Source organism: Eumetopias jubatus, unplaced genomic scaffold (genome assembly GCF_037043125.1).
Source record: "Eumetopias jubatus isolate StellerSeaLion01/CBP00866 unplaced genomic scaffold, mEumJub1_p1.0 scaffold_15, whole genome shotgun sequence".
Taxonomy (NCBI): Eukaryota; Metazoa; Chordata; class Mammalia; order Carnivora; family Otariidae; genus Eumetopias; species Eumetopias jubatus.
The window spans coordinates 80,901,113-81,420,826 of NW_028274821.1; the positions used below are offsets into that span (position 1 = coordinate 80,901,113).

A 519,714-nucleotide genomic window follows, 5' to 3' on the forward strand; every position below is an offset into this window, starting at 1 on the left:
GACTCTGTTTTCTCTCGGTGGTGGCTTTGCAAACACCTTAGTTTGTAAAATGATGGGGGCAGGCCTGCTGTGTGTTAATTCGTGCTCACCTTTAGATTGTTTGCACTAAAATTTTCGATGCCTATTACCTGTTGAATCTTTGTGCTTTTATGTTAGAGTAAAAAAAAATAATCTGGGAATGGGCCAAAAATATCTAGGAATTACTTGGTCTTTGGAGATATCTAAACATAATGTGAAAATGGAATTGGATCTGGAATGTGCCATAATCCAGTTGTACTTTGATCTTTTATGGCTGGTTCATGGAGAGCCCAGCTCATCTGATAGCATGGCAGCTCCATGGTATCATGAGTATTGCTCTTTCTGGATGGGAGTTTGTAGGCTTTCATGTCTTAGGCCAGTCTTTGTGAATAACTTTGGTAAAAATGGGAACATAGAACCCAGGTTTTAAAAGTTATGTACCAGAGAGCTGTCAAAAATTGGAGGGTGAGAAGCGCTGGGGTTAACAAGGGAAGGGGAAGGGCACTTGGGTGTCTCAGTCGACTGAGCGTCTGCCTTGGCTCAGGTTGTGATCCCAGGGTCCTGGGATTGAGCCCCACATTCTTTCTCTCCTTCTGCCCCACACTCGTGCTTGCTCTCTCTTTCTAGTGCTCTCTCTCTCTCTCAAATAAATAAATAAATTCCTTAAAACAAAAAAATAAATAAAACAACGGAAGGGGGAAGGAAACAGATCAAAAAGGAAGCACCCACCTTGTACATTACAGGTGGAAATGCGAAATGGCGCCACCGCCGTGGAACATAGAGTTACCCTGTGAGCCAGGTGTTCCGGTCCTGGGAGTCTAGCCAAAAGAACTTGGAAAAGAGACTCGGCCCCTGAGTGTTCCAATGTTGACTGCAGCATTATCACAACAGCCAAAAAGTGCAAACAACCCAAGTGTCCATCAACGACACAGATGAATGGATAAATAAAATGTGGTATATTCAAGACAAAGGATTACTGTGCAGCCATAAACAGTACAAATATTGTATGATTCCACTTACATGAAATACCTGGAATAGGCCAATTCATAGGGACAGAAAGGAGATTAAAAGTTACCAAGGAGGGGTGCCTGGGTGTCTCAGTCGGTGAAGCATCTACCTTCGGCTCAGGTCATGTTCCCAGGGTCCTGGGATCGAGCCGCACATCGGGCTCCCTGCTCAGCGGGGAACCTGCTTCTCCCTCTCCCTCTGCTACTCCCCCTGCTTGTGCGCTCTCTCTGGCTCTCTATCTCAAATAAATAAATAAAAATCTTAAAAAAAAAAAAAGTTACCAGGGAAAGGGGAGCTACTGCTTGATGGTACAGAGTTCCTGTTTGGGGTGATACAAAATGTTTGGAAACACAGCAGTGATGGTTGCACAACATGGTGAATGTAATTAATGTCATTGAATCAATTATACACTAAACAATGGTTAAATGGCAATTTTTATGTTAGATCTATTTCCCACAATTTTTTTTTTTTTATCTTAGGAACAGAAGAAGAGCAGAACTGAGGTTACCCAAATAGGTACCTGTGGGGCTGAGCTGGCCAGAAAATGTAGGGGGGGGCATGGTTCTTGATTTATTTCACTGTTAAACTGCTCATGCCTTTGCAATATGTTCATAGTATGTAAATAATATTAGTGACTCTAGAGGATCCATTTCTGTCCCATTAAACCATTAAAGACTTTTTCTTCCAACTCTCTAAAAAAATGCATTAAGTGAGGTTCCAGTGGGAGCCCCCGAGGTCCCAAAAAAAGATTTTTAAAAAATTCTTATTTATTTATTTGAGAGAGAGAAAAAGCACAAGCAGGGGCAGGGGGAGGGGCAGAGAGGGAGGGAGAGAGAGAGGGAAAGAATCTCAAGCAGACTCCACAATGAGCACAGACCCCAACTTGGGGCTCAGTCTCACAACCCTGAGGTCATGACCTGAGCAGAAACCAAGAGTTAGATGCCTAACTGACTGAGTCACCCAGGTGTCTCCCGACCCCAGCAAAGGATTTTAAATAAAACTGTCAGCCTCAGTACATGTCAGTGGGCAGCCCGTGATTGTCATCGTTCTTAGACATGTGGAGTTTCTGCCTGCAATATTGAAGGTGGCTATTCCACATGTGAACTTCAACCTGAGGGCAATTTGCAACAATCCCCCCCACCTCGGGAATGCAGCATTTGGTGAAACTACACAGGAAAAGAATGTTCCGTACTGGAGGAGCAGAAAGTAGAATTAAAAGAGCCAGAGCAGGTGGGTTCTCCTCCTTCCCAGGATACATACCCTCTTTAATGGTTTTGGTCAGAATTTTACTCTTGATCTTCCAGAAGGCAGTGAAATGAAATAGAAACAAAGGAGTTTGTCAGCTTCCAGGTAGCCAAGTGGTGAGAAAGTTTAAATTCAGAGGATGTGACAGGAGAGTTAAAAATACACTGAGAGCTGGCAACACCCAGAATGAGATGGTAACAAAGTAGGTCAGGGTTATTCACAGTGGTCAGAGGATGCTGCTCTGCGTCCAACAGAGAGGGAGCCCATACGGGATACTGGAAGAGTTAATATTGTCTGCTGCTTAACATACGGAATTATGTATTTCACAGTATTGTCACTCATCCATAGCAAATAGCAAAGGAACAAGGAGGGAAGAAAGGAAGAGAAATAGGGAGAGAATGAGAGAGAGAGGGAGAGAAGAGAAAGGGAGGGAGGGGGGAAGGAAGGGGAGGGAGGGGGAGGGAGAAAGGAGGGAGGGGGGAGGAAGGAAGGGGGAGGGAGGGGGAGGGAGAAAGGGAGGGATGGGGGAGGAAGGAAGGGGGAGGGAAGGAGGAAGGAAGCGGAGGGAGGGGGAGGGAGAAAGGGAGGGAGGGGGAAAGGAAGGAAGGGGAGGGAGGGGGGAAGGAGGGGAAGGAGGGGGGAGGAAGGAAGGGGGAGGGAGAAAGGGAGGGAGGGGGGTGGGGGAAAGGGAGGGAGGGGGGAAGGAAGGGGGAGGGAGGGGGAGGGAGAAGGGGGAAGGAAGGAAGGGGGAGGGAGGGGAGAGGGAGGGAGGGAGGGAGGGGGAAGGAAGGAAGGGGGAGGGAGGGGGAGGAAGAAAGGGAGGGATGGGAGAGGAAGGAAGGGGGAGGGAAGGAGGAAGGAAGGGGAGGGAGAAAGGGAGGGAGGGGGGAGGAAGGAAGGGGGAGGGAGGGGGAGGGAGAAAGGGAGGGAGGGGGGAGGAAGGAAGGGGGAGGGAGGGGGAGGGAGAAGGGGGAAGGAAGGAAGGGGGAGGGAGGGGAGAGGGAGGAAGGGAGGGAGGGGGAAGGAAGGAAGGGGGAGGGAGGGAGGAGGAAAGGGAGGGAAGAAAGGAAGATGCTAGATGAGGGAACTCACAAATGAATTCCTACTAATAGGGAGATAAAAATATAAAGCAACACTTGGGGAAGGTGGGGGAATCTTCAATGTAAAGTATTGATCAGAGAGAATCTATGGTTTAGGGGGATGGGAAAGTATCAGAGTAGCTAAGAAAGAGCCGGAACAGTACTTGCTAAATTCCAGAGAAACGCAGAGCAGCCAGACCTTGATGGAGCAGGGAGGGGAAACAAGGAGGGAGAACAGACAGACTGTGGGTTAGCTACCCTTTTATTTTTTTTATCTCAAGAGGAGAGCGCACTTGGGAAAGACAAAAATCTCCATCAAAGCCACCTGCTACTAGGCCATTCCCAGGTGCCTTGAAAGCAGAAAGTCTACTTTCTGCTACTGACATGATAATAAAGGGGAAGACATACAAGGGAAGAAACAGCGAGTGTGTGGTATATGAATTTCCTTCTGCCTCTAACAAATTACCACGAACTCAGTGGCTTAGAACAACAGAATTATCTTACAGTTCTGGGCGAAAGAGGTCCAAAATGGGTGTCCCTGGGCTGAAATCGAAGCGTCTGCAGGGCAGCCTTTCTTCTGGAGGCTCTAGGGGAGAATCTACATCCTTGCCTTTCCCAGATGCTGGAGGCTGGCAGCCCTGGGCTCGCAGCCCCTTCCTCCGCCTGCAGAGCCCGCAGCACCGCCTCTTTCCCTCTGACCCCAACTCCTCTTATGCTTCCTTCCTGCACTTGTGAGGACCCTGTGCTTATCAGGGGCAGCTGAGTAGCCTGCCTCTTTAAAGGTCATCTGAATAACAGCGTTAATTCCATGGGCAGCCTGAACTCCTCTTTGCCGTGTCACGTGACATACTCCCAGGTTAGGACAAAAACGTGTCTTGGGCGGGGGGGGGGGAGGCGGGGGGCATTACTCGGCTTCCCGCAGACTGGAACCACCACGATACAGTTAACGCCATCCCAAGAAAAGGTCTGAAGAAAGGTCTGGGATGGGCTGTGCCACAGACTGAACGTGGTATCTAGGGAAAGACTTGTGGCCAACTTGAACCTCCAGCGCAAAAGAGAGAGACCTTCCAAGTGTCTCTCCGCAGTTCTAGTCAGAGGCCATGTCAAAGAATCAATCACGCAGCTGCATATCCCAGGTACCTCGCCAGGCCGACTCATCAGCATCACTGCCCAGAAGCAAATCCCAAATTCTCCTCAGCCAAGACTGGAGAAAGGCAGACGTCTGTTCATCATCCTGGGGTTCCTTTCAGGAAGGAAGTGGGGAAGCCCCCTGCTTAGATCGCTCCCCTGTCCTCCCCATCTCCCTGGCAGGTTGGACGCATCCAGACAAGTCCACAGTAGGCTTCGTTCTTAGATCCAGCTACAGGTGAAAAACTAAAGCCTAGAGAAGTTAAGTGGCTTGTCCATGGCTTGTCTTGACTAGTAAACATTGGAACCGGGGTTCAGCTCCTGATCCATCTGACCCCCAAAGCTCAGCTGTCCCTTCAACAAGCACGACTATGCCATTATATTGGATTGTAGGTACACACAAGACCCGGTACCTATTTTCAATGCATTTGATTTAAAGGACAAGCTGACAAAGAAAATATATATATATGATATATATTCCATTCTGAATATAATCGTACTCATATGATTATGATTATATGATTATATTATATAATCATATGATATACCATGTATATAATGGAACATTATTCAGCCATAAAGAAGAATGACATCTTGCCCTTTGCAACAATATGGATGGATCTAGAAAGTATAATGCGACATCAGAGAAAGACAAATACCACATGACTTCACTCATATGTGTAATTTAAGAAACAAAACAAACAAACAGAAAGAGAGGCCAAAAAACAGACTCCTAACAGGCAGGGTGGGTGCCCAGGTGAGGAGCACTGTGGCCTATACAGAACTGTTGAATCACCTAGAACTAACAGAGCACTGTATGGTAACTACAATGGCATTATTTTTTTAAAGGACACACTGGTGGGGCGCCTGGGTGGCTCAGGCGTTAAGCATCTGCCTTCGGCTCAGGTCACGATCCCAGGGTCCTGGGATCGAGCCCCGCATCGGGCTCCCTGCTCGGGGGGGGGAAGCCTGCTTCTCCCTCTCCCACTCCCCCTGCTTGTGTTCCCTCTCTCGCTGTGTCTCTCTCTGTCAAATAAATAAATAGAATCTTTAAAAAAATAAAATAAAATAAAGGACACACCGGCATTTATTCCGTTAGACATAACAGCACTGGGGTTTGCAGACCAGAAAGCCAGGGAGGCTGTGGGAGCTCACAGGCATGACAACTCACCCCGTCGTGCTGGCCAGGGGATGGTTTCCATAGAAAGGGACAGCTAAGCCAAGTCACGAGAATCAGGGCGGATTTATCCGGGTGGAGATGTCACTAATAGGCGACCTTAAGAAGCAGCTGTGTCTCTGCTCCCCATTGTCTTACTCCAGGTCCCAGAGCAGCCTCTGCCTGCCTGGGTTCTTGTCAGTCATAACAGCAGAGAACATAACAGCAGAGAAGATCACCCAAACCATGTGCTGGCTCTGGAAGCTTCTTCCTTGAAGTCACACACATCACTTTCCCTCCGTTTATTGGCTCGAGAAAGTCACGTGGCCAGCGCTGGCGGAAATGGGGAAGACCAGCAAGGGGTGATCCGTAGACGTGAGTGAGATGTAATCCATCATACGCGGGCGCAAGCTCAAAGCCTGCATTTCACATGCCTGCCCGGTCACAGAGGACTTGATCTTTCTTTCCCTGAAGCGTGAAGTCATCAAAGGCAGGGAAAATTTGGGAGTCCACGACACCACATCACATGGACCAGTTCCTGGCTGTGGGAGCAAGCATCCCTCCCAAGGTTTTCCTAATAGATGAATAATAAACATTCCACCGAAATCTTTAAACGGATAGAGGAGTTTAATTATAAGAATTTAATTTTTCAGAAGCAAAAGCTGCCTTTATACAATTACAGTGAGACAACTTTTAATTAACTTTGGAAACTTTCTTTTGCTTGGAAAATCTAATTAAAAATACTTAGGGAACTATTAACATAACACAAGATTCAGGAGGGGGTGGAAATAATATTGAGAAGGCATGGGAAAGAGACGCGGGAGAGGTGTCCCCGGGAGGTTAGCAGGTTAGCGTCACCTAATTTCCCTGAGCATTCAACATTTCCTGGCCCTCCCCAAGCTCTGGGGACATCAGGGAGGGATTTTGCCAGCAGTGGTTCTCTGGGATTCCTCTCAGCAATGGAGTCCGGTGAGACTTCTTTCTTTCTTCTACTTTTGGGGCTCCCCCACCTCTGATGTATGGAATACAGAAGAAGGGGCGAGTGGCTACAGGGTCCCCTGGGAGGGGGCGGCCGAGTGGATGTTGTTGACTTTGCAACCTCTCTACCCCTGGTGTGTGCCCAGGGGGATGAGTGTACGGTCTCAACCACAGCGGGTCTCTGAGAGCGGTCCCCGATCCCACAGCAGCAACATCAGCAGGAAGCTGGTTAGACAGAGCCTCCTACAGACCCTCGGGCCCCCCCTGAGAACCACTGGATCTGAAAGGGTGTTGGAACACAATGCCCAGGTAGGATATGTATATGCATCAAAGTCCGAGAAGCCCTGAACTTGGCCACAGGGATCTCCAAGGGTAAGCTGCCAACAGTCTGCTTCAGAACTCCTTGGGGGAGTTTGTTTAGAAAGGTCCTGCCCCAAATCTCACGTATCAGAATGCCTGGAAGTGGGGTTCAGGAATTCACATTTCAAAGAAGCTCTCCCAAGAGTTTCTGATGTTCATGGAGTTTGGGGAGCATTGGCATTCTCTACGGAACCCCAAGTTCGAGACCAGGAAGTCTGACCTCCACCTGTTCGCTGAGGCGCCCCTCAACCGTCCTGGCCTCTTTCCTCACCTGTGACTTGAAGAGAGCAATGCCCACCCTTGCAGGTTGGCCGAGAACATGGCTGGGGAGCACTGAGCCAGTGACAGCCGCCGCTAGTCCCGGAGTTCTTGGCCAATGACGTCATCCCCTGAGGCTGGTCCCATGAAATCAGAGAGCCCCTTGGGGGTGAGCCCACTGAGAGTCCAACCTGGCTCTACCGCTAACTCACCAAAGACCTGGGGCAAATCAGACCACCTCTCCGGTCTCCCTTTCTCTACATTCTCAACAACCAAGCAGAAAGTCGCAAAATGTGCGGGCTCAGCTGAGATCTAAGGTCGTCTCTGAGACTCTCGAGGGCTCTGGCACCTGTCCTTTGGGCAGCTGCCCTGTAGGCGGACCCCACCTTCCCAGGTGAAAGCAGACTGAGGCAGAAGGTGTTTCTGGCAAGGGCGCCTGCCAGCCCCCTGGGGGCTTCAGAAGGGAAGGGATAGGACCTCTGCATGTTACAGAAATGTGGCTTTCTCCGGAAGTTCCCTCTGCAACTCTAAAGTCAAAACCAAAAAGGAAACAAACAAACAAAATTGATTCTCAAGTGGCTCTGCATCCCCCAGCCCACCTGGCCTCGCACCTGCCCACCAGGGGTTCCAAATATAACCAGCTGACCCAGATTCCTGAACCCACAGGCCTCTGTCAGGTGGTGGAGGCCAGCGCAGTCGGGAGGAACTTTAATGTTACACTGACCCCCTGTGGAAGTCGGAGGCGGCAGACATGGCTCCCACCTCCAGCACCCCCCCACCGGGGCCCCCACCCCATCCGCCCAACAGAATCCTCCCGAGGGCGAGGGCAGTCTCGGATGCTCCCAAGGAGGGCCATCCACCAGCTGCCACTTCTGAGGCAGAGACCACTGGCAAACCTGATTGCATCGGGGGGGGGGGGGCGGGAGGGGAGCCCGCCAAGGTCAGACAGAGGACAACGGGAGGGGGCGTGCCCTCTGCCCCAGCCTGAGGTCGCCCACCAGCCTCCCTCCACCACCTCTTGCCTGGATCTTGCTACAATCTTCTCGGTGGCTTCCCCACCCCCAGATTCACCCTCCTCTGCAGTGAAGCCTCTTCCCTGTTCCCAAGCCTTCGCCAGCTCCTTGGAGCATCCGGGATGGGGTTCATTCCTTGGTCTGGCTTTCAGAGGGCCGCGTGACCTAGCGCAGCCTGCCTCAGTGAGGCCAGGAGCATAGAACTCCTTTTCCCTTTGCTCAGGCTGTTCCCTCCACCCGGAAGCCTCCCCGGGCCTCCTCAAATGACCGAGTCTTGCCCAGAAGCACAGCAGAAACGCTCCCTCCTCACGAAGCCTTTCCTACTGGGGTTGCACCTGCTCCTGCCTCGACCCAGACGTGTGGCAGGTCACGCGCCCTCCTCATGCCTCTGTTTTCTCAAATATAAGATAGAGGCACTAACTGCAGCCAGTGTCGCCTGTAGGAGAGGCACGGGGGTGTGCCGAGATCACAGAGAGCCGTGGAAACTGGTAGGTCTGTGACCGGGTCACGTTGCAGTCTGGCGGTTTCTGCCACACTGTGTCTTGCATCACATCGAGGTTTTGTCTCACACACTGACCCCGGAATGACGGAGAGTGGCCATTGGAACCAGTGGGTGGCAGAGTCGGGCCTGGAACCCTGAAGTCCAGCCCTGTGCTGAATGCCAAAGACACCAAGAGGCCCTGAAAGAGCCCCTGGCTAGTGAAGGGGTCAGCCGGGAGGATTACAGTTCAGGCTGATGAGGGCTGATTCTGGGGCGGCACATAGTAGGGCCCTTGACCCCGTCCTGAAGGTCGGGGAAGGCTTCCTGAAGGAGGTGACATGTGAACTGAAACCTGAAGGGCCAATGTGTGCTGGCCAGACAGATCATGAGGGTGGGCAGGGAAGTGCCATGGGTGTGGGCGATGACCCCGCAGGGGAGGGACCATGAGAGGCCAGCGTGGCTGGCGCAGAGTTCGGGAGGGAAAAGCAGCAAGACTGGAGGGGCCGCATCAGGCAAAAGACTCTAAATGTGAGCACAGTGGCAAGCCTCTGCCAGTGTTAAGCACGTGACGTGGTCAGAGTATTACTGGAAAACCATTCCTCTGACTTCAGGGTGTAGAAGAAAGAGAATTCAGGGGGACATTAGGGATGGGGAGAGGCAGAGAGGGTCAGGCAGTCACTCCAGCAGACCCATCCCCTATCTTTGGACTCTGCCTAGCAAAAGAAAGCCCCACGTAAAGCTGCAAGCATAAGGGTCTATAAAACTGAGGGGACCACAGGTACACTCAGACTCCCAGAGCCTGTGAGGACCTTAGACCCACGTCACTGCTTCCAGACCGAACCCCCAGCACGTGACTCTCGGATTCATCTCTCCACTTGGTCTCGCCTAGTGTCAGCGAGCTCACTATGTGCCAGTGTGAACCATCGCCCAGAGGAAAAAATGGAAATCTCGTGGTATCAGTGACCTGGGCTCTATGAGCCTGATTTGGACCCCAAAAAGCCAGAAGGGCATTTTCTGGGCCAGGATCCTGGGAGGGGGCAGTTATGAGAGCCCAGAGCCCAGAACAGAGAGTGCACACTGCTTGCCCAGCCACTGCTCCGTCTTGCTTGGTTACTCTCCGGGTGAGAGTCGCTGGCGTGAAATGTCAACGAGAAGGAAGAATAAAACCCACCAGGGTGAGGACCCAAGCCAAAGGCCATGGCACCTGCCAGGGGGCAGCCCCTGGTAGGACAGGCACTTCGGGGGCAGGAATGGGACATCCTAGGGGCAGCTTCCCTGCTTCCTTCACCCACCTCCCCCCTGAGGGTTTTCTTTCCACTTGTGAATTTCTGGGGGGTGGGGGGAGGGTGTGCACGGTGGACACAGGATTTTATGCATGCGTTCGAGACCCTCTGCGTGTCTGTGTTGGAGTATTCTGTGTGCTTGCCTGCAGGTGCTCTGTGGGTGATTTTGTTTGTTTCTTCGTGGTACACTCCATCTCAGCATTCAAACGTGTGGGGTTCCATTTGCCTCTTTGGGGGTGTTTGTGTAGGAACCCATGCTTGCGTGCGGCAAGGTGTGTGTAGGTGTGAGTTCAGTCAGGCGTCTGTTACCCACACCCCAGGCACCAAGTAAATTTCCGAAAATGTCGATCTCACCCCAATATCCTTCTCTCACCTTCCTCTCACCTTGGTTTCTATGACGGCCCATCCGTCCCTCTCCCGGCACAGGAGCAGGAAGGGCTCCTGGGGGTTTCCACGATCTGGCGTCAGACACCTGGGTGCAAGGGCCGGCCCACCTCTCACTAGCTGGTGAGCTCAGGCAGATGACATAACCAACTCTCAAGTGCGGGTAATAGTCTAGCCCACGACCTGGATTAAACAGTGTGTGTGCTGTACCAGCAGAGGGTGCATGGTCAGCCCTCAATCTGCGCCCCGAACAGGCCGGGCCTTTGCCAGCCTGGTCTCCTCCCACCACCAAGCCCTACCCTATCTCCAGCCACTCACCAGATACTCCCCTGGCCCCTGTGTGTCAAACACTCCGTGAGTCACAGACAAGCTGCCCTCCACACGCCAGGCAGTGGGAGATGCCGGAGGGGAGCAGACCACACCCAGGCCACGTGGGAGGAGTGTGGGAGCACAGCGGAGGGCTGGGGAATCAGGGAAGCCTTCCTAGAGGAGGTGACATCTAAGCCATAACCCGAAAGAAAAGAAGGCATCGGCTGAGTGAAGAGAGGAAGGAGAGAGAGCCAAGCAGAGGGCACAGCCAAGGGAGGTGAGAAAGAGGCATAGGAAAGAGGCAGGAAGACCAGGGAGTGTTGGCTGTGGCCTCAGCGATGCCCCCAGCCCCTTCCACATCTACCAACGCATTCCTTCTCACGGGGACGAGGAAGGCTGGCGTCCCCCACTTTCCAAATGAAGAAGTCAAGGCCCAGAGACGGTGAGTAACTTGTCCCAGGTCACACGACTGTAAGGCTGAAGAGGCAGGGGAGAAGAGCCAGGCCAGCCTCGAGAAGCAGAGGCAGGGCACACCAGGGCCTCGGGGACGGGCTGCTGGGGGGGGCCGGTGTAGGGTCCCAAGAGCCCTGGCTTTAGGACAGCAAGACCAGGGAAGACTCTTCCGCTCTGCTCACTCAGCCGGGGCCACTGGTGTCCCCGCTCGGCTTCCTGGGCTGCAGAATGAGCAGGAGGAGACCCCTCAGGCTAACGTATCATAGGTCGGAGCAAGAGAAAGAGTGCCTGACCCAGAGCAGGCACCCAGGAGGGCTCCTTTCTCTTCTCCCTCCCCTGCAGGGCAACGTGCTGAGCCCCACAGGCTCACACTGCAAACATTAGGAGCTGCCAGTGGAGAGCAACTCCCCTGCTCCGCTTCCTTTCACCTCTGCCCCTCACTTCTCAGCCTGCACAAGGTGGGACACGGTGGCCAGCATTTAGGAGTCTCTCTCTTGCATGTACTGAGAGGACATCCTGGAGAATGTTGTTCGTCAGCGGGGAGCCGTAGCTCCCTGAGACTCAGGAAGAGAGGCTCTGTCAGCCTTTCTCAGAAATAGCTATGGCTTCTCTAGGCAACAGCAAACAAGCTGTAGATGCTGCTTTCCCTCTTTGCTTTGGCTGCTGGGGAGCTCAGAGCCAAACATAAGTCTGATCTTCCAGCCCTATCAGTTCCCTAATGTTCACTGAGAGGGAGCAATGGGGGCCCTTTCCACAAATGCAGACAACTTCCCGGCATACAATAGGGGGTCAAACATTCTCTGAGGTGTGTGTTTGATATGCCTTAAGGTGTATCTTATGTTGCTACCTCTGTTTACTCCTAGCCCCAACTTCCTTACTCCTTTTCCCCCCAAAATAAAAACACACACATCCCATTGGAAATTCCACCCCTCAGAGGTAATGCTCGTGTGTATATTGTGGTGACCATCCTTCCAGACAGGAGGTGAAATGAAGGTATAATTTTTATAAAAATGGAATCGTACGATTGACTCAACTATATGTCGCAGGTAGCTTTTCACGTCAACGGATGTAAGCCCACAGGGCTGCACCGTGCGCCCTAACATGGATTACCCCGATTTATTTAGCCAGATCCCGATTTCTGTGCACTGAGGCTCTCTCTCATCTTGGCAATTATAAAACAGCCTTGACGTTGCTGCGGCATCATTTCTCCCATTTCTGCGATCTTTCGCTAATGAAAACTTCTCAGAAATTGGCTCTTACTTTTGATTTTAACCTGTCAGTATTCCCTGGGTTGTGCAACTGGTAAATCCTTTTGGGAGCTAGAAAAATATATATATTTATAAAATGAAATAAATGATGGTATATTATCCAATTAGCAAAATAAGGGAGTATTATTCAGCCGTAACAAGGGGTGAAGCACTGATACGTGGATGAGCCTGGGAAACATGCGAAGTGTGAGAAGCCAGTCACCAAAGGGCACAGGTTATACGATTCCATTTGTATAAAACGCCCACAATGTGCAAAGCTAGAGAGACAGAAGGTAGGTAAGCGGCTGCCTCAGCCTGGGAGGGATCAGGGCTTGGAGAGGGACAGGTAAAGGGTGATGGGTTTTCTTCTGAAAAATGAAAATGTTCAAAAATGAATGGAGGAAGAAGACATCCAAATGGCCAACAGGCACATGAAAAAGTGCTCAACATTGCTCGGCATCAGGGAAATCCAAATCAAAACCTCAATGAGATACCACCTCACACCCGTCAGAATGGCTAAAATTAACAAATCAGGGAATGACAGATGTTGGCGGGGATGTGGAGAAAGGGGAACCCTCCTACACTGTTGGTGGGAATGCAAGCTGGTGCAACCCCTCTGGAAAACAGTATGGAGGTTCCTCAAACAGTTGAAATTAGAGCTACCATCGATCCAGCAATTGCACTACTGGGTATTTACCCCAAAGATACAAATGTAGGGACCCGAAGGGGTACGTGCACCCCAATGTTTATAGCAGCAATGTCCACAATAGCCAAACTGTGGAAAGAGCCAAGATGTCCATCGACAGATGAATGGATAAAGAAGAGGTGGTATATATACACAATGGAATATTATGCAGCCATCAAAAGGAATGAGATCTTGCCATTTGCAACGACGTGGATGGAACTGGAGGGTGTTATGCTGAGTGAAATAAGTCAATCAGAGAAAGACATGTATCATATGACCTCACTGATATGAGGAATTCTTAATCTCAGGAACAAACTGAGGGTTGCTGGAGTGGTCGGGGGTGGGAGGGATGGGGTGGCTGGGTGATAGACATTGGGGAGGGTATGTGCTACGGTGAGCGCTGTGAATTGTGCAAGACTGTTGAATCACAGATCTGTACTTCTGAAACAAATAACGCAACATATTTTAAGAAAAAAGAAAAAGAAGAAGATAGCAGGAGAGGAAGAATGAAGGGGAGTAAGTCAGAGGGAGAGACGAACCAGGAGAGATGATGGACTCTGAAAAACAAACTGAGGGTTCTAGAGGGGAGGGGGGTGGGGGGATGGGTTAGCCTGGTGATGGGTATTGAGGAGGGCACATTCTGCATGGAGCACTGGGTGTTATGAACAAACAATGAATCATGGAACAGTACACCAAAACAAATTATGTAATATATGGTGATTAACATAACAATAAAAAAAAATGAATGGAGGGGTGGTTGCACAACTTTGTGAATAGCATTCAATTGAAGTGAATTGCAATACCATTGAACTCCACACTTTCAATGGGTGGGTTGTGGGGTGTATATCTCAATAAAGCTGTTCCAGATATAATAAAATAATAAAATAAAACAAAATAAAATAAACACTGTGAACAGATCCCAGGAGCCTGAGAGGAGACAAGAGGTCTTTTGGAGAACAGGGAGCAAAGGAGTTGACATCATGGTGCTCCTTGTCTGGAGAAGAAACCAGGAGGCAGTGTCTCGCGCCGACCCCAGGCCGGGAGATGGTGGCAAAAGACTCCCCAAGGTTTGGGGGCACACAGGAGATGTTCTCAGACCTGCAGGGCCTCCAGGCAGGTGGCTCCCACCAGCTAAGAAGGTCGGGAACTGGAGCCCCCTTGGGGCTCACATCCTCAGCGCGATGGCACGAAGCTCTCTGATTACAACCACCTCTCATCATTTGCCAAGCAAACCTACTCCCTTGAAGTTTGCTAATAAAAGCCAAGAAGCAGCAAACTGAAAAGAAGAAGAAAGAGCCCTCAGTGTCCCAGCAGCCGGGACGGGCAGGAAGAGGAAGTAGCCCCTCGGGGCCCATTTCTTTCCTTTCTTTCTTTTTCTTTAAAGGTTTATTTATTTATTTTAGAGAGAAAGAGAGGGCATGAGCAGGAAGGGCAGAGGGAGAGGGAGCGTGAACCTGGAGCAGATTCCACGCTGAGTGTGGAGCCTGATGTGGGACTCGATCTCAGGACCCCGAGATTATGACCTGAGCCGAAACCAAGAGTCAAGCGCTTAACCGACTGAGTCACCCAGGCGCCCCTCTGGGCCCATTTCTTGCCCCATTTTATTGGGCTGGATCGTTGGGATCGTCTGGGGGACCGTGGGCATGGCACGAGTCCCACCACGGCGCCACGGGACATCAGCCTCCCGGTGCCCGGCAGAGAACGCGCCATGGGGACACTCCCAGAGGCTGAGGGCACAGCTGGTGGCCACAAGCTACCGGGTGGCCTCAGGAATATTCCTCCTTTCCTGTCACCCTCCCGAGGGCCCTGCCAGTCCACTCAGCGGGGCACTGGAGTGGCACGGGGGCTCAGAGTCAGACTGAGGCTTCAATCCCATCCCTAGTTCCAGGACCCTGAGCAAGTGACCTTCTCCTCTGAGCCTCGGTTTCCTTATCTGTAAAATGGGGATGATGGCCACAATCTCCATTTTGTCTCATTCTCTGGAGGGCGTGAAGATCATGTGACCCACTGGACAAGGATGAAGGGATTTGGGGCAGCAGATCCTGAATACCAGACTGACTGCTCCCGGATCCCTGTGAACACATATGAAAATACGGATTCCCATGTCCCCTCTCAAGAGAGAAATGGTTCATTGGATATGGGGTGGGGCCCAGGCATCTGTATTTGGAAAAAGCCCCTTGGCACTTCCAGTGGGTGGCCAAGCCCGGGGAACCTCTGCTTTACAAACCAACGTGGTGCGGCCGCTCAGTGCGAGAGCAGGTGCCGGACAGCAAAGACCAGTGGCTCGCCGACCCTGGGGAGCTGCTTTCAACTGGCCAGTTACTTTTCTACTCTGGGCCTCAGTTTCCTCCCCTGGGAAATAGGGGATCCCACCCATCTTTCAGGTATGGTAGATGCCGGAGGTGAAGTATTCAGCACATAATGAGTCCTCGATGAAGAGTGGCTGTGACCATTTTTATATTAGTTTATACTTTGTATTGTTTTTAGAGGCTATTAGCAAGTTCTTCAGATGACTTAAAACCTAAAAGCCATCATTTTTTTATGTTCTTTGTCTAAAATTTTTTTCCGTTTCTTTTTTTTTCCTTGTTCCATTCCACAGATAATGTGTGTTCATTGTAAAGATGCAAACAATCAAGAAGGATTGAATGCTACTACTTATAGTTTGGGACATAGCTTTCCAGACATTTCTTTTTTTTTTTTTTAAGATTTTATTTATTTATTTGACAGAGAGAGACACAGCGAGAGAGAGGGAACACAAGCAGGGGGAGTGGGAGAGGGAGAGGCAGGCTTCGTGCAGAGCAGGGAGCCCGATGTGGGGCTCGATCCCAGGACCCTGGGATCATGATCTGAGCCAAAGGCAGACACCTAATGACTGAGCCACCCAGGGGCCCCTTTCCAGGCATTTCTATAAACGGGAATAAACCTCCAGCTGCCATGTCATTCACACACACACACAATGGTATCATACATTGTAAGTTGTACTGAAATGTGCCTTTTTTTCCTCCACTCAACAATCTATCATGAACCTCCTTCCATGCCAGTATATTGATCTATTGACCTAAGGTCTAAAAAACGTTTTATTAAGTGGGTGTGCCATGATTTATTTAATTAGGCACCTTCTGATGGACATTTGGGTAGGTGGTATTTTTCTGATTTTCCATTCTTATAAATAAACCCACAGTGCCCATCTTTGGACATTTATCCTTGAACCTTCAGTAAGCCTTCCTAGCAGCCACCACGGATCTGGTACCAAATACTTAAAATGCATTTATCTCATTTAAACCTCACTGCATCTCTGCCCAATTTGACAGGTGAAGAGGCTGAGGTGGAGAGTTTCAAGTCCTGTGCCTCTGTTCCCAGAGCTAGTAAGTGGCAGGGCAGGATGAAGCCCGTGGTAGACTGCTTGAATCGCTGGCCCAAACTTTCACTGCCTCCCTGACTCTAGGCGTGGCTGCATCAGCAACTTTGGCCAATGACACACCAGCAAACTAGATGCAAGGAGAAGCCTGAAAAGGCATTTGCATATTTCTGCTTCTGCCCTCAAACTCCTGTTCTGCCATGAGAACAAGCCTGGGTGAGTTGGCCAGAGAATGAGCAAATCCACGAAGCATCCCACCAAAGGCCATTCTAGACTAGCAAGCCCCCAAGCCCACTTGCCAGCTGACCTAAGATCCGTGAACAAGCCCAGCCAAGACTAGTCAACCCAGCCCAGACCAGCAGACTAGCATAGGTGACCTGCAGAGTTTGAAAAAGAATAGACAGTTCTCATTTTAAACCACAAAGTTTTGGTAAGACTTGCTATGATTTGTTAGGCAGCAATAACTAACTGATACAAAGCCAAACTCTGATTCACAACCCCTACGATCCCCAAGAGCCCACTGCCCTTGTTAGGGGTCAAAGCCCTACCCACAGCCTGTATGTAGCAGACGCTGGACTGACCAGTCTAGAGGTCAAGACTACGTAAAATAAGGCCCTGCTACTGAGGAGCTGACAGTCCAGTGAGAAAGAACCTAGTGAGTGACTTCTGTTCGCAGATCAGAACTGGGGCTCAGAAGGGACCTGTAATTGATCATGATCACACAGCACTTTAGTGACAAAGAGAAACCTCAGGCTCCTGACTCTAAATCGAGAGTTCCTGGGGCCACTCAGAACCTGCAGCATCCTTGAGTGCCAACAAAAATTACTTTATTGGCCTAGACGCCACCCCTGACTACAGCAGGCCGCAACCCCAGGGACAGCCTGTTCCCAATTTAGTGAGTCAAGGAAAAGAGCTCCAGTTTCCATCTGAAGGCATTAACTGCAAATTTATATTTGAGGCCCTGTGTGCAGTTTTTTATGCATCTTTAAATACAAAAACATAATTACCAATGTCAATACATAATGTTTATTTCTTTCAGTACTGACATCTTAATTTTCCCAAGCAGGCGGGAAAAATGATGTGCATAAAAATAATGACAAATATTAAAAGTCTCCCAAATAAGGGACCGGGATTGCCCACGTAATCCTAAATTTAAATGCATTCATGATCACAGCCATATTAAAGGTCTGATAAGCCAAATTAGGTTCCATGTAAGCATAATTAATCTTCCTTTTCAATGAAGATATTACAAGGGCGTTAATTTGAATCCCAAAGGCCTTTGGGAAATTGAATTATATAGATAAAGCAAATATTTGACCTTTTATAGATAATTACGATTCAAAAAAAAATTCACAATGCAAATGAACGGCAGCAAGTAAACCTTGGGTGTTACTGGGCCCTACCAAAATAAAGTTCTTTCTAAATATTCAGCAAAAGAAAAGGCAGATAGTGTGCTCTCTTCGGCCTCCCAGTTTTTTCATTTCAAATTCGGAAGCATAAAACTCCAACCAGGGGTACTGGTGTTTATTAACAAATAATTGAACGGAATTGGCCAGTGCTGATTATGTCAAATTGGCAAATTATCTGTTATCGTGCATAGGTCATTAAATTTCAAAAGACACAGCAATGAAGTTACAGCAATGATCCCAGGGCCAGCACTCAGCGGGGCTAACGCTCATCCGGGGGATGACTCGGCACTGGAACAGTGCTCCTGACACCTGGGTCAGGTCCCCAGGTCCCCAGGGAGGATGGGAAGGAGGAGCCTGCGTCAACACCCACCCCCCACCCCCACCCCCCCGCCGCGCTTCCCTGCAGCCAGCTGGTGGCCTGAAAGAAAGAACAGGTGCCTAGGGCCACGCGAGGAGCTGAATGACACAACCACCTCTAGCCTCCGGTTCCTCAACAGTAAATGAGTAGAATGGCACCAGCAGTCACGGCCCCTCGGGATCTCAAAGGAGATTGTGGAGCGCTAATGCCTGAGGCACTTTGCCCTTGGACAGACCTGCCTTTGCGTCCTGGTCCCCCCCTGCACCCCCCGCCCCCGGCCGCCCCATCCCCTCCCATCAGGTCCCCTGAGTTTCCCAATCTGCAAAAGGGGTCTCTAGCACTCCCTCGATATCCTGAGGTTCCAGCGAAGAGGAAGTAAGGAAGGGCTTACAGGCGCCTTGCAGAGAGTAAGCGCTCCGGGATGTCACCTCGGCTTCAAGACGCTGAGTCCCTCCCCCATACTCCCAAACAGCAGTCCCCTCCCCGACTCCAAGAGCATTCCTCGTCTCTGGGCCCAGAATCTCACACATTCCCTGCAGCTTCTGGCTCTAGCACCTTCGCAGAATGAGGCCCGAACAACCATGGCTGCTTATGGCCAACCTCACTAAGCACCAGGTGCTCGCCTCACCCCTGGACCCACAGGGGCTGGCCAGATGCAAAGCCGGACTAGCTCAGAGTGGGCAGACGGATGAGTGCCCCCCTCAACACGAGTCACCATCGTGTTCCAAGCTCGCCCAAGGCACCATTCAGAGGCCTCACTAGGGCTCTGCCAGAAAGGAGGGTATTGACATGTGGAGATCAGATAAGGAAGCTCCACCAAACCCTCACCCTTCCCCCAGCCTCAGCAGAGCAAGTCGAGAGGCCTCAGCATCCCCGGGAAATGTTTTGGGGGGACACATTGAAATGGCCAGAAACAAAGTCATGTCCCCTCCACTGTCATACTGGAGTCTTCTCTCTCTCTCTGATTAGAGAAGAATTGAATCTGGCCAGACAAAATTGAATCTGTACATTTCCCTAATCATACAATCTCCAAACACTGAACGTCCCAGTCCCAATTAGTCTGCCTTCATCTGGAAGGAGAGGGGAGTCGTCCTTATTGACAAGAGGGGAGTGAAAACTCAAGAGCCTGGAGTTATTGGTGATTGATCAGCTGAGTCCCCAGTAAAAGTCAGGGCCCAAGCCCATGCTCCCAGGCAGGGGATGGGCTTGCGGGGAGGTCTGTCTGCAGTAGGCAATTTGGTACCCCCACGATTTGGGGCAGTTTCTGGGCCTTTCCAGAAAAGGAGATATTTGATTGCTAGGTGGGCTCCACAGCCAAGAACAGAACCCCCATTAAACCTCAGATTGGGCTCTGACCCTCCCCAGGTCCCCCTCTGTCCACTTCCCAATGGTGGTCTCCTCCTGCAATCTCCTCTTGCACTGAACACACTTTCCTGGTGGTTTAATCAACCCCCTTGGCTTTGGTCACCATCTCCACCCTAGACCTCTCTCTTGAGCTCCAAACGCAGAGATCCAGAAGCCCTCTGGGCCTCTCCACTCAATGTGGCCCAAATGAGGTTGACATCTTCATTTATTAAAAGCCCCAAAGCCATCAGAATGAATGGAAACCCCAATGCCAGGGAATATTCTAAATGTTGAAATACATGCATATTTCATTTAGCTTTCTCGTAACCCTGTAAGGAAGTACTCTTATTAGCCCTATCTCACAGACACAGAAACAGTTTGCCCATCTATGTTGTAAGAGTCTTTGGAAGAACAGAAAAGAACTTGGCCGCAACTCTGTAGACATTGGTCTGTTGCTGCAAAGGAAGGAAGTCTGAAGCCAAGCCTGACTTGTTCCTTGCTGGGTCACCTGTTAGATACTTTGCTTTTTCCTTCCTGGATCCTTGCAGGTTATTTGGTTGGCTCTTTTCCCATGTAATTCAACACATTACCCAGAATTTATCAAAGTCACCACTTCAATAGTCTTCCATTGGCTTGGTCAGGAAGGAAGGGGCCTTTGGACCTACACAGTGTGGCTTTAACTTCTGCCTTGGTGCCAACTATCCCGCTCTTTCTTCAAGACCCACCATCGTGTCCACTATTGCCCCATATTTTCTGTCTTTATCCTTTTTTTTCTGCCTTCTAAGGAAGCTTTTTAAGATTGCCCTCCCTATAGCTGATTTGACTTTCCATAAAGTCAGTTCCACCACGGAGGCTTCCAGAGACATTGTAATGATTCTATTGTCTTCTAGGTCCCTTGTCAATCTTCCTTGTCTCCTCCATCTCTCTTAATATTTCATCAAGATATCCATTCATCTCCACTTCCTCTCCTCATAGCTTTCTTGTTTTTTTTTTAATTTTTTTAAAGATTTTATTTATTTATTAAAGAGAGAGCACAAGCAAGGAAAGTGGCAGGCAGAGGGAGAAAGAGAATCCCTGCTGAGCGGGAAGCCTGATGCAGGACTGGATCCCAGGACCCCGGGATCGTGACCTGAGCTGAAGGCAGATGCTTAACCATCTGAGCCACCCAGGCGCCCCCATAGCTTTCTGCTCTAATTTCAGAAAAGCCACCATCTCCTTGCATTCACTCCAGGGTCCAAATGAGATTCTCACATTTCTTTCTGGATCCAGAGAAAATACTTCTCAGAGGTCTAATCATCCTCTGAGTTTTGAACAATAGTCTCTTTTAATTATTCAGCAATATTTTTTCAGAAGTCCCAAACCATTTCTTGAAGAAGAATGTGAAACCACACTGGTTTATTCACCAAATATTTACTAAGCATCATTATGTCTCCAGCACTGCGGAGAAGGCCACAGAGGCCACCGGGAGCTCCTGGCTGCCCACGGGTGCAGAGAAACTTAGAATCTGTCTCTCCTCAGGCCGGGTGGCAGCTCTACAAGGTCAGGGAACATTCCTGTCTTCTGCACCTGCCACGGGCCTGGCAGAGCTCTGTGGATGGGCCATTGAATCCTGAGTAGGACCCAACGATGCTCATCGTTCGGGGGAAGAAATTCTTGCTGTCCCTTCTCAGGACTGGATTTGCACAGCCCATTCCCAGGAGATGGGTTCAGCTCCTTTGTGATGGAGGCAGCTCTCTCCCTGAGCCCAAGCCTCACCTGTTGAAAGGAGACCAACCACGGAGTTGTTGGATCTTGGATTTTGCAGTGTGGAGGGGAACCTGAAGGCAGCTGGCTCCCAAGTTGGGTAGATGAGAAACTAAAGCAATCGTGGCTAACAGAAGGGGCTCCTGAGAGCTTCGCCCAGGTCCCCTTTTGCCTAAATCCTGCTCCCACCACTGTACGGGGCCACGGCGCTGGGGAATCCGAGCAGAGCGAGGCGGTGGCTTGAGCAAGGCAGTCAGCAGGAGAGAGAAGTTTTGTTGCCAGCAAGAGAAGTAGCTCTATTTTTTTTTTAACAATTGCATTGAGGTATCCCTGATACACAAAAACCTGCACGTTTTTAGTGTATACAATTTGACAAGTTTGGACATGTATATACACCTATGAAACCATCATTGAAAAAGTTTCCTTCTGTCCCTTTTTTTGTTTTGTTTTGGGTTTTGGGTTTTTTAGGTAAGAACACTTAACATGAGATCTACCCTCTTGACAAATTTTTTGGTGCACAATACAGTATTGTTGATTATAGGCAGTATGTTGTACAGCTGATCTTTGGAACTTACTCCTCTTGCATAACTGTAACTTTATACCAATGGAATAATGACCCCCCCCCCCCCATTCCGCCCTCCTCCCGGCCATGGCAACCACCACTCTGTTCTCTGCTCCTATGTGCTTGGTTATTTTAGATCATCTCATGGAAGTGCAACCACGCATTGCTTGTCCTGTGACCAGCTTATTTCACTTAGCACGATGCCCTCCAGTTTCACGCATGTCACAAATGTCAGTATGCCCTTCTTTTTGAAGGCAGAATAATATTACATTTTACGGATGGAGCACATTTTCTTTATCTGTTCGTCTGTTGATGGCCATGTGGGTTATTTCCACATCTTGGCCATTGTGAATAATACTGCAGTGAATGTAGGAGTACAGATAAAGAGAAGAATTTCTTAATCTCAGGTCAGTGGGAAGGTCCTGAGGTAGAAAGGTAGAAGAAGAAGCTCCATACGAGAAAGTTAGGATTCACGGGAAAGAGCTGAAACTGTCCCTGCCTTTAAGGAACAGATATAACTTCAGGAGAAGAAAAAAGTTAGAACTCCCTGTAAACCAAGAAAATACACACATGCATCTTTGATTGTTTCAGAGGTGCACCAATCCCGCACATCCCGCACATCCCGCGCCATGTGCTCAGGTGGGTAGGGATGACATCCACCATGTCTGTGATCTGCTGCTCAGGTGCGGCCCCCAGGACCAGCAGCATCCGCTTCACCCAGGAACTTGTCCACGATGCCAGTTCTCAGGCCCCGTCACAGACCTGCTACATCAAAATCTGGCATTTAACAAGATCCCCAGGTGATCTAATAGCACATTAACTATTGAGAAGAACTGATTTAAAAAAGAAACCAGTGCTGCCTTAACAGGGGAGGGTGGGGAAGGGAGAGCAAAGCAAAGAGAGGAAAAGAAAAACCCTGACAGCTGTTGCATCCAGATCATGGGTGTATGGGAGCTCGCGGCACTAGTCTCTACTCTCGCAGCAATTCGAAATGTCCAAAAGTAAAAAAGAGAGAGAGAGAGAGAAATGCACCAGTGAATGGACAAATATCATGGTCTGCAACAGCAGAGGTCACCACTTCCAGGGACTTCCCGGGAGGCTGAGAGAAGCTCCAGGCTCCGTGTCACAGATGCCATGCCAGCCCCAGGGACAGGAACGTCACCAGGTAGTTTATCAAAGGGCTGCATTTAGGGTGCTGGGGGTGGGTAGCCGTGACCTCAAAGACCAGAGAGTTCCAACGCCACACAAGATGAATGAAGAAGACCCACCGAGACACCTCCTGGTGAGATTTCAGCCTTCTGCAGATAAAGAGCAAACGTGAAAGGCTTCCAGAGAGCAGAAAATCCAGCGGGCTCAGCCAACGCGGGATGCTGTAGATGGAGCCGGGCTTCTGTAGCAGCTTCCCGTGGCCGCTGTAACAAATCACTACGAACTCTGGGACTTACATCAACACAGATGTATTCTCTTGCAGTTCAGGAGGTCAGAACCCTAAAATCAGCTTCACCAGGTGCAAGTCAAGGCGTCTGACGACCTCCGTCCAGAAGCCCTAGCAGAGAACCGGTTCCTTTGCCTGGCCTCCTCCAGCTTCTAGAACTGCATTCCATGATTCCTTGGCTCCTGGTGCCTTCCTCCATCTTCCAAGCCAGCAGTGTGATATCTTGTCTCAGCGGCCACCTGGCCTTCTTCCTCTGTAGACAAACCCCCCCCACCACTGCCTCCCTCTTGTAAGGACACGTGTGATTACTTTTAAGGCCTGCCTGGACGGTCCCCATCTCAAGATCCTTCATCACATCTGCCAGTCAAGGTAGCATTCACAGGGTCCAGGGATTAGGACCTGGATATTTCGGCGCGGGGCGTGGGGAGGCATTATTCAGCCTGCCACAGCTTTTAAGTTCCAAGGAAAAGTGGTGTTCATTGCAGGGTTCTATACAAAGCCAAACGATCAAACAAGTTCCCGAAAATGCAGAATATTTACCCCTCTGCACCTGAACTTAAAAACATGTACATGGAGATGCTTCTGTAACAAAATAATAACTTTTTAAAATTTTGAAACAACAGAAAGGCGAGCAATCCAATTCAAAGATGTGCAAAGGACTTGAATAGATATTACTCCAAAGAAAATGCACGATGGCCAGCAAGCACATGAAAAGATGCTCCAGCATCATTAGTCACGAGGGAAATGCTACTGCTTCACACCACATACGGTGGTTGTCATCAAAAACCAGAGAATAGGGGCACCTGGGTGGCTCAGTCGGTTAAGCATCTGACTTTGGCTCAGGTCATGATCTCAGGGTCCTAGGATCGAGTCCAGCACTGGGCTTCCTGCTCAGTGGGGAGTCTGCTTCTCCTTCTCCCTCCCCTACTCTCAAATAAATAAATAAAATCTTAAAAAAAAACCCAGAATAACAAGTTATAGGCAGGGAAAGAAGGTATGGAAAAGTTGGAACCCTCCTGCATCACTGGTGGGAATGTCAACTGGTGTAGCCACTGTGGGAAACAGTGTGGCAGTTCCTCAGCGAGTGAAACATAGAATTACCACATGACCCAGGAATTCCACTCCAAGGCATGCACCCCAAAGAAGTGAAGGTAGGGGCTCAAACCAATACTTGTTCACAAAGGTTCACAGCAACACTCTTCACAATAGCTAAAGGTGGAAACCACCCAGCTGTCTGTCAATGGCTTAGTAGATAAAAGGTGCTATATCCACACGATGGAATATCATTCATCCAAGAAATGAGGTACTTACTGTTGTATGCTTGGAAACATTATGTGAAGTGAAAGAAGCCGGACACAAATGCCCACATACTGGATGATTCCATTTATTCAAGCGTCTGCAATAAATACATCCACAAAGACAGAAAGAAGATGCGCCGTTGCCAGGGGCCGATGGGAGGGAGGAATGAGGACTGACTGCTTCAAGGGGGCAGGGTTTCCTCTTGGAATGACAGAGTTCTGGCACCGGGTCGTGGTGTTGGATGCGTAACACTGTGAATGTACTTAATGCACTGTATGGTACCTCTAAAATTGCTCAATTGGTCAATTTTATGTTTAAAAAACTTAGGGAAGAGGAAAAGAGTAGACACAGGAAACGACAGCCATTCGAGATAAGTTAGGACTGAGGAAAGTGCAAGCCCACTTACAAGAGAATCAGCAGGTCCTGGTGTTTAGAACATTCCCTGTGAGCACGGAGGGTTTCCAGACATAGGATCACCTTCTTCTTTCTATAGGTAGAATCACATCGCCTTGGTTCTGCAGTGAATACTTCCACGATCTAACATGTATAAACGGTATCTCCTTGGGTTTAAAATTTTAGAGCCAACCTATAGAGAAATCATGAGAGAGCATTATGGTAACAGAGAGAATGTAAACGTTATGAACCTTGACAATGCAAGAATAGTTATTTAACAAGAATCGGGGCGGGGGGGCGAGCAGGAGACACAGAAGGAAGTGTAAGTGTACCGATTTCTTTATTTTTCAGTGCAGAGATCGATACTTACCATCCAAAAGGAATAAATCAAGAAATAGAGACTAAGTATGGTATTAAAAGTTACAAAGGCAATCTGTACAAAAACTCAGATTAATACCAGAACTAAATTCAGTAAGGGAAAGGAGAAGTGGAAGACAGTAAAATATGCTTAGTTTCTCATCTTTCTTCACAAGGAGGAAACAGATACTGCCTAAAGGAGGTAAGTCAAGAAATAGAATTAGATTTAAAACTTCGATCGTTGGTACACATGAGTTTTTGTCTGGCTACAGATACCTTCTTCCCCTGGGGATTACGCATTCATGTGACTAAGGTGGGGCAGACCCGGCTCTGTGGCCTTGGGAAGGGTCAGCCGCCCCAGCCTGGCCATTCAGAACCTCCCCTGGGACTTGCCGGCCAGTGCTCTTGGGGAAGGTACCGACTTTCAGCCGGTGTTGTCAAGTTGGAGGAATGTGAATCCGGGCCTTTCTGTGTCCATCTTCCTGCTGCAGGGCATGCACCTGTGGAGAGACTGAAGCAAATCAGAGCCACTGACAGTGATGAGTCCCTAGACATGCCTGGAGCCCCTATGGCCCTTAGGATTCCTGTTATCTTACCCAGTGAATTCCCCTTTTGCTTTAAAAATAAATAAAGTGCCCTGGGACAGCCATTTGGCTTCTATGCTGTGCCGATGAGTGGTACTGACCTAGGGAAGAATCCTCCAGAAGGAAGGTGAGTTCACCAGCATTGAAAAGGGGTCAGAACAACAGCCCACAGGACAACCCTCAGCTTTCAAGACAGGGACACAGACAGAGTTCAGGGGCTAGAACGTCACTCTGTGTAGGAATAATGATCGTGACAAGAACTTGACTTTGGGACAGCCAGACCAGAGTGCAGATCCCGCCATCCAGGATCTGTGCAAGTCGGACACAATTCTGAAGCACTCTGACGTTAGCATCCTCATTACTGAAAGAGAGAGAATACTATAACGTCTGTCCCACGGGGTCACTGAGACAGCGAAATAATGAATGAAAACGTACTTTATCAACAACACTAGGTTTTCTTTTTTATGACCCTTAGTCCCTGAGTTGGTCAGTTAAACTGATTCTGTTGTCTGACTACGGCTGTCCCCTTAATTCAATCCCAACCACCCACAAACGTATGCTGTGGTTTCCAGGGGGTGTGAGGGTGTGAACGGTTCATTGCAGCCCCTTCCAACCACTCGGGGTGGGGGTTGGGGGAGAAACCACCCCAGAGGTCACAAGTCACTCACCTGAGATTGTCGTCCATCTGCCACATCACTTCCCACTGGGCACCTCACCCTTCTGGCCACTTCTTCTCTTAATTCTATTGTGCTTTTGTAAATGCCATCCTCATGAAGGGGCAAAGGGGATTTTTTTAGAATAACAGGTATGATTCGGATGATCGGATGATCTGTGCATCTGGAGATAGAGAAACCACTGTCGGGGGGCTTGTAATGGCTTGGCACCAAGATAGTGGCACTTACAAATTATGTAGTGTGAGATTCCTTTTATAAGCTTCTATGTTTTCTCTTATTCTAAACGTAATATTGTGTCTTGTAATCTTTTATTGTAAGTAATATAAGTAATATTATTTATTGCAAGAAACATAGAAGATAAAGAAGAAGATAAAAGTCACCTACAATCCCACAATCCAGATTTAAACCCTGTTTAGCCTTGTTTAACATTTTGGTAGACTTTCTCTTTTTTTTTTAATACTTTAGTTATTTACTTGAGAGAGAGAGAGAGCAAGCGAGAGAGCGTGCGCGCGCGCAAGAGAGACTGAGTGGGGAAGATTTGCAGAGGGAGAGGGAGAAGCAGACTCCCTGCTGAGCAGGAAGCCCTACTCAGGGCTCGATCCCAGGACCCTGAGATCACGACCTGAGCTGAAGGCAGATGCTCACCAAATGAGCCACCCAGGCACCCTGGTAGACTTTCTTCCACTCTGTCTTACTAACGCTCCTGAAATCATATTCTATATTCTACCCTACTTTTCCATTCAACATTATATTGTGAGCATATTCCCATTTCATTAAAAACTCTTTAAAAAATATAATTTTTACCAGCATAATGCTCCAGGGCATCAAAATCTATTTAATCAAATTCCCATTATTAAATATTTTAGATATTTCTGGGTTTTTACTACTGATCATGGGTCCTAATTTTTTTTTTTTTTTTTTTTTTTTTTTTACCTATTCAATAAGAGGCTTCAACCATGTGTATGTGTTGTAACTGACAGGTTCAGCCCTGCAGCCCTCCGGGCTCACGGTAACACACTCAGGATACCAGGTCCAGCCTGAGGGCCATCGCCGCCCACACAGGGGGCAGTGACCCTGCCCCAAAGGCCCTCTGTCCTCCCTTGCCTCCTGACCCTCCAGGGGGGCACGCCAGTTCCCCCAGCCCTCCCAGTTTGTATCTCTGGAAGCAGAGACTGTGGCCTCAGCCATGTCCTTCAAGAAGGCTCTGGGCTCCCTATACAAGCAGATCCCTGCCCCTCAGCCCCCAGGCCCAGAAGGTAAATGTGCCGTTTTCTAAACCCCCCAAAAGAAATGGCCCCTTGAGGCGCTGGCCCCAGAGCATCGGGTGCCTACAGACTGCGTCTGTGTCATTGAGACCCCTGCCTCTGTCCTTGCCAGGGGAGGGGGTACCACAGGAGGTACAGCCCGAGAGGACCAGCCAGGAAGATCCTGAGCCAGGATCCTACAAGCCAGGAAATGGAGCGCACAGCATTGCTCCTCATTCTCGACCCTTGTCGCCATCTGGTGTCCCCATCCAGCTGCACATATCCCCTACATCCCATCCTCCGGGGTCTGGGCTAGGACAGAGGACATCTGGGGTCCAGCTCTAGCCCTGCCGCTTACATGCCGTGTGTCATCGGGCAAGTGCCTTCCCCTCCCTGGGCTGTGGGGAAGGTGGAAATGGGACACGACCAGATGATCTTCAAAGCCCTCCTGGGTCTGATGATTGCGTCTGAGCCCCACAGACAGGACTCCATCTGCAGGACACAGCGGGAAGGGAGGCCAGCCGGCTTCCCGGGGCCTCATGGACACAGACACTGAGCCGGGGCGTGCCCGCTTCTTCGGCCTCAGACCTTTCCCTCGAGGGCTCTGCAGAAAAGCTTCAGCAAGCACCTTGGCAAAGGCTGGAGGCCAGACATGAAGGAGAGCAAACAGTCTCCCCTTCTTGAGGCAAACGACAGGTGCCATGAGTCCCAGGGCTGCTGAGGGCAAGTGTCCTTGTCGGGGAGACCGGAGCCGGCGTGGGGGGCTCCTGGCGGCCAGCCCTGCAAGGTGTGAGCATCGGTAGGTGGCGGGAGCGACAGCTTGCAGTCCACTGGGCAAAAGAGGAAGTCGTGCGTCTATCCAGATATAAATAGTGAACAAGGTTGATGAGGAAGGGGATATTTGCATAGTTTTAAAAAACCCTCCCCACAAATAATGACTAATTTCAAAGGTAAAAGAAGTGACTTACAGTGATAGGAGCTTACAGACGCCACCTTGATGGAGCTGCCAGGAGTGGAACATTCTGAAACTCGTGCACCCTGACAGGAGGTACCGAGGAGACCGCCGTGTCACTTCCGGGATAGTCCTTCAAAAGCCTGCGTCTCACCTTTAGGAGACATCAGGCAAACCCACATGGAGCAACGTTCAAGAAACAACTTCAACAATGTCAAAGTCATTAAAGTCAAAGGGAGAAAGACAAAGAGAAACCGTTCCAGGTTAAGGAGAAACGGAGCCATGAGGATGAAGTGCAGCACACAGGGTACGAATCCTGGGTCCTCTTCCTGAGAAGGACAGCACTGGGGTGTTTGGTGGATCTCTGGGGTCTGAGGTTAGACAGTAGAGCGCATCCATGTGAATTTCCTAATGGTGACGGTGGCAGCCTCCAAGAGGGTCCCCAGTGGTCGCCCCTCCCCTGGAGTTGAGAACATGGCAGAAGAGATGAGATGTCACTTCTGAGGTTAGGTCTTTTTTTTTTTTTAAAAAGATTTTTATTTATTTGAGAGAGAGAGAGAATGAGAGATAGAGAGCACGAGAGGGAAGAGGGTCAGAGGGAGAAGCAAACTCCCCGCTGAGCGGGGGGCCCGATGCGGGACTCGATCCCGGGACTCCAGGATCATGACCTGAGCCGAAGGCAGTCGCTTAACTGACTGAGCCACCCAGGCGCCCTGAGGTTAGGTCTTAAAAAGACTGTGGCCTCTCTCTCTCTCCCCACCTCCCCGCTCACCCCTCTATCTCTCGTAACCCACTCTGCTGCAAGCAAGCTGCCGTATTGTGTGCAGCCCCATGGAGGGGCTCTCCTGTCCCAATGATAAACTGAGGGCCCCAGTCCAGTGGCCTGTGAGGACCTGAAGCCTCCAACAATCACCTGAGTGAGCTTACAAGTGGGTCCTTGAGGATGGTTGTAATCCTGGCCAGTCAAGTCTGAGGATGGTTGTAATCCTGGCCAACATCTTGACTCCACCTCATGAGTCAAAAGCATCCAGAATGCTTGAGCCAGAAACATCCAGCTAAGCTGTACCTATGAGACAGTATAGGTTCGTTGTCTTAAGCCACTGACTTTGGGGGTGATGTGTTAGGAGGCAGCAGATAACTCGGCTGTCTTGTGGTTATGAGGAGAATGTCCGTGTTTACAGAAATATACGCCGGCATGTGGGGACATCGGATGGGGCATTATTTTCAAATGGTTCAGGAATGAAGAGTGCTTCGTACTGACAACTCTTCTGTACATTTAAGATTGTTTTCAGCTTAAGAGGTTTATTTTATTTTTTTTTAAAGATTTTATTTATTTATTTGACAGAGAGAGACACAGCGAGAGAGGGAACACAAGCAGGGGGAGTGGGAGAGGGAGAAGCAGGCCTCCCGCCGAGCAGGGAGCCCGATGCGGGGCCCGATCCCAGGACCCTGGGACCATGACCTGAGCCGAAGGCAGACGCTTAACGACTGAGCCACCCAGGTGCCCCAAGACATTTATTTTAAAAAGAAGTAATGTGCCCTGTGGACACAAGCGTGGCTCCAGAAGGGCCATACTCAGGACGCAAAGAAGTAAGTATAATGTGGGACTTCAGCCATCGGGATCTCTCTCTAAAATGGGATGGAGCTGCCCCTGCTTTAGACGCTTCCATGACTTTCTGTTGCCCTCAGGATAAAATCCACACTCCTGGGTCTGGTATTCGAGGCCACCTCCCCATGCCTGCTCCACCTGCATCTTGCATGCCTTTTATACCCTCCTCCAGACAGGGCACTTTCTAGCAGCTCCTGGAGCCCTGCTGTTTGACACACACACACACACACACACACACACACACACACACACACACACACACACACACACACACACACACACACAAGCGCGCACGCACACCCCCATGCTTTCTGTGCCTGGAATGCCCCACTCCCCTTCTTCCCTGGGTGGTCCCTCATAATCCCCTAAGACTCATTTCAGAGCCTTCTCCCTCCCCAGTCCCAGCACAGCATGCAGAACATGTTCCTGAGGGCTCCGTCAGGGAGGGCGGAGGCTCGGCCGGGTTCCCTGTGGGGACTTAGCGCCCACGCCCTCAGGACACGGCGGCAGCTCCCTTCCAAGGTCCCCTGTGCCTGATGGAGACGTGACCAGGGAGGGAGCTCCCCAGCCACCCCCCACGGGGACTATCAGTCAGAGCAATACAATTCAGGACTCAGTCTTGGGGGGCGGAGGGCCCGGATTCTGGTCCCTAGAAGTGACCTCCCTGTGACAGGCCCGTGGTCCCCCGCGGAGCCCTGAGAAGGCCCCCAGGGAATTTCAGGCGCTGCAAAGGAGCAATTTGTACTTCAGGCCCTTTCATGAATCCCTAAACGGGGAAATTAATTACTGTCTGTCAAAATTAGACTTCTCCTTTCCTTCGAGATGCATCTTCTTTTTATTCTTAATTAATTTTTAAAATTACGATGCCAGTGCAAAGTCTAATTTATTTTACTTTTAGCATTATTTCTCTGATAAGCAATTTCACTTTATGCCAGGCGCCTGCCCTCACTCCCGCTGAGCCACTTCTGGAGGCCCTTGCGGCCTCGCCATCCGAGCTTATCCCTCCCTCCATCCCCAGAGGAAGGGCCTGGCAAGTTCGGGGTTTGTAAGGTGCTCCTGCATGACTGCCTCATGACCCGACAGAAACCCTTCTGAAGCAGAGCCGGTCATCCCATTTGACAGGGGAGGAAACGGAGTCTCCGGGAGGAGAAATGACCAGAACATGTTGGAAGAAAGAGTCCCGAGCCAGGCTCAGACTCCAGCTCTGACAACTCTTCGCCCCAACCCTGGTCCTCAGATGGGGCCTATCTTGACTCAGAGACCTTTGATTTCGCGCCAGGTGCTGACAGGACAGGGCCTGCAGGACGCGAGTTTTGTCTGCCCCGGATTCCCCCCGCCGCCGCCAACCGCTCTTGTCGGGGTGAATGCCCTCCCGGCGCGGGAAACTGCCGCCCTGCCCAGCAGCCCCCCGCCCCCCCCCCACTCCGCCCCGAGTCCCACGAGAGGCTCCCGCTTGGCTCTGGCTCTGCTCACACAGCCCGCCTCCGCCCTGGGACTCGGTCCACGACCGCTGCTGAGCTGTGCGGGCCCCGCTCCCGGGCACCCGGGGCGGGGGGGGAGGGGAGGGGGGCGGGGGGGGGACAGCAACCCAGACAGGGAAGGGGAGACAGAGGTGTGGCGAGCCCCCCGCCCCCGTTCCAGTTCCTTCCGTGGCCGGCTCCAGCCTTGCTCCTCCCAGCCAGGTCCTCAAGACCGCGAGCCCCCCTCCATGGTCTAAATTGGTCTGAAGGGGACGTGGGCCACTTTCCGCCCCACGGGTCCTGACCGGTGGGTGGCCTTGCAGAGCTGGAAGGACTTGGTCGCTCAGCCCGACGTGCCTCAGGCACAGTCAGGTGACACCCAGCAGCGAGGGTTAGGGGCTGACAAGTGGACATTCCGAACCCCAGAAATGGTCTGCCCCTGCTGGCTTGTCCCCTCCTGCTGCCTCAGGCAGAGCCCTCGTGGGGGAGGCTGACACGCAGGCCGCCCTCCCACCTCCCAGCCCGTGTCTGTCATGACAGCCTCGGGGGGGGGGGGATGGAAGCTCGCTGCCCTTGCTTTTTGCCACCACGCTTTTGCCAGGCCCCTCTACCACTCATTTACGACCACCCCTCCTCCAGAAGGCCCTTGGGCCACCCTGGAAGGGGCGACACGCCCGCCGGTCGTGCCTGTCCCATTTTGCACACAGAGCTGCTGGGTTGTGACGTTGGTGAGCCATTTAAAGTCCCTGGATCAGCCTCCCTGGTGCCTAGCCCGGGCCCGGCTCCGGGGAGCGTCATTTATCCAGCAGAGTGATGGAGGGTCTACTAGGTGCCAGGCAAGAGAGATGAGGTCCCCGCTCTCCCCGAGGGTGCCGTCTACGAAGGGACGGGGGCATAGCATGGGTAAAAATTATACAACGGCAAGCCTGTGAGTGGGAGCAGGAGCCTGGGGCGGGGGGGGGGGGGGGGGGGCAGGTCGTTTGCAAACGGGTCCACACGGGCCTCACTGAGGTGACCTCCGAGAAAGTCTGGGGTGGGGGAGGGAGTGAGCCCTGTGGACGGATGTCTGTGGGGAGTGCATTCCAGGCAGAGGGAGAACCCAGGCTCTGAAGCAGGAGCACTCGGAGCATGGAGCATGTTCCGGGTTGTGGGGGGCGGGGGGGGGAGCAAGGGAGCGGAGGAGGCTGGGCTGGAAGGAGAGATGGGAGAGAGGGCAGGGGTGAAGGCAGAGGGTGACCCCACGGGAGGATGGGAGGGGCAGGCATATTTGGTCAGGAAACTCGAGAAGCGCTGGGCAGACAACTGAATCCGAATTTGGGAAGGTTCCTACAATCTAGGTAGCGAGAACCACAGACTGTTCACGTTGGGGAAGGCCCATGACATCTGGCTCCGTGGGGATCAGGGCACAGCTGGGTGGAGTCAGTCCAGGGGAGTCCCCAGGGGCAGTGTCTGGAGCTGGGACTTGGGACGCGTGTCCCAGAGGCTCTGCTGGCTTCTGCCATAACAAAATGCCACCACCTGGGGCGGGGGGGACTTAAAGCAATAGAAATGTATTCTGGAGGCCAGACGTCCAAAATCCAGGGGTGGGCAGGGCCATGTCCCATCCCAGGCTCTGGGCAGAACCCTTCCTCGCCTCTTCCTCCCTTCTTTCTGCTGGTGGGCTCCTTGGCTCGCAGCGATGTCCCTCCAATCTCTGCCTCTGTGGTCACACGCCTTCCCCCGTGTGTCCCCATGTCTTCACCTGGTGCTTCCCCGCCACGGGTCTCTCTCCTCCTCTTACAAGGATACCCCTTACGTGGAGTTGAGGACCCACCCTCTCTCCAGGATGACCTCATCTTCCCCAGTGACGTCGGCAACAATCCTATTTCCAATAAGGTCCCACTCTGGGGTGCTAGGGGTTAGGACTCAAAGGCCTCTTTAAGGAGGAATACGTACAGTTTCAACCCAAACCAGACTTCTAACCTCCCAGGGGCTCAACGTGTGACCTTGGCTGTGCCACGCTCCCTCTCTGGGCCTCCGTCTGTCCTCCTGTAGGACAGAGGGGCTGCTAGGCCAATGCTCCCGGCCACCGGGCTGGTGCCTTTCCAGGTCCTTTTGAAGAAACTCCGCTTCTTTCCTCGCTGTGCCGCCTCTGATCTCCAGCACAGTGGCGCGGGGACGGGAGCTTAGACGCTTCCAAACTGTATCTTCACCATAAAACAAATATTTTGAAAAGCCTTTTGATGTTGCTTTAATGGAGTGCGGAAAACACCGCTCAACACCCCCCCACCAACCACATTTTTAATTCCATCCTTTTTGCTGTTTTTTTTCCTCCTTTAAACCTTATGTTTGCTTTCATGTTACACGTTATTTATTTAGTTGCATGTCAATTAGTGTCTATTCTCCAAGCGACAAGCACATTAGCAGCAGCAGAGGCTGGGATTAAAATTTGCAGCCCAGTTGGTGCTCCGGAAACCGCGCCTACCCGACTGAGAAAACAGCACCTCTTTGTCATTTCAAAAGATGACCTTCCTCTCCCTTCTTCCTGTTCCTGGCTCCTGATTTAATTCCAACTGACTCCTCCACGGTCCCTGCACTGACGTGATGGCTTTGAGATGGAACTTTTTCAAATGCACAAAGGAAGATGCCGCTCCTGTTAAGGGTGGCCTTTGATGACAGTGGAAGACAGGAGTCGGCTGGATTTGAATAACATGCTCTAAATTGTCAGTGCAGAGGTTCTAAGTCAGCTAGCCTAATCCGACACACCTCCGTTCAGCGGTTCAGCAAACACTTAACGAGGTGACGCGATGTGATGGGGACCACGACGCGAGGCTGTCGTGACAGACACGGGCTGGGAGGTGGGAGGGCGGCCTGCGTGTCAGCCTCCCCCACGAGGGCTCTGCCTGAGGCGGCAGGAGGGGACAAGCCAGCAGGGGCAGGCCATTTCTGGGGTTCGGAATGTCCACTTGTCAGCCCCTAACCCTCGCTGCTGGGTGTCACCTGACTGTGCCTGAGGCACGTAGGGCTGAGCGACCACGTCCTTCCAGCTCTGCAAGCCCACCCACCAGTCAGAACCCGTGGGGCGGAAAGTGGCCCACGTCCCCTTCAGACCAATTTAGACCCAGCTCCAGGGCTGGGTCCTTGATTTACTGGGCACGGCCCCCACCCCCCCACCCCCAAGCAAGTGAATGAATCACACTGAGATTTATTCCCTTGTCCGCAAAACGGGAGAATTAAAACCAGCTGCAGAGGATGTTGCGAGGATGGAGACTAAGTGTGCGGAGCTTCGCAAACCAGGCTTCAGCCCCCGATTATTCCAGCAAACCCGAGGTGTTTATTGGTGCACGTTAATCACGTGGCCAGAAGGACTCCAGGGGACAGGAGATGGAGGATGGGAGTCCCTAGGGCAGAGACAGGGGTCTGTCCCCAGCCCAGGACAAGATCTGACCACGGTGCACAAGGCTGCAGGCAGAAGGTGGAGGGACCATGAGACCCCAGCCTAAGCGGGGGGGAGCTTCGGAGCCCAACCACAAGGCAAACCACCAAGGAACTGGGAGGGCAGCATTTTTGCTTTCTCTGTTCCCAACATGCTACTGCACAGATCCAGACAATGGAGGAATCAGGATGGCTGAGCAACATCTGCGGCCCCTGCATGCCTTTGAAAGGCGCCTTTCTCTGCCCTCGGTCTCCTGGGAGCAGGAGAGACTCTCCTGGTGGCGCCAAAGGGAAGGCAGTGCCCCCAGGGGACAATGTGACTGAGTGTGATTCTTCCCAGATCACATTATAACACAGTGCCTTGCCCGGGACTCCTGTTCTGTCACTGCTAGAACCCAAGTGGCCTGAGGGGTACCATCTGAGGGGCTCCCCCTTTGGCGAGAGGCAGGACGAGGAGCCCGCTTGAGCCCTGGCTCCCCCTGACCCTCTCTGTGAGCTCAGGCAGTTGTCTTCACCTCTCTGAAAAGTTCCTTCAAGTATAAAAGAAAAGGAGATGAAGCTTAATTTACACAACTGTTCGCTGAGAGATTAACAGTGAGAAAATATACTTAAAAAATCTTAAACAGGGGTTCCCTCTTTTCTCCAGTCTTCTTCCTGGGTGGCCACACCCTGGCCACGGGGACACCAGATGGCTGGCTGGAGGCGGGAGAGGGAGGTAGCAGCGCCTCACCTGGATATGCCCATGCCTCCTGGCTCAGGAACCAGAGCGATGCTCCCAGAATCCATCAGGCCACCCCTCCTCCGTTCCAGACGCGCCCCCGCTCCCCCAGCGTCTGCCCATGTTCCTCAGAGTCACACGGACCCTCCGAGGGCCCTGGTAAGCTCTGAGCCTTTGTCCCCCGACTCACTGGCCTCCCTGCCCCCAGGCTCCTGGCTCCCTCCTGCCTCCCGGTGTTGCTCCCGCAGCTGTCCCCTACACGCTTACCTCACCTCCTCCCGCTCTGCTCCTCTGTCCTGGGGGCCGAAGCACCTTCACTCCTAAGAGAGGAGATCCTTCCCTCCTCCGTTCTGCTCCCGTGCTGCTAGAATCGAGGCCAGGGTCCAGGGATGCGTCTCCAGGGCCCAGAAAACAGTGCCCGCCACCTGGTGGGAGCCCTAAATATCCGTGCAAGGGTGACAGCAGCACAGGTCGCCAGGCCTGGATCAGGACGGGCCAGCGAGGTCCAGGGAGGAAGCCCTTCTAACTCACTGGGCCACCCAGGGTCCCTGGGGCACCTGTTCAAACGAGGGACACCACAGAGCCACCACACTCACTCGAGGGCTAGGAACCCCCACTGGGCAATGGAGAAGCCTCCAGGACCCCCATGCAGCTAGGCTGGAGAGGGCTCTGAGTCCCAGCTCTGGCCCCAACTTGGGGTACGACCTTGGGCAAGCACTTTCCACCCGGATGAATAAAGCATCAGGCCACTGGTCTGCAAAGGGGGCCCCTCGGAGACCCAGTATTCTGTGGGGGGGCCTCAGAGAGGAGTTGGAGGTGTGGTGGGCTGGCTAGTGGTCAGGAGCCCTTCTGGGTGCCTGGTCTACTGGGCTTCCACATGAGATTTTTCGTGACAATCGGCTGGATTGCAGCTCCCAGCGATGACTAAGACTTGGGGGACGCCAGCTAGCCAGTCCCAGGACTTGGGCTCCCGGCTTCACACTCCCCAGCTATCGGATGGGGGGGGTGGACCAAGTGACCCCGAAGTGCCCTCCCAACTCAGAAGCTCAGGTGCTCAGGGTGCCCTGCAGCAGGAACGTCGTGAGGAAGCGTGGGAACTGGGTGAGGAGCGGGTGACGGCGTCTGCAGACGGACAGTTAGCATCACACAATATAACACTGTCATGGCAGACTCTTTTACATTAGAATAGACATTATGGAGCACGGTTCCATCAAATGAATCTAATAGACTTGTTTTATATTACAATGCACACTGTAATTACACATTTCAATAATTCCTTCAACGCATTACATAGAAGCATTCTGAAGTAATGGAGTCCTGTAACCATACATAATAACCCGCCTAACGGGAGGACGCTGCGCATGGAGACGGGTGACATAGAGCCAGCAGAGAGAACCCTAATCTCCTCTCACCTGGGCCCACTTGGCTTCTGACTCTGATCTCTGGATGTTCTTCAGAGGGGGCATCTGCCTGCCCATCTAGACAGGAATCCCCTCCACATCTCCAACTGCACTCCTGCAATCATACCTCTGGGGGCGGGGAGCTCACTAACCCCAGACTACCTATCTGATGGGCCCTGTCATTAGGAATTTACTCTACGCTGCTATAGACACGTGGCTTCCGGTCTCTGGATCCATACAATCATGTTTATATCGACGATCTAAGGCATTATAATAGATTTCTATTGCAGCCATCACAAATCACCACACACTTGGGAGCTTCAAACAACACAAGTTTATTCTGCAGTTCTTCTGCAGGTCAGAAGTCTGACACGGGCCTCGCAAAGCTAAAATCAGGGAGTTGGCAGGACTGTGTTCTTTTCTGGAGTTTCTAGGGAAGAATCTGTTTCCTTGCCTTTTCCGGCTTCCCAGGCCATCTGCATCCTTGACTTGTGGCCCCTTCCTCTACCCTCAAAGCCTGACCGTTTTTCTGTTGTTACAGCCCTCTCGGACCACTGATGGGAGAGATTCTCCTCTTTTCAGGACTAGTGTAATTAGTGTCCCACCTGGATAATCCAGGATGATCTCCCCCTCTCAAGGTCTTTCACAGTGAGCACATCTGTAAATTTCCTTTTGCCACGCAATGTAAGTATTCACAAGTTCCAGGGATCTGAGAATGGGCATCTCCGGGGGACAATGCTCTGTCTACTGCAGGCATTATTTTCTTACTACAGTACCCAACAGGCTGTGAGTTCCTCTTCACCTATATAAAGGACATGATGGTTTATAGGATCAAATGTGACGATGTGTTGTGTAGTGTTTGGCATATGCATGTTTGATGAATGAAAAACACATTCAGTGAGGCCGGGTGGAAGGTTCAGTGATGGAATCCCCCTTGTCAATATCCGTCCTAAAGCGAAGTACAGGAAAGGATCACAAGGCTCACCACGCATTATGACAGGTCACAGACAGAACAAGGCTATTCACCTCTCTTGTCTGGACTCTCTCTCTACTCATGCAGCCAAAAGAACCTTAGCATTGGAGGCCCTTTCTTTGGACAGTCCGTTAACTTAGCTGCTCATAAGTCCGTTAAAACCCTAAGTCTGTCTCTAGTTACAAGGCGACAAATAAGATCATGCACATTTTCTAGGGGGATAAACTGAGGCTTAAAGGTTGGGGGCTGATGCGTGGAGTCAGGCTGAGTGGGTGGGAGACCAGGAGACACTTCAGACCAGGAGACACACACAGAGCCTGGCACAGCAGGGGAACGGGTGCCTTGGGGGCCCTGGAGGGGTGTGGCAGGATGGGCCCCTCTGGGTGGGAGCAGAGTTCCCACCAGTGAGGAGCCCAGAGAGATGGGAGCTGAAGGCCGGGGTCAGACTGGGTAGGGCCTGCGTGCCACGGATGAACGGGCACTCGGTCTTGGGAGGTGTGCAACCTTCGGGCTCCTGGCTGATAAGCTCACCCTGCCTTGTCCGCAGAGACCGGACGGATGCAGGAGGCAGGGAGGCCCACAGGGAGGCTGCAGCCCTCACCCTGGCCCGTAAGGAGGAAGAGGAGGGATGGAGAGGAGAGGGCAGAGCAGAGAGGTTAAGGGGGAAGCAGGGCGGACTCGGCTGGGCTGCGAAGAGGCAGAGAGAGGTCAAGGACAGCCCTGGAGAGACTGGAAGCAGCAGGGGGTTGGGGGGACAGGAAACTCCCGAGGGAGGAGGAGAAAGGATGGCTTATTACCCTCATCTCAGAGAGGAGAAACCGAGGCTGGGAGAGCTCAGATCCCCGCCCCGAGGTCAGGCAGCCAGGGGGCCATGAAGCCAAAACAGGCTGTTTCTGCGAAGCTGCCTGGACACCATCCTGGTGGCCCACAGCCAGGGCACCAGGTCGCTCCGGGGCGGGACCCAGAGTTGGCAGACCAAACAGGAGTCCCAGCAGGTCCCCAGGAGGCCACCTCAGGCCGCTGTCCCCCTTCTGCCCCAGCCATCAGCCTTCCTACAGCAGCGGCGAGAAGAGAGCAGGGTCATGTGTCCGCAGGCCAGGCCCATCTGCCACGGAGCTGCTCCGGGTCCTCACCTCCAGCCTTTCTCTCCCCACCTCCCCTCTTCTCCGGCTTTCTCCTTCAGGCGCCACTGGTTCCCAATGCCAAAACTGGGCCCTAATCCTGAGAACCCTGTATCCAACTTCACACTTGGCACCCTGACTGCACTTCACCACCAGGGAACCCTGGTGGCCTCCGTGCCTTTGCACAGGCTGCTCCCCACCCCCCGGACCTGGAGTCTTTCCCCTCCCCCACCTGTAACACCCTGTCTTCTTTGCAGGACGAAGTCGGCATCAACACCCTTGGCTGTCCCTTCTCCATGAATGAGGCCGCACCACGGCCTCAGCAAGACCCGGCGGCCCTGACCCTCCCGACCCTCACCTGCGTGTCCGCACACACAGCCCCACTCAGCCAACGCACCGGTCCCCGGGTCCCCCTAAGTGGCTCAAATCCACCCCACCTCCCCGTGCCCGGCCTTGCCCAAGTGAGCACACTCTGGCCTGGACGTGCTCCGCAGCCTGCCCCCCATCTGGCCCCCCGGCCGTCCCTCTCCATGGCTGGCTCCACCCTCCCCCAAATAGAGACCTCTCCGCGCCTCCTCAGTGCACGACACCCTCTCCCAAGGAAGCCTGCCCACCTCCAGCCTGTCCTCCCCGTCGCTGACTGGATCCCAAGCTCCGGCCAGGCCAGCAGACCACGCACACGCCTTTGCCAAGCTGTTTGCTCCTCCTAGGACCCCCTCCTCCCCACCTGCCCACCTCACAAACCCCCAGCACCGCAGGGCCCCCTCCCGGCCCACCCCCGAGGCCTGTGGAGAGCCTCTTTCCCGGGCGCCCGTCCTCTTGTCACTTATCACTACCTCCCAGAGTTAATCGTGTGCTAGAAGGTGAGCGTCTCCCACTTCCCCGGGCGCTCAGGAGTCACACATATGTTGTGGGTGGGCCGGTGGCCAGCGGCTTCCATCACCACCGAGCCTTGTCAGCTGATCTCCCCGCGTCCGAGACCCCGGAGCCCACGGTCACGTTGGAGAACCAGGGCAGGCTGCTCTCTGTCCCTCCCCCCCCCGCCCCCGCCATCTGCCATCAACGAGCCAGAGCCACACGTTGTTCTGTTTGGCAGAAGAAAGCGGCGTTAATAGAAAGAGAGGGTCTTTCCAAGCCTGAAAACCTGTAATTAAGCCCTCCTGTGAACGCCTGTTAACAAGGACGTGATTATGGCGGGAGAGGCGAGTGTGGGAAGGTGCTCGGTTGCCACTGTGCATGTACTAAGGTTAAGGTGATGACCAGGTAGGAGAGGGGCCCACCTTGCCCAGTGCGGCCCTCTGCGCGGGGGCAGGGCAGCGGCCTCCCCAGGGTTGGGGTCAGATGGACAGAGCTGGAAGGGCAGGAGGACAGAAGTCCAAGAGGGGTGAGCGAGAGGCGGCTCCCAATCCCTGTCTCCTGCTGAGGATGGAGAGATGAAGACCAAGCCAGGAATAGAGCTGGACTTCGGATCTGGTGGCAGGAACCTTCTGGACACTGCCAGTGTGGATCACACCGGGGCCACCCCGGGCCACCTTGGCACTTACCGTGCTGAGCATGCTCACATGCAGCACGGTGGCTAAGGCGGCGGGGCGGGGGGGGGGGTGCTGAGCTCCCCGGCCTGCTGGCCTGCATTTGAATCCAGCTGCACGGACTCTGGGCCACGTGACCTCGCGCGGGCCGCTCTGTGACCCAGGTTCTCTTCTGGAAAAAGCAGCATCTCCCCCACAGGGCTGTCACATGATTGCATGTGATACTGTTATGAAGACTGCCCGGCCCACAGGCCCCCGTGAACAAGTCTTTCCTATTGGCATTCTTGTCTGTTCTCCCCTCCAGACTGGTTTCTTCCAAAAGGACACTGGAGAAGCCCTGGGAATGTTTGCTGAGTGAATATATCGGCTGCCCTGGGACTGACACTAGGGCCAGAGCGGGGAGCCAATCACGCCGGTCTGTGCCCTCACGGACCTTCTAGCTATCGACGGGGGGAGGCATAACCCAAAAAATGACACTCACACAATCCAGTCACAACAGTGGCCATGTGCCTGTGATGGGGAACCACGCTGACAGTGTCTAACAGTCTTCCTGGTGGGGAAGGATTCCCTGATGAGGCTCTGAGGCATGAGTAGGGGCCAACTGGCCAGAGAGACAAGAGAAGCCAGGGAAGCTGATGGAAGCGTGCTAGGCAGGTGGGAACATGTGCAAAGGCCCTGTGGCTGGAGAGAGGGAAGCCCTATGAGGCTGCAGCATGGGGAGCTGAGAGGGTGAGCACATGGAGGGGAATGAGGACTGGACGGGACTCAGTCCACCAAGGGCCTGCAGGTCATGCTAAGTGCAGTGGGAAGCATTCAACATTTTAAATGGAGATAATATGATCAGCTTTGCATTTTAAAGAATGCCTCTAGCTGGGATATGGGGACATTGGAGAGGGTAGGGCTGGATGTGGGGAGTCCAACTGGGAAGCCAGCAAGTGATCCAGGTGAGAGATGATGGTCACCTGGACCAAGATGGTGATGAAGATAAATGGAGAGAAAGTAGACAGCGTGGTCATGACCGTGGAGGGAATGCGGAGGGTGAAGAAGGAGGAGGTGTCAAGGGTGACTCCAGCACGAATCTTCGCTGAGATAAAGAACAAGCAAACCCCAGGGATTTGGCCAATGTCTGGGACTTACGGTTAGCTATTATCTGTCTTTATCTTTCTGCATCATCATCTTGCAGATGAGGAAACGGAGGCCGAGTCCTACGAGGAGCCCCTGAGGGCCAGGACAAGATCCTGGGTCTCTGGATCTGCCCATACCCCGCCCACCTGGCGCCAACAGAGTTGGGAAGGCTTCATCTGTGGCAAGAGGTACACACGTCTGGCCCCTAAGGCAGAGTCCTGGGCTTCTCAGAAGACGGGATGAGTAATTCTGATAATTGAATTTTTGAGTTAGACTTAAAATATGGCCAAGATTGAAGAGGCAATTTGGCAGGGGCAGCAGCCCCCAGGCAGGTCTGCCTCCGTAATGCTGAGAGCTTATTAACAAGATCATTCTTCCTTCCATGCCCAGCCCCTTTACAAGTGGTTCTCGGGGCTGCTGTGTCGAGGAATTCAATTGTGGGTCTCCGGGGCCAGTCCCCCAGAGACGTGTTATTGGAAAAGATAGTGAGAATACTTTGGTTTGTAAGGAAGGGCCGCAGTTTTTTGAATAGACAGCATTCTGGGGAGGCAGGATAATCCAGAGGAGAGGACAGAGAACGGGTTTTGACAGACTCAGGCCCCAATCCTGGCTTCCGCTCTTACTAAAGGGGACTCTCCCCCCGTCTTCTCATTTGTGCAATGTGCAGGGTGGTTGCAGATTAACGAGACCCGGCAGGGCACAGCCACTGCTGTGAAGGCAGGCACCAGCCCGGGAGGGAGGTGGACAGGTGGGCCAGGGCGGGGCGTGCAGGAGACTCCCAGGTGAGCTGCAGACCCTGTGGCCCCCCTCCGGCTCCCTCTCTGTATATTTAGCCCTTGCAGCTACTGCTCTCAGGTGCAGCTCCTCAGCTCACGTGGTGATTAATTACACTGCTGGGGAAACTGACACATCCTCCTGAATTCAGCTGCTGGTAAAATTAACTCACCAGGGACAAGGGAGCTTTCTCCGAGGTCCAAATTGTCCTTATTCCAGTTTGTTCTTGGCCTGGATCCAGCCCAAACAAAGCTCCTGTATCCCCCAGAGGAAGGAGGGCCTCCACTAGCCCAAGGTTGGGAACATTTTACACGAGTCTAAATGGGGCGGCAAGAATCTACTTTGCTTTGGATTACCGTGTTCATGGACAGTTGTGGGTGACTAAGCGAATGGCCAGCCGGATTCCCAGAGCCCCCTCCTCTGTGGGCCCTGCTCTCAGGCATGCCTGGGCTTACCAACCAGATGGACCTGGGATGTAGCAGAATCCAAGGTGGATCACCTCCACCCTTCCAGCTCATGCCCTTGCCAATGACCAAGTTCAGCGCCCACGGGCTGGGCGGTAACCGTGTGCCGGACAATGTATGTACCACTTCCGCTGCCGGTTCAGCTGAACCCAGCTCCGACTTCCAAACCTAGCCTGGGCTCTAAGCACTCACTGTACGACTGACTCCATCACACACAAAGACACGGACACACACACACACACACACACACACACACACACACACACACCCCCTACACGCTTGTGCGCATTTGTGCACATCAGCCACGTGAACGTAAAGCAGTGCTTCAAACATCTGCTTGAGGCCAGCCACCGAGAAACACTGAAGACTCATGGATTTTTGGAAAAGGTCCTATTGTTCCGCGAGTTCCAAAGTTTGAGGCTCACGACTGTAACTGGGACTGGGCGGGGTGGGGGGGGCTGCCATTTCAGGGGCAGAGAGACTGGTAAGGGAAGCACGCCACCTGGGACGAGGCGCCAAGCCTCCTGCTGCCTCCGCGGGAGCACGCTGAGCCACCTCATGTGCAGATGGGAGCTTCCACGGAGGAATCCATTCGCACAACTTCTCGACAAAGGGGCTGCCGCGTTATTTTATGCAGATACCAGAGTTTTCACACACTGGCATGTATTAAAATAAGGTACATCGGTGCAAATATTTCTCAGGAAGAAAGCTCAGATGACAGGAACCCAAGCAGAGCAAGTCCCCACTGAGCCCCTGCCCCAGCCCCGCACTTCCTGAGAAACCAAGGCCAAGGCCAAGAGGCAGAGAGCCCGGCAGGAGAGGCCTGCCCCCCACTTCCGGTGCCTCTGGCTCCCAGTCACCTCAAACCATCCTTGTGTCCGCGGAGCTGCGGGGCAGCAGCGAGAATACGGCGTGGAGTTTGGCAGGACAAGAGGGATCGGGGCCTTGGACAAGTCACACCGGCCAGAACAGGGCCCGGTACCCCTTGTTAGGGACTTGGGCTTGGAGCCGAGGGTCAAACTGTTTCAGGCGGGGCAGCACCCTGGGGCAGATGGTGCTCTCTCGCCTTACCTCGGCTGCTACAGGGCAGAAAAGGGATTCAGGTGTGGGAGGCAAGATTCGAGAAACCTGGCGGGAGAGGAACTAAAGACAAGAAGCCCAGGGGTAGGGAAAGAGGCAAAGGGACCAGAGACTAGGACCTCCAAGAGGTCAAAGCAGAGGAGGGGACAAGGAGCAAGCAAGCTGACGGAGAGGAGGCGATGGTTCAAGGGCAAAGTGTCAGAATGAGTGATTGCAGAGGAAGAGCAAACTGAAGTGTCCCCCACACAGACGCTGAAGTCCCCAGAATGATGGCTGGCATGGGCACAGAGGGAAGTGGAGTCAGGATTCGCTGTGCTCCCCGATGATGGGCTGCTCAGCGGACGCCTGCTCCCTGGCACTGAGGTGGGCGTGGGGCCATGAGGCAGGAGGAGCAGAACTGAGCAGAGAGCATCCTGCCAGAGCAGGGCTGGGGGGACCCGGTCTGCCAGTGCCTCTGTGGGGGTACTGTGGGCTTCTGCAAAGGGGGCTGAGCCCTACCCCGTTGACTTCTCAGCCATCAGGAAGCTCAGGACAAAGACAGAGGATGATTAAACACAAAAGTCAATGACAAGGGTGTAGCAAACCACCAGGCAGTGTTATGGGACAGTGGAATGGAAAGAGCACCATCATCTTGGGGACACTGCATGACAAGTCCCCGCTCCGGGCCTCACTCGGACCTCTCCTCCCTGGAAACGGCACCCCTCAGGGGATGGCTCCGGGATGTGACCACACATTGCCCAGCGCAGGCCAGATGCAGGCACCAGGGCCCGGCCACACCTCACGTTGTCGTTCCTCTCTGGACAACCTGAGTGACCTTAGCAGAGACCTTGGGAGGTATCCGAGGGCCGTCCCACCCCCAAGACCCTGGCCTGTCCCGCTGTGGAGTTCAGGACCTGGGCTTCCAGGCTCCGCACGAAGTAACTGAATCACCAAGTTGACATGAATCGTTCAGTGAGGAGCCTCCCACCGCGGAGCTGGCTGAGCACGAAGCAAATCTAAGGTGGCCACGAAGGCCGCCGTGTGTTCAGCAATGACGCCGCAGCGCCCGAGCGCCCGAGAGCTTGGGGCCTGTTAGAAGCCTCACTGCCGGGCACCCAAACGCTGTCTGACGACAACCCTTAAACCGACTTTAGGAGAGAAGACATAAAGGGGAAAGCAGATTTCTTTCAGCCAGACAGTCCTTTTCTTCCCTCAATAAATCAAAATCACACTTGTAACAAAGCCACAGCGGGAGCTCAGTGGGAACCACAAGCTTTATTGGCTGGAAGGTTCTCCTCAGGAGCCTGGTCGGCTGGGACTGGATGTTCCTGGATGGGCACCCCCGGGCCTAAGCTAGGAAAAGGGAGGGAGAAAAGGAGAATTTTAGGTCCCATGGAGGGCTTCCGAAGTAGGCGAAATTGTTACGCTGAAACTACTTTCAGGGACACACTGTTTACTCAGTAAATATTTACAGAACCCAGTGAAGATGAGATCCTATTGTATTCATTCATTCTAGAGATGTTTATCCAATGCCTACTATGCGACAGGCACTGTTTGCTGTATTTCTCACTCGGAAAAATAGCCAACAAGTGTAATAATTAGAACAAGCCCTGAAACCATGCCATAACAAAACGAAATTCTTTATGTGCTGTTGGTGGAAAAATGCAATTGTTTGTGGAAGACGTGCGTCTTGCTTTCACCTTCAGCTTCGTTTTTCAAAAGAAGTCACTTCCTGCCCTGCGCCCATTCCCCATGCCCCAAATGGGCTTCCAATAACAGAACTCAAAGGGGCATTACCTCCAGGTTTCCTCTGGCCTTCCGAAGGATTTTGTGGGTTACGACCACTGAGAAGAAAGAAAGAATGGGATCGTTAGACACAGACGCTCGGGGAGACAGTGTAAAAGCTGGCTGCTGGGAGGAAGCGCCCCCTGAAGCCCAAATGGGTCAGGCAGACATGTGGACAAGCCAGAAGCATCCAGACCCGAGAGAGGTGTGGAAGGCTCCAGCTGCCCATCACACACCCCAAGATCGAAGAATCCATGGTGGACCAGAGTCACCTCTTCGAGGTCATGCTAAGCCACAACCTCACAGCGATACCAGCCCATGTTTCAGGCTCAGCAAAGCCCGCGGATGCCCAGGCACCCCTAAGGCTCACCTCTATGGGTCCGAAGGGCAATGGTGCAGGGCAGGGGAGAGGCCTGTGCCTGACTAGCACCCACACACTTTGGTCTCCTAGGCCCTCCTGAGGCACAGCTCTGGGAAGGGGGTGTGCCCAACCCCAAGCAAGCCCATGTGCCAAGGCCCAAGGCAAGGGTCACAGGCAGTTCTGCAAAGTCAATTTTTACCCTCAGAGCAGGCGTTCAAATCAATTGGGGCAAAGCATGAACTCTGGGCATTTTTTTCTCCTTAGATGTCTTTGGCTGGGAAAAGAACCTGACATGATTCCCTGGATGGGACGATTCCAGAGGTCCCACTGATCAGATGCTCTAAGCTGTGTGCAGGGCAGATGCTCAGTCAATCAGAAGCCCCGGGAGGAAGCAGGGTGCCGGCCTTTCAGGGCAGCAACTGTTGAGTGAGGCCGCTTCCTCCCTGAATCCTTTTCTTGTCCAACACAAACACCAGCAGCGGTGGGAATGCCACCACTGAAGAGATTTCTGGCCTGATCAGGGGTCCGTTCTAAACATGCCTCGGTGAGGATCATGGAATCCGCTTACTCCCTGGGGAAGACAGAGTCAAGGCTTCTGGAACTGGGCCTTTGGCCAATGGTGCCCAAGGATGAAACAGACTTCCTATCAATGCACACACGGCCCAACTCCCCAGTGCCTCCTTCAGAAGAGGAGCCATGTGGTGGCCTTGGGAAAATATTTATTTCTTGCCTCACAAAATATTTCCATCGAAGTAACAAAGTCTGTTTGCAATCTGTGATACCCGGGGGGGGTGGAGGGCGGGGAGACAGCCAGTGTGGGCTGTTTTTAACTGGCCAAACTCAATTTCAGAGGTGCCCACTGTCTCTCTGTGCCCTCCACCCCCATGCCACAGGGGCAGGAGCTCTGCACCTGGGTCCAGGGTTATGCTTTAGGAGGGGTCCTAAATCCCTGGAAACTATGTGCAAATCTTTGCGTGTATCTGGGTGGATGCGTTCTTCTGGAAAGAACTCCTACTCCTCCTGAGACTTGCCAAAGGGCCTGTGACCCAGAAAAGATTAGGTACCCCAGGTGTAGAGGTTTAAAATCATACTGAAAGGGCACCAGAAGTACCAAAAGCACAAGACTCCAATGAAGAACGAGGGCTCACCTGCCCCAAGTGTGAAAGGGCCTCACATCTGGACAGTACTGCTCACCTTCCAGAGCCCGAAAATCCCTGCTGCCAGGAGAAGCCCGAGAGACACAGTAGTAACAAGCTCGTCCCAAATCCGGGCTTGCCCAGTGCTGAGGCATAACTTGAACCCAGGACTGTCCAACTCCACGCAGGGTTCTTCCCACCTCAGCAGAGGGCTGACAAGGAAGCCACCAGCTTCGGTGTCTAGCTCGTGACAGGCAGCTTGCCGATTGTGACCTTAGTGAATACCCCCCAAGCCTGTCTGGGCGGCATCCCTAGGTCAGAGGCTGGAGGTGAGGCCGTGGTTCCAGGTCACGTGACAAGGAAATGGCAGGGGCCCTTGGGTCTCCCCGTGACAGCTTTCCCTCCTTTCCCCTGCAGACTCTGGGAGCAGACGAGGTATTCAGCTTAGTCAAGAACAGCCCGGGCCCTCGCTCTTCCTGGTCACCATGGGGGGCGGGGGGGGGGCAGAGGAGGGGACCCTACACCAACTTCTGCTTCGTCCTTCAGAGCCAGGAGCAGACCTGAGACTGGCAGGTTCGGGGACTCTCCAAGGACCTGACTCACTGGGAGGAGCTAGTTCCACAGCCTGGAACCGGAGGCACCACAGGCCAGGGTTGGCCACCAGCTGGACCACCTTGGGAAACCCCTCACCCGGCTCTGAGCCGAGCCCTGCAGACACAGAGATCAGTGACACCGCTTCAGCGGGCGCAGTGGTATGAGACATCTGTGGTTTTTCTATTAATGGTCTGCCACCTGTACTCATAGAATCCAGTCTGAACTCATGGGAAAAAGGAGGCAGAGAACTAGCGTTTGTTGAGCATGTGCTCTGTTCCTGAAAAAAGTACAATAAAGTTGAGGTATCATCACCATCCCATTTTACAGATAAGGAAACGGAGACACTCCTTACTAAGTTGTGATTAGAGCCCAGGCCTGTCTGGCCAACCCGAGTCCTTTGGAATTACTGTCTCTGGTTAGAGATGAGGAATTAGAAGCTCAAGGAGTTAAAGTCATTTATTCCAGGTCACACAGGGGTGCAGAAATCGGAACCGTGCTCAGTAATGACTCCAGGATCACTGACGTGGGGCTCAGGGGCTGGATCGACCATAGTAACTTGCCCATCTGAACCTACTGCCCACTTCCAAAATCTCCTCACCAGCAAGCAGGGTGAATTTCATGAGCCCTGTGACTATTCGGGGCTGCCACGGAGAGATGCCACTGCAGAGTCCTACCATCCCTGGACAGGGGGCTGCGTAAAATCGCCACCTCCCACCCCCTGCTGCCCCGGGGGTCTTACCCGAGTGCTCCACAGCTGCCTCACACATGACCACGACTGGCACTGTGCTTTTACTCTATGTGTGACGGGAAGCCCAGGCCAGAACCCCGCGACAGCCACCACTCAGCCAGTGTTGCCTCCTGACAATCTGCCAAAACCATCCCCTCCCCTCCATGGCTCTGCCGCAGCCCTGCCAGGCCTCCCTGCTGTCATCAGGGGGACCGCCATAGCCCCCAAAGAGGTCTGCCTCCTGCCCACCGCCCCCCTGCCCACTGCTCAGCCACAAGGACCTTCTTTCTAAGACTCCATGGACCACATTGACTCCTGCCACTCATTCTTGAGTCCGTCCACAGGCCCCTTGGGACCCGGCCCCTACTCAGCTCTTTCGCTTTGTCCCTCAGAGCAAATCCCTTGGCATATCCTAAGTATGTTCCTGAATACTGAGTTCCCACCCTTGAGGCCACCTGCCATAATCCTGTCCCTACCCCTTCTCTAACTCCTACGCATCCCTCAAGACCCCATCAGTCCAGAGCCCTGAACCACCTGAGGCCGCTGGGGACACGCTGCCCTGCAGCTAACTTTTGCTTCTGCCCCATTAAGCCAAAGCTCTCTGCTGGCAGGAACTGTCTCGTTCACCTCTGTGCCCAGAGCCTGGCACAAAGTTAGCACCTGCCCCACGACTGAGCATCTTTCTCCCGCACTTCCAACTCTGCCAGTCTCACGGAGTCTGTTTCAGAAGGCTCCTTGGGGGGTAGCTAAGAACTCCTACCCGACAACAATCTATGTTCTGTGCTTCTCAGAAATGCCCCGGCGACGCTGGCCTTGGAGAAGAGCACGGCACGGAGCGGGTGGGTGGCTCCAGAGGAAAGCACCGGTCAGCAGCCCTCCCAGAACAGGGACAAGGACAGGCAGACAGCGAGGCTGGGCCAGGGCTGTGATGCCCACAGGCACCGGCAGAAACTCGGCGGTGCACCCGTGCTGTGGGGTTCTCCTGGGGACAGGGAGCTGTTCCCCACCATCTCCGAAGCTCCTGGATCAGGACAAGCAGTGACGTTACAAATGCTATTCAGCCTGAGTTTCTATATCTGCCCTGAGAAGTAGTTCTCAAAACCACCCCCTCCCCCTTGGATCTTCACGGCCCGGTCGAGGCCCTCCTTCTGGCCTGCCCGGAGCAGGGCAGCAGTCACCAGCAAGCCTTTCCCGCACACGCAGCAACGGGTCCGCGCCCTGCCCTGCAGGAGACCTGCCCGGGGTCCGCGCCCTGCCCTGCAGGAGACCTGCCCGGGGTCCGCGCCCTGCCCTGCAGGAGACCTGCCCAGGGTCCGCGCCCTGAGGCCTCTCACGACGCAGTCCCAGTCCGAGAGACCCTTCCAGCCTCAACCGACCACTTGCAGTCTTACTCCAGCCACGTGAACTGGCGCAGGCTTCGCACATCCAAAACCTTCTTTCTTACCACTCCGCCTTTGTCCACGCTGCCCCCTTTCCATCTGACCCACACCTGCTCCTTCCTGCAGACTCAGCTTAGCTGTCTGTGTGTCCAAGAAGCCGACGTTCCAGGACAGAATGACGCCCTCCCCACTCCCCTCTCGGTGCTGCCTAAGGCCCTACCCCACACACGTTCCTATCAAAGCACACGCCATGCACCTGTCTCCTCAAAGAGATGACAGTCGCTGGCAGCACGTGGCCTCTCCACTGAGGTCTGTTAAGTGAATTTATTTGTCTGCGCGGGTCAGAAAGGACGAAGTATGAAAGGAAACCCATAAATAGGAGGCATGATGACAGGTGATCTGGAATCCCAAGTGGGTGTCCAGGATGGGGTTTTTAGTCCTCAGAGGCATGAAGTGGTCAGACACAGCGGCCCGCCCCCAACCGCTTACTTACACTGATCAAAGATGATTTTTTCCTGGTGCTTGCTCAGCTGCAAAAGCTTCACAGAGTTTTGCAACTTCTTTTCTTGTTCAAACAGCTTTTTGTGTAGTTTGGTGATCTCTGCCTTCATTTCTCCAGTCTCGAAAGAAAAGGAATTGGAAAAATGAACAAAGAATACAAAACATCCTAACACATAGGTAAGAATTAAAACACATACAAAAAGATGCTCAACCTTACTAACAGCAATATTTGAATGAAAACTAGAAGCCATTTTCTGCTGGTCGGATCGGCAAAACCAGGCAAAATCCAGTGGGGCCAGGGTGTGGGGCGAGCACTCTTAGGGGCACCAGTGGGGCTGCAAGTTGGCCCAGTCCGGGTGGGGCGCCCTGGCAAGATTTACCAAACGCAAAACACGCTTAACCCTTTGATCCAGCAAGTCTATACTTAGGCATGTACCCCCACCAAGAAGCACATAAGCACAAGAAGATACCTATGTTCCTGGATGTTCATCTCAGCACTGTTCATGGTAGGAGCCAACAAACAACCTGGTTTGTTTCAGCAGGAGTCTGCGTAAGTAAATCACGGTACTCATATACAATAGCATAATTTTGCAGCTATTAAAAAGGATGTTGTGGGGGCACCTGGGTGGCTCAGTAGGTTAAGAGGCTGCCTTCGGCTCAGGTCATGATCTTGGGGGTCCTGGGATCGAGGCCCGCATCGGGCTCCCTGCTCGGCGGGGCATCTGCTTGTCCTTCTCCCTCTGCCTCTCCCCCTGTTTGTGCTCTCTCCCTCCCCCTCTCTCTCTCTCAAAGAAATAAAGAAAATCTTAAAAGAAAATCTTGTAGAACTCTATTTATTGATGTTGAAAGATCATAATTAGTGACAAAAAGAGCCCAGAACTGCTATTGTATACCAGGCATTCCTGTTTCATAAAATTGAATACACAGATTTATATCCATAGACGTGTATGTGATGTCTAAAAAATGTGATGAACAAAGAGACATCAAAATGTTCATAGTGATTTATCTCTGAGAGATGTGATTTGGAAGTTTTATTTTTCATTTTTAAAAATTTATCAGAATTGTTTGAGGTGTTTTTTTTCAATAAAAACTATAATGCTCATTAAAACAAAAAATTTTAATGATAAATTTAAAAAAGAGAATATAAAAGTATGATTAGGAGAGTATGATCCTCAGGAGAGCTTTCATCTTTGAGAGGTGTGGGGAACTCTGGCTTCCCACCCATTGGCAGCCAGAGTTCCCAGACCTCTAATGTGAAATGTGCATACCCTACAGGCTCTCTTAACCAGTCTCCGCTGAGCTGGTTCACAGAGTTAAGGACACTCCTTTCTCATCAACCTCCCCCCTCCAGCAACCCCCCGCCCCCCCGCCGCATAAGGCGTGCTGGCACAGGCCACCCTCTGTGACGGGGAAACACCTCTGCTCCCCAGAGGGGAGACATCGGGCTGCCAACTTACAAAGGACCCCACTTAACTTTGTTCCCAAACTTGTTTATGGCAGTTGTACTTGTAATCAGTTATGGGATTTAATTAAGTATTAAGTAAACCCATGAAATGTGTATATGAAAAGAGAGAATTGGTTGTGTGAAAACTAACATATGTCTCAGGAAAGACTTGATAAAGGCAAGTCACTAAAAACCACATTTCTGGCAAATTAGGTGTGGGTGAATCAACTATGAAAGATGTGGGAGGAACGTAGTCTAGAAGAATTCTACATTCAAGTTGCTTTACAAGTGTCTACATTTTTTCTTCATCTTAAAGATACAGAAATTGGAAGTGACAGACATACATTATGGATGTGGTTTACGAAAGAAAGGAGATGTGAAATCCTCATCAGCAGACCTACATTCAAAGAAAAGGTCCTGGCCCTACATCAAAAGAATGGCAAATGAATGTACATTTAACTGTTTTCAGTTAAACTACGATGTTTAAGGTATGTATCATCTCTTGATTCCCTGCTTTAACCTACTTTCAAGATTAACCAACTGTGTCAGCTACAAGGACGTCAACTGTTCTTCCAAAACAGATCCTAATTTAAACCCCAGGTTTTCTCTGATTCTCTTCCTCACGCTAAGAGCCCACAAAGATTTGTGTCAGGTCATGGCTTCCTAGACCACACATTCTGGGACAAAGTCATTCTCCACGGCTGTAGAACTGGGATGGCCCCATCCATCTAGAGTGAGACGCAAAGGGGATGATGCCTGAGGACGGACCATGGTTCCTTCATCCCTGCCTGGCTAACCTCTAGCCCTCTTTCAAAAGTTAGCTTGGGCAACACCTCTTCTAGGAAGCCTTCCTTGAGACTCCTCCCCAGCAGAAGTCTAGGTTGGTTACTGCTCCTTTGGATACTCACTACGTCCAGGCCTTCCCTCGTCATTGCCCATTTCATGTTGAATTTAACTGATCGTTTATTTGTTTGCTTCTTCTCCCAAGACTCAATTCTTCCTTCTGACCCCCAGCACCTGGCACAGAGTTGGTGCTGTGAGACCCTTTGCCAACTGGTAGGTTAAATTTTCACCTGCACTCCCAAAACATCCTGTCCATCTTCTATCCAGAACTTAAAACAAGGAATTTTAATTCTGCATGTCTGCTATTCCTCTGAACTAAAATCTTCATTTTTACAGGATGAATGCGCCATGGTAAAAACAACAGGGCTAGAAGACCCAGCTCGGTCCCTTCCAGCTGTGATGATGACAAAGCAAGGAATTTCAGTTCTCACGTCTGGAAAACGGTAACATAATACCGACCTCTCTGGAGGCTCCCATAAGGGATGAAAGGAGATGCTGCGTGTAGGGCAGAGTGCCTGCCCCCTAGGAGAGCTCAACAGAGCAGCTCTTCCTTCAGGCCACAGAGCCCAGCTCAGAGTTGGGACCCACGCCCCTCCCAGGAGGCCACCCGCTGACTCACGAGTGTTGGGCCTGACTCCCGGAGCTGGCTTTTTTAATTGTTTTTTTCTTGTTTATAATGAAAAATCTCAAACCTTCACAAAAGCAGAAAGAATGGGATAATGAACTGCCAGCTTCAGCGATTATCAAATAATGGCCAAACCTGCTTCATCTACATCCCTACCCACCCACACACTAAAAGTATTTTTAAACTCAACCTCAGAAGGCAATCATATTTCATGTCCATAAAATATTTCATATATAGTTCTAGAAAAAAGATTCTTTAGAAAGAAAAACAACATTGTCACCACACCTAGAACAACAACAATAAAAGAAGATGTGGTGTACATATACCATGGAATATTACACAGCCATCAGAAAAGGAAATCTTGCCATTTGCAATGATGTGGATGGAACTAGAGGGTATTATGCTAAGTGAAATAAGTCAATCAGTGAAAGACAATTATCATATGATCTCACTGATATGTGGAATTTAGGAAACAAGGCAGAAAATCATAGGGGAAGAGAGGGAAAAAATGAAACAAGACAAAACCAGGGAGGGAGACAAACCATAAGAGACTCTTAATCATAGGAAACAAACTGAGGGTTGCTGGAGGGGAGGGATTTGGGGGATGGGGTGGCTGGGTGATGGACACTGGGGAGGGCACGTGATGTAATGAGTCCTGGGTGTTATTTAAGACTGATGAATCACAGGGGCGCCTGGGTGGCTCAGTTGGTTAAGCGACTGCCTTCGGCTCAGGTCATGATCCTGGAGTCCCGGGATCGAGTCCCACATCGGGCTCCCTGCTCAGCGGGGAGTCTGCGTCTCCCTCTGACCCTCTTCCCTCTCATGCTCTCTATCTCTCATTCTCTCTCTCTCAAATAAATAATATTTAAAAAAAAAAAAAAAAAGACTGATGAATCACAGACATGTACCCCAGAAACAAACAATACATTATATGTTAATTAATTGAATTTAAATAAAAAATTATTTAAAAAAATAATAATTGCTTAGTATCACCATGTACGTCAGGAGACACATTTCCCTGAGCCCATCATAATTTCATTTTTTGGAACAACTGGTCCAATTCATCGGCATCCAAATAAACTCCATGTTTTGCAGTTGATATGTCTCAAGTTTCTTTCAATCCAGTGGTTCTCAGGGCTACTAAGAAGACTTGTAAAAACAGACCACTGGGGCCCACTCCCAGACTTTCTGATTCAGTAGATCTGGGGTGAGGCCCCACAATTTGCCTTTCCAACAAGTTTCCAGATGACACTGATGTTGCTGGCCCAGGGACCATAATTTGAGAACAGCCGTAAATCTGTTTTACTCCCCCTTTCCCCTCTTTTCCCGTAGGATGAAAAGATGTTCTAAGCTCATATTGTACATTTCCTGCCCCAGACCTAGAATCAAACCATTTCTCCAAGGAGTCCTGGTTCCTGTTAGTGGGAAAAGGTATTTAGAAACCACAATTGGGCAGTAGAGGTGCTCACTGGTACTGGAGTGGACATTTTTAAGGCCTAAAAGTAAATGTTTTTAATAAGAAATATAACACAAGTTCATACTGGCATTTTCAAATCAAGGGTGGCAGGATTTTTGCTTCTTTGTTTTTAAATTTATACTTCTTCTCTGGCAGTAAAAATCTTAACCTAATTAGCTATTTGTTTTATCCTACAATACAAATATAACAGTTTTTAAATATCAGTACCAATATTACTATTAACAGTATCATCACTGAAAACAGCATTTTTTTTTTCAGTCCTTTTATGCCCTTGGAGTATTTCTACTAGGGATACAGTCAAAATACTGTGTTTTAGTCTTGAAATGTTCCCTCTTTGTTGGGTATGCCTTCAATACTACATACTTACATATATAGTAAGGTTTGTTCATCTTACTATCAATTTTAAGAAATTGCTCTTTTTCCATTTTGATTTATTTTCAATTCTTTAAAGCATTTATACAGTTTCAATGTCAAATTTACAAAACCAGATCTTTTCGGAGAAATCTACCTCTATTCCTGCCCTTTCCTCCTCTTCCTTCCCACCCCTACAAGTAGCCTGTTTCCTCGTTATTGTTTATACTTCCAGTTAAACAAAATTTTTATAAGCAAATATGTGTATATATTTATATCTCCCCCCACAACCTTCTTAGATAAACCGATGTATATGATACACACTTTCCAGAGTAGTCCTAGGGACTGCAGGGGATGGTATATTAAATGCAAAAGGCAAATTAATGACACTCAGAGAAAACCCTAGGTCGTAAAAAAAAAAAAAAAAAAAAAAAAAACCACTGGGGTTGCTGGCAAAAACTTGGAAATCTGCTTTACACACATTTCACACTAAGAAAAAGGCACTGTATGAAGCAGAGGCAGGGACAGAAAAGTGGCTTGAGGCAATTTAACACCACACGGGGGGGGTCTGTGTGCACAAGCAACCATATCAGAGCAACTCTAAGGTCCTTCTTCTGGCTCTAAAATTCTATGATGCTGAAGTCAGCATAACCAATTATATGAGAAACGCTTGGAAAGAAGGGTGAGTCATCACAAGCGCTGGCCAGTCCCTGGACTAGTTTGCTGGGGGGGGGGGGGGGGGGGGGAATAGATGTGACTATAATTTATATTTACACACACACACACACACACACACGAAGATCTACATTCCTTCCGTCTATTTAACAGACACTACTGTGTACTGAGGACAAAAACACTGCATTGAGGTTCATTCAGCACATTTTATGTGCTCTAAAAAATCATACGGGCAAGTACTCGTTTGGGAATAGGAGAAAAAAATTATTCACTCAAAAATATGAACAGAATAAACATGGCCCCTTCTGGGACACGGACATTAAACAGACAAATATATAATTTGCGACGAGGGCCATGATGAAGCAGAAGAGGGTGCTATAACTGAGTGACCGGGGAGCCCCCTCAGACCCTGACGTAAGATGGAAGCTGAGACGGGAGAGGGGTAAAGAAGCCAGGCAGCCAAGAGGGGGAGCCCGGGCAGGCAGGCAGTCGAAGCATCTGTGTCACCGAGCCAGAGATGGAAGGAGCTCAGTGGGTGAGCACAAAACGCAAGGCCAATGTGGGTCTGGGCCCAGCGGGCCCTCTTCCTCCCCATGGCCCCACTGGCTAAAAGTGGCCAAAACATGATTTCCCTGCGAAATGACCGGTTACCTACCTCCCCGAGCTTAGTGCACCCAAACTTCCTTCCCCAGGATCCCAAGAGGGAAATCACAGGATGGGCTCATTAGAACCTTCCGAGGCTTCACTGCTGCCTCTTTGCCACGGCTGACAGATCCAAGAGCTGTCAGAAGGGGTTTAACTAGATGAGTAACGACATGGAATGTCAATTTCCCTCTGCCTTTCTGCTGACCTTTGGCCAAAACTGATAGGTTAGATAAATGCAGGGGTAAAAATCTATCACAGCACCAAGCAAAGTTCTAACTCCTCCTTCATCTGCATGCTCTTCCTTCCGGGAGGCTCCTCGGACGACCAGAGTGGTAGCTCGCCGTATCACGATACCAGCCGTTTCCCACTGACGAGAACCCAGGGAGGGCCTCCGCACTGCCTGACTCCTGGTTTGTGCCATGAAAGATGGGCATGAGGATGGTTGTGGGACCAACCATTCTTAATTCGGCCACGTTCAAGTTGCCGCAAAGTCAAGCTTTCGAGGGAAATTTCAATGGTTTTGCAATAAATGATTTTCATTGGTTAAAAAAAAAAAAAACTTTTGAAGGAGTTAAAACAGATTGAAACTAGAATCCCTACAATCTGACTCTGAAAGCTATCAAAAGGAATCAGAGAGTCCAGAGAAAAAGGCACCTAAAATGAAAGAGATTTAGAGTGGAAGGGAACGAGCTAGTCCACGAGGACAAACTAGAACTTAAAATCTACAAAATGAAAGCATACCCTTTGGATTCAGATACTTGTGCTGCCAAAACCATCTCTGTAACCTTGGTCGGGCCTCACTCCCAGACCCTCAGCTTCCCGTGTGTAAGACGCAGACAGGATTTCCCTCCACAAAGACACACTGGGAGCGGGGACATGGTCAGGTCAGGACCACAGGCCGAGCCCACGGGGATGCTGGGGGAGCAGGCAAGATCACACCTGAAGCAGCCAACACAGTGCCTGACACGTCACCCTTAACAAACACGGCACCTCCCCCGTCCTCTGACGTGTTTCCCCAAACTGAGGGCACATCGGCCACAAGCAAGGTCCTGGGCTGGAGACCGAGTCACAAGCCCCAGTGGCATCCCTAAGCCTCGGGATCCATGTGTCACCACCTACCTGTTCACACTGAAGTGGGCACTGGCCAGTTGTGGGGAGTGAGACCCTCCAGAAAAGCATCAATAATCTCGCAGCCTCCTCGAGGATCAGCTTGGCTGTGCCCACGCTGGTGACAAACTTGTTCAGAGGTGCCAAGTGTGGACCCTGTGCAAGGGGCGGGGGGTGGGGGAGGGGAGAAGGGTGTTACATGCAATTGAAAAAGATTATGGACAAGCCAGCTTTAATAGGCAGCATAAATCTCCAGACCGCAGGGCTTGTGTCCACATGCTGAGCGAGAGCCTGGTGCCAGACGACACCAATTTATTGTTCTTAAAGACCGGTGAATTATAGATTATGAGAGAATTTCGATGGTGATTTTAGCCCAATCAATAACCATGATTAATAACCACCTGCGTTAACTGTATTTACTACGCCAAGAAGAGGGAAAGAGGGTCCATGGTAGGGCCACTCACATGGCTCTGCACCACAGAGCCTCTCCGGAAGGCAAATGGTGCCAACAGCAAGGGACGAAACACGAATGCTTCTGTCTTAAGAAGCCCCTGCTAAACGGCGCTGTGTACTGCCGATATGAAGTCGGGGCCTCGTCAAGTCTCCCTCACCCTCTGCTGACAGTGGCAAACCCTAATTGGGGGATGTCAAGGGCAAGACAAAGCCAAGGACATGAGCCAAAGAAGGGAAAACAAAATACATTTTAAAAAGAAAAGAAATTAAAAGAGCACTGTTATCACGAGGAATAAAATCACTACAAAATAAAATGATGCACTCTTTAGCTATCAAATGGGCAAAAAACCATACATAAAACAATAAATAAAATTAGTCAATGAAGAATAAGGTGCAGTGAGATACTCTCACTTGTAAAGGGGGATACGTATTTTTTGGAAGTGACGCATCAACAGTTCTCCCCAAGGGCCCTGAAGGGTTCACAGCCTGGGAGTGAGCTGCCTTCCACTGTCAGCAATCCATTCCTAATGAACTAATCAAAGATGCCACGGGAGGTCTGTGTACAAGGGTGCTCACCACACCTCACATGTTGAAAAAACAGGGCAAAGAATAAATCAATTGTGCTACCTCCACATATTGGCTTATTTTCCAGCCCCTAAAAGTTCTAGAAAAATGCTGAATGGGATAGGAAAATTGTTTATATATTAACTGAGAGTCAAAATACAAAATTCATGTGAGTCGGTTTTACTAAACTTTATGAATGAGCTAAGAGAGTGTGTGTGTGTGTGTGTGTGTGTGTGTGTGTGTGTGTGTATCAACATTTTAAGCACTGAACACCCTGTGATGTTCTTACACTTTTGTACAATAAAGATTATGATCAGAAAACAACAGTAATCTTATTAACATTTATGAATTCATTCAACAAACATTTACCATGCACCCGCTGCACGCCAGGCCCTGTACTAGGTAGTAAAGAGACAACGTTGAGTAAAAGAGACACTATCCCTGCTCTCCTGAAGTTTATTATCTAGTGAAATGTAAAATACAGAATGACTTTTACAATAGAGTAAAACAAAATAAAACAAAAAGGCAAATCAGGTACCAGGAAGCAGGGGCCTCAGGACCTGGGAAGAGGGACCAGAAAACGTGACCCACGGAAGCTTGGTGTTTGGGTCTAGTCTGGGAGGACAGAGAAAATGTGACCCCAACCCTTGGAGGAAGTGAATGAGTAACTTTGTGTCAAGCACCTGGCACACGGGTCCTCAACAAAAGGTACTTTACAGTGAGGAGGATCCAGCAGGATGAGGCAGGAAAGAGTGACCCCAGGGAAGAGACTGCGCTAACACAGGGTACAAACCTCGGCAAGGGTCCCTCCCATAGCTCAGTGCCCCAGACTGGACCTGACCTCTGAGCTTCTGTGGGCTCCATTTCCTGGTCCCCCTTCTCAGGGCCTTACTGAGGATGCATGCATCCTTTGCCTCTCAGAGCCCTCAGGCGGCCCCTTGCACTTACTGCTCCAGTGAGCACTTCACTCCCTGCAGCAGTCGGTCAGGTTACCTTGGTTCCCAGCTCTGGACTTGCGGGCCGGGGAGCCTCTTGGATCTGAAGGGCCATCTCGGCCAAGAGCTTCTGGCCCTGGCCAATCTGCCGGCACAGGGCCTCGTAGTCCCCAGCCAGGCCCAGGACGTGGCCGCCACTCGTGTGGGCCCACGGGCGGTGGCCAGCGACCAGGTGGGACACACATGGGGAGCTGGTGACCGAGCTGCCACTGTTGCAGGAGAGGGAGTCCGTGTCATTTCCAGAGAGTGGAGGGGTCTCTGAAGCTTCAACATGAGAGGGAAGATGTCAGATCCATTTGGGGCAGTATCCTGTGTTCATCAAGCCACGTTCAACGACACTGAAGCCAGGTGGGAGGGCAGAGAAAGGCCTTCGGTCCCAAATGCCACCCAGCACAGCACAGCGGGGGCAAGTGGCCTGGCCTCCCGGACCTTCGTCTGTCTATTCACCCCCCCCCGCCCCGGGGCTTATTCGTCTGATGGGAGAAGCTCGATTCAATTCCACCAACACTTGTCCGGCACCCACTCTGCAAAGAGCCCTCATCTACACAGACGAGTCAAGCCAGCGCCTGCACTCCAGGAGCCCATGGTCTAATCAGACACCACGCCGGAGGCGTAACAGCACGATGACAAGGAGCCAGAGCTGAGAGGAAGAAATAATCAATTCCCTGTGCAGCAGGAAGAGAGATCAGGAAAGGCTTCCTAGGAGAAGCAACAACTACACTAGCAAAAATTACACTAAACAGAGGTAAAGCCTGTTGCTTTTTACCTTTGGATCAACAAAAGTTCAGATGAATAATTCTGACTGGGGGCCTCAGAAAAGTCACTTCACTAAGAAGTCTGCATTCAGGATGAGCCTCGGGGTAGGAGGAGGATGTGCATGGCAGAGAATGGGACAAAGGTGGCCTGGAAAAGGACGGAGCCACGACGCACGGTCCCAGCGAGAGGGGAGTGCGGGGCCCGTCTGCAGGATGGGGGCCCCTCTGCATGGCCACACGAATGTAGACGGACAGGGTCGGATGGGCCCACTGGGGCTGGATGCTGGAGGCCTTAAAGCCACACTAAGGTGCTCATACTTCCATCTAAGGCCACAAGGACCCAATGACGTTGCTGAGGTTAGTAACACCGAGGAACAGATTAACAGGCGTGGGGGAGGAGCTCATCAGCTAGACATGCTGAAGCCCCAAATCCTGACAAATGCTCTCCTGATGGGGACCAGGGACCCCCTTTCATTCAATTGAAAAAGTCCTACTGCCAAACCCAACCCCGCCACAGTTACCCAGACTCCAGCTTTGTACCTGATCGTGGTGGCACCACCAGGGTGGAATCAAATAGATCACAGGAATTATCTATCGCCATGGGACATTTGTCACCACCTACAAGATGTAAAATAAGAGAAGGAAAAGAAGCTGTCATTAGCATTTGAGAAAGAACTGAATGAGAATACAGTAAAGTACCAAACACACACAAGCATCCACTCAAATCTTCCCCGGGACTGGGATCCCCTCTGCAGGACCCTGGGGACAGAGAGTGAGCAGGCCCAGCGTCCTCTCTGGAAGGACCCTCCTGTCCAGCAAGTAAACAGACAGTTTCATTTCTAGGTGGTCAGGACTAAGGGAGGGAAGCCCAGAGGAGGGAACATAATGCAGGCACAGGAATGAGCAGATGCAAAGGCACAGAGGAGTGAGCCAGCAGGACGCACTGAGGGAGGATCAAGCAGGTGGTGGGCTGAGCCCAGGGTGCCAGGGAGAGAGAGCCACGGTGGGACGCAAGGCCAGAACCATGAGGACCGTGGGGCCCCTCTCGGGGGCGTCAGGCAGGGCGACGCCGAGCTGAGGACTGTGCTCTGGACTGGAGGAGTGAGTCTGGAGGTTGCTGCAGCCACCCGAAAAAGAGCGAAGAGGGACCCAAAGCAGAGTTTAGGAAGTGATGCAATGGAAACAATGTCAGGAGGCAAAGCCAGTTAGATGCTGCCCAAGATGATCTGCCATACCATGCAATCTAGAGAGCGCTGGGCCGTCTGACTCTCTGGAGCCCAGCGGGCGGGACGGCACTGTCATTCAGACCTCGTGGAGGAGCAGGGAGAGGAAGTGACTGACCCAGCACTAGCAGAGTGTCAGCGGCAAAGCAAGGACTGTGCCCAGTGTCCAGGCCTTAAGACGGCCCACCAGCTCCTTCCCGCCCAGGCACCTCTGGGCACCACCAAAGCGCCACGTTCGATTCCGGGGCCAAGGAGCTGGCCCCTGAGAAGGATCACTTTCTGCCAAAACCAGCCATCTTTAGAGCAGAACTTTCGAACAAGTGCACTAAATACAATCTTGCAAAGACTTCTGCAGAGGAAGAGAGGCCGCTGCCGACGGCAGAATTCCCACCTTCACTGGAGGACACTTTGGCACTGAGGCAGCCCTGTGGATTCTGAACACATTCTCCTGAGTGCCTCCTGCGAGGCTCACCCACGGCTGACCCTAGACAAATTCCAGAAGCAGGCAAAGGCTGTTCCATGGCCGCCTCACTTCAGCTGCCCCAGCTCTCCCTCCCGGGCAGCCCCGGCCCTGAATCATCCTCCCGGCCCCAACTCCCCAGCACACCCCACAGACCCATCGGTCCCATCTCCGCCAAGCGCTAAGAAGGGCCAGGAGCAGACCTGTATTTAAAGCAGAGATACCCACTGCTGATGGCCATCCCATGCAGAAGGCGGCAATATGGCTCCTTCCTAACTGTTTTGAGATTCCGCTGGTAGGATTTTTATCCTGAGAATGCTGTTCAACAGCAAAAACCACATTAACACTGACATTTATTAAAGCTCCAAATCAGAGACCACTTTAATAATCACCACAGTAATGGTTTCATGACCGAGGATCATCTGAAAACAGTAATCAGGAAGCCCGTGTGAAAGGGTGAGAAACACTTATGATGTAATATTGGGTGAAAACAAAGAAAGGACGCAGAATGGCACAAAACCCAATGTGAACAACGTAAGTTCATGCCTGCATGTGATCGCCAAATGAAGAGAAATATGCAAAGCAAAATATCATCATTCTGTACAATCGTGAAGGATTTTTCTTCACTTTCTTTTTTTCATGTCATCACATCATCTTCTGGTGAAAATTTTAAATTCCTTATCAAAGAGAGATCAATAAACCAATCGCCACAAGTTCTAAAGCATGCTGACTGGGTGATCTTTAAGAGATTTTAATTTTTTTAAATTAAAGGCAATAGAATTCCCAATCCAAGCTTTTAGACGATACTTGTTTATGAAGTACGTCGACACTCCCTGTCCCACTGGATGTGCGCACCCGCCCTGTGGGTCTTAGGATAATGGCCCCAGACACCTGAGGCTCCGCAAGGTCAGGCGCTGCTCCAGGGACAGCACTGGCCTTGGGAGCTAAAATCTCATTCCTAGCTCCGGCTCTGCCACCTGTTTGCTGTGTTGCTTTGGTTAAGTCCAGTACCCAATCTGGGTCTTAGTCCACAGACCAAAGAGGATGGGCCGGCTGACTGCCTTGAACCTGACCATTTGCTGGCTTATTCCTGGCCTGCTGCTGGGCAAGTGACAGAGGAGTGACAGGCAACCCTTGTCCTTTCTCTGTGACCCTACACAGCCTCTGTAGGGCTAGACCATAAACCTGCGAACAAATGTAAAACAGAAGCAGTTTTCAAACCAGGATGCTTTTAGGATCCTACAGACACTGAGAGCCAGAGTAAGATGTTTAGATTCTCTTTGAAAGGCAGTAGGGGACTAAAAAGCATTGTCAGCAGCGGAGTGCTATGGGCAGGGCTGAATGGATGCAGGGACGAGACTGGAGATGATGAAAGCGTTGACAGCCCAAATTCCACTTCCCTCCACCAAGAGGCCCCGGGAGGGAGATGACCCCTGGCTCCCGGGGCATCGGGTGGCGGGCTGTCAACAGAGGGACACCTCCGTGGGGCAAGGGCACCCGCCAGAAGCTCCCATGTGCCGCCAACACACACACGGCAGCAATGTCTGTGAGGAGGCACAGGGACAGTACCATGCTTGTCCAGCTGTGGGGGCCACTCGGGGACAGACAGGGTTTGGAGAGCCATGGGGAGGGCTGCTTCCTGAGTCTTCTTCCCCTCCATCGTCAGCCGCTCCTCCAACTTGCTCTGCAGTGTGCTGTTGGTCTCGATGCTCTTTTCCAGCTGCCCCCGCAGAGCCTGGATCTCTGTTAGGAGACCACGCAGGTCACTGAAAGGGTCCTGCCCCCTCCAGCCTTCTCCTGACGCCTCTGCTTCGGCCTCTGCAAATGAGTGCAAAGGAAGAACCTGACGTCTTCTGCCACCAAAGGGTCAATCATCAAAGGAGTTCAACAGTGTTTTAAACCCACCAGCACCAGCACCCTCCCCTTCCCAAGAACTAGGTACAATTTCAAATAACAACTTGACTTTAAAAACAAAAATACTGGCAGACTTAATTGCTGCTATTCCACAGGCTAAATAAGAGCTGGAAATTAATTTTCACTTCTGGCCATAAAAGCCTAGCAAATTGCACACCAAACCCCGAAATTATGTCTAGTAGTAATAAAATCTATTTGGGCTGGAATTATAGAATGAAAGGGGCTGATTTTAAGAGCCACAGTATATTAAAAAGGCACAACAGCAAGAATAAGAAAAGCAACATGAGGAGAAAATGGAAGGTGTGAGGTGACCCTTTTCTAGATAAACTTTCAGTAGGGAGAAACCATCTGGAAAATTCGTTTAAAAAAATTGCTACCACACCTCAAAATTGATTCTAAAACACAGGAGTTTGCAGTTAAGTTGCTCTGATCTGGTATCTGTCAGAGGATCCGGGCCAACAACCATCTCCACAGCAATGCCCTGTATGTGGCAGGCGCTCCAGAATTATCGGCCGAATGCATGGGCAAAAAGAAACACACTCTAGCGGAAAACTCATAATCAAATTATTCCTTGACTGTTGCTATGTCCCACGTACCGTGGTAGGATGCTTTTCATAAATGAGCTCAATTTTCACAACTCTACAGACTAGCTATTAGGAGACACGTCTTATGGAGGAAGAACCAGGCCCAGAGGGGTGAGGTGACCTGCTGAAGGTCGCACAGCCGGGAGGCAGGGCATGAGAATCCAGGCCTCGGCTGGCCCAGCTCCCAAGCCCAAGTCTCTCCGTGGTTCTCGCTGCTTCAGAAGAAGAACGGGCCAGAGGGCTTGCTGCAAAGTGTGCCTCCTCTGCCCGGCAGGCCAGCGAGGGCTGTGACAACAGCATTTCAGGAAAGAGTGTTGAAGTGAGCTCCCGGCCCAGACGCAGCAGCCCCAGGACGGGAAGCACCTCGGGCCAGCGCGCCCAGTACCTCTCAGCCTCCCGTGCTCCTCCTCCAGCCTCTGATACACCTTCAGCTCCACTCGGAGGGACTGCAGGAGCTCGTCGTTCTGGGAGAGCAGCAGCTGCCTCAGCTTCGCCTCCTCCTGCACCCTGGAAAGGCCACACGGCCACAGGGAGGAGACGTCAATTCGGACAGGGCCCAGCCCTGTGCGGGCACTACCTACCCCGTGCGGTCCTCTGGGCCACCCGACGGGTGCGCGCCATCTGCCCCTGAGCCCACGGACACCAGGAAGCCGAGCTTACAAGGTTCCAGCTTAGCCAGGGGTGGAGAGTGCGGGAGGGGGCTAAGACGAGGATCTTGCTTCGTCAGCGCCCCGCCCTGGGCGAGCGAGGGTGACGTCGGTAACTCTGCAAGAGCGGGGCACTCACAAGCAAGCGCCGAGGAGCAACGGGAAACGCGTGGGACGGGACAGGGCGAGGGCAAACTGCAGCAGGGGCCCTCGGCACGGGCCCTCCAATGTCTAGGTGGGCCTCCCGCCCTCAGCGCAGAACCTCCCCGCGGCCTCCCCAGGCAGCGAAAGCCGAGTCCCTCTCACGGCTGCGAGGGCCTGCGGGACTGGGCATCCAGGCATCTCTCTGCCCCCCTTCCCTCCAGGTGCACTAGCCTCCCTGCTCTGCACTGCACAGGACAAGGACACCCCACCCCAGGGCCCCCACCCTTTCTGCAGCAAATGAGCTCCCCCCCACCTCCTGCAATCTGCAGAGCTCAGGCCCCTTCACCGCCTTCAGGGTGCAGCTCAAATGCCATTTTTTCCAGAGAGGCCTTCCCTGACCTCCCCTGGACAAGAAACCAGCGCTCTGCCGCCCAGGCCCCAGCCTCCTCCCTTAGACGATTCTGCTCCACATGCTGGATTCCCGCCTGACATCACATGCCCCAGCACTTGCTGGCCTCCCCGGCGCTTGGGCAGGGAGGGGCCAGCGCGCCCCGCTCTGGGACTGGTTGCCTGGCACGGCCAGCGGGGCCGGGGGGTCTCTGAGCCCTACCCGCTCAGCTCACTGCGGCTGCGGCACACCTCCTGGAGCAGCTGCTGGTTGCGCCCCTCCTGCTCGCAGACCTCTCTCCGCAGCCTCTCATTTTCCCCCTTCACACGGGCATACTCTCGCTGAAGGAGCTCCAGGTTCGCAGCCTTCCTGGAGAGGGACTCTCGTAACTTTTCATTCTCCTTCTGTTTATCTGCAAACACAAAAAAGCACCACTGAGAAGAGACACCATTTGTTTTTTTCCAACCTTATTACACAAATACAGCACTTCAGCTCGAGCACTCCAGGAATACAAAGCAGAATGAGATTTAATCTGGCATTTATGATTTTGGCATTCCAATTATCTTATGCATTTTGGGCAGATAAATCTGTCAACATCAAGGCTACAGATTAAACGTCACTGGGATGAAATGGGCCTGTTTAATTTTCTATACAATAATGGGCCGTGCAAACCTAGTTACTTTGCCTTCGCAGAGCAAACAGTGGGTATAAATTATAGACAGAGGCAAGAAACAGCCCCAAACTCTGGCAATGGGTGTGAGGGAAGTCTGCAAGCCCCCCAGTAAGGAGGCCAGCAGGGCTGGGCCCATCCACTCCTCAGGCCAGGACGACAGCACCTCTCCTGAGGAATAAAATACGCTCAGGGTCTGGAGATAGGCAGTTAGGAGCGTGACCTGGGGCCAGAGAGGCGTGTTCAAGTGCACTTTGCTGCCCACTGGTGCCAAAACCTCAACGGAGTTTCTTGACTTCTCTGTGCCTCAGTTCCCCCACATGCATCATTGTGAGGACGAACTGAGATAGTCCACGTAAAGGGCTTAGCACCAGGCTGCACGGGTGCTCTGAAGGGTCTAAGCACTCCCCAGGCCAGCTCTTCGCTGGGCCCCTGATGGTGGCTACCACGTCCGCAGCTCTGACTGCAGGCTTTACACTAAGACCTGCACAGGTATCATCTTATTTCTTCTTTGGAGCAAACCTCTGAGTAGGTATGCTTTTTCTCCCCATTTTCCAGATCGGAAACAAAGGATGGCAGAGGTGAAAACTTCCCCAAGGTCACAGAGCCAAACAGTGCCAGAGCCAAGATTGAGACCCAGCTTTTCTGAAACCACCTTTCACCATGGCATGATGATTTCTGAGCAAGCGTTCCCTTCCTCCCTCAGACTCCAGCCACACTATGCTCCCTACAATTCCTAACTAGTCTATACTCTCTCCGCCTCTAACACCTAGGCTTTTGTCTGCTCTCTTTCTTCTATTTAAAAAGGCCCTGGCTCTTCTGAACCTTAGGCACTGTGGCTAATCCCTACTCAGCCTGCTGGACTGAGCTCTTGAAGCCGAGCCTCTCCTGCGTCAAGACACCATCCCCAGGGTCCTATGCTCCCCGAGCCTACCTTTGTCCTGGCTGATCCTCACGCTGGCCTGCCATGGGTTCCCTGGCTGTCTCTCCCATCAGACCATGAGCCCCTCGAGGGAAGGGACCAGGACCCACTCATTTCTGTATCAGTCTATGCAGGCCCTGACACATTTGCTGAGTGAATGAATGATCTGCAAAAGCCTCAATTCTGTCTCTTAAGCCAAAAGCAGCATCAATATCCTCCAGGGAGAATGGGAGAAGCTGGCCCAACTCCTAGCTCTACAGACTTCCAGCTCCGGGACCACCGGCGGGTCAATTCCCTAGGCCTCAGGTTCTTATCTGTAAAACAGGACTAGTAATTCCTCCATCCAGAAACATTTTAAGTACTGAGAGATAACAAAGGTAAAAGCTCTTCTTCAGAGGCTAAGCTCCAAAAAGAAACAATTAAGAGAAGGGATCTTCCTAAGAAATACTGGAGAAACCTTCCTGATAAGAGGGAATCTCTGGGTGAGATTTTGGCAGTAATAGATTTCCAGCCTTTCTGTCTTCCACTGTAACCTGTGTACTTATTAGAGACGTTAGAGATGCCGTGCTGAGGGCTTCACAGGCTGTCACAACAGCCCCATGAGGTATTCCTATTTTATAGCTAAGAATACTGAGGTTCAGAGAGGTTAAGTGACCCGCCCAGAGTCACAGAGCCACAGAATTTGAACCTGGGTTGAACCAATGCGTTCTTTCCATGCCACAGAGGGCTGTGGGGGTCCAGCCTGCAGGTGGCTCCTTTAGTTCCTACCTCTGGATCCCTTGGCCAGCATCGTATTGAGAGCCTGGTTCTGCTTCCTCAGGAAACAGATCTCTGATGTCAGAGAATTATGCAGCTCTGATCCATAAGGAAAAGCATTTGTAGAACCTATAAAAACACACATAAATAGTGATTTATGGTCACCAGATCAGTAGGGATGGAACTTTCTAGAAAACAGTTTTAAACAACGAGGAGACACAACATTCAATGGAAATCGCTCCTGTGAACGAGATGAGGTATCACCAGAGCCCAAAGGGAAATGAGTGAGCATGAAAGAGGTGGCAAGAGCCCCTCCCCGCCCATTCTTTCCTCCTGAGGGTGAACAGAGGTGAACAGGTTCATTTCTGCGCTCCCCTGCAGATGGTATCTCTACCACGCCTACTCCGAGCTGAAACCTGGAGCCATCCTCAACACTGCCCAACCAGGCAATCGTGACTGCTGGTTCTTCCTCCCAAATGCCTCAGACACTGACTCACTCTTTTTCTGTCCCTGTAGTTCAGACCTCATCAGTGCACCCTGATCTTGCCTCCCTGCTACTCGACCCCTGGGGCTACACACAGTCCGCTCATGATATTCTCTGCTCAGAAACACTAGACGGCCAGCCCTTCACCGTACAGACAGACAATCGAACAAACCAAACACAAGGCCCGAACTTCAGGTCTCCATGACTTCACTCCAATCTCATGCACACCCCCCTCCCTCTCCACCCTCTACTCTAGTGTCCTCGAATGCAGCCAGACAGGGCTATGCCTGTGCCCCACATGTTGTGCGGTCACACATCTCCCTGACTTTGTACAGTAAGGTCTTTATTCCCTGTGCCTAGAATGCCCAGCTCCTTCACCTGTCAAAACCAAACTCGTCTTTCAACTCTTAGCTCAAGTTCACTGTCTAGTCTAAGTGTTTACTAAAAAGATCAGGGGCTGAAGCCAGACAGACTGGGTTTGAGATTATTTACAAACTCTGATCAGTTTAGCCCAGGCTGTGGTCTATCTCCTAAAATCCTACCCCTTCCTCTGGCCAGACAGCTGCCCGGACACTCCACCTCAGCTTTCTATGCCTGCACCATAGATGACGTCCAAAGCACAGGAACATGCTACCCTCGGGAAAGCCTGGGGCTTTCTACATGGGGCAGGCAGATGCTTCCCTCCCTGCCTTCCTTACTACACCGAAGAGCCAGACACTGCTTTCCCAGACTCTTGTATAGCTAGAACATGGCCAGCTGCCCCTTCCAGTCAATGAGACCTGATGGGAAGCCTGCTGGAGGCTTCTGGGAAAGATTTCTCACCCGGATGAAAGGAGAAGGACACGGAGGAGCCCCATCATCTTCGTTCCCATGCTGTGGACACTGTCTTGAGAGGATGTGATGCTTACAATTACCACGGTCATCATGGAGACTGACCCCAAGCCCTGCTACCCTATCACCGAGCCAGTAAACCTGCCTTGGAACCGCCTGCGTCTGGATATCTTGTTATGTAAGAAAACATAAATCCCCATTGTTTACACCAGTTTTTACTCGTATTCTGTTCTCTGCAGCTGAAAGCATCCTGGTACGCAATTGATTACCGGTAATAATCAAACTCCCCGTAAGGACGGTGGGACATCAGGCCTCCCAGAAGCCAACGCTGCACACTCTCTCCGCTCTACAGCACCACCTTTCCTCATGTTAATGATTCACAAATCACAGCGCCGTGTAATTTTTCACTGACATGTGTTTCTCCCCGCCAATCTCCTCTAGTCTCCCCTATGAACTCTGGTGTCGTCTCAAAGACACCTGGGTCTGAATCATGGCTCCGGCTTCTTAATAGCTGTATGACCTCAGGCTCGCCGCGTCACTTCCCTAAGTCTCCACTAGCCCAATAAAAATGATCCATGTTGTTATTATTACTGCTATTATCATTTGTATTAATATCATAACTGGTGGTGGGCTAGAGCCAAAAACAGGACCAAAGCGCCATCTGGGTGAACAGGAACAATGCTACAGAAGTCGGCTCTGACCACAGCTGGGATGGCCACTTCTCAGAGGCAGAGTCAGCCCCGAGGACAGAGCATGATAGAGCCTCAGCTGGCGGGATCTCGTCTGAAGGCCGACACAACCCGCTCCTCTACCTGATGACAAGTTAACACACAAGGTGACAGTTTTTAACAATATCCTGCCTCCACATCACAAGGAGCCATGCCTTTTTCAGACCTGCTCCCAAGATGAACACCTCACAGCAGGGGGGAGGCGGGGCCACTTTTATTCCTTTGTCTTTCTAGAGATTGTGACAACATGGTGAGAACAGCATGTCTTTCCACCAGTGTAAATACTTTATGAATGCCTTTTTGTAAACCTTCCCATGGGAGTGAATTACTCTCCAGAGCAATTACCAGCTCCATTGTAGCTGGTGGGCCACTGGAGCCCCCAAATAATTCTATAATTGGATTTGCCAGGAAAAATGTAAAACAAATGAATCTAATTCAGGCATTACCACGAGTGAACGCGAAGGGCCCAGGCATGTATTTCTTCCCTGGGTTTGATATGACTAATAACTCAGGTTAATCAATTTCCCTGGGGGTGAGAGAGAGGGAGGAAGCAGGATGGGGAAAGGGGGTGGGGGGAGAGGGAGGGGGAGAGGGGGAGAGAGAGAGAGAGAGAGAGAGAGAGAGAGAGAGAGAGAGAGAGGGAGGGAGGCGTGCATCCACTCTTGTTTACCTCACCGACTGCAGCACATCAGCACATACAGCGCTTTGGAAAGATCTTTCTAGGCAGAGGGTTATGCTGGACTAGATAGGAATGAGAACTGGACCAGGGGTGCAAGGACTCAAGTGCTGCCGCCACTGAGTATATCTTTCTAGAACTCAGTTATTTTGTCTCTAAAAAAGGTTTGCGTCCCCACTTGTTGCAGAGCTTTGCAACATTAAACTAATAGTTATAAAAAATAAAAGAGTAAAATAACATGATAATGACAAAGAAAACAACCACTTACTGAGTGAGGCATGGAGCAAGGCCCTATTCAGAGAATTGCCTCACTGAATCTCACTATTGGCTCTGTTTTATAAAATAATGAAGTCTGGGAGAGGCGGGGTGACTTGTCCAAAAGTCCCAAAGCTAATAAACAGAAGAGCAGGGGTCCACACCCAGCTCAGTGCAACGCCCTAACAAACTCGGGCTTCCCCTGGGGCACAAAGCTGCTCTCAAGACACATTCTTTGAGGGGCGCCTGGGTGGCTCAGGTGGTTAAGCGACTGCCTTCAGCTCAGGTTAAGGTCATGATCCTGGAGTCCCGGGATCGAGTCCCACATCGGGCTCCCTGCTCAGCAGGGAGTCTGCTTCTCCCTCTGACCCTCCCCTCTCTCATGCGCTCTCTCTCTCTCTCTCTCAAATAAATAAATAAAATCTTTTTTAAAAAAAAAAGACACATTCGTTGTGGAATGAAAACAATCTCTTTGGAGCAATAAGGAAAGATGTCCAAAATATATTGTTCAACGAAAAAACGGACAGAACGGCAGATATAAAGTATTCTAGCTTTTGGGTGAGGGAGAGAATAAGCACATATATTTGTATCTGCATTGAAAAAGCACTGTAGGGTGTGGAAAACAACTAACAAAGGTGGGAGGAGAGAAGGGAGAGCAAGATGAATGGGTACAGAACGGAGATAGTAAGCTTTGCACCATGTGAATGTCTTCCCTATGAGAAAAATACATATTCCATTCAGACCTAACTGTTTTCATGCAGGGGAACTGGCAACCTTGTCGCCGGCCTCTGAGACTCACCAAACTGCTCACATGCTAATACGTTTAAGATCCATTACTGACAAAAAGATGAAATACCACTCTGTTTTATTTTAAAATACCTCTCTATTTCTTCCCAGTGACCAAAGTCAGAGGAGGAGCCAGCCACAATCCAGGGTGCAGAGGCCAGCAGACTCCTTCAGTGCCAGGGACTGTGGGGGCCACTCTGCTCCAGTAAGCTCACTTAACGCTCATCACCACAGGATAAAACGGGGACGATTATCCCCACTTTATAAATAAGTTACTGTAACTGACCGTCAGCAGTGTTAAGGGAGGTCACTGTGGAGGTGAGCGGCAAGGTCAGGATCCGGGCTGAAACCTCTCTGGCCACCAGTGAGTGTGAAGCTCACCCCGACCCAGGGCATGCTGATCCAGGCAAATGAGCCCCAGATGAAGCCCTCGCAGGCATCCAAGTGGCCTCTGGGGCGACTCTCCCTTACCTGGATCGAGTTCAGACCCTTGCCGTTCCAGCTGTCCCCGAAGGCTCTCATTTGTCTTAATAGATTCTTCTAAACGTCTCCTCAAACTTCGGATCTCTTGTATATGTTCCATTACTAAGTCTACAGGAGGGAGAGTTATTTTTAATTTAAAGTCTGAAGCCCCCACCAAATTGAATAATTTACAGATTATGCAAGGATCTTAAAATTCCAAGTCGTGCTGGATGTGTTCAGATGGTCGGTAACTGGCAACGCATCCTGGGCTTGGTGAGGCTGAGCGACGGCCCACAGCCCACTGACACAGTTCTGTAATGGTTCTCTGCAGCCCTCCATGGGCAGGGTGTTCTACATCACATGGAAAAATTATATTCCATACAATTTTAATGCTAACTCTAATGCAGCCGCTTATTCTTCTAAATATCAAATATTAACTTAAAATCGTCCTTATGGTGAAACTAACAGATCACTTTCAAGTCCGCTTGAATTGCCCGAGAGTGGATTAAACCACTTTCATAATGAATCCAGATATTTCTTTGAAAGGAATATGTTTATCCATTTATCATGTACTCATTTAAGACTTAAAAACAGAGCAAAACAGTAATCCCAGCGCTAGTGAAAATGGTAAGAAGGGTGTACTCTCCAGAGCACATCCTGTTCATGTGAATATAAATGTGCATGACTTTTGGGATCTATTTTTATCATCAGCCTTAGAAAGGTTCTTTTCCAATGTCTTTCCTCAAATAATTCTACTTCTAGGAATCTACTCAAAGAGATCACCAGAGATGCTGACAACCAACCATTGGCCAGAATGCATGAAAATGTTCATCTGAAGCACTATTACAGAATGGTAAAAACTGAACATAACTCAAATTATTAAATAAACTGTATTACATTACATTACTGTGATGCAGTATTCTACAGCTACTGAAATTGTATTATAAAGACCACATAATATCACAGAAAAATACAGACACAAAATGGATTATTCAGGATAATTATAACTCCATTTAAAAACCTGCAGGCGAGAAAGACACATAAATACAAAGTAAGAAAATCTACCCCTAGATATTAACAGCAGTTGCCTCTGGGTGGTAGATTTCAGGTTTTTCAAAACTTCCGTACTCTATTTCAATGTAACATTTAGTAATATATAAAAATTTAAATTTCCCAAATTTTCTACAATGAGCATGTCCTATTTTTTCAGCCACTGCCACATCTCACTTTAACAAAGAAAGAAGGAAGCACAGTTGTAATCTGGAGGTAGGTTTCTAGAATCAGTGTTTAAAGCATAACCACATCAAGTATCCAAAGGCAAAACTAATGTCTTTAATTCATCAATTACAGTACACTCAGTATGTCTTAGTAATGTTTGTTTTAAAACATTATACTAATGTTATGACCCAGTTTTAATTCCTCCAAAATGACTTTCATTTAAAAGTAGCACGTTACAGATCTTTTCCTAATTAAATAGTAATTCTGCCATGAATCTGAATGTTTATAAGACGACTTAATTCCCAGACCTTCAGCTATCTCCTATTAATGCCAGAAGTGTGGCAAGTCGTTTGGTGGGTTGCGGGAGGCCCCGGCGGCCGGCCCGGCGCTAGAGGACCCCGTCTGGAGCAAACTCCTGGCCACACCTGCTGTCCCTGCCCTGCCGCCCTGAGAATCTTCCAGCCGCTAGTCAGGACGGAGTGAGGCAGGAACTTATCTCTTCTGACTGCAGTCCTCCTTGCTGGTTTATAATAAGTTATATCACATGCTGCCAGCTCCTGGGGTAATAACACTTAGCAGTCATTGGTACACATCACCTCCTACTGAGTCTGGCCAGGAGCCGGACTCTTCAATAGGGCTTAAGGAAACATTCCCAGTCGAACTGGATGCCACTTATTAATTATGCAGCCCCAACCAAGGAGAAGGAAACACTACTAGACTCGTCTTTAGAAAATGGGAGAAAAATATCTGTCCCTCTTCTAATAAATATCCTTCTGACAAATGCTAACTCTTTAAAACCATAAATCCTGCAAGAAGCAACCAGCAAAAACTGTGTGTGTCTCTTTGGCCTAGTAGCTCCACTACAGAATCTAGGTTAAGAAAATGCGCCGAAATAAGGGGAAAGCTTCATGTTCAAAGATAATCCCTGCGGCAGTGTTCACAATTGTGAAATTTTAGAAATGACTTAAATGTTCAGCAAAAGAGGAACATAAGGAAAACTGCAGTTCAGCCATTCAACGGACTATTCTAAAGCCACTAAAAATGATGGTATGTAACAACATGTCAGAAAGCTTATGATAGAATGTCAAGCACAAAAAGGAAAAATACTAAATTATCTCTCTACTTAGAATATAAACATGACAAAAGGAAAAAAACCAGATGCAGAGACCAAAAGCCTGAAGAGAAACAAACCAAAAAAGCTAACAGTGGGCTTATTGGGATGGCTCCGGAGGGTATTGTCCCCCTTCAGGAAAGTGCCTGCTAATGCACTAGGAGGGCATGACAAGCCCAAGGTCATGGGTCCCCAGAATCACAAGACATAAGGAGATGCCTAAAAGGTTCTATATTGGAAATAAACCACGGCTGGGGAGGCAGACGTGGGAAGGTAGAAAAAAGAGGGGCTGGCAAGAGGAATCTGGAGCGAGGGGCCCATACCATAGCAGAAGGGTTTTAAAGAACAAGGGTCCCAAGTATTCCCATTAAATGATCTGGCTTGCTGCACTGTAACCCTCACCCCCTTGTAATTCCTCAAGCCCTCAATCAAGGGTGTTCCTCCCACAAAAACAGTCTCAGGGGTTCTTGGAAATGGACTGAGTTCCTTGCCAGGCTGAAATAGTGCAGAAGGAAGTGCAGCTAAAGACAGGGAAGCAACTCATGGGTCTGACCCAAATTAGGAGAAGGCAGATCAAAGAGCCAGAAATAATAAGTACCCCAGAGGAGCCTCAGGAGCCATCGTGGAGGACCAAGTCTCACCCGTACCTCTGTTACATATTAGGCCTCCATGTAAAGTTCAGCTGAAACAAAGCGGGGGAGGGTAGTTTGTTGCTAAAAAAGATTGTGAATTTTTGAAACCCACAGTTCTATGTGATCAGGTGTCAACAAAAAGCTTTTAGAAAGGAGGTGCCAGGGTCTGATTTGTGCTCTGGGTCCATTCTGGGTGCCCTGCAAACAACCACCAGAAGAAAGGAGAGACCAGAGGATGTTAGCCAAGGTCCAAAATCTATACCAGGGGTCAGAAAGCCACAGCTCCTGGGTCAAACCCACCCACCTGTTTTGGTAAATAAATTTTTACTGGAACAGAGCCACACTCGTTCATCTACATTTTGTCTCTGGCTGCTTTCTGCTACAACAACAGGACTGAGTAATTACAACAAAGACCATATGCTCCACAAAGCCCAAAATATTTACTATCTGCCCTTTCCTAGGAAAAATTTGCCAATCCCTGGTCTATACTATCCCTTGAACTTCTGAAATACATTGATTTATAAACTCTAATCCCTAATCCCTAATACCCCAACAGGAGGTAACCAAGACTGCAAATACCGAGAGATAAAGGAGAGCTCAGGGGCAGGTGGAGGCTTGGGAGGCTGATTCTGCCAACTGAGCCCATGGCCCACGGTCAGAGGCAGGATGAGGGGCTGACCCAGTGGACGAAGCGTCACACACTAAAGGGAAACACTGCAGATTGCTAGAATTACAAAATATCCCAACGGGGGTTCGGGTGGAGGGAGGGTAGTCAGGTATTCTGGGGCATCTGTACAATTCAAAGCAAGGGTCTTCAAAGTGACACAGCCTCAGGAAGGGTCTGAAAGGAACAACAGGAAATTAACCAGACTTAGAACGGACACATAACCTCGGTGCTTGCCAGCCTGGCTTCTGCCACTGTTAGGAGAGCAAGGAAGTGGCAGGTCACATAATATGTCATCATTTTTTTTTTAAGATTTTATTTATTTGGCAGAGAAAGACACAGCAAGAGAGGGAACACAAGCAGGGGGAGCGGGAGAGGGAGAAGCAGGCTTCCCGCCGAGCAGGGAGCCCGATGTGGGGCTCAATCCCAGGACCCTGGGATCATGACCTGAGCCAAAGGCAGATGCTTAACGACTAAGCCACCCAGGTGCCCCATAAGTCATCATTAAGAAATAAAAATGACTCTTCCCCAATCAGCAACACTTTCAACAACCACAGCCTTCCCCAGTGACAAATGATAGTCTGAGTGACCAGCCCTACCAGGATCTCCCTTCATCAGATGAATATTCAAATGTCACTACGCTCTGCTTACTCAGGCAAGACGGCAAATTACTGTTTAGACCAGGAAACCTTGGCTGTGTCTCAAATGCTTAGCAAAGCTTAGCTTACCTTGAGAGAAATGGTTCGCCAAGACCGAGGTCTTCCCAGTCTCGCTGTCTTGCTTCTGGTCTCTCGAGAGGACGGAAGACTTCTCGGACATTTCGCAGTCGGACAACACGTGAGATGCAGATGGCTCAGGAGATTCAGGGAGAATGTGTTGGTAGGTTACACTGTCTGCCTCCATCCTTCACCGTCAGGATTGAAAGAGAAACCGTTTCCCACACTAAGATCCCAAGCCAGGACCAGGACTTGGGATCACTTAAGATTACTAGGCCCTTTGTAATTTCCCCGTATTTGCAACTTTGTTTTGGAGCCCTTTTGCTTCCCTAGAGCATTTTATTAGCAAGGACACTCTAAAAACAAAAAGTGCTCAGTGGGCTTGAGTCTGGAGCCAATGACGAAGGGGGAGCCACTGTCTGACTTATGGGGAAGGGCCCTCTGAGAGAGCATGCATCAACAGCGGCTGCTTAGCCGGAGCCCCCTCTGTACCAGGCATGTTAGATGTACCATCTTACTGGGTCCCCACAGAGACCCCCTGAGGTAGAGATGACTATCCTCCTTTAGACTTGGGGAGCCTGAGGCACAACACAAGCTTGCCCGCGGTCTCACAGCTTATATGTGGCAGAGCTCACGCTTGAACCCAGGTCTGTCTGGCTCTGGGACCCCAGGAGAATGTAGGAGGCCAACCCAAACCCATGAAGTGGCCTTATGGGTTTAAAAATCTCGAAACCCTCATGGCCCCCAAGTAGGTCCCAATGCCACCATTCTGGCAATCATCTGGTTATTAACCTGTATTTCCCAAGAGCCACCTGAGCCATGAGGAAAAACACCCTGAACTCAGTGAGAGAAGCCCACATGAATCTCCATTATAGATAAGCTCCTTAATTTAAGCTCTTTTTTTCTCCCACTTTTTCCTATTACTTCTTGTCTCATTATTCATGAACTCAGACAAGAGCAAAGGACTCTGAAGCTGCAACGCATTCATTAACAGGTAAACACCAGATGCAACTTCACTCAGACAGCGTGACGGATGCACGGGCTTGCCGCTGCCTTGCCAAAGTGCCGAATGGGCCAAGGGCACCCATTTAATTAGCTTAGGAGTGACCCGTGTGAGTGCTAAGCCTACAGCGGAAAAAGGCAGAACAGAAGGAAAAGAACCAGCCTGTCAGAGATGGGAAGGGTGACACATGGCTGAGGAGGGCTGAAAGAGGCCTCCCTGCCTCCAAGCCACCCCGGTCGTCTTTCACAACAGCAAATCTGATTTTGTCCAGCCTCAGCTTCTCCTCCTTCAAAGACTCCCCTCTTCCTGTAGCAGAAAAGCTGAGGACCAGCCCCACGGTGGCCCCGCGTGCCTCTCCAGCCTAGACCCTCGAGTTCCCTGCACCAGCTCGCACAGGCCATGTCTCCCTTGCCTCGTGCGCAGACACTCTCCGACAATCCCTGCCCCGGGCCCCTCATCCTTTAGGTCTCCGTTAAGACTGTCTCCACTCTGGGAGGCCTTGCTTGCCCTCTCCACAGCCTGCCACTGGGATGTGATCCGTTATTGGAAGGATGGAAGCAGAGGGCTGAACTGGGAGGGACCTGCAAAAACACTGCAGTGGGAAAGGAGCATTTCTTCTGAATGTTACAGACGTTCTGATGGAAACATCCTCCGGCGAGCTGTGATGCGTCCCCACCTGCTCACTCTAATGATGCTGTGGCCTTCGTGATGCCAAGAAAGTCTAAAATTCTGGTCTCTGTTTCTTTATTTTACCCCCAGAAGCCCAAAGGGTCACTGCTCCAAAGAGGAGGGACATACCCATAGCACTCACAACAGTCAGAACCTTTAACAAGGAAACAGAAGGGGGCGAGACCCTGACATTTCCTGTGGGCCATCGAGGCAAACTAAGAAAGTATACAACACATTTATTCCATGAACATTTTTTAAATTCCAACTACATGCCAGATAGCTGGGGCTGGAGCAGGTGTAGAGATATTCAAGACACAGTCTTTGTCCTCAAAAGGCAATATGCAACAATAATAAGAGCCCAGGAGTCCGACAGATTCAAGTTCAAATCCCAGCTCTGCCTCTTAATGGCAAGCATGCAACTCCGACCCTCTGGTTCCTCATCCTAAAATGGGAACAATAGTGCTTGCCTGGTAGGGTCAGAAAGAATGAACGTGAATGCCTAGGGCAGCAGCTGACACACACCAATACCCCGTTCATGCTAGCCCCTTTCCTCTTTCGAGCAATTCTGGGAGCTGAAAGATAAATGCAGGGTGAACTACAACGCCATGTGCTAAGTGCTGTAATGTGACGACGTGCCAAGTGCTACGGGAAGAGTAACTGATCCTGGGATGCAGAAGAGAGATGGGGAGAGCGGAGAGCCAGGTTCACTGCCACATAAACGGACTCTGAAGAAGGATTTCCAAACTACAAGAGGAAGGAGTCGAGCGTACAGCCTGTGTCCAGGCACAGGCCGCAGAACAATAAAAAGTCAATGATGGAAGCCTGGGAACATGAGAGAAAGGAAGATGGGTCAGACTGAGAAGGGCCTCAAAGGTCAGGCTAAGGCATCTGAAATCGATCCTGCGGGTACCCAGGAGCCAAGAGAAGGAACGTGTCGTCCTCGTCAAAGCACCCGACAGACAGATGCCAGGAATGGCCCAGAACAACTGAATGAAGAAGGCTGCAGGGCACACAGCGTAAACGCCTGGTTGTACGTGGCCACTGTCAGTTTCATAGGTGTTTGTGTTTTACCCACAAGAAGTGGGAAACTAAGTGAACAGGAGGGAGCCAGTGGACCCAGCGGACAACCCGACCGTACAGTGTTCTTCCCCAGTGCCACACACTCACCTCTCCATCACTTTGTTCTGGGGGCTCACGTCCACTTCAACTGATTTTCCTGGAAGCAGAAAGAACATCAAGAAGAAGGAAGACATTAAAAATAAATAAATGATAAAACAAGTGTTCCCTAATAATTTCTTGCTTATACACTTGCAGAGGCCCCGTTCCATTTGTTTAAATACTCTTTGTAACAATCCTGGATATTTAAAATAGGATTACCAAGACCACACTCAGACTAGAGGCTCCTCCTTCATCACCGCTCTGGCACAGTTCTAGGAGGGAGGTGACAGCCCTGAATCTAAAAACCAATCACCAAGGTGCTGCTGGGTGCAGGTTCTTTTCCCTTCTCTAAAAACTCTGACACTAACAGAATATATGTTCATTACAGGAAACGGGTAACAGAAACAAGAAAAAGAGCGTCACTCTCCTCCAGGTGCCCCCACTCCGGACATGTTACGGATTTCCTTCCATTCTTTCTTCCATGCGTTTTGGCATGGGTGACACTGTACTGGCCTCATCTTCTCCCTCCATATTTTATTGTAAGCGTTTTTCTTACTGAATTTGCCTTGGAAACCTAATTTTTAATGACTGCATTAATATTCCACTGCAGGCATGCATGTACCAGAGTTTCTGCCAGTCCCCTATTTGACATGTAGGTCATCTCCAATTTTTCACTTTTATAAATAAATGAAATAAACATCTTTGTACATACAGCGTTATCTGCATTTAAATGATCTCCTTAGGAAAGACTCTCAGAAGTGGGATTAGCAGGGAGAGGAGTGTATGAGTGCAGCTGAATAAGCCAGGGCCTGTGGCAGGGGAGTGACGACAAAAATGGCAAAAGAAAACAAAATAAAGCTCAGAACGTAAGTGGGCAAAAGGGGCGCCGCTCTCCCCTGCCTGGCGGCCTCTGCTGTTTGAAAGGCGACACAGGAGCCCAGTCTTCACAGAGACTAACAACTTCATGTTAAAAATACTTCAGAACTCTGGAAACTGCAGACTGGGATGAGCTCTTTGAAGAAGCTAACGCGTGGCTAAAGAAAAAAACAAAACCTTCTAGAGCTGCACTTGAAAAATGAGACTATAATTAAACTGCACCCACACATTCCCTTTTCAAAACTACTCCTAAAAGGGAACATTCTCGAACACCACAGCACAGAGGAAAAGAGCACCGGAGACTCACGCGTTTGCCTTGTGCCTCGGGGCCCCCACCGGCCTGCTCCCCGGGGCCAGCGGGTGTTGCTATCAGGGCTCCCCCAACACCCCAGCAGGACAACCGTGGGCATGGAGAGCCAGTGTGACACTCCCAGGCCTTGAACGTCACCTGCCGCTGCAGGGCGCTGGCAGGCACCGGGAAGGAGTCACACGGGTCCCCCGATATCAGGTGCCAGGCCCCAAAGGACGACACCCTGACACCAACGATGTCCTCTGGCCTCACATCGATCACACTGGCACGGTGTCAGGATCTCCATCTTGCGGTGAAGTGGAAATCCAAGACGTCTGACGTGTCCCCTCTCCTCCTCCGACATCCCATCACCTATTTCACTATATGCTCCAGCGAAGCAAGGGATTTGGAGACACTCCAGAGCTAGCTCGACCACAAATCTAGGTCTTGATCCTCTTGGTTACATCCTGACCAAAAATGCAGTGACGTTTTGGTTCCCCAGAAGGTAGGGAGAGGGTGACAGGCCTCTACCACAGTGGACAGGCTCCACCTCTCTGTCCTCTGCACTCCTCGTCAAGAGGGGAAATTGCCATCTGCCTGGGTCAATTTCCAAGACGCTGACTGGAAGTCCCAGGCCGCAAGACCACCGTGAATGGGCAGAGACAACTGTTGTTCGAAGAACAGCCCAGCACTTTCCATCTTGCACCTGCACAGGGCTGCTCCCTGACATTCAGCTGATACGCAGACCCTGAGGATGGGCCATCTGCCCAGCCCAGCCCTCCCACAGGCTTAGGAGTCTACACGTTCTAGCCAAGCACACAGTAGCATCATCTCCTGCCTCACCATACCAGCCTGCTTCAGGAACACAGATGCACACCTCAGCAACTTCACTGGGTAGGGGACCACTGGTCTGGGGCACGCTTTAAGTACCCTGGGACTCCTGACCATAAATTCGTCTTATAACTATCACAAAAACCTCTCTTCAATTCCTAACAAAATCCATGCCCAGAGAAGGAAATGCCCTGAGGCCATCCAAAGCCCGGGTTTCCCAGTCTTCAAATAGGACATCCTGTGAGGAGTCTGTAATGCCTCCACAACAATTATATTCTGCCCAATCCCCGGCCACGACAGAATTCTTTAAAGCCAAATGACAAATTGTTAGTGTGGGACTCATAGGGCCATCATGACAAGCGATGCATTGAATTCCGTGGTGGAAACTGCCTTCGCACAAGTGACACGGTACCATCTGTCAGGCTATTCCTAAAGCTTAGGAAGCATGTCATGAAGGCACTGCTCCCATCTTTCAGGCAAATCTTACCGCTACACCAAAACGCTGTGTAGTAGGTGGCAGTGGGCGGGGGGGGGGGGGGGGGCCTTCATCTTTTCAAACAAAAAGACATCTAATTACCCAATCCATACTGGAACAAGCAAGAGAACTATCATGCAGGACAGTCTTATAACTGGCCGGCCCGCCCTCCTCCCTGCACTGATCCATCCTGGACACTGCCTCTGTTTGAAAAAGCCTCTTGTGAAACAGTACCCCATCATTCCAAATCCACCAGCCGTATAGAATCCAGTTCAAATATCACAGCCTGGCATCTCCTACATGACCCAAATGTTCCTTCCTTTGCATCCACTAGTAATTTGTAGAACCTATTTACAGAGTTCCTCCCAGGCGCCTGTGCCCGACACTGAGGGTACACAGACGAACGAGGAGCCATCCTACCCTCAGTGAGTTCACAGCTGCAGGGGGACGAGGGACCCAAAAGATGATTACACTACAGGGCTGTGACAAGGAGTGGCCCGGGATACCGTGGGAGGGCCTGCAGAGGAAACGAACATGAGCCAGCCTGGACCATCGGGGACAATTTAGAGGAGGTAACCAGGGACACACTTTGAGGCAGTGAAGAACTGCTGTATAAAGATAAGAAGAAGCTAAGGGCCATGTATGTAGAGGGCAGATTCCAGGGATACTTAGGGAAGATCTTCCATTTTCTCTGATCGCCTGCCTACCATGCTAATTATACCCCGCATGCCCCATTACCACTCCTGAAATACCCTTCCCCAACAACTTCCAATATGGAAGGTTGAGCTCCAATACCCTTTCCTCCTGGAAGCCTTCCCTTCAGAACTCAGGGGCGCCTCCCTCCCAGCCCCCACTATGAGGGTCAGACAGAGTCAGAGGACACCGAATCAAAGGGCACCCAAGAGTAAGATCCAAACCGCACAAAACTATCAGTACTGTCATTCAAATCCTGACCAGACACTACAAGGACGGCCCCAGCTTAATTTGGGAGCCAGAACAAAACAAGGCCCCCATCTTCCAGGAGTCTATACTCTGAAGAAATAAAATATGCCCACAAGAAATCATTGCTGTCACCTCCTGCGCTCCCAAGATTGGTTAGGCGGGACACCAGACACTTCAAATAATCTCATTTAATCCTCACAAATAACTGCAAGATAGGTACTATTCCCTCACAGAGGAAATCTGACTGTTAAGGGGGTAAGAGAAGCATAAAGATGTGATTTGAACTCAAGTCTGTCTTGCTCCAAAGGTTCGTTCTTTCCACCGGGCAGAGAGCGTCCATCACAAGGCCAGACGCAACTGTCACAGGCAAGGTACAACCAACCCAGAATAAAAAAATAGTTTTGCTTCCACTTGGGGTGAACAAAGAAAGCTTCCTAGAGGATGAGCAGAATTTCTAGAAGGGAAGAGAAAGCCCAGCCTTCTAGAAAAGGGACTGGTTTGAGCAAAGTCCCGGAAGTGGGGAAATGCAAGCAAGGCCTGCAGCACAGAAGTATTGACTGGGACGCCCAACTGGACAGGAGCGTGAGAAGCACGGCATCATGGCAGTCAGGAGGTTAGGCTGTGGAAGCAAACTGCCTGGGCTCAAATCCAGACTCTGCCACTCCTTGCTTGGGTGATCCCGAGCAAGTAAATTCACTTCTCTGTTCCTCGTTTATTCAATGAAAGTGATAAATAGCAGTTTCTCATAGGCTGAGAATAGGCCTAGCACAGAACGTGCAAACGAGGAAAGTCCAGCCTTCCTCACTGTTTCTCCATCGTCATCATCATCATCATCACCACCGTCATTCTTGCTGAGATGGTGGTGAGCTGGACAAGGCAGACCATAGAAGGCCTTGGAAGAAATGAATGGTGCAGGTTCATACCTGCAGGCAGAGGAGAGTCAAGAGAAAGCACCTCCGCAGCTGTCTTCTACCCTTGTGGCTAAACCCTGACACGTGTGGCGAGCTCACGGAGGAGAGGGACTACCTCACAACCTTCTCCGTACTTTCCCCAGTGCTGACTCAGAAATACCTGAGGACCACGTTGTCTTCCTGATTTATGCCACTGGCCTTGGGAGGCAACCATGAACAAGGACACTGTGGGACCGCAACACCAGCTCTCGGTCTACTTTGGGTCCCAACCCACTTCAAGAATCTGAAAGGTAGACCCCCCACCCCGGAAAAATCCACTCAGAAGATCCTGCAGGCTTCTGGATCCTAGTGAAATCCCTAGCCTGCCCCAGCTGTGGTCCTGACAAACAGTGAGAAACCACGCTATCACCCTACTTCTTGGTTCTACCAACTAAATATTATTAAAGGAAAGCAAGGATATGTACAAAGATTCCAACATGGTGTTCTTTTAGTAGCCCCAAACTGGAAACAACCTAAATGTCCACCTAATAGGGAATGATTAAGTAAATTATGGTACATTCATACAGAAGAATGCTCTGCGGCCACTAAAAGTTACAATGCAGCTTAACATTTATTATCTAAAACTGAACAAAGGGAAAGGCTGCAAACAGTTCTAGTTCCACAAAAAATACACATACATATAAAAAAGACCTGGAAGTATAAACTCCAGGGTGTTCATTTCTGCTGTATAAATAATGCAACTATAGGAGTATTTGCTTATCTGTTATTCCACAATAAACATGTACTGCTTTGTATTAAGAAAAAAAAAGACTATATTTAAAATTTTTAAGAACTCATGCTATGCAACCGCATCAAATATAAAACTATTTTACAACAGGCTCCTTTCGTAATTCAGAAGCCAGACCCCCTTAGATAGCATCCAAGACTCACCTCTGTTACATTTCATTCTCTAAGAATGGGAGGTGTCGTGAGGTACCTGAGACTTTTATGTCTTTTGTACAATAAAATAAAGTTCTATGTTTGTGTTGTCTGCGAAGCCTGAAATGCTTCTGCTTCCAGAACCCGCAGGAAACAAGAAGCGAGATCTCCTTGGGCTTGTCAAGGTAAATACTAAAAAATAAATCAAGGGGGGCGGTTGGATGAGTGAGGGAGGGCAGCTGGTGCCAGAGGAACTCTCTCTCTCTCAGTCTCCCACTTCCTCGGGCCCTGGTTGAGGGCCTGTAGGAAGAAGAGAGAGACAGAAAGAAAATGCCTCAGGCCGGGAAGATACAGCTCTATCTTGAGGACGCAGTTATTTCTCCAATATTAAAATGAAAACTAGCTTATTTACAAACCTTAGTCAGGAGAAAGTGGATTTCACAAAGCTGGGAAAAGTCAACTGCCCCTGTGTCCCTGGGCCTCAAGGTCCTGGGGGGCTGGTACTAGGACAACCGCTCTACAACAGGCCTGAGCTGCTGGGTTCTGTAGAAAACTTGGGAAACATTCTCTGGGCCCAGAAGCCCAAACTATCCCGTGTTCTATCTTGGAATTAAGTTGAACATAAGTGGACCCTCATGAGCCATCTGTTTTGTAATGTATGAAGACAAAAGAACTAAGGCCAAACCTTGGTTTCGCCCAGTCATAACTTTGGGCAACTGACTCTCCTCCGTAAGGCGAAGTTCCCCAAGTAAAACAGGTTGTTCTGAGGATAAGCCCCCGCCTCACAACAGGCAGAGATATTAGCAAGCACAGAGTACCTGTGAGCGATGCACTCAGCACTGAGTCAAGGCTTCGTGCTCGTTATTTAATTCTTACAGCTCACCAAGGAAAGCCTTTCATCTTGAGTGGAAGGAACATGACCTGACTAACGTTTTGAAAAGATCATGCTGACTACTGTGAGGGACACGGGGGAAAACGTGGACCCTCAGGGGAGGCAAGGACTGCAAAAACCCACGAGAGGAGACCGTGGCAAACCGGAACCGTGGCAGCAATGAGGCGGTGCAAGTTGGTCAGAGGTACAACACGCGTCGGTTGAAGGCAGAGCTTCAAAGGGGTGGCCAGTGGGTGGCAGGAGAATGGGTGGTGTCTTACTAGAAGCCTCCTTCTAAGGGAGGAAAGGATCTTCCCAGGAGAGAGGGGCTGACCACACCCAATTCTGCTGTCAAGGTGAGGGAGGTGCAGCCCAAAACTGGTGGCCGGGTTCAGTGAAGTGGCAGGTGTCAGGGCCTCGGGCACATGCCGTTTCTGCGGAGAGGCCGGGACGTCGGAAAGCCCAGTTCTAGGACGTTTGAGAAAGGGGGGCTGGAAAGTCATCCTAATGGATATAAAGGAGAGGGGCAAAAATAATGACTTTATAGAGGCCATTTAAATGGATAAAGTTTTAACTTTGGAACCACCTTCATATTTTTCATATTCAAAAAATAAAATTAAATCAGTAAAAATGGGAAGGGAAGCCTAACACTGAGCACAAAGAGAAATAAGTAAATCTAATTATATTTCAAATGAATAACATATCAACACTGTAGAAAGAATGAAACCAAAGAACTTTTCAATTTAATACCTGACCATATACCCTTAGCCTAAAAACTAAAAGAACCATGGGGCGCCTGGGTGGCTCAGTCGGTTAGGCATCCAACTCTTGATTTCGGCTCAGGTCATGATCCCTCCCGGGGTCCTGGGATCGAGCCCCACATCGGGCTCCCTGCTCAGTGGGGAGCATGCTTCTCCCTCTCCCTCTGCCTGCCGCTCCCCCTGCTTGTGCTCGCTCGCTTGCTCTGTCAAATAAGTAAATAAAATCTTAAAAAAAAAAAAAAAAAGAGCTACGAACAAGTCATGATCTTTTAGTAGGTCTGTCTCTCCAGTGGTACGGAGGGGGTGGTTCTGGACCTGTTTGTGTGTATTACAGAGAAGTAAGCACGGGAGCAGACACACGGACAGATGTGAGAGCCAGGGCCTTACGGCTGGAGATGGGAAACACCGTGGAAGCAGGAACAGCAAGAAGGGCTATAACGGGCTGGACTCACTACTGTGAGGTAACAATTTTTTTTAAATAAATTACACATATGTATGTATGCACGTGAGGTATATCCTGGTTCTGTCTGCTAAAGGGCCTAGACACAATGACACCCCAGGAGCAATTAAAACACCCAGCACCAAATCCTGGTTTTTAAATAGCACCCCCCTTTAAGATGAACCAGGGCTCCTTAGAGAAATGGCTGATTCAGGGGCAGGGACAGTATCAGTGAGGCTGGAACATCTTTTTTTATGCCAGAAAGTACAGAAGTGCTCCCAAAAAAGCTGGAGACCTGTCAAAAGGAATTGTGACTTGCCAAATCTCAAACAATTCGAGCATTAGTAGAATGACAGAATGAATACTAGTCCACTGAATGAAGTAAGAAGCTACAAGTCCACAATGTTAATAAATAAATAAATAAGCAACAAACATATAAACAAAAAGGGAAGATAAAGGGAGAGTTCATCCTTCTAGCAGATGCCATATATTAAAAAATGAAGAAGGAATGATGGTATGAGGAAAAAAAAAATCACCATGTTGCCACCATCACAGTGACAGCTGAGGCGAGGAACATCCAGGAAAACTCAGGTAAACGTCTGAAGAGGAGCCCAATATTTACAGGATTACAAAGTACCCTGCAGTGAGTACTTAAATATGACATAGGGAAACACTGTCATGTATAGCACACAAACTGCACACACATCACCTCACCCAAGTGATCAAAATTATTTTCACCAACAATGGGACAAACCGATGGTACGTGCCTCGTAAGCACGATACCACAAGAACACAATTACTTATGCAGCATTCTTGCCAAAACCACATAACTAATCTCATCGAATTTGTCTAATCCAATGCTCAAGAAACAACAGATAATCCCAAATTGAGGCATTGGCCTGAACTCTTCAAACTGGTCCACGTCATGAAAGACAAAGGGTGAAGGAAAAGGTTAAAGACAACCAAAGACAGAGGACAACTAAATGTAATGTGGGGAGTGGGTCCTGGATCGGAGTCAGGAATAACACTCATAAAAGACATTATTGAATCAATTAGTGAAATTTTAATACAGACTGTGTATGAGATAACGATACTAGGTCATGGATTTAATAATGGCACTGCAGCTATATAAAAGAATGTCCTCAGTGTGAGGGGCCACACACTTTGGCACTTCTAGGGGGAGGTGGGAAAGGGACATGATATCGCCAGTCCACCCCTGGAGGGATGATGATGATGATGATAATGTCAGGCTCCTGCGTAATAATAATAATAATAATAATAATAATAATGTTGGGTGCTGGGGGGGCATCTGGCTCAGTTGGTGCAGTGTGTGACTCTTGGTCTTAGGGTCGTATGTTCGAGCCCCATGTTGGGTGTAGAGATTACTCAAAAATAAAATCTTTAAAAAATAATAATAATAGGGGCGCCCGGGGGGGCTCAGTCGTTAGGCATCTGCCTTCGGCTCAGGTCATGACCCCAGGGTCCTGGGATCGAGCCCCGCATCGGGCTCCCTGCTCCGCGGGAAGCCTGCTTCTCCCTCCCCCACTCCCCCTGCTGGTGTTCCCTCTCTTGCTGTCTTTCTGTCAAAAAATAAATAAAATCTTTTTTAAAAAATGAAAATAATAATAATGTGTGTATATACAGATGGTCCCTGACTTAACAATGGTGTGATTTACAATTTTCTACTTTGGGATGGTGTGAAAAAGCAACAGGCATCCAGTAGAGACTGCACTTCAAATTTTGAATTTTGATCTCTTCCCAGGCTAGAGATAGGCGATACGACTGTCCCTCACGACTGTGGCAGCAGCAACAAGCCACGGCTCCCAGTCAGCCACCCCATCAAGAGGGTAAATAACTGATAGGACCATCCTGGGCCCACACGGCCATTCCGCTTCTCACTTTCGGTATACAGCCTTCAATGGAGGACATGAGATATTCAATCCTTTATTATATAAAATGGGCTTTGTGTTAGAGGATATCGCCCAACTGTAGGCTACTGTGAGCGTTCTGAGCACATTTATGGTAGGCTGGGCTAAGCTATGATGCTGGGTAGGTTAGGTGTGTTAAATGCATTTTTGACTTATGGTATTTTCAACTTTATGATGGGTCTATTGGGATATAACCCCATCATAAATCGAGGAAGATCTGAATACACAGAGAGAGAGAAAGAGAAAATGACAAAGCAAATATGGCAAAACTGATGAAGCTGGGCAAACAGTATAAAAGAACTCTTCGTCCTAGTCTCAAAAACACTGCAAATGATTTTTTATTTAAATGCAATAACATCTATTAAAGTACCTAGCACACAGCAACTGTTTAGCAAAGGTTCTCTTTCATCCTTCCTCTAACCACCTCCGACCCTTGAATATATTTTTTTACCCATAAACATCTGGGGTTTTTTGTTTGCTCCTTTTGTTGAGTGTTGCCAACATTTAAAACTCATGAGTTCTTACCCCCCACCCCAAAAAACCCGATTTCCATCTTCTCTGGAAAATTTAGAGCAGCCATGGGGCATGGGGCAGGTGCTGGGGCGGTGCCTCCCAGCCGGCTTCACTCCCGTGCCCCACCAGCCGGACCCCGGGTTTGGAACAGTGCAGGCCTCCCAAGCACCTGGAAGCCGTCACTGGAAGGAAGAACAGTCAGTGTGGCTCTGCTGTCACCTCATGACAGCAGGGCTAGGTACCGCTGAGGAGTCGGTTCCTCCCGGGCCCCTCCAAAAGAAGTCTTGGACCAATAAACGATGTGTCTTAAGACTCACGATCCCTTGCCCTACTTACCGTTGAGAAACAGCTTCTCCAATTTCTCGAGCAGCCCGGCACATTGATTCAGCTGCTCCTGGAAACCCTTGGCCACGTAGTGATCCATGTCGCTGGCCTGCAGCAACTGCTCGAATGCCTTAATCATGGCGTTCATATGTTGCCGGTAAACGACGCAGATGCCGTGGCTATCCTTAATCTGCTGTCTTTGAAGGGAGAGCTCCCTGGCCTGGGACTGAACTAATGATTCGTATCTGATAAAAGGCGGGGGGGGGGGGGGGGGAGAGAAAATGCTTGTACCATTTTAGAATTGAATTTTTGTGACCTTAACACTAATTGGAAAAATGACAGAGCACAATTTTGAAAAGCCTGCTGCTGTACAAGTATACATACTTCTAGAAAAATGGGAAGTCTGCAAGGTCACTCCTTCGATTTCAAAACAGCCAACAAATGCTGGAACAAAGGTTCTTCTGCAATATTTTTCACCTTATAAAGCCCCCAATTACAGTACAGACTGGCAAGAACTCAGGAGGACAATTGGTTTCCATACGCCCTTCAAAAATATTATTCTGAATTATAGAAACAAGTGCTCCAAGGGCCGGGGGACCTACCACAAATTCTCATGAAGAACAAAAAAGAAACTGTAACACAGGAACACAAAAACAGGACTCTCTCCTCTCGACTGAAAGGTCAGGGAGTAATCATAATCCTAACAACCATTTACGGAGGGTCTATGACCTGTCAGTCACTGCATTAGGTGGTTTTTTTTTTTTTTTTTCTGTACAAGTTACCTGCTCCTCGCAATCTCTGGACAAATGTATGCACCTCCTCGTTTACAGAGGAACCCGACTCAGAGATCGCAAAGTTAAATGGGGAAGGGTTTGGACTCAAACACAGTCGGCCCTCAAAGCCCATGCTCTGTTGTACAATCCCACCTCCTGACACCAGATCTGTCTCTTCCTGTGTCAGCGCGCCAGTGCTCGTTGGCACGGAGCAAAACATAAATTAAGGAAAACGTGGCTCCTACTAACCGTGGCCACAGTCACCTGGCCCCCACGTGGCTTGGCAAAGATGCCGACCCTTCAGTTCAACACGTTGCCCCTTCCCTGAAACGAGGACAGCACAAGGACTAGGGTGGGACACCGCAGGCCTGCACACTGCCCACAGCTCGGGGCAGCACCGTCGGCACCCTTGGGCCGTCTGCTCAGTCACGGCACAGGCTCTTTGAGCCTCAATTCCTCATCCACAGAAACACATTTAAGAACACCCCCTTTCCGGGTGATTTTGAGGAATAAATAAGAAAGTGCCTACCTGGGGGTGTGACACGACTGCCTTTCAATAAATACAAGCTTCCTCCCATCTTGGTGTTTGGGGAGGCTTGAAAACATTCACTCTGGCTCCTGACAATTCAGAACTATGGGTTTGTCTCAAATAAGTGACGAATGAAGGTCAACTTTACAAATGATCGCTTTTTTGTCGTAGCTCCTAAAGCAAAATTGTACATATCTATGCCCGTAAAATATGACCTAAGAATTCTTCTCTTTCTATGCAGGTTTATTTCCTCTAAGATGGCCTGAAAGGGTAAAGATATGGAAAATATTTATATTCTTCCCACCCTGCCTAGGACATTAGTTTCAGTCCCACAGTAAAAGCCAATAACGGGGTCCAGGAGTAAACACTACCATTCAGCAAATGTACAACTCACCGAGTGACCGGAATAATACCTTTGCCCTGAGTTCCCAGCCTGACAAGGGCAAAATCCGCCCTGCCAATTTCAGAAGACACAAAATGAGAATGTGTACAGCCACTGTTCTTTGTGGCCTCATGTTCACCTCTCCACAGGGCCCAGCTGTCCTAAACCCAACATCAAGCCTTCCCCAGTACAAAAGCCACCCCATCGCCAAGCAGCATTCCCCTGTAGCTCATGGGCTCCCGCCTAGTGGCAACACGGGGGAACTGCAGGCTTCAAGAGTGGGGGAGGCAGCGGTGGGATGTACCTGGAGGGTGAGAGATCTCTGAACTTATTCTGCAGGTTATGGATTTCACTGAAAAGCTCCACGTTCAAATTCTGCTCCTTCTGCAGCTCATACTCCTGTTCCACTAGCTGCTGTCTGAGGCCCTCCAGCAACCCGCCATCGGTCACCTCTGGAGCCAGCTGATGAAGGATCTTCATGTGCTTCACATAATGTACTTGGCGCAAACTTGAGAACGTCATTTCTTCTTCGTCATTACTACCCTTGGGCTTGTTCAGGACGTCCTGGCCCCCTTCTGTCCCACACAAAACTGTGATAATGGCCTCACTGCAATGGGAGTGCTTTTGAAGCTGAAATATGAAATTCCGGTAGCCCTCGAGCTCAGTTTCCAAGTCACAGATTTTCTGTTTTAAGTTTTCTGTATCACTTGAGGTGTTGATGTTCTCAGACTGATGGGTCCCAATCACACCGACTTTGGTGGAAAGCTGATTCTTAGAACTCAAGCAAGCAGCAACTGAGGTTGGGCTTGGAAAATCTTCAGAAGGATTCCCTTTGCACGTTGGCAAGATGGCAAGGTCATCGGGCTGGCAAATTTCAGAGTCTGCGAATCAGACACACTTATGTCAGTACCTCCTTTGCTGAAATCTACCCACTGTCCCTGCACAGCCTAACAAGCCTCTACTTCCTCTTACTTCTCAATCCACCCTCTTCCTCAGAGCAACTATTCTAAAAAGTGAATTTGACCATGATAACCACCAACGCCCAGCTAAAATTCATCAATATCCCCACTATGTTGAGGATTAAGGCCAAACTCCCTCTTACAGCATCTGGGACCCTCCACAATCTAGTTCCAGGCAACCTACCCAAAGGCATGCCCTCACACCACCTCTGGAGATTCCCAGAATTCCTTGCACACACCAGGCTGTTTTGTGTCTCTATGCTTTTGCACGTGCTGTTCCCTCTGCCTGGAATGTATTTGGTCCTCTACGCCTACTCAGTGAACTCCTACTCATCCTTTGACACAGATCTACTTCTCCTTCGGCAAAAGCCCATCTTCAAACTAGGCCAAACTGTACCTGTGCTTCCACAGCACTCTACACATATCACCCCGCACGCACACACCATGTGCTGGGTGCAAACGCAGGAACAACACCGGCTTGTTTATTTATTTACACAGCAATTAGTTGTTTGGATTCCTCTCTCACTCCTTCATGGGAGGGACTGGTTTTTCACCTTCCCGTTCTCGGGGCCTGGTACGGTACACCACCCAGACCGGAAGTCAGGAGGTCTGACAAATACTGGGGAGTCTGTGAAGTAACATTAAAGAGCAACAATTCTAAAACCCATATGACTGAGGACAGTCTTCGTTTCCACGTCTAACAGCTTAGAGGTGCCGCGAGTCCCCACAGTGAGCTGTTTCCCTGCTGCACGACCCTGCCAGGGACTATCTCCGGACAGCTGGTTCCGACCGCCACACGTGCGGCCCGGCTTGTGTGAGCAGTGGAGCCGCGCTGCAGAGAGAAGGCAGAGCTCTGAAGTCAAAGAGAAGGGGGACCGCACCCAGCTTTGCCACTTGCTGTCGACACACCAGCTGCAGGCAAGAAATTGAATGTCTCAGAGCCTCAGTCTCCCCGCAAAAGATGTCTAAGCTGCTTGCTGCGAGACTTCTGGCTCAGGCCTGAGTCCAGAGCTTCTGTCCTCAACCACATCCCACACTGCCCGTTGTCCAGGGAAAGCTCAGCTCAATATAAGGGGTGTCTAAATACTTAGGAGGCAGCAGAATATAGCAGAAAAACCCATCTTCACAATCCAACCAGATCTGGTTTCAAACTCTGGCTCTGCCACTTACCAGCTGCATGACCTCAGGCAGGTTACCTAACCTCTCTGAGCCTCAGTGGCTTCATCGGCAAAGCGGAAAGAATAGCATTTACCACGAAGGACTGTGTTGGCTGTGTTCTGAGGATCAAAGGGGACAGTGTCTGGAAAAGAGTCTGGCACACAGCAATGAACGAGCCCAACTAATACTGATATTCTCCGCTTCCCTCGAACCACTGGAAGATGGAAGAGGACGCCTATCCCAGGAGGCAGGAGGCACGAGAGCAGGGGCAACGGGCCAGGGCAAACACCACACAAGCAACCATATGGGTTGGACGACAGGGCCTGGGAGAACTCTCAGAGGGAAGAGCACACAAAAATCTTCGTCAGACTGTATATTCCAATTTCTGGGTTCTGTAACTGTTCCTCGTGGCTGTAAGCCCATTCTTATCTCTCTGTTCACGATGCAAACACCATAAAATAACTCTTTTTATTTTAGAAAGCAGCTGCTACATGACCTAAAGGAAGCGTTCCTAATACAGCATTTCTACTGTACAAAATCTGTGATAGTCACTAGGGTCAGCGGTCTCTCGGGGTATAGACATGTCATTCATCGCCGATCTCCGGGGTCTGGCACAGGGCCTGGGGCAGAGAAGGTACTAAGTAACTGCTGGTTGAATGAGTGTAAGAGACAGTCAGAGACAGAGGGAGAGATCTCAATAGGCTTCTTTTCTGGTAAATCACCTTCCAAGTCAAGGAACTAACTGTGCCATAATAACCTCATGATAATGGAATTTCCTGGCAAGAAACAATGTTCGTTCACTCAGGGGAATAAAGATCAGCCATGATTTTCATTAAGTAATCATCAGGCAGAGACAAGTGTAGTAAGACCCACACAAATGTCCTTCTGCAATGCAGACTATGGCCAGCTCTGACGCTTAGCTACACACACACATACACGCATCTCAGAATGGGGTGGGGGTGACAATGGTGTGCATTCTCCTACCAACACTTAACCTCCTGTTTAAGCTCTGCTCCTCACAACACAACAAATCTAACATTTACACACCTGCCCCCAATCTACAGCAGCTTGTGATTCAGCCACGGTAAAGATCTGGTTTCTAGGCTCCAGGGGAGCCGGTATCCAGCACGTCTCACAGCCCGGCATCGACACGGCAACCTGATTTGCTCCTCGCAGCTCTGTGGCCCTCGATGAAGGGCCAAAGGTGGATCTTTCATTTAAAATCACTGCAGTGGAGGGTGTGGGAGAGGGAAGATTACAAGCTGTAGTGTACAGGGTGAACCTGCAGGTTTAGCAAGGCCTCAGGACACACAACTATGCCAGGGCCTGGCCGAGCACCAAGCACCTCACCTATGCGAAGACTAAATGGACAGCCTTCACAACAACCCTATGAGACGTCACTGGTTTCCCCATTTTACAGAAGAGGAAATTGAGGTTTAGAGAGATAAGAACTTGCCCGAGGGTCAGGGCGAGTAAGCAGCAGAGCCCCTGCCTCAAAGCCTGGCCGCCTGCCTCCAACATCCTGAATGCTGCCTCCTGATGCATCTATCCCTCTTGCAACTTCGGTCTTCCCTATCAGGAGTGCACGAGCAAGGAGAGACCTTCCTCAGCCCTAAATGTGAGGGCCAATAACATCTGGGGAATCCCCTGCATTCTCTTCTCAAGGAGCTACTGAAGAGCAAAGAACAGCGAAGGCGTCACACATGGTAACAGTTTTGCTGAGGGCAGTCACTGAGCAAGCCAGTTCGAGATGAAAACATTGGGGGGCTACTGGGAGTGTCTAAATAACCAAGGGACTCAGGAAGGCCTTCCCTAGAAAGTGACACAGAAGCAGGGCATCGATTAAAGGGGGATCATTCAGGCAGAGGTGCATGTGCATGTGCAAAGTTCTAGAAGCACATTCAGACAAAGGAAAGTTCACTAATGCTGGGGATTTGGGAGGGAAACTGCCAGTCAGACATGAAGCCCTTAGCAATCAACTAGCTATAAACAAGAAATCCAAAGATATCCCCAGGACCATTTATTTGCATTAGAGGAAATACTACAGTTCTGGAACTTTCTACAATTCAGCTAAGGGTACTATATTGTCTGGTCAAGTGGCTTTCTCCTCAAAGCCCCCAACATTCAGAAGCATGTGAACACGTACCCCCCACACTGACTAGAGGCCTTGCGAAAGCATACACCAGCACTCAGTGCTTCCGCAGAGACTGGCGTTCTCATAGTCACCCCCTGATAAATTCAGAATTCCTGAAGACAATTAGTTCTTACAGAATGAATTAGGTCCAGATTAAAGGTGACTCTTTTTTTTAACAAAGGCAGAGGGGGTTGGATCTAAGGTAAAAAGAAAAAATGTGCGCATGTGTTCACTCTGGTTGAACGGGAACATGAATATTCTTGTATTATCCTTTGTGCTTATCTGTATGCTTAAGAAGAAATAGATCCGACTTGCCTGGGACCTCACTCATGTCCCTGTACCTTTCCCACTGAGCGACCTGACACGGCCCGCACAGCAAGAGGCAGCTCGGGCTCACCTCCGACCACCCTCCTGGGCGGCGGGAGGCCAGGGGTGCCCGCCTAACGCAGCCAGCACCACATGGAGAACCGTCAGGCTGCAGGGTGGGCCGTGGGGTCCCTGAGCACATGTACTGCGCCCGCCAGCGCCTGGCCCACTGCTGGAGAGAAAAGCGTGACAAATGGACCGGTGAACTCAGACACACAGTCTGGTGTACCCCCGCTCGTCGACCCACTTACCAGCTGGATGACCCTGGATCAATTCTTTTTTAAAAGCTCAGCTTCCTCGTGTGTTAAGTGGGAATAATGATGATGTCCTAAGATACCCATTGCGGGGCTTAGTAACAATTTTTCTATGAAACACCCCAAGGAGTGCCTGGCACACAGAAGTTGTTCAATACACACAGGGGTTGAATTCTGACCGGTCTCGTAGCTGGTGTGCTGGTCACTGTCTCCTTCCTTGTCTCTCCAGACACAGGGCATGGTTTTAATTCCCTTTTGCTCTCCCGGGCTGTCCTGGTAGGCTGTTCCCACAAAGGGCTGGGCTATAGGCATTCACGAAGAGAAAGAAAAATAAATAAAACCATAGACTTGAAACTTAGCCAAGCAACTGAGAAGAACACAAAGATACAACAGGGAAAATAAAAACACTAGGGAGGCAAAATGCAATTTATAAGATAAAATTAATCTATCGAGCTGCCATAACAGGACATAAAAAGCATAAATATACTGCAGCTTGTCTGAAATGGTTTAATACCAGGCTCTCAAAAAACTATGAGTGAGAAAATGAATTCTATAGACTCATGCCCACTTTTCTGGAGAAGAGAGAGGCCTCAAGGACTACTGGGCAATTGCAGGAGTAGCAACTGGTCGAGGCACCCTGGTGTCTCAGCAAGAAATAAAAACAGTGGTAAGTGCATGGGCGCCTGGGTGGCCCAGATGGTTAAGCGTCTGCCTTCGGCTCAGGTCATGATCCCAGGGTCCTGGGATCGAGCCCCGCATCGGGCTCCTGGCTCAGCAGGTAGCCTGCTTCTCCCTCTTCCTCTGCCTCTCTCCCTCCTCATGCTCTCTCTCTCTCTCTCTCTGTATCTCTGTGTCTCAAATGAATAAATAAAATCTTTAAAAACAAAAACAAAAAAATAAACAGTGGTAAGCGCATACAGCAAGTCCTGGGCAAAGTGCCAGGGCCTCTGCTGGGCTGAGGCACCTTTGCCCTAAGACCTTTCCTCCTGAAGTGTCCCTCATTTTGCCTTGCACTGGTATGTTTCATTATCTGCCCATTCCCACTAGACAGGGAGTTCTCAGAAGGCAGAGACTATCTCAGTCCTCTCCATCTGTCTCTGTCTCCTACACCCACTGCACGAGGCTGGGAACACAGCAGGGGCTCGGGGAATACTCACTGGACACCTGAACAGATGTCTGCATGGATGGATGGAAGGATGGATGGATGGAGAGAAAGTGGGAAAGGAAGGAGGGAAGGAAGGGCAATACTGCCAAAGGGCCACTCATCTTGAAACCTCCACTATGGTGAACCAAAGAACCTAAAGATCAGTGGAAAATACCATGGGCTACAGGTCATCAGAAAATCCATATGGAGGGTGTCAAGATGCTAGGCTTTATGAGGCGAGTAAAGGGCACGGGCCGGGAAGTCAGGCAGGCCGGTTCGAATCTAGCTCCGGAAGTTAGTGGCAGTGTGACCGTAGCCAAGTCACTTTATCTCTGAAAGTGCTTCCTCCTGCTCAGACAGGGATGATTGCTGTTCCTGCCTCAAGGACTGTTAAGAAGATTCCATTAGATCGTGTACTTAAAGTGAGCAGTGAGGCTGAAAAAATAACAGGAGCTCATCTTATTAATGACACAGGAAGAGCAAGACTCCCAGTCGCCTCCCAGCCCCGAGCCACCTGGAAAATCTCCACATCGGATACAGTCTCCCACCCCAGATTGCCAACTCTTCCATGGCAAAATCCCAAATAAGGGGACGCTTGGGTGGCTCAGTCGGTTAAGCATCTGTCTTCAGCTCAGGTCATGATCCTTGCTCAGCGAGGAGCCTGCTTCTCCCTCTGCCTGCCAATCCCCCCACTTGTGTTCTCTCCCTCTATCTCTGACAAATAAATAAATAAAATCTTAAAAAAAATAAAATCCCAAATAAGCTCAGTGTCCTCCCTGAACATGCACCTTGCCCCCTCATTCTAAGGCCCCGGGCTGTCCCTCGGCACTGCTTCTCCTGCGGCTGTCCCCCTGGAGTGGAGTCCAGCCCCTGGCCATCTTTCTCACATCCCCTGTGATCCCAGACCTAGAAGAGTGTACGTGCCTTCGCCCTCTGCTGACACCTCCAGGTCATGCTCTCTTCCCTAAATACTCCAGCTCTGCGGCTCATGCTGCCAGACCTCCAGCGACTACCCGCCTTGCTGCAGTCACCCGAGGTCCCAATTCCGAGTCCCCTGAGCCTTGCCGACAGCATGGCTAACTGCCCTGTGTCTCCGCCCCGCTTTACGGTAAAATTCCTCAGAGCTGTCTATTCTTGGCATCTCAGTTCCTCTCCCGCACCGGCTCTCTGGAACCTGTGCCAGGCGGGCCTCAGCCGCACCAGGGTGACAGCTCCCTCCAGGTCACCCGTGATGACTCCCCGTCACTAAACCCCAAGGCCAATCCTCAGGCCTTGCCTTACTGACTCACAATATTGGATACAGCGAACCTGCTCTTTACTCAGCTTCTGATATCATCCTCTCGTGGCTCCGTCCCTGCCTCCCTGGCTGCTCCTTTTCCTTCCAACCCCTACTCACTGGAGAGTGCCAGTCTCGGTGCCTGGGTCTGTTCCCTGTGTCGCCAAGTCTCAGAGCTTCAAATACCAGCAATATGCTGACATTTGCTAAACTGACGGCCCTGTATCTCCCGCTGCCGACCTGGCACCGCCATGGGGCTGGTCAACAGGCGTCTCAAGGAGTCCCAAACCAGACACCGGCTGCTGGTCTCTGCCTCTCCCACCTCAGGGCAGGACAGCTCCATCACCCTGATGGTTCATGTTACCAATGATCTTTTCAAGCACAGGTCGGCCTACATCTCTGCAAGAGCCAAACACAGAACGTTTCCGGCTCTGCCAGCCACAGGGCCTCTATCACACCTACTCAACTCCACAATCCCCGTGCCAAAGCATCCCAGGCAACGTGCAAATCAGTGAGTGGCACAGTGCTCCAAGAAAACCTAAAAACGGCCATCGAGCTTGGCCCACGGGCCGTAGCTTGCCCATCCCTGCTTTCAAGCTGAAGTGAGATCACATCACTCTGCTGCTCCAAACCCTCCATTTCCGGTCTTACCTGAGTGAAAGACAAAGCCTGAGAACGGCCTCTGCGGGCCCACCTGATGTGCCACCTCCCTGACCTCCTTCCAGCCTCCTCTTCCCCACTCTACTCCGGTCACATAATTGGCCTCCTTCCTAGTCATCCAACATCCCAAATTCAAAGCAACATCAGGGCCTTTGCCCTTGTTCCTGCTGCCAAAAACGCACTTTCCAAGCTGACCGTTCCCCTCCTCTCCTCGAGGTTTGTGTTCAGATGTCACCTCCCCAGGGAGGCTCTAGGATCCTGCGGATGGCAGCACACTCTACCCCGCTCCACATTGCCCATGCCCTCAGCCCTGCTTTCCCTTCCTCCCCAGCACCTGCTGTCTCTCGCACGCTATCCCTGCTCATTGGCGTACTATCTTTCTCCCCACAACAGGAAGCTAGACACAGACTTAGATCATCTGTTTTATTCACTACGTCCCCAGGGCCTAGCACACAGCAGGGTTTCATCAATACTTTTTGAATAGATAAATAAAAGATTGCTGCTGTTGTTCTTGGTATTATCTGTTGCTGCCACATGCTTACAGCAGAAGTTCAAAATCAGAAGTCAACATGTGTACTTCTGTGGACTCATGAACCCTCTGAAAACGAGGTCCAACACTACCTGTGTACTCACCTACACTGCTCTGTGATAGGGTTTGGAATTAGCCCTGAGGAAGCCAAAGTAATATAGCCTGGACATTCTAGAAAACCCCACCAAGAGGGTTCTCACTTATATACATGATACCACACGCCTGAGGCTTCCACAGACAAAGCCAAAAAAACCCACCCAGATTCAAGTCATCCCACAGCCGGGGTAGCTGCAGACCATACCAAGTGAAGGGAGTGGTGACCTCACAAGACCTGCGAGCACTTACAAGTTCCCTTTATCCACACTCCAGGATAAAATAAAAACAATAGATTCATTTTCCTTATTGTGTTCCTTTGATTGTGTATTTGTCAAGAGTCAAGATTAATCACTGTAATTCATAAAATTTATACTCAAACTTACTGCAGTTCTAAACAACAAGGTTGACATTTCAAGCAGCTCTATCAGGTCGTTCATCTAGCTCATGGAGAATACATTTTTCTCAGTGCTTACCTTTCTGTACCGTTTTGTCTGGCGCTGGCCTCCCCTCCATCATTGCTTCAGCCAGAATTAACTTTTGGTGAAGTTGCTTATTGCGGATTTTAAACTCCTTCAGCTCCCCCTGCAGCTCCAAGATTTGGCCCTGCAGCTGGGCCACCATCTCCTGGGTGACAGGGAGCCGATACACATTTCCTAATGACCGGGACGGCTTTATCAGGATGGGCAAGCGGGACTTCTTAGCTTCCTGAAGAGACACACGCACAGGACAATGAATGCACTTTCTCTGGTCACAGAGGCAACATTCTCATGCCAACCTTGTAAAACAGGATTCAAACCGGCTGTCCAGACTTCTGGTTCCTAGAATGGCATCTATGTTTATCTCCCAGTCTACAGAATTTGTGTCTTGGCAGGTCCCTCCTCTGACTGGCAAGTGCCAAGCTCTTCCTCCTCGACACCCTCTTGGCCCTGGCCCACTGTCTCTGTGGACATCCAGATGCTCAATATATGGCAGTCCTTTCTCCAATACAATCTTTCTAAATAACATCTTCTTGCTCCCTATCTATTTCCTCATTCCCACCCCTCCAACCCGCTCCTTAGTCTAAACCAATCTGCTAGTCCACAAGAACCACCCCCGACTAAAGTTCTCCGTGGCTACCGAGTCACTAAGCCAGTGGCCATCTCCCAGGCTCAGAGCTCCGACCTGCCTACCCTCAACATCTTAATTTCCACTGGCTTCCGGTACTCTGAAGCCAGCCCAGCACTCAGCTCCTTCCATCCACCACCCAAGTCCCCACCCCAAAGCTACGCGGCTTCAACACCCTCCGTCTTGGTGAATCACACCACCATCCCCTCACTGCACAACCCAAGCCTGCAAGTCTATCGAACTGCTCTTTACACTCATCACCCACTCTTGCCACTCGCCAGGCTCCATTAATTCCAGCTGAGCTCTTTGTACTCTCCCCACCCCCCACTGCCTCCATCCAACCCCAAGCCGTGGCTGGCACTCATCTAGCCATGGCAGCCACCTCCTGAGCGCCCTCCCCCATCCCTTCCTGCCCTTTCTAGTCCACTCTCCATACTGCAGCAGAAAAGGCAAACTTAACATTCCTCACCTCTGTTTACAACTACTGGAACACTTCCCCGTCTCTTTGACCAAGGTCAAAATCCCTACCACAGCCGCCATGCTGTACATGACCTGCAGCCCGAGTCACTGCCCCTCTGCCACCTCCCCTATTCCCACACACTCACCTTCTATCGGTTCCTCAAATGCCTGTGTTCCTTCCACCCCAGGGCCTAGGCATACACTGTCTCTTCTGCCTACAACACGCTTTCTTGCTCACCCCCACCTCTTCCGTAACCCCAATACATTAATCAGGACTCCACTCATATGTGTCTTCCTCGGGAGAATGGGCCTTGATTTACAAGACCAGATCAGGCCGCCCTGTTAAGGACACTCACCGCCCCCTACAATTCTTTAGGGAGAACATTAGTACCATCATAATTAAATGCCTGTGCAATTATTTGTTCCCTGTCTACCTTCCACACTGGCCTATAAGCTCCAGGGTTCAGGAACTCTGCATTTCTTGGTCATACTCTATCCACAGCTTCCAGCACAAGAACATAGTAGGTACTCAACAACTATTTGTGGAATGAACATACAAACAATAACTTAAGAGGCCAGATGGGGGTGCCTTTCAAGTGGGGAGAATTTTAAATATATTCAAAAGTTGGAAAGAGGCACCAAATCTAGAATATATAAAGAGCTATTACAATTCAACAATAAAAAACACAAATATTGACTCAATTAAAAGATGGGCAAAGGGTGTGAAAGACACTTCTCAAAAGGAGACCTATATATGGCCAATAAACACATGAAAAGATGCTCAGTGTCATTAGTCATCAGGGAAATGTAAATCAAATCACAATGAAATATTGCCACTCCCAACTCATTAGGACAGCTTATGATCAAAATAATAACAAGTGTCAGCAAGGCTGTGGAGAAACTGGAATCTTTGTGCCTCTGGTGAAAATGTAAACTAGGAGCAGCTACTGTATAAAACAGCCCAGGGGGTCCTCAAAAGGTTAAACATAGAGTTCCCATATGGCTCTGCAATTCCACTCCTCGGTGTTTACCCAGGAGATGCGAAAACACATGTCCACGCAAAGACTTGTGCATGAATGTTCATAGCAACGTTATTCATAATAGCTAAAAAGTAGAAACAGCCCAAATGTCCATCGACTGATGAATGGATAAATAAAATGTGCTACATCCATACAATGGACTATCGTTTTGACAATAAAAAGAAATGAACTGCTGCTACAGACTACAGCAGGAATGCACCTCGAAAACCCTACTACACTAAGCAGAAACGGTCACCAAAGATCACACGTTATATGATTGCATTTATATATATAAACATCCAGAATAGGCAAATATATAAAGACAGAAAGTAGATCAGTGGTTGCCTACAGCTAGGACAGATGGGGGAAATAGGAAATGACTGCCAATGGGTCAGGGTTTCTTTTTGGATAATTAAGCATGTTCTAAAACTGATTATGGCAATGGTTCTACAACTCTATGGATATACCAAAAACAAAACAAAACAAACCACTGCACTATATTCTTTAAATGGATAAACTGTATGATATGTGTATTATACCTCAATGAGGCTATTATTCTTTTTAATTTCTTAAGTGGAAGAGAAGGAACCTGAAAAGAAAACAGGAAATACCTGAGACCCTGGGAATGACGAAATCAGCAAGGTCTCTCAAGCAGGAAAAGGGAGGAAGGAGCCCTGCCTGCACATTCTAGGGTGTAAAATGCTTTCAAGCACGCTATCCCACAATCCTCCAGTAAGCTCTGCATTTCCAGAGCTCACAGGATAATAGAAGTTACCAGGCCTATTTTTCAGACAAAGAACTGAGACTTCCAACAACCAGCCCAATGTCATACAAGGTTAGACAGCCGGACCTCACAACAGCACTCCAGCCTCTGTTGCTCAGTTAAGGAAAGTTGAGACACTCTACCCCGAAATTCCAGGGCAGAGAGCAGGTTCATGGCCAAGGACAGTTTGAGGTGGTGAAGGGAACCAGTGACAGTTGCGCGGGGGGGGGGGGGGGGGGAGGAATGCTTCATCAAAGAGGACTGCAAAATAACAGTCATTTGCTTGGTCTTCGGTCTCCACCGATCTTTATTCTTGGATCCAAATCTGTGTGTCATATGGCAGGAAAAAAGATATCTGCAAGTGCACAAATGCCGAAGCCAATTTCAGGCTGGAAGACTGCCGTCAGTCAACCTAATGCGGGTTCTAAAATAACACCACACAAAATGCTACCTTATGGACACTGCGCACAGTCCCACCTACCACCTTATTAAAGATGTCATAATGGAACGCCTCACTTGGGGGTGCAAGGGGGACAGGAATGCACACACACCGATCCTGACATGCACCTACACAACCATGCACAAGGCACCAGCAGACACCTGCCACACATCTCCTCATGTCACCACTGAGCCAGCCTCCAGTTCCAGGTCACACTGATCCCACTTGAGCCACCGAGAAAGGTAAGCGGCCAGGCCTGAAGCTATCAAGGCATATCTGTGATAGTACCCCTCACCGAGGGCTCCTCCCTTCCTGAGAAAGGTAGGTTTTGAAAATCCCTGTCTTGGGCACCTGGGTGGTGCAGTCAGTTAAGCAACCAACATCTTGATCTCAGCTCAGGTTTTGATCTCAAGGTCATGGGTTCAAGCCCCACATTGGGCGTGGAGCTTACTTAAAAAAAAAAAAAAAAGTATACCCCTGTCTGCCTCTAAAACTGGACTTTGGTCTATATTCCTACTACTCCTCTTAACAGCTGACTCACTCTGGACCATTTTCTGAGCCTTTCAGAGGCTATATTTCTTCATATGTAAAATGTAGGGAATACCTACCTAGCTTATACGCTTGAGAAGATTAAATGTGATGATACAGATACAGAATATCTAACACAATCCTGGCACAAAGAGCAGATGCTAAAAAATTAAACACAGTGCCCTTCCTTTTAAAGACACAAGAAGAATAATTCTAAACTAAAAAAAAAATTTCTTTAAATATATTTGGGGAAATTAATGAGTTCATTCGATTATGCAATTTTCCTGCACAAAGGAGGCTATCTCCCACACAAACTGGGGGAAAAAACATCTAGTCTTCCTAATACACAGGTACAAACTGATAGAGCTGGGGCAGATGAGACCATTTCTATTCCAGCCAAACTGCACAAATTTACATCTGGAGTACCATTAATATAATGGCAGTGTCTTTTTTTTTTTTTTTTGTCTTTACCAGTATCTTTAGAAAACCCTTTTCTAGAAATTACAGTTTTGGTGCATAATTTAAAACAATCAAAAGCAATTTTGCTAATGATATATCTAACTCCCTTTGGTATGCACAAAAGCAGTAATTTAGTGGTCAGAAAATAAACTTAATTCTCCATTCTGATGCCATGAAGCAGTGTGTACAGCTGATTTCTCAGATACAAAACACCCATCAGAAACAAGAACACCAACAGCCATCACTGGAGCTCTATTAGAAACATGACCTACTTCTCCACCAGAACACTGACATTTCCCTGCTTTGGGGATCATCAACTCCAACCCCTCTGCCCATGAGGATTTTAGTAAAAGGTCCAATCAAATACTGCCAAGAGAGTCTGGCTTTTAATAATGTGGCATATTCGATGGTATTTGAGGTGAAGCACAGAGACAGCACCTTGACTGAAGCAAAATGCATTCCCCCACCAAAACTGGACCCTACCACTCTGGGCCAGCAGGAGCTGGGGCTAGCCTGGCAAAGGGTATGGCTGCAGCCCTGTAACTGCTGGCTAACTGTGGGCATTCAAAATCAGGCTTCCTCATCTCTGACGGGTGTCGCAGGATAAGAGAATGTAGATGAAGCCCACAGAACAGAACCTCTCCACCACACAGAGTCTGCACAAGATAAAACCTAGGTTCTTGGCCCTCCTCCTAAAGTCAGGTTATCACAATTTCACTGCAATCTGCAAACGTAAATATCCACCAGTAGGTGAAAATCATACAAATTTTGGCACATTTCCCACAACGGAATCTTACAGAGCCATTACAAGGCAAGATGTTCCTGATACACAGCATGAAAGAAAAAGCTACACACAGATGTATAAATATGACTCTATAAGGAAACTGCATAAATATCATGACGTATAGACAAATAAGACTGGGCTAGGGGGAAGGTTAAGACGGACACATACCTCTAGGTAGAGGCCAGACTAAGTGCAGGCAGGGGGAGACACCAGATTTTACATACATCAAAAAAAGCAATGAGAGCAGAGTTGAGTTTTTAAGCCTTTCATTGGTATAAAATAAGAAAAGAAATAAATAATAAAAAAGCTTACTTTATCAGTCCCGTTGGGGAAGGAAAGGGCAGTGGCCTGCCTCCCTGGTGCCATGCGCGAGTTCTCCGGCTGACCCTCAGTGTGAAACACGGCATCTGGTGGCTTCTCTTCCCAAGCCTCTCTCTTGCCCTCATGTTGGAATTTGAGCGGGTCACCCTCCGCGGCCACAGTCTGCACAGAGGCATCTCTCAGCTCCTGCTTGGACACTTCACCCATCCTTCCTAGCTGGGCTGTCCGAGGCGACTTCCATTCATCGTGGGACTTGGGCAATGAGTTGACTTGGGTGAAATGTCCGAGTTCACCTCTTAGCTGAATAGCCATTTGCTTAAGGGACTTCTCAGTTTTACCATCAAGGTGTTCTGCAGACACTCCCGGCTCTGCCAAGCACATTCGTTCCAGAAGTAGTTCACGTAGCACTTTCAGAAGGTCTGGCCTGTTTTTCCAAAAGGGAAGGAAGTGGAAGAACTAGGTTTTCTGCTATAGCCTCATGCCCTACCCGGTTTCCCACGTTTTCTCCACTGACTGGCCCAAAGTCTGTTTAAACTAAGCACACGGACCACCTGCCATATGCCAGGATCTACCACCAAGGATTTTATCCCATGTCACCTCGTGACAACCACACATGGTGGGTACTGCCACGTCTAACTCATGGATAAGAAGAGGAGAATCAATTTGACACAAGTACACAGCAAGTGAGGGGGCCACATGCTGTAAGGATGCAGGCTGGGCCTAGAAAGGAGCAAACAGGGTCATCAAGTATTCTTGACAATTACAAGGTCCACCCACCCACTGGCCCCATTCCTACATCCAGGGGTGAGTATGGCTTGGGAGGACTGGTCAACCTGATGGACCCATGAGTGACCTGGCCCATCACTGTGCACAGTCAGTGCTCAGTATATAGGTACTAAATGAAGGGATACTGCAAACTACTCAGAACAGAAATAGTGGCTTTGAAATCACATAAAAATGGCTTTGGATTCTAACTTGGAGATGCTTTGGAAGTAAGGTAAGTCTCCTTCACAGGACAGCAATGAAGATGAAACAAGACAGCGTACAGGTAGCAGACACTTTCGGACCCTGGCCATGTGCCCTAGGCTCCCGCAGACCCCAGCTACAGCTGCTTGCACACTGTGTGACGGCACCCGGAGACACAGACAGTCCCACCTACAGTACGCCCTGCCTCTCACCCCTGCCTTGGGGCTTTCCCAGAGCTCCCTGCGGCCTCCAGCCAGGCAGCGGGAGATGGGGACCAGTTTACACACCATGCGAGCACACACAGGAGCCCCTCCCGCTCTGCTCTAAAAACATATAAGTGACAGCAAAATACCATAAGGTGCACTATAGGCCACTACAGAAATCAAGGTAAAATTTATCCAAAGGTCAGAAACAGAGGAGGAGACCCACAGTCAGGAGAAAGGGGGCATTTGCAGAAAGCACTAGGGGCAGAAATTTAACTCCCACAGTGGAGAAAACCAGGGAAATCTCACGAACCAGAGGCACCGGCAGCACCCCCACAGGAGGAGGAAGGAGCGCGGGGGACAGAGCAGGGCTGTCCACACCCGCAAACCAAACTGCACACACAATCCACTAGTACGACAGACAGGCCACAATCCAACGAATCAGAGTTCACACTTAAGAAAAATTAATAAGGCAACCTGAAGATTTTAACATAAGTATGTGTAAATCACCTAAAAAATAAAGGAGAGGGACTCATTTAGAAAGAAGAAAGAAACTAGGAAACTGAGACAGGAAATTAAGGAAAAAGGGGACCGGAGCGGGCCAGGACAGAGGGAGAGGCCTACGGAGAGCTGCTGCTGACATCCATGCCGGGCTGAGGTCGTGGCGGTCCGCGGTGACAGGGGACAGAAGGGGCCCGCCTCCGTGCTGCGCACTTTCTCTTCCCTCTGCCATTCCTCCCGCCTGCCTTCCGCCCAGACCAGCCTCCTCAGACCGACTCCCTGAGCGCACCCTGATGGTCCCTGCCCCGTATCTCAGCTACCACTACACGTGACAAGTGACGTGAGGCCTGCTTCCACCTCCCCCACAGAGCCCTCCAGGAGCGAGGGGAAGGTCCTACTCCCCCTGGGTTCCGATCATCTAGCTCTGGGGCAGTCAACTCCATTCAGATCACACAGCTACAGCACACTGAAGGAGGGTAAAAAATAAAAGTTTAAAAAACAAAATTAGAACGTATGGTACATTTTTCACTTCTAATACGAATCATTTAGACTACACACACGATCTTAAAATTTAGTAAACCCAGACTTTAAAAATATTTCTGGCACTTCAAGCATGTTAAACTAAATTTTCCTTTCCTCTCCTTCCCTTAATATAGATTAAAAATAATGACAATTGCTATTCAGCTAGCCCAAGGAAGACTGTTACTCACTACCAAACAACACACAATAAAACCTGGGAAAAAGACTTTACAAATGGGTACTAAAAGGTGGTGAAAGAGGCCATTAGAATATACTAAAGTGGGGGTGCTGTTAAATAAAACATTTCAAGTGTTATTTTGCTAGAAATCTGAACAGCAGATTCATTAAGCCATTGCCATGATCAGGACCTTTTTAATGGTTCAGTCGAGGGTCTTGTCAAAGGCCTGAACATTGTTTATATAACCTTCCAGAGGATCTTTGCCACAGAGAGATGTAAGGGGGGAGGAACTGACATTTGTGAAGCACTTGCCATGCGTCAGGTCCTTTAAGTACACCAACGACATTCAGGCCTCGCTGTATGACTAGGAGATGGGGCCAAAGCTAACCCCATTTTACAGTTGAAGAAACAGGCTCATAAAGATTCAAGATCCTCTAGCAAAGCTGCAGAACAAAGACTGGAACCCAGATCTTTCTGACTCCAAAGGATCACTACACTCTCCAGTTTTCCACTGTCACCTTCTGCTGTGATGTTGGGCTTCTAATTGTCTCCACTGACACTTAAATATTTATTGAGCACCTGCCATCTGCCACGTTAGGCAGTGGGCATGCATGGTGCAAGGGAATCATGGGGCTCATATTTCATTGAGAAGACAGATGTTCATGCAAACATTGATAACAAAATAAAACAATGTACAGCAATGATAAGTACTATGAATTATGGGAGGGAAGGAGGGAGGAAGTCCTGACACCACGTGTAGAAGCAGGATTTCCCGTTAGTGGTCAGCAAAGTCCTCTCTACAGAGCTGATGTCTAGCCGAGACACCACCAGTCACATACAGACCTAGGAAAAGAGCATTCCAGGTAGAGCGAACGGCTAGTGCAAAGGCCTTGAGGTGAGAACCAGCCTAGATGTCTGGGGAGCAGAGCAGAGCTCGGTGAACAGGAGGGGTAGGTGATAAGGACAGAGAAAGAGGCAGGCGCCAGGTCAAGAAGCTCTGATCTTACTATAAGAGCAATGGAAATCTGCTGGAAGGTTTTAAGCATGGAACGGATCTGATCTAAGTTTTATTAAAAAGAACACTATGGGGGGGGCGGAGCAAGATGGCGGAGGAGTAGGAGACCTGGATTTCGTCTGGTCTCAGGAATTCAGCTGAATAGGGATCAAACCATTCTGAACATCTACGAACTCAACAGGAGATCAAAGATAAGAATAGTAACAACACTCTGAACAGAAAAGCGACCACCTTCTGGAAGGTAGGACGTGCGGAGAAGTAAATCCGAGGCGATATTCGGGAGGATAGACGGCGGGGGAGGGGGCCTCCGTCGGCCGCTTCTGGCAAGTGATAGAGCCGCGGAGCACAAAATCGGACCTTTTCGAAGTCGGCTCCGCTGAGGGACGTCACTCCAGTGGCTAAGCGGGGGGTGGAATACTCCTGTAACAGTGTGGTCTCAGGACCCTCGGGGTCACAGACAGACCGGGGATGCCTGAGTGCAGCAGAGCTCCCAGGTATCAGAGCGGGTAAACCGGCTGCAGAGACGGAGCCAAGGCGCGGGCTCTCAGCTCGGGGTTGCCATAAACTGTGATCCGCGGCCCAGTAGGGTCACTGCTCCTCCAGCAGGGACCCAACAAGCGGCAGAGCTGGGGAGACTCCCCTTCCTCCCCTGGGAGGAGCGGCGCGGGAGCGCACCGCAGGGATCTGCTGGGTTTGGAGACTCCACACGGGGTCGGGTGCCAGACATAGAAACACTCGATCACAGGCCGGGTGAGCACGGAGTGCGGCCGGAGACTGGGGACACGGGAGTGACTGCTTTTCTCTGGGGGCGCACTGAGGAGCGGGGCCCCGAGTTCTCAGCTCCTCCGGGTGGAGATTGGGAGGCCACCATTTTCACCCTGGTACTCCAAAGCTGTACCGAGGGCTTGCAGGGAACAAAAGCTCCTGAGAGCAAACCCGAGCAGCTTGCTTAGCCCGGACCGACAGGGGCGGGGCAATTCCGCCTCCGGCAAAGACATTTGGGAACCACGGCAACGGGCCCCTCCCCCAGAAGATCAGCACGAACAGCCAGCAAGCCCAGACCAAGTTTACCGATCAAGGAGAATGGGAGAACTCCAGCGCTAGGGGAATACTGCACATAGAATTCATGGTTTTACCATGATTCATTAGTTCATCAAAGTTAATTTTTTTAACTGTTTTATTTTTAATTTTTCTTTTTCCCTTTTTCAAACAACATCTTATCAATCCCTTCTTTTAAAAAAAACATTTTTAATTTTTCATTTTTAGAGTTATATTTTTATCCCTTCAGAGTAGTTACCCTTATTTTTGGCATATATATATATATATATATGAGTTGTTCTCTCTTTAAAATTTTCAGATACAATTTTTTCTAACAGATCAAAATATACCCTAAATCACTAGTGTATGGCTTTGTTCTCTTCTCCTGCCTGATCACATTCTCTCCCTTTTTTCTTTTTTTTCTTTTTTTTTCTTTTTAAATCTTCACCTTTCTTTTGAAAAAACATCTTATCAATTCCTTTTATAAAATCTTTTATAATTTTCATCTTTACAGTCATCTTCCATCCCTTCATTGTAACAACCCTTATTTTGTACATATATAACTTCCTTTAAAATTTTAGCAGGCATTTTCTTCTAACAGACCAAAATATGCCCAAAAGCTAGTGTGTGGCACTGGTCTATGCACTAGCCTGATCATATTTGATCATATTCTGGTTTTTTTTGTTTTGTTCTGTTTTTGTTTGTTTTTATCTTTTTCTTTTCCCTTTTTTCTTCTCTTCTTTCTTTCCCTTTCTTGTCCCCTGGTTTCAGGTCTTTTCTGATTTGTATGGAGTATATTTGCTGGAGACGTTGTTAACCTGTCAGCATTCTGTTGTCTCATTCATCTATTCTCCTCTGGACAAAATGACAAGATGAAAAAAATCACCTCAGCAAAAAGAACAAGAGGTAGTACCATCTGCCAGGGACCTACTCAATACGGACATTAGTACGATGTCAGACCTAGAGTTCAGAATCATGACTTTAAAGATACTAGCTGGGCTTGAAAAAAGTGTGGAAGTTATTAGAGAAACTCTTTCTGGAGGAATAAAAGAACTAAAATCTAACCAAGTTGAAATCAAAAAGGCTATTTATGAGGTGCAATCAAAAATGGGGGCACTAACTGCTACGATAAATAAGGCAGAAGAGAGAATCAGCGATATAGAAGACCAAATGATGGAAAATAAAGAGGCTGAGAAAAAGAGAGATAAACCACTACAGGATCACGAGGGCAGAATTCGAGAGATAAGCGATACGATAAGACGAAACAACATTAGAATAATTGGGATCCCACAAGAAGAAGAAAGAGAGAGAGGAGCAGAAGGTATATTGGAGCAAATAATAGCAGAGAACTTCCCTAATGTGGGGAAGGAAACAGGTATCAAAATCCAGGAGGCACAGAGAACCCCTCTCAAAATCAATAATAATAGGTCAACACCCCGACATATAATAGTAAAACTTACAATGCTCAGAGACAAAGAGAAAATCCTGAAAGCAGCTCGGGAGAAGAGATATGTAACCTACAATGGTAGAAACATCAGACTGGCAACAGACCTATCTGCAGAGACCTGGCAGGCCAGAAAGGACTGGCATGGTATCTTCAGAGCACTAAACGAGAAAAATGTGCAGGCAAGAATACTATATCCAGCTAGGATATCATTGAAAATAGAAGGAGAGATAAAAAGCTTCCAGAACAAACAAAAACTAAAGGAATTTGCAAACACAAAACCAGCCCTACAAGAAATATTGAAAGAGGTCCTCTAAGCAAAAAGAGAGCCTAAACGCAGCATAGATCAGAAAGGAACACAGACAATATACAGGAACAGTCACCTTACGGGCAATACAATGGCACTAAATTCATATCTTTCAGTAGTTACCCTGAATGTAAATGGGATAAATGCCCCAATCAAAAGACACAGGCTATCAGATTGGATTCAAAAACAAGACCCATCCATATGCTGTCTGCAAGAGACTCATTTTAGACCCAAAGACACCCCCAGATTGAAAGTGAGGGGGTGGAAAACCATTTACCATGCTAATGGACACCAAAAGAAAGCTGGGGTGGCAATCCTTATATCAGACAAATTAGATTTTAAAACAAAGACTGTAATAAGAGATGACGAAGGACACTATATCCTACTTAAAGGGTCTATCCAACAAGAAGATCTAACAATTGTAAAATATCTATGCCCCGAACATGGGAGCAGCCAATTATATAAGGCAATTAATAACAAAAGCGAAGAAACACATTGACAGCAATACAATAATAGTGGGGGACTTTAACACCCCCCTGACTGAAATGGACAGATCATCTAAGCAAAAGATCAACAAGGAAATAAAGACTTTAAATGACACACTGGACCAAATGGACTTTACAGACATATTCAGAACAATTCCATCCCAAAGAAACGGAATACACATTCTTCTCTAGTGCCCATGGAACATTCTCCAGAATGGATCACATTCTAGGTCACAAATCAGGTCTCAACCGGTACCAAAAGACTGGGATCATTCCCTGCATATTTTCAGACCACAATGCTTTGAAACTAGAACCCAATCACAAGAGGAAAGTCGGAAAGAACTCAAATACGTGGAGGCTAAAGAGCATCCTACTAAAGAATGAATGGGTCAACCAGGAAATTAAAGAAGAATTAAAAAAATTCATGGAAACCAATGGAAATGAAAACACAACTGTTCAAACTCTTTGGGATACAGCAAAGGCAGTCCTGAGAGGAAAGTATATAGCAATACAAGCCTTTCTCAAGAAACAAGAAAGGTCTCAAATACACAACCTAACCCTACACCTAAAGGAGCTGGAGAAAGAACAGCAAATAAAGCCTAAACCCAGGAGGAGAAGAGAAATCATAAAGATCAGAGCAGAAATCAATCAACTAGAAACCAAAAGAACAGTAGAACAGATCAACGTAACTAGGAGCTGGTTCTTTGAAAGAATTAACAAGATTGATAAACCCCTGGCCAGACTCATCAAAAAGAAAAGAGAAATGACCCAAATCAACAAAATCATGAATGAAAGAGGAGAGATCACAAGCAACACCAAAGAAATACAAACAATTCTAAGAACATATTATGAGCAACTCTATGCCAGCAAATTAGATAACCTGGAAGTAATGGGTGCATTCCTAGAGATGTATCAACTACCAAAATTAAACCAGGAAGAAATAGAAAACCTGAACAGACCTATAACCACTAAGGAAATTGAAGCAGTCATCAAAAATCTCCCAAGAAACAAAAGCCCGGGGCCAGATGGCTTCCCAGGGGAATTCTATCAGATATTTAAAGAAGAATTAATACCTATTCTCCTGAAACTGTTCCAAAAAATAGAAATGGAAGGAAAACTTCCAAACTCATTTTATGAGGCCACCATTACCTTGATCCCCAAACCAGACAAAGACCCCATCAAAAAGGAGAATTACAGGCCAATATCCTTGATGAACATGGATGCAAAAATTCTCACCAAAATACTAGCCAATAGGATCCAACAGTACATTAAAAGGATTATTCACCACGACCAAGTGGGATTTATCCCTGGGCTGCAAGGCTGGTTCAACATCGTCAAATCAATCAACGTGATACAATACGTTAACAAAAGAAAGAACAAGAATCATATGATCCTCTCAATAGATGCAGCATTTGACAAAGTACAGCATCCTTTCTTGATCAAAACTCTTCAGAGTATAGGGATACAGGGTACCTACCTCAATATCATAAAAGCCATCTATGAAAAACCTACAGCGAATATCATTCTCAATGGGGAAAAGCTGAGAGCTTTTCCCCTAAGGTCAGGAACACGGCAGGGATGTCCACTCTCACCACTGCTATTCAACATAGTTTTAGAAGTCCTAGCCACAGCAATCAGACGACAAAAAGAAATCAAAGGCATCCAAATCGGCAAAGAGGAAGTCAAATTCTCACTCTTGGCAGATGATATGATACTGTATGTGGAAAACCCAAAAGACTCCACCCCAAAACTGCTAGAACTCATACAGGAATTCAGTCAAGTAGCAGGATATAAAATCAATGCACAGAAATCAGTGGCATTCCTATACACCAACAACAAGACAGAAGAGAGACAAATCAAGGAGTCGATCCCATTCACAATTGCACCCAAAACCATAAGATACCTAGGAATAAATTTAACCAAAGAGGCAAAGGATCTGTACTCAGAAAACTATAAAATACTCAGGAAAGAAACTGAAGAAGACACAAAGAAAAGGAAAAACGTTCCATGCTCATGGATTGGGAGTACCAACATTGTGAAGATGTCAATGCTACCTAGAGCAATCTACACATTCAATGCAATCCCCATCAAAATACCATCCACCTTTTTCAAAGAAATGGAACAAATAATCCTAAAATTTGTATGGAACCAGAAGAGACCCCGAATAGCCAGAGGAATGTTGAAAAAGAAAAGCAAAGCTGGCGGCATCACAATTCTGGACTTCCAACTCTATTACAAAGCTGTCATCATTAAGACAGTATGGTACTGGCACAAAAACAGACACATAGATCAATGGAACAGAATCGAGAGCCCAGAAATAGACCCTCAACTCTATGGTCAACTCATCTTTGACAAAGCAGGAAAGAATGTCCAATGGCAAAAAGACAGTCTCTTCAACAAATGGTGTTGGACAGCCACACGCAGAAGAATGAAACTGGACCATTTCCTTACACCACACACAAAAATACTCCAAATGGTTGAAAGACCTAAACGTGCGACAGGAGTCCATCAAAATCCTAAAGGAGAACACAGGTAGCAACCTCCTCGACCTCAGCCGCAGCAACTTCTTCCTAGAAACATCGCCAAAGGCAAGGTAAGCCAGGGCAAAAATGAACTATTGGGATTTCATCAAGATAAAGAGCTTTTGCACAGCAAAAGAAACAGTCCACAAAACCAAAAGACAACCGACAGAATGGGAGAAAATATTTGCAAATGACATATCAGATAAAGGGCTAGTATCCAAAATCTATAAAGAACTTATGAAACTCAACACCCAAAGAACAAATAACCCAATCAAGAAATGGGCAGAAGACATGAACAGACATTTTTCCAAAGAAGACATCCAAATGGCCAACAGACACATGAAAAAGTGCTCAACATCGCTCGGCATCAGGAAAATCCAAATCAAAACCTCAATGAGATACCACCTCACACCCGCCAGAATGGCTAAAATTAACAAGTCAGGGAACAACAGATGTTGGCAGGGATGTGGAGAAAGGGGAACCCTCCTACACTGTTGGTGGGAATGCAAGCTGGTGCAACCCCTCTGGAAAACAGTATGGAGGTTCCTCAAACAGTTGAAAATAGAGCTACCCTACGATCCAACAATTGCACTACTGGGTATTTACCCCAAAGATACAAATGTAGGGATCCGAAGGGGTATGTGCACCCCAATGTTTATAGCAGCAGTGTCCACAATAGCCAAACTGTGTAAAGAGCCAAGATGTCCATCGACAGATGAATGGATAAAGAAGATGTGGTATATATACACAATAGAATATTATGCAGCCATCAAAAGGAATGAGATCTTGCCATTTGCAACGACGTGGATGGAACTGGAGGGTGTTATGCTGAGTGAAATAAGTCAATCAGAGAAAGACATGTGTCATATGACCTCGCTGATATGAGGAATTCTTAATCTCAGGAAACAAACTGAGGGTTGCTGGAGTGGTGGGGGGTGGCAGGGATGGGGTGGCTGGCTGATAGACATTGGGGAGGGTATGTGCTATGGTGAGCGCTGTGAATTGTACAAGACTGATGAATCACGGATCTGTACTTCTGAAACAAATAATGCAATATATGTTAAGAAAAAAAAAAGAAGAAGAAGGTAGCAGGAGGGGAAGAATGAAGGGGAATAAGTCGGAGGTGGAGACGAACCAAAAGAGACGATGGACTCTGAAAAACAAACAGGGCTCTAGAGGGGAGGGGGGTGGGGGATGGGTTAGCCTGGTGGTGGGTATTAAAGAGGGCACATTCTGCGTGGAGCACTGGGTGTTATGCACAAACAATGAATAATGGAACACATCAAAAACTAATGATGTAATGTATGGTGATTAACATAACAATATAAAATTATTTAAAAAAGAAAAAAAGATCACTATGTAGGGTTCCACGATTCACTGTTTGCATATAACACCCAGTGCTCCATGCAGAACGTGCCCTCTTTAATACCCATCACCAGGCTAACCCATCCCCCCACCCCCCTCCCCTCCAGAACCCTCAGTCCCTTTTTCAATATCCATAGTCTCTCATGGTTCATCTCCCCCTCCGATTACCCCCCTTCATTCTTCCCCTCCTGCTATCTTCTTTTTTTTTTTTAACATAGAATGTATTATTTGTTTCAGAGGTACAGGTCTGTGATTCAACAGTCTTGCACAATTCACAGCGCTCACCATAGCACATACCTCCCCAATGTCTATCACCCAGCCACCCCATCCCTCCCACCCCCCACCACTCCAGCAACCCTCAGTTTATTTCCCGAGATTAAGAATTCCTCATATCAGTGAGGTCATATGATACACGTCTTTCTCTGACTGACTTATTTCGCTCAGCATAATACCCTCCAGTTCCATCCATGTCGTTCCAAATGGTAATAAAAAAAAAAAACAAAAAACTTTTCTATAAAGGGCCAGATAGTAAATATTTTACACTTTGTGGGCCACATGATCTCTGTCGTAATTACTCCACTCCACCACAGACAGTATGTAAATGAACAAGCATGGCTATGTTCCAATAAAACTTTATTTATGGGGAAAAAAAAAGAACACTATGGCTGCTCTATGGAGAATGGACAGTAGAGATGGCTGTGTTGCTGCATTCCATGCAAGAGATGGTGGCGGCTGGGGCCAAGAGGGATTTCCTAAGCAGAAGATTAGTGTTTCTCTGATCAATCAAATCCTGGTTACCCCAAGGAGTCTTTGTAAAAGGCTCCTCCAGAAAGTTCTCCAATGGCTCTGGCACTTACTAGATAAGGGAATGTCAAGTCCCCACATGTCAGCTCCCACTTCTTTAAAAAGGAGCTCACCAGGAGCAGCATGCAGAAAGCCGGTGTGAGGCTAAGATGAGACTGGGCACGCGATGCCCCGTGTGTGTGCCAGGAGGGGGTGCAGACCACGGCTGGGCCTCTGGGAGGACCTGCGGAGCCATGACTCCACGGTCATGGGCTTTGGCAGTGCACCATGAATGACAGCTGTACAGAGAACAAGATCAGGGCTGCAGGTTTAGGCTGGTGTGAGAAAACCTTTTCTAACACTACAACTGGCCAACCTGGTCCGGAAGCCTATGGAACAGATACCTCCAGGGCACAGGGAACTGAACCAGAGATGTCACAAGCTTGCCCGGCAGGCAGAAAATGCTTTCTTAAAAAACGTAACTAGGTCTACATTTTTAAAAAATCAAGAGATTCAGAATAGTTTGGGGGCTTCCACTGAAAGACTGGAAGGCTGGGAGCCACAAAGGTCAGCTGGGGCTGAGAAGCTCCAGCCCACCGGCAGGGGGCACACGTGCCCCAGCTGGCCCCATGCCCACTGCAGCCCACCAGACTTGCCCCGGCTCACGTCAACCCTGTGCAGTCCGAGGCAGTCCTCAGAGAGCTGCATCTTCGAACTCTGATGGAACATTCGGGACCTTGACACTGAGAAAACCCTCCCTCTCTCAAGCGCTGACTATGGTCACCTAACTCCTTGTGATAATTAACCAGAAGGGCCACTAGACAGGTGCCCCAAGAGGACACGAGCTAGAAAAGTGTTGGACAGATGCCAGGGATTGGGGAAGGGTTGGCCTGCCTGAGCTCACAAAAACAGAACACTCCAGTCCTTTTTTAGCTGAAGAATGTCTATGAGGCTTAGTCCACCAACGATGTAAGAAATAGTAGGGTTCCTGGCTCTTGCGAAGAGTCATGGGCAAGGGTTAGCGGCTCCATTTCTCTACCTACACTGGAGGAGAACTGGACAGTTTTATTGAACACACACCACCCGCCTGCCATTTTCCTTAAACGGTGCACTTTCTTAATCCTCACGGCACCCGAGGAAGTGGTCAGAGAGACTGGGGCCCTGAGAGAGGAAGGCACGGCTCCTTCTGGCTCCAAAGCCCAAGCAGCTGTTCCGATGGTCTGGAAAGAATGTGCAAGGGGGACAACCTCCTCCCGAAGGGTTAATGTTAAAAAATACAAATGTACTGAATGTTTCTCCTTTTTTGTTTTAAGGCAAACACCCTGAAGTATTCCCTCACATATGATGACTCCCAGCAGATACAATGAGAAGAGAACTGAAGTTCAAGCTCAACATAAAAACAGCGAGTCACGACTACAATGGCAGTTTTTAAGCTGTTGCAGGAACTGGAAGAGACTCCAGTAGGACTGAGTCCTCTCGCTGACAGGCAGACAGCCCTTCCCAGGGCTCCCAGGACCAATTTCAGAGGAAAGTTTTCTTTCTCTCTTTATAATGGGCTTGCACGAGGCTCTGCTGAAGTCCCCTCCCAGCCACTAGCACACAGCCTAATTACTTAATTGCATGACTGGCAAGATTCCTTCCAAGACATTTCAGGGGCTCGCTCAGCTAAATTACACAGCACCGCCATCTAAATCCATTTAGCAAAATGAGTTTGTTCTCCCCTCAAACTAGAGAGAAAAAGCAACGCCGGGGCCCCATGTCTACCTGGATTCCAGTAACAATGTGGCCTTCTCATTGAAAAAAGGGGCAAGCATGTTCAGGAGCTCGCCATCTTCTAGACTCTGGTCTCCGGGGCAGCCAGGTTTGTGGGTTCCATCGTAGTCTAGAATACTGGAATCTGTGTGCTTCAAGTATCCGTTTTTGCAGCCCCCTTTGGAATAATCCTCCATGACCTGCAAATCAAGAGTATTTGGTCAAAATATGGACCTTGGAAGAGAGAAAGGGCGTACGTGGAGGAGAGGGAAAGAGACCAAGCGGGAATGAGCAGTGCAAGCAAGCCGGAGGGAAAAGGCAAGCGGGACAGGGCAGAGAGCGGGCTCCGGCTCGCAGGTCCACACAAGTGCCTTGCCGCTGGGCGGGCAGATGCTCCTGCAAGAGCACCGAGAGGTTCACACCACTTCTCCTCAACCCTCACTTCCCTCGTCCACAAAATGGGGAGAGTAATGTCACCTCCCAAGGTGACCATGAGAATCAAATGAGATGACTGACTCACCTAAGGCCCTGGCACAGTGTCCCGCCCACCATGTGCACACACACCACCACCACCCCCCACCCCCACCCCAGCCCACTCCTTGTGAGTGAGTTAAGAAGGGTGCGGAGGCCACACTACCAACGATGCTTCGGACATCTACCATCTATCTACCTCTTGCGATGTGTCCTCCCCGTTATATATCAGAAAGGCGCCTTACTCTTTACAGAGACATCCTAATTAACATGACTTTGATTTGTCTCATTAGGAAAGTAGAGAGTTCCTAATTCCCAGGGAGATGTTATTTACGGATCCAATTTCTGGGGTCACTGAGGGCCCCAGAGGAGTGGTACCAAGGATACATCTAGTTAAAGCTTGTACTGGGCATGTCTTGAGGTGCTGCTATTAGCATTCTTCCCCCCCTTTCCGAAGCTGTAAATTTCTTCTACCAGTCTATAAATAACTCCCCTTGACTGCATTACTGCTGTGATATACACACTATAGCCATCACACCCCTCTCTCACACTTGTAAAATGATTAAGATTTTTAAATGGAAGACAAGACCCATACAAATGAGCTGTTATTTATAGGGTCTTGTTTGCCACCAATCTAGTTATTAAATCCATCTAAATAAGTAACCTCCAAAAAAGGAAAAGTCTGGACTATCATAATACAAAGAGAGAGCATTTACTGAGCACTTGGTACATATCTTTCTATTTAAATATCACAAAAATTCCAGCAAGGACGGATTATTATCGTCACTGATGGAAAAACTCAGGCTTAGGGGTGAAGCAAGGCTTAACTGAGGTCACAAAGATAAAGACCAAGACTCAAAATCAGATCTAATTCAAAATCCCTCACTTTGAATGGCTTTGCTTTCCAAAACCACCTACATTTTAGTGATCTTGCATTCATGACCTCAAGAACTTAAACACCTTGAAGGTTACAAATGCCAAATGTGCAGCTTCCTCTGCCCCGCTGCATCCCAGTCTTTGGCTTCTTTCAACCTCGGAGAATGTTTGTCCCGAATGCCCGGTATCCATGTGACTGGAGGAACGTTCTCTGAAGGAGCCAAATTCTCAACAATGCCTCCATATGACACTAAGCTGGGTTCCAGGTCGGGAGACTGGACGGGGCCCCTGAGAAGAGGGTCCTTATACTGCAAATGATCCGGGACTGCACATCAGTCCGGAGACACGGGCTCATGTCCCAACTCGGCCACTGACTTATCCTGTGCCCTGGAGAAATCCCCTCCCCTCAGAGGTCTGTTTCCAATGCATAAAACGAATGGGTGGGGTTAGATCTCTAAAGATCTGACCAAGCCCAACATCCAGTGCCGGTTTCTCTCTTACGACAACCCTGTTTTTATTGGCAACTCCACGTCTTGCTGTTTCTCGACTGGCTCTACCACCACGTATGTAACTCCTGAGAAGGAAGAGACCTAGCATCTCTGATCTCCCCTGACACCCAGCAGGCACTCGAGACAGGCAGAATGAAGAGAAGAGCCAGTGGATTCACTCTAAACTGGAAGACTGGCTTGGGCACAGAGGGGGAGGATGGAATTGGAGTTGACTGCCACGTTCCTACCTTGTCACTCTGCTCCAAATGCTGGTCACTCAGGAAACTATTCTCATCATCCTTTCCAGTTCTGGTCGTGTCTTCGTCCTCCTTGCTAGCCAGAAGCTACACGGAGCATGGAATGGTGTGAAAACGCAACCCAAAAAAGTGCTCAGCATGAATATGTATGAATAAGTCACTGATGTCTTTTTTTTTTTAAATGCAAAACAAAAAACAAACCAAAAAGGAGGCAGAAACGAATGCCAAAGCCAATGAAATAAAAATTAACCAAAGTTAGCGATGCTAGTTCTAGCAAATCACACACAGCTGCCTAGGATCGGGCATAACTGAAGGACAAAGTCCCCAAGAAATAACGAAAGCCACTTCCCCCTGCCCTCGCAAGGCCTTCCCTGAGCTGCTGTAAATTGATATGCTGTCTGTTGTGCGGCTGCCATTCCTGCCATGGCTAAATTCACTTTCAGATTATATAACAGTAACAAGATTTTGGAAAAAAGCTATTGATGGAATTGAAAATATCAAATAGCAAGAAGGCAGTAAATGAAATTTATGCTGTGCCCGATTTATGCATCACCTCTCCTATTTAGCACAGGACATAAACCTCTTTTTGGACTGTCACACATCTGAGATGGACAGTCCCAGCCACGCTGTCATCTTGCTGACAAAAAGTCCTCATCGCTAATGAGTATCGAGCTTGCCTAACGATAACTGTATGCTTTGGAAATGAAGAACAGTTTTCTATAAAGACTGCAGAAATCCTTAATGCTTTAAAGAAGTGCAAATCCCAAAGCTTCTGCATTGTGAGGATGGCCAGCACATGTTCTCAAGAGGGCCAGATTGCAGCTGGCTGGAAGGGCGAAAATTCTAGTCCTGGGGCACCTGGACTAAACCAAATAAAAACGGAGAGGAGGGGTGGCCACCCCCAGGGAGGTCATCAGTCCAAACCTCACCTCACCAATGAAACTGTAAGCTCTACACTAAAATGTCAAATCCACAAACAGTGCTGAGTCACTGGCAGGCCATGTTATACATACAAGATTTATAAGGCTGTCTCTGCAGTTTTATTTATGAATTCCTACATTTAGTCCATACTTTTCCCAGACCAACTTACATTTTTTCTGATGTTCCCTTTATAGGAAATCCTTATTTTGGAAGAAAGCAAACAAAACAAAGCAAACTGACTTCATGAAGTCACTATATAGAAAACTTTCCAGGACCAGAACACATTCAACCTAACCATATCCAAATCTGCCATCGGGATCAAACAGGACAGATGACCTTACAAATCAGAGTTTCCCAAACGATCGAGCATTAAATAGGCTAGCGAAGGTGTGAACATGCTTACTAAGGCATAAAAGTTTCCACATATGGATGAGGAGCTCCTCTCCCTCTCTTGGCATCTTCCCTCATCATTAAAACATTCTCAAGTGATAGAGACCAACTAGGACTATCAAACTTGGTGGGAATACAAAAGGTTAGTTAGACTACTGTGGAAAAAGTACTGGCAATATCTTCTAAAATGAATAACCCTAAGGCCCAGGAATTCCACTCCAAGGTACTCATCAAGAAAAATGAAAACAGATGTCCCCGTAAAGATCTGTATGTGAATGTTCATATCTTTTATCATAATATCTAAAACCCAAAACAATCCAAATGTACATCAACAGCAGAATGAATAAACAAGTTTTAATATATTTACACAATGGAATACTACTGAGCAATAAAAAGGAACATGTTGTTGGCTCACATAACATGGATGAATCTCAAAAACAGTATGCTGAAAGAAGCTTTACACAAAAGAGAGTCTACATGATGATTGCATTTATGTGAAAGTCTAGTGCAGGCAAAACTAACACATGGGGGGACAGAAGAAGAAAAATGGCTGGGGGTAGCAGCGAGAATCGATGAGAAGGGACACGAGGGGTCTTGAGGAGGTGTGGGTTACAAAGGAACATACATTTGTAAAACTTAGTGAATACAGACTTACAATTTCTATATTTCAATATATGTAAACTTAACCTTAAAAGAAAAAAAAAACCATAAACATACACTGAAGTTAAGATACACGTGTGGAAGTTATTTCAGAGGAAGGAAGTGTACTGGTATTTGTAATTTACATTAAAATTTATCAAAAAGATAAGATGGAGTGACGATGGATAAGTGGGGCATGTTAACAGGAGAATCTAGATGGTGAGTATGTGGGTATTCACTGTCAGGTTCTTCTCTTTGCCGTGTTTAAATTTCTTCAGGATAAAATGCTGGGGGAAAGTCTCTCCCACCTTTTAAAAAACAAAACAACAACAACAGTCTCTCTCTGATTCTCCAACAGCTCTGGTCACTGAGCATTCTCTGCCTCTCTCCAAGCTTCTTAAAACAATTGTCTACCCCCACTTCCTGCAGTGTGGCTTTTGTCGCCAACACTCAAGAAACTGCACGTGAAACCCCAATGATCTTCTAATACAGGAGACAGAACACACATGGGCTTAGGGAAGAGGCACAGAGAAGCTCCTCCCCGGGCCTGTGGATAAAGGAAGGGCCCCCCATAAGTTAAGCTAAGCAAAACAGTGTTCACTCACACCATTCCAAGTTGAAATATCAAACGTCAATCTTCGTTTCCAGAATCACCACCACACCACTACCCAAAACAGTGAAATAAAGATTAACTTTCGTTTCTCTTTACGTCCGCTGACTTGGTCAAAATGAAAAGTAAACTCAATTTCCAGCAATGGCCAAGAAATTAAATGTGGACCCAGAGAAATGTCCCTCACTCCACATGAGTGAATGACTCAGTGGCAACTTCTCGGCCATCTTCTCCTGTCTTCTGAGAGTCCTTGGCCCTCGTAAACACCCCCTCCCGAAAACGCCGCTCCATAACGACTGCACTCTCCTGCTTCCACCCCAGCCTCCTGGGCTGTTCTTCTTTGATCCGCTTTGCTGGTTCCCCTTCCTACTCCAGGCAGAATTTCCCTCGACCTCAAAAGAGAAGGCCGGACCCCTGCCCTTGTGTTCCCTTAGCACTCTGCATTCTTCCTCCACAGCTCCCACCACCCCCAACACACACACACACACACACACACACACACACTCTCTCTCTCTCTCTCTCTCTCTCTCTCTCTCTCTCTCTCTCTCGGTGGCAAGTACCGTCTGCCTCTCTGCATTCCACACTGGCTGGGGCAGTTCTAACATCAACGCCTGGTGCGCGCTAAAACACTGTTGAAAGACCAAACGAATGAACCAAGAGTCTTTCAAAATGAGAGCTGAGACCAAAAGGTTTTCAGCATTACCGCTGGTCTCGCGACTCCAGGGCGTTCCTCAGAGCAACAGAAGCTTATGAGAGATGCCGACGCTCGGGCCCCACGCCAGGCTCATGGAACCGGAATCTTCATTTTAACAAGATGCCCAGGAAAGTCACACGCACGTTAAACTTTAGAAGCACTGCCCCATGGTGTCATGGAAAGAACACTGAACAACGTCAGAAGAAGGTTCTAGTCCCAACTCTGCCACTAACTTACCAAAAAAATTAAATTAACTGTTTTACTGAGTGCCTACTACATGCCAGGCACTGGGCCAAGGGCTCTTTATAAATCATGTAAAATTCCTAACTTATGAAGTCAAACGCTTAGAAACCTCCTCCTTTTAATGAAATTCAATCTGCTTGTGACAAATTAAATTTTATTCTGCTACTAATAGCAGAATTTAACAAGCATCTCCTCCTTCTGAGTACCATGTCTGTCCTCTAGAGTCACACAAGGTCTATTTCTTATTCAACACGGCAGCCTTTCAAATACCTACATTCAATTAAATTATGCCCCTCAATCCCTGTTTTCCCTCCATGCCCAAAAAAAAAAAAAATCTTGTTTTCTAGCTATTTCGAAAACTGATGACATAAGTAAATATTAAGAGAGACTAGCTCTTTCTGCACACTCACACATGTATCCCCTTAGCGGGGATAGTTTCACACATCACAGGGTTTGTGGTTTGCAAGGCTCACCCCTCTGACTGCAAGCTGTTCCAATCACTCCTGTACATCAATTCTCAACCACATTTTATAATTAATAACCAGTAAATAAACATAAAGAAAGAGGAGCAAACTGATTAGAGATTATTTTAATGCCCTTTAAAAACCAAAGGACACCTGTCCTCAGTCTTGTTTGTTTGGTTGGTTTTGAAGTGAATCGCCCACATGCAGGAGTAAGCACTGTCTTCATCCAGCTGGAGGGAACCCATTCCAGGCAACCATTTTGAGGACAAACCTGACAAACTACATCAAGGGCCTCCTACTATTTATGCCTTTCGTCAAATTAAAAGTTGCAGGGGGAGGCTACATGAAAATAAATTATATGCCTATTTTAAAGCTGTATCCATCTCTATCTGTACTTTTGACCTAGCCATTACATATCTGGGGATACAGTCTAAGGAAAAAAAAAAACAACAAACCTAAATCCACAAAAAGATTTGTGTCCAAAGACATTCATCAGGTAATTTAAAGTAGTAAATCGCTGGTAACAATCTACATACCCAACAATAATGAGGCGGGTAGTTAAATTTCAGCGCATTCATAAGGTAAATCATAAGATAACATAAGATGCTATAACATAACAGCAATTAGAAAAAACAGGAAACAAAACCGTAAGTGCATTGTGGGCCTGCACATGTTTATATACACAGAGAAGGAAGGATTCCAAAATGTTAAATTAACTGTGTGTGTTTTAAAGTGACAGGATTAGGGTAATTTCTTTTCTCTACTTTAACCCAATGCTGTGGGCTGATTAAATACTGGAGAAAAATACTGAATTTTGAAAATACAAAATAGATTTGCTTTCCCCCCCTCCCCTTCTCTGATTTACAGGCTCTCAGGAGCAGGAACGGTGCCCAGCCCCCACTCTGCAAGTCCTGCTGTTCAGAAAAGGCTGCGGACAGCCTGGGCATTTCCCGGCCTCATCAAAGGAGAACCACACGCACACCCAGGGCACAGCAGCCTCCCCTCTTCGCCATCCCACCCTCACCCAAGCGACCTCTCCTCCCTTAGCTCGAGATCACTGTGGGAACAGCTTCCTTCCCACGCCGATCTTCGGACCTTCCCACCCCTCCGGGGGAAGAAGGGAAACGGCTACACAGGACAAGGCTATTCAGAGGGAACTTCAAGTTGAAGTGCAATCTGACAAACGATTCAAATTGGAATTGGCCGGTGTGAGGATCTCAGAGTGGGAAGAGGAAAAAGCCTCTGTTCTCCCAAGGACATAATGGGACATTTAACAGATTTTTTTCAAAGGGCAAATGAACAAACTCCGCCATTTACGACTCAAATGAAGTAGGTGAAGGATAAGCTGCTTATTAAAAATGCTGCCTTGGAGAAAACAAACCAAGAGACTTGTTTCTCCCTAAATGGACTGCAGATATTCTTAGTTTCCAAAATTATCTGGAGCCCGGGAGGCCAAGATCAGTAACATTCCCTCTCTCAAAGACAGCAGATGGCCAGAGCAGAGCATAAATACCTGTGAGCGGCTCCCCCTTTGAGGGTGGGAGGAGACAGCTTTAAGGCTGACAGATCTTTCCCCAGAATGTGGCAATGAGACCTCCTTTACCTGGCAAGCTAGGCTGAATTCAAGACAACCCTAACCGAGAAGGCTGAGGGGCCCAGGACCCAAGGACAAAAAGGCCCTCCTTTTTGGGGAGTAAGCGAACAGCTCCAGTCCTCTGAGAAAGGCTAACAGAGGCCCGAGGCCAGGCTCTGCCCATGAGGGAGTCATGGCTCAAGGGAGGAAACAAGCTCTTCCTCACTGGCACGACTTCAGGGCCCCCTGCTGTACACATGGGCCAAGAACGGAGAGTCGGAGACCGCACCCCACAAAGACGAGCACAGACCCAGAAGGGATTGGGCCGGATGAGGCTTCCCTCGTCTCTCCTGGGGTGGGGGGGCTAACTGGGTGGGCGAGTACATGAGCCCAGCAAACTACACGCCATTTTGTGGTCCTCGTGGAGACACCATGATTTAACCTTTCCTGGCTCTTTCGGACTTTCAAACGCCACCGGAAGAAAATTCCCGCGTCCCAAGGGCTCTGCTCGGACAGGCTGTCAACTCCCCGCCGCGTCCCCTGCACAAGGCAGAGTGCAGGAGTTCCCGGGTATGTGAGGGAAGGGATGACACACATCCGGTCAAATCTACCAGTCCCGAGGCCATGAGAGTGAGAAGAGGCACAAAACTCAGCAGATGAATTCTCATTTGTTTTACTCATTCTTACTCATTCATTTTTCAATGGATTCATTAAAGCTGCATCTACACCACCCAAATTACCTGGGTGATGTGGCAACTCTCCAGATCCCTCCGAGACCAAACCACTCATCCAGATGTGCCATCTGCAGCACAGATCCCAGGGCAGGACTCAGGAGTCAAAAGCTATCAAAACATATCCCGTGTGTCCATGCAGACATACCCCAAACTTTGAGGAAGGCTGCTGACCAACCAGGGCCCTCGAAAGCACATCCCGCAAATGGAGTTTTACCAGGGGCCTCCTCAGGATACATGCAGTCTGGAAACATCCGGGGGGAAGGCACCATTTTGTAGTTAGCACATAACACTACTGTTTCTCCTTACCTCAGACTGTTCTGTTGACTTAAGTCTGTCACCTCCCTGGAAACCCATGGAAGAGAGATCAAAAATGGTTTTCTTCAGGTACTGGTTGTCTGTATACAGTTCCTTCACCAGCTGTATCAGGTCACTGACCTGGGGGATAAGAGCAGAGAGAGAAGTGGCTGCCCACCAGCCGACCTTGGCTTCCCAGGGCCCAGGCCCTGCACACAGACCTTCCTACTGAGCAGGCTTCTCAGCACCACAATTACCAAGGATCTGGCAGCCTGACTCCAGTCTTCAGGGTGCGGTGAAAACAACACCAGCATGCCTGTATTCTAATCCCCTCCAAGGCAATCCCGGGCTAAGCCTCCAGCTCCTCATCTGTGGCATGGGCCAATGTGGGAATTGGTCGGGATCACGGTCACAATGCACTGAGGTCCTTGGCACAGGCTACGTGCCCCGTCAATGACAGCTAGGACAACCTCCGCCTGGTACTTGAGGCCCCCTGGAGGACAAGCCCCCAAGACTGACATTTCTGAGACTGTGTCAGAGCCTCCTTTTAGAGCATTGACCTTCTTCTTTGTATACCTACCTAGCGATGTCAGTAATAATAATCATCTTCAATTACAAAGCAATTTATAGCTACTAAAATACTCCCACAAGCTTTAGTCATTCATTCCTTACAAAAATCCTGAGGAGGTGGACAGGCTAGAATGACTATTCCTATTTTACAATGAGGAGCTGACATACAAAGAAGTTTACTGCCCAAGGCCCCACGGCTGGGGACGTCTGGGGAATTAAGTGACGTATAATGACAGTCAAAGTGCCTCGCCAAGTGGGAAAGGGCAGCTGCCTCCACAAAGGCGGAGCGGGCCTGCAGCTGAGGTCCCAGGGCTCCCGGTCCAGTGCTCCTCCTTAAGGCTTGGGTCTTGCTAGACCAGGTACATCAGCAATTAAGCAGATACCACCTTTGTTCCCTACAAGCTTCAAACCCCAATGGCTAGTAATCTTGCAGACTTAATGGAATGAGCATTAGCCCCTCCAACAGAGTGGGAAAGCTCCCCCTGACTACACACAGCAGATGTCCAGTACAGCAACACATGAAGACAAACTGGACCCAACTGTCGAGGTTGTAGTGAGAAGAACAAAACATTCTAGAAACACTAAGTGCCAACCACGTGAACTACTTCCTGCCCTGAGACATTGCCACAGGAGGTACTGTCAGCTGCTAGCATCATCCCCATTTTCTTCATCTTCAAAAACTGAGACACCTCAATGCTCCTTGCTCCACTCCTCCCCAAGATACTGAAATTTTTAATTCTCCTTTCTATTCCTTACTTGTAGTACCTTACTCCTACTTTCTCTCTCTCTCTGCAGAGAAGGCCCTCCACCTAGACAAACTCCTATTCATCCTTCAAAACCCACTTCAGGCCTCACTTCTGCTGAAAAGCTGCCTTTGATCAAGTGAGCACCCCCCAACCCCCAACAATTAACCTCTCCTCCTCTGCTACCTCTCCCCTGCACATCCACCTACTTCAGCAACCCCTGGACCCCACACTGCAAACACCTGTTTACACATCTGACCACTCTACCAGAATGTGAATTATTCCAAGGCAGAAACTGAATCTGTCATACATATATGATAACTGTATAATAAATCACAGTCTCCTCTGAGCTCACACTTCCTACTCTTACCAGTGGTTATCAGGATCTTGAAGTACTAAACCACTCTAATCACATCAACAACCTACAGACGGAGAAACCTGGTTTCCAGTTTTTAAAAAAAGATTTACTTATCAAATCTGGATCTTTATTCTTCCAGAAAGCACGTATTAACTCCCACTGTGTGTGGTAGGTACTGGAAAATCAAAAATAAGTAAGACACAATCACTAACTTGAAGATGCTCACAACCTGGCGGGGATACAGACAAATAACCAAATCATTAGAGATCAGTATGAGCATGACATCAATACAGTTAGGTACAAGAGGTGAGGAGAATGACCTGAGGGAGGGCCTGGAGAGCATCTGCTAGAGGAGATCAAGCATGGGCTGGTCCTCCAGTCTGAGAAGGAGGGTGTCAGGCACGGGGGAGGGCACACCAGGTAACAAACACAGAAGGAACAAAGAGCAGAGACAGGAAGGGAGAGAAGGAAAAAAGGAGAGGAAAGGGGCTTCCAGATTCTTACACCTCAGATCAGGAACCCAAGAGACAACAAATAACCAACAAAGGACTGAAAGTTAACAGGTCAATACCTTTTCCTTAAGTTCTTCTTGAGAAAAATGTTCCACTTGAAACCGATTGGGCTCTTCAAGGCAAATACTGAGATAAGATGTTTGATCACTATAAAATGAAAATGGTTCTTCTGCAAAAAAAAAAAAAAAAAGAGGGGGGTCGGTGAGCGGGGAGGAGAAAAAGAGTATCAGAAATAGACCCTTCCAAGCCCAATCCTAGTGTAATCCATATAAGGCAATTTGAACTGGGAGAACTGTGGGGCAGGAGTGGGGGGGTCGCTACAAGGGGGAATAAGTACAAATAGGGAGTTGAATGTACCACCTCTTGAATGTACCAGCCTGTAGAGAAAGAGGGAAAATTACTTTTTCCCTCTTTCTCTATAGGCTGGTATCTCAACGTATGGTTTCATCATGGGCTGCAGGCTTTCACGGTGGCCTATTCTGAATTATAATTTGCATATCAAGTGTTGTACCTAGAGACCACTCTGAGTGGCACCAGCGAATGGTGATTTCAGTTTAAATGAGGGAGTGATTCTGTTTAGGTGAGAATACAGGAAAATTAAGACATGACCCTCAAGGGTAGCGCTCCAGGGAAATAAAGGTGCCTGATGTATTTTTTACTGGCCCCAGAGCCCGCTGTGGTCATGAGCACAGCAAGTGCAGAAATTCGCTGCTAGATCTAAGATAAGAGAATCTCTGGTCACCTGCATAAAGGTCTGTTGCCTCTGCGCCAAAGGTCACATCCCAATAGGGAGGGAAGGCACAGAGGAAGGGCAGGCTATTTACTGAATGACGCACGTCTACAAACACGACCTCATTTAACAATCTGGGGATAAGAACTGATATACCGAAAGTACTAGAAAGAGCTACACTTCAAAGGAAGATATCCTGGCTCGAACATGGGTAAATCAACCCCCACCCCCAACCGGAGCCCCAGTTTCTTCATTTGTAAAATGAAGTCAACACTGACGCCGGCCAATAGGGTGACTGTCAGGACCAGAGAGATGAGAAATGAAGTGCCTGGTCCTGTGCCTTGTACACAGCAGGTGCTCCAGAAATGTCAAGCCTACCACTGCTAGTACCAAATTCTTGTACCCACATGTGCCAGGTGCCAGGCTCGAGACAGAAAGCAAAAGGATACTGGTGCAGACTTGCAGGGGCTCAGGTTCTAGTAAGGGAGAGGGCCAAGTGTTGCTGTGTTGAGCACAGCAATGCTAGGACCACAGGCCCCTCACCTGGAGCCCTCCCTAAGGAATCCACTTGTGGTGCGTGCTCTTTGCTAAGAGCAAAGTTTCACCACGAAACAGCAATCTCAGCGGCACGTGTCTGTGTGGTCCAGACTCTGCAGTGGGTGTCCCGCTAGGCAAACAGACACAACACGCTGACCCCTTGCATGACGGCCAAAGCCAGACACACACAGACTGGCAGGGCCAACATTAACACGGTCACCACAAAAAAAGAAGAACCCAGATGAAATCCTGTGGGCTCCTCACCCCGTACTAGAGTTTTAAGACTCTCTTGAAGTTCAGCCAAGACCCCCACAACGGGAAAACCAGAGAGAAACACATACAAGAGAGCACGCACCTTCCCGCCTCCGAATTTCACTGATCTGCTCCTCCAGGGTCTTTTGCAAATTCCGATAGGAGAGCACGTCCTGCTCCAGCTGCTTCCGCAGAGCGAAAATGCCGTTTAACTCAGCCTGCAGGCTGTTGATACTTGGTAAAACGAAGACCCCGGAAAATTTAAGTTTTTATTTAAATTCTAGTTAGGTAACATGCAAGGTAATATCAGCTTCGGGTGTAGAATAAATATGGTGACTCAACACATCCATACGTCACCCGAAGACACCAGCCATTTTTAAACAGACCTATTTGTGCTTTAAGATACAAAAGCCAGCCAGACTCCCCTTGATTATTAGGTCATCAGTGGGTTTTTTTCTGGTTATACAAGTAAATACATTTATGGGAAATCTAAAATACAAAAGCATAAGAAAACAAGAACTACCAGGATCCCACTACCAATTAACACGGGGCAGGCTGCATGCCTTTTTGTTTTTTTTTAAGACTTTATGTACTTTTAATTAATCTCTCTACCCAACGTGGGACTCGAACTCACAACCCCAAGATCAAGAGTCGCACACTCTACTGCCTGAGCCAGCCAGGCGCCTCCAGACTGCATTTCCTCCCCATTCTTCTTCCCGGAGTATTTTTACAAGGTGAAAATAATACTTGACGTATGACACTGAATTGTGTGTTCCTCACTTAAATATTTCCTTACATTTTTGGAAATTATTTACAAGCATCATTTTCAATGACTACGTAATATTAATCAGGTGAATGTCCCACCGTTTACTTGAACTCATCCTCTTATTAGTGGACATCTGGGTCATTTCCAAGTTTTTGCTACAGGTGTAAATAGGGAGAAATCATGTCATTCCCCAGATTGTTTCTCTGTTCGGAGTAATGCCTTGCAAGGACTTGGGTGTGGAAGGGGAGGCTCTCCAGAGCCTCAGTGTCACCTGGCACCAAGCTTCAAAAGAGGAGACGAGGGAGAAGAGTGAACGTGTCACTCCTGAAAGACATGGTACTGGGGGTGAAACTGAGGGGCAGGAAGGAAGTGAAAAAAGAAAAGAAAGAGAGGGAGTTGATAATAGGAGGGAGGAAGGGACCAATTTAGGGGCCAACAGAACTCTGCTTTTATAGGTCAGCCCCATTCACAAACACAGAGTGTGATGGATTTGTATTCAGGGTGGGGTGTGCCAAGTCTCACATCTGGGTCAGTGTGACACAGTGTAACCTGCACAGAGTCTGCGTGAGACCAGCAACCCAGAATTCAGAAAAGGCCATGAAAATGCACACCTCCCAGAATCTGCAGGAATCCCGGGGTGCTGTTCAACAGAACTTTCTGGAAGTTAGAAGTACTCTGTATATGCCCTAATACAGTAGCCACTAGCTAAATGTGCCTACTGAGCAGTTGAAATGCAGCTAACATACTGAGGAACTGAATGGATAATTTTTCTTCGTTCCAATGTCGATAGTCCCCTGGTTAGTGGCTACTGATTTGGGCAGCACAGACCCACCAGATGGGCTCTGGCTTCCTCCTGATGTGGCACCTGGCAGGGATCTGACCTGAGTGCACCCAGCTCTCAGAGGAACAGAGACCCCAGCCAACATCTGTATAACACAAATGATGTTTCCCTGAACATCTCTGTGCCTAAAGCCTTTCACATTCAGGTTCATTTCTTAAGCCCGATTCCCAGCAGTGCAATTACTGGGTTAAAGTATATGAACATTTTTCAAGATCAGCAAAACACATTAACAAATCAGAAAGCCTCCTTTTTTAAATCCTGAGAAATACATCACTCCCTGTCCAGTGTCTGACCTATAGTTCCCTAAGAGGGTCCATCAACACCTTGAGACTATGTGCAAAAATTTAAGAATATGTTGATGATTCTAAAGAGAGGGCCCATTAGCTTTCATCAGATTCTTCAAAAGGGGTCCAGAGCCCCAAAATGGCTAGGAGCTACTGCTCCAAATGTCTGTGCTACTGACTCGAGCCCCACTCTTCCTTCAGAGATTTCTTCCAGCTCCATGCATTGAACTGCACAGATAAATCCACATATATCGGAAGGAAAATAAACCATTATGTCTAATCTTCTATGCTCGCCGCTTTGACAACGGTTCATTGTGAAGCAGTCTTCTTGCCAGGGAAGGGGCCCCACCAGCAACCTGTACCTAGTTCCATTTTGAGACAATCATAATGGTCCATTTGTAAGGCTGATGGATAACCTCACAGAGGTGTCAGAGCACGCGCCGGGATGCAGTCGTGCTGCAGAGACACTTAAGCAGGGGGAGAAAGGAGACTGCTGCAGCCAAGCTGCTGCGATCAGGGCTGAGGAACGCGGACTGCTTCACTCCCTCTTCCGTTTTCTGACAGGGTGAAAAGTACACAGCCACTGCCCCGTGCCGGTCCTTTATGTTTTCCTAACTCCAGGGCCTCGTGCGGTCCTCCTCCTGCAGGGTGGCAGGAGGAGAGGGTGGCCGAGATGAGACAGAGCAGCACTCCACACGGCCCCGCTGCCGGCCCCGCTGCAGACCTCGGGCAGGTCGGTTAAACTGCCGGAGTCCCACCTGCCTTCCTCATCTGTGGAATGGGGATAAAACCTTCCCTTCAGGACCGTTTCCAGCATTGGGTAAGAGTTTCGCATAAAGCCAAACACACACGAGACACTCAACGGGCATTACTTCCCTCCTCCCACATATCCGAGCGCCTCCCAAACAAAAGAGGATGTTTGTAAGCCAAACTTTCTGATTCTCCTGAGTTACAGCAGTGATTCCCATCTGGGGACAATCTAACCTCCCGAGAGATATGTGGCACTATCTGGAGACACTGCTGGCCGTCATGCGGGGCAGGGGAGGGCGCTTCTGGAAGCAGGAGTAAAAGCTGAGATGCTGTGAAGCATCCCACACAGCACAGGACCCAGAGGAGCTGCCTGGGACTTGGCCCGTCCCCACCCCCACCCCAGTTCCCAGCTTCACTCGCCCCTCCCCGAGCAGAAATGCCGAGCAGCCAGGGCTTCTGGAAAAGGCTCATTTTTAGAGAGTGATGCCTACTCCCAGAATTTCATCAGCATGCTTCTGTTTTCTCTAAACTCACTTCAGATCAACAAATCTGAAAACGGTCTCCTATCTCAGAAGACTGGACACGGGTGTTGGGGGGGGGTCCTCATCCACTCAACACATCCCATGTGCCCACTCCACCCCAGCCACGGCGACAGGCGCTGGGAAATGGGAGCTGCTGAGGAGACAGCGTGCGGCCCCGACGAGGGGCAGGCTGGTTACAGACAAGCGCCCAAAGGGTGGCCGGGGCAGCTGTGAAGGCAGACAAACAGCGACGACAGTCTCCTCACAAGGGCAGCCCTCCAGACGAATTCTCAAGGGCCTCTGGGAGACAATGGTAGGGTGTGGGGGCCCGTGCGAAGGCAGAGGCAGGAGGGCATGCAGCCTGCAACAGTGAAGACCATCCCCCGGAGTGAAAGACTTCAGAGAAGGAGCAGCGAGGGGGGATATTTTAACTTTTTACTCTGGAAATTTGTAAACATATACAAATGAAGACAAGCTCATACACGAGCCCCTCCCCATCTATCCACACCCCAGCCCTGACCACTCCTGTTCCATCAGTATCCCCACCCACTTCCTCTGCTTCTGTACGGTTTTGAAATGAACCCCAGACCCTGTATCCTTTCACCTGTAACTAGCCCGTGTGTAGACAGAGGAGGTCGTAATGTGAGAAATCACTTAGACCAAGTCTGCACTGGCAAACAGAGGCCCAGAGGGGCCCACTTGCCTGTAGACACAGAGCTAGGATAGAGCAAGACCACGCGCCTACAGCAGGCTCTCATCACCACACCTCACTAGCACCAGATCATCTCAGCAATCCTATAAAGAGGCAAATCACTCCAGGACACAGAAGCTTGGTTGAGTCCCTGTGTGTGGTCACTCACCACCTGTGTAACTTTGGACAAGTCACCTAACCTCTCTCAGTGTCCATGGCCTCATGGAACACAGGGTTAACAATATTACCTCACAGAACAGCTATGAGGATCGTATGAGATAATACACATGGAAGCACCTTCTACATCTGTGATAAAGTACAATAAAAACGAGTAATTATTATTACACTATTTTTATCCTATGTTCATTAGAATAAAAAAATCAAACAATCCAAAAATTAGACAATTCTCTTTTTGAAAGATTTATTTATTTGAGAGAAAGAGAGAAAGTGCCTGGGGGGAGGGGCAGTGGGAGAGGGAGAGAGAGAATCTCAAACAGACTCTGCACTGAGCGTGGAGCCTGACATGGGGCTCAGTCTCATGACCCTGAGATCATGACCTGAGCCAAAATCAAGAGTCAGATGTTCAACCAACTGAGCCACCCAGGTGCCCCAAATCAGACAATTCTTGATATAAAACATGGGTATGTGATTTCAGTAGGGCAACCATCATCCAAGCACTTTAAGCTTCCTAAGCAAACGGGGAAGGCTTTGCGGCCTCAGACACCAACCATATTTATTCAAAATACATGTGTCTGCGTATGTGTATGAAGTCCAAACAGTGACCTTACCTGTCTGGGTCCTGCAGAGATTTTACCAGATGAGTAGAGATGTCCTGCTCCTTCTTTAAGACCTGAATCAGCTCTTCATAGTCTAATTGCTGCTTTTCCTGGAAATGACAATGGGTATCTGACATGAAGGGAAGAATTTCAAAAGAGTACATCCTGATATTATGCAAACATATGTGGGTAGTTTATAAATCCAGACGGAGGAGATCCCGGGTGCCAGGCCCTGGCTCAGGCCACAGTCAGAGAGCACCACCTGCAGGAGGAGTGGGGGAATGACTGTCACCATGGCCCTCGGAACAAAGCTGAGAGCGGCGCTTCCAAGACTGAACAGCAGCTATAGAAGGAGCATTGTTGCTGCCCCACACAGCCTCAGAGCTGCTGGTCATCGCTTTCTCAACACTACAAACAGTGCCTTTCCACACCTGTGCTTGCTCCAAAGACAAGTTCATCAACCCAAACCTGGTATTAGGGACAAGGGACTTACACTGAAATAGAAAAGGTCAACTGAGCCACGCTCTAAAGGCGTCCCAAACAGAACGATGACCAAGGGAGCTGAGATGGATCTCTGCTACTTACCAGCCATGTGACCTGAGGTGACTAGCTAAAACCAGAGGGTGAAAGTCTGAAGAACATCAGGATATTTACATAGACTCAACACACCTCAAAATACTTATTAATGACAGGGAAAAACTGGAACCGTGGAGTCAAGACACCTAGCGGACACGACCTTCATAAAGTTATCAAAGTCAGCATGGCCAGCAAGGAGACAAATCTAAGTCGTGTACCCTCAGACAGGACACAACGAGAGGACATTTCTGCCAAAGACACCTCCCTGAACCCAATCAACCAGGCAGTATCAGACAAACCCCAACTGAAGGACACGACGACAGGTGGCTTGGACACTTCCAAAGTATGAAGGGCATGAAAGTCAGGGGAAGACTGAGAAACTTTTCCAGATTGAAGACTAAAGAATCAAGACAGAGCAAGCAACGTGTGATCCTGAACTGGGTCCTTTGGCTACGAGGGGCTTTGTGGGACAAGCAGTGGAACACCAGCGAGGCTGAGGGGCAGCAGATAGTGAAGAGTCTGCTAATTCCCCACTCCTGATGGCTGTGCTGGGTTGCGAAGGACAGTGTCCCTGCTACTAGGAAGTACACTCTAAAGTATTCAGAGGTGACAGGGCTTCACGTGGGCGACTTACTCTCAGATGTCTTGGGAAAAGTAAAATCCTTGATTCTTGAAACGTACCTCTAAATTTGACATTATTTCAAAATAAGAAAAGAACGTGAAAATCAAGAGTTAACTTGCAGAATATCTGGCACAGTGTCCTCCATGGACCAATGCTCCCTGAATGTTGGAGGGAGACAGTCAGTACGGGTAGTCGGGCACTGCGAGCAGCCCTTGTAGTTCACGCTGACCTAGGCTTTGTCCTGAAGTTAAGATACCACCTAGGACAGGGGTTCTTAACCCCACGGAAACTGCAGGAATACCACTGCTGCTAGAGCAGGGTCCGTGTTTTCCTGTGACCCGGTCATCAAAAGAAACAGTTACTTTGTGTATGTTACAGGTATCTCAAGTATCTTAAAATATTTATTCTTATCACTATTTCAAAACTATAGCAGTCACTAAACCCAACATGCAATCTTGTTGTTGAACGCATTAATAAAGAAGCACCACTTCCAGAGCATATTTTTAAATATTCTGATGACCGAATTTCAAAGTAACTGGTTTCCTTTACAATCCCGTGCACATATTTTATGCATTTAAATCCTTTTTCAGGGAAGAGATCCCTGGCTTCATCAGACTATGGCAGGGATGCAGAGGGCAAGAAAAGGTCATGAGCCCCTGACCTGCAGGAACACTGCTATGCTTCTAGCCCGGAACAAAACAAGGCAGAGGCACCACCTGCTAGGGGGAAGGGTTGCAAATGCTAAACCACCAGTCTGGTCATGATAAGTTAGTTACCCAGACTGCTAGAAATGTCAGGCCCTTTTGTAAATCATGCCACATGTCACTGGCACAAGGAGCTCCCATATGCCTCTCGTGCACAGTGACGGTGTCATGTGGGACTCTCTCAGCTCCCACCTGTACACACCATGTGTGTCGACAGAGCGTCCCAGAGAAGAGCCCGGGGAAGAATTTAACAGGATAACAAGACAATGTCAGCCGCCATGCTCAGTGCTCCCCGGGCTTTTTCATGTCGAGTCCGCACAACAACCCAATGAGCCTGGGTGTTACCCCTCGCCTCATTTCCGTGAAGAGGGAACTGTGGCACAGAAGGCCACCAGCAGGCCCAAGGTCAGGGGGAGAGGCAGAGTGTGGACCCAGGCACGCAGGCTCTGAGGCCCGTGCTCTTCAGTCCATCCATCAATGGTCCATAGTGGATGCAAAGCACTGGGGTGCTTGGCAGGGTCACACTGTCACTATCAACCAAGTAAAAGGCAGCCAAAAGCATCGAAGAAAATAAAAAAGCCTACTGCTTCTTGAGCACCTACCATGAAGGGCAGTGATGGTTAAGAGTGTGCAACCTCACTGTGTGACCTTGAGCAAGTTCCTCAACCTCTCTGTGTTTCAATATTCGTTCCTATATATGAAAGTAATGAGTCTACATGGCTCAGAGGGTTGTAGAGATTTAATGAGTTAATCTATACAAAGTTCTCACAGTGATGCCTGGCACAAAGTAAACACTTGGTAAATGTCAGCCATAACTTCTATTCCTATGTCCTGGGGCTCCGCTAAGGAGCTTTACACATATTTCTAAATGAAACCAGGGAGGTGTATCAATCTTCCCATTTTTCAGATGAAGAAACTGATTCTCTGAGAAAAGAATATTTGAGTCCATCCAGCTAATAAGTGGCAGTCAGAATTCGTGCTTCGGTATGTAACTTCAAAGCCAGCCAAGAAGGGCTAGGAAAAGAAAACGGGTAAATACGGACTTCTGCTGGATGGAGTAGACTCCAGGTGTGGAATGCGTGTGCCCAGTGAAACAATCCTGACTCCACGGCCCCTGTATCTTAACTGGATGGCGGTGGGCCGGGCCCCAGAGGACTGCCCTGCAAGGCCAGGGCCTGGAGGCCTGGCTCCGCCCCCTTCTACCCTTCTTGCTGGCGGCCCTTCTAAACCTGCTCTCCTAAGCCCCGACCCTCCACCTGCCAGTTGACCACACCTGCACTTCCTTTCTCCCCGCTCTTCCTTCTCAGTGGAACGAAGGAACCCCTCCATCTGCGCTCCAGGGGGGAACTCCTCCCCCTCTGCACAGACCATCATTCACCCCTCTCCACTGACACACTCCCAGCACTTTATAGGATCTGCTTAGGCCAAATTCTCACCAGGAAGCCTTCCTTGACTAGAGAAATGCTCTCTTCTGGCCCCCAGGGCACTCTGGTTCACTCTCACCCAGAGCTAGTGTACCGACCACCCGCTGACAGGTCCGTGGGCCCCTTCCGGGCAGCCAAGTTCCAAGCCAGGCACAGTACCTGGTGCAGACCAAATGCTGCCACAGACACTTGCTGACCCAATGATTAAATTGGTAAGAGGAAAACACAGGGACCAACGTGAATCTTAAGAACAGAGATTCCCGTGGCTATTTTGCATAATGGAAGTCAGAGTGAGTCAACGTCTTCCTAGAAGCAAATAGCTCACCCATGTTAAATAAATGAACTCTTCAGAGCCATTTGGGTCCCATTTCATCAATCACCTATTCCCCTGCGTTGAATCATGCCCCATTAGAATGAAGTCATTTGGCTCCCTCAGCAGAGCTGACAAACCAGTAGATCTCCTCGGCCTAGAGGCAGTGGGCCAGGCTGCCCCGAGGGGAGTGACAAGAAGCACCTGCTCAGCAGGAACAAGCCACCCCCAAACCCCTCTGCTGCCCCTCCAAACAAGAAACAACCCAGACGGGGGGCTCTCATCCCAAAGAAGACCACGACCGCCTTACAACTACTTGAGTCTGACTCTGTAGTTTGTTCTCCATGGCCCTTGGTGTGACCATCCAGCTCACCACCATTCCCCTGTCTCATCTGAAAACTGTTCCTAAAACATGGGAAAGACACTGGAAGACCACTCTCTCAGTGAGCCAGCCCCCGGGACTCACACTAAACCAGTACGATTCTCTCTCCAGATTCAGAGATTTCAACTGAGAAACCAGAAGTCTGGGATGCTGGGTGTGCATCGCATCAAACACAGAGTCCCAGAGTCTAAGACTTCTGCTGTCCACAGGGCTGCCACAGTTTCACCCTGAGACATGGCTACTCAGCTCTCCCCAGGCACCTGGGAGAGCCCCCAGCACACTCCCAATAAATACTCCCTCTCACCATTGTCGCTGTGACCACACTACTCAATGTTGGATCCTACAGCTTACACCCAGCAGAGTCTTAACTAATAACTAATGCATCGGATTATTTCCAATCCTATCAGGAGGTAAGCATGCAATTCCCCCATCTACAGATCAGGAAGGTGGGTTTCAGAGAGATTAAGTGACCTGCCCAAGGTCAGAGAGCTAGAAAGAAGAAGAACTGACATTCCAACACCAAATCCAGAGCCCATTCCCTACTCTGCATCGTTTCCGTAATGACTTGAAGGAAACACATGTAATACGCAGACCACAACCTGAAGACGTAGCAGATATGTAAAGAGAAAGCTTAATGGCTCACTTCTTGGTAAGCAGGGCAATTTAGTGGCCTGGTAGATGGATGGTGTCTACTTTAGTAGCTATGTCACAGCTCAGCAACAAAGACATTTATTTTAATACTCGGGAAATTCAGCAGTGCTGTCCCTCCATGTCAATAGCCAGGCTATAAATCTCTGGCTGCAGCAAGTTAAATACGGTCAGTGTGCTTTCCTCCCTGTTCTTCAATTCCCTGATCATCCAGCATTAATTCTCAGGATCACACAGTTATTAGAGGCAAAAAAGACTGCCCCGAGTCCGTGGAGACCTCATCACAGCCTCAAGTTCTTTGTAGAAATGGGCAGAGGATAAACCCTAAATCAACACGAAGTGGCCAAGGGCACAGCAGGGGAAATCCACGTTTTCTACGGAGAAAAAAACTACAGCACACCTTTCTTGAGGGGAAGAAAACCATAGGCTGCAACAGTTAGGACTGTGTAGACGGGCACCTAGAAATTTATAATTCCAAAATGATCATTTATAATTCTTTATCCACAATTTGCAATTAGTCTTGCAGAACAGAATTAAAGCCTTTGCTAAAATACTAGGGCATTTTGCACAGTAATTGAAACATCACCAGGATCTAAATGTAACCGAAAATGATAGGACTTTTTACGTGCGGTTCTGTGAAGTGCAGACAGCGCCCAGCGCAAGAAACCAAAAAAGTGGTAGCTGATCAAACTTGTGAAATTAAACTGTAAAACACTCAGCCTGTTCAATAAATCTATAAACATTTCCTTCAACATTTCGACACATTTTATATGACCAAAACAGGATTCAAAATAGCAAAGTCTGACAAAATGCATTCACATCAGTGAGGAACTGTCCATCTAAAAACACCCTGACAGGCTGATATCTTGTTTCAAAACACTGAACTGTGCCTTATTACAGATTTTTTTTTTTTTAAGATTTTATTTATTTATTAGAGAGAGTGTGAGCAGGGGAGGGGCAGAATGGAGGGAGAGGGAGAGAATCTCAAGCATACTCCATGCTGAGCATGGAGCCCCATGTGGGGGCTCAATCTCAAGACCCTGAGATCATGACCTGAGCCAAAACCAAGAGTTGGACGCTTAACTGACTGAGCCACCAAGGCGCCGCCAGGTTGGTGTGCATCTTAACACCCAATTAAATTTGGTCAAAATCAAGTAACTATATGGAAGCTTGACTCACAAAATATTAGCCCCCTGAGATTTAGTTATCGGACATGCTCGACATCCCCCAGGTGGTAACAGAACCAAGAGAAATATCCTGGCCTCCCCGCTTCTGGCCCAGCCCAGGGGTTCCACTACTCTATGCTGACACTTTTATTCAAGAGAAATGGCCAAATGCAAGTCCATGAATGGTCAGAATTAAGAAAAAGTCCCCACTGCCAGCCACCAATGCCCTCCAGACTGGGGCCAACGCCGAGCTGGTCCACAGTGCGATGGCTAGTACTGGCTACCACATGGCACCAGCCGCAGAATGACCCCTGAGCCATCCTCCCCAACCACCCTCAAGGGCCTCAGGGACCTCTCCAAGAGCCAGTAACTAGAGGGCTGCTCCCTGGCACGGGGGCCGGTACCCCGGCCCTACTGCCCGAGTCTGTTCTGATGCCTATGCCCGTTGCTGCACCGGTTGTTAATTATTTTGAGAATCCCCCTTCACAAAACCACAAGTCATGATCGGAGCCATTCATCAAAGAACTAATTTGCGTAAGAGAGTTCTCTGTCTTCTGAATGTATGAACTTAATTAAAGCCAGGTTTAAAAAAACAAAACTTGGCCTACAATGAGCTCCTTCCCTTTCCCATATCTGGCTGCCAAGCTGCATTATATGCAAGAACATATCTGTATGCATCCCTCCCAAGCCAATCTAATCACTCACTCAACAAACACTTATGTACTAGGCCAAGACTGGGCTAGGCACTGGGATTTAGATACGAATCCTAGTTCCCTATGCCGAGGTGCCCATCCCTGGTTGTGTAGGGGCTCGAGTGAGGGGCAGCAGGAAGGTGGATCCTATAACATCAACACAAGGATGGGCGTGCAAAGTGCCGAGTCCCAGGGAGGAAGAGGGTATGTCACTACCAAGCAGGCTCAGGGAAGGGTGACACCAGAGGGGTACTTTCAGGGGTACCTTTTCAGGAGTCACCCAGCAAACAAGGAGAGAAAAGCTGTTCCAGGAGATGGAACAGCACACGCAAAGGCACAGGGAGAGGTGCAAACACAGTGTTTTTAGGAATCTGCAAGAAGTCAGCTGTAGTTCGAGATGACAGAGAGCAACCTGAGGCCACACCAGGAAGGGTCTGCTGGGTCAGTTTTTGTGTGTATTTGGACAGGAAAATTTTCTTAACATAGAAATGACATAGACAGAGATTACACAGTTGAGAGGTGAACGCTGGGACAGCAAACAGGAGGCTCATCCCTAACGAGTGTGATTTACCAGTTTCCTGTGTGGTGCAAATACCAGCACTCAGCCCAAGGGTACTCACCTATAAGGCGGACAGACTAAGAACCCTCCTCCTAACCTCTTATAAGTTCAATCACTGGCAGGAAGGAACTGGAGGGGCTCTAGGTAAGAGGAGTTATCATACACATGTCAGAAAGAACATGAATTCACCTGCGGACGTCCAAGTCTAGTCAAGCTTACCTCCGAGAAGATGCGGTGTCCACCTGGTGACCGCTGCAAAGAGCACTTTGCTGGTAAGCCCTCAGTCCTGACCCTGAGCTCTCCGCCAGTCTGTGAAGGACAATTCTGCTGTACTGCTTCCGACCCTTTTTCACTGAATTTCTAAGGAAACAAAACAAATCATGAGGAAGTTTTCACCAAGAGAAAAAATATTAACAGATTGTGCAAAACTCTTTAAGGGAAAATATCTTATTTTTTTCTTGACATTATTTTCCTCGAAAAAATTTCCATCATCCCCAAATAGTAGGCAATTACAAAAATAATGCAAGTGCATTTGTTATTTACCACCAGGGGAAACGCAGCCCACAGCCATGGCGTAGGCAGGGGTGGTGGCGGTCATTACAAAGCGCCCTTCTCCCCACCGCCCTTCTCCCCAGCCACCCGGCGGGGATGGAGGACCAAGCCCAGGCCCTGGCGCCATGGGACAGGGTTTCCATGCTGGGTCACCCTCGGCCAAGGTGTGGTCTCTGGGTCTGTTTCCTAGCCTGACGGGGTTACCGTGGTGATTAGAGGAACTGCGTATCACAACCCAACAAAACCCAGTCTCTCTCAAAACATCACAAATTTGACAAAACTTGAACCATCCATATCTACGAGGAGATTTGACTTCTAGGAAGAAAGGCTGTAAATGTTGTTTTGGGGTCTGGTCACATGTGAAAGGGTGCTTCGTGATGATGCACCTCACTGACCCCTTCAGAAGATCTGGCATTCAACAACAGGACTGGACTGGAGACCGTCTCTCCGGTCTTTTGGCCAAGTTCAAGCATAAAATCTATTCCTAACTATTTAAAACCTAGTAACTCCTTAACGAGGTCTCTGTCCACTCTAGGTCAGAAATTAAGGGCAAGAACCACATCTTCTTCCTAAGTACCTATCAGAATTACTTCATCACGTCAAATGTTTATGAGAAATTAGATGAGTACAAACAGGAAAGAAACAGAGGCAACTTTTTATAAAAACCTATTAAACTATAAACAGGAAAAACTAGAAATCAAACATCAACACAGACTTTCCAGAATTGCCATAATACAGCTGTGCTTGACTCACACTTTCCATTTTCCTTTTCCTAAAGTCCAACTATATGTACACGTTGTTTAACAAACAGTCTGCATGGCTTACAGGGAAAACAGCTCTCCCTCCCCACTCCCTCACACTTCTCACCTCTGGGTCCCACTCCCGGGAAAAAATAACTTCCAACTCCTCAGCCTCTTCTGCTATTTACATTACATTACTACTCTCACACTGCTTGACGTTTTTTTTTTTTTTTTTTTTAATTAGGCTCCACACCCAGTGTGGAGCCCAACATGGGGCTTGAACTCACGACCCCGAGATCATGACCTGAGCCAAGATCAAGAGTCAGACGCTCAACCGACTGAGACACCCACGTGTCCCATTGACTTAAGTTAAGATTTACCTCTCGGCTCCTACCATAGAAGTTTAAGGATTTAGTTCTTATAACATCTGCGCCCCCCCCCCACCAGCACTTACCCTGATAATTACAATACAATTTCAGTTCAATCGACAGTCTGCATTTACACTATTATGACCACACAAACACTGTGCATGAGTTACCCACCTAGCCTTCCGTGATTACATTTCCTTTCGTGTTCATTTCTTTGCTTTCCTTGGAATCAGTAACAACTGCTTTGTTCTATTTATTCACTTAGTTCATAAAACTAAATTAGGTACTTAATGTAGATTTATCTCTAAGCTCTCTAAAAGAACTTAAAAATGGGTTCCATTTCCATTTCTTGGAGAAATCCCAACTGAGGCCCTGTCTCAAGAGCTCCAATACAAGCTCTCTGCATCCTGGGTCTTCCTGTCACCACATCCCAAGAGAATCCTCTACTTGCTGGACCCCATGTCTCTCTCTTTTTGGGCTTCTTCCTCATTTGTATGGGATCACTGTCCAGGAGTTCCCTGCAGGGGGTCCCTGGGAGGCAGAGGATTTTTGGCACCGAACGTCGGAGAATGGCTTTGTTTGACCTCACTCTTGCTACTGCTAGGCTGGACATCACTCTTCCTCAGCAATCTGGAAGCCCTGCTCTCCTGCCTTCTGGCCTCCAGTATTGCTGCTGAGAATTCTGATGTCACTCCGGCTCTGGGTCCTTTGTGTCTCGCTCTAGAACCTTTCAGATCCTCTCTTATCACCGTGTGCCTCGGTATCACAAGGACGTGCCTCGGGGCGTGGACATCTCATCATTATTTGTGCTAGAAACAGAGGGACCCTTTTAATGCACAGGTGTCTGTCCCTCCATTCTGCAAGCTCTCCTATTGCTTTGAGGGTTCCCTTCCCTCTGCTCTGCCTGCCCCATCTCTCAGGACCTCCTGTCAGTCACGTATTGGAACTCCTGAGTCAGGCCTCCCCCTCTCATTTCCTTACCTATTTGTTTCTCTGTTGGGTTCTATTTTCTAGAAGCCTCACTCAACTTTATCTTCCAATGTTTCTAACTCTCCTATTAAACTCTTTATATCTGTAATCATACTTTCAATTTCCAATAGCTCGTTCTTCTTTTCCAAGTATTTTTATCAGATCCTGATCTTAGTTCTTATGTAAAGATGTTACGGTATTGAGTTCTTTTAAAGCTGTCTGGCTGCTTCTCATCCTCCATTTCTATGGCCTCTACATAGCCTTGTTCTGTCTTTCCTCCTATATACTTTTCCCCTGTTTGGGGAGCTCAGGCTGTCCACCTACCTTTGAAGGGAAAAGTGCTCAGAAGCTCTGAGTGCAGAAAAAGCACATCGGTGGCAGACTCACCGTGAGAGGACCAGGTGAGGACGTGCTTGTTCTGTTGGAAGACACCCAACTGTCTTTTCTCCCCTCGGAGGACTCTCAATGTTGGGGATGCACACTTCCACTCCTGTTTTCATCCAAGAGACCCACTCCTGCCTTCAGGTGCATCTGGTGACCCCACCCCCCCGCCAGGCCAGGGCTTCTCTGGTTTAAGGTCACCAGAGAGGAAACCACCCCATCTCCTGCTAGTCAAGAAAACAAGGTCACCTAACTGCCCAGCATCCCAGCCAGATCTCCTGGTTACAAAGGGACCAGGTCCCTCCACTGCCTGCTGAGCCTCTCTGGGTTCTGCAGGACACACCAGCTTGCTTCTTGTTGGCTTTTCCACCCCAAAGGCAGGGAGCAGAGTACTCTTAGTCCTGCGGGCTTGTATCTTTCACCCCTCCACTGTCACTTTAACAAGGCTCCAGTAGGAAGCAGAGCTAACTACCCATGTTGAATCTACCATGATTACCTGTCAGCCTGCACTAAATCAAAACTTCACTACACAATCAAACACGAAGGGTATTCCAAGACCAAATGGGGACAGTAATAGGAAAAGCACAGGGGGGGTGAGAGGGCCTGGCATACCACAGAGCAGCAGACACTCCCAGCACAAATACCTCAGTGAAGCAGGCTGGCCACTAGGGCGGAACAGGCCAGAGCCTCAGTCAGGCTCTGCCGTGGACCTGTCATACGAGCCAGAACAAGTTCCTTCCCTTCTTGCTGGTGGCTGATGCTCAAAGGACATAAAGGAAGCTCTGATGCTCTGATATAAAGCAGTGAAGACTATCATCATGTTTGCCAGCTTTATTTTTATATAAACGTTTCTGCAAAAGAGTTTTTAAAGAAAATAGCCTATGCCAAGTCAACAGATTGAAATACAAAAGAAAAAGAAGTATGGTACCTGAAGCAACAAGTCCTTTGGATCGATGCTTCCTGTTAGACTTCTGATCATTTGCTCTTGACTGTGCAATTTTTTATTACTTTCACTCAAAAGACTCTTGTAATGATTCTCCACGGCTTTCTCTCTTTCATTCACTTCATCACGTAGTTTCTCAACTTCATTTCTAAGGTCCTAGCCGAAGAAAAAGAAAAAATAGAACTTATTTGACAAACACTTCAAGATGATCATCTCTCACCTGCTTACCGCTATACGAGAGCAAGCTAAAAGATGTATTTAACAAATGTGCACTTCCTTCTCTTTTAAAGTCTGATGAAAACCAGCTTTAAGAATAAGCTGAAATCGGGGCACTTGGGTGGCTCAGCCATTGTCTGCCTTCAGCTCAGGTCATGATCCCAGGGTCCTGGGATCGAGCCCCGCATCGAGCTCCCTGCTCGGCGGGAAGCCTGCTTCTCCCTCTCCCACTCCCCCTGCTTGTGTTCCTGCTCTCACTATCTCTCTGTCAAATTAAAAATCTTGAAAAAAAAATAAACAAAAGAACAAGCTGAAATCTGGAAAAAGCTTTATGCATGGATATTTATCACATTATTTACAATAGTGAAAAACCAGAAAGAAACTAAACCTCCAACAGCAAGGAATTAATTATTTTTTAAAAATAAGGAATTAATTATAAAAAGAGTATGGTATTTTTTTTAAAGATTTTATTTATTTATTTGACAGAGAGAGACGCAGCGAGAGAGGGAACACAAGCAGGGGGAGTGGGAGAGGGAGAAGCAGGCTCCCCGCTGAGCAGGGAGCCCGATGCAGGGCTCGATCCTAGGACCCTGGGATCATGACTGAGCCAAAGGCAGACATTTAACGACTGAGCCACCCAGATGCCCCAAGTATGGCATTTTTAAAAAGTGCACAATTATGGGATGCCTGGGTAGATCAGTTGGTCAAGCATCTGACTCTAGAAACTTTCAGCTTCGGCTCAGGTTTCGGCTGAGATTATGATCTCAGGGTCCTGGGATTGAGCTCCATGTCGGGCTCTTTGCTCAGCTAAGAGTCTGCTTGTCCCTCTCCCTCTGCTCTTCTCCACCCCCACCTCCAGTCCCGCGCACTCTCTCTCTCTCTCAAATAAATAAGTAAAATCTTTTTTAAAAAATGCATAATTATGAGGAAAAACAAGCCAAGACACTATATAATATGATGCCAACTGTTTCCTAAATGTTTATACAAAAGATTGTTAAGGCTATGAGAAGACACATCAAAATAATAACAGTATACCTAAATAGAGGGATTGTGGGGACTTTCGATTGATTTTTATTGTTTTCTTTTCCTGAGTTTCTAAAATCTCTAAATAAGTCTGTATTACTTTCACAATCAGAAAAAAAAAAACGATCTTAAATAATGACATTTACAATTAACATGGAAAATGCTTGTGCCATAATGTTAAGGGGAAAAACACAAACCAACAGTAAACAGTGTGATATAGCTACTTCAGGACGTATGCTATTTGGAATACTGAAATACTATCCATAATAGCAAAAGGCTGGAAACCACCCAAATATTCACCAGTAGAGGAATAAACTAAGATACATTCTCACAATGGAGCACTCTGAAGCGATCAAGAGAAAGGAATGAGGACTCCAAAAACACTCTGCCCTAAAGTAATCTTCAGAATATACTGCTCAGGCAGGGATCAAGAGGACCCCAGGAGGAAAAAAAAAAAGTATATATAACATACTGTCATGTTAACTATAAAATAAATTAAATGGTTGTCTATAGGGAAATAAAAAAAAAGAGAACAAGGCAGAAGGAGGGAGAAAAATTCATTTTACAGATGTAACACTGAAGCTGATTAAATGTTTAGATAACCATTTGAAAAATAAAATAAAAATCTCCTAAAACTAGAAGCAGAGCGAACAAACAGAAACTAAATCTAACTGTACATCAGGTTGATTGGTTAACCAAACAGAAAGAAATTATTTCAGTAACTTAAAAGCAGAGTAATTTAGGGCACCTGGGTGACTCAGTCAGTTAAGCGTCTGCCTTCGGCTCAGGTCATGATCCCAGGGTCCTGGGATCGAGTCCCACATCGGGCTCCCTGCTCAGCAGGGAACCTGCTTCTCCCTCCCCCTTGGTGCTCCCTCTCCCTTGGTGCTCTCTCTCCCTCTGTGCTCTCTCTCAAGTAAATAAATAAAATCTTAAAAAAAAAGAGTAATTTGTATACCCCTAGTGGGCTATTTCTCCAAGACAAAAGGGACTACTGCGGAAAATCTTACACTGTTTTAGTAATCGTGTTGGAAGAAATAATATTTGTATTGGTATTCTGGAATTGTGTGCATGTATGTGTGTGTGTGTGTATAAAATAAGTAATTATTAATGTGATAAGAACCAAGACTACAAGCCTAAGAGAATACCAATACAAATATAAAATTAAGTTAAAACATGTCATTGTAAATATGAGTTGAAAATATGAATATGAACTTTTATTTTCTGTTATTTCCTTCCTCTCACTGAGAAAGCCTAAAATCAGCATCCTCCCCAGTATCCAGACCATAGTCTCTAAATACCATTTCCCACCAAAAAGAACCAGAATTCTCAAAACACAGCCCCTAGAACATTATCAGCGTCACTTGGGAATGGCACACAACAGATAACCAGAACAGCACTCAGTAAATATCGGATGGATGGATGGATGGATGGATGGATGGATGGATGGATGGAGAGGTAGATGGGATTGCTCCCATTTTATGAATGAGGAAACAGGCTCAGGTAAAGTAGCTTACCCACAATCACAGTCACTAAGGGGCAGCACCTGCCTGATTCCAACTCTGATTGCAAGCCTCTCAGCTCACTTCCACACAATGGCCAGAATTTGGATTTCTTTTGAAATGACCCCCATCCACCTACAGTCATCTGACACTTGCTTTTAGAAACCTGCCTCTGAAAACTGGATAACACGGACCAGAAAATCTTGTGTGAAGCCATTTAGGTACATCTTTAAATTCACAATAAATCTGCCTTCCATTCTAAAAAGATCAGGCCTACTTTTTTGGGGGGAGGGGGGCAGAGAGAGAATCTCAGGCAGGCTCCACACTCAGCACAGAGCCGGACTCGGGGCTCAATCTCACGACCCTGAGATCATGATCTAAACCGAAATCAAGAGTCAGACACAACCGACTGGGCCACCCAGGCACCCTGATGTGCACAGTAATTACTGGTCCACTTACATCATTTCCCCGATGCAGCTCTCTCCTTTGCACAAACACCTATCAGACCCATTATTTTAATGTCTGGTTCAAGTTCTAGTGTATATGTGTGTGTGTACAACAGTAATTTACTCCATTCTCCCATTTCATTTGCTTATATAATTTTAAATTCAGGTATGTAAATTAAGAACTTGCATGTTTTAAGTGATAAAGGTGACTAATGTGCTCCATTTCCCCCACGTGTCTCCCAAACTAACAGACTTGACCTGTTCCAAAATCCCACATAGGACATGTAGCTGGGTCATTCCTCGAGATTAGGGGTTCTTAATCTGAGGTCCACTGAATGGGTCCCTGGGAGGCTATGCAAATTTGTGTGTATGTATATTTTTGGTGGTTGTGGGCCCTCAGCATAAGTCAGGGCCTCAAGGAAAGTCAGGACACCAAAGAGTACAAAGTACTTCTATTGTACACATTCCTAACAGAAACTACTATTTACCAAGCACAAGCTGAGCCACGCACGTGTCAAGGCACTTTTACATAAAACATCTCTAACCCTAATGACGGCACACATGGTAAATATTATGAGTCCTGTATTTCTAGAAAGGAAACCAAGGCTCACAGACACCGAGAGATGTTTACAAAGCTTTACAAGTAAGTTCTAGTACTGAAATTCAAGCCCAAGTCAGTTAGACCCCAAATTCAGCACTCTCTCCCCTCAGCTGCACTATTGTTAAGACCAAAGAAATATAAAACCAGCCTGTGACACGGGCTGCCATCGGTCACTAATTCCAGTGCCCCGAGCTAAGTTTCCAGTTTCTCAAGGACTCAGGTCTGATGCAATATCCAGCCTGAGACGGAGGCCCTCCTGCTAATGAATGGGGCAGGACCAAGGATCTGGGACCTCACGTGAAGGGCAGTCAGAGAAGGCCTGAAGTAAAAGGACCACTGCAGGGAGGGTGGATGGTGCCGAGGTGGCCCTGAGGAAGAGCTGCAGCCATGGCAACACAAAGGCAGCCGACGGGCTCCTGGACTCGGCACCCGTGCGCTTGTAACAAATGTTTACAGGAGGCATGGAGACGGCATGTCTCACCCGAGCAAAACAATCAGAACTGAAAATTGATAATCTTGGGTGGTTTCCCCAAACCTCTTGCAATATTCCTAGGCTGTGAAGACTGGCAGAACTAGCCTTGAATCCGGGCTCTACGGCTAACTAGCCAGTGACCATAGACAGATAACCTGAACCCTTACGAGTGCTTCCTTTCCAGTAAATGGGGTTAATAATACAGGCTCCTGGGGTCCTGGGAGTGTGAAATGAGAGAATACGGGATGGGTGCCCGGCACAAAAGCAGGTGCACGGGAAATGACCCTCTGTCATCCCCGCACCTCCGAATGCATACCCTCCAGGCCGACTCTGCTCCAGGCTTCTTCCTGTGGCCACAGCACCATCACAGCACCATCACATCACCGCCCACCCAGCCACCGGGTGCACTCCTCCCCTCCCTCTCACACACACCTGGTCATCCCACCGGTAACTCAGGCCTGAAGGCCGCGCCAAGCCTCCGCACAGAGCACACGAGAGATGAAGGGTAAGTATCTGGTGCTTTTATGTGGACATGAGTGCCCAAATCCTGCCCTGCCAACTACCCCTACTTCCTATCCCACCCAGAGACTTCTCAAAGGAGCTGATTCAATCAGTTTGGTAAGAACCAATCATAGATTGGGAATCAAAGTTCAAGTCTGTGAAAACTGCATACCCAAAACAGGGCTTCCTGATAAAACTAAGGGCTGTTTTTGGTTTGGCTTTTTGAAGGAAGAGGGTGTATGCAGCTTAAGGGAGCCATCTGCCCAACAAGGGCCAGGCCTGCTTAGGTCTGCGGCAAGAAAGCCAGAGAATCTGGAACTTGGGTTCTTGTCTTAAGGTACAGTAACCCACACTGTAGCAAGGCTGGCCCAGTGAACATGCTAGACTCTAATCACCCAGACAGTCACTCCTCCTCCCTTGAGGAGGTATTAAAAAAGAGGACGGGAGAAATCTGAAGTACTGGGGAGAAAAGTGAATCCCCTGCATGCTCAGCCCTCCCCTCCCTCCATCCCACTGCCCCTGCCTTCTTCAGAAATTAGCTCGCAGCTGGTCAACAGCAACAGCCTCCTAACTGGTCTCCCTATGTCTGCGTTCACCCACCAAATGCCACACATACCCCCCGCCGACCATTACATCTCTACCCAGGACCCTGCAGGGACCCCATACTAACTGCAGAATGAAGCCACCCCACTTAACAAACCTTCGTTCTAGGCTCCCCTCCCCCTGTGGGCTCCAGCCTACCTTTTAGCCTTACCTCACCCGACCACCCAGTCCTCTCCATCTGGGGAAAAAAAAAAAAAGTACAATTCCGCCCAATTCTGCCTGGAGACAGCAAGCTTACCTTGTAAGCTCCCCGCCTCCCCTGCCCCGCCGACTACTCTGGCCCTCAGCAATCGCCCTCCCAAAACACCACCCACCACCTTTTTCTGCAAAGCTCTAAGCATTTAGGAGAGGGCCGGACCCTTTACACCCGTGCCCTCCCACAGCACTCAGAGCGACCCCGTGAAGCAGATGCTCTCGTTCCACCCATTCTACCAATTGGAAAATGGAAGTTCCAAATACTCAAGCAATTTAACCAAAGCAAAAGGTGCTGGAATCAGGACTTAAAATCAGGTCTATTCATGTTCTTTTCACTAAACCAGTGGTTTTTCAAACAGAGCTCAAGAAGCCCAAGGCTGGCTGGCTATCCGTATCATCTAACTACATATTCCTGGGCCTTCCTCCAAAACCTGACTGAGGTGGCTTTCTCGGGAAAGCCGGCTAATCTGTATTTGATTGTAATGCAAGGAGCCACCATCCTAAGGAACCTGCCAAGCCCCCGAGGGTGCATCTGTTTGACTTGCTTCTGAACAGGGGGCAGTTTGAAAACCCCTCCCTGCTTTCAAGCCGGCGCTGCCACAGCAGGATTTGTGTGCAGTGACATCAACCGAGTGGCCTTGCTTTCTACCTAGTGGGCAATCTTCCTTGGAGATTCGCAGGTGCACTCTGGACCAACACTGAGCTGAGTGTTGCCTTTGCATATCAGGGCATTCTCAGGGGAGATGGACAGAAAAAAAAAATGGATTATTTTAAAAATAAAATATCCCTATAATCTTAGAATCACATTAGAAATGAAAAGCCAGGCCCTCTTACTTCCTTCTGCAGTCAGCTGGTTTGTTTTATCTCAGGCCAGATGGAGAATGAGAAGGTTTTCATCCATCAAATTTCCACCTTCTCAGGTTTTGCGGTGAGAAAGCTTGTCAAAGTGCTCAGTGGTTCCCTTTAAATACACAAAGGAAACTCCTCCAAAATCTTAATGAGGAATAGGAACCCAATGATGTAAGAATTTCCAGAATCAGTATGAGATAGTGGTGTTCGGGCCGGGTTCTGCAGAGCCTGGCTGCCCCTGGGGGCTGCGGCAGAGGCGGGACATGGCAGGGAGGGGGCGCCAGGCCTCCCCGCTTCACATCTCCCCGAACAGCTCTGCTTCAGGTTTCCTCTCCAGGAGAGTCATATGTGAACAGAGAATTCCTCTGCTCAAACAAACAGACAGAAACCACTGGAATGAGACTGCTCGCACAGAGCTCCAACAAGCACGTGTGCTACTGGTGGGGCTCGCCGTGAGGACCGCAGAAGTTCCGAGCGGGGAGCTCAATGTGGCTTTCAGCAGAAAGGAGGCTCACACCGGGCAGGGCTCAAGGCCCGGCTGGGTCGCTTTGCTGTCAGGCACACCTCTCTAAAACCCCACCTGAACGGTGTGACGGAACGTTCCTGCCCTCTCCTCCAGCCCACTCGCTGTGCCCCCTTGTGCCAGGCTCATTCATGCCCCCCAGGCCTCCGCATGAGCCCTCCCTCAACCAGGAATGCAGTTCAACCCCCAACCCCTTCCCCCCCAGCAAACAGCTACTCACCCTTCACGCCTCAGCTCCAATCCACCTCCTCTGTGAAGCCCTCCCTCCCACCCCGTCCCGCTGATAGCAAGTTCCAGGCTCTGTGCTCCCAAAGCGTTTGGCCCATCCCCCTACCTGCACTTATCATGCTATATTTTAATTAGCTCTGTCTGTGTTCCTATTCTATTTCTCTGCCAGATTCCTTCAGAGACTGTGTCTGATTTGATTCAGTCCTGTGCTCCCAGTGCCCAGGACAGAGCCTGGCACAGAAATTATAAAGTAAGAACCAGAGTTAAGGGAAAGCCTTTCTGTTTGGGCTCCACAAAGACGACAGAAATTCCACATGGAAACTGATGGGAACAGCCTTTTAAAGCAGCTTCTACAGCAGCCCCCATGCATGAGCCACTGAGATACTACTGTCTGTCACTAGAAACGGGTTCTGCCTCCCTTCCTAGAGGGATCAATCAGCTGGAAAGAACAGACAAGCCCTTTCTTCAGAGGAGAGGTGAGTGTTATCAAGGAAGAAATTTACAGCTTTGTTGACTTGGCTGGTAACTGGGCAGACCACATTTATTAGTCAACAGTGTCCATTAGATTCTAGCGAGCAGTGGTTTGTCATTCCAAGTCCCGAGCCAGCACCCGCCACGCAATTAAAAGCAGGAGAGGAAGAAAGAAGAGGTGTCCAATCCACTAAGCATCCACCTCTATGTGCCAGGAACCAGAGGAGGTGCTTTCTCGTGCATTAAATTTTATTATTCATTCATTTCTCCTAAAGTAGGTATAATCAACCCTAGTGAAGGGGAGAAAACCTTAGTTTAGAGGGGTTAAGCCACTGACCTAGAGGCTTAGAGTTGAGTGCCAGCTAAAGCCGAGATTCGAACCCAAGTCTGGCACTGTTGCCCACTGCTCCAAAGACACCAGCTCAAACTGCCCAGTTTCTCCTTCCCAGGGCATCACCATCATCAAAACAGCAACTACTCATGGATCACTTAAGATGTGCCAGGTACTATGTTCATAATTGCTATCCCCATCTCAGATAATCCCTACAACTAAGCTCTGTTTTTCTAACAGAAAACAAGACCAGAGTTTGGAGAGGCAAAGCTACTGGCTCATAGTCCAACAGCTAGCCAGTGACAGAGCCAGGACTCAAAACCAGTCTGACCCGAGTCTCTGCACTCAGCCTCTCTTAAGAGTGACTGGAAATTACAGATAGAACTTCTGCCAGCAAATATCATTTACACTGCATATTAGTCTACAAGGACTCCAACTCAGACTCTTCATACCCGATTAAAACAAAAACAAGGCACAGGGAGCCCTGACCCTTGGTAAGAAGCACACCATTTCAGGTCTGTGGTCCTAGGCCTACCCAACCAGCCTACAGACACTGTCTCCAAATGCTATGTTTTGACTACAGATCACAAGAGATGCTCTGAACGCTGTCATATTCTCATCTGGAGCTATCCATCAACAAACACATGTGAAACCAGAGGGGTTCAGGATGAACTACCCTGAAATTAAACCTGCTCCCGTCAAAGCACATGGGATTAGCCAGCTGGGTGATGGGTACAACTTTAATTAGATTTTTGGGCTTGAGCCAGCAAATGCATCCCCACAGAGCTAAGTGCCCAGGTACCGAAGCACATACTTGTCAGAGTAGCAGATGACAGGTCTCATAACAGATGAGAGCATTATGAGACAGTCTGGGGAATACAGCTAAACCAATGTCTCATAGACGCTGCTTATAAAGAAGAAAAAGACTAGCGCTTGCTCCTATCCCCCACCCACCCTGAGGAGCATATAGAACGCCTGAACCAGAAAGAGCAAATCTAAAATAAAGGTTTACCTCTCTCTACCACTTTCCACCAAACACACACACACACACAGCACACATGCACATGCACACATACATACATACTAAAAGGAGAGCCTTAAGTCTCTCGAGCCAAACAATGTATCAAAGTCCAGTGTGAGGGCAAGGATGTGACAGTCCGAGCAGCATTCCTGTCATAAAGCACACAAACCAGGACACCTTCAACATCACAGTTAAGACACCGACTTGGGAATACCAGGTTTGTTGTTGGTTTCTGGTTTTAGAAAGACCTCCCGAGTAAAAACCAAAGCTTGTTTTCACCAGGGCCTACCGGCAGTGCCTACACCACTGCAAGTACTCCATGAGCATCCCTCGGATAAACAAATGAACAACTGATACCGCGTGCTGAGTCAGCTGGTACTAGGCCGCTGCCATCGCAGGCAATGCGAATGAACAGGACCACCAGACCCTCATGGCCAACCCTCGCAGGGCCCGGGCACCATCTGACACGGTGGACGCACACGACCCAGCCGCAAGATGCCCGCTCACACAGGCACGGTCTCCCTCTGGAAAGCTTAGGAGCAAGCACAATGACCGGGCAAGAAGGCTCTCTGGCATGAGCAAAGGATGGTTTGATCACACCCAAAAGATAACCAGCCGGCTGACCATCAGAAAGAATCCACGGACTTCTAAAACAACAACAACCAGCATGCTTGACAGCAGCCCCCTGCAAAGGCTCGGGGTCAGGGCTCATCTATAAACGGGGTGCAACATTTCTGAGGTGGTAGTTCTTGTCCAAGAAATAAGAACAACAGGAAACAGCCAAACACTGTTCCAGGGACTGGAAACCATACTCCTTACAAGCTCACAGACTTGGGTGGCACGGATGGGGCCGCCACTCTGCTCTCATTGCGGGTGGTACCGTCAAAGGCTCTATCCTGCTTCTAGAACCCTCCAGCAGCCCGCCAGAGGCAATACTGCCCTTGGGCTGGAGTGCTGGCCAGAGCTGTCCTTTTACCTTAACCTGTTCATCTTCAGACACGGGAGACCGTGTAACTGAATTTCCCTTTTTACTTTCGCTGCCAGGAGCCACCAGCTGAACTTAAGTCCCCATCTTTGATACTGGGTCAGGTACCACAGCGTGCATTTCTCCTTACTCACTCTGCTGCCAATTCACTAGCCACCCTTTTTGTTCCTTGACCTGAATGCTTTCACCTTTATCTTTAATCTCACTTTTATGACTTCCCATAAACCTCTGAAAATGTTTTTGAAACGTCAAAAGTAATAAATTACAATTTTTATTCATTTTTTTCCTGTATTTTATTTATTTTTTATTATTATGTTCAATTAGCCAGCATTTATTTTTAAGGCTCCAAATAATACTTTAGAATACTACAAATCGGGCATTCTTGAGATGAGCTATTTTAAATTAAGAGGAAGTTATCCAGCAGTAAGGGAGTAAGAACTGACTATGAAAACTGCATCTCTATCAAAGGACCATCTGGCCAGTCTTTTCATCTCCTCCATACAGCACACTACTCAAACCTTATTCTTCTCACTCAACTCAAGTGCCACCTCCTCCTAGAAGACTTCCCAACTACTCCATTCCACAAGGATCTTTTGCACTGACTCTATAGATTTTAAGCTGCTTTGTCATGTGTTAACAACTCCATCGCCCTTAGAAAAGATGAAACTTTCAGAGGTCCCATCTTACACTTCCATCAACATCTAAACCAGGCACACTTGGGTGTTCACTAACATATGGGAAAGATACTGTAATAACATTAACACAGTAAACTGCTACAATCCAAGATCACGGGTGGCAGCATATATTGGGCCAGACCTTTGGGCAAATAATTTGGCAACATGATTACCAGTATAAAATATTTGTGCCATCTGACCTAGTAAACTCACTCAAATCCTAGGAAATTCAAGGGAAACTGCCTTTATGCCCAGAGATGTTATCATGGCATCATTTAAACAACCACGGTGTCCGAGAGAGCAGAAAGTTAAGTAAAGCATGTGAAATGTATTCAGTGAAGAGCATGCACCATTCAACATGATCATTCTGGAGGCCACACAACATGGAAAGATGCCCACGATAAAGTAAGGGGTCAAAGAACACGGAAAACCAGAAAGAGTTACTGTGTTAGGGCAGTGGAACAGTAGATGATGTTTTAGTTTTCTAAATTTCCATTAGCATTCCCTTGATGGTCATTAATATTTTTGTTAAGATATACAAACATGTGTATTTCAATTCTCGCATCAGTGTTAGGGTTCGGATTTCAAGCAGTGGATCCTGACACCCCTGCCCACAGCAGCCACTGGAGAACTAAACCGTAGTACCTGGAGGCTCCCTTTGAGACCTCTGCTCTAATGACTCTGTCCACCTGAGGTCCTCTGCCTGCCCAGGACTTGTTTAAAAGTAAGAGAAAGAAAAATTTTTTAAAGATTTATTTATTTGAGAGAGAGAGAGAGAAAGAGAGAATGAGCAGGGGGAGGAGCAGACAGAGAGGGAGAGAGAAAGCCCTCAAGCAGACTCCCTACTGAGCACAGAGTCTGAAGTGGGGCTTGATCGCAGGACCCTGGGATCATGACCTGAGCCAAAATCAAGAGTCAGACACTTGGAGTACCTGGGTGGCTTAGTCGGTGAAGGAACCAACTCTTGATTTTAGCTCTCTCCCTCTCCCCCTTCCCCCACTCACTCTAAGTAAATAAACAAACAAACAAATAAAATCTTGTAACAATAAAAAATGAAAAAATAAAGAGTTGGATACTTAACTGACTGAGCCACCCAGGTGCCCCTATAATAGAAATTTTTAAAGATAAACTATTTTTTGCCTACCAAATCCAGAGGGAATTTTTTAAATGCTAACATCCAATGCTGAATAAATAGTCTTTAAAAAAGGACCACTCTCATAAAGAGAAACCTGGTATAATCATTCTGGAAAACAATTTGAGTGTATCTATATAATAATGTGAAAAACATTCATACTCTTTGACCCAATAATTATGCCTCTATCAGGAAATAATCAATGGAAAAATATTTAGATACAAGGACATTTGCTATCGCATTTGTTGTAAGGCAAAAAAAATAAAGTGTAACAACCTGAATATTCTACCATAAGGGACTAAATAAACTGTAGCACATCCAAGTGATGAAATACTACGCTTGCACCAAAAAACAAACAAAAACATGTTTCTGAAGAACACTCATAACATGGCAACACACCAAAAAGAGAACATTGAATTAATAAAGTAAGATACAAAACCGCATTTCCAGCTTGATACCAATAATGTGTGTGGGGGGGGGGGTGTGGGTGTGGGTGGGTGTGGGGGTGTGGGTGAGGGTGTGTAAGGGGGGTGGGTCTGGGGGTGGGAGTGAGGGTGGGGGTGGGTGGGTGTGGGTGTGTGGGTGGGTGAGTGTGTGGATGTGGGTAGGTGTGGGTGGGTGTGTGGGTGGGTATGCTTGGGTGTGAGTGGGTGTGCTTGGGTGTGAATGGGGGGTGGGGGTTTGGGGGTGTGGGTGTGTGTGGGGGGATGGGTATGGGTGGGTGTGGGGGGTGTGAATGCGGGGGGTGTGGGTGGGTGTGTGGGTGTGCATGGGTGTGTGGGTGTGTGCACGCACATGCGAGACAAAAGAGATAATTTCAAGATGATGAGATGACGAGTGAAATGTTTTCTTTCAGTTTTTCAGATTTTTCTAAGTCTCCTGCAGAGAAGGCCTCCCTAAAGCCAGAGGCGCCGTCAAGAGCCCCCACCCGACCACGCACGCCACCGCTGCTCACGTGGATGGTGTGGTCGCGTCTGCTCTTCTGGCGGTGGGCTTCCTCCACGTCCCTCTCCAGCCTCTCCCTCTCCTGCTGCAGGGCGCTCAGCTCCTGGGTCACCTTCTTAATGTTCCTACGCAGTCTGTGGTTCTCTGCACTCTTGTTGAGGTTTTCGGAGTTCAGCTGTGCTAAAAGGGCTGCCTTCTCTAAGAGAGCAGCCTCATAATCTTTGGACCCCTACAAGAGGAGGGAGGCAGGGGAGATGAGCTGATTTCTGTAGCACACTAAACAGACCAAGAAATCTGGGCTCCTTTTTCACCTTGGGGTGGGGGGAAGGGAGCTAAGGAACGAAAAGAGGAAGATTAACATAACCTCCAGGACCCAAAGCACAAATAATAGGAAGATTCTGAAATAACACAGTGATGATTATGTTACCATGTTGATATTAAGAGGGGAAAAGGCTACAACAGTGTCAAAGAAGCTTTTTTCTTTTTTTAAAGACTTCAATAAAAGCAAAGAGTGTCAGAAACTGTCTTTAGTTGGGTGGGTACATGGGTGATTTTCTTCCTTCACTTCTTTCAAATGTTCTAAGGTTACCAAGCATTTTACTTTTGTAATGGTTTAAAAAAGAAAAACTTCATCAAGTTATTTATAAAAGGTAGAACGTGAACAGCACCATCTGACAAACAGAGGCGGACTCAAGCACGGGCAATGCTCATGGAGGTTAGAGCAGCTCGGACCCAAAGTCATCTGGAGAAGCAGAAATGGTCAGCATGGCAGCCCCATGACCACCACGAGCGGCTGTAAATTCAGCGGAGTCCAAGGGTTAGTTCTCTCGAGAACATTCATACTTCATTAACACACAGTTTAGTAGAAAAAACATATGTGATTATCAAGCATTTGAAAAAATACTGTAACTCACCAATAATCAAAAAGAGCAAATTAAAACAAGCTTTCATTTAACAAGAAGGTTTTAATGAGAATATCCAGTGCTGGCAAACTTACTATGAAGCAACACAATTAATATTAACTTTTCAAGAGCTGACCAAGCATCCAGAAGCCAAGAAATACACTGGCAGGAATGTAAATTAATGTAACTCTCTATGGACAGATTATATACATCAAGTGTGTGTGTACAGGATAGACGTGTTCACACTCATCCCAATGATTCGGCTCCCAGGATTCAATCTCAGGGGAGGAATCCAAAATACAGGGGGGAAAAGCCTTACGTACACAGTCATCCATCACAGATTTACTCTAACAGGAAAAACTAAGAACCTAAACCAATAACATGGGGATATTCCAACTCACAACATGACATGAAAAAATAGAAGATTAAATTGTGAATGAGCTAAAAAGTAAAATCTATGCATAGGAGAAAGCTGAGAAAGAAAAACATCAAAATGTTAACAGCGTGGTGGCTGGATGGTCTCCTGATGCCCCTTTTTTCCTGCTTTCTAGTCTCCCAAAAAGGAAATTTGTAACATACTTATAATCAGGAGAAAATAAACCTTTTTTTTTTAACATCTGTTCTTTGGATTAGACAAAGGCTCATGATGAAAAACTCAATAGCAAGGGACACGTGAGCTGTCAAGGCCACAACTCAGACTGTGGGGTAAAGGGACTGGCTCCAGTTTCTTGGCCTTTCCAGGAGATCCAGCTCCGCCACCAATGCTAGTGAAACCCTAGTTGTTAGGAGAGGTGGGCTATGGCCACAGTCAATCCGGGAGAGGTGAGGCCCAGCCATCCCATGTTTCCCCATTGCTATTTAGGTCCTAGCGACAGGGACTGAGGGGGAACCCCATTCACATTTCAAAGCGGGGTTTAGAGAAGCTTCTGTTTCACCTTCCTTTAAAATCAAAAAAATTTTTAAAGATTTTATTTATTTATTTGAGAGAAAGAGAGCGCATGCAAAAGAGAGAGAAAGAGAGAGAGCACACACGAGAGAAAGTATATAAGCAGAGGAAGGGGCAGAGGGAGAAGGAGAAACGTGCTCCCCACTGAGCAGGGAGCCAGAGGGCAAGGGGCTCGACCTCAGGACGCAGGGACCATGACCTGAGCTGAAGGCAGATGCTTAACCGACTGAGCCACCCAGGCGTCCCTAAATCACGAGGCCTAAAAAAAAAAAAAAAAAAAAAAAAAAAAAAAAAAATCTGGGGCATTGCTTATTTAAATAAACTCAAAAAACAAAAGAAGATGAACAATGATAGGAAAAATGCTCATCTTGAGCCATTTTCACAGTTACGTTTTATTAAGCACTGATTACATACGAGGAGCTAAACCAGGCGCTTTTGCACACATTGTATCTCCACTTCTCATAGCAACCCTACACACTACTGCAACTGAGGCTCAGAACCGTTAGGTGATGAGCCTGTCATCAGACCATAAGTGATTAAATGTGGGACTCTCTCCACAGCACTACACTGCCACGCCCATTCCAGGGACGATCCCAATTAACACCAACAAACTAGCAAGAATTAAAATAAGAAGACTGGGGGTGCCTGGGTGGCTCAGTCGTTAAGCGTCTGCCTTCGGCTCAGGTCATGATCCCAGGGTCCTGGGATCAAGTCCCACATCGGGCTCCCTGCTCAGTGGGGAGTCTGCTTCTCCCTCTCCCTCTGCCTGCCGCTCTGCCTACTTGTGCTCTATGTCTCTGTCAAATAAATAAATAAAATCTTTAAAAAAAAAAAGATTGTTTAAAAAGCATAGGGATAAACACACATACACACACACACACACACACACACACACGAGTGTGTGTCAAACTGCCAAAATCTGAGTAAGAACCATGGATTGCACCAAGACCGATGTCATGGTTGTGACATTGTTACTAAAGTTAGGGAAGATGTCACCTTTGGGAGGACCAGGTAAAGAGTATACAGAAATCTACTGCATGTGAATCTACAATTATTTCAAAATGAAAATTTTATAAAAGGAGTACGGAGATCTATATATACTGTCATGATAAGAATATTAGATGAAAAAAAGATTATAGAACAAAATAGGTATTATGATCCTTTCTACTTTTTCAAATATGTACGTATAAATATGCGTCAAAAGAGTCAAGGTGTTAATAGTGAACATCTTTAGACATGAGTTTATCGGTGACATCTATCAAACTCTTTCCACTGTTTTAAGTATTTTATAAATTCCTACAATGTGCAATTTACTTTTACAGCTGAGCAGGGAGGGGAGGAGAAAAAAATGCACAACTATGCCCCACTTTTCAAAAGTTCGCATGACGCCACTTCGCGTATCTTACAAGAGACCTACGATAGCACCTGTTTGCGCTAACCAAAAGAAATCAGAAGAGGATTTGCACTTTTATGAAAGAAGACACCCAGGTACACTCACAGATACACAGAGCAATTCAGTGGTTGCCAGAGGAGAGGGGGTGGAGAGATGGGCAAAAGAGAAGAATGGGATTTAAAAAAGGTACAAACTTCCATTTATAAAATAGGTCACAAGGATGTAATGAACAGCAGAGAGAATACAGTTAATAATACTGTAACAACTACATGTGGTGACAGGTGGTAACTAGATTTATTGTGATCACTTCATTTTACATATAAACGTTGAATCACTGTTTTACAACTAAAACTAATATAATATTGTATGTCAACTATGCTTCCATAAAAAAAATTTTTTTAACTGAAAAGGGCATTCCGCGTTGGTTTTGCAGTGAGCCGTTATAGAGGCAGCAAGCACCCAGAGCAGAGAGGGTAACCCCACTGAGCTCCTTCCCTGGGAACTACACTGAGCATCTCAACCACCACACCTCTGAACTGCGGTGTCTTGTGAGCATCTGTGCTTTATCTTGATGTATTTTTTGTAACTCTTAGCAAGATGATATGTCCTAAAGTGTCAGAAAACCCTAAAAAAAGAGAGGTTGTTTTTTGGGTCTGAGAATGCTCAAAAATTTTTCCATGCGAATTAATGTAATTGCTTCTTTGCTTTATGGCATTTTGGCTGGTGAAGATTTCATACGAAAGCTCTACTTTTGGATAGCGGGGGAAACCTGTATTTCCAATTTGAAAATACACACTTTTCAATGGGTCTAGAGGTAGCACCAGGCACCCCACACTGCAACCTTCACAGAGGCACACTGTGACTAGAACTCCCATCTCCACACTGTGACAACCACTCCACGAAGGTGAGTATGGCGGCTGTTGTCTTGATGTCAGGCTTACCACCAACCCTGTGAATTTTTTTTTAATTTTTTTATTGTTACGTTAATCACCATACATTACATCATTAGTTTTTGATATAGTGTTCCATGATTCATTGTTTGTGCATAACACCCAGTGCTCCACGCAAAACGTGCCCTCCTTAATACCCATCACCAGGCTAACCCATCCCCCCACCCCCCTCCCCTCCAGAACCCTCAGTTTGTTTTTCAGAGTCCATCGTCTCTCATGGTCCGTCTCCCCCTCCGATTTACCCCCCTTCATTCTTCCCCTCCTGCTATCTTCTTCTTCTTTTTTTTTCTTAACATATATTGCATTATTTGTTTCAGAGGTACAGATCTGTGATTCAACAGTCTTGCACAATTCACAGCACTCACCATAGCACATACCCTCCCCAATGTCTATCACCCAGCCACCCCATCCCTGCCACCCCACCCCCACTCCAGCAACCCTCAGTTTGTTTCCTGAGATTAAGAATTCCTCATATCACTGAGGTCATATGATACATGTCTTTCTCTGATTGATTTAATTTGCTCAGCATAACACTCTCCAGTTCCATCCACGTCGTTGCAAATGGCAAGGTCTCATTCCTTTTGATGGCTGCATAATATTCCATTGTGTATATATACCACATCTACTTTACCCATTCATCTGTCGATGGGCATCTTGGCTCTTCCACAGTTTGGCTTTATAGATTTTGGATACTAGCCCTTTATGGGATATGTCATTTGCAAATATTTTCTCCCATTCAGTCGGTTGTCTTTTGGCTTTGTTGACTGTTTCTTTTGCTGTGCAAAAGCTCTTTATCTTGATGAAGTCCCAAGAGTTCATTTTTGCCCTTGCTTCTCTTGCCTTTGGCGATGTTTCTAGGAAGAAGTTGCTGCGGCTGAGGTCGAAGAGGTTGTTGCCTGTGTTCTCCTTCAGGATTTTGACGGACTCCTGTCTCACATTGAGGTCTTTCAACCATTTGGAGTCTATTTTTGTATGTGGTGTAAGGAAATGGTCCAGTTTCATCCTTCTGCATGTGGCTGTCCAATTTTCCCAACACCATTTGTTGAAGAGAGTGTCTTTTTGCCATTGGACATTCTTTCCTGCTTTGTCAAAGATGAGTTGACCATAGAGTTGAGGGTCCATTTCTGGGCTCTCTATTCTGTTCCACTAATCTATGTGTCTGTTGTTGTGCCAGTACCATACTGTCTTGATGATGACAGCTTTGTAATAGAGCTGGAAGTCCGGAATTGTGATGCCGCCAGCTTTGCTTTTCTTTTTCAAGATTCCTCTGGCTATTCGGGGTCTCTTCTGGTTCCATACAAATTTTAGGATTATTTGTTCCATTTCTTTGAAAAAAGTGGATGGTATTTTGATGGGGATTGCATTCGATGTGTAGATTGCTCTAGGTAGCATTGATATCTTCACAATGTTGGTTCTTCCAATCCATGAGCATGGAACGTTTTTCCATTTCTTTGTGTCTTCTTCAATTTCTTTCATGAGTATTTTATAGTTTTCTGAGTACAGATCCTTTGCCTCTTTGGTTAGATTTATTCCTAGGTATCTTATGGTTTTGGGTGCAGTTGTAAATGGGATCGACTCCTTAATTTCTCTTTCTTCTGTCTTGTTGTTGGTGTATAGGAATGCCACTGATTTCTGTGCGTTGATTTTATATCCTGCCACTTTACTGAATTCCTGTATGAGTTCTAGCAGTTTTGGGGTGGAGTCTTCAGGGTTTTCCACATAAAGTATCATATCATCTGCCAAGAGTGAGAGTTTGACTTCCTCTTTGCCGATTTGGATGCCTTTGACTTCTTTTTGTCGTCTGATTGCTGTGGCTAGGACTTCTAATACTATGTTGAATAGCAGCGGTGATAGTGGACATCCCTGCCTTGTTCCTGACCTCAGGGGGAAAGTTCTCAGCTTTTCGCCATTGAGAATGATATTCGCTGTGGGTTTTTCATAGATGGCTTTTATGATATTGAGGTACTCTGAAGAGTTTTGATCAAGAAAGGATGCTGGACTTTGTCAAATGCTTTTTCTGCATCTATTGAGAGGATCACATGATTCTTGCTCTTTCTTTTGTTAATGTATTGTATCACGTTGATTGATTTGCAGATGTTGAACCAACCTTGCAGCCCAGGGATAAATCCCACTTGGTCGTGGTGAATAATCCTTTTAACGTACTGTTGGATCCTATTGGCTAGTATTTTGGTGAGAATTTTTGCATCCATGTTCATCAAGGATATTGGTGTGTAATTCTCCTTTTCGATGGGGTCTTTGGCTTTGGGATCAAGGTAATGGTGGCCTCATAAAATGAGTTTGGAAGTTTTCCTTCCATTTCTATGTTTTGGAACAGTTTCAGGAGAACAGGTATTAATTCTTCTTGAAATGTTTGGCAGAATTCCCCTGGGAAGCCATCTGGCCCTGGGCTTTTGTTTGTTGGGAGATTTTTGATGACTGCTTCAATTTCCTTCGTGGTTATAGTCTGTTCAGGCTTTCTATTGCTTCCTGGTTCAATTTTGGTAGTTGATACATCTCTAGGAATGCATCCACTTCTTCCAGGTTATCTAATTTGCTGGCATAGAGCTGCTCATAATATCTTCCTAGAATTGTTTGTATTTCTTTGGTGTTGGCTGTGATCTCTCCTCTTTCATTCATGATTTTGTTGATTTGGGTCATTTCTCTTTTCTTTTTGATAAGTCTGGCCAGCGGTTTATCAATCTTGTTAATTCTTTCAAAGAACCAGCTCCTAGTTTCGTTGATCTGTTCTACTGTTCTTTTGGTTTCTAGTTCATTGATTTCTGCTCTGATCTTTATGATTTCTCTTCTCCTGCTGGGTTTACGCTTTATTTGCTGTTCTTTCTCCAGCTCCTTTAGGTGTAGGGTTAGGTTGTATATTTGAGACCTTTCTTGTTTCTGGAGAAAGGCTTGTATTGCTATATACTTTCCTCTCAGGACTGCCTTTGCTGTATCCCAAAGATTTTGAACAGTTGTGTTTTCATTTTCATTGGTTTCCATGAATTTTTTTAATTCTTCTTTAATTTCCTGGTTGACCCATTCATTCTTTAGTAGGATGCTCTTTAGCCTCCATGTATGTGAGTTCTTTCCGACTTTCCTCTTGTGATTGAGTTCTAGTTTCAAAGCATTGTGGTCTGAAAATATGTAGGGAATGATCCCAATCTTTTGGTACCGGTTGAGACCTGATTTTTGACCTAGGATGTGATCTATTCTGGAGAATATTCCACTGGGCACTAGAGAAGAATGTGTATTCCATTGCTTCCAACCCTGTGAATTTTGGCTATTCTAGTCAAGCTGCAATTAGTTCAAATCATATGACATTCCCAAAAGGTCCCACTATGTGAAAGAAAAGGCATTTTCAAGGGCCTGTGCAACATTCAAATGTAGCAAAACAGCCAATATAAGCACACTGCATGCATTTACACACAAACACACACACACACACACACACGATCAAAACGGCGGCAAGGACACAGATTTTGGAGTCAGACTTGAGGTCAAGTCCCGACAACCTGCCAAACCAGTAAACATGCTACCTCCATGGGTAAGGATTAAAGGAGCACTCTCAGAACAGCCAAGCGGGAATGCAGAACCTAAGGACTTTCGAAAGCTCATGACCTCTGTATCTTGCAAGACAAGAAACCCAGCCAACACTGTTAAGTGACAAGACCTCAAAAATCATTCTGAAAGTCTTTCAACTAGGACAGATGGTTAGGAAATTAATAAATGTTATGTGATAAATCTGGGTAGCATTTAAAGGTTCAAGGCTCAACACTAACAAGCAAAATATCAACGACTATAAGGATGTCCGTCTGGTCTCTATGCCTGTCAAGTGCCAACCTTTTTTTTCTCAAGCAGTAGGAAATATCAATGGTTTTCCTAAGAATTCAGCTTTTAAGATGTGTTATTTTCAAAGCAAGGGGGGTAAAAAAACACCTCGGTGTAATCCCAGCTCCACTTCATCAACCAAATGGTGGGGGAGGCAAATCTGAGATTCCAAAGGCAGAGACTTGCCTATGCTTCTATTGTACCATGATTTAAACCAAATTACTTCAATTATTCTTACTGTGAACCAGGGCTCTGCAAAAGATAAGACGTGGGACATAAATCTTAGGAATCAAGCAGTCTTAAATCAGATTTAACTTCTAACTTCTACTTTATAACCAAAAATACCATGGTGGGGGAAGGTGGCAGGGAGAGCTTTATGCAGTATGGGGCTTATTCAGACGATGGAACCTTATTGGCTGATTCTCAGTAATAGGGATACACTGTATAAAGAAACTAGAAACACGGCAAGAGAACACTAAAAAAATTAAAAACACAAAACTAAAATTAACCAGAAAGGTGGAACATCAAGGCGGAGACCAGCAGGAGTCCCTGCAGTACAAGGCTTAGGGGGGATAAAGGAGAAAGGGCAGGTCAAACCTTCAAGGTGTGGAAGTGACACGTGGGCGGCGGGGGAGCAGGGGTACTAAAGGGACCAGCAGTTGGGGGGGGGGGCAGGTAAAAGCAGAGGCCTGGGGGTGAGACAGGCTCTGGGGCAAATCCTGGTTCTCTCACTTACCATTTCTGTGACCCTATGCAAGTTACCAGACTCTGTGAACCTGGATATTAACAGAGCCTCCTCCATGATCTGCTGTACAGATCCCCCGAGCTAACCCAGACAGCACTGAGCACAGCGCTTGGCACACAGTATGTGTTCAATAAATCCCAGCTGTTATATCAGCAGCGGGTTCCTCTCAGCTGCCAGGCCTTGCGCTCCCCAGGAGTCAGGACCGAGGGCATGGCCGCTTCAAGCCAAGCGAACGCTTACCTGGAATTTCTGTGTCTGTGCTCTCGCAGGGGCCTCTGTGACTTCTGCAAAGGCAGCACTGAGCTCTTCGATCTCAGAGTTAAGGTCTTCCACCTGGGTCAAAGTAAGAACAGCAGCCAAGTGGGCAACGGGTCTCGCCTCCCGGTGCACACTCAAGTGCTCTTCCTGCTGGACGGCGCAGCCTTCTGACCAAGGGCTTCGCAGTCGGGGAAGGTGTGAAGTCAGAGAAGTGGGACTCCTACCCTGGCCATTCACTAGCTGAGTGACTTCAGGCAAGGTACTTAATCTCTTTGAGCCCCAATGCCCGCAACCAGAACACGAGGAGACCACTATTCACCCAACTCTAGCAACGCTAGCGCTAAGTGAAGTGATGGGTACTGGTGCTAAAATCAGGCCTGGCTGAGACAAAGCGTTACATTATTGCTGCCCATGGAGAGGGGCCCGGCTACTCCCAGAATCTCTCATCTCTGGTGACCTTCTCCCGCACCCCAGTCAGCACTGGCGCCCATGGCCACACACTGGACTTGGCCAGCACCCACAGTGGCCCCTCCACCGGCGCCACTCTACACTGAAGGTCTCCAACTTCAGCCGGGCCCTGAACTCCCGCATTATGCAATGGTAGAAATTGTAACTACTATTACTATGAGCCAAGTCTCTGCCGCATCTGACACCGGTGATTACTCAAACTCTCCCCTCTTCAGCTTCTTCAGCGCCGCCGCCGCTTCCTGGTTCGCTCCATGCTTGTGCAACCACTCCTGTCCCCTTCGTGCCTTCCTCTCCCCGTCCCTGAAATTCTGATGTCCCCTGTGGCCCTGCTCTTTCCCTTCTACGCACTCCCGAGACAGGTAGCCCCACTCTCAGAACCGTAACTCACCCCTGAGCTCTCTCCAGGCTTGAGGCTGACATAGCCACCTCCCCCTGGACATCCCACCTTGGCGGTCCACGGGCTCCTCACAGTCAACACTTTGTAAACAGGTTCGTCGCCTCCCTCACCGCACCCACCTGGCCACCATACTCCACTCTCTCACGCTGTCCACTGAGTCGGTGGCCCCACCATACCCCAGTCACTCCAGCCGGACCCCCAGCAGTCATCCTCCCCTGTTCCTTCTCTCAGTCCTATGTCCCCTCAACAAATTTCCCCAAATTTGCTTCTAATTTTTAATGATTTCTGGCTATGTCCAGTTTCACTTCCTGAGTAGGCCCTGCCCCTCCATTCGCATTTAGCAGTGACCACTGCTCTAACTCAATCCTCCTTGGCTCTCACCTCCGCCACTGGCCTCCCTACCCCCCTTCTCTCCCTCCTACAAGCCACTCTCCAGATACAGCCAGAGACCTCACTAAAATGCAAGTGTGATCATACCCCTCCTGCCGGAGAGCCTCCAGTGGCATGCCTCCCGAACAGCCAAAAGTGGCTGATTCCACCATCGCTGGCTGGCCCCATGCAACCCCACCAGCTTCTTCTCTAGCCTCCCTTAGGTTCTGCACTTGATGCCCGGACAACCTCAAAATGCTTTTGGTTCCACAGACACCTTTTAGGCTCTTTCCTAACTTAATGGATTAACCATTGTTCTCCCCTCTGCCTCCCCCCCGATCCAACTCCTACTCATCCTTCAGGATTCAGCTCGGACACCTTCTCCTCCAAGTTCTGCTCCCCACGTACATACCCTAATCTGGTTCAGGCCCCCTGCCCTGCGCGTGCACAGCCCCCCGAACGTCCCTCCATCACCACACCTTCACTCTGTCTTTCTTCCTCACTTGCGAGCAGGGCTGGGTTTTCTTTTCTGCATCGGGACCTCGCTCAGTTAATGGGAAAACAACAGACTGCCATGCTAACAATAATAAAATAGCACGGAACCATTGGTCACCACCTTGGATCCCAAAGGCAACGACCCAGGTAGCTAACTGGTTCACAGGCGTGGCCTTGCCTCCCAAACGTCCTTCATCTCAATCTTGTTGTCTTTACAAGACTGGGCATTGTCCAATATGGCAGCCACTGGCCACCTGTGGCTATTGGGCACTTGAAGCGTGGTTCGTATGAAATGAGATGTGCTGTAAGCACACTGGCACTTCAGAGATGACACTAGGATGAAAAAGATGCTAAACACCTCATTACTACTACTGTTTTACTGATTACATGTTGAAATGATAACATTTGGGATATATATACTATTAAAGTTCATTTCGCTTGTTTCTTCTTACTTTTAATGTAGCTACTCGAAAATTCAAACATCCACATGTACCTTACACAGTATTTTTCTTGGATAGCACTAGACTGGACATTGCAAAGGAATTTCTAATGGACTAATGGGCCCTTCCCCCCCGCCCCCCCATACTCAACCCAGCTCTCTTATAAACTTTCCACCTAAAGCTAAAAATTCAGGGTAGGACAGGCCAGCCACAGAAGCTAACAAAGAAAAATCTCACTTCGGGTGTATCAGACTCACCACATACCTCTTTTTCCTTTGACTTTAATGCCATGGTTAGACCCTGAATGGCTTTATCCCTCTTTAAACTATTTTTCTTTTCTGTAGCAATTTCTCTTTCCTTCTCTCTCAGGTCCTCCTGAAGTGCCTAAATTAGATTAGAAAAAGATTCACTAAGTTGATGCGTTCCAACCAAAATGCACTGTAAATATATCTGTAAGAGCACACTCAAACGCAGTTATTCTATCTTATTCCTGTCACCGTGTGATTAATGTTTCCAAGCAGAGCTGAAGGCAGCGGCGGCAGCTCCCCGTTACGGCGCTAGCGCTCACGGCAACAGGGCTGGGTGAGAGGAAGGGGATCAGATCAGTTAAGACGATGACAGCTACTCCTGTGGAAGCACTCCAGTGCCTTCTGGAATTTGAATACAGTCACATCAGTCTCTGAAACCCTACCAGGTTTTTTGGGGGAAATAACAGATCATTAATTTCATTCCTTAGTGCTACAAAAGCTAGCAGAGAATTTGGTTTGATGGAGACTGAACATATACATGTATAGTCTGGGTTCATTTCTAAAGATAATCACGCTGCCTCCCTCCCGGGGCTTTGTGAGGATCAAATGAGATAATGGACGGCAAGCACTTTCCAAGCTGACGGGCACCAGACAAATGCCACCTGCCAGGACTCGGGGACACAGAGCAGTGGCAGGTCTGGGTCCACACTAGAGCTCATCCAAGCTACCTGATCTTGGGAAAGAGCCCTCGCCTCTCGGGAGCCTCACAAGCCTCACCTGCACAATGGGAATGTCGGCTCCAGAGAATTACCACCAAGCCAGAGAGACATTCTCTGGAGTCCTGAAAGCCTGCCTGGCGCCCACTGGCATTCCCTAAGTGACAGCTATTGTCACACCAAACTATCTACTGCTCTCGGAATAAAGCAAGAGGCAAGGAGAAATCTTCAATACTTTATCTTAAATTGCATCAACATACCTGGATCCTCTCTTCAACGCGGTGTCTCTCCTTCTGGCGCTCCATTTGTGCGGCCTGAGAAAAGGCATTTATTGGCACCTGGAAGGGACTCACAATCCAACAACTTCCCCAGAACAGTCAGAACGAGCATCTCATTTCCCCACTTCTCCCCACCACTGTGGAAGTCACGGAGATAAGTGTCCACTCCTGTCTGTCTCAGCCGATGTCCCGAGCGAAGAGAAATGCAAAGACACGCAAGTCACGCGGGTTGATCACCAGCCCCACAGAGAGTGAACCACGGAGCCGCTGGACGATGAAAAGGGCCAACGGAAGGACAGGGCCCGTGGGGTTCACAGGAGGAGCAGGAGACGTGGGCTGAGTACAGCTAAAAACTAACCAGTGAGGCTGCAGAAATCACTGTCCCACTGCAGACAAAGAAGACTCTGCTCCATAAAAAAAATCAGGACTTTCCCTGAGCATCTAGAACATCCCATACTGTGAATGTAGCACATGCAGCAGCCACCCCTGGTCCAACAAAAACTGGGAGGTCTCAGCTAGGCCCACCTGCACTGCCAGGCCCTGGCCACCGTCTTGCAGGCCCTCTGGAGGCTCTGGGGTCTGGTACTAGCAACCCACCTCTTGGAGCCCAGGAAAAGAGAGCAACTTGTCTGAGCCCATTTCTAAATTCCATGAGGGGCCTGTGATCAGAGGGGCTGGAAGGACCCAATGCAGCAGCATGCTGGGCTGCCTCACCGGCCTCCGGGCCCAGCACCACTTAGTTCCCTTCCCTCACAGCCTCTAACCACAAAGGTAAAAGAGGTACTAAGTTTTATCCCACGAAAACCCAAAGGGCAAAAATAAAGTCCGCCGGCAACAACAAATCAACACACAGTAGAACAGAGGCAAGCAGGTACGGACTGTTTTTTTAACCGACTCTGTCTGAACATGAGGCCGGAAGTGGGGGAGACATGCCAGGGCCCCCCGACAAAGGAGGTTCCTGCTAATTCCTCAGCTGCCGGGGAGCTAATATTTGGAAGCAGTCTGCGTGTGACTCGTGGGGACCGAGTGTGCGCCCCATCTGCCACAGAGGAGTCCAGGGTGCTATCAAAGTCCCCCTCCACACCCCGCCGGCTCACCTCAGCTCCTCTCTCCTGTTCTCCCCTCGGAGCCGCAGAGAGTGCTTGGAGCTCCCCAGACGACACACTCTCAACAGGACATGCCATCTGAGATTTCTCCTCTTTAAGGCACTGAATTAAAGCTTCTTTGCTCTTCAAAGACAGCTTCAACTCCTCAATCAGTCTAAAAGCGAACAAAATTTAAATATTAATTCTAAGCTGTTCTCTGAGCTCAGTGGAAGAGAAGGAGGCAGGAAATGGCGCCAGACATCGTCAAAGCAGACATGCCCAATAACTGAGCAGAAATGGAATCGCACCGTGCAGGTCGGAGAGCAAGGGCCAGAATCCGTGTGACATTAACTGTCCCCTCACCTCCAGCCTGGCCCCGGTAGATCCAGCCTCGGAGCTGCTAGACTATGGTCTGACGGAGCCACCCCCGGGCTCAGACTTTCAACAGCCCTCGCCACGGACGGCAGTGGACTACTGATTTTTTTGGCCAGGAATCCCCTCTGCAAAAGAAATCGGGCGCTGGAGCCTGAACAAACACGACCGATAAAGCGGAGCTGTCCCGATGAGTGGGCAAAAACAGAGAACCTCTCTCTCTCTGGCTCCTCAGGGCAACGTTTAAAATACACTGACTTTCCAGATAAAGGGCAAACTCGTGCGCAAGGCAGGTAAGGCCCTAGCTTTCCGGGCCCAGAAGATCAGAGACCCTGCTGGCAGCTGCAGCTTCCCCTCTCACACGAAGCCGTCACCCGCTCCCTCACCACCCAGGAGCCTCGCTTCCAGCTCTCTCCACAAGCCAGGCCGTCCTGTGCCTCCAGACCTTTGCTCACACTCATCCCCCCACCCAGAATGCCCTTTGCGACTCCATCCCAGCCACTGCTAACACACTCCGGTCACCCTGCCCGGGACTTAGGCATGACCTCCCCTGGAGGAAACCGTGCCAGCCACACCCTGAGGGCCCCACGCGGGTAGAGCTGAACACCATCTCAAGGCCACCAAATTATGCTCCCTGACCATGGCCAAGTTATGTAACCTCTATGCAACTGCATTTCCTCGGCTATGAAATGGGGATACCTTGCTCATGTGGATTAGAGAGAAAATGTTTAAAACAGACCTACATACCTCCAAGCATATAGCACAACTCCACAAATGACAGTTGCTATAATTATACTTTTCCTTAACATTCAACAATTAGCATTTTGTCAGAGAACCCTCCAAACAGCCTTTCTGTAGCTGAGCCTCAAAAACAACTTGAATGGTAGGAAGAGCAAAGGCCTGAGAGTCAGAGAGCTTCCCTGGCTCCCAGGGGGAAGGGCCAGAGTCAGCTAAAAGTAGTTAAAGGCAGCAGGCAATGCACTGGTGCTCTGGTCTGAATGTTCGTGGCCCCCCAAAATTCAGATATCGAAATCCTAACCCCCTCAGGTGACAGGATTAGGACGTGGGGCTTTGGGAGGAGAGTGGGTCACGTGGGTGGAACTCAGGAATGCGAGCAGTGCCTGACAAATGAGGCTCCACAAAGCTGCCTCACCCCTTCCACCACGCAGGGATGCAGTGAGAAGTCTACAGGCTGCAAGAGGGCTTTCACCCGGCCATCTCCCAGCCTCCAGAACGGTAAGAAATAAAGTTCTATTGTTTGTGAGCTACCCAATCTCTGGTATTTTGTTACAGCACCCCAAACAGGCTACGACAATTAGGCACAGAGGGTACCAGGGCAGCACCAGTGCGATGCCCCCAAATCTTGGACAGAGGCGTAAGATTGCCCTCTAGGGGTTCTACTCTGAAATCATCACAGAATCAATTGAAGAGGTAAAAGTCACTAACTGTATACTTGAAATGGATGTGCTCTATTGCAGGTAACTTATACTTCGATAAAATTGATTTGTGTTAGTTACCTTAGAGCAAGTTCCAGTAGGGATGGGAATGAGAGAGGGAGGCCCTGTGGGGACTGGGGCCAAACTCGAGCATGGGGCCATCCACAGCAGTGGCCTCAATCCAGCAAGACCATGGCCCAGGCTTGCCACACCTTCCAGGTTTTCAAAAGAGGCTGGAAAACCAAACTTTTACATGAAACTAGATTTTTTCTTAAATAGTAGCAACTAATTCAAACTTTTCTTTTTTAAGATTTTATTTATTTATTTGAGAGAGAGAGAGAGAGGGAGAGAGCACAAGCAGGGGGAGTGGGAGAGGGAGAAGCTGACTCCCTGCTGAGCAAGGAGCCCGATGCGGGGCTCAATCCCAGGACCCCGGGATCATGACCTGAGCTGAAGGCAGATGCTTAACTGACTGAGCTGCCCTGGCACCCCTAATTCAAACTTTTAAAAGCACTGTGTAGGCCAAATAAAACATACCTGTTGGCCACATTTGACCTGCAGGGTTCCCCAGTGTTAGCTGAGGATACAGTGTTAGCCTTAAGGATACAGACTAGCTCTAAAGTCAGATCGTAGGAGATCAAGTAGCTAAAGCACATACCTTTCAAAAGGGTGGAGGAAGCCCAGAAAGACATCAGCAGTGCCCATCCGAGTAAGGGCCCTGCCCCACAACAGGCCAATCTGTACGGCACATCTGGATCCATCTCACCAGGGCAAGCCCAAGCACCCCTGTTCCAAGTCCGCTTAGCAGCTCACCTTCTGACCTCCATTTAGCTCATGGGCAGGCCTTCCCTGAGGGAGGGAATATCTGACCCTAGTCCCAGGAGAGTTCCACCACAGACAGGCCCACACCCTACGTGAGCAGATATCCAGAGGTGGCCTCTGGCTGCCACACTGGCCTCTGGGAGTGTGGCTGGGGCACATCTGTCTGTGAGAGACAGCCGCTTGGGCAGGACTAACAAATCAGGCTTCTGTGCCTATCCAGCCAGGCCTGTGGGAAACCCCAAGAAGATGCAGCCTTTGGCAACGCCCTAACCTGACCACCCACACATGGAGACCCCACCACTTACACCACATTAAGTACTCAATAAGCATCAACCCTTCCCAAATTCCCCCTTCCAAAAAGATGAGAAGCCAAGCTTCTGTGGCATATGCTAACAAAGACCACTTTCTTCTATGATTACCTTCACATGCGCCAGGCTCCACACCTTTCCTTTCTTTGCACAAGCTTTCCCTCAGTGCAGCAAGGCCCTCCCTGCCCCACACCCAAGCACACCTGATCACCACCTTGCTTTTGTCACAGCACAGAACCCTCCTGAACTTACCTCTAACACCAATCACGACACTTTTTTTTCCCCCATCTGTCCCCTCTCCCACGCTGGGAGTGCCATATAAGGCAGAAAAGTGCTCATCTCTCTATTCCTGGCACCTAACCCGAGGCCATGCTCAGTAGCTGGTCAACGACTGAATCTACAGCTCCTTTAATCTAGCCTTAATCCATATACCCAAGCACCTTCTAGACTCACTCTTCGAAGTCCATGACCCCTCAACCCAGCATGTCCCAACTGAGCGCTTATCTTCCCGCTCCTCCCACCCAAAAACATCTGTTCTTTGCCCCTTTCGTTCCCAAACTCAGCACACTGTACCACCATCCTACGGTTGCTCACGCTCAAAACCTGGGTGAGGCGGTATCTCTGCATCCTTTTCCCTCATCCCCAAACTCATCAATGATCAAGCCCCTCAAGCCATCAGGTCAATCCTACCTTCCAAGCAGCTCTGTCTGTTTTCCTCCATGCTAGTTCCGTCACCTCAGTCCTGGTCACCACGCTCTCTTGTCTGGACTTCTCCATCAGCCTGACAGGCAGTCTTCCCACCCAGCCCCACCACCAACTCATCCTCTAGGGGCAGCCAAAGGGATTGCCCTAAATTACAGTCTGACCCTGACACCACCCCATTTCCATCCTTAACTCATCAGCAGCTTGTCACATGCCCTGAAGACAAAACCCCAACTATTCAACAAAGCCCACATGATCTGGCCAGCTTCCCTTTCCTCATCTCTTCCACCTTCCTTCCAGAACACAACTCTCCAGCCATGCGACAGTTGTGTAAGTCCCCGGGTCATGCTCTGTGCCCTCAGGCTTCTGAACTTCCATACATATGGTTCCCAATGCCTGAACACCCTTTCTTCCTCCAAGTAATTCCTCCTTTATCCTCATACTTCCACTGGGAAGCCTTTCCTAATCCCTCTAAACGAAATTAGAAAGATGTTATGTTAACCCAGCATGTGTCCACCTGGCCCTTCTCTGCTCCTGCCCTCCACTCCTCCCACCTAGCTAGATGGCAAGCAGACACCTTGACATGAGGTTCCTTAGGAGAGAGACCCAGTCTGTACCCATTTATACCTACACTCTAACCACCACTTACTGAGCAGAAGATGCTCAGGAAGTATTTGTTGAACAAAGGGCATAATGATCCAACAGACCAGTGAACTAACTGCCGAGCAGCTGCTGGGACCCTCGCAGGGCCCTTCCAATCCGCTCTCGCCCACACCCTCTTCTCAAACCTACCCCCAGCCCTCTTGCCCGCTCCCTCCAGCACCAGGAATTCTGTCTTTCCTTCTTTGGTGGCTGCCCCTGCACATTGTGGTCTCTTCCCTGGGTTCCCTATTTCCAATTTAACTGCTGGATACCTGCAGGTCCCCCAGGAAAGACAAACCTGTAAACCTTCTAAGGGCTTCACTGCTCATCAGCTGGGAGAGATACAAGGGGACACATAAACAATTTGCATGGAAAAGGATTCCAGACTCTCACAGCACAGGGCCTAAAAAGGCTGCTACCCTGAGGGGGAGGCCCAGCGAAAAAAAACCACCCCGTCTAGGGAGGCTTCTCTCCTAGCCACGTAATGGACAAACACACTCATTCACTCAACGCTGAGGTCCTACACCTCACAGAGAACTCTGTTTCCTGACTCGTCCTTAGATTCATCCCAAAACTTGAGTTTTCCAGACCAAAGCTAAGAAAAGGTTGCAGCACACAAAATAAATGCTAGCTCCTCCAGACACTGAAGCTAGGACACTGAATAAGTGGAAACCATGGCCTCTCCCTCAGTCTATTCGTTCCTCTTTTATAGATAATCCTAAAACATGAAAACAAGGTGCAGACTCAAATCTCGTAAGGCCGAAAGAAAAGCAAACAGCAGTTGGGGAGTTGGGGCAACTGAGCACCAGAACCCAAACAACATGGTGGGCCCATCACATCAATCACGAGTCAATGAGTAACCAAAAAAAAAAAAAAAACAAAAAGGAACCAGAGTCAGTATCCTCTTTTTAAGGAAATAGGAAAGTAGATCATTTGCTTTAGAATAATTTCTATCAAATTCCAAACGAGCTTGGCTCTTCAGTGGATAGGTCACAGGTTAGCCAGAAGTTTCACTTGTATTTAGTTTACACAACCTTCCACCTAGTGACCAGCAAAGCAAGGAAAGAGTATCAAAATGTAAGGTTCATGATAAAGAAAACCTCAACTCTCTGCTGACCAGTTTTGATCAAAAGTTTGGTTGTAAGACACGAGTATTAAAGACTGCCTAAAGGCCCTATGGCCCATCCATTTCTCTGGAGTATATGGCACACATTTTATTCTTGGACCAACAGAGAGCTCTGTACTGGGTCTACACTGTTTTGGCCCCTCGCACTGTACTAATCTGGGCCCTCGGCCTGCATTAAAAGACATGATAAGGGGCGCTGGGTGGCTCAGTCGGTTAAGCATCTGCCTTCGGCTCAGGTCATGATCCCAGGGTCCTGGGACTGGGCCCTGCGTCGTCAGGCTCCCTGCCCAGCGGGGAGTCTGCTTCTCCCTCTCCCTCTGCTCAACCCCCACCCGCTTGTGCTCTCTCTCACTCTCTCGCTCTCAAATAAAAATCTTTAAAAAGGAAAAAAGACATGATGAAAAACAGGTCCCACAAACTCAATAGATATTGTGGGGATATAATCACATACTGTTCCCTCTGAGAAGATTCACAAGGGAAATTTCTCCCCAACAATGTCAAGTAAAACTGGGCTTCTCCTGAATTCCTGGCTCATTTTCTCTTGTGAATAGTGTGACTCTTACATTCATCAAGACTGCTTTTCTCTCTTTCCTTTGGTTACCAAGAAGCTTACAGCCAAACTGAAGGCTACGTCTAGTACCTGAACAGAACTTTTTGGCAGGAGTTTCTATCTATAATTCTATCCCTCTCCTCATCTCCCTACCCCATTCCTTTTCCCTCCACCCTGATCTTACTCCAGGTTTTCTCACGATGGGAGAGGAGAGAAAGGTGGGGTGAAAGAGTAGGAAGGGAACACCCTTCCGCCACGCTGCCCGAGAAACGAACGTCAGCGCAACACAGAGATAAGAGCCAGACCTGTCTTTCTGCTCCAGGACCACAGCCATGTCCAAGTCCCCCTCGTGCCTCTTCTTCATCTCCAAAAGCTTGTTTTCCAAGCTCAACCGAAGAGCCTTCTCTGTTTCTGTCCCCACAAAGGCCTTTTCCAGTTCTGCTTGGGCAGCTTTCACATCCTAGAGTTAAATTAAATGCATTTGATGCAATTTTTCAATACAATTGGGAACATTTTGAAAGGAAATTGGATTAAAATATAAATATTTATGACTTTTTCTACAGCACATTTCCCCTCCTTGAATTGTACTATACATGGGGAGAATCAGTAATAAATACATTTGCCAGCCATTTTTCCCTCTTGTATCCTGAAGAGTAATAGGCATTTCCAATGGAAAAGACTCAACTCTACAAAAACTCTATTTTTGGGTTTGAAAAATCAGATCAATATTTATAGCTTGAATGAGAACAAGGAGAAATGTGCCTCTCAATACTTAAACATACATAAATTCCGGAGTCCCCATAACCTCCATACAAATCATCCCACACCCAACCGCCCCCTCCCTATTTCTTTTAAGATGATGACTACACAATTCGCAAGTACATTTTCTCTATCTCCAAGGTGACGTCGGTGGTGAAAAACTATGTTCTTCCTGAGAGCTCAGAGAAGCCAACAAGGAAATTATCTAAATCATGCAGGCAGGGCCCACATTGGGGAAAAGGGCCCTGGAGCTCAGGAAAGTGACCTGGGGGTAGATCTGGATCTCCAAGTGCCCACGGCCTCTGACTACATCACAAAGATAAAAGTCAAATCAAACTGGGTTCAAAACCCAGCTCTCCTACTGACTTGCTGCGGGACGCTGGGTAGTCACTTAGCCTCTCTGGGCCCCAGCTTATTCATAAAACAGGGGATCACCACCATCCCATCAAGGAGTTGCTCTGAGGCTCTGTCAAAGGCTTGCTGCATCACAGGAAGCTCAAAGCAACACTGGCTTCCTCTTCCCTGTCCCTTCTCCCCACAGTGCCGCCCCCATCACTGCCCCCACTTGGGCTGGGGAGAAAGCCTCTCCTCCCCGTGAGCCTTGCCTGGCAAGCGCAGTGATAGCCAGGAAAAATCATTTCCCAATATTCTGAGACAACAAACAAAACCTATTTACTGAGTGCTTGCTAAATGCCAGGCTTTGAGCAAGGAGCCTGATTTATCTTCTCTCTGTTCCCTACCTAACCCTAAACAGTTATGCACTGAGAGACACCCCACAGCAGTTCAGAATGCAGGCTCCACAGCCAGAGCACCTGGCGTTCCTGCCGGTGTGACCCTGAGCAAGGGACTTGGCCGGTCTGTGCCTGGGTCATCATGTTTTTGGTTTTGTTTTTGTTTTTAAAAAAGAATGATAAAAGTATTTACCTCACAAGGCTTCCTGAAGGGATGAACTGAAAGGATGTGTGAGAAGGGTGCCTCACGTGGGGCTGGTCCCCCCCACACTGCTAGGACCATGGCTGTTAGGACAACCGCTACAGATGAGGCAGCAGAGGCTCAGAGAAGGGGACAAGGCTAATCAGCGACAGAGCAGAAGGTCAACCCAGCATGGTCTGGCAGTCACACTGACACCCCAAAACACCCCAAAACACCCCGGTGCTTCCCGGGGAACACAGGATGACTGAACCAACAATGACATTTTAATTAAAATTCAGAATTTGGGGCTGGAAGACTCTTGTTTCAGTTCCAGCTCTACCGCTGATGACTAAGTTTCCCTCCCTCTCAGAGCTGTGCCCTCGTCAGTATTTGGGACCTAGCATCTGTACAGCCTCGTGGGGCCAGTGCAAACACCATGAATGGAAAAGACCACTCTAGGCTGCAAAGTATAGCACCAGTGCATCTGCCTTCTGCACCCAGAAGCGCTTTGTGCTGCCATCCCTCCTTGTATCTAAGAAGAGCCAGGCTTTCAGGTGGAGAATGGGAGATGGGCCAAGAGACTTCAAAGACCGAGAATGAAGTTAACTAGTGTCACTGAATACTTGCTTAATGTGGACAGAAACTTTTAACATCTAGGAGACAGGATTTTTTAGCCAAGACACATCCTGCCTCCATCACGGTCACAGGAAGTGCCTGAGAATGAGCAGAAGGAGGGGCTCCATGAGATGTCTCCCCAAGAAGAGGCATTCAGTGAACACCGGGGTGACGTGGGATGGAGGCCAGGTACTGGGGACCGGGCTGTGTGGGCACGCGACAGCCTGCAAAGCAGAATCACTTCCAGGCTTAGCGCGGGTTAGGGGAGCCGCTCCCCCTCTCCAGGCCTGTTTCTTCCTCTGTAAAATCAAGGGCCTGAACTAGGTAAGAAGAGCAGGACTGCCGCAAGAGCAGGGGCTTGAAAATCAGCAGGTGCAAATTTAAATCCAGGATCACACTTAGACTAGTCAGTCTTTCTGTACGTCAGTGTCCTCATCCGCAGGAATGAAGACAATGGCCAGGACTCAGGGTGTGAGGGTACAAATTCTATACGCAAAGCGCCTAAGACAGGGCTGGAACCCACAAGCTGCTCATAAGGGTGGCTCCCGTTTCTGCTGAAACTCTGAAAGTTTAGGGTAAAAGGAACAAAATTCTGCCCCCTCCACTCTTAACCCACTGTCAGAACACAGTCTCCGCAGGGTGTCCACACTTGCCTCTTCTAAATGGACTATTCTCTTGGTCAGGAGATCTTCAACCTGCTGCACCTTCTTCTGAGCATCTTCTTTCGCCCGCTGAACCTCGGAGCCGCCCCCTTCAGCGAGGCTCTCAACTGCTTTGCTGCAAAAAGGGGCAAAAGTGTAAAATCCACGCAGGGACAGTGAGACAGGGATTTCAAAGGCCCCAGAGAGACAAGGACTATTTGTTCATCACTTCTATAGACCTGTGTTCTTTTTTTTTTTTTAATTAGTATTTGTAATTCAAAAACACAGATAATGCAATATATGAATGTATCAAATCAATCAACATATACACCTTAAACGTATACATTACATGCCAGGTATACATCAATTTAAAATACATATAAATAAACACAAATTAAGAAAGAATCATCTATAATCTTACCCGTCAGAAGAACTAAGTTAACATTTTAGCATACAGCCTTACAGACGTTCTCTACAAAAAGAGAATCATGTATCTATGATCTGATTTTATCACTTAATATACTATAAACATCCTTCTGGGTCAATAAATATAAATCTCTATCATTTTTAGAGCCTACATATTAATTCGTGTGTAAAATATACTGTAATGTATTAAATCAATCCCCTATTTTTTACTGAAGTACAGCTGACATACCTCAATCCCCTATTTTTAAAACATTCAGATGGAAAAAAATTTAGATTTCTAACTTTACATGTTTGTCTGAAAATACTTCTAAAGCACAAAGCCCATTATAAAGTACCCAAATGTCAGTGTTATTATTTATTGTATTATAAGCAATGCTATACAAACTGTGGAAAGAGCCCAGATGTCCATCGACAGATGACTGGATAAAGAAGAGGTGGTATATACACACAATGGAATATTATGCAGCCATCAAAAGGAATGAGATCTTGCCATTTGCAACGACGTGGATGGAAGTGGAGGGTGTTATGCTGAGCGAAATAAGTCAATCAGAGAAAGACAAGTATCATATGACCTCGCTGATATGAGGAATTCTTAATCTCAGGAAACAAACTGAGGGTTGCTGGAGTGGTGGGGGGTGGGAGGGATGGGGTGGCTGGGTGACAGACATTGGGGAGGGTATGTGCCGTGGTGAGCGCTGTGAATTGTGCAAGACTGTTGAGTCACAGATCTGTACTTCTGAAACAAATAATACATTATATGTTAAAAAAAAAAGAAGAAGATAGCAGGAGGGGAAGAATGAAGGGGGGGGAATCGGAGGGGGAGACGAACCATGAGAGACCATGGACTCTGAGAAACAAACTGAGGGTTCTAGAGGGGAGGGGGGTGGGGGGATGGGTTAGCCTGGTGATGGGTATTAAAGAGGGCACGTTCTGCGTGGAGCACTGGGTGTTATGCACAAACAATGAATCATGAACACTACATCAAAAACTAATGATGTAATGTATGGTGATTAACATAACAAAAAAATAAGCAATGCTATAATAAAAGCATCCTTGTATGTTTATTATCTAGTGATTTCCTAGGGTCAATTCCCACAAAGGGTATTACTGAGTCACAGGGTGAGCACACGTCTAAGACTTTTGAAAGCTATTGCCAAATTTCCCACCAGGACACTTCCAACAAAGTACCCCTCCACCAGTGGCAGGAGAAGGGGAGAGACGGTCTAACAAACCAACGTGCAAAGGAGCAGCATGCCACAAAAATAAATCTGAGGGATCAAGGGCTTTTATACATCAGCTGTTGCCAACCGGAGGGGAAAGCATTTTAAATACAGCATGATCCGTCTGTTGAGCACCAGCTACCACTAAGGGCATGAGGAGAGGAGTCTGCGCGAGCAGCCCCCACTCCGTAAAGTGCAGAGTTCACACTGCTGTGGCACCACAGAATATTCTGTCCAGTGGACGACGAGTGGTGGGGATTACACACCAAAATCAGACCCAGGACCGCAACCACGGACGCCTTTCATTTTGGTTCTCCTCAAAAGAAAAACAGTGTCAGATATGAATTTGTGAGACATATACTCACAGCAGTTCTCATCAGATTTCTAAAATGATTGCAGGTTTCTAGAAGGCAAAATAATAAAGGAAATGGCTCCACCTAAAGCTGGTTTCTCAAAAAAACTGCAACAGAACAGATTTACTCACCACTAGCCTCCCATGCCCTACTTTAGGGGTATATAAAATTTTCCCAACCAAGAACCATGTGATCAGACACTCACATGTACCGGCCATGTGAATTTTTGACTGAGAACAATGGAAAGTCAAGAGGGCCATACTTGCTGCCCAAGTATCAAACATGAGTTGCCTGCAAATAAAGACTTTATTCATATCGTGCTTCCTTTCACCAATAAGCCTTCAGAAGGCCCCAGTGTCATGACATCATTTGAATGGAATTCAATGTGAACAACTGAAAGAAAGAACACGGACTCTGAAAGAACACAGATTTGCTTCCAAAAGTAAACTCTATATGTCCTCAATGCGCCTCTGGGTGAATCACCTCTTACAGACAGGACAGCCTCTGAGAACTCATGTGCTAACACCGTGGTGGCCACTGCAAGGTGCCCCTTCCTCTCTGATCCGAGCGCCACCTGCTGTCCCTGAGGCCACCACCGCCTCTGCTGGGATGCTATGACAGGCCTCAGTCTACCCCTCTGAGCCGAGAACCAAGCCACCACTGCCACTTCCTGACTAACGCCATGAAATGTCCTCGGCCCCCACTCCCTCAGCTCATTTCTCCATCAGCGCCGTCTGGAGTTCACAGGGATTCAGTCGTTTCTATCACTCCTCAAGAGGTCTTACATACGGCTGAAATAATTCCAGAGTAGAGGCTTTTCTTCCTGAGCCTCGGATATGGGATGTTTCCAGTCCTGAATTCCCACTAACCACTGCAAGGGTTTTAGCCCTTGGGCTTTACAGAGCCTCCTCTAGGGAACGGTTCCTTCGACCCCCACCTCCCCCAACCCGCACCCCAACCCCTGCCCAGCGAGGGCAAATACACCATCTCCTTCCTATTGGTCCGGATCGAACCTTGGTGTTTCAGAGTCAGAATCATATACGTTGTCAAGAGGCAGACTACAATTTTTACCAAGTACTGGTATTATTCAGTTTGCTTGCATTTTAGTTATACCAATAAAATATATTCCCAATAATAAATGGTCCAACTTTTCATTTATCATCTTTGTATTTTACAGTTACTGTAGCAATAAAATTTATACTCGGCAGTATGGTGCAATTTTCCTCTACTAATGGAATTATTATTTTTGTTTGTGTTTTAAAGCTACAGAGATAAAATTTACTCCCGACAATATGTCTGCTTTTGTTTTTAATGTCCCCTTATTGTAACTGATAAATATAGCAATGAAAAGCCAGCACACATGCATGTTTACTCCACAGCAAGGCAGAGTGGGCTCCAGAGCCAGACCCATCCCAGCTCTGTTACCAACCTGGGCAGGCCCCCTCCAACTCCTCTGAGCCCCAGTTTTCTCCGCACTCAAATGGGAACACCAGCTGCCTCACATCATTGTTGTAGAATTGATAAAGCGTGTCAAGTGCCCGGCACAGGGTCTGGGGCAAAGTAGGATCTCAATAAATGCCAGTTCACTCCCCCTACCCTGTCTCTCCTGATAGAATCTGGGCCAACAGACGAGAGAGAGCAAGACCTAAGGCGAGGCAAGGGTGGGACAAAGTGGTCTAATCCAGTATTTCACCTAATACAAAAAAGAACCTTCTATAAATACCACCGCCCCCGCCCCGCTACCCCTTTTAACTGCCAACACTTCCTCTTGATTCTTTCCATTTTAATTATAGTGCTTGAGAAAAAGCAGGGGCTTTTCCTGTGACAGGTCCCATATCTCCCACCGGCCCCCGCCCACCATAAAAACCACCACCATAAAAGCCTAAAAGGGAGTTGAGAGCATTAATAAAGGTTATCTTTCCACCACAAGAATGTACCACACACACGCTTGGAGGTGCTGGGCAGTTAGGGGAAAGGGAAAGGCAATTTCGCAGGGACGTGGTAGACACTGTGCTTGTCCTACGGCGGGCAAAGCGCACAAAGGCCCCACAAAGGAGGAATGGCTGAGAAGCCCCATATTCCGCTGAAGGAGAAAAGGCTCTTGTCTTGGTGTTGAAGACACAGAGTCATGTTGGAGAAATAAGAATCACACACGTGAAAATAAAAAAAGAATACGAAACCAGTGCTGGACCAGAAGTTAGGGGCTTGTGTTCAAATCCCAGCTTCTACCACCCAGCTGACAGGGTATTCATCACAGTCCTTCCCTTCTCCAGGCCTTAATTCCCAACTCTCTAAGCTGAGGTTTTCCTCAAGATTTGCCCAGCTCCCAGGAGAATGATAGCATGCAAATGGATGCAAGAGTGTTTTATAAACTGTAAAGTGCTGGGGCCCCGGGGTGGCTCAGTCAGTTCAGTGTCAGATTCTTGATTTCAGCTCAGGTCATGATCTCAGGATTGTGAGATTGAGCCCTGTGTCAGGCTCTGCGCTGGGCATGAAGCCTGCTTGAGATTCTCTCTCTCCCTCTCTCTCTGCTCTTCCCCTCCCCCTCCAAAAAAAAGATATAAATAAATAAACAAACTGTCAAGTGCTGCACACATATGGGAGTGTGAATCTATGCCAGAGAAGCTTGTGAAGAGACTGAAATGCAGGCTCCGGGCAGCCATGTGGGATTCACCATGAGCCTCTATGTCCGGTAAGTAACAGGGAAGACATCTGGACTGGGAGGGGGTAGGAGGCAGAAGTGGTCAGCGGGGCAAAGCTAGAGCAACAGGAACAGAACATTTTTAGTATCTATGAGCAGTGTGTGCGATAAAGAGCTGGTGGGGAGAAAGCTAGAACAGTTAAGTCACTGTAAACATTCTTAAAAACAGAGCTCATGATCTCAAGCCCTAACCTAGAAGTCATCCCTGACATCCCCCTTCCTATCCATTACTAAGCCCTGTTGATTTTCCTCACCAAATGTCTTTCTAACCCACCCTTCCATCTCCATCACTAGTCTCTCACCTAAACGCCTAGGCTAGCCTCCTAACTGGTCTCCCTTCATGCTCTTGTCAACAAGCACTTCCCACTCAGCATCCACAGTGACCTCCACAAAACTAAACTCTCCTTGTTTCCACTGCTCAAAACCCATGACTCTTTTCCATTTATCTTGGGATAATCCTACTGTGGCCTCAAGACCCTCCAGGACAAGAGGGAGACCCCCCCACACAAACTCCCCATATTTCCTCAGACCTACACGCACACCAGTTAATTCCTACGGGCTCCTCGGATCTCACCTGAGCGCCACTTCCTCAGGGCCCCTTCCTTGTCACACATCTCCATTTGCAGGTCTGCTCCTACTCCATTAGCACTCATCGCTCCTCTTATCTTTCTCACAGCTCTTTTCCCACTTTGGATTCGTACATTTATTATTCCAAGTATTTTATCGCCATCGTCCCTTCTAGAACGTGTGTCTGTCTGGATCACCACTGCACCCCCGGGAACCTAGTCCAGTGTAGCCCACAACAGCTGCTTAATAAATATTTGCTGGATAAATTAATAAAACTGGTCAGGCCAAAAAAGGTGTTTGCGCAGCCTGGAGAACCTACATATACAAACAGGTGCACGAGCCCTGAAACCATTCAGCCCTGTGTGGCCTGGAAGAGAGCATGCAGCCTTTGTGAGTTTGGGTTCCCGTAGGTAAATGCCTGTGAACAAGTCCTAGCCAAGACCTGTAGCAGGCAGGGACAAAACAAACCAAATTCAAATTCTACTACCGACTTCCAGGCTTGGTAAAGTGAATTTGACCTCCTGCCAGAGAAATGATGGGCTTCAAAAACAAAAACAAAAAAACCAAAAACAAAATAGCAACAACAACCCAAACAAAACAAAAACTTACTACTCTAATTTACTCGTTCACTCATTCACTCACTCGTTCAGAAAATAGCACGTGTGCAGGGCCGCCATAACTCAGAGAAGCCCGGGAACCTCTAGGCTCCTCAAAGCCAGCAGCAGCCCAACTTCCAGCGGCCAGCTGTGTGGCACTGAAAGGAATGATATGGCCTGGCCCAGAGCAGTGCAGCTACGTCCTAAACCAAAGACACCATGCTCCTGGCCCACCATATCCAGCAGGAGCTCAGCTCCTGTGACGAATGAAGCGTTTCCACCTAAGCTTTCAGCCACATCCTTGGTGGGTCAGCCCTGGGAAGTCTTATTCCACGCACACGGAGCAAAACTCTGTACGCTTTGGTGTCCCACTGGACCCCCAAATGCCCTCTGTCACTGTGCCTCCGTGAGACTCCAGGTGTGTGATACAACTCACCAGTCTTTGCTGAGCCACCGGCATGAGGGGAGGTCTCTGCAAATCCTCAGTATACGGCACAATCACACAGAAAGTGTTTATGAATGAATGGATAACCTAATCGAGTCACAGACTGTAGTCTCTAAACTGGGATTGTTGTTCAATAAATATTTAAATTAATTACATGATTAACTAAAATAATAGTTTTCAGCAGAACACCTCTTTGAAACAAAATATTACAAGAAACCCCAGTGCACTGAACAGATACAGAAACGAGTTACTCTGAATAAAGCCCTATCCTTTGCGTGCCCAGCCTCACTCACCACGGGAGTCCCTCAGGACCCCCGCCAGCCCCTAAGGCTTTCACAGCAATGAAAACGAACAAGCTACCACTAGAATTCAGGACAAGGCCGGATCGCACAAATACAGTGCCGAGGAAGGAGGCCAGGCGCAAAACGGTGCGTGTAGAGTGTACGAGTCCATTCCTATAAAGTTCGGAAGCAGGCAGAACTAAGCAATGATGCTATCGGCGGTCAGCACAGTGGTTATCCTGGTGGAGAAGGCTAAGTTCTGGGAGCACAAAGGGGACTTCGGGGGGGCTGGTGATGTTCTGGCTTTTGATCTGGATCGTAGCCCCATGAGTTGTGTTTGCTTCGTGAAAAGTTATCATGCTGTACCTTTAAAATGGAATCGTTTTCCCCGTTAAGTATATTACACTTCAAAAGTCTGGTGAAAGATAAATAAAAACGAACACCTCCTTGGCATCCTCAGGGGCCAGCGGGAGCAAACTGGCTTAGAAAGCGCAAGGCTGCGTTCTACTGCCCCACCAGCCTCCACCACCGGGACCCCAGGCATCCTGCAAGCTGGTGACAGGATGACAGGTACTCACGAGGCTTTGATGAGCAACCGCTCTCTCTCCTGGAGCTCCCGCTTCAGACTCTCTACTTCCACCTTGAGTTCGATGTTCTTCCAGTCAAGATCAGGAGAGAAAAGAAACATGAAAAATACGGAACACACGAACGTGAACGTCTGCAGTGGGGAAACTGCTTTCAGCACAGACTAACTTACATGGGGCCTATAATAGGCAGATGCTAGATTCAAAACCTCATTAGCCTCAGGGCACACGGAGAAGGGGATTATTAAACACTGGTGGTCTCAAAAGAAAACCCTGGATTTCTCAAGACTTGGAACAATTATGTAAATTTTCCAAGCTTCTAACAGCCAGAGCATTCAAACACTGAGGCATAAATGTCATACAAGTGAGGCTGATTTAAAAATTGCCCTCCGCCAAGCAAATTTACAAGCAATTCTGCAGTTTGCTTTTACCATTCCAAGGCAATTACTTCTGGTTGTTTACAATCACGCATGTGGTGGCTATAGCAGTGGGAACATGTTACAGCTTCAAAAACAAACAAACAAACAAAAAAACCACAACACGTGGATGGTTAGTGGGAGGCCACATCACTGCCCGTCTCATTTCAGTGGTTTCAGTGTAAGATCTCAGGTCTGTAAGGGACACCACAGTGTTCTCCAACCAACCATCCTCCTCTTAACGGACTGGAATGAAAGGAGTCACACGTGGCCTTGGGCTTCTAACTCACGTGAGAACCCAAAGACAGAATCTCTGGCAAACAGACTGCAATGTGAGACAGTGGGGCAGTGGTGCGCTGCCCAAACTAGTCCACAAGTGTATTCCAGACAGAATATTAGATGAACTCAAGTAGGAGAGACTGGGGTCTGAGTGTGTAGTTTGCACGGGGTTGCTATACACCCAGGATTTCTCTGAAATCTTGTTCCTGTCTGGTTTTAATAATTCATGCCAATTTTACATTCTACTCCATAATACATGCATATTATTTTAAATAAAAATCCCATTTCCAGTAAAATTTACAATCTCAGGGGACATGCCTCCCACCTTTCTGCCAAGCGGCCCTGGGGGAACAAGGACCCCAGAATGAGAAGTCATCTGGAATGAAAGCCAATCCGTTCATGAGGACAGGGGTTCAAATTCTGCCTCCCCTCTTTACCAGGAGGAAACTGTCGTAAGTCAGTGGCTGCTCATTTATTCCTTCTGTCATGTCACAGATATATACCAATCACCTGTCACAGGCCAAGCATGGGGCTCGGCACTGGGGAAACCGTGGTAAACAAAGGCAGACACAGGCCCTGGCTTCGTGCTAGCATCAAACATGAAATTGGAAACACCAGCCTGTAATCGTCCTTGGAAGCACAAGTCCAGGAGGTAAGAAAGTAGAGTTTCTCCTTTTGGGCCACCCAAGCGTCAAATGAACAATACGAGCCCATCTGACACGGGGTATGCGAGGAGGAGCGAATGAGCTAACAGATGAGAAGAGCCGAGCAGACGGGGCGCAAAATTTTCTTCACTGTCAACAACAGGAACTAAACAAGTCATCTGTGAGGCCGAAGTTTTTCTAAAAAAAGCTGATCTTTGCAGAAAGGACACTGCATGCCAGTGCATCGGTCTTCAACTGGTTCTGTGAAAACCCTTCAGAAAGAGGGTTCCTTTTCCACTCTAGGAAGGGCAGAGAGTTTCTGTGTAGGAACTGACACCAGATATTCTAAACTGCTTTCTGACGAACTAACTGGCACCCCAACACAGGGATACAAGAGGATGGAGGACTCACGTGTCCACAAGGCTGTTTTTCTCAAGCCCAATCCCTCAAGTTATAAACTTATACACGTGATAATTAGTTTCCAAACCAAAAACCAAGACACCGTACAAGCTGAAAATGGAGTAATATTATAAAAAAGAATAAAGAAGCTCTTAAACCACTGTTAAGGTATCCAAGATATTGTTAAAGAAAAATGCAAGGTGCAGAACAGAATGTGCCTGCGTTTATGTAAAAAGGGGATTTATACACATACACACACACACACACACACACACACACACACACACACTTGCTTGTGTATACATAAAATTCCTCTACATAAATAATTAACAATACCGGTTAGATCTGGGGAACTAGGAGACAACGGTGGATGAAAGTCTTTTTTAGTGTATTCCTTTGATGTTTTTTTGAATTTTGAGCCATGCACTTATCCAAAAACTTGAAATAAAAGTACAATTAAATCAGGTCATCTAATCAGACTGTGTAAAAAGAAAAAGCTAAACAGCATAGGACAATGAGGTCAGCAGGTCTACGTTCAAAATCCACCCCTCACAGTAGCTATGTGACATCAAGCAAGTTACTGATCTTCCCTGAACTTCAGTGTCCTCTTCTGTAAGATGAGAATCTCCACTGCATAGGGCTGTCTTGACAATTAAAATTAAGATGATGAATGTACAAATGCCCAGGACAGTGCCTGACACAGAGCAAGCAATCAACACACTTTGCCTCCCTATCGCCCTAGAAGTATGTAACCATACTTACCTATAAAATGTTTTAGACTATTGGTTTTCCTTCAAATTGTGATTGCATCTTCACTCCCTTCCAGAAAACGGGATATTCTCATTGCCTTTCCACCCCCACACTACAGAAAAAAAACTGTCTTAAGGGACAAGGGGCCTTTTCAATTCTTGAAAAGCCTCAGAAGTACAATACAATCCCTCTTCAAGACAAGGCCATTTAAGTTCATCTGCTGGAACTCAAGGAGAGGTCCTTTTCCCCCTTCAAAAGTTTCCACGTGCAAACTTCAGAAGAGAAAAGATGGAATAATTCCCAGGCCAACAGCTAATCTACTGGAGAAAGCCAAAAACTGGGCACTAAGATATTGTTTGTACTCAAGTCTTTTCAAGAAGGCCAAGTTCTGTTTTCCACTCTCAGGCAGAGGCCGCCAGGTTGAGACTTCAGACAGGAACAGCTGTTTTTCTGACAGTTTACAAGCAAGTACGCAAGGAATCCAGAAGAGTCACAGCCCAGAAAACTGACAGTCCTAACTCTGGGCTGCCAAGGGAAGCTCGGTAAGACAATGATAACAATTGTCAAGCACTGACTGTGTGCTGGGGCTCTTCATCTGTCATCTCATTTTAATCCACACAAATAACTCTATGATGGAGGGATGATCACTTCCCTCTGAAAGCAAGCCCAGAGAGCTGAGTTGACCTGCCTACAGTTAGTTGGTAACAGTAGTTACCTGGAGTCTGCAATTCCAAAGACATTCTACCACTTCACTGCTTTTATCTAAGTCATAAATAATTTAGAAAAGGCAACGGAAATAAAGATAGTAAATCAGAATTCAGATTTTAAAACGAGAGAAAAGATTCCCTTAAAATGAATCTTGTATCTCTTTGCTTAATATTAAGGTCATCCCATTGTCTTTATGCTATCCATAATCAATTCAAATTAAATGAAAGCAGCTCTGTCTATTCAGGCTAACTCTGAGAACAAATATTAATTAAATTTCTGCTGGGAAGGACTATGAGCAAAGACACCAGGGGTGGCAGTGAGAAGTGGGACCTCACAGTTTTATAGACGTGTTCGGTGGGGCCATCAAATTCCTGTTGCATTCTTTCCTCCAGGAAATAGATGCGGAGCTTTAGATTAAAGTTTTCTTTCTTCAATTCAGTGATTTGCTGGAAAATAAGCACAGAAGGGTTATCGAAAGCAAGGTCTAAAGCATGGTACCTGCATTAATCCCCATAGTTCCTAAGGCTACGAATGGACTGAAATGTTAAATACTACAGAAAACTCCCCTCTGCTGCAAGTGTACCAAGCCAGGATTAAGTGGTTCTCACTAGCCAAATTTAAGACAAGCCAAGCACTGGAATGATTCTGACTGAGGAAAGGATTCATGTCTCCACACTGGTAAATAAGTAAGGAAAGAAAGAAAAGAAAGAAAACGGAAGGAAAGTAAGAGGCAAATCTCTTCTTTACAAAAGAAATCCAGTTAATAAATGTAGAAAAATAAAAGGAACAGAAAACCACCATTATACAACCACTACAGTAATAACTGATTCAGGTAAGAATCACCAGTGCTAAAAGCATTAGATAAAAGATCACCGGAGAAAATGATATTCACCCAGCTTCAAGATATTATCCCATAGATGGCTTATTAATTACAAAAAGAAAAGCTAGTTACATTTATTTATTTTAAAATTTACTTATTTGAGAGAGAGACAGAGCATGCAGTGCATGGGGAGAGGGAGAGAGAATCTCAAGGAGACTCCCCACTGTGCACAGAGCCTGACACGGGGCTCAATCTCACAACCCTGAGATCATGACCTGAGCCGAAATCAAGAGTCGGATGCTTAACGGACTGAGCCACCCAGGCGCCCTGGTACCGTTACAATTTAGGAATCCAATAGACACTGCCTAAATCAAGGGAATATATTAAATATCACCAGTGGTAGAACAAAGTGACGTGCCACACCTCCTGAAATGAATCACTGAAAGCAAGCAATTTCATTTAAAATGTTCCTGCCCACAACTTTTAGCCTGCACCTGATCAAGGAGTCCACCAGACAAAGCCAAATATAAGGACATTTGCAAAATAACAGGCCTGAACTCTTCAAAAATCTTAACAACAATCTGAAGGCAAAAATGGTTGGGGAACTCTTTAATAAATCGAAGTAATGGAGGCATGATTACTAAGTACAATGAAAACATACACTAAATCTTGAATTAAAAAAAAAAAAAAAAAAGGCTCCATGAGGCTAAGTGAGGGAATCTGAACAACAACTTTGTATTAGGTAATAGTATTATGATTTTGCAGGAGAATGTCCTAAGTAAGAGATACATGCTATGTACTTAAGGATGCTGTCGTGATGTCTGCAATTAACTCTCTAATGAAAAAAAGAAGAAAGCAAATGTAGCAAAATATTAATTGATGAACCTAGACGTAGTATATATGGTTGGTTGTTGGGCTATTTTGCAAATTTCCATAGGTTCACTTTGCTTGTTCATGGATATGCCCATAGATATCATGGGTCATAAAACAAACCTAACAAATTTCAAAGAACTGAAATCAAACCATGTTCTCTGACCATAATAAACTTAAACTAGAAATCAGTAACAGAAAGAAATTGGAAAATCCCCAAATACTTAGAAATTAAATAACACATTTCTAAACAATCCATGGGTCAGAGAGGAAGTCTCAAGGGAAATCAGAAGATATTTTGAATTTAATGAAAATGCAAATATATCAAAATTTGTAGGATGCTGTTAAAGTGGTGACTGGGGAAAATTTATACTATTAAATGCATTAGAAAACAAGAAAGGTTTCAAATCAACAATCTAAGCTTCTACCTTAAGAAGCTATAATAAGAGCAAAATAAACCCAAAGCAAGCAAAATGACAGATATACTAAACACAAGAGCAGAAAACAATAAAATGGAAAGCAGAAAAATAACAGAAAAAAAGCCTACTTAAAAAGATGGCTCTTGGGGCACCTGGGTGGCTCAGTCGTAAGCGTCTGCCTTTGGCTCAGGTCAAGATCCCAGCGTCCTGGGATTGAGCCACATCAGGCTCCCTGCTCAGCGGGAGGCCTGCTTCTCCCTCTCCCACTCCCCCTGCTTGTGTTTCCTCTCTCGCTGTATCTCTCTCTGTCAAATAAATACATAAAAATCTTAAAAAAAAAAAAAAAAGATGGTTCTTTCAAATGACTGATGAAATTGATAGACCTCTGGCAAGACTGGCAAAGAAAAAAAGAGAGAAGACATAAGTTACCAATATCAAAGAACAAAAGAAAGGTCATCACTTCAGATCCCACAGCAATTAGAGGGATAGTAAGAGAATAATACATACAATTCTATGCACATAAATTGGACAACTTAGATGAAATAACACAATTTTGTGAAAAGCACAAATTATCAAAATTCACCAAAGAAGCAAGAGATAACCAGAATAGTCTTATATCTATTTTAAAAATTGAATTTGTAATTAAAACCCTTCCAGAAAAGACAATTGCAAAACAAGGCGATTTCAGTAGCAATCTCTACCAAATATTTAAAGAATAAATAACACCATTTCTATACAATCTCTTCCAGAAAACAGAAGGGAACTTTCCCACTTCATTTTATGAGGGCAACATTACCCCAATACCAAAACCAGACAAAAACATTACAAGAAAACTATAGACTAAGTCACCCATGAATATAGATGGAAAATCAACTAAATTTTAGCAAATTGAAAAAGCAGATTAATACATCATGAGTGGGATTTATCCCAAGAATGTAAGGCTAATTCAACATTCAAAAGTCAATCCATGTAATCTACCAGACTAAAAAACTAAGAAGAAAATATATATATAATCACATCAACAGGTGCAGAAAAAGCATCTGACAAAACCCAACAGCCACTCAAGATAAATACTCAGCAAACTAGGAATTAAAGGAAACTTCCTTAATCTGCTACAGGGTATCTACAAAAAACCTATACATTTACAAACAACGTATTTAATTAAAGATGAAAAGCAATGCTACTTCCCCAACACTGGGAACAAGGAAAGGATACCCACTCTCACAATTCCTATTCAACATTGCATTTGAAGTCCTAGACAATGTAAAAGGCACCCAGTTTGGAAAGGAAGAAATAAAACCCATCTTTATCTGAAGACAATATGATTATCTATGCAGAAAATCTCAAGAAATCTACAGAAAAAATCCTAGAATTCGCGAATTTAGCAGTCAATATGCAAATATCAAGCATATTTCAATAAACTAGCCAACAACTGGAAACTGAAACTTTTTTAAATACCATTTTATAATACTGCCAAAAAATGTAAATCTATAAATATAAATCTAATAAAACATTATATATGCTTAAAACCACAAAATGCTGAAGAAATCAAGGACCTAAATAAGTGGAGATTTACCAAATTCATGGATTGGAAGACAATATAATAAAGATGTCAATTCTCTCCAAACTGATCTATAGATTTAACATAATCCCAATCAAAATGCCCACAGGATTTCTGATAGGTAGAAACAAGCTGATTATAAAATTGATATGGAACAGTAAAAGAGCTAGATGGGTGAAAACAACTTTGAAAAAGAATCCAATCAAGCAGACAATTACAGCTAACTGATTTTTGACAAAGCTGCTGTTAACCTTAAAAATAAAACTGCCAGTTTTTCTACCAGCAAAAGATGGGTTTATTCAGGAATAGCAGAGGACCGCAATCCAGGACAAGTAAGCTGTGGCAAAACCATAGGCCAGTCCAGAGAACAAAGGCAAGAAATGCTGTTTTACCCAGGAAAGGGGGACACCCGAAAGGGCTGAAAAATCCACTGGGGTAAACTGGGAGCTGGAAGTATGGCGGCTTCTCACTGGATGACAGTCTCTCGTTGGCTGGGCTGTTGCCGGGTGGAATAAGAAACCTTCCTTCCTCTTGTTAGGGCAGTAAAGTATCTAGGAGCAAGGACCCTCTCCTGCGGGCTCTGAGACTGCCAAGTGACAGGGCTGAAAGCTCCCTCTGCTGGCCTCCAACTCCACTGCAAAGGAGGTTTTCCTTTTATTGATTTTCACAGTGCAAATACAATTCAACAGAGAAAGGATAGTCTTTTCATTCTCAACAAATGCCAGTGGGAACGACTGGACATCTATCTACAAAATAATAAACCTGATCTGATGATTAGACATCTACTTACAAAAAAAAAAAATGAGCCTCAACTTATCATACCTTAAATAAGAGTTAACTCAAATTAGATCATAGATCTAAATGTAAAATAGAAAATTCTATAACTTTTAGAAGAATAGATAGGGGGAAGTCCTTGGGACCCAAAGCTAGGCTGAGTTCTTACCTGTGACTCCAAGGCCATGACCCATTTAAAAAAACTTTTTTGACCAATAAATTGGGCTTCGGCAGAATTTAAAACATTTGCTTTGAAAAACAATGTTAAGAAAATGATTAGACAAGCTACCTACTGGGAGAAAATATATGCAAGTCACAAATCCAACATAGGAACTGTATCTAGAATACATAAATAACTCCCAAAATGTAATTATAAGAAAACCATCCAATTAAAAAGAAAAAAAAGAATAGGCCAAAAATTTTCAAAGGAACTTCACAGAAGACACACAAATAATCACAAGAGAAGATTTTCAACATCTTAAGTCATTAGGAAAACAGAAATTAAAACTACAATGAGTTTCAGTACCTATTAGAATGGCTAAAAAAATCCTTTTGAATTGAGAATACCAAATGCTGATGAGGATGTGGAGCAAATGGAATCCTCATAGTCTGCTGATGGGAATGCAAAATGGCACAATCACTCTGCATAACAGTTTGGCAGTTCCTTACCGCACCCCCCCCAAAAAAAATCTACACTCACCATATGACTCAGCAATTCCAGTCCTAGGTATTTACCCTAGAGGAATGAAAACCTACATTTACCCAAAAACCTGTACACAAATGTTTACTACAGCTTTAATAAGAACCACCAAAACCCAGAAAGAACCCAAATGTTCTTCAAAAGGCGAATATATAAAGTGTACATCTCTATGATGGACTAATACTCAGTAACTATGATACACACAACAACATGAATGAATTTCAAAGACCTTACGGTAAGGGAAAGAAGTCAGCCTCAAAAGATTACATTACTGTGTGATGCCATTTATAAGACATCTGGAAAAAGCCAAATTATAGGGACTGAGACCAGAGCATTAGTTGCCAGAGGTTTGGGGTAAAGAGAGGGTTTGACCACAAAGAGACAACACATGGGAATTTTTTGGCATTATGGAATGTTCTGTATTCTAATTGTGGTGATAGTTAGAACTGTACACACATATACCCAAAAAAACATATATGTTTTATACATACACATATATATATGTATCTTGATTATGACAGCTCACAAGGGAATACACATTTGTCACAACTCATCCAACACTTAAAACTGGTGAATTTTGCTCATGTTAATTATATTTCAATAGAGTTGATTTAAAAAGAACTAAAATGAAATATAGTAAAATAGTAATAGCTGTACTTGAATGTTAATACATCCCCACAGCATTTTTAAAAATAATTGGTAAAGCATATAATACTTTTCAGTAAACATATTTTTAGGACTGGGTAAAAGAAAATGCTAAGCAGACTCTGCATCAAACTGTCTATCCTTGGCCCTCTTGTTAACACTGAAGTTTTCAGTTTTGTCGCTAACAAGAACAGCCACAAAAAAAAAAAAAAAAAACAATTGGTAAGTTCATTAAAGCCTCACTTCAGATGTTTTAAGGAAACAGCACATAAAACATTCATTCAAACAAAAAAGTCTACTCCACCAGATGCTTCCTATAAAGAGAAACCTTATTCTATTACTCAGCTACCAATAAAATATTTACGGAGGTTACTTAGAATACCTGCATTGTACACACTGCTACAATTCTTAACAACGCTTGAAAGAATATTTGTCCTATTTATAGGTAAAGGAGTTTTAAACAAAACAAGAGAAAGGTAAATCAGCCTTGACAAGGTTAATACAAACCCCAGACAGGCCCACGTGAACACAATGAAATACAGGCTCCATCTTTCCCACAACAACGCCAGCCCTGTTCTCCACTTAATACCACTTCCCTTGTTAAGGTTTTCTCTGACTAGCCCCATCACACTGGACTGGGGACCCTTCTAAATGTTTCCACATACCCTCTGCTTTCTTTACAATAGCAATTATCACACTGCATTATACCAGCTGGTAACCTGCTTTTCTAACCAAGCCATCTCCAAGAGACTGGGAGCCACACTTACCTTGTACGTTCTAGTCTGAAACGTAAGAGACAGTTACTAAATGCCCAATGGATGCCTGCCGGGCTAGCTGGCTGGACACATTTAAGAATTTCTTGGGGCGCCTCGGTGGCTCAGTCAGGTGTGCATCCGATTCTTGGTTTCGGCTTGGGTCATGATCTCAGCATTGTGGGATGGAGCCCCATGTCGGGCTCCACACTCAGTGGGGAGTCTGCTTGAGATTCTCTCTCCCTCTCCCTCTGCCCATCCCCCCACTTGCTTGTGCACACACACGCACACGCGCACGCTCGCTCTCTCTCTCTCTCTCTCTCTCTCCAAGAAAAAGAATTTCTTGAAGGCAATGTGATGCAAGGAGAGTCCCACAGACTTCAGATTCAGATCTGGTTCCCATCATACCACTGATTCTTGACCATCACTCTTAGAATTACATTCCATGCCATGGGCACAGAGAGTTGTGTGATCTGGCCCCACCGCTCCTCTCCAGCCTGATTATCCTCCTGTCCCTCATGCATGTGCCCACCTGACTGGCCTCCTTTCTGGTCCTCAAATATGCCAAGCCCATCTGCCAGCCTGGCCCTCCATCTCAGCTCAGAGGCCCATCCTAACTACCCGATCAAAAGTGGCCCCCATCACTACAACCTCCACCAAGTCACTCTTGAACACATAACTCTTAATTTTCTTGCTAGAACTCTTCACAATCTGTACTCGTTTACTTACACCTCTATTATTTATTATCACACTGATTATATGACTATGTTCCACTTCTTGAGGACAGGGACATTATCTGTCTGTTCATGGCTGTTTCCCTTGAGGTGTCAGCACGGTATCTGGAACACAGCGGATGCTCCATCAACATTTGTTAAATGCGTGAATAAACGGATGAATGACTACAATCCAAACCACCCTATTAGGTGTACGACCTTAGTCAAGTTCATTTTTCTGTGTGCCTCGATTCGTTTTCATAGATTAAAGGAATACGTATCTCAGAGACCGAGTATAGGATTAAAAGAAATCAATTAAGAATTTTTGGTATTGTGCCTAGCACGGCATAAGAACTTAAAATACATTAATATTCTTCTCATTTGTATTTTTCCCTTCAAGAGAATCAAATTCAATAAGATGAAGAAGAAAAAAAAAACCTTGAGCTGGAAAAACTGAAAACAGCTTACCATATAGTAGGAACAAATAACCCCAAAATAAAACCCACCAAATACAACTTAGAAACTTAATGCTGAAACATAAGCTAATACACAAGCTGTACTTTGCCACAACCCGGCCCTTGGAACCCCAGGACTGTTATGGAACTGCAGTCATCTGAAACGGGAAATATCCCAACAGAATTATGGGTGGTGCTTCCCAAAGCTGGAGAGAGGCCCCAGCTCAGCAGCAGGACAGACTCTGAAGGAGCTGCTGTCACTCTGGCTTCCACCCACTCCCTGTCAAAAGCCTTGCCTGGCCTAGAGCTCTGTCAGGAAGGGAAGAAAAACAAAAACCAACAACTTAAAAAAGAATCAGGGCAACTCCAACCAGGCTCACCTCCACTGAAATCTAAGCAAGGGGCACCTAACTCTGGTGATCAGTTTCAGTGACTTGCAAGAGCCTGGGCCCCCCCCACCCAAAGCTGAAGCTCTCCCCGCCAGATCATCTTTGGACTCGAGGCAGCAAGGGCGAAGAGCAAGGGCCCTGGGGTCACCGGAAATAGATTGATCTCCCAGTGCCACCACCTGTGAGACATGTGACCTTGGGAAAATTATTTAACATCTTTGAGCCACTGTTGGCTCATCTATAAAATAAGGATAAAAAATCAGTTACCTCACAGGAGTGTTGTGACAACAATATGAGTTACAGCACCTGGCAGGCAGGAAATAAGGACAGCTTTCAAAGGAATCCATGTCTCACTCAAGCCCTCGATAAACAGATCTTTGGACCATCATCAGTTTTTTTATGCTCTTTGAAAGTCCAAAAACTGTTAGACCACTCACCTAGACATCACAAAAACCATGACCTCTTGCTGCCCAAAGTTCACCACTGCTCAACCATACTACATGTGAGATCATTCTCCTCAGCAGCAGCTAAGTGAGGTTCGTAAAATGAGGAGGACACTTTGGAATCAATTTCTGATTCCAGTACTCTCCCTCATGTCCTCAAATCACAAAAACGGTTACTAGGCAAACATCTGTTTACTCCCAAACAATACTGTAGCCGTAACAGAATTTAAAAACTGGGCCGCAAACAACACTTGGAATATAACTAGATTATGAAACCAATCTTTTTATGTTCTTTTCAGCCTAGTCTTCTATCTTACATACTTTTCATGTTTTTGCAGAATCACGCATCATTATCAGGTGAGATGACTGCCCTAGGTTCCACCAAGCTGGCTCACAGCCAACTATTTAGTCACTCCTCTACTGACCGTTTATGGATTCAGTGGGTCTCGTGGAAAGCGGACAGGTTTAACTTTGCCTTCTTTTAGTTTCTCAACACACCAAGCTCACAGGCAAGTCATTTGATCTCTCCAACCTCATCTGTGAAACACCTTCCTCAGGAACTTGTTGCAAAACAAAGAGACAACAAATGTAAAATATCATTCCCTCGTTCCCAATTTTTCACAATGGTACACAATGTGGCAACAAAGAGCTTCACACACAGAGCTTTTTCCTTCCACTGGGTTGTTTCCCTAGGACAAATTTCCCCAAAACAGATTACTGGGCTCAAGAATAATACTATTTTCATGACTATCAAAATCTCTTTCCAAATGGCCGTCAAAAAGATTGTAAAAATTTACACTGCCCAGCTTGCCATCTGGCCAGGTTCTGGAGGGCACGGGCAGGACGTGCAGAAGTGTGAGAACATACAGCATTCAATCTGGTAAGCAGGAGGCCAAGGATGAGCCATAAGCACGGGTGAACCCTGCACTTAACACTGACCCGAGAGCCCACCAGCCAGAAGCCAAACTTGAGTCCCAAGGCCTGAACACAGCCAGCACCACGGACAGTGGCCGCAACCCACACTCGGCCAGCTACAGTCCACTGACCTGCCTCCCGCAAGGTTCTTGGTCTCCTGCCTGTTCGAATCACACCCCTTGTTCTCCCTTCTTAGCCTCACCTGCCTGCTTACTGCTTGCTCTCCTATAACCCTGCATGCCCCCACCCCGATTACAAGCTCCACCCCCCTCCAACTAGCAGGTCTTAGCCACCTTCTCAACAACAGCAGCTGCTTCCCGTGCTGAAGACCTGCTGCGCCAGGAGCTGCCCCGGACTCCATTACTTCATCTCCGTCGCAACCACGTGAGACAAATTATTTCCCCATGTCACAGACAAGGCAACCAAAATTTACAGATCTGGTGTCTTATACAAGGTCGTACATTCATTTAGTCAACAAATATTTATCGAGCACCCACCATGCTGTTAGGTTTGGTGCTGAGAACCAGAGATAGAGGAGAAGAGACACACGTTAAGCAAGTACATAATTAAAATACATAATTACAAACAGTCGTAAGACCCATAGTGGAAAAGGCCGGGTGCTGAGTGCCTGCTATCAGAGAGAATAACAGGGGTCTCTAGCGAGGTGGGGAAGGAGTTAGGGACGGCCTCTCTAATGAGGTCACATTAAAGCTGAGACATGAAAGTCGAGGGGCCTGCCACTCAAGGAGACGGAGAAAGGGGGTTCCGGGCAGAGGGAGGAGCACGCGAGAAGGCCCTACCCACATGTGGGTCAGTGAGAGCAGCCTGAGCGGCCCGAGCACAGGGTGTGAGGGAGACAGGCATGTGCTGACCTCAGCAGCGCGGGAGGAGCCCAGCACACAGGGCAGAGTCTCACGGACCATGGCGAGAAGGCAGGGACTTCAATCCAAGGTCAAAGAAACTTCACAGATGGACCAGGAGAAACTGGGCATTGCTGAGGCCTACCAATGTCCCTAGAACCGAGGGAGTTGGCTGTAATAAACAGAGTCCTCAGATTAGAATGGACACACCAGCATTTATGTATCCACCATGTGCCAGGCATCCTGTGAGGTGCTTCCCAAACCCTCAGGACCACTCTGACTCAAAGATAGGACTGGCCCCACTTTACAGATGGGCTTCTGGAAGCGACTTAACCAAGCTCATAGGTCAGTTAGTGGCAGAGCAAGACCTAAAGCCCCATTCCGGTCATTCTGCAGCCCATGTCGTATCCGTATACCACGGTGTTTGCAAAGCTTCCCAGGCAGCACCAACGGGGCAGGGGTGGAGGATGAGGGGAGCTCTTCTCTGGTAATAAGTAACTCACCACAGAGAGGTCACAGAACACATCTAGCGATGCAAACCTCCTAGATAAAACACTAAATTTGACCAACTGCCTCAGATGAGACCAGGAACTGCCAACAAAAAGGACTAAGGGCCCGGATACGAGAACACCAGCACCTCAGGGCAGGTGAGTATGAGATAAGAGCAGCAGAATTTACCCTAAGGACCCTAATCTTGGAACTGTAAGATGATATATGCACAAGGATTCTCATCAAAGCTTCGTAAGAGTGCAAAATTAGAAACAACCTGAAATGTCCCACAGGAATAGATTACATAAACTATGTTTCAAGCCCTCTTATTTTTTTTTTAAAGATTTTATTTATTTATTTGACAGCAAGAGAGACAGCGAGAGAGGGAACACAAGCAGGGGGAGTGGGAGAGGGAGAAGCAGGCTTCCCACTGAGCAGAGAGCCCGATGTGGGACTCGATCCCAGGACCCTGGGATCATGACCTGAGCCGAAGGCAGACGCTTAACGACTGAGCCACCCAGGCGCCCCCAAGCCCTCCCTTTTAATACAAGTCTTTGTGAACTACTGGTCATTAAATAACACTATCCACCGTACTGACAGAGATGGACAGCTACCCATGTCATTCTCTGTCCAGAGGTCACAGAAAAAGCCAGAATTAAATTCTTCTATGTACAGATAAAGATAGCTACATGAAATGATATGCTGATCCAGGTTCTGGGTCTTCCCCGCTCACCCAAAAAATTCTGAGAGCAAGAGAGAGAAATCGATTGACTCTAGCATCCACAGCAGGTCTCACGACGACAGCACAACCCTTTAGGAAATGCTGCCTCTGCCAGACCTCCTCAGGTCCAGGAGCCCCCACTACACCATCAGCTAGAAAGGACCAGTAAGACAGGCTCCTACTGAAGGCCAAATTGATTGGCCAGTCTCCTCCCCTCAGGCCTGCCCTACCGGTGATTCTCGCCTCAGCTAATGAGGCTATGAGACAACAGATCACCAGTCTAAAGACCCAAAAGAAGGCAAGTGGCTTTCACATGCTGAAGCGAGGACCTGCACAGGACAGCGGAGGGTGGCAGGCAAGACTGCCCACGCAGAAGACCTGCCTCCCAGCCTGGGTAAGTCCGCACCCTCCCTGGGCTTCAGAGCGCCCATGTGTCCAACGAAGGGATGGGATGAGCTCCCCCAGATCTGGGACCCTGCCCACCTTCTGAGCCTCTCCTGACCACATCCCGGTGCTCCAGCATCACCCCACGCAGCAGCCCTTCACCCACAGCCTGCCACCAGGCTCGCTGCTCACTCCTCGCAGCACCAACCCTGGGGTCTTTTAAAAGCATGATTCTGGTCATTTCCCTCCCAGATTAACATCCACCACCAGGTACCCTTCATCTTCAAGACAAAGGTCAACCAAAGCAGTGTAACATACAAGACCCCTGACCCCTGCCTTCTTTGGTGGCCTCACTCGTCTCAGGACCCCTGACATGGCCTCCTTCCAGCCAAAAGGAGCTTACAATCCCCTAAATTCCTTGCGCCCAGCATTCCTCCTGCTGCCCTTGCCCACGTTGAGTCCCTGTGCTTGGGATGCTCTCTTGGTCCCCTCACCTTGGCTAATCCCTACTTGTCCCTGATGACCCAACTAGAGGAATGCCTCCTCCAGGGAGGCTTCCCTGAATCCCCCAAGCCAGGTTCAGAGCCCTCCTCTGTGCCCCACAGCACTCTGTACTTACCTCTGTCACTGCACTATTTCCCTATCCATCTCCCCAACCAGCCTGGGGGGCCCCTGACAGGGACACTTACCTGGTCTTAATCTACTGCAGACTCTCTAGTCCCAGGCACACAGCCTGGCACAGGGCATATATTCGAAAATATCTGTCGATGAATGGATGAACTCTGAACAAAACCAGAAGGAGGCTGATGTCTTGCTAGACGTTAGCTAATAGACCCTGATGTTCAGATTCCCAGCATCTGAGACTAGCATAAGAGGAATCATGAATAGGGGCGCCTGGGTGGCTCAGTCATGAAGCATCTGCCTTCGGCTCAGGTCATGAACCCAGGGTCCTGGGATCGAGACCCACATCAGGCTCCCTCCGTCTCCCACTCCCCTTGCTTGGGTTCCTGCTCTCACTATGTCTCTCTCTGTCAAATAAATAAAATATTTAAAAAAAAAGAGGAATCATGAGTTTCCCCTTTAAATCAAAAGTATTCCAGCCCCTCTTTAATATGCATGCTGACTTTAAAATTAGCATTCAATGCCAAGAGCATTTCTTATAAGCATCCCACAGAAAGTTCAGACCACCTCTACATAGAGATCGTGCACTTAGTAGCTCAGGCCAAATGGAACATTTCAGTGACTCATAAAGACTTGAAAGGGAGACACTGAGAACACTTGGTCATTTCAATTTCAACAGCAGAATTTGCTCTGGAAAATGCTACAGTAAAAAATATTAATGCCATAAAAACCAAACAGCAGCTGAAGGACTACAGTCATAAAGAAAAAACATAAATCCTAAAACATATCAGCGTAGAAGGCTCCCTCTCGCCTTCAAGAAACACAGTGTTTAGGTCCTCGGAAGCCCATCTAGAAAAGGGAGACTTGACTCCCATGACAGAGTAGAGAAAAAGAAGAGCAGACGTCACAACAGTGAGGAGGAGAAAGAGCTAAGCCACAGAATGAACCCAGTGGTCAGCCTACCCAGACTGCCCATGCACGTGCCCATGCAGGGCCCACCACAGCCCGGAGAAGCAGAAACTGTGATCGCGCAGATCACAGAGGACAGAGAGACCAAGGGACTGGCCCAAGGTCCCCCAGCAGAAGTGAGCCCGCAGACAGCTGGCCCCAGAGGCCATGGTCCCCAGACAGCAGAGACCGCCTCCCAGAGCAGCCCCACCTGCCACATGCTGGGCCTCAGTGTCTCCGACCTACATATAAGGAGGGTTGGATTCACTTCTCAGATATTTCCCAGGTCAAAAGGCAGGCGATAAAGTGCGAAACCAACACTCTAAGATTCTGTTAAGTTTTTCCATCTAGAAATAAAATTCAAAATGGTGCCCTTCAAAAATTAAATAACTCCGTATCTTGCAGAGCTGCTTTTATATTAAAGGAATGCACATGAAGAGCTGAACATTTAAAGTGCCCAGCTCAGAGCAGGAGCTCAATAAACAGTAGCTATTATTACTCTTATGATAAAACAGGAACAGCCATTTAATAGCAGAGCACGTTTTAATTATACACGATGTGGAATAATCAAATCTCATTTGTTTGAGGCCCCAGACCCCACAGCATAGATCGAGTTGTACAGTTGAAATTAGAACAACTCAAAGCTCAGAAATTACTTGTTTCCATTAGAGATCTGACAAGTCATTTCTTCAATTGGTCACTGGTGGTTTGCAGATAACTATTAGCAGTAATGAGTATTCTAAATTAAATCTGGAGACAGTACCACTCTGTTTTGTAAAGACAACCGGGGAGAGAGAAACGTAATTGTGGAACGTCCCTCTCTCCGTCCTCCATCTTCTCCCTGATAAACATCTCCTGTGTCTTGCATAGTATGGATTTCATTTGGCTACAAATGAAGAAGGGTCTAATTCTTCCCATGATAAATGAGAGCGCTGAACAGGTAACTTGTTAAGGAGAACTGGAATTGGGAAAATAACCTCATTTTCCTGTTCCCTCCACTAACAAATGAAAGACACAATGCTGGAAGACACTAAGCATGGAAGCCAAATCCATCACCATGTAACCCGTCCTCAGACACTCTGTACACAGCCCTGGGTACAGGCTGCTCATGTCTCCTTCAACAGCAACAAAGATGAAGCCTACAAAAGGCAAGGCGGTGGCGCAAGGCGGTGGCGCAAGGCGGTGGCGCAAGGCAGTGGCACAAGGCGGTGGGAAGAATAATGGCTCTGGAATCCTTAAAAACCTGGATTCCAATCCTGGCTCCGCCACCCGAGTATTATGTGACTGTAAATGAGTCTCTCCTAGGCTTATGATTTCTTATCTGTAAAATGGGGATAATATAAAATATCTCAAAGAGTTCTGGCAAGGATTAAATGGGGACCATTAGTAACATTCCTTACGTTACAGGGAAGCCTTCGGCAAATGTTAGCTCCTCTCACTGGGTGGTCTGGGAACATCCCCATGTTTGGGACACCAGAAGGACACCAAACTCCCCAAAGCCAGAAACTGCTGATCCTGGCGGAACCCATGTCTGGCCCGTGTACAAAAGGGCTGACTGCATAGGTACGGAACACCCACAAGACACATCACTGCCCCCAACTCTGGCATTATCCAGCTTCGACACTTCTTGAGAAATATGGCTTCCCGCCCCGCCCCCCACCCCGCCCCAGGCCTGGCTGGACAGCGGCCGCAGACATGATTTGTTAGGGAAGATGATTTGGTATCTCCACTTACATTTTCAAAGTCCTTCATGTTCCGTGCTCTGGTGGGAGACACCGTTTCTTCTGACACGTTGGGGAGCACTATGAAAAGGTAAAGCAGACAAAGGAAAAGGGCACGGTATGCAAACTGCCCAGCATCCCTATTAGGGGATAGAGCCCAGAAAAGAAGAAAATTAAAAAAAAAAAAAAAAAAAACACATGAACAGCTGCCACAGTATATTCTGCTGGCACTTTCTATCTGTTGTGATTTACTGACTTGAGTCTAGGAAAAGCTCTAAACCATTATATTTCAAATATTTACAAATTACCTAAAGTAGCCCCAGTGTAACGTGTCAGAGAACGAACCCAAAAACTGCCCTGGGCATGCGGCCCAGCCGAACTGTGCTGATATGTACTTCCTTAGTGCTGGTCCTGAAGTTCTTCTGCTGAGCAGAACACCATCTTCATGTATCCACAATTAAAGCAGATCTAACCGAGTGGGGCTGGCAAACTTTTTCTTAAAATGCCAGATGATAAATATTTTAGGCTCTGTAGGCCATAAACAAAGCCTAAAATCTGTCACAACTGGTCAGCTCTTCTGTTGTAGCACAAAAAACAGCCACAGACAATTCATATGTAAGGAAGCTGTGTTCCCATAAAAGTTTATTTTCAAATGCAGGCAGCAGGTTGGAAAAGTGCCCATCCCTGCTTCAGGGTGATTATAGACTTGGCCAATGCCCAAAGCTTTCCACAGTTCTTTTCTTCCAACAAACGTTTATTACACACCTACTGTGTGCCAAGCACCATGCTAGGTGCTGGGGAAAGAACAGTGAAGGAGACAGTGAGCCTGTGCCCAAAAGGCTCTGATCTAGGGGGCAAGACAAGAGGGTAAACAAACTGGCACCTTGTTCACAAAGTGCCTGGCGCTGTTTCGGTGTTGGGTGCATGTGCACGGAGTAATGAATGAATCCATTCTTCCAACAAATATGCACTAAGGGCCTACTCTCTGGCCGGCACCATTCTAGATGAGGCTACATCAGGAAACAAACAGAGCTGATCTTCGAGAGAGAGAAGATGGAAATGAGCAAAATAACAGGACAATTATATAGGATGTGAGAAGGTGAGAAAGGCTATGGAGAACACTTAAGCGGCTAAGAACTGGAAAGATCCAACGTGGGTGAAGATTGCAATTTTAAGTCAGGGGGCCAAATTGGGAAGGCCGCACTGAGAAGGTGTCAGCTGGGTAGACCTGAGGAGAAAAGCAAATTGAGAAGCCCCAGGCACGTGAGAACCAGCAATAAACAAAGGGGACCGCAGGAGAGGAGGTACGTGAGGTGCTGGGGGACAGACTGCGCATGGCCTTATAGGCTCTTCTCGGGACGGGGAGCCGCCAGAGGGCTCAGAGCCAAGAGGTAACATGCCTGGACTTAGGTTTCTACAGGCTCCCTCTGGCTGCCTTGCTGAGAACAGACTGAAGGGCACTTAAAGGGAAACCAGGGGACCAGTCAGAATAGACTGGAGACCAAGGTGGCTTAGAGCAGGTGGCAGGATGATAAGCAGGGGAGGAGTGATCTGATCCTGGATGTTTTAAAGTCACCAACAGGAATAAATGAACTGAAATAGGTGAAATATGCAAGCTCGGAGAGGAAAGCACAAGAAGTGAGCCTGGGAAGAGCCAAGACAGTGGTGAGCTTTGAGCTGAGTCTTAAAGAGGCAGCAGAACAGAGGAAGGGAAAAGGAAGAAGAAACTTCACAAGCAAAGGCCCAGAGGTAGGCGTGGCCTTCAGAAACCACTGAGCACAAAAGAGGCTCAGGAGGTGGGCAGGGGCAGACTGTCAAGAGCCCTGTGTACCAGGCAAAGGGCACAAAGGCTTGTTTTCCTGGTTCTCAGACAGGCCATGCTCTGTCACCTACGCCTGCGTCCCTACCTAGGTCCTACTCATTCCTCAAGTCTCAGCTCCAATATCAGTGTTTTAAGAAACTCGTGCCTGACCCAGCTCCCCCACATCGGGGCACACTTCCCCCTGCCCCCTCACCGCCTGACCCAGCTCCCTCTCACCCCCATTCACAGCACCTTTTTTCTTTGCTCATCACATCAATCATATGATTTATCATGACATTTCTTTGTTGAACTCTCTATCTTCCAGACTGGGTCGTAACCATGTTCAAGGTTGAATCCCAGCACTTAGCCCAGGGCTTGGCACAAAGCAACGTACACCATGGGCTGAAGCAAAGAGCAGTCCTATCAATTTTCCACTTCTAACTGCCTGTGTACAGGAAGACCAAAAACTGCTGGATTTTGTGTTTAAGGTAGAAGTTAACAGGTTCTGAAGGAAAACCTGAAGGTGGCCTATAAGTTAAAATATTCTCCAGAAATAAACCTCATGACACCGATATTGTCTGTTCTAAAAACTTCTTCCTTCTGCACGTCTCATCACTTTGGAGAAGAGGGAAAAAAAAAACACAAGTCAAAATATCTCTGAGATATTTTAACAAGGCAAATTATTAGCACTTCCTACACTACAGACACTTATGAGAGCATTCGCTTCTTTCAGAAACAAAAATTATGAAGAATGCTTAGCAAAAGCCAAACTGCCCCACAGAAAGTCTCCTCCTAATCCAGCTTAAACACAATAGACTGCTTATTTACTCAGCGCCGTCTCCTGTGGTCTAACCAACTATTTGTCTCCAAAGGGCAGGCCCGTGTAGGAATGCTGGGCCTCGACCAGCAAATGGAACGCAGCAGCCTGCCAGGAAGGCCTCGGCACAATGACGCTCAGCAGCACGTGGGGCCCCCAGCCGCTTGGCGGCTGAGACCAGCAGATCCTCCAGGCCTGACCCACTCACTTCAACGCCCAGCCCCCATGCAGCCGCCCACGTCGGCGAATGTTGGCTGAATCTCTCCGAGCCTGGTAGCAAGAAATAAAGCTCATGGAATATGGCCTAAAGGACATCAATTCCTCCACGCCAGTGTTTATGAAAGGAGGTAAACAGCAATTCAATAGGTACATAAAACACTGAGCACCTACGGAGAGCACCTGGCCATGCCAGGGTAGGCTCTGGGCCCCAGGGACTTCAAAGCCCAGTCCTGGGCTCAAGGCCTAAAGGCCCCCACGGTCAGGAGAATGCCCGGCTCTGTATACTTACCACCATTTCCCAAACCAGCAATGGGGCTGATGCCATCCACTTCGTCTGGTAAACTGGGAACAAGGCCACTAGGAGAGAGCATAGGCAGGAAGACATGAGTTAGTGTTTGAACAACAGAGACCGTGAGGACTGCCTGGACTGCACTTGACAATCATCAGGCCACAGGCAACGAGCAACACACAGCTGAGCTACCTGGGAGACATACAGCGCAAGGGTGAAGAACGCAGGCTTTGGGGCTCTAACACTTAATAGCTGAGTGACCTTCAGTGAGGATGGTCATTCGTTCATTCATTCAGACATCAAGTGTTCTGTGGAGCGTATATATGCTAGGTGCAGAGGCACCGTAAGCTAAAGACATTTCTGAGTCTCGCTTTACCTGTTACATGGGGATACCACCCTCTCCCTATAAAGATTAAATGAGTTAATGTTTATGACACTTAGCACGTAGTAAGCACTCAATACGTGGTTATCTACTGTTTCTGTCTTTACTATTATTGTCATTATTAATACGCCTACCACAACCAAAAATTAAGCTTCCAAGAACGTGGCACCAATTAGGATGCTTTAAAAATGTCACACAAAAATACAAAATCCACTGATCCAAGAAATTTTACTGGTCGAATTATAAAAATCGGTTACATGAGGATCTGGAGACACTGAGAAAAAACTAAACGTAACAGGAGGTATGGCTTGACACAAAAGCCAGTACGCTGGATTCTGTTCTAAGCTCTGCCGTATACCTCTCCCAGCCCCACCTCCTCCATCCGTAAAAGGCGAACAGCAGCTACTTCGTAAGTCACTGGCAATCAAAGACACAAAGTCCCCAGCAAGGCACCTGGCACATTGTGGGCACTCCATAAATGGGAGCAAAATATTACTGTCACCGGGAAACCACCAGCGCTTTGTAAATTTATAAAAGATTCTCCATCGTGAGAGCTGCCTGTGCCCCGAGAGCCCTTGCATTTTCAAAGGGAGGCACTAGGGTGCTGATAATTTCAGTAGCCTGGCCAGAGTCACACGGCAGTTAAGTGGACAACCAAGTCCAGAACCCAAGCCTTTTCTGTCTAACCTCCAATAATGCTTTCCTGTCCCAAGCTATAAACGAAGAGCTGATGGACGCTCAGCTTGACTTCCCGGCAGTTTGCTCTCTCCATGTTTCTAAATCCAAATCCATCCTGTACTGAGGACAATTCTGCCTGATCACCATTCTGGAGTTGGGAATGGACCTTCATGATCAGAACCAAGCAAAAAATTGGGTATCATAAGATTCCAACAACAAGAGAATGATGATATAATATGTCTGCTATAAAGATAAGTGAAAAAAAACTTCAGAAGACTATGCCTTCAACTATGAAAAAGAAATACATGTACACTAAACTAGGTGGGCTATGCATCCATAAGAAGACAAAGGAAATATTAAAAAATCATCATTTGTAGGAAAATGAGAGCTATTTTCCTGTTTTTTAGTTTTCTATACTTCTTCATTTTCTCCAGTAACCATCACTAAAAGAACAAACTCCATTCTCTAAATTGAATATTAAAAATTAAAATCAAGTGGGCGCCTGGGTGGCTCAGTCATTAAGCAACTGCCTTCGGCTCAGGTCATGGTCCCAGGGTCCTGGGATCGAGTCCCACATCAGGCTCTCTGCTCCGCGGGAAGCCTGCTTCTCCCTCTCCCACTCCCCCTTATGAGAGCTTGTGTTCCCTCTCTCACTGTGTCTCTCTCTGTCAAATAAATAAATAAAATCTTAAAAAAAAAATTAAAATCAAGTTCAACCAGCACCTTTTGCAGATGGTGGCCCAAAGGCCCAAAGTCCCACACCAGCTTACTGGTCAAGCTTAGCCAACAGTCTGGTCTGTACCTTCCCGATCTGGGGTTCTCTCTACCATAGCCACTAACTACCGTTAGCTGAGATGGACCATCAATGACTCAAGCCAAGATCAACCACAATGGAAAACTACATGGCAGGCTAAGCCAAAGAATTTGGTCTTAGACAAGTTTCTAAGAGGCAAACAATGAAGTTTGAAAAAATGACATTTGACATCCCATTTACGAAAAGAAACCACTATTTAATGCAGAAGTTCCTGCCTGGTTCCTGCCAAATTTCCACTTGGGCTTTACCTACCCACTTTTATAATGCTATGAATCTCTGTCATCTGCAATCTCCTATAGGTTCCAGCCACCCTCCAGCTTTAAGGAGCTCCCTCGTCCCACTCGGATCATCCGCTCTTAGCCTTGGGACTGAGGCTGGGGTTTCAAGGAGCCCCACGAGAAATCAGAACTATGCAAGCAAAAGCAGAGGGCGTGGGTACAATTTTATCGATGCGGGAAGACGAAGGCCCCAAAGGGGAAGGAACCTCTTGGCTCAAAATCACAAGGGGTTCTCAGCCACACAGAGACCAAAATCCAGGTTTCTCAGGGTCCGTTGCACTCACTAACCTGTGCCCGGGCCACCCAAAGCTCCTAGACAAACGTGGCACCTAATCAGCACCGGTTTCCCCACAAGTCCAATACAGCATAATCCCAACAAGCTACCATGTGGGGTGACCACGGGGAACAGGCACCAGGCTCAGGACAGGCAGCCTCCCACTGTAGCCTCACCACGGTCCTTCTGTGGTGGGTGGTGGTTTTTAAATGTTGCTTTTTTTTTTTTTTTTTAAACAAGGAAAACAGAAACTCAGAAAAGTTAGAAAGCTGGAAGACCCGAGCTGGCCTGATGTCAAACCCCACTGCTCTTAATCTCTACACTCCCACCCCCGCCCCGGTGCCCCCTCGCCTTCCTCCGGGGGAACGTGGAAAGGTCCAAATGAACCAGAGCAGAGGATTTCCAGTGATCGGCACAGAGCACCCTCACCGAGGCTGCTTTTTGTCAACTATGCGTTGAGCAAATGAAGCGATGCTCACCTGCACTTCACCACTTCACCCTCTTGTCTGGCTCTACCACCACCCAAAAGGCACAATCACTTTTTGTGCTGTGTGTGGCGGCAGCCGCTGTGCATTCACACCACAAGCCCCAGGAAGGCCTAGAGGACTAAGCGCTTCATTGGTAAAGTGTTGGGAGAGCCGTGGCTGGAACTGGGCACCACATTCAGAAAACAAGTATACCAAGTGCACTTCTGTCTGTCTTTTAACAACTCATTTTTCATTCTATGTTATTTATTCTTAATTAGTAAAGAAATATATAAATACAAAAAACACAGACAAAATAAGGCATACAGATGGCCAACAGACACACGAAAAGATGCTCAGCATCACTCATCAACAGGGAAATGCAAATCAAAACCACAATGAGATATCACCTCACACCTGTCAGAATGGCTAGACTCACAAAGATAAGAAACAACAAGTGCTGGTTGTTGTTTTTGGATGTAGAGAAAAAGGAACCCTCTTGCACTGCTGATGGGAAGGCAGACTGGTGCAGCCACTGTAGAAAACAGTATGGAGTTTCCTCAAAAAATTAAAACTAGAATTACCAGATAATCCAGTAATTCCACTACTAGGCATTTAACAAGAGAAAATGAAAACACTAATCTGAAAAGATATGCACCCCTGTGTCATCACAGAATTATTTACAATAGCCAAGATAAAGAAACAACCTAAAGGTCCATCGACAGACAAATGGATAAAGATGTGGCATATAGATACAATGGAATATTACTCAGCCATGTAGAAGAATGAGATCTTGCCATTTGTAACATGGATGGACCTAGAGGGTATTATGTTAGGGGAAATAAGTCAAAGAAAGACAAATACCATATGATTTCACTTACATAGAGAATCTAAAAAAACAAAAAAACAAACAGACAAAAAAGCAGAAACAGACTCATAAACACAGAGACCAAACTGGTGGTTGCTAGAAGGAAAGGGGCAAATGGGTGAAGGGAGTGGGAGGAAAAAAAAAATACAGACAAGCCTAAAGTTCTTGACGACTCCTCCCTCCCACAGTAGCCTCCTGAGAAGTAGCCACTGTTGTCAGCAAGACATGTATCCTTCTAGGCTTTTTTCTATGTATTTACAGATATAGGGACACAGTTTTATTTTGTGGCTTAAAAACAAGACAAATGCATTCAAACTGTGTATATTACTCTGCAGCATCTTTTCTTTACTTAATGTGTCCCAAAGACGTTTTCATGACAGTACAAATAGATCTACCTTCTTGTTTTTAACTCCCACAAAGCATTCTACAGCTGTGTTTTTCAAACTTGACTGACCATGACCCAGAGAAGGAAATGTATCAGCCTTAATTCTTGAAATGCTTTGTATCCGGTACCATTACATTTTTTAAAATTCTGGTTGCAACCTACGAACCTATTGAATTTCACAAGCTGCCAATGGGTCACAGTCTGAAATTCACTTTTGGGAGGGGTGAAAGGATGTGTGTTTACCCGATCCCCTGATGGTGGTTCAATTTGTTTCCAAGTTGTTCCTTTTACAAACAATGCTTTATGAATATCCTCATACAGGTCTCCTGTGCAGGTGCATAAGAATTTCTCTAAGAAAACAGGAAGTGGAATTGCTGGTTCAAAACATATTCACATATTTTTATTGGGCAAAGGATTTGAAAATACAGTGGACCCTTGAGCGACATGAGTGGAACTGCACGGGTCCCCTTACATGCAGATGTTTTTCTCAATAAATACCATACAGTACCGTAAATGTATCTTCTCTTCCTACTGATTTTCTTAATAACATTTTCTCTTCTCTAGCTTCCTTTACTATAAGAATACAGTATATAATACATATAACACCCAAAATATGTGCTAATCCACTATTTATGAATCAGGCTCTCAGTTAACAATAGGCTAGTGGTTAAGTTTGGGGGGGAGGGAGTCAAAAGCCACACGTGGATTTTCCAGTGCGCAGGACATCACACCCCTAACCCTGTGTTGTTCAAGGGTCAACTGTACACAAACGGCTATAGAAACACAAGAAATAATGTTCAACATCATTAGTCATTAGGGAAATACAAACCAATACCAGAAGGAGATACCATGTCATACCCCCGAGGCTGGCCACAATCAAAATGACAGACAATAACAAGAGTTGACGAGGCTGTGAAGATATAAGAACCCTCATCCACTGCTGGAAGGAGTGTAAAAAGTGCTGGGTAGTTTCTCAAGATGTCAAACATACACAGAGTTAGCATACGACCCAGCAGTTCTACCCCCAGGTCTACACCGAGAAAGAACAACACACATCCACACAAAAACTTATATGTGAATAAATGTTTAGAGCAACATTATTCATAATAGCCAAAAAAGCAGAAAAAAACCCAAATGTCATCAGCCAATGAATGAATAAACAAAACGTGGTACATGTATACAACGGAGTATTATTTGGCCATAAAAAGGAATGTACTACCACATGGATGAACCTCACGAATGACCAACATTATAGGATTCCATTTATATGAAATGTCCAGAACAGGCAAATCCATGAACAAAAAGTAGACTGTGGTTGCCTAGGGCTGGGGGCATAAGAGGGCTGGAGTAATAGCTAGTGTTATTAATGTTTGTGCCCCCCAGAATTCCTAGGTTGAAACCCTACTCCCCCTCCCAAGTGGTGGTATTAGGAAGTGGGGTCTTTGGGAGGTAATTAAGATTAGATGAGGGAGGGATTAGTGCCCTTACAAGGGTTACAAGAGATCTGCTTCCTCTCTCTGCTCTCCACCGTAAGAGGAAACAATGAGAAGTTAGCAGTCCGTAACCCACAAGAGGGCTCTCACCAGAACTCAACCATGCTGGCACACTGATCTTGGAGTTCCAGTCTCCAGAACTGGGAGAAATAAATTCTGTCATCTATAAATCAGCCACAGTCTATGACATTTTTGTTACATCAGCCAAGCTAAGACCGGGAGCGACTGCTAATGGACACAGGGTTTCTTTCTTAGATGATGAAAGTATTCCAAAATGAGATTATGGTGATGATTGCACAACTCTGTAAATATACTAAAAAAATCACTGAATAGTATGGGTGAACTTTATGGCATACAAATTATATTTCAATAAAGTTGTTTTTTAAAAAACACACCTGGGCATATTTTTAATACCAATACCAAATTTTAATACCAAATACCAAATACCGATTTGGTATTATACCAGTTGACTATACCAGTTGACACTGTGTGTGTGCACTTTCTCAGAGTGATTACAAAGCATTTCACTAATAAATATGGAGCCTGTATTTACATGGCATTTATCTTTTTAGAGACTCAACAAAATTGACTCATTCAACAAATATCTGTTGATCCTCTACTATGTTATGTGCCAGACATGGTTCTAGGTCTAAAGATACGGTGGGGAACAAGAGAGCCATGCTCCCTTCCCTCATTAAGCTTATACTGGTGACTGGGAACACATTCCTCAAACTTCAAGCCTAGAGGCACCCCCTGATCCAAGCTCAGCCCTGGATCAAGCCTTCAAACCTTCACCAAAATTTCATTCCACCATCCTCTTTCTCGACCTCCTTCTACAAAAGTCCATGAAGGCATTCTTTGCCTGACAACGTACGATTGTGTACAAACTTGCAGGAAATCGTTTCCTTTTGGTCTACCCCTCATTTACCCAAGCACTTAATGGCCATGCACTGGAGGAACCCATGGACGAACGAACCTGGGCCCAGGCCTTCAGAAGCTCACAGTGAGGCAGAGGCAGAACCCTCGGCATGAAAAGAAAGGGACAAATCCAGGGTTGTGGGCACCGAGGATTCTGTCCAGGAAACCATGCAACACCGTTAACAAGAGAACTAAAACAGCTAACATTTCATGCACCCCCAGCCAGTGTCAGGCACAGAATACATACAACTTTGCTCCATCCACATAGTCACCCGATAAGTAGGTATTATCACTGAAGAGAAACCGAGGCTCAGAAGGGTTGAGTGCATTACTAAAGCAACTCGGCCAGTAAGTGGCTGAAGCAGGATTCAGACCCAGTCACCCTGAATACAAAGCACTGGTTCTTCCAAAACCACCAAGCAGGACTCAGTAAAGGGGCTTAGCTTGGACAAGGTTCCCAGGCCTGGCATCTGAGCCTGACTCTCACAGGCCTGGAGCGCTCTGGGGCACCCACAGGTGATCAAGTTTGGAGAGAATGACGCGTATCGACCTGATTCAACAAAGGTCTGAGGACAAACTGGACTTCCTGTTTAGTCTCTAAAACTGGGGCTTGGAAATTACCAAGCAGAAGGGTGCTCCTATTAGTATAAAAAGAGATGATTTTATTCCAGGGATTTTTCTCTTCCACTGTGACCATCTAATGGAGAACCTGTCTTGCTCAGGACATTTCTGCCACTCTTTAAGGGCCAGTTCCAGTGCCAACAGCTCCCTACAATCCTCCCAGAGGCCTCTCAGCTCAGGTTCAGAGAGCTAGGTGGAAGGCAGGACAGGTACCGAGGGCCAGGCTTTGGAGTCAGTAAGCCTGGATTGAAATCCTGGCTCGAATAAGAGACTCGTAACTGACAGAAACCAAACTGGGGGTTGATGGAGGGAGGTGGGTGGGGGATGAGCTAGATGGGGGACGGGCATTAAGGAGGGCACTTGTTATGATGAGCACTGGGTGTTGTATGTAAGTGATGAGTCACTGAAGTCTACTCCAGAAACCAATATTGCACAAATGTCAACTACTAAAATTTAAATAATATAAATAAATGAATAAAGTAAATCTTGGCTCAATCATGTACATTTTTATGGAATCCCAGACCATTCACTTCACCTCTCTGAGCCTCAGTGTGCTCACCTGTAAAAAGGGGATAATACCGTCACCTCCCATTTATGTGCCTCATACCAGGTTAGGAACTGGCATTACAAAGATGAACAAAACGCAGCCCCTGCTCTCCAACAGGTCAGAGCCTAATTAGGGAGACAGGCACGTGACAGTTGTACCTGCACCATCCAATGCAGGAACCACCAGCCACGTGTACCTGGGATAGGCTGCTGGTTTTAGTCACAGACCCTCACTGAGCACTTGAAATGTGGTAAATCCAAATCAAGAAGTGCTTGTAAGTATAAAAATGCATACCAGGTTTCAAAGTGTAAGATAAAAAAGACTGAAATATTTCATTAATAATTTTTTATTGTTTGCAACTTAGAATGATAATATATGGAAATATTGGGTTAAATCAAATATATTATTAAAATTAATTTCACCTGTTTTTTACTTTTTCATTGTGGCTCCTAAAAAAGTTTAAATTACATATGTGGCTCACATTATATTTCTATTGAACAGCGTTAGTCAATAAAACTCAGTGAGGTAGGGGCGCCTGGGTGGCTCAGGCGGTTAAGTGTCTGCCTTCGGCTCAGGTCATGCTCCCAGGTTCCTGCACTGGGCTCCATGCTCAGCAGGGGTCTGCTTCTCTATCGCCCTCTGCGCCCCCCCCTCCTTGTGCACATGCTCTCCCTCTCTCAAATAAATAAATAAAATCTTAAAAAAAAAAAAAACTGTGAGGTAAATAAGGGCTGAGATGGGGTCAGTGATGGGCGGGGGTGGCTGGAAGAGCACAGGGGGCCCAGGTGGGGATGGGGGTATGTCAGCAAAGGCTTCCTACTGAAATCGAAGCGAGACCTGGAAAATAAGAGGCGTTAATAAGGCACAGGGGAGAAAGGAAGGCAACCCAGGCAGCAGGGAGAGCAAGTGCACAGATCCAACGGTAAGAATGAACAAGGCAAGGCCACTCGTGACAGAGTGTGACAGCCAGGCAGAGGCAAGTGTCAGGGAGGAGAAAAGGAGGGACAGAGCGGGTCAGTGAGGTAAACGGGGCCAGCTGATGAAGGGCGTTAGAAGCTATATTAAAGAACATCCTGAGGGTGATGGGGGGTCAGGGAGGGCCTGAAGCAGGTAAGAGATCAGTCACAGGAACGTATGCAGCGAAGGCAGGAAGGGGAGGCAAGGGAAGGGATGTGTGCATCTGCTGAGTTGTTACTCTGTCAGACACTGGTCAAAATCCTTTCAGATTCACCCATTTTTCAGATGACGAATACTGAGGCTCCCAAAGAGCGAGTGACTTGCCAAAGACCACAGGTTGTTAAATACAGAACTGGGACTGAAACCCACCTAGGTCTGGGTCCCAAAGCCCAAGGGCTTGGTCAACTGGCACAGAGATAATAAGAGCGGAGAATATTAATGGACCTTATCTTTTTTTTTAAGATTTTCTTTATTTATTTGACAGAGAGAGAGAGAGAGAGAGAGAGGAGGGAACACAAGCAGCAGGAGTGAGAGAGGGAGAAGCAGGCTTCCCGCAGAGCACGGAGCCCGACGTGGGGCTCGATCCCAGGACCCTGGGATCGTGACCCGAGCCGAAGGCAGACGCCCAACGACTTAACCACCCAGGCGCCCCTTAATGGACTTTATCTTAATGGCAATGAGAAGCACTAAACAGATATACAGCAGCAGACTGACCGTCGGATTTACACTCTAACAAGGCTTTCAAACTGTAGTAGAAAGGACGATTACAGGTGTGAGGACAATCGAAGTGACAGGTCCTCCCCAATTATGCTGGGACAGTGGCAGTCAGATGAAGAGAAAGGGATGTGATGAACTACCACAGGATGCAATCAGGCAGGAGCTGTGAAGGGCCTTGCCCTGTGCCTGACACGTAACGGGTTCTCAATAAACAGAGTAACCACTTGTCCGGGTTTGCCCAAGATGGGACCAGTTTATGCCTGCTGTCTAGACATAAATATTAATTGTGCCCATTTCACTCTTAAAAGTGTCCCGGGTTGTATAATAAATAACATGGTCACCCTTTCAATGAGGGTCTGTGACTAAAACCAGCAGCCTATCCCAGCAGACCTGGATAAACACGGCAGATTCTCAGCCAGGGCTCTCCTCCACATCCTTCCCACTCTCCACCAGGAGCCCCCAAAAACCAAACGGCCCCAGCCCTGGAGCAGTCTAGGGCTCTGTCAGGCTCTCCTACCAAAAGGAAAGACACCAGGCCCCACGGACAATGTGGGCTCCCACAGCCTCTTGGGACAGGTCCATTGGGAGGCCACTCCCAGCCATTAGTCCCCAATTTGTCATACTGATGATGATGATGATGATGATGATAATGATATGATAACACAGGATCATTTTTTAAGCACCGATTATGTGCCAAACACTACTCTTGCCAAGCAAATCGCGGGGAAGTCATCTTCTCTTGTCATCTTCACCCCAGTTCTGTTGGGTGGATGTTACCACTAGTCCCATGTTAACAGACGGGAAACAGGTTAAATCCCTTTACTAAAGTCACACAACAAGTTAGGTTAAAGGGTCGGATCTGAACCCAATTCTGTTCAACTCCAGCCAAGGTTCTTAACCACTGCACTTCACTGCCTCCGTCCTGGTGGCCACTGTGTGATCCCACGAACGAAGTCCAGACACACCAACTACCTTCCCCATAATGAAAGCAAACCTCCAAGGTCCCTCCTCCTCAAACAGTCCCTACTAATGGTACACGCCAAGGGGTCCCCCTCCTCCCCCTCTTCAGAAAACCCCTTACCTGACCCTCACACCCTCTTCAAAGTATTTCCCGAAATACAAGAGGCAGGTGTGACGTAGGTCGGGACCCCCGGTCCCTCCACACTCAGTATCAGCTGCTGGGTCCTCGAGACACGCACCCTCCCAGACCCCACCCCACCCCACTGCCCCTGCCCGGACGCCCTCAAACACTCTCAAGGGCGAACCCCAAGTCTCGGTCAGGGTGTACCCCCATCAGCCGGAATCCCGGCCGGGTCACCGCGACCCTGCAAAGCCCCGGCCGCACCTGCAGCCGCTGAGCGTCCCGGGGAGGGTGACGTCCTCTTCCAACACCGAGTCCATCGTGGACACAGAGGAGGTGGTGGCGTTGGTGTCTGCGGCGGCGGGGCCGACTGGTTCCCCCCGCTTTCGCGACCCGCAGGCTCCCCAGGTCCCCGCCCCCTCCAATCCTGCTCTTGTTCGGACTCTGGCGGCGCCGCTGGAATTCAAACCGCAGCCGCCGCCATCTTTCCCGGCGCTTCTTCCTACGGAAACGAGGCGGGGTCATCAAGGCGCGCGCTGTGAAGCCGACAGACCGGGCCCAGAGGCCGGGCAGAGAAGCACGGGCGGGTGCCATCTTGATTAAGGGCAAGAGCATTAGCACTTGGGCCAGCAAGGCTAAGAAACGAGAGACAGGCTGCCATTTTTTGTGAGGGCGCTCAGGCCGAGGCCTGGGCAAGGGCCATCTTTGTTGAGGGCAAAGGCCGGCTTTGGTCCGTTAATTCAAGCGGGAGATGGAAACCCAGTCTTTGACCGACCCTTAGAGTTCCTAACCCAACATCTTTTCTAGAACAATGACCCCCTAACCTTAGGGGTCATCATACTGTGCATCCAAAAGGCTTCTGCCTTGAGCTGAAATTCAGATAGAAAAGTGCCGCCTAACTTTAGGAAAAATCCTTCCTGTGGGATCCCAAATCAAGCAGTAATTTGCACACTTATTTTGAAGCAAATAAGCTCATCCCTTTGAGTCGGTGGTCACCAACACTCCTCCAATCTCCCAAAGCTCAAACGCACTTGAGATCAGTAAACTGAGGCCCAAAGAGAGGAAATGAATCGCCCAAAGTGTCAAAGCCAGACCCACGGCTCCTGCCAACTAGATCAGGACTCTCCGTAACCCTGGTTGCCCTTCCTAATGCACAAGCAAATAAATGGATAATTTTGATAGAGCTGGGCCAGTGAAGTCAACCACCCTCTCCTCATCTCGGAGTTGCTACCTTCCCCTGCGGGCTGTCAGAAGATTCCTGGATGAAAATAACTTGAAAAGATGGGGGAGTGGGTAGATGGTGACTTTCCCCATAATCAGGTGCAAGTCTTCTGGTGTGCTAAAACGTAAGTGTACTTTCCAAAAGAGGTCTTCTCTAATCCTCTACTGTAAAGCAAGTCCTTTCTTGTATTCTTAGCAACCCATATTTTTCTTTTGTGGCACTTAACCACACTTTGCAATTACGTATTTCTGTGTTTCTTAGAAAGTCTTCCTTTTGCTCTAGACAGGAAACCCCATGAGGACAGATACTGTGTTCTGAATTGTTCCCTGCTATATCCCCAACACTATGTCTGCCACCCAGAAGGCGTTTTAAAATATATGTTGAATGAATGATTCAACCAATCTGGAAAGTGGGGGCTAATATCTATCCTGCAAGATTTTTGTGAGGATGTGAGGATGACCTGAGATATCTCTAGTAGCCCTGTCAATGGTAATCCCATAAATCCCTCCCCCACCCCTTTATTAGCTTTAGTGAAGTCTACAAAACTCATGGTCCTGCACATGTCCCTCTTCTTCACCCACCCCTGAATCAGCAATAAAACAACAGCCTGAAAGAGAGAGTGGGCAGGAACAAGTCGGCACATCAGATGCCCCGACCCAGGGAAGGGACAGTCCTTGATGCCCTGGAACAGGCTAAGTTCAACCAAAGAGATGAGCGTGTCCAAAAGTAGGGAAGCTGGAGGTGTCAGGATGCCTGCCCTGATTCTGCCACCAACCCTCTGTGATCTTTGCAGACCACTCCTCTGGGCCCGTTTCTACACCTCTGAAATAAGAAGGTTGGACTAGATGGATGTCTCAGGACCTCACCGCTCTGGAGGCGATTTCTTTGTGTTTCTTTCAAAGCTACAAACACACTGCCAACTCTGTTCTGGTGAGGGAGGCTGAGTCACAAATCATCACTCCCCAAATGAAGGCACTAACTTTCCATCCAGCAGATGGAAGCTCTTGAGGAAAGAAACGAGGACAAGGATTTACACATTTTGAGCATCTCTCGTGTATTACCTGTGTCCAGCATATCACACGTACCACCTCCCTGAACTCTCACAAAGGTCCTCTGGAGTAGGTACAGGTGTTATCCCCATTTTACTCACAGATGAGAAGACAGAGACCAAAAGAGGTAAAAATAACTCACTCCAGGTCTCATTGCGGGTAAGTTGCAGAGCTGGGATTGGAGCCCAGGTCCCTCTAAACTCCAATGTCCTAATTGTTTCAGGCAGCCTGTCTTTCATATCTGTTTGTTTTTCTACTCTTTAAAATGTAGGACTAAGAGATGAGGTCTACATCCAGACAACAGTATTTCAGGGATGTGTTCACCAGACTCTAGTCCTTGGGTAACTGCTGCAAGGTGGCCACAAGGTGGATCTTGATGCGGGCAGTATGATCGCAGGACTGGAAGTCTGGTTCTAGATTCGGACTCCGGAAAGTCCTCCGACTTTTCCTGTGACTGGGGTCCCTTCCCCTTTTGCTCCTCCTTGGTTTTCCCATGTGTAAAATGGGGCAGACAACACTGAGCTCACACAGCTGCATTATCTAACTAGATACTTTGAAAACTGTAAAGAAGAAAGAGCCTGTGAGGAGCTCTCCTTATGATGAATCCATTGCCCTGTCCAGCAAATGACTATGTTCCCGGATGGTGTGCTAAACCCTTTGGTGAACCTGGAAACTGAAAATAGAATCAACTGACAACAGATGGCCTATTTGGGAAGTTGTTTTTCCCATTTTTGTGGCCAGGGACGAGCCCTTTGCCCCATCTCTGTCTCACCACGGCCCTTCTTTCTGCCAAGCCTGAAGATGATGTCACTGCCCCCAGCTGTTTGGGCTATCTGGCTCCATCTCCTTGACAACAGCCACCCAGCCACAAGGCTGGCATTATTATTCTGCTGGGCAAGGTCATAGCAAATGGCTGGAAGGAAGTAGCTTGCAGCCAGATGTTTCTCATTAGGGTAGAACGCTCCTGAAGTTTTAGCAGCTCAAGCATCTCATCAAGACACATAAGCTGCCATGACTAGCAGCAAGAATAAGTTTGTAACATCAGTTCATGCACACTGTTGCTTTGCACTGTTCCATTTTATCCTCAGGCCACTCTGAAGAGTTTGGAGTGAGGGCCCCAGTCTACAGATGAGGAAAGAAAGGATCAGGGAAGAGAAGAGATTTCCCAAAGACATTCTTTTCTTCTTTCTTTCTCTCTTCCTTTCCTTCTATTTTTCTTAGCTTTTCATTTAGAAATAATTTCAGACTTAGGAAAAAAGTTGCAAAAATAGTACAAGGCATTCCCCAGATAGCCCTCACCCAGCTTTCTAATAGATTAACATCTTACATAACCGTAGCCTGATTGTCAAAAATAAGAAATTACACGGATACAATACTATTTACTACAGACCGTATTTAAATTTAATCAGTTTTCCGGTGAATGCCCTTTTCCTGGATCCAATCTAGGATTGTACACTGTGTTTAGTCATCGTGCTTCCTGACTCTCCTCCAGTCCGTGACAGCGCCTCTGTCTTTGGATTTCATGACATTGGCACCTGAGGAAAGGTCTTGCCATCCACTTGATAGAATGTTCCTCAGTTTGGGTTCATGTGGTGTTTCCTCATCATTAAATTGAGAGGTAATGCACTTTGGGCACGAAAGTGATGCTGTGCCCTTCTCAGGGTCTCAGGAGGCAGATGACGTTCATACATCTCATTAATTGGTGATATCAACTCTGATCTTGGCTAGGGTGGTATCTGCCAAAATTCTCCATGGCAAGATTATTATTTTTCTTTTTGGCATTAGTGAAGGGTCTTATGAGGGGATATTTGAGACTATGCGAATATCCTGTTTTTCATCAGACTTTCACCCACTAATTTTAGCATCCATGGATAATTCCTTCCTAAAACAATAATGACTGTGTATTCACCAATTGGTGATTTACTCTTTTCATCTTTCCTTCTATATATTTTGTAAAGATTTTATTTTTAAGTAATCTCTCCACCCAGTGTGGGGCTGGAAGTCGAAACTTCAAGATCAAGAGTCACACGCTCCACCAACTGAGCCAGCCAGGCGCCCCTCCTTCTATATTTTTTAACTGGAATTCTACTGGAAGAAAGAGCTTTCTCTTCTCCCTCAGTTAGTTATTTATTGAAATCCATATGGACTTATGGGTGTTTGCTTTATTTGATGGGTTATAATCCTTTACTATCCCTATTTCTTTTGTTACACAAATTGTCCTAGATTTGCCAAGCTGCCCTTCTAATACATAGGTGTGCCAAGTTCCAGACCCAGGTCTGACTGGTCCCAAGGCCAGCAGAATTTCTAGCATGTCCCCCCAGCCCCTTGATCTCAGGAGCTCTTCCCAGTCAACCCTCCCCCTCAGCAGTCCTTAAGCACCCACTGTCTTCTCCAGAGCATGCTGGGTTACTAAGCCAATGATGCCATCTGGGCCCAAACGAGTCCCAGGCCATGCACAGAGTCAGTGCTCAATGCCGGTTTGTCAAATTCACTTCAAGTCCTGACTTTTGATTCAAGATGGAAAGAGGAACGAAAAACACTCCATAACAAGGGAGCAGCAGGTATAGAGGGTAACACACATCAACAGGATATGACCATAGACCTGCTAATTCAATGTTCAGGGCCTGCTTTCTTATTTGTAAACTCGGTGCATCAGACTGCAACATTGAGGGCCTCTTTGGCTCTGATGTTCCATGAATAACTGATATTAGTTACTGTGTATTGATGAGCTCTTTCTATGTGCTGGACATGTGTTAATCAACACTCTATTCAATCCTTATATTAACCGTATGAAACAGGGACAGATTATACTCCAGTTTACAGTTAACAAAACTGAGGCTCAGACAGAAGAGGGATTTGCCAGGCCACACAGCAGTGAGGTGGAGGAGATGAGAGATGGACCCAGATGGACCCAGCACTTCATTCGAAAGCCCACCCTCTTAATCACGAAGCCGCGGTGCCTTTCACAGAGCTCCTGCTACCCCTGCCTTCAGAAGCTGGTGAAAATGCATAATAAAAAATCAAAGTAAAACATCTTCAATACTTTGCTGGTATAAGAAAACTAACAGGGGCGCCTGAGTGGCCCAGATGGTTGGGTGTCTGCCTTCGGCTCAGGTCATGATCGCAGGGTCCTGGGACTGAGCTGCACGTCGGACTCCCAGCTCGGTGGGAAGCCTGCTTCTCCCTCTGCCTCTCCTGCTTGTTCTCTCTCTCTCTCTCTCTCTCTCAAATGAATAAATAAAATCTTTTAAAAAAACTAACAGTAAGATTTTAGGGGCACAAAGAGAAGAAACTGAGTTATTCTGACTGAGGGGCTGGGGAAAGGTGTTTTATAAGCAAGATCCATTCCCTGCAAAAGAAAATACAAACTTGTTCACATCATATGTGCATAAGGCCCTCACTTTTTAAGTCCAGCAGAAATAAAATCACTGTTTGATACAACACTCTTTACAAAGCCCGTATCACATTTTTCATCCCTTGATGCTTTCTCACACACAAACAAGTTTGTTAGCCTTTAGGAATAAGGACATTGAGGCTCCAGACATGAACCAGTTTTCCCAAAGTCACACAGCAAAAGCTAATGACAGAAAAAGGAACCTGGACCTCAATCTCCCAGTTCCCAAAAGCTGATGCTTCTGAGCTTGTTGGAAACTTACAAAAGGCCTAGACACACCCCAAATCAAAATCTCCCATAATTGATCATCCTCAGTACCACAGCCAGATCCCCCTGTGTCTAAACCCAGAGGTTGGCTATTAGAGAGTCAAAGGCTTTGGGAAAATTATCCAGGGAGAACTTTCCAGCACCCTTCCCAGCTGCACATCTGAATATGGAAAGCAGCAAGAGCTGTAGGCAAGAAAAGATAGTGGAATTAATCAAGATGAATCCATTCCAAAGAAGGGGCATCCTTTCTGACTTGCCCAAAGGAACTCTGTACGTGTGTGGCTCTTGAACCCTGGAAATGTGGTTATGTGAACGAGGAACTGAATTTTTTAAAAAAACTTGATCTTACTTAAATTTAACAGCCACATGAGGCCAGTGGCTACTATATTCACACAGATATAAGGCATGTCCATCACCCCAAAACCTCCCTTGGGATGCAGTTGAATATCCCTTCCACCTCAGGAAACCACTAGTCCACTTTCTGTCATTAAAGATTTGTCTTGGTAGGACCACAAGGATGCCTACAACACTCAGCCCCCTATGGATGCCATCCTGCCCCCCACCCCATCGCTGAAAACACAAAAACAGCGGCAATTCAACTTAGAAAACTGTTTGGTTTCACTCCAAATAATACCTAAAACCAAGGAGTGGCCTTACTCCAATACTGGGCTGTGGGTTGGTTTTCTACTCAGAAAACAAGCTACCTGGTCCGCAGTCCAATCCCCCCACTCATTACAGAAAGAATAATATGGCTTTTTTTGGGGGGGGCACGTTGGGGTGGGTAAAGCTTTTATTAAAGATCTCTTAAACAAAAGGGAGGGATGAAGGAAGTATCATTCATGGTAGACATAGCATGAGCCGGGGTGCTGCCCGTGTAAGGTTTGATTTAATCTCAGTGCAACCCTGAGTTCAGCATCATCCCTTTTACAGGTAAGGACAGGAGGACTAAGAGCCATTCATTAACTTCTCCAAGGTCCGATGGTTGCGAGGGCTGCACTGGGACCCGCATTGCTCTGCTTAGAAAGCTGATGCTCTTCGTACTGCTACGGGTTGTTTTTTTAGAATTCCGTTAAAGAGATTTTTCTGCTGACGTTCCAGTACGCCTCCTTTAATTAGATGGTAACAGCTAAGTAATAGACATTGTTGGTTGCTGGGAAACTCGGCGAAATTTGGTTGTCAACTACTAATGCAACCTTTGGCTTAGATGTGCTGACCTCCTCTTTGTCACCCTTAACTGATACTTTAACACCTTCATTTAATAGTGTGATGATCTCTGTCTTTTCAGACAAAAAGGCGAGGTGCGTGTTATAAGGAAATAAAGTTAATTCTTTACCCAGGTCCCATACCTGTTCACATTGCTACCTTTTCCTTTTAATTAAGGAAATTCAAAATATCACTGTCACCAAACTCTGATTCTTGCTCCGGACTATAAGAGCCTCTCCATTTCAGATGATTCCTTCGGAGATTAATGGTCCATTGGTCCAAATACAATTTGCTTAATTACCCCCGAATTATTATCTCAACTAAAACAGAATCTTAATAGACAACCATTAATATCTTTATCCTTGTCTGGAAGAATCTCATCTCTTGGCAAAAATAGCTTCTTCCAATGAAACTGGATAATCCCCTCGCATGGTGATTAAAGATAACAATGGCTCATTTAGAAAATGCTTGGAGGAAATTAAAAAGCTGAGCGATAGCCTCTTGGTTCTGCAAGCTACTAAAAATAAAGGCAGGGAGGAGAGGGCACCCAAGGCATCCATATATCAGACTGAGTTTGCTTCCTACGCAGTCAGCACATGACAAAATGTTTGAGGATTCACAATCCAGTGTGTGGGCAAGATTTCTCTCTCACTGAACGAATGAGCTTGATCAGCACCATTCCATGGAAGGAAATCCTGTGCTGTTTACTTCCAGGGTCACCCCCCAAAACATTCCTAGTTAAAAGTGACTTGGTGCTGCCCAAAATAACAGTCCGTTTGGGTTTTCGTTCAGGCTTACATTAATTCGAACCCTTTACCAACTGAAGTATGCTTATGTGTCTCCACCATGTCCACCAATATAAAAACTGCAATATAGCTGATTCGCTCATTCATTTGCCAGTATTTATTGAGCTCATTTTGGTACCAGGGCCTGTGCTTAGCAATGGGATTAAACAGATGAAGATGGTCCAGTCATCACACTGAACAGATAACGTGAGAGTAGACAGAGTACCATCATCATCTTCTTCATCATCATCAACTTGATCATAAATCAATGTTGGATTTGGTCCAGTGCTTTTTCTGTATCTATTGAGATGATCATCATATAATTTTTTTCCAGTCTGTATGAATTACGTTGATTGATTTTTGTATGTCGTACCAGCCTTGCATTCATGGGATAAATCCCAGTTAATCATGAAGTACTATCTTTTTAATATTTCATTGTATTTAATTTGCTTAAATTTTCTTAGAAATATTTATGTCTGTGCTCACGAGGGATATTGGAGTATGGTTTTCTTGTGATGCTTTTGTCTGGTTTTGGTATCAGGGTAATGCTAGAATGAGTCGGGAAATATTGTCTCTGGAAGAGTTTATGTAGAATTAGTATTATTTCTTCTTTAAATGCTGCATGGAATTCACCAGTGAAGCTATCTAAACCTGGATTTTTTTTTTTTTTTTGGTAGGAGGTTGCTAAGTACAAATTCTATTTTCTAACAGATATTGTCTATTGCTTTTTGAGAGAGCTTTGGCAGTCTGTGTCTTTCAAGGAATCTGTATGTTTTACCTAAGTCATCAAATTTATTGGAATATGTGGAGAGCACGATGGAGTCACTTGTCGAGCAGCGGTCAAGCAATGATGCAGACAGCTGAGGGCACTGCAGCTAAGACCAGATATCGCCGAGACCAGCACCCGCTGATGACACACTCAGAGCTGATAACCAGCAGAAACGAAGTCTGCAAAGGCCCAAGTCTGGTTAAATCCCTTTGAAAAAGGGAGGATTTTTGTAGCCAACTGTAGACTCCTCAGACACTGATCTCTCTATGTCTGACCACTTCAAAAAGCGGCTGCAGCCAAAGCTTCTGCCTGATCGATCTCCAAAAAGAACTGAGATCCTTCACTGCTTGAACATAATAAGCAGTAAGTGCTGAGAATGGACCTGGACGGGACCGAGGCCTTATCTCAACTGCGCGCCCACAGACTGACTTTGAGTTTGGTTCTTGAACTTCCTACCCCCTGTTCTATCTTGTTTGTTGTGTGACTTGTCTTGTGCTTTGCTTTGTGCGATGAGAAGCCACGTTAAACACCTCGTGAAATGTCATCGGGTTTGGAATCCTGCTCTATAATTGTTAACCTTGCTTTGTGATTGAAATCAATCAACTGAAGAGAGCCGACATTGCGGAAAGACACAACTCGTGTGCACGCCTTCTGGTCATGCTCATGACAGGCTCAGCTTCCCCTATTATCCTTTTTAAGTTTTTTAAGTTAAAAGTTTTTTTGAGGACCTCTCTACTGTTTTCCATAGTGGTTGTGCCAATTTAGCTTCCCACCAACAGTGCACAAGGGTTCCTTTTCCTCCACATCCATGTCAACACTTGTTATTTCTTGTCTTTTTGAATCTAGCCATTCTGAGAGGTATGAGGTGATATCTCATTATAGCTTTGATTTGCATTTCCCTGATGATGAGTGATGTTGAGCATCTTTTCATGTACCCGATGGCCATCTGTATGTCTTCTTTGGAAAAAACGTCTGCTTAAATCTTCTGCCCATTTTTAATTGATTTTTTTTTTTTTTTTTTTTGCTATTTAGTTGTATGAGTTCTTTGTATATTGTGGATATTTGCCCCTTATTAGACATATGATTTGCAATTATTTTCTCCCATTCAGTAGGTTGCCCTTTCGTTTTTGTTAATGGTTTCCTTTGCTGTGCAGAAACTTTTTAGTTTGTGTAGTCCCACTTGTTTATTTTTGCTTTTGTTGTCTTTGCTTTTAATGTCAGATTCAAAAAAATCATCACCAACACCTTACTGCTTATATTTCCTTCTACTTTTATGGTTTCAGGTCCTACATTCAAGTCCTTAATTCATTTTGAGTTAATTTTTGTGTACGGTATAAGATAGTGGTCCAGTTTCATTCTTTTGCCTGTGGCTATCCAGTTTTTTCGGTACCATTTATTGAAGAGACTGTCCTCTTCCCATTGTATATATCCTTGGCTCCTTTGTTGCTGTAAATTAATTGACCATATATGTATGGGTTTATTTCTGGACTTTATATTCTGTTCCAGTGATCTCTGTGTCCGCTTTTATGTAAAAACCACACTGTTTCATTACTATAGCTTTGTAATATGTTTGTAATCAAGGAGCATGATGGCTCCAGCTTTGTTCTTCTTTCCTAAGATTGCTTTGGCTAGTCAAGGTCTTTTGTGATTCCATACAAATTTTAGGATTATTTGTTCTCTTTCTGTGAAAAATACCATTGGGATTTGGTAACAATTACATTGAATCTGTGCATTGCTTTGGGTAGTATTGACGTTTTAATAATATTATTCTTCCAATCCATGAGCATGAAATATTTTTCCATTTATTTGTTTCTTCTTCAATTTCTTTCATTAAAGTCTCATAGTTTTCAATATATAAGTCTTTCACCTCCTTGGTTAAATCTATTCCTGGGTATTTTATTCTTTTTGATGCAATTGTAAATGGGCTTGTTTTCTTAATTTTTCTGATTGTCCATTATTGGTGTAAAGAAATGCAACAGATTTCTGTGTGTTGATTTTGTATCCTGCAACTTCACCGAATTTCTTTATTCGTTCTAACAGTGTTTTTTTTTTTAATGGAGTCTCTAGGATTTTCTATATATAATATGATGCTATCTGCAAATAGTGACTATTTTCCTTCTTTCCAATTTGGATAGCTGTTATTTATTTTTCTTGCCTAATTGCTCTGGCTAAGACTCCCAGTACTATGTTAAATAAAAGTGGCAAGGGCAGACATCCTTGTCCTGTTCCTGGTATTAGAGAAAAAGCTTCCAGCTTTTCACTGTTGAGTGGGATATAGATGTGGGTTTGTCATATATGGCCCTAATTATGCCAAGGTAGTTTCCCTCTATACCTACTATGTCGAGAGTTTTTTATCATAAATAGATGTTGAATTTTGTCAAATGCTTTCTCTACATCTATTGAGATGATCACATGATTTTAAAAACATTTTCTTAATCTCTACATCCAACATGGGGCTGGAACTCATGACCCGGGATCAGAAGTTGCATGGTCTACTGACTGAGCCAGGCAGGTGCCCATTTGATCATATGATTTTTATACTTCATTTTGTTAATCTGGTCTATCCCATTGCCTGATTTGTGAACGTTGAATCATCCTTGCATCCCTGGAATTAATCCCATTCGATCATGGTGTATGATTCTTTCAATATACCGTTGAATTCACGTTGCCAATATCTCATTGAGAATTTTTGTGTTTATCTTCAACAGGGATATTGGCCCGTAATTTTCTTTTCTTGTGGCATCCTTTTCTAGTTTTGTTATCGAGGTAATGCTGGCCTCATAACATGTGTTTGGAAGAGCTCCCCCACTTACTGTTTTTTGGAAGAGCTTGAGAAGGATTGGTATTAATTCTTCTTTGAATGCTTGGCAGAATTCAGCCAGAATTTTATTTGTTGGAAGGGTTTTGATTACTGATTCAATCTCCTTGCTAGTAACTGGGCTGTCCAGATTTCCTATTTCATCATGATTCTGTCTTGCTAGATTTCATGTTTCTAGGAATTTATCCATTTCTTCTAGGTTGTCCAATTTGTTGGCATATAATTGTTCATAGTAATCTCTTAGAATCTTTTGTATTTCTGTGGTTTCAGTTGGAACATTGTATTTTTGGTACAGGTATCTCAAGTTATGTATTACCTGCCAAACATTTTGTATTATTTTTTCAACATAGTTGAAATCATGTTGTATCCACCAGTTTATATCCTATTGAAAATTTTCACTGTGAGATATGACACATATGCCAGAGTATGTGTGTGTGCTTGAGTGTATATATATACACACAGTATTAAAAAAGAATACAGCAAAAAGCCCATGTAAACACACACTTCTTAAGTACATTACTAGTACCTTTGAGGTCATCTCTGCATCCCCCTCTCTTTTCCAAAGTTATCTTCACTTTTATATTAATCGTTCTCTTGTTTTTCTTTATAATTTTCCCATATATGTATGTTATTTTTAAACAATATATTCTATTTCCCATTTTGGGACATTATATAAAAGAAATTATATTGAATACATTCTCTATGGCTTGCTTTTTTTTTCCCTTGGCATTATGTTTTTGAGATTCATCCATATTGATACACAGCTATAATTCTTTCATTTTAACTACTGCACGAAATTCTGTTCAAGTATTTGGATACCCGACAATGTATCCATTCTTCTACTGACAGACAACTGGGGTGTTCCCAATTATTTTGCTATAACAAATGATGCTGCAGTGAAGAATTTGAAATGTGGGTCCTGGTGCACACACATCAGAGTTTCTCTAAACTCTGTACCAGTTGCATACACATCTGCAAAATGCTCTGTTTTTCTCCACTAAACTTTGATTCTATTTTTAGTCATTCTTCCTAATTCTTTTTAATGATTGTATTTTATCTCAATAAGTGCATGCATTAAGCCACATCTGTTGTTGACCATCTAGAGTTTGTCCCCCCAATTCTTTTTAACTTTATACACACTGTGGGGAAATTTTTTTTTTTTTTTTTTTGCACAGAACTCTCTGCTTTTTAGGTCTTTTCCTTATGAGGAATTCCCAGAAGCAGATTTCTTGAATCAAGGCTGTACTGATTGCCATTCAGTGGGAAGGTTTTTACTACTGAAATACACAGAGTAATCACTATCCAAATAGTTGTTAATCCTTTGGGGATCATAGATCCTTTAGAGACCATGATTAAGGTATGGACCTTTCCTCCAGAAAACACACGCATGTGTACACACACACACACACATACACACACACAAAATTATTTGTATTCACAAAGCAGAATGCCATTTCAAGAGTTTCTCAGACCCTCTGAAATACATATGCTGACATCTCTATTAAATAAGATATACTATCTTGCCTGATGAATATTTCTTACACTTCACCCATTAAGTTCCCATAGCAACTCCTGTATCTGTCAAGTATCTTTTGTTTTAAACCACAACTTACTGAGCATCTACAATGTGCCAGCACCATGCCAGATACTAGAGATAGAATAAATGTTCCTGGTTTCAAGGAATATAGTCTACTGCGGAAGACATAAAATAACAAGCATTTCCAATAAAATATGTGCAATAAGAGAGGTATTCACTAGGCAAAACAGAGATACAAATTAAGGATTGATCAACTTTCCTTTATCTAGGGGTTGCAAAAAATGAATAAATATCCTCAAGGATGTTATAGATAGGAGAAACGCTACCAGCAAAAGGAGAAAGGCATCATATAACCTGGCACCTATAGGAAGTTATACATGAGTCCAATATAGTTGGGCTAGAACGGTAATGAACGTAAGGAAGGGTTGAGATTCTTCCTTATTTGAGACTGAGATTAAGAAAACAGTATGGACATAGAAGACTGTAGCTGTTGTTCTGACAACAGAAGGAAACCACAAAAGATGATTTCCTCCCAAACACTTCCTTTATTACCCCAAACCTACTCTTATTAAACACAAAGGAAAACATTTTGCCTGTTTTTTGTGCAACTGTCTGAAATCTCAGTGCTCAACATCCAAGGTTTAAAACCTACTTATTAATACAAACAACACATTTAACAATGTGATGGCTTTCATTTTGTAAGTGGAAGTATCAGAAAGCCAGTACAATAAGTACGACAATAATTTCTTCATAAAATTGCCTTGAAAAGCTAACTTACATGTAAAACTATGTCTTTTTAACATTCACCTAAAACATCTTTCAGCCTGTCAGTTTACACTTCTAATACCTACCATCTCACGAAAATAATTTTGTTGTTTTGAATTTAGCCTAACTTTTTAAATGTAACTAAACATAATTGTTACTTTGAAGTCACTGGTTTAATTATAATGGAAGAAGGGGAATTTTTGTAAAACACATGCATCTTGGGCGCCTGGGTATCTCAGTTGTTAAGCGTCTGCCTTTGGCTCAAGTCATGACCCCAGGGTCCTGGGATCGAGCCCCGCATCAGGCTCCCTTCTCAGTGGGAAGCCTGCTTCTCCCTCTCCTGCTCCCCCTGCTTGTGTTCTGGCTCTCACTGTCTCTCTCTCTCTCTCTCTGTCAAATAAATAAATAAAATCTTGGGGCACCTGGGGGGCTCAGTCGTTAAGCGTCTGCCTTCGGCTCAGGTCATGATCCTAGGGTCCTGGGATCGAGCCCCGCATCGGGCTCCCTGCTCTGCGGGAAGCCTGCTTCTCCCTCTCCCTCTCCCCCTACTTGTGTTCCCTCTCTCACTGTCTCTCTCTCTGTCAAAGAAATAAATATAAATAAATAAATAAATAAATAAATAAATAAATAAATAAATAAATAAAATCTTCAAAAAAATAATAAAACATATGCATCTTACTCTCCTATGAAAAAGGAATACACCCAGTTTTGACAATCTAATAAATGTCTTTGATAGACTTTCATCCAAAGTATGAATTCAATACTATAAAAGTAATATTTTTGGCAATACTTCCTCTTGGTGTGCTAAGATTGTACATACATTTCCTTTCTTTTGAGATTTTAATTTGTTTAGATTTCTGCCATGCTTGTTCCATTTCCTTAAAATAATACCGAAATCATATACATTATAGACCTACATGTATAGAACCACATGTATAAAAATATAAGGTGGGATTATAGAGTAATATGACTTATTTTCTTGTGTGACAAGAAAAGAAAGGAAAAACAGGGTTTTGAAGTTTAAATAGCAACCAACCGAAGTTTATAAAGCTCTCAGCACAAAGGAAAGCCGACTTACTTTCTCTTTTTTTATCCAAAATACCCCTTGGATTTCTAGATGGCATCCCATTAAACACCACTAAGCTTTGTCAAAATACAGGATCTTCAAGTGTACCTCAAAATAATAAAAAGATGTACGGTCGTTGCAGGTTGTCTAATAAATGCATAGAACATTGTTCCCTTCAGATTTACACTGAAGAAAGAAAATTTCTTATACGTATGAAAAAGAAATTCAAGAGGAAAAATTTTTTCTTTAATATTTTCATGGAAATCCCAATGAATCTCATAGGGGACAGGCAAAAGTACAAACAAGGATATATGTTAATAAATGCGCCCCCCTCCCAGGGTGTTTTATTTTGTTCTAAGAGGGGGAATCTTACGGCATTTTCTTTTCCTAAGTGGAAAAACATTATTTAAAAGAAGTTAAAACAAAAAGCATGGTCAATAAATGAAGCATTCAAAGATTTTCACGAAGTGGTTTGAAAATAAATGCTATTATGTTAAAAGACTTCCAACAAATCTGACCACATAAAAAAAGTAAAACAACAAATCTACAATAGGTACAAATTATATACATTTATTTTTTTAATAATTTTAAATAACACTCTTGTATAAATTCTTTTCATATATTCAAATCATACACAAATTTAGAAATGCATCATGAAGCCTAGTACAGCGTATGTAGGAGACACGTTTTTTTTAAAAATTTGTGTTAGAATTTTAGTGACATACAGACGAGTTCAATGTTTCAGAAACATTCCCTAATCACTCGGGCTGACAGGTAATGCAGGACAGAGTGCTTGTGCCTAGCGTGAGAACTCAGCTGCAGATCCTTCGGCTCTGGACTACCGTGGCTCACGTCGTCACCCCGGCTGCAGTGATTGCATATGCAGAAGTAACACGTAAGGGAGGCTCCTGTCTGCCTTGGAAAAAACATCATTCAACCACTTCCATTTTAACGATCCATAACCTTCAGTCCATTTGACGTTTTTGACGTCTTGAACCGGTGTGTTCTCCCCGCTTTTTCCCTCGGCATAGTCACTGGCTCAGGGTTAAAGAGGAAAATCGCCACTAACCTTCTGTCACTCCCCTGCACACACCAAACTCCTGTTAGTTCCCAAACCCCATACTGTCCAAGAAGATCATAATGGATCATAAGGCCAGAAATGCTTTCCTTGCTCTAACAGGTTACACTGGGTCGCTTTTTACTTCTCTGAACTTTTTGTTGGAGAGCTTTCCTTGAGATGCATATATCTTGAACTCCTATCCACATACCTCAAAGTATAAGAACCAGGGAATGTTAATTACAAGTGCTGTTACGTTCACCGTGTGTCCTACAAAAAACAGAGGACCACGGTGAGTGATCTAATAACCCCGTCCCAACTGAGGCTCTTAGGAACACGTACTATTGCTTTAGCTCTCTGCTTCCAAAACAGCACGAGAAGGGCTAAATGTCCGGAAGGCACTCGCTGACCAAAATGAACTAGCGGGGCAGTGAGTATTGCTTTAATGACCAATTTTCTGGGGGACGTTAGGGCTAGAGAACAGCCTTATAATCTGACACTGTACAAATCCTCTCCCCCCAGATCTCTCTCCTCCCATCCCACATCTGCTCTGTTCTCTCTTAAAATGCAGGTACCCCTCAGAGTAGTAACACATCAAATCCATAGGACCTTAGTACAAGTGAGCTTTAGTTTTTATTACCATTTTTCCCTATACCTGGAGAAATTCCATTAATAAGAGACATCTGGGAGCTTGACAGTGCAGGGAAGGAGGGGAAAATAAGGGAGGACAGACATAGTTAACAACAGTACCTACGGTATCTGTCAGAAATGCATCAGGGCTTATGAAAATGAATGAATGAAGATACAATTATCACTTAATAGCAGTATCTGTCATTTATCAATAAGATTCACACTAGCCTTATTTGAAAATAAACACATTTCTAATCCTTATTTAAAAATTCTTCCCATATTATCTTTCTAAAGGACTGATGGGATCCCAGTGCTGAATGCCATGGTTCATAGGGATCCTGCCTTCAGAGGAATGAATATTGTGTAATGCATATTCCCTCTAGTTTCCTAGTCTGATTTTGCTGGTAGATCACTTCATGATTGATTTAAATTCTAGAGCAAAATTACTTCCCCCAGCAAAAAGCAGGGGGCACTAAAGAATATTGTTGAAAAAAAATTCTAAGACCTTAATTTTTTTTTCCACTGGGAAGAATTAAGAACATGACCTAAGAGTTGTTAATCAGTACTTAGAGGTTAACGTTTCTTGTGATTCAATGTTTGCAATATCTCTTAAGGTCTGTTTCAAAAAATCTCTATTATAGCCAGAATCTGGATGATTTGGCTTTGGCTCTTAGACCCTGACAAACACTCATGCTTTCTCTATTGAGTTAACTTCTACTTAACGAATGTTTCTTCTTCACCACCTTCAATCCATCACGTTGAGGGGATGGCAATCTGGGAGAAAGGCAGGTGTGTCAGTTTGCACACTTCCTTGGAACTGTGCAGTGTTCGGTCTGTACATGCAAAGGCAGCAGCTGTGGGGAAAGCACATTTTCCCTCCCCGCTTGGGAGGATTCGTTCCCTTTAATGAAGCACAAACTGGTGGTTTTGTTTTCTTATCACCAATACTAGCTTCAGATAGTAATCCTCCTGTGTCCTTTCCACAAACTCCTTCCCAGCTGTATGGTCCTGGACCATACCTTGTATTTACAGAAGTTAGAAACAGTCCCAGACAGGACTCTTCCTCCCAGCCTTCTTGGTCTGGGGCTAGGCAGTTTCTGCATTAGCATATAGTTGAGAGAACATGTGCTTCAATTAGGAGGCCTGATTCCAAGCCTAATAATGACATATTGTAGAGCCTTGAACAAGACATTTAACCTCATCTGTAAAATGGGGACAATAATTACTTCCTCAGGGGGCTATGATGAGGAACAGAGGACACATATATGGAAAGATGCTTTGTGAACTGCAAAGGGCTATAGCCATAGTCACTGATTTTAGTATAATGTAATGCCACGTAACCTCTACCCTCATGAGCAACGGCCAAATATTCGGAGCACCTCAGGTTATCAGAAGTAGATATTTGTCTGTCCATCCTCCAGAACATCATCTCTAAAACCTGAGAAAACTGAGGGGTCTCCTACAGAGGGATGACCAAATTCCAGGTTTTTCTTGGGGGAAGTTAGGCAAGGCTGTCAACTTGGATATCCTAGGTCTGATCTAATAAATCCTTGCTTTTTTTTTCTAACCACTTGACAGTTTGCCCTTCTTCCTAATAAATACCTATATTTGACTTCTGGCTGCTTTTCCTGGCTTGCTTAACCCACAGTCTGTCAATATCATAACAGATGAGAGCAACAGTGTGTGGCCTCTAGGGAAAAGCTGTGTCTAAAAGCAAGGACTAACTGTACCCACCCACCTCCAGAGCCACCCTCTAACCGGACAAGAAGACAGCAGAACTGTATCTCTGCAGGAAGGTGGTATACACCTCGTGGAGTCTGGATGATAAGCTATGTTCAAAGGTATTTTTTTGGAGGGGGATGGAGGAAGAATATAAATATTTCACAGGCATGAAAACAGGGGATCCCAAGCGATACGATGGCTTTTCTTTTGGAACTAAAATATTTCTAATTCCTTTGGAAGACTATCTTCTACATTTAGAGACATTTTTTTTTCATGAGGATACGTTCTACATTAATCTATGTAAAATATGTAGACTGGCTAACATCTAATCGGGGGAGTGCTTTGGAGAGCGCAGCCTCTATCCCAGCTTAACAATCAATTGCTTAAAAATCTATTGCTTGAATCTATAGTAAGTCAGAGAACATATAACTCTACTTTGAGACTGAGAAAGGGAAAGAAAGGTTAGAAACATTCAACCTCTTATAAATTTCAACAGTGTCCAAAGAGGGACTAAAAATGACGGATGGTCACCAGAGTCCCAGCTCTAGCAATACTGCCATCTATGTTACTCTATTTTAACCGATCCCCATATTTTCTTTTTACAACACCATTAACCGCTGTACAAATAAATTCTAGATGATAAAATATGACATGATTTTTTTTACAAATAGATACAAATACAATGTTGACCAGATATGCTACATTAACTATATACACCTTATTTCTCTAGAGGCAGGAAGAGACCTTATTTTTAGACAATGTACCATTTACACTGAGACCCTAAGGAGGACCATCAGCTTCCTGCTCCCAGATGTTGCCTTCCTCTTTCTACCATTAGAAGCTTATTCTGTGCTTTGATCCTATCATTGAGCAAGAATTTGGGAAGGAAAAATTAAGCTTTTCTAAAGATCTTCTTGAGACTTTTCTGCCCCTTTTTAAAAACAGTCGAGATTGTTTATTGTGATACAGCCCAGACATTAAGCTTTCTTCGGTGATGCCTTTTAGCACAGTAAAAGGAATATCATCCCTGACTCTCCTTTTAAACAAGGTGTCTCAGGAATGAAGATGAAAAGTCTTCCAGCAGTCCCTCCCCCTCCACTTCCATCTTGTTTCCGCTGGTTTGGTGAACACTTCCCCAGGAGTCTGTTCGGAGGTCAGAGTAGATGTGGGCTGCACTACAGGGTTCAGCCTTTCTATACTCCCATGTAGTTTGGTACAAAAATATACTTTACCACAAGTCCTTATTGACAGCGACTGCTTCAGATCTTCATGGGGGAAACTAAGAGTAATGGGCTAAGTGCATTACAAATTTGTACCTAAAAATTTCAGATGCACTCTATGCCTTTGCGTTCTCAGCAAACTCTACCCAGGCCTCATCTGGCCCAGGAGCTGATGTGGTCTTAGTGAGCACTGTGGTCTAACAATCCAGACAACGGTTCTAGCTCCTTAGGCTTTGTAGTTATGTATGGGTGTCGTCAGGGTCAGTTGCCCATTGGGAGCTACTTCATTACCATCATCTTCCAAGAGTCCTGACACATCTGCATTGGGAATGCTGTCATGGTAGCTGCTGAAACTGATATTGTCTTCTTTCAGCTCGATGGTCCAAAAGGGGGCATTGAGTTTCCGGTTTTGGTACTCCCGGTACATATAGACAGCCCCCACAAATCCCATCAGCAGCACCACCACAATGATGATGACTGTCAAAATGATGATGTTAAACTGGGTCCATGAAACATCAGCTAATGCTGATGTGCTGTTTTCAGCAGAGCTTACTGAAAAGATAGTCTGCAGGATTGTGGGGGTAAATGTACTATTTATAACAGGGGTGGGCACTGATGTGGTCAAAGAGGCATTGGAAACCAAAATGGTAGAACCTTCAGGTGTTGGAACAATAACTTCTGAAAATAAAAACAGAGAATGAAATGTAAAAGACAAAATTATCTAGTTTTAAGAAACAATAAAAGAAATACACATGGGAGTGGAAGTTGATATGGGATGTTGACATGATATTCTGCTTTAAGGTAATGCAAGTTAAAAATAATTTTTAAAGAAATATAGTGAAAAGAATCAAGGTCTAGAAAGCTAGATTACATCCATGGCTGTTCTCCAAAATGTATAATATTAAAATCTTTGGGAAAATTCTAATGTTGGAGTTTCCTATCCTTCTTGACTCTGGGATAGATTCATACCTCCTCCTGCAAAAGCAGTAAATATATCACACTGAATCCTGAATCACTTGGTTAAAAGTGACAGGGATAAAAAGGCAATTATCTGAACTAAAATCAGTTCCACATGTCTGATGGCATTTCATAAGGGTGAAATTCTCTTCAAAGGAGGCAAAAACAGAATAAGGAAAATTGTATTTCTAGTTACTTCTGAAAAACACAATTTAAATGTCCAAAGTTGATGTCAGCCAAGAGAAAACACAGCCTTCCTTTAACCATATGTGTAGTAATTCTTCCTTTGTGTATATCATAGATGATTTCATAATTAAAGTGCTAATGCAGCACAGCTGAGTAGAAATACCAAACTGTGGGGCTATAGATAAGTAAGTGAATCTTGTTAACATGGAGGCTCCCCATCTGTAAAATGGGAATGATAATACGGACTTTGCGGAGTTTCTGGGGAGGGTTAGCTGAGATAGTGCGCAATGGAGCATCACCGCAGGTAATGTTCCCAGGGCTTGGCCCATCATAGGCACTTGATAAAATGGCTTCTGTTGTCATTCTAATTCGTCACCACAGTCAGACACATTAATCTATCCCCAAAAGAGGCATGTTTTACATTACTTAGTAACTAATAAGAAAAATCATCACGATCCTGTCAGCTAAGTATGGACGAAGCATGCCTCCAAACGGGAAAGGGAAGTTAGTGACAGGATCTCCAGGCTAGTGACAGGGTTCAGTGTCCGTCTTTTAGCCTAGATCACAACAGAATAAGGATATCAAGAAGATGGCAGAGGGACGACACTTGCCATAGACCATCAGCCCAGTATTCAGCATCTGTCAGAATATCAGAGTGGTTTCTAGAAGAGAATGGTCTCATCACTCTGTGACCCAATAAAGCCTCAGTATCTCTAACTCATCCTGAATTTCTAATCATTTATTTTTATCTAAACCTTTACCAACCTTTCCTGCAAGAAACATTTTGCCATATGAGTAACTTTTTCTTTTAAAAGTCAGAAGGAATATTACTACTCTTTCCTCCATCCCACATGGGAAAACTCTGGCCCGAAGTTAGGACAGATGCCACGGTGGACTCTTGTTTCTCAGCTGGAACTTCCAACCAGATTACAGGACCTACTTCCAACAACCTTTGCTGGTCACTGGAGTGATGAGAATATAGGAAGCAAAGGATAAAAGAAATCATAGGACTTTTAAATCATTAACATAAAAATGAAAATAGATGAAGAGAAAATGTGGGAAGCCTGCAATGACTTTGTCGTGGGCCTCAGATTTCTGGAGTTGACTCTGGAGCAGCAGGAGAGCAGCAGGAATAGAAGGAGATCCCTTTAGGCAAATATCTATCAAAATCTATTTCCAGAAAACTCCTCTGGTGGGATCAAAAGGTTTTATAAAGCTAAAGGTGGCTGTTCTGAACTTTTCACTGCTAGGCTTAGATATTAAATGTACCACCTTAGGTGAAGTGTTACCTTTCTTGATGCAATTTCCCTCGAGGTCTCGGGCAAAGCCTTCTAGGCAGTTCTCACACCAAAACCCAGTGGTGTTATGGAGGCAGCCGATGCATTCACCACTCTCGGGCTTGCAGATCTTTGGAGCTGTAATTGGGTCCACGTGGCCATGGCATTGGCACTTGGTGCAGATGCTGTCAGAATTGTAATAGCCGTTTTCACACGTGTTGCAGTTCCGGCCCGTGTAACCCTCTTTACACTGGACACACCTAGGTTCCAATTCACCCGATTCTAAAAGGGCGAAAACACAGAAGAGACTCAGTACAGCCTCAAGCTAAAGTGAAAAATGCAAGCCAACTACTAGTCCTCAAACCGGTTTTTAAACCCTCCCTGCGATCTCTTCTCCAACTTAAAGAGACTAATGATCTATACCTTATTTCTTAATTCTTAATTGTCCAGTTAATTGTAAAAATGATGGGGCCCTCCAGAGACTCTCTGCAGGTGGGAAACAAAAGAAATATGCTTACTCAAGGAATATGAGTAATTGTAATGACGAGGCACTCATAACTTTTTTATTTTATTGCTTCTTTAGTTGTGACAGACGGAATAAACAAGATTTTAACAAAAACTTCCTCATCTCTCCCTCGAGTCTCATTTCATATATGTATTTGGATTTGGTTGCAAATCTGTAGAAAGAAAAACCTTAACTCCCTTTCACCTACTCACTCCACTCTCCTCTTAGCCCAGAACTTCATTTATCAACACACTTGATATCAACTGATAGCTGATTGCCTGGTTTTTCCTCTCAAAATGAAGACTTAGAGGAAGTCCTTACCTATGACACAGCTGCCTGTCGACGTCACAGCTGAACAAGGGCAGCGAAGACATTCTTTCGTGGCACGAGGACTCTGATAAAATCCTTCTTTGCATTCTTCACAGTGATTCCCTTTGCTATTTTCCTGGCAGTTTAAACAAGTACCTAAAAGAAGCAAATTATTTTAAGAAGTTAAAGATTTACTCTGAAAGCACAATAACTTTAAACAAATCATACATGCAACCAAAAGACTTTACAAGTTCACCAGAAGAAGTGGTGTGAAAGGAATTAGAATTAATCTACCCCATTTTATCTCTACATTGGCCACGTCTGTGAGGTCTGTGTCCCCTTCTAGATTGTAAACTCTAGGGAAAGGCTGGGTACATGAGTAGAGTAGCAATAAGCCCAGGTTGATGGTTGACTACATACAGAAAGCAAGCCAACTATTTTCAAATTAAAAATAAAAACAATCTAAAGATCTACTTAAAAAAGAATAAATTATATACTATTTTCATAGTTGGGCTACTATAGTTAAAAAAGTGAACTAGACCTATATGTATGAACGTGCATAAATCTTGAAAACAATGTTGACTGAAAAAAAGCAAATTGCAGAATGATACAAAACAGATGGAGAGTACTTACTTATCTTGTAAAATTTTAAAAACCATCCTAAACAATACTAAGCAAATGGATACAGAATACACGAAGCAAATGGGTACATACATATGATATGCAGTAAAAATCAAATGTGGACTGAGGGGGCATAGGAAAATTTTATGCTCTGCTTATCTTTGTGGAGGGAAGAAGAAAAACGAGACTATGGAAAAAAAGAGAGGACTCCAACTGTATTTGAAATTTTCTATTTCAAATATATAACTGTATATAATATGTATAAATATTAGGCAAAATACCAAAACGTTAATATTTATTAATTCTATGTGTAGGTACATGAATATGCATTATATTATTCTCCATACATTTTTATATTAAAAAAATTTGAGATCAAAGTAAAAACAATTAATTAATAGGAGCACCTGGCTGGCTCAGTCAGTAGAACATGTGACTCTTGATCTCTGGGTTGTGAATTTGAGCCCCATGTTGAGTGTAGTGATTACTAAAAAAATAAACAAGTAAAAACTTAAAAAAAACAATTAGAGAAATGAAAAGGAAGGAGGAGAGCAAAGCTATGTGTTTGTAGTACCGCCCGTGTGGTACCCTATTAGTAAAGATATCGTACAGGCACTGAAGCAGCATAGTGTCTAAAAACAGAAAATGAAAAAGTGCAGTGTAATTAACATCCCTTCTTTAAGGCGCCATAGAGACGCACAGGGACTCTTCGAACTGCTATTACAGGAATAAGTGAGAAAATGTGACAAAGAAACCTAAGACAATGAAATTTTACATGATAAGCGAAACACCATTCAATGCTGAAACTATTCATAAACAGTTGTATTTTATTTCTTTTCCTTATGAGTGAAATATTTGAGAAGAAGGGGAGAGAGACTGAGGCTGTTGAAATAAAATGTTCTGACAACTGGGGCAAACTTTGAAAAACCAAATAATGACAGTGTTATCAACACACATGGCACACCTCAATTTTTAAGTAATTACAACAGAATTCTCCCAAACTTCATGAACTGACGGGGAAAGACAGGTTCAAAAATTTATTACCCGAACACTTAACTTTGAACTAAATCAAACTCACATGAAAATGTCGCCTTCAATCATATAATTTTTTTAAAGATTTTATTTCTAAGTAATCTCTACACCCAACATGGGGCTTGAACTCATGATCCCAAGATCGAGAGTCGCACGCTCTACTGACTGAGCCAGCCAGGCGCCCCAATTATATAACTTTTTAAGGCCTGTTAGTGTTAATGATACTTTTCACATATATAACAAAGTAGTAGTATATCCTCATACAATCATAAACACATTAGGTACTGATATCTTTCCACATCTCTTTATATTCTGATGTCTCTTTAGCTATGTATCTTTGTGACAATAAAAATAGCTAAAAAATACATAGTAAGAAACCCAAACTGCGGATTTTGGCTCTACAAATAAGATAATCTTTTGTTTGTTGTTTGTTTGGGGGGGGGGGCGGGGGAGAGGGAGAGAGAGAATCTTAAGCAGGCTCCATGCCCAGCAAGGAGCCTAATGCAGGGCTCGGTCTCACAACCCTGAGATCATGACCTGAGCCAAAATCAAGAGTTGGACACTTAACTGACTGAGCCACCCAGGGGCCCTAACAAATAAGATAATCTTAAATGTTAAAGTGTTCTGCAGTGTGTAAAAATCAAAACCTGCATTATGTGTAAAATCTGGCCACGGGAACGCCCCCTATTAAAAATGTGCAGTGGAAATAATTTTTAAGAAAACAAGTTCTGATTAAGTCCTGAACTTTCAAAATACCTCAAAAATGTTAATAGTCCTCTAACAGAATAAGGATGTTCGGGGAAAGATGTGTTCCAAGAACATGCCATTTGCATGTGACTAATGTGGCAAGAACAGGTCATATTGCTATTCTTATTTAAAAATGATAAATATATATATTGCCAATATTGTGCTTCTACAATGCTATTGGGCTTACATGCTTATTGTTTGGGGGCTTTTTACTATTTTAGATAAACTATCAAGCCTTGGTGCTTATCACAATATCATTCCGTTCTCTTAAACCATTTATATTAGAATATAAATTTTTCTAAGAAATTATAAAATTTATAACAATTAAACACTTTTTTCCAGAAGAATTTATTTCCATTTGTTTTATGCCATACCCTACAATGAGAAGTCAATGAGAAAAAAATAACCCTGTGTGGTAAATATGTTGTCTCAAAAGGAAAGATGAAAACAACTCTAATAATAAGACTCATTACTCTACACTGCTTCAAAAATAGCACGCACCTGGAACACAGCTACTGAGAAAGAAAACTCATAAATTACAGACAGACAGACATAAATACAGCAGAGTGCTCACAGTAGCTGTGAGGGTAACAGTCCTTCTGGTTTCTCCCCTCTACTCTTCACGTGTCTCTGGTATGCTTGTATCCTTTTTTTTATTGTCTTGATTTTTTTCCTCATTACAAAGCTAATACATTATAAACTCTATTGCATGTGTATTATAAAAATATTTTAAGAACTCAAGCAAGTTTAAAACATTTCATGAGAAACTCGGAGGAAATGTTTTTATAATAACAATAAAGATCATAACCTTTCAAATCCACATCCAGTAGGAACTGATGGTGTGGATTTACCTTTCTAACAGCTTATAGCTCCTCTCCGGGAGGCAAGAGAGCATAAGAAAACTGGTACAGTGTTTAATGTCAGATCTGAGTCCCACTCCCAGCGGATCACTTACCAGTGATGGGACCTTTGGGAAATAACTTCTCTGGTTCTCACTTTTCTAATCTGTAAAGTGCAATAATTCTTGGGCTAATAATTTAATGTAACATGAATATTTCAAAGGGTGAAAAACTATTCCATAAGACAAATGTTTTCTCTTTATGTTTTAATTTCCTCATCTATAAATTAAAAAAGCTGCACTACATGAAATCTAAATTCCCATTAAAATCTAAAAGTTGAGGGTCTCTCTTTTATGATAAAAGGTATGTATAAATTAGCTGAAGTTTAACTTTATTATACTCTGCCTGGAACCTCCCAAAATACAATACTGTCTTAAAATTCACATTCTCTTTGCTGAAAGATGGCCAAAGGAGCGGATTACCAATTGGAAAAAAAAAAAAGGAATGAGTGTTTCCTGAAGATGACCTCATCATGCTCGCTGGCTAGGCAGCAAACTAATCTGGTAGGGGTAACCAAGAAAGCAACCAGTCAAAGAAAAGAATGCCGGGCTCCTTTCCAACCAAATTCAATGACAACGCTTTGAAAACATAAATCGCCACCTGTAAAAAGCCTTGTCCTTATTTATTTTGCCATTTCATAGTTTATATATAAACCTGTCAGAAATACAGCAATGTGCTTTGTTGTGGGAAGAAATGCCCGATCCTCCCTACAGGGCAGAAGGCAAACTTTAACCTGTCAAAAAGAAAGAAAGCCAAGCCTAAGTGAACAAGGGAGAGTAACAGAAGATAAGGTCAGAAAGGCAGGGGCCACAAGATGTAAAGTCATGCAGGCTATAGAAAGAAGTCTGAATTTTATTCCAAGAGGGATAGGAAGCCATCCGGGGGTTTAAGCATGGGAATGACATGATGTGGTTTTACATTTTAAAAAGATCACTCTGATTGTTCCTTGGAGACTGGACTGTGGTGGGGTGGGCTCTGGGGTGAGAGGACAAGAGAGGAGGTAAGAGGAGATGAGAGAGTGTCACAGTAGTTCAGAGAGATGATGGGCTTGGACAAGGATGACAGTAACAAAGGTCATAAACAGTGGTCAAATTCATGGTGTATTTTGAATGCTGTGCTGATAGAACTTGCTGATGGACTGGCTATTTGCAGTGAGGAAAAGAAAGGAACCAAATATGACTCCTAGGCATTTGGACTGAGCAACTGGCTGAACGGTGTCAGTCAACAAAATGAAGGACACTAGGAGTAAGGCAGGCTTGGCTTACATGGTAGAGCTCTTTTGGATGTCTTAGGGTTCTGATGCCAGTTGAGGCATTCAGACGAAGATGTCCAATGGACTTTAGATCTTTGAGTGTGAGGATCAAGGGAGAAATGTAAATCTGGTAGTCAGTACAGACATAGATGACATTTTAAATTAAACCCGGTTGACTGAATGAGATCACTTAGCGGACAGTACAAATGAAGAAGACAAACATGTAAGATTTATTTATTTTAGAAAGAGACAGAGAGCATGCACACGGTGGGGGGAGGTGCAGAGGGAGAGGGAAAGAATCCTCAAACAGATTCCCCACTGAGTGTGGAGCATGACACAGGGCTCGATCCCAGGATCTTAAAATCATAACCTGAGCTGAAACCAAGAGTGTGACACTTAACCAACCGAGCCACCCAGGCGCCCCAAGAGAAGCAAAAATAAATAAATCTTCTAAAAAAAAAAAAAGAAGTACACCATGTGAACATAAAGTTCTAGTTTGAAAAAATAAGTCTCCCCACCTCCATTTTAAAGTAAATATATACTCAATAAAGAAAATCTAGAAAATATGGGAAAGTAGAAGAAAAAAAATTACCATAAGAAATCTGTCATTAAGATTTTGAATACTTTCCCTTGAAAACTTTCCTTATGTATATAAGTTTAAGTTTTGCTTTTCAAATAGTCTAAATATATGGCCATGTCATTTCACGCCCTGCTTTTTTCACTCTCTTACGTTGTTATATATACCACTCTTTAAAAAATTTTAATGACAGCTTAATAGTTGCCATTTATTGATTACACATAATGAGCCAGGCACTGTATTAAAGGCTTTATAAATATATTGCACTGAATCATCACAACAACCTATTAGACGGTTACTGTTATTATCTGCATTTCTAGGTGAAGAAATAGGCTACGTAATTTGGCCAAAGTCAAGTCAAGATTGCACTTGCCATGCTCTTAACCACATACTACGTAGGTAACATAATTGGCTTCATTCTCTGTGGATAGAAATAGGGTTGTCTAATTTTTTAGAATCATAACTACCACTTTAGTAAGCCTCTTTGAACACAAAGCTTTTTATGAATTTAGAATTATTTCCTCAGAATAGATTTCTGGAAACAGAATTACTGGATCAAGGAGGTATTCTGAAGACTCCAATACACATTGTGAAACTGTTTTCCAAAATGTTTTTCCCCAATATATTTTATCACAAAAAGGTTACTTTAAAATCTGTTTCATCTAAAACACAGAGTCTAGAAAAAGACTTACAGAAACGGGAAATGTAGAGACGTGAAAACATAGTAAGTGGCCACCAGAGGGCAGCCGTATCACAGTGCTGTTGAAAAAAAATCTGAGACAAAAGGAAAGGCTGATTATATATTAAGCTTGCAGGTTTCGATTAAGTACTTGCATCCCTTCATGTTGAATTCCACTTTTATTATATTTCCAAACAGAGAAACCATCTATTCCTCTTATTCCTAGCTGCTTTTAGAAATCATAACCATGGAAAGGCTATCTTTTGCCTTAAATTATTTTGAGCAAGGACAGGTTGGGATTTACTTGACGATAAAGACATCTACTTCATTGCTGCAAGGAAAACTAGCAGTGAGAACCAGCAGTGTAGACTGCTTTCTTACTGTACAAGACCTGGGGAGAAATGTAAATCAACTCAGTATGATGAAGCATTCCTGTCCTTAACCAGGATTGAAATTTATCTTTCCTCTGTGTGTTTTTTCATTCATTTGTTCATTTACCTAACAGACATTTAGTGAGTACTGACTGCATGCCAGTCTCCGTACTAGAGATTGTGTACAATGATGAACAAAACTGATATTGCCCCTGCCCTCATGGAACTTACAATATAGTTAGTAAGCCACACATGACTCATAATCATAAATAAACACATAATTATAAACTACGGTAGGTACTGTGACAAAAAAATACAAGTGCATATGACAGTGCATAATTGGGAATTGTCATTCAGCCTGGAGTAGCAGGAACTGCTTTCCAATGTAGTAAACTTTAATTGAAGGCCTGAAGGAAAAATAATGATTTAATAAGGTAAAGGGGCTAGCGGTGGGATAGTGGATATTAGAAAGACCATTCTAGGCAGAGGAAAGATCATGTATGTAAACCTTAGGACAAGGAAAGATAGCTTGTTTTACGGATAGAAGCCAGTATCACTGGATCACAGGCAGTAGAAAAAAAAAATAGCACAAGAGAGAACCAGTAAGTAGCCAGGGACCAGATCACATAACAGAAAAAATTAACAAGATTTCTCCTAAATCAATTTTTTTCACCATGGACTAGAGGAGTAAAACGAAGAATTTCAAATACTTTCCAGGGTATTTTCAAGTACTCTGCTACCCTGCTCTCATAAAAACACTTGTACTTGTCAGACTAGTTTGTCCTGACTTTTCTGTTGGGGAAAAAAGATTTCCAAGGAAGGATTTCTAATCCTTACATTTAGGAAAACTGACCATCGGAAGAGTTCCTTGTCTTTAGCTTCTAATAGTTTGTCTCGATATGGTCTTTGTTTTATACTGCCTGGGGTTTGCTGAGCTTTTGGAATCGGTGGGCTGATGTCTTTCACCAGTTTGGAAAATTCTTGGCCATTATCTCTTCAAATTTTGCTTCTGCCCCAATCTCTCTCTCCTTTCTTTCTGAGACTCCAACTACATTTATGTTAGTCTTTTGGGCTGTGTCCTACATGTCTTTCCTGCTCTGTTCTTTCCATTGCATTTTTTCCCCTCTGTGCTTCAGTTGGATATTTTTAACTGAGCTGTATTCAAGTCTACTCATCTTATCTTCACTGTGAATAATCTTTTGTGAAACCCATGCAATGAGTTATTCATTTCAGATGCTATATTTTTCAGTCCTAGACTGACCTTTTGGTTTTTTACAGATTCCAATTTTCCTGAAATTTGCCTTTTTACCTATTTTCTGGGTTTTCCTCTATTTCCTTAAAGCATGAATTTTAGTTATTTTAAAGGTATCGTTTGCTAACTCTAACATCTGGATCATCTCTGGGTCTGCTTCCATTGTTTCTTTTTTCCCTTTATTACTGGTCACATTTGCCCTCCTCAGCATTGTCTAGTATTTTTGATTGCATGCCAGATGCAGTGTATAAAAGAACCACAGGTGACTCCTCTTTTCTCTGTTAGGCAGATATAATGAGAGAATTGCCTCAATCCAATTCAAAATTGAGATGGGTTGGCGATGGACTGCAATTTTAGTATGAGTCAGTTCACCTATGGTTCATCACTATTTCCTGGTCATGGCCCTCTAATGCTTTTGATTAAGAACCTAGTATCCCTGAGTCTCCTCAGCCCTGAAAGACTACAACAGACTCAGTACTGCCCTTTGGTGGTTTCAGCCCAGGTCCCACTCCACACACTTCAGAACCTGGCAATGTCTTGAGAGAGAGATGGTGGGATATGGTAGCAGAGCCCCTTTCAAAAGGGATTTTATCTCCTAAGCACCACAAGACTGAGAGACTTCTTTATACCTACTGGGCCAGCCTTTCATCTCTTACACAATCAGCTAATGTCCTGTGAGAAAACTGGCCTTGTGTTTAGGGCTCTTCTAGTTTCCAATCCATCATACAAGTCCCAAACAACTGCCAAAAACTCTTCTTGTATCTCTTTCCTCAAGAAGAATTCCTTTGCTTGGGCTAAATCTGCTCCTTAGCCTATGACCAGAATCAGCAAATGTCCCCTGGAAATAAAATGGTTGATGATCATCCACTTACTTAGGAAGAGTTCTACCCTTTCTGGAATTTTAGTTCATATAGTCTTCTTTGCTTCCATAGTTCTCCAACCAAGATGATTTTTGAAATTTATGAAAAGAATAAAAGACTAATTACATGACAAAGTTAAGGAAAGCGTGTACCTGTGAGGGCATCACAACTGGCAGACCGATTATTACATCGGCAGGGCAAGCAGCCACTCTTACTAAAGTCATAATATCCATCTTGGCATCGATCACATGTAGAGCCGGTGACACCCACTTTGCACTGGCATTTCCCAGAACTGCAAATAAAAGCAAAGACAATGAACAAAAGTAAATGAGTTTGAAAGTTTTGTTGCCTAACATCCCATCATAGATGATCTTAATGTAGAAATAGTTTCAACTAGATTCTAATCACCAGAATTATTGTGATTATTTTTTGAATTGTAAGTTTAACAACTTCATGACTATAAACATTCAGTTGACATACGAACACTAATCATTTGTGACAATTTAATCCTCTGCACTTAGGTAGTTTAAAATTATTGATAATGGAGCCATGGAGAACATAAGTCCCCAGTGCTTAGAAATCTTTGTTTACTAAGCAGTGGGGCATAGAACTGGTACCACTGCTATATCTCATTCCTGGATCATTCCACAGTTCCATCAGCATCCACCCTGCCCAATATGGAGAAGAGAAGAAACTCCACCTAGTCTTCATCCAACCTAGCTTCTGGCTGAAGAATATGAAGATGAAGATCTTAATGAATGTGTCAATTAATATCCATTTAGATGCTGAAAATGATATAATTTTCTACTTTAGGTCCAGGCTATATTAAAATCATACTTCTGGTAATTAAACTGGAATTCACAATTAAGTAAATATGACTATAAGGGGGACCTCTATTGCTTTCTGGATTAAATCCATATAAAACTCTAGATTGTCAACCCAAAAAGAAGTCTAAAATCTAAAGTAAGAAAAATCGGGGTGCCTGGCTGGCTCAGTCAGTAGAGCATGTGACTCTGATCTTGGGGTTGTAGGTTCGAGCCCATGTTGGGTATAGGGATTACTTAAAAGTAAAATCTTTAGGGGCGCTTGGGTGGCTCAGTCGTTAAGTGTCTGCCTTCAGCTCAGGTGGTGATCCCAGGGTCCTGGGATCGAGCCCTGCATCGGGCTCCCTGCTCAGCGGGAGGCCTGCTTCTCCCTCTCCCACTCCCCCTGCTTGTGTTCCATCTCTCTCTGATAAATAAAATCTTTAAAAAAAATAAAATAAAATCTTTAAAAACAAAGAAAGAAAGAAAAATATTTTATTTAACAATGTGACTCTTCTTTATATGCTTATTCTGAACCTGAAATTTTTAGACTTCACCTGAGCATATCATGGCACCAGTCATATTGGATGGGAGACAATTTAAGGTAAAACTGCTTTTCAATATAATATTTTTTAGAGATTCAGCTCCTAATAATGAGCCCCCATGGGACTGATAATTTTAGTTCAAGAACCCAAGCTCATTATTAATACTTACACAGCTCTTACACATATCAGTTAAAGTAATCCCCTTCTAATTCCCATATTCCTATTTCTACAAAAACAGAAGTTCCAAATTTGAGAGTTACTGGAATTTTCAGTTGAACTCTGAAGAACGGAAGTAAAGCAACTTTCAACCATGTGTATTCTTGTAGTGTACAAACCTAAGGATTTTATTTTTTTATTTTTTTGAGATATGCCTCTCTTTTTCATCAGCATCCCCTGGGCTAAATAATGAGGTCTACATCCTCCATCCCTAAAAACTATTTTCAGCAGCTAGAGTCAAAGTTTACTTCTCTCTCCTACTTACAGTTCTCTGCACTATCCTAGGCTATGCCAAAAAGGAGTGGAAAAGTAGAAAAACAGTTCAACATGGAATATTTTTAGGGCTTTACTCAAACAAAATCAGTCCAGAAGGGAAAGGAAGCCAGGCTTCTGTAAATAATATATACTTTACATATTTCAAAGTCCTGTATCCTGAGCAGCCACCCATAGACCTCTGTATTCCTATCCTGAAGCTGTCTAGTATAGTAGGTTCCACAGTTGCCTGACTAACAAGCAGTTCTACAGAAAACGTAAAACAGAGCCATCTGAAAGCAGCAGTGTTGCTGTTGTTGATGCTGAAGACAGTAATGAGCCACCACTTACTGAGGGCCTATGTCAGTAAATATGGATATGCTCTCTAATCCTCAAAATAGCCCTACTAAGTGAAGTCCTAATCCTCGTTTTACTATTGAAGGAAATCAGAGAGGTTAAAGTTATTGTCCACACCTAGTAAGTCAGGCTGATTTATACAAAGCCAGACTTTTCCTACTATACCATGGCACCTACCACTCCCTAAGTCTGAATCTAAATCTGCACGCCAAATAACTTGATACCTACTTCGGTATCAAGCTTCATTCGGTAGATTCCAAGAACCACAATTCACCATTTATTTAGGTTCTCGCCCCAGTGAGCTGTTTCTGCCTTGCCCAGAATAAACTCCACCTAAGAAAAGTGGTCTCTTTTTTCTTACTGCCAGTTAATCTCAGGTCTTCCTTAACAAAAGCTAAGAGTTCTCACTGCTTGAAGAGAGACTGCAGCCTAGCCAAGTCCAAGGTTCCCAGAGATGCAAGCCCAAATACTTTGGTGCTTAAAGCTTAGTTAAAATTTGTACTGATCATAGTGAAGATGAGCCTTGATTTTAAATATGCAACAGAAATGTACATTACCAAGCATGTCTCTTAAGTAACTTCACAAAAAAAAAAACACAAACGAAAAAACCCAATACACATAAGCTTACACAGTCTTACACAAGAATATCCCAAGGTACTTAAAAATCTAGCAAAGTAAATCTGTATTCATCAAATATGAAATTCAGGAATATGTTATTACTGAACAAGAAGGAACTAGTCAACCTAAGTCTCACTGAACTGTCAGAAAATTATAAAGGATATAATTTGCCTTCCCAAGAATTGCTAACAACATTTTATTAGCCAATTTCTAAGGCTTTTAAAATGTTAATCAAACTATGCTTGCTCCTCGTTTCTCTACTGGCAGATTATTCGGTAAACAGAAGAATAGTTACTTTTAATGACAGTGTTTGCCGAACTCACCAACCTACAAGAAAAGGATATTATCTTGGAATATCTTATCACTTCATAATATCTCATAATCATAATATAGTCAGTGTTCTCAAAGTAGTTGCTATTCCTGGAAGTGGACTTTCCCTTCATAATTCTGCTCTGCATACTCAAAAGACTGATTTAAGCAGGCATCTTTCTCCCTGGAGAATATGTTCCTTCATTGCTGATGTAAAAATAAAAACCCCACAAGTGGCTTTATGAATCCTGATAAAGTGATTGACTAGCCTAGATAGCATGCTTCACTTTTCCTGGGTAGATTTTAACTTCTTTTTTTTTTCCCTTTAAATTTTTCCTGGGTCAATTTTAAAACAACGGGGAAGGAGGTGCTTTCTCTCCCCCTGTCTTTTTTTTTTTTTAAATACAGCAAAGAGTGGGAAAGTTTGCTGTGAGGCCGCACTAGTAGTGCTCTCCATGTTACACAGGGCCCATCGCCAACTTGGGCATGTATAAGAATTAAATCACTCAGCAAATATAAAGCTCTCCCTGTGTGACTTATTTTACAGAACAAAGCCTTTACAACACCGCTTTTCATGGTCTCCCTCTGTTAAAGACTGTTGAATGCTTTTTGAAGCAAAGGTCAATGATATAAATGCAATGAAATCAAAGACAGGAAAAAAAAAGTCCAGTTAACAGACCACTTAATGCTTATCCATAGGTTTGAAATGAAAGAACCAAAGACTCATAGCTTCATATCTGGAAAATAAGGGTACAAAACTAGATTTTGAACAGAAGTCAGAAATCTATACTACTGAGATCAACTAAGATAAACTAAGAATTCGCTCATCTGGTGTCACTTTTTATAGACATGAGTTAGTTACTAGGAGAATTACATCAGAAAGAAGAATATAGTTATTTATAAAGGAAGCATAAGTATTGTGCAACTAAGCCATACTAAGTATAATGAAGTATATACCACACATGTCTTAAATTATCCCAAATAGGATTCTCAGATTTTCTTACAGTGTCAGGTGCTTAGTTATAGAATTTATCACACTCATAACTGTGAACCACTATTACAAGGTTTGAACACTTAAAAATGATCTCTTAAGGGGTACTTGGCTGGCTCAGTCAGAAGAGCATGCAACTCTTGATCTCAGGGTCGTGAGTTCAAGCCCCACATTGGGTGTAGCGATTACTTAAATAAATAAAACTTTTTAAAAACTCTCTCTTAAAACATGAATAATGTATTTTCTGACATGAAGTCATTAATTTTTCAAAAGGGAATTCAATGGTGTATCATATTTCAAGATATGGCACATATTTATGTCATACAAGTACTAAACAAAATGTCTTTTTTAAAAGGTTCTGATCTGTTTAGATGAGTAGATGGAGAATCTCCAGAATTTCCATTATTTTATAACAGCATTGACGAGGGTGGGAAGGGTGGAACACAGGAAGAAAGGTATCAGGGTCTATGGAAAATTCATAGCCTAAGGAGACAGAGAGCTTGGTTCATATTCCAGCTCTGCTAGTAACTAGCTGGGACCAAGTGCTTATTCAATCTTAGACTCACTATTCTCATTTGTAAAATGATGACAATTATACCAAACTTTGTAGGATTACTGTGAAAATTAAAGATTACATACCCAGGGTACTCAGCATAGCATCTGGCATGTGATCAATACCCAAGAATAAAAGAATTATGAAGATGATGACAGTAACCCTAGATCTTGAATTTTTTCTGAGAATTATAAAGAAAATGGGCTGGACTCTCTAACAGGCAAAGGCAGACAAGGCTAAGTTATTTACTTTTAAAATTTTGTTAGCAAACCTAGAGAAATTGCAAGAATTTATGGGGGTAATTGCTAATTTGGAGCAAAAAGGTGGCTAGGAAAAGATAGCACATTATGAAAACCTGGTAGAAATGGTTTGGGGGAAAAAAATTCTAAAATTGAGAAGGGAGGGACACCTGGGTGACTCAGTCGGTTAAGCATCTGACTTCGGCTGGGGTCCTGATCTCGGAGTCCTCTCAGAGTCTGGGATTGAGCCCTGCGCTGGGCTCCATGCTTAGTGGCGGGGGAGGGGTGGCGATCTGCTTGTCCCTTCCCCTCTCCCTTGGCCCCCTCCCCCTACTCATGTGTGCGTGCACTCTCTCTCAAATGAATGAATAAAAGCCTATATAACGTGGGACCTAAATCAGTGAGACCTGATGTGTTTTTGTACAAACTAGCTAATTCATTTTTTTCTAAGTTGTCAAATGTCTTAGCATGTTTTGTGTTATCAAAAACATTGTCTATTTTCTTCCTAAGAGTTATGATATAAATGACATGTGCATGGCATATCTTTAGATATCATGTTATCAATCAGAACTTAAGAAGTCATAGAACAACTAAAAAGATACAGTTCTAATTAGGGGAAATTAATTTATGGTTATTCAGAAGCCTTGCTTTTTCTCCTTCCTTCCTCACACGGTTTACATGTTGGCACTCTGACATGGAAAGAACAAGAAACAGAAAAAATGGATAATTAGAGGTATCAATTTTTTTCTTCTATCTTTTCTTTAATAGCTAACAACAATTTAGTGCAGGGACCACCTGGGTGGCTCAGTCAGTTAAGCAACTGCCTTCGGTTCAGGTCATGATCTCAGGGTCCAGGGATTGAGTCCTGTGTCGTCGGCAGGGAGCTTGCTTTTCCTTCTCCCTCTGCCATTACCCCTGCTTGTGCTCTCTTGCTCACTGTCTCTCTCTCTCTCTCTCTCAAATTAATAAATAAAAATCTTTAAAAAAATAAAATAATAAAAACAATTTAGTGTAGAAAGACACTGAAGCACTAGTTAAAACACAGTATGAAATTAACAGAAAATTGCTGATTATAAAGCTTTCTCAATATATTAAAAATAATATTAAAAGGAAGCTGGAAAAAGTTGTCTTAACTAGAAAAAAAGTTTTTACATGGGAAAACAAAGAAAATGAAAAGTTATTAGCAATTCTTTTTTTTTTAACTTCATATTTGTGTCATGGTTTTGTAAAGGTAGTAAAAATAGTTTCTCTTTTTGGTTATGAAAGAAACCCAATAATTGGAAATTTTGGCAAAAGACTATCTGCATTTAGCATTCCTCTGTCTTTCTACAATTATGGAAAAGACCATTATGCAATGAGCAAAGCTCCTTTGCTGGAGGAGAAAAAAAAAGATAGCTTTATTGTTGAAAACATTGGGCTATTATACTAAACATTCCTTGTATTTTTGCGGGTAAATAGTCTAAAATATTCTTAGAGGAAATCCATATTCAGACAGAAATTCTTAATACTCAAAAAGGGTATTGCCTAAGTGCAAAAATATTTTCTGGTAGCTGATCTTACCAAAATCAAATTTAAAAGCTTATCTGAAAAGTCAGAAATACAACTTAATGGCAAAAATATAAAAAGTGTCATATTTCCAGAGCCATAACTTGGGAAGGCTTAACTTAATTCAACTAGGAAAATTATTTCTTGTTTCCTTCAATTTTTTAATGGAATAAATATGGCCATAAGAATACTCAAACCCACACAATTACTCCATTATTTGATAGAGATTTCTGCATTTTAAAAGTCATTTTGAAAAGAGAAAAAAGAAAAAGCATGTCCCAATAGCATCTTCTTTAAAAGAAGATGCTCCTCGAATATGTTAACATTGTATTCTTTTGTAACCATTGTAAAAGTTTTGCTTAATGAAAGGGTAATTTTTTTTGAAAAAAAAATTTTTTTTTAATTTAAATTCCAGTTAGTTAACATACAGTGTAATATTAGTTTCAGGTGAAGAATTTAGTGATTCGACACTTCCATACAACACCCAGTGCTCATCATAAGTGTACTTCTTAATACCCATCACCTGTTTCACCCTTCCCCCCCCCACCTCCCCTCTGGTAACCATCAGTTTGTTCTCTATAGTTAAGAGTCTATTTCTTGGTTTGCTTCTCTCTCTCTCTCTTTTCCCTTTGCTCATTTGTTTTGTTTCTTAAATTTCACATATGAATGAAATCATATGGTATTTGTCTTTCTCTGATTGACTTATTTCACTTAGCATAATACTCTCTAGCTCCATCCATGTTGTTGCTAATGGCAAGAGTTCATTCTTTTTGATGGCTGAATAATATTCCACTGTGTGTGTGTGTGTGTGTGTGTGTGTGTGTGTGTGTGTGTGTGTACACACATATACATACACACCACATCTCCTTTATCCATTTATCAATCACTGGACCCTTGGGCTCTTTTCATAATTTGGCTATTGTAGATAATGTTGCTATAAACATCAGGGCAGGGGCACCTGGGTGGCTCAGATGGTTGAGCGTCTGCCTTCAGCTCAGGTCCTGATCCCGGGGTCCTGGATCAAGCCTCACGTTGGGCTCCCTGCTCAGTGGGGAGCCTGTTTCTCTCTCTCCCTCTGCTTTTCCCCCTGTTTTTGCTCCCTCACTCTGTCAAATAGATAAATAAAATATTTTAAAAAATAAAATAAAGTCAAGCCTTGCTGAGGCTCTAGCATGTCCATCTTTAAATAAATAAATAAACAAAAAAACTAACATTGGGGTGCATGCCTCCCTTTGAATTAGTTATTTTTGTATTCTTTGGGTAAATACCCAAACAATCACTGGGTTGTAGAGTAGTTCTATTTTCAACTTTTTGAGGGAATTCCATCCTGTTTTCCGGAGTGGCTGCACCAGTTTGCATTCCCACCAACAGTGCAAGAGGGTGCCCCTTTCTCTACATCCTTGCCAACACCTGCTGTTTCTTGTGTTGTTGATTTTAGCCATTCTGACTGGTGTGAGGTGATATCTTATTATAGTTTTCATTTATACTTCCCTGATGAGTAGTGATGTTGAGCATCTTTTCATGTGTCTGCTGGCCATCTCTATGTCTTCTTTGGAAAAATGTCTATTCGTGTCTTCTGCCCATTTTTAACTGGATTATTTGTTTTTTGGGTGTTGAGTTTTATACATTCTTTATATATTTGGGATACTAACCTGAAAGGGTAATTATTAATACCTGATCTGTGTACATGCTGTGTTCCAAAAATTGACTTAACTTGTAGTGCCTAGAATTTAGAACTTATTTTCTCAGAAATGACAGCATAAGTGGTGGCTTAGTTTCCAAATGAGCAAACAAAAACCTGTTTACCTCAAAATGTTGATACTGACAGTGCTAAGGCCCAAGTCCTTTATACCCAAGTCCTAAGCTTTTGAGTTCTAAACCCTGTAGGGAATGAAGTAGTCAGGAGGCAATATTAACATTTACTACTGAGTTCCTACTGTGGGATTATAAATAAAGTAAATAGTATAATATTTTTATATGCATTAGTTACTTCCATTCTTACAATTCTATGACATTCATAAGTCTCAGCTTTGCCACTTTCTAGCTGTTCAATTGTTGAACAAATTAACTTTTCACATCTGAAAAAATAAGAACAATAATCCTTGTTTCAAACGATTGTGAAAACTAGTTAAAACTATATATTTGAGTACCTTCCAAATATTAGTAGCTCTCTATATGGTCAAACTGGGGATAATAACATCACCAAACCATAGAGCTTCCATGACATGAACTCACTCAATTTTCAAGGTCACACACCCAGAGGGCAATCAGAATTAGAACCCAGGTCTTCTGCCAACTAATACCTGTTTTTTTTTTTTCTCTCTCCTCTATGTTATAGATTGCCTCTGTGTACTTAATGAAAGCAAGACAGAAGGATTTAATGTGCTCATCTTAATAGACCCGCAACACTTCTATAAGTTTTTTATGTTAGTCTTCTCCTGGCTCAATTGTCAGTTGTTTAAACAACTCCTCTGATGAATGGGATTTTAAAGTGATTGCCAAGGAAATGAGACATTGCTTCTGATCTATCTCAATACAATTCTATGACTTGGGAGCTCTAGTTTCCTACCACCAGCTAGCACAGTTTTGCAAATGCCTCTATTCTAGCCAGTTTCCTTGCAAATCTCCCCACCCCTAATAGCTTTATTGATATAACCTTGCAAAGCTTTTTTAATACTCATTTTTAAATTGTGAAATATATCATTCATTCAGAGATAGATAAATTTAAAGACAAGAGAATTTAAAGAAGAATAAACTCAACAATTTAATATCCACTAGGCAAGACATTTGAAGCTCCTTCTGTGGAAACCACATCCCCTTCTCTCACCCCAGAAGCAACTAAGTTTTCATCAGTTCAGCTCTTTATGAGTTTCTCCATTTCTATATGGATTACTAAATAATATATCATATAGTTTTGCCTGCTTTTAAACATTATATTAATAAAAATCATATATTCTTTCACTTACTTTTTTTGCTCAATACAGTATTATGTTTTTGAGATTTATCAATGTAAATTTGTATAGCTATAGTCAGGGCGCCTGGGTGGCTCAGTCGGTTAAGCATCTGCCTTCGGCTCAGGTCATGATCCCAGGGTCCTGGGATCGAGTCCCACATCGGGCTCCCTGCTTGGAGGGAAGCCTGCTTCTCCCTCTGCCTCTCTCTCTCTGTCTCTCATGAATAAATAAATTAATTTAAAAAAAAAAAGAATCCTGTATAGCTGCATTCATTTTTCTCTGCTGTATTATATTTCACCACATGAATATAATCATATTTTATTCATTCTTCTAGCCATTTCGGTTGTTTTTATTAGGTATTTAGGTAATACCTATAAACATCTTCTGGTACATATGAGCATGCTTTTTTCTAGGGTATATACCAAGGAATGAAATTGCTAGGTAACACTTTGTTCAAGATCACACTAACTGTTTTCTAAAGTGGTAGTAACAATTTACACCACTATTAGCAACAGAATCATGGTCTCATTGCTCTGTATCCTCACCAACACTTGATATCATCAGCTTTAAAAATTTTGCCAATCTGGCAGCTCAAAGTGATATCACACTGTGGTTCTTAATTGCATTCTCCAGATTGTTAATGACATGGAATATGTTTTCAAGTTTATTGGCCATTTGAGTTTCCTCTTCTATGAAGAGTCTGCCCAAGTATTATTTTTTATGAAAGGATAGTTGACATATTATATTAGTTTCAGGTGTACAACATAATGATTTGATATTTACTTACATTGCAAAACCATCACCACAATAAATTTAATTATCATCTGTCACCATACAAAGTTACACATTTTTTCCCCAAGTATTTTTGACCTTTATTCCTGGAATAATCAATCCCTTGTCAGTATAATGTGCTACAATTATCTTCTCTCAGTTTGAAGCTTGTCTTTCCACTCTTCATATAAGTTTTATAGTTTAACAAAGTAGTTAAGGTGTGAACACTGGAGCTCGATTACCTGGATTCAAATCCTGGCTTCATCACTTACTGGCCATATGACCATAAGTAAATCACTTCAACTTCCTGCTTCAGTTTCCTCACTTGTAAAACAGAGAAAAATAATCTCTCTCTCACAGGTGTGTTGTGAAGATTAATTAAGTCAATATGTGTAAAGCATGCAGAACAGTGTCGGACACATAGTGAAAACTGTGCAAGTACTGCTACTACGTTACTAGTATTGTTGAAGCTTATCCCTAAGCTTTAGTACCTCCTCAACCATATGTCAAATATCTTTCTACACATGGGTTGTTTCTGGGTTTTTGTTTTTGTTCTATTTATCTATTTGTCTATCCCTGAACCAAACCAAACTGTCTTAATTACTACAGCTTTATTCCGCCCCCCTAAGTTTTTCATGTAAAATTTTTGAAAAATACAGATATGTTGTAAGAACAGTATTCTCAGTATCTGTATATATATTTTGCTTTTACCTAGTACTTCCCTAATCCTTTCTCCCCACTTACATCACTTCAGCCACACTCACCTTACACTGTTCAGATGTGCTGTGCATGTTTCTGCATCAGACACCCTGCATTCACTATCCTTTCTGTCAGCAATACCCTTTACCCAGGGGATCCCACAAGGCACTTTTTGTTATTTATTCAAATGTCATATTCTCAACAAGGCCTCAGCCAGCCACACCATCTAAAATTATAATATCTCTTACTATTTAATATAATATATATTTTATTTTATTTTATTTTATTTTATTTTTTATTATCTCCATCTAGAATGTCAGCTCTATGAAATCAGGGGGTCTTATCTGTTTGTTTGTTTGTTTGTTTGTTTCCACTGGTATATTCTCAGGGTCTAGCACAGTGTCTGGCACATGACAGACACTCAAACTTTTTCATTTAATGATTGTGTAATCTGGCTCCAAAATCTATGTATGCTTCCTTCATTAATTCATGATGCCTTCTGGGTACAGTATTTGTCTTCAATTTAGCCCATTTAATATTTTATATTACACTGAAATAAACTTCTTAGAATCTTCGAAACAGGATATTTATTCTAGGTGAGCAAAATGAGACATTTAATGACTGACTGGCCCATGATGGGCCAGTCAACATTGTAAAATATTGATCCCTTGGATTTGTTTTTTAAAGGACAAAGAAGAGCAGAAAGGAAAAAAATAATTTACTAGCCCACAAAGAAAAGTCTGTCTTGCTTAACCCCAATTTTCTATTATGACCTACTAAAAAAAAAACCTCTTCAGCTTATATAATCCTCATATAAACAAAGAACAGAGACTGGAATGCCTCAAATAAGCTTACTTGTTATTACTTCTGGTTTTCTTCTGCACATAAGTTGACCTTAGATTTTTGGGGGCAACATATTGGTTCTGATGGCTAGGCCCTATCTCAGAATTTCTGATTGAATAGCTCTGGTGTTGGACCCAAGAATTTGCAATTCTAACCAATTCCCAGGTTATGCTGATATTGATCTAGGGACCATACCTGAAGAACCACTGTACTAGATTAACTGGAAAAATGTCACAATACTTGCTTCACTCTACTTTTCATATTCCAAGCCCTGACTGGTAAAGCTGCTTGATTTCCATCTCTGCACTTAGTGCTTAACCCTTAATTTGGTATCAGTTCTGGCCTAAGAAGAGGATACTTAAGGCGGTCAACCTCAGTTAACTGTCATTAAGTCTCATTCTCTACTCGTTCCTTTGACCTTAGTCCCCTATATTCTCAATGGCTAAATTACAACTATTGTCCCTCGTTTCCTGATGCCTGGCTCCTGATCCCAGTGGCCCTGCATCACCGCTTCCCACCCCAATGACTAGGTTTACAACGCTTGCTTTCAGATCTCCCATATGTCAAATGTCTGCCATTTAAGCCCCAACAAGTCAAGTGGACTCAACTTTGATATTTATAGTGTGCTAATTCCTGCCTTTCAGGATTCAGGATTCAGGATTTTCTATGGACGCTCTCAATTCTTAATGTTGACTTCTTCTATTCAGTATTTAATTTCACTGTAGCCCAGATCTGATTTCTAGATTTATGTCTCCATGGGCCACTCCTTAGGTTGATGAACCATGCTCACACATACCTAGACCTACACTTACACTGAGACTCACACTGCCATATCTAATCTTGCCCATTCTATTTTAGGGTACAGTGGGGACAGCCTTGGAGTCAGACAGACCTGGGCTCAAATCTAAGCTCTGCCATTTATTAATTATGCCATATTGCTAAGTAACTCAGTCTCTAAGAGCAAGACAGGTTGTTCTGAGAAGTCAGAGAGGTTATATGTGTAAAGCATCAAGAATAGAGGTTTAACAATATTCATCAAATGTTAATTTCCTTCTTTTTTCTCCTGCTGCCGCTCCTGGATTATGCAGCTTCTTTAGGTGAACAGTTTAGTTAAGAAAAACTAATATATTTTCCTGTAAAAACTTTTCTTTCAAATATCTATAATATCTATTACTAGACATTGTATTCAACCATAGAACTCTTTAAATAATCGATTCAGGATCAGCAAAAGTAAAACTTAATTAAGGAAATGGTCATAGTGTATGTGGTGTTAGGAATTGGCAGAAGAGAAGGAAGGGATTCTGTTATTGACAAAACAAGCCATGTTTTTCATTATGCTTTTGGCAGTGTGACAAGAATGTCTATGTCCTTCCTGTATAGTATTTAGACTAAAATTTAAATCTGATGACATCCCAGATCTCTTTGAGAATCTATTTAATCTTATAGACTTTCTCCATAGAAAAATACATATCCGCCATTACATTTCATGCGTTTCCCCCCTCGTAGGTTAAGAACTTCTGACCTTGAGCATAGGAGCATATACTAACCCAGAACTGAATGCCATGGGAGTTTAAGGTAACAGAAAGAACATGAGATAAGTTGTCAGAAGAGCTTGAGTTGACTGTTCTTGCTCTGGTATTTAATAGATATCAAAAAAAAAAAAAAAAAAAAAGGTATCCAAGCTTGGGCTCCAACCTTTCAATTATTACTTCTCATTAGTAATTTGGTGAAAAATCATCCTTACCTACTTCGTCCTTACCTTACCTACAGGGTTGTTGTTAGAATCAAATGAGAAAATGTACAGGAGAAAAGAACACTAGTTGAGATATTAGTTATTAACATTACCTGGAAACCTACTGAATTCATAAACACAGGAGCAAGCCTGAAATACCCAAACTGTTGAAACACATGGAATATATCATACCAGAGAATTCATTTAATATATAAAGAACCATAATCATGGAATTGATAATTTTTAAAACTAGCCCTATATACTTCAAATGTTAAAATCATCATGGCTAAAGCACTTGTATCCTGTTTATAGGAAATCTAGAGAAACTTCAAGTCAAGGTCTCTCTCTGGAATTGACAAATTTAGATATTTTGAGTGGAAATCAAATCCAAGGAGAAAAAAGATGAATAGTCCCATATTTCTCTCTACCCTCTAGGAAACATATTTCTTGCTATAAAAAAACCATCTGAGATGGAACAAGTCATGCTGATTTAATTTTCTTTCAGGGGACACAGGGGAAGACAAAGCCTTCTCTGTGGGAACAAGCGTCCTTCTATTTCAGCCTAAGTCTACTAACATAAGGTTTAGAAGCTCTTCTTTTAAAACTTTATAGAAAAACTGTATTTAAAACATTAAAACAGGCTATGAATTTGATTGTATATTCTTTTTTTTTTTTAAGATTTTATTTATTTGACAGAGAGAGACACACAGCGAAAGAGGGAACACAAGCAGGGGCAGCAGGAGAGGGAAAAGCAGGCTTCCTGCTGAGCAGGGAGCCCGACGCAGGGCTCGATCCCAGGACCCTGGGATCATGACCCAAGCCGAAGGCAGACACTTAATGACTGAGCCACCCAGGCACCCCCGATTGTATATTCTAACCACAGTGTCATACATCTAAAGTGGCAGATCTTCATGCCAGCAAAGTTAGTTTATTTCCTTAGTCTGATTCCTCTTCTGGACCTAAGGCTAAGAATTATCACTAGGACCAAATACGTCTTCATCATAAGACAGTAATACTATCCATATTCCCTTGACTGACTGCTCTAAATAACAATTCTATTAACTTTTTATTTCTAAATAATATTAGATTTAAAGAAAAGTGTTAAGATAGTACAGAGAGTTCTTGTATACCAATCACCCAACTTCCCCTAATGTTAACTTCTTATATAACCATGGTATATTCATCAAAACTGAAAAATTAACATTTCTATAATACTAACTACACTATGACTTTCTCAGATGTCCCTGATTTTTACACTAACTTCCTTTTTCTGTTCCAGGAACCAATCTAAGATATCACCTTACGTTTGTTTACTGGTCATGTCTCCTTAGCTTCCTCCAATCTGACAGTTTCTTGGTCTTTCCTTGTCTTTTATAACCTTGAAGCTTTTGAAGAGTACTGGTTAGTTATTTTGTAAAATGTTCCTCAATTTGGGTTTGTCTAATGTCTTGTCATAATTAGACTGAGATTATGAATTTTAGTGAAGACTATCTTAGAGGTAACATGCCCTTCTCATTCACTGCATTGTATTAGGGAGTACATAATACTATCCACATGACTTATTACTGATGATGTTATCTTGATCACTCAAACGATAAGTTTTCATGCTAGGAATCTGTCTGTATGGTTGCTAAACTTAGGTTGGTTACCAGGCTTATTTAGAAAATAAGCAGAGGTTCAGCCACTCAATTAATAAATGCTTAAATAATTAATAAACACTCAATTGATAAAATAAAGGCAGAATAATGAGACGGGTATTGGTTTGAGCCTGTTTCTGCCATTTACTAGCTGTCTGTTTGGGAGCAAATTACTCAAGTCTCAGTTTCTTCATCTGTACAATGAAACTAATACCACTTCAGTCAGTTGTTATTTTATCCTTACAAGGTAGTACATATAAAGCACTTGGCCTGGCACAGAGCAAACATTCAATAAATGTTAATGCTGTTCTTTCTGGGGTTGATGGTGGTAGTAATAATGTTAATATTATTTGCCAACCTGTGTGGTATTTTCATCTGAGAAAGAAGTCAAATTTTAGAACAGAAAACACGATGTGTTTATAAGATTTTTACACTCTTTAAGTGTAGTAAAATGTCCTATCCAAGAGATGCTTAACTAGAGATTAAATTGTGGTCTCTTTCTTCTTTAGCAAGAGAAGTTTGCAATTGCTTGGCCATTTGGGCAGGGGGAGAAAATAATCCCGAAGCCGATTCTCCCAACTTGGGTGAAGAATCACTTGTTTGGGCTTCTCTTAGTTGTGTAAGTGCAGACTGAATAGGCCCCGCTGTCCTGAGAAAAAGTTTAGCAAGAACTTTTTTACTGGGGAGGGAGGGAGATTTGGGATTTGTTAGGTGAAAGATTCTACAAAATGTCCTCAACTGTAATGCTTGGAGCTGACTTGCACACAGGGATACAGCTGCACGTATAAGCCAAAAGAGTCGATTGTTAAGATCTGGAACTTTGGAGCCCTAATGCAGAGCACCCTTGAAAACTTGGCACTGAGGAGTGGGTTCATCCTCCCTCAAAGACCTGCCACTGCCTCTTCAAGGATCCGGACGAGTGAGAGCATCATTACAGTAGTGAGCAAGCATCATCTGTCAGGCTGTTCGACCTGGTAGTGCCACACCGGTGAGAGCCAGCATTGGCCGTGAATGGTTCAGAATCACATTCCCTTGATACTCAGCATCAGAGGACTGACTCCTAGAGTTACTGGAAAATGAGTAATTAACTGTTGGAGAATGGGTTGCCTCAAAAGGATAATGGGTTGCCACTGAGGCATATGAGTGTCAGAGTATTTAATTGGAAAAATATAAAAGAGGTAGGCCTCTATCAGCCCTATTTGTGGAAAAGTCCGCCATTTATATAACCATTCAACTTCCCTGTATCTGTTATATTCACTACCCCCACAGGCCTCTCTACAAAGATTAATAATTTTTTAAACTCTCAAAAGGTAAAGGGCCCTTGGATTTATTTTTAGCAAGAAAGAAAGAACATGGGTGTGGGGACCCTGCTTGACGCTCAGCAGCAAGGCTCGGGGCGGGGGGGCGGAGGGGGCGGTGGGGATCAAAATGCCATGCAATGCGGTGGGTGGTAGCAGCTACTGAAGCACACAGGAGAGCAGATTCAGTCCCCGCGGCCGGCAACAAAGGGAGAGAGTATGGGCCTGAGAAGGAACCCTGGGACTGAGCAATTCCTTAAATACAACTTAGAAATACAAACTACCTTTAGATTTGTGTGTATGTGATAGCGCAAAAATCACAACCTTGGTAGAGAATTGTGCACAGGAACCCTGCTATTATGCGGCATATCACCATTTTCACTCTTGTCCACTCTCAATATTCTCTCTGTTCTCACTAATTATTATCCGAATTTTGGCCCTCACTAGTTTTCATTCTGCCTCTAATCTCCCCCACTTATATCCATCCATTCCGCTACTGCTAGGACACAGTGCTGATCTTTCTTCTGCTTAAAGATTGCTTTAGGAATAAAAGCCAAATCATTTGTCTGGCCCTTGAGGCCCTCTGTGACCTGATCCCAGCAAGACTTGCCAGATTTATCTCCCTCTGCCCCCACTTCTCTTCTACCTTACATCCTGTGTAAGCACATCTCTGAGGCATTAATCCTGCTCTTCCCTGTTCTCTTAACACCCTTTCCCACCTTGTCCACTTCTGGAAGCCTAATCCTTTCCTATCTTCAAAACTAAGGTCAAAAGCTATCTCTTCAATGAAATCATCTCTGATTTTTTCAGCTATAAGTGAGATCTCCCAGATTCTTAATCCCCTTGACAGTTTATCCTTACAGTTTATGATGTCGGCCAATTTTTACTTCATATTATAATTATTTACATACTTTTTCTAGTGCCCTTACTAGACTGGAAGCTCCTTGGGAATAAGACCCGTTGTCTTATTAATCTTCAGTTCCCCACAAGGTCTATTAAAGTACACTGCACATAATTTGCTAAATAAATAAACACCCTGATACCAAATACTGCAATTTGTATGAACTTGATTATTTGTATTATTAGCATATATACATCTACATATTTGGGGGAGTCTCTCAGCAGAAGCAAAATAAATGACCTTTTAACATTATCAGTAACAAAATTTTAAGTTTAAAATATTTCTTTTAAAAATCTCAAGCTGGCCCAAAAGTGGCTTAATAAAATAAATAAGAAGAGTCTACAACATGGGCTATGGAAAGTACTATGTTTGATCAAGAGCAACTGTGTCAACTCACTGTGACATGTTATGTTCATGTTCTCAAAGGTCACCAATAGCTGGAAGAAAGATGTGTTGTTTTTTTTTTTTTCATTCATTTGACTACAGCTGTTATCTAGTTAATAATTAGAAGACCAGGAAGGCAGAGCATGCCCTGTATTGAATGGAGGATTTAAAATAGAAATGTACTGAAAAACACACAGGCCATCTAAACTGTAACAGACATACATTATTTACACTTAAATTCAATGCACTTGATGCCTTTTTCTGAATGAGCCCCTCTCTGGCCATTTATTAACATTGAAATTTTAGTCTAATTTCTTTTACCATGAACTTAACATGATACTTGGTGTAATGTGCTTAAAATATCTTCTAACACATAAATCATTGGCACTTCTAACACATAAATCATTGGCACATTGGCTCGGTAAATCACGAGCATTTACCGAAGCAAATTAATCATGATAGGATAAAGGCTGAGATCAATTACCTGCTTTTGACTAAGACAACTACTTTTTAAAAGTATAACTTCAAGGAAAAAACATAAAAGTGAATTTAAAAAAAGATAATTTAAACTAGATATTGGTACCATTGCAAGAATGATAACTGGGGTATAGAATAAAATTATTTTTAAATAAAATTAAAACTGTAAGGTTCTGTCCTATTTTCCTAAGGAATAGCAAAAAAATATGCTAGAAGATTTCTTGAGTTTGGTACACAATGTATACGCAACTATCTATCAGACATCTCTATCTGAATATCTTACAATCACTTCAAAATGAACATGTTTGAACCCTAACATCATCATGTCCTTCCAGCTTGCTTATCTGCCTGTATTCTTTATCTAGTTAATGGAATATCTCCTCACTCATGTGCCCAAGCCAGAAGGAAGCATGGCAGTCATCTCTCTCTCTCTCCCCCTTACTCCATACATACCAACAACCACCTAGCCCTGTACATTTTATTCTCCAAATACCTTATATTGGTTCCCCTGTCTCTTGCATCATTGCCAATGCCAATGCCAGTGTCCAGTTTCAGTGGTCTCCTTCCCTGAGCTCACTCTCTTTATCCACCAGACTTCTGACAGAGTGATTTTTCTTAAAAGCAAATCCAATATCACTCCTTTTTCAGTATTCTTCAACGGATAAAATTTTTTTCATCCCTTCAATGGATAAAATTAGGCCCCTTATGGTCAGGCCCTGTTTATCCTTCATCCATTCATTGTATCCATTCATCAAGTATTTACTGAATCTACTTCGTGCCAGGCACTGTTGTAGGTGTTGGAGACACAACAGTAAACAGAGAGACAAAAGCCTCATCTCATCATTTCCCACTGTCCTTCAACCCTTCCTCTCCGTCATTAACAAGTGTTCCTACCTTTGAGAAATAGTGAGCCACTTGCACTCTACTAAAGATGATTTGCTATTTCATATAAATTTCTACTCATCTTTCAGGTCTCAATTTAAATGAAACTTTGTCTCTTAAGACTTCCCTGAATCTCCTGTGCCCTTTACGAATGCTCATGTTTTGTTTGTGTTTCCATCTTTCCACTGAGAGTAAGTGCCATGAGCACAGGGATAATGTCTTTGGACACAGAGTTGGCAGATGCAATGCCTTTATTAAATGAAATGAGTGAATAAAATGACACAGCTTTCCTCGATTGTTAACTGTTTCTAGTAATCAAATAACTTTTTCTTGATCTCCCAGAATTATATGCAAAGTAATAAAGAAGAGTTTACACAAGCAGCTGTTACTCTCAATTATGACACAAGCGATGATTTTCTGAACCCCACGTGAACATGAGCCTCAGAAGTTTGCCATCTTTCAATTTCACATTTATTTCATTATAAGTTGACCTCATGAGTAAAATTTTGCCCTCTGTCCTGGGGCATATTCCCATAATTAAAATGCAAAATAATAAATATTTCAAAATACACTTACTGTACAGCAGCAACCACAGATTTTATGTAAAAGGATATTACGCCACTACAGAACTTCTTTGTTATCTTACAGAGACAGTCTATAATGATACACCTTGCATACTAACCTACTATGAATGCATTAAAAAATCTCAAATCAGTGTATAATTGCCTACATATAAAGCCAGCCCTGACAATATTTTAAGGGCTATAGTAAAAGATTCAGGCTCTCACTAGGCAAGCTGATTTTTGAGATAACATGTTATCTGATTTCTCCATTCACTTATTAAACATATGTCCAAATATAAATCAGGAAAACATTAGAAATGCATTGCAAAAGCAAAACTGAAAAGTTAAGATATCGTAGACCAACTCCTTCCCAATTAAAAAGGTTGGAACACCAATGGTGCTATGAGGGGGTGGCCATCTGTCAGTACATAAAGGACTTTGTGTTTGCACATAAAGACGTTGCTCAACCCACGTCTGGCTCCCATAGCCAAGTTCTACCCTCACTAGGGCAACTCCCACTGAAAATATAGGGGCATAAAGAACAGAGAGATGAATTTTTTAAAAGCCAGCTGTTTGTTCCATGGGCATTAGATGTACAAGAGAATCAGGATAGAATTGAGTCCATTATTCTACTTCTATTTATTTTTAAAAAGAGAACAGGGAGGTGGAAACAGAAAAGAATTTTGAGTAGGTGTTAGGAGATCAGATTTCTCATCTCGTTGTATAATCTTAGGAAATTCACTTCAATTTGCATGTTTTTTTTTCCTCCTGATAAGGTCTTCTTCTCAGCCCTCTGCCTTCCTAAGTCATAACTTAGAAGGCTCATCTCAGTTCCCACCTCCTCTGGAAAGCCTTTTTCCTTATTACTTCAGTTTATTCTTTTCCCGCTCTAAACTATTTGACTTAGAAATTCAGCGTATATATATAAACTGTTTTGTATTGGCTTCTAGTAGTTTTGTGCCCTTTAGTCTAGCATAGATTATAGGCTTCCACACAGAGCAAAAGCAATATTGTTTTACTCCAAAATTTTTGCTCCTCTTTGTGAGTCACCAATTCTATAATATACAATTTATGTAATTATATAATATATAATCTAATATACCCCAAACTCTAGTTCCAAGTTGCAAATGTTTCAATCCCAACACTTTTACTTACTGGTTATTACCTCATAAGTTAGGCAATTTACCTAACTTCCAATTTTTTTTTCCTGTGCAAATGAGAATTATAATAATAGTGCCTAGCTGATACAGCTGCTATAGGGATTAAATCAACTGCTACATGCAAAGGGTTTAGGATAGTGCCTACCACGTGTTCGATTAACTTTAACTATTATTATTATTATTATTATTAAATATAGATTGTCGGGGCGCCTGGGTGGCTCAGTTGGTTAGGCGTCCAACTCTTGATTTTGGCTCAGGTCATAATCTCAGTTTGTGAGATCAAGCTCTGCGTCAGGCTCCGAGCTGGGTGTGGAGCCTATTTAAGATTCTCTCTCTTCCTCTCCCTCTGCCCCTCCCCACTCATTCTCTCTCTCTCCCACCCTCTTAAAAAAGAAAGAAAGAAAGTATAGATTGTCCAATTTTAAGAGGTTTAATATGTTTGTGAAAATGGAGGAAAAGAATTTAAATTTTTTTCCTGTTAGAATGAACAATTTCTTCTTTAGCCTATCAACAAAAACAAATACCCCAATCCTTCCTCATGCACAACAGAGGTGGATTTAATCCTCCTCTTTGGTGAGTTACCAATTCTATTCCTCATATTTAAAAAAAAAAATAGATTCATCCTCTAGGAAGTTATTGAGCTGAATCTATGTGCCAGTCACAATGTAAGTGGACATACACACACACAATTTAAGTCTCACAAAAATCCTTCATGCCACATATATTATTTTACATATGAAAACACTGAGGCTTAGAGAGGTCAGATATCTTAATGAAGGTCATACAGTTAGTAAGTGGCTAAACTAAGAATAGAATCAAAGTCACTAATTTCAGATTTCACTTCCTTTCTACTACACATACACTGCTTGCCTACAATTTCCTTTTTCCTTAACTCATATATAATTTATAGCAGAGCAGAACACAGAGGTGTTTCCTCATAGTTCACCCATATGTTCTTGCCAAAGTACATAGTCCTGCAACTTCCCATTTCTGTTCTGGTCTTGTGTCAATTTAACTTCCTTTCTGGTAGCGAGAAATGCAGTGTTTACAGCTGGATTTAAAGCTCCCGAACCTTCCTTCTAAAGACTTCCTTTGAGTCCAGGTTTTTAAAGGATTTCAGTGATGTGCTGTTTGTTCTGACAAATTGCCTGACATTCTGAAATAACACTGTTAAAATTTTTTAAATTAAATATTACTCTGCAGCAACCCATAGAAAAGGATTATGCATTTATCTCAAAAAAATTAATATACCTATCTTTGGGGCCACAGACAATCAAGAAATAGGGCAAATAAAACAAAGCTTGGCGGGAGCAAGGAGGAAGGTTTATTGGAAGAGAGGTCAAGAAACTGAAAGGCCAAACCATTGAGATCATCTACAGATATGAAATCATCCAGGATTTTGACAGATGTCATGGTGGAGAGACAACAGTGAGCTGTGTATAAGAAATCAGGGGTAGTGCCTGGTAGGGGAACAGCAACACGGAGGTAGAACAGCATGCTCTGCTGCTATGAGCTTCGGAGGCAACGTTTTTAGAAAGGGAGAAAGGAGAGAACTCTGCAAGTGGCAATCAGGAACAAGGAAGATTATCTATTCCAGCTCCAGGTCCAGAGATAAGAGGAACAAGAGAGAGAGAAAACAGATATCACTTTTAAGGGCTGCAGGGGAAGCAAGGTCCTTCCAGATGTCAATTAGAAGATGATGGTAAAGGATGTGAGAAATCAACATACTTTGACTATGTGCAGATATTATAAAATTACATGTTACTTATCAAAAAAAAGACCTACTAAGGATAATAGAACCCGTCAGGTATGCAGAGAAAACAGTCCATATAGATCAAGTAATAGTAATCATCATCATCATCATCATCATCATCATAATACAGGTATCTTCTCCCTCCTGCTTAACATCAATCATCCATTACTGGATGATTGGATCCAGTATATTCTACATGAAATGCCAACAAAGAACCTATTTTCCAATATTTCAAGTGAAAATAATTATAATTCATTACATATCAACCCAAAACTACTAACCACCTTTCTAGACTGTAACTAAAACACAGTAAAGCACCTATAAATAAGTACCAAAGTCCCATGTTAGGATGTAAAATGCTTACAACATCCCTTCCTGATCCAAAGCAATTTCCATGGTTGTTGCCAGGGGCCTTATATGCAGTAACATGCTGCACATCCTCTTTGTTGACATGTGGTACAATTTACAGATTGTTTACATGGGATTCTGACATTATACCGATTTTATCTGGAATTTAACACAAGACTTCCCACGTGTTACTTTGTTTAAAACGTTGTATATGGCATTATTGAGTTTCCGGGATATAAATACAAATTTTTCTTAAAGAACCATCAGCCAAAACACACTGAATTGAGAGATAAGAACATTCTAGGATATTTGGGTGTTAAATACCAAGAGCCTTTCTACTAGGAAAAACAACTGTGTAATTATGAAGTCATTCTGTTTCACGGAATAAGCACTTGCTTATTACATTTGTTCAACTGGATTGAATGGTAGCTTTAGTGTATAAGCTTACACAAGTTAACTATACCCCCTAAACATCAAAATTCTCATATTCAAAGTGGGAAAATAACAGTGCTCTCCTCAAGGGAGTTTTTTGAAAATTAAATGAGATACTGAACATAAGTGACCTAGCATACAGTACATGCTCAAAAAATGGTTTCTAGTATTATTTTTACTGTATATCTAGAAAGTGTAGATTGTAAAAATTTACAAATGCATTTTCTTGTTTGATCTTTAAGACAAAACAACTTTATACAGGAGAGAAACAGGACATGGATTATTATCACCACTTCACAGATTAAAAGATAAATGCTTAAAAAAAGTAAAGTGACTTTCCCAAAGCTACGTGGTTACCTGGCAATATCTACCAGGATTGGAACCCTAAACCAGGGGTTGGCAAACTTTTTCTTAAAGAGACAGACAGTAAATATTTTAGGTTTGCAGGCCACACAGTCTCTGTTGCAACGAGTCAGCTCTGCCACAGCAGCGCAAAAGCAGTCACAGATGATACATAAACAAGTGAGTGCACCTGTGTCCCAGGACACTTTATTTACAAAAGCAGGCAGCGGACTAGATTTGGTTCATGACTGTAGTTTACAGACCCCCACCCTGGATCTTTGAGTTACTAGTCCAATACACTTTTCCACTACTCTCTAGTTACGACCTATTTTCAGAACAGTGTTTAGCCCATGTCACTTAATGGCACTAACTGTCCGGCGGGGGGGTGGGGGGGAGAATTAGAAATAATTTATAGGGCCACCTGGGTGGCTCAGTAGCTTAAAGATCCGACTATTGGTTTCAGCTCAGTCACAATCTCATGGGTCTTGGGATCGATGGAGCCCCTTCTCGGGCTCTGCGCTCAGCAGAGAGTCTGCTTAAAGATTCTTTCCCTCTGCCGCTCCCCCCACTCACATGCCACCTCTCTCTGTGTGTGTCTCTAAATTAAATAAATAAATCTTTTTTAAAAAAGAAATAATTTGTAAAAGATCAATGGAAACAGTAAGATACTACATGAATTTTAGAATTACTGTTTTCCCTCCTCTCCAGCTTTTAAAACTCTCTCTCAATGCTCCCCTTATTTCTTTCTCCTCTAACAAAGCAGTTTGGCCTAGAAGTAAACACTGTTTTATCTCTCCAAAGTGCTCAGGGAATAATTTTTTTGCAGAATCTCATTCTAAAGGAAGTAGTAGTCATGCCATTGGATATTAGAATGAACAAACTTATCCAAATCTCATCTTTTAAAATGGTAAGAAAGTTGAACCTCCTAAGGATGACTTGTGCGGGCATGTTTTTAGGGAGCAAAGGGAGCAATGATAAGTAACTACTATATTCTCAACCTCAAATAATAGAATGATTATCAGTTTTCTCCTTATAGAAGCTGCATGACATGGTGATAGGGACACTGGGCTTGGAATCCTAACTGAGAATTCTTTCTCCACCACTTAGTATCCCTGTGATTTAAAAACCCACATAAAAAGAGTTTCAAAGATTAAAACAAATAACTATTTTAAAATACCAACCATCATAAGCATTGATTATTGTTGCACTTGAAATTATAAACTTCTCTTTCTTTTTTAAGATTTTATTTATTTGAGAGAGAGCAAGAGCTAGAGAGGGAGAGAGCATGAGCAGCGGGGAAGGGCAGAGGGAGAGGGAGAAGCAGACTCCCCACTGAGCAGGGAGCCCGATGCAGGACTCCATCCCAGGACCCGGGGATCATGACCTGAGCCAAGGCAGATACTTAACCGATTGAGCCACCTAGATGCCCGAAATTATAAACTTGTTAATCCAGTTCACATCCATATTTTTAATAGAGGTATAATATGATACAATATTGCATATCATGTGTACAGTATGATTTATAAAGCATCCAAGATAACTTACGGCTGAGTTTAAAGAAACTTCTACCAAGGAGCTAAGAGTTCTTTAAAACTATTCCCTCATTTAAGCCAACAGTATTCCTTTGAAATTAAAACAACCCAGAATGTATTGTGTGATGTGGCTAGGCATTTTACGCGTATCTATCTATTTAACCTTCACAACAACTTTGAGAAGAAACTGAGGCTCAGAAAAATGAAGTAACTTGCTGAAAGCACAAAGCTCCTAAGTGGAAACAGATCTTGGATCTATACCCAGGTTAGGCTGATTGTAAAGCTTATGTTCTTTTCATTACATAACACTGTCTCTTCAGCTTTTTGACTTGGGTTTCACAAAAAGCTAGGTGCCTCATACAAGGTCAAAGAATAATTACTTTCAATGTAATAGAAGGCATATCCTCAGATGGTGGGACACTTCTACTACATTAAGTTGCCTCCAAATAACATAATATTTTAAAGGTCATTTCCAGATAATTCCTGCTTAGTCAAGTTTTGGTCCCCCAAAATGTGCTGGTGAAACCAGTCTTTTCCCCACTAGTTAGAGAAATTAGGATATTATCAACTTTAAGCCTTAGATGTGCAAAGAAACAGTTCTGGCATTTGGATAAGAGAAAAAATAAAGCAAAGAGTAAGTTTCCTGAAAATGTGAATAAACATAATAAGAACGTTTCCACTGGAAATGCCAGGAAGTTATCACTTCCAGAAAGGAGACTGCTTTCTCAATAATTTTTTTCCGAGAAATTATCACAAAGCAAAATTGGTGACCCAGGTCCTTTTGAAGAACTAGATCAGTAAATTAGATGCTTTTTAATTTTGATATTAAATATACAAAGTGAGAAAATAAAAGTATATGAAATATTTTATAAATCTATGCCCCCTCTTCCCCCTTTATTTAAAACACTCTGGTCCTTGAGAGCAAGAGCCTTTTCTTTTTCTTGATAAAATAGCATCACCTCCACCCACTGCTGCTTACCTGCTGCAGAGCACGCTGAGGGCTCCATGTGGACTACAGTCACACGGCAGACAGAGCCCAGAAGTGTGATTCAGGTAAAAGCTGTCCCTGCAGGTGTCACAGCGGAGCCCTTGATAAGGTGGCCAACACTCACACTGCCCTGTGGTCTGGTTGCAGCGATTCACGTCCAGGCTTCCCACCACAGAGCAGTTACATGCATCATCTATAAACGAAAGAAGGGAAGAGACATTAGTAACTAAGATTTAATGCTTTCTTAATAAAATGAATGTTATTTTATTTTTCCTAATAAATGTTCATAGCAATTTTGTAAGGACGGGAAAAAGAATGAATTCTGGTTCAAATTCACCTGCTGACCCATTTATTTAAGACAGGAAATATAGGCAGTCAAGTATGTAAAACTATACATCACTCATAATTATAAAGCTAACATTCTCAGTGTCCTTGCCAGTACTCCTTATCTTCTAGCCCTCCTGCCCTACACTCTAATATGGGAGGGGGGACCCTGTATACTACTCAGTTTTGCTGGACTAGAGACCTCAAAGGCCTAGGCTTACCCACATGGCACTGAGAGCACATGCTGGAAATGGCAACATGTTAAATAATGAAGAGTCTCATTGTACAGCAGCAAAAGCCTAAGACTCAAATGGTTTACTGTGGTCACTTATACAGGTCAGCCAAAATTGTGCTGGAGCTGGAATGATAAGCTAATACGTTCTTCCCAGGAACGAATTCATGGAGAGTTGAAACTTTAAGGTAAGGAAAGATGAACAATAAATCCTAGATGAGAAAGTGGCCACAGTCATCCTGATGAGTGGGCTAAAACCAATCACAGTTTGAATCCCTTTCCTAAGTTTTAAGATTTAGAAAATAAACTTTCCTTTAGCTACATTTCAAAGAGTTCTTTGGATGAAAATATTTAGAAGTCCTTGGCTTTAGCCTTTAAATGCAGATGTATTTAAAGGTCAGCTCGAATTTGGTTTTTGCTATTGTTTACACTCATTTTATCAAGAAAGTATTTTCAACAATGGTTTGACACAATACCAACACAGGACCTTGTGAGCATTTAAAAAACAAGTAAAGTCAACTGCAGATGAAGTAAAACCTTGTACACAGTTTAGAAATAGCCCCAATTCCAAAATAGCTACAAACCTAGGTTTAACAAGTCCCTCCAGAATCTAGTACAAATTAAACTTCTGAGTAGGTAAGGCACTATATGAAATGACATTACATTTATAAAAATTTAGCTTGGAAAAAATAATCTTAATGTCATTTTTGATGATTTTTTAAAAGTTACTGAATAACTGCAAATCCAGGGTCTTAAATAGAATGTTATAAAGGCATATGCTTCTCTAGTCTGGAAAAGGAAATTAAAATTCCTAATGTCATCACAAGCTGCTTATTCACACAAGTCAAAGCAAAGGATTCCATAGAGAAATTCCCACTTGGCTGTGCCCATACCAATCCATACCTCCCACACTTCTTCAGTTCCTAATCTTTGGGGTCAGCTTATCTCCCTGATCTTTCCAGCTATTCTAATTTGTAAATAGATCAAATGAATGAATATACATATATTGGTGAGTGATTTATTTTATGCATAATTCAAGCATGTGTGGTAAATTAGTTACAAATCTCAGAGAAGAATTCAAGATTTCTTCATTCACCAAACTTAGGAAAGGTATCAGCTTCCCATCTCAGTCAACTTATTTTTACTAGGCTATGTAAGCATGACATCTCTTTGACAGAGTTACTTGTTTTCACATTATTTGTAGTGTTTGGGGTGTGTGTGTGTGTGTGTGTGTGTGTGTGTGTGTGTGTGTGGTTTTTGTAAATAAGGAAGCCATGTTTAGTGGTCTGAAAAGTTGCCAATGACAACTTCATGGTAAGACCTACACTCCACCAAAAATGACCAGAATGCTTAAAGTAATATTTTTCTTCCAAATCTGGCAGAATTTCAACATACATCCAATTCCTCCTGCTGGACCAATTTCATCACAAGTTAAACTAACCAAATTATGCTGGTGTGGACAGAACTAGCTCAAGAAAATGAACAGATTAAGAAAAAATTCTAAGGCAGAATTTTATTCTATTATTTCCTTACAAATGTACTTCCATCTGAAACCTGAATCAGTATTCCCAATCAATGAGATAAGTATTTTTTTTTTAAATAACTTAATTAGTGGCGCCTGGGTGGCTCAGTCATTAAGCGTCTGCCTTCGGCTCAGGTCATGATCCCAGGACCCTGGGATCAAGCCCCGCATCGGGCTCCCTGCTCAGCCAGGAACCTGCTTCTCCTTCTCCCACTCCCCCTGCTTGTGTTCCCTCGCTAGCTGTCTCTCTCTGTGTGTCAAATAAATAAATAAAATCTTTTAAAAAAATAAAATAACCTAAAAACTTTGAGGAAAAACTGTTTTTTTCCAATAAAGTTCTAACGGATAAACTTCAGTACAAATCAAGTTCATTAGCTATTTATTACTTCTCTAGAGCCAAGTCAATCTCTTCCATATCCTCTGAACATATTTTTAGTCTCATCTTTGAACCTTTGCTCATTTTGTCCTCCTTGAAATGCTCTCTACTCTCCACGTATTCAAACCTATTCCCTATTTCAAGAATCAGCTGAAACTTACTCCTCCACAAACTCTAATTCTATTACCCCTCGTATGAATCTGTAACAACATCTATTACCTATAACTCTCATATGCCAGTAAGTTGAAGAGGCAGGAAAGCGAACCAGTTATGAATATAGACTATACAGGCAGACGGCTATGGGTTGAAATCCAGCTCTCTCATTACTAACTTTATGACTTTAGAGAAGTTAACTACCCTCATTGTGCCTTCATTTTCTTGTCTGTAAACAGGGCATAATACAGTACCAATTACCCTCAACCCAAACACTGAAGCTGGAGGTAGTTTGGAGTACTGTGAGAAGTAGAGCTGGAAGAAAGAGACACCAGATAAAATAACACAACAACAATTCAGATGTCAGATTCATAGCCACAGCTTTGTTATACTCTGTGGACAAGAAAGCCTGGGATTGGGTTTATTACCATGGCAGTTTTTGACAATGTTTAGGAAATAGAATTAGTGTCCCGACATTCAGAAATCCAAGTTGTAGGTTATCTAGGAAGAAAATAAGAGGTATAATATGTATTCTGGGCTTCATATATTACCAATATGGGTGCCTACAAATACAATGATGAAAACAGAAGGGTTAAGGATGTGGTTTTAGGGAGGATGAAAAGAGCATTTATTGATTATATGCCCCTTGTATTAATCATCCTAGTAGTAGTGGAATATATGGCAAATATTTCAGCAAGAGCAGCAACCCTTGTGCTAAGAAGGGGGTTGATTTATGAAGACAAAATGTACTATCACATTAACATTCCTCTCCAAATTAACCAAAGGAAAGGAAGTTAAAGCAAAGCATACAAAATGCCAGGGAACACATGCATCTTTTCTGTTTGGAGCTCGGAATCTGAGGCCCTATCCCAGTGACTGACTTCAAATGAAATGACCCAACTTAAATGAATAGTATGAACAACAGTAATAAATGTAAAGCACTATGAATATCCAATAAATTGTGTTAGGATAATTTGTTAGCTTGCAAATAGAGTAAAAACTCAGAGCCTTCACAGTTCTTGACATTCATATAGAACCAAACAGGAGTTAATGCAGAAACAATGCAATTTACTAGCAGGCTGGCAATATGAAGAAGAAGAAAGGAATTTCAGTTGACAGAAGGAGTAGGAAGGATCTATAGCCAAGAAAAGAGACAAAGTGCTGACTTTTTAATGAGGTAGAATCTTAGCAAAGCAGCACAAAGGAGTCAGGGACACGACTGATGGTAAGTCACTAGTATGGAAGTTAATGGGAATGAAACAATACGAAGAGGACACAAAAAACTAATCACGGACAAGTCTGAATGAAATGCCAAAAATCTCATGTGGCTGCCTAAGAGTACATACGAAGTAAATTCTCCATCATTTGAGCTGTGGATTTTCTTTCAATGCCCTGTGATTCTTGGGAAAGCTCTATAGAGAAATAATTAGAGAAAAGTAACATAAATGTTAGCAAAGAGACAGCAATCTTTAGCAATATTTTTTATTTTTGTTTGACTTCTGAAGAGCAAAGAAATACTATGAAGAGCAATGAATTGAACCCTAAGGAAGAATAAGAAACTAAAATCTGGTGCCAGACTATTTGAAAATAGAAATATAAAGGCCCAGAGAAGAGACAATAACTTGGCATTTTTCTCTGAGAACTTGAACGTACGTGATGATTTTATAGTAAAACTATCCAAAATAATCATCGCATTTAAATCAAATACTGAACTTTTTCAAACAATCCTTACCAAGGGGCCAGGAGATGAACAATCTCAGCAATAAAAAATAAATATAGAGTAACTTTGTTTAGAAGTCCCATAAGCTCCCCACTCGCTTTGTGCACAAACACTTATACTGGTAAGAGATTGTCTCCCTGCACACACTAAAGATCTTTTCTCATACACCTGGGAGTCTTCTTTCTGCATCCAGCTTTTAACAACCTCATGTCACTGCGCAGTAAAAAGTCCATCATATCTTCTAGAGAATTTTAATTGTGTTTTGGTATCTGCAGCTACTTTGATGGTAGTTTTTAGAAAAATATTAATTGTGATACTATGTCCCAATTAATGTGTCCTCTGTCTCTCTGTCTCTTTTTGAAGTCCTTTCTGAGTGTTGTAATTAACTATGATGTCTGGAAACTCAAGCAATTTGGTACAATAGTGTGTTAGCCTTTTGAAGATAAAAAAGATCTGTAAAAGAGGTAAATGAAAGACCTGAATAAGGAAATGAAAAAAATTTTGTCCCCAGTCAATTCATGATGCAAATGTCATAGAACAAAAAAAATGTTAATTGATAAGAACACTGTTGCTGAACTAAATTGATTACAAAACAAGTATTGCATTTATGCATGGAGACTGGGAAAATACTTGTAAATATAACTAACACAGAGCACTCACAGGAATCTGATTCAGGAATATAGCCTGAAATCCTACCTATATAGCCTCTTGCAAAATTGTGGAAACACCTTTGCAAAACTCAATTTCCAACTCCTTTTCATTCCCTCGACAATGATTTCACTCTTGCTTCCAATATCTTCAGATATTGAAAGAATAAAAAAATTATCTATTAAGAACATTTTTTAAAAACTGCTCTAGGCTATTCCAAAACTTTTCATTCTTCCCCATATTCAGAAGACATACAAAATGTACTATAATATTTACTTATGTTATATTGTATATATATATATATCTTCTGTTCAATGTCAAAGTAGCAAAAGCTAGAAGACATGTATTTAAAATGTATCAAGGCTCAGCACTTAATCTCATAACCAAAATTTAAAACATTAATAGAACTGAATACCATATGAGTAAATTTTATTGGATGTAAATTTTAAAAAAACAAAAACAATTTTTTTTAAAGCAATGAGGTTTTACTAGATTCTGTTCTTTTTTTTTTTTTTTTTTTTTGGACTGCGTTCTTAGATTTTGCAAGAAGGAAGCCTTGGTGTCTCACAAGCAACTACGTTAGCTGGATTGTGACACTAAAGTCACATGGGACCCAACTAATAATTGAAGTCTCTTGCAAAGCTAATGTTACAATTAAGATAGCAAGAATTGATGAATGCTTCAATTGATTACTGCACAAAAAGCTGTGGAACATTTTAGGGTTTAAAATGCTCTTTAACTGGGGCACCTGGGTGGCTCAGTCAGTTAAGCATCTGACTCTCAGTTTCGGCTCAAGTCGTGATCTCAGGGTCGTGAGACTGAGCCCAGCATTAGGATCTGCACTGAGCTACAGTGAAGACTGAATTCTCTCCCTCCCTTTCTGTCTATCCCTTCCTTCCTCCCCCACCCCAGTTCCCGCACATGCATGTGCTCTTTATCTCTCTTAAAAAAATAAATAAATAATAAAATAAAGAAAGAAAATGTTATTTAACTAAAAGAAGTAGAATCTTTTTCCTTTGGCTCCAACTTAAGTCTTTGGCTTATAATTGCTCTTGTGTAAAATGAAGGAGAAGAGGAAAAAATAAGATAAAGATGTACAGGATTCCCATCCCTTTTTCATACACAACTGTTTCCTTTCCTTTGAGATTCATCATTAAAAACCCTACTCTATTTAAACAAATTCCAGGGAAATACCTGTAAGTATAATGACTTTGAATCTACCCAGTCTCTCTTTTCCACAAACCTAAGATAATATCTACAAAAATAACATCTGTCCTGATTTTCAAATTGAAAAGAAAGAGAAAAATAGTTGTCAAAATCAAAAGTAGGAATACTTAATTCAAACCTCGCCTATAAATCAAAAGAATACAAAAAACAACAACAAATAATAATATTGTCTTGACTACAGGCCTGATTTCCTAAGTATACTTAGGAAATATTAAGTTTATTTATTTCAAAATCTACTTTTTATCAGGCTCATATTCCATCTTTGTAGGTTTAGAGTAAAGGAATCTTGGAAAGGACTCATTCTAGAGAAAAGGAATTATCAACAGAATTTTTATTGTTATAAAAAATCTTACTCTAGCATAACACTGATACTCAAGTTACATTTCACATTTATGTTATGCCAGGGTAGGGTTACAAATCTTTGCAAAACTGAGAAACTCGGTATTAAAGCTGATGAGTTTCTTGCATTAAACCAGATCTCACAGAAATGTGGAAAGTTTTAAAGCCACTACTTTTAAAGAAAAGCTTTAAGCTTTACCTTTTAAAATAAAAATGTATCCATTAAAATTCCCAGTCATAATTCATTGTCACAAAACATTTCTTCTACTTTATGGTAGACACATGGGGGAAAAGTGGGTAACAACGACACAGGTTTTATAGAAAATTTTCTGCCTCACACTTAAGGACCATGTTGTTAGTGCTTGGCCCTGGCTCACTGCCAGCATTCCACAATTCAAAGACAATTCATCTGATTAATGAGACAAAATGACAAGTTCTGGGAAAGGTTGTAACAACCAGCTTTCACTACTACTATATCTAATAACCAAGATGATATGACCAGTTATTGACATGTATATCCAACATCGAACTAAAAACCTCACATGTACACATCCCTCAGTCCTCACCACAATCCTGTGAGGTAGGTGCCTTGAAGGAACATAAGTCTGAGAGAAATGAAAGTCACACAACCAACCAGTACTGGAGAACAGATTGCAACCCAAACTGAAGAACTCCCAAAATCCATGTCTTTTCACTATGAGAAACTTCTGACTATCAAAACAAGTACAAAAAAACACTAGACAGACCCAGGACATCTTACAACCAGAATTTGCTGCTAATTAACCAGATCTGTGACCTTCAATAAGTCTAACTGCTCTGAGTTTCAATGTCTCTGATCTATAAAATATGGGTAATTCTTGTCATCTATCCATATGAAATACCTAGGGATAAAGCTAACATAATATATACATGATCTTTATGCTAAAAACTATAAGACACTGAAAAAAAAAAACACAAAAAAAGACCTAAATAAATGGAGAGACACAGCATAACAATTAAATCTATAGATTAAGTGAACACCAGTCAAAATCCCATCAGGACTTTTTGGTAGGTATTCATAAACTGACTCTAAAATAAATTTTAAAAAGTAAAGAAACGTGAAGAGCCAAAGAAGAATAAAGTTGGAAGACTTTCAATAACTCATTTCAAGACTTACTTTAAAGCTATAATAATCAAGACAATGTGTTATTGGTGAAAGAAAAGACACAAAGGTCAATGGAACAAAACAGCCCAGGAATAGACCTGCATAAATATCATCAACTAATTTTTGACAAGGTGCAAAAGAAATTCAAGGGGAAAGGATCATTTTTTCAATAAGTGGTGTTGGAACAGTTGGTTGTCCCTATGCAAAAAGCTGAACTTTGACCTAACCTCACACCTTGTTCAAAAATTAACTCAAAATAGATCATAGCCCCAAATGTAAAATGTAAAACTACAGTACCTCTAGAAGAAAACATAGGAGAAAATGTGATTGACCCCGGAGTGGGCAAAGAACTTTTAGATACAACACCAAAAGCAAAATCCATAAAAGGAAAATTTATAAGTTGGACTTCATTAAAATTTAAAACTTTTACTCTTTATAAAACTACTAAAAGAATGAAAACACAGTCACCAACTGGGAGAATATTTGTAAATCACATTTCTGTCAAAGGACTTGTGTCAAGAATACACAAAGAACTCTCAAAACTTAACAATAAAAAAACCACAATTTTAAAATGGGGAAAAGGTCTGAACAGATATTTCACCAAAGGTGTATGTATAACAAATAAACACTTGGAAAGATGCTCAACATCTTTTATTAGGAAAATGCAAATTGAAACCACAATGACATACAAGTACATACTTAATAGAATGACTAAATTTTAAAAAACTGGCAGTACCCAGTGCTGATAACAGTACTGAGCAACTAGAACTCTTCCATGTTATTAATAGGAATGCTTAGAAAACAATCTGGCCATTTCTTATAAACTTAAATTTATACCTACTATATAACCTAGCAACTTTAATCCTAGGTATTTACCCAAGAGAAAGGCAAACTTATGTTCACAGGTAAGCATCAGTGAATGTTTATAGCAGTTTTATTCATAATCACTAAAAACTGAAAATTACCTAAATGTCGACTGTTGAATCATTAAAAAAACTGTGGTCCTTTTTATGTGGTATGCTAATATATTTTTTCACATCAGAATCTGTTTCTGATTTATTAACTTGATCTATTCTTTTACCAGTATACTAAAAAAAAAAAAGTTTTAATAATGGCAGCTTTATAACATGTTTCACTAATGGATTACCTTTCTTTACACTTTCTTTTAGTTGTTGATAGTTGAACTCTACAGCCACATTTCCTCCAGAAAAGATCCTATTGTAGTTTTCCCATTAATTCCACTTATTCTAAAAGTTAGTGTATCAGGAACTGGTAGCTTTATAATATTCCATTTTTCTACCTGTGAGTACAGGTATGCCTCTCCATTTATTCAGTCTTCCTCTCTAACTCTCAGCAAAATTTCATAATTTAAAAATATATTTATATGAGTTTATACATATCTTGATGAAATTATTCCTAAACTTTGTATCATTTGTGGCAGTAGTGATTAGTGTGATTTTTCCCCCATTATCTCCTCTAATTAGTATTAGCTAGAAATACTTATTAACTTCAGTTTTTTTGGAGATATATATATAGTCATTTTGAAGAATTCTCATTATTTCTAATGTTTTTTGCCTTGATTCTTTTGAGTAAGACTTCTATTTTAAATCACACGGAGGCCTTCCACTGAAGGTCATATCTTCCCTGGCTATCAATAGATAAAATTCTGAGTTTCCTCAACCACGACAGTTTGTTGGTAAAATAGAGCAAAGCATTTCACACAACTGATTATTTCATCCCTAGGTCAGCCTTATTCATTGTAATAAATGTAATTACCACTTACTATTACCTACAATGTCTCAGCCTTTATTAGTCACACATTTCACTTGAATGAACACTTTGCTTCACAACAACCTTGCAAGGGGTGTTTATAAATAGGGAAATCAGAACTTAGAGAAGTGAAGTCACTGCCCAAGACCACAGAGTTACTGTACGTGGTGAGACAGTGTTCAGACCCAGGTTTCTCTTACTCTAATGCTCTTCCTCATTCCACTTCACCACAGAGCTTTCTTCCTTTAAAAAAGGGAAGGAGGGAAGGGGAAAAACAAGAAAAAGAAATCAAAATTCTACCTACTGCTGTTAAATACAGTTGGGTGGGTTTTGTTGTTTTTTTTTTCAGTCTATTTTCTTTGTAAGCAGGTGACATCAAGTCAGATGATTAGCAAACAGTAGGACGGGGGGAAACAGCTGCTCAAGCTACAAAAATAATTCTCAACGGGAGACTTAGAACACCTTGCATTTGCTTTTGGTCCCTGAGTCTTAATATATTGTTCAGAGCCAAAAACACACACTCATAATTTAATATTTGGGACCAATTATTTTATTTAAATACAGTCTCATAGCTAAAATAATACTGCTAATTAGTATCTCCAGTATCTCTCTAAATTCTGGATACAGACTATGCTGAACAAAACTGCTACCTGAACATAGGCCAAAAAAAGTTTTCTGTGCCACCATTTTCCTATTTGCTTGCATTTTTCAAGACTTCTTTTCAAAAACCAGTTTTGCCATTTTGTAAAAGTTATTGCTTACTTTTTGGAAGGACATTTTTTTCTTTCTGGCTATTACCAAATTGAGAATGTACTGCAAGAATTGACTAAATACCACCTACATGGCTTGAAAGAATAGCTAGTCTATCAAACTTTGAATTTATATGAACTTCTTTATTTACAAAACATTCACAATATCCTTCAGTTTAAGGGAAGGTGGGAAGGAGGAAGGAGCAAATACAGAAATTGAATCTGTGCAACTTAAAATCTGGCTCCAGGCTATAAGAGAAAGAGAGCAGTCTATGAGGTCAAGGGACCTAGATTCAAATACTGAAACCATTGTTTATGATTTTAAAACTCATGCCCTCTTTGTAAAGATTTTTTTATAAAATTGCGATAATGATACCTAACTTATGAGGATGTTCTAAGAATTACAGGAGACAAGGCAAAGAAAACACCTAGGATAGGGCCTTCTCTTTCCCCACCCTACATTTTTATTATAAGCATTTTTTTTAGCAAAGTAGCATCCTTAGATGTTACTACAGATTGCAAGAATTGAGAACAGGGACCATCAGAGATCTCTGAATGCACTCAAATTACCCTAAATAATGTCATTAATGCCTTAATTTTGTAGCAATAGAACAGAAAGGCTAAGAAAAAGAGGAGAGCTTCAATTTCAAGTGCTGCCGATAGCTTCTGAGGTTGGGATTAGATTTGCCTTAGTGTGTCTATTTACAGAGCACAGCTGAGCAACTTAAAGGCTAGCACTATTTGCTCATTGTAATACCTAGAAAATTAGTTTGGGGAAAGGAGTGCAGAGAGAGCAAAAGAAAAGGTCAACTTAAAAATAATGTCCTAACTGGGGCACTTGGGTGGTTCAGTCAATAAGCGTCTGCCTTCGGCTCAGGTCATGATCCCGGGATCCTGGGATCGAGCTCCACATCGGGCTCCCTGCTCAGCCAGGAGCCTGCTTCTCCCTCTCCCACTCCCCCCGCTTCTGTTCCCTCTCTCACTGTGTCTCTCTTTGTCAAATAAATAAATAAAATCTTTTTAAAAAAATACCGTCCTGCATGCCTGGGTGGCTCAGTTGGTTGAGTGACTGCCTTCAGCTCAGGTCATGATCCTGGAGTCCCGGGATTGAGTCCCGCATCAGGCTCCCTGCTCAGCGGGGAGTCTGCTTCTGCCTCTGACCCTAACCCCTCTCACGTGCTCTCTCTCATTCTCTCTCTCTCAAATAAATAAAATCTTAAAAAAAAAATACTGTCCTAAGGCACCCAGTGATTTAATCTAGAAATTGTTCCTAATTTCCAATAAAAGAAGGTTGGTCCCACATATTATAGTTTAACATCCATCCCAGCCAACTTTTTAAACATATTATTAAATGGATGGTTTGTGGATTATTAGGAATAAATATGTATTTGATTACAAAATTATGCCATACTATCTTGGGAAAATACATGGGGTATATAGGGACAAGTAAGTAGAGAGAAAATCTACTTACTATGGTTGCAACAAAGACTGACAGGGAGGACAAGGAGAAGAAAATACATATTAGAAAGGTATACTTGGGCACTTTATCCTGCATGGAACAATTCTCCAAATCAGTGCCACCTGCTTCAGAATCACCAGGGGAGCACAGTGAAACTCTGATTCCTGGGTCCCATCCTACACCTATTGAATAGAAATCTCGGAGGGAGGAGAGGGTCTCAGGAATATGGATTTTTTTACAAGCTTCAAAAGTGATTCTGATTTACCTAAAAAGTTTGCTACAAGCAAAAGGGAAATAAGGAAAATTCTTGAGCAGAGTAATGATGTGGCCAGAGGTGGGCTTCAGAAGTAAAAACAACACCAAAACAAAAATAACAACAACAATAATGACAACAGTAATGATCTGCACTCCACTACTTAGTGCTTACTTATGTGTTGACTTATTCCATGCCAGGCACTGTTTTATGCACTTTATATGCATAAACATTTAAAACATTCAAAGGACCTATCTATAAGGTAGGTCAGGTGATACAGGGGATAAAAGAAGGAAATGGAGGCGCAGAGAAAGTAAGGAATTTCCCCAAAGTCAGAAGGCCACCGATGTCCAACTGAGATTAGATTACCTTTAGCAGCAGTGTGAAGAAGGGACCAGAGGGGAGAAGACTGGAGGTGGGAGATTTACTGATAATCAACTGCAGCTGTCCAACAGGAAAATCTAAAATTGGGCAGTGTCACTAGTAAAGACTGCTCTGAGAACATACAGATACCTGTCCGTATATCATACAGTGAAATTAAATCTATTTGCCTTTTAAATAAATAAACACTGCAAGGTAGAAAATATACCTGTCTGCAGTTAGTTGTCTTCAGTGCTAAAGTTTAATGGATTTGGAGTTAAGAGCCAAGTGAAATAGCTGAGCCTTGAGTTATTCCAAAGGACACTTAAAAGAAGTACTTTTTCTTTTGGAACTGGAAGTGGGCTATCTTACTTTGTATGCCCTATCTAATCCTCTTACTCCTCAAAACATGTTGACAAATTCTTCCCACTCTCCTGCCACTCTTCACTATTATCAAACACTTACACAGTATAAACATTGTTCTACACTACAAGCTGTGAAGTTCTTTGCTTTATCATCGTGACTAAGCATTTGGGTAACACTTCAGATTCAAAAATCTTAAGGGCACGAGAGAGAAGAAAGCCCTTTTCCAACTCCACAGCTCACTCCTGCTCTTGTACAGGCTGTTAGAGGAACCTAATCACACCCCTTTTACACACACACACACATACACACACACACTCTCTCTCTCTCATTGGATATTCAAAAGAAAACTGAAATGGTCAATGCTAAAATAGATTGGGAGGACTTTTATTTTTTTAAATGAGAATTTGGAAGCACCAAGATGTTAAGTTCGCAAACAATACAAAACACAACCCTTGAACTTCCCCTAAACATTGCCAAAGCACTAATGCACTAATGAAAGTTAATCTCAGAAGTTCTCAGGGACCAGCGGTTAATAATAAATCGAAAAAGAAATAATGTGATTCCCTCCTCTACTCCTAAAGTAACAGTCTTGGAGAAACAAACAACATTAGCCAAAATATCTAAGAGAGACAGGCTAAGTGAAATTTACCTCCACTCTAATGGAATTTACCAATTTTCCTTCACTTCTGATTTCAGGCATCCCATTCACTACCTTCTGTACCTTTAAAAGCTTTCACCACACCATTGGCAGGATTGTAAAATGGTGCAATCACTATGGGAAGCAGTACAGAGTTTCCTATAGAAATGTTAACTACCATATGATCCAGTCATCCCACTTCTGGGTATATATCCAAAAGAATTGAAAGCGGAGCCTTGAAGACACAATTTTATCCCCTGTTCAGGGCATTATTCATAACAGCCAACATGTGGAAGCAACCTAAAGGTCCACTGATGGATGAATGGATAAACAAAATGTGGGATATACATACAATGGAATATTATTCAGCCTAAAAAAGGGAGGGTATCCTGTCATATGTTACAACATGGATAAACCTCCAGGTCATTATGTTAAATGAAATCAGCCAGTCACAAAAAAAAAACAAAAAACAAAAAACAAACAAACAAAAAAACTACATGATTCCACTTATATAAGGCATCTAAAATAGTCAAATTAGAAAAACAGAGAGCAGAATGGTACTTACCAGAGATTAGGAAGTAGAAAGAAGTAGGGGGAATTCTATTTAATCGATACTGAGTTTCAAATTTGCAAAAAAGTTCTGGAGATCTGTTTCACAACAATATAAATATACTCAACACTTACACAATGTGCAATGTGAACTGTATATTTACACAATGGTAAATTTTACATATCTTTTATTCATAGTAAAAAAAATAGGTGGGGTAGAAGCTATTATCATACAGTGTGTTTGTGGGTTTTTCTTACTTCTACCAAAGGAGCTAGGAAATTTTAATTGCTGGGACTTAGGAATTTGATTGTCTGATCTACCCCGTTTTTACAGGTAACTGAAGCTAAGAGTAGTAAAGTAATTTCCCATATAAGCTTCGAAGCCAGATAGACCAGGCCACAAACATTGGCTCTACCACTTAGCTGTCAGCATGGACAACTGTGGGGATGAAACAATGTAGCACAGGGCCTGACACACAGTTCTCCTTCCCTTTCAGCAATCTGTGATGGTTTGTTCTAGAGTCAGAGCCCCATCTGCGTTGACAATGATAAATGGAATGACCGTTTGAAAAAAGGTAAATTTTTATAAAATATTTTAATTAAAAAATATGTATGTAATTTAGATCAATTACTAAGAAATGTTGAAAGTAAGCTATCTACTAAAGTAATTTTGCTTGATTTTTGAACGTTTCCCTTCCCAAAAATCTATCTAATTTTAAGGAGAGAATGATTACAGATTAAATATAGGTGGTCATGTAAAAGAGGTTATTCCTGGAACAACCAAATCGAGAGATTTGGTTTATATGGAAATATAAACTTGTATAAGGTCTTCACAGAACAATGTGGCAATATCTAGAAAGATAATGATGTGCTACAACCTAATAGTGCCTAGGAACTCAGTATGTGTCCATGAATCTGTATTACCTGAGAACTTGAGAAATGCAGATTCTCAGGCCCGCCTCAGACCAACTGAATCAGAATTTACATTCTAACAATGTACTCAGGTGATTCCTATGCACATTAATTGAGGCGCACTGCCCTAGAGAAACTCTCCCATATGTGAAGAAAGACATGTGCAAGGATGTCCAGTGTAACATTATTTGAAGTACCTACCAATAAGAAAATGAATACATTGTGGTACATTCACAGAGTGGACAACTACACAACAACTCAGTCATTCAGAGTTATGTGAACCAACAAAGATAAGTCTCAAAAAAATGCTGAGTGAGAAAAGCATAAGATGCCATTATGCAAAATTTAAAACATTGAAACAACACTATATTTGTGTGTGTATGTATGCGTGTGTGTACAAGCTTTCTCAAATGCACAGGGCCACATTCAGAATAGTGGTTACATCTGAATAGGGAAGGAAGAAAATGGGATAAAGGAGGAACACTTGAGGCTTTAATCATATCTAGCATTTTATTTAAAGATGAAAAAAAAATCCAAGGTGAATGTGGGAGAAAACTCAGATATTATAAAGCTGAGAGGTAGGTATACAAAGGGTGTTCACTTTCTATAAGCTTTTCTGAAAGCTTGATATATTTCATAATTTTTATGAAACATAGTTTCTCCCCATTAATTAACATTTCTCAGTAATAAATATTATCCTACTCAACCTTGTACTATGGTTATTTATCTACTTGTCCTATCTAAGTTTTGGAAGAACAGGTTTTACATCTGACTTATCCCTAAATGCAACCTCACCCTTTCCCAACACACAGAGACATGGCTCTTGGGCTTCAGATACTAGGTTAGGAGATCAGATGTAAGTGGAGTGATGGTTACCTAAGGCAATAAAATGGACAAACAGAATCTTTGCCTGGACAGCCAAAACTATGGCCTCAAAATGGGACTAAATGTAAAGTCAAGAAATGAAAGAAAGAAAACAAATAGCACGGTACTGTAAGCAGGACTGCATCAGATGCATTGAAAGGGTAAAAAAGAAAAAAATGCACATCCATGGGCATGAATTTATTCATTCACTCAGCAAACATATTATCGGCTTACCATGTGCCAAATATTGTATCAGGCGCTGGGGATACAGCAGTAAATAAAAAAGACCAAAATTCATGCCCTCATGACCTTGTATCTTACCAGGAGGGAGACATACAAACAAGTTAAATATCTAGTATGTTAAAAGGTAGTTAAATGGTAAGGAGAAAAACCAATGTAAGGAAGAGAAACATGGGAGAGGAAGAGAAACTGTAGGCATGCGTATTGGGGAATACAGTTTTAGGTAGAATGGACAAAGGAAGCGTATGGTAAGTATATACATTAGTTTTCCTTTTACATGTTCTTTACACATGCTTCTGGGCAAGGTTAGGAGGTTTAAAAGGTTCAAAGCAATGTTCTGTTGAGTAACTGAATGAATAAATAAATGAATGTGGGGCACCAGGGTGGCTCAGTCGGTTGTGTCCGACTCTTGATTTCAGCTCAGGTCATGATCTCAGGGTCATGGGATCATCCTGGGCATGGAGCCTTCCTGAGGGCATGGAGCCTTCTTACGATTCTTTCTCTCCCTTTCCCTCTGTCCCTCCCCGCTGCCGCTGTGCAGCCCCCACCCCCTGCCGCCTCTCTAAAAGATAAATGAATGGTGATGGACCTTGGGGAGGGTATGTGCTATGGTGAGCGTTGTGAATTGTGTAAGACTGATGAATCACAGATCTGTACCCCTGAAACAAATAATATATTATATGAAAGAAAGAAAGAAAGAAAGAAAGAAAGAAAGAAAGAAAGAAAGAGAAAGAAAGAGAGAGAGAGAGAGAGAGAGAGAAAGAAAGAAAGAAAGAAAGAAAGAAAGAAAGAAAGAAAGAAAGAAAGAAAGAAAGAAAGAAAGAAAGAAAGAAAGAGGGCGCCTGGGTGGCTCACTTGGTTAAGCGACTGCCTTCGGCTCAGGTCATGATCCTGGAGTCCTGGGATCGAGTCCCACATGGGGCTCCCTGCTCAGTAGGGAGTCTGCTTCTCCCTCTGACCCTCTTCCCTCTCGTGCTCTCTATCTCTCATTCTCTCTCTCTCAAATAAATAAAATCTTTAAAAAAAAAGAAAGAAAGAAAGGAAGGAAGGAAGAAAGAAAGAAAGAAAGAAAGAAAGAAAGGAAGGAAGAAAGAATCTAATCACTGGAAAAAAATGAATGAATGAATGAATGAATAGGACTAAAAGATGGGAAGAAAAATACGAAGACCATGAAAAGAGAGAACCCTAATTCTTCTCTGAGGTTGCTAGAGAGAAGATTCTCAGCAAGGCACATAATGATTAATTCACTCATTCAACAAATTAGTATGGTGCCAGAAATGGGGAATATAATTTCTAGATGCCAGAGATACAACAATGTAGAAGAAAACTATGGTCCCTGACCTCATACAGCTTACAGTCTTATAGCAGAGAGAAAAACAAAGGAGCTATATACTGTGATAAGTAGTAAAATGGAAATATGCACACAATGTTATAGGAAAACATGGTATGTGTGTTTGCACTGGGAAAAACACCTACTTAAGACTTTCCAAAGGAAGAAATCTAAATAGGCACACAAAGAATGTGGAGGAGGTTTAGCCAGGCTAGGAGTAAAGGGGAAGAATATCCCAAATTCAAGGGGGTAGCACATGTAATGACCTAGACATTAAGACAGAGTGTAGTACCACAGAGACTTGAGAAAAATTCATTGTGGCATGGGCATAGAATAGGAGGCCAGAGTAGTGACAGGTCAAGGGCATTTGAGTAGCCATGGAAGAATTTTACACAAGATAGAATGACATTATCAGATCTACATTTTATTTATTTTTTTAAAGATTTATTTATTTATTTTAGAGAGAAAGAGCATACCTGGGGAAGGGGGGCAGCAGGGTGCAGAGGAAGAGAGAGAATCTCAAGCAGGGTCCCTGCTGAGCATGGAGCCCAATGCAGGGCTCAATCTCACAACCCTGAGATCATGACCTGAGTTGAAATCAAAAGTCCAACACTCAACCAACTGAGCCACCCAGGCGTACCCAGATCTGTATTTTAGAAACATAACTTGGACTGCAGTGTAAAGAATGGACAGGAAAGAACAAAGGCAAAGAGACCTTTTAGTAGCCTGCTAAAATAATCTAGTTGAGAGATAAAGATAGCCAGAAAAATCAATGCCAAGAGTGTGTGCATGTTACTATGACCACAGGAAATGTATCATTACCTGGGCCCAATGGTATGCTTATGTCCTAAAAACCTAGTTTTCTACTGTAGCTAAACCAGATCATATTTGCTGATAATCAATGTCTCTTACCCAAAAAGTAAGGGAGATCACAGAAAACCAAAGTCCCTAATAAAACAGGCCCATAAAAGTGTTCTCAGAGTTGTACTTTATAACCACCTAAAGTCATTATGCTCTTCCCTAAGACAGCACCTTCACTACACGTTATGTCAATATCTGATAACAATTTTCATTCTTTCCCTTCCCCAAACAATTTTTCTACCCATTTTAACAGCGTCTGAGACCTTGAGATTCATGCCTGGCTGTATAAGAGACAAGTACAGCTTTTCAGCTGAATAAACAAAGACAGACAATGAGGGCAATGTGGCAAATGATTCTGCCCACTCAGATATTTTCCAAAGTAGGAGTTCATGCCAGGCTCCCTCGGTTGGAAAGCCCAGGGGAATAAACATTCCAGATATATAAATGAACCAGTATCAAAGACAGATTTCATCAGCGCTATCATTTCTGCTCGTTGTTGAGAGAACAGTATACGAAACTTTGGGGGAAATTATGAGGTTGAAGGGCTTAAAAATGAAAGAAGGGGAATAAAGAAGGTAGGTACACCAAGGTATTCTGTTAATAGCACCAGATTTGACACATTACAACAATTTTACTCACCCACAGAGACCAGGAAAGCAACGTGCTTTCATCAATGCCCATTTTAATGTATATTAAAAGATTTGTGGCTGTAGTCCAAGATGGCACCACTCAAAATGAAAATTATTTGTATGTTACAGTATATTCTAAAAGACTAATGTCTTGTATCAACTATATATCCCGTATAGAATGTTTGACTTCGGTGATGCAATGTTTGAGGCAGCTTCTCTATCCTTTTTTCTCATTCAAAATAAACAGTACATTCTTCACCAGGTCTGCTCAGACACCCAGGGTGCTAGTGAATGGTAGGACAGACTCTTCAGTGACTAAGCAACCAATATCCTGGAATTTGAAAAGAACTTTTTATAATGAAAAGTTCTACTATCAATAGACCATTTGCCTGAGTTGTTTTCATAGTTACAACTGACCCTCTGCTGGAAACCAAAATTGCCCCTGTTACCCTGATGTCATTCCACCAGCTGAAAACTAGGGTAGGACAGGCAAGGGGGAAAGTACTTTAAAATTCTAAGACAACAAAAGATAGAAGAAATTAGGTAATCAAACAGAAGAATGTCCTTGCTATAAAAATAATGTGGGTCATAGGCATTTATAAAGAAACATAAATAGCAAGTTTCTTAAACTCAGTAAATATTTATGGAATGGGCATGATTCAAATGACGGATTTTGGCACAAGGTGCTTGCAGCTTATATGACCATTGACAAATCGTTTCTTTCAGTCAAGTTTACTCACATGTAAAAACTGGATAATCGTCTGTACCCAATTCTATCCAAACAATTCAAGTAGTCCTTCTGTTGTTAGTTTTCATCTTCAGCTGGGCTATATGAAGTATTTAGCAATGTCAGAAACAACCACCAAAAAAATCTACCAATTTTCATTACTTCTCCCAAAAAAATGATTAATCAAGTCTCTAGATTTAGCTTAAAAGGAAAAAAGGATCTCCCTCTCAATCATAAAGAAAGCATTTTGTTGACTATATCTGATAACAGCATTGTGACTATTTAAGAAAAGTAAGAGAAGCCTTGTATTTTAGAAATACATGCTGAAATATTCATGGAGGAAATGATACTATGTCTGGATTTTATTTCAAAATAATACAGAGGCAAAGTAAATGGATGCAGGTATGGAGAAGGCAGGATTGGCCTAGATGGTTCTCTGGGTGGGCGATAGGAATGAGAGAGGTCATTACACTATTCTGTTAACTTTTGTATATTTTCAAAATTTTCAATAATAAAACAGTTTTTAAGTGTCTTTATGCTACTTTCACAAGCATGTTTTCTTAGGTTTTTGTTTTTTGATAGCAAGGCCATTCATTGATCCCCTGAACAAGAAGTCATATTTCAAATATGCATGCTAGGTAAAATTTCTTTAAGATTAATTTGAATAAGATAGGTTGATTTAAATTCATTTTAATAAAATTTCCTGAATGTTTGGAAAATAGATGGGTTGCTATTCCAAAGATGATTTTAACAACGAACAGAAGTCTTTATCGAAGTCTTTCCCTGTGCTTTCATTGTTTTAAATGCTTTATTTAGCAACATTATATTGTAAAAGTACTCATGACTCTATGAAGTGGGCTTAGGCTAGTGACGGAGCTGGGATTTAAATCCAGACATTTAAAAAAAAGAGCAGGCTTTAAAGTCATAAAGTTTATTTATTTATTTTTTTTAGTAATCTCTGCACCCAACCTGGGGCTTGAACTTATGACCCCACAATGAAGAGTCGCATGCTCTTCTGACTGAGCCAGCCAGGCGCCCCTAAAGCCTGCACTTTTAACCACCAATGACTGGATCCTTCGTGGCTCAGCAATATTGGTTTGGGTTGTGTTGGAAAGAATTAAGAGAAGGGAAGAAAACTACATCAGGCTCAAAAATACATATGCACTGCCTTGACAGGGAAGCAGTATATACCGTGGGGGGAAGGGAAATGGAAAAATTGGGGAATTAGGTAGATTGAATATTGAATTGTAGCTATTTACCATTCATCATCAAATGACCTTGACTAAGTTAAATACTTCTCTTAGTAGAACTTTAATATTCTCACCATAACACCACCGCCAAAATGATACTTACATGAGGAGAAGAATGTGTTAACTAACCTTATAGTGGTAAAACATTTTGCAATATATATGTATATCAAATCATCACATTGTATACTTTAAACTCACATGATGTTATTGGTCAATTATATTTCGATGAAGTTGGCCAAAAAAAAATACCTCTCTTATCTTCGGTTTCCTCATCCATACTTCAAAGGTATGACGTAAGATGGCAAGTGAAAATGTAGGTAAAGGAGCCTAATACACAAGTATCCTAAAGTATTTGCATACAAGTCTGTCCCTCCACCAGACTGTAGATGCCTCAGTCATTCACAATTCCACCCTCAGCTCTAGCACAGTGCCTGGCATACAGAAGGCTCTTGGGGTTGTTCAACCTAACACCAGATCCCTTAAGAGGCCCAGCACCAATTGCCGGCTTTAATTTTAGTCTCTAATTTTAGTCATCTAAGTCTGTGTGTTATACCAACAGGCAAAATGTTTTCTTAATAAGAGGGCATAGAAAAACTAATTCATGTCACCCTTCTATTATTACTTTATCTTAGTGTGTAAACCCTTTAATTCAAAATTAATGCTGGAAAAGATTTAGAGAGAGAGTCAGTGGCCTCTAATTATCTTTGCTGGGGATCACTTAGTCTTTTAGGAGTACACTGCAGTTTCCAGGCTGATCCAAAACACAAACCCTACCATGTCACCTGGGGGCTTATACTTCTTCATTACTTTTAGAATCCATCTGAGCATAATATACAAAACACTTTTTTATTCGATGGCTGCCAGCCAGTCCAGACTCAAATCTCACCAGTTCCTCTTGCCCTCATCTACCCTGTCCTCCCCGAATGGAGCCATTCAGAATTGCAGGTCCCCAAACAGGCCATGCATGTGCTCTCTTTTTTTTTTAAAGATTTATTTATTTGACAGAGAGAGACACAGCGAGAGAGGGAACACAGGCAGGGGGAGTGGGAGAGGGAGAGGGAGAAGCAGGCTTCCCGCGGAGCAGGGAGCCCGATGCGGGGCTCGATCCCAGGACGCTGGGATCATGACCTGAGCCGAAGGCAGACGTTCAACGACTGAGCCACCCGGGCGCTCCATGCATGTGCTCTCTCACCTCCGTGCTTTTTCACATGCTGCTCCTTTTTCCCAGAGGGTCCTCCTCCTCCACCTTGTAATTCTTATTTCAGCTCAGACCAAGCTTCCTCCAGAAAGGCTGCTCTGACATTCTGCCCCCATCCCCATCAAATATCCGGGCAAGGAGTCCCTCTTTGTTTCTGTCATGTGTGCACACCACTATGATAGAACTTACCACTCTGCAGTCTGGTCTTCTGTACCCTCCACTAGGTGCTCAAGGGCAGAAACCACGTGTTATTTGTCTCTCCAGCATCTATCTAGCCCAGCACTAGGTGCACAGCAGGTGATTAACAACAATCTAATACATGAATAAAAGAATTTTATTTTGTTAACATGGAAAGCCCAATGTAAACTTACAGGCAAAAGCATACCCTCTTCCCTAGTCCTTAAGTAAAAATGAATGCAAAGTTTTAAGCTGAGCTGTCCTAGGAAAACACAGTTGAAGGCCAGTTTGGGTATTATGAGACCAAAAAAAAAAAAAAAAATCACGTGGGGGCACTTGGCTGACTCAGTAGGAAGAGCTTGTGACTCTTGATCTTAGGGTCATTAGTTCAAGTCCCACATTGGGTACACAGATTACTTAAATAAATAAATAAACTTAAAGAAAAAATCAGGTGAAAAAGGGGCCTGAAATCTTTTCTGGCTAAAAAAAAAGAGAGAAGGGGGAGAAGGGATGAGGGAGGAGAAGAAGAAAGGGGAAAACAAGAGGAAGGTACCATTGCAGATTGGTTAAGCAATAAGGAAATAGAAAACGGTAGCTTCCTGACATCTGTGGCTTTAGTCCCTGAAGACTACTTAATCATTGACTTTAAGTGTATTTTTAAACAAGTGATCAATTATATGATTATCAGCTGAAATAAATTTAGCAAGAGAAATCCTTCCAATAAGCTGTCAAAAGGCTTGTTGTTAATAAGATCACATACTAAGCAAAATAACTCTCTAAAACAGTAAATTTAAGAAATCATACTTTTTTTTGCCCCAAATGTCTGGAGTCCAAGCTTTACGGACCAGTTAAACAATGATTAATACACAGAAAAGTAATTTACGAGGAGGCAAACTTTTGTAGCAACTCAATATCATTATTTGATACTGTCTCTATATCGGACAAACCCTTACACTGGCTGAAATGGCCCTTAGCTTTTGGATGTATGCCATTTGCCCTTCAATGCTGTCCTAGCTAATGTATAAAATTCCCTGCCTGACTCATAACAGATATCTAACTTCTCTCTTCTGGAAACCAGTCCACTGAACAGATCAATTAGGCTAACAAAAGAGGAAAAGTGAAATTTAAGTGGACAGTCATAGTATGCGAGGAAATGCTTTGATCTTTCCAGGTACAGAGCATAGTTTCTGCTAAAAGTCCGAAGCATCAGGAGGAAACCAATGAAAGCAGTAAACAGATCTATGGTATGGACAGAAAGACAATGACTACAAATCAGAAGAGAGTGAAGGCAGCAGGGGAAAAAAAATGCATTAAAACTAAAAGGAGTGGTTGGAAGAATATAATAGAGCATAAGAAACTCAATCTACTTTTAGATTGTTATTTTGCCCCAGTAGAAAGAGCTTGAAACATAAGACAGATTTGGGTTAAAATCCCAACTAACCAGTACTTTTCACCTAGTGACTATTGGGCAAACAACTGAATCTCATTTCAGACACAGGTTTTCTGTAAAACAGGGTAATACTACTAATTCAGAATTGAAAGGATTAGGGGTAGTGAAGAATTAAACAGATTGAAAGCAGTGAAAGTAAATAGGTGTTCAAAGTATACTAATAAAAAGAAGAGCTAATGTATAGAAGGCCTACCTATGCAGGCATTCTAAGTATTTCACATATGTTAGCACTTAAACCTTATAAGAATGGGGTGAGGTAGGTGCCATTCTTAGGCCCATTTTACAGATGGGAGAATTGAGTTACAGCCCAAAGTCACACAGTAAGTGGTAGAGAAAATGGTTCAAATCGAGGCAGTCTGGCCCCAGGTGAAAGTTACTACTCATAATAATAATAATGATAATTCTTAATTTAGCTTGAACACAAGTTCTCTTTCAGCTTGACTTAATTGTCCTTTTGTTCCCTCCAAAAAGCTAACCTCTAAAAGCCACAGAACTCTGGTCTGCAGTACATCTCCACTACTCCACTGCCCTTGTACGAATCATTCCACAATTATAGGCCTTCATTTCCTCAGTTCTTCAAAGTGAAATACTAACTGCCCTAGGTTATTATACTTTTCAATACAAGATACAAGACAGTTTGCCCAAAAGCCCTTTCTTCCCAGAATAGATGCAATCTCAGGATAGACCTGGTTATACAAAAGGGGACAAAAAAAGGTTTCATGTCAAGCAGGTATGGTTCTTTAGGCCCTTTTTGTGGCTAGTGACTATTGTGGTAGGTCTGGGAAAGAATTCCAAATTACCCTTCTCAGGTCATGCTTCTAAATGGGAGGAAGGGGTAACCAGAGATGAATAAGGCCATTTCTGGCCACACATTGTATGTGGTCTAGTTGGAAATTATGCCAGAGTGCTTTGACTCTGCCATTCACATTCAAAGGTCTTTCTGACAGTGTTATTCCCAGAAATAAATAATTTATTATTTAGGATTATTCATTTGTTGTAAAAAGATTTACTGAGGACCTACTACATGTTAGGACTTAATCTAGGTTCTGGAGATACAGTGGTTAAAAAAAGAAGAGAAAGAGAGACAAAGACAAAAATCTCTGCCCTTATGGAACCTACATTCTGGTGATGGTGGGCAGGAGGATTACCCTTCCGTTCAGTTCAGATATTTATTGAGTACTTACTATGTGCTCAACACTATCCTAAGTAGATGCTAGAGAGTATAGACATCAGTAAAACAGCCTATAAGCTACTTGACAACAAGATATAGAGGAATCATTTACCTAAACGAGTAATACTTAAAACTTAAAACAAGAATCTTTAAAAAGCAAGTAATCATAAGATATGATATATATAGTAATACTAGAATATATAAGGTACAATAGTATAGCAGGCCACACGGATGATGTTTTTCAAGGACAAATAGATTTCTCAGGTGAAAGAAAGGGATGTGGTAGACATCTGTCATTGTTTTTGGCAGCTAGTATCATTGTATAATTTCCCACTATTTTAGTATCTGCTCCTTCCTATCTGGGGAAAGAAGCCTGGCTCTCCCACCACAAAGGTTCATAATGCCAGATTATTGTTTTCCCCGCTCCCCACCCCCGCCTGCATCCAGGGCTTGAGCAAGTGTTTGAGGCTCCAACAATCATATCCACCCTCCACTTGGAATTAGCAACTAAAGATTCAAAGGAATGAGCATGAGGCCCCTTCTCTGGTAGATGAGATGGTTACAGTCTGACAAGTGGCAACAGTACTTGCTATTACAACATACCCAGTACCTAATGTTAGTGTCAAGGGTGCAAACAACAGCATCTAACTCAGTGGTGGTGTCAGTGGCATATTCAGTGGACCTCCCTGGGGCACGACTGAGCATTATCTTTAGTTCCACATCCTGAATTTGGTTCCCCTGGAGATTCTGTGAAATCTGCCATATCCTTTTAATAAATTCCACTTCTGATTAAATCAGCAAGCATTGGTTTTTATTGCTTATAATTAAGGCCTTTATTAAAACTGAACAGGAGAATCCAGGCAGAGGGAATGGTATAAGCAAAATAACAGGAGGCCAGGTAGTTAGCTTAGTGATTCAGAGAGGAGGCTCTGAAGCTAGATAGAGTTGAACCTGAATCAAGGTTCTGTATTTTACTAGCTATGAGACCTTGCTCAGTGTATTCAAACTCTCAAAGCCTTGATTCCTGCTTAGCAAAGTGGGGATAGTAGTGCGTATTTCTTATTAGGTTCTTTTGAGAATTAAATAAGGCCATGAGAACTCATTTAAAGCTCTTAATATCTGATACAGAACAAGACCTCCACACATGATTGCTTTATTAATAACAATGATGATCATAATAAGCATGGTATTTGGGAGAAAATGTAAGCAATTTGATTCTGCTGGCGTTTAAAGCACAAGGAGAGGGGTGGTAGGAAATGAGGACAAAGACAGATTATGGAGAAGTTACATGTCATATTAAGAAACTTGAGCGATGGGCTGGGATCACTTATGGTGATTAAATAGGAGAATTATATTTAAGTATAAACATCATATTAAATTAACTAGGAGAATGATATAACCAGGTTTTGCATTGTATATATATCCTCCACAGCCAGTTGTATAGCTCAACCTGACCACTGTACTTGTACACTGTAGGATGTAGTAATATACATTGCTATTACTGAGTCTTGATGTCATACAAACTGAAGCGATTTCTTTCTTTCTTTTTTTTTTTAAAGATTTTATTTATTTATTTGACAGAGAGAGACACAGCGAGAGCAGGAACACAAGCAGGGGGAGTGGGAGAGGGAGAAGCAGGCTTCCCGCGGAGCAGGGAGCCCAATACGGGGCTCCATCCCAGGATCCAGGGATCATGACCTGAGCCAAAGGCAGATGCTTGATGACTGAGCCACCCAGGCACCCTATTTCTTTCTGATAAATACAAACTGTCCAAAAGTGTGCATATACATCGTTTGTCAATATGTCTTGCAACTGGATCAGACGGGGCTAGGTCTATACTTGAAATAATAGCTTCTCCTTTGTCTGATCTGAGAGAAAATTAACCTTTGGGTGAGGAGGGAAGTTTACAAAATGGGAAGGAGGACTGCATCCTCAGGTGACCAGTAGAACTTTGAACCACATTTGCAAGTCTAAGATTCTTCTCTGACTTTTATATAATCAAATATCACCTGCTACTTTTTACAACATATTGTTTTGCACCAGCATCTTGACCTAGAGTACATATTAAGTTAAAGATGAAAGGCTTTATTGTCAAGTCAAAAACAATCAATACTACCATTTTTGCAGTATGTGGTATTTCTTGCCAAATGTTAATAAGCATTACATTGTCTCTGTTAGCACTAATCCTTCTGGTGCTGATTAGACAGTCTTACAGTTAGTGTTCAGTTCTGCTTTCCATTTATCATGGTTGTCTACCTGTTTAGTCTCATCTAATTTCCATCATTACTTCCTCTCTCCACCCTTACTCCACACCCATATCTACCTCCAAGAAAGACTCTCTGATCTAATTTTGATTTTCCCAGTAGCCTACTGAAATCAAACCAGAGTCACTGTGCAATTCAGAATGAGTGCTGAAAAGGACAATGTATGGGCTTGCTGGGGGATGCTAGGGAAGGTGACAAAAACAGAACCCAAAATGTGTTCTTATCCACTGAATGCTTTATTTCATTTCTGCTACTCCCATCTGCTTTGGCAATGCAGCATAGTTCAATCAAAAGCAAAAACCAGCACAGACTTTTAAGTCAGACAGAGCTGGGTTTGAATTCTAGGTCAACACTCAAGAACCCTATTACGTTGGCACTGTTATACTCACGTTACAGATGACGACAGAGAAGCCCAGGGAGATTATGTGACTTGTACTGTGTATGTGCATGTTGTATTTGGCATGCTTTCAAAAATATCAACGTGCAAGCAATATAAAATTGAGCAGTCATGTCTTTCTACAGGCCCCAGTCTTATTTTCACTTTACTCTGTCATTTGTGGCTAGGGCTCAATACCTACAAAAGATCCCAGAGGATTAAACATCTGCCAGGACTGGACAATGGCTGTTTCAGGGATTCCCTAGGGTCCCATCTTTGCATTTGCTTTTTGAAAACAGCTTCCATTCAGCTCAGTTCTGAGTGGTACCGTTACTGTGTATGTGGCAACATGGCACAGGATAATTCTGGCTCGACCTAGGCCACTCTGATAGGACAGGAGGTAGCCTTTTGCTTCAAGCTTATTGGTCCTGTACCTTAGAACCACCTGTTAGAAAAGGTTGATCTGTGACAATGTGCAAATCTTCCTGATTACCAATGTCTTGCCAGTCTACAGACCATGTCAGGGAAGCTGGTAAATTTGTTAATCTAGAATTGACAAAGTTCTCTCTGCTGTTTTTTAAACATTTTGAATAGATAATAAAAACAATATTAATAATAATGATAGCCAACTTTGAATGTTTACTATGTGCTGATTATTAAGCACTACTAAATCAAGTTTTTGACATGCATTAATTTAATCCTCTCAATAACACTATGGTTCATTCCTATTTTGATTTAAACGTTACAGGCCTTTCTTCACAAAATTCAGAGAACAGAGATCATTATGTGAGGTAGATATCAGTTTCCTGGAGGCCAGAGCCATTTTTTTGTCATACTCTTTAGCACAGCACCCAGGCCTTTTTTGGCAATATTGAGCCAGGCAGATGGGCACTTTGACTTCCCTCATCACAGAATTGAAAATATCAAATGCCTGGCTTGTTCCAGACTGCTTTGGGCTTTTGAGGGCCACTTGAACCCAACAAAAGTCATGCTTGGGCTGGAACAGACACATGAGAAATAGTCGCTAGTTTGGTTCTGACAAGAAGTACCAAGTAAAGTACTCAAGTAAAGCGTCATATAGAATCTAAGATCTCCATTCAAAATAGATTCACATTCTTTTTGGTAATATGACAAATTTAAATGTGGTGAATTATTTCCCATTTTAATTTGTCATATACTTGACTTCAGAAGAATGCTAAACCCAACTCACACATCTGTTTTCATAAAAAATCAGTGATCTCGTTTGTGAGATCCATTTGTGAGAAATGGAGCAATGTATGCAGTAATTAAATATTAAACTCAGTCAATGATAAAAAGCTTTATGGTTTAGTTATTTTTTTCTGTAACTATTAGGAAGCATCTAATAGAGTAATATCACCAATTCTACTATTTTCAACTTCATTTGAAAGATGTCTCTTTTTAAAAAGTTAAAATATTTGAAATATGTTTAAGAGCAGTACCAGAGCAATACATCCATATAGAATTATCTCAATGGCAAAGAAGGGGATAAAGTAAATACAGATGTAAAAAATTCTGTAGTTACCATTAAATGTTAACTTTATAGTTATCTGGGTTTGGTTTTTGTCTTTACACTTCTTTACATTTTCTAAAATGAATATATATTATTTTTATAATCATAAAAATGGTTAAGTGAATCCCTTCTAAATAGCTCAACCAAAACTAATATTAAAGATCTACAAAAGAGCAACTCATTTATTTTATAAGTTTAATATTAGATAAAGATTATTTTATGTTCTCAAGGTAGTATGTGAAGAAAAATAATACTGAAGCATCCCAAACTTTGGAAAATACCATTATGGTCTATAAATTATACAAATATGTTAATTATAAAATAGTATAAAAATATATTTTACATAAAGAAGCCACATAAAATGCATCTGTTTATTTCTTTGTTCTCTTTAGTCAAAAGCTATCTTGTTCACATTATAATATAAGCTAGTATGAACCGTGTAATCAGGAAAGAATACCAGAAAACTGTTTGAATTCTATAAACCACTGCATTTGAGAAAAGCCCACTTTGAGAAGTGAGACTTCTCAAAAACCTTGGAAGAAGGGAATAGGCTTCATTTTATAGCTAGAGAAACTAAGTCACAGAGCCATTTAAAAAAACGTGCTCAGGAACATACAAAGTGAATAGAAAGACAGACTGGAATTTAGTTCTGACTGCTATTCTACTGATTAGCTAAACCATTCAGCCCTGCCTTTGTGGACAAGTTGAAGCAACAAACTAACTTAGAAACTAAAACCAGTTGAACAGGATAGGTTTGCAGGCAATACCAACAATTCAGTATAATAATACCCAACAGCTAGATTGCTTTGTGTTTTTGGTACACTTTAAAACTATTCATTAACCCACACAACATCAATGGATGGTGGGGCTATATTGTTAATGCAGTTCATACAGAATGAATAAGTAAAAATATAATGTAGGATTATAATGACTATAAAATCAAACAAGAAACCTACAGCAGAAAAAGTCCAATGCCTTCCTCTAATCAAACTTCAATCCACAAATAAAACAGGATAAGTTGGTTGAAATACCAAGCATCCTTTCTTTTTCCTTATTATTTCCATTAATGCTTCCCAAACTGAACATAACATCCCAAAAATTATAGATGAGACTGAAGAGAACCTAAAAGCTACTCAGTTCATCCAATCTCCTTCAGAGACGACAACATCTAAACTTTCCCTAGAATATTTTTTAAGGATTACACCTTTAAAAACCATTTCCAAAATCAAAAGGAACTAGAGAATATGATGTTCTCCTTATAATTAACAATGCTACTCTAATTTCTTGTTTTTGCTCACATACATCAAGTAAAAGCACTCGGTTTTTCAAAATAAATAATAAAAGTCTAGGGGCACCTGGGTGGCTCAGTCGTTAAGTGTCTGCCTTCGGCTCAGGTCATGATCCCAGGGTCCTGGGATCTAGCCAGCATGAGGCGCCCTGCTCCGCGGGAAGCCTGCTTCTCCCTCTCCCACTCCCCCTGCTTGTGTTCCCTCTCTTGCTGTGTCTCTCTCTGTCAAATAAATAAATAAAATCTTTTTTAAAAATTAAATAAATAAATAAATAATAAAAGTCTAGTAAGATTCCTGGTAATATGCCAGTTTCTAGGAAGCATCTAAGACTGAAACAAAAGTTACAAAAATGAGTTATCTAGAGTCTACAATTTACTAAGCAGGGTTATTTAATATTCTCCAGCCAGATTGAAAATATTCCTACCTCTATCATTTTCCTTATGACTAGGCAGAATACATTCCTTTTCCTAACTGAATAAATTCCCCCTTCCCTCAGAGCTTAACTGTCTCCCTGGCAAGGATATCATATAGAACAGCTGTTATATTACCAGTATAAAAGCAATCCCATCTGATCTAATTGCAAAACATATGGACAGAATGAAACCAAATTCTGGAGGCTCTGTATCTTTAAAGGAAGAAATAATCAAAGCTCTTCTATTGGTAAAATCTGTGAACAATGCTATGAATTCAAATTTTGCACAATTTAAACAAGATATATTTCACTAAACTACTTTAGTTGCCTGTTTTACATCTCCGAAACAGAATGATATGGATAAAGACCCAGCTCCGTTTTCAGCTTTTGCTAAGATCTCAGCTAAATGACCCCTAGAGGTATCAAATCTTAAGATATGTTGATCCTACCCTATGTTTAAGATTTGTCAGGCCTCAGGAATCATTTCCTTTCTTGAGTATTGTCTTCAGTAATCTATTTTCTCCAGAACTGCAACTCAATGAGAGCAAATATCTCTGATGCAGATCAAAATTGCTGAGTCGATGTCAAGAATTAAAAATTAAGCTAGCCCTGGTGATATCACCTGATTTGATCTCACATAAATAAAAGCTTACCAAGCTTATCACAACTTTTTATTCATTTTTTTCCATTTTATTCATTTATTTTTATGACTTTAAAATTAAAATTGGATATATTCATTAAAAAAAAAACTTGGAAAATTCAGAAAAACACAGAGGTAATTTAAATGACCCATAATCCCATTACTTAGCTTTAGCCACTTCACATTTTGGTATATTTTTCTTTTCCTACGTATATTGCTACTAAACATAATGTAAGCATTTTAATGGCTGCATAATAGTTCAGAGATTACCATAATTTCTTTATCACAGAAGTTTAGAGTAGAAGAATTCCTATTTCAAAAATCTTTACTAAAAGAACAAAGCCAGTATATAAACCAAATGAGAGTGGAGCTGATTCAAGTGTGGACCATGATGTAGGGGTGAGAGGTGAGGGTTGGGAGGAGGGCCCAGAAGTGGACCCACTTGGCCTCCTCAGTCCCTATACTGGCTCCCAAACACATTTGAGGAACCACAGGTCCCGCCGAACAATACAGTTTAAAAACCACAAATCTAGTCTACCTCTCTCGTTTTACAGATGAAATTCCTTGCCCAAGATCACAGAACTGGTGAGAGAACTGATAAAGAACATTGGGTCCCATGGCTTTAGACAAACGCTCAGCTTCTCCAACTTAGCTACTCTTTCCACAAAAGTCTTCAGATGTTCATTTGCCTACTACTGTTCTTCCTTTACTAAGATAAACAAAAGGAACAAAGTTAGGTAAGAAAAACTAAATGATTAATTGCTAGATCTCAAAGAATTTGCTAGATCTCAAAGAACCCCACTTGCCCTAAGTAAGTTTCATACTATTCCTGTGAGTAAAGGGTAAAAGAAGGAGAAAAGTTCATTTCTAAACTGAGGAAAAAGGCCATGAGATTACATTATTTTCCCCAAGAATACACTGTGAGTATAGTATAGCAACAAACCATTTCCCTCTTCTTCACTCATTTAATTGTTAAATATTTATTGAGAATCTGTTTTGGGCTGGACACTGGGGACATAATTGTGAACAAAACAAACAGAAATCCCTGCCCTCATGAACTTTATAAGCCTGATGTGTTTGAATAAGCTATTTTACCTTTCTGAATCTCTGTATTTGCCATCCAGAAAGTAAGGATAATAATACCGAACTATTGCATTGTCGAAGAGCTACATGACATGATATATGGAAAAAAATCCTGATAGGCAACTAGGCATGTAATAATATGTGCTCAGCTAACATTGTTACTATTCTGGCCAAAGTGTCAAATATTAGATTTGAATGAGAAGTGATAGTATCAAGTCTCTGTGCTACTAACACACTGATTTGAGGCAATACACCTGAAATAGTATATTAAGATAATTCCAAACAGATTTCTACACTAGAAAAAAAGTAAATAATATATCAATCTGAAAAAAAGGATATTTACATGAGCCTTCCCAATCAAGTTCTGTAGTTCACCTTGTCATCTCCATCACACTTACTTTCAATGACTAGTGGGCTCTTTCCTTAACAGTCAGCCCCACAGAGTGCCTGGCAAAGAAAATATAAAGAAATCCTCATCTTCAAATATCATTTTTCCATCCTGCAATCATGGGCAGCAAAAATCAAAGATTTATATTCAACAAAGTAAACCTAAAAGGCAACAGTTTGAAATACAAAATATCAAATGTGAAACCCACCAAAAACCTGTAAAGGTTTGCTCAATATTCACCAATAAAAGTACTAACAGAGGAAAGAAGTTAAGCCTTTATTCACTCATATAATTCCCAGAACTCAACAAAATATGGATGTCACAGTCTCGGAGACTCTAAGAGCACCTTGTAAACTGTAAAGTGCTGCATACTTGTTACTTATTAGAAGCATTCTGTTCACTATTAACTTTAATTAGATTTCTACAAAGGAAATTGTCATTCAAAAGATCAAACATTTGTTTCTCAATCAAATTAAACCTTTTATATTGGTATGCAACCCAAATCCACCTACCCAATAAAAACAACTTATTTATAAATAGAAAAATAAATTTGCTACTTATTCAAAGTACTTAATTTTTTTGAAGCAGAAAACTTCTGTTATGACAGTTTTTTTCTGTATTGTTCCTCAAAAGAAAGAAAGAAAGAAAGAAAGAAAGAAAGAAAGAAAGAGAAAGAAAGAAAGAAAGAGAAAGAAAGAAGAAAGAAAGAAAGAAAGAAAGAAAGAAAGAAAGAAAGAAAGAAAGAAAGAAAGAAAGAAAGAAAGAAAGAAAGAAAGAAAGAGAGAGAGAGAGAAAGAAAGAAAAACAGGCAGACAGACAAAATCTGGGCAATAAAAAAAGAGCCCAGAGCAAAAAGAAAAAACTTTTCTCTCATTATTTTCATAATGAGAGAACTAAGACCATGTCCTGAATACTATATAAATTATGACACTTCTTCTCAAATGGGCTTAATAATCTAAATTAAATAGACTAAAAACAAATCCATAGGGAAAAAGTCAAAGACGCAGAGAAAGACAGACAGGTTTTGTTCAGAGTGCACCCTGTTACCAGGCCATCTTCAAGGACATCTTTTGTTCCTCCAGAAAGACTTCTTGGAAAAATTGGGCTTCGAGGAGGCACTGAAGGAGGACAAAGTGGTAAATTGTTAAATAGAGAGGATAATTTGATTCCTTAAAGAACATGAAAGAATGGATGGGGCTAAGAATAAAAGACAAGAGTGAGAGGGATATATAGAGGAATTTAAAGTGAAAAAATGAGCAAGGAGAACAGAGGAAAGGTTTTGTTTTGTTTTGTTTTCTTAATGAAGAAAAAATAATGGGGAAAGGTTTTTTTGACAATAATGCTTATCTGTGAAACAGTAGCATTACCACAGGGATTATTTTGACACAAATTTATCACATGTACTTAGAAGAGACATCTACAAGGATAATTTTTTTGAATAAACCTTTACTGTGATCCAAACACATATGTGTCCAAACATTATCTTTTTCATCACAATTTTCAAAAATCTCCCTTCAAAGTTACTAGTGTAGTCTGGGTAGTTGTTTCCAGTGAAAAACAGATAAACCAAAATACATACTTGAAGAGAGACAGTGACCACAGAAGAGGTGCCTGTAACATAATCTCAACATTAGTAATAAAGATTTTTATATCCCATCTATGGTAAATAAACAAAAATCAAGATCAAGGCAAAAAGCATGAATTAAAGCTCTTTATAACTAAAAATATCATCTAACACTGTCTTTCAGCTAAACAAGATCTTATATTTCTATTCTCTTCTGATCTATTAAGTGCCCTAGAGCAGTAATCTCTCTACCCATAATTTACCCATCAGTAAAAACAGTACCGCGATACTTTTTTTCCATTCTTTTCATAAGGGTGCCAGGACGTCTGGAAGTTAATATATACATGTTTAGAAATGTTGAGATGAAAAGTAATGCACACTTTAATTTAATGGGTCTTAAAAAAAAATCAAGATAAAAAGACCTAGTCAGATTATTTCAATGTGTAAATTTTCAATTAGCCAGAAGGCTTCCTGGGGTCATAATTCAGAAGATTTGAAACTAATGTTATGGAGTTTAACTATGCTATTCCAAAAACAAATCAGACTAAGGAATTTCTCCATAAAGCTAGGCACTTAGGCCAGAAATAAGATACAGTAAATTTGAGAAGTCCCTGGGCCTGGCCCTAAAAAGACTGTAAACTTCTCTATCATAGACCATATTAAAATCTAATCAAAGGAAGAATTAGAACTACAATTTATTTTTTTTTGGCCTTTACAGAGTTTGCATTTATTCCAGTAGGAAGAGCTAAACAATAAATAATGTGAGTAAAATATTTAATATGTCAAAATTTAAAGATTCATAATAAAAATATTAGTCAAGTATTTAGTAAATAAGAATTAAGAGACTCAGAGTTCTAAAGAGAATGTAAGTCCCATGTCATTAGTGTAACCCCAGACCTACCACAGTGTCTGGCCTAGGAGATATTCAAGAAATATTTGTGAATGACTGAATGAACAGATGAATACTTTATAGAACTACAATTTAAAACCACAGTTGTAAAACACTGTAAAACAGAAAATTCAAAGAGGTGAATGAATAGCATACAATAGAGTGAAGGGAGTAACTTCACTCAGTAGAACAGTAGAAATTTTCTCAGATTAGTATCCAAGGACCAATAATTTTTAGCAAAATGGTTTCCTTCTCTTCTATGTAACTATTTCCTTAAATGTCAATAATATGGATTCTGGAATCAGAATGACTAAGTTTGAATCTAGGTTCTGCCATAGCTGGGCTTCTGTGAGCCCCAGTTTCCTTATCTGTAAGATGAGGATAATAATAGTATCTAACTCAATTGTACCTAACTGTTGTGAGGATTAAGTAAGTTGATATACGTAAGGTGCTCAGAACACTGCCTGGAACATAGTAAGTACGGTATGTGTTTGCAATTACTGTTACAGTGGTCCATAAGCCTTCAGACCTGATGCCAAGTACCAGGAGATCCAAAAACCAAAATTCTTTCTGTAACTCATCTGGCAGCAAAACCTGACCCAAACATATGCAAGGCTATTTACAATCTTTATTAATCCCACTCACTGTAAATATACATGCATTTTGCTGCAAATATCTTCATGTATTTGATCATAGGATGCTGCCCCAGACTTCATTGGGGTACATTTATTAACTTCCTAAAATCCAGAAAAAAAACTTAAATTCTGAAACACATCCAGCCCCACAGGTTTTGGATAAAAGATAGTGGACCTACATTATCTCTGGAGCCTGAACAACTTCTATGTCCCTAAAACTAATACCTTCTTAAATAACACTCTGTACCTAGAGCAGAGGATTTTAGGATGAAGAAAACATTACCCGGTATGAGGAATTCTTAATCTCAGGAAACAAACTGAGGGTTGCTGGAGTGGTGGGGGGTGGGAAGGATGGGGGGTGGCTGGGTGATAGACATAGGGGAGGGTATGTGCTATGGTGAGCACTGTGAATTGTGTAAGACTGTTGAATCACAGATCTGTACCTCTGAAACAAATAATACATTATATGTTACAAACATATAATTACATTATATGTTAAAAAAAAAAAGATAGTAGGAAGGGAAAAATGAAGGGGGGGAAATCGAAGGGGGAGACGAACCATGAGAGACCATGGACTCTGAGAAACAAACTGAGGGTTCTAGAGGGGAGGGGGTGGGGGGATGGGTTAGCCTGGTGATGGGTATTAAAGAGGGCACGTATAGCACTGGTGTTATACGCAAACAATGAATCATGGAACACTACATCAAAAACTAATGATGTAATGTATGGTGATTAACATAACATAATAAAATTTTTAAAAAAAAGGAAAAAAGAAAACATTACCTGGTACAGTTAGAAGGGCCCTGCTTTCCCAGAATGTTCCTTTCAAACAAAATCCATTCATGATATTTTATTTACATGTTATACTAGTCAGAATTTTCAAGCTCTAAATTCTAAGGTTTGCTTAAACAAAGCCTATTCTCTTAATTTAGATCATAAATAAATGATTAAAGCTCTTTGGGGGCATTAATGTACCCTGAATCATGCATACCAAATCATCACAGAACTTTTAAGCTAGAAGAGACCCTTGAGAACTAAACTATTACTCCTTCCCTTCCAAACTATTTTATCATCCATAAATTTACTCTCCTCTATGAGGTAAGAATAACCTGCTCTAACTTGTCCTTAGACTCTGTCTATAGGAACACCCTGTGGGTGCATGTGAATAAACTGGGTGGGGTATGCTAACAGACTTCGGATCTAAAAGGCTGGCTTGAATCTAACACAATACATCAAATGTCTCGGTTCATACTTTAGAAAATAACAAGAATTTCCCAGTCCAGAATGAAGAAACACTCATCTAGTACGTGTTTTGTTTTTTTTTTTTTTTAAACAGCTTAGCTATCTTAATGGACTCAATGAGTCAACAACATAATGTGGCTGCCAAAAACACTACTGTGATTAGGAACTAACTACATCAACAGTAGCATAGCATCCAGAAGGAACGAGGTAACTGCCCTCTCCACCGCAAGCTAGTTAGAGCATATCTGGAGCATTATGTTGAGCTCTGTGCTCCACACTTTGGGAGAGACGCAGAAAGACTGAAAAAGTCCAGAAGAGGACAGTGAGGGAATGTGAAACCATGTCACATAAAGAACAGTTGAGGGAGCTAAAGTTATTTAGTCCAGACTCAGAGGGAACACGATCACTATCCCCAAACCCCTGAAGAATTATCATGGCACAGAGAGATCAGACTTGTTCCACATGGCTCCAAAGGGCAGAACCAGAACCAGTAGGTGTTAACAACAGAGAGAAAGATTTCAGCTAACTCTTGGAAGTATTTCTTAAAATGTAGAGCCACGCTAGGAGGTAGTGGCTTAAGTCCGATCTAGCCCTAAAGGCCGATAGTTTAAAAAATCGAACACTTGTCATCACCTTAGTCTCTTACTGCCGGTAACCACCATGCTCTGGCATCAGAGCCTCTTCCTTAACTCTTCTTAAAATGTCCTACCCAGCCAACCAATCAGCCAAATGTTTTGCCAAGTCTGTGGGAGGAAAGTGCCTGTTTGCTGGGCAATTAGTTTCAGTTTGCAGATCGGTGTCCTTATAAACAAAAGAGGGCCCTAATTGAGGGGCAGGCAAGAGCTCTCAGCTAGACCTCTATGACAGAAATTCTTATTAAATCAAAGAGCAGCTAGAAGACCCATCTAATCACATATTATCAATGGCATTCAGTCCTTACAGGAACATTAAAATAAAATACCCAGTACAACCATCTTCCCAAATGCCAGAGAATCCAACTCTGCAAGTCAAACTAGGTCTCTCAAGATCAGCTAGAAGCTTTCCTTCTGTCAAAGAAATTTGTGTACTGTTTGAAGTAGACTGGAACCCATGCTCAGATAAATAGGCCATCCTTGATTACATCACACTATAAAGCCAAAACTACGTATCAACAGGTCCACAAAGTTCATTTCAGTTCAGCTGCTAAGAACTAGACATAGGCAATCCATAGTGAATTCACACAAAAAAAGTAAGAACTGTGTTAAATTTAAGACACAGAAGAGCTACCAAAGTTGGACACCCTTCTAAAACTTTTGTCACCCAAAGACCGTGATAGACATAGGTATATGTTAGTCCACGGAAGTTACTAAAGCCTTGAACAGTTCAGATGGCACATTTTAATCAATCCAGCTTTACTTCACTTGAAATTGGATTCTTTGAAACTCCAGCTGAAGTATTGGAGAATATGTCCATGATCGGCTTAACAAGAACACATTCTTCTCTGTGCTTTTTAAACTGCATCCCAGGAGCAATCTAAATGTCCATAAATAAGGAATTGGTTTAAAAAATTATATTATTCTTATACCAAAAAATGCAACTGTTAAAAGAAGAATAAGGTAGATCTTAAGTATGGACGTGGAAAAAAAATTCCCAATATATAGTTAAGTGAATACAGCAAGTTGTAGAACAGTATGTGTAGAAGTATTTTGAGTTTTAAAAACTATTTTTTTAAAAAACTGTGTATGTATGTATGTTCATATACGTCCAGAAAAATGTCTGAAAAGAGATCAAACTGTTAACAGTAGTAAGCTCTAGGCACTAACTGGAACTAGGAAGCAGTAACGGAGTGACCTTCATTTTTTCCTTTGTAGACTTCTGGTTGCTTGTATTTTTTTGGAAGTAAAGGTTAACTTTGTGATTTAAAAATAACAATACAAAAATAATAAAGTTAAAATAATATCAATTACATGGACTTATTTATCATATACTAACCATTCAAAATGAGTGATCTTGCTACTTCTTAAATGCCACTGTGTGCTTCAAACTCTGGAAAATTTAATTCATTCTTTTTCTATTATATTTTACTACAACAACAACAACTAAGAAATCATCACATTACTACTAGGTTTCTCAAAAAAATTGTAGTCATAAGGATAACTAACACACGCAAAGTGCTTATTCTGGACCGGGGACTGTTCTAAGCACCATAAATGTATTAACTTAGTTAATCTTCACAGCAATCCTATGAAGTAAGTACTATTATTATCTTCATTTCACAGTTGACAGAGGTTAAGTGACCTGCTCAAGATTACAGGGTTAATAAGGGGCAGAGCTAGGATTCAAACCTAAGAATGGACTCCAGAGTCCATACTCTCAACCACTATGCTTCCTGTCTCTTAGTAATATGTCAATCTCTCTATACCAAAGCCAAAAAAGGTTACAGTTAAAATCCAGCTAGTTAATAGACTCCTTCAAGCTAGAAGAGATGCAAACTTAGCTTTTTATGGTTGGAATAATCTGCATTCCTACTGATGTTAATGCCATGCTCCAACCCAAGATTCAAAACTGTATTAAGACTCATAATCATGTGGGAAAACTCTACAAATTCAATTATAGTCCAAAGTCCATACCTGACTCTACAGCAAATCACTGAGCCTAAGAATTAGGTCAGAGATCCATTAATGTAAGTACAGCTTGGCAAATAGTTTGGACAAATCTCCAGCCCAACTTTGGCAAAGGAATTCAGAAACTCTTGTCTAATGTCTTGACAAGGTAGTTTTTATTTGTTTAGTTCCAGGCCCACTTTAGATTAAAAGGAGACAAGAATAGGAGTTGTCTTTAACTTTGCTTGAAGACTTCAATCAGCAGGAAGAAGAGCCTATTTTCTATGTGGACTCAAAACAGATACTAGCATTTATCAGCATCCTCCAAACTGAACATTCTAACTTAAAGGGGAAAAAATGGGCATCCCTGCTTAAATTGTGTATTTGTCCAAACATATTGACCTTGTAATTGAGAAAGAAAAAAATGGTGCAAGGAAGGGATTTAACCTAATTTATAGGCATGCTCAACCTAGATACACACCTGTCCCAAATGACCTACTGAATTCACTTATTTGCAGGGAAAACATGGAAACATGGATTACAATGTCTTTTTTTTTTTTTTTTTTTTTTGCCTCGGCTGGTCTGTCCTACTGTGGTAAACAAAATCCTCACTACCTCTTCCACCTGTCACGTGCACATCATATATATACATATATAATACACATTATATCTATATGCACATTATACACACACACACACACACACACACACACACACACACACACACACGGAGAAATTAACAAGGAAACAGAAGCTTTGGAAGGAATCCCTTATACTCAGTTTTTGACCCATTGGTTGAAGGTTCTGGCTTTCAAACTTCCCGAAATAACCCAGGCGGAGAGGCAGGGTGAACGAACCGAACCCAAAAGTTTGCGCCCATTCAGGGTCTCTGACAAAGGCCAGAAAGCCCCGTTTGGAAAGAGATGCGATGCCTTCCACACCGCAGCCGCCCCCCTCCCGGGGAAGCCCAGCCCAGGGGGGGACAAAAGACTTTCCAGATTGGGGAAGGGGGTGCGGGCGAGCTGGAGCTCGGACCTCCCCCTTGGGAGTCGAAATCCGGGGAAACTTTGGGGCGAAGAATGATCAATTCCGGGCACTAGCCCAACCCTGGAGGCAGTCGCGGGGCTGGGTGCAGCCGGCGAGGGGCGCGGGGACTCACCTGGGGGAGGGGGAGAGGGGGCCTCGGTGGCAGGTGGGGTGGGCGGGACGCTGCTGCCGCCGGGGAGCTCGGGGGTCGGGCTCAGCCGAGTGGTGGGCGCCGGGATGGTGGTCGCAACGGGGGTGGTCGGCGCCGGGCCAGTGCTCGTCGAGAGGGTGGTCGGCGCGGGTCTGGTTGTCGCGCGAGGGGTGGTCGGAGTACGGTCCACCGCCGGAGGGGCGGTCGGCGAGGGGCTGAGCGGCGCCTGGAAGGTGGTCGTGTTGGGTCCGGCCGTCGCCCGAGGAGGGGTGGTCTCCGGGGATTGGGCTGACGAGGACGCAGCCAGGGGCTGGTGGACAGTAGTGCGCGGCGCTCCGGTCCTCGGGGCCTGGGCCGTGGGAGTCGTCGCCTTAGAGAAAGGGCGACTGGGCTCGCCCCCTAGCCCCGGGCCCGGAGACGCGTCCACCTGCCCCGCGGCCCCGCCGCCACCGGTGACATTCCCCGCCGAGGTTGTTGAGGCGGCGGCGGCGGCGGCGGCGGCGCAGCACAACAGGGCGAGGGCGCCCAGGCTCGGCAGGCTCCTCATGGCGCGCTCGGCTCCGCCATTCATTCATTCAGTCATTCAGTCGGTCGGTCAGTCATCTTCTCCTCCCTGCACTCGGACTAGGGAAGCCGCCGCAGCCGCCACCGCCACCGGGCGCACCATCGCCACCTCCCTCTGACAGGCGGCCGGCCCCGCGGGCGGGCCCCAGCGCGGAGGGAGCGACCCGGCAGAGCGCGGACAGCCCGCCCTCCCCGATTGGCAGCCTCGCCCGGCCAATAGAAGGCCACGCTGGCCCACGTGACCCTCCCGCTTCCCGGCCTCTTTGTAGCTCCGCGGACCAATCAGAGGGCGCCGAGGGGAGGGGGCGGTGTTAAGGCGGGAGGAGGGTGGTACGAGCCCCTCTCCAGCCCTTCGGGCTCGCGGCAGCCCCGGCTTTGTCTGCCCAAGGAGTGGGGCGCGGGCCGCGGGCATCGGGCGACGCGGAGCAGACAAAGGACGCGCTCCGCGCGGCAAACGCCGGGCCAAGTCGTCTGCTCCACTGGGCGGCTAGCGCGACCCGGGGCGGGGAATCCGCTCTCGGGAGCTTCCCCGCCCTCTTGAACAATGGGGCGCCGGCGCCGCACCCGGGCTCGGGTGGAGACTGGGCTGGAACCCCCGCAATGGGCGAGGGCGGCGGCAGCGAGCATGTAGAGCTCAGCATTGCTTGTGCTGCCCGAGAAAACCTGGCCTTGGCCCTGCGAGGTCTGCACTGCCGTTCCCATTTCAGGGATGGGGAAACTGAGGCCCATCCTGAAGGCCCCACTGAGCCAAGACCCACGCCCGGACCAGACACCTGCTGTAGGCCCCGGCGCTGTGCCAGGCAGGACGGGGGTACTAGAGACCCGCCCGGAGCCGAAGGTGCGAGCTTCCTGTATAGTGGAGACAGAATCACGTGCACAATTTACTCTGACCCCGCACCCCCAACCCATCCCCAGAGGAGAATAGGCTCCAACGGGGTTTGGACCTCAGCGTCCTGTTTCCTGCTGAGTGGTTTTGTGGCCTGAGCGCAGTTTTCTCACCTCTAAAATGGGCATAATAGACACGAACACCCCCACACCTCCTGTCACAGAGATGATGTGAGAATTCAGTCACGTACTGAAAGAGCTTAACCCAGTCCCCGGCCCGCAGTAAAACCCTCCTTAATGCTAACTACTCGCAGTGTACTGGGTTTGGACAAGCCCCACGCCACAGCCCTGAAGTGTCCCCAGCCGCCTGCCTTCAGCAAGGACTGGGGTGGGTCTGATAGCAGAGCTTGGCCCCCGGTGACACCAAACCCTGTATAAAGCTGGAATTCCGACGCGCAGCCTCGCACCATCTGCCCAGGATCCAGAGCCTGCTCAGGCGCTGCAGCTTCTAGGGAGAGCCAGGGGGGACGGGTTTGTCATCTGACAGGGCTTAATCCCAGCCCCGACGCCAACCCATTCCTGGCCTCTCCTACGTGATGCTTGCCTTTGTGCATGGTTTCCCATTAGTCACTGGCCTCCAACCAGAAAAGCAGGATGAGATTTGTATGTGAACTTGGGTATATGTTAATTTAAAAATGCATTTATTCACCTGCCTGAGTAGTAGGTGGGGAGAGGATATGTACACGCTTGTGGATGAGAGCATAAACATCTTTGTGGGTGTGTATAAGTATGATATGTATTTGTGTGAGTTTATGAAAGTTAGTGTCTATTTTTGTGTATTGCGTGTTTTAAGTATCTGCACGTGTACTGGTGTATGTTTTATGTGTATTTTCTGCAGGGTTTGTTTCTTTTCATTTGTGAGCATATATGGGTGTGTGTTGGTAGGTGTGTCTATGTATGGAAGAGGACTGCAAAATGAGAGGGGTGTGTGTAGGTGTTCTGGTTTCAGACCAACATTTAGCAAGTGGAAATCAAGATTCTGTTTTTACTTCCCTCGGGGAAGGAGGTAGACAGGTCAGCCCCTTCCCCATGTTCTCCTGCTGATTCTTCCTAGCCTTTCAAACCCCAACCAAAATACCATATCCTCTAAGAAACTTCCCTGGATCTCTGAGTGGGAATTAAACACTCCCTTCCCATTTGCCCACGGCCCTGGGGTTTATTCATTGATTATAGCCCCAATCTATCAATCTACCTCTCCCCTGCCTCTTCCTAAAAGGATTAAGAATGGCTTCCAGAAATATATACAACAGGATAAATGGAACTGCCCACCCGGCTTTTCTACTTCTCACAGGCATGCATCAGCCTTAATACTAGAACTTGCAATTTATGTGTCTGTCTCTCCCATTAGGCTGTTCTCTCTGTTCTTAGTGCCTAGCAGGGGTAATACGTGTGAGCACTAATCCATGCTGATAAAATTGAATTAAATTGAAAAGAGATCCTGTGGTGCCATGGAAAGAGCTCATAACTTTAGAGTCAGACAGATCTGGCTCATGACTTTGCCAGATGTATGACCTTGGAGGAAATCTTTTACCTCTCTGAGACTCAGTTTTCTCATCTATAAAGTGGGGTCAATAAATTCTGTCTCACTTATTTGAGCTGAAGATTGAAGAGAATGTTTTCACAGAGCCTAGTATACAGAAGGTGCTTCACCTGTATAGGTTCATTTTTCCATTATAGCAATGCTAACTTTGAGCCTTGCAGGCTGAAGGATCACAAGTTCCTCTGTGTCATAGCTTCCCCATCAGGTGACATGACCTGACAGTTGCCCTACCAGCTATCTGCAAGTGATAGCTGAAAAATGCTGGGCTGGTCCTAAGATGTGCTAGATCAGAGATTCTCTGGCAGGCGGGGAGAAAAGCTGATGCAGCTTCTTGGCCTGGAGAATCACAGAGAAAGACTAGAAGTCCTTACCAAAGTGATCCAGGCCAGCACTCAGTCACTCCCTGACAGGGATATGCCCAGGGCTTCTAAAATAGGTTAATTACCCTGTACTATGTCTAGAAAATGTTGAATTATTTTGAAAGATAATTTAAGTGTATAAATGTCAATTCATTCACCATTTAATTCTTTAATATTTTTGCTCTGCCTCTATCTCTAAACCATAAGATAACATTTTTTTCCATTTCTTAGGAATAATATTTTGTGTTTAAAAGTCAGAAGCACCAGGGGCGCGTGGGTGGTTCAGTTGGTTAAGCATCTGCCTTCAGCTCAGGTCATGATCCCCAGGGTCATGGGATCCAGCCTGGGTCCAGCTCCCTGCTCAGCGGCGAGTCTGCTTCTCCCTCTTCCTCTGCCCCTCCCCCCTCATGTTCTCTCTCTCTCTCTCTCTTTCTCTTTCCCTCGCTTGCTCTCTCTCAAATGAATAAAAAAAATTTTAAAATCAGAAACACCTTAAATATCCAGTATTAGACAAAGGTATTATTACATCTGTTCAATTTAATCATATAAAGTCATTGTAAGGGTGGCTCTGAAGACAGTATAGTCAAATATTCAAAATAGGTCATTGAGTTCTTTCTGTGTGCTAGACTTTACACTAAAAGCTACACATAAAATATTTTGTTTAATCCAACAAAGAACCCCAGGAAGTAAGCACTATTATTATCCTTATTTTACAGATAAGGAAACTAGGGCACAGAGAGGTTAAGCCACTTGCCCAAGGTCACTTAGTAAGTGATAGACCCAGAAATCAAACTGAGTTTGCCAGCTCCAGTAGTTCCCTTAACAATTACGCTGTAAAGGGAAAATGCTATGATACAATGTTAAGAAGAAAAGAGGGGAGACAATTACAGCTGTGATGCTATGTGGCACTTTTCCTGTTGCTCCAGAACTGTGGCTAAGACCCTGGGCTCTAAGGAGAGCTGACAACCCGCCCATGACAACATAGGGCCGCTAGACTTAATAATGAGGGGCCACAGAACAGCTGGGGTCAGAGAGGACCTTGTCAGAGCAGATGAGCAGCCTGAACTTTCTTCTGTAGGCAATGGAGATGCTTTAAAGTGCCCCACCTGATTCTTCTTTGTATACTCCGTACCCAGCACAATGTCATATACGCAAGAGTGGCTCAAGGATTGTTGGTGGAGGGGCACCTGGGTGGTACAGTGGGTTGAGCAAGCTGACTCTTGGTTTCGGCTCAGGTCGTGGTCTCGGGGTCGTAGGATAGAGCCCCGCATCTCTCTCTCCCTCTCCCTCTGCTCACCCCCTGCCCTGCATGCTCTCTCTCTCTTTCTCTCTCAAATAAATAAATAAATCTTAAAAAAAAAAAAAAGGAACTGTTTGTTCAACTAAATGGAGTCTTACCAAGTGGCAAACACTGTCCTAGGGGTTTTGCATTCATAACATATTTATTCCCCAAAGATAGGGCTGTCCTCATACTTGAAAGAACAGGAAGCTGAGCCTCTGAGAGGTGAAGGGATTTGCCCAAGATCTACCCAGCTCCAAAGCCCAGGCTGTTCTTGACACTCCTCCATCCCCTGATGTGGCCACTATGTGTCGCACATAGTAAGAGGTCAATGAACACATACTGAAAAAAAGGACACATACACATGAAATTTTACCCTCCTATAAGAGCAGAATTTAAGAAAAGAGAATCTTTGGGAGTATGAAAAGAAGAGAAAACATAATAAAATAATAGATGCAGCTCAGCAAAATAACTTCATCTCCCAGATTCCAATAAAACATGGAACCTTTCCCCTTTCTGGTTTCATTGAAACAGCAATGCTGACATGGACAATTTCTAATCCTGCCAGAGCCTGGCCTCCTATCAGATGTGGCTAAATGCAAGATTTGGCATCATCTGCAGACAACTTTAGGATTATTGGGGCCACTATTAACAGTCTGCCCGGCAAAAGACACTAACAGAAAACTCACAGAGGGAAGTAAAAATGGCTAAAAACATGAAATGCTGTATATTCAACTGAAGTAATCAAAGATTTGCAAATTGACACAAAGAGTTACTTTTTTTTAACCCGAGTTGGGATGAATTTTTAGAAACTGATAATATTTGCTAATGAGGGAGTGCCTCAGTCTGTTAATAAGAAATATAAAGTAATAGAAATTTTCCAGGAAATCTTAAAAATTGTCTGTACTCTTTGACTAATTATTTCCACTTTTTAGAATATATCTAAGGGAGGGGCACCTGGGTGGCTCAGTCAGTTAGGCGTCTGCCTTCGGCTCAGGTTATGATCCCAGGATCCTGGGATGGAGAGCCCCGAATCAGGCTCCCTGCTCAGCAGGGAGCCGCATCTCCCTCTCCCTCTGCCTGCCACTCCCCCTGCTTGTGCTCTCTCTCTCTGTCGAATAAATAAAATCTTTTTTTGTTGTGCTGAGCACTGGGTGTTATACACAACTAGTGAATCATTGAACACTACTTCAAAAACTAATGATGTACTTTACGGTGGCTAACTGAACATAATAAAATAAAATAAAATAAATAAAAAACTGTGAATACTTGAAATCTACCAAGCAATTGCTTTTCTTATTTGTCTGGGTGATAATAAATAACTGATGATTTAACTCAAAAAAAAAAGAATATAGCCAAGGGAAATAAATAATCAGATGTAAATATTTACATACAAAAATGTTCATCAGAGTGTTATTGATAATAGTGAAAATTAGAAAAATCTGAACAGGTAACAGTAAGGGACAGGTTAAGTATTTTGTGCTGTATGACCTCCCTGCTTGGGCCACTATACATCTATTTAAAAAATGATATGCATGAAGGAAATTCTTACAATATAAAATAGTGAAAAAAATAGCCTACCAGTATACACCTCTTAGAATGGCCAAAACCTGGACATTGACAACACCAAATGCTGGTGAGGGTGTGGAGCAACAGGAACTCTCATTCATTACTGATGGGAATGCAAAATGGTTCAGCCACTTCAGAAGACAGTTTGGTGGTTTCTTATGAAATGAAATATATTCTTACATATGATCCAGCAATTGTGCTCCTTGGTATTTACCCAAAGGAACTGAAAACATATGTCCAGACAAAAGCCTGCAGACAGATCTTTATAGCAAGCTTTGTTCATAATTGCCAAAACTTGGAAGCAGCCATGATGTCCTTCAGTAGGTGAATGGATAAACTGTGGTATATCCAGACAACAGAATATTATTCAGCACTAGAAAAAAAAAAAAGCTATCAAGCCATGAAAAGATATGAAGGAAACGTAAATGCATATTGCCGAGTGAAAGAAGCAAATCTGAGAGGACAGCATACTGTACGATTCCAGCTCTATGACATTCTGAAAAGGGCAAATCTATGGAGACAGTATTATATATTATAATGATGGATACATGTCATTAGACATTTGTCTAAATTCATAAAATGTAACACCAAGAATGAACCACAATGTAAACTACTGATTTAGGATGACTATGATGTGTCAATGTAGGTTAGTTCATTGTAACAAATGTACCACTCTGGTGGAGGATGTTGATAGTAGGGGAGGCTGAGCACGTTTGGGGGCAGAGGGTATATGGGAAATTTCTGTATCTTCCTCTCCATTTTGCTATGAACCTAAAACTGCTCTAAAAATAGTCTTATAAAAAATAGGGGATGGGGTGCCCAGATGGCTCAGTCACTTAAGGGTCTGACTCAATCTCAGCTCAGATCTTGATCTCAGGGCCCTGAGTTCAAGCCCACATAGTGTGGAGTCTACTTTAAAAAAATTTTTTTTAAATAGGGAACTATTTATACTATGATCCAAATTATGTAAAAGAATATATGTATAGGGCGCCTGGGTGGCTCAATTGGTTAAGCGACTGCCTTCGGCTCAGGTCATGATCCTGGAGTCCTGGGATCGAGTCCCCGCATCGGGCTCCCTGCTCAGTGGGGAGTTTGCTTCTTCCTCTGACCCTCCCCCCTCTCATGTACTCTCTCTCTCGCTCATTCTCACTCTCTCAAATAAATAAATAAATCTTAAAAAAAAAAGAATATATGTATAAAAGACCAAAAGGAAATACACCAATATAGGAATAATCTTTGTCTCTGAATGATTGCATTGTCAGTAAGATTTTCTCCTCATATTGTTTTGCATTTTCCAAATTTTTGTAAGATTTTATTTTTAAAAAATATTTATTTATTTGACGGGGGGCAGGGGCAGAGGTGGAGGGAATCTCAAGCAGACTCTGCATTCAGTGTGGAGCCCGATATGGGGCTGAATCTCATGCCCCTGAGACCATGACCTGAGCTGGAACTAGGAGTCAGATGCTTAGCCAACTGTGCCACCTGGGTGCCCCTTATGATTTTATTTTTAAGTATTCTCTACATCCAGTGTGGGGCTTGAACTCCCAACCCTGAGATCAAGAGTCACATGCTCTACTGACTTAGCCAACCAGGTGCTCCCGCATTTTCCAAATTTTTATTTTCAATGAACACATAGCACTTCAATCAGGAATAACCAGCAACAGAATTCACTTGGATCTGGACATATGTCTGCCAGCGACATCATTGATCTGCCTCCATGGTATCTCAATTAGGATAGTAAGAGAGAGAAAGCCCTAAGTCACAAACTCCATTAATTGCAAAGCACCTTCTCCAAACAATGAGGCTAAATGTTGAAATCCTGCTTCAGAGTCCTTCTAGAAGATGCTAAAAATAAGCTCAGAAAAGCATTTGCTGCAGTTCTTGGAGATCTACTGAAGGACGTCATTCAGAGTGGGCACCAAGTCAAACCCTCACTCGTCATCAGTGTTGGCCAGAGAGCAAAGAATGTGAGCCATTTGGGGAAGGAATGGGGCCAAAACTTCCTAAATAACTCTTTCCCTTAGATTGCTGTAATTGTAATAAAGAGGACCACTGACTGCAGAACACAGAACTTTCACTATCGTTATCTCCCTTGAAATTTGCAGTCACTCTGGAGGGAAGATGGTAGTAACAGAGTAGTGATAATATTATATTAGTGACTAACATTTATGGAGCACTTTTATGCCAGGCTTCAATGCTGACCACTTCACGTACATTATCTTTTTTTTTTTTTTTTAGTCCTTCTACTGCAAAGTGGGAGTGATCATCTCCACATAGGTCAGTATACTGTCACTTAAAGAAGTCAAATGGCTTGCCCAAGGTCACCACGCCAATAAATGGAAGAACTAGAATTAATAGGCATTTGTTAAATCCTCAAGTTCAGTGACTTCCAATGCTTACTGAACTTCCTCAACTTTGATTATTTTGTATTGCTATTATTAGGAGAGACATTAGTGCAGTGGTAGGGTGCTGGGTACAATGCTGGTCTTTCTAGATGTATAACCTTGGACAAGTCACTTTATTTTTTTTTTAATTTAGATTCAATTAGCCAACATAGAGTACATCATTAGTTTCAGATGTAGTGTTCAATAATTCATCAGTTGCATATAACACACCCAGGGCTCATCACATCCCGTGCCCTCCTTAAAGTCCATCACCGAGTTACCCCATCCCCCACCCACCTCCCCTTCAGCAACCCTCAGTGTGTTTCCTAGAGTTAAGAGTCTGGACAAGTCACTTTAGCTCTGTGTCTCAACTTCCTCCTCTGTAGAATGAGGATCACAATATCTATCTTATAGGGCTCAAGGTCAAACAAAACAATGTATAGGAAGTGTTCAGCCAAAGCCTGCCCCCCGAGTAAACACTCAAATAACACAGGAACACGTCTGATTTTCCTAAACCTTGTCTTCTCACATAGTGGGTCAAGTGCAGGGAGAGTAGAATGTCCTTGGGGTTCAACGTCCAGAAATTCTAGACTCTCAGAGGAGTCATGTTCACTGACCTGCTTCCATGACCTCACCCCTCTTGAAGTCCCCCCCTTCATTAGAGGGGGCACCTGTCATTGGGGTGGGTACCTAGCATCTGGGACTGGCAGAGTGGCAGGAGTGGGCACTTGACTCCTCGGGCACCCCTAAAAAATCCAGGCCTTTAGAATTAAGATGCTCTTTGTTGAGGGGACACCCTGCTGGCTCACTCAGAAAAGCATGAGACTCTTGATCTCAGAGTCGTGTGTTTGAGCCCCATGTTGGGCACAGAGATTACTTTAAAAATAATTAATTAATTAATTTATTTATTTAAAAAAAGATGCTCTTTGTTGAACTATTCTGAAATAGCTATGTCAATTTCATGCTGGTTTCTGAGGACTGGATGATAAGGAAGCCCTGTCCTGGAGGAGCCAATGTTTCACAGCGAGAACAAATATCAGAGTGGGAAGGGGCTGAGGAATCAGGCCTTCCAACCCTGGCCTTGTACAGATGGTACAACAAGATCCAGAGAAGGAAAAAGGCCTTAAAATGTCCCTCCCTGCACATTCGTTACAGAGCCGGGGTCAGAACCACACCCTATGACCCTCAGGCCACCATAAGACCCGAGCCATTCCTTACAGAGGGGCAGCCAAGAGCCAGCAAGGGACCCAGAGTTTGCTGGCTGGAAATGCCAGGGCCTTCCCATCCATAGCACTGACCTTCTGACTTCTGGTCCAGAGCTCTTTATGTCACCAGAGTCTCTGGCCAGCCACTTACCTCCTGGAATCACAGAAATGGTGCCTTCCTGCCAGTTTGCAGTATTTTAAATGATGACAATAATCGGGGTCTGCTCTCAGGCAGTAGTCAGGACCTCAGGAATGGCAAAATCTTCCAAATTAGGCCACACTGTTGTGAGGGAGCTAGAAACAACATCTTTCCCATTCCATCAGGCCTAAATTAGAACGGCTCTAAAGAGAGTCCTGGAAGATCAAGCCTGCTCTTGGGCCTGTGGATCTGATTTCCTTTCTCAAAGGAAATCACTTTTCTTACAATCACTGGGTGTTTGTTGCATGTGTGCAGTGCCCCAAGTGCAGCCCAGAATTTGGAATTGGATGTAATCCTTAGCCACATACTGGCAGTGCTACTTCTTTAGAGATCGGAATCTTGGAATCTCTGCCATCTGGTCCCATGTTAGAGCATTAGTCTATGAATCAGCCCAGCTGGGTTCCCAGGGCAGAGTCTATCTCCCTTCACAGTGGAATGGCCTAGTGGGAAAAGTCCATGACCTAGGAGGCTTGGCCGCACTACTTCCAGCCTATGTTACCTAGGGCAAGAATCAACCTCTCTACGCTTTTGTCATTGCCCAGTGAACCTATAATGCCTCGTCTACTCATCATGTTGCTAGGAGGATTCCTTCATTCATTCAGCAGAAATGTATTAAACACTGGTCTAGAGATACCCTAGTGAACAAGACACACACACACAAACAGTACCCTGCACTCATGATGCTTACAATACAGCAAGTGAGGGGCACCTGGGTGGCTCAGTTGGCTAAGCGTCTGCCTTCCGCTCTGGTCAGGATTTCAGGGTCCTGGGATCGAGCCCCACGTCGGGCTCCCTGCTCAGCGGGGAGCCTGCTTCTCTCTCTCTCTCTCTCAAATAAATAAATAAAATCTTAAAAAATGTATGCAATATAGCAAGTGAGATAGTTAACAAATAAATGGGTAAATATTTATTCACAGATAAATAATTGGCAGTACAAACGAGATTAAAAGTGTGCTGGGACACAGAATAACTGGGAGACGTCCCCTCAGTTTGGTCAGGGAAAGCCTCTTGGAGGATGTGACCTTCAACTTGAAATCAAGAGAAGATTTCTGGCTGCGCAGAAAGCAAGAAGGAGCAGCGAGTGCAGGACATGAGGCGGGGAAGGAGAGCAGGGCAGAGAAGTTTAAGGAGTGGAGGGGAAGTGGACGAGGTAGGAGCTAGCTAGGCAGAGCTCTGTGCCATGCCGCAGAAGGGATTTTCTTTGATGAACAACAGCAAGGCAACGGAGAGGGTTAAGGAGGGGCATGAAGGTGAATCTCGGGAGCAGTGAGAAGGCTGAGTTGCCCAGGGGTGAGAAGACATACTGCGGCCCAACGCCTCGAGGAACATTCAGGATCCAGTTTAGACGCGGACTTGTCAAGACTTACTCTTGGTTTGGGTGTGGGGTGAGGGAAAGAAAGACATCAAGATTGATGTCTAGATTGGGGGATCGATGGATGACTCATACAGTCACCGAACGAACATCAAGGAAGCAGATAGATTCGCCTGCCCCCCAGGCGTGGTGTCACAGCTAAAGATGCCCAGGGAGATCTCCTGCTCGGTCAGGGAGCCTGACCGCAACCCAGGAAGGGTCGCGGCAGGTAAGTCAGACCCTGGCTAACTGCGCTGCGGGGAAGGGCATCAAAGGAGTCTTCCGAAGGGAGGGCAGTGTGAGCGCGGTCTCCAAGGAGCAACAGGAACGAGGAGAAGGGCTTTGACATCATAGATCACAGTTGTGAAATAACAAATGCGGGCCAGGCTACCAGCAGTGGTGGAACGTGCTGGTGTCTGTGAAGCCCTAACGACATGCGGGGGGCTGTCCCGAGCACGAAATTACGCACGGAGTCCTCACCCGAGAACTCGAGGACTAGATACTCCGATGATCACCTCCGCTTGGCGGACGAGGAGACTGAGGCACAGCTAAGCCCTGCGGTGGAACTCACTGAAGGCAGCACCATCCCATGGCAGGCTTCAGTCTTAAGCACTTGGGCTCCTGAGGCCTTGCCCTCAGCACCACACAAACCACCTCTCTGGGAGGCCAGCACAGAAAACAGAGGGTGGAGGAAGGTAGAAGTCGAGGGCAGGGGACGTAAATGACGCGAAAGTATTCTGCAAACTAGAAAGCACTGCCCCCACGCAGAGTGCCATCACTATTATTAAAGAACTGGCCTCGCCTCCGTGGGAAGCCAAGGTTTCCGGAGTATTCGAGGACCATGGCTGCTCCAAAGTCCCACCCAAACAGAAGGAATCCGAGGGGATGGGCTGAAGTGACTCTAACTGTGAGCTGGGGAGCGGCAGGTGTGAGCTCCAGGCCTAGTCCTGCCCCTAACTTACTACACGGCTTTGGATGAGTCACCTGTCCAGCCTGGTTCCCCCATCCGGAAGATGGAAGGAGGGAGGACTGGGGATTCTAAGGGCTTTTCCAGACTTTGCATTTTGAACAATCGCTCTGCTATTTGTGCTCTGCCTCTCACAGGGTAACAAAAGGAACGTCTGTGTGGGGCCCTTTACCAAAGCAGAATGCCACCTTGGATGGGAGGGGCGCCTTCCAGAAAGCCTGGGACTCATATGGCTTATGTCTCCTAGGTGCACAGATGTCCAAGTCAAACACGCTCACTCCTCCTGCCCCTGCTAGGACACTGGTTTCCAAGGCCCCTAAATCCTGCCCATTCCTGTCCCTTTGAAACCTTCAGGGGGAGTGTGAGCAGCCCAGACAGTATTCAGGCCCCACTTCTGAGGATACAGCCAGAGATTGCAGGTGCGGATTACATCCCGTGGGGTCCTGTTTTGAGTTTTCTGTGAAGCACCACCCTCAAGCCTTCCTCACGTGTGCTCCATCCTGTGCCCTCGGTTTAGGATCCACTGCCCTGGAATAAAAAGTGTTCATTTGGGATGCAGCATTGGGTCTTTCTGCTCATGCGTTGGGATCTCCACAGTGAGAAAAGACTCCTAGGCCTGAAGAGACCCTTTCCCATCCAAGTAATGTAATCCAAATCTTCTTGTGGATGCAGAACTTTATAAACTGTTAAACACTTTCATACATTATTAATTCACATATTATTCCTTTTTTCCCTCAAACAATTCCTGAACTAGTGTGTGCAGGGTAGGTTGTCCAGTAAAATACGAGATGCCAGTTGCATTTGAATTTCAGATAAACAGTGAATAATATTGTAGGGTAAGTATGTCCCAGATATTACACGGGACATACTTATGCTAAAATAGTATTCATTATCTGAAATTCAAATTTAACTAGGTATCCTTTCATTTACTAAATCTAGCAAACTTAGACAGGGATTGTTAACCCCATTTTGCAGAAGCGGGCTCAGAGGGGCAAAAGGGTTTATCAAAACTCCTTAGGAGCAGGGACCATGTGTGACTCATTTTTTTAAATTTTAGTATTTATTTTTTAAGCATGAAAAACACATTCCTTTAAGCCAGTGTCTCAGTCCCTTTGGTGGTGATCTGAGAGACTTATGCCTCCTGAAAAGTCTGCTCCTCCGAGAATCTATGCCCTGTGTTTGTGTAGATAAGTATATTGCATAGAACATTAAAAAGTTAATGATTCATTTTTAATCCCCAGTTCCCAACCCGGAGTTAGCTCTGGGAAGATTCTAGGGAAATGCTTACTCAGATACTGGGCTTTCTGAGCCTCTCATTCCTATAGGAACCCCACAGGGTAAAAGAAAGAACTGGCTCAGGACAGAGAATGGTCCCGGAACTCAGAGCCAGGCTTCCCTGTTCTTTCTAGGTGGTTGTACTTAAGATTAATTCAGATGCGGTTCTGGAAAGCTGAGTGAAACTATAGAACATCGTGAAATTAGCAGAGGGCATCACAAAAGTGCTCCTTTTCAGGACACTCCTTTCCCACTCCCGGTTCAGGATCCTAGGGAGGCCTGCCCAGGGCTGCCACACCCAGCGTAGTCACAGCATAAAAGCCACAAAAGACACTGCCAAAGACAGAACACGAAGTCCCGGTCCTGCCCTCTGGAGGAGCAGACCCCTCAGTGGCACTGGTGGGCCGCCTCCAGGGTGACTCTGGATTAGCTTCAGCTCAGCTCTCTTCTGATGGACACCTTGGGCTCTGCCTGCGGACAGATCACATACGGATGTCATCTGCCCAGCCAGAGCTGTGAATAAACACAGACAATCTGCAAAGTCTTGACCAGCTGATGATGGAGGTCAGGGGTCTTGGCTGCTTGCCAGGCTGTCAACTAAAAAAGGTGACTTGCTGAAGAGTTGTGAACCTGGGTGAGCCTGTTTTTCACATCTGAGGCTCAGTGGCAGAGTCTTAGAATGTTAGGGTTGGGAGAGAGAGCCTTAAAAGCATCTAGGTCGAATCCAAACATTCTTGTTTCTTTCCAGAAAGAAACACCAATCTCAGAGAAGAAAAGGATGTAGTCGAGCTCACACCCTAACTTGACAGCAGAACCAGGCCTGGAACTCATTTTTCTTCTAGATGCTGCATTCCTGACTCAGATGATCAGCTTTGAGTGCAGAGCAAGCAGCAGGTGGGGCGGATGTGGTCACTGAGCAGGGTGCTGGTGTCGTGGGCCACTGAGCTTTAACCTCGGCACACCATTAGCATCTTCGCCCAGGCTGTCACCTTCTCCTGCCTGAAGGCCCTGCAGTCCCCAGGCCGTGGCTTAGAGATAAACAGCTCTCCACAAGCCCCTGGAATTGGAGAATAAATGGACCACAGGGAGCATCTGGTCCAGTCTCCTTAGCAAGGCAGGGTGCCCAGTGCCTGTGCTGGGAAAAGTTCCAAGAGCCAGTGAGCTCCCCCAGGTTGCCGGTTGGGAGGCAGGCCCCAAGGAGGCCGAAGGTGGTGAGTGGGCCAGAAGGGGTGGAGGTAGCCCAGGTAAGCAGCGGAATGACCTTTCTGTCTCCCATCAGCTCTGTTCCAGAGCCTTCTTCATATGGAACTAGATTCGGCCCCTGTGAGCTGCCGTCCACTGAGTCCCGTCTGCTCCTCCTGCAGACCTGGGTAGGAGGCGGCCCAGATGGCACCGAGTCAGGCAGGAGCCCCGATCTGCACACAGGCCAGCCAAGCTCTCTCCCCCGCCAGGCCCGTGCCCAGATCCCGCCCAAGAGAAAAATGATAAAACCAAATGAAGGAAGAGCAAGGGCAGCTCGGCTGGGGATTCTTGGTTGGATTCCCTTACATGTACCTACATGGTTCTCTGCTCCGAGCAGAGAGCACAAGGATCTTTGAGACCACCCTCTTGGAGCTTCCTTTCCGGTTAGGGAGTCAGAGGAAATCGGATGATTTCAGGAAATGGCACTGCTAGGAAGAACACATGCTAGAGACGGGATAGACTGCGACTCGGGGGCAGCATGACCTCTTGGAAAAGAGGTGAGGCCTGAAGGAGGGCAAGGAGGAAGAACAGCGCATGCACATCCATCTCTAGGACAGAAACAAGCTGACTGTCGGAGGAAGAGAAGAGCCAGCATGGGGAAGGCATAGTGAATGAGGGGAAGAGGGAAGGAGATAAAATCTGAGAGGAGCCTGTGGTCTGCACCACAACCTACCGTGCCGTGCTTGGCCAAAGAATAAACCACGGCATGATCCCAGTCCCCAAGGAGCAGAGCCACAGCAAAGCAGAAATCATAGCAGCGCCGTGATGGTTTCTCTCAGGGTCCCCGACAAGACTCTGAAAGCCAGGGAAGGAGCCCCATGAAGGAGGGGGGCCAGGTGCTCACACACGCGTGGTTGGGCTGGGGTCACTGGGGTACCTGCCTGGCACCTGCTCCGACTGAGCTCTCCAGTTCAACAGCAGACCTCCACCCCGGGTTTCTGCCTAGGCAATGACCTCAGGAGGGCTCTCTGCTGCTCCCCCAGGGAACTCTGCGCTCCTGGAGCAGCCACAGGTCAGAGGCAACCAGAGGACCCTGTTCTAAAAGTTTCTGTGAAAGGCTAGACTCTGAGCTTCACCACCTTCACGGGGCTCCTTCCCTGGCTTTCAGAGTCTTGTAGGGGACCCTTCACCTTCTTCTCCAGTCCGACCTCTTCTCGGGGTCAGCGATGACAAAATCGTTCACCCTGGGATATAAAGGGCACTACGCCCGCCCTCTCCCGGGGAGTCTTGTATTTTAGCAAAAGTCAAAGTCCTGAGTGAAAGGAATATATCAAAGTGTGGGTAATTTTGGTGATCTGTCCTCCAGGTGCACACGGGAGGGAGGGCCTGTGGAGTCGGCAGGTGGATGGCAGGGCCCTGCCTGCATCCAGGTCTTCTGGCTCCACAGTCGGGCCAGCACTCACTCCACCAGGCTACGTTGCCTTGTTCATGTAAAACATTTATTGCACCCACCACAGGCATCTAACTCTTGGGAACTCGTAGGAGATTTGCAAAGCACCCAGCTCTGCACCAATGGCTGGTGTACGATTCTTGTGGAAGGGTGGGGTGGCCCCAAATAAGTGGACAGTCAGAGGACTGGATATCAGTCGAGGATGTTCTCATGGAAAAGTCTAGCCCCTTCCAGAAAGTTCTATCTGGCTCAGCAAATTGTCTTGTCGTCTCGTTGGCGCTGCAGCTGTATTTCTTTCCCATTTCAGACCAGGAGAGAACACGTGGGCAATCTCTGCAATTTGGTTTTGTCTTTCCTCAGGAATGATCTAACCTTAAGCAACAAGGCCAAGAAAACCTATTCCCACCCTTTGGTCCTTCAGTGTGCTTCTAGGAATGTGTCATAAGGAAATACTTCCAAAGATTGTTTTAAAAGCTTGTTTTCATAAAGGTTGATAGTATTATATATAACAGCAAAAAGCTGGAACTACCCCAGTGCCAAATGACAGGTGGAAGGACAAACTGGCCCATCCACTTGAATGAACATTATGACAAGCCTTACAAATGACAAATACAAATCTTGTCAAGACATGGAAAAACACGTACGAAGGAATGTCTGGTGAAAATACGAGAAATCCAAACTGCACAGGTCTATCAATTTCTTCCCTAGAGGCCTATACCTGAAAACTGGAAGAGCTCAAGGAAAATTTTAAATCCAATTTAAATAAAGCACATCTCTGTTTTGTGGGTATTTGGGTGCTTAGATATGTAAATAAAATAATCCGTGGGAAAATACTTTCTAATTTTTCAATGTGGTTCACTATAAAATTATTCATTTTCTCCAAAATATAGTCCATGATTTTAATAACTGCTAATTGCTCAATGCCCCATTAGGTGGTCAGGACGGAAGAATGATTGTTTGCTGCCTGGGGTTTGGGAGAATGGGGATCTGAGTCTTGACTAGGCCACTCCCTTCTCAGGTTACTCTAGGAGCTGGGATCCTGGCAGAACTGCACATGCTCACCCTACAAGATGGAAGACTACTGTCTCACTCAACTCTTGTCCTGGACCAGGGGAAACCACCCATCCGGCCCCACTGGCCTGTCCTTCTAGAGAACTCCTCTGCTCCCCAAGTAATAACATTAACTATATCAGACAGGATTCTTGGCTGCAAACAACAAATATCTCATATGGGTTTTCAAAAATAACAACTATTCTTATTGTTATTATTCAATAATAACAATTATTTTCATTGTTATTACCATCATTAACATCCCTATCATTGGACACAGGCACTGTACTGGGCTTGGTGGTAAGGGTTTGATGTGCATTATCTCTTTTTAACCGTAACTTTTAAAAGGAGGCAATCATTCCCAGGTAAAAATGAAGAAATTGAGGTTTAGAAAGTTTGAGAAACTTGCTCCAAGGCCACAGATTTAGTAAGTAAGTGGTGGAGATGGCGTTCAAAGCCGGAGCTAACTACAAAGCTGGAGGTCCCACACACCAGGTCCTGCGGTCCCTACGGTGAAGCCTCTTGTGGGCTGTGGCAAAAACGCAGCCAGCGGGGGATGGTGCCTCGATCCTCCATGGGCCCCTCCTGGCCTTAATATTTCAGTGTGATTTCCAGAGTGCTGGCTAGAGTTGGTTGTTGACGTTCACACTAGCAGAGCCATGAAGCCGGCTTTCCTAGCAGCTCACACGAACTGGCAAGAAGCAGAAAGTGCTCTCATGGCCTCAGGAAACATCTGCAAGTCCTCAAGGAGGCAAGACCTGCCCCTTTATCACCTCTTCAGGAGAGATAGCGAGGCTGTCCCATCTGCAGGGATAGGACAAACATGCTGCGTTTACTTTCCAGGCTGGGTCCCAGCAAATGGAACAATTCACTCCTATTCGACTCTTAGGATCAGCCACTTGGGAGCAGGTCCCACACTGGGCAGTAGGGTCACGGTGCTGAAATCAGACTGACTGACTACTTGCCTTCTAGGGCTCACAGGGCAATGCTGAAACAGTAACAAACAGCATTTGCAATTCAAGGTGACTAGTATAGGAGATAGGATGTGGGGTAAGGGGAAAGTATGAACTTTGGAGTGAGAAAGACCTGTTTCTTCACATCCTGGTTGTGTGATTCTGGGCAAATTTCCTAACCTCTCTAGGTTTCTTCACCTGAAAGAGATGTAAATAATTATATTTTTATTGCATAATTCCCATGAGAACTGAAAGGAACAGACATGTCAATGGTCAAAATTGCCTAGTGCACAGTGGGGCTCTCCAAATGATAACTGCTATTAATATTATTGGTATTATTCTACAGATGCCAGTAATGGCATCTATAAATGTTGTTGATAAGAAGAAAACAACAGAAGGGACATATGAGCTGGGTTTTGACAGGTAAGTAGGAGTTCTTTGAGTGGCTGGTGCCAGGAAGAGTTCTCTAGTTAGAAACAACAGCAAGGGCAGCTTTGTAAAGGGGCATGAGTGGGCCAGTTAGGAACTACTGAAATATTCCCATCAAGCAATAAGGGACTAGCCTGGGGCAAGATAAGTCTCTGAGATCCCCTTCCTACAATCCTCAAATAAAGGAAAATAAAGGACCTCTCCAGGTAAATACATAAACCAGCATTCTTGTAAGCTATGTTCTCTGTAGAAAAGCAGCCTCCACGCCCCTGGCCAGTTGGCCTCTGGAGAACAAATAAACTAGCTTCTGGGCACCCAAGCCTCTGATTCACCTCCTCTGGAGTCATACAGGCTTGGGTTTGATTGCTGGTGGAGCCACATTCCCTGCTGTATAACCTTGGCAAGCCACTCGTCTCTCTCACCTCTCAGTTCTGTTATCTGAAACGATGGGAATAATTATATGTTACATAAAAGTCCTGATACATGATCGCAGCCCCCAGCATCCAATGGGCTCTACAGCCCAGAGAAAGAGGGTGCTCTCATGCCTGAGCTTACAGAAGAGTGAGGGCAGGACCGACACTTCCTGGGGAAGCCTCACAATCTAAAACACTGAAGATAGAAAACAAGACTTCCACCAAAGTGCTATGTTTTAGATAGTGCTCTGCACTTTGCTTTTTTCAATGAATAATAGGTCATGTCAATATAGATCTTCTTCATTCCTTTTTCTATCGAGATATAACTCACATACCATAAAGTTTACTCTTTTAAAGTGTACAATTCAGAGCTCCTGGGTGGCTCAGTCAGTTAGGCATCTGACTTAGGCTCAGGTCATGACCTCAGGGTCCTGGGATCGAGCCCCATGTCAGGCTCCCTGCTCAACAGGGGGTCTGCTTCCCCCTTTCCCTCTGCCACTTTCCCTGCTTGTACTCTTATCTCTCTCTCAAATAAATAAATAAATAAAATCTTTTTAAAAATCAAATAAAGTGTACAATTCAAGGGATTTTGTATGTTCACAAGGTTGTGCACCCATCACTACTAATTCTAGAATAATTTCATCATCCCCCAAAGAAACCTAGTACCTATTAGCAATCCCATTATACTAATAGTATGGATCAATAGTTAGAATTAGAATACAGACCTGCTAGCAAACCCATTATACCAATGGCATAGACCAATAGTTAGAATTTTCCATTCCCTTTGCAACCCCTGATAACTACTTAATTTTCTGTCTCTGTGGATTTGCCTATTCTAGACATTTCATATAAATGGAATTTATTATGTGAGGCCTCTTGTGTCTGACTTATTTCACTCAGCATGTTTTCAAGTTTCATCCATGTTGTAGCATGTCTCAAAACTTCATTGCTTTTTACAGTTGAATGATATTCCATTGTATGGATATTATTCCACATTTTGCTTATCCACGAGTTGATGGACATTTGGCTTGTTTCTACTTATTGGCTATAATGAATAATCCTTGTTCTCTCTCTTTTTTAAAGTAGTCTCCATGCTCAGCATGGAGCCAACACAGGGCTTGAACTCACAACCCTGACATCAAGAGCTGAGCTGAGATCATGAGTTCGGACACTCAACCAACTCAGCCACCTAGGTGCTCCATAATCCTTGTTCTTTTTAATGGTTGCATAGTATTTCATTGATTGGTTGGCATATAGTTTATTCAAGCACTTCCTACTGAAGGATAGTTCTGATCTTTCTCATTTTTGGTTCACACAAAATGCTAACACACAAAAATGTTGTGACAACATCCTTCTAGTCTTCCATAAGAGGCAGTCAAAATTACCCCGTTTCCTGAGGAAATTATCCAACCGAAGCAAAAAGTTATGTTGACAAAGATGTTAATTGCAGCAATTTTCACAGTAACATAAAATTGGAACTACTTAAGGAGTCCATAATAAAGAAGATGCTTAGATAAATTCTGTTATTCAACAGAATAATGTACAGTCAGTACAAATGATAATTATGAAGGCAATGTAGCAACAAGTGACTGGCTAATGATGATCTTCAATGAGAAAAACGACAACAATAAAATACAAAATGGCACCACTTGCTATGCTGGTTCTCACAATTAGATGTACAGAATCCGAACACATTAGAGCAGATTTGGCCTTGGCAACAACTTCCTTATGTCCCCAATGGGGAAAGTGAGGCTCAGAGAGGATGAGTGACTTGCCTCAAGTAGGACTGATCAGATCTGGGATTTGAACCCAGGTCTTCTTTAAGGCTTGTATTCTTTTCACTGTACCACAATCAAAAAAAACGCTTCTGAAAACAACTTGACCCCTGGCAGCTTAGTCAGTGTTGGGGTATACACAAAGCAAAATGTGTCTGGAAGTCCTTAGAAGACATAAAATAACTACATGCGTGCACACCCACGTACACAGGCATACATGCGTGCACTCACAACCAGCGAACACATTCACGTTGATAGAGATAGGATATGAGGACCTCATTCAACCATTGAGAAACTATTTGTTGAGCACCTGTTATAAGACATTTTTGATGCCCTAGATCCTGGTAATCAATGGTGATTGAAAAAGATATGATTCTTGCCCTTCTAGTCTTACAGTATTTAAATTCGGCTAACGGTTGCTGAACATCTATTATACGCTATACACCTATGGTATTACACCAATAGTATTAACCCTGTTTATTGAGTTAGGGCGTTATGCGCCGTAACCAGGCACTATTTCTAATCTCATTTAACAACCCTATGAGATAGGTGTCATTAACCCCATTTTACAGATGAGAGAACTGAGAATCTGAGAGTAAGTGGATCTCCCGGGGTGACACAGACTATCAGGGGCAGAGCTGTTTTTCCAATGCATGTCTCTCTGTTCATAAAACTAGGGTTCTGTTTCCTTTTTTTTTTTAAAGATTTATTTATTTATTTGAGAGAGAGAGAATGAGAGATAGAGAGCACGAGAGGGAAGAGGGTCAGAGGGAGAAGCAGACTCCCCGCCGAGCAGGGAGCCCGATGTGGGACTCGATCCTGGGACTCCAGGATCATGACCTGAGCCGAAGGCAGTCGCTTAACCAACTGAGCCACCCAGGCACCCTAGGGTTCTGTTTCCTACAAGGCGGCTTCACCCTCCAACACCCACTCATCACAAAGCCCAGTGACCTCATGACTTGTTTTGACCAAAAGAACATGGTGGAAGCGATTTGTGGTGTTCCTTCTACCTTTGCCCTTTGGAAGGCTTCTGCCATGGAGAACAGAAACCCTGGGTGAAAGACCATGGAGAGAGGACAGACATGTGGGGGAGGCAAACCCAGACCAGCCACCAGGGGAGCCCAGCAGGCCCAGTTCACCTGCTGGATTGTGAGAAATAATAAATCGCTGTTGTTTTAAGCCACTAAATTTCAGAGTAGACTATTACCTAGCAATAGATAGAAATAGCAATGCACAGGGGGTGAGTCATTTCCTTAACAATCATTTACTGAGGCCGTACTATGCACCAGGTTTTATATTATCCTAGGTGTTGGGATCTGCACCTTGTAGAATAAGATAGGAGACCCACAGCCTCGTATGGGAGAAGACAGACAATAATTAAGTAAACCAGTGGGCATATAATTTCATTGGAGTTTAGGTCTGTGAAGAAAATCAAAGCAAATAAGTTTGAAAGTAAATGGTGTTGGTCATGGGGATTTTGAGGGTAGAGCGGTCATGGAAATCTCTAGAAAGGGGAAATCTGAGGATAGTCCTAAGTACTGAGAAAGAGGACTACCAGCGGAGATCTGAGAGAAGTGTGTTCTAGGCAAATGGAAAAGTCAGTACACACAACCAAAGTGGAAAAATCTTCATTGAGTCACACACAGCCTTGAAGCCAGTGGGATCTGTTAAATACAACATTTCTAACTTAAGGTACCTTGTAACGTATTTAGAATTCTTTGCTTCACTCAGAACAGGGTAATGCCAGTCCCTCACATTTACTGAGTGCTAACTCAAATGGATACCGTTCGAAAGTATTTGACAAAAGATGTCTAAAAGTTGTTATTTTTCTGGCTTTGGAATCAGCAAACTACTTTCCACTTTTCTGTCATTCTTTAGTGTTTTTTGTCTTTAGTGTTCTCTTACAGTGTTCGGAACCACATGCTCAGATCTAGACTACCTCTTCAAAGAATATTTAACAGTTTTAAAGCAGATTAATTAAGTTATGGGGTCCGTAATAAGATGGTCAACTAACACGGGGTTCTCTCTCTTTAGGAAAATGGAAGGACAGAGTTGAGGAGCTTGTAAAACAACACATAAGAAGAGGCCCCTGGGGAGTCAGAAGTCTGTCTAGAACTGGTGTGTACAGCTGGGAGCAGGGAGGGGGGTACCTGCAGCCGGGGGAGGGGGGTTGGGAGGAAGGCCGATGGAGGGAGCAGAAAGAGAACAGGCTGAAAGAAAGGCCTTTAAGGCTGGCACCTGCCTCATCAGGTGTTGTCCTGGGATAACCACTGCCTGCCTTGCCCCAGGAGAAGTTAGCAGGCCAGGCAGGCCACATGGGTCAGCCTGTTAGGAAAGCAAAAAGCCTCAACGAGAAGAAAAAGAAAATGGAGCCAGAGATTACACCCTGGAGAGACTGCCTCCTCCCAATGCTGCTGCTCACACCAGAGAGATCAAGAGTCATTGTGGAGGGACCTGAGGTTCTGTGACCCAGGGCTTACCCCCTCCTCATACCTTAAACCTGGTGGGAGGGACAAGAGATTAGAGCCTGGTCCTCAGCTCTTCCCCCAAAACATTACAGAGCAGTGATATCTCAAGGGAACCTGCCCTCACTGACCAAACCAATTAGCCACCTGAGAAGCACAACCACAGTAAAAGGAGGACAAACATCTACCCAGACAAACATCCACTATCTGAAGCAAAATGACTGGAATAGACTGGTCGAGAAATGCATGGTAAATACACTTAGGAAAGTAAGGCATTTTAAGTAAGTAAATAAATAAACAAATAAAGCAAGGCACGTAAAAATATAAAGCAAGAACAGGAAATCATGTTTTACAACTTCCGTGATGTGTAATTAACATACAATTTGCTGCACACATTTGAAGTATTCGATTTGACGAGTTTTGAGTAAGTATCCATTTTAATCAAGATAATGAAGATCTCCTCCCTCCCAAAAGGTTCCTCCTATCTCTGGTAACCCACCCTTAACTCCATCCCCAACCCCAGACCACCACTGATCTGCTTTCTGTCACTAGAGGTCCGTTTTACCTAGAGAATTTTGTGTCAGTAGAATCTTAGAGCTTGCATTCTCTTGTGTACCGCTGATTTCACTCAGCATGATAATTTTGAAGTGCATGCATGTTATCATAGGTGCCGATAGGTTTTTCCTTTTTATTGCTGAGCAGCATTCCATTGTATGGATATACCTCCCTTTGTTTATCCATTGACCAAGAGTAAAATACACTTGTTGAGATACTTCGAAAACTTTTGCACATTCAGAGCCTTGCCTCTTTTTTTTAAAGTCCCGCCTTTTGTGGGCGCCTGGGTGGCTCAGTTGGTTAAGCGACTGCCTTCGGCTCAGGTCATGATCCTGGAGTCCCAGGATCTAGTCCCGCATCGGGCTCCCTGCTCAGCGGGGAGTCTGCTTCCCCCTCTGACCCTCCCCCCTCTCATGTGCTCTCTTTCTCTCATTCTCTCTCTCAAATAAATAAATAAAATCTTAAAAAAAAAAAGAAACAAGGAGACTAGTAAAAAATTTCTAAGGAATAATTAAAAAAAAAAAAGTCCCGCCTTTTGTCTCTTAATCTATAGATTCCTCTTCCATCGTTTTTTCATTTTCTTACAAAGTATGTGTTGCAGAATCATTGAACTTGCAGCTTCCCGCAGTCCGCATATCCGCCCCGGGCCACTCTGCATGCTGTCCTCAGTCCTCGGTATTTCTGCACAACGGCAGCAGTGTTCAGAGAATGGTTCAGAGTCAGGTTTGGTCCCTTTGGAAAGACTGTAAGAAACCTGTGTCTGGTTGTTTCCCTCACTGGAATCTTAGCAGCCGTTGATGCTTCATGCCTAGGTATTCAGCGGGGCTGCCAACTGGTGCTTTTCTATCATTCTTTTCCCGCTCAGAGTTGGAATACTTTTATTAAGATGCACTTCCCCTCACCTGTTATTTTGGTGGTCCCTCTGGTTCTATATTCTCAGGTACACAGTATACGCTCAATACAGTTTCGACCTTTTTATTTAAATGGAATGTTTTTCTTGAATTACAGTTTTTAGCATTTCTTCTGTATTCTTGCTTTGGTGTTCTTCTTCAGGGACCCCTGTTAACCTGTGTGTTTGATCTCTTTCGGGTGCCTTGAAGATGCGTCACGTTCAATCGAATCTTCTTTTTCTTTATCACCCTCTATTTCTCCTAAGGTGTTTGTTACCTGTTGTGTTTTGTCCTTATGCTGCTTGTGGTCCAGTCTTCATTTCTTTTTCTTTTCTTTTTTTTTAAGATTTTTCATTTATTTGTTTGAGAGAGAGAAAGAGAGCACGGAGCAGGGGGGAGAGTCAGAGGGAGAGGGAGAAGCAGACTCCCCGCTGAGCAGGGAGCCAAACCCGGGGCTCAGTCCCAGGACCCTGGGATCATGACCTGAGCCAAAGGCAGACACTTAACCGACTGAGCCACCCAGGCGCCCCCAGTCTTCATTTCTTTTCTTTCTTTTTTTCTTTTTAAAGATTTTATTTATTCATTTGAGACACAGATACAGAGACAGAGAGAGAGAGAGCACGAGCAGGGGAGAGGCACAGGAAGTGGGAGAAGCAGGCTCCCCGCCGAGCCAGGAGCCAGACGTGGGGCTCAATCCCAGGACCCCGGGATCATGACCTGAGCCGAAGACAGACGCTTAACCATCTGAGCCACCCAGGTGCCCCCCAGTCTTCGTTTCTTAAATAATTTCTCATTCTTGGGGCACCTGGGTGGCTCAGTTGGTTAGGTGGCTGCCTTCGGCTCGGGTCATGATCCTGGAGTCCCGGGATCGAGTCCCGCATCGGGCTCCCTGCTCAGCAGGGAGTCTGCTTCTCCCTCTGACCCTCCTACCTCTCATGCTGTCTCTCATTCTTTCTCTCTCAAATAAATTTAAAAAAATCTTTAAAAAAATTTCTCATTCTTTTCTGAATTCTTCATCCCATTTTGGATTTATGCAATTCCCTCATGTCTTATTTCATGTGCTTAATGTATTTTCATTTTTAAATATGTTATGGTTTTGGTCTCTTTCTAACCAAGTCTCCCTGGTGTGCTTCCATTGTCTACAGGGATGTTATTTTGCTTCCTCTTGGTCCCTTTTCTGTTCATAACTTTGGATGGAATTTGGCCTTAAGACTTTTCTATTGTTTATCTGATTGTGAAATGATCCTTCCTGGTTTTTTGAATTAAGGCTATATTCAGGGAAGATTTTCAACCTTCATAGAGGCCTCTCTTCTGTTGCTTTTGTGTGTGGAGTTTAAAAATAAAGCAGCTTGCTTTCTGGGACTTCCTGGCTCTGTCCTTACCCTTTCTTGGGTCTGGGCCATCTCTTTCTTTGCTTGTCTTCAAATTCTTGTAGTGTCTTACATGTTCCTACATTGCCTACAAAGACTCTCAAGAGGAATAGTCTCTCTCTCTTTTGTTTCTGTCCTGCTCAATTCTGCTTTTAGTTACAGGTGTTTTCCCCAGTGTGGGGTCCTGTTCTAGAAGAAAGCAGGCAGTCTCATGAGCTTGTAAGGGCTGCCCTGCTCTGGCCCTCACATGAACCCACTGTTGGAGAAAACAAAAGTTCTCCCAGCTTCAGCCAACGTTTTTAGATGGGCTGCCCCTCTTCGGTGATCACCTGTTGCCTATCTTGGGTTCTCCTGTTCTCACGTCTGTCATATACTAACCTGTTCCTTCCTTTTCGTTCTGCGCTAATGCTGTTCTCATGGCAGTTTCTTGTTTGCCCCACCTGCTTATACTTTGGGGATCATGGTGTTACCGCGAGACCTACTTTTAAGTATTGTCTGGGTTTTTGGTTTTTCTACTGAGGGGGTGTTTTTATGGACAGATTTGGAGAGACTGAAAAACTGGACCTCCACCAACAACCTGCTCTTTTTGTGTTGAATTTCAGTTGTTTAATGATTTTGTCTTCAAATTCTAGTACTGTCTTATGTATTCCTGTATTGACTACAGAGACCCCCAGGAGTAATACAATCCAGTCAACCATGCATATCCTAGAGCTGGCTTACAAAGGCTGGTAACTTACTGGGTATCTGGATCTAGAATCCTCTTAGCTTGGGAACTCTGTGGAGAGTTACTTCTTCCAGGAAACCGTGGTTATCACCCTTAAGTAGAGCTTCTCCCTTATTTGTGCTTCCTTCATTATACCTCTTGGGTTTTGTGTGTATGACACCCCAGAGAACCATGAGCTCCAGGAAGCAGGGACCATACACATTTCATCGCTGCATCCCCGGGCCCTAGCACAATGCCTGGTATGGGGACTTCATAAATATTTCCGGAGAGAAAGAATTTGAGCTAAATGATGCTTGCAGCTGTATTACATAACCTAAAACATTTTAAAAATTATTCTTGGGGCGCCTGGGTGGCTCACATGGTGAAACGTCTGCCTTCGGCTTAGGTCATGGTCCCAGGGTCCCAGGATCGAGCCCCGCATCGGGCTCCTGGCTCAGCAGGGAGCCTGATTCTGCCTCTCCCCCTGCTCATGCTCTCTCTCTCTCTGTATCTCTGTCTCAAATGAATAACTAGAATATTTTTTTAAAAATTATTCTTAAAAATAATTCATATTCAGCGTAGAAAACTTAGAAAATACAAAAAAAGAAAAAGAAGCATATAGAAAATATTTACCTACAATCTCATCCCCAAGAAAGAACCACTATTACCCTTTTGGTGTATTTCATTTTGTTGTTCTGCCTATTTAAACCATTTAGTTTGAATAATGTTGTAGGCCATTTTAACCCTGTTTTTCAGGTATATTTTTGCATTTCCCCGTGTATTATTCTTCCTAGCACTATTTAATAGTTGTGTATTATTCCAGTGTATGATAAAAGCAATTTCAGGGCAAAATTAAAGGCATTTCTAAAACAATAAAGACAAGTTCGCACAGACCGCCTGTTGATATCTTGACATAACCTGCCCTATAATAACTGTAAACAAGTAGAAGGCAACTCCAGTTTTAGAACACATTCAGAGTGGTTGTAAGGGCAAAAAAGTTAATAGAATTAATGTACTCGACTCATTGCCAGATGCTATTCCCAAATATTCCAGTAGGTGGCAGAACAGGTTAGCTAATGGTGGTTCTCAACCTTCATGGTCATCACCACCACCTGCCAGGCTCCAGTTGGGAGTTTGAGTCATTAGCCTTGGGGTGGGGCCCAACTATTTGCATTTCTAACAAGTCCCAGGTAATTCTGATATGCTGGACGGAAAGAAACCTTGAGAAGATTGAATTAGAGGAAGTCGTTGTAGATCAACCCAAAGCACATTCACCCACACATCCATGCATCCCCACGTTGTTTCCTTTGCACCAGTTTTATGAGCACAGGAAGGAATAAGAGATTTCCTGTTCTCCAGACATAGTCTTGTAGGGGGGTGGGAGGGAGGAGAAATGAAGAAAATAATACTCTGTTTATTACTTCTACCTCTCCATTTTTTCTTCCTGACATGCAGCCTTCATGACTGTTTGTTTTTCTGATCCTGTCTCAAACAGAGTTCGAGCTTTGCGCCCTTAAAGCTTGAATGATCAACTAGTTCAAGAGTCACCTTACATGGCTAAATCTGATGAACTACCAAACTCAGGAATGTCTGCTCTCCTGAAACTCTGATGAAAACTCTCCTCTCTGAACCCACCAAGGCTTGAGATATAAAAGCACACTGGACAACCTCCTCCCTGACTCTGCATGAGTAAAAATAAAACACTAGTGTGACTATGTTCTTGGTATCTGCACTTGGTTGTCTCCTGGATTAATCCCCCATTTTAAATTTCAAACATATCACGGTTAATTTTGGAAGAAAAACTTGGCCCTTGATTGTCCATATTTTCCTTTAAATACTACTGATCACCTGTGATACATCTGCATTAGGAAAATATTAAATTAAAAATACAGTTCTACTATATGTCCAGGACTGTTGATTAGCTCTCTTCTGCAGTTCTGGGTCTTCCTAGACCTACTTTAAGAGATGAGGCAGGGGTGCCTGGGTGGCTCAGTCGGTTAAGTGTCTGCCTTCCCCGCTCCAGTCATGACCTCAGGGTCCTGGGAAGCCTGCTTCTCCCTCACCCTGCAGCTTCCCCTGCTTGTACTCTCTTCTCTGTCAAATAAATAAATAATCTTAAAAAAAAAAGAGAGACACAATGTATATTTGTGAGCTATCACATCAATTACTGGGATGTTAATAGTGATTGTTGATAGGTTTGCTTTCAACACATGCCTTGGGTTTAATTATTATTTCTAAATTAGTGATGCCTATATTAGTGAAATTTTATTTGTGACCTTAATTCATCTCAAGTCTCCCAAGTACTGAAAATGTAATAAAAGTAAACGGGTGAGATGCAGACAGAATTCAAAAGAAATACAAATATACATTAAAAAAATCTGTTTTCTGTCTTCACATAAAGACAAGAAATGTCAATTAAAGAACCTTGAGATGCCCTCTTTATACCTACTAAATTGGCAAACATATTAAAAGTAACCACTCAATCTTTCCATTAAACTAATTGCTACAATAATGAAAGACTTTATAAAATTCTGCAAACTATGTAGGTTACATCAATGTAAGAGAAAATTATGGCAATACATCTGTATTTTCCAGTTAACATAGGAATTACCAGGTAAATACTGTTAAATTCTTTGTCCCACAACAAGAGTTGATTCATGTGGACAGTATATTATTTATTTTTTTAACCAAATACCTCCTCGGAAATTTACAATGGCTTTGCAGTGATGTGTATCGAATAAGCAGCACTAGAAAACGGATATGCATGTTGATGAATATGTAATAATAAACATATCTCTTATAGTTAATTTAAAAAAAAACACTCAAAACTGATAATGTTGTGGTGAAACATTGTATTTAATCCAGCAAGGTGACAACATAAATCCCTTTAACCCCTTTGGAAAGCCATAGGATAAATATGATGCAAAAGCCAAGAAATGTTCCTTCCTGGACACAGAGGAGGTTTCTGGGGAGCCAGAAATTATCCCTCTTGACTTTTGACAGTCCTTAGACAGGTGTTTGCTTTGTAACTGTTCAATAACTGTGTGCTTTATGCACTCTTCCCTGTCTGTGACAAAAAATGTTAAGAAAGAATTCTCCTTTGCTTTTACTGATGAGTCTTCTACTAGGAACTTGTTCTAAGAAAATATGCACAAAGAAGTCCTCTGTAGCATTGTCTAAAAGCAAAACTGGAAGCTACCTAATTATCCACCCAGACAGGAACAGGTTAGCAAATTATAATAATAAAAGAATATTACAAAGCATTATGGTAAATGAAAAGACTTAAAGCACATTTTTAACAGCGCAATAAAACAATGATTTGTCATCATATAAATCTATACTTAGGTGCATAAGGATTAGAAGAAAATATTAAAAATTGTTATGATACAGGAGCTCTGGAGAATTTTCTCCATAAATGTGTCTTATTGTTAAATGATCTTTAGCACAATGAGAGCAGAACATGTAGTTCAAATGCAAAGGACAGGAACATCACACTGGCAAGGACTACCCATGTCTAATCACGGAATGATCATCAAACATTGTGCCTTTGCAAATGTTCTCAGAACAATTTAGGCGTTTATAGGATATGGCAGAACAGGGGAATCTAAGAGGAAGAGCTGTGTGTCATTGGTCTTTCATTTTGCTTCAGTGCTCTGATACTCTCAAAAGTTATTTTTCTTCCAGTTAATGTAGCCCCTAAGATGATCCGTGGAACTTATTAAAATATCTTCCCAAGAACTTACTGAGCATCATGCAGTAATTCAACCTTAAACAGTGTTGCTGGGGAGATAAGGTATTCACCTGAATTTTGAAAAGTTGATGGAACAAGGGTGAACGTTAATGGTTTGCCAACTGCAAAAGGTACAATGTGATGAACTGCCAACAGGTTGCACACCTCACAACCCTAGGCAGAAACGCTGAGTCAGGCAGAGTGGGAGATGTTGGTCAGCTGAGGCTTTGAAGATAGTGGGAGGTCAATGGGATCCTAAAGGCTGGCTGTAGGAGTGGGAGAAAGGAACTTGGGGGCTTTTCCATGAGGATGGGAGAAGACCCAAAGTGCAAAGTCAGGAAAAGAAAGAGCAAGAACTGTTTGAAGAGGTGAGTGAGAACTCAATTACGGATAGGTTAATAAATCTAGACACCCCTGTTGTTAATAGGGAGTCACTGTGGTTGTCTGAACAGAGGAGCCACGTGCTCAAAGGAGTGGTTGGCGATATGCCCTGGAGGCAGGTGCCAAGGGCTTGAAAGGCACACACAAGTGGCAAAGGGGGAGGGGAGGAGAAGGGGGAGGGGAGGAGAAGGGGGAGGGGAGCCGTACAGGTTTGGATGGAAGAGACTTGAAGTAGGCAGAGAGCGGGAAGGGAAACAAGGGGGAAAAATCTAGGACCTGGGTCTGTGGAGGCTAACACTCTGGGCCCCAACCTCCTCCCCACCACTCACTACTCCTCCAAGCAATTAGCCATTTTCCAAGCTTCAATCTGCTCCTCTGTGTAACGGAAGTGACAATCTGCCTATGATGGTACTGTTGGGGATCAACGGTACAGAACCATGTTTGGTGAATGACAAAGAGTCCTACAAATTTAAATTAAGAATGAACCAACTAGGGGATTGGCTGAGTAGAGGAGGCAGGAAGATAATCCCAAGATCTGGAACCTGCATTAATGGCACTCCCCTCCCACCCCACCCCCCGCCCAATTTGCATCTACTCATGGAGGTCGCCAAAATTCTTTCCTTGCATTTGACTTTTCAATGTATTGTTTTCCTCTTGGATCTCATTCAGAAATTGCTGTAAGGTCGGGCTTCTAGTCTAGAACATGCAGAAACAGTAAAGGCACAGAGCTGCTTCAGCTCACACGAGAGGCAGTTTCATTTCTAAAAACACATTCTAAAACGCAATCACTCTCGAAAAGTCCCATCTGAATTCACTGAGGAAAGAAAGTGAGAAAATAGTCTTAACTACAGGATGTATTTTTAAGGAAATGCAGCTTTATTACTTTCAAGTACAAACAATAACTTGGACTTGACTAACCAAACGTTGCCTAATTGAGAGAACCTGCCTTAATGTATAGATATCAATGATTTATAGTTAGCACAATCACCCATGGTAGAAGAATGCTTCCGTGATGCATGAAAATAACTTCTCATTTTATAGAGACATCTTGTCCCACATTTGCTCCACTATCTGCCTTGGCAATTCCTTCTCCCCGCACCCCACAGACACTTCAGACAGAAACTTCACCTCTTTTCCCTAGATCACAACATACATCAAATTTGTGAAACAGGAGTTGATACATTTTTTACATTGCCACAGATGTTGGATTGGTGAGACCAGCCTTTTTCAACCTGAACGTTCTCATCAAGAGCCCTAAGTCTAAATTAGTGAAATACGTCTGTTCACAATGTGAATAGAGGGACACAGAATAACTGTGAGCTTCGTCATCTGAATTAATGATTTTCCAGGCTTAAATATGCAAAAACATTTTAATTTGAGCACATTCACGAAGAGCAGAAGTAGCTGGGTTTAAATTGCAATAATCCAGTGGGGTTACACTCCTCAGGATTGTGATACTAACTTGAAGCAACTAAAGTTCCCTGTTGTAGGGAAGACTGGAAACACACTGAAACAACTTGAAGGCAAACATCCATCTGCACTGAGCATGATCATTCAGCCTGACTAGGGAGTGGTGCAAAGACTATCCAGGACTCCACTGGAGGATTTATTCTGGAAAAAACCTTCACTTTCCTAGAGCAGTCACAAGGGACCCTCTGATCAAACACTGCCAAAGATGGCTAGTGGGCATTTCTATCAAAAATGCTAACCTGCTCTTTCCATCAGACACTCTAGCTGGGGACTGCATAATTCACAAAAGGGTCTTGGTGGTCTTAAAAATATCTTAGCAAGCCCCAGCATAACCAGGTAGGAAGCCTGTGTCAAGGGGACCTAAAGAAGCTTCTCCCCTATCCCAACAAACTCTGTGTCCCTAAAGGCAAAGGTGACTGTGTGCCCTGCCCCAGACTGCACTCTAGAGCAGTGATCTGATTCTGTACACTTCCCTACTGAGAAAGGCACTTGCAGGCCACCTCGGCCCGTAAGAGGCCCAGCGGAGGAGGCCCAGAGATTGGTAGAGTGATAGTGGAAGATTCCCCTCTAGGTTCCCAAGAAGCCAGGGCACACAGCCACAGCTTCAAGGAGCTGGCTGGGTTTGGCCAAAGCAATGTTGTAAAGCCCAGCTCCACCATCCTTAGCTACTTTCATTAGGTCAAAATGCCTAACCTAACAAACAACTTCGTGTCTAAAATAATACTGTTTCCAAAAATATTTTTCTCCCTAAGATGTTTTCTAAATGCAGAGCAGTAATCACTCTCCTCAGAACAAACACTAAGAATGATTACATAATCCTCATTCATACTTTACAAGTGTCTGCGGTGGCCAGAACGGTCTTTTTTAACTATGAAAAATGAAGTGCAATCCTTAAAATTTAATAGCAATATTCCCCTACCTTCCACTTATGAAAAGCTATCCAAAACTGTGTACTTTCCTGTGGAACTTTTCAATGTCTAGCCCCACCCCTGAAAAGAAGTCTTTCTTCCTATTTCTCTGATAGGTCTAAAGGTCAGCTTAGGGCCAATTTTGACAAATCTGACTTATTACTTCAAATATTGGCCTGGAGGAAATTACCTCCCTTTGGAATGTGAAAATGTCCCACTCACTCAGCTCTCCTGGACCCTCATCCTCACCCCGGAGCCTGAAGTTGTTTCCCTGTCCTTTATGAACCCGAGAGGAGAGGAGACCTTCGCTTCTACCACACAACTTCACTCAAGAAATCCAACGCTCGTAAAAAAAGGATGGGGTCTCTCTGCTCATGACTTATGAATTTTTCAGAAATGAGAATGCTCACAAAAAAAGAGGAAAAGGCAATTTCCTCCCCTCTGAGCTAAGGAAGAAGCAGTCAACACGCGTGGAAGGTAGCCCCCTAAACGCGAAGCCAGGGGACTACACCACGCCAGCTTCGGCTAGCCCCTACCCACTTCTCTCACTGACCTTCCACTTCACTTTTTAAAGGATGCGTTAGCTTTTCATTTTCATAAAAGCTGGCACTTGTCTGAATAAACCCGGCATCTATAAAGCTATTAAATAAAATGCTAGGTCTAACAAAGGCCTCCACTGAGGAGGAATCAAAGCTAGGACTCCAGCCCCTGCCTCAGGTACAGCTGTCAACATGAGCTGCACCAAGCTACCACCAGGAGGGTAACACCGGCATCCAATGAAAACTGAAATGGGACGTGCCATACAAGTTCCAGGCTTGTCATTAAAAAAAAAAAAAAAAATTCCCACAAATAACTGTAATTACTTGCCCTGTGAAACTGCTGGATGTATCTGGAAGTGAGGTGGGAGTAGGGATGGTCATCCGATCAGTGATCTCAGAGATGTGTTCAGGTCAGAGGAAAAGGAAAAAGGCATTCGCCCTCCTCACTGCCCCACGTCTCCTGAGGCTCCTGCAAAATGGACCCCAGCTGCAATTCCCAGTCCATTTCTGGAAGACCGAGCAGAGCTCATGCACACAACTCAGTGTGAGATGGACTTTGGGGATGGAGAAGATATTATTCTTTTGCCTAATCTCCTTAAAGTCCCAAGAGGGCTATGAACTACACCTATCCTTGAAACCGACCACCGATTCTCTAGAATATTAACTTCACGGCATTGGCTCCGTGCTACCGAGGATTCTGGGAGAGCTGGGTCTCCACCAGGATTGGCTTCCTTCCCAGCTCTGCCAGCAAGCCCTGTGTCCACCTGTGAAGTGGATATGCTTTATATTGGCACCAGCAAGAATGAGTGGCTCACACTCCCAGGCAGAGGCTACAACTGAGGTTCCAGTTTGTGTGTTCATCTTCAAACTACTTCCTGTTGGTGTGTGGATGAAATATGCCCCCCTCACTTTCCTGTAACACAATGGGAAACAGGTGAATTATCCTGGGGCTGGCTCTCTCTACTCTCTCCCTAATGTCTGTGACAATTATGTTAAAACATTCCCACTGCTGATCCCAGTTACCTAACTTTACAAGAATGAGAGGGTGGAGGATACAAACTGGCAACTCGTAGACACAGTTTGTTTAGCTCACTCTATTTTAAACTATCCTCGATTAGCTGTCAACATTTTAAAAAACAGGAGATTTCAAATAAAAATCTGGATTTCCACTTCCTCCTGAAAAAATTCTAAGAGCTGCCACCACTGGGCTCACTTCTACTAACACTTAGAGCTGAGTAACTGCCCCATTAGATGAGCTTTCCATGATTCAGCACAACCTTGCCCAGCACGTTCCAATCATTTATGTCATGTGAATGCCTGCCCCACGCATTTGAGTTTGTGAACCCTAATCTAGGGCAATTCCTTCATTTTAAAGATGAAAATGAGGATCCAGGGATAGAAAGTTAATCTGCCTGAAGCCACACATCAGGTTAGAGGCAAAGGAGCAAGAAAAGTCAGGTTCAGGTGTCTTTCTTTCTAAGACTACCCATTCTGTCTAAAGAACCACGATTCCCCTTAGCATTTCATCCAGTTGCTAACATTTTCTAGTTGGAATCTGTTATATTTTCTACATTCCTCCTTTATCCAACCTTTTCATTTATCTGGTTTCCTTATAGATAATAACTTTGTACCACTGATTTAAGTATCTTCAACCTAAAAGAAATAATGGATCAGACAAAACTGAAATACCAACTTTTGCCCACACCTCAGCAGACACAGGACCAAACCTTAGAAATCACTTAGCTTAACACCTGGCTACACAGACAGGGAAAATGGGGGCCAGGGAACTGGTATACTGAGGGATATACTGCAGGGATGCTAGGTAACAGAGCTGGTCTTCAACCTTCCAGCTCAGTGCTCTTTCTACTGTATCCCATCGCCTCTGTGCACTCACCCAAGCGGTGGGGGACCGAGGACCAGCTTGCTCCACATGGAAACAAAAACTCCAGAACTCCCTTACACCTCAGACATGGCCAACCCTGACTCTGCCAAGTACTAAGAATTTAGAATGTGTTGTGAACAATCACTTTATAGAACTTGATTTGCCCTGGAAGACAAACTTTCTTTAGAACTGGTATTTGGTGGAGAGTTCATCAATGTCACAGGACTCAGTGGTCTTTATAACACTGGCGGTTATAAAAGCTAAACCCCACGTGAGAGAAGTTGCTGGAACAACATCATAGCACCTTTGCTTCAACTTCAAAAGAAAAAAAGGCAATGGTTAAGAAGCTTTAATAGACTGAATGTGTTTTTATAGGCAACCAATTAGCAGATTAATGAACCATTTAACCTTCTTTACTGAAAACCAATATTCAAGAAAGATGAACCCCAAATGCATCCTCTTATACTGACCAACGTAACTAAGTACAAATGAAGTCAATGGTGTACCCCATTAGCATGCTGTGCTGTGTGTCAAGAAAACAAGCCCTCCCCCGCCCCGAGCCCTGGCCCCCTGGCAAACACAGATAAATGATTGTGCACTGCGCGATGATACCGTCAGGTGAGAACTTTGGTTCATGCATTCAGCTGCCGGACAGGTTGCACTGAAAACCCGCAGCCCCGGCATCCAAAGTCAGTCAGCGGTGGTCAGCCCGTGGCTTAGCCGTGCTCCTTCCACAACACCAGGTGAATACTGTGGTCAGGCATGCTGGTGGCAAAGACCAAGCCCGTGTCATTGTGCCCATCCAGTCCATTGAGCCAGGAGGCTTCGCCCGCCAGGAAGCTCGAGCCTCTCTTTGATTTCCGGTACTCTGGCAGAGGCCAGCGGCTAATCAGGCTCTCTGTCCGCAAGTCCATGATGTACAAGTAGCGGTTGTCAAACAGCAGGGCAAAGATATCTCCGAAGCCAAGCAAGGCCAAGTTAGCTATCTCAGGAGTCTTGATGACCCTACAGAGATGAGAGTTAGGAAATATGAACCAGAAGGCAACTTTACTTCTGTTTCTGCCACTGTAATCTTTTCTGGAGACAGAGAAAAACAATGCAAATTCAAGAAAATCTAGAGAGTTAAATGAAAGTTTTCCATAAAATGGAACAGACAAAAAACGAAGCTTCCTTAAGAAAGGGGAGGGGGAAGAACCCTTCACAATGAGATGACAGCACCAGGCAGGCAGGGAGAAAGGAGGCATGTGATGAACGTTGCTGAAAGCACAAAATGCCCACCAAGGCTGAAAAGGATCTTACAGATTATCTCACTTAACATCTCATTTCCAAGATGTGAAAACTGAAGTCCAGCTGGCGTACATACTTTGTCTAAGGATTCACAACTGGTCGGTTACCAGTAAGAACTGGGATGCGATCACTCTTACTACCAGGTAAAAAGATGGATTCATCAAATCTAGAATACTGGCCTAGGGGAGCCTCTTAAGCCTGGAAACCAAGTGACTCACATACTAGTCTATTCAGCAGGTAGCAAACTCTAAAAACAGTAGAGGCTGAAAGATTGAAGCGTTCCTAAATAATCCACAAACATTAATAATAAATGTGTCAGAAGTTGTTACAGAAAACTTGGGGAGTGGGAGGACAGACAGCCTTCACTTTCCCCAAATGCTGATGACAAAGGCACAGAAAAGTGGGAGAGATCCAGCCAAACAGCAGCGTAAATGAAAAACAAAAACAAAAACACATAGTCTGTTGTCTGCACACTTAGTGAGGCAAAAGGCTGACAAGAAAAGCTGATGTCCTCTTTGGAGGCACTAGGAAGAGCTACAAGAGAATGATATGCAAATTCTGCTCTGGGACAATAGGTCCGGGCCCCGTGAGCGGTTGGTTAACCCGAGTTTCAACAAGGACACTACTGTGCAAGAGGTCAACCAGAACAGGCAGGGCCTGGTAACCAGGACAAATAAGGAACAGGTGAAGGCGATCAGCTGAGAGGGGTAGAAAAAGAATTCGCAGGGACAGGGAAACTACAGTTGATCATCACCTATAAATACAAAGTGAAGGATGTGTGAGGCTAGATATGACGAGCTCTAGAAGAGAGAACTAGGTCCAAGGCAAAGAGTTACAGCGAAGCAGATTTCATCTGACATTAGGAAGGGAGGGGATTTAGTCATGAAAAAGACCTGTTCCTCACACTCAAGCCGTCCCAAACCGAACTTGCTGGCCAAACCTGTTTCTCCTCCTTACTCTGGCTTGCTCTTTCACCCAGTTGCTCAAGCTAGGAAACATGGCAATCCTCCAACTCTCCTCCTTATTCAAGCCACAAATTCAATCACCACCATCTATCGATTTTATCTCTTAAGTTTTCTCTTACTTCATTCACTATTATCTAAATCACCACGACTCTGATCCAAGATGTCTCTTTTGCCTGCACTGCTGCCGACAGTTCCGATTGGTCTCCCTACATCTACTCTTGGCCCCTTTCAATCAGCTAATCTCACCTTAAAAGCCAATCCTATTACCACCTCATTTAACTTTAAACCCTTCGAGGACTCTCTACTGCACTCACATCTCCAGCACCAGGCTCCTTTAGTCTCAGGGCCTTTGAACAGACTGGTTTCTTGGCCTCCAATGCTCCTTACTGCACACCCACTGCTGGCACTTAGTTAATGCAGATAGTCATCCTTCGGAGCTTAGCCCAAACCTCTTCTTCAAAGAGCTTTCCCTTACTCCTCAACTAGGTGGGGTCTCGAAGTACTCCACACAGTGTGGCCCTTAGCCCAACCATGAAAACATCTCTAGGTAATTAGCTATTTAATGTCAATCTTCCCTTCTGCTGGTTAGTAATTTCCACCAATGTGGTGAGTATCTCTACAGGCTCCCAGCGTAGATCCCAATGCCTAAACACAGGTAATGCTCACTAACTACCTGCTATGAATGCAGCAGTGGTGCAATGAACACGGGCACATAAAAACTCCTACAAAGCAAATCCAAAGGGAACTGGGAAAACAGCAAGAAAGTCTAGTAAGTCCCATGTCACCAACGCAAAGCAGGAAATAATCAGAACTTACATAACTGGGTGGCTGGGGATAGGACTTAAGCCTGGTGAAGATGAGCCAACTCCAAAGACTGAAGCAAAAATATGTTGCAGAGGAGAATACAGGTCCTGACAGGCTCGTTGCCCCTTTAACTTTGATTACTTTAACACTATAAACAGACATCCCTGCTATGCAGTCTGGGCCCTTGAACCTAAATAAACCTGCTTGCTGTACTAAGATAACTCAGCTCCAGAGATTGCGTCATATCTTAGATTTATTGAGCAACATGCTACCATTTGCACTTTGCTTCTTTTCAGTTAGCTTCAAAGCCTAAGTAGCCCTATCTGATCTCAGCAACTGAGGCCAAAGTTGCACGAAGATTTCAAAAGAGGCTGGTTTATTTGTGTTGCTGGAAGTGGGGAGGAGGCAAAAGATAAAACGGCCCCCTTTCCAAGAAATCTGAATCTAACACTTCCTGGCAGCAAACAATTCTGCAGATTTATTGCTCAAAGCTAGTGTACCCGAATCCCTAAAATTAACACAACTTTCTTTTTTTAATGATTTTTTTTAAAGATTTTATTTATTTATTTGAGAGAGAGAGAATGAGAGATAGAGAGCCCGAGAGAGAAGAGGGTCAGAGAGAGAAGCAGACTCCCTGCTGAGCAGGGAGCCCGATGTGGGACTCGATCCCGGGACTCCAGGATCATGACCTGAGCCGAAGGCAGTCGCTTAACCAACTGAGCCACCCAGGCGCCCAAAATTAACACAACTTTCATCTGGCTCTCTGGGCTCTCTACACTCCACTCAGAATAAGAAAAATAAATACGTGAGAAAGTAGATGCAGGATCAAATTAAAACCTTTAGAAACTCAAAGCATTAAAAAGATGATGATACCTCTATTCCACCTTACTTCTGCATCCCTCCCGTCCAAGCCTTAATTGAACAATAAAGGATGCCTGGTTGGCTCAGATGGTTAAGTGTCTGCCTTCGACTCAGGTCATGATCCTGGAGTCCTGGGATCGAACTCCGCATCAGGCTCCCTGCTCAAGCGGGGAGTCTGCTTCTCCCTCTGCCCCTCACCCAGCTCATGCTCTCTCTCTCAAATAGATAAAATCTTTAAAAACAAACACACAATACTAAACTATAAAAGGTCTGATTTTCCCAAGGTGACTACTTGGATTTTTGCAAAGTATCAAGTTCTTTCAAAAGTTCCTTCTCTCTGGCTTGCTGGTACCTTAAGCATATGCCTGCTGGATGATGCCAGGATGGATGGATGGACAGACAGATGGATGGACAGACAGATGGTTGGATGCAGGACTAGGGTGAGCTGTGGGATGCTGGGCAAGGCCCATACCTGCTCTTGGCTTCATTTTCCCCCTCTATAAAACAAAATGCTTAGACTAATGTTTTCTGGGATCTATTCCAGTCTTTTTTTTCTCAAAGCATAATTATCAATCATTTCTAGAAATGATTCTGACAGTTTGGAATCTTAATTGGTTAGAAATGTAGATCTGATTCCAGGAAGACATAAAAGGGGTTATAACTGTATGGCCAGAGAAACAGGACCCGCCAAAGTCCTGCTGGCTAGTATGACAGATACCATACAGCTGACCTCAAACAGTCATGCATAAAAACAATGACAAGAACGTTCAATTTTCTGTACTACTCCAAGTTAGCATTTCCTGAACCATGCCACAGAACACTAATTCTGTGAGGTGGTAAAAGAGGTGTTCCTCAAAAAAAAGTGCAAGTGAGAGGTACAGTAGGTTAAATGAATTTAAGCAGGCTTCTTTATGCAGGGCTTCTCAGAGCTATTAGTAATAAAGATCGGCCAGGTCCTGTGCTTGGTCCCCATTAGAGGTACTTCATTTGATCTTCACTTTCCAGATCAGGAAACTGAGGCACAGAAAGGTTAAGAAACTTACATAAAATCCTCCAACTTACAGGAGGTTGCGCCAGGTTTTAAATCAAGGATTATCACCAAAATAATTTCTCTCTTTTTTTTTAGAGAGAGAAAGAGAGCATGCGTGCCCGGGGTGGGGGTGTGTGGAGGGGCAGATGGAAAGGGAGAGAGAGAATCCCCAAGCAGGCCCCATGCACTGAGTGGAGGCTGACATGGGACTCGATCTCACAACCCTGAGATCATGACTTGAGCCAAAATCAAGAGTTCGGACGCTTAACCAACTGAACCACATAGGTGCCCCACCAAAATAAGTTCTCTTAGCCACCATATAGCACTGGCTTCCATTAGCCTCCAACATGCTTACAGATACCATCAATCTCCAAGAAGGGTCTAAGGTATGCAATGAATCACAAAATTATTTGGCCACGGACCAGGAGAAAAACCCTGTAAGTTTTATTTTTCTATAAATACCTCTGTCTTTCTACTAGTCAACAGAAGGCCACTTGATCCCTCAATGCAGAATTCCACTGACCAGGAAGTAGAACTTAAAATATCAGAACTAGACATACAGATGGCCAAGGGACACATGAAAAGATACACAACATCACTCATTGTCAGGGAAATGCAAATCAAAACCATGATGAGGAGCGCCTGGGTGGGTCAGTGGGTTAAGCATCTGCCTTTGGCTCAGTTCATGATCCCAGGGTCCTGAGATCCAGTCCTGCATTGGGCTCCCTGCTCAGCGGGGAGTCTGCTCCTTCCTCTGCCCCTCTATCTGCTCATGCTCACTCACACTCTCTCTCTCTCAAATAAAATCAAAACAAAAACAAAAACAAAAAACCATGATGAGGTATCACCTCGCACCTGTCAGAATGGCTAAAATCAAAAACATAAGAAATAACAAGTGTTGGTGAGGATGTGGAGAAAAAGGAATCCTCTTGCACTGTCGGTAGGAATGCAAACTGGTGCAGCCATTGTGGAAAACAGTATGGAGGTTCCTCAAAAAGTTAAAAAAGAGAACTACCTTACAATCCAGTAATTGCACTACTGGGTATTTACCTAAAGAATACAAAACACTAATTCAGAGGGATACATTCACCCTGATGTTTAGTGCAGCAGTATTACAATAGCCAAGATACGGAAGCAGCCCAAGTGTCCATCAACAGATGAATAAACATGTGACACACACACACACACACACACACACACACACACACACACACACACACACACAGAATGGAATATTAAACAGCCATAAAAAATGAAATCTTGCCATTTGTAACAACATGGATGGAGCTAGAAAGTATAATGCTAAGTGAAATAAGTCTGAGATATCATATGATTTCACTCGTATGTGGAATTTAAGAAACAAAACAAACAGAAAGGGGGGGGAAAGAGAAAGAGAGACAAACCAAGAAACAGACTTTTAAATATAGAGAACAAACTGATGGTTACTAGAGGGAAGGTGGGGGGGGTTGGGTGAAATAGGTGATGGGGATTAAGGAGTGCGCTTGTCATGAGGGGCACTGAGTGACATACAGAAGTGATGAATCACTATATTGTACGTCTGACACTAATACTACTACAGTGGTAACTATACTGGAATTTAAGAAACTTAATAAATATATCATTATTTTACTAAATACACATTATCTGTCTAAAACCTTAAAAAAATATATTAAAAAAAATATATCAGAATTAGGGACCTGAAAGATCTCTTCATCCAAGCCCCTCATTTTCCGGAAAAGCACATTCAATTCTTTTTTTTTTGGTGGGCAAAGTTTATTGAGGACTAATATAAAGCTCCCGAAGAGGGAGAGAACCCAAGAGGTTGCCCAGCATGTTCAATTCTGAAAAGGGAAGTGACACAGTGAGGGGAAGAGATTAGAACCTAGATCTTCTAGGCTCTAGCATAAAACTCTGTAATAATTGCCTCTAAAATATTTTTTATGTGTGTGATTTTCAGCATATAACTCTGTTTATAACATTTCCCAGATTCAAGCTACTGACTGGTTTATCCAAATACTTAGTCTGGTCTTTACTATTAAACCACAACAAAAAACTAAACAGGAACAGACTGTCATAGGTGAAGGCTCAAAGAAACATTACCTGAGAATATCATAACTCGCGAAGTCCCACTGGTAGAGACCCAGTGCCGAACTACAGACAATGTATTTGCCATCGAAATGAAGTCTTGGCTGCAGGCAGATACTCCTATCTTCAGAGACAGACAATGTCTTTAAGCACTTGCAGTTGATTTCTCTTCCAATTGGCCAAATCTACAGATAAAAGAAAATTAGGGATGACAAATCACATCACCACAGAAAAGCTTGTCCTTAAACAATGTGATTGTGTTTACCAAAGCCAGATATAAAGTGAAGTAAATTGGAAAGACCACAGGTTTTATAGTTGACAGGTATGGGTTCAAGTTTTGATGCTACATGTATGTACTGTGTGATCTTGGATAAAATACTTAACCTCTCTGAACCTCAGTTCCCACAATGAAGATACCTACCCACATGGAATAGTTTAAAGAATGCAATAAGAACATATATAAGAGTGCTCTGTAAACTTTTTGTAAATTGTGTTTTTATCATACAAGTAAATTTTTATGTTTTCATAGTTTAGGTCTGAGAATTAAAAGGGTATGAGATATGGGTCTTAAGAAAACAGAATGTGAAGAGAAATTTCTGTGGATTTTTTTTTCATTTCCAAATCAGGGGTAGCAACTGCCTCGTACATACGGGACACCTCGGTGGCTCAGCCGGTTAAGCATCTGCCTTCGGCTCAGGTCATGATCCCAGGGTCCTGGGATCGAGTCCCGCATCAAGCTCCTTGCTCAGCGGGAGCCTGCTTCTCCCTTTAAATGCTGCTCCCCACCCCCACTCCCGCTTGTCCTCAGTCTCTCTCTCTCTGACAAATAAATAAAATCTTAGAAAAGAAACTGCTTCATACATAGAAATAGTAATTCTCTTTTCAAGGAGTTTAAGAGGGCTTATACTAAGACATTCCTGCTTCCCTTGAAATATTCCCCCTGTGCTACACCATTTTAATTTTCTTGTATTTGCCAGTTTTTCTTTGATGAGACAAATTAATGGAGGAGAAAACCTCACCTTGATCTCATATTTGTCCGCACTTAAGAGTATGAAGTCTCCAGGGCTGTGCAAAAGAGACTTGACTTTACACTTTTGCAAAACCACCTAGAAATATAAACATCCATGTTTCAGAATGATCCTTTTAAAACTATTTCTATATTGCTTTTTTTAAAATTAAAATATGAAGAAGAGCCTGAAATGAGATGGTATGCTAGAAGAGCTAAGCTGTAACGCTATGACCACGTTAGCCTCTAGTTAGTACAACCAGATTCTCTACATTGTCAGTAGGATCTAAAATTGTCTAATGTTGGCAGCATTTAATTTCCACTTTAGTCTGAAAGCAAACACTAGGAATGATTTTAAAAACTGTAAAATGTGACTTTATAGAAAATGTGAGGAACAGGAAAGAAAACAGCCCAGAGACCTAGAAGCAGAAACGAGTATCTGTTTTCCTGAGCACGTGCATTATAACAGAAAAAGCACTGGACTTGGGACCAGAATCTGCCATATACTGACTCTGCAACCTTGGGCAAGACCAGCTAGCATCTTTGTTTCTCAACTTCCTCATCTTTAAAATAGGGGATGAGGCACTTATTATATTTCATAACTGCAATGAAAATGAAATAAAACAATTAAACGAGGATGATGATGATATAATAAAAGCTAACATTCCATTAGCACTTGGGATAGTCTGTAAACATTTAGGGGCTATTTTTGTAATAAGTCAGCACCAAGTGAGAGGGAGGCCAAGCTCACTTCTTCAGAAGTCTGGGTTGCAGAGTCAACTGAAACTGACAGACATACTACACACAGATGCCCTGCTGGGTCCTGTCCCATCATCTCATTCAGAATTCACAAGAACATTTAACAGATGAAACGCAGGCCCTGAAGGGAGGAGTGACTTGTCTTAAGACATCACAGTCCAGTGTCCTGGCCCCAAGTCCAATGTTTTTAACATAACACCGAATTGTCTTATGTAACTTTTCCATTTAAATATTCAATGAGCCCAATACAGAACTGTGGTAAAAGATACATTAACATAAAATGTACTATTCTCAACTATTTTAAGTGTACAGTTTAGTGGTGTTATTTACCTTCTCACTAACTGTCCTTTTAGCTCCCCCTATTTCAGAAAAACACATTCACCCACCTGACCTAAAACCCACTGGGAGGCTCTTATTCCTCCTTCTTTGTTCCCCATGAGTCGGTAAGTTCAGCTGACTTTCCCCTAAAGATGTTATCTTTCATGCATGCTCTTCTCTGTCTTCACTGCCACCTGGGTCCGAGCCACAGGTATCTTTTGCTTAAATTATTACAAAAGCCTACTTGGCCTCCCTGGGTCTGTTTGTGCCCAACTCCAATCCATATTTTACTTAGCAGTTATTTTCTTAAAACACAAATCACACAGCTCCTTGCTCAGAACACTCAACTGTTTCCTACTACACATATGACAACCAAATCCTTAACATGGTCAAGGAAGGCCTACGTGATGGCCACCTCTCCCATACTGCCCCCAACCACAACACAGCTCCACTGGCCTTCAGGCCATCAAATGTTCTAGGATCTTTCCCACCCCTGGGCCTGGGCACATACTGCGCACTCTGAAACACTCCACTACTCTTTAACCAGCTACCTCCAATTTCTTCTTCATGTTTTGTCCCTTCTCTCAAGCTCTCTCTGAATGAATTAAACTAGATACCTTCTAGACTTTTTCACAGAGCACTGCGCTTTGTCTTCAAAGCACTTAACACCATTTGCAACTGTATATTTATTTGCAAAATTACTATTTAATAACTATTTCTCCTACTGGGCTAACGTTTGTGTCAAGCCTGGGTCTGTTTTGCTCACTCCTGTATCCTCTGTCCTGCACAGAAAGGAATGGGAAGCTCAGGAAAAGTGTTTTTGCTTGACATTCCCATGATTAATATTGCATTTGATCCCTCAGAGCCACCTTTTTTTGAAAATGAGAAAACACAATATTCTTTTAAAGATCCCACACGTTTTTCTTTATTCCATTTCTTGCAATTATTATTTTTTCAAGGTGAAAATTGCTTTCCTGATTAAAAAAGAAATATGCTTATCCTAAAGGGAAAAAAGCACCTACAATTCCATAAGTAATAATAACCTATAACATTTTGGTGCGTAACACATTTGTTCAGAAATTGGTATCAGACTCTACAATGTAGTTTTTTGTCTATGACCTGTTTTATTTGCTCCCTCTACCCACCGAATACACCGTGGGCATTTTTCCACGTCCACAAGTCATTCATTTGTTAAACTATTTACCGAGTGTCTTTTACTTGGCTGGTCACTGTTGCAGGCCATCGTGCATTGTGGGTACATCTGCTCCATCTTACAGCTCACCTACCACTTACAAGAAAGTACCTAGCATTCTCCACCCCACCCCCAGCTCCCTCACCTCTACAAAGCCTGATGTCAAAGAGATTTCTTCTGTAAGTCTTCCTACCTTGGTGACCCATTCCGTGTGCCCGGTGAGTGTGTTCAGGCACGTCCCAGCAGATAAAGCCCATACTTTCACAGTGAAGTCTGCAGAGCCACTCACCAAGATATCCAGTTCATCATTGTAGTCAACGCTAAACACTAGTATATATAACATACACAAAGTTAAAACATGCCCCTGGGAGGGTCTTTTATAATAGAGTTCAATCACGTTCATTCTCCCTAGCTAACCAACTGTATAATTTCTCAACCAGAGATACTATAAGAATGGTGCTACTCAACTAAGAATTTTATGATAAAAAATATATCCATTTCCAAAATTCTTGTTATTGTTATAGCTTATTATTCTAAGGATGGAACGTCCCTGGAATAACACAATCCCTTATATGTGTGCTAGCTTCGAAGTGAGAGGTAAAACCAGTGCTGGAGATAATGGCATTCCCACTCAGGCCTGCCTGCCTGATACTCCACAAAACTAATCCAGCTCATGCAGGGAAAATACAACATACATAGGTGGCCCTACTCAGATTTGCACTATTCATCACAATGAGACAAAATGTCAAGAATAATACCCATAATCAAGAAAACAATACCCATAATCAAGAAAAGCCAGTGTAATGAGAAAAACAAAACACACACAAGTATCTCAAAGGTCAGACTTAAGCCATTCTCTCCAACTATCTGAATTTCTTCACGGGTATACCCCCAATACCAAAACAGTGCTTGACTATAGCAAGTACTCAAACATTTGTTTTTAAATGCCTGCCAAACTCTAAAGGAACACTGGGGACCCAGAGATGAAGACACTGGGCTTTTCCTTAAGGAACTCAGTCTAAGTGAAGGGTGAAGGAGGAGTCCAAAAAAATTAAATGTTTACCTCTTGCTAGGGAAACACCAAGGAGAATGACTAACTCTGCCCAGGGGTATCAGGGAGGACTTCAGGGAAGAGGCGATATTGGAGATGGGCCCTGAAGGATGAGTAGAGTTTGTCAAGAAAAGAAAGAATATTGCAGGTAGAGGGAACAGCAAAGGCATGGAGTTAGGAAAAGCCATAGCAATGTCCAGGTAACAGCAAGGAGGAAATTTTTTGAGCAGAGCTCTTGAAGTTGATCAGGTATAAAATCACCTAGAAGTCAATGTACATCCTGACATACGGAACAGTACACTCAATTTAATATATACCATACTACATCATATATCTTCCAATATTAATTTCTAAAAAGCAAGTGGTAACAGACTGAGGAAAAATGTGTAAGATGACAAACAAAATGGGGAAAAAATTGTTTTCAGCAAAATAGCTAGGTTCACTTCGAAGTATTACTGAGCACCAGACACAATACAAGGAACTCAGGACCTCAGGGTGAACAAGACAGGCAGGGTCCCTGTCCTCCTGGCGTGTATAGCCTGGTGAGGAATCAGATTACCATACTTATTTGTATGATGAGTGTTAGGACAAAATACGGGTTATCGGAAAACCTACAGCAGAAGGGGAGTCCAAGAAGACTGCTCATAAAACGTGATGCTTAAGATCACAGACGTGACTCTCCAAGGCTGAGGCAGTAGGTAAATGGAGGAAAGGAAGAAGGGAGCTGATGCACAAGAGGCTGGGAAACAGCTCAACATGATTTCTGCACAAAGCTCCAAAATATAATGCAGGAGAGTTTAGCAGCTCAGGTCTCAAAGCTATATTCAAATGACCAGTTTCTGCATACTAGGCCACTATAAAATTATTAGGAAATATTCACGTATCTGTTTCCTTTATCTTCTCTCTAGGCACCGGTTTATTTTAATCAATTGTCAACCAAGCTCCAATTCAACATAGTATGTGTGGATCATATAATCTGAGAACTACTGTCACTCCAAAGGATTTTGAGCCCTGATTCTACAAATAGAGTAGACTGAATTTACAAGTGTAGGACTTGCTCGATTTGGAGGTATGGAATCTGACTAAAGCAAAATGAACTGACTGTTCAACAGGGTATAAATGAAACAAATAAGGAGAACCACCCCCTCCCAGCACAAGGGTACATAGAAGAGTTTTAAAATGCGTGAAGGAAAAGCAAAATTCAGGAAAAAATTCCAAATAGGAGTAGCTTAAATAAAAGGATTAATTGCTATGACTAAGAAAAAAAAGGAGGGAAAGGCAGGTTAAGTTAAAAACAAAAAGAAAACAAAATGGGGTCACATTCTTGGCTCCTGGTTTTAAGGAATGAGGTTAAAGTAACTGTAGAAACCCCTGAAAAAGGGCAACCCACCCGCCCCTGTGTGCCCCCGGAAGTGCTGGGTCCTGGCTCCGGAACTCCATTCCCAGCAGGCCACAGTGTTGTCAAAGGAGCCTGTCACAAGCTTCTGCTCATCAAATTTCACTGCTGCACAAGTGTGGGTCTGGATGCCATAAACGCACTGTCCTGTGCTCACATCCCACAGTTTTGCAGACAAGTCATCTGACCCTTCAAGAGAAAAACAGGGAGGTTAGTAAGAAACCAAACACTAAAGAAGGAAAGTCAATCCCCAAACCATGGTATTCTTCAAGTGGAAGCTCATCTTCCCCTCTTCTAGCATTTCCACTTCATACCTGAGAAAAGCAAAGCATGGGGAGGGTAACAACTCACTTAGCGTCACCAAAGTGGTGTGAACAGCACGGGGACTGAATGCAAGCTTTCTGGTTTAGTCCTTTTCCCTTAACTTCCAAGGCTATAGAGGAGTACTAGACTAAAGCATCCCTTGGTGCTTCCACTTATAAAATTTCATAAATCTTTGACTCTCATGAGCTTTCTGATTTGAGTTTGAAATGATGGGTATTACCTATGACTGCACGTATACATTTGCATGCCTACTCATGACCCAACAACCCTGAGCAAACAAAGAATGCTGAATAGTAAAACTGTCTGCTGGAATATATTCTACTCTAAGATAAATAAAAGATAAGCCTCAGATCACGGGCTAACTTCTGCAAAGGCTAACTGCTAATTCCTGGAGCCATCCTGAAATGTGTAAAGGAACCTCTAAGAAAACCATGGATAAATTATTCCCAGACATTCATGACAACTCAACAATGAGTTTATATAGCCTCTTAAGATTCTGCAGAAAAAAGTAGGTTTCATCTCTGCATCTGAGATTATACTGATTATGATGATAATTCAGGCGTAGCTTTAACTACGTTTAAAACTATAATGATTAAATCAGCCTCACAACTTACCTTTATAACAAAAAAGTAGTAATAAGAACAAAGATGTTTTGAGAATACAAAAAATACAGTCATTATGACAAGGACATCGTATGCAGGAAAGCACCGAATGACCAGTTTTGGAATAGACAAAAAGACTAAATAAAGCCAGCCACAATTCTACCTTTAAGGGCTGGTGAAAAGCCACTGTTTCACACAATGGAAAAATACCACTTATGAAAGGGGTAGAGCATGAATTTCAACCTGGACAAATGCTAGGAGAACATACTGAAATGAAGATTATATTTGTTGTCACTCTGACTATTTAGAGACTGTTTCTTCTTTATAAAATAAGGGAGAGGACTTGGTTGGTGCTCCTCAATGGTCATGTGAGACATCAGAATCATCTGGGTAGGGGCCCTGGGCTGGCCCAGTCGATAAAGCATGTGACTCTTGATCTTGGGGTTGTGGATTCAAGCCCCATGCTGGGTGTAGAGATTACTTAAAAATAAAATCTTTGGAAACAGTGCTGTCGAACAGAAACACAATACAAACCACAGAAGTAATTTAGATATGTAATTTAAAATTTTCTATTTTAAAAAGTAAAAAAATATGTAATTTCATTAGCCCACTGTATCAAAATATAATTTCAACTTGATGTAACCAATATAAAAATTATTAACGAAATATTTTATATTCTAAGTCTTTGAAATCCATTGAGTATTTCCCAATTCACATCTCAGTTTGGACTAGTCACATCTCAAGAGCTCAAAAGCCTTATGTGGCCTGTGGCTACTATACTGGACAGTTATGTCTAGATAATCTCAACTATACAACACTTAAAAATGGTTAAAATGATAAGCCTAGGTGTTCCATAAATATGTCTTAGGAAATGGCATGATTGGCTCCTCAATTTTGTGTGTATTTTACCACAATTTGATAAAAACAAAAAAAAAGGGAGATTATCCTAATTATTTAAATTCGTTTGTATATGAAAACATTAGGCCATTCAGTTTTACACCCTAAAAAAACATCAGAGAACAATCAGCTTGATTTCAGTTCCATTTTACAGTGTTGCAAGTCTACTCTTCACTGTTAAGCCTTCAGGAGCCATTATTCTCCCCTCCTGTTTAGTTTTATTTCAACCTTCCCTGTGGACTTCCGTTCGCTGCGCTGACTAGCAGCAGGTCATCAATGATGCAACCCAGAGATGAAACGGGACTAAATAAATGCAGACTATTTTTCATTATATGAAAGAAAAAACAAGCCCTCTCAATTCAGGAAAGATGATGAAAATAATACTTTGATATAAAAAATCACAGGAATGGGTACGTAACAAAAAGGTAAGCAGAAAACGGAGCTGTAACTCAAATGGAGTAAACTATCGGATCAAGTGAAGTTTAAATATCTAACTGGTAGAATCAGATCTCGGCTCTCAGCTGCCTCTTGGGGGCATTTGACTCTGATGACCAAATGAACAAACATCTGCCACTGCCTCTTCGAGACACAGGCAATCTCCAATGCCCTTCTTGAAACTCTTCATCACCATTCTGCTTCTGTACCTCTTCCTCCTCCCAAGTACACTCTTCAAGGATCCATCCTATTCTTTCATCTACCCTTCCTTCCTATTCCATCTATTCTTCTTCCTCTCCATCTCCTTTTTAAATTCCCCTGTTCTAGCCAGAGCTGTGATGTGGCTAACCCCTCAACCTTTCGCTCCAGCTCTGAGCTACATCCTGAAGCTCTGATGTTGCATTTCCAGATACTTGTGGGAATCTCCACTCACATCCAACTGCATTAAGTTCATCCCAAAGTGAACTCCCTCTACCCTCTCGAATTTATTCCTTCATTTCCTATTCTTGTTACTAGTACCACCAACTTCCCAGGTGTATATATAGCTAGAAATCCCAGTCATTTTTTAAATCAACTCTTTCCTCGCCACATACTCAATCCATCGCCAAATCCTGTCAATTCCATTTCAATCGCTGCTCTTCCATTTAACTGCTCCTTTAAAAAATCTCTACCCTTACTGTCCTAAATCTACATCTATCTACTCTTACCTAAACTGCAACACCCTAATACTTTAATTTAGAAACTCTACATTTGTCTATGTCAGAGGGTCTCAAAAGAAGTAGTATCATCTCCTAAGGTAACATTAGGAATGTGTAGGGGTGATTTCAATTGTCACAATCATTTTGGGGCCGGGGGGGAGGGGCATTACTAGCCTCTATTGGTCAAAGGTTGGAAATGCTAGACATCCTGGAATGTTCGGGACAGTACACAAAAAAAATTGTCTCGTACTCTGCATGACCTTGTGAAGATTCTGCCCGATAGTCCTTTTTTTGTTTGTTTTTAAAGATTTTATTTATTTGACAGAGAGACAGCGAGAGAAGGAGCACAAGCAGGGGGAGTGGGAGAGGGAGAAGCAGGCTTCCCGCTGAGCAGAGAGCCTGTCGCGGGGCTCGATCCCAGGACCCCGGGATCATGACCTGAGCCAAAGGCAGACGCTTAACGACTGAGCCACCCAGGCGCCCCTCTGCCTGATATTCCTAAGTGAAAAGCTTATTCTTAGTTTTCTGAGCCTTGGACCTGTTTTACAAAGCATGGAGTTTATTCTAAATTTTCTGAGTGTACCAGGTAGACTGAGGAAAAATGTACTTTGCTTTGTTGAGGACTTTGCTAAGAGTTTTTCACCACTTGAGGTCACATCACTGATGGTACAAATACAACATTCTGCATTTAGAGCTGTCATGTTCATGACAACAGTACATACATAGGTGCCAACATTTGATTACACTTCTGTCTTCTAGCACAGCTGTGCTTGAACACAACACGTTTAATGTGTACTAATTTTTTTTAAAGATTCTATTTATTTGTGTACTACTTTAAATTACTGTCTTTTTATTTCTGCTCTGGATCAAAGTTTAGGTATTACATTAATTTTCTGAAATATGTGTATGTGCAGGTAAGTTATTTCTATGAATTTTACTTCAAGGTAATAGAATTACTGTAAGATATGTTATAAGACGACGACCTGGGTCTGACAGAAATAAGAAACACTGGTCTACTTGGAAGACAGCTCTGATACTGGCCCTTTTTCAGCTCAGAAATCTTTCATATTTTTTTCTTACTACTCACAGAAAATCATCCAAACTCAAGTTCCCAATATATAAGGTTTTTCTAATACACCTCAAGCCAATTCTTCAGCTTATATTCTAAGAATCTCATAGAGTCCCTACTTATATCCTGAGTTCAGCTAAAATGAATTTTCTTTATTTTCCTCCTATATGCTCCATGCTTTTCCTTTCCACACCTTTGCTAATGCTGATCTTCCTACTGGAAAGTGCTTATTCTCATCTCTCTAATATCCACCCATTCTCTAAGGTTCAACATAAATACGGCTCAATTTTTGCAAATGCAGGAAATCGATCCTTCCTCTGAACAACTATATGATTTGTTTTCCTCATATAATTCAACTATATCACTTGATCACACCTCTTTTATAGCTATTATTTTTCTTATTCAACCAACTATAAGCCAAGGTCATAATATGCAGACTCAATATGACCCAACCATAGTATTTTAAAAATGTGAATAATACTTAAAAATCCATACACTAAAAAAAAAAAAAAAAATCAGAATATTGCACAGAAATCTAGATTTGGGACTTCTCTTACTATCAGATCCGATCACTCTAAGCTTAGATCCCACATGACAATAATTCACTACACCCTCTCTAGAAGGGCAAGTGCTCTCTGATTAGCACAGTCTACACGGAGACTTTTACTTAATCAGGTTACCTTCTAATCCCAGTGTGTACTTTCTCTGAGCAAAGAATTGTCCTAATTCATCCATGTATGCCCTCACATTGTCTTTCACATGGAGCTCATTTTATAAATATCTACTGGATGGCACAAAGCACAACAGGTTCCTTTCTTACCATTTCAGAACTAAGCAGAAGGATAACTATCTCATTAACTATACTATGTTAATTTTTAGCATAAGCCATCAATCTTTTTGGCAATACTATTTTATTGCTTGTTCAAGGGGCTAATATAAAGATGTCACTGTAAACTTACTGCCAAATTCAGAATTTCCCAATTCAACCACAGAGAAAACACAAGCTCTTCAGTAATAGCATGAAACAAACACATGTATTTGGTATAACAAATACTTCTCTCACTGGTTACAGTCCCAGGGATGCTATTAGATTATTTTCAATAGGGCATAATTTTCAATATGCAAACGTGATTAATTTAATCAGAATAAAAAATACAAAATATAGACCAACCTAGAAAATAACCTTAAAATGCAGGGTTGGGCACCTGTAGATATTGTAGATATTAACTTTCCAGGTAGTTAAAGAATTTCAGTGAATGTGTCCCATTCACTTCTGCTTCAAGTAACTGAAGTTTTACTGCATTTCAAAAGTAAAGTTTGATAAGAATTTTTTTTTTTAAAAGCTCGATGTGGTTCTGAAAATGAGTCAACTGCCAGTATTTACCTAAGTACAAATAAGCACAAATCTCAAAGGTAATACTGTATCTTAATCTTTAAAAACTACCTGCCATTGATCATAAGGCAAAAAGGACAAAGAAAAGCCATCACCCCAAATGGGAAAGTACATCAAAATATAAAAGAACAGATGATGCTTTTCCAATAATCTGGCTTATAGGACAGGGAATAACATGAGCATGGAGTAACTTCAGGATGACAACAAATGAAACCACGAAATGCCTTAATGTTTATTTTATAAAACTGGCAAAGTATCTAGCATTTCAGAGACTATATCACCACATGAGAAAATGTATATCCTTGAGAAATCATACATCTCAAAAATATTAAAATTGATTCTGGTGGAACGCTCAGAGAGAAGCAGGCTGGTTTGATTTTTTATTTATTTATTTGTTTGTTTGTTTATTTAAGCAGGTTATTTAAATCTTTGCTGTGGCCATGGCACCAATCTGGGAAGGACAGTAAAAGGAGCTTTAAAACCATTCTTATTTCTGGATCTGTGATTCTACTTTGAGGCTTCTGCCCCAAGTAAATAATTCAAGGGAAAAAAATGCAAACAAAAATATTCATAAAAACAGAAACAATCTGAATATGCATTAATACTGAACTGGCCAAATAATGATGACATAGTTACACAAAGGAACAGTATATGCAATTAAAAAAAGGCAACTATTTAGAAGTTATCTTGGCGGGGGGGGTGGCGGTGGTGCCTGGATGGCACAGTTGGTTAAGCATCTGACTCTTGGTTTTTGGTTTTGGTTGTGATCTCAGGGCTGTGAGATCAAGCTCCGTGTGTCGGGCTCCATGCTCAGTGTGGAGTCGGCTTGAGATTTTCTCTCCCTCTTCCTATACCCCTCCCGCTTCTGCTCCCTCTCTCTCTCTCATAAATAAATATTTAAAAAAAAGAAGAAGAAAGGAATTATCTTGAATGAAGAAAGAATACCAAGTATCCCTAAATATTATATACAATGAAAGTGAATAGGCATTGGGATCATTGATAAGAACTGCCTGGAACCATTCTAGACATTTCCTAAGAATTACTTACAATGCCTATCAAAATGTATTGCCTAAAACATGTGCACTGATTATAATTATGCATAGAAACATATGCTCATTATAATTAGAAGATATACATAATTACAAATTTTAATGATTATTTGTTATATAGTTACTTAATTGCTTAGGGTTAAAATATCTAACTTTGTTTCCACGCCCAAACTCTTCTAATTCTTCTTAGAACTACAGGAATTTACAGCACAAGAGAAATACCTCCCTTCCCATATTATAGAGACAAAGAAACAAACACAGAGAGGTTAAGTAATTCTTCCAAGATGATCTAACTACTCACTAGGTCTAGACACCAACTTTTTCACTGATTTTTCTCAAAAAACACTGCCGACAGAAAAAAAAATGTTAACCAACATGGAGAACCGTACATGGAAGGAAAAAGCACTGAAAAAAATAGTTACAGCTTCCTGATTCACATCACATTTAAAAGAATGTCTGAAGCTTTCTTCTCATACAATTTTATAAAAATGATTTGTTTCCTGGAACAAAAGAGGATAAAGGGAGGTAAAACCACTCAGGCATGGGGGAAGGGGGAATGCCACCATAGATAACTCACATAATTAATACTTGCCATCCTCAAGCCTAAGGAGTCGTTTGTTCTGTTTCTAAGATTATACCCTATGAAATGCAAAACAACAACAAAACCGTTCCAGGATCTCTTACCTGTACAGAGAAGTCCATCTTTATAGTAAAGTGCATACACTCTGGCACTGTGTCCAATTAACGATGAGGTCTCAAAGGCTTCATGGTCCTCCAGCTGCTTCATTCTCAAAATAGCCTTCAAATAAACCTTCTTCCAGTGCAAAGCGTCCTGAACAGAATCATCTATCTGCCAGCCCAAATTTTTACATGCAGTCTGCCACACCTCTGTACAGGCACTTATCACCTTATTCCACTGTTTAGAGACGAGGCAGCATGTGAGTAAAGTCTGAGGATCGAGCCATTTTAACAAATAAAAACTGAGCTCCAGGGGAAGGAGTTTGAGGAAGTCCCGCTTGAGGAGAGTCTCCAGGTTATTGGAGAGATGCCTGAGCTGGACTGCCCCACTCAGACTAATCAGGTGATCCAGAGTTTCATTTTTCTGCAAGTCCGTCAGAGAAAGAAATGTAACAGAAATGTTATCAAGCCATGTCTCAAAGTCCTTTCTCTCCATAAGGTTATGGAAAAATTTACCTGTGGCACATCAAAATATTGTATTAGTTCTGCTCAAAAAGACTGTTCAAGCAAGACTGCTAACAAATGAAAATTAGTGTAAAAAACTTGGCATTACAACTTTATGCTGAGTTACTACAACTTTACAGTTAATATATTGCATTTGAAAATCTTCCATGCACACAGAGGAAAATACATTTGAGAAAACATACTTTTAATATATCATGATCTCTGAAACACAAGTCAGTGAGACTCATGTAGGTATATGTGACTTGCTCCTTTTGAAGTCTAGCAAATGCTACATGCATCTTCACAGTAAAAGATTTACAAAGTATTCATTCATTATAAAATAGTTTATTCTACATAATATACTTCTCCCCACCCCACCCTCATCAAAACCATCATAACACTATTTCCTTAATACACTCTATTTGGGTACTAAAATCACAAAAATAAGCACCGGCATGTGACAACCAGAAGGCAAGTCTCCTGAGCAGTAACTGGATATATTAGTTATGCTAGGCACAGCCTGACCTGTTACCAAAATCACAAAACTGACTACTGGCTTTTCAATAGATGTTCAGGCAAAAAGAGTTTAGGGAAGAAAAATAAGCAGATGTAATAAGTTATGTGGCTCAGGTATTCTGGTTCTTCTACTTCCTTTATGGCACTGCCTGTTAGAACATGAATAGGCCTTACGTGGCCTCACACAGTTTTTATAAGCCTCGTATGAGCTGGTGACAACTCCTAACCATGTGCCACACAGAGCAATGAGGGTCAAGGAAGCCTGCACAAATAAGTCAAATGAGTAATCCTGATGATTCCAAAACACCAAAAAACCAGGTAGCATCATGTCCACTTTGCAGAGGAGAAAATTAAAAGTCAGATAAGGTAGTGATTTGCCTGTAGTCAACAGAGCCATTAAAATCACATCAGAACAGCCTGGAGGTCAGTGCTCTCACCATCAGTACTCTTCCGACCACATCAAGCTGTCTCTCCCTGACAACAGCTACAACCAGGAGCATCATAAGCTGGTCACAAAATCTGGAGGCACTGTAACTACCTGATTATAGCACCTTCTCCTTTAGGAGAATGACAAATTGCTCCAGGACTAACTGGAACAAAAAAAAAACCTTACAAGTATACAGCATTACATACTGTGTCAAAGCATCAACCCACTTTTAACAAAAGGGACTAAACTAATGAAAAGAAAACAAAAAATGAAACAAATCAGTAAAAACATCTTTCCCAAGGTTGGCTATATGTTGACAGATGTTAGTGCTGGTGATGGAGGGTTTTTATTCTCTTTATTATCGTTATGTTTAAACATTTCCATAATTTAAAAAGAAAACCATCTTTCCTTCTAATCTGATCACTTATTCTCCCACCAGACTGTCATACTAATTTTCTTTATATCCAAATTAATGTGGAAGAGGAAAATAAATTCCTTCCCATATACGTCTTCTAGGTCAGGTCTACATCAAAAGCCAGATCTCATCTTCCAACTTTGTTCATGTAGGTCAGTAAAAATCATTTCCATTAATTTCCCAATACCAAATTTGGCAAGAATGTTATCGGACACAAAAGAGTAAAAGCACCCAAACCTTCTAATCATATCATCTCCTATCTCATAGTTTGGTTTTGGGAACAGTGAACGAACTTTAAAATAATACTTTGGAATCCTCTGAGTTTGGGCTAGGTAGGATTTATTAGTTTAAGGATTTACTTGGCAACCAAAAAATAGTTCACCAAAAGTTTTATCAACAAAGCAAGCTAACAAGCCTCCTCCTTCTGTATCCAAACAACATTTTTAACATTTCTGGAAATTTTTTACTATAAAAAAACCACTCACAGCAAGGCAAAACAACCCTTTTCTGTGGACATTCACAAAATGTCACAACAACTAATTAATTAATACTGGCCAATTAAAAACATACACCAAAACATCTACCCAGAAATCACTTTTTACAGTGAAAAAGTGTGGAAGACTTCCTCTCTCACACCTACACACACCCAAGTATCCACACATCCATCACAGAAAGGTTTATTTCCTCTTATAAGAAGCTGAATTATTATTTAAATGACTATAAGGCAAATTTATAATACCCATGAAAATGTTATCAGGTTCCCACCATTGACAACAACTAAGAGACATCCTACAGAATGCCAAATTAATGTACTCATGACACCACACAAGATTATGGGACAAACTTTCCAATGAGCACCTTTAAAAAACTCAGCCATTTCTGAGATTCTGAGAGGTTATTCTCTTAATCTCTAATAATTTTTCCCCAACTCGACACTATTAAAAAAAACACGTTTTTACTTTTCTAAAAAAATCAACTGACTTGGAGGGAACTTTCTTAAGGTCACAGATCTAAAACAAACCCTTTTAGAGAGCCTCTAGGAATATCATGTACTGGCAGCACAAGGTCCAAATGGGACAACTTCAGGAAGCAGGATTTCAATTCAACAGGAGCTTTCCAATAATTTAAGGGCTGTCTCCAGAACAGTATGAGATTCCCACTGCTGGGAAAGTCAAGGACAGTTAGAAACAGAGGCAGAATGAGGTAAATGAAAATGCTCTGGAGTCAGTTAAATCTTTTACTGATTCAGCTACTTCCTATGGGATCATGGGCAACTTTGACCAACTTCTAAACTTCAGTTCGGTCATCTGTAAAATGGAAGCTATTACTCACTGTGAGAGTTATGAAAATCAGAAATAGGGCAAGGACATCCTTAACACAGTCTAAAGTAACTCACATGGTATTTTTGTTAGTTTTATCACAACGAATACCTGCCAGGAAAGCTTATAGTAGCCATAAGGCTGGAACAGATAGGACCACTAACATCCCTTACTACCCTATGATCCTTACCATAAAGTTTCCCTTAAAATGGCTTAAAATATATGGAGGAAAAACTCAAGGGCTCAAGCTTACTGGGATTTAACTTTATAATTAAGGGCAGTTATTGACTGGAGGCTAGAATTTCCCACTAGGTGCATTTTTGTCTCTATCCACACTTCATTCTGTCTTGCCCTTTTCCCCCCAATTCAGATTAAACATTAAACCTGCCCTTCTGCCCTCAATATTAACAATCACAAGGCTCCGAAATGGGTGGTGTGACGAAGACTCCTAAATTGGAAGATGGGAGGTCTGGGTTTGGTCTCTAGTTCTGCCATTAACTCCCTATGTTCGCTTAGGGAACTCTCACATTTGTATTGGTTTAAAAGACTCAAGTACTACTCATAGACATTACTTCATTTGATTATCAGAACTTCGTGGAAAGTATCAGTACTCCTGCCCTTAACTAATAAATGAGGAAATTTATGGCCTAAGAAGTAGAGTGACTTTCCCAGAGTCCCACTGGAAGCATCAGCTTAACATCTTTCCCAGCCCCCACCTTCCCAAAACAAAACAAAACCTATACCCCTAGGTTTTATTAGAGACAGTCTTCTGGATAAAACATCGCATACGTGTTTTCCTCTTCTCCACCAGGACCTGGCCTAGTTAAGAATGAAAGCAAGGCATTTGTTCCTGGAGAGGAGGCTTCACCTTCCCTGCTTCCTTCTCAAACATTATCAGCAGTTAGGGTACAGAGGTTTTGAGAAAATGTGTATTTATAAACATACACATGCCTGGTATCTTCTGAATATTCAAGAAGCTGGTAATACTGGTTGTCTCCAGAGAAAACTAGAGAGCTAAGGAATAGGCGCAAGGAGCCCTTTCTTGAATTTAAAACCAGGTGAATATACTATTTACTTTAAAACCGCCTTTAGTTTTAAGACAAAATAAAAACAGCTCGGAAAGAATACAAATAGTGTTAAATACAGGCTCTGCAACTCCACTTGTTGCTGAGTGACCCTGGGGAAATCACTTCACCCATCTCAAGTCCAATCTCTTCACTTGAAAAATGCAACCACGCACAGCATTCCCTACAAGGGTTTTTGTGAGGATTAAGTCGGATAATGCACGTAAAGCGTTTAGCACAGTACCCGACACGCTGTAAGCCTCCAAGAAACGCCAGTTACCGTTATTATTTAGCATTAATACTGTTATCTGCATTGCAAGCGGCACCCCACATACACACCTGTTTCCATCGCACACCCACAACTATGGCGCAGTCCCTCACATTAATACAGCGCTTTGTACTTCATAAACCACCTCGCCACACTTCATCATCTTTCAAAGTCCTGGCAGCCCTGGGACATCGTTAACTCATTTCACAGCTAAGGAAACTGAGGAACTAAGAGGCAGTAACTCCGAGACTCAATTTTCCCATCTCTAAAATTAACTCCAGATCCCTTCAACCCGTTCGTCGCTCCCAGGTCCCCTGCTTTCAGAGTCGTGTTCCGCGCAGCACTGACCTGAGCGAGCGCCCCGGGGCCCGGGACCTCGCGCCGGGCTCACACCGACTAGGCGCGCTCGGGCCGCCAGAGCCTCGCAGCGGCCGGGTCCGCTCCGCAGCCATGGCGCCTGCAGGGAAAGAAAGACAAACGACCCGAGGCGCGGCTGGTCAGCAGAGGCGCGGGCGCCTGAGAGCCCCCTCCTCGGCCCGGCCCCGCCTCACATACAAACCTGGACCACCGGCCGCCGCTCGGGGTCTGCAACCTCACAGGGGAGCGGCTTCCGGTGCTGCCTGCGTCATCTCCGCGCGTCCCTCCGCCCGCGGCGCCCAGCGGGCGCGGGTGCACTTCCGGCCCCGGCCACCGGAGGGAAGCGGGAGGGTGGGGAAGAGCGCGGAGGCAACAGGAGCATGCGCACTACAACTTAGACCTGTGGAGCCTCGTTCTAAACTTATTTCCGTGCTGTGTTATCAAATGCCTCTCATCCGATCTGACCTTGCACTGTATGGCATTTTTTCTTATCCTCTCCTTACGGAGGAGAGGGAGGAAAATTTCAGAGACATGTCCAAAGTCAAACAACCCATTGAGCCACCTATTATTTCCCAAACACTGTTCTGGGAGATAGGGTTAATGAGCCAAAAGCACAAAAATACCCGACCGCCTGGGATTTACGTCCTAGCGGGGGAAGGAGACAGATAAATAACTAAACAAGGTATGGTGCAAGTCTTAGCAAAGGGCTAAGGAGAAAAATTAAGCAAGTGAGGGGATGGGTGAACGAAAGAAGTCAGGTGGTCTAGATTCGAATCCCAGCTCTTACACTCTGGCTGTGCCTATGCCCTACTTATTTAACCTCTCTGGATTTATTTCCCTCTTCTGCATAGTAGTTATAGTACCCTCCTCCTGTGATCCTTCTGAGGACTGAAAGATGAAGCATAAATCTTTTAAGTGTCAAAGAACTAAAACTGTGCTTCCTATGTGCCAGGCACTATCCTGATCACTTTATGTCACCGCGCTCAATTCCCACAGCAGCCCTATACGGTAGTTACTATTATTAGCTCTGTTTTTAGAGCTAGGGAAACCAAGGTCAAAAGGCATCTTGCCTAAAGTCTTAGTAACTGGCTATCATAGGATTTCAACCCAGGCCCCCTTCAGAGCACAAATTCTCCTTGTCGCTCTGTAGAGGCTCATAAACCGCATACACACACTCGTATCTTATACCAGCACCATCCGATAGGATTTTCAGCAATGATATTCTCTATTTGCATCGTCTAATAGGGCAGCCACTAGCCTCTTGCGACTATTGAACACTTGAAAATGCCTAATATGACTGAGGAAATACAATTTTAATTAATTTAAATAGCCACATGTGGCTAATGGCTACCCTGTTGAACACACTGGTCCAAGAGATAGCACATTATATAGACCATAAGACAGTCACATATCCAGTTAGTGGTGGAGAATGACCAAGGGTCCAAGCATCCTGGGTTCATCTAAAGTACTTGAAACATGGGAAATAAAAATTTGACTACTTGAGGTAGAAGTCAAGTATGATGTCTTGAAAGTCAGGTCTCGGGAGAGCAAAAGGAAGCCTCTGTAGCCAAAGAGTGACTGATGACAACACTATAAGAAAATTTAGGAAGACAGGGGTATGCAGATAGGATAACCTCTATGAAAGGGAAGGCAATGCCAAGATAATTAAGAAAACCAAGCACCCCTATGTGTCTCAACCCCAATGAGGTAGGAGTTTGATGAATCAAACTGAAAATCCCAGATAGAGCTGCCTGGAGATAATGGTGTTTGACCTTCCCATGGACAAAGAAACCAAACTGTCTAAGTTGAAGCCAAGAGGAGATCTGGGAACAAAATTTATAGTGGAAAAATGAAAATTGCAAAATAGGATTTGTATTTAATTAAATACAAGACCTATTTAATTGTTAAACTTAGAATGTATAAAAAAATTTCCTTTCAGGGCGCCTGGGTGGCTCAGATGGTTAAGCATCTGCCTTCGGTTCAGGTCATGATCCCAGGGTCCTGGAATCGAGCCCCACATCGGGCCCCTGGCTCAGCAGGGAGCCTGCTTCTCCCTCTCCCTCTGCCTCTCTCCCTGCTCATGCTCTCTCTCTCTCTCTGTATCTCTGTGTCTCAGATGAATAAATAAAATCTTTAAAAAAAATAAAAAAAAATTTCCTTTCACTTGCATTTTTTTAGGTTAGATTTTCCCACTTCGTAAAAATTTCCAAGATTACATGACAGTGGTTGAGAAAACATAGCCAACTTTGAATGTAATGAGATTTTCCTAGCTAAACAATTACCAAAAAAATGCTGTGAGTAGCAGGCAGGAAGATCAACATGTGAAAAGACAAAGATGAAATATAGCCCTGCCTGAAAACAGAATGCTCAATACAACTGCTTATATGACAAGAACATGAAAATATGCTGAGTGTTGTTTTTCTTCAACTTGCTGGTAGAAACAGTGTTTGGAATAATTCCTACACATTCATGCCCTAGGAAAATGGCAGACATAAACCAAACCTCACCATATGATGTTTCTTTTGGGAGAAAAAAATGCACCCATTAGAGATGACAATATTCCTTAATGTTTAGTATATGTCTTGCATGTGCATATACCAGGGAGCAGGAACTATTCCAATTGTTTAGTTTCTTGAGAGCACTCCAAAACTGACTGTTTTACATTTCTCCTTGTGTGATGATATGTGGAGGGGTGATGTAGGTGAACTGCTCTTTCAACTCCCACACTTACTTCACCAGGAATTCAGCATAAAGGCAAGGGGTCAGTTTCAAGAGGTACACACGGTTGGGAGCATTTGAATAGGTTTGTGTTCTCCGTTCTTTGTTCTGGATTCACTCTAGCTGTAACATAATCTGCACTTGCTTTCCTATGGAGCCAGCAGGTATTCTGGGACAAAAGCTCAGGTTGATTAGGAAGAAACTTTATCCTTAAAGTCTCAGGCACAAAGTACTTTACTTCAATTGCTGTTAGACTCGAATGATGCTGAGCTACATTTGGGCATCATTTGGCATCTGGACTCAATAATTTCCAAAGCCCTGAAACTGCTTACAGATAAAATGCAGGTAAGCTTCTTAAATCTTTGAAGCATTTGATATCTACTAAAATCTTCTCTGTGCAAATCATCAGCATTGAGAAAATGGAAAGGAGTTCAGATTATAATTGCAGGGATTCATTTTGTTTTGTTGTTCTTTTCCAATTCAGTGGGCACAGAGAAGGAAAAGATGAGAGTCAGGATTCTCGGTCGTTAAGAGTGAGCTTTGGAATTTCACAGACTTGAATTTAAATCATGGCCCTACCCTTTGTACTTACCCATTGAGTGATCTTTGGCAAGTTATGAAACTTGGATGCTTACCTTAATTTTGAAGATAACCTGAAAAGGATATTACCAGGGCTAAATGAATTAAGGCATGTAAAGGGCTTAGCACAGTGCCTGGCACACTGCAAGTGCTCAATAAGAGGTTACTGTTATGAGAAGCTTTGTCAATCGAAGCTCCAGTAGAAATTAATTCCTTTAATGTTCCCTTTCTCTGTTATGTTACAATACTGTATTTACCCTTCCAGATGGAAAGTTTCCATCTTCTTTGATGATGTGGAGTAAACTTGGCACAGGTCCATCCTAGATCTCCGAAGGGGTGCTATGCAGCTAGAGGGAATTTGTCCATATTGATAGATGTGTCAGATGGATTAGGGGACATTGCCAAAACAAGACAGTGTCAGAATTCAGTATTAGATTAAATTGGAAAGTCATACTAGAAGGATGTAAATGTTTGATAATAGCATTGTTCACTGGCCAACAAAAGCAACTATTTCATGGAAAATTAGCCCTTGATCTTTATAATTAGAGAGGAAACTGATCCAAGTGCTTCAGTTCCATAAAGAACATCATATACTTTCCTATAGGTTTTTAGCACAATAATGCCACTTGCTGCTTTGTATCCATGTGTCTACGTCTGATTCCTCGTTGCTTCTCCAGTGTCTAACACAGTGCCTTGCATATAGTAAGTAGGCTTTCATCCAAAAGAGGAAGAAAACAACCAACTAACATTTTATTCAGTTCCTACTTCATACTGAACACTAAACTCTGCAGCACTGGAGAAGAGAGAGGCAGGAAACCACCTGTCCAAGGGGCCATGATATAGTGGGAGAGACATATAAAAAAATAAATTAGAAACCCCTAAAAGAGTGTACTTCTAAGTGCTGTAAGAAGTACTTATAGCATTCGGTGGGGGCAAAAACAAGAATAGAGATGAAATTTGAATGAACATGTGTTTTCTTCTTATTTAGGTGACATTCTGCAGACTCCGGACTCACCAGTGGTGTTTCATTCTATTTAATGTTATCCTATTTCATGCCTTGCTTTTTGGGGCTGATTTTATGGAAGAATACTTTCTGCACACTTTGCCTTATGTAGATATGAAAGTTCTTGAAATAAAGGATAAGGCAAGAAAATTGAACGTGGAACCCCTAAGAAGTAATATTTCCAAGTATTATATCCTGAGCCAGTCGGAGGTGTGTAAAGGGAAGAATATATTTTTACTCTCTCTTATCTTCAGTAGCCCAGGAAATGGAACAAGGCGGGACCTCATCAGGAAAACCTGGGGTAACGTGACCAGTGTCCAAGGGCACCACATTCTCACACTGTTTGCTTTGGGAATGCCTGTTTTGGTAACTACCCAGCGAGAGATAGACAAAGAGTCCCATAAGAATAATGATATAATTGAAGGAATCTTCTTGGACAGTTCTGAGAACCAAACCCTGAAGATCATCACAATGACGCAATGGGCTGTGACTTTCTGCCCTAATGCCCTATTCATTCTCAAGGTTGATGAAGAGATGTTTGTCAATCTACCAAGCGTGGTAGACTATCTTCTCAATCTGAAAGAACACTTTGAGGATATCTATTTAGGAAGAGTTATCCATCAGGATACACCCAACAGAGACCCCAATAATCAAGAATTTGTTCCTTTTAGCGAGTACCCAGAAAAGTATTACCCAGATTACTGCAGCCGTGAGGCCTTTATTATGTCCCAAGATGTGGCTCGGATGATGTATGTGGTTTTCAAAGAAGTACCCATTATGGTTCCTGCTGATGTGTTTGTAGGGATTTGTGCTAAGTCCATTGGCCTTATACCCATCCACAGTTCAAGGTTTTCTGGGAAAAAGCACATCAGATACAACAGATGTTGCTATAAGTTCATTTTTACGTCCTCAGAAACTACAGATGCTGAAATGCCCCTGGCATGGAAGGAAATTAGCATTGGGAAAGAATGTACCCTGTTTGAGACTTACTATGGCCTCATTTCCTGCAAACTTTGGACATACCTTGACAGCTTTAAACGTTTTCACATGAGTACCATGAAAAACAATGGCATGTATTTTGGTGATTAGGAGGGGTTTTGGTTTTTTTTTTTTTTTTTTTGCTTTTTCTTATATGTCTTATTTTTAAATTAACTCATACCTTGTTATAGAAGGCATCCCTCCTTCCTTGTGTTTATGTAGTTTCTCTTAGCAAGTTGCAAAATGTTATTAGTGCTGTGATGTACTATATCATATTGAGATTTCATTTTATGATATTTAAGTTGATAGAGCATGACTCTTTACAAAATAAAACCTTTTGGGGTGCCTGGGTGGCTCACAGTCAGTTAAACATCTGATTCTTGTTTTTGGCTCAGGTCATGATCTCATGGTCGTGAGATCAAGCCCCACGTGGGACTCTGCGCTCAACGTGTAGTCTGCTTAAAACTCTTTCTCCCTCTCCCTCTGCCCCTCCAAGCTGCTCTCTCTCTCTAAAATAAATAAATAAATCTCAAAAAAAGAACAACATACAACCTTTTATCCAGAAATGAGAGAACATTACATTTAATTATAACCAGAAGTCTTGTTTCTCTTTATAGTTAGTGAATTTGTAAACATCATATTCTGTGAAACTGTCATGACTCAGCAATAGCAATGGTGACTGATTTTTGAGAACACTCAGAATTGAAGGAAAACACTAAGGAATGTGTTGAACAAAATTTTCATCTTGGATGTAAGCAGGAAACATTTCAGTAATCGGGTGGTAGAATTTCACTTAATTTAAAAGTATTAACCACCTAGTATATGTTAACTTAAACCATACCAAAGACTTGGATCTCTAACTCTTTGTAAAGCTATTTTCATCAAGTCCTAGTTAGACACTGCTTTACAAATAGGATGCAACAAATTCACATTTTGTGTTATATGTATACTCTCTATTAGTTTCCTAGGAATGCTGTAAGAAAGTACCACAATTTGGGTGAATTAAAAGAACAGAAATGTATTTGCCCAAAGTTCTGAAGACTAAATGTCTGAAAGTAAGGTATTGGCAGGACCCTGCTCTCCCTGAAGCCTATAGAAGGGAGAATCCTTCCTTGTCTTTTCTAGCTTCTGGTGGTGGACAACCATCCTTAGCATTCTTTGGCTTGCAGACAGATCACTTTAATCTCTACCTCCATCTTCATACATGGCCTTCTCCTGTGTGTCTGTGACTTCACATAATTTTCCCTCTGTGCTGTGTCCAAATTTCCCTGTTCTAAGGATACCAGTCACTGGTCTGGTACCCAAATGACCCCATCCTACTTTGATTACATCAGCAAAAACTATTTCAAAATAAGGTCACATTAGGAATCAGGGGTTAGGAATCCAACATTATCTTTTCTTGGGGACACAATTCAACTTACAACACACTTTCTGATTTCTCTTGTATAAAGACTAGGCACTAGATCAATAGCTCCCATCCTGGGGTTCTCGGGATTTTAGGTGTTCCCAAAGTAATACACTTTGAAAATCTCCACCATGACACTTATTAGATATTTTTTGATATATTACTAAAATATACTGAGCCTCAGTTTATGTACAAAATCAACCTTGTAGGACTTATGGACTAAATGAGATATGTCAAGCATTTTGCATTGGATTTGGCCCACAGTAAATGTCCAATAAGAGGAAGAGGCAGCATTTATGTTTTGAGTTAAACAGTTTAGGTTCAAATCTCGGCTCCACTTGCTGTGTGATCTTGTGCAAGTTCCTTAATTTCGCTGTACCTTGGCCTCATGTGTAAACAGGGTAATAACAGTATTTTATTCCTGGGAGAGGAAGGATAGCAACATAAGTTAATAGATGAAAAGCTATTTACTTATTTATTGGGGTAGGGGAGAAGCAGATGGAGAGGGACAAGCAGATTCCCCGCTGAGCAAAGAGCCTGACCAGGGGCTCAATCTCACAACCCTGAGATCATGAGCTGAGCCAAAATCAAGAGTTGGATGCTTAACCGCTGGAGCCACCCACGTGCCCCTGCAAAGCTTTTAGAACAATGCTTCACAAACATTTGTTTGCTATTATCTTCAAAATATAATCAAGTAACACATCTGACTAGCCACCAGGAAGCCAGGTTAACATTCTAGCTCTGGAGTGTGCAATCTGGCAGAAATAGTAGCTACTATTAGTAATAATGATAAAGAATTTCATAATTTTCCCCTCTTGATTTCCAGGGTTTGGTCATAATGCCTTGTAGTTCCCCAAATGTTTCTTGTTTTCATATCTGAACCTCTGCTTTCCCTGCTACTTTCCGTTATTTTTCACTTGACTCTCTCCTACTGGTTCTTCAAGTTTCAGGTGTTTCCTTCTCTGGGAAGACTTCCTTCAAGTCTAGGGTAGGTGTTTCCTGTTTTTCTCTATTATTGTACTTACTATACACTAATGTTCTATTTCTAGTTCTAATAGAAATTTGTTTCTCTTTTCCTCCACTATTAGTTGCTTGCTACCTGTGTGATTTTGAGATAAGCTACTTAATTTCTCTGAGCCTGGGTTTCTGCATCAGTGAAATACAGATGTAAAAATGTAAACGAGATGAACTTAGCACTTAGGACAATGTCTAACACTTTTCCCAATGCCAAGCACACAATGAGCAGTCAATAGTGTTTACTGATTAAATGCAAAATAAGATAATTTGCAAATTTTATTTAATCTCAGAAAAAAGTCACGGGTGCAAAATCAGAATGAGTATGTAGGCCACACATAGGAGAGAGGGCAACTCTCTGAACTCGAATGTTAAATGAATAAAATCAACATCATGAATGAGATTAAAAAAGTCATCTTAGAGATAGAACGTTTCTCAGGCCAGGAAAGACTTGGCTATAACTTATTAGTGGTATTAGCTGTAGAGAAATGATCAGTATGGAAACAAACAAACAAAAACACCCACAGAGCATTATCAGAGATGTTAGAAACGAGATGATTAATCTGGGACAAGAGAATTCAGGCGCTTGAGAACCATTCTGTTACAGAGTGGGAAAGGTTTATCAACATCACCATGGCTTAAAAGAGATCTACCTCTGGATTCTGAATCACACTCTGATAACACTCTCATGCCAAAACCTCTGATTGGTGATTGGCGTGCAGAGTGCTTTTCCAGTTACAAAGCAGGGCACTGGAAACAGGTGGGAACATTTTTTTTGTTGTTGTTAATGAAAAGAAACTGCATCCTTTGTTAAATCAATGCGATGGCATCCTGGTTTATATATAGTGTCCTGCCATCCAACTCTGGTTATTAGGAGTCAGTGTCTCTCTCTGGTCAATTCAATTCTGATTCGATGGCTCTGAAAGATTAAAAGCGAAACCCTCAACAATGATGATCCACCAGTAAGTAAAACAAGAGTTTGGGGAATCTTTCTGCTCTAGCATGTTAGCACTCCTTCCAAACCACCACAGAGTAAAATTCAATGATAAACAACAAAAAAAGCAAAGAACACTAGAAACATTTTTAAAAGATTTATTGTCCATTTTCCAAAGGAATATAATGGTAACAAAAAACCCAAAGACACCTTATTAAAAGTATTTATTCTTAGTATGGAGAACATAATTTCAAGATTCCATATTGTTTTTCAAAGAATATTTATACCCAAGACTTTGAAAGTGGAATCAGAAAGGTGAAAAGGACCAAAACGGGAAAAAAAAAAAGGTGGTAAAGAGAATTCAGAAACAATTTGTTTCCAATCTGTTTGAAGCAGAATTTTAAATAAGACAGTAAGTCCATGAAAATTACTGGGGGAACAAAAACACCATCTTCTTGGAAAGATTAAGGCAGTCAAAGGAATCTGAAAAACACTGGTGCAATTAAGACTAAGTTTGCCTGCTTTCCTGGTTCCACACTGTGTTTCCATGTAGAAACACCACAGATGTAGTGATATAATTACATTAGACAATCCATGATAATGCTGGGGGAAGGGAAGCTTCTCTTTTGTAAAATACAGGTGAAGTCAAATGCCTTAGCCTAAGTTTTGGTCAAAAGTGGTCTCGACTCTAGAAGAAATCATTCAGCTCCTTCCACGGCTGTTGTGGAAATAGGTTTCACATAGTATGGACCTTCACTCAGGTAAGTTCTGAGCCTCAAATAATTTGGGTTCCCAAAGATTTCTGCAATTGTCTTGGAATTGGCAAGTGCTTTCACCAGTTCATATTTAGCATCCTTTGAAGCTTTATCATGCTCCACAGACCGGTCCATCACATATTCCACAAACCCTGGACTATTAAACATAAGTTTCTGAGCCCAGGGTTGATTTGCGATGGCCTGAAATGGAAAGCAGAAAGATTACAACTCCTCTGAGCCTTAAGAAGTTAAATGTGTTACTCGGATAGCACAATCCTTAGAAAAAATTGGGCAATATGAACGTTAAAAATGTTACTTTTTGGGCCACCTGGGTAGCTTAGTCAATTAAGCGTCTGACTCTTGATTTCAGCTCAGGTCATGATCTCAGGGACCTGGGACTGAGCCCTATGTCAGGCTACACACTCAGCAGGGAATCTACTTGAGATTCTCTCTCTCCCTCTGCCCTTCCCCCACTCACACTGTCTCTAAAATAAATAAAAATAAATCTTTAAAAAAATGATACTTTTGCCTAAATAAATTCCCTCCTGAAAATCTAACCTAAGAAAATAATCTAGGGGTGCCTGGATGGCTCAGTCAGTTAAGCATCTGACTCTTGATTTTGGCTCAGGTCATGACCTCAGGGTCATGAAATCGAGCCCAGGGCTGGTTTCTGTGCTCAGAGTGGAGTCTGCTTGTCCCTCTCCCTCTACTACTCCCCCCACTTGCTCTCTCTTTCCCTCTCTCTTGCAAATAAATAAATAAAATCTAAAAAAAAAGAATCTGAATATTAAAAAGCTTTGTTTACAAAGATGCTTATCATAGTGTGAAAGTTATAACATAAATGTCTAATAGTGGGGGGGATAGGTAAGTAAATAATGGTATATAGGAAGAAAAAATTAAATAAACATTAAGAATAATGTTTATAGGGGCGCCTGGGTGGCTCAGGTGGTTAAGCGACTGCCTTCGGCTCAGGTCATGATCCTGGAGTCCCGGGATCGAGTCCCGCATCGGGCTCCCTGCTCAGCAGGGAGTCTGCTTCTCCCTCTGACCCTTCCCCCTCTCATGTGCTCTCTCTCTCTCCCTCTCATTCTCTCTCTCTCAAATAAATAAAATCCTAAAAAAAAATAATTTTTATAAATAGGCAAATCTATGATATTAAAAAAGTAGATCCAAATGGCATAATCACAACAGTGGAAAAATAAAAACTAGAGAAGAAAAGACTACCCTGAAGAAACTCTCATACATGTACACAAGATAGTATTTTTGAGAATGTTCACTGCAGTACCATTTGTAATAGAGAACTACTGAAATCTTCATTGATAGGAGTGATTCAACTGTGGCTATACAATGAAATAATGACCCCTTTTTTTTTTTTAAGATCTTATTTATTTATTTATTTAGAGAGTGCAAGTGGGGGTGGGGCAGAGGGAGAGAGAGAATCTCAAGCAGACTCCACACTGACTACAGAGCTCAATCGGGGCTCAAACTCAGGACCCTAAGATCATGACCTGAGCTGAAATCAAGAGTCAGATGCTTAACTGACTGAGCCACCCAGGCACCCCTGAAATAAAGACTCTCTAATTGCCACTTTTAACATACACAAACCTTAGAAACATAATACTGAAGAGAAAAGAATGATATGAACAGCATGATACCATTCACAAAGTTTAAGTATATACAAAATACTGTTAATTTGTTTAAAGATACACACATATATATGGCTCTGTATATAAAAAGTAATCGGGCTTATAAACCCCGAATTCATGACAGTGATTACATCCAGAGAGGGAGGAAGGGGGGGGTTGGCAGAGAATGGAAAGTATTACTGATGTCTGAAATTTTCACTAAAGGGCGCCTGGGTGGCTCAGTTGGTTAAGCGTCTGCCTTTGGGTCAGGTCATGATCTCAGGGTCCTGGGATTGAGCCCCGCATCGGACTCCTTGCTCAGGGGGGAGTGTGCTTCTCCCTCTCCCTCTGCCCCTCCCCCTGCTTGTGCACTCTCTCGCTCTCAAATAAATAAAATCTTAAAAAAAAAAATAATTCACCAAAAAAAAGGTAAATAAATACTAACGCTAACACTAAAAGGAAATACACAAAACAGGTCTGACTTTAAGTGATTTCAAAAATTTCTACTTCGCAATGTTTCCCAAATTTTAAAATAATGAATAAGCAGCTTTTACGAGAGCTGACACAGCTTAACTCAACCTTGTGGATTTAGGCAAAGCTTGCTGAAGACACACCTGAGCTAGTCCTTTAAGAATGAGTAAGAGGTTAACAAGCAAAGTTGGGGAACAGTGTTGAATGTAGAGGGCACATAAAGGTCCAGAGATGTGAAGCAAGCAGTTTGGTATTACTAGAGCACTGAGTGCCAGAAGGGGAATGGCAGGAAATAGGGCTCAGGAAGAAGTCTCGGGCTGGGTCAATAGAGGACTTGCTTGATGGCAGATAAGTAATCTGGAATTAATTCTGTGATCCCACAGAATCCTGTCCAAACCTCTGCCACAATACCTAATGCCTTTAACTGAAACAATCTGTTTACACATCTGTCTCCCTCATTAGTATACACTAATAGCACAGGGCAGAAGTGCACTACGCACTGGTATTTCCCAGGGCATGGGAGAGGTACGTGCTCATTCTACATAGTCACATGCTGAACTAGCTTCATCCCAGAAGGACCTGAGAAAACGAAGAAGATTCCTACCGTGAACACTTTTAAGGCAGCGCAGTGCAGTTCAGGGAAGGGTTGATTACTGATACCACGGAAGAGCTCCAGAGGATCCCGAGATAAAGAAGAAAACCAGGATTCTGTCATCCGCAGGAGGTCATCAGTCTGCTGCTCAGGCTACAGGGCAGAGAGGAAAAATCTCAAGCCTTTGGAAGTCAGGAATCCTGGGTCTGATGGCATGCTGTCTTTAGTTTGCTATGATCTCTGCTAAGTCTGGAGCACACTTTCCCAAACCCAGCTCAAACTTCCCCAGTTGTTTTCTGTTTTCCTGATGGGGTTGATTAGGGAAGTGCTAGGGTCCTCTCTCTCCAGTTCTAACCTGGATGACTCCACTTTAACTTAAAAAATGTCACTAGTTATAGAGTAAGGGTTATCTTCTTTTACTAAAAGTTGAGTAACATTTATATTAAGTTAACCAGTATTATGTTGACTTATACAGATTTATTCTCCCAAACATATCCCACTGTCCTTCATTAATTTCCCAATTTACTTACCAGTATATAAAAAATAGATGAAATAGAATCCAAACACCTAATTTTGAGCTCTGTCGAGGCATTCTTTGCTTGATATCCTATTTTCATGAGCAAGCGTTCAAAGCGAGTTCCTTTGAAGGATAACAAAATATTTTTTATTGTGGTAAAATTAGTATAAAATTTAACATTTTAACCATTTTTAAGTATAGAGCTTAGTACATCCATTTTGTTGTGCAACCATCATCACTATCCATCTCCAGAACGTCTTCATCATCTCAAACCAAAGCTCTGTATTCATTAAACAGTAACTCCCCATTTTCCCCACCCTCATCCCCTAATAACCAGTATTTTACTTTCTGTCTCTATGTATTTGACTAAGTACCTCACATAAGTGGAATCATGTAATACTTGCCTTTTGAGTCTGGCTTATTGCACTTAGCATAATGTCTTCAAGGTCCCTACATGTTATAGCATGTATGAGAATTTCATTCCTTTTTTTGTTCTGACTGGACCATGCCCAGTGTGGAGCCCAATGTGGAGCTTGAACTTATGACCCTGAGATCAAGACCTGAGCTGAGATCAAGAGCTGGACACTTAACCAACTGAGCCACCCAGGCGCCCCTCATTCCTTTTTAAGATTGGATATTTCATTGTATTGTATATACCACATTTTGTTTATCCATTTGTCCATCAATGAACATTTTGGATTGTTTCTATCTTCTTGGCTATTATGAATAATGCTGTTATGAATATAGGTGTACAAATACCTTTTGAGTCCCTTCTTTCAATTCCCTCGGGTGTGTATCTAGAAGTGTATTTGCTGGATCATACAGTAATTCTCTGTATAATTTTTTTAAAAAGATTTTATTTATTTATTTTAGACAGAGAGTGCACATACAAGCCAGGGGAAAGAGCAGCGGAGGCGGAGGGCAAAAGAATCTCAAGCAGACTCCATGCTGAGTGTGGAGCCCAACGTGGGACTCAATCTCAGGATCTTGAGATCATGATCCGAGCTGAAATCAAGAGTCAGTCACTCAACCAACTGAGCCACCCAGTCACCCCTCTATGTACGATTTTTTGAGGAACCAACCACCATAATGTTTTCCACAGCAGCTGTACCATTTTACATTCCCACTAAATATGTGCCAGGATCTCAATTTCCCTACATCCTTGTCAACATTTGTTATTTTCTGTTTTTGTTGTCTTTTTTTGTCATAATAGCCATCCTAATGGGTATGAAGTGAACAATGAGATTTTTTTAAAATTATGCTTTTATATACTATGACCTCTACCAACCTAACCCAACACAAAAATGAAACATGTAGTTGGAGACCAAGTGACAGGCCTAAAACACACATTTGTATGTAATACAGCATATATATAAGACAAACTGCAGAGGATTTGGAATCAAAGGACCTGGATCTGAGTACAAGATGCCCCACCATCTGTGTGATCTTAAAAATTCTCTTAACTTCTCTGAGTTTCAGCTACCTTATCTATAAAATGAGAATGCCATAGTATGTTCTTTGCTGGACCATAAAAGGATTACATGTCATAGGTAAAAGCACTTAGAAAAGTATATATAAGTAGGATACCAGTTGTGATACACAATAGCATACTAATTTTCAATTCAAGATATACTTCATAAAGGTTTTAATAGTGCCCATATTAGTTTTTGTATAGAATTCAGAGCGCTTTAAGATACTCATGGATGTGCTGTAAAAGCATCATTCTTAACATAAATTTGTAACAAATTTTTGTTTTCTTCCAGGACATTACAAATATAAAACAAATGTGTGTTTTCATTAAATATTCACTATCCCAAGAAACAGTTGTTTATCCTTTTTATGAATATATGAGGGAAACAGGGCCTACAGTAGTGAAGTAAGGATATGAAGTTCAAAAAGCTAAGTCAGTGTTGGAACTGGGACATGAATCCAGGTCTTTCTGACTCTAGTCCATGGTCTCTGGACCATGAATACTATTAAGGAAGGTGTAGAGGGGACACAGTCCTTGGTCTAGCCAAGTAAAAACATAAATAAACAAAAATTCAGTAATAATTATGAGACTTTCTAGGGATGAGTCCAAGGTCACAGTAGAAAGACAGCCGTCTGTAAGAGTAGTTTCTATAATGTAGTTAATGCACCAACAAATGAGCTTATATATTGAATCCTTGTCAAAAATGAAGATATCCCTAAAGAAAGCCAAAATAAGTCATACCAACCTGTTTTTTGTAAAACTTGTTTTCCTTCAACATTGGATCCCAGGATTCCAATTGTGTCCACTGCTACACCAATCATGGTGGGGTCCTGACTTTCTGTCATTTCAAAGACTTTTTCCACAAAGACAGGATAACGCTCACAGATTTGTTGAGGACTATCCATGATAGCCAGGTTTCCAAAAAACTTCACAAATCCTAAAGATATTTACAAAAACATACATTAATAGAGGAGGAAGGCCACATAAATTGTGGGCCCTATGTTTTCATAGGGATGGTAATAAACTACCGGCCAGGAAGGGGAGAATGGTTATAGTACTACACTCAGTTGCCTGGCATTCAGACAGCCCATAAGGAGATACCGAAGGACCTGTGATGTGTGGTCCTGAGAACAGAAACCCCAGGGTATCAATGGAGGTGGATTCAAATACTGAAGCATTGTCATATGCAAGAGGAAGAGTAAAGAACAAGGACCACTGGATACAAATTATAGGAAAGCAAGTCTGGAGTGATTGTAAGGAAGAAATTTTTTTTTTTTTAAAGTAAGCTCTATGCCTAATGTGGGGCTTGAACTCATGATCCTGAGATCAAGAGTCACATGTTCAATACAGACTGAGCCAGCCAGGTGCCCCAAGAAATTTTTAAACAGAGATGTTCATCGATGAAGTAAACTAGGCTACCTAAGGAAGGAATACATTTCCAATTTCTGCAAGTGCTCAAGAAAAAGTAATTAGCCATGTCCTAGAACAGCATGGCTGGAGTAGATCCTGTATTAAAGATTCCAAGAGAGATTTGTTGAATCTGTGAAATATACTGTAAATATCATTAGTAGTATTTTTACTTATGTTGCTTTGACTAAGGTTTCAAGGAAACTATCCTAATGCTCTAAACAGCAATGGTATTTCCAGAAAATCAGAATCAATAAGGCGTGGCTCCCATGGCAATACAGTCCACCTCATTAAGGGGCTGTGGGTATCATCTAAAGAGAATCTGCTCTACAGAAAATAATCCCTGGGGCACTTGGGTGGCTCAGTCATTAAGCGTCTGCCTTCGGCTCAGGTCATGATCCCAGGGTCCTGGGATCGAGCCCTGCATCGGGCTCCCTCCTTGGGCGGAAGCCTGCTTCTCCCTCTCCCACTCCCCCTGCTTGTGTTCCTGCTCTCGCTGTTGTCTCTGTCAAATAAATAAATAAAATCTTAAAAAAAAAAAAAAAAGAAAGAAAATAATCCCTGGCCTCTCCCATCAGAAAGAACGCAGAAAAAACATATACCATCATTTTCACAGAAATCAGTATTTACCTGGCAAATAGAAGCTAGAGAAAGGGTCTGAATCTGCCCCAACAATTATATTAGAAATCTGATCAATTACTCCTTCTTGAGCAAGGTACTGTCTTCCATGATGAGTATATGCCAGTGATGTCACCATTTCTATACAGGTGGCTCTGAAATGCCAAGATTTTGCATGTGGTTAACATAGTTTATAAACTGCTTTCATAGGCTATCTTACTTAATTCTTTTAATCTGAAAGTTCAGTAACCCCGGCTCTACTTTTCAGATGAGGACACAAGGATGAGAAAATTGCAGTGATTTGTTCAGAATCACATTGTTATTACAAGGTAGAGTTTAGACTTAAATTCTGACCTTCTGACTTGAGGCGCATTACTATTTCCACCATGACAGGGCTGCTTCCTAAAGAATTTTTTTTAATTTTTATTTTGAAATGTCACACATATACAAGAGTATAAGAGATCAGTGCATATGTCCCCATGTACCCATAATCCTAATTGCATAGCCATCATGATTTTGCCTTACATAAGATTTTTGACAAGATTTTGCTTTTCATCTTTTTTCCTCCATTTTTGCCGAATTATTTTAAAGCAAATTCTAGTCTAGCCATTTATCCCTGCATACTTCAGTATGCATCTCTAAAAAACATGAATATTTCCTCACACAACTATAATGTCATTTCCACATATTTTAAAAATTGATAAAAATTCTTGGCATCAGGGACCTTTGGCTCCACTGGGCTGGTTGGCTTTTACTATTGCAGTGGTGACGCCTTTATCCTGTCTTTCTCAGACTCTTAACATCTGGAGGTCTTCTTACTCCTCTCAGCTCTTCCATCTAGATCCATAAGCCTGGGCCTTTCTTACAATCTCGCTCTTTTTTTTTTTTTTCCCGTCTACCCTCAACTCACCAACATGAGCGCAGATCCAGCTCTGCCCCAATGCCTGCCTGGCCCCAAAGCACCCAGTTCTAGGAACTCTTCTCCAATGCCTGAGATTTATGGGCCTGAAGAAAATTATGCGTCCCTGCAAATGTCATCTGCTGAGACACCCCACGCAGAGACCATCTCTCTTCTTCCTTCATCCATGGATCTGCTTGTTCAGGACAGCCCCAACTCCTCCACCAGTCCCAGGGTAAAACTACCACCCACTTCTGGAGAGGAGAGAACAGTGAGGAAGGAAGATATGGCCCAGGGCAAGAAACAGAAGATCAGGACCGTGTTCTCTCAGACCCAACTCTATGTCCTCAACGATTGATTTCAGAGACAGAAATACCTCAGTCTCCAGCAGATGCAAGATCTTTTCAACATTCTGAACTTTAGCTATAAGCAGGTGAAGACCTGGTTCCAGAACCAGAGAAGGAAATGTAAGAGGTGGCAGAAAAACCATTGGCCAAAGGAGAGCAAGAGTGTGACTCAGAACAGCACAGCAACCACAGAATACCCAGGCTTCTATTCCTACCACCAGAGATACCTGAGGAACACTTCTGGAAACCTTCCAATATGGAGCAACCAGACCTGGAATAACCCGAATTGGAGCAACCAGATCTGGGAACAGCCAGTCTTGGAGCAACTCCTGGAACGGCCAGTCTTGGAGCAACCATTCCTGGACCAGTCAGACCTGGTGCCCCCAAGCCTGGAACAATCAGCTCCAGAACTGTGAAGAGGAATCCCTGCAGCGCAGATCCAATTCCAGCAAAATTCCATCAGCGATTTGGAGTTCATCTTAGAAACTTCTGGGGAAAGCCATAGTGTAATACAACAATCTGCTAAGTATTTTAGTACCCAGCAAATAATGGATTTGTTCCCAAATTACTCTGTGAACATACAGCCTGAAGATGTGTGACGATGAGTATATTATTCGATCTCAATTTGGGCGGTGGCTGTATTACTTCTCCTAGGCTTTGTCTTTTAGGGTCCTATATATCTCTGCCTCAATATTCTCTTTCCCATTATTCTTATTGTGTCCACTGAGGGGGTACCATTGGAGTCAAAGAGGCTTCAGTAGCATTGGCTGCTATGGACAACATGATAAAAGGTGTTTCTGGCTATAGATAACTAGATACAATCCTAATGTGGATATCTTTAGGCTCTAGAATCTCACCTCAAGAATAGGAAGTGAAGACACAAAGACGTGTGATGAAGGATAATTTGTATTTTCTGAGATTGTGAGGCTTTTCTTGTTAATAACCTCAACTGTTAACGGTGAAGGGTTAAGCTATAATGTGCTTCATTGATTTCCTCTGTCCCTTGTGATGTTTTACTAGAACTGTTAATTTGTTCATTATTCTAGTATTTGTAGAAAGATGTTTTGTATTTTAATGTATCATGATAATAGTACCAGTTTGGCTGATTGGTTTATAGGTTTAAGTACAAATAAATAAAATAACCACTTAAAAAAAAATTTCTTGGTATCAGGGCGACTGGGTGGCTCAGTCAGTTAAGCAGCTGACTTGATTCCAGCTCAGGTCATGATCTCAGCATCCTGGTTACTAAGTCCCAAAGCTGTTTCCTGGACCTCCAAAAAAAGACGTTTTGTTTTAAGAGCTCTCTCAGCCAACATACCTGACCAGCACATCCTCCCCAGTCAACTCTCTGAGGAGCTGGGTTACCAATCCACTGGTGGTACAGTAGGTTAAAGATTCTGGTGACACAGAAGAAATCTCCACAATTAACTGAAAGAAAAAAACAGAAAAAGCAAAAAGGTCAAAACAGCCCCAAATCTGTTAAATCTCATTTTTTTAATAGTTATTTAGATTTTTATAACCAAACAGGTTCTTTCGTCCTTTCTCAATTCTTTCAATGACAAGATGAAATGAAACCTCTTCTAACATAAGGAAGAATACTCTTTAAAGTTCCCTGGCCCAAGGCTTTTAATACTACTTCTTTTTTTTAATTAATTTTTTTTATTATGTTCAGTTAGCTGCTGTATAGTACATCATTAGTTTTTGATGTAGTGTTCAATGATTCATTAGTTGCATATAACACCCCGTGCTCATCACAACACGTGCCCTCCTTAGTACCCATCACCCTGTTACCCCATTCCCCCACCCCCCTCCCTTCTGAAACCCTCAGTTTGTTTCTCGGGGTCCATAGTCTCTCATGGTTCATCTCCCTCTCTGATTTCTCCCCCTTCAGATTTCCCTCCCTTCCCCTATGGTCCTCAGTGCTATTTGCTTATGGTCCACATATGAGTGAAACCATACAATTGTCTTTCTCTGCTTGACTTACTTCACTTAGCACCCCTCTAGTTCCATCCATGTCGATGCAAATGGTGGGTATTTATCCTTTCTGATGGCTGAGTAATATTCCATTGTATGTATGAACCACATCTTCTTTACCCATTCATTTGTTGAAGGGCATCTCGGCTCCCTCCACAGTTTGGCTATCGTGGACACTGCTGCTATGAACACTGGGTGCAGGTGCCCCTTCTTTTCACTACATCTGTATCTTTGGGGTAAATACCTAGTAGTACATTTGCTGGGTTGTAGGGAAGCTCTATTTTTTACATCTTGAGGAATCTCCATACTGCTTTCCAGAGTGGCTGTACCAGCTTGCATTCCCACCAACAGTGTAAGAGGGTTCCCCTTTCTCAACATCCTCGCCAACACTTGTTTCCCGTCTTGTTAATTTTTGCCATTCTAACTGGTGTAAGGTGGTATCTCATTGTAGTTTTGATTTGTATTTCCCTGATGGCTAGTGATGTTGAGCATTTTTTCATGTGTTAGATCTCAGTTTAAATTAAACACAGGACTAGGCACTTAATATAACTGAATTTTTAAAAAAATCCATTATTTGTCTCCATAAGTAGAAAAACTTCATTGAACATGTAAGAATTACTTTGGCACGGAAATACTCCATTATATCTGATTGTACTTGTGCCATTTTTTTTTTTTTTAAGAAATCATCAATCAGGGTACAAAAGTCTAAATCAGCAAAAAAATGGTTAAAAATCATTCATTCATTCATACATTCTATCAGTCAGTCATTCACTTAGTCACTCCACAAAGCTGTCCTGAGGGCTTACGGAGATATAGGACATTGAAGGATTTTAAGCACAGGAATGACAGAACCAGATTTGAATATTTAAAAGATCATCCTGACTGCATCCAAAAATAGACTAGTGGTATCAAAAATGGATGAGCAGAGACCAGTCTGGATGCAAATAGAACAGTCCAGGTGAGAGATACTGGTAGCTTAGACTAGGGTAGTGGTGGCTATATCAAGGAAGAGAAATGCATGGTTTAAGTAAAACTGACACCATATGGACCTAATGGATATGTGGCAGGGAGAACAAGGCCTCACAGAGAATGAGCTCAAGGTCTAATACGCAACCATGCTGACTATGATACAGGGCCAGTGTGTTGCTATTTTTGACTGGAGCATGGGCTGGGTAAGGAAGCTTAGGAGTTTGGTTTGAGCATGAGTGTGAGGGGCCTAGAATACATAGGTCTAAAGGGGGAACAGTGAGTAAGCTGTTGGACATGAGGGTCCGAGCTCAGAAGAGAGGTCTGGGTTGGAGGTGTATGGAGTCATCCCATATAGACGGGAACTGAAATCATAAGATGAATAAAATTGCCTAGAAATGAATATACAGTGCGAACAGGGTTTGGGAATTCACCTTCATGAACTCCAACAATTAAAAGTTCAATAGAAGATAATGAGCCAGGACACTGAGAAGAAATAGCTAGAGAGGTGGAAGGGAAACCAGGATAGCATGGTATTAAGACATGCAAAGTAAGAAAGTGTTGTGAACAGGGAATTAGACTGTCAACGGTTCCATTTTGTATATGCAGCCTATTAACTGTATGGCCTGGGTCAGCTACTCCATCAATAGTGAGGTTAATGATGATCATGTATAGGGTTTACCATAAAAACTGAAGACAATATATGTGGAGATTTAGCACAATGGTAAGTACAAAGTGGGTGCAAATGAGAGTCATTTCTTCATCTTACTACTATAATTATTTCAAAGTCTAGTTTTAACATTATCTCCTTTATTATAGTACTTTATGTAGTGCACTGTAAATATTTTTTAAATGACTGTCCCACATACTAGGCTGGGAGTTCACCCCCATATCCCCAGCATCTAATATAGGGCCTAACACAGGGCCTAACACACTCAATGAATACATGGTAAACAAGCCATCTTGCCTTCCAGTGTAAGCTCCACTGCATTCTGAATTGTAGGCATCAGAAAGTGTGCGGGGTGCCTGGGTGGCTCAGTCATTAAGCGTCTGCCTTCAGCTCAGGTCGTGATCCCAGGGTCCTGGGATCGAGCCTCACATCCTGCTCCCTGCTCTGCGGGAAGCCTGCTTCTCCCTCTCCCACTCCCCCTGCTTGTGTTCCCTCTCTCACTGTGTCTCTCTCTGTCAAATAAATAAATAAAATCTTTCAAAAAAAAAAAAAAAAGAAAGTGTGCTTTTAGGGACACCTGGCTGGCTCAGTTGGGGAGTGTCCGACTCTTGATTTTGGCTCAAGTCATGATCTCAGGGTCATGAGATCGAGCCCTGCATTGGGCTCCATGCTGAGCATGGAGACTGCTTAAGATCTTCTTTTCCTCTCCCTCTGCCCTTCCCCCTGCACTCCTGCACTTTCTCTCTCTCTCAAAAAAAAAAAAAAATGCATGCTTTTAGTCTTACCTCATACACTCTGTATCGAACAATGTCATTTGTTTTCATTACCCTTTTCAAATCATCCAGCAGATTGCTTTCAAATAAAGCCTCCAGTCCAGCTTGGGTTAGTGATATTCTTGACAGGGACTTAATGGCCTTATAAGGAAAGAAAATATCTCTTAAATCATAAAAATGCAAAATATTAATATTTACTTCATGAGATTGATGTGAAATCAGTATGTGGAATGCATCTTGCACAATGAGCATTCACTGTGTTTTAGGTATCATTATTTAAAACTGAAAAAGATACATAGTATTGCCACTAGAAAACACATGATGTAAATTTTGTTTCTTATCAAGCAACCTAATATAAGCTCCATGATGGATAATTCACATATGTGTATTCTAGAAAACAGGAAGGGTTTACTGGTATTTATTTGACACCATTTATTTATCTGATATCATCTATATGAGGTTACCAATTCAACTATACAAATCATCCATCCTAAACTTGCACCTCTCAATCCAGAAGGCCTTCTTTTGTTTTTTAGGATACTCTGTGTATTTAAGCTGATGGTTCTAGGTGACTCACCGCTTTAGCTACAGACAGATTGTCTCCACCAATACAATAAACAATCTGTTTTAGTAATTCAGCATTATTTAGAATCTCAGTAACAGCATCAGAATTTTCAACAATTCTTCCGACCTGAAATAAAAAAGCAATCAGAAACTCCCTTAGTGTGCATTTATCTTAGGAGTTACTGATTACAGCTATAAGACAAGCCATTAAAAATTACAAATGACCCAAATTCATTAAAGCTGAAACACTCATGGTATAGTCACATTATTGAAAAGAAAGAAAAAAATTAACAGTAAAGAATTGACACTTCAGTGAGAGAAGACAAAACAAATTCTAGTTCTATCAATTTTTAGCTACACTGACCTTGGGCAAATTAACTAACTTCTTTGAACCTAATTTCTTATCTGTTAAATGAGAATACTATACTTAACTGCAGGATAGTTATGATGATTGAAGGAGACTAAACAGGACAAGTACCTACTATGGTGTCTAGCACATAAATGGTCAGAGAATCAATCAATACTTTCTCCTTTTCTGTTGAATTAATACTTCCAGAGGAGAGAAGGAAAAACAGTACTTGAATGCCTACTAAGTAACTAACTGCTTAACAAACAGCTTAACAAAATAATCCTCAGCAGCAGCTCTTCACCCAAATAGTAGAGTATTTTGGTTACTAGGGTTATAAGAGTTACTGTCTCAATTTCTTGGTTTAGTGACCTTTACAATAGTACTTTTTTCATGCCACTATAATAAGAACTAATATGGCAATTACTTTCTCTAGACAAGGAGCTCCTTGAAGGAAAGAAATAGGCTTTATTTATCTTGGTAGCTCTAACAGTATATGGTATAATGCCTGGCATGTAAAAGGAATTCAGTCAGTATTTGATGAATGAATATTTCAGACAATACTTATTAGAACTCCTTACTTTAGCTTGGATCCTCCTGGTTATAGTTAGCTATGCACACTAGAATAGACTAGATACTTCCTAGGCACAGAGAGAGATTCTGTTTTCTTTATCTCTCTATCTTTGGCACCCAACACAGAGCCTGGTCCAGAGCAGGTGGTCACTAAATGTCAGTTCCCTTATTATGTGCTAGTAAAATTTCATACCTGGGATAGAGTGAGAATTTTTACGGAATCATCAGGGTGAGTCAGTCCCCTCTGAAGGTCAGCCCCAAGGTTCCGGGCCATGTGAACTGGCTCCACAGCTTGGAGCAATCTCTCCAGAATTGATACACACAAAGTGATCTGTTCCCTAAAGGAGACGTCATAGATCTCATTAGTTTGTGTCCTGCCAGGTACGTAGTAACAACCTATTAATATCTGAAGCCTGGCTCAATGAGGATCTTCTCCACACAGAATTCCCTTTAAAATACTAACTTTGGGGGCGCCTGGGCGGCTCCGTTGGTTAAGTATCTGCTTTTGGCTCAGGTCATGATCCCTGGGTCCTGGGATCAAGCCCCGTCCCCATGGCGGGCTCCCTGCTGGGGGGAGCCTGCTTCTCCCTCTCCCCGCTGCTCGTGCTCTCTCTCTCTTGCTATCTCTCTCCCTCTCTCTCAAAAAATAAATAAAATCTTAAAAAAAATACTAACTTCTACTAATTTACTAAACATTTACTAAGTACCCATTATGTGCCATGCCTGTGCTGGGGCTACAAAGAAGGCTAATTCTCTAGCCTCAATGAGCTCAGTCCAAAGGAAAATATGGAACGACAGAAAGGCAACTATAATCAGGTGGATAAATGTTAGAGGTTAGGATTATGAAGCTATGGGAGCTCAAAAAAGAACACAGGGATCAGGAAGCCCTCCCAGAGGGGGTAATAGCTCAGCTAAATTTTAAGAAAAAGTGGGGATTATCTAGGAGGACAAAGGTGTTCCAGGTAGGACACATGAAGGGGAACAGAGGAATGAGGCAGTGTTATACATTCAAGGAAATACAAGGAGCTCCATTTCACTGGGATAAGAATGGGAGAGAACTGGGGAGAAGGTAAAAGGGGGGTATGAATGGGGAGCAATAAAAAAGGAAAGATGCACAGAAGCCAGATTCTGATGGGTCTTTTTTGTCATGCTACAGAATTCAGACTTTTTCCAGAAGGCAATGGCAAGCCATGAAGTGGTTTTAAGCAGAAAGTAACATGATGAGATCTGACTTGAGGAAGTCACTCTGCATCAGTTAGAGAAAGCATTTTTCAGTTAGAAGGCCGGTGATGAGGGAGTGAAACGGGGGAGTAGTAAGGAGGGATGGAGAAGAGGGAAAAGATTCAGGAGCAATTAAAGAGGTAAATTAATCAGAACTGGATACAGTTGTTGTGGATACAGAAGATGTTTTAAGAATAATTTCCTTTTCTCTTTTGGGCAGTACAAGTAAACAGCCCAGGCACTCATATACTGTTAATAGGAGCATACAATTAAACTGATACAACTTTTCTAAAAGTTGATTAAGCAATACATAGCAAAAGCCTTAAAAATGAACGTAACTTTTTTAACTTAGGGATTCCACTTTGTATAACTGCACCTAAGGGAATGATTAAGAATGTTTATTATACCCAAGATAACTGAAACCATATGTCCACACAGAATTTGTACGTGGATGTTCATAGCAATAGAAACAACCCAAATGTCCATCAATTAATGAATGGATAAACACAAACCAGTTTTATCCACCCAATGGAATATTATACAACATGGATGAAATGTGGAAATATGCTAAGTGAAAGAAGCCAGACATAAAAAGCTTCCTTTTGATGATGATTCCATTTATATGAATGTCCAGAACAGACAAATCTATAGAGACAGAAAGCAAATTCCTGGTTGTCAGGGGCTAGGGGAGGGACAGATAGGAAGGAGGAAGGCGGAGGAAGGACTGTTAATGGATATGGATTTCTTTTCCTTTTTAAAAAAACTGTGACTGGATATACCATGGAATTTACCATTTTAACCATTTTTTAAATGTACAGTTCTTTGCATTAAAGTTCATTCACATTGCTGTGCAGCCATCACCATCAACCATCTCTAGAACTTTTTCATCTTCTCAAATGGAAAACTCTGTATCTATTTTTTAAAGATTCATTTATTTATTTGCTAGAGAGAGAGAGTACGAGAGAGCATGGGCAGGGGGTAAGGGCAGAGGGAGAAGCAGACTCCCCGCTGAGCAAGGAGCCCAGCACGGGGCTGGATCCTAGGACACCAGGATCATGACCTGAGCTGAAGGCAGACACTTACCCAACTGAGCCACCCAGGCGCCCCAAACTCTGTATCTGTTAAACAGTAACTTCCTATTCTCCCCTCCCCTGAACCCCTAGCAACCACCATTCTACCTTCTCTCTCTAAATGTGACTACCCTTGGTGCCTCATCTAATTGGAATCATACAATATTGTCCTTTGTGACTGGCTTAGTTCACTTAGAATGTTGTCTCCAAGTTTCCTCCATGTTGTAGCATGTGTTAGAAGTTCCTTTCTTTTTAAGGCTGAATAATACTCCATTGGATGTATATACCACACTTTATCTATTCATCTGCTGGTAGATACTTGAATTGCTTTGTTATTGTAATTTCAATTTGCATTTCCCTAATGACTAATGATGTTGAGTATCTTTTCATGTGCTTATTTGCCAACCTTGTGTCTTCTTGTTCAAATATTTTGCCCATTTTTAAATTAGATACTTCTCTTGTTTCTGAATTTTGAAAGCTCTTTATATATTCTGAATACAAGTCCTTTATCAGATATACTCTTTGCAAAGATTTTTCTCCATTTGTGACTTGCCTTTTTATTCTCTTAACTGTGGCCTTTGAAGAGCAGAGTATTTAATTTTGATGAAGTCCAATTTATCAATTTTCCTTCTATGGATCACGCTTTTGGTGTCACACCAAAGAAATCTTTGTTCAACCCAAGGTCATAAAAATTCTCTCCCAGGTTTTCTTCTAGAAGTTTTATAGTTTTAGGTTTTATATTTAGGCCTATAATCTCTCATACACTGTTGGTGGGAATGTAAAATGGTACAATTACTTTGGAAAACGGTTAGACGGTTTCTTAAAAAGTTAAATACACACCTGACATATGATCTAGCCATTTCACTCCTAGGTATTAACTCAAAGAGAAAAGAATATGTCTATGTAAAGACTTGTACACAAATGTTCATAGCAGTATTATTTGTAATAGAGTCAAACTGAAGACAGCTCAAATGTTCACCAGCAGGTAAACCGAAAACAAATGTGGTACATCTATACAAGGGACTACTACGTAGCAACAAAAAGGAATGAAGTATTCATCTACACCACATGGAAAAATTTAAAATAATTATGATGAGTGAAAGAAACTAGAGTACATATTGTGGGATTCCATTTATATAAAACTCTTTTAAAAAAAAAGGCAAACTTATCTGTAGTGATCAGTGGTTGCCTGGCTGAGGTGGAAAGGGATTACAAAGAAGCACAAGGAAACTTCTGGGGGTAAGAGATATCTTTGCTATCTTGACTGTGGTGATGGTTCCATGGGTGTATACATATGTCAATATGTCAATACCTGTCAAATTGTGTAGTTTTTTTTAAAGATTTTATTTATTTACTTGACACAGAGAGAGAGCAAGAGAGCACAAGCAGGAGGAGTGGCAGAGTGAGAAGCAGGCTCCCTGCTGAGCAAGGAGCCAGATGCAGGGCTCAATCCCAGGTCCTGAGATCATGACCTGAGCTGAAGGCAGACGCTCAACCAACTGAGCCACCCAGGCGCCCCTCAAATTGTTTATTTTATTATGTGCAGTTTATTTTATGCAAACCACATTTCAATAAGGCTATTTTTTTTTAAAAAGCAGCCATAGGTTAAACTGTATAGTGCATAAATTTCAGATCACATGTGGCCCTTTATAGTAAAAAGCCAAAGAGTTAATAATTTACAATCAATCTCCATATTGTAAAGCAATAATCTTAGGACTCACTTTCTATCACAAAAACTGCTGTCAAGATTCTAGATTTTCATCTATTAGATCAGATTCTGAACCAATATATAGCAACCTGGTTTTGCCGGGATAATAGAAATATCTAGAGACTGCCAGTCTACTATCTGCAGAAGAATTATTCTCACAAATTGCAACTGGTATCTCTTATGTACCCAGTTCTGAATTACCCTGTTTTTAAATTTCCATTAAAACTGTTTCCTAGAGCACTGCTCCTTCATTAGGCAAAACACATCCCCGATGCACCTTATTCTTCAAACTCCCATTCATTTCAGTTCCTACTGTATCTCTGGTGTTAATTTAGGTTATGACTTTTGAAATTTTCTTCATCCCTGATATAAAGTGGTTGGACTAGGTGGCCTCTTTAAAATTTATGAGTCTAATCTTCTATTTGGCATATATTGTACTATGTGCTACACCCTAAGAGGGATGCAGAGATGAACAAAATATGTCCCCTGCGTTCAAAGGATTTTCAAACCAGAAGCAAACACATAAAGAACTATAATATAATGCAACAGTGTCAAGTATCATTAACAGAAATAATGATAATGTCTCTTAGGAGATCTGAGGATCAGTCCCTTGAAACTGGAGTGGCCAAGTGAGACTTTCTGGAGGTGACAGCACTTTACCTGGGCTTTCAAGAATGGAAAGAATTTGGAGAGAGGGAGGGCATTTCAGTTAGAAGGGCCGGCATGAACAAAGTTACGAAAGTGCCAAGTCATGCTCAAGGGAAAGTAAATGTGCCACGTGGTAGCTGAAGCAGATGAAGTATTTGTGGAGGAGTGGAGGGAAAAGATGAGGCTGGAAAAGTAGGATGGAAATATACTGTAAGGGCCCAAATGCCAGAAAAAGAAGTCATGATTTCATAGTGTAGACAATGGGAAACCATGGCAAAGATCTGAGACAAATGACCCAAGAAGTTAACTGGTTGCTCTGTGGGAAGAACGTGCTGGACAAAGAAGCTTAAAAGTAGTGAGTCAGACTAATAGCAAGTTACCCAGCAAGAGGGAGAAAATGAGGGCCTGAATTAAAGAGGACAGAAAAGAGATATTTCATAGGCAGAACCTGATAATGTTAACTAATGGATTTAATGAAGCAGAACATGTATAAAAAAGGGAGGAATCTCGGAAGGATAGAGCCAAGAAAGCCCCCTGAAATCACCCAGTGTTGATCCAGTGATTTTTTTTTACCGTTTCAAGTAGAAGGATCACTTTTACATTTCTGGATCACAAACGTGTACAAACCAGTGGCGCAATCGGTTAGCGCGCAGTACTTATACAAAGTGCTTTTTAATCAAACAGTACAGATGTGCATAAAATGAAAAAAGTTGCCATCCTAAGTCCCACTTCTGTATTAACAGTTTCTGCTGTACCTTTCAGATATTTTCAGTGTTCTACTAGTCTGTGTAGTGGGGAGGGGGGACGGCGATTGAATCCTTAAAAACATTACACATAATGGAATCATAAACTCCTACAATTTCCCTTTTTCATTCAACAACATATATTAGAGATTTTTCCATGTCCACATATACAGATCTACCTCAATTCTTCTGCTAGCTGCACAGGGTTACACAGTAATGTATCATAATTTATTTCCAACCCCTTTTAACGGATATTTAGGTTGTTTCTAGTTTTTTGCTGTCACCTTCTGTCATGCAGCCTTCTCTCTATACAGGACATTTTGAGTGCGCGCATACCTGCCTGTTCCATGCCTACGGATCAAAAGATACGTGAATTTTAAAATGTGGGTGGACCTTGTCAAATTACCAGGATAGGACCCCTTCTTAAGAGGAAAGAAAGGCACGAACCCGTACACATGATTGCGGAGCCTCCTAGGTGGGCAACCTCGCCTTCCCTCTCCAATTCCTATTTCAAGGATGAAGGCAGTGAGGCCGGGCGACGGCCAGGGTCACACAACTCGGAGGCTGGACTGAGCGCCGCGTCTGGCCCCGCGACCCAGGGTCCCTCCCGCTAAAGTGTCAGCGACTTCTTCACCCTCCCTGCGACTGGGGAGAACCCTTCCCCTCCTCCCAGCCACCCTCGTCTCCATGCTTGGGGTCGTCTCACCGATGGTTCTCGTTGAGCAGGGAGAAGAGCGGGCCGAGGCGCAGTTCGGCCGCTAACTCGCGGAGCTCGCTGAGCGGCACGGTCTGCAGCACCGAGTGAAGCGCGCGCAGCTCCTCCAGCGGCGCTTCCAGTCGCGACACTTCTCTCAGCAGCGCCAGCGCCTGGGCCGCCATCGCGCTCCTCCCGCCCCGGCTGCCGGCTCCGCGGGCTCCCGGCTCCCGGCTCCGGGCGAGCCGCTCCGAGCCTCGCGAGATCTGCGGGGCGAGGCCTCCCTGCCCGGGGTTTCGGCCGGGACTGCGAGCTGCCCCGGCCGCACCAATAGCAATGTGGGGGCCGGCGGGCCGCGCGCGCGCTCGGGGGCCGCCAAGCCTCGCGAGACCGGGGCCGTCAAGGAGCTGGGCCAACTGTCGCCGGTGTTTGCGGGGTCGCGGCCGGGCGTCATCGCGGGCGCCGCTCGGGGGGTCGCGGAGGCCGACTTTCCGGTCGGCTTGCGTATTTCCCTCAGAGAGCGAAGGCGCGTCAGATGCCCGGCAAGCGGAGTGGTGACAATGAGGACCCACAGAAGGTTAAACGGCCTCGCGGGCGGCCGCCCGGGCCCAAAGCCAGGCTGTCGGCTGCGGCGAGGGCGGCGGTGGTGGAGGCCGCCGCGGCTTGGGCAGCGGCCGAGGCCACCCCAGGCGGCGCGGAGGCTATGGGCATCCTGCTTCCGGGCCAGACACGAGTCAAGAGGAGGCGGAGGGTCATGCCTCTGGAGGACAAGATGAAAATTCTCGAGAAGCTGGAAGAAGGCGTGAGTAACACCGACGTGGGGCGCCTGTTTGGCGTCCACGAGTCAACCGTGCGCACCATTAAGAAAAACGAGAAGGCCATCAGGGCCAGCATGGAGAGTGTTTCGCCGGTGTGCTCCAAGGTGCTGTGCGTTCCCCGTGATGTAAACATCGAGAAGATGGAGACCGAGTTAACCTTTTGGGTGGAGGACCAGACCATAGGAGGGCGGCCTCTGACGCTGAAAGCCATCTGCAGCCAGGCCAAGCGCATTTACAAGCAGCTGGTCGAAACCACTGGGAACGGCAACCCGGATAAGTTCCATGCGAGCAAGGGATGGTTTGAGAAGTTTAGGAACCGCTACAGTCTGCGAAATTCGAGGCTGATGGGGGAGGAAGAACCCCTGAATGCCCAGTCGGCACCCAAGTATTCCAAACAAGTCCAGAGACTCATCAGAGCCAGAGGCTACGTGCCCCAGCAGGTCTTCAACGCCGAGGAGGTGAGCCTGTTTTGGAAGTGCATGCCTTCACGTACTTTTAGGGAAAAAGACAAAAACCCCGAACGCTTAGAGGAAGCTAAAGACAGGATAGCCCTCATTTTTTGTGCCAACGCCGCCGGTGACAAAATGATAAAACCCTTGCTGCTTTATAAAGACCCCAACCCCACTTGTCTTTTGGAAAAAGATAAAAACCGCCTTCCCGTGTTCTGGCGATCACACCCTAAAGTATCATTAACCGCTGCCCTCTTTTTGGATTGGTTTCATAATTGTTTTATCCATCAGGCCCGGAGTTATTTAATAGAAAAAAATCTTGAGTTCAGAGTGTTGCTAATTCTGGACAGAGGTCCCAATCACCCAGACTCATTATTCTTTGCTCATCCTAATGTTGATATTGTGTTCCTCCCTCTGGAAGGCGCTAGCTATCTTCAGCCCTTGGACCAGGGTGTAATTGAAGCATTCAGGAGGTATTACACCAAGCATATGTTTGACCACTTTGCTGACTGTATTGAAAAAAACCCTTGCCTTACTTTGAAAGAAACATGGCAACAATACAACATTGCTGATGCTTTGGTAGTGATAAAAGAGGCAATGGATGATATAAAACCGGCTGCCCTTAATAAAGCCTGGTGGAAACTTTGGGATGATGTTGTGAATGATTATGCATGTTTCCCTAGAGCTAATGAAGAAGTTGCAAAAATCGTAGAGTCTGCAAAACGGATGGACTTTAAATTCCTTGACATCGAAGAGGGTGAAATTAATGAGCTGCTCAAGTTTCAGGCTTTGGCCATAACTGAGAGAGAGTCTGTATCAGTAAATACGGAAGAAGACAAGTCCCCGGAACCAGAGGTAAAGATGAATTTAAGGAAATTGAATGCTGTCTTACGCCAGGCCTCAGACCTCATTGATGCTGCAATTGATATGGATCCTTTCCTGGACCGAAGTTTGGCCTTTAAAAAAGACTTCAATAAATTGTTATATACCTATAAAGAGGTGCAAAAGAACCTTCAAAATAAAGCAAAGGAGCTGAAGAAAGAAAAAGACACAAGCAAAGAGGAAGTAGTGTGGATGAAGAAGATGGATGCAGAATCGGAGTCTGAAGGGGAGTCTGAATCTGAATCCCATGAGGAGAAGCAGGTAGAGAGAAGGAAAGAGGACAAGAAGCCTCCAGAAGAAGATCCTGGACCCTCAAGCAGTAGCACTGAGACTCTCACTCTATCTGAAGAATCTGCCAAAGCCATAAATGCAGAATTGGACTTTTGGAATCTAACCTTGGAATTGAATCTGGAGAGAGTAGATGTGCCTGAGTTAAAGGAAGAAGAGAATTCAGAGGCAGTGCCTTCCAAATGACAGTTCATCTCTTGCCATTTTTCCCCTGTTGCCCCAACATCTCCCTTCATCATGACCATCCTTATCATCACCAGCCACACATCCATGTCATTTAGTCATTCAACAAACAGTTATTGAGCATAAGCTGTGTGGGGTCCTGTGCTGAAATTGGGGACATCATCTCAGGAAGTCATCTCGGGATCTAAGGTAAATGGTCATTAACAGTGGCTATATTTCTTATTAATGTAATAGGTATAAAAGATCACAGTCTTGACTTATTTTACTGGACTTTGGATATAAAAAGGTTTTCTTAGGACCACAGCTTCATTTTCTCTAACCCAGTTTTTCCACAGATACTAAGTTCTTCAATCACAAATGGAGATTTTCTGAGTTAACCATGGTAGTCAGTATGAGATTACTTGCTTTTGGTTTTTGTTTGTTTAAAGGTTTTATTTTTTAAGTAATCTCTACACCCAATGTGGGACTCAAACTCACAACCCTGAGATCAAGAGTCACATTCTCTGCCGCTGAGCCAGCCAGGAGTCCTGAGACCACTTGCTTTTGAAAAGCTGACATGGTCTTACATTTTCTACAACATTCTTACATGAGTATTCTTTGTTAATCCCCGCCCCGGCCCAGAGCTCAGAGAGTTTATGTAATTGGCCTGAGTCTTCACAGCTAACTATGTAAATGATAAGACCAGGGCTATAACTGGTTTATTAACTACTTTGTCAGACACTGGTGAGAAGTGTGGGCCTTTAAGAACTTAAGAGTCCCAAGGAATGAGACAGACAGTAAACAGATAATTAAACACAAAGACTGTGAACTTGCAGCCTGCAAGCCAGATTTGGCTAACAGATCTGTTTTGTTTGGTTTACCCAGCATACAACAATTTTGAATTGGTTTCCAGCATTTCCCCGTTTTGTTAAGGTACTGTTTACATACAATATAGAATTCACCAACGTAAGTGTATGTTGAATTTTGTTGAATTTTTTTAAACGCTTGTGTAACCACTACCACAATCCAGATATAGAACAGTTTCCTTGAGAAAGTTTACTGGTGGCCTTGTGTACTCAGTCCTTTCCCCTGCCCCAGACATATCATTTAAAAATTAAGATATTTCACATAGAAAGCTGGATTAAAAAATTGCACACCGTGGCATCAGTGGACTCTGCATCCCCGAAGGGCAGCAGTCAGTCATTAGCTTGCTGCTCCTCTTACTTGTTTGCAGCTCTCCATAGTTGATGATGTCGGATGCTGCAACAAAAGTGTGTACGAAGTGCCTTAGGGGAAATAGAGGACTGTGGGACTAACCCTGCAAAAAGCTGCACGGAGCAGCTGGCCTAGAAAGATGAGTGAGTTCATAGGGAGAGCAGGTGGGAACAAGAGTATTTTAAGCCAGGGAGAATTAGATGGGAGATCCTGGGAGGAGGAGGTGCTGTGGGGGACAGGAAGGCAGGTGTGTGTGTGGGTGTGCGCACGCCTGTATGTATGTGTGCTTCACTTGTTTTTGTTGGCAGGATGGGCCCCTATAAAGTGGAAGCGTTTTGTGTATGTGTATTAGTGTTTGTGTGCCGTGGTTTCTGGAAGTTTTATGTATCTAAGAAACGTAGATCTCCTTATCTGTACATATGGGAATTTTATCATTTTGTTGTTGTTGTTAGAATGGGAAGGGAAAATTAGTATTTTAATTTTTTCCGGGGTTGTAGGTCAGCATATGGTGTCTGGGTTTTTTGTTTCTGGGAAGAGAATTGCCTAGTGAGAATTACTCCCTCTTCCCTGCCCCGTCCCACTTCACTCTGCCCTCCCCGCCAGCCTGGCTGGGGCCTGACTGGGCGGTGGGGCAGGCAGCAGGTGGTGAGGGGATAGGGCAGTGTAGGCCCTCCGTGCCCGCCCATCAGGTTGCAGCTCAGCCCGAGGCTGCAGTTTGCCACGGCTGTGCTACTGAATTACCAGCGACGCCATGGACAGGCTGGGCCCTCGGTGCCCTCTGCCAGGCTGCTTGCGGCCCTCTGTCCTCATAGGCTTCCTGGTGAGTGTCCCATGCTACGGCTCTGTGAACTCTCTCACCCCTAAACCTCCAACCTGGGGAATTGAGGGGAGAAGGTGTGTTTCTTTTTTCTACTTCTGGGATTTTGAGCTGGGAGCAGGCAGGTAGGAGGTGGAAGGGGGAATCCCCTGAGACACACGACCACTGCCCCCCCCAGCCCTCCCCCCGACCCTGGTGTCCTGGAGAGTGTATAGCATACTTCTGAAGATTACCAGCAACCCTTCACTCCCCACTTTGTGAGGAGGAGTGACTGGGCTGCATTTCATTGCCGGGGTTGTCCGGGGAGATGATGGGCTGTCTGCTGGCGAGTTCTGATCTAGGGGTCACATGATAGATTCTTTTAATCTTTCTCTTGCGGTCACTATCTCGTTTTTTGTTTTTGTTGTTGTTTTTGTTTTGCATTTGAAGAAGCGTTTGGTTTTCTCATCTCTGAAATATCTTCAAATGTGTTGTGGTGGTGGTGGTTGAGCAGGGATGTGGAAAGAACTGTAGAAGAGGGTCAGAAGTCTTGCTCACTTTTTGGGTGATTTCTTCTCTCTGGCCGTTACATTGCTCATCTGAAAAATTGGCACAAATCAGTGGCTCTTAACCTTTTTGGAACTGTAGATTTTCTTGATTTGTGTGTGTGTGTGTGTGTGTGCGCGCGTGTGAAAATTCTGGATTTGTACAAGGAAAATGTATGGCTAAACACAATGTAGCACTCAATTCCAGAGTATCACAGGTTCCTTAAAATTAGGTCGATTACAAGGTTAGAATCACTGGGTGGCTGCTGAGGCCCCTTCTGTCTTAACACAGGTTGTAAAGTCAGTCATAACCTCTTCAAAGCTATGTAAATATTCCAGGACAAAAAAAATGGCAGAATGAAATATGAACCAAAAAGTGTTTAGTAAAAGCTAAGTATGAAAATGTTATAAAGACTTTAAAAATTATAGTGAATCTTTTTCCATTATAATATTGCTATTGGGGAATATTCTGATGTGTGTATTTTCTGTCAATTTTGCATTCATAGAATGTCACAGAATGAATATATTGTAGTCCACCCTTGGTTCCAAACTGGCCTCTCATGCTTCCAACACATTGTTGCTAGATCCACAAACATTTCTCAAATCTCCCTGTCAAGGGTGGTAAAGTCCTGCACGTGTGAAAATGAATGAGACCCTGGGGGAGACATGTGTAAACAGCTGTCTGTCTGTCCTTCACTGTGTGTTGTGTGGAACAACAGAAGGATGTGAGCGGCAACTCTGGCCTCTACCTACCTACTAGATGCCAAGAGCACCTCCTCCTCAGTCATGACAGTCCGAATTGTCTCCAGACATTGTCAGTTATCCCCCAGGGGGCAAAATTCCTCCGAGTTGAGAACCACTGGCGTATGTGAAGCTGAAATGACCCCACTAAACCCATTCCTAGGCATGCTCACTGCAGTTCAAAGAACCCACAGTGGGATGCAGGAGTCTTGGATTAGTCTTGGTTCTATCACAGAGTTTCTGTATGTTCTGTCTCAGTTACCTTGTTTGTGAAATGATGGGTTATCTTAGATACCTGAGGGCCCACTTACCTCTTAGCATTTTGACTATGAATTCATATGAGAGTTTCGATACATTTTAGGTGAGTTTATAGTTAATCCTGTAAGTACAGTTTTCCACTGATAACCTACTGGCTGAAATGTTCCAGATCTTCCCTAGGAATGGCTTTTTTGGTCAAAAGGGCCTTTTGTCTAGATTCTGTGCCTGGAAGCCACTTTAGAGTCATTGGAGCCTTACAGTGTTTTAGTATATTCAGTTCTCTGGTCAGAGCCAAAGCCGGTGACTCGAAAGCCCTATCTACTTCACTATTTAGTCTTTTTTTTTTTTTTTAAGATTTTATTTATTTATTTGACAGAGAGCACACAAGTAGACAGAGCGGCAGGCGGAAGGAGAAGGGTGTATGTATGTGTGCTTCACTTGTTTTTGTTGGCAAGTGGCTCTAGGCTCCCCACTGAGCAGAGAGCCCGATGTGGGACTTGATCCCAGGACCCTGGGATCATGACCTGAGCCAAAGGTGGACACTTAACCGATTGAGCCACCCAGATGTCCCCACTATTTAGTCTTAATAACCACATATTGCTGGTGTATTATTAATTCACTAGTTTCCAAGTATTTATTGTGAACCTTCTGCATGCCATGAACTGTGCGGGAGGTACAGTGATGAGCAAAGCACGGTGCCTTTCTTTATCGAATCAGTGATTACAAAGTCGTTTTGCTATCCGGTTTGAACCCATGACAACTCTGAGATAGGCAGCGGAAGTGTCAGAATCTGCATTCTCTAAGTAACAGTTACAGAAGGGAGGGGAGGTATTTGTTGAAGGCCACAGGCAGTTAGCAGTACCGGCACTAGGATTTAAATCCTGCTCTCTAGTGCTTTTACTTTTTTCTTATAGTCAAGTTGAGTTGTCATTAAAAAACACACACATGCAATAAAAGCTTCATTGAAAAGCCTGGTTCTTTTGTTCTTGCGTGGTCACTGGTTTAGTTCAGAGGACTGGTATTTTGATTTGGAGGTGTTGGTGGAGGTGGTAGGAGGGATTGAGGAACCCAGCCCAGACAGGCCTCTAGTCAAACTGAAACTCCAAACATTAAAAAGGCTGCTCAGGCCCTGCCAAGAAGTAGGAGCCAGGCCCCAGGCAATAATGTGGAAGGAGTGGGAGGACAGAGGCTTATTTGAGTGAGGCCTGAGCCCTAGGCTGGGAGGCAGGAGAAGCACACTTCTGTTCAGCCTTGCCTGAGTCACTGCGGGCCTCCTTGCAAGTCACCTCTATCCTGTTAATGGCTCCATGATCTCCCCTAAGCAGAGAGCCCTGGAATGGAAGCCATTTTCCAATTGTTTCCAGTTCCTCTTATTTTAAATGTTTGTCATTAAAATAGTAAGAACAATTGTATCTTGAGTGTCTTTTGCTCACATTGTCACTGTCATCTTCTTTGCTCAAGAGCTTAAAGTCTGTTTCCTAGATCATTGTAATGGCCTTTTAAGTAGCCGGCCTTCTGGTCACTCCTCTCTCTAAAGTTACTCTGCCCCACTTGGCCACGTTTATTACTCTCCTACCTAAAAAACCTCCGAAAGCACCCTATCCCATGAGTACAAACCCCAAACTCCTCTGACTGACCCTTCTCTTTATAAGGCTAGCCAGTCTCATTTCCTCCTGATATCATACCTGCAGATTGGAGATCTCATCCATCCCTTAATACCTCTTGAGTTTGTACATATTAATGTTTACTAGGAGTACCTCCCTCTCCTCTTGTAAACTTACTTATGATTTCAGATCCAACTTAGATGGTACCTTACCTTTGAAGCCTCTTCTCCCTCGGGTACAACCTTCCTCTAGGTCCTACCACCTCTCAGTTACAACAGCACAGGTCATATTACTTTGAACTAGGCTACCTTTTCCACTGGACTACCCACAGCGCCTGCACAGACACAAATGAATGGAGGTGAAATTAACTCTACGACATCAGTAGATCATTCATAAATAATCCCCATAGGATGATAGTAGTTCAGTGGATTCCAGTTGGCGTTACTTCTAATAGCGGTTTTATACAATAAGAATGGATTTCTGCTCATCCAGACGACGATTCCCAATCTTGGCTTCCCCAATTACAAGCTATGTGATCTTGATTTCTGAGCCTCCATTTCTTTATCACCTGCAAAATACAGAGGAAAATATTTAGGCACAAAAACTTAAGCGCTAAAGCTCAATACAGATACCGGGAATTATTTTGTGGATGGGGAATGGGGATGAAAAAATGACACTTAGCCTTGGTTACAATTTGCTTGAGCTGGCATATCGTGAATTGGCCATGTCACTGCTGACCTGTGCTTTTTTCTCCCTACCATGTAGATCCTGACAGCTTCTTTCCTGTCATACCCCATGTTCAGGACCCTTAGCCTGCGGCTCCATTCAGCTGTCACCGGCAGCTATGTCTCCGGCACTTACTCCATCGTCTTTGTCAACTGTCCCAATGAGCAAATTGCCAGAGATATTGCCAGGTACAGTGAAGGGGCTTAGGTGCTGCCCCAGGAGGCTGGGGGAGCTATTGGGATGCTCCACTCTGTCCACTACACAGCTATCTGCTTGAGGTGATAAGAGGAGCACGGCTGAATGATCCCCCGACAGATCCTGCTGCTGGGCCTGAAAATGTTGAGTGGTGCATGGGAGCGTTTAAGGGATATGAGGCCCAGAGAGCTAGGTGGCTGCCCAAGGTGTTAAGGTCAGAGGACAACAGAACTCTGCAGGCTGAGAATTTGTCTTCTAATACTTGGCTCAGCTCTCTTTCTTCTTAGAGATATTCTCTTAGCTTACTCCTAGAGGTGCTCACCATGGCAAGTGAGGAGGAGGAGGCTATTCCACGTATTTAGCAAATTTCTTTCTTTCTTTTTTTCTTCCTTCCTTCCTTCCTTCCTTCCTTCCTTCCTTCCTTCCTTCCTTCCTTCTTTCCTTCCTTCCTTTCTCTCTCTCTCTCTCCCCCCTCCCCCTCCCTCCCTTCTTTCCTTCCTTCCTTCCTTCCTTCAAGATTTGTTTATTTTAGAGACTGAGAAAGACAGTGTGTGAGCAGGGGGAGGGACAGGGAGAGAGAAAGAATCCCAGGCAGACTCCCCACTCAACATGGAGCCAAATGGTGGGGCTTGATCCCACATCCCCAAGATCATAACCTGAGCCAAAATCAAGAGTTGGACGATCAACTGACTGAGCCACCCAGGCGCCCCAGTATTTGGCAAATTTCTTCCTTTTTTTTTTTTTTAAAGATTTTATTTATTTATTAGAGAGAGAGAGCAAGAGAGGGAACATAAGCAGGGGGAGTGGGAGAGGGAGAAGCAGGTTTCCTGCCGAGCAGGGAGCCCGATGTGGGACTTGATCCCAGGACCCTGGCAGACGCTTAACGACTGAGCCACCCGGGCACCCCAGTATTTGGCAAATTTCTAAAAGCACCTATGGTGTGGTACAAAGAGCCCTGGACTTACAATCAGACCAGGGTTTGAATCTTGGCTGTGCCACGTCAGTAACTGTGACCCTGGGCAAGTCGCTTTCTTTCTCAAAGCATCAGTTTTCTGATTTATAACATAGGGTAATGCCACTTACCTCACAGGACCATTGTGAGGGTTAAACGATAGGAAATATGTACAGTTCTTACCCCGTAAAGTGGACATAGTAGATGCTCACTAACTGTTTGTTCTATCTGAATGTCCCCCTTCACTCCTTCTTATAGCTGTGACTTTGAAGAGGGTTAGTGGGTCTGGAGGGTGATGGACTGGCTAGCTCTATAAACTCAGCCATCTTGAAATTGATAGACTAAGTTACAGTGTTTTAAAACGTTGAATCTGGTCTTTGGGGACACAACAGCTTCCAAATTCTTGGTCACAGATTAACCTTGGAATTTATTCCATTTTTCTTCCCCCAACCAGAATGTCTGTGTTTGCCCCATTACACAATGTTATATTTGGAGACTAGCACTTGCCTGAAAGAACCCATGATTACTCCAGAAATATGACCGTAATATTTAGCAGCTAGGAATTGAAATCCCTTTGATGCTTCTGGTATACCTAGGGTATGTGCTGAACTGTTTGAATCAGCCACTCTGGGTCCTGTCAGGGAATAGTGTCAGTTGACATCTGTGAGGTGGGGTATTGGGAGGACAAGGACTCTAACGCCTGGATCCTAACTAGTCGAAAGGCCAGTTCAGTAAATGGATCCAAGTATGCTTGGGGAGAGGTCTCTGCTGACTTCTTGCATCCAAGGTTCTGTTGAGAAGTCGGGTGTTTGTTGAGTCTCGTTCTTTGTAGGTAATGCTTTTGGTCTCTGATAGATTTTAGGAGTTTCTCTCTGTCTTAATGTTCAACTATTCATTTGGTAAATATTCTTTCTCTATTCTTTCTGTGTCCGTTTCCTGGAACTCCTAATTAGATAGATGTTGAATTTGTTCTCTGGGACTGAACTTTTATATTTTTCTGTTTCTTTATTCTACATGCTGGGAGAATTTGGAGCAGTCGTCTCTCTTCTTTGTTTCTCAGCTCTTTTGCTATTCAGCCCTCCTGTTGTTTTTTGTTTGTTTAAAAAATTATAATTTTTTTAATAGTTTTCCTTTTCAAGATTTCTATTTTTTTAATAACCAACTGCTCTTATTTCATAATTGTCTGATCATATTTTATGGATGCAATAACTTTGCCTTATCTCTCTGTGGATATTAATTACACTTAATATATTTTAAATTTTTTTCCAGTTTTATTGACCAATTATTGACATATAACATTGTGTAAACTTGATACTTTATATAAATACATATTGCTAAATGATTACCACAGTAAGGTTAGTTACCACATCCCTGACCTCACATAGTTACCATTTATATGTGTGTGTGGTGAAAACTTTGAAGATTTGCTCTCAGCAACTTCCAAGTATATATAATTATACTTATTTTTAAAAAGCTTGGTTTTTGAATGTTCTATTAACTGATTCTCTTGTGTAAATTCTTCTGTTTGTTCAGTTTTGTCTCTTGGTTATTGACCTTCCTCAGTTACTTGGGATTAACTGGGACCTCTCTCATCTTTTTAGTCATGTTTGTGGGGAGGTGCAGAAGGGCTGCCAGGAATTGGCATTATGCAGCACTATTTTCAGTGAGTGGGGGCTGGGGGGCCCTTGTAACGGCTCTGCTGGCACATTTAGCTCTCTTGCCTGGCAACAAGCACTCCATCACTGCTGCCTGGGCCCTGGGAGATTCCAGGGGTCCACCTGCTCCTGCCATGGCATCCCAGCTACTCACCTGGATGGTTGCCTTCATGTTCCTGCCTGCTCTGGTTCCCGTGGCCTCCAGACGGGGACTGTTGCTCTCATCTTCTGTGGCAGTTCCCCTGCCTTCTCCCACTCATGTCTCAGGGTGGCCTTTTCTCCTTTGGGGCTTCCTTGTAGTCGCTGGTACATAACGCGTTCTTACTAGGTGCTGGCAGGGCTGAGTAATGAGTATTTCCTATTGTCTACGGTTTGTTAGTCCACCCGCTTGACCTGCAGGTCTGAAGTGGAGCCTTTAGGGAATATGGCTGTGGGGCTCTCACTCAACCGAATTTGTTTTATATTTTTTATTAATCGTTTCGATAGAAAAGAGGCAGACAGGTTTAGTTGCCAGGATTTATAGGAGAGTAAATGGTACATGATGGGGAGGGCCCCATGAACAGGAGCAGGCAGGAACCCCAGCTTAGCTACAGAACCAGCACTGACGCCAGGTCCCTTAGCTCTGGGCTAGTGGTCTGTCTTCTGTAGTGTTCTTTAGAGATTAGTCTGCTGCCTCTCAGTTCTGGGTCAGTTCAGTTCTGGTTCCTGGCAGGTTCTTAGATCTCTTCATTGAAAGACACATTCTTAGCTAGAAAAATTACCTAGAAACATTTCTTGTTGGGGCCGGGGTGAAAATCCTGAGTGTTGAATCAGAAGACCTGGATTCTAGTGTCCTCTTTGCTGCCAACTCCACGTAGGACCTTAGGCAAGTCTTCCTTCCCTGGGCTTCCATCTCCTGTATATTAGAGGGAAATGGATTAGATCGGGGCGCAAACACAAATACCTACAGGTAGGCCCCTAATTGAGCAAAGTGGGCTGGAGTGTCATGAGGGCAGGTGATGGTGGATAGCAGCCCTGACTCTCCCTGTGTGCTGGGAGGGAGAAGAGCAGTGGGAACGGATGTCACGCCTCCAGGGAGTAGCCATTGCTCAGCTCTAGCTAAACGTGACCTTGCTGGACTGTAGTTCTAATGTTACCAGACTTACTTTCTGGTGAGAAGATAGATAATCTGTATTTTTTGAGTGTGAAATATCCTAATAATAAATATTAGTAACAAAGTCAAAATTTTTAAAAATTCTGTATGAGCTGAACCATGTCTGTGGTCTGTGATTCACTAGTCTGTGAACTTGGCAGTTTCTCCAGGCCCTAAGAGCTCTACGTGTCTCTATCTTCTGCTCTCCTCAGCTGAGCCTGTGTGTCAGTCAGCTGATGTGCTCTCTTTTGCTCTCACACTCTCTGGTTGTGTTTTTGTTTTTGTTTTGGGTTTTTTCCTTTGGCTATAGGGTCTTTTTGAAGAACACAGCCCTCCATATTTCTACAGTCTTTTACCTGTGGACAGGTTGCTGTGATCAGTCACTGAGGAGTTTATATTCTGGGCCTTTGAGACAGTGGGATTATTTTTTTTAAAGGTTTAACTCACTCCCTGTGTTTTCTTGCCACCTTCAGGAGCAATAAAATGTCATTTCTCAGTGGACAATTGAGTGAGTAAGACTTGCCATGTTTGCTTAAACAGATTTGTGCTATGTGCTTCTCCTTACAGTCAGGGACTTATTTAGCTCTGGAACTTTCCAAGGGAGTGCCACATTAATGTGGAGCCTTAAAAAGAGCACTGTTGAACCTGGAACTCATAGAAGAGAAAGTAGGTCAGTTCTCTTGGCAGCAGCTGAGGGCAGGAGGGATCGGTGTGCAGGGCTCAGATGAGGTTTATCTGGCAGGGTCCGGGCACTTCAGAGCACAGAGACTGGCCCCCCCCTTGGCGGCCTGAGACCTGAGAAAGGTTTGTCAGGGCCGGCCTGATTCTGAGGGCTTCTGGTTTTGTTGCTTGGGAATGCTTCTTTGCATCGATGATTTGGTGGTGCCCCTGTTTCTGTGACACCTACACTAATTCGGGCACATCTGACTGCGTTCCCTGGGGCTCTGCACAGGAATCAGAACATCAGACCAGGAGCTCCAAGCTGTGGTCTGCCCAAAAAATCTTAGAGGTCTGCAAAGTGATGGCTCTGCTCTTAGGGCTATGGTGGAAACCTTTACATAAAAAAGGTGAAAAGAGCCTATATTTGCCAAACACAAGGTATGATTTTTTTTTTCTCTTACTTGGACTTATAGCTGTTCTGTGTGGTCATGTGGGTAGAGATCAGAAGCAGTGAGTGTCAGCCCGACACATACCCGAGAGATAAAAGCAGAAGATGGTGATAGACTAAAATGACGGTGGAAGGGTTGGAAACCACTGACTAAACTGATCCTGTTATTGTACAGCAGGAGAGTCAGCTTGAGTGAGGGGGACATGCCTATCTTGGATAGGGGCTCAAATACTTATTCTTAGAATGAAAGAAAGAACATGGTTAAAGTCACATGCAGGGTCGGGAATGGAATCCACGTCTTGTGTCCAGTGTTAATCAGTTTCCCTTCCCCAAACAGACTGGGCCTGTCCTTAAAACTGCCTTGCCATAGCTGCTTCTTTCCTTTCCTCCCCACCCAGGGAAGGATTTATAAACTGCGCTGTCTTTAGAAGTTCTGTGTTGTGCGTGCTGGTTATGGAATGTGTTAGCTTGAGGGGGAAGGGGTGCTCTAAATGGTTCTCAGGAAACCAGAGTAATTCCCAAGAACTCCTGTGCCTTGTCCCTTTTCTTAAGATGTTGGGTACTTACCCTGGTGACGGTGACTCTGTCTGTTTGCTTTAGGGCTAGCCTGGATAAGAAGCTGGCTGCCTCTGTGAACATCCTGCCCAAGGCATCCTCACTGTGAGTTTTGCTATGGCCTGTAGAACGGTGTGGGGGTGCTAGGTCAGGTCCTGGCTGGTGGAAAGAACACTCAGCTGCTGGGTATTTGTTTAAGGAACAGTTCATTGTTAATTTGCATTCGGAGGAAGTCACCTAGTGGATTTCTGTCAACCAACAAAAGCAAAAATAGGAGAAGGGAGGAAAAAGACCTATAGTTTAGGAAAAGCGAATCTTGTTTGCACATTCTTTGTTTAAATTAGTTAGCTTGCTGTTAGCAAAGAAGTCCGACTGGGCGTTCCATCCCTGAGTAAGCCTATTAGGGATATCAAAGAAGCTAATTCCCACTGCTTTTGAATTCTCTGGAAAACTTTGAGGGGTTGGCTTATGTGACAAGCTGTTTTTGTGTTGTTTGCCTTTCATTTCTTTAACACCCTCACTTGAGTTAATTCTGGTCTGTTCCATTTCCCTCATCGAAATATGTCAGCATCCCAGTACTAGCTGTGCAGGATTTGTCTTGTGCCGTAATCTCGCCCATCCTAGCCTGTTTCTCATCTCCTTCTTCCCCTGGTTGGGTGGGGGGAGGGAGGGTGGGTGAGGAGAGAGAATATCTCCTGTGAAGGTCAAAACAGAAAAGTGCTCTATAAGGGAAGCTCCCTCCACACCCCTCCCCCAGTGATGTCATCCCCTCAGGGCTCACATCATCTATAGCTCTATAGCTCCCAAATTTGGCTGTGCTTTAGATTCCTGAGCACCATTCTAGATCTGCTCTATCATTCTCCCTGAGAGTGGGGCTTGAGTCACTGAATTTTTAAAAAATTGTGTAGGTGATTCACATAAAGCCAGTCTGGGAACCAGTGCTTGGGAACTAGAACAGAATTTCAGCCTCACATTCCCTTCATATGTCCATCCTTTTTATAATTGACCCCTTCACCATAGCACCAGTGGAGTAGGCTATCTTAGACTTGCCCTGAGTCAGTGTAGGTATTTTCAGGCCAACTTTCTTTCCCTTCCATTGATACTGTTTTTGGACTCTTTTCTGAACTTCATTACTGACTTTGTTTTTTAAGTTTTGGACCTGTTTTCATATGTTATAAGGCTCACTTTTTCCCTGAAGTCTCCTGTGCTTTTTTTAATTATCCATTTGTGGGCACTCCACTTTGAGAGTCAATAATAAAAGTAGCACTAGTCCAAAGGATGGGAGGGGCCTAGAAGCCAGGAGTATAGGATGAGCATAGAAGGAGCTGCAGGGGCGCCTGGGTGGCACAGTTGGGTAAGTGTCCGGCTCTTGGTTTCGGCTCAGGTCGTCATCTCAGGGTCGTGAGATCGAGCCCTACCCTACATCAGGTTCCATGCTTAGCGCAGAGTGTGTTTGAGACTCTCTCTTATTAAGATAAATAAATAAAATCCGAAAGAGCTGGAGATGCCCAGTTTGGAGGAGAGAAAACATAGGAGTTTCTGCAGGGCTACCCTGAGGTGGCTCTTCATATGGAAGTTGGAGAAAACGACTGGGTGGCAGATGTTGGCATGCCATAAAGAAAACCATCTCATGTTTTCTAGCCTGTAAGGTAGATCGATGGACTTCTTCAAGAGATGGTGAACCTCTCACCCCCAGGAATGTTTAGGCAGCTGCTAGAAGCATTCATTAGAATGGTTGGACTAGATGACCTTTGGGGACTTGGCCAATTCCAGACATTTTTATGTGGGCTTGGAAAGATTTTAAAAGTTTCTACCTTGGTCAGTCACCTGACCGGGTCAGGTCAGGCATCTCACTGGGCTCATCTTCCGAGCATCATAATTTGCTTTTGTTCTCTTCTCTAGGTACTTTTGGAATGGAGAAATCGAAGAAGCCACTGAAATCCTGTTGGTGAGTGAGGATGGGGGCGTTGGGGCCTTGATAGGGGAAGAGTGAGACCAAGGCCTTTTCCCAGGTTCCAGGGAAAATTGAGCAAAGATCAACCGATTGAGGTTCTTGCCCCACATCAGATGCCCTAGGCTAATTTGCAAATGCATCAGTGCCTGGTCACCTGGAGGAATGCTGTTTCCTGAGTGGCCAGATGAATCAATAGCTGCCCAGCTGGGCCTGAGGTCCTCCCTAAAGCAGGGATTTTTTTTTTTTTCTTTTACAGCTAATAAAGACAAAGACTTCCAAGGTCCACGTGCTATCCAGCTATATCAGGTAATGTTGGCATCTCTTCTCAGCCAGGGACGTACTGGGGACTAAGTGAATGAGCTTGAAAATCAGGAGACTAGCGCCTAGTCACCAACCTCCCACATGACCCTGGGCACATCCCTGCCCCTCAGATTCTTCATCTGTAAAATGAGAGGCTAGAATGAGTTTGTTGAGACAATGGTTCTCAAAATTTTGGTCTCAGGATCCCTTTACATGTTTAAAAATTATCGAGGGGCCAGAGGAGCTTTGTTTGCATGGGTTATATTAAAGTTTATTATATTAGAAATTAAAACAATATTAAAAATTAATATTTTTAATAAATATTAAGAAATTAAAAATTAATTAAATTAAAAAATATTTTTTTAATTTAAATTAAAAAATATTTTAGTTATTTTAAAATAATAGGGGAAATTAAAAAATAATTAAATTAATTATTAATTTAAATTAAATTTATAAAAAATTAAATTTATTTTTTTAAAAAAAAATTTTAGAGAAATTAAAAACATATTTTAGTTCTTTTAAAATAATAGGGGTACCTGGTGGTTCGGTCGGTTAAGCATCCAGCTCTTGATTTCCACTCAGGTCATGATCTCAGGATCCTGGGATTGAGCTCCATGTCAGGCTCTGCGCTGGGCACAGAGCCTGCTTAAGATTTTCTCTCTCCCTCCCTCTCTGCCCCTCACCCCCCCCAAAATAAAACAAACAAATACGTACACTGATGTGTGTCCCTGAAATAAGAAAATTCATTATCTCAAGTCACTGGATAAAATTACCCCAACTCCCAGATGTTTAAGCGCCTGTGCGTGTGTCGTGATTACTAAGTGTGCTATCTCATGAGAACTTGACATTGCCTCTTTCATTGGAAAGGAAGCAGGGGATTATCACCCCCATTTGACAGATGGGGGACTGAGGCCCAAGGCCTCATATATCTTTGGTCTGAGAAGTGAAGAGAACTTGTATTGTGTGCTGAAGGCCAGGTGAAAGAAATGGAGAGAAGGGAGAGATCCCTGTGGGTTTGGATAGTCGAGGAAGATCCCTTGGAGAAGGTCAGTGGTTGAGTAGGGACTTGAGGGATAGATAAGCTTTTAAGTGATCAACAGAGAACTTTCTAGATGGAGAAGAGAATCCGGAGGTATAGGGGAGGGGGGGTTAGGGTTGAGCTTGTTTGGGGAAGGCACAGTGATGAGTGTGGGATAGTAATGAAGATAGTAAGTGACATTTAACAGGGCACGCAAGGCTGGTCAGTATACCAGGTGAGCGCTTCATGTGCCCCATCGCATTTAATCACGGAGAGACTATTTTTATCCCCTCTTTTGTAGGGCCTTTGGAGAAACTAAGTGACCTGTCCATAGTTCCATAGCTATGAGGAGGGGCAGACTTAGAATTTGAACCCATGACTGTGAGACTGTAAAGCCATCTGGCCCAACTCCCCACTTGTTGACAGGTGGGAAACAGGCTCGGAAGTGGTGGGCCACTGCGCTGGACAAGGTGGGCTATGGCAGATCGCAGAGCAGCTCAGGTGACACTTTCCAGTTGGGTCTAATTGCATAGGCTGATTCTACTTACAGGGCTCTGCTTTCTTTCCAAAGGTTGGTGCATCCTTTTGAAATCCCAGAAGTCTTCAGTCTTCCCATGGACCAAGGAGATGTCCACTATTTCAAGTGGCTGGAGGAGGGCATGGAGGAGGACTGAGTTGGGGGCGGGGGGAGGCTTTTGTGTCTCCTGATGGCTGCCTCTAGCCTGCAGCAGCTGCACTCTGGGGATTCTGTGTCATTACATCATGGAAGAACCAAGGAACTTGAGAGGCTGAAGGTCTGAGCCCCTGAGGCTGGAAGAAGAGGCTGGGTGGGTCGGGCCAAGCAAGAACCCGGTGGAATTCGTCTCGAGTGCTTCAGGCTTAAAGGTGGCTAGGGGGTGGGAGGGCGAGGATGGTTATGTGGGGAGGCCAAGGGGAGGTGGCAGTGAGGGTGAGTTTTGTCATCTCCTTCAGTCACTGGGCCTCCCTCCAGTGCCCAGGATGTAATTACTCTTCTGCTTCTCAGGAGGAATGGACCTGGTGACCTGTTTACCTGAAGTGTGTGGGCTGAATGTCGCCTTCTAGGGGAACTGGCAAGCCCTTTACCCAAAAGGATGAATTGCTAATGGTAGAAATTTAGGGACAAGCAGGATTATTTCTTGTAACTAAAGATGCTATTTGTTATTCCTGAGTCCTGAGGAAGTAGGAATGGGCTTCATGAGTGTGGGTAGGACTGGGGGAACATTAGGTATTAGACACAGCCTCATGGCTTAGAAGCAGGTCTAGACTCTTCCGTAGCCTGAATGTGACAGGTATCAGAAGGTTCTGGTGCCTTGCTCATTGGAGACATAGGTTCTGAGCCCGTGGTACTAACCTTGTCAGTTGAGCATTGAAACTGAGCATCCTAAAGTGGAAAGACCCCTGGGAACTGCCAGACCAGTGTTTTCCAGACTTGTTCCCTTGGGTCTCAGAAGTTGTGACAGATGGTACCCTGGGTGCTTCCTGGGTGGGGGTAAGGCTATGAGGCTCCCCACCCATACCTCAACCAGTATAGCTACCTTTTATCATTTTTATATATTAAGCTCACTTGTAAGATTTTGGGTTTGGTTTTGTTTTGTTAATTTTTTTGGTTAAAAGCTAGTAAACCAGTGGTCTAAGCCGGTCTCCCATTTTATAGATTACCAAAGGAAACTGAACTGCACTGAGGTCCAGCAAGGGGGTGGTGTGTTGCATTAAGGATGGTAAGGCCAAGCCTGTTCACCCTGTGTCTGGTGCTCCTCTACCTGCTCCCTGGGTCTCAGGTGGAAGAGAGCAGGGAAGGCAGAGCCCCTTTGGGGTGAGAAGAAAGACTTGAGCTAGGCCCCCTCCCTGTCACAAGTTAACCTCGCTCTGGGGAGACTTGTGGGCAGTTTGCGTGGGGGTCCACAGACCTCTGTGGAATCCTGGGTCTTCCCAGACGGAAGGGTATGTGGGATGGGTTTTTACTGCCAGGCTCTAGTTCTGACACGAGCTGTGCTTCTTAAACCTTAGTTCCTCCAAATATAAAATGGAGGCCCTCCCAGGGCCCTTCTCTGAAGCTCCTGTAGGGACTTAAGGCTGAGGCTCTTCCAAAGGTCCAGAGGATCCTGTTTTGATAGCCAGTGGGGATTTTGGAGGGTTGCCTCAGGAGAAGGACAAAGAGAATGATAATGGTGATGTCCCTTTTTACAACAGATGTTTCTGATACACGTGAAAATCTTGGATAAAAACCCTAGGGAAAGTGCTTTGGGGACCCCAGAAGGACTACCTCTGTTGCTTTCGGGATAGAGCCCAGTTTCTTTTTTTCTTTTTTTTAAGATTCTATTTATTTATTTGACAGAGAGAGCGCACAAGCGGGGGGAGTGGCAGGCAGAGGCAGAGGGAGAAGCAGACTCCCTGCAGAGCAGGGGGAGCCTGATGCAGGACTCGATCCCAGGACACTGGGATCGTGACCTGAGCCGAAGGCAGATGCTTAACCAACTGAGCCACCCAGGCGCCCTAGAGCCCATTTTCTTGGTCTGGCCTTCAAGGCCCTTCATAGCCTTGCCTCACCTCACTTTTTCCATCTTCACCTTCCACCTGTCCTTGCCCACGCTGGCAAGGAGATGTTTCCAGTAGGCTGTGTGAAGCTCTTCCTGTGTTCGGGCCTCCCCTCGGCCTGGAGCGCCGCCCGCACGGATGCCTGGGAAATCTGGCTGCCCCTTTGCGAGACCAGCTCTGCTGGGAGGGAAGCTCTCTGGCCTCGGTGTCCCTGTCATCCTTGTGTATCACAGTCATCCTCCTGTTTCTAGATCGTGAGCTGCTCGAGCTCAAGGGCATGTCTGAATCTGTTTGAGCTCTTGCACAGGATTGGGCAAGTATTCCCAAATTGATGTTTCAAGGATTTGAATAAAGAGTTCTCTGTAGCCCACAGTTACTCATCTATGGAATTGGCAAAATCCAGCCTTTTTTCTTGGAACTTTCTTAAAGTGGGACTAATTCCAAAGGAGATTTTTCTGTTTCTGACCTTCATTGGGGCATTTTCTGTGCTGACTGTGCACAGAAAACTGTTCTTGGAGGACTTCCTTTGCCTCAGTGTCCCAGCTGACTACAGGAAATGGGAGAGGAGAGGACAAACGCCAGCTCTCTGCCTGGTGCTCTCCTAGGTTCTCCACGTTATTTTATCCTTCTGACTCATTGTTCTCCTCAGCTGGAAGCTGACTCCTGAGATCAGAGAGCATGACACTTAAAATACTTGGCTGAGCTAGGCTGTGAACCCACGTGTCCAATTCTAGATCTGATGCTCTTACTGCCTCCTTCAGAGAGGTTGGACATACCCTTGGTAGGCCAAACACCTAGAGAGCCTACTGTAGCCAATTCTAAAAGAAGGGTTATTGGTTCCAAAAAACTGTGCAGTAAGTTGGTCTGATGCTTAAAAATATATTGTATTGTTTACTTCTCCCCGCAGATCTGGAGGCTGGTGACAGGATCTTTATTCTGCAGATGAGGGAACAGATCTAGAGGAGTTCAGTGATTTTTCAGGTCTGCGTGACTCCCAGCTTACTTACCCTAGGACCACACTGTCCCCCCAGAGTGCCACTGTGGGGCTGGGCTAGGACCTAGACTAGCGGCTCCATGCAGGAATGCCTTCCCAGCGTTTCTCAGGAAAGGTCTGTTTTTTGAATCCAAAGTCTCCAGAAAAATCACTTGAGGAAATGAGAAAAAAATATTAAAATTATCTGTGAATACTGAAGCTTAAAAGCATAGAGATGTCAACAGGTTTGGAGAAATCATCAGATAAAAAAAGAGCAAGAAACACCAACATGCGGAGTTGAGGGTTGAAGGGAACCAGGACAGGAGTGTGCAGGAGAGAAATGATTACCATGGAATCAGTCTTGCTTGCAATTGTTGCTGACTCCCAAGTGTGTCTGTCTAGCCCTGTCTGCTGCAAACTGTGTGTTATTTTTGCAGATGAGTTTATACACATAGTATACATTAAATTCTATGAGCTTTGTTTGAAGAAATAAGCTTTGGTAGCAAAATAAATTTTAATTGAGCAATTTTGACATGTGATTTCATGTAGTATTCTTAACCTTGCTAGGATATTTGAATGTTCTTTGAATGCTATCCAATAATGTTCCCTGGCATTTTCCAGTGTTTAAATATTCCCTATAGGCTACAGTTCTTTGTAAATACTACTAAGTAAAATTCCTATTAAAATTTTTTCAGGTATCAATGATAATGGGGAAAATACGAAAAATGTTTTAAGTATTTTAAGAATAACTTATGATTTGGGGAATTTTTGAGAATTCTGATTTCTTGTTCCTAAGCTCCAAAGGTAAATATTTATTGTAAATCTGAATCACTAATCTAGACCACAAAGAACCAGGCACTCTTCAGCCTGGGAAGGACCACTGATCTGAGGAGGTCTATACAGCTGTTCACTTTGGAACTTGGACTGAAACCCAAGTCTCTTGACACCACAGACCATTCACTTTTCATTCCATTAAATTGATTTCAGCCCAAGGAATAATCCCACTCCCTTCTCCCACCCTGGCTCCAACTGTAATTTTGTTCTAAGGGCAGTTAAAAGGCCAAAGCAGAAAGCATGGTAGCAAAAAGTGGGAGCCACAGTTAATGAAGTTCTAAGTGCAGACATTAATAGGCTACACTCTACCCCTGAAATTACAAATCCACTTGAACCATGGCCTGTACCTCCCTATTTCTGACTTTTTCCTATCCCTTCATGCCAATTTTTTTTTTTTTTTCAAATTCAGACAAGTTTAAGGTCCTAACCCATCACATATGTGAAATGGTTTCCTCTTTCACCTGGGGGCTGACTTCAGCAGGGATTATTGCTGGCATTGAAAGGGTGAGGAATGCAAAGGAACCTGCCCAAAGTGCTGTAAGTTATAACTAGCAGAGACAGGCCTAGAACTGACTGCACATTTCTAGGATTGTGTGCCTGTGTGCATTAAGTAGTTTTACAGTGGCTGTACGTATTTTAACAAGGTCCGTTTCTAAGGCCATTTCCCATCTTTTACTTCTCCACGGCCGTCAGCTAATGCTTTTTGCTCTGATGGGTCAGGTACTCACAGATAAGAAGTTCCACATCCTATTGGTGGTAAGGGTGAGAGTATTGTGGGGGAGAATGTGGGAGGCAGTTGAAGGACTGGCAGGTGGCCAGATGGGGTCCTGCCATTCCTCCTCAGTTTCCAGGAAACCAAATAATTCCTCCTGGTGCCCAACAGCTGATAGTTCGTTCGCGAGAGGGAAGATAGTTAATTTTTCAAAGGGAGCTTTTAAATTATAAACCAGACACATTAATTATAACTTTAATATAACAAATGTTATTAAAAGCAGCAAATTCAAAACCATAAATCTTTTCAAAGGTGCATAGGGTTATTATAAGGTAAGTTGGCAGTAATGCAGCTGTTAACTGGTAATGAAATGCTGGGATGTGGAGTCAAGGTGGCCTTACTAGGCCTTATGCTGACTTTCCAAATGAGGAAGACACCCCCTTCCCCCCTTCCCCTTCTTCAGGCCCAGAGCCTCTCCGGAGCTTGAGTAGAGAAGGTACAGGTGCACTGTGGCAGGCCTTGCTCAACCTGTGCTTTCTCAGAACCCTAGAAAGCAGGCCTTGGTGGGGGGGTTGCTGTACCCTCGGAAGCCACAGATCGGATCCCAGGTCCCACACCCCTGCCAGGCGGGGGCTGGCTTCTCAGCTCCCCTTCCATCTGGCCCCAGTTGGGGGCTTCAGTGGCAGCAGCTGTGGGGCTGAGAAGGGAGAGAACGGGGCCCACCCCCAGCTGTTCCCTGCCTGGCTCACGCTAGGGTAGCAGAGGGAAGTGGGTGGGCCGTGTGCAGGAGGTGAGGTCCTGTGTGAAAGGCACTATAGGAGCTAAGTTTGAGGCAAGGGGCATCTGGGTGATCTCAGGGACTCCCTGATGCTCACAGATGGGGAGGGGCTGAGCCTAGCAATAGAAAAACCAGCTCCCCAGGCCCGCTGCTCCCACGCCACCCCTCTGGTCATCCACCTTTGCCTCGCAGCTGGCGGCCTGCAAAACCCAGCCAAGCTGGGGGCCGCAGCAGCGGTTGGCAAGGCTGGTGCCCATCTGGCCCAGCCCCTGCCCTAGTGAAGGCACTTCTTTCTACTTTCCAATCATGTCAGTTTCTAATATCTCTGGAAGCAGCAAAAATGAGGGGTCCCCCTCCCTGTCTCACTTTTGGTTATCCTCCAGATGGGTAGGAGTTGTAATGTCAGTTCTAAGAATTCTATTCTTAACCCCACTGACAAAGACTTTCCTTTGAGGGGACTGAATAACACAAGCCCTTTGAAAATCCCAACCTGTCCCAAAAAGTGATTGTCAATCTCAGGGCACAGCAGGGGCTAAGGAAGAGGGTAGGCGTCCTCTGTGCCTCCCCGCGGGGTCACAGCTGGTTCATGGCTGAAAGAAGGGGGGAGGGGCTGGACTTCCACGTGTGGTTGCAGCACGTGGCCCTGAAGAGGGCCGAGGGAGAGCCAGGGGCAGGGACCAGGCTGGTACCAGAGGGAGTGGGGGTGTGTGGTGTGGGTGTGTGTGGTGTGTACTCCAGAGGGTGAAAGCACACGGGTGATGGGGGCTTCTGTGTGAGTGTGTATTGTCTGGCCGCGGGTGTGGTGGGTCGGGGGCTGGGAGGCACAGGAGACATCTGAAGGTTAGCATGACAGCGCTTCCTTTCCTCCCACTTCCTCTCCTGCAGGTTTCCAGGCCACTTCATTCCAGCAAGGCCAGGCGCAGCTCCTTGGCAACTGTGAGGGGCTGTGGCCAGGGAGAGGACGACTCCTGGGACCTGGGAAGCTGACACCCACAGCCTTTACGCTTAGCCTTAGTCACTGGGCTCTGGCGTTGGTGCCGTCGGAGGCAGAGACCCAGCCTCTTCGGGCATCAGATCCCGAGTCCCAGGCTCTCTGCCTCCCAGGCTTTCACAGAGGTGGTCTCCCACCCTCACCACCCCTGGCCAAGGGCAGCAGGGAATGGCAGGAAGGCGGGAGGGGAAAAGCTCTGAGAGGCGTGTCCTCTTCTCTACCTTCAGCAGTGCTTCACGGTTCCTGTTCTTACAATGCGATCCGGGGGTCGACTGGCTGCGCATGGGTCAGGGGCGAAGGGCATCCGGGAGAGGGACAGCCGTGCGTGCGTGAGTGTGTACACGCACACACCCAGAAGGGGTGGGAGGGAGGGACACAGACAAAGAGAAAGACTCGGGCCTCAGGAGAAAGGGTCGGAGAGCCAGGGGAAGGCCAATTCAGAGTTACAGGTAAACAGTTTTTGCAGGGGTGTGTGGAGACACTGAGGCATAGCCAGTGGGACCTTAGAGACACAGGCAAAGGGGTGAGGAGCCGGAGGAGGCCCAAGAGCAGAATCGGCACGCAGAGCGGCGCAGGCCTCGACCTGGCAGGCGGGCGCGAAGGGCCTTTTGCCAGGCACTGGGAGCTGTCTCTTGCTTTCCTCCCCCATCCCCGCCTGGAGAGGAGTGTCTCTCCATTGGTTTCCAGGCTCCTGGCATCTCCTGGAGCGAGTCAGTAAGGGGTGGTCCCTTCCCACTCCACCAGGTACTGAACCTTGCCCTCGGGCGTGACCCTCCTGGCCAACACCTGGTACTTCTCCCCACAGGCTAGCCGCCCGGCTGCGCCAAAGTAGTTGGTGATGGATGACTTGAGGTGGGACAAGGACGAGTCATCCTCACTGATGCTCTCGAAGGTGTGGCTGTCGATGCCTTCGTCCGGCCGCTCGGGGCCCGAAGCCCCCTCGGCACTGCTGTCCGAGGGGCAGCGCCCACCCAGCTCGGCTGCCCGCCGCTTTGCCCGCAGCGGCATATACGCTTTGGCTGCCAGCTTCCTCTTGCGGCTGCCCACTGTCCGTCTGCGTCAGGATGGGGAGAGGAAGACGACGGGAATGGGATGGAGTCATACTGACAGGCCCCTCTCCCCGAGCACCCCCTGGGCACCTGGCGCTGGGATGGAGCACCTCTCTGGGTCCTCACCACAGTCCCGAGGCGGCTCGGGGAGGCGGGGGGGGGGGGAACGGCCCGCGGGGGGAGTGACAGTGTGTGCTGTGTGTGCCCAGCGCTAAAGGCCACTTGCCGAGGCCCTGCCTGCGCTGCCTTGTCCCTTCCCTGGACTGTCCCTGGACTCGCAGCTAGGAGTCCAGTGGGGTGGGGGGATGGGAGCGACCCACTAACGGACCTTGTCCCCAGAGCCTGGACTGGAGAAAGGCAGATGTGCGTGTGCAACACATACACAGGGACAGAAAGAGCTGGGGGAGAGACAGACACACACAAAACAAGAGGTGCGTGTCCACAGGTGCTTAGAAACAGGAAGCAAGCCCCGAAGAGCTTGTGAGAACCAAAGAAACAGGAGGACCCAAATACAAAGACAAAGGTGATGGCAGAGAGAGACACCCAGAGAGGCCTGCGGGCGGACAGGCGCCAGGACACGAGTGTCCTAGAACGCAGTTGCAGGAGCCTCCTGCGCCGCTGAGGACTGGCTACTGCCAAACAGACGGTAGCCTTGCCTAGGTCCCCAGGCATTTCTGTCCCCTCTCCCAGGCCCCACCCCCTGCATGATGCCATTTCCCCCTCCATCAGGCTTCCAAATCAATGGCTCTTTTCCTTAGGGACCCAGAAGACAGACCCCAGATTTAGACAGCCAAGGAGCAGGGCACCCTGCGCTCAGAGGCAGAGACATGCGAAGCCATGGCCCACGGAGGCCAAGAATCCTAGCGCAGAAACTCCCCAGGGACAAGTGTCACATCACCTGCAGTCGGGGCAGAGCACCGTGAATGGCCGTACGCAGCCCCGTCTGAACCCCAGGACTCCGAAGCAGAGGGTCCCAGACCCAGACTCACGAGCGGAGAGGGCCAGGTCCCCGAGCTTGAGGAAGGCACAGGGTGGGGGGGACCTCACCTGGAGTCGTAGGAGAGGCTGGTGGAGGCCGAGCCAGAGGTGCTGGCGGCGTCAGTGGAGTCCACGTCTGAGAAGAAGGTCTGGCCTGAGCTGGCGCTGAGAGGGAGCAGAGCGTGAGCCTGGCCCCCCGACACTCGGCTACTCTCTAGACCCGAACGGCCTTCATTTCTAGCACCTGTTTCAACCTCCTACCAGCCATGCAGACACAGGTGATGAGGTTCAGAGAGGCTGAAGGACTCTGCTGGGGCTGCACAGTTTAGTAGCTGCTCAGTAGGGGCTGGAGCCCAGGCCTGTGTGACCGAAGCCCTTGCCCTGCTCCAGGAAGCACTAAATGACCTTTCATCATTTCAGAACCGAAATGGGACTGTGCAGGCCCTCCCCTGAGGTGCACTGACACAGTCTGGGGCGCGTCAGGGAAGGCGCCCTGGAGGAATGGGAATGCGGGGTAACCAAAGCAATTCTGGTGCACGGCGGGAGGGCCGGCAGCAGCAGAAGAGGGGCTGGAGAGGTCGGGAGGGCCCAGGCAAGGTGGCCTGTGACCGTGCTCTGGGGGGCTGTCCTGGCCACCTTCCAGCAGGGGCATGGCGTGCCAAGACAGCTCTAATGTGGGAAGACCGGTCAGGCAGCCAAGGCAGGCAGCCTAATGCAGCGTGGACCCCTTTAACTGGAATGACCCCGAGGGAGCTTCCACTCCTTGAAAGGCTCTCTGCTTTGTCCCTTCCAGAGCCTGCCTTCGTTGCTGGGGAATGGAGGTCTCACTACCTGCTTCCACCCCACACTTCAGAGCAGCCCTCTCTGGCCGGGTCCCTCACTGTTACCTTTTTAAGCTCTGAATTTCATCCAGCGAGAAGTCGAATATGCTGGCTAGGTGGTGGTTGGTGCTCCAGGCTGAGGTAAAGTCGCTCTGTGGACACAGGAAGGAGGGGAAGGAGGGTCAGTGAGCATCAGACCCGCCTCACAGCAGCCTCTCTCTGCCGAGGGCCACACAGGCTCTCCGAGGACTGGGCCTCCGGACGGTAAGACTGGTCACTCGCTTTTTCGTCCCAGGCTGGAGCCGGATCACAGCGGGCCTAGCCCTGACTCCCTCTCTAGCCGACTGCACCCCCTTCCCATCTCTGGGCCTCAGTCACCCGAACTGCAGAAGGCGGACAGGGACAGCTGCTGGGCTTCCCTGCGCACGGGGCCGGGATGCAGAGCGGAGTGAGATGCTGACTACGAGCAGCTCGCCCAGCGTCAGGTGCGGGGCAGGTGTGAGGACCACTGGCGTCACTGTCCACACGGAGGGTTGCTGCGCCGAGGCCCGGCCACTAAGGAAGGAGTGCTCTGGGGACCTGTTCTAGGCTGGGCTCGGCCACTGGCTGACGTGTGACCTCAGGAGAGTCGCTGGCCCTTCCTGGTCCGCAGTGACCCCACGGGACCGTGGGGGCAAGGACATCACCTCTCCTGCCCTGCCCCCTCGGCTTCTGGGGAGAACTTGAGGAGATAAGGGAGTGGTCTTGCAGTGCCCTAGCCTTTGCTTGTTTAGCTAGAGGAGGAACTGGCTTCTCCTTTAAGGGACGTGGGAGAGTTTCCCCCTAGGCCTGGGGTGCTCAGTTCCCTGCACAGGAATCCCTACTGTGTGCTGACCCTGTGTGTGAATGTGGAGAGCAAGAAAACAAGAAACTAACACTGGGAATAGCATCTTCCAGCAAAAACTTTGATCTTTTTCTTCTATAAACTCGCCTTTTCTGCTGCTGGAATTCGTGAGGCAACAAACTGTGGAGACAGAAAGGGGAGAGGGGGGCTGGGTCAGAGCCTGAAGGCCCAGGGGGAGGAGAGGCAGGCCTGGGGACACAGCAGTGCAGGGTTGGGGGGGGCAGGCGCTCCTTCCAGGCAGTGGGTGTGGGAGGGCGTAGGGGGGGGTATGGTGGGCAGGAGAGAGAGAGAAGGCTGGTCTGTCCCCGATGCCCAGGACGAGGGGCTCAGTTCAGCCAGAACCAGGGACCCCTTACACACTCTCACTTCCCCTTCCCTCTCTGCCTAAGCCCTAACCCAGCAAGACTGGGTCCCATGAGCTGGCTTGCCCTCCAAGCAAGGCAACAGGGGCGACGGTGGAAGGAGCCCAGGGTGTGGGACTGGGCCCCAGCTCGGTTGCTAACTGACCCTCTCTGGTGCCTCCAGCTGGGCCTAGCGGGGTGGAGGTCTTCCCTGCTCACTTGGGCCCCCTGTCTGGGCCCACTGCACAGCCCATCGGCTGGGGCTGTAGCCGGGAGTAGCAGAGACCCCGAGCTTGCTCCCCGGGCACTGACCCAGGCTTGTTCCTTCCTCTCTTACGCAGCTCAGAGGAGGCGCCGCTCTCAGTGGGCGCCAGGCCCTTGTCAGGCAGCAGCTTCCCTGGGGGGTTGGGGGGGACACGGATACGCAGACGGAAGATGCACTTCTTCTTCTTGATCTCCTTGCCACAGAGGAACCTGGGGGATGGGCAGGGGGAGGAGAAAGCTCTGGAGTCTGTCGGTCCATCCTCCTGGTCAGGAGAGTCAAGCATTAACATTACCCTCTCTGCCTCCCTGGACCTAGAGCTAAAATCCAGGGTTGCCTGTGGAGATGCTGATTCCTCAAGGCCCGTGGGACCAAGGGTCCGGGGTGGTGGCTGGGGATGTGGCTGATGGTTCCTCCCTGTCCTCCCTCTTGCATGTATATGATTCTTGCTGCTCCTCTCCCTTTTCTTCTCTGCCTCAACTGGCCCCAAGGTCACCACCTCCAGGAAGGCCTCCTCTAGCTCCCAGTGGAACAGCTATGGCTGACACTGGATTCTACACCGTCCCGTTTTCTGGTCTCCCCAAGGAGACTGAAAACACCTCCAGGTGCTTCCCTCCTCCTTCCAGCACTGGCTGAGCTGCCATGAGGTGAGGACGTGACTCAGACAGTCCTACCCTCAGAGCACTGTCCACAGGGAGTGCGGGAGGCCCCACTGTTCAAGAGCAGGACTGTGTCTGGGCCCCAGACCCTGCGAAGGTGGAAGAGAGAGTGGATAATGCTGTCTAGAGGTGCGAGAGGTGTCACAGAAGCAGCGACCATGCCTATTCCTCACTGTGTCGTCGGGACCTACACAGGGCTGACACAGTAGCAGTTCAAGAGTCGTTCATAGAACAAAGGAGTGGAAGGGATAGAAGAGCATTCTAGTCAACAGAGGGGTCTGAGCAAAAGCACTGAGTGGGAGAGCAGTGGGTTCAGAATGGCCAACACCCAGAATAAACAAAGCAATGGCTCCATGGCAGAAGGCACGGGCAGGGTCTGCTCACGAGAGGCCTCAAATGCCGTGCTCAGGAGCCTGGGCATTCCCTGCAGCAGCAGCACGGGATGTGTCAGCTGTGTGTTCTGAGAAGGACTCGGAAGTCTGGAGGCAAGACGAGTTAGGAGGCTGCAGCCCACCCAGTAGATGATGAATTGATCCTTCAGTGCCTGGCCCAGAACCACAGATGGCGAGAGCAGGAGGGGCCCTCAAAGCTCAGGGGTGCACCCTCTATGGAGCCGAACCCAGGACTCAAATGCATCAAGCTGCTGGAGTGGTCGGGGAGGCGTCACAAAGGAGGTGGGGTGCCCCCTGAATCTTGAAGAATGGGTAGGACTTATTTAGTCAAAGAGAAGGGGAGAGAGACCCAGGCTGGAGCACAGTTTGAGCAAAGGCCATGAGGCAGGAAGATGCTTTACACCCAATCCCACCTGTTGGGGGCCCCATGCGCTCCCTCCCTTCCCTGCACGCACCGGCTTTTGTAACTGTTCAGCGCATTGAGGAGATGTGGTCCTCGGTCAGTCACGGGGGTGCTGGTGAGCTGAGGGGAGCAGCCAGCAGGAGAATCAGACCTAGGCACATGACCCCTGCCCCCTCCCTCCCCTCGATCTCTGAGTGAGGGCCCTGACTTCGGCTAAGATTCTAAATCTTTTCACCTCTCTGAGCTCACTTCTCCATCTGGAAATGGGACAGTTAACTCCTGTCCTAGATGGATCAAGAGGTTTAATGGGACGCCTGGGTGGCTCAGTCGGTTAAGCGTCTGCCTTCAGCTCAGGACATGATCCCAGGGTTCTGGAATCGAGCCCCACATCAGGCTCCCTGCTCAGCAAGGAGTCTGCTTCTTCTCTCTCTTCCCCCCCCCCACTCGTTCTCTCTCTGGCGCATGCATGCGCTCTCTCTCTCAAATAAATAAAATCTAAAAAAAAAAAAAAAAAAGGTTTAAGAATGCCCATGCCCTTGACCCAGTCATGCCACTCCATGGGCTCTATCATAGAAATAGAACGTGAAATTCGAACAAAGCTTTAACAAAGCTTCCCTGCAGCATCAGCCCTAATGACTGGCAAGTGTGCAGAGCGGGGAAGAGACTCCCTGCCCAATAGGAAGGAACACAGTAAGTAAGCCATGGTGGACACCAATGGAGTCATTAAAAATGTTGATGAAAACTCTTTCGGAATATGGAAAAGTATTTATGATATAATGTAAGCTGAAAAAAATAAATGATTTAAAATTTTATATACTATATAACATAAGCCAAGGAAAAACAGAAGAAAGGATGGAATATATTAGTAGCAACTGTTTCTGAGTGGTGTGATGGGGGAATATGGATGATTTTTTTTTTAAGTAGGCTCCACACCCAGCGTGGAGCCCAACACGGGGCCCAAACTCAAGACCCTGAGATCAAGACCTGAGCTGAGATCAAGAGTCAGACACTTAACTGACGGACCCACCAGGTGCTCCCGGATGATTTTTTTCTTAAGTATACTTCCTTATACTTTTTAGTGCTTAAATTTTTCTACCAGGAACATGTATGTTCTTTTCATAAATCAGGAAAAAAGATATTAAAAATACCAGCTCTATCTTTTAAGGCTTTGCAATATGTATATCTTTTTTTTTTTTTTTTTAGATTTACTGATCTATTTTAGAGAGAGAGAGAGGAGGAGAGACAGGCACATGAGCACACACACGGAAGGAGGGGGAGTCTGAAGCAGAATCCCTGCTGAGCACAGAGCTCGATGCAGGCTGGATCCCATGACCAGAGCCGAAACCAAGAATCAGCAGCTCAACTGACCATGTCAACCCAGGTGTCACAACAGTATTTATGTCTTATAAATTATCAAACACTATACACGAAGATGTTATTATATGAAAAGCTTCTACAAAGCATAAGAGTCTTTTTCTTTTTTGTAAATTCCTGTCTCATCAAAGAGAGATTTGGGGCAGTCAGTAGAGAAGATACTTCACTCTGGATTGGTGGAGAGGACTCTAAGGTTGTCGTTAGGGAAAAAGGGGCATGGCGCCACCATGGGAGAGGTTGGTTCCAGTCCTGGCTCAGCTCCAAAGCTGTGCTGGCCGCCAGCGAGTCACTCTCCACCTCTGACATCCTGAAAGTCTCTGGTTTGTTACTTTACTCCCTGGGTCCCAGGGCCCCCGGGGACGACTTCTGCTATTCAGAGTAAGACCAGCAGGGGGCAGGCCCACTTCACTTTCCACTGTAGCCAGGTGGCCCGGAGGACGTCAAGCTTCTCTGCAGAGAGCCCTGTTCCAGCCAGATGCACCCCTAGCTCCCTGCTGCTGAGTCAGTGAGACCCCAACCCGCCCACTGCCAAAGCCTGGGTCAGGAAGTCCCTTGCAGGGCACTGGCCTAGAGGCTTGGACTCAGGGACGTGGCAGCTAAGAGGCTCTGGGTCTTTCCCCCAGCCAACAGCCCTCACAGACAGGCAGTGCTGCGGGAGAGTGAGCCCTCAGACACCGAGATCCCAGTCCTGCATGCACCGTGTGGCCCTGGGCAAACCTCTCCCCTCTCCTGACCTCGGTAAGCCCACTGGGGAACGGACTCCTGCCATTCTGCCGTCCCATGGGCCTGCGTACCTTGCCAAGCTGCAGGAGCTCCCAGTGGTGGTTGACAAAGGCCAGAATCTCCTCAAAGTCAAAGTACTTCTTCTTGCTCTGCACCCCCAGGTTGTAGAGGGCCAGGTGAACCACATCCACCCTGGGCAAGGGGGCGAGTAGGTGGGGCTGGTGAGGTGGCAGCCTGCCCAACCAGGGCTGGAACCTCCTGGGTCCAGGCTGAAGGGCAGGGGCAAGGCTGGGAGCTGGTGGCTGGAAATGGAATTGTTCCCGGAGGGCGGTGGGAGCGGAGCCGCTGGGAGGGGACGGGGGTGGGCCTGGGTCAAGCCCCACCCTCTCACCATCGCAGGGGCAGCCGCTCGATGTACTCCGGGCCCTGGTTACACACGGAGCAGAAGAACAGGTAGAACCTGGGGGCGGGTGGAGAGGGGCCTGTGGTGGGGAGAGCTGACATCCCACCCTAGCCCAGCCCCTCACCCCGCACTCCCCACCTGCCTTCCCACAGTAAGTGTCGTCCTCCTCCTGAGGGCTAGGGGCCCTACAGAGGGTGGGGGTTAGCATGGGGCAGGACAAACACCAAACACCATGAAATACTTCCCTGCCCCTCCTTCCCCTATGTTGGTATCCTGGAGTGTGGCTGAGTTCAGAGTGAGCTGAGCGGGGATGGGCCGGAGCCGGCACCCTCTTCCCCTGAGACACGCGCGCGCACGCACACAATCACAAACACGACACACCAACCGAGACACACAGTATCGGGTACGACACACATAACCCTTCTGTTAGCTTAGCCCCATCTGTCAGAGGCCAGATCAACCATCCACCTCCCAGTGGCTCCTCTAGTAGCTTGGGTAGGGGTGGGGCGGGGCCTGCCTCATCCTCCTTCCTCAGACACTGGAGGAGACCAGGGCTTACGGAAGGTGGGACTTTGTCTAAGGTCTCCCCCCTGAGTCAGTGGCAACTGGGGCCGCGGCCTGGCACGCTCCTTGACTGAGAAGGCCCCCCTCGCCCTGAGCAGACTCCCCAGGAGAGGTGTCCACCACCAGAGACCCCCACCCGCCTGCGTAGGGCCCGGCAGACGGTCTGCAGGAGCCGCTGCCCCTGCTGAGGCCCCTCCCCCCACCCGCCCACCTCCCCCGCGAGGCTTAGCCGGGCCAGGTGAGCACCTACCGGTCTCCGAACATCATGGGCTCGTTGAGGCACTGGGTGCAGGCCTCGTGGAACCACTGCCGGCACCGGTAACATTGCAGCATCCGCAGGTACCATCTGGAGCCAGAGGAGCCAGGGTCAGGCAGGCCACGCTCCCAGCCAACCACCAGCCTCAGCCACCGCTCCCTACACCAACTCGCGCTCCGCGGCAGGGGGCGGGGAGACGGGACTCACAGTTACCGAGCACCCAGGCTGCGCCAGGGGCGGTCGGGGGAGCAGGCGTGTGCTCTACCGTTTCATCTCACCATCTGGTAAAAGACGGGCCACTGTCCTAATTTTACGGGTGACTCTGAGCTTAAATGGCTTGCTCAAGGTCACTCAGGAAGCAAGTGGTGGATGGTGACTCAAATCCTGGGCTCCCTCACTTCAAAGCCTGTGCTCTTCATGCCGCCCTGGAGCCCCCATCTCTGGACTGCGCCCCACACACTGTTTCTCAGACACGACCGAAATGCAAAGGTTTGCCCAGGAGACACGCAGGAGACTAATGGCTCCTGCAAGCTCCATGGGGCAGCACCGCGTCTGGTTTTTCTTACCCGGTACTGTATCTACCCTCTCGTGTGAATGAAGGGCAAAGTGGTACTTCCTTAATGACAATCGATGCTTTGTCCACAACTTGCTGGGTGAGGTCCCTGGACTGTGTGCGTCAGAATCACCTGGGGTCTACGTTAAACTATGAAGATCCCTTGGTCCACTCGAGACCTACTCAATCTTTGGGGGAGCCCCTGGGAGATGCATTTTTAACAGTCACCCTGAGCAGCTCTGCCCAGTAAGCACTGAGAGCTACTGTCTCAATTCTGTAAAGGTCTCGTTAAGCATTTCTCCCCGTTATCCCACACCCCTTCCCACACTCAGGGAAGTTGATCCCACTTGAGAGATGAAATACTTCAAGGGATTTGCCCAAATTACCCAGTTAGGCTGGGTAAGCCCAGTCTCCAGACCCCTACTACTTGTCAACAGATCTTGGGGCCAAGATTCAGGACTTCAGGGCATCCTGCAGGCTGTGTCCTGAGGGCAGAGACCCTATCTCTCACTTCTGTGGTTCCTGCCACCATGTCTGGTGCAGTCAGCCCAAGGGAGGAGGCTCAATCCCCCATGGCTACATGGACACCCAACCTGGTAAGGAAGAATCAACCAAAGACTCTTGTCCTATAGTCAGGGTAAGAATCCCCTCCACAGCATCCCTACACATGACCCCCAGCCCCTACTTGCACACCTCCAGAGGAATGTACCTTAATATCTCATCAGCAGCCTATCTCATTGACTCTGACAACGGAAAGGTTTATCTTCAATTCCACGCACCAACAGTAACAGCTCACATTTATTGAGTGCTGACCAAGTGCCAGGCCCTGGGTGAGACTTTCTGTGAATTATCTAATCGCTACTCTGCTCACAACACCATATACGGGGACACTACGATGAGAACTGCGTTCAGGGGCTGAGCACAGCTCCAAGGAGCTGGGAGGATCTGGACACTCTCTTCCGTACTTCCTTCCCTTCCCGGGAGCCTGGGTCTGAGAGCGCGAGCCTCGCCACCTCGAGCCCCGGCCCCACCCCCGGGAGGCCCCGCCCCCTGCCCAGGACTCCACCCCCGCGCCCCGCCCCCCGGGGAAGGCCCCGCCCCGCGGCCTTACTCTCCCGGCCCGCCGCAGTAGCAGTAGCACTGCTGCTGGTTGGTGCGGTGGGGCGAGTCCCACTCGAGCTCCTCGGGCTGGTAGGACAGCACCATCTTCACGGCCTGCAGCGTCCTGGCGATGGCGCCCTTCTTCAGCGCGCCGCCTTTCTGCGGGGAGATGTGGGTCCGGCTCAAGCCGCGGGGTCCCGGCAGGGGTTGGTGGCTGGCGGGAGGGCGGGGTGGCTAGCAAGGGACATGCTGACCCCGCGGACCCGCAGATATTCCAGTGTAGTCGGAAGCGCAAGAAGCTTTTTCTCATCGATCCTGAATCTATCCTCTCTCCATCCCAGAAGGCTCTCTCTTGAGGAGCAACAATATAGGTAACGATAATAACCAGTATGTATTGAGTGGGGGTGCTCACATGGGTTTTGTCTGTTGATAGCAAAGCGCCTACCCCTGGCACCAAACCCATATCCATTTTGCCATTTGTTGAGGAAACAGGCTCAGGGGGCGTAAGGAACCTGGCCAAGGACATACCACTTGTGATCAATGGCAGCAGCACTGTCTGCCTCCAAAGCCCAGGCTCTGCGACCTGCAGTCCGGCCTGAGCCCAGGGAGTCTAGGCTTCCCGGTGAAGTGGGGGAAGGCAGGGACTGCAAAGATGGAGGGCTCACCCGCACAGCCAGCGCGAAGATGCAGCGTCGGCAGAACCAAGGTGTGAGCAGGGGCCGGTCCGCACTGCCCGCTCTAGGGATGTGGCACTGCTGGTGGTACCCTACAGCAGAGGGGGGCTGGTGAGTGCCCGCGGGGAAGCAGTGGCCCTGGGCCAGTCAGCCCAAAGGCCACAGGGCTGGGGAGGGCGGCCGCAAGTCAGAGGAGCCTTAGGCCTGCCGGCTGCCTGGGGATGGGCGGGCAATGCTCACCAAGGCAGCCACGCTCGTGTCCAAGCAGGTGACTCAAAGACAGCCTGGGCCCCAGCGGGGGGAGGCACCGCAGTCGGGCTTCAGCCTCTGTGCCCCATCTCTCCACCCTTCCTCTCTACTGGCTCAGGGGGAGCTCCAACCTGCACACCTTGTCTCACTTTCCAGAAGCCCCAGCTCTCCCCAGGGGTCACCTCCCTGGGCCCTCATTCCCAGAGACTGGCTCCCTGTCACTCTGGAGCTCCAACAGAAACAGGAAGCCAGCTGAGATCCCAACAGTGAGGCCTGCCCATTGGGCCAGTGGGGGTGGGGCAGATCGGGGCCTCCTCTGTGCCCTGCTCACCACACTCACCCAGGCCACACTTTCCACAGATGAGGATCTCATTCAACGGCCCTGACGTCTTCCCCAGACAGATGTTGCACTTGGGCTCCTCCCCTGGAACACCAGCTGAAAGGGAAAGAGGTCCTCCAGGGTCAGTTCTGGCTCACAGGAATTAGAAGAGTTTAAAATTCACCTTCCAGGTACCGAGCCTCTACTCAGTGCAGAGACTAGCACTGGGCCCCACGGGCCCACTCACTGAGTCTCCCCAACCACTCTGAGGTACCTAGTATCATTAGCCCATTCTAAAGATGGGAAAACTGAGGCTCAGAGCGGTTAAGTCCCAGAAGTTAAATAGGATACGGATTTGAACCCATGGCTGTTTGACATCAAATCCTTTGTTCTTTCTGACCATATCATGCTGCCTCTTCGCCTAATTTAGTTTGTTTCTTAAACATGTTTTTTTAATTTTGTTTTCTTTTTTTTTTTTTTAAGATTTTATTTATTTATTTGACAGAGAGAGAGAGACAGCGAGAGCAGGAACACAAGCAGGGGGAGTGGAGAGGGAGAAGCAGGCTTCCCGCCGAGCAGGGAGCCCGATACGGGGCTCGATCCTGGGACCCTGGGATCATGACCTGAGCTGAAGGCAGATGCTTAACAACTGAGCCACCCAGGCGCCCCTCTTAAACATTTTTTATGTTAACAATAATAGGGTGTTATAATGAAACTCCATGTTCTTATTGACAATGAAGAACTCATAGCCAATCTTGTTTTGACTACATTCCTACCCACTTCCCCCTCTTGTATTATTTTGAATCAATTCCCAGATACCTAACCATTTTCTGAAAATATTTCAGTATGTAATTCTGAAAGATTAGGATCCCTTTAAAAAAAAACCCAACATAACTACAGTGCCTTTCTTGCACCTAAAAACTAAAAACAATTTCTTAATATCACCAACAAATTCAATTAGTGTTCACATTTCCAACTGTTTCTTAAATAAAAATGTCATAACAATTTTAAGTATGCTCAACTGCTTTTAATCTACAAGTTTTTTCTCATCTCTTTTCTTTGCTTTTTTTTTTTGGTTATCGTTAAAGAATATGTGTGTTTATGTGTGAAAGGTTTGAGTGAATAAATTAACACATTCTGATACATGTTTCTGTCTTGTTCCCCCTAGTGGGCTGAAAGTTTTATAAGAGCAGAAATGGTATCTGCTCATCACTATGTCCCCAGGACCTTATACATTGGGTAGCACATAATGTGTTCAAGACACATCTGTTGAATACGTGGTCTCTTGCCTCTTATTCCTGAATATGCAACCGTGGGTCGCAGTAAGCCCTCACTGGCTTAAGGAAGTAAGTCACTGATGTCGGCCAGTAAAGTAGTAAGCTTAATTAAGTAATCAATAACTCCAGCTTACTCAGCCTTGTGCTTTCATAAGTTGGGTGATGCCACAGGGGCACCATCCTGCCTGTGAGGCACAGTTATCTGGCTGGGGAGACAAGCTGTTCCCCAGGTGAGCACTGTAGCACATCCGGGGTCCCCAGCACACCATGGGCCTCTACTCAAATGTCTGCTAAGGCATCTTTCTTCACCTGCTGGCTCCCTATGGCTTCAACTCAAGAGAAGAGCTCCTCATCGCTTTGGACCTTTGTAGAAGAAATTGAGAGTGCGGAGGGAGGGGGGTTTGGAGAAGAGTCTCCACGTCTGCATCAGCCACCACACCTTGGAGACAGGGGTGGTTTGGAACCTCTACAAACTGACTGGGTTCTGTGGCCTCTACTTGGCAGGCTCCTTGAAATCCTTTCTTACAGTAACAAATTCTTTAGGAAGTGCCTCCCCGTAACTGAGTAGCACTGGGCTAAGTGCTATACTTGGGGTCTCATGTCACCACCCTGCGAGGCCACTAATGTCATCACCTCCTTTCTTCAGATGAAGAAACTGAGGCTCAGAGAAGTGGTGTCACTTGCCCAAGGACATGCAGCTAGCAAGCTGCAGAGCTGAAATCTGGTGCAAGATCTACTGAACCTAAACTTGGAGCTCCATGTTGGAAATGTATGCATGCTGGGACTGCTGAGTGGTGTCTGTCGCGTCTGTGGGAGGGGAGAATGGTGGCCAGAGTGGGGAAATGTCAGCTCTCTGCGTGCAGGGATGGCCCTCAACCCGGCTTCGAAAGGGAAGCTCCGTCCGGGCATGTCCATCTTCACCCTGCCTGGTCCGTCTCTGCTTTCTTGGCTTTCCCACCAAGACTAGGGCTGCCTCCACTAGTTTTCTTCACACATGGATAGGGTACACTGTGCTCACATCTAGAGGCGCCAGTTTTGATGGCCTGGGCCCCTCCCCTCCAGCCCCGTTCCTAGCCCCAGACTGATCCCCAGCTTTGTGCAGCAGGGGATGACATGCCATCCCAGCTCTCCTAGCACCTTCCCAAGACACTTCCTCCACCTGACTGCCTCCCTCATGACGCGGGAGTGATCAAGGGCATGGCGGATGTCGGGAGTGCCTCTCCATGTAAACGCACAACTAGTCATCTTATCCCCTCAAGTGGGCTTGTGGGGGGACGGGGTTCCATGGACGAGACCAGATGCCAAGAGTACAAGAGAGAAGGAGAGAAGGAAAAAGCATGGAAGTGGAGGAGGAGAGAGGGCCAGGGATGGGGCGGGGGAGCCCCGAGCTCTCAGGAGTACTCACCATGTTGTATGTCCTTCCACAGGACCCAGTATTTGGAATTATCTTCAAAAGTCACAAGGCAGCTCTGCTTAGAACTGCTGACCTGGGGCACGGAGAGGGAGGGGCAATGTGAGAAAGTGGCTGGGAAAAGCCACTGGGACATGGTCTTCCTCTCCTATTTTTGTCCCCACAGGACAGAGGGATTATACCCGCTCCTTGTGGCCTGGAAGGCAGAGCTAGGCTGGAAGGGGAAGGACGACAGCAGTTCCGGAGGTAACGTGCACCCAGTTCCTGGGGCCACAGTCCGGGGCCAGGGGACCACAACTTGGTGGGAATGTGGAGGACAGAACAGGCCAGGTGGTCCTCTGAAATAACCTCCAGCCTGATTTTGTTTTGTTCTGTAGGCTCGCAGAGCTCTATTCTAAAGACCTGGTTGGATGGTATTGGCCCTAAGGATGGCACCTGCAAAAGCAGGTTCTGGTTCCTTCCACGGTCATCTTTTGAGCAGGAGGGGCATGAAGGGAGGCCCAGGCCAGAGGCTGCACCTGGGAACTAGGGCCAGGGAGGAAAGGTTTACCCTCTTGATCTTCCCAAGGTAATACAGTCCATCGGTCCAGCGGCACAGCACATACTGGCCCTCCGTCAGCTTGGACATCAGGTCTTTGAAGTTGTTCTTGGCTTTTGCCAGGGCCCCCTTGTTGGGGAGGTGGCTGGTGGCACCATAGGAGTCCCGAGTCCCTGGATCCAGAGCGCGATTCTCCATCAGCTTCCCCTGACACTGGAAGAGAAAGAGAAGAGGGTTTTTACTCCTCGCTCCCCTGCTCCAGCAGTCCATCTGGGAAAGGAAGGAGACTACCACTTACACAACCTATGGTACTATGGGCCAGGCACTTCGATTATCTCATGGGATCCTTGTGACAACCCTGCGAGGGAGACATTATTATTCCCATTCTATGGACAGAGAAACTGAGGTTTGGCAAGGGAAAGTGGCCAGTGGGGCGGAGGCCAAGGCAAGGCTCATAATCAGGTAGGCTAACTCTAATCCTGCCTCTCTTCCCACCCATACCATGCTGCCTTCTAAAGAGAACGAATCTCTCAACCAACCACAGAGCAGTCTCCCTGCCCAAGAGGCCTGAACTCCCAAGCTTAGGAGCCTGAAGCTTTATCCCTTAAGCAAACATGTTCTCTGAGTAGAGGGTCTTCTCCAGGGGAGCAGCGGGGAGGTCCTCGCTAATCCCCTCCTCCCCCCACCCAACCCCTGCCCTGAGATCTGGCCAGAGGAAACTCACCTAGGAAGGAAAACTCCTAGGTGGTTTGCAACCAGGTATAGATGGTCCACCTGTGTCTTCCATAATCCCCCTTTCTGCTCTCAGTTATGGGGTGATTTAATGGAAACCACATTTCTGGGACATTTAAACTCACTCTATGCTTCCACTCAGATGTGAATGTGCTGCAAGCAGGTAAGTCAACACAAGCCACCCTCTCGGCACCTGTCTCTCTCACCATCCTATAAAACATGCTACCGCCCTACTGCTCTCTTCTTCCTGCTAATGGGACCACTAATGGTCCCCAGAACCCCTGGGCATCTTTAGACTTCTCCAACCAGTGAGTTGCCACAGTTGGCCAACTTCAAGCCCAGTGGATTTCTGGCATCTGGCCCCTCTTTTCCATGTCCCTGCCCTGGTCTGAGTTCAGGCCTCTCTTTTGCTTGGGCCATTCATTCATTCAATAACTGTTTCCCGAGCCTTGTGCTCACTTATGCCGGGTGCTGGGATGGGGAATGAGACTACCAGCACCCAGTGCAGGTCACTCCCGGCTTTCCTGTCTCCCCACCAGACTCTCCACAGGGCCACCAATTCTTTCTTATTTCTCCCTTTCTTATTATCCCTTCCAGAATCCTTCTGTGGCTCTCCAGTGTCTTCGCAGGCATTGGAAGCCTTCCCCAAGGCCCCCTCCTCCCCTCTCTGGGCTCAACCTGGCTCTATCTATGCCCCTCCATACACTCTTCCAGCTAAACACAGCCTTGCTCTGCTCTTCCAGCCAAACACAGCCCTGCACCCCCTACTCTGGTCCCCTCCTTCTCTGCCATGGCACGGGGCACCTGGTGTAGACGGGGAGAGTCCCGTGTGTTTTGCTGTGTCAGCGCGCATGTACCTTTGTGAGATTGTGTTTCGTGATGTCTGCGGCAGTGTGTCAATGGGTATTTGAAATTAAATACATGTGTGTGCCTGTTCAGGGGCCCTGGGGCAGGCAGGGCACTGTTTGGGGTCTTGGCTCCCCAGACGACACTGGGGCCACGTTCCCCTCCACCCCACACTCCCATTCTGCCCTTTTCTGGACGGCAGAGCAGCGCAGGCTTGGGGCAGGGTATGCGCTCCGAATCCCAGCCTTCTCCCTGCCACCTGGCTCCCGGGCGCTGCGAAGTCCCCGCCCGCCGGGCCTGGGCCCCGGGCCGCGGCAGGTTCACAAACTGACACTTCCTCCCCCTGCCGCGCCGTTGGGAGCCGGCCCGATCGCCGCGCCCCCACTGGCCGGGCGGGGGCCCCCGGGTGGCGGCCCCCTCCCCGCGCCTCCATCCTCCCGGAGCGGGCCCCCGCGGGCTGTGATTGGCTGATTCAAACCCATCTGCAAAGAAATGCCTGTTTGCGGGTTCCCGTCGGCGTCCAGTTCAAATCCGCGGCACCCGGAGCGCGGGGCCGGGCGGGGGCAGGAAGCGAGGATGATTCATGCGCCGGGGCCTCTCCCAGGGCGGCCGTTGGCTTTTTAAAAAAGGGTGTTAGGGAGGGGAAAAAAAAAAAACTTGCAGAGGTACCCCCAGCGGGTTCAAGCGCTCCTCTATTCTGTCGCTCCGACGCCAAGCATCCCCCCCGCCCCCCCCGTCCCAGTCCTGCCGCAGCCTGACTTCGGACGTGAGCAAAATCCCAAATGCCCCGGTCGGTCTCCACCCCCGCCACCACCCCCCCGCCCCCGAACGGGAAAAGTCAAGATTTGGGGCCAGGGAGCAGCGACCTGTCACCCACGCCCCCCCCAGGGCTCGGGGACCCGGGTGAGGCTCCCACGCCCCGCAGACGCCGCTCACCCGCGTTCCAGCCTCAGGCGCGCAGCTCCCCGGGACCCCGACCACCCACCCACCCGCCGCCCCCGAGGCGCCCGGTTCGCCGAAGTCCGGGGAGATTTCGCAAAGACGGATGTGTGTCGGGAGCGAAGCGTGCGGCGGGGAGTCCCCGCTGAGCTTACCGCGAGCCTGCGTGTCGGCCGGTCCCACTTGGAGTCTGGCCACCAGGCGCATCGGCGGCGGAGGCGGCTGCGCGCGGCCCGCGGCTGCCCGGCCGAGTGTCCGCCCGTGGGGCCGGGGTCGGGGTCTCGGCGGGGGCGGGGCGGGGCGGGGGCGCCGCGGGGAGGAGGGGGGGAGGCGGGGGAGGGAGGGGCCGGGGCGCTCAGGAAGGGGCCCCCCGGGCGCGGGGCGCCATCTTTTTCGCGTTTTCCCGCGAATTATTGACGTCCCGCTTATGTAATTAGCGGAGGCCGCGCCGGCCTCGCCATTGGAGCCCGCGGCCGCGGGGCCCCGCAGCGCCGCCCGCCCGCGCCCGCCCGCGCCCGCCCGCGCCCGCCCCCGCGCGCCCCCGGCCCCCGCCCCCCGCGCGCGCGCATCCCCGCCGCCCCGCGCGCCGCGCGCAGGCACGCGGCGCGACAGCACGGGGACGCGGAGCCCGCCGCGACCCGGCCACGCCGCGGGCACACGCGGAAGCACCGCCCCGCGCCGCCGGAGGAAATACAGTAGGCTGGGGCGCAGACCTCCCGCTGGCCGAGACGCGCAGCGGGGAGGTGCGGACGCGCACTGACTGCCCGCGGGGCCGCGGAGCCGGGGCGGCGGACGGGACTCACATGCGTAAACACACGGCCTCCCGCGCTCGCCGCGTGGACTGCGGCACAGCACCAGCCGAAGGTGGAAACGTACACAGCGCACCCAGCACGGACACAAGGTCCCAACACACGACACACAACAGAGACATTTACAGAATATAGGCATAGATACAAGCGGAGACAGTGTGCACAGCATAGACACACAACAGAACATGCGCGAAAGGTAGACGACCAACAGGCATAGACCCACAACTCAGTAACAACACAGACACAGGAGAGAAAGTGCACCAACGACATATCGCACACAACACAACACAAAGATGCAATCGCAAATACATGCCACATATACAAACACAACGTATAAGTAATTGGCACACGGTGAAAGACAACATGCAGGGTCCTAGGAATAGCAGACGGAGGCAACGGTCATGGCCCCAGTCAGATGGCGTCCTTTCCCAGGGGAGAAAGGGCAGACTTGTCCCTACCCAGACTCACTCTCTGTGCGGATGGGGTGGAGAACACTTGGCAAACAACCGCCCACCCCATCCCTCAGTCCTCCTCTGACCTGCTACCATCCCATTCTGCAGACACCCCCGCGAGGCTGGACAGTGTGTGCATCATGGGTGTGGTCAGTGGACATCCCCATCCCAGCCTTCCTTGCTCACTGTCAAGTTGCCCACTCTTGGCCCTTTGCCTCCCAGCCTGGGGGTATGATTTCCCAGCTGGCTGGTTCTGCCTTTAGGATGCGAGGGGCGGAGCCGATGGGAGGAAGGGCTTACTTCTGGGTCTGAAAGGCCAGCTCCACTAATTACTGGCTGTGGGACCCTGAGTTTCCTTATCGAAATAGAGTTGCTGTGAAGATCAGAGTTAATATATTCACAGCCCCTGACACCCAGTGGGTGTGTTGTGATTTGTTGTAGTTTCAAGAAATTACATACTCATTGAGGGCACCCTTGGGCGGGGGACTAGAGGGGGAGCTAGGAGGCCCACAGTCTCCAGGGGGAATCAGGTGTGGACACAAGCAGCTACAACACACACATACACATACGAGGGGCATGGTGCAGTGATCTAGACTGTGGAGCTGGGAGAGTCCTGCCTCGGGTCCAGCTCCGCCTTGGGATCCCTATGGGATCTGGGTGAGCTGGTCCCCCTTTAGGCCCCGTTTCCTCATCTGTTCAAAGGACTTATGAACACTACCCCATTTCACAGGCGGTTGCATAGATGAGGTTAAAATCAGATTATGAATGAAGATTAAAATAGCATAATGAAGGAGGAGATACTTTTGTAAAGGAAAAAAAGGTATGCAAAGTGAGTTGTTAAAGCCCTACACACTAGGAAGTAAGAAATGCCACCAGAAAGAGAGCATCACCAGTGATTGTTTACAGGCAGCTCTAACTTTGAATTGAGAACAGAGTATAAATATCATGGGAAAGGTGGCACGTAGGTAGAATCTGGAAATAGGGAGGTGAGCCTTCCAGGGGGAGGGAATGGTATGTGCAGGAAGCCTGGGATGGAGCAGGCTGTGTTTATGGGGCTGGAGTTAGGAGTGTGGAGGGAAGCAATGGAAGGTGAGGTTGGAAGAGAAGGTGAGCTGACTTTGGGGCTGAACTCGATTTGCAGCCCACAGGCAAACCAGGGCGACTGAGCGAGGTGATAAGCTAAGCCGTACATCTTCTAGAGAGAGCTGTGGGAAGTGCCATGATCTGAATTTCCTTTGGGATCTGGCAGGAGTGGCTTGAAAGTGGGGACAAACAAGACAAAGACAATCCAGTTGCTAAAAAAAATAAAAATAAAAATAAATGGTTAAGGATATCAATGGGCCATTCACAAAAGAGGGAATCTAAATGGCCAAAAATATGAAAAGTTCAGCCTGACCAGTCATGTGAGACATGCAAACGAAAAGAGCCAGGCTACAGCATTTCATATCCACCGGACAGGCAGAGTGAGAAGTCTGTCATCGTGGGGTGAGTGGTGGGGTGTTAAGCACCTGGCACGGGTGGAACCCTAATACACCACTGATGGGGATGTAAGTGTCTCCCGCTACATGGGACAGGTGTTGATTACCTCTAATAAAGTCCAAGATGCCCCATATCTGCCATGCAGTGACCCTACTCCACTCACTCTGCCTATAATGCTGAAAACTTAGACCTTAATTAATTGTCCATCCACAGCTGTCCAGATAGATAAATCGTGATCTGTTCATACAATGGAATGATATATGGGGTGTAAAAATAAACCAAGGCTATAAGCTTCAACACAGATATTTTCTAGAATAAAAAAAAGAAAAAACCAGCATCAAGTTAGTTGTGGAATAGGTGCAGTGTGATATAAAAAGGTTTTTAGAAACACTCAAAACATTCAAGTATATATATATATATATATATATATAGACACAGTCAGGTACAGAGTGTCAAAATGTGTGCGGGAAATCAAAGTCACTGAATTTACACTAGCGGTTACCTCTGGGAGGGAGAGTTGGGAATGAGATCAGAAAGAGACCCACAGGAGATTTAATTCTATCTGTGGTGATTTATTTCTTAGGAAATTAAAAATATCTGAAGCAAAGACGGCAGAGGGTCAAGATTTGACAGAGCTGGGTGGCCAGTCCATAGCTGTTCTCTGCAATCCTTCTCCTTCTCAAGCCTGAAACTTTTTCTCTATTTTCTGTATGTTTAAAATATTTGGAAATTTCATTTATTTGTTTTTAGTAATCTATACCCAACATGGGGCTCAAACTCAGGACCCCGAGATCATTGCAGACTCTTCCAACTGAGCCAGCCAGGCACCCTTGAAATATCTGGTAGAGACCTTGATGAGAGTGCGGCAGAGGAGGTTGGTAATAGCACGACCTGTCACGTATGTGGGGCCATCGCGGTTACGGTGTCCTAACACATCTGTCACAGAGGCCTGCCAGAGCTTGGGGAGCTTGGCAAGGCAGCCTCCAGATCCAGTTGCGGGGGAGAGAATGGAGGTCGGGTGACATGATTTGTCCAGAGTCACGCACGATAGGGAGGGAGGAGCGGGGTCCCCTTCCCCTCAGCACCTGCCCGTCACGGGAGACTACGAAAGGCCACAGAACCTCCAGGGGAGGTCACCCTCCTTGCGCTAATTCATCCTTCCCCATGCGCTGCACTGCTCTAGTTTTTTCTTCCGATGAAGGACAACTTGGAAAATAGGGAAAAGCACAGGAAGAAGATAAAAGTCACTTGTGATTTTCACGGTCTTTTAAGCTTTATTGAGGTCTAGGTAGTTCCTACACCATAAATCCACCTGCTTTCAAAGTACAGCACTAACTTATTTTGAGAGAGCATAATTTTGTTTCGGAAATATTTTCCGAGTGCTCTACAAAGAAGAAATGCTTTTCACAGATATGAATAATTATTGTTGTAATACAATTTTGGGAAATAGCTATGGTAAAGTTAGTTTTACCCTTGAAGCCAGGTGGCCAGCTAGGTGGGTCTGTGTTTCATTGCCCGAATTTGGGGGTCAGTTTATAATGTCCTTGGCATGGAGGTGCCGAGAGTTTTCAAATTATAGTAGAAAGCAGGATTGTTAACACCATTTAAACATGAAAAACAATGACAACGACATTTGACAAGGTCAGACTCTGACCTATTGAAGTACTTGTGGTCTTGGTTAGCTGCCAAGCCATAAACACCTTTACCTGTGGCTTTTGGGGGAAATGAGAGAAGGCAAATGTCTGCCCCCCCTGCCAGCCCGGGAGGGGAGGAAAGAAGACTTCACTGAGACACAGGAGATTCTACGACGGGCCCTCCCCCTGAGCCTTGCTGCAGGACCCTAGGTGGGTCCCTCCCCTCCTCTGAAATGTAGTCTCCCCATCTGTTAAAGTGGTGCTTTACTCACATGTCCACGTTCAGGAGCCTTTTAGGGAAACGTATTGTGGGCGGGCGCTGTGTGAGGAAGAGGGGGTGATGGTCGAGGGAGATGTGTCATAGAGAGAAAGACACAGCCTCTGGCCTCAGGAAGAACCCCAGACAGGACGGAGCTGGTGGGTGGGCCTGGAGGGATGGACCCATCAACAGGTTATTGTGATCGTGCATTAAGAGAGGGGTCAAGACAAGGAGCGGGTGGCCTTGAGCAAATACCGGGGGTCTCTAAGGCCCCTCTGACAACATTATGTTATTCTATGAACTGAATCTAAGCTTGGTTTCTCCCTCTCTGGGTGGCCTCAAGTAAGTCACTTCCTAATTTGGGCTTCGGACTTACTCACTGGTCAAAGCATAACATTTAGAACGAGTAGTTCCTAGTCTTTCTCCACAAAGGCTCTTGTATCAAGATTTGACTACCGGGGCACCTGGGTGGCTCAGATGGTTAAGCGTCTGTCTTCGGCTCAGGTCATGATCCCAGGGTCCCGGGATCGAGTCCCGCATCGGGCTCCCTGCTAGGCGGGGAGTCTGCTTCTCCCTCTGCCTCTGCCCCTCTCTCTCTCTCTCTGACTCTCATGAATAAATAAAACATTAAAAAAAAAAGATTTGACTACCAAACACCGCTTTTATTATAGGATAGTTATTTTGTCTTCTCTCTCGTATGAATTAGGTCCACATATTACATTCAATCAGAACTTTGATATGATACAGATAGCGTGATTATAAAATATAGAATTGATAGCTAGACAGACAACAGACACACAGGATTCATGCCCAAAGCAAGGGCACTGGGTATTTAGTCCATCTATGCCATTCTATGGTAGATGCTTCCAGGGAGGGTTACAGACATCTTTCAAGCCACTCTCCCTCCTTTGCTTTATGGTAGTATATTCATGATGATCACCAAGGTGGATGGAACATATGCCACACGCCAGGCATTGCCCTGGGTTTCACACGAGCTATTATTACTCCATTTCACTCATGAAGAAACAGTAAACTTGGCAGAGGTGAGCCAGGAACCCAGGCAGTCTGGCTCCGGAGCCTTTAACCCCCATGCCCTTTATCCCCTATGAACATTGCTATTGGATCTCCCGTAGGGGCTTGTGCAGTTTAAGACACCCTCGATACATCGCACAATATTTCATCTTACGATAATAGTTTATATATGAATAGCGCTTTGTAGTTTACCCAGGGGACCCTCACGTCTCTCACTCCATCCCCAAAGTCACTCTACAAGATGAGCAAGGCGGGGATTATGAGTCCCCCATTTTGCAGGTGATGAATCTGAGGTTGAGGTTAAGTGATGTGCCCAAGGCCACGTAGCTAGAACATGTTAGATACCGGCCTCGGGGAGCAGGACGTCAGAACAACTGGAGAAGACCTTCCAAGTCAGGCCACCCGCTCCTCATTTGTAGCTGGTGCCTGAAGAGCAGGTAAGGCTTGCTCAAGGTCATCCAGGAACAATTTGTTCAAGGTCAAGTGGTAAATCAGCAGATGAGCCATCCTGTGATGGAAGCTTCTGCCTCCTTGCCCAGAGATTTACGTCACGTTGCTTTTGTTGGATCTCCAGCAGTCCTCTCAGGTTTCTCTATTGCCAGAACTTGTTTAAAAACCCTTCTGGTTGAGTGTTCTGTGATACGTGACATTCTCATGAATTTCAGAGGGAGTCTCTGCCTGGATGGGGGGGAACACCTACGTGACCTTTCAGCTTGGAGAGCCTGGATCCCGCCACCAGAATTCTACAGCTATTTCAAGATAATCCTCACTCTTTTGCTGCCCTCAGAAGAAAACTCTCAAGTCTGGTCTCTGTCTTTGGTCTGTCCTGCTCCCTGATCTTTGGGCCTAAAGTGGGACAGTAGTTCCAAGAAGTTTAGCTAGGACCACTCAGCTCTGTGTCTTATAGCAGCTTTTTCCAAGATTATAACTCAAAATCCCATAGGCCTCCCGCCACGGAGGAGAGGAAACATCTGGGCCAGAGCTGCGTGGAGGCCGCCCAGCTTGTGTGGGAGACGCCCTGGGTAGGAGGCTGTGAGCTCAAGAGCTCTTCATTCCAGATGTGGCTCAGATCGTTAGTGTCTGGATCTCACCTGGGAGGCTTGGACAGGCTCAGGGTATGGGGGGGGTGGTTAGAAGAGAGGCTGAGAGGAGGTCCAGAGCAGTGGGCACCCGGGAAGGAGGAGCTTATGGGGCTTACCAGGAGGCAGCCCTCTGGGATGGCCCATCTGCGATGGTTAATTTTATGCATCCATTTGGCTGGGCCGTAGCGCGCAGGTACTTGATCCAACACTGATTTAGGTGTGCCTGTGAAGGTATGCGGTAGATGTGGTTACCATCTGCAGTAAGTTGATCTAAGTGAAGATTACCCCTGGTAGCGTGGGTGGGCCTTATCTGATCAGTTAAAGGCCTTAAGAGCAAAACCTGGGGTTTCCCGCAGAGGAAGAAACGCTTTCTCAGGACTTTGGCACTGACTCCTGCCTGTCGTCAGCCTGGCCTGTGGACTTTAGGCGTGGCAGTCCCACAACCCTGAGAGCCAATTTCTTAAAATAAAGCTATCTCTAAATGAATGAGTGAATGAATGAATGATATATATATTTTTTGTGATATATATATATATATATCATATATATATATATATATGATTACAGATTACTGATCAGGCCCTGATGGGCTCATCTCCTGAGCACCTGATGATACATACGCAGGTCTCTCCCCCATTCCTTACCCTTCCGCACTCTGTCTGTATCCCCCAGCCCATCCCCCTGGGGTTTTCTTCAGCCTGCTTCTCCACACTCAGGACAGGAAAGGGGCCAGAAGGACCCAGACAGGAATGGGGTTGTAGAAGATCAAACTTGGTGGCCACTGGAAAAGCGGAGAGGCCTGGAACTTCCTGTGGTGAGACAGAACAGGAGATTATGCCTGGCTGTTCAGGATGCAGCAGCTGGGTCTATCGGCTGGGATATTTCTATGGCGTTGGCAACAGAGGCTGTGTCAACATTTTCATTTCAAAAATGGCTTTCCTGGTAAGAATCTCCTGGGTCAGTGCCCACAGCACCATGAAAGGTGGCTATTTCCTGCTAGCTCAGCAAACAGGATGAGGACCTATGGCCTTGTATCAGTTGGGATTCTTGGTTACAAGTCACCAGGACCGTCTCTGGCCATCTTCAGCAAGGAGGGACTTGTGGGAAGACAGTGAGGGCTCACAGAACCAACAAGAGGCTGGAGAACAGGCTTGAACAAAGGGCAGAGCCAAGGGAGTCAAGGAAGCCCCAGCCAATGGAACGCTGCAGGCACAGTCTGATCCAGGGGCCTCTACTGAGAGTGAATTTTAGCTGCAACGGTCCCCTCACCACTCACTCAAGAGTCAGCTTAAGGAACAAGTCCCTGATTGGCTGAGGCTGTATTTCACACATGCCTAATCTCTATCCAGGCAGGAGATGACCCTGGCAAAGAATCTGGCTTCACTATGCTTTCACAGTAATGGTGGCCATGGGAAATGAAGGCTAGTTTTTTTCCTTCCTCACAATGGGAAATTCCCCCAAAAAGGGAACCAGGGTTCTAGGTGGGGAGAGATACTGGGCAGATTACAAGTAACAGATCAACTTGGAGCTATCGTCTTATGTAAGCCAGTAACAGTTAGATGGTGTTGCTTAAAAATCAGCAAGGTAGAGTAGACAGAACTTAGATGTGAACTTGGATGACCTAAGAGCAAGTTCGACCACCGACTAACATCATGATGCTGGGCAAGTTATCTAACCTTCAAGAGGCTCGATTTCCTCCTCTGAAAAATGGGGAGAACAACAGCACAAACAGCTCACAAAATTGCATGTGTAAACATTCTGTAAAATATTTTGAGCCCTAGAGGGCTATGGGGAATGGAGCAATCAGGCCTGAGGCATCTTTTCATCTTGGTGCCCAGTTCACAGCCTGGCACCTAGTAAATGCCCAGTAAGTGTTGTTGAGTGAATGGATAAACAAGCCATCAAGTGATTTTTATCCACACCCTAACTTGACCCTCAGCTTTGCAGAAAAAAAGGACAGATGTTATTGGACTCTGACATGGGTTTTATGAGCTGAGGCTTCACAAATGAGGTTATATATGTATTTATGTGTATAAATATATATTTATATTTTTTAAACAACCCCTTTGACATTTTCATCTCAATATGTGAGACCTGGCTATTTGTCTCAAGGAGAGTTTATGGGAAGAAAGCTCCCAGCTGGCTGTGGGGCAGCCCATAAAAACGTACTGAAAACTGACCGGTTAGAAATGAGGGGCTGTTGGGGGGATAGAGGTCAGTGACGCCATAGGACCTAGTGAGGCCCACAGAGTTTCAATAATTAGCTCCCGGGGCAAGAGGATGCATTCTTCATTCCTTCCTGGTTCCCAGTCAAAGGATGGGGCCCAGAATCTCTTAAAGAGAAACCACAGCTTTCAAATAACAAACACATCTTTAACACAGGCAGGCTGTGTGATTCAAAGGTTTTCCAAGGGTGTGGGGGAGGGAAGGGTTTTTAAGAGCTTTTCAAAATGCCCCCACCTCTCCCTCTCTGCCAGCTTTCCAGATTCTACACCTCCCCCACAACTCAAGTCTGACCTCCTCCAGGGAGCCCTCCTTGGTAACTCCAGCTCATCATGAGCTCTTTTTTTTTTTTTTTTTTTCTTAGCCCTATGACTCCTTGCCTTTAAACCCTCCAGAGGTGCCTGTTAGCTTCAGGGTCAAGTCCAATCGCCTTGCGATTTGGCCCTTTCCTGCGTCTGTGGCCTCTTCTGCTCCCTACCCCAGCCTTGATCCAGCTATGCCAGACAACCTTCAGCTCCACCTCCTCCCCCTCCACTCGGGCCTCAGAGTCTTGGACTGTACCCTTGCTTTGGCTGGGATTTTCCTTCCCCTTCTTTATGTGGCTGGATGGTATTTACTCCCCAGACTTAGCCCAGGCCTCTCCTCCAGAGCATGGGGGGAGATGATTTCAGTCTCCCAGGCTGGGTTAGGTGCCCCCGCGTGGCTTCCCGCAGAGTACTCACCACACTTACTGTAAAGTCAGCTCCCTATCTGGGAACTCTGCTCACTCACCTCTGCGTCTCTACAGTCCATACCAGATCTGGCTCAGAGAAGGCGCTGGGTTTTACGTCCTGCTCCTCACCCCTCGGAGCCCACTGGGATCACCTGGGGAGCTTTAAAACGCAGACACCTGTGTTCTCATCCTCACCGGTTCTAATTGGTCCAGCAGTGGGGCATGGGATTGGGGTGCACGGGTTGAAAATTTCCCCAAGTGGTTCTAGGGTGCAGCCAAGGTTGAACAGCTCAGGACTTCCCCAGCAACTCAGAGGAGTTGCACTCAGGGCGCCTCTCGCAGGCATAACCTTGAACTCCCAGCCCCACTGTACTTGCCGCAAGTTGTGTTGAGGACCATTAGTCCTCTTACCTGGATCGGCGGGGCTGAGCAGCTATAGACCCCCGCCCTGCAGCCCCCCCAGCCCTCCAGGCTGATGAGGAGGGAGCCCCTGCATCACAATACCTGTGAGAAGGATTCTGGTCCAAGCCCCACCCCAAATCCAAGGAGCCCATCTGGGACCCGCCGTGGAAAGAAGTTACCAGTGAATCTGAGGCACACCTGTGTGCCACGACTCAGGGCTGTCAGCTCCCCAGGGCTTGCATAGCCAGGCATGGAAGTTAAAAACATAAAGGCCTTGAGGGAACCATGGGTGGCGGTGGGGCAGCGGGGGGGCGGTTCGGGGATTGGAAAACTAGTCAATCCTTGCCCTTTGGAAATGTGGGCCCCGTGTTGTCAAATCCCCCCTCCTTTTTTAAATAACAAATCTGGATTTTTCTGTGAAATCTAACTATTTAAACTTGACAACTAATTCAATACAACTTTATTTAAAGTTTTTATTTAAATTCCAGTTAGTTAACTGGATACTAGTTTCAGGCATACACTTCGGTGAGGTAACACTTCCATCCACTCACCCGGTGCTCCTCACAACACGTGTGCTCCTCCATCTCCATCACCTGTTTCCCCCATTCCCCCCAGCTGCCTCCCCTCTGGTGACCCTCAGTATCATCTATAGCTAAGAGTCTGTTTCTTGGTTTGTCTCTCTCCCTTTTTTTCTCCCTTTATTTATTTTGTTTCTTAAATTCCACATAGGAGTGAACTGATACGGCATTTGTCTTTCTCTGGCTGATTTATTTTGCTTACCATAATACTCTCTAGCTCCATCCATGTCAATGCAAATGGCAGGATTTCATTCCTTTTGACGACTGAGTAATATTCCTCTGTGTGTGTGTGTGTGTGTGTGTGTGTGTGTGTGTGTGTGTGTGTGTATGTGCGTACATACCACTGCTTCTTTATCCATTCATCAGTTGGTGGACACTTGGGCTGTTTCCATAATTTGGCTCTTGTTGATAATCCTGCTATAAACATTGGGGTGCATGCATGTATCCCCTGTAATTCAGTCAATTTAAATACACTTCTCAGGCCAAACAAAGTTCCCCTGAGGCCTGCATTTAGCTAGTAGACTGCCAGTTTGTTGCAAAAGTTTCCTATAAATGCTGCATACAGATTAAGCTGGGGGAGGCATGCTTGCCCTGTGTTGTCACCCTCTCCCCTCTGAACGGAAGCTGTGGGACTTCGGCCAACACAGAGGGGCATCCAGGAAAGAGCCCCTGAGACCTGCACCAAAGTGCATGGTTGGGGACAGTGCTCCTTACATTCTACAGCGCTCCCTCTCTTCTCCCCAGCTCATCAGGAGAAGGCCTCTCTGGCCTTGGGGCCTAGGAGAGTCATGTTTCTCCTCTGCAACTGGTTCATGAACCCTGAACCGCGTGGGATCGGGGTTTGGCAGCTAAGAAAGCTCAGGGGACAATCTGGGGCTTGTCCCCGTAACATGCAGGACCTCAAAGGCCGCACTCCGTGCGCCTGCTTCATTCCCGGGTTCCTCGGACCTGCTCAGCTTCGGTTTTCTAGTTGTCACTCGTCACATGACCACAGCTGTACCGTTTAGTTTCTGTTTTCTGGCATAAGGCATGCTATAAATACATAAGCCCATACGAAGTAGTAAGTGTTCAAAGAAAAGGCTTGGTGAATAGGTGACTACTTGAATGATTCATCTTGCAGTCCCACCCAGAGCCCTGCCCAGAGCAGGTGTTCAGGAAACGAGGGCAGGAGGATGGGGTGGAAAGCGACAGTTTAGAGAGAGTGGGGACAATAGGCCTGTCATTTCCTAGCCACTGGGACCTCTGCCAAAGTATTTAACTTCTCTTAGCCTCCATTTCCCCACCTGTACAATGGGGACAATCTTGGCACTCACCTCATCAGCGTTGTTGGAGGACTGAACGAGCTCATGCATGTAAAGTGCCTGGTATACAACAGGTGCTTAATAAATGGCTGCTGTGACTATTAATACTAAGAGTGCCCTCGTCTGTGAGGTCAGTACTGAGGAGCCTAATTAATAAGGTGCAGCATGAGTGAGAATACTCTCGCTCTGCTCAAGCCAGCTAGAGTCTGACGAAGAAGTCACATATACCCACTGAGGAATAAAATGGAAATGAGTTCTGGGAAGCCCTCCATTTCCTCAGCTCTGTGTCCCAGGTCTCTGCGTACCACGCCCAGGGACCCCCTGGTTACAGTGCTGATGGCAGGTGGCTTCCTGTCTGAGTCTAGAGTCTACCGCTGCCCCAATACTCTCTTTCTAGCATGCTCTGGTGCAGAAGACTCTGTCCTGCCCCTTCCGTCACTCAGCTCGGCAGCCCTAGTCCTGAACACCCCCTTTCTGGAAGCTTTTCACAGTTCCCCCCAAGCTTTCTAGCTCTTTTCCTGGCCCTGACTGACCGGCCTCTCTCCTGGTGATCACGTAGGAGCAAATTCATCATGAACAGTCACGAACGATTTGCTCTCATCGCTTGATGGCTACACCCCCACTATAGGAAGTTTGTGTCCTGGGGTGTTCAGGGGGAGCACTTACAGAGGACTGAAGGCCTCCTGGGGGGCATCCCTCTGAGGATGGGACATCAGGTGGACAGTCAGGAGTGTAACCCTGTGATATCGTTACGGGTAAGGCAATTCCTTATAGATCCTTGCCATGGGAAGTGGTCTGTGGGGAATGTAAGGTCGGCCTAAAAGCTGAAAATTGATCCAGAGGTTCCTGGAGTGTGGTCCCCGGATCGGATCGATGGAAAGCATCAGCATCAGCTGGGAATGTGTGATAAATACAAATTATTCAGCCCCACCCCAGCACTACTGAGTCACAAATCTGGGTGTGGGCCCAGCACTCTGTGTTCTAAATAGCCCTCAGGGTGCCTTGGATGCTCAGCCAGCTGGTAGACCTGCGGAGTAGCGAGTAGCGGGGAGGGCAAAGCTTGGGTTCTCTCTCTGAGCTTGTCACCTCACCTGTAAAGAGGACCGATGCTTCCACAGCGGGCCCTGCAGGGAAATGAGATGAATGTGGGAATCGTGCCTGGCACAGGGTTGGTGCTGAGCAATCCCCTCAATGTGGGGGGTTGCCTACCCCCTTCCGCTGTTCTGTGATGGGCTGGGAATCAGCCACAGACCCTGAGACAAGGGCTCCATCAGGGAAGTTCCCGGACACCGGATTAGAAAGGTTGGTTGGGCTCTAAATGCCAACCTTAGGATTTTTTATTTGAAATGTTTCTGTTACTTTTCTACAACAGAGCAACAGGATCCTTGTGATTCCAGAAGCCCTGGGGCCACCTGGCCCCTTCCCTATAGACCACGTGGCCTTCCCGGACCCAGCGTCCCCCGCCCCCGCGCAAGGGCAGCCTAGGTCTGCCACCACGCTCCCTCCCCCCGGGCGGGGCTCCGGGGTCAGCCGGGCGGGGCAGGGCGGGGCGGGGCGGGGCGGGGCGGGGGACGGGGAGGGGGAGGGGAGAAGGCCCTTATCAGACCCTGAGGCCGGGCTGCCTGGAGAGGCTCTGGCTGCCTGGGGAGGGCCTGGCGCGGTCCTGGAACAGGCTCCGGGGCGGGGGGGGGGGGGGGGGGGGAGCAGAACCGCGTGTTTGGAATGCAGGCGCCGCTCAATGCGTTCCTTATGGCCACGGGTGCTGGGCGGTGCCGGGCGACCCGAGGGGACCGGAGGAGGGGCCGACTCTGGCCGGCTGCCCCGCGCTTCCCGGTTCGGCCCATGCCCGGCCCTCCCTGCAGGAAGGCACATTTACTTGTGCTCATTTGCTGTCTGTCTCCCTAACCGCCCCGTGTAGCCAGACGTTGACCACTGATTATTACTGAGACTAGCACAGTGCCAGGAACATAGTAGCTGTCAGGAGGATTTGATGGGCGAACACTTAATAAACAATGTATTGGGAGAAGGCTTTAGGAATTCCGCCCCCTCCCCCCCCCCGCCCCCTTAAATAAGCAGAGCGCTCATTTCCCTCCCACCCAACATGCCCTGTGTCGGGACCTTATATGAGTGATCCCAGCCACCCCTCATATCCCCACCGATCAGGGACTTGGTGATTCGGATCCACCCTTGATGGCAGCGGGGCTCAGAGCTGGTAATGTGACTTTGGACAAGGACCCCGCAGGGCCTGAAGCCAGGTCAGAGGACTCCAGGTCCAGTGCTCTTTCTGTCTGAGCCCCCAGGGGAGACAAGCCCTGCAGAAGCTTTACCCTGACCTCCTGGGTCTTTTCTCACTTGGATTCCAGACTTACTGAAACTCATAAAGGAACTGGACTCCTTAAGAAAACAAAGCATAGAAACTTCCAGCAAGCTTTTCAAAAACATCTTTTTTTCCCCCCAGCTTCACTGATGTACAGTTGACACATGAAATTATCGGAGGATTTTGAGCTTTCAAATTTAAGGGAGCGTGATTGGCTTAAAGAGGAGTCTGTGATTTTCGTGTTGTGTTTATGTTATGGCTATAAGAGCATGATGGCTTGATTAACAGGCTCTTTGGGTAGAAGTCTTCCACTGAAAATTAGGAATCCAAAAGAGACATCTGTTACTACTGTTACTCAACATTGTTCTGCAAATTTAAGCCACCACAATAAGATGTGGAGCAAGAAGATGGTGAGAGATAGTCACCACCATTTCTTAAGGACTCTGAAATTGGAGTTTATATCAAATATTTTATCTGATTCTTGTTGCACCTCAACAAGCTAGGTGATGATTTTATGTATTAGTATTATTTTTGTTTTTTACTCATAAGGGAATTAAAATTCACAGATCGTAAGTCACTTGTTTATGTTTATGCACCAAATGATCCTCTTGGCTCCAGAGTATTATTGCTGTTGGAAAGGAGACAAAATTATGCTGGGTTCAGGAGGATCTGTTTGTCCCTCTTGAAATCCAAGAGAATTCACTGAAAAAGCTACTTGAATTAAGAAGAGATTCAGTCAAGTAACTGGATATGGAAGGTGATCACAGTCCTGTACATGTGTACCACCTACATACCCACAAAACCAACTAGAAAATATAATTTTAAAAGATCTCAGTTATGAAATACCTATGATGGAACTTAACAAGAAATCTAAAAACCTATAAGAAGAAAACTACAAATCCTTATTGAGAAACACAAAGATAAATAAATGGAGGTCCCTTCATATGATGGTCTTGGGTGGGAAAACTGATATTGTACAGACGTCAGCTTTTCTCAAGTGATGTTGCAAGTTTAATGAGATTCCCGCAAGAAATCTTTGAAATATTTAATCACATTTATTGTATCTAGAAGAATAAAAAATCAAAATATGTTGAAACATAAGAATAATTTTAAAAAGAGAATAATTTGATGGGCGATGGGAAATACCACCTGTTATGGCACATTTGAGAACATACTATAAAGTTATAGAAATCAAAATAGAGCAGTAAGGATGTAAGAAATGGCAAAAGGATCAGAAAAACACAAGACCAGAAACAGTCCTTATCACCTATAGGTTTCAGTGTATGATAATAAAGATGGCATCCCAGATTACCAGACTTTTAGAAAGGATGGTTCAAGGGGAGGGCGAGGACAATTGGCCAGTCATCTGGAGAAAAATGAAGTCAGAGCCTTTGCCTCTCACTACATATAAAATAAATTTCTGATGGAGGAAAGAGTCCATAAAAATTAAGAGAAAATCTAAATGATGACTTTTTGTTTTGTTTTGTTTTTACATTTTACCCTTTGATTTTGAAGTAAAAATTTAGGACTCAAGTGAAGTTGCAAAAAGAGTCCAGAATCCTTGTGGCCCCCAGCACCTAGCTCTCCCTGATGATAGCCTCTTATGTAACATAGTGCATTTTCAAAACCAGGATATTGAAATTGGTACAATACTATTAACCAACTACACAACTTACTTGCATGAAGACATATTAATAAGAAATACAGCTCCATTTAAAAAATTAAGATATTTTGGGACACCTGGCTGGCTCAGTTGGTGGTGCATGCAAACTCTTGATCTTGGGGTCATGAGTTCAAGCCCCACATTGGACACAGAGCTTACTTAAAAAGAATGAAAATCTTTTGTATATTCAAAAAGTCATAAAAAATAGAAAGGCAAATAACAAAGTGAGAAAAGTCTTGTAACAAGTAGGGCGGATGGATAGTTAATTACCACACTTTGTGATGATTGCTCCAAATTAATAAGAAAAATACTAACCTTTACCTAGAAATTTGGACAAAGGGAATGTGTAGACAATTCACATAAAACAAAATGTAGATGCTTAATAACCACATGAAACAGGTTTATCTTCCCCAGATACCAAAGGAACCTGTGTTAACATCTTAAAATGCCATTTCTCATGCAGCAAATTAGCACATATTTTAAAAATATAATCACACTTAGGTAAGATATATACTCTGATACATTGCTTGAGAAGCTTAAATTGTGTATGTAATTTCTGGAAAACTAATTTCAATGTGTATCAAGAGCCCTAAGAGTGTTTACATGTGTTGATATTTTGTAGCTCTTCCGAGCATCTCTCCCCAGGCAGTGATCAGAGGCATCATGGAAGACTTAAGTATAAGACAGTGTATCAAAGTGGGGTGAAGCTGAACTGGCCAGCAGTAAGAGGATGGTAAAATGACTCTGTCTCCTCCATATAATGGAATACAACATTGCCACAAATAAACATTTTTCATAGTTTTTTTTTAATGGTACAGAAAACTGTTAATGGGAAATCGGAGATGCAAGATAATGAATGATGTACACATATCCCAATATTAAAGTGTGTGTGTGTGTGTGTGTAATTTCTGTACTGATACCCACATCTCTGGAAGGAAATAAACCACCATGTTAATAACAGTGATCTCTGAGCAGTGGAATGCTTTTCTCTATTTTCCCGATCCCTTTTTAAAAATAATGAGCACCTATCACTTTTATATTATTATTTTTCAATGGCTTTATTGAAGTATAATTACTTAACCACAAAATACACCCTACCTTTATATTATTTTACATGATTATATATTTGTCCACTTAAAACAAATGTGTACTTTGAAAATTGAACATTATTTAAAACAAAAAACAAGTCTGGACTGTATCAGTTAGGATTCTACCAAAGAGACAGAAAAAAATACACCAGTGTGTATGTGTATATATGTACATTTTATGTGTATGTATGCACACCTTTGAATTTTACACTTCACATGGGTGAATTGTATGGTATGTGAATTGCATCTTAATTGTATCTTTTTTTAAATTAAAAAACAAATTTTTAAGTAGCCTCCATGCCTAGCGTGGAGCCCAATGCAGAGCTTGAACTCATGACCCTGAGATCAAGACCTGAACTGAGATCAAGAGTCAGACGCTTAACCGACTGAGCCACCCAGGTGCCCCTGAATTGTATCGTAATACCAAAAATTTGCTGACTCTGACCCTCACAAGTTGTGTGACCTGGAAGAGGGACCCCACCTGCCTCTGCCTCAGTTTCCATAAGTTTAATGGTGATTGTGATAGCAGGGATCTCATGAGCTTGTTGTGTATCAATGAGGGGAATTATGTAACTGGTGAGCACAGTGCTTGATACACATGGAGCCCTTGGTGAATACTAACAACATGGAACATTCGCCGAGGTTGGCGGACTAGCGTGCTCCTCCATGACGTTGGTGGTCCTCCAAGCACTAGTATGCCATGGAGTGGAGGAGATGGGGCACAGCGAAGGCCAAGCCAGAGCCTGCTAAGGGATGGGCAGGGCCTGGAAGCCAGGTAGTCCTGAGGCCGGAGTTTGGGTTCTGAACTATAAGGCAATTCTGTCTTCCGTGTTGTTTTGCCTTTATGTTTGTATGGATTTTTTTTTGATTACTCTGATCTGCTTTGCCTGCACAGCCTGAGGCTAAGCTTCATCCACCTACCACCTCCTTCCAAATTGCTTCTGTCTTTTTCTCTTGCTTAGAATGCTTTCCAAGGTATAAGATGCCCCCGGAGAAAGGCTGCCTGAGACCTGGCAAGCGCCCCACACTCGGTGGACAGGGGTCAGGCCTTGGGGAGGAAGGCTCGGCGTCTGCTCAGCCCCCTCCTCGCTTGTAGAGACCTCTTAGCCTTGGCCTTGCCATAAAAAATGTGCAGATGATGATAATATTTACTTGCCACAGGATGTTGAGAGGTTTGCTTACAAGCCCTGAAAGGCCCCAAACCATGGAGTCGTGTTGTCCGGGACCCCCGCTGGCAGGGAGATGGCAGTCGTGGGGCTGGCCCACACCCAGCAAGCTTGAGAGCTTGCTGTGCTGAGGCAGCAAGTACAGCTGCTAAAAATAAAAGTCACGTCTAGCAGGGCCGTGGGCTGGCCCAGAGGCAGGGCTCACCCCAGGCAGATCGGAGTGGGGGAGGAGGGCGCCGGGACACCCACCCACCACCAGCACCCTCGCCCGCAGTGTGTGTGGGGGGGGGCTAATCTTTTCACCCAGCACAAGGTCCCCATCCCCACCAAGCGGGGGGGGGGGCTGCTCCTTCCAGCCAAGGCAATGAGCAAAGTCCTCTAGTGCTGACCCACAGTGATGCAATGTGAGCTACATATGTAATCCCAAAGTTTCTAATACTGACATTAAAAAAAAAAAAACAGGAAAAATGAATTGTAATAATAGATTTAATCTAATAGGATGACATATTGATCATTTCAACATGTTCTCAATATAAAAAATAGTAATGAAATAAATTCTCCTTTTTCAACTAAGTCTGGGAAGTGCTGTGTGTTTTAGACTTGAGGCTCATCTCAATTTGGAGCGGCCACATTTCAAGCCCTGTATTAGCTCTGACTGCAGGTGTAACACATTTTCACAGTGTCAGTGGCTCAGAACAGCACACATTTACCATCTTACCATTCTGGACGCTTGAAGTTTTGAAATGAGCCTTACGGGGCTAAAATCAAGGCGTCGGCAGGGCTGTGTTCGTCCTGGAGACTCCAGGGGAGAATTCCTTCCTTGGCTTTTCCACCTGCATTCCATCCATCCGTCCCATCCCCCATCTTCAAAGTGCATCATTCCAACCCCTGCTTCCATGGGTACATCTCTCCCCCTACTTTGGCTGTCACTTTGCTTTCCCCGACTCGGACCCTCTTGACTCCCCACTTATGAGAGCCCTTGCGATGATACTCAGCCCAGCCAGACGATCCAGGAGAACCTCCCTGTCCCAAGATCCTTCACCACATCAGCGAAGTCCCTCTGCCATGAAAGGTGGCATCTGCAGAGGTTTGGGGATCAGGATGTGGATGTGGTGACTAACGGACCGGACAGCGCAGCTCCAGGGAATCAAGGTGAAAAGTCTGGTGAGATCTCCTAGCTTCACAGGGCAGCCCTGCCACCAACATGTGGTGGGATCTTGGGCAAGTCGTTTCACATCCCTGCTTGACTGTACTTTCCTTGTGCATGAAATGGGGTGGATAATAATCCATGCTTGACAAAATGCAACGAACTAGTGGGCATGTAAGTGCTTATTTAAATGTAAGAGGGGCAGGCTGGAGGTTGTTGCTGCCCCGTGGTGGGAGACCTCACTGCTGGGAGGGTCCTCAGAGGCCATTGGTTCAGCAGCCTCCTTTTACACATGGGTAAACTGAGGCCCAGAGCTGGAAGAGGCTTGCTAAAGGTTCCCAGTGAGTTGGTAGCTGAGCCAGGGAGGGGATCCAGTGGGAACTTCCCATCCATGTCACACTGCCCATCCCCTATGAGCCCCAGTCTCCTCGCCTATAACATGCAAATAGTGGGGCACCTGGGTGGCTCAGTTGGTTAAGAATCTGACTCTTGATCTCAGCTCTGGTCTTGATCTCAGGGTTGTGAGTTCAAGTCCCGAGTTAGGCTCCACGCTGGGTGTGGCGCCTACTTAAAAAAATAAAAATAAATAAAATGCAAACAGTAATGGCATATTTTCAGGGCTGTTGCGAAGATCAAAGGATGTCTCAGGTTTGAACGTGCTCGGGAACAGAGGGTTGTGTGAAGGAAGGTCTCAATGACACCTGGGCGCAGGCATTAAGTATTTATCCAGGGCAAAGGCAGCTGAACCCCCTGTCTCCCTAGCTTGCAGTGCACTGGAAAGATACCTCAGAGGACCTCAGGGGGCCTGCTGAGCGTCCTCACAAGCTCTTCCTGTCTTCCTGTCTATCCTTTCTCCCCTCTTCTAGAACCAAGTCTCAGGAGCAGCAGGAAGCTGGCTTTCTCCTTGTTGACAAGGGGCCTGCAGCCCTTTCCTGGAATGTGACCTCCCCAAGGCTTGGCCCTCACCTAGCTCAGCCCCTCCTGTGGGGGCTGTGTTTTGGTTGCGGGGAGGGGACCAGTCAAGTGCTCTTTGAGGCCGAGGGGGTGGAGGAGACTGAGCCTGGGGCTCCTGTTCTGACCCCTCCTGCTGCTGGCTGGGGCTCAGACCAGAGGTGCTCGCCTTCTGGGGCACCCTTCCCTGTCGTTACAGGGGCCAAGAGATAGCCTGTTCCTGAGCCAAACTCTCCCCTCCACCAGGAGGCAGGGCCAGCCAGCTTGTGGGAGCCAGCGTGAGAGGCAGGGATGGAAGAGGAACCCCAGGGTGGCTGTGGTCTGTGTCAGCTTCTCCCCTCCCTCCCAGCATTCCGGTTCCATCTCGAACCCTGGGCCGGGCAGGGCTGTCCTTCGGAGCTGCAGGGAGACCCCTGGGCCGGAAGGAGTGGCGGCCAGCATCGGTGGTAAGGCTCTGAAAACAGGCATGCTCCTGGTATTAATCTGACCCGCTAGCTCAGCAGCTTCCGTGCTGGGGGTAGGGCTTCCATCATCCCACAACACCCCCACGAGGTAGGGATTTATTATCACCATTTCACACGTAGGGAAACTGAGGCACAGAGCTGTTAAATAACTTGCCCAAGGATACCCAGCTACGAGATGACAGAGCCAGGACTTCAACAGGACTGTTGGACTCCAACACATGTACTCCTGACCAAATGCGAGTGTGAGGCTTGGGGTGTGAGTCTTAAGTGGTCTGCACTCCTTGACCCCTCACTGAGGGAATCCAGCTCATGTGCTGTGGGGATGCCCTGACCATGGCCCTGTGAGGGCAGACAGGGCCAGATCCTTAGGTCCTCAAGAAGCAGGGGCCAGGGCCTCGAAAAGATATCACCGAAGATTCCCATGGGAAGGGGGCCTCTCTTAGTCAGACTCTTTGTGCCCAGAATCCAACCTGATCAGAGCTGGAGGCCTGTATCCATCACCACCTACCTGTCCACTGTGCAGATGGGAAAATGGGCTCAGAGATGGCAGATGCCTGGCTCAAGATCCCGCAGCAAGAGTGTGGAGTCCTGGGGAGGCTGGACACTGGACATTCCGCTGGTCTTGGGGGTTCCGAGAGACCTCATTACACCCACCCGGCCCCCACCAGACATCCGTGGGAGGACAGCAGCTGCAGAAAGCTTTCTCAACCACTGTCCCAGATGCTTGAGTCCCAGGGAGATGCCGCCCCACTGCTGGCCCTGGGATTTCTTGACAGTTGGAGCTGTGCTTGGGGGTGGGAGTGGGGACAGAGATCAGTTGTTTCCATAAAGAGAATCTTCAGGATCGATACCTACAAGTTAGTGGGTGCAGGAGGAAGGGCTGGGCGTTGTGGCAGAAGACCCAGGTCCCAGGCAGGCTCTGCCTCTTGGCAGCTGGGTGCCCCCACGTGAGTCACTTTTCTCCTCTGAGCTCCTTTTCACTTGTACAAAGAGAACGGAGAGTTCGTGGCTAGAAGGGAGCCCACTGCCCCAGGGCGTGGGGACAGGGTCCGCAGGGCAGGCGGGGAGGGACGAGGGCCCAGCTGACCTCCTCCACAAGAGAGGAACCACTGGCCGCCACCCTGAGCCACCAACCTGCTGAGTGACCTTGACCTCCTGCTTGCTCGGCCATCAGCCCTAAGAGCCACAACAACATTAGCACCATACACGGCAGGTTTTCTGAGGAGGAAAATGCCATGAGATGGGTGGGGATTGAGGAAAGGACCCGAGAAGGAAGAAAGTCCGGGCCCAGCTCCACCTCTGGAATGGCCTCCCAGACTCTGGACCACATGAATTTGTGTTGCTTAACACAAACATGTCCCTGCTGTGGAGGTGGCAAGTGAGATCCAGCTCCTGGCAAAGGGTCACTGGCACACCAGCGGCCCCCCTGGCCCCTGACTCCATCTTTCTCCTTCCCATGGCCTGACAATTCCACCCTTGTGGTGCTGCAGGGTGGGGTGCCCCTGGAGAAGAAGGGCTGACAGCCGGTCCAGAAGACCCATCACTTCTCATCTGTCTGACCCTCTCCCACTTCCCCAAAGCACTGGAGAGGACGCGACAACGGGCAAAGCCTCTGGCTGTGGGGGCAGAGATCTGCCTATTAGCTGTGTGACCTTCAGGAAGTTGCCTGGCCCCTCTGAACTTATATCTCCATCTGTAAAGTGAAGAAAAGGATACTTCCTCCCAGGCCAGTTATGAGTATTAAGCGTGGTGCTTGCAAGTAAAGCAAGCAGGTGCTCAGTAAGTGATAGCTGTCATCATTTTGTCAGGGCTGTTTTAAAAAATCAATTTGCAGTCTGTGCAGAACTAAAACTGGGTCTCACCTTGCGGTGCCATCTCCACATTATGCACATCAAGTCACTGGACTGAAGGGTTTGGAGCTCGCATAGACTGATCTGGGTTCAAGTTCTGGCTCTTGGCCCTTGTGTGACCTTGGGGGTGTAGTTTTTACTCCTCAGAGCTTGGGTTTCCTTGTCCATCACCCCGGGAAGATCATCACCATGCTTCCTCGTGGGATTTCCGCGAGGTCCTGAAGGGCTACATGCAGCCAGGCACTTCATGGCTGTTGGGGATCCTTGCTTCTATTATTATTCGACCAGGGACCCCCCAGTGCCCAAAGCCAGTGGTTTCTGTGACCCAGGCACCCTTGCCACAACACTGGGGTGTTAGAATGTTCACCCACGGGGTGGAAGTGGAAACCGAGGCTTAGCCAGTCTCTGCTCTCGAGGTCAGCAGGGAAGCAGGGGGAAGTAGGGGAGAGCATGCCCTGTTTGCTCTGCTGGGGTTCAGCGGTTGAAGGCACAGGACGGTTCACTCTCCCATGGCCCAGGCGGTGGGCATGGTGTCCCGTCCACCAGCTTCGGGGCCTGTTGTCTCTTCCAGACCCACAAAGAAAATCCTCTCCTGGATCTCCCCGAGCCCTGCTGGGCACCGGATGCAGGACAGAGAAGAGTCTAGACCTTTGGTGGGGGCTTACCCCTCAGGAGGAATGCAGTCTCATGTGGGCCACTCCCCTTGTCTGTGCCTCAGTTTCTCCATCTGAGTGCGAATCACATCAGGAGTGTGAGTCCCTATCTCACCACGGGTCTGGAGTGGCCTTGGGTGAGCTGCTTGCCTTCGCTTAGTTTCTGTGCCTTTGTCTACAAAAAGAGGCAAAATGTTATGATGGGATGTTCATGAAAACAGGAGAGCGTAAAGCTGTAATTGGTACGATTTTCATTGCATTTTATTTTTTATTTTTTTTAAAGATTTATTTGACAGAGAGAGACACAGAGAGAGAGGGACCACAAGCAGGGGGAGCGGGGGAGGGAGAAGCAGGCTTCCCGCGGAGCAGGGAGCCCGATGGGGGGGCTCGATCCCAGGACCCTGGGATCACGACCTGAGCCGAAGGCAGACGCCCAACAATTGAGCCACCCAGGCGCCCCTCATTGCATTTTAAAAAGTCTATGCGTGTGGGGGCGCCTTGGTGGCGCAGTCGGTTAAGCAGCCAACTCTTGATTTCGGCTCAGGTCATGATCTCAGGGCCGTGGGACGGAGCCCCGTGTTGGGCTCTGCGCTGGGCGTGTACCCTTACGGTTCTCTCTCCTTCTCCCTCTGCACCTCCCCACTCATGTGCTCACTCTCTCTCTCAAAAAAAAAAAAAAAAGTCTATGTGTATGTTTGTATCCACTGTTTCAAAAAGACAAAGAAAATTTGCTAAGATGTCTTGACACTGGGCTCATGGGTGACTTACTTCTTCCTATATTGTACTTTTGTACTTTTCTTCCCCCTAATTTTTCTACAATGTGTGTCTCTTACAGTAAGCGATCAGCAATGAGAGGCATAAAAAGTGGCTGTGGGTACTGTTCAGGGCTGTCAGAGAATCACAATGAGGCGCCTGTGGACAGATGTGCTGGGTGCTGACCATGCTCACCCTCTCCTCCCAGGGGCGGTCGGGGTTGGCCTGGGGGGCGGTGGTGGTGGCTGCCGGGCTGGCCCTCTGTGGGCGGCAGAGGGACCTGCTGCCTCCGGAGGTCTCTGTGAGGACGTGACCTCAACCCACGTTAGAAGGAAAATAAACTTCTAACTCCAGCTGTCTCCCCTGCTCCCACCTGACCGTGGGCAAGGCACCTGGCTTCTTTGGCCTTAGCTTCCCGGGCCTTAAGATGGGATTCCGTGCCGCCCGCATCACAGGGGAGTAGTGAGGATCCAATGAAACGGTGGCTTGGCCTCTGTCTTGCCTTCCCTCCCCTGGAATCACCGGAACGCTGTGAGGAGTCAAGCGCTCTGTGCACTAAACTCAGGGCTTTGCTGCAAGATGCGTCGGTAAATGTTCGAACTTATTGTCTCATCCTGCTGCGAACAGCCCAAAGGACCACCTGCAGGTGATCTGAGCCCTCCCAGCCCCCCATGTCCCCTGTTTTCAGGCAGCTTGGACCCCTCCTGATGCCTTCGATATGCTTTCCCCTCCCCCTCCATGCTTCTGCCTCACACACCCCACCCGAAGCCGAGACTGCTCCCCACCTTGGGGTCTTTCCTCTCCCCCACACCCTGATCCTCTGCATCTCAAAATATTTTGAGGCTGAGTTTAAATGTCACCTCTTCCATGAAGCCCTCCCTCCCTGCTTCACCCAGTGGACCTGGGATCTGGTGCTCTCTCCGAGCTACTCTTCTGTATCAGTCTCAACGATCTACTTATGGACCTGCTTCCTGCCCTGAACTAAGAGTTATTGAGGGTGGGGTGCATGTCTTACCTTTCCCCCCTAGTGTCTAGCCAGTGGGTGACAGGTGGGTCTCAGTAAGGCTTTGTTGGAACGGTGGCTGTGACTCACAGTTAGAAGTACTCTTCCCGTCGGAAACCAGCGAGCAAAGGCAAGAGTAACGGTTGTCTTCAGAAGCAGCTTGTCCTCAATCCCATTAGCTCAGCACTCAGCAGGCAGGGATGAAGATGGATTTGCCAGGACACCGGTGCTGAGGCAGAAGCTCCCAGAACTTGCTGGGCCAGACCTTTGCTTGTTATTCCCACTTGTCGAGGGGAAGCAGGTCTGTCTCCATTGCCGGCTTGCCTGTCGGCACCAGGGGCGAGGAAAAGCCCTGACACGTCTGCAGCCCGTCACACACGGCAAGGTGCCTCAGCACAAAGCACTAGTATGTCCCCTTCTTGTATTTGGGCCTCGTGAAAACCCCGTGAGCTGGGCAGGGCCGGGGAGGGGGCTGCCCCCCTGTGTTCAAATAAAGAGGCTCAGGCACAACGGGATACCAGGTTTGGGCCCAGGTTGGATCTGGGTTTTCTGGTACATGACAGGCGCTGTGCTAGGGAGAACGGGCAGGGCTGCTGGCCCATTTTACAGATGAGAACCCTGAAGGTGTGAGGAGTGAAGTCTGCTGCAGCCTTGCAAGCAGAGGGCGAGTAAGCTGTAGGAAGGCTGGTGGGCAGAGGAGTGAGGTCCCGAGCTGGAGCCCCGGGCGGCCACATGAAGGCTCAGTCTCTGGGAAGCCGGGGGAAGGTCCCTGCAGGAACTGGTTGTGTGAGGCCTGCATGGCGGGAAGACAGGTGTGGGCCACGGCCAGGCCAGGCCAGGTGACAGCAATGTTGGGGCTCTAAGCAGCCTCTTATGTGTGGCATCCCCTTTGCGGTTCTCAGGACCCAGCATGGGAGGCAGGCTGGGGAGGCTCTCCCCAGCAGAGAGAGGAGGAGCCCGGTGCCTGGAGGAGATGCTCCTGCAGGCTAAGGGGCATCCTCTGCGAGACTCACAGCACCACCCAGGACTTGGCAATGGGCTTTTCAAATTTGGCACAGTTCAAACCAACTCCCACCATCAAGCACTGCATGAAAACCACAACAGAAATGAAAACCATCTCTTTCTTTGGTTTTATACATATTTAAAAGGACAACCTCTGCTCAGTGGCTCAGAGGCCCCGATCAGTCAACTGAAAGAAGGAAACACCTCGGTTAATTAGGTGACATGAGATTCTGGAAAGCGCCGAAGGTGGGGCCTCTGAGGGAGGGGGAGCGGAGGGTTTATGGCCCCCTCCTCCACCTTTCTTCTCGCTGCTCCTGGGAGCTGAGGGACCTGTTTTCACCTGGAGGTGGTGAAGGGAAGCCCTGCTAGCGGAGGCACCGGACACGGGCCTGCGTGTGCCCCTGCATGCTGGGAAATGGGGCTGCCAGACCCGGGGTGGCAGGTGCTGCGCGGGCCAGCTCGGCCACATGGTGGCACTGAAGGTGACAGAGGAAACTGGAGGCCACAAGGCTCCTGAATGTTTCTAGCACCCCTGCAGCCCTAGGACTCTCCTGCACCAGGAGGCCCAGACCTGGAGGCTTTCTGGGCTGGAAGGAGCCTCAAGGTCTTCAAACCCAAGTCCCAACTTGATGCCACCCTGCCCTCCCCACCCCAGTACAGAGGCCTTCCTGTCCAGAGAGCTGCTTTGCTCAGAGAGCTTCTTTCCTCCTCCCCCTGCTCACCCTCCATGCCCCAGGCCCGGTCCCTCTTCCCGCCCCATCTTGGTCACAGGCTGCCTCAACATGCAGGGCTGGAGTGACTCCAGTGTCCTGTGGTCAGCGCAGAGGACAACAGTCCTGCTACCGCCTCCTTCCGGACCTTTGTGGGCCCAACCCTGGGCCCCGTCGCCGCTGCCGAAGCTGACAGCCAGCCAGTCAGTCAGTCCTGCTCAGATCATGCCGGCCCGGGCCATCGCGGTGCCCCAGGATCCTGGGCACCACCGACAGGACCTCGGTCATCGTACTAAGCCCCCCCCAACCCCAGCGTACTCTGGTGCTCCCTCGGGAGTCAGGTGCGGCCGGCGCGGCCCTCCCCGCCCTAAGCGCTTGTCTCCACGATGCACTTGAGGAACATGGTGTCATCCTTCACGTAGGCGTGCTTGGGCGACTGTAGCCTGTTGAGGGGGAAGAAGAGCGGGCAGCCACTGGCCACGTTGGTCTCACCCTGGGGCCGCTGGAAGGATGCTGAGCTCAGGTCAGGCCGGAAGGCGTCGATGGCATGCTCGCGGTTGTTCTGGTCGAGCAGCATGAAGGTGACCTGCATGGTAGGGGGCAGGTGGGGGGGGGGTCAGGCCCTGGGCAGCAGCACCGAGGGACCCCCGTACGGCCCCTCTGACCCCAGCTCAGGCTGATGAAGAGTCAAAGAAACAACGTAAGGACCGCGTTTGGCATGTGGCAAGGCCCCCAGGATTGGAAGTCTTCAAGGGTTGCCCTGCGAGTAGGGATCAGATGTTCTTTCCACCGGGAATTCAGAGCCACGGTCAACTCTAGGTGGATGGTGGGGGCTAAAGGTGGGACCAGGCACTGACGAGGAGGCCAGACTCCGTAACCTACGATGCCCCTTCCTGCTCTGGAATGTTTCATCCATCAACTACAGCTGGGATCTCCTGGAGCAAGGCAGAGGGACAAGAACAGACAGGCCTTCCCTGGAGGGGCTGTCAATCCGTGTCCCGAAACACGAACGCGTGCCCCAAGACGCCGAGTGACACAGACCCCCTTCTCTGGCACATGTCCCTGAGACACTCACAGCCGGCCACAGTAGTTTTCAGATTGGGCTGCAGTTTAGAAGGCCCTGGGAAGGTTTTAAAAACCCTGACGCTTGGGCCTCACCACGTACTGGAGTGAGACCTAGCCGTTGGGTATTTTCAAACCCTCCCTGGCAGGCCTGGGAACCACTGACCTAGTGACTCATATCCAGACCACTGCGGTATCCCCACCCTGCCCCACCTGTTTGCCCTCTCTCCCTCCACCCCTTCCTTCCCCTCCCCCCTTGCTGGTTCACCTGCAGGGAAGGCCTCACCTCCCCGCTCCTGTCGTCCTTCTAAATATTTTTAACAGATTGTGTTTTTTCGAGCAGTTTTTGGTGCGCAGCACAAGCAAATCTCACTGTAGAGATTTCCCACGCAGCCTCCCCTCCCCTGGCCGGCATCCTGCACCACAGTGGTGCATTTGCTACAAGCGCAGTCCACGGTTTACCTCTGGGTTCACCCTCGGTGCTGTGCGCTCATTCTCTGGGTTTGGACAAATGTGTGATGACACGTATCCAGCATTAGAGCACCCAGAAGAGTTTCACTGCCCTAAAAATACACTGTGCTCTGCCTCCACTCGACCCCTGGCAACGACTGATCTCTCCCGGTCTCCACAGTGGTGCCGTTCCCAGGACGTCCCAGAGCTGGGATGGTGCTGTGCATGCCCTTTCACAATGGTTTCTTTCACTCAGGGATAGGCCTCTATGAGTCCTCTAGGTCTTTCCATGGCCTGCTGGCTTGTGTCATTTTAGCAGTCACAATATCCCGCTGTCTCAACGCCCTGCAGTTCATGCATCCACTCACCCAGGGAGGGGCACCCTGGCTCCTTCCAAGCTTTGGCAATTCTCAACGAAGCTACTATAAACATCTGTGTGCAGGTTCTTGAGAACCAAAGTTTTCAGCTCATGTGGGTAAATACCAAGGAGGGTGGCTTCTGGGTCACAGGGTGAGAGTATGTTTCGTTTTGTCAGAAACTGCCAAACTCTCTTCTGTCTTGCATTCCAGCCAGCTGTGAACGAGAGTTCTGACTGTTCCACACCCTTGCCAACATCTGGCGTTGTCGGTGTTTTGGCCATTCTCAAAGGGGTGTTGTGGTAGCTGCCTCCTTCCCTTTCTCCAATTCACACTGGCCCCACAGCACCTCCTCCAGGCAGTTCTCCTTATTTACCCCATCACGTGAATTTCATTGCTACCTGCCTTCCTAGGGCTCTGCTCCAGGCATTTTAGCCCCTGGACTCATGATACCCATGGGCACTAGATGTGGACTCAGGCTCTTGTTTTATAAAAGGTGAAATTGCAAATGCAGAGAGGACCAGGCCCCAGGCTCGCCCCCTCCCCCGCCCGGCCCATACCTTGTTCCGAAAAGGCCAGGGCAGCAGAGCATCGTACTCCCCTCTCATGATCACGATGAAGAGCGACAGGTGGGTCCTCTTTCCCGTCCCGTCTCCGTTCAGGTAGAGACGCAGGCAGAGTTTGTAGCCGTACTTGGCAGTGTAGAAAGCTGAAGTGTGGAAGGCAGAGTCAGCACCGGGGGAGCTGGACCGTGTCCACCGCTCCGACCAGGTAACTGGCATGCCCAAGGTCAGTGGCTCAAAACTAAGCAATCTGGGGCTGGAGCGCAGCACTCGTCTCAATTCTAGAGCGTTAAGGAGGACCAACCGGGCTCCTGGAGATCATCTGGCCCAGTGGCTGTCAACCAGCCGTCTGCACCACAGATTGCCGGGCCCGTAGTTTGACTCCCGAGTGCCGCGCGAGGCCTGAGGATGTGCATCTCTAACAGGGGACAGTGATGCTGCTGGCCCTGGCACCCCACTTTTGACTTAACCAACCTGCACTTTGCAGTGGGGAAACCAAGCCCAGCGAGGGGAAGTGGCTGGGCCCAGTCTCCTGCCTCACAACACTGACCTCTTTCTGCGGCCCTAGGCCAAGTGGCCCCAAGCATGGAAGCTGGGGGAGCCACCTTGGCGAAGGCCCCCGGGGGATGAATCATCCCCTGCTGATTACGCACGTGGGCAGCTGAAAGGGCCAACCAAGTGTGGGGGCCAGTGGCTGTCAGAGTGAGGGCCCCTCTCGGAGGGGCTGGGGTGGGGGGACAGGCCAGGGAAGCAGGCAGGAAGAGGTGGAGGAAGAACGGGCTGACAGTCTGACTCATCTGTCCCCTTACATCTTGGTAGAACAGGAAATCAGAGACACTGCTTCTTTTTTTCCTCTTTGGAAAGAAGGGTGGGGTGGGGGGGAGGGCTCTGTGGAGGAGGTGAGGCCACCCCATGAAGGGGGCTGCTCCCAAGGACAGGGGCCCGGCTGCGGGAGCCAGCCCTGCTCTGCAGCTTGGGGCAAACGCCAGTGCCTATGTGGATCCCAGCCCTGTTGGTGGTGGGTGGAAGAGAGGAGCTGATGGACAGGAAGGGTATGAAGCCCGGGCAAATGTGCGAGGCTATTAAAATCGTCATCCGCAGAAATCCTCTTAACGGTCTTCCCGCTTACTTAGATGCGCACGTGTGAGAGAGGAAAAGCATACAGGTCTGAGCATTTTACGCACAAATATACATGTCGTTACATCAATGGAGACCAATTAATAAAGAGAAACATCTACTGGGGCACCTGGGTGGCTCAGTCCTTTGCGCTCAGGTCATGATCCCGGGGTCCTGGGATCCAGCCCTGCGTCGTCGGGCTTCTTGCTCAGCGGGGAGCCTGCTTCTCCTTCTGCCCCCACTCATGTGCTCTTGCTTTCGCTCACTCCCTCTCTCAAATAAATAAGTAAAATCTTTTAAAGAACCAAAAACCAAGAGAAACACCTCCTGAGTAACTATGCCTTGCATGATACTGCACCAGGCCTGGGGGCCCCAGAAATGAACGAGAACTTCTCGGATTTGCACAGCACTCACTCCCATGCCACTCACGATCTACAACCACACATTTCACTTCATTCTCCACTGGCCTTATTTCGGACCACCGGCGCTCTGAGGGCAGGGTTCCTACGGTAAGCACCTGTGGGGAGCATCCTCTGCACGCCTCTCATTTCCACAAGCTCTGGCTCAGAGCACTCTCTCTGTCACATCCGAGACCCACAGGAAGCAGATAACAATCTTATTCCTATTTGCAGAATACGACTGACTGATGTCAGGGAGGCAGAAGGCGTGCCCAGTTCAAACAGCCCATGCTCCGCGTGGCTGAGCAGGGAGCCTGCCACCTCCACCTCCACGACCCCAGCGTGGCCGCTGTCCCTGCTGGTTTCCCGGGCCCAGGGAAGCCTGCCGCCCCCTGCTGGCCTGCGCCCCTGGGGAGATGGTACCTGGGGAGAAGAGGCTGAGGGTCCTGCCACAGGCTGACTCGTGGCAGCGCCTGGTGACATTGGTGATCTTCCAGAGAAAGGTGCCATCGAAGGAGGCCTCCTCCATGAGGCGGAGGCTCTGCTCCAGCTTGCCCAGGGCCTGGTCTTTCTGAGTCAGGGTCTGCTGCAGCTCCACCACCTGCAGGGAAGCCCATTCAGCCAGGGACACCCAGAACACAGCTTGGGGACAGGGTGGGGATGGTAGGGTACCGAGATAGAACTGCCCCCAATTTGGCTTCCTGACCACGCCTCCCTCGGGCACGCGTATCTGCCTCTGTCCCTGCTGTCCCTCCTGCCTGGACCTCCCTGGCCTTTCTTCTCCCCTGGCCGACTCCTCCTTAGCCATTAGGAGCCTGGCTCACACAGCCCTTTTCTGGGAAGCCTCCCACTACCGCCCCAGCTCCACTGGTCTCTCTCAGCGCTGTTCTGCAGGGCACTTCCAGCAGTTTAAGATACGTCTTTCTGCCCTTCCTACCAGGGAGACGGTTTCCCCTAAGGAAGACTGGGCCCATGCTCATTTTCTCTGTCTTCAGGCCTTGCACGATGCATGAGGGACTAGAGCCAGGAAGGTTCTTGACGCACTGGAGACACGGCTGCTGGCCTCAGGAGCCCACCTTCTCACTGAGGCAAGAGTTACATGAATAAAGGCTTTACTCGGTCACTCAAACCCACTGCCTTGCTCTTCTGGTACGCTCCCCCCATTGACATCTGAAAAAACACAGACTTATTCTTGGGTGTGCTCAGGTCGGGAAGGAAGGCATGGAAGTGGGTGTCCTTAGAGGAAATTGAGTCCCTAATATTCCTGATGGGAAAGCTGAAGTTCTGAGAGGGCAAGTGACTTGCCCAGACCCACAGAGCAAGTTAACAGCGGAGCTGGACCTAAAATCCAGGCCCAACACAACATGAGGCAGTGACAGAATGTTGCTGGACAGAAAAAAAAAAAAAAACAGCAATATTAGCATGGTGACTGGTTATATTAGGAAAAGTATAAACTCTGGAACAAGGGAGGGCATGGTCCTGCTCAACTAAGAGCTGTCAGACAGCCGGATTATCTGGAGTTGGTCCGGGACCCCCACTCCGAGTGTGTAGAATCCTATCCTTCAGAGACTGAGCCAGAGCCTATGAAGGCAGCGTGAAGCCAGGTGCTCTGAGGAAGGGGTGAAGACACTGCAGGTGTCTTCCTTCCAGAAGGAAATACTCAGTGACTGCTTCTCCCGGAAGGGCTGTCACAGGGCCTGGAAGGTAGATTTGTTCAGGGGGCCCAGAAACGCAGGGCCAGGGACAATGCCGGGAAGACACAGAGAGGCTGATTTTAGTTTTGTATAAGGAAGCACTTTCTCATTGTGAAAAATGTCCCCCAGTGGAATGAAATGCTTGGGAAGGGAGTATCCTATCACAGGAGAACTTCAAGCAAAGGAAATGAAGCACACTGGATGGGGGAGTTTGACCTTGACTATAACTGGGATTCAGTGCTCTTCCTAGAGGGTCCTAGAACACAGGACAGATACTTTTTGATGGTGGCGGGGGAGGGGAGGGGAGGGGAGGGAGCAGGGAGAATGCTCAGAAGGAAGGCTGCTGGTCCACTGCCCTGGAGACAAGACCCAAGGCCCGCCCCCTCCCCCCCACCCCCCACCCTGAGCTCACCTCGAAGGGGAGCTAGCCTCCCATGCTCACCCGTTGTTCCAAGCTCAGGATATGCTCCCGGTCAAGCTGGCTCTGGTGGATGGAGGCTGCTAAAGCCAGGTGGGAGGCTTCCACCTCCTTGTTGAGGACAGCGACGATGTTCTCAAACACGCGCAGCTTCCCCTCCAGCTCAGCCAGGAGCTTCTCCTTCATGAAGTGCTGCAGGGCCAGCTCGTCCTGGCTCTCGGAGCGTGGCGCCCGGTAGCAGTCCACCTCCAGGTCCCCTGCCACCTCCACGGCTGCCTGCAGCTGCAGGTCTGACAGATTCTGCTCCAGGGCCATGGGCCTAGACCCCAGGCCTGAGGCCTGCTGGGCCTTCCGCTGATTCAGGAACCCCAAAAGCAGGTTTAGGTGGGTGGTCTGGGAGGTGACCTCATGCTCCTGCAGGAGCTTTCGGCTCCCCTGCCAAGAGAGCAGGGCTGGTCAGTGAAAACGGAGGAAATTGAGGAGAACCAGGGAGTGGGGGAGAGTCTGGCTACCCAAAGGCTGCCAAGGGAAGTCAGGTCCATTCACCCAGCAAAAGGGAAGATGCTTTGTGTGCTGCAAGAGGGATCTGGATGAGGACCCGGGCATCAGACATGCCCAGGGTGAGCCGGGAGCATCCCAGTCTCTGGAGCAACAATTCTGCCCTGCCTGTGAAAGCAGTGCTAATTCAGGACCACGGAGAGGGGCAGGGGCAGTGAGGGGGGCATATTTTAGCGATACTACAGTGCTCAGGGGAGACATTCAGAAGAACTTCCCCCAGTATGGAGATGATTTACTAGTGGGATTTGTTGCTCCAAAGAGTCATTAATGTAAGGGACATCAGGAGGAGTAGCTTGGTGTTGTGGGAAAATCTGAGAGGGCCTGTAGTGAGGAGATCTGGAGCTCTGGGGCTGTAGTGGACCCTTCTTTCTCACATGCAGATGCTTACCTTGTAGGAGCAGCCAACACCAGCAAAGGGGCACCCAACTTCAGCCTCAGCCTCCTCAGGGTGATCCTGGAAACAATAACCATGTCACCAGATGTTACGGGGGTCCCAGTGGCCACCAATGGGGCTCTGCAAAGCACGAGGATCCACCAGGGCAGAAGCTGGGCTGGCCCACATGACTTGGCACATGCTGTTCCTTCTGCCTAGCTGACTGCTTTCCACCTTGCGAGCATCAGCCCTTCCGGGACCCTCCTTCAAAACAGGATCAAGGCCTCTGCTGAGATCTGGGCAGAGCTGCTCTCTCTCCTGTCAGGCTGGGTCTCACCCGGCTTTCCAACCATCATTCCCTGTTTGGTTGCCCCCAGTGGGCTGGGGGGGTCTCTGAGGGTCCCAGTTGCATTCCCAGGGTGGGGCAGTGTCTATTACAGAGGGGACACTCGGGACATGCTGGTGGCAGGACTCAGCACCTTCTGCCTCCTGAAGCCCAAGAGGGCCTCTCCTCACAATTCCCAACTGCCTCCCTCCTCAGCCACCCACCCGTGACTGACCGAGGCTCGGCTGCCCTGCACCTGCCGTCCCTTCCAGATAATGGACAGCCCGAGGGCAGCAACACCAATAGGACTGAGTATTCAACAGCAACTGGACAATACTGTTAACCTGCTTATAGGTCCGAGGCGTTTACAAAATGCTTTCATGATCACAGTTCTTCCCAGGCCCCTAACAACACCACAGGAAGGCAGAAGAGGATTTTTGTTCCATTTTACTGATGAAGAAATGAGGCTCACAGAGGGGAAGGAATCTGCCCAAGAAGGAACGGCGAGGGAGAAGCATGGCCACAGGGCTCTTCCCACACCAGATCACCAACTCTTATCAAGAATAAGCCCATGGGAAATTGGCAGGAAATTTTTTCCAAAACGCATTATTTAGAAAGGGCTTGTATCCAGAATATATAAAGAACTGTTACAATTCAATAAATAAGACAAGCCTCCTAATAAAATGGGTAAAATAATGAACAGATACTTCACAAAAGGAGCTATATAAATGACAAGTAAGCCTATGAAAAGATGCTCAACATCACCAGTCATCCCAGAAATGCAAATTATAACAAAACACCACAGTGAAATATACTATCGACTCACGAGATGGGCAAAAATGCAAAAAAAAAAATGATAATACCAAGTTTTGGTGAGGATGTGGAGGAACTTGAGAACACAAAATGGTACAGCCACTTTGGAAAAATTTATGCAAGTATATTGTAAAGTTAAATCATACTTAAAAAGCAACTTTCTTACAAACCATACCTATACAGTAAGCGTACAACCCACACATTCTATCCCTAGGAATTTACCAAGAGAACCTGAAACACACATCTCTGTGTGTATGTGATGTTCAGGGTGGCTTTACTCATAATAGTCCCAAACTGGAAGCAGTCCAAATATCTACCAAATGGTGAATGGATACGCAGTGTGCTCTATCCATACTCTGGAAAGCTCCCTGGCAATCAGATGGACTAAAATATGAATAGGGGCACCTGGGGGGCTCAGTCGTTGGTCATGGTCCCAGGGTCCTGGGATCGAGCCCCACGTCGGGTTCCCTGCTCCTCGGGAAGCCTGCTTCTCCTCCATCTCCCACTCCCCCTGCTTGTGTTCCCTCTCTTGCTGTGTCTCTCTCTGTTAATAAGTAAAATCTTTACAAAAATAAAATATGAATAAATGCAATAACATGGAGGAACCTCAAAAGCATTACGCTAAATGAAAGAAGTCAAACGCTACAAGAAGTCAAAGACTGCATGCTAGGACTCCATTCTTAGAGATTCTAGAAAAGAAACTCGAGTGATAGAAAGTAGATCAGTGGCTGCCTGGAGCTGCAGCTCAGGGGACTGCCTAGCTAGGGGCCCAAGGAAGCCTTTTCCAGTGTAGAAACATTCACCCTCTCTGCTGTAGTGGTCACACGACTGTACACACTTCCTGGCATTCATCAAACGGTACACTTAAGAGGAGTGGATTTTATTGCATCTTGATTTTCCAAGGGCTCTGTTGTTTTTTTTTTAAAAAGAATGCTCTCATGGGGCAAAACGAAGGCAGATTTGGATGCAAGGGTGGGTGGAGAGGTCTTTGGGGCTGAGCAAATACAAAGCCACCCTAGTTATTATTCTTTAAAAGTGAAATAAGCAAGAGCTGTGGGTTTAATGAGTACCGTTGGTCTGGGGTACACAGCACAGCTCAGCAAATGGCCAGCCTTCCCTTCAGCCCCTGTCCTGGGCCTTTGAGCACAACTTGTTCCCAAAAAGGAATAGGGCACAGATGTTTCACTGGGGCGAGGGCACAAGCACTGGCTTCAGGGAGCGGGCGGTGACACAGCCTCTTCCAGCAGGTGGGAGCGCAGGGCGGGGGCCAGGGGGGCCAACGGAGGGCCTGAGGCTTGGCTGTGGACACGGTTCCTGGGCCCTAAGCTTGAAGTGAGTCATAGGAGGGAGAAAACTAAGGATGGGACTGGAGAGATCACCCACAGGTGGAGGGGCTGGTGTGTGGAAAGCCCACCGCAGCCTGGAAGGCGTGGTCCGGATGCATTACGACGCACGGATGGGTGCGGGCCATGGCCGGCCTCCGGTGGCTGACAGAGAATGGGCAGGGTGACTCGGGAGGACTTCAGATGCCTAGGTGGCCAGCCAGGCGGCCCCCAGTCCCACCACTAGTCCACTACTCCAAGGTGGGCTCCTTGGAGTGCCACAGGGGCTAAGGGGGTGGGCTCTGGAGTCGGCCTGCCGGGGTGCAAAGCCCATTTCAGTCTCTTCACATGCTATTTGGTCCTAGGAGACTTGTTAACCTCTCCCTGCCTCAGTTTCCTTATCTGCAAAATGAGGATAATAATAGGACACCCCCGGGGCGCCTGGGTGGCTCAGTCCTTAAGCGTCTGCCTTTGGCTCAGGTCATGATCCCAGGGTCCTGGGATCGAGCCCCGCATCGGGCTCCCTGCTCAGCGGGAAGCCTGCTTCTCCCTCTCCCACTCCCCCTGCTTGTGTTCCCTCTCTCGCTGTGTCTCTCTCTGTCAAATAAATAAATAAAATCTTAAAAAAAAAAATTGGACCACCCCCCCATGGAGTTGTGGGGATCAGAGGCGACAATACTGGTAAGCGCTAGCATTAGTTACTTATGGCGGCTGTTACAAAATACCACAAACTTAATGGCTTCAAACACCACCAATTTATTATCTCACAGTTCTGGAGGGCAGAAGCCTTCACATCAGGTGTCAACAGGATTGTGCTCCTTCTGTAGGCTCTAGGGGAGACTCCGTTTCCTTGCTTTTTTCAGCTAGAGGCTGCCTGCATCCCTTAGCTCATGGCCCCTTCCTCCATCTGCAAAGCCTGCAGCACAGCATCTTCCAATGTCTCCAGCCCTCTCTCGTCTCCCTCTTATGAGAACCTTTGTGATGACCCTGGACCCATCTAATTAATCCAGGGTCATCTCTCCATCTCAATTTAATCCTTGATTTAATCACATCTGCAAAGTCCCTGTGGCCATTGTTATGGGCAGAGTTGTGTCCCTCGACTCATCTGCTGGGAATCCCACCCTCCAGAACATGACTGCATTTGGGGACAGGGTCTTTATAAAGGTAATGAAGTTAAAATGAGGGCAGCAGGATGGCCCTTCTCCGACATGGCTGGTGTCCTTATGACGAGAACATTTGGACACCACGGGAGGATGACAGGATGATACTGGAAGAAGGCAGCGTCTACAAGCTGGGAGAGAGGCCTCGGACGAATCCCACTCTGCCTTCGGCTTCTTGCCTCCAGAACTGTGAGAAAAGACATCTCTGTTGTTCACACCACCCAGTCTATGTGATGGTGGCTGGAGCAGATGAATCCAGCCACGTAAGGTAACATATTCACAGGTTCTGGGGGTTAGGACGTGGACCTCTTTGGGGAACACTGTTCTGCCTACCATAGCACTCCATAAATGTTAGCCATAAGTAGTAGCTATAAGCAGTGTATTATTCGTATTTTTATTCCATGGATTAAGCACTGCCCTTGGGGTATCTTTTTTTTTCTTCCATGGCTGTTATATATATGCTTCTCATTTAATTCTCCCATCTTGAACTCTTTTTTTTTTAAAGACTTATTTATCAATTTGAGACAGAGAGAGAGAGAGAGAGAGAGAGAAAGCATGAGCAGGGGAAAGGGCAGAAGAAGAGGGAAAGGGAGAGAATCTTCCAGCAGACTCCCTGCTGAGCGTAGAGCCCAATGCAGGGCTTGATCCCAGGACCCCAAGATCATGACCCGAGCCGAAATCAAGAGTTGGACGCTTAACCGACTGAACCATCCAGGCACCCCTTTCACATCTTCAGCTCTTAATAACTAATCCTATAAAACCCTATTTTGCCATTGGATTTCCTCAGGGAGATGAGAACATCCTAAACGTGTTTGTATTTATACTGGACCAAAGCATTCTTGCGTGTTTTTTCATAGGATCCCTGCAGCGACAGGGCAGGAGCAGGTAGGGTGGGATTAGCTTCCTCTCAAGACAGATGGAAAACTTTGAGTTAAGGGCTGGCCTGAGGTCACAGCAAACTCGAACACTGAGGAGCCGCCTGGACCTGGGTCTTCTGGCCCACAGTTACAAGACCTTGCAAGGGTTTGCGGCTTTCTCGGCAGCTGAGCGAGCACGGCCCCGGAGGATCTCAAGGAGGAGGCTGGAGCTCTGAGGCTCCGCTTCTCGTGTAAGTGGGGAATCCGAAGCTCAGGGACGGCCAGTGGTTTGCAGGCGGTGATGCCAGTTCAGGGCAAAGGCAAAGTAGAGGCCAGGGACCTACAGTCCACGACCAGGGTCCTTCCTCCCAACCGGGGAGTCTTCGCCTTACCCAGAGGGTGGCCTCCCCTAAAGGGTGGGGCCGGAGGGGCCGGGAGAGGGAATCAGGCCAGGGCTGCAGAGGAAGAATAGGGCATCTGTCCTGGGCCCAGCCTGGTATGCCTGGAGCCTCAAGCGGCCCCTGTGAGTGGCCCCAGTGCTTGCAAATAGCTAAAAATAAAATCCACAGTGGAATTTTCTCCAAGGAGGAAACAGAAACAGAAAACAAAATCCCAGCCCCGAGGGAACACTTGTCCTTCTGTCTGTGTCCGAGAAGTCTGGGGGGGTGTGTTATTCCCAGCCACCGTGCTCACCCAGGCCCTTTGTGATGGGGTCAGCAGGGGGTCCCATCCAGGCCCCCTCCCCACCACTAGGGGACCTGTGGGCTTCTGAGAATGTGAGTATGAAGAGGGTGCCAGGCACGGCCCCCACTGCCACACCGGGCACAGAGGCTGGATCGGGTCCTGCTCGGGGGTCAGCTGGTGCTGAGGGGGAGATCTTTCACCGGGATGGGGGGACCTGGTCAGCCTGCCTCTGTACCAGAGCCTGTTTCCTCTTTGGCAACTTCTTCTTTTTTTTTTTTTTTTTTAACATTTTATTCATTTATTTATTTGAGAGAGAGAGAATGAGAGCGAGTACATGGGGGGGGAGGGGCAGAGGGTGAAGCAGACTCCCTGCTGAGCAGGGAGCCCGATGTGGGACTCGATCCAGGGACTCCAGGATCATGACCTGAGCCGAAGGCAGTCGCTTAACCAACTGAGCCACCCAGGCGCCCCCTCTTTGGCAACTTCTGCTCAGCTCAACGACCACCTCCCTCCAGGAAGCCCTGCCTGAGTGTCCTAGTTGAAAGCACTCTTGCCCATTCCTGTTTTCCCGTAGCACCTGGTGGACTCCAGTACTCAGGGCTGATGGTGTTATTTAAATCTGCATAAAACACTTGGGGTGATCCACTGAGAGAAGGTGCCACCAGCCAAGGAGGGCAGGGCTTAGAACCTGGGCTTGCTTCCCCCTTACGGTAGGACTTGGGTCCAGGTGCACCTTCTCACTGAGCCTCAGTATCTTACCTAAAATCTCGGTAAAACAGGGATATTACTGCCACCATGACACAGGATGTCACAGGGTCGACACACTTCAAGGGACACCGATAAAGGGGAGAAATAGTTACCCCAAGTGCACAGAGACTGGGGACGGACTCCAGAGGGACATGGTCAGTGTCTTCCCACAGATGCGGGCGCACTTCGGGGGGCCGAAGGCTGACTGACTTGCCTCTCGTGGCCCCCAGGGAGGGAAACAGAGTCCAGCTCAGTACAAAGGGGAACACGGCGCGAGCGTCAGGGTGCCCCCGGATCGAAGGGGTTGTCTCGTGGGGTCACAAGCCCACGGCCTGTCGTAAGCCACTGGCGTCCGAGGCCAGCTTGCTTTTGGCCTCTGCGGGTGGTCTCCGAGGCAGGAGAGTGAAAGGAACAATCCTCCTCACAGGGTCACGGCAGACAGAACTGAACGTTATTTTCCAGACACCGGGCTGTTCCTTATTTCACTGTCACTTCTAGAAGAAGGTCATTCCAGGCAAGAACCAAGCCTCTAACTAGGTCAACAGTGATCCTTTAATATCTGGGTCTTCTATTAGCTCCTGCGTCCACGGCTGTGAGCGCTTCTGAGACACTAATCTACAGAAGCCAGAGGATCAGGACTCGTTGATCAGCAGATGGCATGGGCGCCCCTGGGGTTCACCCAGCCGGGCTCTGGCCACCCCACACCCCAGTCCCCAGGTTTACCTGCATGCACAAACTTCAGAGTGACCACATATGCAAAGTACTGACTTCTAATCAGCTGCTTTCCTTTGGTCAAAAGTCCCCCAAAGTTCCCACTGGGGTCAGGAGCCAGAGGAGCCTCTCTAGCCTTTCCGGTCTGTGGCTTTGTGCGGGTCTGGGACCACGGGCTCACGCGATACCCTCCCCCTCCCCACCCCCCGCTTTTCCCCATCAGGCGGGGAAGCCGGGGCGGGAGGCCTGCTGCTGCCCTGGCCCCCTGGAGACAGCACCCACTCCTACCCCGAAGGCGGTCAGAGTACCTATAATTCTACCATCAGATCACTTCATTTGATTTAGGGCAGCAAGCCTCCCACTGTGCTCTGCAGGACTCCGGGAGCCCCCAGAGTCCCTCAGGGCCCGGGACAGGAGAAAGAGATGGGATAACTAAAAAGGATGGGGTGCCAGGCTCCTCCTTAATCGGAGCACTTATACTCTCACTGGATTTCAGGTTCACAAAGATGAAACAGTTAACACCACTGGATTATGAGATTGAAAATCTCTCTTACCTCTGAGATCTGTACAACGAATGTGTATTAATATTGTGAAGAGGGGAAAAAACCAGACAAATCGGAAACAACCTCCCTGGAGCACTCAAGCAGGCAGGAGCCTTAGAAGGCAGGGAGCACACAGCCTCTCTTTTGCAGGCGGAGCCCGGCGGCCCATACAGAGAGCTACATCCGGGTCTGCTGGTGTCTCATGGTTAGCTCACTAAGACGTCCAGACAGGGAGACTTGGGAAGCCGTTCCACGGGTCAGTTTATCCAATTAGCTCTTACCACTGTTGCAGAGTGGAATGTTCTGGGAAAACGCATGGGGTCCTTACTATGATTCCCTTGAGGGCCTGCAGGGGAGTGGCTGCTGAGAAGACGATGGGAGAGCCCTCAAGGCCAGCCCTGGTGGGAGCAGGAAATTCCTCCAGCTCTCTGAAGCTGAGGGGCCAGAAGAGAAAAGGGAGAAGAAGGTGTGAAGGCTTGTCTGCCTCTGGCTTCCTTACAGCCAGCCACGGACAGGTAAGCTGGACATCACAGGCCCTGGGCTGGCCTTGCAGAGCCAATCTGGCTTCTTCATGGAGAAACAGGCATGAACGTGACCTCGGCCGTGCACACAATCTACAACACCATCCCTGGACACCAGGCTCCCAAGCGCTGGGCCATGGTTTCAGGGCAAGGAGGGAGCTCTGGCTGAAAGCAGCCAGGAACCTCACCGAGAGGGAGGGTGGCCAAATGGCGAGACCCTGGGTGCTACGGAGTTTTGTGCTGAGACTCCCCAGTGGGTGTTGGGGCCCGACGTGTAAGACCGGGGGCTAGATTTGGAGCAGTGGTTCTTATAGATTTGGGCAAATACAAGTTTGTTTTTTTAATTGGAAGATGAACATGAAGATGGTCATTTTTTTTTTTATTTTACCAAGTAAAGGCGTTATCAAAAATCCTATCATCGACTATCACCATCATTTCATTTGTACAAAGACACGTATGGGGAGGATATAACCCCAGAGCAAAGGTTGATTCTACGAACGGAAAGGTTTTAGTTTTATAAAAAACTCACTATGATTTCCTTACTTTTATCACTTTATCACGCGCTAGCGGGAATGGACCAGGTCTGGTTGGCTTGTGGGAGCCTCTTCCCTGGACAGACGGACCTGTGAGGGTTCTCCCAACTTGGAAGGGCTAGAGTTCTAAACTGTGGTGCCTGAAAATGTCTCTGTGGCCCCTCACACTTCCAAAGCTGTTTCTTATTCCTAGAAGCACAGCGTGGCAGAGCTTGAGAGGTAAGCTGAGAAGGACTTCTCCCTGTCTGAGGGCACACCAGGGCAGAAAGAACTGTCTAGATCAAGAGGTGACAAACTTCTCCATAAAAGACCAGATAGCAAATATTTTGCACTTTGAATCCTCTATTGCAACTACTCACTGCCACCGTTGTAGGGCAAAAGTAGCTACACACCATGCATGAATGAGTGGCTTGTGGCTGTGTACCAATAAAACCTCATTTACGGACACAGAAGTTTGAATTTCATAAAAATTTTCATGTGTCACAAAATGCCATTCTTTTGACTTTTTCAAACCATTTAAAACATCAAAAGCATTCTTAGCTTGTGGGCCAGACAAAACCAGGTGGCAAGCTGGTTTTGGCCTGCAGGCCGTAGCTTGCAGACCCCCGGTCTAGACTGGTGTTCTCACCCTGACTCTGTCACACATCAGCGAGGTGTCTTTGGGCAAGTCACTTTGCCACGGTGAATGTCAGGCTCCTCACTGCTTACAAACTGAATTCAGTCCAGACTCTAGACAAGGGGCAGGTTCCTGCCTGGGACTTTGTGGCCAGCTGCCTAATGGCTTCAACCTCGACCGAAGGAGAAAAAAAGCGGTCAAATACCCTTTCCTGGTGGTGCCACATACCTTCTCCTGAGACACAAGGCTTCCCGGGCTTACAGACTGGGGGTCGTCCCCTCTGCATTTTGGACAGATCTGGTCCTCGCTTGTCCTGGGGATACATGAACAAATCCTGCTGAGTGAAGCATTCATGACTTCCTGGCACCAACCTCCATCCTGATAGCTCCAAAAGCCTAGGCCTTGCCTGGTGTGGCGGCTAATGTCAATAAGCCGGCTCGCCACCATCCCAGACCCACCATTCGCAAACCTCAAAAGTACTGGGCACCCCGGATGTCTTCCGGTAGTTTGCTGTGAGCTTAGTTGGCAGCCAAACCTGACCTGGGGTGACCGGAGGCTACCATCACCCTTACTTACCCCACTGAGTGTGACTATTTTTGTTTCACTGCAGAAACACTGATATGCTGGATTATAAGGGACTGCCCCAATCCCCGCTGGAAGAATGATGTAGTAATGCACTGCCTCGCTTTTCTAAAATTGGAAAGAGTCTGAATTCCAAAATACATCTGACCCCAGGGGCTCAGGTAAGGGATTGCAGATATGTGGCTATATACAGGCTTCTTGGCTCCCTCTGTTTGGCTTTGGGTCTCTGATTTTCGGGAATGACAGATGACCACAGTCAATTAGAACGAGAAGGGGCCTCAAAGAACTCGAGCTTCTTAACCAGGAGTGGGTGTCAGACTCTGAGCAGAGCGAAAAGCACCTGCATGCTTTCAGAAAGCTCCCACGTGACGCTGACCCACAGCGACAGCCACTGTCAGGCCCATCCGACACGGCAGGAAAACAAGGCCCTGAGGACTCATGCGTTAGCCAAGAGTAGACTGAGTCAGGAGCCGGGCATAGCTCTTCAGGCCCGGGTCCCTCCGACACCCTGTCAGCTCCGTCCCCTGCTCTGCCACGTTTTGGAGGAATGGGGAGGGAAGCCAAGAGACCCATGGCAAAAGCCTGAGATGAACCCAGAAACATCAGCTCGATGGTACAAGCAGTCAAGCTTTGTTCCCCGCCCCCCAACTGCCCACCTGGCTTTTCCACAGCCACATCCTCTCCCCTCCGCCCGGCCGCCCCTCTGTCAGAGCCTTTGAACTTCGCAAGCTTGCCTGATTCAGTCTTCTCACCTTCTGACGCTGTAAAGCCCCAAACAAAGGTCACACTGGGGGCGCATGGCAGAAAATGGGAGCACATCTGCCAGGAATCTGACCTGGGGCAAGCTGACCTAATCTCTCCATTAGGCCTCACTGTCCCCATCTGTACAATAGGCTAGTAACAGTATCCACCTTTCCAGGCTCCTCTGAGGATCCAAGGAAAGAGCGCTTAGCCTATAGTAGGCATATAATAGTTGCTTAAGATGGGGATGCTGATGATCATATTAATGTCACACCTGAGTTATTTATATTGTAAATATAAATATACACATATTTTTACATATTCTACACAATACGTGTGATGTATATAATTCTATACATATGTAAAATGTGTATTCTATATAAATATAAATAGGTATTTATATAGAGACATATACAATTTAATATATTCTATAGAAATATATAAATATAGATATCTGTGTGTCCCCTTTAAAAGGGTTGCCAGGCAACAGTACAAGGTGATGGGTGGTATTGTGGAAGGAGATGGATTTTATAGCAGTTTGTCATTTACCAAGGGAGTTTATACTCATTCTTATAAGAACTTTTCCACATACTGTTGGTTGGGCCTTGTCCCAATCCCGGGAGGTAGAAAAGAGCTGTGGAGGCATCTTACAGACAAAGAAGCCGAGGCTTCAGGATGCTGGGCACTCTGCACCAGGCACACAGTCAGTAAGCAGCACCGCTGGGTACAAACCCTCTCCCTCCCTCCACCCTGGCCGGCCTCTGCTGCGGGAGCTAACGTCTTCCCATGGCTACTTCTCCCTCCATCCCTAGAGGGGCCTGTGCCAGGGACGACAAGGGAAGGGCGTGGAAACAGGCCCCGGGGGGTGAAGTCACCTGCCTAAAGCCACCAGCTCCTCTCACCCCTGCCTCCCGTCAGGGGCCCCTCCCTGACACCTCCCCCCCCCCGCCCCCCGGCTCCTCCGACCCCTCACCTCACGGTCTCAGAGAGACAGGCTGCACAGCAGAGGGCCCTGGGCTCTGTTGGGTCCTGGCAGACGGTGGGGGGGCACCCAAAGGGAAACTCGTTCTCATCAGGGGCCGGGTGGGGGCTGCTGGCTGGGCCAGACGCCATCCTGGGGTCCCAGGTTGGTCAGGGGCTCCCAGTCTAAGCAACTGTGGGGAGGAGACCAGCCCTGTGGAATCTGTGCTGAGAGAAGAGGTGAGTTCTGTCTGGTGAGCAGGAGTCTGACGACTTTATCTTTTCGCCGGCTTGTGTGGTTCAACGTCACAGCTGAGTCACAGCAGGGATGGGGCAGGAATTACCCTTCGTGGTGCAAAAAACCCCCTGGATGGTGACAAAACGCTTTAGGAGTGTCCAGTCATTCTTTAAAGTGAGAGAGAAAAAGAAAACAAGTCAGAGAGAAAAAAGAACTGGGCCCCAGATTTTCAGGAACTGCAATCAAAGTTTCCCTGTCTGAGCACCTTGGGTGGCTGCTGGCTTCCTCCTCCTCCTCCCTGGGGACATCGGCAGAGAGTCACAGCTGGGGGCTGCTCTGTGTTCCCCGGGACCTCGAGGGAGCCCAGAATTCTCGGTGGGGGTGCTTGCTGCCCTGGTGGAAATCCCCAGGGTTCTGGAGGCAGGTCCAAAAATGCAAGTTCCAGGCACTTTAGCTCTACCCTGGCCAAAGTCTCCCCCAGGTAAAAGTCACTTCCTCACAGTGGGTCTGGATAACCCCATCTGTTAAAAAAAAAAAGAAAAGAAAAGGACTTGTAACAGGCTGTCTCCAAGGCCCCTCTGGGCTCTAAGATGCTGGGACCCCAATGGCCAAGGCAACCCGAGGCAGCTGGGAGGCTTCTGATGTCCCAACCTTGCCCGTGGTGTTCCTCATCAGTCATGGTGACAACACTGGGCCCTCCCCACTCCTTTGAAGCAAGGCCTCGGGACCATGAACTGCTCAGGGCCCTCCCCACATTTCCCCACTCAGGAAGTCATAGGTGGCCACACACTTGGGTCAGGCGCCGCAATTTCCCCGGCCCTGAGAACAAAGCTCTAAATAAATACTAGGTCACAGGGAGCTGGTGCAAGTGACCTGCTGGGGATTTGACAGGAGGAATTTAACACATAGGCACAGAGAAAGGAGGTGCATGGTCCGAAGTCACAAGCCCCAGGTGGGGGAGTAGCATTAGTACCAGTCTGAGGAACTCCAGCCTCTATGTTTCCTACCCTTAGAAGAGAGATGAAAGCAAGGCGACCTGGTGGTGCTTACAGAGCTGGGGTTGGAAGTCAGAGCATCCAGCCTGTTTTCTCATCTACCAAATGCAGGAGATGATCCCTCTACCTCTTCCCATCCTGCTGGATTTTGCAAACTTTTCACAGTGGTTTCAAATCCCGGGCCTTGAGGTCTGACAGATCTGAGCTGGGATCCCAGGTCTTCCATGTGCTAGCTGTGGGTCCTGGGACATGGTCTTTAACTTCTCTGAAACTCAGTCTTGGCATCTGTCAAGTGGGGCAGAACAATAACGTCTACTTTACCTGACTGTTGTGGTGACCAAGTGAGGGGGTGGGCAGAAGCCTCGCATGGTACATGGCCCAAGCGAAGTGCTTGGAAGGCTCTGACACTGTATCCCAGGGACGGCCACAGCCCTTCCAGCTCCTCAAGATCAAGGGAAAGAATTAAGATGGTAAAAATTATGCTTCTACAGTGTTTCCACATCCATCAACGTTACTTGAGCCTTGTAAGTGGGCAAGGCAGGTCTGATGTCCTCTGACCCTAGAAAAATTCAACCGTCCCCCTTCCCTGGAGCGATATTGGGGCTGCTGGCAAAGAGGACATGGCCCCCTACCGCTGCAGGTGTAAATCGGGACCTCCACCCTCACCCGGGTCAGCTGTGGCCTGGCCCTCTCAGCAAATGACCTTGAGGCCTACTGTGGAGAAGGCCTATCAGAAAGGCACTCCCTTAACCACATACCCCAAGCCTGCAAACTTCCCTGCATCCCCACCGATTCCCTCTTTCCCTTCATTTGGCATAGGCTGACCCCTGTCTCCCCATCCAAGTTCTGGGTCCCTTTCCTCTCCCCTCTGTCTTCAATGCCTCCCTCTCTACCAGATCTTCCCTATCAGCATCAAGGTATGCCCTGTTCAATAATAAGTTAAGAATAATAGGCACAGCACTTTAGTGCCATGTTAAGTACTTTTAACCACCTCATCTAATCTTCACAGGACCCCTTTGTGGCAGGGAGTGTCTTCATCATCCCATTTTACAGATCAGGCACAAACCGGTTAGGTGACTTGCCCAAGGCCTCACAGATAGTGTGTGGGGACTCCTGAACCCAGAGCCTGTACTCTAACCACACATTCCACCCATATCCCAAAGGCCTCTCCCACATCTACACTCTCTGCACACTTTAATAGAACTTGTAGAAAAGACTGTCTACGCAGAGAATTCCTCACTGGAATCTCCAGAACCATCTCCCCAAGGTTCTCAATGTTGGGGTCACCAGTGCCCAGGGCCTGTCCCAGTTTCTTATCTAACCAGCCCTCTGACCAGCACTTGACCCCATTCTTGGCCCTCCTTTCAAATTCCCTTCCTTCCCTTGGCTTCTGCATCCACTCCGTGTACCCCCACCCCCCCACTTCTCTGGCTGCTCTTTATCTTCTCCTCTGAACCTCCATTGGTCCCATCTCCGTGACTCCACCGCGGGGATCCACAAGGTTGGAGTCTCTCTGCGCCGCGTACCCCCGCCTCCCTCGCCAGCCATCCCCTTGACCTTTGGGGTGCGCCTGGACTAGACCCCTGGAGTCTCGGTGGTCTGCCACCACGCGCCCATCGCGACCCCAACCCAAGCAGAGCCCCCTCTCCCCTCTGTCGCCCGGCTCGATGATGCCGGGTCGCCTGTCTGTGGGCCCCCAGGGCGGGTGACTGTCCCCTCGCCACCCCCAGTGCTCCAGGTGCGTGCCCCGTGCCGAGAGCAGTGCAGCGCGGGCGACTAGTCAAGGATGGGCGAGCCCCTGGGCTGCCCCGGCTGCCCGCAGGAAGCGCCGGGGTAGGGAGTGCGGGGGCGGGCTCTGCAGCGGTGGAGTCCAGGTCACGGGCCGCGAGGGGAGGCCTGCACTGGGGGAGCCCCCGCCCGAGCGAGCGGGAGCTGGGGCGTCCCGGGCCGGGGAGCGCGGGGGCGGGGGCCGCGGAGCCTCGAGCGGACCCGGGGTGGGGTGGGGCGGGGTGGGGCGGGGTGGGGCGGGGTACAGTGCAACCAACCTCGGCGCCGCCGCCGCCACCACCGCCGGCTCCCCGCGGCCCGCCGGGAGCTTCCGGTGGGGCGCCGGGGACGTGGCCCGGGAGGCGGAAGCTGGAGAGGGCGGGGCGGGTCCTCGCAGCCCCCGCCGGCTCCCGGGGCCGCCCCGAGGGCGGGGCGAGCGCCTCTCCCGCGGTGGGGAAACTGAGGCTCGGGGCGGCGCGTGCAGCGTGGGGGCTGACACGCTGCCGTTGCCCTTCGCCCCGCGCCGTGGCCCCAGCGCAAAGGCAGCACTCTGGGAGACTCGGGAAGCGTTCGCAGAGTAAACGAAAACAGACCTGGGACTTGAACCCCACCGGGTCTCCCGCTTGTCTGAAATCCCGCGTGGGGTTGGGGTCCCCAGTCTTAGCCCTTTCGGATTCCTGCAAAGAGCCTAGCGCAGTGCCGGGCTCGCGCAAGCTTACTGGTTTGGGGCGGTCGGCAAAGAAACGGTACAAAGCTGTTCCAAAGGCGCTCTGCCTTTACAAAACTAGATGTTTTAAGGAACCGTTTCTGATTTCATCTAAACACACACACAGGAACACATATTCTTTATGAATTTGTGGATAGCAGTCAAAATAGTTATGGAACTTAGTGTTGGGAAGGAATTTTTGTTTAAAAGATACAAACAACCTTTATTTTTACGAGTTTGTCAAAGACTCCTCCATCAGACCTCTGATATCTGCAGGATTGGTAGCAGAGGGAAGAGTGAGGCTGCCCACTTTGTTGGTTTGGTTTTGTTTTAGTTACTCAGAGGCATCCATTAAATTCTCTTTATGTATCAGGGTCTCATTTGTGTGTGTGTGTGTGTTGATACCCAACTGGTTATGGGAACTGTGCTTTATTTCTTTGGTTTTGTTTCTTGGTTTGTTTTGTTTTTGTTTTTTAAGATTTTATGTATTTGTCAGAGAGACAGAGAGACTGACCACAAGCAGGGGGGGGGGGCAGCGCCAGGCAGAGGGAGAAGCAGACTCTCCGATGAGCAAGCCCCATGTGAGACTGGATGCTAGGACCCTGGGATCGGTCTGGGATCATGACCTCATCTGACACTTAACCAGCTGAGCCACACAGGTGCCCCTGGTTTTGTTTTTTTTGGGTGAGACGTATTTAAGCCTCTGATCCATCCAGAGCAGAGCTTCTGCCGGCTTCTGAGGGAGCAGCTAATGCTGCAGGACAGGGAACCCTGCTGGTGAAAGAAGAGCTTCGGGTCCAACCTGGAGGGAGACACCTGCTTACAAACAAGCAGAGGCTCTCCGGGGCCTCCAACAGAGGCCATCTGGGGGAAGTTGACCAGCGGTGGTCTCTATAGGGTCTTTGCATTCTAAGAGAAATGGATTGATTTCTGGTTTAAAAAGCCACTGATTCTTGGTCCAATCCTTGAAGGATGTGGGGGTCTGTAAAAACCATTCTCCGGCCCCACCTCGGTCCCAACCATTCTCTCCTCTCTGCCCCCAAAATAAAGCAGGGTAAGTGCACAAGCAACCTGACCTCACTCCCTTCATGTGTCACTTCCTGTTTTCAAATTAATGAGCTCATTTGGTGGAAATTTACCAAGGGAAATAGTTTAATTTTGGAAAGTACCAAAAACTTATCTGTAGTCATTTGGCTTATTTTGGGGGGCTCTTAAAATTGAGGGGGCATCACTAGAGGACCTCTGAGGGCTCAGGGAACAGCATGGCTGAAGAAATTGAAAACCAAGCCCCGGGAGGCTGAACCTGACTCAGAAAGGAAATGAGACCTTTTGGAGACCACTCATCTCTACCCAGTAGATAATTTTTTTTTTTTCCTGAAAAGAAGTTTAAAAAGAAATGTAGTCCATCTGGCTAAGCCCTAAGATCTGGTGGTCTGAGAGTGAGGCCATGACTGAGGAACAAGAAAGCAAATGGGGGAAGTGGGGAATGTCTGAGCCCCCGTGGCCCCTTTCACATCCCTATCTGCTATGTTTGTCCTAGGAAGCACCAAAAGGCTCCAAAAGGATGGGGGTTTTGTCCCCATCCTTCAGCCACCGGGCTCTTGATGTTGAAGCTGCCTGCCTGGCCTCACAGCCTTGTGGGCCTGTGGCTCCTGAAAGGTACTGTGTACTGAATGGTCAGGAGGACTCTGGATAGTTACAGTTTTGTGAGTTGTGTTGGGCTGGTAGAGCACAAGTCACAAGCCCCTAAGTGTCTTCCCCCTCCTGGCCTGCCCTATTTCCAAGAGCAGAGATCTTTAATCCCTTCTAAGCCGGGGAATAGAAAACTGGCGAAAACTGACAAAGCTCTGACAATTTGGTGCTGGGAGGAAAAGGAGCTGTACCTTCCCTCTCTCTGCCCCTGCCTGAAAATCTGTAGTGATATTGGAGTATATATTGATGTATTGGAATGAGCACTGGACTAGGAGTCAGATGTATGTTCTGTTTGTTTTTTCCTTGCCTCTAAACCAGTTGTTTGGGGGAAGGGGGAGTTGGAAGATGACTAAACGAATGCTTAAGTAATAGTTCAAAAATAACAGTTCATAGATTTTTTTTTTTTTTGATAGAGGAAAATGACCTTAAAGATCATAGAATGTGTTGGGTTTTTCAAACTTTGTATTAGCTGTAGGACTGTGTCTTTGAATGCTTTCTGTCATGGAACCCAAATATATAAACCTGCTAGAGGCAGAGATGATCTGTTAAGCAGAGCAGGTGGCCCAGAGCCTGTGCACGGGGCTTTTCTCCTCCCTATCCTGACTCTGGGCTCCAGGAACATGGTTTAAAAATCATGGACCTAATGAGATGTGCTCAGGTTCCCAAATGTGGAAACTGGGATTCTCTCCTGGTCTGACCTGCCTCTGCTGTTCCAGCCCGTTCACCCTACGCTCTGACAACTGTGCCTTTGCACATGCGTGGTTCAGGCTGCTGGTGAGCCAGGGCGTGAGGGGAGGGAGACACTACCCTGGCCTGGGTCATTGGCCTTCTGGGAGAAGGCAGGATCAGACTGCAGCCTAAGTAAGCCCCTGGAGGATTGGGGTCTGTGGCCCCGGTCAAAATGATGACAAGAGTGGAACAGATGCCCTCAGATCCTTTGCACACCATCACCTCCAGTTTACAAATACACGTTCTGTGATCTGAGCACAGGTAGGTGAAGTGGGGCTACCTGACTCTTCGCTCCCGTTCAGTATGCCGGCCCCCTTTCCAGCCCCTTAACTCTTGACATTGCTTCAACAAGAGACAGGTTCAGGTCTTCTTTAGTGAGAGGAAAGGAGCTTAGTCACTGGCTCCATTTAGGGGTCAGGAGGAGTCTTCCTAAGGGCAGGTTGGGAGAGGAGAAGGAAATCAGAGAGTCTATCCTGGGGGGAGGCCCGTGGGGAGAGGGATGGAGAAGGGGTCACAGTTGCTGCAGACATTTTCATCGATTTCACTTGAAGACTCGCACTGTGTTAGGCCATAAGCCAGGCCCTGCGCTGTAGCTGTGAGTGAGGCAGACGTGGCTTCTGGCCCCACCACGGCTACCTCCTAGATGTGCATGAGCTAGTTCCGAGAATACAGTCAGCTACTGACAGCCATTTGGGCATGCCTCTATTTGCCATCAACCCTTAAAATGTGGAGCCCCAAATGGGCTCTACTCCCTCTCCTCATAGACACTGAGTACTCCCAGTTTTGCCCTTCTACGCTTCCTTCTCATTGCCAGCAACACGCTTTGTCTGTTACAGCTTGTGTTCAGTAAAAACAGTTAGTGGGACGCCTGGGTGGCTCTGTCCATCCGACTCTTGATTTCTGCTCAGGTCTTGATCTTGGGGTCCTGGGATTGAGCCCCGTGTCAGGCTCCCTGCTCAGCAGGGAGTCTGCTTGAGGATTCGCTCTCCTTCTCCCCCTCCCCCTGCTCACCTTCTCTCTCTCTCAAATAAATAAATCTTTCAAAAAAACCAACAGTGACCAGCTTTCCTGTTAGCATTATCTTAATCTCCTCTGATAACTGCGGATTCCTGAGCCGCGAAATTTAATTAAATGGATGATTTCAGGTTAGTCACCTAGGAGAGTAGGAGACCAAATTATACTGGGTTCCTCAATCCAGATTCAATACTTCCCGAGGGTAACTTACATACAAGTGATATCAACAACAAAATAAAGATATATACACCAAATGATCTTGTGAAATCTACAGCCTATAGAATACCCCCTCTGCCTTGGTGTGATGATTAAAAACGTCCCACGTTTCCTTCTGTTAATCTCCATCTTGGTTCTTAATACACTTATAATGACTGGCAATTTACAAAATGTGCCTGTTTATCAAGTTTTTTTTTTCTTTCTGCTCCACTAGAATATATGAGTTATAAAGAATATAGGCAATGAAATGAATTAAATCCATTAAAGTAGAGCTGTATTTGGTTTCTTCATTATTGTTTCCCCTGGCTTAGCACAGAGGAGGCATTCAATAAACATTTGTTCAGTGGGTGACTAACATGCAAGACACTCTCCATAAACATTTTTAGTTGAGGGGAACACCGTTGATGATGATTTTACCATCATCAAAAAACATTTAAGTATCTTCGACTTGGCCGTTTTTAGGGTGTTGTGAAGAGAGAGAGAGCATTCTAACAAAAATCTGAAAAGAAATCTGGGGTTGTTTGTTGAAGGGAGTTTCTACGTCGGGTGATTTTCACTTTCTCAACCGATTTCCAGATTTTAAGGCGAGCAACAGAGTGCCTCTGAAGTTCTTTGAACTGTAGGCATCAGAGGTGTCCCTAGGGTTTTTCCAATTATTTGTGGGACTGGCCACTTTGAAACCGAGATGGGAATTTCTACTTATGATAAAAGTGCCAATGACACTCATGGGAATAGTGATGTGGTTGAGGCAAAGAGCTTGGCTGACGACCCTTTGATCCCTTTGACAAGCTCCCAAGATGCCAATAATGAGGAAGGCAAACATCTTTGGAATAAATACTAGTCAACCTACTCCTTCTCTGCTATCTCTGGTCACCTGTGTACGCTGCTCTAAGAGATTGGTTTTATCCATGTTAAATTCCTTCTTTTGTGGACTCTGGCAACAAAGACTCTCCTAAAGGTGGATACCCCAGGCCTCCAAGGCCTTTTTCTGGGCTACCGAATTACTGCTCTTCCTTTACACATACTTGTGTGAGATTGGGTTTCTCGGGCCTTTGGCCGGTGCAGAGCAAGAATAACTCAATGTTTGAGCTCAACAGCAGTCAACATCAGGCTGAGAAGGGACATGGCCTGAGGGTCTTCAGCTCGCTCTGTCCTGAGGACTCGGCCTGAGAGAGAAAAATAGTGGGGAGAGTTTTTGCTAAGGAATTAGAACTGTGAGGAAAGTCCCTCCTATCCTTGGCTCTCATTTTTCCCATCTGCAAAGTGGGAGAATTACCTCAGAGGAATCCTTCACAGCAAGCCCTGGTGCTAGAGAAGGGGTAAACTCTCCCACCTGTCTGGGGGCTGCTCTCCCCACCTGGACCAGGAACCACGGTAATGGATGCTGGAAGATTCCACCAGATGTCTCGTCTCTTTGGACTCCAGACTTTTTTTTTTTTTTTTTAAGAGAAAGCAATGTGAAAAACCTCCTCTGATGAATTTCTTTCAGAGCTCAAGTCAGATGAATGCCCGGCACAAGCCAAGGCTTGGAAACAAGAATGTGGGGCGGGGAGTAAGAGGCGAAGAACTGGGGCTACACCTGTACTCCCTCAAAAAAATGCCGAAGCTGGTGGCTGGGCAGGGCTGTGAATGTGGGCTTGGTATTCACCCATCTCTTCTGACCTTATCTTACAAAAGGGAAAATGGGGTCCAGAGAGGGGGACGAGCTTGCACAGTAAGTCACAGGTCTTCCTCTATGTTCTGGTGTTCTCTGGTCCCAAGATGTCTCAATAATACCCGTCCTTTCTTGTTTCTGCATTCATTTCTCCTTGGGTGTCTCTCCATAAGACTGAGTTTCCCGAAGGCCTGGAAGCAGGACATATTCATCTGTGTAGCTCCCTTTTGCCCAGCCTACATGCTATACACAAAGGAGGCCTAGTAAATATCTATTATGAGGGACTGATTTGCCATCTTAAGAGGATCCAGGGATAGTAGGAAAATGTCAGTCCTACCTTTCGCACCTCTAGGTTCCCAAAATGTATTTTAACAAACACATTTTTAGCTTATACCAGGAGCCCATTTGTTCATTTTATTTTATCATTAATTAATTTATTTTTTTAAGATTTTATTTATTTATTTGAGAGAGAGAATGAGAGAGAGAGAGCATGAGAGGGGGGGAGGGTCAGAGGGAGAAGCAGACCCTCTGCTCAGCAGGGAGCCCGATGTGGGACTCGATCCTGGGACTCCAGGATCATGACCTGAGCCGAAGGCAGTCGCTTAACCAACTGAGCCACCCAGGCGCCCCTCATTAATTTATTTTTTAAAGTAGGTTCTACACACAACATGGGGATTGAACTCACAACCCCTAGATCAAGGATTGCATGGTCTACCAACTAAGCCAGACAGGTGCCCCCTATTTGCTCATTTTAAAAAGAACCATAGTATATACATTCCACAACACCTTCTGAGAAGATCACTGTCTTAATCATTTTGGAGCTATACTTGAGGCACTTTTGAAATGCAAAACCAAATAGATAAGAAAAGCCATTTTGTCCAGCTGCCATCCTTGGTTACAATCTTTGGTAACCAGTGTCCAGCCACACAGCTGGAGCCTGGGATAGGGTCCACAGTTCTCTCTGACCCTCTGATGACCGAAACTGGAGCTGCCTGGGAAGGCTGGGGCCCCGGCACCAGCTTCTGCCCAGGCCTGCTTCTCCTTTTGTAGAGAACATGTCTGCACAAGAGCCCCCCTGAACAACCTTGGAACCCCTCCAAGGACAGACCTGGAGACCGGCCAGGAGGGAAAGTGCTCCTGGGAAGGACACATCTATGGGAAGCAGAGACCACGGCATGCAGGCACACACATGCAAATGCTCGCAGGATGGCCAGATTGTCCAGGGTTTGAAGAGAAACTGGAAATCGGGATTTGGATGTAGAATATCTTGAGTTTTAGAATACACCATGAGCGAGAAACCAGACACAAACTGGGTGAGTGTCCCCACAAACTATGTCTGTGGGCCACTATTTGTGACCTCCGATTAGAGCCTGGCACACCAAATGCATGACCCAAGCAGATGCGCTAACGTCCTGCACACAGCTCACCCAGACTTTGCACATTGTCTGTGCTTATCCAGGTGTAGACCTTGCAAGCACATGACGGAGATGGGTCATCAAACATTCACATATGCATGCTATCTCCAGGATGTTATTTTAATATGGTCACTTTCCAGCTGAGGAGACTGAGAGTCGGAGATCTCCAAAGTCGTGGAGCTCATGGGTGGTTGGACTTGCATCCCAGGCTGCCTGACAGCAAAGGTGGTGTTCTGAACGGCCGGTGATACAAACTGCCTCCCAGATGCTTGTACTCCCAACTGAAATGCCTGCTAATCTGCATCCCTTGCTAAACTCAGCTCCTTGTGCTCAGGGACTGTGTTTTCTTTGTTGTTGCATTCCTACCCCCTAGCACTGTGCCCACTGGAACATAGAAAGTGCTCAATAAGTACCTGGGGGGTTGCCCACAGGCAAACAAACAAGTGTGCACATAGAGGCACATATAACCCGCATACAGTCACGTAGCTCCACTGTGCCCGGGAGCACCTGAACACTCAGAGTCCCACAGGAACACCACCCACCCCCATCCCCTACCTCCCAGGGTATCCAACCCAGCTGGGCCTCCCTGAGTCCCCCTGCCAGCCTTGCCCAAAGCCTTCACAAATTGTTTCCTGGAAATCTCAAGGCGGCTGTGGTGTTCTTTTCCTCTAACTCAGGAGACAACTCAGCAGTTTTGTTTTTCAAAGTCTGGGACTCATAAACCTGGAATCCTTTCTTGGTTTTTTTTCCACTAGAATTTTCCTTGGCTGGGTGCCTTTCGCCAGGGCCTTGGCCAAGAGGTTACACTCAGCATGCCCTCTGCCGGGCTCCATCCTCCCAACCTAGTGGGCAGTTGCAGAGAGCAAAAGAGGGGACCTGACTCAGGTACAATCACTTTACAGATGGGGAAACTGAGTCCGACGGCGCTAATGGGGAGAGGTTGGGGAAGGTAGGCTCATTCTAAGTATGTGCCAATGCGTACTACTACTAACTACTTTGTAGTTTTTTTTTTAAATTGTTGAAAATAATAACAGAAGAAATAGCTTCCAGAGCTCAGACATAGCAGAGAAAGGCCCTCTGCTCTCACTGGCCTCTGTGTGGGTAAGTGTGAGGGGTTTAGGAAATTCATCAGATTCGACTTTATCCTTGAATCCCTATCACATTTAATTGGCAAGGAAACCAAGACACAGAGATGTTGGGGGGAAGGAGAAGGAGGAATATTCTTTGAGCATCTGCTATGTGCTCGCTATGCTTACAAATTCCCTCTTGCTTACTCTTCACGGCAACATTGTTGCCGAGGTAAGTGGTTTTGTTTCCATTTTACAGATTAACACATAGAGGCTGAGGGAGGTCTCAAGATCAGGTAAGGGTAAGGGGAAAGCTGGGATTTGAATCAAAACCTGCTGTTTTCTTGGCTTTGCAGCCTCCTGGATTTTTCTCATTTGGCTTCAAAAGGCCCAGGGTGAAGACTTTGTAGGCGGGCTCATCGAGGCAGGTTTCCATGGCCCTCCTGCTCAGAAAGGGACACCCCTCTCCTTGGCCTCTTCCAGAGGGCAGTTTGGGGGCTGTGGGGAGATGGGTTGAGCAGCCCCATCAGGCTTGAAGCTGAGGGCCTCAGGGCTGAAAGGAGGGTGCTGGGACTGGCAGCTGTGCCAAGTGCCCTTAACTAAGAGTAAAAACAGGATTGGATGGCTTTACAAACTGAACTCATGAGAAGTTCCAAAGGGCAAGGGTTTTCCTGGAAAAGAAAGCAAGTCCTGGAAGGTTTTTGTTTTATTTTTCTTGTTAATGGGACCCGGGTTAATGACTTAAGGAAATGAGCACATTTCACCAAGAATTAGTCACTGCCCTTCTAAACCCATCGTCCATCTTGCTGCCCTGTTCAAAACCTTCAAAACTCATTTCCTGTAGGCAAAAATCCAAACCCCTTATCTTGTTCATTTTGGGTCTGGCTTGGCTTTATCTCTCACTTGTCTTGTTTAAACAAACCACCTAGTGGCGTCTGTACACACGTCCTTGATTCCACCACTGGACATTTAATCATATAATTCCCTCTCTCTTTCATTTCAGCTTAGGGGTGTATGGTAAGAGTTCCAGCACAAGTGTGTTCACAGAGAATGACTTATTGGAGATTTTACCGAGTCTATCCCCTGATGCTGCCACAATGCTTGGCCTATGGTAGGCATTCTGCCCTGGCCATGCACTTATTTTGCAAAGGCCAGCTCTTCCAGAAAGACTTCCTGGCTTAGTTCTACTTCCACACCGATTGCTTCTTTACTCTGCCATCTCAGCACTTTGCAATTCAGCCTTGCATTCACTTACCCTGTAGCTGTAAATATATTGAACAAATATAACCTGCAAGATGCAGTGACAGGCAACTTATCCTAGGCCGTTCCAAAGATTTGGAGCTGGGATCTGAATCAGATGGTTTGACACCTGCTTCTCACCCACAGACAGTCATTGCAGAATGGCAATCATGGGGCCCTGTGTGTGTAACACTATCATAAGCATTTTTCCAGGTTCCTACCTAGTCTTTATAATGACTCCCTTCAGAGGCGTCATAATATTTCATAGAATGTGTGTAATCATTTTTACCTCTTCAGGCCATCACTTCATATGTCGTACTTAATGTATTGTCTAAAGCACGTCATAGCATATGGTGCATTGCTTTATTTACCACAAGCTTAGACTCATGTATCTGATCGCTGCTTGATAGCTCTACATGGGTATCTACAGGACTTCTCATGGACACGTAACAAGCTCCCTGCGGAAACCCCTATTGTCTTCTAGATGGCTTCCCAGGGCTGCCGGAACAGAGTATCACACACTGGATGGCTTAAAACAACAAAAATTTATTCTCGCACAGTTTGGGAGATTAGAAGTCTGAACTCAAGGTGTCGGCGGGATTGGTGCCTTCTGAGGGCTCTGCTGGAGAACCTTTGCTCTGCCTCTCCCTAGCTTCTGATGACGAGCTGGCAGTTGCAACCTCTGTCCCATCCTCATGTGGCTGGCGTTCCTCAAGTGTCCATGTCTTCACGTGCTGTTCTCCTCCATGTGTGTGTGTCTCTGTCTCTATGTCCAAATTTCTCTCTTCTCATAAGGACACCAGTCATGTTGGGAGTAAGGGCCTTGACTGATTATATCAATTAGACCCTATTTCCAAGGTCACATTCTGCAGTGCCAGGGGTTAGGATTTCAACTTATCTTTTTCAGGGGGACACAGTTCAACCCATAACATCTTCCCTTCTCATTTTCCAAATTTTTATCTTCTCCTGTCTTCCCTCGCTGTGTAATTGGCACCTGTAGTAGCTCAAGTCAAGAATCCGTGAATAATCCTTGATTTCTCTGCCTTCATCACCCCCATCCCAATTCCTTCAGCAAACCCATTTAGCCATGCCTCTAAAAATATCCTGAATCTAGCATTTCTCTTCATCTCCATTTCTACCTCTCTAGTTCAAGCTACTATCACTTTTCACCAAAATAGCTGCAATAGCTCTAACTGGTCTCCCTGCTCCTTTCTCATCTATAATCTGGTGCAATGCCCTTGCTTAGCACTAGCTATTGGATTAAGTTCAAACATCCCACCCGTGCTTACAAAATACGAGTGATCTGGCCCCTCCCCCACCTCTGAATTCATTTCGGATCACTTGTTTTCTTTGATCAGCCTTCTTGAAGCTCCCTGGACCACCAGCCTCCTGTTCTAGAACCTTATACGACTGCTCCTTCTCGTCATGAGAATCTCAGCTTTAGAGGTCATCTTATTTACCAACATTGAACAGACCTTCCCTGACCCCATAATCAAGAGCAACCACCCAGTTGTTCTCCACCACAGACCCTTATTTTAATTCTCTGCAGATAATTTTGTAAATAGATTATTTTTCCTCATTTATGTAGGTATTTGTTGTCTTTTCCTACAGCTATAATGTAATTCCCAGGAGAGCGGGGACCTTGTTTATCTTGGTTACGCCATCTGGAACTGTGTCTGGCACATAGGAGGAACTCAATAAATATTTATTAAATGAATAATTAATCCTGTACAGACAATCTTTGTGTAGGAACCCTCCCCCCTACTTTTGGAAATTTATTATAAATAATCCAACCAGGAGGAGGATTACTGGATCAAGGGATAGACACATATTTTGGCTCTTGAAATGTATTGTCAAAATGGTTTGCAAAGACGTGAGGTCAGTTTTCATTTGTTGGGCAACTTCTTGACTCCCAAGTGCCGAGGTAGTGATGTCTGGTGTGTCGGGGAGGGAGGGAGGGCAGGTTAGAGCTGCTGCCCCTGGTGGGCTGAGGCAGCAGCAGCAGGGACCAACCATCAGCAGGCCCCTCATTCTGGTGCCTGTCAGGAGGGTCCACAGCCTGGCCCCGCAGGCCTGCCTGGGGCAGCACACACAGGGGGACGCATCTGCTGCATGAACTTGGGTGTAGCTGTGGGAGCCAGGGTGAGCCGAAGGGCTGGCAAGTACACCTGCTCTTCTGCACAGTGAGGCCTAATTCTGGAGGCCACGTTGGGAAGCAAAGGGTGTGTGGAGGCTGAGGACACAAAGTGGGGCTTGGACCAGGTATTGGAGACTCCGCTGCAAAGGTTACTTCTGGATTGGAGCTTTTCTGCTTAGCACAGGGAGTCTGGGACTTTAGGTGTTTGAGACCTCTATGCATAAACCTCCAGGAACAGAGAGACCCGTTTTATGCAGTTGTGCGCATAGCCAGACCCATTTAGCAGTGCCCTGCCCCATCTCCTAGAATTGCTATAAGAGCTAAAACAGTAGATATGTGTAAGGGGCTCAGAATAGTGCCTGGCACATAACAGGCATCATCCAAGTGTTGGTCATTCTTAGTCCTAGCCTGCATTCCTCATGGTACTGTAAGCTTCCTGATGGCAGAAACTATATCTGAGACAGGGGCGCCTGGGTGGCTCAGTCGTTAAGTGTCTGCCTTCGGCTCGGGTCATGAGCCCAGGGTCCTGGGATCAAGCCCAGCATCAGGCTCCCTGCTCAGCGGGAAGCCTGCTTCTCCCTCTCCCACTCCCCCTGCTTCTCCCTCTCCCACTCCCCCTGCTTGTGTTCCTGCTCTCGCTGTGTCTCTCTGTCAAATAAATAAAATCTTAAAAAAAAAAAAACTATATCTGAGGCAAAATAGTCTACTGCTAATGAGTCAGGGTGCCTGAGTTCTAAATCCCAGCTCCAGCACTTACTAGCTGAATGATCTTGGGCAAATTACTTAACCTCTCTGGTCCTCAGTTTACTCCTCTATAAAATGGAAATAGTACCAGCCTCACTGGGTTGTTAGTGGACTCAGTGAGTTGATGAGTGTAAAAAAATACAGAACAGTGCCTAACATATAGACAGCACTTAGTGGCTGAATGGATTTAATAAACGCCTGGATCTGCCCTGAGCATATTCTGCAAGGGCGGCCTACTTTACCTTCAGTGATCTCCTACCTTCTCTTTTTTTCTTAAGACCTCTTTCTCATGGCTTCCCTGTGTTTCCCTTGCTCCCAGAATCCCTCAGGCTTTCCTGCTATCCATTCCTGAAAGGCCTGTGCACAACTGCTCTTAACTGAAGTCTTGGTTATTAGGGTGTTACTTCCGTTCATGCAAAAATCCTGACTTTGTAGGACACTCTCGAACCTTGTTATGTCTGAGAACCTGCACCACAGGCATCACCCGGGAGATGCGGAATCTCAGGCAACTTCAGACCTAAAGAATCAGAATCTGCACTCCCACAAGCTCCAAAACAATACTTCTTAAACTTTGATGTGTGTATGCTTTTCCTGGAGATCTTTTCAAAATGTAGATTTCTAGGCTCCACTCAGAGTTTCTGTTCAGTAGGTCCAAGGTGAGGCCTGAGAATTTGCATTTCTAACGGGTGATGGGGATACTGCTGGTCAGGGGACAGCACTTGGTGAAACATTGCCCTAAGATGGCCAGCCTCCAGGATCAAAGGAAAGAAGCCTCATAGGAAGATGGGAAAATCTGAGGCACTGGGGGAGATCACTTTTTAAGATAGTGGACCCCTTGCCAGTCTCTTATTTTTTTAATTTTTTATTGTTATGTTAATCACCATATATTACATCATTAGTTTTTGATGTAGTGTTCCATGATTCATTGTTTGTGCATAACACCCAGGGCTCCACACAGACTGTGCCCTCTTTAACACCCATCACCAGGCTAACCCATCCCCCACACCCCTCCCCTCTAGAACCCTCAGTTTGTTTTTTAGAGTCCTTCGTCTCTCATGGTTCGTCTCCCCCTCTGACTTACTCCCCTTCATTCTTCCCCTCCTGCTATCTTCTTCTTTTTCTTTTTTCTTAACATATGTTGCATTGTTTGTTTCAGAAGTACAGATCTGTGATTCAACAGTCTTGCACAATTCACAGCGCTCACCGTAGCACATACCCTCCCCAATGTCTATCACCCAGCCACCCCATCACTCCCACCCCCCACCACTCCAGCAACCCTCAGTTTGTTTCCTGAGATTAAGAATTCCTCATATCAGTGAGGTCATATGACACATGTCTTTCTCTGATTGACTTATTTCACTCAGCATAACACCCTCCAGTTCCATCCATGTCGTTGCAAATGGCAAGATCTCATTCCTTTTGACCCTTGCCAGTCTTTTAAAAACGTATCAGGTAGTGTCCGCCTGTGGTATCTTAGCACAAAAATGCTTTTGGTTATCAATGCTATTTTCCATATTTGTCCAAAATTCTACGGCTTAAAAATTCTTTCATGTGTTTGATCTTATTTCATCCTGCAACAACCCTGTAAATTGAGCTGGGAGAATCTCACCTCATTTCCAAAACAGAACTGAGGCACAGAGAGCTCCAAGAGGAAGAAATCTCACAGCCAGGGGCGCCTGGGTGGCTCAGTCGGTTAAGCGTCTGCCTTTGGCTCAGGTCACGATCCCAGGGTCCTGGTATCGAGCCCCACATTGGGCTCCCTGCTTGGCGGGGAGCCTGCTTCTCCCTCTCCCACTCCCCCTGCTTGTGTTCCCTCTCTCGCTGTCTCTCTGTCAAATAAATAAATAAAATCTTTAAAAAAAAAAAAAAAGAAAGAAATCCCACAGCCAGCTGGCTGCCGTTGGCCCCCACAGACTGTGCCCCCTGGGCTGGCACTTGGGTACTATTTCTAATCCTTGCCACCCTCCAAGGCTGATAATGCTACTCTGTCTTCACAGAGGGGCAAACTGAGAGACTTGGTGAGGTTCGAGAACATTCCCAAGGTCACAAGCAGTGGCAGTTCTTACTTCTTCACCATATTACTTCCCCATAGTAACAAGTCCTGTCTCTGTCTCTTACACACACACACACACACACACACACACACACACAGAGCAGCCAAACCAAAGGGCTGTTTTTCATTTCCACACTCAGCATTTAATTAATGAGCAGGTCACACGTTGGCCTTTTGCCTTTAGCAGTGAAGGAGATGGCAGGAGGAGAGTTGGATGCTGACCAACCCTGCCCCAAGGCCCCAGCAGACCCAGGAACCCTCCTTTCTAATTTCTCCTCCTACTCTGGGCATATCTCCTTTCTCTTTCTCTGTTCTCAGAGAATTCGAGTTCAGTCCTGGCTCTAATTTCTGAAAGATTCTCTGTTCGGAAAAAAATTTATGAAGCCAAGTAATTCTTTCCTCAGTCCTGATTTCTCTTGCCTTAGTCAGCTTCAGCCACCACCCCCTTTCCATCTACCCCCCAAAACACCAACACAAACCGCATAAAACACACACACACACCCAACAACCCAAGCTTCAGACGAACAGAAAACCCTCTTTCTAGGATAGTTCTGACTTCTTGTATCTCATCTGTTGAAAATGTTAGCCCTGGACCCCACCTGGGGCTCTGGTCTCTGCTTGCCTGTTAGGCCCCACTGGTAGGAGGAGACACCAGGTGCTAATATGAGGTTCTGGCCCTGATTCCCCTGTGGGAGACCTGACGAGTCCCTGCTCCTTCCTGGCCTGTTTCTTCATCTATGAAATGGGGAGAGGTTGATTGGATGGATCTCTAGGAAATCAGATCAAGATTGAGCCGAGCCACCTTGATGCCCCTCCAGGAGACCTTTAAACTTCCATATGTTAGGATTCTACATAGGAGGTTCACAAGGGAGGAAACATCAACTCTGTTGGCAAATTCGAGTCCTTTGAGGGGACGTGGAGAGACCTGTCCATTGAGAGTTCTTCAAATTGTGTTGTATCCATGTGGAAAATGACCTCAGGTAACATTTTGCAGAGTTGATCTCCGGTGCTGCCTCCCTTCATTTTTGTACACCCTATGTTCCCACTGCCCCCGTGCCCTGTACCCAGAGCTCTCATTGGCCACACTCTGCCCCACCTGTGTCCTGAGGTAATACTGCCCCTCAGGTATGTGAGAAGGCCATCCAGCTCAGAGGCTAAAAGCCTGGGCCCCCAGGTCCAAAAGATGCCCTACCACCTGTGAGGGTGTGTGACCTAGGGCAAGTTAACCTCCCAGATCCTCAGCTGTTTTCTTCCTAAAAGTAAGAATGATGAAAATCACCACAGAGTTGTGAAATGTCGATAGATGCTCCACGTAATGCAATCTGCATGATGCCAGGCAAGAAATGTGTTGAATTCATCATCCATCTTGCGCCAGGGATGTATTACTAACTACCCCAAGTTACATTTGCCGTGCCAGGCACTGTGTCCATCACTTTATATGCATGGTCTGTATTATCTCACTGAAGTCTCACAGAAATCCTCTAAAGTGGGAATTATTAGTACTCCCCATTTTTCAAATGTGAAAATGGAGGCTTTAGGAAGTGAAGCTGATGTTTTTGTTTCTCTTAATGACCTCTCAGAGCTGAAGGCACGTTGGACGTCACTGGGGCAAACCTGCCACACTGAATGTCTCCCGTACCACTCCTGGAAGGGGCTAGTGATCGGGCACTTGGGCCCTCCCAGAGAGGCTCCTCTGTCTTGGAACGGCTCTGGCTATAAGAAAATGCTTCTTTGGAGGGAGCCAAAATCGATTTCTCTGTAACCTCCTCTCATTTACGCGGTGGAAAGAACACCGGGCTAAGAGATGCCTCGGGCTCGTGTCCCAAACCTTCCCCTTAACAGGGTTCTGATCACCAGCTAGCTGCTCCTCTGGGTCAGTTTTCCCAGGTGAAAATGAAGGAATTGGATGAGAGGAGCTCTAGGTCCTTCCTGGTTTGGACATTTCAGGATCATATAATTCATGACTGTGTGTGTAATGCACACATATCTGATTATAATGATGGAAACAGTGAAGGAGCAGACCCTGTGTTCCAAGGAACAGATCTGCCTCTGCCAACATGTCTGTCAGGGTGTGGACCCTGCCAGCTGAGAAGAATCCAGAAGGTTCTTAGAAATGGAGTTCTCATCTTGTCTTAAAACAAACCCTCCCTCCCTCCTTCCCTTCCCTCTCTTCTCCTCTACCCTCTCTCCTCCACTTCTTTCTTCCTCCCCAATTCCTTTCTGATTCAGAACCATAAAGGAATGTTTCAACCTCCCAGTCAAAGTTAAAGATCATGTCACGTCCCTGGTGACATGTTTCTCACATCGCATTGAGTAAGCACAATCAGTTTGTTTTCAGGAATCGGGAAACCTATGGAAACAGGACGCGGAGCTGCCTTGTGTCTGTGGGAGTCTCTCCAATCCGGCTGCTGGAGGCGCGGCTCCCGAGGCGGTCCTCAGGCCCACGCGCTGGACTTTCACAGGGGTTTCTGAAATTGGATGCAAATCTGTGCATCATTTGTGTGTGTGCATTTTCTAGGAAAAAAGGGCCTGTGAGAGAGAAGACAGCTGGGTGCTAGACTGGGAGCTGGGCTTGGTGACCCTAGGAGCTGACCTTGTTGGTATTCAGAGTCAGGCTGTGCTGACATCACAGAACACAAAGACATCACATCAGACAAAATGGATCCAGATGAGGGGGGAGAAAAAGAGACTTTTCCATAATCATGTTTGAGTAGAAAATAAGACAAGGACATTATCCAAACCACAAAAATGACCAAACATCCCCCCTTTGCTGGCTAATGTGAGTGACTGCTACTTCTTTTCCTTCTAGTTAGATAATTCAGATACTCAATCACAGGATTACTCCTGCTTCCTGACTGTGTCCAGTACAGAGCAAAGCCTTGCTTCCTTAAACCTTCCCTAAAATAATCCATCACAAGCCCAAATCCTGTAAGAAATCCTAACATCCTTTTCTGAGGAGCTCCATGGTTCCCATGGTGTGCGTTCTCTTTCGCTGCAGAGGCAGTCAGCTCTGCTTTGTTCACTTGCCCATCTCTTGCCTGATATATTACAATAACCTCCTACTGTCATCCCTCTGCTCAAAACCTTGCCATGGCTCCCCTTTCCCTCTGAGTGCAGCTACCAGCCTTCCATGACCTGCGTGATCTGGTCCCTGTGCCCTCGCTGGCCTCCTCTCCACCTCCCTCCCAAGTGGCTCACTCTACATCTGTTACACCAGCCTCCTGCCTCTTCTTGTAAGACACTGGGCACGTTCCTGCTTCAGGTGCGGGAACTTGGTGCTCCCTCTGCCCGGAACACTCGTCCCATAGGTGGCCACATGGCTCCCTCTTTCGCCACCTCCAAGTCTCTGCTCAGGTCTCACTTTGAAGCCTACTCGGACCAGATCCCTCTATTTAAAACTGCAACCACATCCTCGACCGCTCCCCAGCTCCCTTACTCTGCTCTCCTCTCCTTTTCCCCATAGCTCTATCCCCTTCAAACAGAGGGCGTCAGGCGCCTAACTACTGTCTTTATTGTCCATGTTGTGTCTCCCCAGCTGGAATCTAAGTCCCACAAGGGTGGGGATCTAGGTACCAAGTGCCTAGAATGGGGCTTGGCCTACAATTACTAATCAAGCCGTATTTGTTGGATGTTGCTGAATAAACTAGCATCACGGAGGCTGGAAAGTAAGACTGAACATGACTTTGGCTCAGGATCCCTCACGGAGAAATATGGAGTGAAGCTGCCTGCCTTAAGCTTGGCTCATTGTCAATTCCACATATTTTCTTAAGACAGTTTCCTAAACGTCAATCTTGTACATGCCAACTTCCTGATTTTTGCCCTAAGAACAACCTATGCTTTTGTTTACTTAAAACTTTTCCTTAAACAGACTTACTTTTTGACAAATACATTTATTTTTGAAGAAAATTGTATATCACAGTTTGAGGTGCTAGTTGTATTTTTTCTAATACATGTTAAAATAAACATATAGCTGAATCACTATATCATATACCTGAAACTGGAATTAAAATAAAAACTTAAAAAAAATTAAACATATGGCTATTAAATGAATAGTGTTCATTTGTAGCACCTAAATCTTATTACCCCAGTAGAAACCTGCCTTCAACCGCAAAGATCCTTCTGCCTCCCTCTACCTACGCAAATCCTGTGTGCCCTTCTTCAGGCCTCAGGAAGCGCCCCCAGCTCTCACACTCACTCACTTCACTGAGCTCCCCCGCCATACTCACAGAAAAAAAACATGTCATGCTTACATGCCATGTGGTTCTGTCTTGTTTCACAACCTAAGATTATAAAATATCTTCTTAGAGCTATAGAAAGACATTTGAATATTCAACTCCCTTGTTTTACAGGCACCAAAGAGATGAAGAGGCTTGCCCTAAGTCCCTGCGGGGGCAAAGTCAAGACTAGAACTTGGACCCATCCTCAGTGGGAATCCACAAGCAATGAGTTCCTATAATGTGTCCAGCATTGTCCCTGGCACCAGAGAGAGTGGTGAACAGAACAGATCCAGACTTGACCACACAGAGCTTACAGTGGTGCTAGGAAGCTGCACACTAAATAAACAATTATACGTGCTTGGATAAGTAGTTGCAAGTGCCTTGGAAGAGAAATGCAAGGCTCAGTAGGGACCCCAGCCTGTTTGGAGGATTGTGAAAGCCTCACTAAAGAAGTGGGTTTAAATGCATAAGACACAGCTGAAGAGGAGCTGGTGGATTTCTAAATGGTACCATGCGAACTCAGAAAGGTTTGATTTGATGTTTGAAACCTGCAGTGCTTCAGGGTTAATCAGACCACTGTGGCCCAATCTACTTGCCACTGAGCTCACGGAGAGGGCTACCCAGCAGCTCAGAGACTCTGGTGCCCCTGAGCACTGCCTTCAGCAAGAAGGTGACAGGAGATGCTTCAGGTGTACTCTGGGGGTGGGGGGTGCTGGCCCTCACTCCTTGCTGGCAGAGTTTGGGCCTATTGGACACATACTGGACACATGGGTTGTTTTTGCCAAGGGAGTGCCTACAATGTGAGCTTTGACATTAACAAAAATAAATTCTTAGCCCCTGGAAGTGGAAAATCTTAGTATTACTTACAAGGCACACTGTAAACCTTATGTCGTTTCACCTAAGTGGTAAAATGCAGATTTTTCAGGAAGGGAATGCATTTCAGTCACTGTCACTATTATATCCAGAGTTTATCTTCATGTCTCCTTGTGAGATTTCAGTGAAGCTGGTTAAACTCTACCTAAGAAACTCCAGCCGCATCCTACATTGGTCTTAGAAAATTAAACCTGACAAGCAATGTGATGGTGTAATGATGTGGAAGAGGGACGTGTGTGGACTGAGAGCAAGTGGGCTTTGGTCTCCATCTCTGCCCTTTACTAGGCTGGAAAAATGGCTTAACTCTTCTGAGCTTCAGTGTCCTCAACCATAAAGTGGGGTTAATAAAAATCCCTGCACCTTGTGAGGTTCTTGAGATAGTAAATGGGAATCTAGGTGAAAATTCTTTCATGAGATCTAAAGTGCTTACAAAATGTCACTTAAAAATGAACGTCCTATTACAAATCCTCTTTTGTAAAGTTCAAACGGGCTCAGAGACCAGAGCAAAGGTCTCCTGATTCCTGCTTGGTTTCTCTTCCCCAGGTTGCTGCACTGCGGCTTCCCTTTCAGGCTAGAAAGTCTTGGCAAGAGCAAGTCCCTGGGGGAAATGACTAGGGGCTGCGAAGGAGGGGCAAGGAGGAGGGGGATCCCCGTGAGGGTGAGGAGAGGGCACTGGGAGGGGAGGGGCCAGGGCAGACGCTCCTACCTTCTCAGTTTGCTGAGGCTCTGACATTAGGCCTTCTCAGGTCTCCGTCGCCGCCTCTGTCCACCTTTCAATTTGCCCATCTGTGTGGTTGAAGAGTCCCTAGCATAAAATAACAGGCTTTTTTGCTTTTTTGAACATTTTGAAAGCCAAGTCAGGTTTTAATGATCAGTATTCTGTTCCCTGGTATTTGCTTTCAAGCAAAGGCCATGTTATTGTAAGATACTACATTTCAATGGAGCTATTCTTTCGTCCCCAACAAACATTCCTGAGTGGCAGGTTTT

At 45.6% G+C, this 519,714-nt stretch overlaps 7 protein-coding genes and 1 pseudogene across 17 annotated transcripts; 2 read left to right on the forward strand and 6 right to left on the reverse strand.

The window, feature by feature from the left end:
- Positions 1 to 45,699: 45,699 nt before the first annotated feature.
- CDK5RAP2 (CDK5 regulatory subunit associated protein 2) lies at positions 45,700 to 222,050 on the reverse strand. 5 transcript variants are annotated; one of them, XM_028107739.2, is made up of 38 exons: positions 221,829 to 222,050; positions 211,088 to 211,155; positions 207,975 to 208,042; positions 193,097 to 193,207; positions 189,560 to 189,636; positions 182,405 to 182,528; positions 179,771 to 179,925; positions 173,520 to 173,682; positions 172,405 to 172,458; positions 171,445 to 171,564; positions 168,994 to 169,086; positions 160,003 to 160,221; positions 147,260 to 147,430; positions 143,541 to 143,681; positions 136,251 to 136,348; positions 131,713 to 131,843; positions 130,150 to 130,259; positions 127,920 to 128,048; positions 121,337 to 121,432; positions 119,266 to 119,453; positions 106,167 to 106,599; positions 100,773 to 101,004; positions 96,774 to 96,896; positions 92,028 to 92,604; positions 90,052 to 90,284; positions 79,971 to 80,019; positions 77,144 to 77,319; positions 72,800 to 72,919; positions 68,581 to 68,697; positions 66,443 to 66,632; positions 65,427 to 65,548; positions 64,113 to 64,361; positions 61,401 to 61,478; positions 60,104 to 60,369; positions 58,106 to 58,249; positions 50,919 to 51,045; positions 46,241 to 46,287; positions 45,700 to 45,796 (listed from the first exon to the last, which is right to left on the reverse strand). In XM_028107739.2, exons 1-38 carry the CDS (start codon positions 221,882 to 221,884, stop codon positions 45,740 to 45,742), a joined length of 5,712 nt encoding a protein of 1,903 aa, XP_027963540.2. In that variant the 5' UTR covers positions 221,885 to 222,050; the 3' UTR covers positions 45,700 to 45,739. The 5 variants fall into 5 exon arrangements, with proteins under 5 accessions (XP_027963540.2, XP_027963544.2, XP_027963541.2 ...); XM_028107743.2 differs by lacking the exon at positions 160,003 to 160,221; XM_028107740.2 differs by lacking the exon at positions 121,337 to 121,432.
- Positions 222,051 to 236,993: 14,943 nt separating this feature from the next.
- Positions 236,994 to 320,138, reverse strand: MEGF9 (multiple EGF like domains 9). Its single transcript, XM_028107590.2, has 6 exons — positions 319,405 to 320,138; positions 278,705 to 278,906; positions 252,742 to 252,881; positions 244,315 to 244,458; positions 243,501 to 243,770; positions 236,994 to 241,746 (listed from the first exon to the last, which is right to left on the reverse strand). The coding sequence occupies exons 1-6, from the start codon at positions 319,991 to 319,993 to the stop codon at positions 241,295 to 241,297; spliced, it is 1,797 nt and encodes a 598-aa protein (XP_027963391.1). The 5' UTR covers positions 319,994 to 320,138; the 3' UTR covers positions 236,994 to 241,294.
- A 31,062-nt stretch (positions 320,139 to 351,200) lies between these two features.
- FBXW2 (F-box and WD repeat domain containing 2) lies at positions 351,201 to 380,204 on the reverse strand. The gene is made up of 8 exons (XM_028107632.2): positions 380,116 to 380,204; positions 379,905 to 380,013; positions 375,050 to 375,559; positions 367,893 to 368,087; positions 365,645 to 365,778; positions 363,196 to 363,282; positions 362,192 to 362,361; positions 351,201 to 356,149 (listed from the first exon to the last, which is right to left on the reverse strand). Exons 3-8 carry the CDS (start codon positions 375,537 to 375,539, stop codon positions 355,861 to 355,863), a joined length of 1,365 nt encoding a protein of 454 aa, XP_027963433.1. The 5' UTR covers positions 375,540 to 375,559; positions 379,905 to 380,013; positions 380,116 to 380,204; the 3' UTR covers positions 351,201 to 355,860.
- Positions 378,651 to 385,302, forward strand: B3GALT9 (beta-1,3-galactosyltransferase 9). The gene is made up of 3 exons (XM_028107917.1): positions 378,651 to 378,691; positions 379,838 to 380,264; positions 384,199 to 385,302. Exons 1-3 carry the CDS (start codon positions 378,651 to 378,653, stop codon positions 385,300 to 385,302), a joined length of 1,572 nt encoding a protein of 523 aa, XP_027963718.1.
- A 3,386-nt stretch (positions 385,303 to 388,688) lies between these two features.
- Positions 388,689 to 409,401, reverse strand: PSMD5 (proteasome 26S subunit, non-ATPase 5). The gene is made up of 10 exons (XM_028107757.2): positions 409,208 to 409,401; positions 403,305 to 403,449; positions 402,206 to 402,319; positions 401,641 to 401,769; positions 398,564 to 398,673; positions 396,013 to 396,155; positions 394,721 to 394,912; positions 392,518 to 392,627; positions 392,000 to 392,140; positions 388,689 to 389,500 (listed from the first exon to the last, which is right to left on the reverse strand). Exons 1-10 carry the CDS (start codon positions 409,378 to 409,380, stop codon positions 389,243 to 389,245), a joined length of 1,515 nt encoding a protein of 504 aa, XP_027963558.1. The 5' UTR covers positions 409,381 to 409,401; the 3' UTR covers positions 388,689 to 389,242.
- Positions 396,915 to 398,298, forward strand: LOC114212785 (homeobox protein NANOG-like; annotated as a pseudogene).
- Positions 409,402 to 431,843: 22,442 nt separating the features above from the next.
- On the reverse strand, positions 431,844 to 451,412 carry PHF19 (PHD finger protein 19). Of its 4 annotated transcripts, XM_028107806.2 has the most exons (16): positions 451,295 to 451,412; positions 450,697 to 450,816; positions 448,635 to 448,835; positions 448,079 to 448,160; positions 445,418 to 445,513; positions 444,820 to 444,920; positions 444,165 to 444,313; positions 442,495 to 442,590; positions 441,669 to 441,737; positions 441,349 to 441,469; positions 439,233 to 439,300; positions 437,777 to 437,938; positions 437,156 to 437,243; positions 436,307 to 436,392; positions 435,489 to 435,584; positions 431,844 to 434,446 (listed from the first exon to the last, which is right to left on the reverse strand). In XM_028107806.2, exons 3-16 carry the CDS (start codon positions 448,818 to 448,820, stop codon positions 434,104 to 434,106), a joined length of 1,743 nt encoding a protein of 580 aa, XP_027963607.1. In that variant the 5' UTR covers positions 448,821 to 448,835; positions 450,697 to 450,816; positions 451,295 to 451,412; the 3' UTR covers positions 431,844 to 434,103. The 4 variants fall into 4 exon arrangements, with proteins under 4 accessions (XP_027963607.1, XP_027963605.1, XP_027963606.1 ...); XM_028107804.2 differs by lacking the exon at positions 450,697 to 450,816 and having other exon boundaries at positions 451,295 to 451,378; XM_028107805.2 differs by lacking the exons at positions 450,697 to 450,816; positions 451,295 to 451,412 and adding an exon at positions 448,921 to 450,033.
- A 25,852-nt stretch (positions 451,413 to 477,264) lies between these two features.
- On the reverse strand, positions 477,265 to 499,331 carry TRAF1 (TNF receptor associated factor 1). 4 transcript variants are annotated; one of them, XM_028107748.2, is made up of 10 exons: positions 499,250 to 499,331; positions 497,332 to 497,489; positions 496,475 to 496,730; positions 495,985 to 496,376; positions 493,917 to 494,001; positions 484,873 to 484,938; positions 483,951 to 484,361; positions 482,238 to 482,415; positions 480,298 to 480,446; positions 477,265 to 478,455 (listed from the first exon to the last, which is right to left on the reverse strand). In XM_028107748.2, the coding sequence occupies exons 4-10, from the start codon at positions 496,122 to 496,124 to the stop codon at positions 478,237 to 478,239; spliced, it is 1,248 nt and encodes a 415-aa protein (XP_027963549.1). In that variant the 5' UTR covers positions 496,125 to 496,376; positions 496,475 to 496,730; positions 497,332 to 497,489; positions 499,250 to 499,331; the 3' UTR covers positions 477,265 to 478,236. The 4 variants fall into 4 exon arrangements, with proteins under 4 accessions (XP_027963549.1, XP_027963547.1, XP_027963548.1 ...); XM_028107746.2 differs by having other exon boundaries at positions 497,260 to 497,489; XM_028107747.2 differs by having other exon boundaries at positions 497,217 to 497,489.
- Positions 499,332 to 519,714: the final 20,383 nt, after the last annotated feature.

What these genes read in the sequence shown, in the direction of transcription:
- CDK5RAP2 (XM_028107739.2), bottom strand. Translation starts at nt 221,884, where the DNA reads ATGGACTCGGTGTTGGAAGAGGACGTCACCCTCCCCGGGACGCTCAGC. An exon ending in GCACACCAGCTACGAGACCG is followed by an intron (nt 92,605 to 96,773) that starts GTCAGAATTCAA and finishes TCTGATTCGCAG; the next exon opens with ACTCTGAAATTTGCCAGCCC. An exon ending in GTCCAGAGCTGGGAACCAAG is followed by an intron (nt 58,250 to 60,103) that starts GTAACCTGACCG and finishes CCCCTTGCACAG; the next exon opens with GGTCCACACTTGGCACCTCT.
- MEGF9 (XM_028107590.2), bottom strand. Translation starts at nt 319,993, where the DNA reads ATGAATGGCGGAGCCGAGCGCGCCATGAGGAGCCTGCCGAGCCTGGGC. An exon ending in CCCCTCTCCCCCTCCCCCAG is followed by an intron (nt 278,907 to 319,404) that starts GTGAGTCCCCGC and finishes TTTCGTTTATAG; the next exon opens with ATGATGCATGTAACTGCTCT. An exon ending in CTCAGCGTGCTCTGCAGCAG is followed by an intron (nt 252,882 to 278,704) that starts GTAAGCAGCAGT and finishes TTTTATTTGCAG; the next exon opens with TTCTGGGAAATGCCAGTGCA.
- FBXW2 (XM_028107632.2), bottom strand. Translation starts at nt 375,539, where the DNA reads ATGGAGAGAAAGGACTTTGAGACATGGCTTGATAACATTTCTGTTACA. An exon ending in CCGGGGGCACACAGGGGCGG is followed by an intron (nt 365,779 to 367,892) that starts GTGGGTTGCCCT and finishes TATATATACTAG; the next exon opens with TGTTTAGCGTTGACTACAAT. An exon ending in GCGAGTTATGATATTCTCAG is followed by an intron (nt 356,150 to 362,191) that starts GTAATGTTTCTT and finishes TCATCTCTGTAG; the next exon opens with GGTCATCAAGACTCCTGAGA.
- B3GALT9 (XM_028107917.1), top strand. Translation starts at nt 378,651, where the DNA reads ATGGGTGGTGTGACGAAGACTCCTAAATTGGAAGATGGGAG. An exon ending in CCTAAATTGGAAGATGGGAG is followed by an intron (nt 378,692 to 379,837) that starts GTCTGGGTTTGG and finishes AATTAACTCCAG; the next exon opens with ATCCCTTCAACCCGTTCGTC. An exon ending in CACCGGAGGGAAGCGGGAGG is followed by an intron (nt 380,265 to 384,198) that starts GTGGGGAAGAGC and finishes CTTCTTATTTAG; the next exon opens with GTGACATTCTGCAGACTCCG.
- PSMD5 (XM_028107757.2), bottom strand. Translation starts at nt 409,380, where the DNA reads ATGGCGGCCCAGGCGCTGGCGCTGCTGAGAGAAGTGTCGCGACTGGAA. An exon ending in CTGCTCAACGAGAACCATCG is followed by an intron (nt 403,450 to 409,207) that starts GTGAGACGACCC and finishes CGTCTCCTTTAG; the next exon opens with GGAACAGATCACTTTGTGTG. An exon ending in GGGGAGGATGTGCTGGTCAG is followed by an intron (nt 396,156 to 398,563) that starts GTATGTTGGCTG and finishes TTGGCATTTCAG; the next exon opens with AGCCACCTGTATAGAAATGG.
- PHF19 (XM_028107806.2), bottom strand. Translation starts at nt 448,820, where the DNA reads ATGGAGAATCGCGCTCTGGATCCAGGGACTCGGGACTCCTATGGTGCC. An exon ending in GTGGAAGGACATACAACATG is followed by an intron (nt 445,514 to 448,078) that starts GTGAGTACTCCT and finishes TTTCCCTTTCAG; the next exon opens with CTGGTGTTCCAGGGGAGGAG. An exon ending in CTGTGGAAAGTGTGGCCTGG is followed by an intron (nt 444,921 to 445,417) that starts GTGAGTGTGGTG and finishes CCTCTGCTGTAG; the next exon opens with GGTACCACCAGCAGTGCCAC.
- TRAF1 (XM_028107748.2), bottom strand. Translation starts at nt 496,124, where the DNA reads ATGGCGTCTGGCCCAGCCAGCAGCCCCCACCCGGCCCCTGATGAGAAC. An exon ending in TGTCTCTCTGAGACCGTGAG is followed by an intron (nt 494,002 to 495,984) that starts GTGAGGGGTCGG and finishes ATGTATCCCCAG; the next exon opens with GACAAGCGAGGACCAGATCT. An exon ending in CCTCAGCCTCTTCTCCCCAG is followed by an intron (nt 480,447 to 482,237) that starts GTACCATCTCCC and finishes TCCACACTTCAG; the next exon opens with CTTTCTACACTGCCAAGTAC.